Source organism: Rana temporaria, chromosome 9 (assembly GCF_905171775.1).
Source record: "Rana temporaria chromosome 9, aRanTem1.1, whole genome shotgun sequence".
Classification (NCBI taxonomy): Eukaryota; Metazoa; Chordata; class Amphibia; order Anura; family Ranidae; genus Rana; species Rana temporaria.
In genome coordinates, this window is record NC_053497.1 from 93,918,949 (window position 1) to 94,495,664 (window position 576,716).

Here is a 576,716-nt window from a genome sequence, read left to right on the forward strand (position 1 = left end):
TGCTAAAATTGTACCCAGTGTGACCGCAGGCTTCTACTCAATTGCTACTCATATTGCAAGACATTGCTTGTTTATCAAGTTAAAATGTATTAACAAAATGTGCTCGTCTTGAAAAAACCCTTGCACACCAAAATACTCGCAATCCAAGGTTTTACTGTATATACATTCTTCCTGCCATCTTTTAGCTGGTAAAATATGATAGACATGTTTTCCTTTTTTATACTGACCAGACTATGTTGGCTATTTTCTTCACCTATGTAAAGATGCATGTTGGAATTCCTTCAGTTTTGTAAACATAGACCAGGGGTTATCTTCACATTCTGTTTGGACACTGTATTTTCGCCTTGGAAAGTTAGTTGATGTTTACTGGTTTCAAGGCTTATTACATACGTTTTATTTGGAAATAATAAACACAGCTTTTTCTCTTTTCCAAGGATTTTATTGGAATTTTATTACTGGTTTCCAAGTTTACAAAGAAAATGGCAACATGACGAATATATATCAAATTACAAAGTCATACGCAATAAGGTGATTATGTAATACACGCAGATAAACAACAGTATCGTAAAAGATAAACATTGTCATATCATAATAGTCCAGTTGGCAAACTTCAACGTATTCTAAATGGTTCTCTGTGTTCAGCCAATATATTCATACTTTGCGTTATATATTCACATATAGTATTTATTGTGACACTGGGTTTACACTCTGATGGCAAATGATCTCAGAAAAATCTAAGGCCGCGTACACACGATCGGTCAAAACCAATGAAAACGGACTGAAGGACCGTTTCATCGGTTAACCAATGAAGCTGACTGATGGTCTGATGTGCCTACACATCATTGGTTAAAAAAATGATCGTGTCAGAACGCGGTGACGTAAAACACACGACGTGCTGAAAAAAACAAAGTTCAATGCTTCCAAGCATGCATCGACTTGATTCTGAGCATGCGTGGCTTTTTGAGCGATGCTTTTGCATACTAACGATCAGTTTTGACCTATCGGTTAGGCGTCCATCGGTTCAATTTTAAAGCAAGTTCTCTTTTTTTTGACCAAAGGATAACTGACCGATGGGGCCCACACATGATCGGTTTGGACCGATGAAACGGTCCTTCAGTCCGTTTTCATCGGTTTTGACCGATCATGTGTACGCAGCCTAAGAGAAATGTTGTATGTAATCTCATTTTAGAATGGGGGGAGTGGGGGGTGTAGAGGGGTTATGGTTGTAAAATACACATGTGTTGGGGTTACAAAAAAAAAACTGAAATGGAAATGCCCATCATCAGAAGAGTAGAGTAAAGTGTTATAAGTGGGAAGTGTAAAATTATAATACATAGAAATTAGAATGAGAAGGATGCCTCTCTGTTTCCATCTCTAGTTAGTCCATTTAGGGGATCTGTCCAGTGTCAGGCACTGGCCCGGGTGAGAACTGCGGTACAACAGCACGTAAGGAGCCGTGAAATTCAAGCCAGCATGCCCACATGTGGGTGAATTTTGGAGGGATTATCACGTGCTACACTAATCAGCTCCTCCATCCAATCAGTACGTCTAGTAGGGATACTGGAGCCCCAATGTGAGGAAATGCATCTTCTGGCAGCATTTACAGGATGTAAAGCTAGTGATTTGTGGTAAGCGAATTTTGGCAAAGAGGAATGGTGCAATAAGTATTGAGCAGGGGTGAAATCAAGAGTGTACGTGGTTATTTTGGCTATGTCTGCATATATCGCAGACCAAAACAATTGTAAAAAAAAAGGCTTTTTCTAGGCTCAAGGTGTGGGGGAAAAGTACACATGCATTTTTCTTATTGTGAGCCCTGTATACACTTTCTTTTGCAAATACAGAGTATCTTAGGTGTAAAAACTGACATGACTTGCAGCCAGAAGTTGACCCTTTATCTCTGGGGCCAATACAGTCTTAAAACATCTATAATTCTAAAATTGAAATGATGAAAATATACCTATTTCTTCACAAAGGTTCTGACAAATTTCTGGCCCTGACATATGCTGTACGTTATCTTTACTGGCCCTTACAGTTACCAGGGTCTCTCATTGCTGGCCCCAATGAAGCTGCTTTTACTCCCACAATTTATTCAGTGTACCTCCAGGCTCTCTTTAGTTTATACAAATGAGGAAGTTGGCATCTACACTAGAGCTATAGAACATGAAGAAACACTCACTTTCTGCCATGCCCATTTTGTATACACCCACATATTGGTCATGACCTCACATGCTAAGTGGGTGACACGCTCCACATCAGCTATCCAATTCATGTTTTAAGCACCTGCACAGCACCCCCAAAAAATGTTGTCTGGGGACCGCCCCTGAGTACAGATTCTTCCACTCCCCATTCCTCGCCTCTGATTGGACCATGAAGAAGAAGCAGCAGACTAATAAAGTTATATATCTGCTCACTCTACTCCCTCCTTCATGTTCTTTATCAACAATTAAGCATAGTCTGATTTTTCATGCATGTCAGATTTTTGGAGCTTGATATCAAGTCTAATTTAAAAACATGTTTAATGGGTTTCTAATAAATATGTAACTCCAACTGCAATAACAGTTTTTTTTATACATGTCTGCAGTTTAGATTTAAATACTTGAGCTTAAATGCAAAAATAATTGTGGCACATTTTTCCAATATTATGTAACCATCAGGCCACATTAAAAATACATATGGTTTATCATATTTTAAGTTGATTTTCAGTTGATTTTACTGTTTGTGGTAAATAAAAAAATGTAAATGGCTCTGAAATATTATTGCACTGCAGCTATGTAAAAGTGGAAATGTTTATGTACAATTACCTCTTACCTTTAAATGCTTTGGCTTGAAGACATCCATAATCGTGGCAAATGTTTTCAGAGTTAAGTTACTATTGGACAGTGCAGATATTCACATTATTAATACATTTTTAACCTGTTTTTGCATTTTTTGACATTACTTGCAGTTATTATTGCTGTTTATGGTAAATACAAATGAAAATAGATTTAAAACAAGGGTGCACTAAAAATGCCAGCATTTTAAAATGAGAATAAATGGCACAGAAACAACTGAATGTAGTGCCTTAAGAATACATTCTGTACATCATCCTATCCAGGCTTTATTCATTCTTTGAATTGTTTGTAACTTTTGAATAGTGAAATTGTTCGTTCAGGTTTAAATGTTGCCTGTCAACATACAACTTATTTTAACCACTTACCCCCCGGACCATATTGCTGCCCAAAGACCAGAGTACTTTTTGCGATTCGGGACTGCGTCGCTTTAACAGACAATTGCGCGGTCGTGCGACGTGGCTCCCAAACAAAATTGGCGTCCTTTTTTTCCCACAAATAGAGCTTTCTTTTGGTGGTATTTGATCACCTCTGCGGTTTTTATTTTTTGCGCTATAAACAAAAATAGAACGACAATTTTGAAAAAAATGAATATTTTTTACTTTTTGCTGTAATAAATATCCCCCAAAAATATATAAAAAAACATTTTTTTTCCTCAGTTTAGGCCGATACGTATTCTTCTACATATTTTTCGTAAAAAAAAATCGCAATAAGCGTTTATTGATTGGTTTGCGCAAAAGTTATAGCGTTTACAAAATAGGGGGTATTTTTATGGCATTTTTATTAATATTTTTTTTACTAGTAATGGCGGCGATCAGCGATTTTTTTTTTTGGTATTGCGACATTATGGCGGACACTTCGGACATTTTTGACACATTTTTGGGACCATTGGCATTTTTATAGCGATCAGTGCTATAAAAATGCATTAGATTACTATAAAAATGCCACTGGCAGTGAAGGGGTTAACACTAGGGGGCGGGGAAGGGGTTAAGTATGCCTGGGTGTGTTCTTACTGTGGGGGGGGGGTGGCCTCACTAGGGGAAACACTGATCCTCGGTTCATACAGTGTATGAACCGAAGAAAAGCATTTCCCCTGCTGACAGGAACGAGAGCTGTGTGTTTACACACACAGCTCCCGTTCCCCGCTCTGTACCGAGCGATCGCGTGTGCCCGGCGGCGATCGCGCCCGCCGGGCACACGCACGGGAGTCGGGGGCGAGCGGGGGGCGCGTGCGCGCGCCTCCGGCGGCGCGCGTGCGCCCCTAGTGGCGGCTAAAGGGTAGGACGTCATAATACGTGATCTCGCCTAGGAGAGCCACCTTGTGGACGTATTATGACGGTGCGGCGACGGCAAGTAGTTAAACACTCCCTTTTATGCACGTTGCCCTTTGTTGGAATTATTTCCTTCCAGTTTTTTTCTCTTTTCTGCAAATAGGCGCTCTTAAAATTAAACATCTTTGTGTTTCCTGCAAGCTCTTATTTTTTATGGCTTAGATTAGAAAAAATCATATTATGGTCACTATTCCTTAGATTTTCCCTAATAGGAATACCTATATAAGCTTTGCATTGTTTGGGATTAATAGATCCAGAACAGTATAATTTCTAGCTGGGATAACTTAAAGCTGTCCCATAAAATTATTCTGCAATAATGTTAATGCATGTTGGCCTATTTCAGTACCAGCAGCCCAATCTCATCTGTAAATTTCAGGATAGTTAAAATCCAACAATATTATAACTCGCCATCATGTGCAGCACTTTCCATTACTCTAAGTTTAGGTAAACCCTGACAATGATTTTCTCTCATTTGCTCCGTTAAATATATCATTGTATTTTTATTTTTGTTTGATAAATGCAAAAAAAGCCTGTTGATTCTGACATCCTGACATAAACTGTGTGAGATATGGAGATGAAGAGATGGTGTTCCGTAGTTATGTCCTATGGTGACAACATTGCTCCTCCATAAATACAGTACAGTGAGCATATTCAGCCTTAGGACAGGCAGTGTGGTACCAGTAGTAGTAGCTGGGATGTTTGGATCGCACACGAGAACTCCCAAACAGGGAAAAAGCTTGTCCTACATATATGCATGCTCAGATAAAGGTCTGGTATGGATATTGGGGGGGCACACATTGTTTTTTTTTCCCATGCCATTTTTTTCTTTATATATATATATATATATATTGGCCCAGATTCTCAAAGGGTTTACGACCGCGCAACGCCATTTGCGCCGTCGTAAGTCCTAATCTGGGCTGTTACGCATAGATATTTATTAGATCTGACAGGCGTAAGGCTCTTACGCTGTCAGATCTTAAATGCAATTTTTTTTTCCGCCGCTAGGTGTCGCCGACGTCGTTTTCCCCATCGTCTATGCAAATTATCAATTTACGCAAATACCCGAATTATGCGGCCTTACGCCGGGCCATTTACACCACGCCGCCGCAAATTATGGAGCAAGTGCTTGGAGAATACGGCTAATTTTAAAGGCTTATATGCAAGTTACTGCCATAAAAAGTGTTTGGGGACCTGGGTACTGGCCAGGGGGACATGTATCAATGCAAACAAAGTTTTCAAAAAGGCAGTTTTTCAGGAGCAGTGATTTTAAGAATGCCTAAAGAGAAACAATAAAAATTAAATATCACTTTAAATATTGTACCTGGGGGGGGGGTCCCCTCAGTCTGTCTGTAAAATAGTACATTTTCCCCATGTTAATAACATTACCACAGCAAAATGAAATTTCTAAAGGAAATAATGTAATTTTAAACTGCTGTAATGTTTTGCAGATCCCAGCAATGTACATATTTTTTTTCCTGGAATGGCGTGGGGGTCCCCCCCCAAAATCCATACCATGTACCCCATAACCAGTCACATAGGTGGTGTGAGATCTGGGCCCCCCTTTTTAAAGGGGGCTTCCATTATCTGGTAAGCCCCCCGCATCAACATGGGGACAAGGTTACATAGTTAGTCAGGTTGGAAAAAGACACAAGCCCATACAGTTCTACCATAAAAAAAAATAATAATAATAATAATAATAATAATAATAATAATAATAATAATAATATTATACAATCCCATATACCCAATTCTATACCCACAGTTGATTCAGAAGAAGCGAAATACCCCAGCAGATCACGATCCAATTTGCTACAGTAGGGGAAAAATTCCTTCCTGATCCCCGAGAGGCAATCAGATATTCCCCGGATCAACTTTACCTAAATGTTATCCGATGTTACCCAATGTTGAGGGCATGTGGCCTGGTGTGGTTAAGGAGGGGGCGCTCTCTCGCCCGAAGGGCCTGGTATGGACGGGGGAACCCATGCCATTTTCATTCTTAATTCTGTCATAGGGCTCCCCTTAACCACTTCAATACACTATATTATATATTGTACCCTGCACTGTATTATATATACTACACTGACTGCACTATATACACTGAACTGCAGTATATATAATATACAGACTGCACTATATACTCTGAACTGCAGTATATATACCATATGTCCAAGGAAATATATATACAAATGTACATATGTCACCGCGCTGTTCTGTAACGTGAAAATAGCAACCAACACCACAAAATAGATCAATTTTGAAAAAATGGAAAAGAAAAAATAAAGTGTAGCGCTAGAAAAAAAAAAACCCTATTAAGGGATCTTTGTGTAATACAAAATATCAAATGGCCATATAAACGGCAAATAATTTTTAAATAAATTAAGAGTCCATGACGAACTTCAATTCACCGAAGGTAGTGACATTAATTATGACACAGTGATTGATAGATGATCTGCCACCAATTAGTGAAAATTATGAGGCTTACCGGAGGGAACGGACCCAAGTAAGCATATACTTATCAGGTCGTTCAAGCTTAAATGATGCCAAGGATCAAGATGTACTTCAAATGCTGAATAGTCAGTAGACCTCCTAGGACATCCTCATAGATAATGCAGTGATTTCACAAAAAACAATTGAATGGTACTAGTATATGTTCTCAAGTGATGATTTGCACCATCCAAGGGTATCACATTTGTGCAGGTAAGGAAAAAATTAAAATAAAAGTGCACATAGCGTGATTCTGTTGTGCTACAGATGAGATCTCAATAGGCCTTGGGTGGTGGTGGTGGTGCCCTAAACTAAAAATATTGTTGGAAGCTAGCATCATTATGATTGAGGAGGAATAGGATAGGCAGCATAGGCAGTCTTCAAGGATCCCAGATCCATAGCAAATTCAATCAGTTACATCAGCATAAGCTGCTTGATAGCTGCTGATCCAAGAATGATTCATTTTTATAAATGTGATCCTATCAACAGAGTCTGTAGACAGGCACACTTTTTGATTCATTACAAACCCTCCAGTAGCACTGAATGTGTGATCAGAAAGCACACTGGATGCAGGCCAGGCCAGTAGTTCAATTGCATATTGAGCAAGTTCTGGCCAGTGGTCCATCCTCAAGACCCAGTAACCCAGTGTATGCTCTGTTGGAAAGGTCTCCAAGTCTGCTCTTGCCCCTAGATATTCCTGCATCATATAATGAAGATGCTGGCAATTGTTGCTGGAACCTTAATGCTGAGGACTAAACAATTGTTTAAAGGCATCGGTCAGCCAGCCACCTTCTTCACTGCTCTTCCTTTGACCGAACAAAGCCTCAAAAACATGTTTTCCAGCACCAAAGTGTAACCTCCCTGGGTCTGGAAATGCGTTACACAAATTTTTCTTCAAGGCCTCCTGAAGATGTTTAATCCTCTGCTCTCTCTGCGAAGGCAGGATGAGTTTTGCAACCTTACCCTTGTAACATGGATCAAGAAGGGATGCCAGCCAGTAATGATCCCTCTCCTTGATACCACAAACCCTAGGGTCCTTTTGCAGGCTTTACAGAATCAGGAAGGCCATGGAGTGTAACTTTGCAGTGGCATTCGGTTCTGTGTTCTCTGGGTCACATTATCTGTAACTACCTCCTCACAGCCACGTACAACTCCTTGGGTTTCTGGGTACTGAAAACCATACCTTGAGGGCTGCTGCATGTTATCCTCAACACCCATGCTGACACAATCCTCCCCCTTCTCCTCTTCTTCCTGTGTGTTTGGCGAACCCCAGGAATGCTATCTGGATAAATGGGGCCTGGAGAGGAAAGGAAGTCCTTCTCTTCCTCCCACAGTTCTGCCTCAAGTGCCCCGTCCATGATACCCCAAAGCATGTGCTCCAGCAGGCAGACTAGAGGGACAGTGTCACTGATGCATGCATTGTCACTGCTCCCCATCCTTGTGGCCTACTCAAATAGTGACAGGACAGTGCATGCATCCTTGATCAGCAGCCACTGGCAATGGCAAAAAAAAGCCAAGCTCCCCTGACCCTGTCCTGGTTCCATACTTGCACAGGTACTCATTGATGGCCCTCTGCTGTGTGTATAGCTGCTGCAGCATTGCCAATGTTGAGTTCCACCTGGTGGGCATTTCACAAATGAGGCGGTGGATAGACAGGTTGCATTCCCTTTGAATGTCAGCCATGGCATTGTATGACCGGCAGAAATGACCACATACTTTTCTGGCCCGAGTCAGAAGATCTTGTAAGCCTGGGTACCTGGTCAAGAAATCATGCAGCGCCAAATTCAGGATGTGTGCCAAACATGGAACATGGGTCAAGTGTCCCTGTCGGAGGGCAGAGAGAAGGTTGGTGCCATTGTTACGTACAACCATTCCTGGCTGAAGCTGGCATGGTGTCAACCCCCTCTGAGCCTGCCCCTGCAGAGCTGAAGATATCTCTACCCCAATGTGGCTCTTGTCCCCTAGGCAGACCAAAATTGGCCTTTGGCCAATTATGGCCCTCACAGTAGAGTGTGCTGTGATTGACCAAAGCATGCAGGTCAGGTGCATGCTTTGGCCAATCATCAGACATTTGTGCACTGCAATCTCGCAGTGCATTATTGGGCATTCCATGGCACTCGAATTTCCCACGAATGCCCCATAATGTTCGCTGTTCAATTGTTCAAGCTCATCCCTAATTACCACCTGGTTATATATATAGTGTTATAATACTGTACACCAGGGATATGCAATTAGCGGACCTCCAGCTGTTGCAGAACTACGATTCCCATGAGGCATAGCAAGACTCTGACAGCCACAAGCATGACACCCAGAGTCAGAGGCATGATGGGACTTGTAGTTTTGCAACAGCTGGAGGTCCGCTAATTGCATATCCCTGCTGTACACTATAGTACATTAGGGTGAGTGGTTTTGGGGTAGTCTAGTTGGAAAGAGAGGACTGATTGTTAGTACTCTCTGAATTGGCAAGTTCTTATCAGGGACCCGGAACTTTGGATTTTGAAGAGTTTTGGGAAGAAAGAACCCGCAAACCCTGACTACATTCTGGTCCTGAAGGGGCTAAGCCACAGCAAAGGGAGTCTTGAAAGGCAGCAGGAATGGATCAACATCTGTACTTCAGCATCCTGATATGAGGAGGAACCCTAACCCCAATGTGGGACCAAGAGATTGGCTGTGAGTCTGTTGAGTGAAGCCTTTTATACCTGAACTACAAACAGCTCTTGCTTTATTTTTGGCTGAAGAAAGTTTTTTGTGTTTACTTGTTATAAATACTGTTTACTTTTACCAAACTCAGCTCATTCCCGGGCCACCTCAGTTCACCTCAGACATATCTCTTATTCACAGATAAACATGTTTGTGGTAGATAAGTGGTTACTCCAGCATGTCGACTCCTACACTATTTACAACGTAACATGGTCTGACAATTTGACTGTCTCTATATTAGTAGTGGAGAATGAGAACTATCCCCCTGTGTATCTGTGGTGCTGTAATTTCTTATCTTATCTTATAAAGCTTCTGCATCAAATGTCCTATCTTTCCAAACATCTAAGGGGATATTTCAACACTAACCACAAATCCATGCCTGATCTCCTCACCCTGCGAAACATCCACAATGCTTACATGAGAGGAATTCTTTTTTTTTTTTAAATCAGAAAAATGTTTTTTGTGCCAATAAAAATAAATTACAAAATATGGACCATAATAATACAAGTCACAAATATAAGAAAGTAAAAACACTCAAATCCGTACCGTACCATAATGGCACCAACATTACAAACCAGACACATAATGATGCAAGAAAAGTTTAAACAGTAAAGAGCAATCATAAATACCCTCAGCCCCCCCACCCAACCCCACCAGAGGCCAGTGGGCCTCAACTTAAACCCTGTACCCCACAGTCTACTCACTCAGTTAGAACCACTACCCACCGTCAGCCAAAGTCTTTTGCCTACAATATATTCCTTGTAAACTACAGTATAAACAAAACAGAGTCTACCTTCTGGATAGAAAAAAAAATGCCTCAAACTTGCAACAACCGAGTCAGAACCAGTCTTGGAGGAGCCAACCCAGGGGTTTCCAACCACGGCTGCCAGATAGAATTAAATTTCCAAGCTGCATTTCTATGCTAATAAGTATGATACTCCCGTATAAGGATGAAATTAACCCGTTCAATCCATTGCTTCTTGGTCGGAACATGCAGGGATAACCAAAATCTAGCCACCAACTTTCGTGCTAAGTATAAAAGTCTGATCACTGCAATGTTGATCGGGTGAGGGTATATTTCTTCATCTACTGCCCCCAATATACATATTAAGGGGTCCAAAGGGACCCTGACTTGGAATACAGAGGAAATAACCTCCGTAACATTACCCCAAAATCGATGCAGCTTGGGGCAGCACCACATCAAGTGAATAAGTGATCCCTCCTCCCCACAGTGTTTGGGACATAGAGAAGAATCCCTCCTTCCCCAACTAAACAGCTGAATAGGTGTACGATAAGCTCTATGTAGCAAAAACAGGTGGGACAACCTATGAGATTGCGAAACAGAGGTAAGAGGTCCAGCTTGTAAACATAAGTCCCATGTTTCACCACTAATAACTCCCATGTCTTCTGTCCACCCTCTCCTACATGGTAAAGTCGCTGCGTCCTGTATGGTCGATAAAAGAATAGAATAGATATGGGATATTAGGCCTTTTTTGTCCTTACCAAAAAATATATATTTTATCAGGTGGTGACTAGATAATTGGAGAACAGAAATCTGACCCTGGGCCTGCAAGGCGTGCCGAAGCTGCAAGTATCTATAGAATTGTTGCCTAGGGAGGTTAAGTTCATCCTGCAATTCCTGAAATGATTTGAGTATATTTTGGTGATATACCTGGGCAATTTTGTCGATACCAGCCATTCTCCAGGATAGAAAACCGTCCAGCTTAGACACCTCTACTAAATTAGGGTTATCCCACAACGGGGTCTCCGCAATAAATCACGAAATATGCAAATTAGACCATCCCACGGACCATAGCTTCTTAAGTAGAACCACAGTGGGCGCCGCCTGTGGCAGGTGAGGAAACCCTGCCTCCAAACACGCCAAAACCGAAGCATTCCTTGATCCCATACGTAACAGAGTGTCAATAGAATCAAGTTCATTGATACACCCCATTCCACAAAAGTGTTGCAATTGGGAAGCCAAAAAATAAAATTTGGGGCTAGGGACTGCAGCTCCCCCTTGATCCTTACCATATTGTAATGTAGAAAGCCGAATGCGGGCAGTCTTTCTCTTCCAAATTAAAGATCTAAACAACATATCCATCCAAGTGAACCATCTACGAAGTATCCACTGGGGAGAGTTGTGCATGATATATAAAAGTTGAGGGCCCCATACCCATGAGAGGAATTATCATACAATTATGTGCCCTCACCAAACAACAACACAATCAAAAACTCACTGATCTTCTGGCAAAAATGCAGGCTAATGCCGCCTACACACGATCGGACATTCCGGACAACAAAATCGCAGATTTTTTTTCAGACGGAATGTTGGCTCAAACTTGTCTTGCATACACACGGTCACACAAATGTTGTCAGAAATTCTGATCGCCAAGAAAGTGGTCAAGTACAACACTACGACGAGCTGAGAAAATTTAAGTTCAATGATTCCAGACATGCGTCAAATTGATTCCGAGCATGCGTAGGATTTTTGTGCATCGGAATTGAATACAGACGATCGGAATTTCCGACAAGAACTTTTGTTGTCGGAAAAATTGAGAACCAGCTCTCAAACATTTTTTTGTCGGAAATTCCGACAAATGTACACACATTCGGAATTTCCGACAACAAGCTCACATCGAACATTTGTTGTCGGAAATTCCGACCGTGCGTACGCGGCATTAGAGTAATGCGTCAACAGATCACATAACCTCTTCTTCTCATTCTCATAGATTTCTCTATGAGCAACATGATACATATTATAAAGCTCTGAATCACTATGCCAGCGGCAATAGACTCAGAAATCTTTTAGCTCAAAGCATAAAATCTCAGAGAACTAACACCAAGATTTCTTATTTAGCCAGTTGACAAGCATAAAATCCTATACCCACAAGATATCACAGATTAATTTTCAGCTTATTACAGTTCTCTTTATATCTTACAAGATGATGCTCACATCCCTCAACAGTCTGAGGCTGACATTTATGGCTAGATCTTCCAACATTAATGGAGGCTCAGATTCAGCACCTAAATGCACCTTATGAGTATAACAAAACTATCAGGGTGATCATAGCCATTCCCAATGGCAAATCCTTGGGTCCTGATGGGTTTACTAGTGAGTATTATAAACAGTTTAAGGAATACTCACCCCATGCCTAAACAGGCTCTATTCCAAGGTGTCTTCATCCATGTCCTTTCCTTTGTTAATTGTGAAAGCATATATCATAACAATTTCAAAACCAGGCAAAGACCCAACTGTACCCCAACATTATACCCAAATTTCGTTACTAAATATAAATGTGAAAATTTACACAAAGATTATTGCCCCACTGTCTGTCTACTTGATATTCTCCCTACCTTGAGCAACCCAGACCAAACAGGGTTTATCCATGGCAGACAAGCCTCAGACACCACAAGGCAGATTGTAAATGTGCTTCCTTTTGTTGAAAAAGAGCAGATTCACTCTCTGCTTCTCTTACTAGATGCAGGGAAGGCGTTCGACGTTATACAAGTGCTTGCTTGATTTAGTTTATTAATATCTGGTTACATCCTCTCTGCCATTTATGTCCCTCTGCTCAGGTCTACATTTCCAATATGTTATCTAAATCATTTACCATCTCTAATAGCACCGGACAGGGATGCCTGCTCTTACACTCCATTTTCATCTTACTCATCGAGCCCCTGGTGGAAACTGTTGAATTTATCCAGAAAGATCAATCTTTTTACAGACTGCATTATTCATCCCCTTACAATGCCTACTAAGAATTAACTCTCTTTATGTACTACAAGGTCAACTTCTCCAAGTCCCTAATACTTGACCTAGGACTAGATCCAAAATTCAAACACCTTCTACAAAGTTCCCTCCCTTATGTGTGGAAGAATGATGGTATCTGCTACCTAGGTATCACTTTAGCAAATAATCCTCCTATCTGATTTGAATTACATCCTGTCACGTACCTTACCAGAGGCCGAAGTGCTGAGAGGGCTTCCCTTGCGACTAAGTGCAGAACGCCCCCTGGAGGTGACACAGGGGGAGCTATGCCCAGAGATGCAGGAGTTGCCAGCTGCGACTTGCTGAGTAGATGTTGGAGATCAGCTGTAGACCAGGATACGCAGTCAGGCAGGGGTACCACGGAAGTAGCAGATGAGTTGGACTGGCAGGAAACCCAGGGGCGGAGTCAGGAGCCGAGCCGGTAGTCATACACAGGAGGCAGGAAGTGACTGGAACAGGTCAGAAGGCAAGCCAAGGTCATACACTGGATCCAGCAGACAGGAACAGGACAAAGGATAAGCCGTGAGACAAGCCAGGGGTCATGCAGGGAAAAGTCTGGTCAGGCAAGCCGGGTCGTCAACAGGAATACAAGGAGAACAGGAACAAGGATTCAGGATCACATCAAGGGCTGAAGATCATGCAGCAGTTGGTGACTGCTGCAACAAGCTTTAAATAGGGCACTGACGCCAGGAGTCCCGCCCGCATTGCGTGCGTAATGGCGCACGCGTGTGCGCAGTAAAGAACAAAGTATTTATGGTGTTGTTGCCCATATGCGCATTGTGCTCATATGCGCAGGCATTGTGCTCGTATGCGCATGCGCACTGTGCTCGTAGGTCCATGCAAGACAGGTCTGCCAGTTCTTCCACAGTTGGTTCTCTGACACATCCCTCTTACAGAAAAATTTACCAAAAAATAGCACACAGATAGCCAGATTCAATTTATCCTGTCCTTCAAGATGCTCATATTTCCACAGAGTTATACATTCTTAAAACCATACCCTTCCTTTTGCCTCCAAAATACTTATGGTCTTTGAATGGTTTGCCTAAACAATTCCTCTGGCAAAGTAAGAAAGCCAGAAGAGCTCACTCTCAACTTGTTAAGCAGAAAATCTGGGGGTATGGGTTATAAAGACATTTCAAATTACTTTATCTCTACTCATTTTGACCAACTCAAACTTTGGTTTTAAATATCTAATGATGTTCTGTAGCTTGATATTGAGTAAACGGGAAAAAAGCTGCATACTTGTCTGCTGATTGATCTTGATGATATCTTACAGTAGGTGCCTCCGATTTTGTATATCCAGCTTGATGGGATCGCGCTGGATATCGCCGCTGGAGGCTGTTCTTCTCGCACTCGCTCCCCCCACGAGATGCTGCGCATCCATAGGAATCCATTGGGGGCGGCGAGCGGGAGGAGCGACATAGCTCGGCGCTGGCTCCCGCGACGGGGATTGCGGGTGGTCAATCTTGCCGCTAGCAGAGGTGAGATTGACACAAAATCGGCGGGCACCTACAGTACCTTGTTTAAATTAGCCAAATGATTCCTCACAATCTTATTTATAATGGAGGTGATGTGGTTTCTCTGGTACATTAATGCATATTTTATGGCAATGCAAAAACCTTACCAGCTTCTGGAGGAAAAATGTTCATTTAATATCTAAAACTGGCTTCTTAACCTCTGCATCACCAACTTTAGCAATTCTACATCTAGGAATAGATGACTTTGCTTTCCACAACACGCAGTTGTTACCAATATCCTATTAGCTGACAGAATTATAATTACAAGATATTAGAAATAACTGCTGCATCCAATGCTTCAGAAGCTGTTGAGCTGGTTAAAAGCACATTCTAAATATGAAACTTTTTTAGCTCTCAGACGTGACAGACATGTTCACAGCTTGCGAAAAAGCAGAGAAACTGTTGACTTTATGGCTGGAAAAAGTTTAGGCTTACTACTCTGACACTTCTTTATCATTGTGATACTTTCATGTTGCTTTTCATTATTTTACCTCCATTGTTTTGCCTGCATTGTTCTATTTGCCATTTCATTTTACCGTGGTATTGTATTTTGTTTCCCATCATACAGGCAATGTCTGTACTCATTATGCAAAGCTCAATTAAAATTAAATGTTGAAAAAAGGAAAAGGCTAGTTTGAAAATGCCAGAATGGTAAAGCCTCCAAAATTGGCTTCTGACCCAGTTTTAACATATTTTACATGATGAGCACACAAATCTTGAATTCATAGCAAGGCTGACATTTAGAACTTTTTTTAAAGGCCAACAAACAAAAATCCACAATGTAGTGTAAGAATCACAGACATTGCCCCCTCCTCCTCCTCTCAGTGATTGGAAATAATAATTTGGGTAAACTCTGCACCCTTGTTATTAACTTCCCTGTTTTTCTCCTAAAAGCTGTTAATGAAATTTCAGGTTGTGAATCTATAAATAATAGTTAATTCTGCAATTGTAGGAACAGATTCACAGGATGCAATCACTGTGTTTAAAGTGTCTGTGTGTTAAGTGAAGGTTACAGAGCACAATTTAACATTGTGACCAAGATGGAGTCTCTTGTAGACATAAAAGAAGAATCCATAAATGAAGCGCTTGATCATTAAAACATTAGGTGTCCAAGCAATGATAAATAAAAAGTAATATTTATTGCCATGAACACCATAAAATCTTTCAGCAATCCTCCGTGTGGTGGATTATATGGTTACCAGTCAAGATCTATGTTAAGAAGGAATTATCACAGTCAATCGGCTTTGCAGTCTCACTCACAGGCACTGCTCCACTGGCAGATGGAGGCGTGTGGAACCCAGAAGCAGCAGCACTAGTGTGCTGTAACTGTCTTACCCGATCCGAGGGGAACGGATGGCCAAGCGGTATCGATGGGGTGAAGACACCGGAGCAGAAGTAAGCTCGACGGTGTAGCTGTGGTGTGTCCGCGGTGTTGTTTTGCTCCACTCACGTGTACGCCGGACACTTCCTGGTCGGGACGTCTCGCCGAATCAGGTCAGCAAAGCGAGAACGAGGCTTGGAGACAGCGGAGAGGGTTGGCTGTAACCAACCAATAGGAGGATTTGTGCTGGCGGTGTGCAAAGCGGCTGGATGCGATCAGGCTGGATGGATGAACGGAGGTGGCTGAAGCAGAATCTGTCTGGTTACAATCTTGACAACATGTGTTTCAATATTTAATTTTCAAATTTATCAAAAAAATTGAAATGTACATTAAAGATGACTATAGTCCAAAGTTTTATAAATTTGTTGTTTTGCTGGCAAAACTTTATATACGTAGTTTCCAAAAGTATTCAATGTCAATAAACTGTAAATTACTAAATAACAAAATATATAAACTGTTCAAACATTTCCTGTATGTTTAACAAAACTTTGTATTCTCCTTTTTTTCACAAATACAATCAGAGAATACATTTGCATTTGTTTAATTTGCTGCCTAAATCTATATATGTTAATGAGTTGTAAATATCAAAAGATGCTGTTGTTGCATTTTTCCACCAGTGATTTGGAGAATACTGTATTTTACTTGTTTCTTTATAAACAAAATGCAGACAGGCGTTCCCTTTTTTCTTTTTCTTCAAATATGAACCTTAGATAACAGTGTTATGGTGCAAAATAGCTGTGAAACGTCAATGATAGCCTATGTTTCTTTGTGATAAAGACCAACAAGAAACAAATTTGCACATGAGTTGGGAGTCAGTTTGAGCAAAGAGCATTGCGAACAAAAGTATTGCCTGTGGTAGCTGTTTCATGAATATATGAAAATCAAGTCTTAACTGAATGCTTCACAAAGACCTTGAATTGTGTATCCACCTTTATCTCTTTATTTCAGGTGGAAGATGTACTTATCCTCAACAACAGACCTTGGATATATACATTCCACAAAATGCATGCTATTTTGCCTAAAAGTTAAAAGCATTTAGCATCAGAAATATCTTCCAAAGCATGTGATATTAGCCAGACCCAAACTTAAAAAAAAAAATTCATTCAAAGCTGACTTATGTCTTCTAAAGCTATTTTTACTAATCATTCTTAGTTAACAGCAGAATTTCTTGTTTCTAAGTCTTGTTTCTAAATGAAACCAGAAATGAGTCAAATACATCTTGGGATATTATTTGCCCAAATCCTATCCTTGATCTGTTTCATAGCATAACAAGTAACTTCTTTTACACTAGAGAAGCAGAAACAACTACTCGCGACGTGAGTGTGTAGCTCTGCTATAACGAGCAGCACACAGCAGCTCACAGCTCACAGATTCACCCTATTTTTGCATACACAGCAAGGGGAGACCAAGGTGAACACACAGGAAAGGATGAGCAAACGGAAGGAGAGAGAGCGACCAAGGAAGCTGACAGACTTCTTCGCTTCTGTGACGGACCGGCCTATCCAAAATGGAGTCGGCGCTGGGACCTGTGTTCCTTCAGCACCATCCAAGGGTGAGTCGCCTAATACAGAAAATTCACTGTCATCCTCAGCATTAAACAGCCCTGTCAAACAAAAATGGAGGCTGGGGGAGCAGGGAGGTGTGCAGGATGACACAGAACAGGAGGGGGAAGAAATGGAGGAATCTACCTCATGCGGCCAGCAATTAGATGCATTCCCTACCACAGGGCAGCCCATCATTGACACTACAATGAAAGAGATGCTGCAAACTTTAAGGGGGGCTCTCCAGCAAGACATGGCAGCTTTCATGAAATCCACAAAACCAAAAATGAAGGCAGTTAGCAATAGAGTGGACTATGTGGAAAAAAATGGAGGAATTCACTCTAATGCCGCATACACACCATCACTTTATGTGATGAAAAAAACGACATTTTCTGTGAAGTAAAAAACAACGTTTTTGAAACTTCAATTTTCAAAGACGAAGTTGCCTACACACCATCGTTTTTCTCACAATGTTCTAGCAAAGCGAGGTTACGTTCACCACGTTTTTCCATTGAAGCTCGCTTCATAACTAGCTTCTGGGCATGCGCGGGTGTAAAAACGTTGTTTTAAACAACGTTTTTTTGCTACACACGGTCAATTTCTGTGAAGTAAAAAACAACGTTTTTGAAAAACGACACATAAAATTGAAGCATGCTTCAATTTTTTTTTGTCGTTTTTCAGAAGACATAAACGTTTTCCCCCACACACGGTCATTTAAAGTGACGTTTTTAAAAACGTCGTTTTTTTTCATCACATAAAGTGATGGTGTGTACGCGGCATTACACACAATGAGCTGGTGGATGCCCACTTTGATGTAGAATAAGAGATCAAAGCCATACACCTCAAAATGGTGGATATCGAATACAGGTCACGCAGGAACAACCTCAAATTCAGGGGGATCCCTGAATCCATCAAACCGGCTGACTTGCATTTATACCTTCAAAAGCTTATGACAACGGCGCTTCCATCCCTGAGGTCTGCTGACATTATCATAGATAGAGCCCACAGGCTGCCAAAACTGTCGTACCTGCCTGAAAAAACCCCAAGGGATGTAATAGCTAGAATCCATTTCTATCACGTGAAGGATCAATTGATGCAATACTCCAGGCAGCACCCTGCACTCCCAGACCTGTTTGCAGGGATCGCAAACTATCGCAAGCCACCATGACAGCGAGACACAATTTAGTACCAATTACTAAAATACTGTGAAACCACAAAATCGTCTACAAATGGGGCTTCCCGGACAAACTTCTAGTTGAAATGCACAACGAAACCCACGCCATTACCTCGTTGGAAAAAGGTATGTTACTCCTCCAGAATTGGCGTTTACTTCTGACTAAGGGCAACAATGCAGACCCAAAACCACCGCCAAAACAGGAGAAGTAAATAATGCCACAAGCCTTCGTGGCGCAACAATACTTTCCTTCAATCACAGCCTAAAATCAGAGATAAGATTGAAGGAAAAATACAGGAATATTTCACTACTAATGACACTGGTGACAGCTCATAACATCACTACAAAAATCCATAGCTGATTTAGAAGCGCAACACAAAAACCCCAATTCCTCTTCTGCCCAGATACTAAAAAGCCTTAACTCTTGCTGTGAGGAACTGAGACAGGAACTTAGGGCGAACTATGACTTATACTTCAAAAGACTGAGCAGGAAAGCTGCTAGCCTCCCAACTCAAAAAAACACTAGCACGCACCAACCTCTCTCAGATAAAACACCATCAAAATAACACCACGCTACGCAATCCGAAAGATATAGTTAATAGATATGTGCATTCCCGTTCGTATGAATGTTATTTTCGTACGAAAATTTTAATTTTCGTACCCGCAGAATAATGTGTACATATGAAAAAATTAAAGCACCAAAATACGAAAACAACGGGATTACGAATGAGCCGCATAACGAACAACCGCAAATACGAACGAACGATCCGACGAAAATACGACAAAACGAAAACGGCAAAAGAACGAAAATTACATCTATAGCAAAAGACTTGCATTCTGTATTTTGTTTGAATCCTTGTTCTGTTCGTATTTTGATTTTCAGTCGTATGTTCATATGACATCTAACAAAAGATTTTCATTCTGTATTTTGTTTGAATCCTGTTTCTGTTTGTATGTTCATATGACATCTATAACAAAAGATTTCCATTCTGTATTTTATTTGAATCCTTGTTCTGTTTGTATGTTCATATGACATCTTATAACAAAAGATTTGTATTCTGTATTCTGAATTTATTTTTTCTGTTTGTAATTTGGTTTCAAAATACAGAATGCAAATCTTTTGTTATAAGATGTAATTTTCGTTTTTTTGAATGGGCAGTGAGTGTAGTTAGTTAGTGAAGCAGCTTCTCTTTTGTGCTGAGTAGTACAGTAGTACAGTAAAGCCAAATAAACTTTTCTGTGGATTTTCGTCTGAAGGGAGATCAGTTGGCCAGACTTTTGAACCTGGAACCCAAAAATGGTTTTCTGATGGAGTTTAAAAACGAACGTTCGGTAAAACGATCGTTTTTATGTTTGTTGTTAAAAAAGTCTGACCAAGTGTATGGGGCTTAACAATAGTTAATATGGATGAGCCGCGTGTTGAAAGTGCCGCGAATCCCGCAATATATTTGCGAAAGTACAAAATGACGAAAATTCACGAAAATTATTGTCTAACAAGTAACGAACATGAATTAAACAGAATAACGAACCATCCCGCATGTACGAAAATAAAACGATAACCAAAATACGAAACGATCGGAATACGAAAAAATTGCGTCGTACGAAAAACGAACGGGAACGAACAGGAAAACGGGCGTCTTACGAAAAACGAACGGGAACGAACCTACGGAACGATACGAAACGGAACAAAAAAAAACAATTTTTTTTTCTGTGCACATGTCTAATAGTTAATGTGTTTAAAGATTACTACCACTCCCTCTACAATCTTAACACTGATCCTAGCACTCACCAACCCACTGAAGCCAAGATCAATAATTTCCTTCAGGGTATCCATTTACCCTCGATTGATGAATCCACTCTGTAGAAACACAATTCTCCAATTACTGAAATGGAAGTAGAGGTGATTATTAAATCTCTTCCTATGCATAAAGCACCCAGAGCAGATGGTTTTTCCGGATGAATATTATAAGGCTTTTACTAAACTGCTTACCCCAAAACTAGTTGAGGTCTTCAACAGAGCAGCAGAGTCTGGCTCTTTCCCGTGTGAGATGCTCCAAGCTGTCATAGTCACACTACCCAAACCTGGCAAAGACATCACTCACCCAATATTTTAGACCCATTTCATTACTGAATACGGATCTTAAAATATTTGCCCAAACCCTAGTTAACAGATTAATGGAAATCACCGGAAATCACTGGACCAAGTTGGTTTTGTTAAGGGCAGATAGGCATCTGACGGGACCAGGAGAATGCTTAACCTACTGCGTTTTGCAGAGGTAACAAAAGAACCCAGCGTATTCCTAGCCCTGGATGCCGAAAAGGCCTTTGACAGGGTCCATTGGGGATACCTGTCTAAGACTCTACATAAATTTGGTATATCTGGCCTGATCCACTCAGCGATAATGTCATTATATTCCATCCCCTCTGCCCGAGTCTATACCTCCAGCTTACTCTCAGACCCATTTACTCTCTCAAATGGGACCAGTCAAGGATGCCCATTGTCCCTGATCATCTTCTCCCTTATTATAGAGCCACTAGCAGTATACATAAGAGCTAATAAAGCACAGCTGACGTGTAAACGTATACTTCCCAGCATCAATCTGCATGCCTCAGACCGTTGCTACTACGGTAAGGGAGACCACAAAGTAAGGGAACCCTCCCCCCTGGGGAGCCTGTGCTCGGGGAGTTCAACCCCCGGAGCCCCCCCTGCCCCCCCCATTTCCCCTCTGCTACCCTTGACCGCTCCTTCTTTCCTTCTCTTTCTCTCTGTCCTTAGTTCTGACTTTCTACCCTCTGGAATAGTACACACCCCCTTTTATGGAGTCTTTCTTGAAATAAAGAGAAAACGTGGGGACCGGTCGCGTGACCCAGATACTTTGCTATAAATTGGCACAGTTGTTACTTTTCGTTGTATACCTAATCTATTACGTGTGCTGTGTGTATGGTTGTACCATGTCGGCCTGCGCGGCCTTGTCCCTGTTTACAAATAAACAATTTTGAAAAAAAAGAGCTAATAAAGCAATAAATGTTTTCAAAGTAGGCACAGAAAGTCAGAAATACAATCCCTACTGAAAAATATGGAAAGGTCTCCCTTTATAAAGTTAACACAACTAAATTTTATACCCTCACATTAAACATGTCAAAGGAAGTGGTCAATAACCTCAAAAAACCTGCAATTGGAAACCCCTTTCTATCACCTACCTAGGCATACAGCTAACCTCATCCTCCTCTAAAATGTATACCTGTAACTACTCTCCTCTACTCACAAAAGTAGAGAAGGAACTAAATAGTGTTGCTCACGAATATTCGCATTGCGAATATTCGACTCGAATATAGCATATTCGAGAAATCGCGCTATATTTCGAATTTCGCGGTGAATATTCGCAATTCCGAATATTCGCATTTTTTCAATTTGATTTTTAAAACAGATCACATCCTATCGACGTCTAAAAGCATTGCTGGTATGATTAGAGACCCTGGGCCGAGTAGCTAAGCTGAGGCGATCCTTTTATGTTGCCAAATTGAAAAAAAAAAAATTGCGATTTTTCGCTATTGCGAATGCGAAAATGATTGCGAATTTTCGATAACTGTGGTAGGAGAACTCTGATTGTCTCTGATGCAAAAGGGGGGGGCTTTGTGTATGTGTATGTTATGAATATTTGTATGTTTGATATTATTATTTTTTGTAAGAAGGAAAAAATTGCGCATACCTTAAAAAAGGGGAGAATACAGCAGCAACTCAAAAATGTTATACAACATAAATTAATACAAGACAGAAAATGGAGTCGCTCTACAAGAATAAAAAATATGTCTAGTGACAAGACATGTGGGCAAATTATAAAATAAGCAAGCGCAAATAACTTGTGAAATACACAGTGAAACAAATATATAAAGAAATATAGTCCCATTAATAGAAAAATAATCTTTCATAAAAATGTCTTTGATATGTGAAGTGAAAAAAAGTCCAAAGCATGCAGCATGAACGTGTTCAATCTTCAAGGTGTTTGATTGACAAATGGCTGTGACAGATGGATAGAGTAAAGAATCACCACCAATGCAAAACACTTTTTATTTTCTATTGTAAAATATCACGAATATTCTGAGCCAATCAGAGTGCTCCTTCCGCATTTGCCGAATATTCACAATTATTTTGTATTGTAAAATATCACGAATATTCTGAGCCAATCAGAGTGCTCCTTCCGCATTTGCCGAATATTCGCAATTATTTTGTATTGTAAAATATCACGAATATTCTGAGCCAATCAGAGTGCCCCTACAGCATTTGTCGAAATTGCGCAATAAATATCGCATTCGCATGTTGCGATATTTCGATAAAATATCACGAATATTCTGAGCCAATCAGAGCGCTCCTCCAGCATTTCTCGAAATTGCGCAATAAATATCGCATTCGCATGTTGCGATATTTCGATAAAATATCACAAATATTCTGAGCCAATCAGAGCGCTCCTACCGCAGTTATCAAAAAATCGCAATTATTTTCGCATTCGCAATAGCGAAAAATCGCAATAATTTAATTTCGATAAAATATCACGAATATTCGAATTTAGCGAATATATCTCGAATATTCGAATATATATTCGAGATATATCGCGAAATCGAATATGGCATATTCTGCTCAACACTAGAACTAAATCAGATTAGCAAACTCCATCTGACATGGCTTGGAAGGATTGCTGTCTACCAAATGCATGCAAAGACATTCTTCTCGCAGCTAACGGCTTGCCTGCGTAAATACATATGGGCAGGGAAAAGACCTAGAATAGCGTCAACAAATCTGTATAAAGCTAAACAACTTGGAGGTGTAGTTCTCCCCAAAGCACAAGAATACTATAGAGATGCAATACCCCATCAAATAAAATATTGGTTCTCTTGTCAAACAGATAAAAGGTGGACACCCATTGAAAGATAGATTACCCCGGGACATAACCTCCCAGCCTTGGCAATGGCGGCCAGCCTGCACCATAGCCCATTGATCCCTCCTTACATAGTTACATAGGGCCAGATCCACAAAAGGGATACGCCGTCGTATCTACTGATACGCCGTCGTATCCCTGTTTCTATCTATGCGACTGATTCACAGAATCAGTTACGCATAGGTATTCCTAAGATCCGGCAGGTGTAATAGTTTTACACTGTCGGATCTTAGGATGCAGTACCTCGGCCGCCGCTGGGGGCATTTCTCGTCGAAATTCCGCGTTGGGTATGCAAATTACCACTTACGGAGATCCACAAAGCTTTTTCCCTACGTTTTTTTTTCCGTAAGTGTTAGTTTGCCGTCGCAAAATTAGGGCTGCTTTTACAAAGTGTAAACTTAGTACACCATGTAAAAGTAGACCCTTCTTTCCCGCGTCGCTGTCAATTTTTTTTTTTTTTTTTCCCGCCGCAACTCTTTTTTTTTCTTTTACACCCGTCGCGATTCTCAAAACTCGGCGCAACATAAAACCGCGCAAAGCACGTTGGGAAAATCGCGTCGGGAGCATGCGCAGTACGTCCGGCGCGGGAGCGCGCCTAATTTAAATGGGACTCGCCCCATTAGATTGGGCACGCCTTGCGCCGGACAGATTTAAGTTACACAGCTGCAAATTTCTAGGTAAGTGCTTTGTGGATCGGGCACTAACTTGGACAATTTGCGGCAGTGTAACTTAAATGGGAAAAGTTAAGTTACGCCCGCTATTTGTGGATCTGGCCCATAGTTACATAGTGATTGAAAAAAGACACAAGTCCATCAAGTTCAACCATAAGAAATAAAATAATAATAATATCATACAAACACATACACCAAATTCTATACCCACAGTTGATCCAGAGGAAGGCAAAAAAAAAAACAGCACAGCGTGATCCAATTTGCTACAGCAGGGGAAAAAAATCCTTCCTGATCCCCCATGAGGCAATCGGATGTTCCCCAGATCAATTTTACCTATAAATGTAAGTACCCAGTTATATTATGTACATTTAGGAAAGTATCCAGGCCTTTCTTAAATCACTCTACTGAGCTGGCCAGAACCACCTCTGCAGGGAGTCTATTCCACATTTTCACAGCTCTTACTGCGAAGAAACCTTTCCATTACTGGAGGTGAAATCTCTTTTCCTCTAGACGTAAAGAGTGCCCCTTGCCCTCAGTGTTGACCGTAAAGTGAATAACTCAACACCAAGTTCACTATATGGACCCCTTATATATTTGTACATGTTGATTATATCCCCCCTTAATCTCCTCTTCTCAAGAGTGAATAAATTCAGTTCCTTTAATCTTTGCTCATAGCTGAGCTCCTCCATGCCTCTTATCAGTTTGATTGCCCTTCTCTGTACTTTCGCCAGTTCCCCAATATCCTTTTTGAGAACTGGGGCCCAAAACTAAACTGCATATTCCAGATGAGGTCTGGAATGTGCAGTTACCCGACCATACAAGCCACAACAGCAGCGTGGTCCTCACTGATGAGGCAAATATTTACTGGGCGAGAAAGGGGGTGCACTTCAATACAGCTGATATTCCAAAGCCAGATGCATTGGATAGATATAAAATTTACCAAATCCAGCACTATAAACTTTCCAACCAGGCCCACCCTATAGAAATACCTCTATAAGTATGCACTTTCCTACGGAACAGGCAACCAGGCAAACATAAAGGGATATTTTATAAATTTTATTCCCCCCTATATATTTAGGTTAAATTGACAAACATGTTAAAATGGGAAAGAGATCTACAAACAGAATTTACACAACCCCAATGGCATTTAGCTATATGTTATAACAGCAAATCCTCAGCGTGTGTAGATCACTGGGACAACACCCAGAAAATTTTTCATAGATGGTACCTCACGCCTTTCCGCATTAGTAAAATTGATCCAAACACCTCACCATTATGCTGGCGAGACTGCGGTAACACTGGCAATCTCCTTCACACTTTGTAGAGCTCTACAGTGATACGTAATTGTTGGGAAGAAGTTTTCTCCCTTATTCAAGAAACTACAAGGCATAGGTGCGCATTAACCCCCTCTTTAGCATTTCTGAGCTTGGGTGTTGAGAAAAGTGGTTATGCATATTCTATTTGTCATACGTATCACAATAGCAAAGGAGTGCCGCACTAAGACACCCCAAAAATTTAAGCTGTAATCTCCACAATTAATACACAATACATAAGGGAAAAGATATTTGCGTACAAAGAAGGAAGAGCCCCAGGCTTCCATAAACACTGGGACATTTGGAGAATCTCCCCACATGCCTCTTCGCATATATGATGTATGACATACTCCTCCTTGATGGATGAAAATTATATAATTGTATAAGGGTTTTGCCCTCCGGTGGTGGTACTGATGATAACCCCAGCATCAAAGAGGTGACTGCAGAAATATATATCTGCTGAGAACCACTAAATGTGCATAGATCTACCCCTTATGCATGAGTTTATGAGCTTGTTTATCAACCAGTACCACTAAACACAAGTAACATTGATGTGAATGTGCTCCCAAGCCCTACGTCAGGGGGAGGAGCGGGCCTCTTTCTAATGTACATTTCAAAGCCTGCTCACAGTGTGAACCCAAAGGGGGTAACAGGTTTTAGCTCATTGCGACACCATTTTGTATTACATTATGAGGAGCCTGCATATGATTAGCCTTGTTTATACCTTAGAAACATTTCTTGTGTTAACACTTTATATACTTAGTGTTTGTACAAACTGCAACCTGTAATGTATAATGTATAATGCAAAACTCAATGAAAAATCTATGGTTAAAAAAAAAAAATTACAGCATAATATTTAATAATCAACATAAAGGACCTTAAGAAAACTGCAGAGGCCTGGGATTCAGGACACGATATATTAAAAAAAAATGTGTTTTGAGGTTTAGACATGTTTTCATTGTTGCTAAAATGTTACCAATGTAAAAGCTAATTTGTGCTGGCTTTGGGTCTCCAGCAAAATTTATAAAAATGTTGGCAGCTTTAGCCAATTTTTTTCTTAAGACCTAATATCAGTTTGTATTTTATAATTTCTCTCTAACAATTATTAAGGATTGGCATCATTATGGTGAAAAGGTTTGTGACTGTGTGAGTTGAGATGTTTGTATTGTAATTGTTTGTATGCTGTTAACTACTTTTGTCTGAAAAACTCAATAACAGTCAACACAATTCTTTAGAAATTAGTATAAATCATGCTATATTAAAACTTTTTAATATGTTTAATACTGAAAATATTTACTATAAGGATAATCGAAATTGACCACAGTCAGCTTTCTAACATTAAATATACAATTTGTAAGCTGGGTAAAAATAATATGCAGGAAAAAGGCAGAAATTAGAGAAAAAATATTTTGTGCTAGATTTTTTGTGCTTTCAAAGCTTTTAAAACAAGTTGAGCAACATTTTGTTTTTTCTTTAATTGGAGGACATGTCACATAATAATTATTGACTTTAGTAACGTAAGAATTTGAGCAACAATAAACAGATCTTCTGGCATGAAAATGTTTCAAAGGGAAAATTTTCTGTTCTATTTGTTCTCTTGAACCAATCTACTGAAAAAGTGCTTTTGTTTATTAAGACAGTTTTAGACCACTAGGGCATTCCTTATCACACAAAAACACACACCTGATGTCTCTTTGTTTACCTGAAAAGATGGATTGTCCTAATATACTGTCTTCTGTTCCTTATAGGTAATAGAAAGAAACTAATAAAGTGGATAAAGAAATTCTTTAATTAAAAGAGTAGTTCTTGGCAGGATTGTTTTAAAAGTTGCTGCTAAGGAAAATTATACATAAATTAAGAGGATCTCAGATAATAGTTTTCTCTGTTGAAAATGGAATTAATTTCCCCTGTTTGATGCCAAAAGGATGTTCATTGTTATAATGTACTATGAACTCTTAAAACGATTATATTTGCAAATGCATTTGTTGAATTATTCAGCTAAATGTTTATTCTATACAAATAGCAGCACCAGTTTATAATAAAGAAGGAATTTCTATAACTGAATTGAAGATGTATGAATAAGCATGTACATGGCATAGCTGTTATAAATTATAATTTATTAAATTTATGTATATACAGTGGCCCGGATTCAGATAGGAGTTACGACGGCGTATCTCCGGATACGCCGTCGTAACTCTGAGTTGCGGGGTCGTATCTATGCGACTGATTCATAGAATCAGTTACGCATAGATTTTCCTAAGATCCGACCGGAGTAAGTCTCTTACACCATCGTATCTTAGGCTGCATATTTACGCTGGCCGCTAGGTGACGCTTCCGTAGATTTACGCAAGGAATATGCAAATTAGGTAGATATACGTCGATTCAGAAATGTAAGTCCGCCCGGCGAATTTTTTTACGTTGTTTACGTTAGGCTTTTTCCAGCGTAAAGTTACCCCTGCTATGTGAGGGGTATCCTATGTTAAGTATGGACGTCGGGCCAGTGTCGTATTTTCCGTCGATTATGTCATTTGCGTAAGTCGTTCGCAAATAGGGCTGGGCGTAATTTACGTTCACGTCGAAAGCATTGGCTTTTTGCGGGTTAATTTGGAGCATGCGCACTGGGATACGTTCACGGACGGCGCATGCGCCGTTAGCCAAAAAGGTCATTTACGTGGGGTCAGCCATCATTACCATACAACACGCCCACTGCATGAAGAATTTGAATTCTGCGGGCTTACGCCGGACCACATACGTTGCGCCACCTTAACTTAGGGCGCAAGTTCTTTCTGAATACGGAACTTGCGCCCTAATTTACGGCGGCGTAACGTATCTGAGATACGTTATGCCCGCCGATAGATACACTATTGTATCTGAATCCGGGCCCAAATGGATGTATTTATTTGATTTGTACAAATTTTCTTACTTGCAAATAAAGTTATTGCCAAAATATTCAGTATAATATGAAGTAAAACAAATTGTAATAGCCACCAAGTTGCTGCAGTTCAAATGAATAATTATCAATTAAAAAACTATATATGCCATTACCTCACTTACACCCCCTTCCTGACCAAGCCAAGTTTCAGCATTCAGCGCTGTCGCTGTTTAAATGAAAATTGCACAGTCATGCTACACTGTACCCAAACAGAATTTTTATCATTTTGTTCCAACAAACAAAGATTTCTTTTGGTGGTATTTGATCAAAGTCAGAAAATTTGGGGAAAAAAGTGTTTCTTTTGTTTCTGTTGTAAAATGTTGTAAATACATACGTTTTCTTCTTCACTGATGGGCACTGACAAGGCGGCACTGATAATGTGGCACTGATGAGGTGGCACCAATGAGGTGGCACTGATGGGCACTGATAGGCAGCACTGATATGAAGTACTGATGGGCATTGATAAGTGGCCCTGATGGGCACTGATACGTGCCACTGATGGGTACTTATGGGTGGCACTGATGGGCACTAATATGGGCCACTGATGGGCACTGATGGGCACTGATACGTGCCACTGATAGGCACTGATGGGCACTGATATGCGGCACTGATAGATGACACTGATAGGCATAACTGATGGCACTGCCAGGCATTGCTGATTTGCACCTATTGGCAGCTGCCTGGGCACTTATTGGCATAACTGGTGGTCCACTGTGGTGGCCATCCCTGGTGGTCCTGGCAGCATCCTGGTGGTCCTGAGTGGGCATCCGATAAACAATCAACACAGACCCCCCTGTCATGAGAGCAGTCGATCAGCTCTCCTCTACTCGCATCTGTCAGACGCGAGTGAGGAAAAGCAAATCAACGGCTTTTCCTGTTTACATTGTGATCCGTCGTGATTGGACATGGCTGATCACGTGGTAAAGAGCCTCCATCAGAGACTCTTTCCCAAGATCAGTGTAACGGTGTGTCAGACTGACACACTAAACCACTGATCACCGTGATGTGCGCCCCCACGGGCGCCCGGCGGCTGTTATCCTGCTGGACTTCATAAGACGCCCAGTCAGGATAACTGAACAGAATGACGGCCGGATGGGTAGTGGTTAAATTCTTATATGTGAAACTTCCAAAGACATTGGGCTAGATTCAGCAAGAATTTACGCCAGCGTATCTATTGATACGCCGCGTAAATTCAAAGCTGCGCCAGCGTACCTTCTTTCTGTATTCAGAAAGCAAGATACACCGAAATTAGGCTAAGATCCGACTGGCGTAAGTCTCTTACGTCGTCGTATCTTAGTTGCATATTTACGCTGGCCGCTAGGTGGCGCTTCCGTCGATTTCAGCGTAGAATATGCATTTTTTTACGTTGTTTGCGTAAGGCTTTTTCTGGTGTAACGTTGCTCCTGCTATATGAGGCATAGCCAATGTTAAGTATGGACGTCGGCCCAGTGTCGAATTTTGAGTCGTTTACGCCATTTGCGTAAGTCGTTCGCGAATAGGGCTTTGCGTAAATTACGTCCACGTCAAAAGCATTGACTATTTGCGACGTGATTAGGAGCATGCACACTGGTATACGTTCACAGACAGCGCATGCGCCGTTCGTGAGAAACGTCATTTACGTGGGGTCATGTTTTATTTACATAAAACACGCCCACCTCTTCAGAATTTGAATTCGGTGCATTTACGCCGGCATATGTACGCTACGCCGCCGTAACTTAGGGCGCAGGTTCTTTGTGAATCCAGCCCCAGCCTCACTAAGTTACGGCGGCATAGCGTATCTGAGATATGCTACGCCCGCACAAACTTACAGTGGGCTTTCTGAATCTAGCCCATTGTTTTCATTTTTTCCATGAGCAGACATATGTAGCATGCCACATTTATCAATAAATGTTGGTCTTTTTGATTTGGAATCTAATAAGTAAGCTGGAAACCAAGAAGTTATTATCTATCCACTTGTAAACCCCTGATTGCAATTTTATTCTAAACAGTATTGCGTGCACAATAATTTCAAGTGTTTACATGAATGTGTATCTTTCATTTGTCCCCTAAAAAGCAATCTCGGTATCATAAAGAAAACCTAACTGCATCAAATCAATATGTAACATTTAAAATGATCTCATTCAGCCAAGTGATTGCTAGATGTTTAGCTGGATGAGATAAAATAATATGAAACAATTGTACTGTAAACAATGCAGGAGGGCAGTACACATAGTCAATATTAAACATTTAGGCACAGCTATATTTATTGGATAAAGCCAGTAACTTTTAACAGCCAAAAAAAGTGTAATACTATGCTAACAAAGAAATATAAATAACAAAATTAGAAATAAAAAATCAGCTGCAGCTTAAAACATGGAAAGAATGTATACGAGCATAAAAAGTGTAAAACAAGCTGCGCTATAATACAATAACTAAAAGGTTGTAATACATGTCTATCCTCCCGATGTACATTTCGTCTCAATTAGACATCGTCACCCTAGCAGTGACGATGTCTAATTGAGACGAATCGTACGTCGGGAGTATAGACGTGCTGACGTGCTGAAAATTTTCATTTATGGGGGTATGGTTTGCGTGGTATGAGACTAAATGATATATGCGTCAGACTTTGTCTTCACTATGTGCCTCTTGGCCACCTCCTCAAATTGTCATTTTCCATGTTTCAGGTAATTATATAGGTAAACGTCATACTTTAGACATCATTTCACAATTAAAATTTGATTTTCTTCAGTTACATGCCATTATGCCTGATTCTGTACTCATATTTTCAGAAATTCTTCCACGTTTGACTTGGTTGCTTACTCCTGAGCTTCGGCATTGTGAAAAAATGTGTAAAAAAATGTATAGAGCCATTGTAAAATGTATGCCTTCCATCAATGGCTTGTATTACCATCATATTGATCTGGAAGGTGGTTTAGTTGGTTTTTATAGGTCTGACGCTGTTCATTTGTCAGATATCACTTTAGATGTGTTAATTTGGGTATTCAGAACTGTATTGAATTGGCCGCGGGGCGGGTGGGGTGCCGGGCACATATTTGTTATGCCTGATGTATGGGACAGTTATACAGATATTAAAAATGTCATAGTATTGTTATGTTATATAAAATGGACATGTTTATTATAATTTGGTAAATAAATAAATTACCAATAATAAAGGGCCCCGGTCACTCAAATCCATTGTAAAGTATTGTTTTTTATTGATTATTATAATTTTAAATATATTGTTCTGCATATGGACCATTTATCACACTCTGATGTGGTTGACAGTGACTGGTGCAGGATGTCTTCTGCCAACCCACTCTATCCGCATGTGTCTCCTGGGGTAGATGGAGCAGTGCTATGGAGTGCTGGTGATTGGAGCACAGACAGGATAGACTGGCATAGTCTGGCCATGAAGGTATTAGCGTGGTGAAAAAAAAATTCTGAAGGTATTCGTGAGTTGGACACTCTTGCTGCTGTGACCAATGGAGAGACTGCAAAGCCAGTAGTCACAGGTGCATTGGTCGTTCAAAAAGTTAACCCTCTCCAGTCAGAACAATCAGATAAGGGCAGGTACATGGTAGAGGTTTTGTCCACAGCAAAACAGATGTATAATGTTGAGTGTCAGAATGACAGAGTAATGGATAACAACTTGGAATGGCTCAGTGTTGCTGAAAATGAGATGATGCGTATGACACATGTGTTTTGCAGTGCTCATGGGGAGCCACAAGTTATGTCAGTTACCTCTAAGGTGGAGGTCTCTTAAAGTGTCTCGGCCTCTCAAGCCTTAGACAATTAGCCCCTCCACTTTGCTAGTAACAGAAGAGTCCCTAAAGTTCTATGTTTAGATGTGGGATGTTTAGAATAAAAAAATAAACAAGAGTGTAGGGCTGAATAAATTGATGACAAACTTAGTAACACAATTCAAGTGATCAAGACAATCCTTAAACCTTTAAATTCAAAAATAAATATTTATCCATAAAAAAGAAAAAATGTGAAAAAGAAAAAAAGGGGAAAACTAAAGCAGAGTCCAGTTCGGGTTCTGATTATAAAAAAGTCTGTGAGAAGTTGATTCCCAAAGTAAACCAAAGTGATTGCTGGAAAATAGTAAGTGACACAAATCTTCCCGTAGACAACGTGATTTTCAGAAGAAACACCCAGGTGTATAGTATCCTGCTTTCGGGAAAGCTGTGACTGTAATACACAGTCTCACCTAGCCCAGGGAATGAGGTCTCCCCAAAACCTGTAGATATCCGGAGCGATGGCTGGTAATCCGCTAATGCTCAAAGATAAAAAACGGAAGATGTTTCCAGGGCCCCACAGTGAAGTGGCACGTTGTGGCACGTGAGATGTTGTTTTTTTTTATTTGTACAGAATTTTAGTGCTAGCTGCTCTTTTACACTTTTTATCACTTACTTTTTTATCATAATTTAGTGCAGCGTCAGCCCTTGTGCTTTCCTTTTCCGGCTCGATGTTTAGAAATAACTGAGATGTTGTTTGAATTGGTGATAAATCTTTTCGCTGTACACCACAGATGGGCGGCCTGGTACTGTGTAGTGCCAATCAGTGGAGGCAGGTGATACAGGCGATGTTAAGTGAAGAGGCACATTCCTGACGGTGCGGTCCGAAGTTTGGCTACTGATTCCTGTATAGATCTTTGGTGAGACCTCATTTGGAATACTGTGTCCATTTCTGGAGACCTCACTTACAAAAAGATATTGATAAGATAGAAAGAGTCCAGAGATGGGTAACAAAAATGGTGAAAAGTCTAGGGGATAAAAAATATCGACTTCAGGAACTTAATATGTACAGTCTGGAGGAAAGAAGGTAAAGGTAAAGGGGAGACATGATTGAAACCTTTAAATACATTAAGGGAGTGAATAAGGTTTATAATAAAAGTGTGAAAAAGCAATAGTATCTTCTTGCATGCCACCAAACTGAAGACTTCATTCTGTTCAGTTTGGTGGCATGCAAGAAAATACTATTGCTCTTGTGCACTATTGGTGTATTTTGTTTCTTTCTCTTGTATGAAAGACATTTCTAGGAACACTATAGGTTTTTTAATAGATGGACTTTCATTATGTGGGGGTTTCTGGATCTTTGTTTGTTTATTAACTATGCTGCCTGATGTAATTGACTGACTGTGTGGTACAAGTTCCTTCTTTAGTATTTTTAGGTTCATTAATAGTGTAACACAATACACTTTAAAGGGGCAGCTATACAAATTTCATTTTTTCATTTATTTACTGGACACAAAAGCATAAAGGTTATTACTGGTTTATTATAGACATATGTTTAGCAGTTGTAGGTTAGAAGCAGTGTGGCAAAATTCAGATAATGGAATGGATTGAATAAAAACAGTGTATCTGTGAAGGAGCAGAGAAGAGACGATAATAAGGTGAATGTATGAGCTGCATGGGCATAGCATAAGGGGTTGCAGGGGTCACAATAGAAACCCCACCCTTAGCTCCAGGGGGCCCCTGAAGCCTCCCTGTCATATTATCATATTCTCCACAAAGTCCAGCTCCGATCAGGCTTCATAACCATGCTCCAATACTGGGCTTCCACTTTGCCTTCCACAGTCCACACCCCTCTGTTCTCATTGGCTGGGAGAAGCCGTGATACATTTGCTGAATGGAGAGGAGCATGGGGTGAGAACAGCCCAGGATGGGGAAGTGCCTGTGCTGTGTGCTGGCAACATGGAATGGTAACCAAGCTCAGCGAGTTAAGAGGAGAAGAGTGCCGTCCTGTAGCCATGATGGAACAGATGTTACTGGTGAGGTAATACACCGCTCAGTTTCTCCTAGTCTCCTGCTGAGATTCTTTGTACCCCCCACCCAGAGATGTCTGCTAACCCCACTTCCCTGACAACTGGGGAAAATACACACACCTCTGGGAGGTGACCTTCCCCCAACACTTGCCAACACTGACAAAGAAACCTTCAGAAATTGCCAAAACAAATTCCTTAATACCTCCTGAGGGGCCCCTGAAGGGATGCAGGCTCCAGATATCGTGTCACATGGCTTTGCCCCCCAGGAACTAAGTTGTGCCCCCCCAAGCCCCCTGACCACACCCTCCACCCTGGATGCTATGCCCGACTGCTGAGCTCCTTTCCCATTATGGCACTCTATGCTGCTCCTCCTCTGCAGGGCTGTAATCACATTCCTTTACAACACAGCCAGTCAGCCATGATCTTTAAAGGGTGTATCTGCCTACTGCAACTACACTGCCATTTGTTGTAAAGGAATGTGATTACAGCCCTGTGGAGGAGGAGCAGTCTACAGTGCTGGGATGGGAAAGGAGCTCTGCCAAGTGACCTGCCAGGGGTCCCTGTCCTTTGATTCTCCAGCGGTGATCCCCGTCCTCTGATTCTCCAGCAGTTATTCCTGTCCTCTGATGTAAGGAGGAACTCTGGGAACTCAAAACTCTTAAGCCACTTGGAGTATATTGGCGTACAGTAGGTGTATCTGCAAGCACGGTGGAAGTGGTGGGTGGTAGTGGGGGCAGGTCAACTTTTGCACCGGCCCACAAGCTTCAAGCTGCGCCTCTGATGAGCTGTCTGCCATACCACTTACATACAGTATATAGAACTAATACTTTGGTAAAAAATAATATGATCATGTGCCTGAAGTGTGAAAGTATTGCCAGTGTTATTACAAAATAATTTCTGACACCATATATCCTTTCCTTTTTTTTAAAGTGATGCTGTGTTTTCAATTCAGTGTTTAGAATTTTAGGGACAAAACATGGGTTTCTTAATTTTTTTTTATTTTAGTAAAACACTTTTCAAAATTTAGTTAGCAATAAAACCAGTGTGGTTATAATGCACATGCAAAGAGGACACACACTGGTATTGTTAAATGCTGTTCTCAAATCTGTGAAGCAACTGAATAAGAAAGGAAAAATCAAATGAAAATGCTTTTTAGTCTGTCATTTGAATTGTATGATATATGAGTAATACCTGGCCATGTCACCATTTTTCAGAATGTAATTAATGTTTCACATTAGTAAAGAAAATGAACTTTTTGAATATTCCATCAGAATCTCTTCATGTACTGGAGCATAAATTTATGAAATGTATCAGAATGATCTCTAGCAAAACCTTTAATGCATTTTTAATTCTGAATCCAAGATACAAATAAATATACTCCTGCTTATTGATTCTACAATCATGATTGAAGAAATTAATTAACTCTCACATATGTTATTCAGAGCATTAGATGAAAGGTTTTCTTCTTACAGAAATATATTTTATTCCTGCATGGACAATATCTGGATTTAGAAAGATAAACGGTGCTTGAATTAAAGATTTAGCTAAAGAAATATTTAACACTTCAAGACTTTTTTTTAAAGGATAGGTAAACTTTTACAGTAATTCTTTTTTAAATGAACCCCTCCCCCCAGTAAGAAAACACCCCTTTCCGTTATTTTATTTTTTATTTATACTGGTTCTGATTAACTGGGATCTCAGCTGTGAAGCCCTCTGAGCTGAAAGTATACTTATCTTTAATAATGTAATGGTCAATGAGTATTATACAGTAGCCCACAGTAGCCACAGCAACAATGATTCTTCTTACTGCCTATTCATCATTTTAACTATTCATTTTGATGAATGGTGCAATCTGAGTAGTTGTCACTGGTTGCAACCTTGCCCTCTGCAATGTCATTACATAAAACCGTAGGTATTTTCACATTAAAAGACTAGCAGATTGACAACAGGACAGTTTGTGTAGGAGTGATCAGATTCCACAAATATTTTTTGTCCAGCATACACAATCTGTTTCAATACTTGATAGGTAACTGTACTTAACACTTCAGCCCCGGGAAAGAATTTACCCCCTTAATGACCAGGCCATTTTTTGCGATATGGCACTGCGTTGTTTTAACTGACAATTGCGTGGCTGTGTGACGTTGTACCCAAACAAAAAAATTCCCACAAATAGAGTTTTCTTTTGGTGGTATTTGATAACCTCTGTGGTTTTTATCTTTTGCGCTATAAACACACAAAAACTGACCATTTTGAAAAAAATATATATATATATTTTTTATGTTCTGCTATAAAACACATCCAAAAATATATATAAAAAAACAAATGGATTCATCAGTTTTGACCAATATGTATAAAAATGGCCTTAAAAAAAATGGCCTTAAGCGTACATTGATTGGTTTGCGCAAAAGTTATAGGGCCAAATCCACAAAGCAGATGCGCCGACTTAACTCGAGATTTCTAATTTTACGCGCGTATCTTTGCGCCCGATCCTCAAAACGAAAAATCCGGTTTTTCCGTCCTACCTAAAATAATTACTCCGGCGCATCCTCTGACGCAAATTACGCTAGTCACGCCGCTTTATTTGATAGGCAAAGATGCAAATGAGGGAGATAGGGCGATCCTCAAAATTAAGTGTGTGCGCCGTAGATTACGCCCCGTGCGCCGTAGATTACGCCCTGTGCGCACCTGTTAGTTTCCTGGAGCAAAATTAGACTTTATAAAAGCAGCCCTAATTTTACACCAGCCCTGTAAAGGTCTGCTGAAGCAACACCATTGAGGAAGAGCTGACAACACTTCTTTGTTGGACTTCAATCTGACTGCCAAAATGCCCGGGCCATCCATGATTATAACGGCACTCGCAACTTTACAGGCGCAGAGAAGGAGGAGGGCACCGAGGAGGAGGAGGAGGGCACAGGAGAGGGTATACCGCCCACGCCAAGATCTCTTTGGCATGACTGCTTCTGAGGTCTTTGGCAACTTCCGATTTAACCAGGAAGCCATCCTGGGATTAACCAGGATCCTGCAGGATGATCTCAACACCCCAACCCAACGATCCCATGCCCTGCCACCTCACATCAAAGTAATGGCAACCCTGCATTTTCTTGCCACTGGGTCTTTCCAAAGAACATGTGGAGGTCTGGCTGGGATGGTACAGTCCTCGATGAGCAGGTGTGTGCACCAGGTTGTCCCTGCAATACTGAGACGCATGGGCAGTCAATTTGAAAAGCCCACCCAGGAGGACCAGCGAATGAAGATCATGGACGACTTTCATCAGATTGCCCGATTCCCACGGACCATCGGGGCCATTGACTCAACCCATGTGGCACTACAGCCCCCCCATGATACAGAGCACCTGTTCAGGAATCGCAAAAACTGGCATTCCATAAATGTGCAGGTAATCGTAGATGCCCATGGCCTCATCTGGCATGTCTGTGCCAAATTTCCGGGTTCGTGCCATGACAGCTATATCTTCCGGCAAACCAACATATCACGTGAATTGGAGCTGAACGTGTATGGAGACAGCTGGCTGGTTGGTGAGTGACATGGGTGTCAGGTATGACTGTCCCCCCCCATGATGCAGACATCACAAGGGGCACATGCATGACTAATATCCTCCTGTCTTTTCCCTTCCAGGTGACTCTGGATATGCCCTGGGACCTCACATGATGACCCCCTTCAGGAACCCCCAAACCCCAGGAGAGCAACGCTACAACGAGGCTCATATTCGCACCCGGGCAGTGGTGGAGCGCATATTTGGGCTGCTGAAGTCCCGCTTCAGATGCCTGGATAAGTCTGGGGGTACATTGTTGTATTCCCCAGACTTTGTGTGCCAAATAATAGGGGCTTGTTGTATTCTTCACAACTTTGCAATGAGAAGGGGACTGGAGATTAACTTACGTGCTGACCTGACCCCCCACCCAGGCAATCCCCCCCTAGCCCACTCTACCCGGTCTACTGAGGGCACAGTAGCCAGGAGACGCCTCGCAGAAGGCATATTTTCACAGTAAATGGCCATAAATCATGTCACAATGATAATATTTGTTTTCACTGCAAACGCACATGAATTATGTCACAATGTTAATATTTGTTTTCAGTGCAAACGCACATGATTTATGTCACAATGAGAATGTTGCTTTGCACAGTAAACGCACATGAATAATGACACATTGAGAATGTTTTTGTCTCTGGAAACGCACATGATTTATGTCACAATGAGAATGCATGAATGCACACCACTGTGGTCCCTAGCACAGACACATCACATGCACATCGAATTGGATTAGATCCAAGTACCCCCCCCCCCCCTTTGGTACTTGGGAGCAGTAACGCCACGCCACGGCTCCAATTATGTCACTGTGCATTCATACACCATTCAGGAACCTAGGATCACTTCTCCCTGTTCCTGGGGATCCCTTCTCCACCAAAACTGAGGGTGACACCCTTATTTTGTCAGGAATGCCACCCCCCCACATTCACACATCATTCACACACATAAACCAAATCATAAGTACAGTATAATAAACAAAATTATAAAACCAAAAAAAAATTAAAAAAAAGTACCCCTGGTATTTAAGTCCGGCGGCGAGTGCTCCGTCTGGGCTGCCCACGGGCACGGGCACGGGCACGGGCACCTGGAGGATCTTCACGGGGGGGAGCAGGGGAGGGAGTATCTTCATGGGGGGGGCAGGGGAGGGAGTATCTTCATGGGGGGGGAGCAGGGGAGGGAGGAGCCTCCCCTGGTGTCTGACCTCCGGCTGGCCTGCCCTCCAAGGCCACTGCTATCCTGTTCAGGCAGACAGTGATGGCAGCCGTATTGGCCTGGCCAGCCCGGGTGTTGTCCTGCACAGCCCGGGTGTTGTCCTGCACAGCCCGGGTGAGGGCAGTCACCTTCTGGGCCACGCCTGTTGTGGCGGTATGCAGGGACCACAAACAGGTGATGACACCCAATGAATTAGTGGCCACATCACTGAGTGACTCCCTCATTACATCCAGGCTGTGCTCCATCTTGGCCATAGTTTTTTTTGATGTCACCCAGACTGCGGGTCTGCTGGGCATTGTCCCTCAGCAGACTGGCCGGCATATGTTCAGACCCCCCCCTGGTCTCCTGGGTCGCCATCCTGCCTGCCCCTGAGGCTTGTGGCCAGGGAGGAGGGGATAGAGTGACCCTTGTGGGTTGTGGCATGTTGTGGGAGGAGTGGGAGGGGCTACCCCTGATGGTGGCCTGACTGGTGCCAGCCTCTGGGGTAGCCTCTGGGGTAGCCTCTGGGGGAGCCTCAAGGGGAGCCTCAAGGGGAGCCTCAAGGCTAGCCTCAAGGGTATCGTCAAATGTCATGAGATCAGTGGCAATAATGATTTCCCGGCCAATCTGGAGATCTTCTTCCTCCTCCCCCTCATCCTCCTCCCCCTCATCCTCCTCCCCCTCAGCCTCCTCATGAGGGGAGGTTTGGCCACTCCCCTCGCCTGGGGACTCCTCAGCAGCCTCCTGTCTTTGGGGTGGTGCAGCAGCCTGGCCTGATGGCCCAGCAATCTCCTGGTCATCTGTGGAGACACCAAACAATCACAGGTTTGAGGATCCACACACTTGGCACATGTTCCCTTCCCCCACCCACACATGCTAATCACCAAATAGAAAAAAAACAACCTTACCTGGCCTCACATGAACATCAGACTGATAACCAGGCAGACCCACCACCTGCTCTGGCTCGAAACACCGGGCCACTGCCCATTCCTCCTCAGTCAGCCGGATGGGGCATGGTCCCCCTCCTCCAGTGCCCCTCCTATGCGCAGTGAGCTTGGCCACCTTATTGCGGACCACGCTCCTCAGATCATTGATCTTTTTCTTAATGCCAGCGGGGGTCCTCGTCTCCCCTCCCCCCGCCGCATTTATGTGATCTGTAATTTTGGCATAGATCCTCTTCCTTTGGGACGGGGAGGTGTTCCGGCTATCAGGCCCATGTAAATATCTTCCATATTGGATGATATACCTGGCAAGGATTTGCTTTTCAACATGGGAAAAATTCAGCTTCCTGCGTTTGGGAGCCATCACAAACACCACACAGCAACAAGAAAACAAACAGGACAAACACACAAAAATACACACCAAACAAATACACAAAAATACACACACAAGCAGACAGCTACTACAAAGTCAAATACAAACACACAAAAACCAAACACAAAATCCAAGCAGAAAAAAAAAATATTAACTGAGCAGAAACAATCAAACAAAAAATACACTTATCACAAACAAACAACAACTACTATCTACTACTCCTCCAACACTTCTCTATCACACACAACTTACCAACAAACACTGACAAACTAAGAGCAGAAGCAAATTGCTCATGGAAGGGAACACAGGGAAATACTTTTGCAAATGAAGTGTGTTTGACTGGGGCTAGTTAAGCACAGGGCGATCCTCAAACTAAGTACACTTGGCCTTTTACCTATCTCACTGATTGCGCCCAGCAAAGTTCTGCACATTCGCAGTGAGCAGCAGATTCGTGCGCGCATGCGCAGTACGGCCGGACCTTCATTTGCATGGGGTCACGGCTCATTACAATGAAGCACGCCCACTTCCTTCCCACTTGCCATAACCCCGCCTTACGCCTCCGAATTTAGGTTACGGCTGGCGCAATTTTGTGCGCAAATGCGCTGTGGATACGGCACTTACGACACCAACTTAGGGCGCCGTAACTTAAATGACATAAGTTTTAAAAAACGTATTTTGCGCCGCTGGCTGTGGATTTGGCCCATAGTGTCTACAAAATAGGGGATAGATTTATGGACTTTTATTTTTTGTTTTTTTACTGGTAATGGCGGCGATCTTCAACTTTTAGCAGGACTGCGACTTTCTGGTGGACAAATCTGACCCCCAGTGACACTTTTGGGGGACCAGCGACATTATTACAATGATCAGTGCTACAAAAAATGCACTGATCAATGTATAAATGATACTGGCAGAGAAGGGGTTAACACCAGGCTGCGAGTAAGGGGTTAACTGTGTTCCCTGCATGTGTTTCAGCTGTGTGGGGGATGGGCTTAATGGAACAACACAGAGATCACTGTTCCTGATCACTAGGAACAGTAGATCTCAATGTTGTTCCCTGTCAGAACAGGGATCCGCCTTCTTTACAAAGGCAGATCCCCATTCTGCCTCTGTGTACCGTGATCGCGGGTAGCCAGGTGTATCTCAGGTATGTACAGGTACGTCGGTTTGTGCAGCCGAGCCACCTTGATGCAGCCTAACCTAGCATAATTTAAAAAAATATGTAAAAATTACAGCTTATTTTTTATATACTGTATTCTGGACCTTCCGGCAAGGAAACATGCTAGGTAATTCACTTTGTTTAAGAGGAGCTGGGAAGCTGTGTTTATCATAATTAAACATGTCTGTACTGTGCAGGCAGATCTTCATTATCAGATGTAACTGGATTTGTCTTATGCCGCGTACACACAATCGCTCCATCCGATGAGAACGGACCGATGGACCGTTTTCATCGGTTAACCGATGAAGCTGACCGATGGTCCCTCGCGCCTACACACCATCGGTTAAAAAAACGATTGTGTCAGAACGCGGTGACGTAAAACACAACGACGTGCTGAAAAAAAAATGAAGTTCAATGCTTCCAAGCATGCGTCGACTTGATGCTAACGATTGTTTTTTTCCCATCGGTTAGGAATCCATCGGTTAAATTTAAAACAAGTTGGCTTTTTTTTAACTGATGGTTATATAACCGATGGCGCCCACACACGATTGGTTTGGACCAATGAAAACGGTCCATCAGACCATTCTCATCGGTTTAACCGATCGTGTGTACGCGACATTACACTGTCTGTCCTTACAAAGTGTTAACAGTGTAGAGTCTGGGCTTCTTGTTATGTATGTTATTAAGAACAGATCTGGGGGCAGGCTCACTCTAACACTGTTCAAAAAAAAGCTTGCAGTCAGCCATGACACATCCTCCTAAGAAACATTTAAAAGGTGAAATATATAAGATATAACATATATAACATATAGTGAGATTTTCTCATGATTGACTGTAAAAGTGGAAATGCTTTAAGTACAATTTTTAGCAAAAGGCAGTGAAACATTTTAATCAATACAAGACATCTGTAAGGTTTAAAATGTAGGTGCTAATGTTGGAATTTGGGTTTAATGTTATCCATCACCCTAAACCAAGGTCTTCTTCATTTGTTTTTCTGCTGGTGGATATAAATCCAAACATTTGGATATTTTTGTGATTCACTTCTGAATCATGCATATTAGGAAAACATACACATTTCTTATTTTAATTATTACAACAATATATACACGTGGTACCATAGTTCTTGTCATAATTGTGTTGGTTAAATTGAATGGTCTTCTGTATATCAATAAATTGAAGCATGGTTAAACACTTTATAGGTATTTTTTTTTTCAACTTGTATATTGTCCATGAGGTCTGAAATGATTTTGTTTTAAATATAGTAAAATATATTCAGCTTGTAGAGAGGTTCCAAAAAATGTCACCCTGTTAATTATTCCTTGTGTACCCTTCAGTTTGTTAGCAGCTTCATCTACAGAACAACAATGGGAACAGCTGAACAGGGAAATAGTGTTGTTTCTTGCTACCTTAGATAAATAGCTAGTCATAGACTCTTCTTTCTCAGTTAAAAACTGGTCGGTGTCTGTGTGTGCCTGCTAAAGCCTTGCAAACAGAGGAAGATGTGATTATCTTCTCCGTAAACAACGTTTATATGTCTGAATCAGTTTCACTTTAAAGAGACTTTCCCTTTATCCAGGTGCTGTTTGAGTATAAATCCACTCCATTGTCCATCAATGTCTTGAGTGCCCTATATGTCTTTGTAAATCCACACTTCAAAGCCCTTTAGTTTCAAAACTTGTGAACAACTGTGATTGTGAGTTCATATGAGATCAGACTGTGTATTTTCTTGATATTCATGTTGGATATAATTTAATATCAGAAAAACCCTGATATTGATATGCAGAACTGGGGAACTGTCATTTGTGGTGAGAGTATGGTGGGAGGGGATCAGCAGTGTGAGTCACCATGTTTGTGACAATGGCCTGTCAGGTCATTAGTCGTCGTAATTGATGTTGAATCCACATGGGCTTAGGATTTACATTGTGCTGCACTGTATTTACTATTGCATTTTTTGGGGGAATAAGTAGCAAGGGTACTTTGCACTTCATCTTATCCATTCACATGGGGGGGGGGGGTATTTAAAGACCTCCTTATATCTATATTCCAGATTCCATAAGTCCCCCCCACAAACCCCTACATCCACCAATCCATCCACCAAGTGTGGATGACGCCTCGGGGACAAGGTGCCTTTCCAAGGGGCCCCACTGTCAAGGTACCCTGCCAATGCTGAAGTCATGTAGTATGGTTTAGGAAGGGGTTTCATAATCTCCTTTTACTGGCATGTCAATCCACATGCCTGGATAAGTGTCTTGTTTGGATTTTTGGGAAACCCTATGCAATTTTATTCTTACATTGGTTTCCCCTTAAAATCTATGCTGAACCCTTCTAAAATAGGGTGACCAGACGTCCCTGGTTTCCGGGGACAGTCCCCAGACTGAGCATACTGTCCCTGGACCAAGTCTGTCTCCAGTTTTGTCCCTGACACTGATTGGAGCGGCGGTGGGGGAAGTAATAATCAGCAATCTCCCTGTATGGCTTCAATGAAGCATCTGACAGCCACTTTTCCTCCTCTCCCTCCCACAGCTGTCAGCTGCTTTATTAAAAGCCACACAGGGAGATCAGTGATTCTAACTCTCCCCACCGCCGCACCATTCATCCCTGACTCTCTGGGCCCCTGTGCCCTCCTCCGGCTTCCAATGTCCTCCTCCGGCTCCCTTGTGCTCCTCAGGTCCCCCCTTCCCCCATGATCTGTGAGGATGGAGAGCGGAGGAAGGAGCCGGAAAATATGTAAATTTGTGATCACTGGCTGTCCATGCATAACTGAGCATCGTAAACTGTGTTTACAATGCCTCAGTTTATGAATGGAAAGGAACCTCTGTCTCCTCTCCATGTATCTTAAGTGCAGCTGATGGTGCTGAGAAAGGACTGGGAAATCTCTGCCATCAGTCCCTTTCCCTGTCTCAAAGTGAATATGTCAGGGGTGTTTAGACCTCTGATCTCTCACCAAAGCCCCCCAACAAGGCTGATTAAAAAAACTAAAAAAATAATTGTAATAAATAAATAAAAAATTAAATTGTAAAAAAAAAAAATAATAAGCTAAAGAAAAACACTGACACCACCCCTTGCCCCCCCCCCCATAAAAAAAGAATAAAAGAATTTAAAAAATATATATATATATATATATATATATATACATATATATAAAAATTGTAAACCAAAAAATGTAAAAAATAATAAAAATACTGATACCGTATACTTCTCTACTGACACCATCCACTCCCCTACTGGTATGATCCACTGCCAACCTTCTCCCCCCAAAAAAGAATTGTGATTTTTTTTTTTAATAAGAATATGTGTAAAAAAAAAATGTACTGTATATGTTTGTAAAAATTAATAAATAAATCTGACACCGCCCAATCATAACTGTGTTGATGGAGAAAACGGGCCTCATCCCCTCATCTATGGCCTAGTGAGTATGGGAATCCATTGGGGGAATTATCGAAATCTGAAAATGCACTGTAAAATAAAAGGGCCCTTCTCCTACATAGAAAACTTTAAGATACATGGGACCACTTGGTTCTCATTCACAAATAAAAATCTAAATAGTAAATAAAACACATATACCATTAAAAAAGTCATTTTTTTTTTCTTCTAAGTCCTATGATGTAAATCAAACACCAATCAAATTTTACAGTGATGTAAATCCATTGTGAATCAAAATGAATGTTGCCATGATGACTGTTACAATTTGAAACAAATAAGCTGGTGGACAGCCTGAAGCTGTCACTTAGTGGTGGTAGTATTACCATCACAACGTGAATGACTTTTGGCTGCAGCAGATAGAGGTTTGGGTGGGTAAAATGGCCAAATCTTGTCATTTAGTTTGGCCATTCAGTGAATTACCAATAGCTCAGTTCCACCTAAACTTGAAGCTGATCTCTAACGAAAGTGAGCAGTATGTGCAGGAAAGGAGTGAGAATGCTATGACTGTGGGCAGTACAGATGGAATTTGGGTTTACCGTTACCATGGGTTTAGGGCAAATTCTGCAGAGTTAAGGTGCATGGTCCTGGCAAATTTATATGCACCCAGAACAATTGTTTAACCTATTTTGCACTGCATGGCAGTGTTGGCAGTCATGGCCAACAATAAAAGGGATTTTAGTTAAGCCAGCCCCCTTATTATAATATATTTAATTCAATACATTGGAAGTTATCCTATAGAAAGCATAAGGGAAGCTGCAAAACTGCAGAGGAAGAAATTAAGGTCAGTTAGCAAACTGATATACTTTATTTCTGATTTGAATCTGTTTGGGCAAGCAATCCTTTAGTTGCCTTTATTTCTTGTAGGTTTTTATTTTTTATTTTATGTTAATAAGGCTTTTTTTGTTTGGTGTTTTCACATTTTGTCACTCAAATTCACTCTATCCCCTATTCCCATAGATAAAATAAAAGTAAGTCATACACCAGTTAGTCCTATTATCACTGAATTAAACTGTCCCACTATTGGCCAATTTTACACTGTTTCATCGTCTGCAGTATTTTAATCCTTTCAATAGAACCTTAGCTTGTTTTTTATGTCTCAAATACATTTGGAACTTGTTTGGCTATTTAAAATGATCATACTACTGACCAATTTGACATCTCTGTATCATCTGCAGTCTTATAAGTCTTAATGAGCGTTTAATAAAAACTGGCCAACAGCAGAAACATTTTGCATCAGCCAGAAAAGGAATAGCTACAGCCAACTACAGGCCAATGTCTTCTCTTTGATCATAGTAGGTCAATTATCGCTTCATGTAAAAACTCGAGTCACTGCTAGAGCTTCCTGAAAAAAAGCCTTTTGTTTCAAGCTGAAATCTGTTAGATTAACATGCTGCTGTATGAAACCAAGCTAATTGTAAAATAAAGCAAAAAAACTATTTCAGAGCTGAATATTTGTGTCAGTGTACGCTGTATCTGGGACTGCCTGTGAAATTTATTCTGTTCCATAACACTATCTACAGCTTAAAGGCAACCCCCAAGCATGTTCACTTAATTAATTAGGCATTTCCAATTTTTCCCTTAAAGACTTATTTTTGTGTTTTACGTTTTTTTTTACTGGTAATTATCTCCCATGGTAGTGGCCAGATTTCCATACTTTTTTGACAGTAGTTTGCCGATTAACCCTTATAGCTAATTGACACTATGTGCAGTGACTGGCGTTTTACCGCACTGTACACTTAATGAAATAAACATGATCAGATTTGCTCATTGCTAGTGGGCAGTAAAGTGCAGGAAAGGAGTTGAGAGGGTATCAATATGTGCAGGAGAAGACCGTGGAGGGTATGATGCAGGGAGAATATACAGGAGAGGAGTCCAGAGGGTAAAATGGCAGCTAGACTGTGCCGTGAAGGATTGAAGGAAGGTCACACATGATGCAGTATGTGCAGAATAGACATTTAAATAGCAGAGGCAATGTGCAGATTGGGTGTGCAAGGCACTAAAAAAGGTAGAGGAAGAGTAAATAGTATGGTTGATGAGTGAATAAGTTAGGAAACATTTGTAGTACTTGGTCACAAGTTCTCTTTATAGAGACATCAGAGGTCTATTATATGCTGTTCAGTTACATATATAGGACAGATAGTCCATGATGTGCAGCTGAGATGGTTAAAGTACTGAAGAAAGAACCCAAGCATCATACAAATTCTCATCATCTCCCATTTGTGCTCAGGTTGTTTGTGTTACAAAACAGTTTGTCTCTATGTATGAGTAGTGTACTGTATAAAGTGCCCTAAACTGTTCAAAAATATGTTTTATATTCATACAAACCTTGGCTTACCCAAAAGGTACCAACTTCCGGGTAAGATCGCCATGCGGCAATTTACAACAATTCCGGACCCTCCTATTCCCCCCCTGCTGTCTTCTGGGAAACACAGATGTCCCAAGAGATGGGAAGATTATTCAGAAAGTGCAGCGCGACTCACGCATGCGTAGTAGGACGGCTTTGCTTCCTGTTTCCCTCACTACAGATTAGGCATGTGCATTTCGTTTCGTTCCGAATCGAAATTCGGACGAATTTTTCATTATTCGGACATTCGGATGCATACGAATTCCCGAATTGCAATATTAATGAATTTACCGAATCCGAACGTTTTCGATTCCGAATCGAAAACCCGCGGACGAAATTCGATCGGAATTCGATTTTTTTTTTTTTTTTCGAATTCCGATCGAATTTCGTCCGCGGGTTTTCGATTTGGAATTCGAAAAAAATTTTTTTTTTTTTTTTTAATTCCGATCGAATTTCGTCCGCGGGTTTTCGATTTGGAATTCGAAATTTTTTTTTTTTTTTTTTCGAATTCCGATCGAATTTCGTCCACAGGTTTTCGATTTGGAATTCGAAATTTTTTTTTTTTTTTTTTTTTCGAATTCCGATCGAATTTCGAAATTATATTCGAAGAGAGAATTTTCGAATTCGACCGGATTTTTCGAAATTCGGTCGAAAACGAACGAGTTCCGAAAACGAATTTAACACATGTAACGAACCTAACTTAACGAAATTAATTAAATAACGAATTAAAACGAAACGAAACGAAACGAAATTTTCCCTTTTGCACATGCCTACTACAGATGCTGGTGCCTGCACCCTAAGCCGATTGACAAATCGGTTAAGAAATGCATTTTTGTTGGTCCACAGTTCACAAGCAGTCTGACAATCTGTTAGTGGTGTCAGAGAAAATCACCTGGAAAGCATTTAAAGATGTTGTTGTTTTCATAGCAACTATAGTGCAACAATTAAAACACAAATCTCTAGAAGCCCATCAATGTAATTCATAAGCTATATAGCTTATGAATTACATTGATGGACTTCTAGAGCTCTGTGCTTTAATTATTTATTTATTATAGTAGCTGCTAAACCTAATTATAGATTTTCCTTCCAGAGGCACCGGATGAGCTAAATTTGATTTGCTTGAGGATTTTGAAACTATAGAGCAATAAACTACATTTAGCTCGTTCACAAACTTATTATAGCATTCAAGACCATGAAGTGCAACATGTCACAGAAGAATATTTTTTTGCATTCACATTTAGACTTCTTTCCCAAAATTCTAGCCACAATGGAAAAATGGTATCAGCGCAGCTGGAATCTATTAATGTTGGCTTACTATCAGGGCTGCTGTTAGAAATCGCGGGGCCCCATACAGCCTACCTGGCAGGACCCCCCTCAAATATATCAAAACAAGATTTTCACTTAAAATATACTACAATCATTCTTAGCGGACACAAAGATAACAGAGAAGCTGTGTGAATTAGCCCTTTTTTAAATAGTTTTTTACATTTTTGAACAAAAACATTTTATAATTTTTTAAATAAACATTTAAACTTTTGAAATACGTTTAATTTTTTTTTTTTTACAATTTTTTTCAAATAATTGTATTAAATTTTACATGGGATTAAAACAATACAGGGTGGGGCGTGGCCTGGACATGGCTGAGTGAGGAAGCAGAACTTTGGAGCTCCCGGCCTTGTCCTCCCTTTTACCGGCCAACAAGCTGAGAATTTAGGCATGCAATCTGCCAAAAAGCGCAAGAACAGAGCTACAACCAGACTCACCCGTTCTAGCGTGAAAACAGGCGATTTACACCGCTATTTCGGCCTGCGAACACCGATCTCACCGGGGGCAACGGTGGTGGCGCCACGTGGAAACCCTCATGGTGGACCTATAGAGGACCCAGACCAAGACCTCTGGACCTACCGCCCAGACGATACGACAGGGAACCCGACTACGCTGAAGACATCAGAGACACAATCAACCATGTCGGCCTCTGCTGGAACTCCGGGAGGTATATCGGCGGAGCAGAAGATTCGGGCGCTACTTCAGGCCCTCCCCACCAGATCCGACATAGAGACACTGATACTCAAGCTCGAGGAGACTCACCAACGGGATTTCCAAGAAGTGCGGGCGGAGGTGTCCACGCTGACGGACAGAGTATCCACGGACGATGGATCGTTGGCGGCTCTGGAATTGCGGGTGGTTGGCTTAGAATGAGACCGGGACCACCACAGGGATACGGTGATCACACTCCAACTACACCTCGAGGAGGTTGAAGACCGGAGCCGCCGCAACAACTTGTGGCTCCAGGGGATACCGGAGTCGGTGGATGCCGAAGCCCTGTAGGACGTGCTGTTGAAGCTGTTCCGGGACGTGCTGGAAGACCCAGCGGAAATCGTAGAGGTGGACCGTGCACACCGCGCACTGGACCCGAGGTCGGCTGACCCAGATAGGCCCCGAGACGTCGTGTGCAGACTACTCCGATACGCACAGAAAGAATGCATCATCAGAGGAGCATGGGACCAGGACGAGATTCTTCTTGAGGACTCAACGGTCAAGATACTGCCGGACTTGTCCAGAGCGACGCTACGCCGACAGGCAATGCTGAAGCCCGTTCTAGACCTGGCAAGAAAACGAGGCTTTACCTACAGATGGGGCTACCTGCTGGCGGTGACTTTCAGAAAGGATAGAGTTGCATTCACCGTCCAGACACCGGCGGACCTTCCGGCCCTCTTTCTGTTCCTGGAAACAGATCAGATCCCTGTCCCGGACTGGCTGCAGATCCTGCCTCGCACCCCTGGAAGATCGGGCCCCTCGATGTACAGACCGGGGGTGGGTGCACGCCAGCAGGGTCGCGGGCGAAGGAGACGCCGGGCATCCTCAGGAGGAGAACACCGTGAGTAGGCCACAAGCCCCAGACCTCCATACCCCCCCAGTTATGCTGGCGGTACTACCCTCCCCCATGTTCTGGTACCCTATGGTGATTTGACCTGTTGGCTCCATGACACCTGACCCCCTTATACCTGGGACAATACCGTCTCCCCTGTCCACCCCCCTGCCAGCCCGATTCTCCCTCCCGTGTGTATTCCGAGTCCCGTGTCCGCCACCCGCAGGGAGGGGGTGGCCCGGGCCACCAACTAGAGCCCTGACCGAACTGCCCTGCACGGTCTTTCTTTTTTTTCTCTTTTTTTTGTGGGCTCCACGCTGTTAGAGTGCGCCCTAGTTTCTTGGGAACCAGACTGTGGGCCGCGGAGCCCGGACTTCCCCGTCCCCCCAATGATGTTGATGGTGATTGCCACCCCTTGTACTGACATCCCGGAGACCCCCACTCCGGACTGGCCTGGAGTCTCCAAAGCACTCGAGCCCCTGGCATATGTGACTTTACTGTTTGCCCCGGCTCCCCCTTGCCTGTCAGTTTTTTGCCACCCAGGGGAATGAGAGAGGTCCAGGGCCACTGACTAGATCCCTGAGCGGACTACCTCCTACGGTTTTATGGGCTCCTGCGCTGTTAGAGCGCACCCAGATATTCTAGGGGATGTGTGCACCCCCCCATGTCACCTTTCCCCGCTGTATGTGGTCACTTTAAAATGCTGTGTCATCACACTGGGTATGATATGCTGACTTTGACCCTTTCTATACTCTCTGCTGATGTGAAAGTGACGGAAAAAAACTGGCAGGGCTGCACCCCACGCACGGATTGTCCTAAGGATTGTGGAGCAGGTGTATGAGAGTGGGATATGTTGAGATGTGGTGGGGAATGGATACCATGGGGAAACTGCTGGACCACAGGTGAGCTCTTTACACTAAATGGGAGGGAGCGGAGTGGGAGGGCCCCGCTACACTACCTTGACCTCCAAGGGAGGTGTACCTGCTGGCTATTTTAGATTTTTTGTTGTGGGGTCTGGGACTGCCCTACTCTTCAGGACTAACGGTTAATCGCCAAATTAACCGACTGTTGCATTTTTACAGTATAAATACTTAAGTTGTGTTATACACTGCGTGTTCTAGGTTATCTCTGTTACCTTATATGTTTTTCAGAATGCTCGATATTACTACTGCATTACCACAGATTGCATTGCTGATACTGTGTTTCACCAAATGTGACGGCCGGGGGGGGGACGGATGGGACCGGGGGGCTCATATCACCAGCTCTGTCTATCCACCCACCCACATAGGCCTGCGCTCGTATACCAGTCTAGCTCTGGTGAGCGTTGTAGATGTTTTAGCTAATTTAGAATCTCTCCTCTGCCACACACACTCGTGTTGGCTTTCTACCGTGCGCCCCCGCCGTATTGGATGGAGACGCACGTCTGTTTAATCTTTCCTCTTCTCTCCTTCTACAGTCCCCTAGCTCCGGACCTCTTGGGACAACACACTAAGTCTCCTCCCCTATCCTACCTGACCCCACATTACCTCCCTCCCTCCCCCACCCGTGAGCATGGATGAGCTGACGGTAATCTCGTTAACCGTCAAGGGCCTGAACACCCCAGAAAAACGCAGAATGCTGCTTCATGACATGCGCAACCAGAAGGCGGACATTGTTCTCTTTCAGGAGACGCAGTTCAGGGAAAATAGGCTTCCGATTTTAAAAAATAGGTACTATCCCACAGTTTACCACTCCTCTTACTCTGAGGCGAAGTCCAGAGGTGTTTCTGTTCTCATTGCTGCCCGGCTACCCTGGACACTGGATGATATACAGAGGGACGTTGGAGGACGTTTTCTGTTCTTAAAGGGCCGGATTGGTGCGACAGGAATTACTCTGGCGAACCTCTACGCTCCAAACGAACACCAGGACAGTTTCCTGAAGAGACACCTGGACCGACTGACTTGATACGCCACTGGGCACTTGATTGTAGGGGGCGACTTTAATATCCCCCTATCGCCACTGGAGGACACGTCCACTGGACTATCCTCGACCTCTAGAAAACTACGTAGTCAGATACAGGCGACACTTCACACTTCCCAATTGGTAGACGCATGGCACCTATTCCACCCGGGAGAGAAAGACTTTACCTTTTTCTCCAGTCCACACCAGGTGTACTCCCGAATTGACTATTTTTTAATCCAGCATAGACACCTGATTGCAGATAAAGACGTTAAGATAGGATCAATTACCTGGTCAGATCACGCCCCGGTCACACTGGTTTACGCCCTGTCGAAGCTCGAATCCGAGCGAAGACATCCCTTTGAAACTGAATGAGTCACTATTACAAGACCCAGACATTTTAGCAGACCTAATGAAGGAGGTTTTTTTTTTTTTTTTTTTTTTTTGCCTGGACTGCGGGGGGGGGGGGGGGGGGGGGGGAATTGGGGGGGTAAGAGGGATTGATAAAACACGGTGTGGGATGTTGATATCCTTAGGATTGTTAATAATATGATATCTGTATATGATTATTCACTAGGGGGGGGGGGAATTGGGGGGGTAAGAGGGATTGATAAAACACTGTGTGGGATGTTGATATCCTTAGGATTGTTAATAATATGATATCTGCATATGATTATTCACTATTTTTTTTTTTTTTTGCTGGAATTATTAATCAAAGGGGAGGGATAATGGGGGGGGTAGGAAGGGGGAAGAAACAGGGAGGGCAAACCATAGACTATGTGGAATGTATGTGGTGGAAGAAGAGGGGTAGATGGGGGGAGGGGATCTCAAGGGGGGAGAAATGAGGGGGGTAGATAAGTAAGAATGAAGGGTTTAAGATAAATGTGGTTAAAGACACTAATTAATTGGAACAGGATTTTCCTGTAGATTTTCCTGTAGTCCCACTGGGGTGTATAATTCAATGGGGATAAGGAGGGGGAACACACGATAATTATGGAAGCACACTATAGGGGGGGGGGTAGAGAGGAAAGGGAGGAGGGGGAGGGGAACTCAAGGGGGTAGAAATAAAGGGGGTAGATAAGAAAGAATGGAGGGTATAAGATAATTTGGATAAAGACACTAATTAACTGGAACAGGATTTTCCTGTAGTCCCACTGGGGTGCTTAATTTAATGGGGATAAGGAGGGGGAGCACATGATAACCAATGAAGTATATTATAGGGGGGGGGGGGTAGAGAGGAAAGGGAGAAGGGGGAGGGGCAGTCCAGGCAGGATGGGAGTTAGAAGGGGATTGGTTTAATCATGGTTTAATTAGTAACACAGAAGGAAGGAGAGATCATAGTGGAAGAAAATGAAATGATGTAGAAAAGTATGATCTATATGAAGATGAACTATATGACTATGTCTGTGTAAATATGAAATGTTGACGATATATACTCAAACTATAATATTGATGTGTTAATAATGATATACAGGAGGGGTAGGATGAGGACCCTCGGGAAGTAGGGTGGGGGAGAGGGAGAAAAATATGTGAAAGTTACAGGGGGGGAGGGGAGGGAGACAGAATGTAAAAGTGTATGGAGGCATAAAAAGTGAAACTATACTTGATAAGAGAGAAAGAAGGCTAAATATAATGGGAAAGATTAGAAAGGGCTACGGGCAGGGACGCCGGGCACCGGCACTGCCATGTTCTACTGAACCCCCACAATAAACGCCTTTCCTCCGGGTGGAGGAGAAGCCGGAGGCGTTTGGAAATTCTTTTTTTTTTTTTTTTTTTTTTTTTTTATTTATTTATTTATTTATTTATTTTTGTGGCAACTCGGTCTCTGAAGGACACCGAACGACCACAGACGTGAGGAGTAATCCGAACGTAGGGGCATAGGGTTTTTTTTTTTTCCGTTTCTGCTGGTTGAAACCCCCCCATTCCCCCCCCCCCCCCCCTTCCCAGGGAAAGAGAAAGAAGAAAATGTCGAATATTACATTCACATCGTACAATGTAAAAGGGCTGAATATTGCGGAAAAAAGAGTGCGATTGCTATCAGAAATAAACCGATTAAAATCCCAGGTTACATTTATACAGGAAACCCACTTCAAGGGAGAAAAAACCCCAAACCTGAAAAACCGCAAGTTCCCAATAGTATACCACAGTACATCACAGAATTCAAAATCATGTGGGGTATCTATATTGATATCTAAGCAGGTGAAGTGGGAGGAATCGGCGGTGATCAAAGATGAAGTGGGCCGTATGTTAATAGTTAAAGGGACCCTGAACCAACAGAAAACGACGTTGGTAAATATATATTTACCAAATACTGATCAAATAAATTACTTAGAACTATGTTTACAAAAGGTCCACCAATACAGGGAGGGAATTTTGGTGATAGGGGGCGACCTGAATGTAGCCTTGGATCCTATAAAAGATACATCGAAAGGTATCTCTCACCTGTCTTATATTAAATTAAGGAAAGCTAAAAAACTCCTACAAGAATTACAACTGATTGATAGCTGGAGAACAATACACACACAAGAGAAGGATTACACGTTTTTTGCAGCAAGACACAAGTCGTATACCAGAATCGACTACGTTTTTATACCGCAAAATATAGCACCATTATTAATGGGGGCCAATATTGGAACCTTTACGCTCTCGGATCACGCTCCAACAGACTGTATAATAAAATGGGGAGAGGTAGATAAGAAAGAATGGCACTGGAAAATAAACGAGACTTTACTGAAAGATAGCAACTACGACGAAAAATTAAGAGCAGAATTAGAGTTTTTTTTGGAGACAAACGACACAAATGAGACAACCCCCTTCTGTCTATGGGAAACGCATAAATGTGTAATGAGAGGCAACCTTATCGCAATGGGAGCACATAGAAAAAAAATATTAAACGAACAGATAGATACACTATTTAAACGAATCGGTGAACTAGAGACAGTACATAAAAAATCACAAGCCCAGGCGATAGAATTAGAATTAGACACGGCACGAGAAAAATTAAACCTCTTACTGATAGACAAAGCCAAAGCTAAATTAACAATGGGGAAAAGAACATTTTATGAGTTTGGAAATAAACCAGGTAGAATCTTAGCAAATGCTTTGAGAGAAGCACATAAAGGTAACCAGATCGCACAAATAAAGACATCAAATGATGAAATGGTCAGTACACCACAAGAAATTGCAAATAGCTTTAAAAAATACTACGAGAAACTATATCAGCTGGAGGATAAAAGGTCAGCAGAGAAGGAAAGAGAGAAAATAGAAAAAGCCAGGGAATATATAACAGACACTCTGATGCCAAAAATACCAGAACATATAGCAAGGAAACTAGATGAGCCAATCACAACAGGGGAATTTATGAAGGCCCTAAAAATATTAAAATTAGGCAAAGCACCAGGCCCAGATGGGTTTACCCTAACATATTATAGAGTGTTCTCGGAGAAATTGGCACACAGATTCACATCAGCTTTTAACTCACTAAGGGAAGGAAATAAAATACCAAACGAAACACTACTGGCACACATAGTAGTTATTCCAAAAGAGGGTAAAGATCCTTCACAGTGTGCCAGCTATCGCCCTATATCACTACTAAATGTGGACTTGAAAGTCTTTGCTAAGATTCTTGCTACTAGGTTAATAGAACTCATTCCAGACCTGCTACACCCAGATCAAGTGGGATTTATACCAGGAAGAGAGGGAAGAGAGAATACACAGCGAGTGGTAAATGCGATACATTTAGCTAAGAAACAAAAGAAGTCAATGATATTAGTAGCCAGCGACGCAGAAAAAGCGTTCGACCGAGTGGAATGGTCATTTCTAAAAGCAACATTGCAGTACATAGGACTGAGAGAAGGAATGCTGAGTTGGTTTTCGAACCTGTACTCAGAACCACGCGCGAAAGTAAAAATAGAAGGTAAGACATCCGACCCATTCAATATTCGAAATGGGACAAGACAAGGTTGCCCTCTATCACCCATAATCTTCGTGTTGACTATGGAGCCTTTTTTACGGAAAATTCGAGCGAACGAGAATATTAGAGGGCTAGTAGCCAAAGGAGAGATACAGAAAGTAGCGGCATTCGCGGATGATTTAATTTTTTTTATAACATCTCCAAATATCTCCTTGCCGTGTCTAATGGCGGAAATACGAGAGTACGGAAAACTGTCCAACTTTAAAATCAATTACGGGAAAACAGAAGCATTAGGAATAGAAGTAAAAGCGGAAGAACTGGAGCAGATAAAAACGAATTTTAATTTTAGGTGGACAGACTCTCATATAAATTACCTGGGCACAAAGATAACGGGGTGTTTAAACAGACTTTTTGAGCTCAACTATGTAACGTTGGCAAGGCGTATAAAAACAGACCTAGACAAATGGGACAAAGGGACCTTTATGTGGTTCGGGCGGACAAACATATTAAAAATGAACGTGCTCCCAAAAATTTTATATATAATACAGGCCCTACCAATTAAAATCCCTCAAAGCTACTTAAGAGAATTAAGATCAAGATTCTTGAAATTTATATGGGCAGGGAAACCAGCAAGGATAAGCAGGACCATTCTATCTTTACCCAAGGGGAAAGGGGGGATTGGATTTCCAGATCTGATAAAATACCAGGAGGCAGCACATATAGCCAAAGTAGTGGATTGGTGTGGGCGGAATGAAAAGCCGTGGATAAAAATGGAACAAGCTACGGTAGAAGTACCATTAGAAGGACTGGCATGGACCCCAGATAGGGAAATAACACCAGAAGTAAAAAAACACCCCACGGTAGGAGCGACTATACGAATTATCAAAAAGATTTTTGCAAAAACGAAACTGTCTGAGGATCCAAGCCCACTCGCACCGATCCTGGGAACTAAGGCTTTTCAAATGGGACTGACAGACCCAAAGTTTAAGGCCCTGCGACAGAGGGGTATATATAGGGTGACCCACTTCTCAAAAGATAACCGATTAATGACGAGGGGAGAGATGGAAAGAGAAGGGATGCAAGAATTAGATTTTCTGAGGATGATGCAATTAGAAGCATTTCTTCGAACAAAGGCAGGGACTTACACGACAGTCAGGAACCCATCTAAATTCGAACAGACATGCCTAGAAGGGAAGTCAATAAGACACTCTCTGTCCCATTTTTACGCAATGTTAATAAATCTAGATATACCACAAGAATTTAAGTTCATACAAGAATGGGAGAGAGACCTGAAATTAACATTCACACAAGAACAAAAAGATAAGATCTTGAGATTCACGCATAAAGCATCAGTAGCAAGTAAATATGAGGAGGGAGGCTACAAAATATTAACAAGATGGTACAGAACACCAGCGGTGCTACATCGAATATACCCAGAGACGTCAGAAGTCTGCTGGAGATGTAAGGAAGCGAAAGGGACACTAGTGCATATCTGGTGGGAGTGTAGAAAAATACAGGAATTCTGGCAAATGGTAATAGAAATAATTGATAAAATTACAGGATTTAATCTGACGGACAAACCATCGGCGGTTTTACTATTAGATATTCCAATAACAATGGAACAATATCAAAACTCGCTGTTAAGACACCTTATCATAGCTGCAAGAGCATGTATCCCAGTCTTGTGGAAGCAGGAGATGTCTCCATCAAGAGCACAATGGCTCGCAAAAGTGGCAGAAATCCAACAAATGGAAAACCTAATTTTGACACTGAAAGATCAAGATGAGAGATATCAATCGATGTGGGCCCCATATGAGAGGTACAGGGAGGGGTTGGGGAGGGGGAGCGGGGAATAGCCAGCAGAATTATTATTATTTTTTTTTTTTTTTTTTTTTTTTTATCCCGTTTTTTGATTTATCTATTTATTTATTTATTTTTTGGGAAAGGAATGGGGGTGGGAGAGGGTAGGGATGCAAGAGAAAAAAAAAAAGGAGAGAAATGAGAAAGGAAAAAGAAGGAAAGGAGAAGAAGTATTGCCGAAAAGGGATGGAAGCGGGAGGGGGAATGGTAGGGTACTTATCTTTTCCTTACCATCTCTCCAATAATTTGATGATATAGTTTATATAAGTGGTTGAACCACAATGTATAACCCTGTAAAGCAATGCTTGAAATAAATAAAGAATTTAAAAAAAAGGAGGTGGGACAGTACCTCACTACCAACACAACCCCAGACAGTGGATCGGAGGTAGTATGGGAGGCCCATAAGGCGGTTGTGCGCGGCATCCTTATCAAACATGGAGCCAGAAAGAAGAAGCTAAAGACAATACAAATGACATCCCTATTGTCCAAACTACAGATCTTAGAATCACAACACAAGCAGACACCAACGAGGCAGGTCACTGACGTACTCACATATAAAGCCAAGGCGGCTATCCAAATTTGCAGACGCAAAGTCTATGAGTCTGGAAACAAATGTGGGAGAATGTTAGCCAGGTCGCTGCGCACACAACATAGCGCGTCTTACATCCCCCACATTATGTCTAGAGAGGGACAGAAGGTATCGGTCCCACAATCGATTTCCCGGGAGTTTAGAGACTTCTACCATACCCTATACAATCTACCCCCCACACCCCTAGACCCCGACGCAGACCTCTCACGAGACTACCTGACCTCCTCGGATATGCCGGCCCTGCCCTCAGACGCTAGCGATTTGTTAGACGAACCCATTACCCTGCTTGAACTCCAGTCAGCCCTGGGCAGCACCAAAAAGGGCAAAGCCCCTGGCCCGGATGGTCTGACCATTACGTACTACAAGACACTCCTCCCTTCCCTGGGCCCTCACCTAGTCTCCCTAGTCGTAACAACCTCAGTACGGGGGCGAAGCTGCACGGGTCGACATTACAAGCACAGATAGCAGTCATCTCTAAAGAAGGGAAAGACCCAAGCCAGTGCGGTAGCTACCGCCCTATCTCGCTGCTGAACGTCGACCTCAAGCTCTTTACTAAAATTATCGCGACCAGAATTCAACAGCACCTGCCGAGTCTCATCCACCTTGACCAGGTAGGGTTTGTCCCTGCCAGAGAGGCTAGGGACAACACTGCCAAGGTCTTGAACTTTCTACATACAGCGAACGTCACGAAGACGCCCTGCTTCTTTGTGAGCACAGACGCCGAGAAGGCGTCCGATCGCGTCAAATGGCAGTTCATGTTCGATACACTGAGACACATAGGGCTGGGTCACAAAATGATGAACTGGATCTCGGCCACTTACACAGGCCCGACTGCCAGAGTCAGGGCTAATGGGGTGTTGTCTGAGACATTCTCGATTAACAATGGGACGCGGCAGGGATGCCCCTTGTCGCCCCTATTGTTTGCGCTCACCCTGGAACCCTTCCTGCGACACATACGAAGGAACCCAGACATCTCGGGGATCAGGGTGGGAGATGGAGAATATAGGGTCTCTGCCTACGCGGATGACCTGCTCTTCTCCCTGACAAACCCAGCAACATCTCTTCCTGGCCTAATGCGGGAGTTTGAGATATATGGACAACTGTCCAATTTGAAAATTAACATGGGCAAGTCGATGGCGATGGGAGTGGGAATCTCAAGCCCACACTTGGAACGACTCCGCAGTAGTTTTGGATTGCAGTGGACTGACACAGCTCTGAACTACTTAGGCACACGACTACCCCGGTCCCTTTCCCAAATTTTTAAGCTAAATTTCCCACCACTTCTAAAAACTGTCCAGAAATTATTGGACCAGTGGACCACCAGTCTCCATTCCTGGTTCGGAAGGTGCAACATCTTAAAGATGTCCATATTGCCCAAATTCACGTACCTCCTTCAGGCCCTCCCCATACAAATACCGTCAGACTACTTCAGGCAGGTTCAGACCATGTTCAAAACCTTCCTTTGGGCTGGAAAACACCCTAGAATAAACAGATCATTACTGTCCTTGCCCAAAATACACGGCGGACTGGCTATGTCTGACGTTCGTGCATACTACCATGCAGCACACCTGAACCGTCTCATTGATTGGTGCCGGCATGGGAGCACAAAATTGTGGCCACATTTGGAACAAGCTCAGAGCGCGGCCCCGCTGCAGAGGGCACCGTGGTGCTCATCGGCACTACACAGGTCTGTTCAAACTCATCCACTAATAGGAACTACGGTCAAGATCTGCGCCAGACTACGATCTAAGGCAAAGTTCCCGCCGGGAGTCTCACCTTTACATCCAGTGCTGGGCAACCCACAATTTGAGCCAGGCATGCGAGACGTGAGATTCCGAGAGAAGCTGGCATATTTCATGCCTCTCATTTTAGCGATGCAGGTCATTGGAAAACGCCTGCAGAGCTGGTAGACCCAGAAGGCCGCTATCAGTTGGATTTTTTGAGGGCCAGTCAACTCAATCATTTCCTGCATTCCATGTCGCCCCCTCCCGGGGGAAACCACGCTCTTACGCCACTAGAGGAGCTATGCTCAGGGACGGACGCCCTTCCACACGCCTTGTCCATTACATATAATACACTGATCATGCCGGCAGAGGGATATCAAATCCCCTGCATTGCCAAATGGGAACACGAACTGCATCACACATTCTCTGTCAAGAAAAAACAACAAATACTGACATTTGCGCACAAATCCTCTATCTGCACTAAAGTCCAGGAGACAAACTACAAGCTTATGACCCGATGGTACCGAACTCCAGCCCTACTTAGCAAACTGTTCCGGACGACATGAGACTCCTGCTGGCGATGCCAAAACGAGACAGGCACACTACTCCATATTTTCTGGTCCTGCCCGCGGTTGAGATCCTTCTGGACGGAAGTCAGGAGGATCTCACAACAGTTCACAGACCGACAGATCCCTGACGACCCTGCATATCTCCTGTTACACGCCAATGACATCCCCGCTTTTTTACAAAAAGTCGATCATCCGACACCTTCTGGATGCAGCCAAAGCATGCATCCCCATTTGCTGGAAGTCCCCAAACCCACCGATTGTAGCGATGTGGCTACAGAAGGTAGATGATATTAATAGGATGGAGGACCTGATTCTTACAGACCAGGATAGACAGGAATCGTACAAACAAACCTGGCAGTTGTGGAACATATACACCTACTCAGATGAAGGACAAAACCTTAGGAACCCAACTTAGAACCTCGGGACAAATTTTCTCCCCCTGACAGTGAGGATACAGATTTATGGACCCGGGGTGTATGGGGACAGGTCTGATGGACGAGCGGATCCATGCTCGCGGGTCCCCCCCCACCGACCCCCCCACCGACACTCCTTCCCTCCTATCCCTCTATTCACACCCCCCACCGGGAGTCTATCTCTTTGGGTGGCTATTCTTCTTGGCCCTCCCGAGTATCTCTCGGGAGCTTCTTCTCTCTGTTAATTCTCTCTCTTTCTCTCTTACTACTCTTTAGGTAGATGATACTGGGGAGCCTGGGGGTTGGTGTGTGATTGTGGCTTCTGGCAATGACATCACTCGTCTGCGTAGAAGCATCAGGTGAAGACCAATGGAAAGTTGGAGGAGGAGAGACGCACAGGGAGGCAGTCCGTGTTTGTAGTCCCGTCACCGTGACGATATGTTTTGCGTCCAGCGATTTGTCATGACTTGTCTGCATTATAAGTAGTGCCATGGATACCACAACATTTGAGAAGGCTGGCAACCACAATATCTCCCTTGACTAAATCAACCCTGGCAACATGGGACTCCCTACATACTCGATATGGTTGGGAATACAATTCCCCACTAATGCCCTTGCTGAAACATGAATATTTTAGGCCGGGAGTACTTCATAAGGGCTTTAAATCATGGTTCCCAGAGGTAACACCGCTATTACACCAAGCATTAAAAGACTCAAAAAGTAAGCCAATTAAGTCCTTATGTGGATTAGATCAGCTAACATTTATGGACCAATGGAGATACATACAGTTGTCTAAACGTATTCAGAATCTCCCGCAGCCCATTCATTCATTAAAGAACTGAATCCTATTGAAGCATTTATTCAATATAGAAATCAACCACAACATTGTATTTCTCTTTTTCTCAAATCTTTGATGAATCTGCAATACCCTGGGTAACCAGATTATATAGGTTAGTGGGGAAAAGCTTTGCAAATTACACTTACAGATAAACAAAAAGATAAGATTATACCATTTTCTTATATGCCCGCCATCTCTAGTAGAATGACGGAGGTAAACTTTAAACTTTTATCTCAATAGCATTATATACCAGTAAAATTACATGCAATGTCTGACTCGGCCTTGCCCCTGTGTTGGAGGGAGTGTGGAGAGCGAGCTACACATGGGCCAAAATGGTGGTTCTGCCCTAAAATCTGGCCATTTTGGGAAGAAGTGGCGAAGGTGATCTCTCTAACACTGGGCCGATTAATTAAACCCAAACCATTAATGTTTTAACTTCATTGTACAAATAAAACAACAGAGCAATACAAGATGCCTATGACCCCATATTTGTTAAACGCTTGTAAATCTTTGATTCCACTATACTGGGGAAAACGTTTAATACCTACTATCTCACAGTGGCTACGAACGGTTGACAAGCTCCGTCTAATGGAAGAAATAACCTGTAGAAATAAAAGGCTGACCAGAAACCACTTGCTGATCGGCTCACACCGATATACTTTGGCAAAGTGGCACGGGTGTGCAAAATCACATACCCGTACATCGGCCCTTTAAGAGCCGCCAGAGGGTGCACCGCTGCATGGCGGGTTACCCAATACGCCTGGCTAATTAATATTAATTAATCAGTCATACTCTGATTTACATTAAGGGTCTGATATTATTTCATAATATAATTTAGTTTCCTTATCCACTTCAGCCCCGGAAGGATTTACTACCTTCCTGACCAAGCCTGTTTTTGTGATTTGGCACTGTGTCGCTTTAACTTACAATTGCACAGTCGTGCAACGCTGTACCCAAACAAAATTTGTTGGTTTGCACAAATGTTTTAGCGTCTACAAAAGAGGGGATAGATTTATGGCATTTTATTATGATTTTTGTTTATTAGTAATGGCAGTGATCTGTGATTTTTATCATGACTGCAACATTGCGGCAGATAGATCGGACACTTTTGACACATTTTGGGGACCATTGACATTTATAGAACGATCAGTGTTATAAAAATGCACTGATTACTGTATACATGTCACTGGCAGGGAGAGGGTTAACACTAGGGGCGATCAAGGGTGTGGGGATGGGACTAACTAGGAGAGATGACAGATTGCTGTTTCTACTTTGTAGAAACACACAGTCTGTCTCCTCTCCTCTGACAGCATATCCTCTACACCAGGGATATGCAATTAGCGGACCTCCAGCTGTTGCAGAACTACAAATCCCATGAGGCATAGCAAGACTCTGACAGCCACAAGCATGATACCCAGAACAAGAGGCATGATGGGACTTGTAGTTTTGCAACAGCTGGAGGTCCGCTAATTGCATATCCCTGCTCTACACTAATATCAACTTATATGTAGAGGTGTTGTGTTGTTGTTGTGTAGTCGTTATGTTAGGATGTAGGGAAATAGGAGAGTAGGAATGCATTTATGTGTGTGATAAATTACTAGGAGAGTTTTAGCAAATAATTAGTGGGTATGTAAATGGATAAGATCAGATCTATATATATATAAAAACGATGATTGGGTGGGTATGGGTTATGCAAGATATTGTAATATTTGTATTGATTTGTGTAATATGAAAACTTATAAAGATTAAAAACAATAACATTCAAATTTCCAGGACAGGGCCCTGACTCTTCTCAAGGGGACAAGCCACCAAAGCCTGCCCCAAAAATTACAACTCAGACGCAAATAGGACAACTGACAGCACCCAAATGCTCCCGCAATAAGTGTGTTTATCCAGCTACAATCACCCTAAGCCCCTGGTAGAACACAGGGAAAGTGAGGATAGAAGCCTAGGTGGCATCCTTGCCAATCTGTTAAACCGCAGTTTGTAGCCAAAAGCTCAGGATGCACTCATAGATTAGAGTGCATCTTATCAGTACAAGATGGAACCTGAACCCTAGACCATGCAGTTGGTTGATGGTCTGCTGAGTCGACTTGACATGATGGAGCTGAAAATCAAAGCATCAGTACAGCATATATGCTGAAATACAAGAAAGTAAGGGCTGAGAGATAAACTTTCCGACTACATCATGTTTTGACACTATAACATGAATGGAAAATATTGACAGAAAAGTACATCACCAACACCATAACTGTAGGGATGAGCTGAACACCCCCTGGTTCGGTTTGCAGCAGAACATGTGAACAGCCAAATAATTTGTTCGAACACGCAAACACTGTTAATGTCTATAGGACACGTACATGAAAAATCAAAAGTGCTAATTTTAAAGGTTACTATGCAAGTTATTGTCATAAAAAGTGTTTGGGTACCTGGGTCCTGCCACAGAGGACATGTATCAATGCAAAAAAAGTTTTTTTCAGGAGCAGTGATTCTAATAATGCTAAAAGTGAAACAATAAAATGAAATATTCCTTAAAATTTCGTTTCTGGGGGTGTCTATAGTATGCCTGTAAAGTAGCGCAAGTTTCCCGTGTTTATAACATTCTCTGCACAAAATGAAATTTCTAAAGTAAAAAAGTAATTTAAAACTACTCCGGCTATAATGAATTGTCAGGTCCCGGCAATACAGATAAAAGTCACTGAAAGTAATTGAAAAATAAAAATGCGTGGGGGTCCCCCCCAAATTCCATTTCCAGGTCCTTCAGGTCTGGTATGGATATTAAGGGGAACCCTGCGCCAATAAAAAAAAATGGCGTGGAGTTGCCCCCCAAAAATCCATACTAGACCCTTATCCGAGCACGCAACCTGGCAGGCCGCAGAAAAAGAGGGGGAACAAGAGAGCGCCCCCTCCTGAACCATACCAGGCCACATGTCCTCAACATGGGGAGGATGTCTCCATGTTGATGGGAACAAGGGCCTCCTCCCCACAACTCTTGCCCGGTGGTTGTGGGGGTCTGCGGGCGTGGGGCTTATTGGAATCTGGAAGCCCCCTTTAAGAAAGGGGACCCCCAGATCCTGCCCCCCATGTAAATTGGTAAGGGGGTACCCTATCATTTCACCAAAAAAGTGTCAAAATGTTAAAAACGACAGGAGACGCCTTGGGACAAATCCTTTATTAAAAATAAAAAAATGTAAAAACAAAAAAAAGATTCCAGCGATGTAATCCACTCTCGATCTCCAGCGATGTAATCCATTCTCAGTATCCAGCGATGATCTCCAGCGATGATCTTCAGTGAGGATATGACGCACACGATCCTGCCTCCACTGGAGGCACCCAGCGAATGACGGGCTGGCGATCTGTCAGGCTGGCGGCGTGTCTTTCGTCGGGTGCCTGGGGCAGCACCCAGGTCCCCAAACACTTTTTATGACAATAACTTGCATAATAACCTTTACAATTAGCACTTTAGATTTCTCCCATAGACTTTTAATAGGTGTTCCGCGGATTTTTGAATTTGCCGCAAACACCCCAAATTGTCATTGACCTAGTGGATTCAAGCAATGATTTACTGCTATCATTGTAACTCACTATTTCACTTAGTTTACCCAGGGCCAATGCTTATGTTGCCACCATCTTCTTAATAGGTTCTAACTTTTGCTTCAGCTTTCCTTTTCCAGTTTTTCTTTCTGAGGATGTTATGCTACTGCTCCTTCCCATACAAAGAAATAAAGGCAAGAGATGAGAGAACCAACATGATACAGCTAAGTTCCAGCCTTGGCCCTATGTGATGCTGGATTCTCATTTGCAGACTTTCTATTCCCAGAGCATTTTAGCCTTTTTTAAAAGCAGGCATTTCAGTTTTTGCTTCTTCTCTCTAGTAAAAAAGTTTTGGGAAGAACACCCATACTTTTCCTAAGTAGAAAGCTGGCGACTGTGAAGAACAACTATGCTGTGGTGGAGTGGGAGTGTCTCACCATCAAATTAGCTATACACTCTCTATGGTACTTTCTGCTAATTAGGAGGTTCTGCCTGGTTTCACACCATGCCTCATTGACCTGGATGAGACAAAACAAGCAGACCAATGCCAGGGTCGCAATTTTTTTATTTTTTTCTCTCCGGGAGTTCATTTTTGTGGTAGAGCACAGACCCGGAAAGGAAAATATCAAAATGCTGATGCCCTCTCCCGAGTGCATTGTATGATGTCAAATGGTGCCTCCAACACCTCCACGTTGAGGCAGAGGGGGGGTATGTACAGGTTGGGTCCTGGACGGGTGCCATGTACCACCTGTATTTGGATTGTCCTTTTTTTCCCCACAAATAGAGCTTTCTTTTGTTGGTATTTGATCACCGCTACGTATTTTTTATTTTTTTGTGCTATAAACAAAAAAAGCCTGACAATTTTGAAAAAATATATATTTTTTACTTTTTGCTATAATAAATATCCCCAAAATAATGTTAAGAAAAAAACAAATATATTCATCAGTTTAGGCCAATATGTATTCTTCTACATATTTGTGTTAAAAAAAAATGTCAATAATACACAAAAGTTAAACCCTTAACAAAATAGGGAATAGATTTATGGCATTTTTAATATTATGGTAGGCGCGTGTGCCCCCTATATCCCTTAAAGCATCCGCCATACAGCTTCGGCGATTTACGCAGGTGAGCCAACCTGCCGTCGTATAGAGACAGTGGCTGGTCGGCAAGTAGTTAAAGGAAGTGTGTGAGTATTCAGGGGTCAACCGAGATGGGTGAGAAAGTCCCAGAATAGCCATGTTAAGGAGAGCACTGACTCACAGACCTCTCTGTGTTAGTAGAGAGGTATTTAGAACCTGGAATTTCGGAGGCCCTGAAGTGATATTTGGGTGGGAAAAGGGCATCCACTGCTGACTACAGAAACTCCCATCTTCACAGGGTTAAGAGCCACAGGAAGCAGCACTTAAAACAGGAAGCAGTATTAGGTGTGATGGTGTGTGAGTAGGAGCTGGAGATACGCACCTGTTTGAAGTGCTGCACGTTGGCTGGAAGCTGCCAGATAGCCAGACTGGGATGGTGCTAACCCTGGGTTAAAGTCCTATAAATGAACTGTGTATTAAAAAATGCGGGAGAGTAAGGGGCAAAGGACTAGTAGCTGAAGCTAGACCCGGAGCCACCCACTCAATGGTTTTGGGGGGGACTATCGCGGTACTGGTAAATATACATAAAACATAATGATATAAAGAAGTTTATTGAATAAAAATATTTGCAAAACAAATAATTGTACAATTCATTGATTGGTCAACGTCGACTAGTTTCGCGGGGTTGCCGCTTCGTCAGGACAGCCAATCTAAAGAATAATGCAATGAGGATATGTAACAAAAATCAGCAATACAATAATAATTGATAAAAAACATTGATAGTTGCTTACCGAATGAGTTAATTGATAATGCGCGGTACCAGGCGGCCTATGGGGGGTCCCCCCGTGGCGGACAAGGGGATGGTTGATCGTGAAATTCTGGGTGTAAATAAACAATATAAGGATATGTATGTATATAAGAGAGTATTCAACCCCATAAGGTCAATGGGCTGGGTGGGGGAGGGGCAGGAAGGGGTGTGAGGAAGGGGAAAAAGGGGGGAGAAAAGAAAGAGCAGAGAGGGAAAAGGGGGGAGGTGGGGGGGAGGGGGGGAAAAAAGGGGAAGGGAGGGAAAAAGGGGAAGGGAGGGAAGAGGCAAAAAAAGGGGGGGGGGACGGGGAAAAACAGAGCAAAAGAAAAAGAAAAAGGGGGGGGAAAAGGAAACAGGGGGAGGGGGGGAAAGGGGGAGAGGAGGGAGAATGAGGGGGCATAGGAAGAAAGCTAGAGTGGACAAGGGAGGACAGGGACGGAGGGAAGGGGGGGGGGGGGGGGAAGGAAAGACGGGGAAGGAGGGAGAGGAATACCCAGAGATGGTTGATGAAGGAAACAATTTTTAATAGGGGACTTACCACGATAGGGAATTGTAAGGATTGCAACCAGGCCAGATGGAATAAAATCCCAGTGCAATGACACCAGATCTGCCGGACAGCGGACATGGACAAGGCAGCACAGTGGGGAATTACCAGGGGCGCATAAGAACACAGGTCCAAAAATACTGGTGAATCCAGTATTGAGTCATCTAGGAAGGGTATCCATGAGGATGACAGATGCATGGTAATGCGTGGACTAGCAGGTAGCGTGAACTGCGCCCAGGGAGAGCCCCAATTTGCAGCCGACCCCGTCCTGGGCTATCACAGCCGTGCCATCGGACCGCCGATGGACCGACCAACGCTGCTTATCCAATGGCCTGTCGGCCATTAAGTAAGCATCCCAGCCCGGGGACGCCGTGAGCGCCGCTCGACGCGCGCGCCGTGACGTCACCGGGTCAGTCTCCCCATACAATGCAAGTGCGCAGTAAGCGCTACTATGCGTGTACGGTCGACTCAAGCCAAGGGGCAGGGAGCCCCAAGCTGAGAAGGAACAAGAGGGGGTGAGACATAGTGTCACCCCTACCAGGGGAGACACAAGTCCGCCGTGGGTGGGAGGTGTAGGCAGCCAGGACCGCATCAAAGGACTCAGAGGGTAATGGAAATACAAAAGGACATTAAGAATTAAATAATATTGATAAGATCAGAGGGGATTAATAATAACAAGTGGGGGTGTAAGTCCCACAATTAGAATGCTAATGGTGTTGGTCTGAGACATTGTTGCCTAGCTAGTAGCCAAAAAACAACACAAGGCAGGAGAAAATAGATCACTTAAACAGAGCAAAAAAGAAAATACACATATAAGAAGCAAACATATAAAAGATGATGAAAACTCGGGGGTGAGGTGTGGGAGAGTAAAGTGTGTGATTAATAAATATAATCTGGTGTGATAGGGACATCCCCGGCCACCAATAAAGGTGCCACAGAGCCCTAGACCCGAGTGCATATTACCAAAAAGATGGTGAAAAGAAGCTGCACAATATTGCAGCTAAAATAAAATTAAACTGGTGAGGAGTGAAAAATTAATACGTAAAGGGAAAGGAAAATGGGACATAATGAAGTGCTGTGTCAATATATAAAGAAAATAAATATAAATGTAAAGTAAGGTGAATATCGGACCCAAAATTAGGACGAGGGAATGTGAGTGTAAATTAATAATGCCTGTAGAATAGTAAAGAAGAAGAGGAGTATATATATTGAGACAAGTAGCAAGAGAAAAAAGATAATTATATGGAAGGGTTTACCAATATAAGGGTACCCCAGTGAGATTGAAATTTCCAAATCAGTAGGGAATAAAGGAAGAGCCTAAGGTTGCTGGAACTGAGAGTGTAGTGACACATAATAGTTCCTATACGGTAGGAGGGTAACCTATCCGCAATGGTACAAAGACCTTAGGTAAGGGTTAATGGTTATTAGGTAATACCACCCTAATGAGAGAATTCCAAGCCATTCATGGGGTACATACAATTAATATACAAGCATATATTAAATTAATACATTATTTTGGACAAATGACATCTACTCATACAATGCCGAGGATGTCTATTAACCAATCACGCATGCAAACAATGTCAATAATAGGATCACCAAGCAGACTAGGATATATTAGATGGTAATTAAAATAAATAGCAAGTTAGAGGCACTCAGGGGAAAAGAGAAACGGGTGTGTTATCCACCCAATATTATGCACAAAAATGGGGAGTATGGCCTCATGTATAAAATGATAAATTGAATAAAAGTGTACCATCATCCCAATTTATACTAGAAAATGCGGGAGAGTAAGGGGCAAAGGACTAGTAGCTGAAGCTAGACCCGGAGCCACCCACTCAATGGTTTTGGGGGGGACTATCGCGGTACTGGTAAATATACATAAAACATAATGATATAAAGAAGTTTATTGAATAAAAATATTTGCAAAACAAATAATTGTACAATTCATTGATTGGTCAACGTCGACTAGTTTCGCGGGGTTGCCGCTTCGTCAGGACAGCCAATCTAAAGAATAATGCAATGAGGATATGTAACAAAAATCAGCAATACAATAATAATTGATAAAAAACATTGATAGTTGCTTACCGAATGAGTTAATTGATAATGCGCGGTACCAGGCGGCCTATGGGGGGTCCCCCCGTGGCGGACAAGGGGATGGTTGATCGTGAAATTCTGGGTGTAAATAAACAATATAAGGATATGTATGTATATAAGAGAGTATTCAACCCCATAAGGTCAATGGGCTGGGTGGGGGAGGGGCAGGAAGGGGTGTGAGGAGGGGGAAAAAGGGGGGAGAAAAGAAAGAGCAGAGAGGGAAAAGGGGGGAGGTGGGGGGGAGGGGGGGAAAAAAGGGGAAGGGAGGGAAAAAGGGGAAGGGAGGGAAGAGGCAAAAAAGGGGGGGGGGGACGGGGAAAAACAGAGGAAAAGAAAAAGAAAAAGGGGGGGGAAAAGGAAACAGGGGGAGGGGGGGAAAGGGGGAGAGGAGGGAGAATGAGGGGGCATAGGAAGAAAGCTAGAGTGGACAAGGGAGGACAGGGACGGAGGGAAGGGGGGGGGGGGAAAGGAAAGACGGGGAAGGAGGGAGAGGAATACCCAGAGATGGTTGATGAAGGAAACAATTTTTAATAGGGGACTTACCACGATAGGGAATTGTAAGGATTGCAACCAGGCCAGATGGAATAAAATCCCAGTGCAATGACACCAGATCTGCCGGACAGCGGACATGGACAAGGCAGCACAGTGGGGAATTACCAGGGGCGCATAAGAACACAGGTCCAAAAATACTGGTGAATCCAGTATTGAGTCATCTAGGAAGGGTATCCATGAGGATGACAGATGCATGGTAATGCGTGGACTAGCAGGTAGCGTGAACTGCGCCCAGGGAGAGCCCCAATTTGCAGCCGACCCCGTCCTGGGCTATCACAGCCGTGCCATCGGACCGCCGATGGACCGACCAACGCTGCTTATCCAATGGCCTGTCGGCCATTAAGTAAGCATCCCAGCCCGGGGACGCCGTGAGCGCCGCTCGACGCGCGCGCCGTGACGTCACCGGGTCAGTCTCCCCATACAATGCAAGTGCGCAGTAAGCGCTACTATGCGTGTACGGTCGACTCAAGCCAAGGGGCAGGGAGCCCCAAGCTGAGAAGGAACAAGAGGGGGTGAGACATAGTGTCACCCCTACCAGGGGAGACACAAGTCCGCCGTGGGTGGGAGGTGTAGGCAGCCAGGACCGCATCAAAGGACTCAGAGGGTAATGGAAATACAAAAGGACATTAAGAATTAAATAATATTGATAAGATCAGAGGGGATTAATAATAACAAGTGGGGGTGTAAGTCCCACAATTAGAATGCTAATGGTGTTGGTCTGAGACATTGTTGCCTAGCTAGTAGCCAAAAAACAACACAAGGCAGGAGAAAATAGATCACTTAAACAGAGCAAAAAAGAAAATACACATATAAGAAGCAAACATATAAAAGATGATGAAAACTCGGGGGTGAGGTGTGGGAGAGTAAAGTGTGTGATTAATAAATATAATCTGGTGTGATAGGGACATCCCCGGCCACCAATAAAGGTGCCACAGAGCCCTAGACCCGAGTGCATATTACCAAAAAGATGGTGAAAAGAAGCTGCACAATATTGCAGCTAAAATAAAATTAAACTGGTGAGGAGTGAAAAATTAATACGTAAAGGGAAAGGAAAATGGGACATAATGAAGTGCTGTGTCAATATATAAAGAAAATAAATATAAATGTAAAGTAAGGTGAATATCGGACCCAAAATTAGGACGAGGGAATGTGAGTGTAAATTAATAATGCCTGTAGAATAGTAAAGAAGAAGAGGAGTATATATATTGAGACAAGTAGCAAGAGAAAAAAGATAATTATATGGAAGGGTTTACCAATATAAGGGTACCCCAGTGAGATTGAAATTTCCAAATCAGTAGGGAATAAAGGAAGAGCCTAAGGTTGCTGGAACTGAGAGTGTAGTGACACATAATAGTTCCTATACGGTAGGAGGGTAACCTATCCGCAATGGTACAAAGACCTTAGGTAAGGGTTAATGGTTATTAGGTAATACCACCCTAATGAGAGAATTCCAAGCCATTCATGGGGTACATACAATTAATATACAAGCATATATTAAATTAATACATTATTTTGGACAAATGACATCTACTCATACAATGCCGAGGATGTCTATTAACCAATCACGCATGCAAACAATGTCAATAATAGGATCACCAAGCAGACTAGGATATATTAGATGGTAATTAAAATAAATAGCAAGTTAGAGGCACTCAGGGGACCCCCCATAGGCCGCCTGGTACCGCGCATTATCAATTAACTCATTCGGTAAGCAACTATCAATGTTTTTTATCAATTATTATTGTATTGCTGATTTTTGTTACATATCCTCATTGCATTATTCTTTAGATTGGCTGTCCTGACGAAGCGGCAACCCCGCGAAACTAGTCGACGTTGACCAATCAATGAATTGTACAATTATTTGTTTTGCAAATATTTTTATTCAATAAACTTCTTTATATCATTATGTTTTATGTATATTTACCAGTACCGCGATAGTCCCCCCCAAAACCATTGAGTGGGTGGCTCCGGGTCTAGCTTCAGCTACTAGTCCTTTGCCCCTTACTCTCCCGCATTTTCTAGTATAAATTGGGATGATGGTACACTTTTATTTAATTTATCATTTTATACATGAGGCCATACTCCCCATTTTTGTGCATAATATTGGGTGGATAACACACCCGTTTCTCTTTTCCCCTGAGTGCCTCTAACTTGCTATTTATTTTAATTACCATCTAATATATCCTAGTCTGCTTGGTGATCCTATTATTGACATTGTTTGCATGCGTGATTGGTTAATAGACATCCTCGGCATTGTATGAGTAGATGTCATTTGTCCAAAATAATGTATTAATTTAATATATGCTTGTATATTAATTGTATGTACCCCATGAATGGCTTGGAATTCTCTCATTAGGGTGGTATTACCTAATAACCATTAACCCTTACCTAAGGTCTTTGTACCATTGCGGATAGGTTACCCTCCTACCGTATAGGAACTATTATGTGTCACTACACTCTCAGTTCCAGCAACCTTAGGCTCTTCCTTTATTCCCTACTGATTTGGAAATTTCAATCTCACTGGGGTACCCTTATATTGGTAAACCCTTCCATATAATTATCTTTTTTCTCTTGCTACTTGTCTCAATATATATACTCCTCTTCTTCTTTACTATTCTACAGGCATTATTAATTTACACTCACATTCCCTCGTCCTAATTTTGGGTCCGATATTCACCTTACTTTACATTTATATTTATTTTCTTTATATATTGACACAGCACTTCATTATGTCCCATTTTCCTTTCCCTTTACGTATTAATTTTTCACTCCTCACCAGTTTAATTTTATTTTAGCTGCAATATTGTGCAGCTTCTTTTCACCATCTTTTTGGTAATATGCACTCGGGTCTAGGGCTCTGTGGCACCTTTATTGGTGGCCGGGGATGTCCCTATCACACCAGATTATATTTATTAATCACACACTTTACTCTCCCACACCTCACCCCCGAGTTTTCATCATCTTTTATATGTTTGCTTCTTATATGTGTATTTTCTTTTTTGCTCTGTTTAAGTGATCTATTTTCTCCTGCCTTGTGTTGTTTTTTGGCTACTAGCTAGGCAACAATGTCTCAGACCAACACCATTAGCATTCTAATTGTGGGACTTACACCCCCACTTGTTATTATTAATCCCCTCTGATCTTATCAATATTATTTAATTCTTAATGTCCTTTTGTATTTCCATTACCCTCTGAGTCCTTTGATGCGGTCCTGGCTGCCTACACCTCCCACCCACGGCGGACTTGTGTCTCCCCTGGTAGGGGTGACACTATGTCTCACCCCCTCTTGTTCCTTCTCAGCTTGGGGCTCCCTGCCCCTTGGCTTGAGTCGACCGTACACGCATAGTAGCGCTTACTGCGCACTTGCATTGTATGGGGAGACTGACCCGGTGACGTCACGGCGCGCGCGTCGAGCGGCGCTCACGGCGTCCCCGGGCTGGGATGCTTACTTAATGGCCGACAGGCCATTGGATAAGCAGCGTTGGTCGGTCCATCGGCGGTCCGATGGCACGGCTGTGATAGCCCAGGACGGGGTCGGCTGCAAATTGGGGCTCTCCCTGGGCGCAGTTCACGCTACCTGCTAGTCCACGCATTACCATGCATCTGTCATCCTCATGGATACCCTTCCTAGATGACTCAATACTGGATTCACCAGTATTTTTGGACCTGTGTTCTTATGCGCCCCTGGTAATTCCCCACTGTGCTGCCTTGTCCATGTCCGCTGTCCGGCAGATCTGGTGTCATTGCACTGGGATTTTATTCCATCTGGCCTGGTTGCAATCCTTACAATTCCCTATCGTGGTAAGTCCCCTATTAAAAATTGTTTCCTTCATCAACCATCTCTGGGTATTCCTCTCCCTCCTTCCCCGTCTTTCCTTTCCCCCCCCCCCCCTTCCCTCCGTCCCTGTCCTCCCTTGTCCACTCTAGCTTTCTTCCTATGCCCCCTCATTCTCCCTCCTCTCCCCCTTTCCCCCCCTCCCCCTGTTTCCTTTTCCCCCCCCTTTTTCTTTTTCTTTTCCTCTGTTTTTCCCCGTCCCCCCCCCCCCTTTTTTGCCTCTTCCCTCCCTTCCCCTTTTTCCCTCCCTTCCCCTTTTTTCCCCCCCTCCCCCCCACCTCCCCCCTTTTCCCTCTCTGCTCTTTCTTTTCTCCCCCCTTTTTCCCCCTCCTCACACCCCTTCCTGCCCCTCCCCCACCCAGCCCATTGACCTTATGGGGTTGAATACTCTCTTATATACATACATATCCTTATATTGTTTATTTACACCCAGAATTTCACGATCAACCATCCCCTTGTCCGCCACGGGGGGACCCCCCATAGGCCGCCTGGTACCGCGCATTATCAATTAACTCATTCGGTAAGCAACTATCAATGTTTTTTATCAATTATTATTGTATTGCTGATTTTTGTTACATATCCTCATTGCATTATTCTTTAGATTGGCTGTCCTGACGAAGCGGCAACCCCGCGAAACTAGTCGACGTTGACCAATCAATGAATTGTACAATTATTTGTTTTGCAAATATTTTTATTCAATAAACTTCTTTATATCATTATGTTTTATGTATATTTACCAGTACCGCGATAGTCCCCCCCAAAACCATTGAGTGGGTGGCTCCGGGTCTAGCTTCAGCTACTAGTCCTTTGCCCCTTACTCTCCCGCATTTTCTAGTATAAATTGGGATGATGGTACACTTTTATTCAATTTATCATTTTATACATGAGGCCATACTCCCCATTTTTGTGCATAATATTGGGTGGATAACACACCCGTTTCTCTTTTCCCCTGAGTGCCTCTAACTTGCTATTTATTTTAATTACCATCTAATATATCCTAGTCTGCTTGGTGATCCTATTATTGACATTGTTTGCATGCGTGATTGGTTAATAGACATCCTCGGCATTGTATGAGTAGATGTCATTTGTCCAAAATAATGTATTAATTTAATATATGCTTGTATATTAATTGTATGTACCCCATGAATGGCTTGGAATTCTCTCATTAGGGTGGTATTACCTAATAACCATTAACCCTTACCTAAGGTCTTTGTACCATTGCGGATAGGTTACCCTCCTACCGTATAGGAACTATTATGTGTCACTACACTCTCAGTTCCAGCAACCTTAGGCTCTTCCTTTATTCCCTACTGATTTGGAAATTTCAATCTCACTGGGGTACCCTTATATTGGTAAACCCTTCCATATAATTATCTTTTTTCTCTTGCTACTTGTCTCAATATATATACTCCTCTTCTTCTTTACTATTCTACAGGCATTATTAATTTACACTCACATTCCCTCGTCCTAATTTTGGGTCCGATATTCACCTTACTTTACATTTATATTTATTTTCTTTATATATTGACACAGCACTTCATTATGTCCCATTTTCCTTTCCCTTTACGTATTAATTTTTCACTCCTCACCAGTTTAATTTTATTTTAGCTGCAATATTGTGCAGCTTCTTTTCACCATCTTTTTGGTAATATGCACTCGGGTCTAGGGCTCTGTGGCACCTTTATTGGTGGCCGGGGATGTCCCTATCACACCAGATTATATTTATTAATCACACACTTTACTCTCCCACACCTCACCCCCGAGTTTTCATCATCTTTTATATGTTTGCTTCTTATATGTGTATTTTCTTTTTTGCTCTGTTTAAGTGATCTATTTTCTCCTGCCTTGTGTTGTTTTTTGGCTACTAGCTAGGCAACAATGTCTCAGACCAACACCATTAGCATTCTAATTGTGGGACTTACACCCCCACTTGTTATTATTAATCCCCTCTGATCTTATCAATATTATTTAATTCTTAATGTCCTTTTGTATTTCCATTACCCTCTGAGTCCTTTGATGCGGTCCTGGCTGCCTACACCTCCCACCCACGGCGGACTTGTGTCTCCCCTGGTAGGGGTGACACTATGTCTCACCCCCTCTTGTTCCTTCTCAGCTTGGGGCTCCCTGCCCCTTGGCTTGAGTCGACCGTACACGCATAGTAGCGCTTACTGCGCACTTGCATTGTATGGGGAGACTGACCCGGTGACGTCACGGCGCGCGCGTCGAGCGGCGCTCACGGCGTCCCCGGGCTGGGATGCTTACTTAATGGCCGACAGGCCATTGGATAAGCAGCGTTGGTCGGTCCATCGGCGGTCCGATGGCACGGCTGTGATAGCCCAGGACGGGGTCGGCTGCAAATTGGGGCTCTCCCTGGGCGCAGTTCACGCTACCTGCTAGTCCACGCATTACCATGCATCTGTCATCCTCATGGATACCCTTCCTAGATGACTCAATACTGGATTCACCAGTATTTTTGGACCTGTGTTCTTATGCGCCCCTGGTAATTCCCCACTGTGCTGCCTTGTCCATGTCCGCTGTCCGGCAGATCTGGTGTCATTGCACTGGGATTTTATTCCATCTGGCCTGGTTGCAATCCTTACAATTCCCTATCGTGGTAAGTCCCCTATTAAAAATTGTTTCCTTCATCAACCATCTCTGGGTATTCCTCTCCCTCCTTCCCCGTCTTTCCTTTCCCCCCCCCCCTTCCCTCCGTCCCTGTCCTCCCTTGTCCACTCTAGCTTTCTTCCTATGCCCCCTCATTCTCCCTCCTCTCCCCCTTTCCCCCCCTCCCCCTGTTTCCTTTTCCCCCCCCTTTTTCTTTTTCTTTTCCTCTGTTTTTCCCCGTCCCCCCCCCCCCTTTTTTGCCTCTTCCCTCCCTTCCCCTTTTTCCCTCCCTTCCCCTTTTTTCCCCCCCTCCCCCCCCACCTCCCCCCTTTTCCCTCTCTGCTCTTTCTTTTCTCCCCCCTTTTTCCCCCTCCTCACACCCCTTCCTGCCCCTCCCCCACCCAGCCCATTGACCTTATGGGGTTGAATACTCTCTTATATACATACATATCCTTATATTGTTTATTTACACCCAGAATTTCACGATCAACCATCCCCTTGTCCGCCACGGGGGGACCCCCCATAGGCCGCCTGGTACCGCGCATTATCAATTAACTCATTCGGTAAGCAACTATCAATGTTTTTTATCAATTATTATTGTATTGCTGATTTTTGTTACATATCCTCATTGCATTATTCTTTAGATTGGCTGTCCTGACGAAGCGGCAACCCCGCGAAACTAGTCGACGTTGACCAATCAATGAATTGTACAATTATTTGTTTTGCAAATATTTTTATTCAATAAACTTCTTTATATCATTATGTTTTATGTATATTTACCAGTACCGCGATAGTCCCCCCCAAAACCATTGAGTGGGTGGCTCCGGGTCTAGCTTCAGCTACTAGTCCTTTGCCCCTTACTCTCCCGCATTTTCTAGTATAAATTGGGATGATGGTACACTTTTATTCAATTTATCATTTTATACATGAGGCCATACTCCCCATTTTTGAACTGTGTATTAACTTTTTTTTTATGCTGTTTTGAGCTGAAGTTAATAAGACTTTTGCGTTGTAGTTTGTTTTGCTGCTGGAAGCATTTCTTTGTGTTTTTGCCTGAAGAAAAAATAAAGACCTTTTTGTTTACGTTAAATGGCTTTGCACGTTATCCTGTGGAGCTATAACCCTCAAACATTACACCTTGTATTCATTGATGGTTATTTGGTTAAAAAGCATTGCCATGCTTCAAAAAAATCCTAGGACCTGCTGACAATGTTTTCATATATGAAAAATTATTGTGTGTGACTGGCCGGGGAGAAAAGGACAAAACAGTGTATTTTTTTTTTAATCTTTCCACACCATGGGGCTGATTTACTACAGATAATGCATATGTGCCAATGACTCGCTAACTCCTAATGTAAGCTAATGTTACCCAGCATTTATATAGCTGCGGATTAGGTCATTGTTGTAACATCAGAATCACAATGTAATTTTAGAGATACCTGAAGCTTACAAGGGTCTGCCAGCTATGCAGTAACAAGCTAATCGATAGATAATTGGAAAAAAAACATGCTTACTTAAAGCGGAGGTTCACCCTAAAAACATTTTTCTAACATTACATTGTGCATACTTCCAACATTTACAGTATGTTGATTTTTTATTTTTTTTTGCTGTACATACTGTCGTATAGCTATTTTCCACCCGGCTTCCGGGTTCTCACTCCCGCGGGAGTAGGCGTTCCTATGAAGAGGTGTAGTGTCATGTGGGACTTCGCCCAGATGATTGACGTCTTGACAATACCTTCCCCCCCGCGGATAAGGCGCGTCACAAGTTTCTGAAAGAAGCCGAACTGCTAGTCGGCTCTATACGGCGCCTGCGCAGTCAGCTCTACACGGCTCCAAGTCGGTGCGCAGGCACTGTATATCGCCGTATATAGAGACGACTCGCCGTTCGGCTTCTTTCGGAAAGTCGTGACGCGCCTTATCCGCCGGGGGGAAGGTTTTGTCAAGACGTCAATCATCTGGGCGAAGTCCCACATGACACTACGCCTCTTCATCGGAACGCCTACTCCCGCGGGAGTGAGAACCCAGAAGCCGGGTGGAAAATAGCTATAAGATGCTATGTACAGCAAAAAAATATAAATAAATCAGCATACTGTAAATGTTGGAAGTATGCACAATGAAATGTTAGAAAAATGTTTTTAGGGTAAACCTCCGCTTTAAATCACAACACTCTATTTACCATCTCTTGTAGTAGTATATAATGTAAATCACAACATAAATGCAATAAGAAAGTGCTCTTTAAATCCTATAAAAGGATCAGTGATGACAAAAACAAATAACATAATAGTCCCTTGTGATAAACCAATAGTTTGGACATTTAACTTAATTGTGCTACAATACAATCATTCAGGATTTTTGAAGTGACTCCCCAGTGCACCACACAAAGCACACACTCACCAGAGCTTTATGACCCATTTATTTCTAAGAGGGTCTTTTATCGCTTTAAAGAGGTTGTAAATCTCTGAACCCCCCCCCTCCAAAAAAGACCTGCAAGACAAAGGTATATTAAGCTGGTATGCATTGCATACTAGCTCATTATTAAATGTTTACCTTAGAATGATGCCCTGCAATGCCACCCACCCTGTGTGCCTATGGCCGACAACCTTTACCGGAGTTACTTTTGGGTTTGCGGGCTCCGGTGCAGTGATTGGCCAAAGCCACCATTATGTCACTCCAGCTCATGTGCACAGGTGCCGCCAGTCACGGCACGGGTACTGAAGACCTATTTCTTCAGTGCGCATGCACCAATGACATCAGCAGCAGGTCATATAGTGAATACCTTCTAAACCGTGCAAGTTTAGGAGATATTTACAGTACCTACAGTTAAGCTTTATTATAGTCTTACCTGTAGGTACAAGTGGTATAACAGAGTTTACAACCACTTTTAGTCAGGCCATCTCTTTAATATACCAGTGGTGCAGTGGATAGTTCCTCATAAAGAAAGATTCAAAAGCCACAAACAGCTATCATTGCCCATTTTATTTAATTTATTTAATCTCTTAATTTTCCAAAGAATTGTGGGAAAAAAATGACAACTTCAAAAAGCTTGCCATGCTTCTTACTAAATAGCTTGCACGGTCTACTTTTCAAAATGGTGTAATTTGGGAGATATTTGTACTGTCTTGGCATGTTAGGGCTTCAAGAAATGAGATAGGCCGTCAGGTGTGATCAATTGTTGACTCTATAACTTTCACACAGACCAAATACTATACACTGATTTGGGTTCGTTTTGCCAAAGAAATGTAGCAGTATAAGAAAATTTACTTATTTGCATTTTTTTTAAAGAAAAACACATATTTTTTTTAGAGAAAAACACATATTTTTTTTAAAGAAAAACACATATTTTTTTTAAAGAAAAACACATATTTTTTTAAAGAAAAACACTTTTTTTTTAAAGAAAAACACTTTTTTTTTTAAAGAAAAACACTTTTTTTTTTAAGAAAAATATTTTTTTTTAAAGAAAAACATTTTTTTTTTAAAGAAAAACACATTTTTTAAAAAGAAAAACACATTTTTTAAAAAGAAAAACACATTTTTTAAAAAGAAAAACACATTTTTTAAAAAGAAAAACAAATGTTTTTAAAAAGTGTTGGTCTTCTTTAATTTTTAGCTCAAAAAAATGAAAAACCCTGCGTTGATTAAATACCACCAAAAAAAAAGCTCTATTTGTCTGTTTTTTTTAGAAATGTCATATGGGTGCATTGGTCATTCAATACCTCAACAGCACTGAAAGCTGAAATTTGGCCTGGGCAGGAAGAGGTTGAACATGCCCAATGTTGAGGTGGTTAAAGATAATGTAAAAAAAGGACTTATAATGGTTTCCTAGAGCTCTTTATTTTAGAAATACTATGCAATAAATTTGGTTGTGATTCATAAATTAACTTTGCTTAAAACTCTGTACTGTTTAACTCTGTTGGGACTGGTCCCAATTCTGTCCAGTGATCACCAACTGAGGTCATTCTTGATTATACCCCTTATGGGACCATGATGAAGTGAAAGGTGAATTTGAATATATACATCTACAAGAAGGATGTAATTTTTTTCAGGAATAGTTATATCATAGAGGTAAGACCTTACATTTATACAGCTAAACTAATTCAAGTAATTAAAATTCAAGGGCAAGCTAGGTGAAATTCATTCTATAGTATAAATATGTTCTTAGCACAAGCACACTGTAAAAGTTTCATACCCACAAATGATTTAACTATAAATGGAAGTAATCCACATACTTATAGAAAGGATTCCAAGGTGTTCATTAATTACACAGGTGCACAGCTTTTTAATTTCAAGATTAATAAAGCTTACAAAAATATTACATTCAATTAAGGTGAAATATGTTTCATTAATGTATATTTTGATCTTGAAATTGCAAGAGACACTGGGAATGTCTTTGAGAGTAATACAATCTTCCTATACTTAATTTTACGCTCAGCCTCTGAGGGGTGCAAGCAAAACTGACGCCATTAGCCAGAACATAAAATTATTCCACTTTAACCTTAATTATTTTTGTGTAATTTTTGACTGCATAATCATTTCTAAGTGTCCTTTAAATCATGACACTAAATGACTTTTTGTTTCCAATTAATGCTGAAAACTAGCTTTGATCCTTTGACTTTTTTATGGGTTGAATTTATATTTTCTAGACTAACATGCATGACAACATAATTCTGCACACTTATTATTATTCACCATTATTACTTTAATGAGAAGAATTGCAAAGAAAGTAATGTTATTGTCTTATCTACAGGAGTGAAGACTTTGAAAATGAATCAAGTTCTGAGAATTTTCTCTTTGTTCCTTTTGTAAATCAAAAAACGTTCAGTTTTTTAGTAAAGTTTTACAATTAGGCAAGAAGAGAGAACAAAGGGCTAATGCAGTTTATTAAAGTAATATTAAACAGAGAACTCCTAATTGTCATAATTAATTCACATAGCATACTATATCCTGTCCCCTTATTGTTTAGCAATAAAAGGACATGGGGGGATAGGAGGCAGAGGAGTGTCTCACTCTACACAAAGCTAATGCTTAAGTGGCTTTGTGAGTATGCACACTCTGTTATGTAACAGGAGTTTTTCATAGTCTGGGGTTAATGATACTTTATTGATGCAGAAGTACAAAGGCTTCCATTAACCACTTGCTTACTGGACACTTAAACCCCCCTCCTGCCCAAACCAATTTTCAGCTTTCAGCGCTGTCGCACTTTGAATGACAATTGCCCGGTCATGCAACACTGTACCCAAATGAATTTTTTTCCCCACAAATAAAGCTTTTTTTTTGGTGGTATTTGATCGTATCTGCGGTTTTTATTTTTTGTTAAAAAAAAATTAAAAGACAGATTTAAAAAAAATATATATATATATATATATATATATATATATATATATATTTATATTTTGTTATACAATTTTGCAAACGGGTAATTTTTCTCCTTCATTGATGTACGCTGATGAGGCTGTACTGATGGGTACTGATGGGCACTAATGGGCTGCACTGATGGGCACCGATGGGCTGTATTGATGGGCACCAATAAGGCAGCACTGGTGGGCACTGATAGGCACTGATAGGTGGCACTGAGAGCTGGCACTGATGGGTGGCACTGAATGGCATTGATAGGTGGCACTGGTGGGCACTGAGAAGTGGCACTAATAGTTGGCATTGATAAGTGGCACTGATAGCTGGCCGTGATGGGCACTGATAGGTGGCAGTGATGGGCACTGATGAGTGGCAGTGATGGGCAGTGATGGGCACTGATGAGTGGCAGTGATGGGCACTGATGGGCAGCATTAATAGGTGGCACTGATTGGCATCACAGGTGGGCATTGACAGGTGGCACTGTGGGCATTGATATGTGGCATTGCAGGCATTGATAGGTGGCACTGCGGGCACTGTGGCAGGTGGCACTGGCAGGCAGTATTTTTGTGCACAGTGGAGACAGATGTGCCTCCTTCCTCTTCGGGACCGATGTCCCTTGTGAACAAGCCGGTGATCTTTTTTTTTCTCCTCGCGCTGACAGCGTGAGATGAAAAAAAAGCAGATTACCGATCCTTTGTTTACATCATGTGATCAGCTGTCATTGGCTGACAGCTAATCACATGGTAAGGGGCCGGGCCCGGCCCCATACGCGGATCTGTGATCCACCGAGTCTCAGTGACTCTGTGATCACAGTGCGCGCCCAGATTTTCAGGCCCGCGCTGTATAGTCATTTGACAATAGCGCAGGCCTCAAGCGGTTAATCACTTAAAGCGGTGTTTCACCCTGCAGAACAACTTTTTAGCATAAAGTTAGGCATAGTAGCTACAGTATGCCTGTCTTAATTTTTTTATCCCCATACTCACTGTGTAATCGTACATAGAAGATTCCGACTGCCCGCGGGGAATGGGCGTTCCTTTCAAGAGGGAGGGTGATTGACGGCCGGCTCTGGCACGTCACGCCCCCCGAAGACAGCCGGAGTAGGTCTCGGCTCTTCACGGCGCCTGCGCACAGACTATGCGCAGGCGCCGTGAAGAGCCAAGCCTATTTTGGCTATTTCCGGAGAAGCGTGATGCGCCAGAGCCGGCCGTCAATCACTTTCCGTCTGGATTGGAACGCCCATTCCCCGTGGGCAGTCGGAATCTTCTATGTACGACACAGTGAGTACAGGGATAAAAAAATTAAGACAGGCATACTGTAGCTCGCGCTACTATGCCTAATTTTATGCTAGAAGAAATTTTTTTTTTTTTTTTTTATAGGGTGAACCCCCGCTTTAAGGAAAGAACCTTGTTTTGAGACTTGGTGTTTACAAGTTAAAATCATTTTTGTTTTTGCTAGAAAATTACTTAGAACCCCCAAACATTATATATTTTTTTCAGACACCGTATTTGCGCCGCTTTCTCACAATTTTTTGGGGAAAAAATACGAGAAAAGTTAGGCCACTTTTTTTTTATTTTGTGAAAGATAATGTTATGCCAAGTAAATTGATACCCAACATGTCACACTTCAAAATTCCACTCGCTCGTGGAATGGCGACAAACTTTGACTCTTAAAAATTTCCATAGGCGATGTTTAAAAATGTGTACAGGTTACCAGTTTTGAGTTACAGAGAAGCTATAGTGCTAGAATTATTGGTCTTGTTCTACTGATCATGGTGATACCTCACATGTGTGGTTTGAACACAGTTTTCGCATGCAGGCGGAACTTATGTATGCGTTTGCTTTTGCGCGCAGGCTCTGCAGGACAGGGCGCTTTAAAAGGAAAATGTTTTATTTATTTAACTTTTTGTTTTTTACACTGTCTTTTTTTAAAAAAATGGGTCACTTTTATTCCTATTGCAAGGAATGTAAACACCCCTTGTAATAGAAAAGAAAGCATGACAGGACCTCTTAAATGTGAGATCTGGGGGTCAAAAAGAGCTCAGATCTCATATGTACACTAAAATGCAATACAAAAATAAATAAATAAAAATTATTTTTTTTACAACATTTTTATTTTTCCCCTTTGGGACTATTGGGCGTTTGACGTCGCTTCCGCCCTCCAATACTATGGAGCAGAGTGGGGGGCGTGGATAATTATCTTTAAAAAATGCTATATGCCTGGCTGTTATGATCCACAGGCTTTAATAATTCACAAGTTAATGATCCGGGACAACCATGCGTATTCCAGGTCAGTAACTCAAAAGGTATTAAAGGGGTTGTAAAGGTTCGTATTTTTTTTCTAAATAGGTTTCTTTAAGCTAGTGCATTGTTGGTTCACTTACCTTTTCCTTAAATTTCCCTTCTAAATGTTTTTTTTCTTTGTCTGAATTTCTCACTTCCTGTTTCGCCTCAGTAAGCTTGCCCCCATCATCCGAGGCGCTGGAGCTGCTGTGATCATCCTCATCAACGGAACGATCGGGTTCAGATAAGTAAAAAGGCGGTCTGGGGGGCTGCTGCACTACATAGAATGCATTAAAGCTCATTAAAAACTACAAGCCTTCAGCTGCAATGGCTGATGATACTTGTGGGCATTCATTTACAGGAAACTGAATGAATAATGCTGTCATGTGGGCAGACCCTTGCATGGCCTCGCTGTTTTCAAATAGTGACAGTAGGTGCGAGAAATAGATCCCTGCATGCTGTCACAGGGAGGGGGGAGCAGGGGGAGAGGCTGCCAATGCTGGAACATATTATATGTTCCACCCTAAAAACGGTTGGAACATGTAACATGCTCCAACAGTGAACTTATCCTTTAAACTTCCTTAAAAAACATTCCAAAACGTTTTCTTTTTTCGGACCTATACATGTTGACATAATGGGGGAAAGTTACTAAAACTGGTGTGTACAGAATCTGGTGCAGCTGTGTATAGTACACAATCAGCTTCTAGGTTTTATTGTCAAAGCTTATTTGAAAAAGATCAAGTTAGAAGCACACTTCTGCCCTAATGCCACGTACACACGATCGGTTCATCCGATGAAAACGGACCGATGGATTTTTTCATCAGATATCCGATGAAGCTGATGTTAATCAGTCTTGCCTACACACCATCAGTTAAAAATCCGATCGTGTCCAACGCAGTGACGTAAAACACAACGGCGTGCAGAGAAAAATTAAGTTCAATGCTTCCGAGCATGCGTCAACTTGATTCTAAGCATTCGTGGATTTTTGACCGATGGATTTCCCCACAGACGATCGTGGCTCCTGAAGAAGCAGTAACCTGCGAAACATGTAGAGCCTATATACTAAAACGCCTATCAAAGTCTACGTTTGTTCACCAACCTTTGTTGCTGTCCCTAGTGGACTGTTTGTGGTTTCAGTATAACCCCCCCTGGGTTGTTGGCATTTTTAGAGATATTCTATGCCTACTAATGTTTTTAATGTAATTTTTTATATATTTGTGTACTGTAACTGTTGATTCAATTACCCAGATCTCTGGGTTTGCATCAATAATAAAAACAAAAAAAAATGTATATTCTGTGTCAACCATTGGTGCCTAGAAAGTCCATTATTCCTTCAAACAATAAATTCTTCTACTTATGCTAGGACGTGGCACTGCAATACCCTAGGACACCCATAGTCCATCCTATGGTTGGTGTTCCTCAATTTCCACATTTTTTACCATCAGTAACACACTACGCCACCAGGGACTCAGATCCTGCAGTGCCAGACGTGTCTCCCTGCTTAAGTCAGTACATGTCCGGGCCCGTCTGAGGTTTGCTAGAGAGCATTTGGATGATCCAGAAGAGGATTGGGAGAATGTCATATGGTCAGATGAAACCAAAGTAGAACTGTTTGGTAGAAACACAACTCATCGTGTTTGGAGGAGATAGAATGCTGAGTTGCAACCAAAGAACACCATACCTACTGTGAAGCATGTGGGTGGCAACTTCATGCTTTGGGGCTGTTTCTCTGCAAAGGGAACAGGAGGACTGATCCGAGTACAAGAAAGAATGAATGGGGCCATGTATCGTGAGCTTTTTAGTCCAAACCTCCTCACATCAGAAAGGGCATTGAAGATGAAACGTGGCTGGGTCTTTCAGCATGACAATGATCCCAAACACACCGCCTGGGCAACGAAGGAGTGGCTTTGACCTAGCCAGTCTCCAGATCTCAACCCCATAGAAAACCTTTACTGCTCTAGAGGAGATCTGCATGGAGGAATGGGCCAACATACCAGCAACAGTGTGTGACAAAATAAAAAATAACATAGAAAAAGTGCAGCGCAAAACTCAAATATATAAATGATACTGGTATACTCAAACACCAATACCATAAGTGTGAATATGAATATGCAGAAAAAATGAAAAAAAAAAAAAATATATATAAAAAATTAAATACAATTCAAACAAACAGTCCAAAAGTCCATAAGTGTCAGAAGATGAGTGAATTAAACGAAAATAAATCTCCACCACGTGACAATCCACCAAAATTTTGAAGTGATCCCTCCACCGTTGTAGATGGCTACTCTCACCTTCATATATGGACCACTGAGTTAACATATGGTCAGTAAAGCAAATCAAATAGGCAGGTCATGAACAGGAACCAGGCTGATGTATTAGATCCTCATAAGACAACCAAACCGCAAAGGACAGGTGCATGTAAAGAGATAATCACAGACTAAGTGCTCACTGTTGCAATGTGTGGATTTATTCTTTAAAAGAAGCAAAAGTCAGGCTACTCACATTTGGCCAGACAAAAAACGGCATGAAGTAACAATCTTTAGGAATGAACAGCAGATGAGCGACGTGATGTTTCAGGCTCCTAAACCACCGGACGCGTTACGTTATATCAACTTCCTCAGCGGGGAAGTTGATATAACGTAATGCGTCCGGTGGTTTAGGAGCCTGAAACATCACGTCGCTCATCTGCTGTTCATTCCTAAAGATTGTTACTTCATGCCGTTTTTTGTCTGGCCAAATGTGAGTAGCCTGACTTTTGCTTCTTTTAAAGAATAAATCCACACATTGCAACAGTGAGCACTTAGTCTGTGATTATCTCTTTACATGCACCTGTCCTTTGCGGTTTGGTTGTCTTATGAGGATCTAATACATCAGCCTGGTTCCTGTTCATGACCTGCCTATTTGATTTGCTTTACTGACCATCTGTTAACTCAGTGGTCCATATATGAAGGTGAGAGTAGCCATCTACAACGGTGGAGGGATCACTTCAAAATTTTGGTGGATTGTCACGTGGTGGAGATTTATTTTCGTTTAATTCACTCATCTTCTGACACTTATGGACTTTTGGACTGTTTGTTTGAATTGTATTTAATTTTTTATATATTTTTTTTTTTTCATTCATTTTTTCTGCATATTCATATTCACACTTATGGTATTGGTGTTTGAGTATACCAGTATCATTTATATATTTGAGTTTTGCGCTGCACTTTTTCTATTTTATTTTTTACTTGTTTAGGATTTTTGCGAATTTCCCTTAGTGTTCAGCTGGCATTACCAGTGATCTGAACCCTGGGGGTCTGTATCACATAAATACACTTTAATATCATCATTTTTTGATCTATATATTTGCGCTGATTGCACCCTGTTTTTTATATATTTTAACAGTGTGTGACAACCTTGTGAAGATTTACAGAAAACGTTTGACCTCTGTCATTGCCAACTAAGGATATATAACAAAGTATTGAGATTAACTTTTTTTTTTCACTTCAGACTTTAACCATTACCGAGAGAAGGTAGCGAGTCTTCCCTGCCATTCATTTGCCCGCCATATTTCCTTCATGGTTTCGCATCATATGTGGAATTTTTTGTATGTGGGAAGTGAGATGAACTTTTGATATTGACCAAATACTTATTTTCCACCATAATTTGCAAATACATTCTTTCCAAATCAGACAATGTGATTGTCTGTCTGGATATGTTTCCACATTTTGTCTCTCATAGTTGAGGTATACCTATGATGACAATTACAGGCCTCTCATCTTTTTAAGTGGGAGAGTTTGGTGGCTGACTAAATACTTTTTTGCCCCACTGTATAACTAGATAACTGAGTACTCTCAGGTTGCCCTAAGGCAAGCAAAACAATTTAGTTACACTTAAAGCGGGAGTTCACCCATTAATCTATTGTTTTAAACAATCCCCTTAGCTTCATGCTTGTTTTGTCTAGGGGAATCGGCTATTTGTTTTAAAATATGAGCTGTACTTACCGTTTTCGAGATGCATCTTCTCCGTCGGCTTCCGGGTATAGGTCTTCGGGAGCGGGCGTTCCTTCTTGATTGACAGTCTTCCGAGAGGCTTCCGACGGTCGCATCCATCGCGTCACGTAGCCGAAAGAAGCCGAACGTCGGTGCGGCTCTATACTGCGCCTGTGCACCGACGTTCGACTTCTTTCGGGGAAATCGTGACGCGATGGATGCGACCGTCGAAAGCCTCTCGGAAGACTGTCAATCAAAATAGGAACGCCCAGTCCCGCAGCCCATACCCGGAAGCGACGGAGAGGATGCATCTCGTAAACCGTAAGTACAGCTCATATTTTAAAACAACTAGCCGATTCCCCTAGACAAAACGAGCATGAAGCTAAGGGGAAAAAGTATATTGTACGGGTGAACCTCCGCTTTAAAATGTACTCTTTTGAAATGTATCTCGGCCATCATCACATCATTCTGTCTGGCGAAGCTGGGACTTTAAGCATGCCATTCACAAAAACTAATTTTTAATAATTGTTTACTTTTTCTACAAATGTTCAGTCCATAAAATGAAATGGTTTTCATCTCCTTGTTCTAATCATTTATGTTCATTAACTCTGACTTTGCAAATTAATTAATAACAGATCAGCAATGAAAATACGTAAATAAATAAATATAAAAGAAAAAATATGTATACATGTGAATGAACATATATTGAAACATCCATTAAAAAAAAATGTTATGTATTTTATATTTTGGGAATGGCAGCAAAATAATAGAGAACAACTGTTAATTTATCTGATCATGAGTAATGGAATTTCATTCCATTTATAACCTTAATAACAACAAGATCTCAATAGGCATTGTGCAGTAGGAGGAGTGAAGAAATTATTGGTGCTTCTTGGTACTAAGGGAGTTGAGAGGGGTAGGGAGAGAAAACACATTTGCCTAAACATTTGTATGCTAGCTAGAGATGACCATATCAGAGAAGACCTGAGCCTGGGAGTGAAGACACCAGTGGGCTGCACAGCACTGCACCACTGCCGCAGGGAAACAGGAGCATCCACTCACCATCTGCTTTCAACTGCTGGTCACCAGAGGCTTTTGGGGGAGACCATGGTTGCCCCCAATTCTACAGTGAGACGTCACTACAGAATCCCAGAGACTGGTGAGAGAGCTTTTCACTAGGGCTGTTACTGATCAAAATTTTTCTGTTCGATTAATCGTTTTTTTTATTTTTATCGTTTAATCGACTAATTTCGATTAATTATAACGCACATACAGATCCAACTACTTTTAGCTGATCTCCTCCTTGCAGGCTGATTCCCAGTGCAGCTACCAACAACTGGAAAAATGGATAGCAGGATGCAAAAAACACACAAAGGCAGCGCTCGATGGGAATAGCATTAAAACTTTTATGGTCTTCAAGTAGGTAACCAAATAAATATTGCACTGGAGATAAAATCGATGTAGCTACATAAACTGTAAAAATGGTGCGAGTAATACCAAACGGTAACAAAAGCAGTCATAAAAATATGTAGCTAAGTATGATACTGGTATAAAAATGTGTACAACGATACCACTGCTGAATCCAGATGAGGAGAGGTTAACATCAGTCCGTCGGCATGTAGATGTTCCATGAAGGAAATTTATAGGAGAAAACAGCCCCTGGGATGGCACGGATTGTAAAAATAGGATGGAATTGTCAAAAAAAGTATATAAAAATAGAAAAGTTTATAAACTTTTCTATTTTTATATACTTTTTTGGACAATTCCATCCTATTTTTACAATCCGTACCATCCCAGGGGCTGTTTTCTCCTATAAATTTCCAAATTTTGCCAGGATGTGATTGTGATTCCTTGGAATTGCATAACAACTGATTTAGCTTCATTCTTTTTTCTTTAAAAGATGTCCCATGAAGGGAACTATCACAACTCCCAGTGGATGGTTGTAGAATACCAGGTTGATAGAGGGAAGTGATAGAGGGAAGTGTAACAGCCCTTGCGTGTGGCAGATAGTAAGGTCCCGCTGGCATGCAGATATGAAGGCACAGCAAAGGAGCCCTTCAGATAGACACGGCAGGCCCCGCCGGTGTCCGTGACATTACTGGATCTCCGGCAGAACTCATGAAGGCCCAGAAGCCAGCGGAGAGGTGAGTACCAATCAAAAGAATTTTAATTGATCAAAAAGATTTTAATCGATCAAAAAGATTTTAATCGATCAAAAAAATTAAAGATTAATCGATTAATTAAAAGTTATTTGCACAGCCCTACTTGTCACCCATTTATGATACTGCTATAAGAGACTGAGCCATTTAGAGCAGGATACCAAATATAAAATATAATGAACTTTATGTTATCAAACTGTTTTAGCTCACTAAGTACAAACTTATCAGGATGGAATCATTAACAACTTTATAAATAAAATGCAATTTATTCAAAGCCACAGGGGACTCTATAACTTTAAACTGAAAACATGTAATACAACTACAGCATCTAAAAAGAAACAGTGGTATTCCTTTGCAGGAATTTGCTCCTAGTATGTATTATACTGATGTGACAAGACTGGGGCAAGACTTGATTACTGCAGTGTGTTCAAAGTTATATGATAAACCCTGGGAATATACCTCTAACCAATACAGAAAGAAGGTACGGTAATTAGGGTATATAAAATGAATTAAATGATACTCCTGATTTCAAACATAGCAATTGGGCAATCTCTAAACCCTTAAGTGGGAATAGCATGTTTTCCTGTCAGAAGCACTTGTAATATTACAACTTTTATTATTTCTCTTCAAGTGGTCTCAATTCTTTATTCTGCTATGGAGGAGAGGAAAGTTTAAAAAAACTGTGGAAGTGCCATTATTTTATAGCTGACACCACTACTCAGACTATTTACTCAAAGGTTGCGTAAACTAAATAAATCACCAATTGTATACAATTGCCTCTGTACTGTTTGCCAAAACTCTCCTTTATTCCCATCACTCTCAAGATATGTGTCAGTCTATGGCTACCCATCAATCTATATGAAGCTAAGCACTGAGTCTGAGCTAGATCTTCTATATATCTTTTATAGAAAATGCAGTAAAAGGCAGTTGAGGCACTAGCAATGTCTTATTTAATTAAATTAAATTGCACAAGATAAAAAATAAATAAACACAAAACTTACCCATACTGAATAAACCTCAGTAAATAAAACCCATGCCTTTTGTTTTCTGCAATACTGCCTATTGATACACATCTTTATATTTGAAGGAGTTATATCAGTTTAAGTGCAATGTAGAAATATATCTAAACAAATATCTTGAGGGATGAAAAGATCATAAGAAACAGAAATTCAAACCTGATAGCTAGTCATCAGAGTGCCCTAATAGAAAAATTAATTCAACAACTAGGAAGAGCTGTCTAAATAAAAGAAACACAAAAGACTGCGTTGCAAGGAAAGATAAAACACTATACCCCAGGCAGCACACTTAGAACAGCCATACATGTGATAATATTGAGCAAAAGAGAAAATCTTTGCAACCCTTGCACCAACAGTAGAAATTCAAAATCAAAGACCTTATTAAAAATATTAAAATAACTATGTGTCCTGGGCCGGATACAAATAATACTGTTTGGTCTTCAAAGTCCTTTTGTAATATAAGAAATTAAATGGACAAGGAAGCATCTGTCTATGATATTCACAATAGGAACTGAACTAAAAGTGAGAACATCTCACCAGTAGCTAATAGATATTTTACATATGAAGATAACACAATACAAGAAATGGTACTTAAATTTCAATAATTCATGAAATATTATACATTTTTTTTTCTATTTCCTATTATGCTAAAGCCAGTCATGCATATCAGTATGAAAGAAAAAATCTGATTTTTCAAATATATCTTAACACCCAAGATATAGATAACACATGCACATATTTTACAAGTATGAATTGCCTTTCAGCAGCAATACCATGATTTTCTCTCCTTATATATTTTCAAATTGAAAAACTATTAATCTACAGTACAACTAAAGGCAAAACTTTTATTTTAGTTTTGGATAACGTGAAGTGGCCTAGAATAGTGACTGTTATCACAAGAGCAAAGGTGGAAGAAAATCCCAAATTTTGAGTTACCACCGTGACAGGAATAGAGGGACACTAGTCTCACTTTAGAGGGATTTCCTCTCACTTCCTGTTGTGGTTATGGGACAGGAAGTGAAGAGAAGCCTTCCCAACGGGGACACATATGGTAAAAAATTACAGGGATTATAACTCTCCTTTACTCTATCCAAAATGAAAAAAGTTGTGGCTTTAGTTCTCATTTAGTGTTCAATTCACCCATCTGAACTTTTGTTTCATGAGTGACTTAAAGTGTTAGTAAACCCACGACAGTAAAATCAATCTGTATATGCAGTAAAACATGCTTGTTATACTCACAGTGGAACCTAAGGTGTTAACCCCTTCATATTGTGTAAAAAAGGCTGTTTAATTCTGTCTTCTCTGATCCTCCCCTTCTTCCACAGTCCCCAATCCATCTAATTTAAGAATGTCTTTACTGTTTCATGATTCCGCTAATTTGGTATGCTTTCTGGATGAACCTCAATTGAATTGTTTATTAACCACTTCCATACTGGGCACTTACGCCCCTTCCTGCCAAAGCCAATTTTCAGCTTTCAGCACTGTCGCACTTTGAATGACAATTGCGCGGTCGTGCTACACTGTACCCAAAATTTTTTTTATAATTTTGTTCCCACAAATAGAGCTTTCTTTTGGTGGTATTTGATCACCTCTGCGGTTTTTATTTTTTGCGCTATAAACAAAAGAAGAGTGACAATTTAAAAAAAAAACACTATTTTTTACTTTTTTATTTAATAAATATCACAATTTTTTTTAAAAAAACTTTTTTTCCCTCAGTTTAGGCCGATACGTATTCTTCTACATATTTTTGGTAAAAAAAATCGCAATGATCATATATTGATTGGTTTGCGCAAAAGTTATAGCGTTTACAAAATAGCTGATAGATTTATGGCATTTTTATTTTATTAATTTTTTTACTAGTATTGGCGGCGATTTGCGATTTTTTTACTGTCACCGTGACATTGCGGCGAACACATCGGACACTTTTGACACGTTTTTGGCGCCATTCACATTTATACAGCGATTAATGCGATAAAAATGCACTAATTACTGTATAAATGTGATTGGCATTCAAGGGGTTAACACTAGGGGGTGAGGGAGGGGTTAATATGTATACCTGTATTGTGTTCTAACTGTGGGGGAAGGGGGGTGACTGGAGGAGGTGACCGATCTATGTCCCTATGTACAAGGGACACTGATCGGTCTCCTCTCTCCCCTGACAGGACGTGGAGCTCTGTGTTTACACACAGAGCTCCACGTCCCTGCTCTGTCGTTACCGATCGCGGGTACCTGGCGGACATCGCGACCGCCAGGCACGCGCATCGGTATCTCGGGGACGCGCCGGCGCGCTCGCGCGTCCCCCAGTGGCCGCAGGAATACAGGACGTCATATGACGTCCTGTTGAATATTCAGAGTCACCAGGGAGCCGTCATTTGACGATGGCCCGGTACTCTACTGGTTAAAGCCGGAGTGTGATAAGTGCTACATATATTTTGCAACACTCGAAATTTTAATATATAAACATAAACACAATGAGCTAGATTCACGTACCTCGGCGCATCGTTAGGCGGGCGTGGCGTATCGAAAATACGCTACGCCGACGGCGCGCACTGAGCCCAGAGCAGTATTCACAAAGCACTACGTTGCCGCGGAGTAGCGTAATATGGTCGGCGTAAGCCCGCCTAATTCAAAGTAGGCAGGTAGTGGGCGTGCTACATTTAAATTAACTGTGACCCCATGTAAATGAAGGGCCGTTCGTACGGCGCATGCCCGCGCATGCTCAGAATCACGTCGCAAATACTCCCTAAGATACGTCGGCTCAATGCTATCGACGTGACCGTAACCTACGCCCAGCCCCATTCACGTACGACTTACGTAAACAACGTAAAATTTGACGCTTGTTCCGACGTCCATACCTTAACATTAGCTGCGCCTCATATAGCAGGGATAACTTTACGACGGATGTACGCCTTACGTAAACGGCGTAGATTACAGCGACGGGTGCAAGTACGTTCGTGAAGCGGCGTATCTAGGTCATTTGCATATTCGACGCGTAAATCTACGGAAGCGCCCCTAGCGGCCAGCGTAAATATGCACCCGAGATCCGACGGCGTAGGAGACTTAAGTCGGTCGGATGAGGCCAGAATTCAGGCGTATCTAGTATAGGGAATAGGACGCATAGATACGGTGGCGCATCTGTTCACTTATGCTGCGTATCTGTAGATACGCCAGCGTAAGTGCTCTGTGAATCTAGCTCTATATTACCGAAAGTATTGAGATGCCTGCCTTTACACACACATGAACTTTAATGGCATGCAAGTCTTAGTCCATAGGGTTCAATATTGGGATGGCCCACTCTTTGCAGCTATAACAGCTTCAACTCTTCTGGTAATGCTGTCCACAAGGTTTAGGAGTGTTTGACCATTCTTCCAGAAGCGCATTTGTGAGGTCAGGCACTGATGTTGGAGAGAAGGCCTGGCTCACAGTCTCCACTCTAATTCATTACAAAGGTGTTCTATCAGGTTGAGGTGCAGAGTCTATTCAGGCCAATAAAGTTCCTCCACCCCAAACTTGCTAGAATGTGCTTGTAAAGGCAGGTGTCCCAATACTTTTGGTAATATAGTGTGTGTGTATATATATATATATATATATATATATATATATATATATAGATATATATATATATAGATATATATATATATATATATATATATATATATATATATAAATGACAGTACACAATGTATTTATAGTATAGTAATAAATCCGAACAAGAAAACATGTTCATCAAAACCAATGCTACACTATGCACTCTAAGTGCCCAATCTGTACAATAATGCCATACATTGTTGAAACATAACCTTGGGACAAACTGAGAAATAAAAACATGTCAGTGTCCATAAACAGTGATGTGCTTAACAATTTACACAACTTGAGAATTGAAGGCTGGGTAAATGTTTGAAAGTTCCTAATTTCCACCCATTATTGTTACCGGTAAGAAACAAGGTCTCTTCAAGTTTAAAATTTAAGAAGATGTAAATGTAGCCAAGCCCCTGTAGTGGTTTATGTGTCACCCTGCCTAGCTAGACATCCCTCTCTCAGTCACTCAGAGATGCAGAACAGTCCATAGCTTTGTTTTTTATTATTCAGGGGATTAAACTTGGATGGGAAATTGGGAATTATGGGATGTCCAGGAATATTCAGTGCAAACTTCTTTGGGACTTCTATATACACTCCAGTATATACACTCCAGCACAAAATCTTGCTTAAGACCTCTTATCCTTCACTCCTCCAGCACTTCACTTGCTGCATACCATTTCTCTTTCAGCACTTCACTTGCTGCAGACTGTTACTCCACCAGTACTTCCCTTACTGCAGACTGTTAGTCCTGCAAACTAGCTAGCACCGCATGGTTAGGCCTAACACAAACTCAGCTAGACCTTGATGAACTGCCTTTTGAGGGCAGGGACCTCAGACCCCTGTGGTGTAGAAATACTTCAGGTTCTAATGGTCCTCTGTTCAGCCACCAATCCCAGATAGCTCTCTTCAGGCCCTGCCAGCCAGCCTGGCTGCAATAACCTCTATATACTGCACTTCCCACAGTCCTCTCTTCTGGTTCTGCACCCATCTTAAACTGCAATCTCTCAGTTCTCTCAGGCATGTCTCCCCAGTCCTACCGACTGTGCTCACTTACCAGCCCTCCCGGCTGTGACCAGTTGTCCTCCGTGGAGACTCTTAGACGTGTTCTCCCCCGCTGTTCTCTACTTGCTCTCTCACGTGCCTCTCCTTCCAGGATCTATTCACTCCTCCTGGATGCACCCAAGCCCTGACCCAGGGTCTCCCCCCCAGACTTGGGAGCTCCCAGTGGGCCCGCCAGCCTCCACACTCTTTCACTCAGGCTCTTCCACCTGACAACTCCTGCTGGGGATTGGTCAAGGTTCCTCAAAATACCCCAGGCAACCCCACCTCTCCTTCTTTCCTTCTAGCATCTTCTACAAAGAAGAGGGAGGTGACAGTGATGCCACCTTTGAGTCACCCAGCCCTGCCTTATGCCACTCCCATCCCAGAATGAAAACAAACAGGCCTAGCCACCAACTAGGTCTGCCTAATTTCCCTCATCTCCAGAAAAACCCTCACTCTAGCACTTACCTAACTAGAGGGTGCTATCTAAGATGATAATCAAAAAAGTTTTCTTTCATAAATGCCATGTTAGGCTTCAGGTAACAAAGAAAAAAACAAGTAAAACATGTGCAGGAAAGCCAATGCATCAGGCATCAAATCAGCACCATAGGTACACACAAGATGGGCAGTGTCAGCAAGCAATAAATTACAAGGTTTGACAAGAGGGGTAAAAGAGTCTGTAAAGTTTGATGGGGGTACACACTCTCAGGGCTGCCATCAGAGGGGAACAGAAGCCATGTTCCAATTCTATAAAAAAAACAACAAGGGAAGAGGCGCCTTGAGAAAGGAGAGCGGCAGCCGCATCACACGCTGCCTGACCACTCGGAAACGCGTTGCACACCCGGTGACGTCATCATCTTCCGCCTGCTGTCCACCAGTGTTCCAAGCCTCGGTTTGAGGATCTCCTTTCGCAGCCAGCTTTCTTCACCAGCGATGGAAAGATTACCTCACCACACAGCGCTCCAGCCAACGCTGTATCCTGGCCTAGGCCAACAAGGCCCAGGCCTAGGGCAGCACTTTGCAGGGGGCAGCATGAAAAGTGTCTCCACCGGCTTGCTCTACACTGTTAGGCAAATTAGTCTAGTGCACCCATAAAGCGCTTGCACTGCTTCCGGTATGCGGGCGGCCGGCATTCTGCAACTGTGTTGGGGGGGCGCCGCTTCTAATTTTGTCCTTTAAACCTGGACCACAAATCTTCCTCACTGTGCTATATGTTTCTGCTGCACGATTGGCATGATTATATCTTCTTAGTCCTCTCCATAAAATTATCAGAAATGTGTGCTTAAAGAAGAACTGTAGACTACACTTTTTAAGGGAGGGTTATAGCCCCTGTCAGTTAATTTTTTACCATCCCTGTCCCATTGCAGAGATTTCCCTTCACTTCCTGCCCCATAGCCAAACAGGAAGTGAGAGGAAATCTATGCAAATTAAGGGAATCCATTGTCCCCCCAGGCCCTCATAAACTAGTGTCCCCATTTACAAAAATTTCAGGGGGGGGGGCTTAAACGGCAAGGGGTATGGCCTTGACAGGAAGAGGTGGATCATATTTAAATTAGGGGGTGCACGAGTTTAGTCAGGCCTAGGGCAGCACAAAATCTAAATGCACTACTGGCTCCAGCAGGACCAGGAAGTGAGTGACAGTCAGGTGACACCCTTCCCTCCCAGGGAACTTTTTACATGCCTACCTGTCACTTCAAATATGTGAGTGACCATTACCTGTGCTTATATTAAATTGTGTTTTAAACTACTACACCCAGAGATGCCTCTTCCCTTGTTGTGCAGGTAACAAAGACACATGTTTAATAAATGTTAGTAATGAAAAGCAGCTACAAATCAAATTCAAATATTTTGACTACAACTTAAAGGGTCACTAAAGGAAACATTTTTTTTGCTGAAATGACTGTGTACAGGGTATAGAGACTTAAAAGTTAACTGATTCATTTTAAAAATGATTAACAATTGATAAAAATCAATCATATAATGTGCCTCTAGTTTCACTTTCACTTTTAAACTGGTTTCATGTTTCTGTGAAGTAGAGAGAGACACAGAACAAAAACAAACACATCCAGGGCAGTGTTTTGTTTTTAAAATGAATCTGATTGGTTCTGAGGAGTTTTAGACACACAGCTTGGACCACAGTGAAAAGCTGCCATGAGATTTTTCATAAGGAGCCAGACAAGCAGGAAGTGTGGAGATCACAGCAGAATTACAGCTACTTCAAAGCAAAAAGGAACAATGAGGACATGAAACCAGGACTGCAGTAAGGTAAAGGAAGCTATTTAGCTAAAAAAAATATTTTCCTTTAGTGATCTTTTAATTTTATGGAAACATTTAAATCAGGGGTCTCAAACTGGCGGCCATCCAGCTGTTCCAAAACTATAAGTCCCGTGAGGTATTACAAAGCTGACAGTTACAAGCATGACTCCTACAGGCAGAGGCATGATGGGACTTCTCAACAGCTGGGGGCCATCAGTTTAACACCCCTTATCTAAATACAAGGGATGGTTTTCATGGACTAATAACAATTTTTAGTAATGATGATTTGCCACGTCCAGAACCAGGCCGCTAGACTAATCTCCGGCCTAAATAGGCGGGAGCATATTACCCCTACCCTGCGATCACTGCACTGGCTCACTGTGGTAGATCGTGTTGAGTTTAAGGCTCTTTGTCTTGCCTATCGCGCTTATCATGGGACGGGCCCGCAATATCTGAACTCCTTGATAACGCGATATGCTCCTGCACGAGCACTTAGATCACTAACAGCTGGTCTTGTCACTTGCCCATCTGCCCGTTTGCTTACCTTTGGGGGCAGACGCTTTTCTGTGAGGGCAGCGGCTCTATGGAATAGTCTCCCTGTTTGCATTCGGTCTCTCCCCTCTATTATGTCCTTTCGTAAAAGGCTAAAAACTTGTTTTTTTCAGGAAAAGCAGGCAGAGTCATGTTAGTTCTCCCTTTTGTTCCCTGGTGATCTGTTTTTTATTTTTTTGCTCTCCTTTTTTCTTTTCCTTCTATTCCTTTCCCTCCTTGACTTGATTTATTAATTTACAGTTATGTCTTCTGCGCTTAGACACTGCCCTGACGGGTCAGTATTTGGCGCATTATAAATCTATTAAATCAATCAATCAATCACGGGGGGTGGGATATTCTTCAAACAAATAGACTTTACAAAGAAAGAAAGTTGCACTTTGCAGAGAAATCTTCCCCAGTGAACATATCCAATCAAGCAAACAAAAGTGTGTTTTTATTTTATTTTTCTTGCGTGTTATTGGGTATTCTAAAATCAAGTAAAATTAGCATTAGGTTATAATATACTACAGCAGGGTCCAAATAGCCATACTAGATAAATATGATTTATATACAATTTACCTTTACATTTGACTTACATGTTACTTTTAGGTACAATGCCACTTTTGTCTAAAATAATTCTCTCCTGGTCAGTTACCTAATAGTACATTACGTAAGTACTGTAGCAAGTTTCAAAGTAAAATTTACCTGCTGTTGTTCTGTCAAATCTAACACATACCAGTCATTTTCTACTCCTAGTCATAACTGCATGCACAATCTCAGTGCTAAAATGAGAGAAATAGTTCTTAAAAAAGCAGTAAGTCAACCATATTATATGGAAATAATCTTTTCCAGAGAATTCTTTACATAAACAGTTTATACGACAACTCCATGGTTACCGTGGTTACAAGAAGGCAACATTTACATTTTTTGTCACCTTTAGAAGGTCAGATGGTTGCAAATTGAAATATAAATATGGCTTCTAATATCAATAAACTACACAATGGCTTGTGTGGCAATTACATGTACTGTAATCATTTTCTAACAACTGTGATGTTGTTTTAGAGTTGTCTCTTTAATTATTTTATTTCCCTTATATATTGTTATTGTACTGTATTTCCTATGTAAACCATTTACATGCTGGCAAATTAAGTGGTCTTTAGGGTATTTAGTATTTATATTTCCTATAAAGTATTATAATGAGCAAATAGTAAAGAAAGTAAAAGATAAACATGTACATTTTTAACAATTAGTAGTAGTGCTGTATTTGAATAAGAGGAAATCTCTATTTGCATTTCTAGGAAGTATTTTTTTTCTTTTGTTTTTTATTAAGCAAAAATAATTTTACAGTGATGTTTTTGTTAAAAAATGGAATTGAATTGAAGTAATTAAAAAAAAAAAGCAGGTAGTGTTTGTATAACAATATAACCCCTATTGGTCTCTTTTGTCTTAAAGGAGTTGTAAAGGAAAACATATTTTTTGCTGAAATTACTGTTTACAGGGTATAGAGACATAATAGTTAACTGATTCCTTTTAAACATGATTAAAAATAGATAAAAACCAATCATATAATGTACCTACAGTTTAGTTTCATTTTTGCTGTTGTTTCCTGGTTCTCTGATGTACAGAGCCAGAGAGCCAATAGAGGGCAGTGATGGTTTGTAAAACGAAACTGGATTGGTGCTGAGGGGTTTTAGACACACAGTAATCACACCTCCTTGATTAGTCACCACAGTGATCAGGAAACAGACAACCAGGAGGTGTCCAGAACAGAGAGGAATTAAAGCAACATCAAAGCAAAAACGAACAATGAGGACATGAAACCAGGACTGCAGTAAGGTAAAGGAAGAGATTTAGCAAAAAAAAAATTCATTTAGTGACCCTTTAAAGTGGTTGTAAACGCAAATGCCTAAAACTGATTTATTCTCCATGCTTTTGCTTGTTTAATAGTTGTGTGTGTGGTCAATGAAGACTGGAGGAGAGGGCCGGAGAGCAGGGCTCGAGTCCTGCGGGAACGCGTGGGAACGACGTCCCTGCACTATTTTTACAGCAGGAACGCGCGTTCCCTTTGCAGGACTAGCCGAGCCGCCCGAGCCGATCAGAGTCCAGCCTGGCCTGTATGAGGTATGTGACACCCTCCTCCTCTGTGGCGTTGCTAGCGGGGGGGGTTGTTGCATCCGGGTGACACCAAGGCAGAGGGGGGGGGGGGAGCGTGAAGAGATGACAGTGCGTGCAGTGCAGGCTTAACTGTGCCCGATGGCAGATGAACATGGCATGCACATCAGTACACAGTAACAGATCACTGCCGAAGTCAGACCCTGCTAAGAGCTGCAGCGAGGTGCCGAGTGCTGGAACGATCCCTGCACTCCTACATTCAGCAAAGTAGATTTCCATTCCACCGCACCCGACAGATTATTTCTAGTCCCCGCCTCTGACATGATGTCATTCAGAGGCTGGACAGGAAGAGAGAGAGAGGTACCGCGCGGGAACATGCATGTTGCTGGCATTGGGTAAGTGAGCAATGGCAGACTGAGAAAAATATATGTTGCAGTGACTCTTTTCCAGTGCACAGGACTTGTTAATGTTTAATTCAGCACAAGGAGTTAATGAATACTGATATAATGGGGTGATAAGCGCAGTAAAAGTGAGTCTGCTGTGAAACAAGGCAATGATCAGTTAACCAGACCAATCATGACCTGCATAAATCACAGTGACTGAATAAACCAAAAAACAAGAACTAACTAGCAAGTGGCCAGTGAAAAAATGCACACATAAGTAAATGACGTTGCTGTGAAATAAACCAGTAAACAGTGAAAAAATGTCTCAAACATTAATACTGGTGCAAATAATGTGCAACCACAGCTAACAGCTATGGTAAAAGAACATAATTAATGCAAGTGAATAAAGTCCCAAATAAAATATTAAATGGCTGAAAATAAATGATGACGATCCTTCAGGAATCTTCCAATATAGTCTTGAATGAGGTGGGCTCACAGAGAGCTTACATTTCCAAAATAATAATTAAGCCTTGTTAACCTGGACATCCATGAGAGGTGCTGTTAAATCCACATCTAGGGTCTGGCTATGGATAGCGTCCTGTGTGATCCTCTGTGGTCAGCTGAGTACCATCGATGTCCACCACTGCCACCAGGAGGTTTTGAAGCTGACCACAGAGGATCACACAGGACGCTATCCATAGCCAGACCCTAGATGTGGATTTAACAGCACCTCTCATGGATGTCCAGGTTAACAAGGCTTAATTATTATTTTGGAAAGGTAAGCTCTCTGTGAGCCCACCTCATTCAAGACTATATTGGAAGATTCCTGAAGGATCGTCATCATTTATTTTCAGCCATTTAATATTTTATTTGGGACTTTATTCACTTGCATTAATTATGTTCTTTTACCATAGCTGTTACCTGTGGTTGCACATTATTTGCACCAGTATTAATGTTTGAGACATTTTTTCACTGTTTACTGGTTTATTTCACAGCAATGTCATTTACTTATGTGTGCATTTTTTCACTGGCCACCTGCTAGTTAGTTCTTGTTTTTTGGTTTATTCAGTCACTGTGATTTATGCAGGTCATGATTGGTCTGGTTCACTGATCATTGCCTTGTTTCACAGCAGACTCACTTTTACTGCGCTTATCACCCCATTATATCAACACTTTCAGTTATTCATATTCGCATATGTATACACTATTAGATTGAGCAGCAGTACATTATCTTTATATATTCACTCTTTTTATTCTAAGTTTATTGGGTAGGCGCGAGAGTTCCTCCCACACTTTAGTTAATGAATACTGCCATTGATCTCTAATGCAGTAGTGCCCAGTAGAAGTTAATTAACCCCCTTGTGCTGTATTAGTGGTCAGTGTCAGTGTTAATGAACCCATTCATGTTTCAATAAAAAGGGGTAACTAACACTGACCACTAATACAGCACAAGGGAGTTCATTAACACAGCCACTGGCCACTACTGCATTAGTGATCCATTGCAGTGTAAATTAACTCCTTGTGCTGCAGGGCTTTAAAAAAGCATTAATGCCACTGACCATCAATGCCAGGGCTATTATTGTAGTTACTGCACCAATGCTTTGAATCATTGTAGAAATTGACACCAATGTTGACAATTATTTTTGCAGAAACTGACACTGTACTGGCAGCTATTATTGCTGAAACGGGTACTGATCCGGATGGGGGGTTGTTATTTCCTGGGGAGTTCAAAATGTTTTCATATCATATTGTTAGTTAAATGTGCTAATTGCTTTATAGTTGTTAACAGCACTACTATTGGCATTATATGCAGTGTGATATGGGAAAAAATACAATGGGGGGGGGGTGACACCATTTCTTACCGCACCAGGTGACACCAACCCTAGTGACGCCCCACCCTTGGCTGTGTACAACCCCCTACCACCCCTGCCTGTGTCTAACCCCTCTACCACCCCTGCCTGTGTCTAACCCTCTACCACCCCTGCCTGTGTCTAACCCCCTCCCTACCACCCCTGCCTGTGTTTAACGCCCCTCAATACCACTCCTGGCTGTGTTTAACCCCCCACCCTACCACCCGTGGCTGTGTATAAACCCCCACCACCCATGGCTGTGTCTGAACCCCACCATCACTGTTGCATGTAAATCTGACTTACTGATAAATTTAATTTGGGTTTTAATTGCAATGATATAAAATAATTAATGTGGGGGCCTTTTGGTGGGCAATATTTTTTTTTTTGGAGGGGGGGGGGCAGCACTTCATTCCTGGGCCCAGGCAGCACAATGTCTTGGGCCGTTCCTGATATATATATATATATATATATATATATATATATATATATATATATATATATATATATATATATATATATATATACACAGTATATGTATTTTTGAGGTGGGGAATCTTGGGTGAGTTCCCACACTTTTTTTCCCAGGACTTGACCCCTGCCGGAGAGGTGAGGTGAGAGGCAGGGAGGAGAGCTGACAGGGAGAAAGGGGGGGCAGACACACAAAGGAGAGCTGCAATGATGGAGGCACTTAAAGCGGGGGTTCACCCTATGAACGGAATTTTTATTTTTTTTTCTACTACCATAAAATCAGGCATTGTAGCGCGAGCTACAGTATGCCTGTCCCGATTTTTTTACCCCCGTACTCACCTTGTACTCGTACATCGAAGATACCGGGGAATGGGCGTGCCTATGGAGACGGAGGATGATTGACGGCCGGCTCTGGCGCGTCACGCTTCTCCGGAAATAGCCGAAATAGGCTTGGCTCTTCACGGCGCCTGCGCATAGCCTGTGCGCAGGCGCCGTGAAGAGCCGAGACCTACTCCGGCTGTCTTCGGGGAGAGTGACGTGCCAGGGCCGGCCGTCAATCATCCTCCCTCTCCATAGGCACGCCCATTCCCCGCGGGAGCCGAAATCTACAATGTACGATTACAAGGTGAGTCCGGGGTTAAAAAAATCGGGACAGGCATACTGTAGCTCGCGCTACAATGCCTGTCTCGATGGTAAAATCATGTGGGTGAGGGTGAACTACCGCTTTAACCTGACTATGATTTCATGGCTCAGTAGCCTTGATAAATGTGGTCAGCTCACAAGGACCTGACAGGATCAGCCAGGTACTGTAGAAGATACAAAGGGACAAGTGACAAGGCAAAAGCACTATGTCTTGTGCTTTAAAGGGACAGGAGCATGATTTTTTGGGGGTTACAACCACTTTAAGTGGGGGGTTACAACCACTTTGAGTGCTTCTCTCTGCCTATCTGTTTGCACATGCACAGCTCAGCACATTTATGGCATATGTGCTTTTCCCTGTTGTATCCGATATTGGTCATCGGTAATACTTACGCCTGGACATTAATCCATCTCCTCTGTTTCCCATTATCATGGGCATCCCCTGGTTACAAGCCTACAATCCGCAGATAAACTGAAGATAAACTGACTGAGGATCAGGGGAAATGACTTTCCCATCCACCTACTGCCAGCAGTCCTGCCTTCACCCCATTCCTATGGGACCTGCACCCCTTCTGGGCGTACATACTGACTCTCCTGTGTCACAGCTCATACCTGCAGCTTATCATGAATTCTTAAAGGTCTACGATAAACAGAAAGCAGACATCCTGCCACCTCACTGCCCGTACGATTGCCCAATTGAACTTTTGCCAGGCGGTTAAATACCTTTCGGGCACATCTTTCCTCTTTCTGAACTGGAATTTAAAGTATTACGTCAGTACATTGATGAAAAATTGAAGGGCTTCATCTGGCCTTCCACATCCCACGTGGGTGCTATAATCTTCTTTGTAGAAAAAAATGATCATACTCTGCATCCCTGTGTTGATTAACGTAATTAAATAAAATCACCGTCAGGAACAGATATCCTTTGCCCCTGGTTCCAAAACGATTCCAGCACTTCAAAACATCTACTGTATTTACGAAGCTTGACTTACGAGGTGCCAATAAGATTCGGACATTATGAATACCTCGTTATGTCCTTTGGGTTGTACAATGCTTCAGCAAAATTCCAGCATTTCGTCAATAACATTTTCAGAGACTTTCTTGACCTTTTCCTGATTGTATACCTAGTCGATATCCTCTTTTCTACTTCCATCACAGCACACCGTTAACACGTCAAAAAAGTTCTCAGACGATTAAGAGACCATGGATTGTACACAAAGGCCAAGATGTCTGAATTTGAAAAAGAGACAATCCAATTCTAGGGAATTATCAGTTCCACTTCAGGCATTTCCTTGGATCCCCAGAAAGTCAAATCTATCCTTGAATGACCCACACCTACAGACAGAAAGAGCACAGAGAGGTTTATAGGATTTGACAACTTTTACTGCAAGTTTATAAAAAATGTCTCTGCTATCATTTCACCTGTTACCCAGCTGACAAAACACAATACCCATTTTCAGTGGAAACCTGCAGCACAAGCAGCATTCGATCAGTTAAAGACTCTGTTTACCACAGTACCTATTTTGCAACATCCAGATCCTGCATCACCATATGTCCTGGAGGTGGATGTGTATGTTACGGAGAATGTCGTGGGTTCCATCCTGTCACAGCACCAGGGAATGAAGTCTCTGTTACACCCCATTGCCTTCTTTTCTAGGAAACTCAGCCCCACAGAGAGGAATTACGATGTGGGAGACCGGGAGTTATAGGCCTAAAGACAGCCCTGGAAAAATGGCGTTGCTTGCTGGAAGGAACAGTTCAACCCATTTTGATTTTTACCGATCACAAAAATCTTGAGTATCTTAGAACAGCCAAACAACTAAGACCTCATCAAGCCAGGTGGGCACTTTTCTTCACCCGCTTCTCCTGTTGTATCACCTACAGATCGAGTTCCAAAAAATGGCAAGCTATCCCGCATGTACCCAGAGGAAGGAGAAGCTGTAACAGAAGTCTGTGTGCACAAGAAGCAACATGTATTTGCACATGAGTGAGTGCGAGCCGGCACGTGAACACACGTGCGTGCACTGGTGCCAAACAGCCTATTTAAACCAAACAATGACACATACACATTGCTGAGGGTTTTTTCAGCTTGTTCCTGTTAACCTGTGCCTTGATCTGTTCCAGTTTACCTGTGTTTGCCCCAGCTTCACCTGTACCTTACTTTGGACTTCCACCTGCCTACCTGTGACCCTGGCTTATGTTTGACTGTGCTCCTGTCTCATGCTCCTGTACATCACTGCCCAATTGTGTACTGAACCCGGCCTGTATCCTTTCTTAGCTTCAGTCTCAAGTTCCTGTACCTGCTCTGCACTGATGTTGATGACCCCCTGGCTTATGTTCCGGCAATGCTTCTGCTTATCCAGCGACATGGAGTTCCAGTTCCCAATGCCTGTCCGGTGATCTACAGTCATCGGGTTCCTGTCAAGGCCCAGCTGTTGTCACCTGCTATAACAGCTCTTGTGCCACTCTATGTCCCTCACTCCCATTCATCTCTAGCAGGGACATTGAACAGGAGGTGCAAGAGAAGCCCCCTCTAAAGCTCGATCTCCACCAGGGACATGACAGCAGCGCTGGAAGTAATTCTGCCATAATGTGCTAATATGTGGTGCATACTAGCACATTATGGCAGAGAGCTCCTGAGGGCCCATTAAAAAAAAAAAAAAAAAAAAAAAGTTGAATTCTGCTTTAAGTTGAAACTGTCAAAATTATGTCTCATGCACATAGATGATGTGAAAAGTGAACCTGGGACAGGGATTTAGGCTCCATTCACATTAGCGCATCTCCAAATTCCCAGGATTTCCAGTGTGACTTTGTAGCACAGGTTTGATGCAATTTTTATCCAACTTTACAGTATATGGATCAAAATCACAACAAAGTCGCACCAAAGTAGTGTAGGCTCCTTTTAAAAGTCGCTGTGACTTTAAAGTGGTTGTAAACACTTATTCTTCATTTTTACCTACAGGTAAACATATAAGGCATAAATGTAGGTAAAAATTAATATCTCCTAAACCTATACGGTTTAGGAGATATTCACTTTGCATGTAGCCGCTGATGTCAGCGGGACATGTGCTGTGAATACCCGGCTGAAGGTCTGGCAGATGCTGCCAGACCTTGCCGGGAAAAAGACTCCTGCAGGCATTCGCGGGAGTGACGTCATCGCGGCTTTGGCGAACATGGAAGAAACGATAAAGGAAAAATGTCACCTCCCACGGCGTGGACTGGGCTACGATATGGGGACCTCGTTCTAAGGTAAGTATTTCATAATGCGCTAGTATGCGGTGCATACTAGCGCATTATGTCTTTGCCTTACAGTGTTTTTTTTTCTTCTTTGTTTTTTTTGCATGTATACAACCGCTTTAAGTGACACTCATTTGCAAGGGTGCAATTGAAAAGAATGGGTTGAAATTTGTCATGCGACTTTGATATCTAGAGTCGTATGACAAATTGCACAAGTGTGAATGGGGGTGATTTGGAAGCGCAGATATTCCTCCTACAACACTGGCTATTAAACAGTTGAGCTCAGAGAGTCAGTTTGCTGTGGTGTGTAAAGAGAAGAGTGCTGTTTATGGCCTGGATCCCAGTGAAATCTGAGTCCCCGTACACACGACCAGTTTCCTCGGCAGAATTCAGCTTCCGACCGAGTTTCTGGCTGAATTCTGCCGAGGAAACTGGTCGTGTGTACACTTTCGGCCGAGGAAGCCGACGAGGAGCTCGACGAGGAAATAGAGAACATGTTCTCTATTTCCTCGTTGTTCTATGGGAGCTCTCGGCCCGCCGAGCTCCTCGGCGGCTTCAGTGCTGAACTGGCCGAGGAACTCGATGTGTTTGGCACGTCGAGTTCCTCGGCCGTGTGTACGAGGCCTGACACTAGACTCAATGAAAGACTCAGACATCTTTGCTTTCCTGTTTGGTGAGCCTGGCCTATTGTATTTTGAATCCGTGCTGAAGCTAAGCACATATCAGCCTCTGTTTATAGACTATGGGGCTAATTTACTAAAAGCAAATAGACTGTGCATTTTGGAAGTGCAGTTGCTCCAAAACTTAGTAAAAGAGGGGAAGGTCTGCTGACTTACATCATCTAATCATGTGCAAGAAAAAAAAAAAAAATATATATATATATATATATATATATATATATATATATATATATATATATATATATATATATATATATATATATATATATATATATATATATATATATATATATATATATATATATTTTTTTTTACTTTCCTTGCATATTATTGGGTATTATTTGCAAAGTGAAATTTCAGTTCATTTACTATCCTCTGTAGTAACTGCACATGCACAGTCTATTTGCGTTTAGTAAATTAACCACATTGTGTATTGCTCTGGCAAGAAGCTGTTTTGTGTAGCCACCCTAGCGGTATGATTACGTCAGATTTTTGCATCTCAAAGCGGTACGTTGTTTTGCATAGAAATTTGGTGTTTTAGTTTTTAGGCCCGTAATTCTCAGTAATAACACATTTACAGTCAATTTATCCAAACAAGAGTCTAGTAGACATCCCGGCTATGATAACGTTTGAAACACTAAATCATACATTATAATATAATAAATAACTATAAATACATATAAAAAATAACAATATAATAATAAAATACATTTCCTCACAAATCACTATTGCTCAATTTTGCAAGTGTTCTAATTTACTATAGCTGTTTTCTAGGTTTTTGGTTGCCATAGACAATCTCAAGTTTCCATGCAGAAAGAACAGTATATATAATATAAAACTGCATGCAGGCCACTGGACAAAGCACTAGGGAGGTGAAATGATTTCACACAGTAATGTAATCTTTAAGATTACAGTGTACTGTATGTGTTATGAATTTTGCAGACACAGCGGGGGAAACATCACAGGATCCTGGGGACAAGGTAAGTATACTGCACCAGCATCCTGAGATGCAATCCCGAGTGTGGCTTGGGGTTACTGCTAATTGTCCTGAAATCTAACCCCCGAGCCAAACTTGGAATTACCACCAGGAAGGTTAAGCAATAGGTAAAGCCTGGTATACGCTACAGTTTTTTTTTTTATTCAAACCCCATGAGTTGCACAACAAAAAAAACTGACAGCTCCGAATGGAAGCCGATGTACTAACCATGAGAGGTTAGTGCAGTGATCTCCCCCATAGAGCTGTTGTGTTCTGACAGGGAGACCCCCCCCCACCTGCCAGAACATTCTGATCAGTGCTCTCTGCCATTGACTGAGGAGTCAGTCGGCTGCTGCCTGCTGGTTTTCCAGCATGCACGTCCAACAGACCGACATATACACGGACGGAATGTCAGTCCATATTTTTTGTACTGGCAAATATCTCCCATTATTCTGCCCCTGTGTATGGGGCTTAAAGCCTGTTTTTTTTACGTTTTGCTGACCAAGAAAACTTGATAAATGTTTCCTCTCTGATTCTGACAATTGGTGACGAATTCCAGCAATTTAAGGGATTCAGGCCAGTACTATCTGCTCAGGCTTTAAAACTACAGGAAAAGCAATTGAAGAGGTGATTAAACAGCTGGCACTGGCCAAAATGCAAGCTCAGGCCCCCATAAGCAAGCAACGGTGCAGACATTCATAGTACAGCAAAAAACGAACCATTTGCTGACTGAACGAATGGTGGTCAAAATACAGCGACCCAGTAAGCTGAAAGGCTCCAACATGGCTTCACTATGAAAAGTAGGGATGGGCCGAACTTTTAGCCTGACTCATTTATACATGTCCTCCAGGGCAGTACCCGGACCCCATAACCATTGTATGTCCAATTACTTGCATATAAGCCTTCAAAATAGGCACCTTTCGCACCAGAACTTTCGAACATCAGGAAAATTTGGAACCAAATAACAAACCCAATGGAAGTCTATGGGACCCGAATGTGAAAAATCAAAAGTGCCTATTTTGAAGGCTTATATGCAAGTAATTGGACATACAATGGTTATGGGGTCCGGGTACTGCCCTGGAGGACATGTATCAATGAGTCAGGCTAAAAGTTTGCATGCAGTGCTTCAGCTGGTGTGTCTGGGGGCCAGGAACCACACCGGAGCAGAGATTTTTGCAGCTTTGCAGGGACAGGCCCAAAGGTGGTTCACGCCATGCCAGCTGGAGCCAGGAATGGTGGTGTGTGATAATTGCACAAACCTCCTGTCCACTCTTAGACAGGGAGAGTTGACACATGTGCCATGCCTGCGTCTGCATCACATGGATGGTTATTTAGGGGCGAAAACAGAGATAGAGAGCTTTCCAGTCAACGATCCACTGGGTCATGAGATTAGACCAGTGGCCAGAACTTGCCCAGTATGTTATTGAGCTGCTGAGCTTCCCTGCACCCAGCGAGCTTTCCAAACCGGCTGCTGGAGGTTTTGTTACTGATCATAGTGAATGAGTCCTGGATTACCAGCAGTTATGAAGTTATGAAGCCCCTGATGCCGATGTCACTGATTAAGTGTTTATGGGATGTGGCATCTCTGCAGGACTTTTAGGCTGTCTAGTTGTTGTGTTTTTTTTTGTGTAGGTTTCATGGGCACAATTAACACCCAAATAACAATTTTTCCACACCTGTCTGACAGGGACTGTATTTTTTTTGCTGTAAGGACCTGGGACACCTTGTGCTATACCATTATCCCTGTCTGTGGAGGCTGCTGAGAGGTTATGAGGTATAGCAGGGACAGACTGAGGTGAGTAAGGAGGAGGGACAGATTTGTTCCCCTTTTGTGTGGCTTTTAGGTGCTCTTTGCCATTGGGCTGTGGTGGGAGGTTAATTGCCATGTCAAGCATGTGGTACTCAAATAGTTGGTGTTTTTGCCACACTTGATGCACCTGAGACAAAGTTTGCAAATAGCAATAGTGTGATTGGATGTACTAGAAAAGGCCCAGACAGCTGAGCTGTGGGAAGTGGGCTGGGAGATAACAGCTCCACAATGTGATGGGATAGGGTGTCTGCTCTCTACTGTTCCATGATGGCTGCCTCATTGAGATTGTGCCTCACCCTCATTTCCCTCCTCTGCTCTATCCGGCACCCAAGTCGTGTTAGTGACCTCATCATCATCTCCTCCAGGATACAACTTGGCAATACACTGGGGCTGGGGGAACATGACTGCCAATTTGTGTACAGTGTTCTCCCCTCTCTGTAGACTCATGTTCCTGCCTTCCTCTGCCTCAGAGTAAAAACCAACATCTGAATCGAGTAATGGCTGTACATCATCAAGTAGCAAGTGGCTCATGCTTTGATCAAATAACTTCACTGACTCCTCCATTCCCGACGCAGGGGCTCTGTCAGGAATATCTGTGGACAAGGAGGCAGGTTTTGCCTCTCTGGTAGCTGCAGGGGACGGTGCACTATTCTCTGATTGGGTGACGGAGGATGAGAATGATGAGGTCGGTTTAGTAAACCAGTCCACCACCTCCTCTTAACAGAGGAAATGATGCCCTGCCTGAGGACTGACCACTTCCACTTTTGCCTGTGGACACATAGCCCCCTTACAGTGCCATAGGAATGTCTGCCTCTCCTTGATGGGGGTAGTGGGGGTGCTTATTAACAAAATGTAATATAGATATGTACCTGAATGCATTTTAATCAATGGAAAGTGGTGTTTGGTGCACTTTAATTTTAGTTGATTGCCACTAGTGGAGGCTTTGGATAAAAAAAAAGGTCCTTAAAACAATGTCTTTATTATACAAATAAAATTCAAAAAACAACCAAATGCAGTCAAAATTAAGTGAACAAAAGGAAAAAGGTGGCTGACATGTTTCACATCATGTGATGCTTACTCGTACTCATTGAGCTACGAGTAAGCATCACATGATGTGAAACATGTCAGCCACCTTTTTCCTTTTGTTCACTTCATGTTGACTGCATCGCTTTGGTTGTTTTTTTATTTTCTATTTGTATTATAAAGACATCGTTTTAAGGAGTGCGGCAGTCCAGGACCTTTTTTCTATCCAATGCACTTGTGCATAGCCAGCACCCTTTTGGTTTAGTGGGACGGAAGCAAAGCCAAGGGATCAGCAGTTTTTAGAGCGGTATCATTTCTCACTAGTGGAGGCTGTCAGAGACTGGACTCCTTTTCTGATTGCAGATCCTTAGCAGGCATACTTTTATTTTTCTTGGATTCAGCAAGGGACTATGAGCTATTGAAGGTGATATATTATCCAGACTAGATTTTCCTCATACTATAAGGATGATCTATTCTTGTTTGGCACTTTGTTAAAGCTGCCCATGCACCACCATATAGCCTGATGCACCTTTTCCAGGACCGGCTGCAACTTTATGTGCTATCCTTTAATAAGACTGTGGATCAGGTCTCCCTGGACTGTTTTGTGAGCGGTTGTTCCAAAGAACTGTACTGTTGGTGGCAGAACCCTAACAGCCCTGAATGAGATGGCAGCTTTAGCAGATCAATACAACTGTGCAGATGGCTTATTTTGGTGCCCTTTATGAACAAGAGAGCTGCTCCAGAGCAAAGAGACACATCCCAGTGCCAATATGTAAGAGATGCATGCAATGTGTCCACCTTGGATCATACCACTCCCTTCAAAAGCTCTTCAGCACTTAACCTTCCTGAAAATTGGTGGGTTTATAGAGAACCCAGTGAAGTCCTTTGCTGGACTTGCCAATAACTGGGTGGAAATGGATACATCCCAATCCAGTAAACATAACGTTCCAGAAACCTGTTTAAAGGAGAGTATGCCTTGCAAATCATCACAAATCATGTGATCGCAAATCATCAGGTTTTCATTTGACTACTACGGTCAAGGAAAATATATGGCGTGATAATTTTATCAATATACTTTCCTTACTTCCAATGAGTAAAGAATTGGATTAACAAGAAAAGGATATAACTGAAGAGGATAGGAGAAGACCGGTTGCTCGGAATTTTCACAACTGGTTGCAAGCGTTTTGTATCTACGCAAGTATAATTTGTGAAAAATTTCCAGAGCGTAGTGTAGGTTTATTTCATCACATATATACGATTTTAGCGTTTTTTTTTTAAATTTCAGTGGTTTAGGATGGTTCATCTATGATGAATCATTTTGGCAAAAATTGTCGGTGTACAAAAATCTTACATGGGGTAGTAAAGATGTTAGTCTATGGCTTAACCTTTTAATACCACAAAAACCTATGTTGGAATGCCTACAAAGTTTACAAAATAATAACGACAGCATACAAAAAAGGCATATGTTTTGCCTTTAATGATACTCAATGCAAATGGGCTACAAATTGTAGATACAGGCACGAATGTGCCTTTTGTTCAGACTCACATTCAGTAAATAAATGCTTTAAAAAAATGTCATCTTCACAACCACATGCTAAGGATTCCTTTCTTTAAAGCACCATCTCCAGTGAACATAATAAACATACTGCCATGGCTTTGCAGGTACCCAGACCCTCAGACGGCAATCATGCTGTATAGAGGTTTCAAAGAAGGCTTTATGTTGCCGTCATTTATGAGAAAAGGATGTAAGATTGTTAAAAAAAATAATAATCGGTGGATACATTAACAGGCGTTAGCATAGGAAAAGCGATACTAAACAGTGGGTAAAGCGCTGCACACCCCAAATGGTTGTAGAAAAGAAAAGTTACCCGGAGCTTTGTATTTCAGCAAAAAGTAAATAATGTTAGATTGGTACAAAATGGTTTTATTTTTATTTATTTTTTGTTTTACAGGAAACATATCTGTTATATTTAGACCAAAAATGATCAAGTATTAACAATAAAAACATGTACATATCAGTTGACAGCATGTTGATTAGGCCGTAAGGGCAGACATACAAGAACATGACATAATAATATTATATTAATGGTAAGCATGGTAAAACCCTGATGCGTTTCGACCTTGTGAAGGGCGGTCATCTTCAGGGGTAAAATGGAGATGCTCTAAAAGGAAATATATTGTATAGGTGAGGTTGTTAAAAAAAACAAAAACACTCTCAGCAAAGAAACATCTACTGTATTGACAATGTTGTAAATAATGAGTATATTTACCCCTTAGAGGCTAAAGGAAAGGAGAACTTTCCCATGTGCTGTATCTGTAAACCAACCAGGGACCCTATGGTTGCTGCCAATGCACCGCATGACCCACGTGGAGGCGGGAAGGGCTGGATGGAAAAAGGCTCGGCTAAGTAGGCAGACCAAAAGCTCCGGGCCTACGAGAGGCCGCACTAGTGCCCCACTCGTGGGGGCGGCGAGGGGGGTCTGGAAGAAGAAGCACAATGGACCAAGGCAGTAGCCATGAAGGACTCTAACCAAAACGGGCACCCCAAGCTGTAGAAGTAATAAAAAGTAAGAGATTGTATGCAGAGATAATAAAGAAAATATAATTTTTAGAGCATTGGAGGCTGCATCTCCCAAAACTGAAATGATATTCTCTGAAGTTATCCCCAATTAATTTGTTTAAATACTAAAGTATGTTCAGTTTTTGAGAAAATTAGAAAAAGAGTTAACAGGATGGTAGAAACATGTATGCCTTTAGGATATGGGGCATCAATTAGACATAGGGAATTATAAGGAGGAATACAAACCCTGTATCGGAGAGATGGGATTCATCTGTCTGATATTGGCTTGGATATTCAAAATTTGAATTTTCAGACAGCAATTGAACAGGCCGTGGGCTGGGTATGGTAGGCAAGAGGCTGGTTATGGCTCCAGCCTTTGTGAAACAAGTTATTATTAAGTTTATGCTAGTTAATACAAACTCAAGCTATAATGGCTGAGTTGTTTATTGCAATATTTAGTAAAGTTATTGATAAGTTATTATATAATTGATTATTGCTATTTAATAAAAATATGAAAACCAATAAATAAAGCCGCAGCCAATAAAAAAATATACTAACCCAAACTTTGTACAAGTTTTTTTATTGAAATAGCTGTCTGAAAGTTATGTTAACTGCCTGCAGTCCCATTGAAAAGAAAAAGGATAGGGGGTTTCAAGATCCCCCGGCGAGTGACCCCGCCCTCAGCTATTTAAGAGCTGTCTCACATGATTCGGCAGGCGTCTCGTATTGTCGGATCGTGGAAGGATTACATCGCTGGGATTTTTTTCTTTTTTAATAAAAGACTTGTCCCAAACTGTGTGTGTGTTTTTTACAATTTTTGTAATTTTTTTGCTGAAATTGTAGGGGTACAATGTACCCTGTTACCAATTCACATAGGGGGTCGGGATCTGGGGGTCCCCTTTGTTAATCCGATAAGCCCCCACCAGCAGACCCAGGTCAAGGGTTGTGGGAATGAGGCCCTTGTCCCCATCAACATGGGGACATCATCTTCATGTTGAGGGCATGTGGCCTGATACGGTTCAGGAGGGGGAGCGCTCTCTCATCCCCCCTCTTTCCTGCGGCATGCCAGGTTGCATGCTCGGATAAGGGTCTGATATGGATTTTTGGGGGGAACCCAATGCCATTTTCTTTATTTTGCTGCGGGGTTCCCCTTTAAAATCCATACCAGACCTAAAGGGTCTGGTATGGATTTTGAGGGGGACCCCTACGCCATTTTTTAAAAAATAATTGGTCCAGGGTTCTCTTTAATAATCATACCAGACCTGAAGGGCCTGGTATGGAATTTGGGGGGACCCCCAAGCATTTTTTTTTATTTTGGTTTGGGGTTCCCCTTTATATTCATATTGGATTTTTGGGGGGAACCCCATGCCATTTTCTTTATTTTGCTGTGGGGTTCCCCTTTAAAATCCATACCAGACCTAAAGGTCATAATTGTCATAAAAAGTGTTTGGGGCCCTGGGTCCTGCCCCAGGGGACATGTATCAATGCAGTTTAAAAAAGTTATTTAAAAAGTTATTTAAAACTACTCGCAGCTATAATGAATTGTTGGGTCCTGGCAATACAGATAAAAATCATTGAAAAAAAACGACATGGGTTTCCCCCACAGTCCATTACCAGACCGGACCCAACAATTCATTATAGCTGCGAGTAGTTTAAAATAACTTTTTTTTTCCTTTAGAAATGTCATTTTGTGCAGGGACTGTTCTAAACACAGAAAAAATGCGCCACTTTACAGGCATACTATAGACAGGTACAAATTTAAAAGGAATATTTCCCTTTTATTGTTTCACTTTAAGCATTATTAAAATCACTGCTCATGTAAAAATTACAGTTTTTCAACTGCATTGATACATGTCCCCTGGGGCAGGACCCAGGGCCCCAAACACTTTTTATGACAATAACTTGCATATTAACCTTTAAAATTAGCACTTTTGATTTTTCATGTTTGTGTCCCATAGACTTTAACGGAGTTTGCTTGTCCGAACACATTTTTTGCCTGTTCACATGTTCTGCTGCAAACCGAACCGGGGGGGGGGGGGGGGTATGTTTGGCTCATCCCTAGTTGTTAGGCTTTAGATCTTCTTTAAATTATATGATTATCCCTCTTGGTGCCAGAAGTTACAAGACGCCTGTGATATACAGCATAAATTCACAATATATCTTCCCCTCATCCCAAGATGTAATGACTTGTAGAAAAACAGAGACACATAAGACCACTCTATGGGCTAACTACAGTATATTATTATTACAATTCAAAACATTGAATTGTAATATTAATAATATAGCCTATTACATGGCCTAAATCAGGGATATGCAATTAGCGGACCTCCAGCTGTTGCAGAACTACAAGTCCCATAAGGCATAGCAAGACTCTGACAGCCACAGGCATAACACCCAGAGGCAGTGGCATGATGGGATTTGTAGTTTTGCAACAGCTGGAGGTCTGCTAATTGCATATCCCTGGCCTAAATCAATGATGTAAAAAGATTGGTTGTGAAAAATGTCCCTTTAAACTTGACACCTCATCAGATGGAAACCACTAACGTCTTATTAAGCAGAAATAAATCGCCAAGCAAAAGACAACAGATGAGTACTCATGAATTCCTTAATAGCCTGATTAATCAATTAAGAGTTTAACAAGCTTCATCCAAGCAATGCAGAAAATCATAATTGTAAAGGACCTTGAACTTGATATGTATGCAGGATTACCATTACTGCTCATAATTATTCATATAGAATGTGCAGTATAATTAACCATTTTTACACAAGATTTACACCAAAATTATATATTAGTGTGTGGTTTGAAAAAAATCAGACTGTCCAGAGTTGTAAGGCATCACTGAACCATAATTAAAGACAGTTATTATAACCCACTTGCTGGGAGAAGTCTCATCCAATCAACTTTCTGTCACCAGAAAAAAAGCAAAAAATGCACCTTTATGTATCATAGACTTCAAGGGTATTTAAACCCAACAGAAATGTAGCACATTGCAGTTTACCAGTCCATATGTGGTGGCTGCATTACTTTTCTATTTTCACTCAGTCTTTCCTTTATTTTTCCCCAGGTGATTTTGTCCAGTAACATACCTTCTAGGTTGACACTGCACCCCCACTTTACTGTATCTATGGAAGAGCAGCAATGTCACTCTAGGGGAGTGATGGCGAACCTTGGCACCCCAGATGTTTTGGAACTACATTTCCCATGATACTCAACTACAATGCAGTGTGTATGAGCATCATGGGAAATGTAGTTCCAAAACATCTGGGGTGCCAAGGTTTGGCATCACTGTCTTAGGGCAAGAAATATGTAATTGTGATAATATATAAAGTGTGATGGCGCTGCCTAATAGGCTGTTTGTAAAGGTCCGATCCAATCTGGGTAATATACCTTCAATCAATTAATAATTGTGCACAGTGCTGAGGTGTAGTGAATATATGTCGGGTAAGCCCTGGTGGGTAAGCTCATATAAAAAAGAGAACTCCCCTATGTGCCGTCAGGAGGTGCCCTATTGCTGATCACCCCTGACCAGGATGATTCTGTGGTCCCTAAACTGGGAATAGTAGTATGGTGATTAGTGAATGATTGTGATGAAATTGATACTATCTCTCTTGCAGAAAAAGACTGAAATAATGCCTATAAGCTGTCCGAGTGAGGCTGTGCTCAAATATAGGAATGTGTTTGCCAATAAATGATTAGTGTCCCCTTGGGAATAATAGTAAATAAATAAATGAACCAATTAAAAACCAAAAAGATTCTAAATACCCTAAAGAGCGGTAAGTGAAATAGTCGTATCCTGAGCTTCAGTCTTCAATTGTAGTGACTTCCGTGCTCCCCCTTTGAGATCCCCACTCACCAAATTGTAGTCCCCCAAATGGGGGTGTTGCGCTCTGAGATTGGGAGATAATCCAATGGTATGCCTCGGCCTGTCTCCACTCCGCCGTTAATCAGCATCCAGCAGGGGTAAAACTCCCAAAGCAGCACTCGGAATCACATGTGGCCAATCCAAAAAAGAGAGCGGAAGCCCGCATAGTGTATTAAATTATAACAAAAGGTTTATTTAAAAAAATAATTAAAACTTGCTGGCAAGCAAGATAGTATTAAAAACAAAGTAGAGAAATAAATTCTAGATGGTACATTATGTATTGAGGGATAATGTATGCCGTCTGTTTGCGTTCCACAGTCACACTCCCTGTACCCGGATATGACGTAAGACGCCTGACGCTATTTGGTTCATTTATTTATTTACTATTATTCCCAAGGGGACACTAATCATTTATTGGCAAACACATTCCTTACTATGTGAGCACAGCCTCACTCGGACAGCTTATAGGCATTATTTCAGCCTTTTTCTGCAAGAGAGATAGTATCAATTTCACCACAATATCACATTTATATGGTGAAGCACTCATTCACTAACCACCATACTACTATTCCCAGTTTAGGGACCACATAATAATCCTGGTCAGGGGTGATCAGCAATAGGGCACCTCCTGACGGCACGAAGGGGTGCTCTCTTTTTTATATGAGCTTACCCACCAGGGGTTACCCAACATATATTCACTACACCTCAGCACTGTGCACAATTATTAATTGATTGAAGGTATATTACCCAGATTGGATTGGACCTTTACAAACAGCCTATTAGGCAGCACCATCACCCTTTATATATTATCACAATTATTTTTCACCCCTTTTAGGAGGGCTTACTAAGGGGGCAGCAGCCAATACCTCACTTTAGCGCGGAACATTCTTTTTATTTTAAGAAATATGTAATAACCACCCTTCCCTTCTTAATAATATATGGTCTGAGCAGGCTGATAACAATATTTGAGATTTCAGTACTGCAGTGTTGGCTCACCACAAGAAGTTAGGAGATTACGGTATTGCTGGCAGGATCAATTGGTATTTAATAAACAGATATAGCAAAATAATTATAAATATAACCAGGACAAAAACCACTAGTATTTGCAAAGAGTACCATTACAAAAGGTAACAGACTCCTTAATAGTTAAAATCACGCTGATGTAATACTGTAGGTTTTCACATCCCTTACATAAATAGATGAGATAGTGTCATTAACAGGGAGAAAACAAGCAAAAAACTGAAACTAAACAGTATGAAACAATGCTTTCAAAGGAAAAGTGTCTTATTTATTTATTTTGTGTCTGTATTATTTCATTTACTTAGATGCATTTAGATAAATGATCCTGCTAAGCACGTTTATAATGTAACAATTTATCATGTTTGTTTCATAAATAGTTCATAATTGCTTATTTCCCTTAACATATAACGGAATGGTTATGTTGGCACAACTGTTTGTAACATAAAAAATGCAACTGACAACATTTTATTCTGTAATGTGTGGTCACTGATCATCCTCCACTCTACCTGCTGACATCTGCCAGGGGGAGCAGCAAAGCCTGGGATACATGGCAGGATAGCCCAAACTTTCAGGAGCTATAGTTGCCGGGAGTCTCTTTACAGAGCTTAGATGCCAACTATGAAAGCTCTGCAGCAAAATAGTTAACCATTTGAGTACCACCCTTGCTATGCAATAGTGTACCCATATTTTTTTATATATTTCAGATAGATAGAATTATCTTTGGGTGATGTTTGATAACCAGTGTATTATGGACCTGATGGAGAGTATCTGAAGGGGCTTCTCTAACAACCCCTGCCTAACATTCCAGAAATGTGCCAGTAAGTAATTAATGAGTATGCAGTAGTGATGTACAGTATATGGACATGTGTGTATTCTCAGTTCAGGAAATTGGGGATTCTTTTTATCACTTCACATACCTCATACACACACACACACGCATACATACACACACCTACATACATACAATATACATTTACATACACCAACACACACACACACATAAACTCGCACACACACACATCCTTATACATCACTACTGCATATGCATTCACTATTTACTGCCACATTTCTTTGTATAGGTATGTATATTTATATATATATTTTATTTATATATATATATATATATATATATATATATATATATATATATATATATATATTGTGACGGTATGCGAGGTGCGATACATGATAATAGGTACATTTCACCTTGCATTTGTTCCATTATGAGGGACTGAACGGGAATCCGGTCTGGGTTTTACAGCCTCTGGGCCTGGCTAGGGTTCCGCTCCGGATGTTTGGGTCCACTGGAGTCCACAGTCAGCTGGACTTTAAAAGATCAGGAAGAGAGCACAACAGGTGTCTGGCTTTGAGACTCAGGAAGGGACCTGAGTTAGGGGAGCGCTGAGTGCTGGACTAAAAAGGTTTGCTTTACTGCATGTTTTGCGGGTGACGGGGACCAGCCCTGCACTGTATAGAGAGGAGACTATTTTTTTAGTTAGCGCCAGACGGCAATGATTTAATTTATTGTTTTGTTTATTTTTAACCTGCAAACCATTTATAAATAAAACCTGGCATCCGCCAGACTTAAAAAGAAAGTGCCTGCTTGCAGAATATCATTCAGAAAAGGTGATCCCCACAAGCTAATCTCCCACAATATAGATAGATAGATAGATAGATAGATAGATAGATAGATAGATAGATAGATAGATAGATAGACTTTTTAATTAATTTAATCAATTTCATTATTTACACATTCTCTACACTCACACATAGTCAAGCAACTCATCATATTTATTGATTGCTTCTTATTATTTTCCTTTATATTTGTACACAGATTTGGGCAGATGTCAATTATGCACACATTTCACAATATGGCATTGTGTGGTGGCTGTCCGACCCGCTCCTTAGCTACTGTCCTTCTTGTCGTATGTCATTTTTGTTTTTGTACATATTTTTTTTTATATATACATAAACATTTTATTGAAGATTTTGAAAACAGTACAATAAACACATGAGAGAAATGCCCCATACATTGTACAGTCATGTAACTGTAACGCCCCCTTACTTCCAGTATGGGCACTACACTAAAGTTAGTGGGGAATGGGAGAGTTATTCTTGCTCCCATTCACAATTTGTCAAATTTGGGCTGCTGTCATTCCAGAAATGTCCTGTAGGTCAGCCTGCGCTCCAGGGGTGTTGTTTCCAACAACACCCCTGGCGCTAGAGTGTTCTGGCAGAGCAATTTTCCCCAGCAGCCAATTAGAGGAGTTTTCCCTCGCGGGGCATGCTGGGGGAGAGTATATCTGTGGCAGACGCCATCTTTATTGGTTCTTCCAGCGGGTTCCAGGTACGGCATCCACCTTTAGACCCCGGTGATGGCCTCCCAGGCCGGGGTCAAATGATATGCGGAGCTCAATGTTGCTGAGAGGGGCCCCAGTAACTTACTGGGTCCCCAGTTCTATCGAGAGGATCCCAGGCTGGATGCCGTTCGATTGGGGGGTCGGCTTGAGGAGAACCCAAAGGGAAGGTTGTCCAACAGGGCTTGAACGAACCCATCGGGGATCTGGTGACTGGAATGCTGACAGGAACGCTTTGTTGTCATCCGGTGACCTGTGCTAAAACCTACTGGGAGGATTCGCTCAATTCGTTCATTTAGCTCATTCAAGTAATTGGCCTGTGGCAGAGGCCTAGAGCCAGGTCTGTGAGAGAGATCTGTTCCTCCCAGCAATCTAAAGTGACACTTCGGCTGCCAGGCTTGTGATAGGAGTCTGTCCGGGGGAACTTCACCCACTCTGGCTAGAGTGGCGACGAACTGTAATTTGGTACTACTGAGAGCAGGATTGCTTGGTTCTTATTCAGGCCTGATACTGCAAAGTTCTCCCTCTTTCTTCATCAACGTTTTCTTCCTATCTGATGTTGATGTTGGCCGTGTTGGTCTGGAAATAAAGCATTGGAAAACCTCTATTCCTTGTCTGGACATTCGCTCAATACTCTGTTCTCCAACTACACCCCTAGACAGCACTAAGGTAACTTAATACGCTGATCACAACAACAAATCAGCGGCTCCTTCGGGGGTAGCGCTACATAACTATAAAACAAGTTATCTGAAGAGAAGAAGTTATTAACAATGTCTATCAATGAGAAAGCCTGCCCTGAAGCCCCATAGTAAGAGTATAGCAAACATTGGGAAGTTCAAATGAACATGTTGACCCACATTCCTAAATGAGGTACCCGAAATGGCCAGAAGAGGAAAAAAAAAACAAAACACATAGGGAAGAGAGAAGCGGGAAATAGGGTGGAAAGGATGAGGAGGGGGTGGGGACACCACCAACTGCCCTCTCCATCCATCACTTTGTACAAATTTATATGCACTCCCTCTATAAGAACTTAAAAAAGGAATTAATAAGTATTACTGGTATCTAGTATGCTTGGTTATAAATTTGCTGCCAAACTGTGTGAGCCATACAATACTGTGGCTGCAACTTCATGTTTTCTGTAATTGCAGTGGTTGGCTAGCAGAGAACAAGAGTGCCACTGTTATTATATACAGATTAATGCCAGTGTGTGGAAGTCATTGTATCTACCTTAGGCAATGGCAGACCTCATTGGCAGCTAAAAGCATGTGTGTGTGTGTGTGTGTGTGTGTGTGTGTATTGTTGCCTAGATGACTGGTCAGCTAACAGGTGGATGCTGCCTATCTCTTGGGTAGTGTGTCTGGTATGTGGGTGTGGGCAGTGGGAAAAGTGATTGTGCAAGGATTTTAGCTCACAGGATAACTTGGAGAATCTCAGAAGCATGTGGGAATCACTAAGCAGCTACACAACCCTTAGAGTGCACCAAATTACTGTATACACAGGATTTGAATCTGCCTGTGTGTATCCAGTAAGCTAGATTTTGGATGAGTCGATCTCTAGTGGTGACTGGTAAAGATGGGCCAAACACCCCCCTGTTCTGTTCTGACCTGAACAGTGAACCCCATTGAAGTCTATGGGAGCTGACCAGGAAAAATCAAAAGGACCCATTTTGAACACTTCTATAGTAATTGGCCATAAAAAGGGTTATAGGGGTCCGGGTACTACCCTGGGGACATGTATCAATGCAAAATTGTTTTTTAGAAACAATAATTTTTTTAGGGAGCATTGATTTTAATGATGCTTAAAGTACAAAAACAAAAAGAAAAATTCCTTTAAATATAGTGTCTGGGGGGTCCCCTTAGTCTGTCTGTAAAGTGGCACATCTGTAGCTGCAGCAACATATGATATTTCTAAAAGAAAACTGTCAAATCACATTTAAATTGACTTGTGGTTGCAATTGCCAGCACCTGACTATTTAAAAAATAAAGAATGAACAGCTTGGGGGTCCCTCCAAAATCCAGAACCTAGGCATGCAGTATGGTAGGTCAGGTAAAGGGTGGGCGAGCGAGAGCACCCCCCTGAACCATACCAGGCCACATACCAACAACATGGGGGGTGTTTTTGGGCAAAGGGTCTGCACCTCCACCCCAAATCACATTGTGCCCATGTTGACAGAGACAAGGGTCTGAGGGCAGGGGGCATATTGGAATCTGGAAGACCCCTTTAAGCAGGGGGCCCTAAGATTCCACCCCCCATGTGAATCAGTATGGGGTACATATTAATCCCTACCCATTCACCAAAAAAGTGTCAAAAAGTAATTGACAATTCCTTTATTAAAAAATAAAAAAGTGTCCCCCAATGTAAATCAATCATGACGATGCCACACTGCCGGGACTCGGAATAGAAAAAAAGGCTCCTCGCTCATTACCGGCCAACCACCGAATGTCTCCTTTGTCATTTGACAGTTCTTATATAGGTAAGGGCAGGGCCACTTGGAGACATCACCTGATGACATTGCCGACCCAGCATGCACCGGTCGGTGATGTCAAAAAGAGGGCAGTGCAAAGATCTGCCAAACGGCTGAGAAGGCATTCGGCAGGGGGGCTGGAGGGTCTGGTAGGGAAGCCCATTGACAGCAGATGACTCATCGATTGCTAAGGATGCTGCGGCCAGCTTCCCGGCCCCACTCCTTAACAAACAGCTTTACTTATCCCTGATTGGGCAAAGCTTTGCCCAATCAAGTCGCAGAATACACTGTGCAGCGCACAGTGCATTGCAGGGTGTTCGGCAGGACGAACACCCGCTGAACACTGCAAATTTGGGTGTTCCCCAAATGAGGCAACCACCCAATGTTTGGCCTAAACTCATGCTCGGGTCAAACTGTTCACCCAACTAGTGACTGGTAGCATTGCAGCAGTAATAACTTTAGTGTCAGTGGGCCAGATTCGGAAAGATCAGCGGATCTTTCTGCTGGCGTACCGTAACTCATTTACGTTACGCCGCCGCAAGTTTTTCAGGCAAGTGCTGTATTCACAAAGCACTTGCCTGTAAAGTTGCGGCGGCGTAGCGTAAATTACCCGGCAGAATTCAAATTCGGCGGGTAGGGGGCGTGTATCATTTAAATGATGCGCGTCCCCGCACCGAATGAACTGCGCATGCGTCGGCAACGACTGAATCCCAGTGCGCATGCTCCAAATGACGTTGGCAACTCGTCATGCTTTCGTTGTGAACATAAATTACGGCTAGCCGTATTCGCGAATGACTTACGCAAACGACGTAAAAATTTCAAAACTCGGCGCGGGAACGACGGCCATACTTAACATTAGCTACCCCTCATATAGCAGGGGTAACTATACGCCGGAAAAAGCAACGTAAAAAATAGCGCCGGGGGGTCGTTCGTTTCTGAATCGGCGTAACTCCTCATTTGCATATTCCTTGCGTAATAATATGGAAGCGCCACCTAGCGGCCGGCCTGGAATTGCAGCCTAAGATCCGACGGTGTAAGACACTTACACCTGTCGGATCTTAGGGATATCTATGCGTAACCTGATTCTATGAATCAGGCGCATAGATACGAACATCGGAACTCAGAGATACAACGGCGTATCAGGAGATATGCCGTCCTATCTCTTTCTGAATCCGGCCCGAAGTGTGTGTATGCTATTGTTACCTTGCTCATGGACCAAGAACCATTGGGTCCTCCTGATAATTCACCAGCATGCTAGCATTGAAAGATGAATTGTGATACCCTGCATATAATTTGGCCTCCCACATTTCGGTACCCTTTGGACCCTGATTCATGACACTACTGCTTTCCAATAATCTTCTTTTAACAAAACCCAAGGACTGATATTGTAATATAAACAGACAGAGCCCACAACTTAGCACTCTTCAGTTTAAGTAAGTTGGTGGAATGATGTATCTCTGTATTATCTATAGAAAAACTGTAATAAAGCTGCTCAAAATCTTTGAAGTTGAAGATGATTATTTTTCTGCATTATTTTTTCCTACAGAATTTTATTTAAGAAGGGCCTGTCATTTGGGCAAATTTGATTTAGCAACACAATTAAACATTTCATCTTTAGTAACATTTTGGTAAAGTTAGCCTCTAATTTTGGCCTGAAAAAATATACCTTTAACCAGTTCCCGACCCCCGCATGTACATATACGTCCACAATATGGCACGTACAGGCACATGGGCGTACATGTACGTCCCCGCCTTACCTGGGTTCGGGGGTCCGATCGGGACCCCCTCCGGTACATGCGAGGGCCGGGAACAGTGTACGGGAGGTCCGGGAGGAGGGGGCGGCTATTGGTTTCCAGCCGTCCCCTCTCGATCTCCCTCCGCGAATCAGCTTCCACCTGAGCCCTCCCTGCCTGTGTAACTGTAAACACAGGCAGGGAGGAAGTGACGTTTTCTCCCCTCTGGCGGTCTTTTCGTCCGGTTCCAGAGGAGAGAAGACGTCAGTACTGTGAGTTGCACCAACAGCACACTGACACAGCACACATAGGTACATAACCCCCCCCCCCGATCACCCCCCCAGCACCCCCAGATCACCCCCTGTCACAGTGTCACTGATTGCAGTGATCATTTATTTTCTGATCACTGCTTTTAGTGTCAGTGTGACAGAAAAAAGTGTCAGGGCAGTTAGGTTTAGGCCCCTTTAGGTCCAGGGTAGCCCCCTACCCCCCCCCAATAAAGGTTTAACCCCTGATTGCCCCTAAAGTTAACCCTTTCACCCCTATTGCCAGTGTCACTAAGCGATCGGTTTCTGATCGCTGTATTAGTGTCACTGTTGCCGCTAGGCAGTTAGTTTTTTTTTAGGTTCGCCGCCAGGTTTATATAGCGTTAGGTACCCCCATAAATAAAGGTTTTAACCCCTGATTGCCCCTAGAGTTAACCCTTTCACCCCTATTGCCAGTGTCACTAAGCGATCGGTTTCTGATCGCTGTATTAGTGTCACTGTTGCCGCTAGGCAGTTAGTTTTTTTTGAGGTTCGCCGCCAGGTTTATATAGCGTTAGGTACCCCCATAAATAAAGGTTTTAACCCCTGATTGCCCCTAGAGTTAACCCTTTCACCCCTATTGCCAGTGTCACTAAGCGATCGGTTTCTGATCGCTGTATTAGTGTCACTGTTGCCGCTAGGTAGTTAGTTTTTTTTGAGGTTCGCCGCCAGGTTTATATAGCGTTAGGTACCCCCATAAATAAAGGTTTTAACCCCTGATTGCCCCTAGAGTTAACCCTTTCACCACTGATCACTGTATAAGTGTCACTGGTGACGTGGTTAGCCAGTTAGTTATTTAGTTATTTTAGGTTCGCCACCAGGTTTTTAGAAAGCGTCAGGTACCCCCATATATTACCGAATAAAGGTTTTAACCCCCTGATTGCCCCCTAGTTAACCCTTTCACCAGTGATCACCGTATAAGTGTTACGGTTGACGCTGGTTGGTTAGTTTGCTGTTTATAGCATCAGAGCACCCGCCGTATATAACCCAATAGGTTTAACCCCCTGATCACCCGGCGGGTGATATACATTTAATTTTAGCGCCAGTCAGGGTCTGCGTCGCCCCAGGCAGCGTTAGGTTAGAGCCAGTACCGCTTACACCCACTCGCTAAGCATACACCCCCCTTAGTGGTATAGGATCTGAACGGATCGATACCTGATCTGATCAGATCTATACTAGCGTACCCAGCAGTTTAGGGTACCCAAAAACGCATTGTTAGCGGAATCAGCCCAGATACCCGCTAGCACCTGCGTTTTCCCCCTCTGCCCAGCCCAACCCACCCAAGTGCAGTAACGATCGATCACTGTCACTTACAAAACACAAGACACATAACTGCAGCGTTCGTAGAGACAGGCCTGATCCCTGCGATCGCTTACAGTTTTTTTGAAGCGTTTTCTACGTTTGCTTTTCTACAGATCAGGTGCTTTTTTTACCTGTGAATCCTTACCATTGTACCACTAAATTTAGAGTCCAAAATGGCAAACCGAAGGTACAATGATAAGCAGGCCTTGGAGTTCATGTGCATGTCAGATAGTGAAGAGGAGGAGGTCACGCATCTGACAGATTCTGGCTCAGAATACGAACCCGTTTACGACAGCGGCTCCATGTCAGATAGCTCGCACGACGAAGTTGAGGTCCCTGCTAAGGCCAGGCGTACCCGATCCCGTTCTGATGTTGTTGAGCAGCAAGAACCGCAGGACCCTCGTATGGAGCAGAGATCCAGTACTAGCGCCGCTATTCCTTCTGGTGAATTGGCAAGCACCAGCGGCCTAGTACACCCTGGTCGTTTATCCAGCACTGCAGTAACACTTGGTGACGTGGCGAGTCCCATAAGTGCAGTTGAAGCTGGCGATGTGGCAAGCACAAGTAGTGTCCCGCTGCCACCAAGAAGAAGACAGAGACAGGCCCGTCGTGCCCATAGTGTCCTTCCTGTAGAATTTGCCTATCCTGATTGGGTCCCCACCACTTCTACAGCACCTGTACTTCCCCCATTTACTGGCCAACCCGGTATTCAGGTGGATACAGCGAACTTTACGTCACTTGATTTTTATTCGCTGTATTTCACGGAAGATCTCTATAGATCTATTGTGGATCAGACTAATTTATATGCTGGTACCTACATCGCCGCTAACCCCCAGTCTCGCCTTGACAAACAATGGAAACCACTCGAGGTTTCCGAATTTAAGACCTTTCTGGGCCTTACCCTCAACATGGGCATACACAAATTTCCGTCATTGCGGATGTATTGGTCCACACATCCCATTGACCATATGTACATTTTCTCTGCTCACATGGCCAGGAAACGATACGAGGCGATCCTGCGGTTCCTGCATTTCAGTGACAATACACTTTGTCGTCCACGTGGAGACCCTGAATTTGACCGGCTCTACAAAATTCGGCCCCTCGTAAACCATTTCAACGAACGTTTTGCAGCCTTGTTTAATCCCCAGCAGGTTGTATGCGTTGATGAGTCCCTGATTAAATTTGCTGGCCGCTTGTCTTTCAAACAGTACCTTCCCAGCAAGCGTTCCAGATACGGGGGGGAAGCTCTATAAGCTCTGTGACAGGGCCACAGGCTACACATGGAGCTTTAGGGTTTACGAGGGAAAAGATAGTCAGGTAGAGCCGGAAGGATGCCCAGATTACATGGGGAGCGCTGGCAAGATTGTTTGGGACTTGGTGTCACCCTTATTCGGAAAGGGGTACCATTTGTATGTGGACAATTTTTACAGCAGCGTGCCACTTTTTAGCCACTTATTTGATCAACAGATTGGAGCATGTGGCACCGTGCGACCTAATCGCCGGGGCTTCCCCCAGCGGCTTGTAGATGCCCGTGTTAGGCCGGGGGCGAGAGCCTGCTGCAGATGTAAAAATTTGCTCGCTGTGAAGTGGCGGGACAATAGGAATGTTTTCGTTCTTACCACCCTTCACGCAGACACGACAGTCCAAATTCGTACGGCGACTGGTGTTGTGGAGAAACCCCTCTGTGTCCACGAATATAACCAAAACATGGGAGGGGTGGACCTCAACGACCAGTTAATGGCGCCATATCATATTGCCCGTAAGACGAGACGCTGGTACAAAAAAGTGTCTCTACATTTATTTCAATTGGCTCTACTGAATGCTCATGTCGTATACAGAGCTTCAGGACGGAATGAATCCTTCCTTCAATTCCAGAGGGATATCATCACAGAACTCCTGTATCCAGGCGGTACTGTACCTCACCAGCTCCTACCAAATGCAGTAAGCCGACTGCATGAGAGGCATTTTTCTTATGTCCTCGAGAGTACCCCTACCCAACGAGCCCCCCAAAGAAAATGTCGTGTCTGTACCAAGCGCGGATTTAGGCGTGACACCCGTTATTTTTGTCCCAAATGTCCTGGCAATCCTGGTCTTTGTATTGGTGAATGTTTTGAACGCTTCCACACACACGTTAATTATTAGTGTAGGGTGAAACATTTCACAGGCTAGGCACACTCACACAGGGTCTCCCAAGATGCCATCGCATTTTGAGAGACCCAAACCTGGAACCGAAAAGTTGAAGTTACAGTTCACAGTTACAAAAAAAAGTGTTAAAAAAAAAAAAAAAAAAGTAAAAAATAAAAACAGACAAAAAAATATAAAATAAAAAAACCAAAAATAGTTGTCGTTTTATTGTTCTCTCCCTCTCTATTCTCTCTCTATTGTTCTGCTCTTTTTTACTGTATTCTATTCTGCAAAGTTTTATTGTTGTTATGTTTTTTCATGCTTGATTTTCAGGTATGTAATTTACTTTACTGTTTTCAGGTACGCCATTCAGCTGTTGCGCAGACTTATTTATCTTGGCAGCAACAGCGTTTGCTCCCACGATATATAAAGCCGTGACTCCAGTGCTGTAGGAGGTGATTTCACCACCACAGTTAAAAAAAGAGCATATATGCCGAAGCATGGGGGCAGTGGGGGCGGAGGAGCGATTTTGCTCCTAATGCCGCGTACATACGGTCGACATTCCTACGGAGGCTTTTCCCGTGGAAAAGTCTGACCGTGTGTATGCGGCATAACTTTTTATGCCGCGTACATACGGTCGAAATTCCGACGGAGGCTTGCCGGTGGAAAAGTCCGACCGTGTGTACGCGGCATAACTTTTTTGCGGGAGGATGCCCCCATGCTTCGGCATATATATATATATTTTAGGCACAGGTTGCGTTAAATGTTTTATTTTTCACTATGTTTTTTTTTTTTTTGGTATTTGCTTTGCAGGTATGGTATGATCTTACTGTTATACTGTAATGTTACTTTGTTTTAATGTTAACCATCATTTGCTTAGCAGGCACGCCATTCAGTTGCAGCGTGGATTTATCTAGCGTGACAGCAAAAGCGTTTGCTCCCACGATATATAAAGCCGCGACTCCAAACCTGTAGGAGGTGAGTTCACCACCACAGTTTAAAAAAGAGCATATATGCCGAAGCATGGGGGCATTAGGGGCGGAGGAGCGATTTTGCTCCTAATGCCGCGTATATACGGTCGACATTCCTACGGAGGCTTTCCCGTGGAAAAGTCTGACCATGTGTACACGGCATAGAAAAGTCCGACCGTGTGTACGCGGCATAGAAAAGTCCGACCGTACGCGGCATAACTTTTTTGCGGGAGGATGCCCCCATGCTTCGGCATATATAAATGGTGCATGTATGCCCATCATTAGAAGTGGGTGGATGAAGGGAGGTATTCTAATGGTGGGCATACCCACCGATCAATCTTTTTTTTGTTCAGCCAACAGGCTGCATGAAAAAAAAAAAGATTACAATACATGTCCAACAAGAACCATCAACGTACTGGTATGTTGCAGGACTTTGAATGGTTATACCAGAATGATGCCTGCGGGTTTAGGCATCATCTTGGTATCATTCTTTTCAGCCAGCGGTCGGCTTTCATGTAAAAGCAGTCCTAGCGGCTAATTAGCCTCTAGACTGCTTTTACATTCAGTGGGAGGGAATGTCCCCCCCCCAGATATAAACGGCGCCATTGAGAATATGGGAAAGCATTTTATCACACCGATCTTGGTGTGGTCAGATGCTTTGAGGGCAGAGGAAAGATCTAGGGTCTAATAGACCCCATTTAAAAAAAAAAAAGAGTACCTGTCACTAACTATTGCTATCATAAGGGATATTTACATTCCCTGAGATAACAATAAAAATGGTAAAAAAATAAATAAATGGAAGGAACAGTTAACAAATAAAATAAAAAAAGCGAAATAAATATATAAAAAAATAAAAAAATAAAAAAAAGCATCCCTGTCCCCCCCTGCTCTTGCGCAAAGACGAACGCAAGCGTCGGTCTGGAGTCATATGTAAACAGCAATTGCACCATGCATGTGAGGTATCACCGCGAAGGGCAGATCAAGGGCAGTCATTTTAGCAGTAGACCTACTCTGTAAATCTAATGTGGTAACCTGTAAAGGCTTTTAAAGGCTTTTAAAAATGTATGTAGTTTGTCGCCACTGCGCGTTTGTGCGCAATTTTAAAGTATGTCGTGTTTGGTATCCATGTACTCGGCCTAAGATCATAATTTTTATTTCATCAATAATTTGGGCAATATAGTGTGTTTTAGTGCTTTAAAATAAAAAAAAGTGTATTTTTTCCCCAAAAAATGTGTTTGAAAAAACGCTGCGCAAATACTGTGTGGAAATTTTTTTTGCAACACCCACCATTTTAATCTGTAGGGCCTTTGCTTTAAAAAAATATATAATGTTTGGGGGTTCAACTTTACTTTCTTGCAAAAAAATAATATGTTTTTATGTAAACAAACAGTGTCAGAAAGGGCTTTTTCTTCAAGTGGTTAGAAGAGTGGGTGATGTGTGACATAAGCTTCTAATTGTTGTGCATAAAATGCCAGGACAATTGAAAACCCCCCCAAATGACCCCATTTTGGAAAGTAGACACCCCAAGCTATTTGCTGAGAGGCATCTTAAGTCCATGGAATATTTTAGATTTTGACCCAAGTTGCGGGAAATATAAATATATATATATATATTTTTTTTTTTTTGCGCAAAGTTGTCACTAAATGATATATTGCTCAAACATGCCATGGGCATATGTGGAATTACACCCCAAAATGCATTCTGCTGCTTCTCCTGAGTACGGGGATACCACATGTGTGAGACTTTTTGGGAGCCTAGCCGCGTACGGGACCCCAAAAACCAATCACCGCCTTCAGGCTTTCTAAGGGTGTAAATTTTTGATTTCACTCCTCACTACCTATCACAGTTTCGAAGGCCATAAAATGCCAAAATAGCACAAAAAAAACCCAAATGACCCCATTTTGGAAAGAAGACACCCCAAGGAAACTGCTGAGAGGCATGTTGAGTCCATTGATTTTTTTTTTTTTTGTCCAAAGTGATTGAATAATGAGAAAAAAAAAAAAAAAAAGAAAAATGTGTCACTAAATGATATATTGCTCACACATGCCATGGTTATATGTGGAGTTGCACCCTAAAATACATTCTGCTGCTTCTCCTGAGTACGGGGATACCACATGTTTGGGACTTTTTGGGAGCCTAGCCGCGTACGGGACCCCGAAAACCAAGCACCGCCTTCAGCATTTCTAAGGGCGCAAATTTTTGATTTCACTCCTCACTACCTATCACAGTTTCGAAGGCCATAAAATGCCAAAATAGCACAAAAAAACCCCAAAATGACCCCATTTTGGAAAGTAGACACCCCAAGCTATTTGCTGAGAGGCATGTTGAGTCCATGGAATATTTAATTTTTTTGCCCCAAGTGATTGAATCATGACCAAAAAAAATTAAAATAAAAAAATGTACAAAACATTGTCACTAAATGATATATTTCTCACACATGCCATGGTTATATGTGGAATTGCACCCCAAAATACATTCTGCTGCTTCTCCTGAGTACGGGGATACCACATGTGTGGGACTTTTTGGGAGCCTAGCCGCGTATGAGACCCCGAAAACCAAGCACCGCCTTCAAGATTTCTAAGGACATAAATTTTTGATTTCACTCACACAAATCTTGAAGGCAGTGCTTGGTTTTCGGGGCCCCGTACGCGGCTAGGCTCCCAAAAAGTCCCACATATGTGGTATCCCCGTACTCGGGAGAAGCAGCAGAATGTATTTTGGGGTGCAATTCCACATATAACTATGGCATGTGTGAGCAATATATCATTTAGTGACAACTTTGTGCAAAAGAAAATCAGTTTGTCATATTCCCGCAACTTGTGTCAAAATATAAAATATTCCATGGACTCGACATGCCTCTCAGCAAATAGCTTAGGGTGTCTACTTTCCAAAATGGGGTCATTTGGTTTTTTTTTTTGCTATTTTGGCATTTTATGGCCTTCGAAACCTTGATAGGTAGTGAGGAGTGAAATCAAAAATTTGTGCCCTTAGAAATGCTGAAGGCGGTGCTTGGGCTTTGGGGCCCCGTATGCGGCTAGGCTCCCAAAAAGTCCCACACATGTGGTATCCCCGTACTCAGGAGAAGCAGCAGAATGTATTTTGGGGTGCAATTCCACATATAACCATGGCATGTGTGAGAAATATATCATTTAGTGACAACTTTTTGTAAACATTTTTTTTTTTTTTTTCGTCATTATTCAATCACTTGGGACAAAAAAATTAAATATTCAATGGACTCAACATGCCTCTCAGCAGTTTCCTTGGGGTGTCTACTTTCCAAAATGGGGTCATTTGGGGGGGTTTTGTACTGCCCTGCCATTTTAGCACCTCAAGAAATGAGATAGGCAGTCATAAAATAAAAGCTGTGTAAATTCCAGAAAATGTACCCTAGTTTGTAGACGCTATAACTTTTGCGAAAACCAATAAATATACGCTTATTGCGATTTTTTTTACTAAAGACATGTGGCTGAATACATTTTGGCCTAAATGTTTGACTAAAATTTAGTTTATTAGATTTTTTTTACTTTTTGTTATAAGAAAAATCATTTTTTTTCAAAATTTACGGTCTTTTTGCGTTTATATCGCAAAAAATAAAAATCGCAGAGGCGATCAAATACCATCAAAATAAAGCTCTATTTGTGGGAAGAAAAGGACGCAAGTTTCGTTTCGGTACAACATTGCATGACCGCGCAATTACCAGTTAAAGCAGCGCATTGCCAAATTGTAAAAACACCTTGGGTCTTTAGACAGCGTATTGGTCCGGGGCTTAAGTGGTTAAGAAAACCTTCCCATTTGCACGTTTTTTTTTTAACTATGAGTTTTATTGTTTTTTTTTTCTAACTATGAGTTTTATTGGTCTTGAAAAAAATACTATACAAGTTATACAACATAGCATTGATAAACATATGCAACAACTGAGAGTCAAAGAAAATTTGCGCAAGAGATGGGTATAAACGGGAAGAGCAAACAAAAAGTGTCATCTTAATCACAATAAACTGTGGCCAGTTCCCAGGTGCTTCCAATGATGTAGGAGACATATGTTGAGTAGCTAAGAGTGCGATAGATGGATGGATGGAGAAGCCTGTAAAAGCACCTCTTTGGAGATTTACTAAAACTGGTGCACAGAGAATGTTGTGCAGTTGTGCATAGTAACCAATCAGCTTCTAGGTTTGATTATCAATGTTTAACTGAACAAACTGAAGTTATAAGCTGATTGGTTACTATGCACAGCTGCACCAGATTCTGTGTGCACCAGTTTTAGTAAATATACACCTAACTGTCCATGGCAATTAGTGGCATATTAAAAGAGCAACATTTACAGGCTGAAAAAAAAATCACCAGCACATTCAAGAGAGGAGGTTTTGTGAAAGTGATACATAGATTCATTTATTTTTATTTATATATATATATATATATATATATATATATATATATATATATATATATATATATATATATATATATATATATATATATATATATATATATATATATATATATATATATATATATATATATATATACATATATAAATAGATATAAATATATATAGATATCTCTCTCTCTCTCTATATATATATATATATATATATATATATATATATATATATATATATATATATATATATATATATATAATCTATTTATCACTCTCCTGATTCACTTGTTTTTTCTGCATAAGCTGCTTTGTACTACATCATTAGCTTCCCTGCTTGTGGTAACTACTGCTGCTTCTGCACAGGAAAAAAAAAATGTGTGTGTCATCGTGTGCGTGTGTTAATGTTTAGAACTCTATATGTCTAAGGTACTAAAATGCAAATCAAGGTTAAAAAAATCCAGTGACATGAAAAAAACATTTAATACAATATATTTGCTCTAAAGATCTTCAACATAAAAAGTAAATATATTCCTAAACAGATCTAGAGTGGAAATATTTGTGAACCACCTACAAAGTGAACCTAAATAACCAGAATTGTTTAAATTTGCTCAATGTAGAGTACAAATTATATGCAATAAATCCATCTTTTTTCCTCTAGCTAGAATTACAATCTATACTGTACACAACAATTTGGGCACTTAATATTTTATAGAATTTAATCAGGGAAAAAATACAATAATATTGCCTAATGCACAGATAGTTGTGTCATCTAGTGGCTGCATGTCTACAAATAAAGTTTAGAAATGAAAATATGAGGCAGTAAGCCTCATGGAAGCCAGACGCAATGAAAATAAATTCAAACATTTTCAAAATGCCACAATGATACAAATCAATTATTATTTAACACATCAAATACTTGCTTAAGGGTGAGAGAAATCTATAAGCTGATATTGCACTACCCAGAACAAGTATGCAGCATGTATGTTTAGGGTTTAGGGTTAACTCATGTCATGGATCAGCATGACAACAAAGAAACAAGCAATATCAGTAGAGATCAACAATGGAAACCTATGTATTTCTCGATTGATTACACTATATTTGTAATGACAGCAAGCAGCATTGATATGTCCTGTACGCTATTGAGTCACATCTCACTGTAGTAAGAAATGGAACCTTCCACTTGCTCCCCTGAGAAACACTGGGATGCTTGGTGTCATACAGTTTATGTCCTGTGTGTGACCATGCATATTTTACCCACACTCATGTATGTGGTTTGGTGTTCCCTCCAAAGCAATCATAAACACACACACCAACACTAAAAATGAGTAAACATGTAGTTGTGATCACCTAAAGCTCAATTTTTCTTAACAGGAAGTTCTATTCAAGTTGATAGAAATCCAAACATGGACCCAAATAAGTATGCATTACAGAGCAGAAAATTACGAAAAACTCCGGCAACCCTGCTTGTCAAAGTGATGGACTGAAAATAAGCCACTTTCTTTAAAAATTATACCAGAGATACTAAAAATAGAAGAATTGGACCTGGTGGCACTGATGGTGGTCAAGTCTATTTCTGATTATTTGGTCAGAGACATTCACGCCAGTGGCTTGATGGAGGTCATTTTGAAGGACTCCGGCAGTGCTCATCCTGTTCCTCCTTACACAAAGGAGCAGATACCGGTTCTGCTGATGGGTTAAGGACCTTCTATGGCTCTGTCCAGCTCTCTTAGAGTAACTGCCTGTCTCCTGGAATCTCCTCCATGCTCTTGAGACTGTGCAGGGAGACACAGCAAACCTTCTGGCAATGACATGTATTGATGTGCCATCCTGAAGGAGTTGGACTGCCTATGCAACCTTTATAGGGTTCAAGTATCGCCTCGTGCTACCAGTAGTGACACTGACCCTAGCCAAATGCAAAACTAGTGAAACACAGTCAGAAAACATGAGTAGGGAAAAAAATGTTAACTGACCAGATCAATATCCCAGGAGTTCTGATTCAAAAGTGTTCCTTTAATTTTTTGGAATCGTGAATATATTTTTTTTAATTTTCCACCTTTTTACCTTTCCACCTTTTTTCATTTATCAAAAAAAAACATTAATGATCAAATACCATCAAACAAAACTTTATTTGTGTGAAAAAATTATATACATTATGTTTGATATTTGCAGAGTAATGCAATGCCGTATCAAGTGAAAGTAGCGCAGTGCTGACTAGCAAAAAGTGGCCTGGTCATGAAGGGGGTAAGATCTTCTGGAGCTCAAGTGGTTAAATAATAATAAATTACACTTCCCACTGTAACTCCCCAAGTGAATCAATTGTAAATAATAAATATACCTAAATGAATACAGCTGCTAGCACCTTTAAGCAAAAGTTATAATGTGAAAAATTATATACAGCCAGTGCAGCGCTATTATACATGTTCCATCAACAAGTTTCAAATGTGAATAAAACAGTTCCCAATATATTATAATATATACATAAACACATGCAGGGTGATATGATGAACCAAAGATCTAATACATATGTGAGAAAAAGCAATATCCACTGAATAAATGATAATAAGAAAATGCATAGGATGGAGTTAGTGATATCAGCTCACTGGGACAGAAGGCAGTGAGTTTCAGTGATCTTGGACACAACATATTTGTATCTTTTGTAAAAATGCATAAAGAGGTAAAGATGTAGGTATGGCATGTTTTGACCTTTAAAAAATATATATTTTTTATTGTATTATGCTATGTATGCCCTTTTTCTATGGATGTTCACATCCACAGATTATGAAAGGAAAGATGGGAGTTGGGAGGCCCAAAGTAGACTCTTGCTTTATATTAACCTCCCTGGCGGTATGATTCTTTCTGAAAAAAGGTGCTGAAAGCGGTACCATTATTTTGCATGGAAATTTGGCGTTTTAGATTGCAGGCCTGCAATTCTTAGGAATAACTCACCTAAATCTGTCCAAACCAGAGTCTCTAATAGACTATGACAAAGTTTGAAACACAAAATCATAAATTATAATATAATAAATAATAACAAATAATAATTTAATAATAACAATAGTTTTTATTCAATAAATTTTAACAAATAATATATTCAGATACTCAGATTTTTTGGGGGGTCAAACAGGGGTGCAAAATCATAATTCAATAAATGTCTCGGGTGTGAAATTCTTTAAAGCACGGTATGGCGCAAAGTCCAACATCGCAATCGAGACAACAGTAGCGCGTTTCTTTGCAAATTTTCCTTCCGCTGGCGTCGCGCTTGGAGCAGCAAACCACACACATCCGTGTGGGTGCTGTTTTTTTTGGAGTGGGTGGTACATGGTCCAAAAAATGACGACCAGTTAGTCGCTCTGGATTTACAACCCCAGAAGCCCGTCGTCCAGAACGGTTTACCGCCGTTGGCGTTTGGTGTTTGAGGAAAATTTGTTCAGCCACCTTCCACATAAAGTCTGCATGGACCATAGACCTGACATTTTTTTTTTTTGAGCAGGATGAAAGAGTTCCAAAGACATTGCTCCAAAAGATGTCGGAAAATCTTTTTATAATATTTTTTTTGCTGCTTTCTCATTGCAGGGTAAAAAGTCATGGCCTGGTCAGCCCTGTCCACACCTCCCATCGTGTGGTTGTAGTCCAACACCACCTGTGGCTTTCGAACGTCTTTTCCACCTTTGGTATGGACCATGGCGGTGGAGGTATTATGGACCGTGCTCAAAAGGGAAACGTCCTTTTTGTCCCGCCACTTCAGAGCCAACATTTTCCCCTTTTGCCATGCAGCTACTTGTCCTTTCCCGAGCTTTTTATTTGGAAATCCTGACGGCATGTCACGCCGGTTAGGCCTCACAGTCCCATAAGCGTCTGTCCTATTCAGAAGTAGGAACTCGTATAGTTCTGGGGACGTATAGAAATTGTCCGTAGTGATACAGTAGCCCTGGTTGAGCAAGGGCTCTATCAATGAAAGGACTGAAGCGGTTGCCATTCCATAGTCACTGAATCTCTGTGAGAATTTGGTCCCTTTCCCAGTATAAAGTACTGAGTTCCAAATATATCCAGAGCTGGACTCACAAAGCATAAAGGATTTTATCCCAAAGCGAGCGCACTTAGACGCAATGAATTGAATCCAGCTTAGGCGACCTTTGTAGGCCATGAGACTTTCGTCTATTGTAATGTCCCTCTCAGGTATGTAGGTCCGCTCGAAGTTCTGCAGGATCATTTGGTAAATATCCCAAATTTTTTTAAGCTTTGGAGCTGGATGAGAATGTTCGTCAAATTCCTCGTTATTTTCAAAATGCAAATATTTCATCATAAGTGAAAACCGATATTCGGACATTACTGTTCCAAAAAAAGGTGTGGCCAATAATTTATTTGTGGTCCAGTACCACTTTTGGAGTGGTTTTCCCACCACTCCCTGTAAAATTAGGAGGCCAAGGAATTTCCATATATCCTCGCTGGTCACAGGCTCCCATTTTCTGCGCCTTGAAAATAACTGCTGGGTAGCAGATTGCTGTTCTTCATACCGATTTGTCTCCAAAACAATTTTGTCGATCACCTCATCGGTCAAAAAAAGTCGGAGGTATTCTAAGGGATTGTCATCCTCCATGTCCACTTTTATTCCAGGTGATCCTGTGAACGGAAACCTAGGGGGCGCTACGTGCTCCATAGCGCAATCAATTGCGCACCAGGTCTGCACGTCGCTGGGCACAGGTGCAGGATCGTCAACCACATCGCTTTCTGCATCCGACGACGAACTTTCCCACACGTCGCTGTCGCTCAGCTCCTCCGCAATGGATTCGGCATCGCTGTCGCTGTTTGGCAGCAGGTCGCATAATGAGTTTGATGTAGAGGTGTGCTTTGCCATTATTGCTGTGCAGTATACAGACACTGGTACAGTAATGGTACAGTAATTCTGCAGACAGGGCACTGTAAAGCACTGGGGGGGGGGCAATCAAAGGTCACTGTATTTTTTTTTAAATTTTATCCAATAATATCAGTGTGTTTTACTGTGTTTTACATTGTTGCTACTTATAGGATTTGAATTTCGCGCCACCCCCCCTCCTTCCGCCCCCTGCGTCGCGACGCTCGCAGGGAAGGGAATCAGGGGAACACACAGCATCAGGCGGACATCCGCCCACCGTACACTGCGAGGATTCAACGCTGGATCGCGGAGAAAAGGTAAGAAAACCTTCTTTCTGCATCCAGCGTACCGTTCGCAGCCTGAAAATCTCACCCCGAGTCACACTCGGGAACACCGCCAGGCAGGTTAAAGGTGTTGTAAAGGAAACACATTTTTTCCCTAAATATCTTCCTTTACCTTAGTGCAGTCCTCCTTCACTTACCTCATCCTTTGATTTTTGCTTTTAAATGTCCTTATTTCTTCTGAGAAATCCTCACTTCCTGTTCTTCTGTCTGTCACTACACACAGTAATGCAAGGCTTTCTCCCTGGTGTGGAGAAAGCCTCTTGAGGGGGTGAGCAGGCAAGTCAGGACACTCTCTAATTTGCAGATAGAGAAAGGAGCTGTGTGTTAGTGGGCGTCCTGACACTCCTGCTCGCCCCCTCAAGAGGCTTTCTCCACACCAGGGAGAAAGCCTTGCATTACTGTGTGTAGTTACATACAGAAGAACAGGAAATGAGGATTTCTCAGAAGAAATAAGGACATTTAAAAGCAAAATCGAAGGATGGGGTAAGTGAAGGAGGACTGCACTAAGGTAGTGGTCATCAACCCTGTCCTCAGGGCCCACTAACAGGCCAGGTTTTATGTATTACCTTGGGGAAATTTAGACTAGAATACTGCAATCACTGAGCAGCAAATGATATCACCTGTGATGTATTTCAGTTATCTTGCAAACCTGGCCTGTTAGTGGGCCCTGAGGACAGGGTTGATGACCATTGCACTAAGGTAAAGGAAGCTATTAAGGGGAAAAAATTAAATTCCCTTTACAACCCCTTTAAGTGCAATTGACTTTTTCTTACATGAGAGATCTGTGAGCAATGGTGAATGTAGTGCTTTGTGGGTGGAAGGCAAACTCATGAGGGAATGGTGTTTTTGAAAATATATAAGAACACTTGGAAGAAGGGGACAGTGTAATTGTGTGATTTTAAACCACAAAACCACCATTTTGATTGTCCCATCACTGTATATATACTGTATCTGCAGTATATACATGTACATGAACACAAACAGAATCAAACAATTCCCAATTGTATATACCTGTATATAGCACTGTTGGAAATTGTTTTAATGATATTTATGAAACAGTATGTAGCAGTGTGATATGAAGCAGTAGAGACTGTCCACTTAACAAAGTCAACATTCACTTTATAAAGTAAATGTTAACTTTATAATTTAACTTTGCTTAGTAAATAAGGTGAAGATGTGTTCGCTTTACTCATCAAATCATCTGCAAGACAAATGTTTATTTTTTTCTTGTACATGAACCCTTAAACACAGATTGAGCGTATTTACTATTCTCAATGAATGCTTCACTATATAAAGTGAACAGTCCATAACTAATGATTTACTCAAATACAGGTGACTGCATTGACCCTTATTAGCATATCAACTCAAATGACGGTGTCAGCCAAAAAGTATAATACAATATATGAAGTATTTACATGATCCATTGTGGAGAGTATTTTTGCAACCTGAGAGCACACATTGAGGAGCAGAGACATTTGTTTTAACAGGTGAGAAGTATTGTACCATGCCATCTTCTACATTACCATAATAAAGACCTCAAGCTTAGATCCAAAGTTTCTTAACATATAAGTAGCAAGTAAAAAGAATATGAAAATAAACATCCTAGACTAGTGGTTTCTAACATTTTTCACTTGTATAACCCCAATTTTCCCTTTCTATAAATTGCAACCCCCCCACCCACCCTCAAATCAGTCAGTATTATGCTGATATCCCCACAAACATGTCAACGGATAAAAAAAGAAGATCTTACTTGACAACACCATAAACATGTCCACTGGGTATACAATCAATACTGTAGTGACATTATTATATACATGTCCACACATATACAATCAGAACCAAACTGACACCACCATAAACAAGTTCACAGAAATAAAATCAATACCTTACTTTCACCACCATAAACATGTCCACAGATATACAATCAGGTAAATACTGACTCCACTATTATTATTATTTAAGCACTTATATAGCGCTGCCAATTTACGCAGCGTTTTACATATACATTGTACATTCACATCTTTCCCTACCCTCAAGGAGCTTACTATAAACATGTCTACAGATATTCAGTCGGGAATGTGTTGACATCGCCATAAAACATGTCCACCAATATGCAATCAATATATGGCATATACTGACTGTCTGTGGACATCTTTATGTTGTTGGTACGCTACTGGTTGTAATAAAACGTGGTAAATGATATATGATCATTTCAAGCCCTGTCACTAACGCTGGAATATATTTAAAGTGGTTGTCAAGCCACACAAAAAACTTTGCTACAATCCCCTCTGCTATGTTAAATAATGTCCCCAGTGCATTTGTTGTTTTTAAAAAATGCCTCTGTGTACCTAATTTCAGAGAGAAAATCGTCGTTCACGTAACCGGCCGCCTCTCTCCTCTCGAGCTGAAAGCAAAGCGTGTGGGGTGAGAAACCCCTGCTTATGTCAGCCAGGAGGAGGAGAGAGGAGGTGGTCAGGTGATCGCCAATCGGTGCTCTGAAATTAGGTACAGAGCAACATTTTTTTTTTTAAACAGGGGGAGGAGGACACAGGAGGACACACAAGAGCAGAGACGTGAGCTGCGGATGATGGAGGTATTTAAACTGACCACAGTGTCAGGGCTCAGTAGCTATAATTAACCGTGGTCAGTTTACAGGGGGGAGGGCATAGCAAGAGGAGGATCAGACAGGTTTTTTAGGTGATAGAAGGGGCCAAATTACACAGCATGGCACTGTGCTGTATACCATGCTTTAATGGAACAGGATCCATTCTTTTCTTTTTTTTTTCTTTTTAGGGTAACAAACACTTTGGAATGAATAACACTGACATTTGTGCTGGTAAGGTAACTATAAGGGGCAGCTGCCTTGGGTGCTTCAGTAGAAGAGAGGAGAAGTAGTTTACAGCTTTTGGTGGTGTAATTTGTTTTTTTCACATGGGGTGCTAAAGGACCTGGTCCTGGCAGTGCAGCACTAATGCTTGAACCACTTTCCCTCTCCAGTTTGTGTGACTGCAGGTTGTGCTTCTTTCACTCTCTCCTGCATGTGTGGGTCTTCCTTTCTCCCTCTGCTGCAATCGTACGCATTGATTTGTATGTGTCTCCTCTTTTTTCTGTTAAACATCCTTCTGTTCTCCACCTTCATATCTTCATTTTCCATTGGGAACATATGGCTCAATGGTCAGGCTACCAGGAAGACAATGTGACTTTTATTTCCTCCTTTCTTTTCACCTCTTTGTGTTATTATTATCATCGTCATCATCACCATCATCAGTAGCAGTTCTGGTAAAATTCTATCCACCACTCAACTTCATTGGCTGTTGGTTTATATGTGACCAGCACCATATGATCTGATGAAACTGTGCAATCAGGTCACCTGCACCATAGAAACACATGACACTGTGAAGCCCAGCTGCCTAACCTTGAGAAAGCTGGGAAGAATATTCATTGTGACTGTGGGCAAACCCAGATAAAAATTGCCCTTCTGTTATCGTAATGAGAGATTCCTGTTTCAGTTTCAGGAGGAGGACAGACTGAGCTGGAGAAAGCTCTTACCATCTAAGAGACCATAGCCAAAAGTTGAAATCTCAAAGCCATATCCAGCAAGTTCCCAGCATGCTGTAACTGCTGGTGGCAGGACCTTAAGCAGGAGAAGGGTTATATTTAGATCACTCTGTTTCTCTGGCTCCTGCCCTATGAGTGTCACTTAGAGGTTGTTTTACGAAAAGTGCAAAATCTGGCATAGCTCTGCATAGAAACCAATCAACTTCCAGGTCATTTGTCAAAGCCTATAGCATTTGTATACCCAACATTTCATATCCTTGATATTTGCCTGTTGTGCCATGTACTTGTATGAAAAAAAATATCCTGTTCTCTTTGCATTGCTTCCTTTTGTGTGAAATCTCTGGTGTTCCTGGCAGTACCTCTGCTTTCCTATTAAATCTGACCACACTAAACAGGAGAACATGCCATGGTCAGTTCTCTTGCTGTGCTGGGAACTCAGCCTGCTGTCCTCCAATGATCAGATTTGTACTGACACACACCCCCCTTCACAGCCTTTTACTATGTACATTGGTACAATATAGCATTCACATACTTTTTTTTAATTCTACATACACTTACTTTTCTTGTCCTCATTTATGTTTCCAGATGTATCCATTTGTAATGTCTTACTTCCCGGTCAGACTTTAGATTATGACACAGGGAGGAGTTGATCAGCTGACCTCATTAGCACACACCCTGCATCATCCACCCACCCACTCCCAGCTGCACATTTTTTAAATGAAATGCAATCAATCAGTGATCACCCTTCTCATTAAATACATGATATACAATCAGATTAAATCGTGTATGGCCATCTTTATACAAGTACATAGAAGGGAGTGGGCCGAAACACTGTTCACATCTCTGAATAGTGAGAATTTGCATTTCCACATGCATCTTTTTTTTTAGCAAGGTGGGGAGGCGTTTTGGAGCATTTTCACTCATCACACATAGGGCAGCCAGTCCACTGAATGAGCAGCCCTATACGCAGCAATCACCCCAAAAAAGCTTCAGAATTTTACTGTGATTTGCGGTGCAGCGCATTTCTGAAATGCAACGAAACACACAGATGTGAATGGAGCCTCATTGTTCTTGTGTTAACGCACTGATTGATTGAATTTCATTAAAAAATATGCAGCTGGGAGTGGGTGGGTGTCAGGGCTGGGCTCAGCCCTTCCTTCTCTGAGCTGGCCGCTCAGCTGTCGGCTAATTGCCAGCTCATTTCTCTCCACAGTGACTCACCTGTTGATGATCTGCTCGTCAGCCCTGCCTACTTAAAGCCTCCAAGTTCACTTCATCTCTGTCTTCACCTTTGTCAACATCACAGAGACTTTCTCCTGCGTTCCTGTTGTTGACTTGCTCGGCTGGTGTTCCTTCTGGCTTCTGATCCTGCTTGTTGGACTACTACATTTATCTCTGGCTCTCTGACATTGGCTTGGCCGACTACCCGATCCGGTTACTGAACTCTGGCTATGTTTTGACTACGCTTACTCTGTTTTCCTTTTTATTATTACTAATAAACAAGTGTGATTTAACTGTACTTCTGTCTCGGTCTGATTCATGGTTTCTGACAGTGGGTGGAATATGCAGGGTGTAAGCTAATGAGGCCAGCCGGTCAACTCCTTCCTGTGTCATAACCTATAGTCTGACCAGGAAGTAAGACATTACAAATGGTTACATCTGGAAACATTGGATGAGGACAAGTAAAGTAAGTGTATGTAGAACTAATGAAAAGCATTGATATTTTTGCAAAAACAAGTACATGAATGCTCTATTGGTACACAAGGGAACTGGAATTTAAGAAAAAAAAGTGAACAAAGATGAACGTATCTTAGGGACACAGCATATTATTTTAAGTTTAAGCAAGCCTACAATAAGAGTGTAGGCTTTAAAATAAAGTAAAGCAATAAGAATTTTAATTAATTCATGTAACTTTTGTTAATAATTACACATTTAAAAAATAATTTTTATACAAAAAATTTGGTAATTTTCTAACAAATTTGAGAACATTCACACAATAAAGAAGATTCACTTAAAGCGGATTTCTACCCATTTAAAAGTCAGCAGCTACAAAAAGTGTAACTGCTGAGTTTTAATAATCAGACACTCACCTGTCCCACAGTCCAGCAATGCCAGTGCAGGAAGCCTCGCTCCTCTCCGCAGTGCCAGCATTGTAACTGTGGGAACTCGGCTGTGGCTTTAAAGCCGGAGTGTACACTGCGCATGCGGGAGCCATGCTGTGTGCTGTGAATGGCCGGGCAAATATTCTGGGACCTTTGATGTGCCCCAGAAGATTGCTGGGAGGGAGGAGGGAGAGGTGATCTTCCTTCCAGCGCTGTGGCACCAGGGGAGGAAGTGGGAGCTGGGTGCCTGTAAAAACAGGGTACCCACCCCCCCCCCCCAAAAAAAAAAAATATATGCCAAATGTGGCTTGTCAGGGGGTCACCAGCACTTAAAGTGGAAGTTCAATTTTTGGGTGGAACTCTGCTCTAAATTACCCAGTCATGTGAAAATAACATTCTTGTTTATTTTTTTCTTTTGCCCATGAATATATGATGAATTTTAACACAGTTTATTTGGCACTTGTATGATACTTTTGTTTGCAGTGCATACTGGTTTTCCTAAGGAGAAAGCCCAGCATGGTCTTTTCATTATTTATGGCATCTATCTAAATAAAAAAAGGTGGGCATTACCATCTTCTTACTCATTTGGCATTATGTGTAATATGATCTCATGCTATTCAGGTCCCTTTACGACAAATGACATACAGGCTATGCACAGCATAACAGTATATCATTCAGACCAGTAGCTGCAGCCTTTAGTGTCCCGCCTGCTAGTAGCAATTGGTAAATATTGGTATAAAATATTTCTTATTTACCTAACTATAAAATAAATTAAAAACAAATCGTAATCCTGAAAAAAAAAATAAAACAAGATATATACAGACACAATTTCAAGATTTGTTTAAGCATAATATAAACCTTTAGCTTCTTAAGGATTTAGATTATAAGGCAATAATTTTATGTGAGTACATGTAGAGCAAACAGTGAATGATCTTGTAGTAGATATTTCCCTGTAGTATCTGACATGCACACTATTCCCTTTTTTTCCATGCTCTGTTGAAATATATTGAGAGGGGATTAGCATGCACAAGTCTTCTGAGGTTATGATGTTGTTGTCGAACTGGTAAGTACTAAAGGTGTCAGCTGTCAAGTAGCTCTGCTCACACTTCCTGAGGAGATTAATTGAGCGAATTGAAGGGTTTATTTACTAAAGGGCGACATCACTACTTGCATGCAAATACACATCTATATAACTTTTGGGCTTTGCATATTTTAAAATGTGCCTTCAGTTTAAAGTGCCTTTTTCCTATTGATTGAAAAAAAGATTGATATGTTACATAGTATGAACATGTATCAAAAAAAAATAATAATAATAATTATCTCACATACCAAATATTAGTTGATAGGAGTAAGGTTGCATAACTGTTATAATCTATATTAAAACTGAACTCCAGGAAGATATAAAAGATACACATTAAAGTGCATCAAAAGGCAGAAGTTTTATTTTTTTTATCTTAATACAATCTATGCATTAAGATTAAAAAATCCTCTGTGTGCAGGAACCCCCCTCGGCCCCCCTAATACTTATCTTAGCCCTGTCTCGATCCAGCGATGTTACATGAGAGTCTCGGCTGTCCCGGACTCTCCCTCCTCATTGGCTGAGTCAGCAGTGGGGAACCATTGGCTCCCGATTCTGTCAATCAAAATCAGTGAGCCATTGAGAAGAGAGATAGGGCGGGGCTGAGCCACAGCTCCATGTCTGAATGGACACACAAAGCAGTGGCTCAGCTCGGATGCCCCCATAGCAAGCTGCTTGCTGTGGGGGCACTTGGCAGGAAGGAGGGGCCAGGAGTTACGTTGAGAAACCCAATAAGATGAGGATCTGGGCTGCTCTGTGCAAAAGCACTGCACAGAGCATGTAAGTATGACATGTATATATATATATATATATATATATATATATATATATATATATATACAGTACAGACCAAAAGTTTGGACACACCTTCTCATTCAAAGAGTTTTCTTTATTTTCATGACTATGAAAATTGTAGATTCACACTGAAGGCATCAAAACTAAATATAACAATAAATAAAATATATTTCATATTCTAGGTTCTTTGAAGTAGCCACCTTTTGCTTTGATTACTGCTTGGCACACTCTTGGCATTCTCTTGATGAGCTTCAAGAGGTAGTCACCTGGCCCAGCACCCCATCACTCCCCTTCTTGGTCAAATAGCCCTTACACAGCCTGGAGGTGTGTTTGGGGTCATTGTCCTGTTGAAAAATAAATGATGGTCCAACTAAACGCAAACCGGATGGAATAGCATGCCGCTGCAAGATGCTGTGGTAGCCATGCTGGTTCAGTATGCCTTCAATTTTTATTAAATCCCCAACAGTGTCACCAGAAAAGCACCTCCACACCATCACACCTCCTCCTCCATGCTTCACGGTGGGAACCAGGCATGTAGAGTCCATCCGTTCACCTTTTCTGCATCGCACAAAGACACGGGGGTTGGAACCAAAGATCTCAAGTTTGGACTCATCAGACCAAAGCACAGATTTCCACTGGTCTAATGTCCATCCCTTGTGTTCTTTAGCCCAAACAAGTCTCTTCTGCTTGTTGCCTTTCTTTAGCAGTGGTTTCCTATCAGATATTCTACCATGAAGGCCTGATTCACACAGTCTCCTCTTAACAGTTCTAGAGATGTGTCTGCTGCAAAAGGTGACTACTTTGAAGAACCGAGAATATGAAATATATTTTCAGTTGTTTCAAACTTTTTTGTTATGTATAATTCCACATGTGTTAATTCATAGTTTTGATGCCTTCAGTGTGAATCTGCAATTTTTATAGTCATGAAAATAAAGAAAACTCTTTGATTGAGAAGGTGTGTCCAAACTTTTGGTCTGTACTGTATATAGACAAAAAACAACACTTTAATGCAGCTCCATATTTATAATGTATGATATTTTATTTTTATTCAAGCAGTGTAAGTACATGCATTTAAGTTAGTATCAGCCACTTGAAGTTCCTTTCTAGAGGTTCTAAGACTACAGAATGGATAAGCATGAAGAAGCCAATCAGGTTTGCTGTACTGCTAAAAGTAGAGAGCAGAGTGATAGAGAGATGTTATGCCTCTCTTTTCTGTCTCATGTCAGGGAGGTGCCCTGTAAGAGGTACTAAACTGTAGCAGAGAAAGATCAGGTCTTCTCCTCTGCCAAACAGGGCTGTGCCGTGTGGAAAAACTCTGTCAACCTTAGGACATACATAAATACAAATCATCTGGGAGGTAGAACTGCTCCCTTATATGTATTTCATCTGCTTTTTTGGCTTTTTGTTTGGAGCTTACTTTTCAACTCCAAAAATAAATAAATACCTGTTTGCAAACAATGTGAGCATGGTGGCTTAACCACTTGACCACTGGGCACTTAAACCCCCTTTCACCACCAGATACATTTTCAGCTTTCGGTACAGTCATATTTTGAATGACAATTACTCAGTCATGGAACACAGCATCCATATGATATTTCCGTCCTTTTTTCACACAAATAGAGCTTTCTTTTGGTGGTATTTGATCACCTCTGGGTTTTTTTTTTTGTGCTATAAAAGAAAAAATTGATAACATGTAAAAAAAAATGCATTTTTCTTCATTTCTATTATACAATTTTGCAAATAAGTATTTTTTCTTCAAAATTTGGGCCAAAATTTATACTGCTGCATATCTTTGGTAAAAATAACCCAAATTAGTGGATATTATTTAGTCTGTGTGAAAGTTATAGAGTCTACAAGCTATGGTGCCAATCACTGAAAATGTATCACATCACATACTGACAGCTCATTTCTTGAGACCCTAACAAGCCAGGAAAGTACAAAACCCCCCAAATGATCCCTTTTTGGAGACATTCCAAGGCAGTTATTAACCTCCCTGGCGGTATCCCCGAGCGTGACTCAGGGTGGATTTTCGATGCTAGGATCGGTATCCCCGAGTCACGCTCGTGGTAGCTGTGCAGAGTTTGCAGCGGCACGGCTTACCTGCTCGCAGCATCCACAGACAAGTTACTTACCTTGTCCCTGGATCCTGCGATGCATCCCCGCTGTGTGAGCGAGCGGGTCCTCGCTCGATTCACAGTGTCCCCGTGTGCCGCCGATCTCCGTTCCCTGCGACGTTACGACGCACGGGGGCGGAGAACGGCGCCAAATTCAAAAAAGTAAACAAACACATTACATACAGTATACTGTAATCCTATAGATTACAGTACTGTATGTAAAAAATACACACCCCCCTTGTCCCTAGTGGTCTGCCCAGCGCCCTACATGTACTTTTATATAATAAAAACTGTTCTTTCTGCCTGAAAACTGTAGATTGTCCAAAAGTGTCCCTTTATGTCAAAAATGGTTTTAGAGCAGCTAGAAAACAGCGATAATAAATTATAATCACTTGCAGAATTGTGCGATAGCGATTTGTGGGGAAATTCGTCATAAAAAAATAAAAGTAATGACAGCGACAATTCTGCAGTTGAGCAAATTTCAGTGATTTTGAGTTGATTACATTATTGAATAATTTTTATTATAATTATATTATTATTTGTTATAATTATTTATAATTATGTATTATATTATAATTTATAATTTTGTTTTTAAAAAAAAATCATACCCGGGATGCCTACTACACTCTTGTTTGGTCAGATTTAAATGAGTTATTCCTAAGAATTGCAGGCCTACAGTATAAAATGCCAAATTTCCTTGCAAAATAATTGTACCGCTTTTGGTACGTAATTCCAGACAGAATCATACCACCAGGGAGGTTAAGAAGCATAGTTAGTTGTTTGAAGTTGTAATTTGTTTCCGTCAATTCTTTGCAAAATTAAGATTATTATTTTTTTTGTTCACACCAAATTGTCATTATAACAGGTTACTTCTCTCCCATGGCATGTACATTTCACAAATAACACCTCAAAATATATTCTGCTACTCCTGCTGAGTATGGAGATACCACATGTGTGAGACCTTTACACAGCCTGGCCACATACATAGGCCCAACATTGACGTAGAACCACCAGGCGTTCTAGGAGCATACATTACACATCTAATCTCTCAACCACCTATTACACTTTTTAAGGCCCTGGAGCACCAGGACAATGGAAACGACCACAAAGTGACCCCATTTTGGAACGAAAAAACACCCCAAAGTATAATCTATGAGGCATAATGAATCTTTTGAACAGTTATTTTTTTCCAGAAGTTTTTGGAAAATGTGGAAAAAAAATTAAAACACATTTTTTTTTAACAAAGTTGTCAATTTTTAAGATATTTTCAACACATAGCATGTACATAGCAAAAATGACACCCCAAAATATATTCTGCTATTCCTCATGAGTATGGCGATACCACATGTGCAAGCTTTTTACACAGCCTGCCACATAGAGGCCCAACATCCAAGAAAAACCATCAAGTGTTCTAGGGTCATAAATTACGCATCTAATTTACTTACAACCTATCACATTGAAGGCCCTTCATATTTCTAGCACATAGCATGTACATACCAAGAATTACACCCTAAAATACATTCTGCTGAGTAAAGGGTAAATAAAAGATTACCTGTGGTTTTAGTAGTGCACTTGTCCACAGGAGGGGAGCCCTGATCAGGGCAGCACGCAGGGACGTGGTCAGAGACAGTGAATGGAATTGTCAAGGCAGAAGGCAGGAATATTGTTCATAGTCAGTACAGGCAGGGATACTGTCAATATACAGTCCAGGGTCAGTGCAGGTAGAGGCATTGCCAGCAGTGCCAAAATATTGGTCCTGGTAGTAAGCAGGAACATGGTCCAAGTAGCAGGCCAGGTAAGAATGGGGACAGGGGTAGAGGCTTCTCCCACCAAAATCTCTTTGAAGTCTCTGAGTCTCCAGACCCTAATCCGGGAATGAGAAAACTAAAAAATTAGTTTTCTGCATCCAGAAAAACAATTCTGGAGCCCCTCACATATGTGAGACCCCTGTGTTATAAATCACACTACTCCAGTAGCAGAGTAAAAGATCAGTCCAAGAGGCATGCAAAAACCATGGTCAAACAGTCCAGGGTTAGTTCCAGAGCAGGCAGAGGTAGGTACAGTTTAGCGTTTGGCAGAAGTGTGGTCATAACAGGCCAGGGTCAGTTCCAGAGCAGGCAGAGTTGGTACAGTTTAGCATTAGGCAGAAGTGTGGTCGTATAACAGGCCAGGGTCAGTTCCAGAGCGGGCAGAGATGGTACAGTTTAGCCTTAGGCAGAAGTGTGATCGTATAACAGGCCAGGGTCAGTTCCGGAGCAGGCAGAAGTATGTTTAGCGTTAGACAGAAGCGTGGTCATTTAGCAGGTCAGGGTCAGTTCCAGAGAAGGCAGCGGTATGTACAGTGGCATAAGGGGTGAGGCAGTAAATGACAATTATGTTTACCATACTTTCCTAATAATGTAGAAAACTATGGTAACAGCGGAAACATTCACCAATACAAAGGCCTGGTTGGGAAGGACATTGGGGACAATAATACACAGTGTCTCTTCTAGTTCCTCCTCTGGTGCACACTCTGCATTTCTTCTGACGTTTCTGGCCTGTTTCATGGTGGGGGAGTCTCTCAGGAAAGTTGCCTTCATGGAGTCTGCTCACTGAATCCGACCGAATGCTTTCTGGTGGGCGTTCAAGGTACAAAAGGGTGGAGACAATATACAGGGTCCCTGTAGATTTACAGTAAATAACAAAAGTATTGTAAATGGCCAAACTGAAAAGATATATGGAGACCTTTTTATACCAATAGCAGCTTTTTCTTGTGGGAAGGTAGGGTTCGATCATCTAATCATTGAAGTCAACTCCCCACATGAACAAATTATAGTCATGAACACATGCTGGTTTTTGAATAGGGCTGTTTCTTCTGGGGATTTCCATGTAGGTATCGTTATGGATCGTTGTGAGCATGTGGGCGTTTTGTCTGTCCCTCCACCTGATAGCCAATATCTCTTCATTCCGCAAAGACACCGTCTCCCCTTTTCGTAGTCTTTCAGTAACGAGCCTTTGTGGAAACCCGTCCTATTGGCTCGCACTGTACCACATGCTGAAGTGTCCTTCCGGTGAAGGTTGCAGAAGAGGGGTAAGCTAGTATAGTAATTATCCACATAAAGAAGGTAACCCTTTCCAAGGATTGGATATACAAGCTCCCAAACAACCTTTCCGCTGGCTCCGATGTACTCTGGACATTCAGGGGGATGCAGTTGGGTGTCCTTCCCTTCGTACACCAGGAAAGCTTAGATGTACCCCATGGCTTGGTCACATAGCTTGTAGAGCTTAACCCCATATTGGGCCCTTTTGCTGAGGATAAACTGATTGAAGCCAAGCCTGCCTGTTAAGTGGACCAATGATTCATCCATGGAGATATTTTGGTTGGGGATAAATAACTGGGGGAATTTCTCAGAGAAAACATTTAGAAGTGGTCGAATTTTAAATAATTTGTCATGTGATGGGTCATTTCAGGGAGGGCACTGGGTGTTGTCATTGTAATGGAGGAAATGCATTATCATAAGGTATCTTGATCTTGGCATATTGGATGAATAGAGTGGCTGGTACCCCACCAGGTACCAGCGTGCTACCCCCTGTAATTGGGTCACCTACCGCTCTCTCCTGACTCAGGCCACAACGCAATAACTACCAGATGGTAAACCCCCCCTGCCCCCACCTCGAAGTCACCACCTTGGCTCTTTGCAGCATTTTGATCCAGGGCCACGTCCGATCGCCCCGTGGGGGTCAGGAAGGAATTTTTTTCCCCCGCCACGGGACATTGGCTTAGCTCGGACAGGGTTTTTTTCGCCTTCCTCTGGATCAAAAATCAGGGAGCTGGGATTCTGTGAATCATCACTCCCAGCACTACTGCAAAGCCCCCCCCTTATAGGCATTCTCCCCCCAGTTACGTCAGTGACTATGACAAAACTGAGGTACTCGCCAGCAACTATTTGGGGACTAAAGCCATTGGCCTCAAAATTGCCGGCCAACACCAAAAAAGTCTTAAGGACTGAACAACTGTGGAGAATCGATCGACGATCGACAGTCAAACACTACACCTGCCTAGCCAAACCAAAGCCCATATCATGCTCTCTGGTCAATACAAGATCAGCACTAAGACACCGAATAGAAATTCATGATCTCATCCTACAATGCGATTTAGACTGTCTCTTTATTACCAAAAGCTGGCTCACAGCTGACTGTAACACCATTCTCGACGAACTGGTGCCTGAGAACTATCGCATAATAACAGAAAACAGAATAGGACAAAGAGGAGTAGGCCTGGCAGTGATCCATAGGAGTTCCCTCTCGATCACTAAACCAGTCCTTCAGAACACACTTCCATTCATGGAATCTCTCTCTCTACAACTTCAAACAAATCCACAGGAGACCGTCCATATCCTTCTCTGCTATAGACCACCGGGTCCAAAACCGCAGTTTCTCACATCTTTGACAGAATTTCTGTCCACTTATACACTAAACAGCAAACATTTTTTGCTGCTTGGGGATCTCAACCTTTGGCCAACTCCTCACAGGATCCCGTGGCCGTCGCCTGCATTGACCACTTGGAAGGACTAGGTCTGCAGCAACTAGTATGTGGGCCCACACATGCTTCTGGGCACACCCTCGATCTTTTTTTCAGACAAAATCTGGAAGTAAAAATTCTGGAAAATGAGTCGTTACCATGGACAGACCACCATGTAATCAAATTTATGATTACCAAAAATACCCCTTTAACAAAAACGCAGAAACCAGTGACAAGGCACTGGACCAGATCTCAGAAAAAGCTCCATTCTGAGCTCTTCAAAACAATACTAGGAAATAAAATAAAAATTATCCCTTCACATCAATCAGCCACTGAAACCCTGGATTCCATAAACACAGCTCTACTGCAGTCAGCCGACTTGGTAGCGCCTAAACGTAAAACCTGCATCCGTAAATACAACTCCAGTTGGTTTAACGACCAGCTATTGTCCCTTAAGCAAGAACGTAGAAGAGCGGAAGCAGCTTGGAAAAGAAGCACTACAGACGAAAACCGCGCCATCTACAACGAAACAACAAAGAAATACCACAAAAAAAAATTCCTAGCCAAAAAAATCATTTCTCCAAGATCATCACCAATGCCCTAAATCGTCCTCGCAAACTCTTCAAGTTGGTTAGTCAGTCCATGAACCCAGCCTGTCTTGAAGCCCCCAATTCTGATACCCAAGAATTTTGCAATGAATTATCGGACCATTTCGTGAACAATCAAGCTGTAAAGCACTTTAGCAAAAATGGTTATACCTACAGATTCCTGAATATGCAAATTAGTTACTGACAACAATGCTAATTTGTTGTCATCATAAGTCACCACTATCTCTGGGGATAAGAAGCATTGTCTAAAACATTTTATTTAAAACATGATATATGCACAGCCCAATCTTGTTGTAAGGATGGCAAGGGGTGCAGTGTTTCACAGTATATATTTGTGTATACTTAAAAACAGTCATCGATAGTGTGCAGATGAGTTGGAGGAGGTCACATGTCCAATGCACTCTGAGGTTCTGTCTGCTGGCTTCTACGTCACTCCTGTGACAACAATGTTGAATAAAATAATCTAACATATGTAATATTAATCAATTGTATATTTCTGTACATGCAGTGATTTCAGTTTAAAAGTGATGGTAAAGGTTACATTTTATATATTTTTTTCAATAACAACTTATTGTACTTACCTGCTTTCTGCAATGGTTTCACACAGAGCAGCCCTGATCTTCCTCTTCTGGGATCCCCTGCAAGCGCTCTGGGCTCCTTCTCTTCTCCATGTCCCCCCAATGGAAGTTGCTTCCTATGGTGGCGCTAATGCAGTCTCGATCCTGAACCAAACTGTGTGCATCTATTGACACACACAAGTGTGACTCAACTCTGCCCCCCACTATATTGTCACAGGATTTGATTGACAGCAGCAGGAGCCAATGACTCCAGCTGCTCTCACTGAGTCCTGTAAGGAGAAAGAGCAGTGCTGTTGCTCTCAGGAACAGCGCTGGACCGAGATTGGGCTCAGATAAGTATTTAGGAGAGGCTGGGAGCTAAACATGAAAGGTGTTTTTATCTTAATGCCGAGAATGCATTAAAGTGATACTTGTTTAAAAAAAAAAAAAAAAAACATGTCATGCTTACCTCCAATGTGCAGCTCGTTTTGCACAGTGTGCCCCCGAACGGCGTCTTCTGGGGTCCCTCGGCAGCTCTCACGGCTCCTCCCTGCTCCAGATAACCCCCAATGGGAAGCACTCTCCCAAGAGCGTTACCTTGCGGGCGTGCTCCCGAGTCCTGCATTCGGAGTCCATAGTTGCCAGGTGCAGGACTCTGCCCCCCCCCCGGTGCCCGCGTCATTTGGTTTGATTGACAGCAGCGGGAGCCAATGGCTCCACTGCTATCAATCTATCAAATGAAGAGCCAAGAACCCCGGGGGAAACATCAAGCGCGTTCGACGCAAGACTTTCCAGGGCACAGGTAAGTAAAACGGGGGGCTGAGGGGGGCGGTAACAGTCAGATAAACAAAAGAAAAAGCCGCGCCACAAAAGTCTATTAGATCACACTCAATAAAGATGTAATAAGTCTGTGGTTGATCAATTGGCACATATATGGTCACAGGTATTCTGATACAGTCCTTGTAATGGCAGCTCCTACGTTCCACACCACCCAGTGACACAAATGTATAAAGTGACCCTCCACCGGAAAATGGAAAGCCGCTTACCGGAAGGCAAGCGGTTTGGGGCAGATGGCTATAACCCAGCCTAGGCCTTTAATCCTCGGATTTTTTACCAGGTAGCTCTCCGTCCCCTGTGCGTGATGTCTCAGCACCACCGTTGGAATGTAAATAAAAGAAGAGAGGCGCACATAGCGTGACTCTGTGACATACACTTTTATTTAAAAAAAGGGTAAAATTATACTCACAAACGAGCGTTTAAAATCAGCATAAACAGTAAATTGCCGGCCGGCATACAGGGGCCCTACTCCTTGTCGTGGTGACGTCACTGCGTAGTCTTTCCCAGACGCGTTTCGTCGCTATTGGACGTTGTCAATGGGGGTGATTTTTCACCTTAATGCATTAAGGTGAAAAAACATGAGGGTTTACAATCCCTTTAAAGTACAAAATCTTAAGCCTTTATAACCACTTTAAGTGTTTTGTGCCCATATGCACTGGTAGATAAGGCTATTGTGAGCTGTTCAGTTCCTTTTGGTACCAATCAAGGTACGCTGATTCTAGATGAGTTTATTTGTTTTGTTTTGTTTTGTTTTGTTTTGCTTTACACATAGTGGCTTCTTACATATATAGATCATCCATGGAATCCAGAAAAAAAAGAATTATAGATACGTTTAATCCTACCTAAATATGTTAAATGTATAAAGGAACTAAAGTCAAAAATATATTGCCATTACAATTTGTTTCCTATAATTCAACACTCATATATATTTGTACATGTATTACCAACTAGATACATCAAAAGACATATTATGCTACATGAACACAGATAATACCAATAGTGTTATCCCTTGCATTACTATGTATGTTGACATTTGAGACCTATTAGTTGATATTGTGTCATATGAAGGGTAAAAAAGTTAATAATAAATGTCACAGAAAAAAAATGTTAAAAAGATAAACTTGGGCTTTTAGGTGTATATGTGATTCACTGTGGTGTCTTTAGATCCCAGCTTTCCTATTTTTAAATTCCCAAGTTTGCTCCCTCTTGTGGTCTCTGAATGACGTTCTTCTTGCCATCCCAGTAGCTGACTTCTTTTGAATAGTGCAGCTGATCCTGCTGTGATCAACCCATTCATACTCTCTTTGCTATTAGATACATTTCATAAAGACTTTAGCTTTTAGATCCCAGCAGCATTGAAATCTGCCAGCCGTGCTTCTCAGAAGGAACATTCAGCTAATAATATATCACAGAGGAGGAATCAGCCCACCCACACCAGACAGCCAATTCAGAACAGAAAGGAAAAGCACAGGTGGCCAAAGCTTTAGGGGCGTTCAGATGTTCAGTAGCACTCCGACCGTTCGTCCTTGGGGTATTCAATCTACAGAGAGCTTCACAAACGTTATTGTTTCTCAGCTTATACAGTATGTTGGTGCCAAGCCCTCTAAGGTTTTCATTGAAATTTTCTTCTAAGCTTGGAAAACTAAGAGGGCCTGGCACCATCTTATCAGCAGGAAATAAATAATGATTAGGATACAATTTATTAAAGCGGAGTTCCACCCTAAAAATGAACTTTCTATTAACAGCTTGCCTTTAATGTAAAAAAAAAAAAAAATGTACTCACTTTTATCTGACTGTTACTAGGCAGATTTTGTAATATGCCTAGTTCCTGGTCCTAGGTGGTTCAACTTCCTGTCCTAAGACCCCATTGCCTCCTGGGAAATTATGACACTCATTTCCCAGGAGTCTCTGGGCATTACTGTGCCTAAAAATCGCCCAGCAGGCACCTCTCCTTGAAAACCTGGAAGAAAAAAGAACTGGGCTTCTCATGCCCACACATATGATGGATACGGCCACAACATGAGCTGTAGGATATAAGGCAAGTGTTTGCAACAATTTCTGGAATGATTGGGGAGCTATTAATATGTTTTAGGGACTATTTAATGTGATTAATTTTAACTTGTGAAAAAAAATTTAAATTATGCCCGAAACCCCGCTTTAAAGCGGAGTTCCACCCCCAAAAGTGGAACTTCCGCTTAAACCACTCCTTGCCCCCTTACATGCAACATTTGGTATGTAATTTGTTTTGGGGGGGGTGAGTGGGGGCTTCAGTAGGAGTGGGACTTCATGTCCCACTTCCTCCTTCCACCCATGGACGATTAGGCGATACTTCATATCGCCTACTGCGGCCCCTCCCTGTAGGCGATCGCCTGGGACATGTGACATGTCCCAGGCGATCGCCTGACCACTCATAGAGCGCACATGCGCAGTGAGTGCCCGGCTGTGAAGCCGAAAGCTGTCACGGCCGGGTGCCCACAATATGAATGGAGGCACCGGCGGAGAGAGGGGGAGAGGAGCGGAGCTCCGGGGGGCACGTCACTGGAACGTGGAGCAGGTGAATGTCTGTTTATTAAAAGCCAGCAGCTACACTTTTTGTAACTGGTGACTTTTAATAAACATAAAAAAGCCTGGAACTCCACTTTAAGCTGTCCAAATAGTCATTTAATGCAACTGTCATCTTTTGTCCAAAAGTACCATAACAGCAGGTACACTTACCTTGAATGTTAAAAAAAAGTGCCTTTTCATTAACCACTTCGTTACTGGCCCATAGTCCAATGACGTCCTGTTTTTAAAGATGGATATCTCAGTAACGGCAGCAGCTGCTGCCACAACTGAGGTATCCATCTTTAGTGCCGACGGTCCTGTACACGATAACGGCGGTCTCCGCGGCGAATTCGCCGCGAGATCGCCGTTATCGGTGGCGGGAGAGGGCCCCCCCCCCTCCCGCCGCTGTCCCGCGCCCTCCGCCGCTTACCGGAGCCGTCGGTAGCGGCGGAGGGGATCGCGACCATCCGGCAGCTGAGCGGGGACGAGACTGAAGGAAAAATCTCCTTCGCCCGTCCCCCATAGCTCTGCTGGGCGGAAGTGACGTCAAAACGTCAGTCCCGCCCAGCCTCTTAAAGAGACATTTTTTTTTTTTGTCATTTGAAAAAATGACATTTCCAAATTTTTTTTTTTTTTTTTGCATTTAAGCCCAAATATTAGATCTGAGGTCTTTTTGACCCCAGATCTCATATTTAAGAGGACCTGTCATGCTTTTTTCTATTACAAGGGATGTTTACATTCCTTGTAATAGGAATAAAAGTGATAATTTTTTTATTTTTTTTTATTTCAGTGTTAAAAATTGTAAAATAATTAAAAATAAATGCGAAAAGCAAAAAAAAAATTTTTTAAAGCGCCCCGTCCCGACGAGCTCGCGCGTAGAAGCGAACGTATACGCGAGTAGCGCCGACATATGAAAACGGTATTCAAACCACACAAGTGAGGTATCGCCGCGATCGTTAGAGCGAGAGCAATAATTCTAGCCCTAGGCCTACTCTGTAACTCAAAAAATGCAGCCTGTAGAATTTTTTAAACGTCGCCTATCAAGATTTTTAAGGGTAAAAGTTTGACGCCATGCCACGAGCGGGCGCAATTTTTAAGCGTGACATGTTGGGTATCATTTTACTCGGCGTAACATTATCTTTCACAATATATAAAAAAATTGGGCCAAATTTATTGTTGTGTTATTTTTTAATTTAAAAAAGTGAATTTTTTCCAAAAAAAGTGCGCTTGTAAGACCGCTGCGCAAATACGGTGTGACAAAAAGTATTGCAATGACTGCCATTTTATTCTCTAGGGTGTTAGAAAAAAAAAACATATAATGTTTGGGGGTTTTAAGTAATATTCTAGCAAAAAAAACTGTTTTAGTCTCGTAAACACTGAATCTGAAAAACAGGCTCGGTAACGAAGTGGTTAATGTTGCCCCTTACTGCTTCTGGTGCCCAATCCTTGGTCCAGTCCTATCATTTGATCCACAGTATGTGCTAAAATGAATGCTTCCAAAACAGGTTTACACCTCATTGAATAAACACTTGCAGGTATTGAACCATTGTTTTAAATTGATTTAATTGTTCAGCTTTTTTTTTTTTCCCCCATAAGTGTTGCTGTTCTCTTGATCTTTTGTCATATAATTGCAGACAAAATACTGCTGACAAAAATTATAAATCAAATAAATTAGATGTATGTCAGAAGCCTATAAATAATGAATTAAATACTGGCCTACTCATAAATATATTAGTAAAAGTCTGCAGAGTCAAAAGTAATATTTCCCATATGGTTTGCATTTTTAAAGTATATGGATGTGCTTCCATTTATAAGGCTGAATAATATATTTTGGAATATATATAATTAATATAAAGGATTAGTTCTACTAATGTAATGTGATATGGCATGTCATTTTAATGCCATACATATATTTATGAGATAACATTTTATTGGTGCCAGATCAGGACATATATTAATCTATAGTTTGAGGAAAACAGTGTACGGAGTGTTTTTTTTTCCAATGTTTCTCTAAAAGGCACATTTGTCAATCTTGAATTAATGCACATTGGCTGCTTGTTGCAGAATCACTGCATAAATCACGATAGAAAATTCTGTAAATAGTGTTTCCAAAGTTAAGTCAATGAGGGCAGTCAGGTTAATGGGAAACTTTACCCATGAAAATATGTTTGGCTTAATTATCTTTGGAAAATGTATTGTTTCTTCTGCCAGCAATTTCTGTGCTTAGTTGTTGTTTTCCAATATTTGTTACCAAAGTCATCACAGCTGCCAAACTTTTAACATAATTCCCATAGACAGTTGTCTGCTTATCCGGTGTTTCAAAGCTTATCTATTTCAATACTTTCTCTAAGGACTACAGAGGTCTTTAGAAGGGGATTTTTTTAAGTGATTGTAAAAAAGGATCTTTTTTTTTTCTTCTTTAAAAACTATACATATTGGGCCAGATTCTCAGAGCAAGTACGCCGGCGTATCTACTGATACACCGGCGTACTTTCAAATTTGGTGCATCGTATCTTTAGTTTGATCCTCAAACCAAGATACGACGGCTTCTGGCTTCGATCCGACAGGCGTACGGCTTCGTACGCCTTCGGATCGTAGGTGCAATACTTCGGCGCCCGCTGGGTGGAGTTTGCATCGTTTTCCGCGTCAGGTATGCTAATTAGCTTTTTCCGTCGATCCACCAAGGTACGCGTGGCCGTCGCATTCACTTATGTCGTCGCTAGTCGGCTTTTCCCGGCGTATAGTTTAAGCTGCTATTTTGTGGCGTATAGATAGACTTGCCATGTTAAAGTATGGCCGTCGTTCCTGTGTCAAATTTTTATTATTTTTTTTGCGTAAGTCGTCCGTGAATAGGAAAGGACGTAACTCACGTCGAAGTTCAAAAAATGACACAGGTGCGACGTCATTTCGCGCAAAGCACGGCGGGAAATTTCAAAACGGAGCATGCGCATTTCAATTGGCGCGGGGACGCGCTTCATTTAAATGAATCACGCCCCCAACTCGCCCAATTTCAAATACGCCGCCAGAAAAACACTACGCCGCCGTAACTTACGGCGCGATTTCGCTGTGGATTCGAAATTCCGCCAGGTAAGATACGGCGGCGTAGCATATCACTGATACGCTGCACCAGGGCAATTCTATGTGAATCTGGCCCACTATATTTATCTGCTTTGCAGTGGTTTTGCACAGAGCAGCCCTGATCCTCCTGTTCTCGGGTCCCCCGTCTGTGCTATTGGCTTCATTTGAGTTTGAGTATCCTCCTCCTAGCAAGCCGCTTGCTTGGAGGGGCACTCATGCAGGCTCGATCCCAAGCCGCACTGTGTGCATCTATTGACATACAAAGTGCAGCTTGGCCCGCCCCTACTCTCTTGTCACTGGATTTGATTGACAGCAGCAGAAGCCAATATCTTCCACTGTGCACACTGAGTCCAGTGAGGAGGGATAGAGAGAACAGCGTTGCTGCACTTGGGCACAGTGCTGGATCGAGTTCAGGCTTTAAGCAAGTACAGTAAAACCTTGGTTTGCGAACATAATTAGTTCCAGAAACATGCTTGTAATCCAAAGCACTTGTATATCAAAGCATTTTTTTACAGGGTATAAAAGAGAAGAGAGGCACCTCTAAGTGTAGCAGTAAGTTGATAAATGTTGTACCTTCATTAAATGTAACCATATTGCTACACTTAGGGTCTCCTCTCTCTTTTTTTATACTCAGTTGTGACATGACGCTACTCTTATATCAAGACATCGCTTGTATATCAATGCAAAATGTATTAAAACATTATGCTTGTCTTGCAAAATGCTCTCAAACCAAGTCACTCTCAAACCAAGGTTTTACTGTATTTAGGGGTAGCTACACATACAAGTTTTTTTATTTTTATCTTAATGCAGAGAATGCATCAAGGTAAAAAAAAACAGTCAATCTTTACAACCATTTGAAAAAAGGAGGTAAAATACATACAATAGATACAAGGCAGCTGCTAGCACAAAACATACAGAAAATATGTGAAAAGAGTGAAAAGGTTACGGTGTGCTGCGCTAATGAATGGATAATAGCCCGAATGACCGGGGTATAATGATATTCAAAAAATTTATATTAAAGTGATAAAGTGCAAAAAAAAATAATAATTATATTAACGTGAATATATAACATGTATGACTGTATGACCAATCAAAACGTATCTGATGAATCAAGAATAAACCCAAAATGTAAAGGCTAACATGAATCAAGACACAGTTCACAAACAAGGGTCCATGTAAACAATCTCCGATGGTAATAATAACCAATCTTCTCAAATGGATGGAAGATGAAACATGGAGCAATACAAAATCCTGGTGGTGAGGAAGGATGAATTCTCCCGTCTGGTCACGGATGTAGATTACTACCCCAAAGGACGGTCACAGGCTCCCAGCATTTATTCCTATAGGACTTCTAAGTCCTATAGGATGAAATGCATAGGGTTCTATGCCTGCTACCTACACTGCGCCTTTTATTAGTGATCACCTCTTTGTAAATTCCGCTGGATTTTTACATTTTATATTTTTTATACTCTGTTCATTTTTTGTTTTTTGTTTTTTGTGTGTTTTTTGAATAAATCCCCCTTGGTTCATTTTTGATCTATGCCATGTGGAGGCTCTTTTTTCTTGTTTCTTTTTATGTTATGCTATAGCCCTGGAGGGATATCATTGCTTTTGCTGTCCATACATCTGAGCTGCTGAGAGTCAGTGATCGGGACCGAAGCCGCTGGGAGCCTGTGACCGTTCTTGGAGTAGTAATCTACATCCGTGACCAGACGGGAGAATTCTGCTGATTGTACCAGTGTTAATCTTCTGAAGTGTTTGTGTCATCACCACTCTTACCTACGCCTGTTTGACCCACTCCCGAGGGGTTCTGGGTCCACGTCATACGGTAAGAGTACCCATCTTACAGCTATTCAGCTTTATATATACATCCTTCCTCACCACCAGGATTTTGTATTGCTCCATGTTTCATCTTCCATCCATTTGAGTTGGTTATTATTACCATCGGAGATTGTTTACATGGACCCTTGTTTGTGAACTGTGTCTTGATTCATGTTAGCCTTTACATTTTGGGTTTATTCTTGATTCATCAGATACGTTTTGATTGGTCATACAGTCATACATGTCATATATTCACGTTAATATAATTTTTTTTTTTTTGCACTTTATCACTTTAATATTCATTTTTTGAATATTATTATACCCCGGTCATTTGGGCTATTATCCATTCATTAGCGCAGCACACCGTAACCTTTTCAATCTTTACAACCACTTTTAGTGGATCAAAGATTATTGTATCTCCCCCGACAATGCCTTCACCTGCTTTTCTTTCCAGAATGATAGATTCATCTTTGCTTGGACAGTATGTAGAGAGTTTATTTTGTATAGTTATTTATTTATTGTAGGCATTTCTACAGCACTGACAATTTACACAGCAGATTGCACACTGTACATTCAAATCTGTCTTTATCCTCAATGGGACTACAATCTAAGGTCCCTATCTCACATTCATACATACACATACTAGGGCCAATTTAAACAGGAGCCAATTAACCTGCCAGCATGTCTTTAGGCTGCATTCACACCTGAACGCAGTGTATTGTACCACGATTTGCTGCGACAAATTGCGGCGTTTTGTCCCGCGATTTTCCGTGACAAAACGCGTCGTTTTTAGCCTACAATATGCCAGAGGGGTGATTGAAACATTGTCGGCTATGCCGAACGCCGAAAGCTGCCTGAAAAAAGGGTCCGGGACTTGTTTTGAGCTTCAGGCGTACAGCGTTTCGGCGTGGAGATGTGAACCATCTCCATAGCCGACAATGTTAAATCACCCCTCCAGCGTATTGCAGGCTGCAATAGCATCGGGCGTCGGGCGTAAAAACGCTTATGTGTGAATGGAGCCTGAGAGTGTGGAAGGAACCTTTAAGAAACCCATTCAAGCACAGAGAAACTATGCAAAGTTAAAGTGGATGGAAACCCGAAAAGAATATAATTTTTTTTATGTCACCATGTAGGGTATAAGATTTCCTATCATCTGTGCCCAGTCTTGCCACACAGAGTTAATCCAGCTCTGAGCAATCCACTTTTATTGTTCAGTGAAATAAAACGGACTTACAGAGAAAAACCTTAGGCCTCGTACACACGATAGGTTAACCAGAGGACAACGGTCTGATGGACCGTTTTCATCGGTCAAAACCGTTTGTGTGTGGGCCCCATAGGTTATTTAACCATTGGTTAAAAGAAAGACAACTTGCTTTAAATTTAACCTATGGTTTCCTAACCGATGGGAAAAAAACGATCGTTAGTAGGCACAACCATCGGTTAAAAATCCAGGCATGCTCAGAATCAAGTCGACGCATGCTTGGAAGCATTGAACTTCGTTTTTTTTCAGCACGCCGTTGTGTTTTACGTCACCGCGTTTTGACACGATCGTTTTTTTAACCGATGGTGTGTAGGCGTGACGGACCATCAGTCAGCTTCATTGGTTAACAGATGACAACCGTCCATCAGACCATTCTAATCGGATGGACTGATCGTGTGTACGAGGCTTTAGTCCGTTCCGCCCCCTTGCTGTGAGTGACAGGTTATTTACATATCTCATGCACTAGCCTGAGACAGAGGCACATCCTGTGTAAAAAGTTCACAATTCACATCCCTCTCCCTTCCAGCTCTCCCAGGATTGGCTGCATTTACTGTGTTTTGACTGGATGTTTCTCATCATGGGGTGTGATCCACAGTTCAGTGTGACGAGGAAATGCATGTATATTGCAGTGAAAACACAGAACAGAAATCAGAATATACACAGACAAGTGATCTGATTTAGGTTAGATGTATCTAGTGAGAGCTGGGCAGAGGAGAAGCTTGAGTGATCTGATTGTTATATTGCAGTGTGTGTGTTTGAGGTCACCTGATCACAGTTGCAACATCAGGTTATTTACATATCTCATGCACTAGCCTGGAGACAGTCATTATTTATTCCTACCCCCACTCCTTTTCTGAAGTCATGTGGTTACTTTTCTGGATTTTGACTGGATGTTGGTGATCATAGTAGAATTTAGTGTAAGGAATACCTAGAAGAAAATGCATGTTGACAAGGGGAGTGTAGAGGTGGGCAGAGAGTCTACTGACATCACAACTCCACCCACGAGCTCCAGACAACAGACCCACCCACAGAATCTGCAGTTTTTTGGGTCTCATAACAGACAGAGGGGAGACATTTGACAGGTAAGGATACATGCAAGAGGCATGTATATCCTTATAGATCAGCACTATTGCAGTAGTTTACAAAGGATGAGAGTGGTTTTACATCCACTTTAATGCAGAATGTGGCCTGGCTAGTATTTGTGCCAAAGACCGGAGTGTTGCAAGGCATAAGTTTTAACCACGAAGCCGCATATGCTGTATACTTTTTGACTTGGATGCTGGTTTAGAAATAACACAATCATGTAATTTATGGTGCCTGAGCAATTTTAGCTGTGCTTACAACTGTCTGACACAGATCAGCCCCTGCTGCAGTCTTTCACTTTGTAACTTGCTGCATATTCTGGGGCTGTCTCTAAATATCAGAGATGGCTGACAAGTTGACAGTTACTTGAGCAAGATCAGTACAATTATTTTGGATGGTTTAATGGGATTGTGTCTTAGTTCTACTATAAAAGACTGTTTACTGAGAAATTAAAGAAGACTAGCCAAAGCTCGTTTGGCTGTATTTCTCCTATGGATCACAGGAGTGCAGTTTATTTTGCACTCCTGTGACCCGTTTTCAGCAGAGTGGGCTAAAGTCTGCTCTATGCTGACATCACAGAAGTCAATCCAGGCACCACGTCATTGCAACAATAAAGTCTGGACTGATACCTGGCTCAGCCTTTCAGCAAGCTGCTGAAAGCCTGGGACAGCCGCCCCCCGCCCACTCCACAGCCCAGCGCTCCAATGAGCGAGGAGAGCGAGGAGCAGAGAGCTGTGACTGGCAGTCTGCAGCTCTCTGCTCACAGAGCTCTGAAAACTGAGTGATCAGTGGTGTTCAATCGCTTGGTTCTCAGTGTAAAGGCGCTGGGGGACAGATCCAGCATCGGATCGATGCTGCACCCACCTAGGTAAGTATGATGAATCTGAAATAGAAATAAATATTTATGAATCAAAAAGAAAAAAAAAGAAAGAAAAAAAAAATACTTTTCTTTTACGTGAACTTATTAGCCTTTATAACTGGCTACTGTGTTATTACACTTTGTTTGTCACAAGCAAACTGCCCTAATCCCCACCAACTACCACCTACCTATCCTTTGATAGTGCCTTTGTGAGCAATAGATGGCATATTTTTGCTTTAAATGGATCACTGGATAAATGGTTTTAATATTGGATACATTTTTTTTCTGAAGTGGAGCGACAAACACCTACAAGTGTATTAACATCTAAGCACTGGGATGTAGTGTCACCTTCTGTCTTCAGAACAGATTTAAATCCAACTGACTATAATGCCTACAGTTCTGCTGCCTCCAAATGCCCTGGGATAAGACCCCTACCACTGAACTTGCACCGACACCAATAGAAGTGTTTACATCACAAAAGGTAAAGATTTTTTTCCCGCAATCAACTAAAGAGGGTTAGATGGGGGGTATTTTTGCTTTGCCCAGAGTTGGGCCTTAATAAATACTAATTCATCTTCATTGGGCTTTTTGCAACCACCCACAATCAGGATCATGACAAGGGGTGGGCAGAAGGGAAAGCTGCACTGGGCACTGTGGTTTCATGTGAGGTGGGGAGGATGCTGCAAGGAGATTGAGAGGAAAGGGATTTGGGAGAGGCAATTTGGGTGTGACAGGGGGTAATGATTGCTAGGACTGGTGATTTAGGGGGATTTGTGTTGGGTGGGAGGATATGAGCTAGGAGGGGAAATCTGGGGAGGGGGTAGATTTGTGCTAGGAGGGGAGATTTGGAGATTTGGAGTGGGGGAGAAAGGATGTGTATTCAGAGGGGAAATTTGAGGTAGAGGATTTGTGCTAGGAGGGGTATTTGTGTTGGGGGGATTTGAGGGATGGGGCAAAGATTTGAGAAGGGAGGGGGGATTTTAGCAGGGAACAGATTTTTACTGGAGGAACTCATGCTTAGGGGGTAAGCATGCAGATTAGTGCTCGTTATTTTTTTTTATTTTTTTTTGGGGGGGGTGTTTGCTGACACATCTTGAGGGAGGGCACAGTTTGGCTTGTTCATCCTGGGCTCTAGATGACCTTGTCCCAGCACGGCCCACAATCAAGAAACTGAATTTAGGTGAATGTAATGCTTTGTGTCCTACTGCCAGAAGTATGTTTCATTGACATTTGTAGCGGAGAACACCGGGTTAAAACAGGAGTTTTTCTCAAAACACTATTTTATATGAAGAAGCACTGTCATATAGGCAATGTAGTTATGAGACATTGGATAATGTGACTACAGTTATTTCAGCTAAAGCACACTCTAAGGATAGAAATGGATGCAAAGGGACATAGAAGCTAAAAATATTATGAGAGCCCAGTGATTTACTGCATTTATGATCAGAGTTCATAACTAAGATCTACAGTATACACTATCATCGTTTTTTATTTTTTGCACATCAATAAAAATAATCAAAAATAATAATAATAATCATCAATATCATCATTATAAACAAATTAATAATAATAGTCAAAGTAGTAGTTATATAAATTATAATAGCAATAAGTAATGGTAGTAGCAATATAATAATAATAATAATAATAATAATAATAATAATAATAATAATATAATAAAAAACAAACCGTGATACAAATGTTGCAGTAAGCATCTTTTTCTATGCAGGAACAGTTGCCAAATATCAAGAAAATATTTTGACCTGGCAACTTTTGAGCAAATATACATGCAACTTAAAAATATAAATAGAGTGAATAATGTTCAGTGAATTTTTTTTTATTTTTGGGCAAATGTACAAATAACGTTGATTTGTTTAAACATATAATTTGATGGGTCTCGTTCATATAAAAAGGATGGGGAAGCCAGAGACATCCAGTGTAATTCTTTGAGGGGCAAAAGGGGTTGTTACTGTACCTAATGAAGGGCTGGTGCACTCGAGAGTATATCAGAGTGAACTATTGTGGTGAGTATTGGTACTGTAAGTCCTATACACATTGTGCAATTAAAGGGGTTGTAAAGGTTTTTCTTTTTTTTTCTTTTTTTTCTAAATAGATTCATTTAAGCTAGTGCATTGTTGGTTCACTTACCCTTTCTTTAGATTTCTCTTCAAAAATTGTTTTTTTCCTTTGTTTTCTTTGTCTGAATTTCTCACTTCCTGTTCCTCCTCAGTAAGCTGTTCTGGCTGACTAACCCCCAGCCAGAATGGCTCAGGTGATGGGGGCAAGCTTACTGAGGAGGAAAAGGAAGTGAAAAATTCAGACAAAGAAAAAAAAAACATTTAGAAGGGAAATCGAAGGAAAAGGTTAGTGAACCAACAATGCACTAGCTTAAAGGAACCTATTTAGAAAATAAAAAATGAACCTTTACTACCCCTTTAATCTTATAGTACACCTGTTACAAATCTAGGCAATTCAAACTGAACATATGATAAAGAACACATTAATTGCTTCTAACAATGAACTTCACTTATTTGCTACCTTTTGGCTGGGTAAATATACGATTGTAAGCAGCGCTTATATCTGCTAAACAAAAATATCTGTTATGTTGGAAATTCAGAACTGCTTTGTGATCTGTGTACATTTTCTGTGTTGTCTCAAGGAATCTAATTAGCCCCCCTAATTCAAATTTTTGACTACAGACTACAGGCCAGATCCACGTAGAACGGCGTAATTTTAAGCAGGTGTAGCGTATCGTAGTTACGCTATGCCGCCGCTACTTTGACAGACAAGTGCAGTATTCTCAAAGCAAAGTTGCGGCGGCGTAGCATAAATAGGCCGGCGTAAGCCCGCCTAATTCAAATATGGAACATGTGGGCGTGTTTTATGACAATGTATTGTGACCCCACGTAAATTACGCTTTTTACGAACGGCGCATGCGCCATCCGTGAAAGTATCCCAGTGCGCATGCTCCAAATTAACCCGCAAAAAGCCAATGCTTTCGACGTGAGCGTAAATGACGCACAGCCCTATTCGCGAACGACTTACGCAAACGACGTAATCAACGGAAAATTTGACGCTGGCCCGACGTCCATACTTAAAGCGGTGGTCCACCCTAAAATGCAAGTTTCTACCATGAAATCTAGCATAGTAGCGCGAGCTACAGTATGGCTTTATTTTTTATTTTTTGCGCCATACTCACTGTTTAATCCCGGAGATAAGTTTCAGACTCCCCACGGGGAATGGGCGTTCCTATGCTGCAGAGGGGACAATGATTGACGGCCAGCTATGGCGCGTCACGATTCCCGAGTAGGACTCGGCTCTTCACAGCGAATGCGCACAGACTTGGAGCTGACTGCGCAGGCGCCGTGAAGAGCCAAGTCCTATTTCGGCTATTTCCGTGAAGTGTGACGCGCCATAGCCGGCCGTCAATCATGTTCCCCTCTGCATTGGAACGCCTACTAGACTGAAACTTAACTACGGGATTAAACAGTGAGTACGGCGCAAAAAATAAAATAAAGGCATACTGTAGCTCGCGCTAGTATGCTAGATGGCATGTTAGAAAAAAAAAAATTTAGGGTGAACCCCCGCTTTAACATTGGCTGCGCCTCATATAGCAGGGGTAACTTTACACCGGAAAACGCCTAGCGTAAATGGCGTATCTGTACTGCGACGGCCGGGAGTACGTTCGTGAATTGGCGTATCTAGCTGATTTACATATTCTAGGTGTAAATCAGCATACATGCCCCTAGCGGCCAGCGTAAATATGCAGTTAAGATACGACGGCGTAGGCGACTTACGCTGGTCGTATCTTAGCAAAATTCTGGCGTATCTTGTTTTCTGAATACAGAAAAAAGATACGCCGGAGCATCCTAGAAGTTATGTGGCGTATCAATAGATACGCCAGCGTAACTTCTTTGTGGATCTGGCCCTACATGTTGTAGATTTTTTTAATTTATTTTTTTGCCCCAAGGCTATTTTACACCCTTATTATCAAGAATATGCATATGTACAGTTTTTCTCTAAATTTAAATATGTTCTAGGGCAACAATTATAATTGTAGAAATTTATTGAAAAAAATAGTTATATAGTAATTGTTAACAATATATATATATATATATATATATATATATATATATATATATATATATATATATATATATATATATATATATATATATATTAGGGCTGTTACTGTACTGATCAAAATTTTTCTGTTCGATTAATCGTTTTTTTTGTTAATCGATTAATCGACTAATTTTGATTAATTATAACGCACATACAGATCCAACTACTTTTAGCTGATCTCCTTGTAGGCTGATTCCCAGTGCAGTTACCAACCACTGGAAAAATGGATAGCAGGATACAAAAAACACAAAGGCAGCGCTCGATGGGAATTAAAACTTTTATAGTCTTCAAGTAGGTAACAAAATAAATATTGCACTGGAGATAAAATCGATGTAGCTACATAAACTGTAAAAATGGTGCGAGTAATACCAAATGGTACTAAAAGCAGTCATAAAAACATGTAGCTAAGTATGATACTGGTATAAAAATGTGTACAACGATACCACTGCTGAATCCAGATGAGGAGAGGTTAACATCAGTCCATCGGCATGTAGATGTCCAATGAAGGGAACTATCACAACTCCCAGTGGATGGTTGTAGAATCCCAGGTTGATAGAGGGAAGTGATAGAGGGAAGTGTAACAGCCCTTGCGTGTGGCAGATAGTAAGGTCCCGCCGGCATGCAGATATGAAGGCACAGCAAAGGAGCCCTTCAGATGGACACGGCAAGCCCCGCCAGTGTCCGTGACGTTACTGGATCTCCGACGGAACTCCTTGAAGGCCCAGAAGCCGGCAGAGAGGTGAGTACCAATCAAAATAATTTTAATCGATCAAAAAAATTAAAGATTAATCGATTAATTAAAATTAATTTGCACAGCCCTAATTATATATATATATATATATATATATATATACACACAGCAAACTGCTTTACCTCAAGAATTAGGGTATACTGGGCTTTAATATATCAGATGTTCATAATCTATTTGCAATGGGAGAAGAACTACAGTAAAAAAAAAGCACAACCCCTGTTAGGAAGCAGCATGTGCATGTAAAAAGTAAATATGGTTATACCCTTGTGCATATATTATCATTTTAACCAATTCCAAATTGAACATAAAACAAAGCTTTTAAAACATTTACACAAACAGTTGATTTAAATTAGGCTGTTAAAATTTTTATACATACATAAACAAAAATTACAGTTTAAAGTGTATTTTCAGTAAATTCTAAGCATGCTGTTCCATTTCTTGACTACTTTATTGCATGTATAGGTTTCTAAATGCTTTCTCCGGTAGTTGTCTGTATATCAGGGGATTAGATTAGCACCATGAATTAGTTACATTTTAGAAATGTTTAATTAAACATATGTTGCTTTTAGCAAGGTCAAGCTTGACTCATGTATATATCATTGTGTAATACTATTTAACAGGAAGCACGGCCTGCATATGTAATAGTGAAATGTAGCTGCCCTTTAAATATGTCTTTGTTGTAGCCAGGTAACAGCCTTTTTTTTCTTGCTTCAGGATTTTTTCCTTGGCACATACTGTAGTTCTATTTCAGAGAAATGAGACAACCTCATGCACTATATATTTGAGATCTACCCACATTCAAATCTGGAAATAGCAAAGGCCATTCCAAAACCTTCATCTTCAGTTTGTTGAAGTAGTGCATAGTTTTATTTTTAGGTATGTGTTAGATCATTATCTTGTAAAATCAAGGTTTTTTTCAGCATGAATTTCCTCACTTTATGTGCTATTGGCCTTTAAGATTGCAAAATACTTGGTGGAATTTTTTCTTACTTCTACCTTAAAAATACATCCTGTGCCAATGGTTGGGACACAACCTCAAACATAATATATCAACCCTTAAATTTAATAGTTGAAAATTAATTATAAAAGTTCCCTTATATAATGAACTTTGTATTTCACAAATAGGCATAAATAAAGGGAGCTCCTGGAGTAACAAGCAGAAGCTGTTTGCCCTTTCTTTGAATAAAGCTCCACACAGTCCTCTATGAACAAATCAGGCAGGAAGGGGAAGCGAAAGGGGATGGCGCTGTAAATTTGAGTGTGAGCTATTTTGTTATTTAAACAATGGACATTTTTCAAGAGTATCCCAGTCAGTTAAAGCGGTTGTAAAGGTTGATTTTTTTTCTAAACTAATAAACATGTTATAATTTGCTCTGTGCTTTCACATTACACAGAACAGCCCAAACCTTCTCTTCTGGAGTCCCCCACTGACACTGTCTGCTCTTTCTCATCCACTTGCTATGAGGAGCATACGTACTGACTCTCTCCATAGACACATACAACATGGCTCTCCCCTGCCCCCTGCTCCCTCTTTGCAGGATTTGATTGACAGTAGCAGGAGCCAACGGCTTCTGCTGATGCCTTTCTGTCCTGTGAGAAGAGAAACAGAGCAGTGCTAATGCAGATGGACAGAGCATTGGATCAAGATAGGACTCTGACAAGTATTTATGGTGTTGGGGACATTTATACCTTGCATGCAGGAATGCATTCCGACAAAAAATGTCCTGCCTTTAGAACCACTTTGACAACATAATAGAATCAATACATTGTATTTTAAATTCACATACAAACATAAAAAAAGGCAAATCATGATGGAGTTCTATTCAGGCTTCATAAACAGTGTCAACACAGAATGCTAGACATGCAATAGTGTTTTTTTTTGCAGCTGGAAGGTGTAGCAATAGCTGGGCATATGAGAAAGTCTATTTTCTCATCAGCCATTCTGCAATGAAGGGGAAGCTGAATATTCCCTCCAAACTGCAGTCTTCAAAGGGTTGATTTTGCATCCCAACATGTTCCTGTTCTCTGCTCCTTTCAGGAAGATAATATGGTGCATTGTCAAAACACTGCCTAAAAAGTTCTATGTATCACTGTAATCTAGTGTTGTTTGGCCAATGGATATAGTCCAAAGAAACACACATGACCACAACAGAACAGGAACCTAATGATGGTGAAAACATGAAAGAAGTATGACATCTACAGTATATGCTTACCCCTAACACAGGTGGTCAGACACTATAGCTGTCTACTGTGTTCTTCACCTATAGAAATCCCCTTTCCCAGAAGGCAAGAAGGCCTACAGGTACTTGGTTGCCCCCCAGGACTTATACACAATGCTATAGTGCCTGGGCACCATACCAGGGCAGGCGCACATTGAGCAAAGCAAACAGGTACTTGCGGTTGGCAGACAGGCAGAGTGGTTTGATGACAGTCCAGTTAAAAGGCAGGCAGAGTTTAATAAATAGTGGTTATCTGATCTGAGGTCATACACAGAGAAATCCAATCTAGCTGAGCAGGGCAAACAGGCAGCTTGATCAGGTATTACACACTCTTTCACAAGCATGAGAATGCAAGCTTGGCTAGCTTAAATCGGGTTGGGTCTCCACCCAGAGTTTGGCCACAATCAATCACCCTGCAGGTGGACAGGCAGACAAGGAGAGTGCCATAGCCAAAACCAGGATGCTGGAACCAGCAGCTATAATGGAGCAGGAGTGCATATGACAGCAATTATTTAGATTTATCTGTGTGAAAAAAGAGGAAACATTTACAGTCCTGTAAATAATAAAAGGAATTTTAAAGAAAACACTATACATTACCTTTAGCTTTGGAATTGTATTCACTCAATGAATTAGTTATGTTCTGGGACCTTACAAACAGATAATACTTAAAGATCAACATGAAAGCATCGCCAATGTTTGGCCCATACCTCTTAATATGTTCCATGTCATACAATTATGAGAATAAATAACAGTAATACTATTTGAACTCCAGGCAAGCAGATAAATACCCAGATGGAATACATATATGGAAGCTGTTTACCTACCAAAGAATTTGCCATCTGGACCATTTAGTCCTACACAGCTCTGTCACACCATGCAGCCCAATCTGGCAGGGATAGAGGCCTGATTTTTCTCTGCTGCAGTAAAGTAGTACCCACAGAGGTTGTTCTGACCCCAGCTTGTGATTAGACACTCAAAGGAAAACAGCTCTTCTCTATGTCACTCTGCTTTCGTCTCCTGTCAAAAAGGTCCTTCTGAGCACATGATAATTGCAACACAGCTGGCTCCATTGGCTGCTTCTTCCACTCCCAATCTTAGCTCTGATGTATATCGACAGATATCAATTCAAAGCCAGATCCTTTTACAGCTTCCATAAAAAAATTAAAAAAAATACTGCTATATGCTCACAACCGCAGCCCCCCCCCCCCCCCCCAACATGCCAGTTTCACTAGCATTAAATAGGTTTATTGAATTGTATATTATACATCAAACATACCATGTCCCGTTTGACTGCACAAAATGGGAAATGAGATGTATGGCCACCCCCAACTCTAATGAACCGTATACAGATTTCAAGCACCTCATTTGGTAAGGTCAGATTATATCTGACATCTGGTAGCACAGGGTTACTGTGCTCAACACCTTACAACTCCTGCCTCCCTGTACACCAGTTTGTTTATTATGTATTCTACACAAACAGCTACACAACATTCTACTAGTAAATTATTGGTAGAAACCTTGTTTATGGCTTGCAAAGCCATAGCTACTAACTGGAAGAGTCCACCATGACCTACTGTTACCGCCATTACTAGTAAAAAAAATAATAATAATAAAAATGCCATAAACCTATCCCCTATTGTGTGGACGCTATAACTTTTTTACAAAAAATATGTAGAAGAATACATATTGACCTAAACTGATAAAGACATTTTTTTTTTGGGGGGGGGGTATTTATTATAGCAAAACATTAAAAAATACCACCAAAATAAAGCACTATTTGTGAGAAAAAAAGAACGTTGATTTTGTTTGGGTAAAGCATTGCACGACTGCGCATTGTCAGTTAAAGCGACGTAGTGCCATATCGCAAAAAAGGGCCTGGTCATTAAGGGGGGAAATTTTTCAGTCCTTAAGTAGTTAAACTCTTGCTGCTCATTTAACCCATAAGTGTGGCAGAAGAGAGTATAGGCTGTAAAACCCACACACCACACATATGCATCTTTGGGTGGCATTGGTTTCTGTGCTGAGAGCACCCTTGCTGCATGCTTCTAGCACAGAGAATGTGCTTGGTCTGTACAGTGGGACTGGCTCCCAATCACGTGATGTGACCACTGTGACAGACAATCACAGTGGCAACATGATTTGTCAGACCCCCCTTCCCAACATGACAGCCCAATTAAATCAATGCCGTGGGTTGGTGGGATTGGGGTCAAATTACTTGTATGGATATATTAATGAATACACAGCCACATTATTTGTTGTCATTTATATCCACCTGCAGTGCAGATTTATTTAAAAAAAAACATGTAATCTGTTGAAAATGTCCATACATATTTATTTGCAAACTCTCTACATCAACTATTTTTTAAAGTATTAAAGCTGAATTCTAGGTAGATAGTAAAAAACAAATACATGCATTTATATTAAAATTATTTTAATTCCCTTGGGGAGGAAAGGGCAGTAATTGGAGCCAATCAAGTGACCTACATTGATGTGTGCTGACAAGGAACATGCTGATTGCAGAAGGGAGCAGGGAGATGACCCTATCAGTTTGTTACTGTCTCTGCACTATTTAGTCATAGGCTGGAAGTAAAGAAGTAACCTAGCTGTGTTGATTACCTGCAGCAGAGTAAAGTCAGATCACCAGCCTAGCTGTGCTATTTGGCAGGGCTGTGTTAGCCTCAGGATTGAACAGACAGAAATATAAATCCTTTGCCAGGTATGAAAGCTACCCTAAATGTAGTTCATTTGTGTATTTAGCATACTTGCTTAGCATTGCTTAGAGATATTTAACATGCACTGATAAGTATCTACATTAAGCAGCTGACATTCACACATGTAGTTAGTTAAAACTCTAAAAATACTATTGTTTTCTATTAAAGACGGGAGGCATGTATGGAAAGATTGTTGCTACAAGCAACCCCACAAAGATTATATTCCTAATATTGGTAAATAACCTGATAGTTAATTACCTTGCTGGTTTTATTGATTTTCCACTGATTAACAATAGCCAATGCATTGTTGTTGAGGGCATAGACCAGGATCTCTGAGTATTGATTAAGTTATTTAAAGTTTCCAGCTGAATTTGGGAACAATGTATTACAACTGACATACAATACTATACTATACACGGGATTTTGCATGCAAATGCAGCATCAAGAATAATTAAGGTTTACCTACATCAATCACCAAAGTCAAATTAGACACGCTATGTTCTGTATCTACACTGAACAAAAAACACTTTGAAAACACATCAGATCTCAATGGGGACAAATGAGCTGGATATCTTTACTGATATAGACAGGGTAATGTGTTAGGAACGGAAAGATGCCACATAGTTTGATGGAAATGAAAATTATCAACCTACAGAGGGCTGAATTCAAAGACACCCTGAAAATCAAAGTGAAATTTTTTTACAGCAAGCTAATCCATTTTGCTGACATTTCATTGCAGCAACTCAAAGTGGTAGTTTGTATGTCCCCCACATGCTTGTATGCATGCGTGGCAACATTGGGGCAAGCTTCTAATGAGACGACGGATTGTGTGCTGGGTTATTTTCGTCCCAGATCTGGACCCGGGCATTACAGCTCCTGAACAGACTGCAGTACAACCTGGCAGCATTGGATTGACAGAATCATAATGTCCCAGAGGTGTTCTGTTAAATTTAGGTCTGTCATATGTGCTCAGGGTGAACCTGCTCTCATCTGTGAAAAGCACAGGGCACCAGTGGTGGACCTGCCAATTCTGGTGCTCGACGGTGCGGGCACTGATACAGTAATATAAACCACTGCTTGTCAGAGCATTTTGTACTATAAGCATTGTACAAGGAAAACTGAGAGGTGGTTAAGATCCAGTGTTTTCCAACCTTTTGGACCTCATGGACCTCTAAATGTTAAAATTTTTATACACACAATGCTCTGGCTCTCTTCCCCCTCTCCCTGGATTACACTGCTTCCTTATACACACAATGCTCTGGATCTCTTCCCCCTCTCCCTGGATTACACTGCTTCCTTATACACACAATGCTCTGGCTCTCTTCCCCCTCTCTCTGGATTACACTGCTTCCTTATACACACAATGCTCTGGCTCTCTTCCCCCTCTCCCTGGATTACACTGTTTCCTTATACACACAATGCTCTGGCTCTCTTCCCCCTCTCCCTGGATTACACTGCTTCCTTATACACACAATGCTCTGGCTCTCTTCCCCCTCTCCCTGGATTACACTGCTTCCTTATACACACAATGCTCTGGCTCTCTTCCCCCTCTCCCTGGATTACACTGCTTCCTTATACACACAATGCTCTGGCTCTCTTCCCCCTCTCCCTGGATTACACTGCTTCCTTATACACACAATGCTCTGTCTCTCTTCCCCCTCTCCCTGGATTACACTGCTTCCTTATACACACAATGCTCTGACTCTCTTCCCCCTCTCCCTGGATTACACTGCTTCCTTATACACACAATGCTCTGGCTGTCTTCCCCCTCTCCCTGGATTACACTGCTTCCTTATACACACAATGCTCTGGCTCTCTTCCCCCTCTCCCTGGATTACACTGCTTCCTTATACACACAATGCTCTGGCTCTCTTCCCCCTCTCCCTGGATTACACTGCTTCCTTATACACACAATGCTCTGGCTCTCTTTCCCCTTTCCCTGGATTACACTGCTTCCTTATACACACAATGCTCTGGCTCTCTTCCCCCTCTCCCTGGATTACACTGCTTCCTTATACACACAATGCCCTGGCTCTCTTCCCCCTCTCCCTGGATTACACTGCTTCCTTATACACACAATGCTCTGGCTCTCTTCCCTCTCTCCCTGGATTACACTGCTTCCTTATACACACAATGCTCTGACTCTCTTCCCTCTCTCCCTGGATTACACTGTTTCCTTATACACACAATGCTCTGGCTCTCTTCCCCCTCTCCCTGGATTACACTGCTTCCGTATACACACAATGCTCTGGCTCTCTTCCCTCTCTCCCTGGATTACACTGCTTCCTTATACACACAATGCTCTGTCTCTCTTCCCCCTCTCACTGGATTACACTGTTTCCTTATACACACAATGCTCTGGCTCTCTTTCCCCTCTCCCTGGATTACACTTCTTCCTTATACACACAATGCTCTGGCTCTCTTCCCCCTCTCCCTGGATTACACTGCTTCCGTATACACACAATGTTTTGGCTCTCTTCCCTCTCTCCCTGGATTACACTGCTTCCTTATACACACAATGATCTGGCTTTCTGACCACCCACCCCCCCCCCCATTAGGAACAACAGTGAAAACAACTTTTGGCGGTATACATCCACCACAATGTTGATTTGTGGCAGAATCCCATGGGGACCACCAAACTTTTCTTTATGGACCATTAGTGGTCCACAGATCATTGGTTGGTGACTGCTGGTTTAGACTACTGTGTCAATGAGAAAACCGTTATTGCTTTTAGACCTTAAAGTAATACTAATATATATATATTTTTTTAATTAACCTCTTGCCCCTCGCGCTATAGCAAAAATACCACTACAGTGTGGGCCTAAATTGTCGAGAGGGCATCCATGTACGTCCTCCTGTGCATGTGATGCCTGCGTGCCACCTGAGGGGATCTGTGATCAACCAGTCCATGAGACATCACGGGCCCTTACCACATGATCAGCTGTCAGTCAATGACAGCTGATCATATGATGTAAACAGATGTCGGTAATTAAATAAAAAAGCAGATTACCATCTTGTGTAAACTGGGCATTGGTCCCGCACACTCCAGACCCACTGCTGCTAAGCAGTGTTCACCAGTGCCACCTACCAGTGCCCACCAGTGCCATATACCAGTGCATATAAGCACTGCTAAGCAATGCCCACCAGTGTCACCTACCAGTGCCACCTATTAATGCCCACCAGTCCCACCTATCAGTGCCCATAGGTGCTGCCAATCAGTACCCATCAGTGCCCCATCATCAGTGCCAACCTATCAGTGCTGCCTATCAGTGTCACCTACCAGTGACTATCAGTGCCCCTTCGGCGCCACCTACCAGTAGCCCTTTGGTGCCACCTATCAGTGCTGCCTATCAGTGCCCATCAGTGCCACCTAGCAATGTAGCTTCATCCGTGCCTTCTGATCAGTGCCTTCAGTGCCCATCAGTGCTACCCTATCAGTGCCCATCAGTGCAGCCTATCAGTGCCCATTAGTGCAGCCTATCAGTGCCCATCAGTGCCACCTCATCAGCACACATAAATGAAGGATAAAAATTACCTATTTGCAAAATGTTATAACAAACTATGAAATTGTTTGTTTTTTCCCCCACATTTTCTTTCTTTTTTTGTTTGTGTAGCAAATAATAAAAACCCCATTAGTGATTAAATGCCAATGAAAGAAAACTCAAGTTGTGATAAAAATGTCATATGGGTACAGTGTAGCATGACCGCAAAATTTTCATTCAAGGTACGACAACGCTGAAAGCTTAAAATGGGCTTGGGCAGGAAGGGGGTTTAAGTGCTCAGTAGGCAAATGGTTAAAATAATAACCAAGTTATACTTACCTGCTCTGAGCAATAGTATTGCACAGACCAGCCCCAAACTTCCTCTTCTGGGGTCCTCCACCAAAGCTCTCTGCACCTCCTACAGAAGATGCCTGCTATATGGGGGCAAATGCTGTGGGCTTGCTCCAGAGCCAGGCTGTGTGTGTCTATAAGCACACATGACCTGGCTTGGCCCGATCCCTGCTCTCTCCTCACTAGATTTGATTGACTGCAGCGAGAGCCAATGGCTTCAGAAATGACACTCAGTGCTCTGCGTTGAGACAAGTACACCATAAAGGGATATGCTTTGTTCATATTTCATGTAAGAGGTTTACAAACACTTAATTAACATATACATTTTTCATTTGGTATACAATTTTAATAATTTCCCTGCTAAGATGTTTATTAACCAGTTAGCAACCGCCCTATAGACGAAATACGTCTACAAGGCGGTTGCTTAACTCTGGGAGGGCGTCAATGTACGTCCTCCCAGAATCGCGCTCCCGCGCGCCCTGTGGGGCGCGCACACGGGAGTCTCCGTGACCGCCGGGTCCTCCGGACCCGGCTGATCACGGATCACGGTAAATCGCCGCTGATAGCGGCGGTTTACCACGTGATCGCTCCGTCCAATGACGGAGCGATCACTAGTAAACAAACCGGCGTCATGTGATGACGCCGGTTCCTCCCTCTCCTCTCTGTACCGAACGGTACAGTGTGAGAGAGGAGAGGGGAGAGAGCGGAAGCAGCAGCAGCTGCTGCTGCGGGCTGGATCTGTGACACATGCAGTCACAGATCCAGCCATCGATCCCTCCCTGTGCAATACTCTGCAGTACCAGCCATACTCTGCAATGCCCCCACACTCTGCAATGCCCCCACACTCTGCAATACCCCAAAATACTCTGCAATGCCCCCACACTCTGCAATGCCCCCACACTGTGCAATACCCCAAAATACTCTGCAATACCCCAAAATACTCTGCAATGCCCGCAATACTACGCAATGCCCCGCAATACTCCGCAATGCCCCGCAATACTCCGCAATGCCCCACAATACCCCACAATACTCCGCAATACCCCGCAATACCCCGCAATACTCCGCAATACTCCGCAATACCCCGCAATACCCTGCAATACTCCGCAATACCCCACAATACCCCGCAATACTCCGCAATACTCCGCAATACCCCACAATACCCCGCAATACCCCGCAATACCCCGCAATACTCCGCAATACCCTGCAATACCCCACAATACTCCGCAATACCCCACAATACTCCGCAATACCCCACAATACTCCGCAATACCCTGCAACGTCGTCTATGGGGATTTTTAAGTAGCGAAGTTTGGCGCCATTCCACGAGCGTGTGCAATTTTGAAGGGTGACATGTTGGGTATCTATTTACTCGGCGTAACTTCATCTTTCACATTTATGCAAAAGAATGAAGAAAAAATACTAAATTTGCCAAATTTTATAACAGAAACAAAGAAAAATTATTTTTTTTTACAGAATTTTCAGTCTTTTTTCTTTTATAGCGCAAAAAATAAAAAACCCAACGGTGATTAAATACCACCAAAAGAAAGCTCTATTTGTGTGAAAAAAAGGACGAAAATTTCATTTGGGTACAGTGTTGTATGACTGAGTAATTGTCATTCAAATTGTGAGAGCACCGAAAGCTGAAAATTGGTCTGGTTATTAAGGGGGTTTACGTGCCTAGTGGTCAAGTGGTTAAAAAGCTGGACAAAAATGTGAAGAAAGTGCAATTGCCACTTTAGAAGCATTTTTTGGCATTTTTTTTTTTTTTTTACAGGAAAGAACTGGCTTTGCAACTGCACATTTTAGAATGTATCCATGGTATGGGGCATTGAGATGTGGAATGTTTTAATACAGATGACAAGTAGGCAAAAGGATAAAGGGAAACTATAATAGCTTTGAGTTAAATGTACTCTAATGTATATGTGCATCTATCTATCTATCTATCTATCTATCTATCTATCTATCTATCTATCTATCTATCTATCTATCTATCTATATTACAGAAAGAGAGTGATAGAGGCAAAATAGTTGTTTATCTTTGTCTGTCACCAATTACAAGATTTCCAACAGTATATGTATAGGCCTTATTCATCTAAACCTATAGGAAAAAGTAAAAAAACGGGAAAAACACTGCGCTAAACAAAAAATTGAAAATGCTGCTAGTACCAAAAATATAGATACAAATATTTAAGCAAAATAAAGAAAAGAAGAGGTACAGCGCAAATTCTAGTGTATAGAAATTCTGATGTGATACCAAAAAATTCCTGGCGTGACACAAATAAGTGAAGGTGACACAAAATCGTAAGGTCAATTGCTATGCATCACTGAAACTAAACAATTGACTAAAAATAAAAATGCACGTGAAAAACAAAAATAACTTGTAAATGAAAACAATATATGAATGTGTATAAAATCTGTGAATGAATGAGATTGTGCAAGCAAAAAAGACTACAGGTGACTAATACAGTCCATATGCTCCCAGATATCTTAAAGAAAACTTCTTTAAAAGAGTGAACTTCACAGCGAATGTCTTCAGAGAAAAGGATAGTACAGGGCTGACACAACCTTCCACCAAGGCACACCTGAGTGACAAAACAATGCCCTTACCAGATGTGGAGACCACAACGGTGGTCAGACTGGACCCGGGTATATTTAGAGTCACCCAAATGACTGTATGTAGCACACTGGATCTGCTTCAAGCTATTTCCCATCGGTCAGAACGGATGAATGGCTCAGATGCAAAAAGAAAAGAAAAGGGCCCATAGTGCAACTTTGCAAAACAATTTAATGATCAAAGTAAAATATTGCACTTACAGATAGGTGGAGAATCATAAGCCCAATAAGGTGCACAAAGTGCAGTTTCAAAAGCTGGATCTCGGCGTCCTCTATGGCTTCCCCTTCCTGGGTCAGTTCAGGTTAGCGTGAAAAACGTCAGAATGCAGGCCACGCCTATGCATTTCGTCATACGTGACGTCGTCTGGGACTGGCTGCTGCTTCCGTGTGCTCACGCATATCTGGGAGCATATGGACTGTATTATAGTGTTGCTCACGAATATTCGCATTGCGAATATTCGACTCGAATATAGCATATTCGAGAAATCGCGCTATATTTCGAATTTCGCGGTGAATATTCGCAATTCCGAATATTCGCATTTTTTCAATTTGATTTTTAAAACAGATCACATCCTATCGACGTCTAAAAGCATTGCTGGTATGATTAGAGACCCTGGGCCGAGTAGCTAAGCTGAGGCGATCCTTTTATGTTGCCAAATTGAAAAAAAAAAAATTGCGATTTTTCGCTATTGCGAATGCGAAAATGATTGCGAATTTTCGATAACTGTGGTAGGAGAACTCTGATTGTCTCTGATGCAAAAGGGGGGGGGCTTTGTGTATGTGTATGTTATGAATATTTGTATGTTTGATATTATTATTTTTTGTAAGAAGGAAAAAATTGCGCATACCTTAAAAAAAGGGGAGAATACAGCAGCAACTCAAAAATGTTATACAACATAAATTAATACAAGACAGAAAATGGAGTCGCTCTACAAGAATAAAAAATATGTCTAGTGACAAGACATGTGGGCAAATTATAAAATAAGCAAGCGCAAATAACTTGTGAAATACACAGTGAAACAAATATATAAAGAAATATAGTCCCAATAATAGAAAAATTATCTTTCATAAAAATGTCTTTGATATGTGAAGTGAAAAAAAGTCCAAAGCATGCAGCATGAACGTGTTCAATCTTCAAGGTGTTTGATTGACAAATGGCTGTGACAGATGGATAGAGTAAAGAATCACCACCAATGCAAAACACTTTTTATTTTCTATTGTAAAATATCACGAATATTCTGAGCCAATCAGAGTGCTCCTTCTGCATTTGCCGAATATTCGCAATTATTTTGTATTGTAAAATATCAAGAATATTCTGAGCCAATCAGAGTGCTCCTTCTGCATTTGCCGAATATTCGCAATTATTTTGTATTGTAAAATATCAAGAATATTCTGAGCCAATCAGAGTGCTCCTTCTGCATTTGCCGAATATTCGCAATTATTTTGTATTGTAAAATATCAAGAATATTCTGAGCCAATCAGAGTGCTCCTTCCGCATTTGCCGAATATTCGCAATTATTTTGTATTGTAAAATATCACGAATATTCTGAGCCAATCAGAGTGCTCCTACAGCATTTGTCGAAATTGCGCAATAAATATCGCATTCGCATGTTGCGATATTTCGATAAAATATCACGAATATTCTGAGCCAATCAGAGCGCTCCTCCAGCATTTCTCGAAATTGCGCAATAAATATCGCATTCGCATGTTGCGATATTTCGATAAAATATCACGAATATTCTGAGCCAATCAGAGCGCTCCTCCAGCATTTCTCGAAATTGCGCAATAAATATCGCATTCGCATGTTGCGATATTTCGATAAAATATCACAAATATTCTGAGCCAATCAGAGTGCTCCTACCGCAGTTATCAAAAAATCGCAATTATTTTCGCATTCGCAATAGCGAAAAATCGCAATCATTTACTTTCGATAAAATATCACGAATATTCGAATTTAGCGAATATATCTCGAATATTCGAATATATATTCGAGATATATCGCGAAATCGAATATGGCATATTCTGCTCAACACTACTGTATTAGTCACCTGTAGTCTTTTTTGCTTGCACAATCTCATTCATTCACAGACTTTATACACATTCATATATTGTTTTCATTTACAAGTTATTTTTGTTTTTCACGTGCATTTTTATTTTTAGTCAATTGTTTAGTTTCAGTGATGCATAGCAATTGACCTTACGATTTTGTGTCACCTTCACTTATTTGTGTCACGCCAGGAATTTTTTGGTATCACATCAGAATTTCTATACACTAGAATTTGCGCTGTACCTCTTCTTTTCTCTATAGGAAAAAGTACACTAATGGCCTGTACACACGATTGGAATTTCTGGTGGGATAAAATCCGATGGAATTTTTCGAGGGAATTCCGTTCGAGCTGTCTTGCATACACACTGTCAGACCAAATTCCGACCGTCCAAAACGCGGTGACGTAAAACACTACGACGAGCCGAGAAAAAAAAAGTTCTATGCTTCCGAGCATGCGTCGACTTGATTCTGAGCATGCATGTTTTTTTCTCTGTCAGAGTTCCACACAGACGATCGGAATTTCCGATAGGATTTTTTTCCATCGGAAAAAAATAAAACTTGTTCCATTTCTAAACTACGACAAAAAAAGTCCGATGAGGCCCACACGCGGTCTGACTTTTTTCATCGGAAATTCCGATCGTGTGTACAAGCCAGTTTATAAAATGTGAATCAAATTCGTTTTGCACAAATTATCTGTTTTCATCTGTTTTATCTTTTTCTTTAAAAAAAAAATGCTCAGTTGAATTGTAAGCTCTTGTTGATCAGGAATATAATTATTATGAAGAACAATATAGAATGAGAGATGCTTGTTAGTAAAATCATCAGTCACAGTTCTTCTGTGAGAATAATCTCAGGAAGTAATCAAATTTCCAACATTTGCAAGAACTCCTTATAGTTTGCATTAGCACTTCTACACTTCCCATTTCCTATAAGCTGTTCTCTAATCTGCTTCTGCATATGTGTATCTTAGGTATATGTATGTGATGTATGCTTATGTAGGTAATCAGTAAAAAAAAATTAAAAGAATTACAACTTGTATTGTGTTCTTAGCTTGTGGTTTATAGATATTTTTTAGGACTTCTCAGTATGCCCCCCTTCCCATGTCGGAAAAAGCCCAAAGGCATAGAAAATCCATCTTTTTCACAATCAACATAACTGGTTATTTAGCAATTTATACAGAGTGTATATAGAGGTCTTTTCTTTTTTCTTTTTTTTTTTTCACTTTGCAAAAGGGGCGCTATAAGGCCCCAGCTCAACATTGGTGCACAGTTTAATCGCCACTAAAAAGGTAATCCTACCAAATTTTCTGCCTATGATATTGACTTAAATACTGTTAAAGTAAAATGTTACTAAACCCACAACAGTAAAATCAGACGTTATTTGCAGTAAAGCATGCTTGTATACCCACTGTGGAAGCTAAGGGGGTAATTCTCTGTATTGTGTAAAAAGGCTGCTTGACCCTGTATGCATAGATCTTCCTCTTCTTCCACGGACTCAAGAACATGTACAGATAATACAGAGCCTTTGGAGTCAGGCTGCACATGCTCAGTTTGGTATGTATTGCTAGAAAGGTTTTTTTTTTTTTTCTTGGGAGGGTGCATACGATCAGCACAGGGCCAATCAGCACTGTCCAGACAGTGGGTCAGGGGTCTTGGATCCTTATAGGACAGTTCTGTGCAGTATGAAAACTCCTCCTACCAGCTTTACAAGTAACTGATAGAAGCCACAAGACTGCTATATAATGCTGATCAGAAAAGGTGTTTATATTTACAAAATTAATTGCATTTCCATGTTCTTTGTACTGTGGGAGATCAGATATAGTGAATGCAGGGTTTATTAACACTTCAAATATCAAAACTGACAGTGATTTCAGAAACAAAGAACAATTATTGGGGCTGTATATACATAAATGTACAGTATATTATCAATTACCAAAACAGTTACTATATTTGTATATATATATATACATATATATATATATATATATATATATATATATATATATATATATATATATATATGTGTATTAATATATATAGGTATGTATGTATGTGTGTGTGTATATATATATATATATATATATATATATATATATATATATATATAAAAGTTCAATGGTTGAGGTGCACTGAACGGTTTCCACGAATGCTGTGCCAGCAATCTAGTCCTTCACAAGGACCATAATATAGAAAAAACACAGAGGATAGATAGATAGATAGATAGATAGATAGATAGATAGATAGATAGATAGATAGATAGATAGATAGATAGATATATAGATCTGTATCTAGATAGATAGATAGACAGATAGATAGATAGATAGATAGATAGATAGATAGATAGATAGATAGATAGATAGATAGATAGATAGATAGATAGATAGATAGATCTGTATCTAGATAGATAGATAGACAGACAGATAGATAGATAGATAGATAGATAGATAGATAGATAGATAGATAGATAGATAGATAGATAGATAGATAGATAGATATATAGATGTGTGTATATATATATATATATATATATATATATATATATATATATATATATATATTGATAGATAGATATAAATATATCTATATAGGTAGATATAGATCTATCTATCTATCTATTGGTCAATCAATCTTTCTATATATCTATCTATCTATCTATCTATCTATCTATCTATCTATCTATCTATCTATCTATATATCTAGATACAGATCTATCTATCTATCTATCTATCTATCTATCTATCTATCTATCTATCTACCGGTCAATCTATCTATCTATCTATCTATCTATCTATCTATCTATCTATCTATCTATCTACCGGTCAATCTATCTATCTATCTATCTATCTATCTATCTATCTATCTATCTATCTATCTATCTATCTATCTATCGGTCAATCAATATATCTATCTATCTATCTATCTATCTATCTATCTATCTATCTATCTATCTATCATACATTATAACGTGTTGTAATGTAATAAAACAAATGATATGCAGTATGTAAAGATGAAAATGTCACTGATATACTAGTTTAAGGCTATAGAAAAATGCAGGCATACACTAACAAGGACTTTACTGCCTCCCTGCTAAGCAAGTGGCCTCTACAGGTTAAAAATACATATTCATTACCCCCAGATCGCTTTATGTAGTTCCTTCAGGGATATTTCTTTAAGTATAAAATGACAGCTCCGAGTCCCATTCTTTGCTCTGATGATTGTCCATGCAGAGGTTATGTACTAATTGCAGCTATAGGGCCAATCAGAGCCAAATGAAACGATTACAGCAGTGACCTCAGATTAATAAGGTTCATCTATAAAGCTCATTTGAATTCTTTGGCTAAATAAAGATTATAGCCACCTTTTCTTTTTTTTTTTTTCTTGTAATTTTTTAAAGCTTTGATTAAGGATTTATAAATCCCTGCTACTTATGAATGTCAGTATCCAAATCTGCATAGAAACCCAGCATACTGTATAGATTGCAAAGTGCAACAAGGAGCATGGATGATGGCTGGGTAGGAAAGGGTCGGCTGTGATCAGCATTGTAGCAGTGTTGGTCATTTAACCCTGTGATTTCCTTGTGTGTATGCAATGCCCTATAATATGAATGTCTGTAGCAGCCACACTTGGAGGATCCCAGGGCAGGCAGGCAGTGTATAGGAGAGGAGAATGTAGTCAGCAGTCCATAGTCCATCCCTCCTCCTCCTCTGTGTCAGCACTAGCGGTAGCAATGAGAGGAGAGGAGAGAATGGTGTCTGCTCTCAGCACAGCCAGCTCCATGGACATCTGATGCAGGCAGCTTCCAATGCTCTTGCAGCCGAACCGACGTGCGATCCCACCCCTTTCCCCAGCGATCGTGGTACAGTCCTCAGTAGCCGTGGATGGTGAACGCCTGTTTGTAGCACCGGAGCCTTAGGAGATCGTCTAGCTGGGCTGGAGGAAGGAGATGATCGCCGGCTAAACCCTCGACTACAACTGTCATCGTCAGCCCGCTGCCGCCAACTGCCACTCATGTGACAAGCTGAAGGCAATTCAAGGTGGATTTATCATAGCCTGCGGTCAGGCAAGGGCACCAGTGCTAGGCTATGGCAAGACCTGTACAGAGCCAAGACAATCAGCCTGGGGGATCGGGGCTGCTCAAAGTTCCCACTCAATAGGTAGGTTTGCCGGCGGTGTACCTGGGACACTGTGTGTTTAGATTGGAGGTGGACAGGATGGGGAGGACACGTGAGGATAGCATGCTCTGTTACTCCTCAATCACATCGCTGGGGATGGAGCGCTGGGCTGCCGGGGGTGAGAGGATGGGATTCAGCACTCTAACAAGTGGACAGCGCACCATCCTCAACTGGGGGGGGATCCTCCTATGGGAGACCTAAGGAGCAAGGGATGTGCAGCCACACCATTCATTATTACTACTACTATCATCACTATTACCATTATTATTACTTTTACTATTACCATTATTATTACTTTTACTATTACCATTATTATTACTTTTACTATTACCATTATTTTTACTTTTACTATTACCATTATTGTTATTATCACTATTACCATTATTATTACTTTTACTGTTACCATTATTGTTATTATTATTATTATTATTATTATTATTATTATTATTATTATTATTATTACCATTTTTATTATTATCATTACTAGTACCATTTTTATTAGTATTATCATTACCACATGTATTATTATTATTACTATTACCATTTTTTTTTTATTATCTATACTATTACCATTTTTATTATTATTACTACTACTATTATTGTTACCATTACCATTATTATTACTATTACCATTATTATTACTATTACCATTACTATTTACCATTATTATTATTATTACTATTACCATTTTTATTATTATTCAACTACTATTATTGTTACTATTACCATTATTATTACTATTACCATTATTACTATTACCATTACTATTTACCATTATTATTACTATTACCATTTTTATTATTATTCAACTACTATTACTGTTACTATTACCATTATTATTACTATTACCATTATTACTATTTCCAGTATTATTATTACTATCCTCATTGTGTGCTTGTACATGTATACACACGCTTTCTATACAACAGAGTGCACAGAGGTTTGCATAGCTACATATTTCATCTATTTGTCGCTGGTGGCTAAAAAAAAAATGTAAGCGAACCATTTCTGCCTAATAGAAATGCTGCTCTCCTCGTTTTTTTTTTATCTGTAATGTTGTTACCATTTAGTCTTGCCTGTTATTTAGTCATATTATATATTGGTTTTGGTGCCTACTGCTTGTTTTCAGTAAGTCTGTTATCAAACTGTCCGTTTGGTGATCTACTGTTTATTAGCGTTAACTGAGGGAGGGAGGGGGGGGGGGGGGGTAAAGAGCTGAAAATAGGGGAACCCATCAGTCACATTGTCAGGGAGCACAAACTAAAGTTATTGGAAGGAAGAGCTTCCAATGCGAAAAAAGGCGAGTGGTCCTAGAAAGATCACCGTGTGTAAGTAACAGTCAAGTCACATCCAGTTAAAATGTCAGTGTTTATGGCACAATGACAAGATTTTAGAAATTGCCATTACGGTGAAGAGGGACGACTCTAACAAGGGTGCAAGATGTGATGTTGTGCAGTGTTTTGGTTTAGGAGAAAATCGTGTAAACAAAATCGTTTAGTAAGTAAGCCTTGCTGTAGTAGAAGAAGGTGTGCTTAATGCTTTCACTACATTGCAGGCCAAAACTACACTGGATATGACAGTCCACTGGCAGGGATATCCCAGAGGAGGAGGCAGCATCCTTTAACCTAAATGCAATTGACTAAATACTTAACCTTGTATCTTATTTCTTAGTCTGCAGTTATGTTATGACACTTATTGTCAGACGGCCTTTGCCTGTATCACTCTCTTTCTGTAATATATATATATATATATATATATAATATATATATATATATATATATATATATATATATATATATTATACAGTATTTATACTGCGCCATCAGTTTATGCAGCACTTTACAATAAAAGGGGGACAGTACAATTTACAATACAGTTCAATACAAATGGAATGGGAGGGCCTTGCTCATGGAGCTTGCAATTTATATATATAAATTTGTGTGTGTGTATAGCTTAGTTGGTCATAAACATGATTTCAAGTAAACACACTTATTGCAATGTATGTAACTTGGTAAGGCAGCAGCAGCCCCTTTCTTAAACAATAACTTCAAATGCAATGCTGTGTACTTAGCCAGTGAAAGACTAGGACTCTTATACTGAATCCTGTGATTATTTGAGTATAGCTGTCTTTGTGGGTAGTAAGAATACACTAGCGCCTGTATGTGCTTCAGCAGTCTTAGTTCATCCTTTGAACGTCAACACACTGAACATCTACAGTCTCTCCTTATTTACTTTCTATGATCAATAGATGTACAGTGTCATATTTTTTCATAGCAGCCTCTTTGAATGCAATTGTGAAAGTAGGAGCTTTAAGCAAATCTACAGACACAAATAATATTGGCTGTCACACCTTTTTGCAATGCCAACAAGATGTTCTTTCATGCGATCGTATAGTCCTGAGAAAAAAATCTATTATCTATTATCTTAGTTATTAGTCATAACCCCAATAAAAAGCAGTTTACAGAAGAAAATATAGAAGGTCTGATTATTTGAATCACAGTATATTTGCGGTTTGTCCTGAAAGGATTACATTGGAGTCTGTACATTGGAGTCTGCCAGAGTAGAGTGCTGCCTATACATAGAATTCCTTGTTTATATATTTATTTTATTCCTTTGCACCAGCTGTGAGCCTGGAAGAGATTAACTACTTCTTGCCCACCAAATGGATTAAATACCCAAAGAAATCAAATATTACGCAGTTGACTCAGACTTTGTCTGGCTTAATGAATCGCAATTTCTGCTCAGGCATCAGTGGACTAAAAAAAGATAGATAATATACAGGCAGACTTGGTCAATAGTCATTTTTTTCCTTATACTAGCATTCTATAATGCCTAGAAGGGGTAAATGGAATGTGTAACACATGCAATTATAAAGCTTATATAGTTAGTTGGGTTACAGGTCTAGCTGTTACTTCGGCATATTTTAGTTCTAATTTCTTTTAGTTGGTACACAAGATACCCATGCCAACCGTTTATTACATCTTACATTTTGTTAACACTGTCAGCAGATAGGTCACTTTTAGGAGGCCATTTAGCCTATAAAGAGCGATGAGAGTATACAAGGTGCAGAAACTCATAGAAAGACATATCTAAAATGTATCTAACTTCTTTAAACTAATGAGCGAGAGAGAGAACATCTCACCATGGCTGTGTTTGCTGCCTTATTAACTAATCCCCAGTATGTCTTCAGTTGTCATTCTGAATATAAAACTCAGCTCTTTTAAGAATTCCTAAGCCTTCTCCATACCCAGTATCATCATTACCATAATATTTTACAAGCATTGGAGAATTATGGAAATATTTAGACACACACTTTTTTTTACTAATTCTCCATTAAAACTAGATAATAATGCAAGCTGGCCATAGTCTAACTGTTTGTAATAAATCGCAACATCATTTTTGCAATCCTAATAAATTCTCAAATTCATGACCGATCAACCGATTATCTGCACTGCTATATTATATTACTCATTTTGATGTGTATGTAAGAGTGCAGACACGGCTTTTGTGCATAAGGATACATAAAATAAGTATTTATTCTACGAGTAAGTGCTTTATGACTTTTGTGCAAGGTGAGCATGTGTATAGTCAGAAATTAAGGTCAGAAATTTGCCTTCTGACATTCCTAGTTACATTTGGACTTATTTAAACATGTTAAATTCAATGTGAAAATCGCTGTAGCCCATAGCAATTAATTGGCAATGAGCTATCAGTTCCCTGATTGTTGTCATTTGATTAACAGTAGAACATAATTGGCTGTTTTAAGTTAATACACTTTGAAAATTAAAAATATAGCCTGCCCTACATTTTTTAATTCCCCTACATGTATTCCAGGTGACTTCAGTTCTGTTGTACAACATATCTAAAACTTTTCATGCAGACAGGGCAATGCACTTACAGTGATGGACATGTTGACTGATCCATATAAATTCAATAATGACATTCTTTATGGCTTAAGTTATCTGCTACAACAATCACCATGTCTATAAGGCAGCTAATATAGATATTATCACGTATCAGGATTCTTTTCTTTGAATAATCAACATGAATAAGAAAGCACTTATCAAGCTATATGAGGACAGCATACCTGGAAATCAATACAGGTCCTCCAAGCAATTTTTAAATTAGCAGTAATGACAAAATTGTTCATATAAACATTACCACTGCAGCGCCATAGGCTGCAGTGCAGATACAAGCTGCTGCATCTTCTTATGGAGCAACAGAGTGGAAGTGACAGACTGCTGTGAAAAGAATCCATCCTTCCATCACAGGGCTTAGTTGCATGAGATTTACTGCAGCAATACCTTGTAAATGGCTGCAACGCTGTACACAACCAAAAAAACATGACTTTATGTAATTTCCAAGATGTAATAAATTCTAAATACCAATATATACATACTGCAATGTGCTACTTGGAAAGAAGCAACAGGCAATATAGATGTTAGAACTACATAATCGTTGTGTTTCTATGATAGGCATCTTATATATGAAATTACACTCTAAATACCCATCACAAGCCTTTAATACTATTAACAACATTAAATGTAGGGAAATATATATGTATTAAATTACATATATTCTGTTGTTAACGAATCAGTCCACCCAAAAATGAAATTTTATAGTTGGAGTCAAGTCTTGTCTTGGATAGTTTACCAGCAAAATTTCCTTGCCGCAGTTACTGGCTCTATTTCTGTCCACCTGAATGTTTGGAGAGTTCTTTCCTACATTGTAGCACCACCTGTTGCATTCTCCATAATATAAGTAAAAAAAAAAAATTCAACAGAGATTGGGACCTCCACATTGTGCCCATAGAACACAAGCAGTCTTGGAAACTTAGGTGCAGAGCTCTCAGATCTCAGTTTTGGGTGGACTGGCCTTCTGAGATGGAAAAAAACTGTATAAATAAATCTCCTTGTGCTGACTATTTTTGTATTTGTTTCAATAACAGTACCACTAATGTGCAGATTAGACCTCAATGATTCCTTATATGTTTCTTACACTGGGGTAATTGGGCAGGAAAAGTATTTAGTCTGGGTGAAGCTAATGAAAATTTGTCCTAAACGTCTAATCTTAAGCAGAAGAAGTTCCAATTGTGACTCATGCACATGATTGGGCATTGCCAGTGAGCACCATTCACTTCTCTAAAGTTGAAAATGATTTAATAAGCCCATTTCCCATCCTATACGCAATATCACTTTGACTGACAGTGTGACTCACAAGCAAGAGCCCAAAGTCAGGAGCAGGGAGCTCTTTTTATAAGTAATAGGGCATAGCCAGCATCTGTTTAACATGATGGTAGGTTAAGCCCTAAGTGATGTATATTTTTTAATGAGCCCATGCTCCTAAACCTAACATAATATGGTTAACCCTATTATGGTTCACTTTAGGATTCTTGTCTCATTACAAGGATTTACTGGACTAAAAGCTTTAGTAATCTGTATTAAATGGATTAATGTGGATGGTGCCTTGTTTATTAAAACACAAATAACTTTGCTGTTTTATAGCCATTCTTTTGTATTTTGGTTCAGACTGGTGAGTATTTGCACACACGTGTCCTCACGGGTCACATGCATTTATATTCTTAAAGTCACAGGGTGCCCATAGACAGTAAAAAATGTTGTTCTTGACAAAGATAGAATTTTCCTAACGTTATAATGGGGTTATATTATGTAGTGCAGGTAATGATTGGCAGAGTTCTTTTTGAAATGGGCAGGGTTAGCACACATACGTTTGGCATATTTGTGAAAATGAGCACATCACTATGCCAAATAGCTTGATTCTGTTTGCAAAACATTTTTTAAAGTAAAAATGTTTAATATTAAAAATGTATGTTTTATTGTGAAACGCACGCATTTTTAGGTGCCCAGAATAGATCTGAGAAAGACTTGATTGTCTGGTGCACTAACAGACAACAGAATCCAATTTGTACAGTTTTAGAGAGTATTTCACAATGTCAAAATAATCTAGTTGCAAAGCATAAGTTTTCAGCGTGACAATGTAAAAAGCAGCCCACACATGTCAAGCGAGATGTCATCATGCAGTTGTCCTGAAAGAGAAACTGGTTATCTAAATTTGTACTGAATGCAAAATCGCTATTTATTATAAGGCTGGAAGCTAGGCTATGGTTTTGAAACAAGCTGCAGATGGAGCTGCTGCGTGTCTGCAAAAAAATGTATTAAAGGCTGAAAGGAAATGGCTGGGGGTGAATTTCTTATGTTTATTAGACAAAAACACTAACTTTCTTAAAGATAATCTGTAATGAAGCAAAAAACATGCGTGTGTGAAAAGTCTCAGATTAATGCCAATCGTTTTTAGTGTATCTGCTACTATTTTACATGACCCCTTACTCTCACAGGCATTAATTGGACATACATTTGAAAATGGCTTTAAATCAACTTAATCCCGTGTTGCCTAAGTTAACTAGGAGATAAAAAATGCACAAGATACCTACATGTGACTCAGGCAGCCTAATGCTGTAGCTGGGAAAACAACAATGTGAGAAGAAAATGTGTTGATTGGCTGCTCATGTAGAGACAGTCAATTAATGTGTCTGCCTCTCATTTTTTGTCCCATTAACATAGTCATTAGGCAGGAAGTTTAGAGTCAAAGGTAAGTATTTTGTATGCTATTTTTAGCTTTTACAGAATCAAGGAAATGTGAGAGGGCCTCCAATTCCTATTCATTACATATTAGAGAAAAGATACATCAAGGTTAATTTACCAAAGGTGAATAGGTCGCTTGCTTTGCAAGAGAATTTGGCCCAGAGCTTGATGAATAAGATTTAGCTCTGTTGACTGTCATCATCCAATCATGTGCAAGAAAAAAATGCTGTGACCATGCATAGTTTGGGTTGCCGCTCTAGACATGAATCCAAAAGGCCAGTAATTCCTACTCTTGGATGCAGGCAGAAGAAAGAGCTTGTGCCGTCTCTAAGGAAATCCTAGTAAAAAAACATCCAACCACCACTCACCAGCTCAGCCTGAGTGTAAACTCCCTTGCAAAGTGAAAATCCTATTCACCTTTGTTAATTCAACCCAATTGAGTTGAATTATTCAATACATAAAAGAATATAAAAGGAGAACCAAATGGAGCTCATAGAAGAAGACACATACGTTTCATGGTTTAAATCCATGCATTTCTTTAGCCATTACTAAGGCCAGCCATACACGGTTCAAATCCCTTAATGGACAGGCTGAATGTACCAAGTTGATCCATCGATCGCCTGCCAGATTATCTTGTGATTATCCCTAATGGCTGCTATAGCCACTAGCGATAATCACTGTCTTCTCCTGGTGGGGATGGCTTCCCCTGCCTGCCCTTGCTGGGAGAAGACAATTGCTGATTCCCCTGTCAACACTGCCTGTGTTGATAGGGGAACTGTGCAAATTTCTTTCCTGCTACCCGTGGTTGCATGAAAGAATTTTCCACCGTGTATTGCCTGCTTAAGGGTAATAAACCCTAGTTTGAACCTAAACCTTAATACCTTTAAAAGTTGCCTTGGCAAAGGTTTCCTTGCCATGCTCTGGCTCAAACTAAACTACCATGTTGATGTACAAAGAGATGACATATACAGCAGATAGTACTTTGATTATAGTGGTATGATAAGGCTTGGAAACACTAGAGTTAAAGTTTAATGTATGTTTAAATGTAATACTTAACTTTAAGTTAGAATCATATGAGTGGTAAGATCATTAACTGCAACAATGGGTTGATTTTTTTTTCCTTCTTCACTTTACATTTTCTGAAACGTAAAGAAAATATTAAAACGATTAAAATGATATACTTATAAGTTCATATGAGCAGAAAAATGTAATGTAATAGAGAGAAAACTCAAACCTGCCACCTTGAAAGGCAAAATAATTGTGCAGCTGGTCAACATCTGTGTGGGACAGGTCCAATATAGTTACATAGTTAGTTAGGTTGAAAAAAAGACACAGGTCTATCCCATATACACAATTCTTTACCCACAGTTGATCCAGAGGAAGGCAAAAAAAAAAAAAAAAAACAGCAAAGCACAATCCAATTTACTCCAGCAGGGGAAGAAAATCCTTTCTGTTCCCCCGAGAGGCAATTGGATATTCCCTGTATCAACTTTACCTATAAATGTTAGTACCCAGTTATATTATGTACATTTAGAAAACGTATTACGCATGCCTTGTATTTTAAGGGGAATCCTGTGCTTTTTTTGTGTATTGCCCCATTAATGTGACGTTCCCCCTAAAATTCATACCAGATCATTATTCAGAGATGAAATCTGGATGGGTGAGTAGAAGGTGCATGCCCCTGCTTCATGAACCGCACTAAGCCACAGGAAAAACCTAATCCCCTGGAAAGCACCTTGACTTCATGTTAACCCCCTGGCAGCCTAAATCTGGCTCGGGGTATGATTTCTGTACCAAAAGCGGTATCCCCGAGCCAGACTTGGGATCGCCTTGCAGCAGCCACAGACACAGTTACTTACCTTGTCCCTGGATCCTGCGATGCCTCCCCGCTGTGTGAGCGAGCGGCGTCCTAGCTCGATTTACACAGTGTCCCTGTCCGCCGCCGATCTTCGTTCCCTGCGATGTTACGGCGCACAGGGACGGAGAACGGCGCCAAATTAAAAAAAGTAAATAAACACATTACATACAGTATACTGTAATCTTATAGATTACAGTACTGGATGTAACAAATACACACACCCTTTGTCCCTAGTGGTCTGCCCAGTGTTCTACATGTACTTTTATATAATAAAAACTGTTCTTTCTGCCTGCAAACTGTAGATTGTCCATAGCAACCAAAAAGTGTCCCTTTATGTCTAAAGTGGTTTTAGAAAACTGCGATAATAAATTATAATCACTTGCAGAATTGAGCGATAGCGATTTGTGGGTAAATACGTCATAAAAAAATAAAAGTAATGACAGCGACAATTCTGCAACTGAGCAAATTTCAGTGATTTTGAGTTGATTACATTATTGAATCATTTTTATTATAATTATATTATTATTTGTTATAATTACTTATAATTATTTATTATATCATAATTTATGATTTTGTTTTTCAAACTTTTTCATACCCGGGATGCCTACTGAACTCTTGTTTGGACAGATTTAAGTGAGTTATTCCTAAGGATTACAGGCCTACAATGTAAAACACCAAATATCCTTGCAAAATAATGGTACCGCTTTCAGCACCTAAAATCTGAAATAATCATACCGCCAGGGAGGTTAAGGGGGCTAATGGCCTCTTCCCCATATCCAGTTCCTAGAAGGATGTGGGGTTAGTAGGGGGCACTTATAAGAATCAAAAAGCCCGTTTAAGTACAAGGGGTCCCCAAGATACCCACCCTCCTAAGGGTTTGAGTATGAAGTACATTAGTACCCCTTTTTACCCATTCAAAAAACAATGTCATAAGTAAATAAAGACCAATTTTACTGTTCAATCTTACTATTTTATAACTTCATGTGCAGCTTTAGGGCATCCTCTAAGCATGTTGTTTAGAGGATTAATGTATAATTAATGTTGATCTTTAAGCTACATAAAAAAATCCCCTCCCTATGAAAAAGTATTTTTTATATTTTTTTCTCATCTGTACCTTTTTAGCAATAGCTTGCACATTATCCTTGAAAATGGGCAGAAAAGTACAGCATTCTTTCCCCCATAGACTTTAGTAGGGCTTATGGCTATGCTTGGGGTTTGCAGACTTTCTAATGGGTTCTCCGTACCTCTTACTATTCAAACTTTGCTCCGTTCACTCATCCCTAGTATACACCAATCTTATAAGTCATGTCAAGCTATGAAGAAGCACTAAGGCATAGTGCGAAACGTCAGCTTTTTTTTGTTGTGCTGTTTTTTGCTGTGGCATGTATTTTGTGATTTTTAATTAAAGGAGGAGTTTTTTTGGAGTGCGGCTGTCCCAGTTTTTTTCCTTCATCCTAACCTGCATTTTGATTGCACTGCCTGCACCCTTGGCTCGGACCACAGGAATCAGATTACCTGGTTCTCTTTGAGCGGTTACCCACTCTCTCAATCTTATAAGTCACTGACAGTCTTTATATTCTATATTATATATTTTTAGGATAGATGCAAATTGATTAGATTATGGTGAACAGATTATACCCAACTCCAAAGTTTTTTTTTTCTTTTGTTTTGGACAAAGTGGGAATAAGATAGAACCTCTGTCGGGTTATTGTTTGCGGTGCGCCCATTGGTAATTTCTTGTGATAATTGTCCTGTCTTATGGAATAAAACCGAGTATCAAATATAAAAGAATCAAATAATTCAAAAATGATAAAACAGCGCTAAAAAGAGTGGTTTAAAATAGCTTGTGAAGGAGCTTAAAGGAGGATCTGCAACAGTGATGCGTGGAGTGATCACTTGAAAGGTGTTAAGTGCACCCCACACCAATCAGATGAGTGCACCCAAAGAGATCTGAAACTGTGGAATATCTCCCCTAAAGGGGTAGAGCTTACCACGGCCAGGAACAGTATGTGTTAATGGTCCCTTGAATGCATCACTCTCAGTCCTCAAATACTGTCACGGATGGTCATAGGGGGACACATGGAATGAGACAGATAGACAATGTACAAATCATAGTGCAATAATCTAAATATCAGAGCACCCTATGTGTAATCTAAATATCAGAGCACCCTATGTGTAATAAGTAAATCCCCTATGGTAATGCCCGTGTTACAAGTGATTTCTCTGTACGTGCATTACCATAGGGGATTTACTTATTACACATAGGGTGCTCTGATATTTAGATTACTGCACTATTATTTGTACCTTGTCTATCTGTCTCATTCCATGTGTCCCCCTATGACCATCCGTGACAGTATTTGAGGACTGAGAGTGATGCATTCAAGGGACCATTAACACATACTGTTCCTGGCCGTGGTAAGCTCTACCCCTTTAGGGGAGATATTCCACAGTTTCAGTTCTCTTTGGGTGCACTCATCTGATTGGTGTGGGGTGCACTTAACACCTTTCAAGTGATCACTCCACGCATCACTGTTGCAGATCCTCCTTTAAGCTCCTTCACGAGCTATTTTAAACCACTCTTTTTAGCGCTGTTTTATCATTTTTGAATTATTTGATTCTTTTATATTTGATACTTGGTTTTATACTTTTAAATGGTCTTCCATTTTGTTTAAATAGCTGCTTCTAGGATTTTACCATTTCTATTTATTTACTGGTATTTCCTGCACTCCTTTGGAGATTGGCACATCACCTATCACTTGGGCTGTGTTTTCTAAACATAGTACTTTGGCGCCGGGCGTGCATCGTTGGCCTTTTTTCTTGCACCTCACGTTCTGTCTTATGGAATACCTGAAGAATGCTGTAAACTGCAGGAGTGTAAGTAACAGAAATTAGATAAAATATATGTAGTAGTGACATAAAATAAGGGACAGTTATCAACAGAACTGAAGAAAAAGATTATAATAATTTAACTAAAAGGAGACTTATTGTACATCATACCCATCTAAATATTGAAAATGTAACATTTTGGTGTTTTTTTTTTTAGGGGCCTTGAAAATATAATAAATTATAATATAGGCCAGGTACTATACAACTGATTGTTAAACATGGTCTATCCAAATGCAAATTTGCAATAATAGAGTTTTAAAAGAAAAGTAAAATTCCATTTATTTGTCCATAACGTGAAAATGTTTTTTATTAAAAGTATGAGAAAAACAGATAAGCATTTTGATGATTATCAAATGTTTTGTGAATAATGTTGCTAATGGTATTCAGTAAGTCACAGTGATAAAACTTTCAGCATAAATCACAACCTTAATATCTCAGTTTTCTGTCTCTCATATGTCCTGCTTTACAGTTATGCCGCGTACACACGATCATTTTTTGGGTTGTAAAAAACAAAGTTTTTTAAAAATGTCATTTAAAATGATCGTGGGTGGGCTTCAGAGCATTTTTCGGGTTCTGAAAAACGGCCAATTTTTTTTTCGAACATGCTCTATTTTTTCACGACGTTTTAAACAATGTCGTTTTTTGGGTTGTAAAAAATGATCGTGTGTGGGCTTTAACGACGTGAAAAACCCACGCATGCTCAGAAGCAAGTTATGAGATGGAAACGCTTGTTCTGGTAAAACTACCGTTCATAATGGAGTAAGCACATTCATCACGCTGTAACAGACAGAAAAGCGCGAATCGTCTTTTGTCTAACACAAAATCAGCTTAAAGCAGCCCCAAGGGTGGCGTCATCTGAATGGACCTTCCCTTTTATAGTGCCATTGTACGTGTTGTACATCACGGCGCTTTGCTAGAGCACGATCATGTGTAGGCAAGGCCGTTTTAATGATGAACTTGAAAAAAACGTTGTTTTTTCTAGAGCCTGAAAACTTTGTTTTTCACAACTCGAAAAATGATTGTGTGTACGCGGCATAATATTTTATGTGCACATTTAACGTTTTTAAAACCATGTTTGCATATTTTGGGCAAAATCTCAAATAGATTTCTAAATTTTTTTTCACTTATTACAATCCTGGAAATGGTCATGTAATTTAAGCAGACAGACCCTACAACTTCCCTCCATTTAAGAAAATGGAATTTACTTTCTTAGTTCCTCACAATATAAGTATGGCTCTTCAAACACCAGTACTTGCATTTTCTAATCAAGAGATATTTAGCATATTGCTAGAGATAAGTCCCTGGACTGAAATGTGCCCATGATAAGAGCAGTCCTGAAGTAAAGGCATCATGAATATATATGTTAGTCTTTAGATTCTTTTTTGGGTGACCTTTGATTCTAATGCCGCGTACACACGATCATTTTTCGGCTTGTAAAAAACGATGTTTTTCAGCCTCTCGAAAAAACAAAGTTTTTTCCAACTTCATCATTAAAACGACATTGCCCACACACAATCGTGAAAAAAATGCTCTAGCAAAGCGTGGTGACGTACAACGTGTACAACGGCACTATAAAGGGGAAGTTCCATGCGGATGACGCCACCCTTGGGGCTGCTTTTGCTGATTTTGTGTTTGTAAAAGACGAATTACGCTATTCTGTCTGCTACAGCGTGATGAATGTGCTTACTCCATTATGAATGGTAGTTTTACCAGAACGAGCACTTCCGTCTCATAACTTGCTTCTGAGCATGCGCAGGTTTTTTACGTCGTTAAAGCCCACACACGATCATGTTTTACAACCTGAAAAACAACATAGTTTAAAACGTTTTTTTGTCGTTTTTCAGAACCCGAAAAATGCTCTGAAGCCCACACACGATCATTTTAAATGACATTTTTAAAAAATTATGTTTTTTACAACCCGAAAAATGATCGTGTGTACACGGCATAAGCCCTGATTTAACGAAGGGCTTTCACTTTAAATCCTGCCATTTATAATTAATCTCCCAAATGCTAGAGCCCCTACTGCCCACTGATGCTCTGGCATTTGATGGTCGAATAATGAGGCCTGTGGCTTAGTGCTTTGTGGCTTAATGCATGAGAAGTGGGCTTCATTTCTAAATGAAGAGCGGTTGAGGCCCTATGTACGCCTGTGTCTAGGATACAAGGGGCACCACATGATCATAACATGGATGGATTTGAAGACATTGCGACACTGTCTTTTTAGGTCAGATCAGGTTCAGCATTGGAAAAGCATTTGTATTGTTTAGAAATGTGAATATGTGTACCACCAAATATAAGTATATTCAGTCACATGTATATACTTCTGTTACTTAACTGGGCTTGTTTTTAAAAACAGTGCCAGGAGAAAGTCACCAAATTAAAATGCAGTAATCCAAAGCCATGCTAGCAGAGCCTGGCTTCTGATTGTCTTCTACATGCAGTGCTTTGTATTATCCAACTTGCTTCTTACACTGAATGTTCCCTGATTACACAGTGCTTCAGATTAAATGATTTGCCAATCTTTAAAAGTACCTAGCATTACCTATTCAAAGCCTTAAGCCCTGTACACACGGCTGGGATTCCCGGCGGTATACCCAAGAACCTGCTCGGTAAGTTTCCCCGTGTACACACGGCCAGGTTTCCCGTCGGGAAAACTGCGGGAGAGCTGTGGCCAGGAATCCTGGCCATGTATATGCTCCCTCGCAGTGTTACCCCATAGGAAAACTGCCCGGTTTAAAAAAATAGAGAGCACGCTCTTCCTGTCGGGAAAACTGTGAGAAAGCATACACACGGCCGGTTTTCCCGGCCAAAAGCTCTCCCCGCAGATTTCTTGGCAGGAAAACCGCTCGTGTGTTTACTATTAATATTAAAAAAATTTAGAGAAGCATACTAAGCCAGAAATATGAAAAGGCAACTGGGCATTAACTGGACAACTAAACATTTAAAAAAAAAAAAATGCAATTTTATCAGATGGCATAACACCAGCAATAATGCAGCTAATGCATAGCAAGCTAGTCAAAATCAACTAGCATGATTTATCCCATTTTAGGTTACTAAAAAGTAACCTTTAAACCTTTTAAGCCTCGTACACACGATCAGTCCATCCGATGAGAATGGTCTGATGGACCGTTGTCATAGGTTAACCGATGAAGCTGACTGATGGTCCATCGTGCCTACACACCATCGGTTAAAAAAAAACGATTGTGTCGGAACGCGGTGACGTAAAACACAACGACGTGCTGAAAAAAATGAAGCTCAATGCTTCCAAGCATGCGTCGACTTGATTCTGAGCATGTGTGGATTTTTCACAGATGGTTGTGCCTACTAACGATCGTTTTCGTTCGATTAGGAATCCATAGGTTAAATTTAAAGCAAGTTGGCTTTTTTTAACCTATGGTTAAATAACCTATGGGGCCCACACACGATCGGTTTGGACCGATGAAAATGGTCCATCAGACTGTTGTCCTCTGGTTAACCTATCGTGTGTACGAGGCCTTAAAGTCCTTGCAAGTGGGTAATAGAAAAATTAGCTGGAATATTTGCCAATGAGATTTATTTTTGCAATCACCAGTTTAACTCGGTTGTGATTAAGACACTTCTACTTCAGAAAAAGTGAGACACCAATTATTTCTCTAGAGATGAAAACGAAGAAATCATTTCTAGTTTAGAGAATCTGAACTTGTAAGGTTCTGATTAATATGCCAGTGGTCTATGTACATTTCACTTAATTTGATTCAGCAAAAACTACTTCAATTTGCATAACATAACAGATAACTTTAGACACTTTTTAGCATGTAGACCAATAAACAGCAAGTTCAGCAACATGACAGGAAAAGATAATTAACTGTCACATGCTGTACAGAGTTCCATTCTGTGCACACTGGCAACAGATGTGGTCCTTAATTTTAGTTTTCATTGAAATTTTAATCATCTTGAGTCTTGTAGTGTGTTAAGCATCTTAATCTTACAAAGATAACAGCAATAGTTGAAGTATTGAATACCACTTGGGCTGTGTTAATGTTCAAATACTGTATGCATATGCTTATTCAGGAAGACAAAGGATAATGCACAGGATAAAGTGCAGTAACTTATAGAATAAATAATCTTTCAGTGATCTGGATACATAAAACTACAATATTTAAATAAACATATACACCCAGCGGCATTCTTTTGTGAGCCACTGCTTTGCTGCTTCACACCAGGTCCCATGCTTCCATCTTACTTTCCTATGTCATTCGGACCCAGCTGCCTTTTCTGGATTCTTGCAGCCAGCCCCTTGAAAGCGCAGTTCTGGGTCTATTCTCTTGCAGCAGCTGTGTGGAAGTCAACGCCTACCATGGTTATGTGACATGGACATCCCTGGAGGAATCAGTAGCAGGGCTTACATTACTATTTCCTACCAAGAATGGAGGCAGGAGGCAAAGGGACTGTGAAATAATTAAATCAAAGTATATAAACGCATAAAAAGTGGCAGCATCATTAGGATGCTGGAGAGGGAGTCATGAAAATAGGTATTTTTATGCGAAGGTCTCCTTTAGGCTAGTGTAAATTGTATGAAAACCAAATTCTCTGCTATGACCTTGAGAATGAATTAGAAATTGCAGTTACACAGGTCAGTGAGGGTATATTTTAAATCAATTTAACTGTTTGTTAAAAGTGCCATAGTCTGGAAACAGGTATATTTTAAACAACAACAAAAAAAACTATTTGCATTGTACCATTATTCTTGCAGCCTAGAAAAACTAAATGAGAGACTGCACATTAATTGAAGATGTGTGTCTCCTCTCTGTGCTATACAGGTCTCCGCAGCCAATACAGAGAGAACTGGATGAGATAAGAGAGTTGTGGCCCAATCAGCTTAATGAAAAATCTGTCTCCTGCCCTTACTTTAATGTCTGCACTTAAAATGTTGATATGCCATATATGATATGCCATGCCATACCTAGTATAGGCCTTAGTAGGATTTTTACTATAGTACATGGCAGAGATAAAGGGGAAGCTTGTATCCACATAATTAACCATTTCATACATTTCCCTATCATACACTGATATTAGTATAATCTCTAATAAGCTTATTTAGACATTGTCAAAATATTCTAAGCCAGATAACAACTATATATTCTACACTGTAAATGTAGGCATAGGGCTAAAGTTGGAGAAAGAGATAATGACAGAAATCCATGTTGTCTCTCATTTACTCTATTTTCTTGTTTACAGACTAAAGGTTGAAAATATTTCTCAATCTCCTTCAGGGACATTTCTCAATCGCCTCCAACCAGACCCATTTAGCAGAGAAATTACATTTATCAAATATGTATCCATTGTGTATTGCTGATGTGGTAATTATGTATCTTAGACTCTCAGAAAATATTCGGATTTCTCAGAAATGATCTTAGTCATGGTAAGTATCAAGCAAGTGTGGGCTGATATTTCTTAACATACACAAGGGTATATATAAAAGCTTTGTATATTATTATCAGGAGTACTCTATTAGCCAGATTCAGAGAAGTTTATGGCGGCGTATCAGTACATACGCGTCGTAACGCTGAATCTGCGCCGTCGTACATTTAAGTGTATTCTCAAATTGAGATACACTTAAATGTAGCTAAGATACGACAGCCTGCCCTGTCGTATCTTAGCTGTCTAGTTAAGCTAGGCGCGTGAACGCTGATTTACGCCTAGAATGCTTAAATCAGCGAGATACGCCTATTCACGAACGTACGCTTGCCCGTCGCAGTAAAGATACGCCGTTTACGTAAGACGTTTTCAGGCGTAAAGTTATTCCACCAAAAAGCTGGCCTAGCCAATGTTAAGTATGGACGTTGTTCCCGCGTGTCACATTTTGAAAATATTACGTCGTTTGCGTAAGTCGTCCGTGAATGGGGCTGGACGTAATTTACGTTCACGTCTAAACCAATAAGTCCTTGCGGCGTACTTTGAAGCAATGCACACTGGGATATGTCCACGGACGGCGCATGCGCCGTTCGTTAAAAACGTCAATCACGTTGGGTCACGATTCATTAACATAAAACACGCCCCCCTGTTCCTCATTTGAATTAGGCGCGCTTAGGCCAGGACATTTACGATATGCCGCTGTAACTTAGGACGCAAGTGCTTTGTGAATACAGCACTTGCCTCTCTAACTTACGGCAGCGTAGCGTATATGCGATACGCTACGCCTGCCTAACGTTAGGCTCTCCGACGTGAATCTAGCGTGTTTCATTTAAATGAAGCGCGTCCCCGCGCCGAATGAACTGCGCATGCGCCGTCCCTAAATTTCCCGCTGTGCTTTGTGCTAAATGCAAGGACGTCATTTTTTTTAACTTAGACGTGAATTACGTCCATCCCGATTCACGGACGACTTACGCAAAAAAAAAATCAAATTAAACGCGGGAACGACGGCCATACTTAACATGGCAAGTCTAACTATACGCGACTAAATACCAGCTTTAACTATACGCTGGAAAAAGCTGACTAGAGACGACGTAAAGGAATGCGCCGGCCGCTCGTACGTTCGTGGATCGTCGGAAATAGCTAATTTGCATACACGACGCAGAAAACGACGTGAACGCCACCCAGCGGACGCCAAAGTATTGCATCTTAGATCCGAAGGCGTACGAAGACGTACACCTGTCGGATCGAACCCAGAAGCCGTCGTATCTTGTTTTGAGGATTCAAAACAACAATACGACGCAGGAAATTTGAAAGTACGCCGGCGTATTAGTAGATACACGGGCGTCCTCGCTCTGTGGATCTGCCCCAAAGTGTTTTCAGGCTTTAGTGATAAAAATAGAGCCTTGCATGTAAGTAAGAATCATGTCTCCGGCATCTCCCTGTTCTTCTAAGATTAATTTCGAATGCCACATACACTAAAATATGCTATTGTGGCCTGATCCCTTATAATTTTTTATATGGTATTATATGAGTATATCTCTATGTAATAACAATTTCAGCGAAAGTTTCAAGTGTTACTTGCAGGTGGTTTAAGAACCATGTCAGATGGCTGATTGTGACATTTTGCCAATGGCAGAGTTATTGAAATTTAACCTAGAAAAGTAATGTAAAATAAGGGATGTGGTGTCTTTACACTTTATCCATTAATTTAAATTTAACCTACTTAATCACTAGTGGAAATCACTCATTGTTGTTCCAAATGCAGCTGAATATTTTTCAATAGTGCTGTAGCAGTAACATACTTCTGATTTGGGCAACAAGGGCGAGACTACATAGAACAATGTGAGCTGAATGTTAATAAGGTGTTGCCAGCAACTGAATAGCCCATGTGATATTAATGTTTAAAACAAATTAAAACAAATCTAAATGCTCATCATTTATTTGTAAAATTTGGATCTGGATATGGATGTTTAAAGCAAACACAATTTTGCCTTGTCTCATTTAACACTTAATAAACTAGAGCCATATCCCTGTGGGGTATATGAAACCGACTACCAACCAAAGAACAGTCATAAAAAGCTATTATTATACTTGCATTTATATAAACAGTATTAAATTAGAACATTTTGCTATAACCACAAGTTTCCCTTTCCTAGAACTATGTACAGATTTTGTTTGCAAAAAAAAATATTTATGCAAATAATTCAGTTGAAATACTGCAACAGTACAATGATTTATGGTCATGCAGAATTAATTTCACTACTTGCGATAGCTCCCAGCTTTATTTCACCTTCATCAAAGAATTTCACCAGCCCTATCATGCAGTTATGGTGATAAAATATAGATAAAAGGTGCTGCAATTGTAAGCTTTGACTGTCTTGTCAGTGATTCAAGAAAAGGGAAAAAAATAACTTATATAAACACAGTCAGTCCTATTTTTCTATGTATGGAGTACTTCATTGATTACTTACATGTATTCGCAGGTCTACTTGATTACTTGTCAGTCAGCTAAGCCAGAGTTTCAATCCACCAATAGTTACCCTGGGGAGCCTTGCAGAGAGTATGACTGACAGATCCCTGTCAAAAAAAAGTCCTCCAGTGCTTCCTGCTGGCTGAATAGGCTAAACCCCCTATCAAACCCTTCTTTAATAGTGGAAAAGTACAATTTCTCAGTTCTATAATAAACAGCAGTCAGGGATGACAAAACATTATTGAGTACAGTAGACTAAAGTACATTATTTGATTAAAGAAAATTTGAGAAAGAAATGATTGTAATGTTTTCAGAAGGAAATCATTGTAATGTTTATTAAATTTTTCCTGCAACATTTCTACTACTGATTAAAACAAATTATCTAAAATTTAATTAACTATGAAAACCAACCAGAGTAGATTAGCTAGTTGCAAATGAATTTTACGTTGTAATGAATATTGGATACACGTGAAACATATGCAAAAGATTGTAAATCATTTTATGAACTGTCAATATTGTTTTTTATTTTTCTTTCTTTAGCTGTAGGGGGAACAAGAAAGCAGAATTTACATATTTTGTGCTATTAAACGACATATGTATACAAAAGCTACCTTTTAACGTTAAATGTATATAAAGAACCTCATAGTTTAAAATTGTTTCATTAGATACACAAGTGAGACACTAAAGACACATCTTAGGTTTCAGTTTAGATAATAAGACCTGGTTTCCATGGCTTCCGATATATATACTGTATATACAGTATTTAACAAAAGTGAGTACACCCCTCACATTTTTGTAAATACTTTATTATACTTTTTCATGTGACAACACTGAAGAATATACACTTTGCTACAATGAAAATTAATGATCGTACAGCTTGAATAACAGTGTAAATTTGCTGTCCCCTCACAATAACTCAACACACAGCCAATAATGTCAAAACCACTGGCAACAAAGTGAGTGAGTAGACCCCTAAGTCAAAATGTCCAAATTGGGCCCAATTAGCCCTTTTTCCTCCCCGGGGTCATGTGACTCGTTAGTGTTACAAGGTCACATCTCAGGTGTGAATGGGCAGCAGATGTGTTAAATTTGGTGTTATTGCTTTCACTCTCATATACTGGTCACTGGAAGTTCACATATGCTCAACATAAAGATGGCCTAGGTTATAAGAAGATTGCCAAGACCCTAAAACTGAGCTGCAGCAAGGTTGTCAAGACCATACAGCAGTTTAACAGGACAGGTTCCACTCAGAACAGGCCTCACCATGGTCGACCAGAGAAGTTGAGTGCACTTGCTCAGCATCAGATCCAAAGGTTGTCTTTGGGAAATAGACGTATGAGTGCTTCCAGCATTGCTGCAGAGGTTGAAGGGATGGGGGGTCAGCCTGTCAGTGCTCAGACCATATGCCGTATAGTGCGTCAAATTAGTCTACTTGGCTGTCATCCCAGAAGGAAGCCTATTATAAAGATGATGCACAAGAAAGCAACCAGTTTTCTGAAGACAAGCTGACTAAGGACATGGATTACTGGAACCATGTCCAGTGGTCGGATGAGACCAAGATAAACTTACTTGGTTCAGGTGGTGTCAAGCGAGTGTGGTAGCATCCAGGTGAGGAGTACAATGACAAGTGTGTCTTGTCCCCAGTCAAGCATGGTGGTGGAAGTGTCATGGTCTGGGGCTGCATGAGTGCTACCAGAACTGGAGAACTACAGTTCATTGAGGGAACCATGAATGCTAACATGTACTGTGACGTACTGAAGCAGAGCATGATCCCCTCCCTTCGGAGATCCAACATTCCAACATAATAAGGACCCACACACACCTCCAAGATGACCATTGCCTTGCTAAATAAGCTGAGGGTAAATATGATGGACTGGAGAAGCATGTCTCCAGACCTAAATCTTATTGAGCATCTGTGGGGCATCCTCAATTGGAAGGTGAAGGAACACAAGTTCTCTAGCATCCACCAGCTCTGTGGTGTCATTATGGAGGAGTGGAAGAGGACTCCAGTGGCAACCTGTGAAGCTCTGGTGAACTCCATGCCCAAGAGGGTTAAGGCAGTGCTGGAAAATAATGGTGGCCACACAAAATATTGACACTTTGGGCACAGTTTAGACATTAATGACTGTCTGTTGAATTATTTTGAGGGGACCGCAAATTTACACTGTTATACAAGCTGTACACTCACTAATTTACATTGTAGCAAAGTGTAATTTCTTCAGTGTTGTCACATGGAAATATATAATAAAATATTTACAAAAATGTGAGGGTGTACTCACTTTTGCAAGATACTGTACATAATATTTAATAGGCTAACTACACTTGCGGTGCCCCCCTCCTCCCACTGTAAGGATCAATGACTTGTTAACTCATTAGGGGGTGAGAAATAAGGCAGTCACGTATTGACATCATCATTTACAATGCAGGACCAATAGCCCTGCAATTTAAATGAGGATAGTGAGGGACCCCCTACAAACTCTGGAGTGGAGGAGAGTGTCAGAGCCTGCCAGAGTGAGGTGCAAAGTCTGTTATACATCCTATAACTCATCCCCCGGATGAGTAGCTCTGCTACTGTCACTAGTATATATTACTTCAGTTACACTTTTTTACACTGTTACTTCTTTCCTTTATCTTTTACTTTCCCTTTTAAATAGTCTAACTACTACATCTTGTCGGCTTCTATGTCCTAATTTCCCAACCTCATCACCTTCTCCCCAATTTTAGGAACAATGAGATCAAGTTCCTATTCTTTTTTGGCCCGGCTTAGGAATCTGAAAGCCATCATATAAAGAGTGGTTGTCATAAAGCACCATCGTATCTGTATGGGCTCACAATAATGCTTGTTGCAAGTGAAAATGTAAAAGCAGAGCTCCCTTTTCTCAATTCCTGTAGAGTGTGGAATTAACAGAGGGGTCTAAAGTTGCATATAAACTGAAAAGCCTCTTTAAACATTTCCTGATCTTTAAATCATTTGCAGTGCCACCCATCCAGAGGAGAGACTGGGAGGCTAAAAGTGTATGTCAGAATAAAATAATAATTCAGCCCAAAGCCCTTTCATAGCTTTCTACACTTGTTCAGGAAAAAGTCAAGGACTTAACAGCTGCTGACTCTGAACAAAATGCTCAAACAACAAAACAAAGTCTGCTTGGACATCTGCAGTTATTTTATTGAAATACTTCAAGTGAGGCTTGTGATTTTAATGGTTCAGAGCATAAACATTTAAAAGGGTTTTCCATGTAAACAATAGAATTGAAAAGCCTATAGTTTTTAAAGAACCACATTTTCCCCAAAGATGCTTGAACTTGGTGGAGCCTCAACATTGTAAATCATATATCTGTTATTTTATGTTATCCTGAAGACCTCAGCTTGTTACATTTGATGATGTTTGCTTTTCTCATGTCACCAGAAAGATGAAGCCTTTTTATGCAAGTGCCTTTAGCTATTATGAGCAAAGCTAAAAAAAAAAAAGCTTGTCATCTTCAACTGTAGAAAGCTAGCGTAGGTTTTTGACAACTTTGTGATTAGCTGTATTAAAAAAATAAAGAATATCATATGGACTTCATTATAAAAAACACAAATTAGTGTCCATTGACTGAACTACTGTTATAGCAGCCCACACAGCTGCTAGGGATCTCAGAGTTGGGAGGACCAGTTAATGCCTGAGGGATGAGGAGTGGTGAGTTCCTCTGCTCTGCAGATGCAGTGACAGCTCAGACATTCACTGTTGTCACTGCTGTCATGTAAACAAAAAAAACAACAGAGAAAGGACTTTTTCATTTGCCAGACTGTGGAATAGATGATGTCACCAGTCAGAGTTAACAATGGAAAAGAGTACCGATCCAAGCCCTGCGACCTATGCTGTGCTCCCGCCCTGTAGTACTGACAGGTGCAGACTCTGCGCTGATCCGTGGAAAAAAGAAATGTTCCTGGACTGCCGCACTCTGATAGGCGATTTATTGAAACAAAATGAACAAAGGATAAAATCCAAAGCTGTATAACATCCAAAAATTCATGCAACACTGCAATCAATGGTAGAAAGTGGACATAGGGGACAAAAAAGCTAACATGTTTCACATCATGGATAGATGCTTAGTCATAGCTGGCTCCATAGTCATCCATGATGTGAAACATGTTAGCTTTTTTGTCCCCTATGTCCACTTTCTACCATTGATTGCAGTGTTGCATGAATTTTTGAATGTTATACAGCTTTGGATTTTATCCTTTGTTCATTTTGTTTCAATAACTCGCCTATCAGAGTGCGGCAGTCCAGGAACATTTATTTTTTCCACCAGTCAGAGCTAGGCAGAGTGAGTGAGTAGTGAAGCCTTCTGCTGCTCAATGGAAATTTTAATAGATGGGAGCATGGGATTTGGTTAGAAAGATGTGTGTGTGTTTATTCTGATAAAAACATATGCAAACTTACATTCAGTCAGAAGGATAAAAGCATGGATCAATAGGACAGAGACACAATTGACTGTGGCAACAATCTTAAAAAAGCATCAGCAACAACTGAAACAATGTAAGCAATCATGCAGTGAACATCAGTGCAGGCTGGCACCCACCCAAATGGCTGGATTCCCTAGAAACATATTGCCACCCCCTCACCCGATGCACAGGTTAGATTGCATAGCATTATGCAGCAGGGAATGCTGCTCTAAATTCAGCCATTTGTGCAGGTTTCCAGCCAACACTGATGTTCTCTACCTGATCACTTCCATTGCTTCAGCTGGTACTAATGCTTTTATAAGATCATTGCTACAGTCAAGTGTGTCTCTGTCTTATTGATTCATGCAGACATCTAGCTGCCTGAATGTTACGTTTGCTTATGTTTTAATCAGAATAAACACAACACAGCTTTGCAACAAGATCACATGTCTACTTTTGTTTCATGCGTGCTAGAAATGACATGCCCAGGTCTACAGGAGGAGCCTGCAGGAACTGTCCCAGAGCCTAATAAGGATGTTTGCTATGGTGGCCACTAACTTCATTCTTTTCAGGCTTACAATGATTATGCATATGTTTTGTTATAGCCTTCCACTGCTGACTCTTTGTTTCCAAGTTACAATCGCAATCTGTCAGTGTGGCTGTGCATGTGAACATGTCCCTTATAGAATTGACTGTGTGAGATACAACAACCAATTTAGAAATACAGTATGTTGCTAATCTTGGCCTTTTTGGTATCCATCATGTTATTAGAATTGGCATAAAGTAATTTTAAAATAATGGCTAAGAGGCATGTTCATCTGGGGTTCATGCTAACCATGGGTATTTTGAGTGCAGGACTCAAGGATAAAGTTCCATACATCTATTGCCTGCTGTAGCTGCTGCTACCTACCACTCTTTTGATTTCTGCCGCTGTCTTTGCACCTGGTGTCATCTGCAGACTTAAAGTGGTTGTAAACCCACTTTGAAAATAAAAAGCAAAAACTAACACCTGCAAGACCAAGACATAATGAGCAAGTATGCACAGCACGGGCCAGCGACATCACTGCTACTTCCGGGTATCGCGGCTCCAGCGCTGTGATTGGCCAGAGCCGTGATGACGTAACCCCCTCGCATGCGCACAGAAGCCACCGGTAATGGTACAGTCTAACTGAAACAATGGCACAACATTGCTTCAGTGCACATGTGCCGATGACTTTGGCACATGCAGACACAGGGGATATCTCCTAAACTGTGCAGGTTTAGGAGATATCCAGGGTAGATACAGGTAAGCCTTAATATAGGCTTACCTGTAGAACAAAGTGTGTTTACAACCACTTTAAGAAGGACAGCCTTCAGCAAGTCTTAATATTCTGTCACACCACTTTTTTTAGCATGCCTCTTACTTTCCAGAAGGAGCAGCAACCTAGGAAAAGTAAGACACAGAGTGATGGATTGACTAATAGCAATATAGTTATGCTTTGCTATGATCAATCTGTTGCCACCTATAGTCCTCACCATTGCAGAGAAAAGTAAATGACTGCTCATTGCTGCAATTGGTGTCTGTGTCAATTTTGAAGGATTCATTTAGGCTGTCCTGGTCCTGAAGGGAGGTTGGTAATTAAGTGAATAATAGAGATGATGTTGGCTGTGAATACAATGTACAGTATATACAAATTCAACCCTAGATTGTGTGTTACACAGTCCTGACCCCTGCAAGCCAAGACTTTAGTATTAAAACGTCTGGTCACACAGAAGGTTACTACACCACCAGATATATGCTTGGGTGTTTCTAGGTATTCTTGAGTGTTATAGGTATAATTATTTTAGGGTTTACTGTTCTTTTTTTATGAATAGTTAATGTTGTTGGCTATAATGTATTCATAAAGGATTAGTTTGCCTTTAACACGTTCCCTACCGAGTCATTGTAAAATGACGTCAGCGGGAACCCTCCCTCCTTCAGAGTGGACGTCATATGACGTCCTTGCATTCCCGCGCGGCTAGGGGGTGCACCCCCGCCACATTGCTCGGGACATGGGCACCCGCGATTGCCCGCAATCACGGCAGGACCATGGATCTGTGTGTGTAAACACACAGATCCATGTCCTGTCAACAGTGAGGAGACAGATGTGTGTTCCCAGTACAGAGGAACACACATTGGTCTCCTCCCCTTGTGAGTCCCCCTCCCCCTACAGTTAGAACGCACTTTAGGGAACATATTAACCCCCTTTCTCGGCCCCTAGTGTTAACCCCTTCCCTGCCAGTCACATTTACACAGTAATCAGTGCAGTTTTAAAAGCACTAATCGCTGTATAAATGTGAATGGTCCCAAAAATGTGTCAAAAGTGTCCGATATGCCCGCCGCAATGTCACGGTCACAATAAAAATCGCAGATTGCTGCCATTATTAGTAAAAAGAAAAATTCCATAATTCTATTCCCTATTTTGTAGATGCTAGAACTTTTGCGCAAACCGATCAAATACGCTTATTGCGTTTTTTTTTTTTTTTACCAAAAATATGTAGAAGAATATGTATCGGTGTAAACTGAGGAAAAAAATATTTTAAAAAAAAATTATGATATTTATTAAATCAAAAAGTAAATAGGAAGCATTTTTTTAAAAACAGTCTAAAAACCCAGGATATCAGAACACATGGGTAAGTATGTTTTTCTATAAAGTGAATATTCTCTTGAGCATTGACTCGTATATTAGGCATAATAGCTGATGAGATTAGAATTTGAGGCTTTCAGTGACAAGGTGAACTAACTTGTTAAATCTTGACTTTTTTCTCTATAAGTCTACATTTTTAAACTCAAATTTCATGCAGCATACATGAGTGGATGTTAAATGTTGTACATAATATTACTAATCATTACTGTGCTGATATGTCTGATATTCAAAATCATATTTAAATTATTGTACCATAGACCTGTGATCATTTTGTAATCTTCTGTATATATTACCCATAAGCAGAAATATCACCATGGCCTCAGATTTATAGCTGCAAGAGATTTTGAAGTATGTTGTCTTTTTTTCTTTCTGATAGACATTCCAAAAACAACCAGTAGGTGGCCATAATGTATGATATTCTAACAGTACATGTAATAATCGCCTTTTCAGCATGCTCTGAGAATTTTTTTTTTTTTTTCCATTGCAATTCTACAGTGAAAAACAGAACAGCTTGTTTATCTGGAATTCGGTTATTTCAAAACTGTTACTTGAAAATCACAAAATACCTGATGTTAGTAATGATAGAGCACTGCATCCTATTTATTTAATCACAGTCAATAAAAAGTATTGAAAGAAACAAGCTACTTCCTCCTGAAGATCTGATGCTTTTAATGAGTTGAAAATATAAATACAATTGAGCTCAGAATTGTTTATTGCTTTTTTTTAATACACGTGATAATGTGCACTCCATATTTCAAATAACAATAGCTTTTTTTTATTCAGTTTTTATTTTGTTGTAGAAAGCAGCAAAGAAGTCTTTAACAAGTGTTGCTTATATGGGGGGAAAAAGCTATTATGCTGCTTAAGGCATTTCTCACCTTAGCTATTACACCAGCAGTCACTTCCTATTTCACCTTACATACCCTCTTCATACCTCCTTTACATGATGTAGTTACTGCTCCCCCTTGCCTTAGGTTACTTGAGTTGCATGTAAAAAACGAGTAGGGAAGATGATATAGGGAATGTTTTTTTTTAGAAAGAAACATTGACTTACTTGATAGTTTTAAACAATGATAGCTATCTGCAGATTGAAATGGAGATGTTAGTTTGAGAAACATTTAAAATAAAGAAAAAATCTTAAAAAGGGACTGGTTAGCTGGTTATCACAGTTTTTTGGGTTTAATACCACTTTAAAACTGAACTCCAACTTTCTTTTCACTAGGGCGGAATGGAATATTCCCAGCATAGATCATACCTCTATACCATGTTGCTCTGTTGTCTGTAGATCCTCTGATATTGTGGGTTTATCTGAGGTTTTGTACCATGGGACACTCTGTATAGTCTGGATGTAGACTGATGGCTTTCCAGCCACTTCCTGCTCAATCTGTAGCCTAGAACACACCCCTCTGTAGTCTTTCAGAGTTGGCAAATTATGTAACTTTGTTCATAGCTCTGATGGTGGGTGGGATGGAATACATCAGGGGTCTCCAAACTTTTAAAACAAAAGGCCAGTTTATTGTCCTTCAGACTTTAGGAGGGCTGGATTGTGGCCAGCGTGGGAAGAAAATGTCCCAGGCCCCAGCATCAGTGACAATAAATATGGCCCTCGGGTTGGTGGTCAATAGCAGGAGGAGTAGAGACCCTATTAGTAGGAGGAATAGTATCCCATGATTGGTATCGGTGGAAGAAATATTGCCCCATTGTTGGAGTCAGTGGGAGGAATAGTGCCCCAAGGGCCAGATAAAGGCTAGCAAAGGGCCACATCTGGCCCTCGGGCTGCAGTTTGGAGACCACTGGAAAACATCAAGGAGTCCAAACCTCTCAAGTCCCTTCTCACACATCGCAGCATCATTCAAATGGAAACCCCTTCATACACATCCAAGGACTGGGTAGCTGGTTTGGGGGTTTAATACCACTTTAAAGCTGAACTTCAACTTTATTTTCACTAGAACTGAATGGAATGATCAGTCCCAGCATAGGTCATATCAAAGTTTCATGTTGCTCTATTGTCTGCAGATTCTCTAATATTGTGGGTTTAGCTGAGGCTTTGTACCATGTGACAGTCTGTATAGTCTGGATGTAGACTGAGGGGATTCCAGCCACTTTCCTGCCAGGAAAACCGGTCGTGTGTACCAGGCATATGTGTGCATGGACACATAGGATAACATCTCTGGGAGTTTACTGGCTGCAGAAAAAAAAACACCTGAAGTCAAAAACAGCAGCTGTAAAGCCATCTAGTGTGCATGAGGCCTAAATGTTATATCTTCCAGTGTGATTACAAGTTTTGCCAGCAGCTGGTTTGACAAAATAGCCTATATCAATGCGCACACACAAAAATAGATAGCAATACCTATAAGTTAACCTTATGGGGTCAAGTGATATTTTTCTGCTTTCCTCATGTATAGTCTAGAAAGATATATTTTTACTGGTGTCCTGGGCACCTTAAATAGCCTTTTCTTACTCTAACAGAGATAGAGTGAATTGCATGTTTTTTTAACTTCCCTGGCAGTATTCCTGAGTCTGGCTCGGGGTGGAAATCCTGTACCAATAGCGATATCCCCGAGCCAGACTCGAGATCACATCGCAGTATCCAGGCAGGCAGAGTTACTTACCTTGTCCCTGGATCCTGCGATGCCTCCCCGATGTGTGAGCGAGCTGCCTCCTCGCTCGATTCACACAGTGCCCGTGTGCCGCCGAGCTTCGTTCCCTGCGACGTTACGACGCACGCGAGCGGAGATCGGCGCCAAATTAAAAAAAGTAAATACACAGTACATATACAGTATACTGTAATCTTACAGATTACAGTACTGTATGAAATAAATACTCACCCCCTTTGTCCCTAGTGGTCTGCCCAGAGTCCTACATGCACTTTTATATAATAAATACTGTTCTTTTTGCCTGGAAACTGTAGATTGTCCATAGCAACCAAAAAATGTCCCTGTATGTCAAAAGTGGTTTCAGGCCAGCTAGAAAACAGCAATAATAAATTAGAATCACTAGCAGAATTGAGCGATAGCAATTTGTGGGGAAATTCGTCATCAAAAATTAAAAGTAATGACAGCGATAATTCTGCAACTGAGCAAATTTCAGTGTTTTTGATTTGATTACATTATTGATTGATTTTTATTATAGGTACATTATTATTTGTTATAATTATTTATAGTAATTTATTAAATTAAAATTTATGATTTTGTGTTTGAGGCCTCGTACACACGAGAGGATTATCCGATGGAAACGGTCCTCCGGACCGTTCCAGCGGCTAAATCCTCTGGCGGATTTTGATCTGATTGTTGTACTAACCATCAGATCGAAATCCGCGCGGAATCCATCCGCGGTGATGTTTCGTGCGCAACGCTGGAAGATAAAGACTTCCACGCATGCGTCGAATCATTATGACGCATGCGAGGGAGAGGAGCGGACGGATTGATCCGGTGAGTCTGTACAGACCACGGATCAATCCGCTGGACAGGATTCTAGCGGATAGATTTCTTAGCATGCTAAGAAATTTTTATCCGCTGGAAATCCGTCGGCTGGAATTTTTTCCGCCGATAAATGTCCGCTCGGACATACACACCACCGGATCTATCCGATGGAACTGATCCGCGGATAAATCCCAGCGGATAGATCCGGTGGTGTGTACGAGGCCTCAAACTTTATCATACCCAGGATGTCTACTAGACTCCCGTTTGGTCAGATTTAAGTGAGTTATTCCTAAGAATTACAGGCCTACTAAATAAAACGCCAAATTTTCATGCAAAATAATTGTACCGCTTTCAGCACCTAAAACCAGAAAGAATCATACCGCCAGGGAGGTTAATAAGATTACTTACCACAAATTCATCACCATTTTTATAACTAAAAGTAAAAACACCATTAAATGAAAAATGTCACATAACTGAAAGTACCAGTTTTGGCAAACTTTGTCAGACATGTAGCAGTGGGGAAAAAATGGGATTTAACTCCTTCCTGTGCATGCTGCCAGGTTAAATTGTCCTGGCAAAGTACAAGGTGACTTTGATCATGCCTTTAACCTTGTTTTATTTAAATATTCTTTAAATATAATACAACCTTTTTATTATGATTGCACTCCATTTTTTGCAAAGCCACATGGATGTGTTTAAAAATAATTTCAGTGTTCACTGCAGACAAAAGTCCATTGCATTTGTTATATTTCTGTTCAATGATAATCATTGTAGCACAATTGCACAGTAGTTATGCATGAACAAAGAAGAAGCTTATCCATATAGCATTTATGTCCTGAGTGCGCTAGAAATACAATGACCAGTATAATAATCTGCGCAGCATTTTGCTGCCAAGTAGCTGCACAGACAGCTTTGCAATACTGGGATATTAACTAGATTAGTGTAACATGAGGCCTGGAAACACAGGAAGCATCATAAGTGGAACAGAAGCAAGCCTTCTGGGCAAGACAGAAACTGTCAGTGGATCAGCACTAGCCAAGAATCACTACTGAACTGCCTGGCTGCAGTAGCAACAATCAGGAATGTATGTGAAATGGCATGACCCTAACCATTCAGAAATCTGCAGTCAAGCCAATTCTGAGCAGGCAGCTGTCCAAGGTACTGCAGGTGTTAGGTTAAAATGGTTCCTGACAGCTGTCCAATGTGTAGCAGACACACCATGACACTGTTTTTTAGCATCATTATGCGTTTCTTCTCTTTATTATTACACTATCATTTTAAACATTACAGGCTGAGCTGCTGCTATGTGATTTTGCTAGTAAACCTGACCACACATATCATTTTATTTTTAAAGTAGAAATAATTCATATGAGCTAGTGGCTATAAAAACCTTGAAAAACATAGTAATGTAACAGACTGTTTTTCTGCATCATCTGGTCTGTGTATAATTCTGATGATGCTTCAGGTTTTTAATTCATTGATAAAAAAATAAAAAAACATAAGTTTACCATGCAATAATAATAATACAATAAATAAAAGATAGATAGATTGATTTAGTATTTTCCAGTGTTCATCTGGAAACAAACCCATGTGATCACCATGATTAGCTGTTATGGTTATCACATGATCAAAACCCAGACTCACCTGTTCTCAATCATTAGTGTAGGGCAACAATTGCCAGTAGCAGCACAATCTTTGAACTAGGACCACACACAGCTGAGTGCTCCAACTTCTATAATGGAGAGTAGATTAATGTCCTCTCTGCACAGAGCACAGTGTAGAGAGAACTTAATCTACAGATTGCAGTCGGTAATGGGTTACACTTGATTGTCATGGAAACTATCTAGCCATGGCAACATTAGATAGGGGCAGTGCCTCATTTCTTGGCTTTGTTGCAGTATACCAAATCATCCCACTCCCATTGATAGTAATTTGGTGAACAAGCCTGCTTTTAACACAAGAGAGCACAGCTGCAGTCTTTGCTTTTGAACAAAGTGCAAGCAGAATAAACCTACAGTATCTCACAAAAGTGAGTACACCCCTCACATTTTTGTAAGTATTTTATTATATCTTTTCATGTTACAACACTGATGAAATGACACGTTGCTACAGTATAAAGTAGTGAGTGCACAACTTGTATAACAGTTTAAATTTGCTGCCCCCTTAAAATAACTCAACACGCAGCCATTAATGACTAAACCGTTGGCAACAAAAGTGAGTACACCCCTAAGTGAAAATGTTCAAATTGGGCCCAATTAGCCATTTTCTCTCCCTGGTGTCATATGACTCATTACAGTTACAAGGTCTCAGGTGTGAATGGGGAGCAGGTGTGTTAAATTTAGTTTTATCACTCTCACTCTCTCATACTGGTAAATGGAAGTTCAACATGGCACCTCATGGCAAAGAATTCTCTGAGGATCTGAAAAAAAATCATTGCTGCTCTACATAAAGATGGCCTAGGCTATAGGAAGATTACCAAGACTCTGCAACTGAGCTGAAGCATGGTGGCCATGACTATACAGTGGTTTAACAGGACAGGTTCACTCAGAGCAGCAATAAAAAGAAAAAAAGCTGTGCTATAGATGAGTTTAAGTGACACTAGCAACCATATATTTGTACTCACAAAGCATGTGAAAGTGAAAAAATAAATGATAAATGCGTGAACAAATATCTGTTAATCCAAATGGTCTATCCGACCTCAATCCTTGTGACTGTAAAAACAAAATTGCTATAATGACTAACTCCAGAACCAAATAAAGATCAAAAAATATATAATATATTAATGGGATCTCAGTCCATGTGTAAAATTTAAAAATGTTTGACAAACAATTCTCTGTGTTAGCAATAACAGTATATTGATGATATTGAATAACAGAGAAAAATGTCCATATAAATTAAACATCCACGGTGCAGAAATAAAACCACAGCATCCGTGATGACAGGAAAGTGCCTCCACCTGGGTACACACTGCCGCTTACCAAATAGATGTGATCTCTTGGTTACAGGAGATCCGTATACGCATATGGCTAATAACCCAGCCTGTGGTCTCTGTGTTTTGCAGTAAACACCTCAGCTTAGGTTGATATGTGTCTCATACAGCGCATCAAGTTTAGGGCATCACCACATAAGGACAAAATAAACTAACATAGCATAAAACCCTTATCAATTTATTAAATCGTTAACGGACTTGTAATGAACGGACAAACGGTCCGCTAGTGTGAAAGGACCCTTATGCTAGTTAGAAAAGCTCTACAATGTAGCGAAACAATAACCAACTTGGACTTGTCACATTGAATATTTAATACAATCAAAGAGATGCCATCGCTGCTGATTGTTTCTCTTGAGAATTTTCAGTAATGCTAAAATTGCTAGAGCTGGTGCATTTGCCTTATCAGTTGTGTGATTTCTGTGTTTATAGAACAGTTGTTGTTTTTGAAGCATACAGAATTCTTTTTTTCTTTGCTAAGCAAGATATCCACTGCCTGGGCTTTCACTGCAAGCTTTGCAAAACAAATATATATATATATATATATATATATATATATATATATATATACAGTATCTCACAAAAGTGAGTACACCCCACACATTTTTGTAAATATTTTCTTCTCTCTTCATTTGACAACACTGAAGAAATTACACTTTGCTACAATTTAAAGTAGTGAGTGTACAGCTTTTATAACAGTGTACATTTGCTGTCCCCTCAAAATAACTCAACACAGCCATTAATCAATATTTTGTGTGGCCACCATAATTTTCCAGCACTGCCTTAACCCTCTTGGGCATGGAGTTCACCAGAGTTTTGCAGGTTGCCACTGGAGTCCTCTTCCTTTACCCTCAGCTTCTTTAGCAAGGCAATGGTCATATTGGAGGTGTGTTTGGGGTCGTTATCATGTTGGAATACTGCCCTGTTGCCGAGTCTCCGAAGGGAGGGGATCATGCTCTGCTTCAGTATGTGACAGTACATGTTGACAGTCATGGTTCCCTCAGTGAACTGTAGCTCCCAGTGCCAGCAGCACTCATGCAGCCCCAGACCATGACACTCCCACCACCATGCTTGACTGTAGGCACGACACACTTTTCTTTGTACTCCTCACATGGTTTCCTTCACACATGCCTGACACCATCTGAACCAAATAAGTTTATCTTGGTCTCATCAGACCACGGGACATGATTCCAGTAATCCATGTCCTTAGTCTGCTTGTCTTCAGAAAACTGTTTGCAGGCTTTCTTGTGCATCATCTTTAGAAGAGGCTTACTTGAGGGATTACAGCCAAGCAGACCAATTTGATGCAGTGTGCAACGTATGGTCTGAGCACTGACAGGCTGACCCCCCGCCCCTTCAACCTCTGCTGAAATGCTTGCAGCACTCATACACCTATTTCCCAAAGACTCAACTTCTTTGGTTGACCATGGCAAGGCCTGTTCTGAGTGGAACCTGTCCTGTTAAACCGTTGTATGGTCTTGGCCACTGTGCTGCTGCTCAGTTTCAGGGTCTTGACAATCTTCTTATAGCCTAGGCCATCTTTATGTAGAGCAACAATTCTTTTTTTTCAGATCCTTAGAAAGTTCTCTGCCATGAGGTGCCATGTTACATAGTTACATAGTTAGTCAGGTTGAAAAAAGACACAAGTCCATCCAGTTCAACCACAAAAAATAAAAAAACAAAATAAAAAACACAGTAAAATCCTATACACCCAACTCCATACCCACAGTTGATCCAGAGGAAGGCAAAAAACCCCAGCAGAGCATGATCCAATTTGCTACAGCAGGGGAAAAAAATCCTTCCTGATCCCCCGAGAGGCAATTGGATTTACCCTGGATCAACTTTACCTACAAATCTTAGTACTCAGTTATATTCTGTACATTTAGGAAAGAATCCAGGCCTTTATTAAAGCAATCTACTGAGATGTTGAACTTCCAGTGACCAGTATGAGAGAGTGAGAGCTATAACACCAAATTGAACACACCTGCTCCTCATTCACAGCTGAGACCTTGTAACTAGCGAGTCACATGACACCGGGGAGGGAAAATGGCTAATTGAGTCCAATTTGGATATTTTACTGTGCTCACTTTTGTTTTCAGTGGTTTAGACATTAATGGCTTTATGTTCAGTTATTTTGAGAAGACAGCAAATTTACACTGTTATACAAGCTGTACACTTACTACTTTACATCGTAGCAAAGTGTAATTTCTTCAGTGTTGTCACTCACATGAAAAGATAGAATAACATATTTACAAAAATGTGAGGGGTGTACTCACTTTTGTGAGATACTGTGTGTATATATATATAAACACGTTTGACCCCATTGCTGTAACTTGTATGATTTTTTCAATCACAGTTTAAGACAAAGGTTCTAAAGCATTTGTGTCATAGACCAATGCCCATGGGAAATCTTTCCTGAGACAGCTACAAGTTTAAGGATAAGCTCTACGTTATATGGCCATGTGTACTGTAACCGAACTGTGTTGTTTCTGCACTGTAATATTTCCTTTACAATCTACATTAATAAACTTCTTATTTAGTAAGTGGAATGTTTCATTAAAGGGGACATTGTTCTTAAAAAAAAAAACATGCCTTGTATTATAATGTAATTAAAAAACATTTTCCATTTCTGTCTGCAGCGGCTGAAATTTTCTAACAATGTAAAAAAAAAAAAAAAATCAATGCAATAGGGGTGGAAATGGAATATGTATTTCCTGCTTTTGTGGTTGGATCACTGATTTGCTCAGAAGTTTGCACAGATATAAGTAAAATTGTAGGCATTCCCTGCAAAGGGAATTCCTTTTTATGGGGAAATACTCATTAATCCGTTTGTTCCCAGAGCTGTTTTTGCATTTTTTCATACCTTTGAAAAATATATTTAGGTCTGAAGATCACATAACATCCCCACAACACTATATATATTTTCTAAAAACAGACACTGTAGAGAAGAAATCAGTGGTAGTTCCAATTTTATATGTCCCATGATATTAGTGCAATAGTTTAGGAAATGCAAAATTTCAGCAAAAAATGTACTAAAATTATTTTAGAGCACACAAATGCAATAATTGCCCAATGTTTGGTAAAATATAAAATATAAGGTCATAGCAAGTAAATAGAAACCCAACACGTTAACCTTAAAATTGTATTTTAAAATTCATTTAGAATTGACCCTGAATAATGGTCCCTTGATCTAATGAATTCAATTCCGGTGTGTGCATCAGTATGTAATATGTGTAGTGCGAATTATGTTGTCATGTTTGGGCTTCCCTAATGCATGCCTAAATATTTATATGTGTGTATGTGGGGGTCTTAAAAAAAATTTGGGGAGGGTTTTAAGTGCTTGGGTGTAACTTTTAAACTTATTTTTTTACTAAACTGTCCTCTATATTATTCATTTTTGGTGATGGGATCTCTTTAATACGACGTCAGGGGTCTTAAAGACCTCTAATGTCTCACCTGCCCCTCATTGAATCTAATGTAGTGAAAATTCACTCCCATTAAATTCTTCCTCAGCCATACTGGCTAGGGACAGTGACACCAGAACCCAGAAGTGGTGTTTTACACATCGCTTCCGAGTCAGTAACAGGACTCTACCAAGTGCCACCTGCCATTCACATGACAGGGCCATGTGTGTGTGTGGGGGGGGATAACTTACAGTAATTGGGGGTGGCTGCTCAGCCACTGGATTTGTTCCATTTAATTTAAAACGCCAATCGAGCAGTTTTACTGTCAATGTGGACTCAAATAGTTCCTTGTTTAACTCTGTACATGTGCACTATAGCCCAGGGGTGGTCAACCCCCGGTCCGTGGCACACTACCGGCCGTGGCCCTTCTGCAGCCGGGCCGCGGGGGTGAGTGGGCGGCATTAGAGAGGCCGGCGGCCGGCCGTAGGAAATTAAATTACTAGGAAATTAAATCACAGTGTTGTTTGTTATGCACCGTGGCCCATCCCTCCGTCTCACACGGACACTCCCCGTGCAGTGTGAATGGACGTGTCGCCTCCTCACTGAGCTCACCCTGCCCTTCTGTCATAGGGGAAGACCCAGCACACCGTCACCTCCAGGACAGTCCACAGTAACAGGAAAGCCACTGGTTTCCCTTGGTAACGGGGGTGGACAGAGCTGAGAGGAGACAAGTCCACACTTCTTCCCGGGATGCACAGAGCTATTCCCTCCCCTCTGATCCCTCCATATACTTACCTGCTGCTAATCCTCAGCCCTCACAACATGACTGAGCTCCGGGGGAGCCCAGAGTATAACAACACTACCAGTGACAGGGTGAGTGTGAGCGGGGACTGACTGGGACACATGTGTGCATGGGGTGTACAGGGCCTAGTGGGGGCACTACTTTCATCTGTGGAGGGGGGCACTACCTTCATATGTGGAGGGGGCACTACCTTCATCTGTGGAGGGGGGCACTACCTTCTTCTGTGGAGGGGGGCACTACCTTCATCTGTTTGGGCCTTACCACATCTGGTGGCAGGCAGTCGGGCAAGTGACATTCCGCATCTGGTGGCAGGCAGCGTGGCAATTGACATTTCGCAACTGGTGGCAGGTAGCGTGGCAATTGACATTCCGCATCTGGTGGCAGGCAGCGTAGCAAGTGACATTCCGTATCTGGTGGCAGGCAGCGTGGCAAGTGACACGCTCAAAGCTCCCACTGATTCTGCATTATGGTGGGTTTAACTATTTCATTTATTACTACAATGTAATAATAGAAATTATGCGCTGACAAATTGCCCGCGAAAAATCACTTACCCTCCGCGTGCCATCCCCAACCTCCCCCCAACCGGGCCTCGGCAAAATTTTCTTCCACGCAGCCGGTCCCCGGTGCCAAAAAGGTTGGGGACCACTGCTATAGCCCATTCATTCCTATAAGTCATACTGCAGCAACTTAAGAAGTGAAGTGGAGCCGACCGGAACCATATCAGCAGTATGAACAGTGGATCAGGGCTGTAGATAAGTATAAGCTCCAGCTCTAAAGGCTGATTGACTTTATTAAAGGAAAACTTCACAAACACCACGTGCCTTTGCTTTATAAATTTGCATAGTCAAAGCAAATATATAAAGGATGGCATTAACAACTTTTTTAGGTAAAAGTAAGGGCAGGTTATATATATATATATATATATATATATATATATATATATATATATATATATATATATATATATATTATCTGTAGCAGGTCCTAACAAATGTACCTAATCATAGTGCCTAACATTTTAACTTGTTACTGGGCAGCCATCATTCTCAATATAACAGGCACTACATTTTGGAGCTGATCTAAGTAACAGATTCCTGTATCATGCCTTTTGAATATTTGTCAAAGCAAATCTTCTCCCAGTGTCATGTGAGTATATCATGTGTTAACCTCTGACATATTCCCTCCTACAAAGCTTTTCTAATTGGAAGCAGGGCAGAAGCAACCTTATTTCAGAAGATTTATTTTGTAATTTCACATTCTATTTTTAAAACAGTTTTTAAAGATTTGCTGCTAAGTTATCTTCTGAATTACTCACGCGGCATTTCTGGGTTTGGCGATTACAGCATTTCATTGTAAACCAGTTAATGCAAACCAATTTTATGTATAAATTAATAAGGTGGAGTTATGCTATGGGGCCCCTCTTGTTTGTTTTTTTGCATGATGAGAGAGACATCATTATAGAGCCAAAGTTACAAGGTGGAGGTGTGGTGGAGAGCACAGAGCAGCATTGAAGAGCATATCCAGGGAGTCCAGTCGTGTCAGTGGTAACAGCACCACATGCGCTTTTGACTTTAGATGCTATTCCACAGATCGTGGTGAGTGTGAGAACACCAGGGGGAGGGGGGCACTGAATTGGATCTATACATGTGGAAAAGTGGAGTGATCACTTCAGCACAAATGTATATAAGACTGCACAAAATGTATTTGGCACCACTACCATAGAGACTCTAATATTTGGACACTTATATTTGCAGTATGTGAACATTGTTGGATGTTGTGCGTGTTAAATAGGGAAGCGCTGTGAGCTTGGATTACATCTTCTGAATTTATTCTGGTGCTGTGACTTACAAGTTGTGAGCTTGTCTTATTCTTTTGTCACTAATTAGTAAGTCACAGTCTCAGAAAAGTATGCAGGTCATGTCTCTTGAATTCACTGTCTGGATACTTATTTTAGACTTACAATGTAGTGAAGCAAAGATATGGATGACACCAGTTGAGTTTGCACATTTAAAAACCAGTCAACCGTTGCAGATCTCAGTATTCTATGCTGGCAGGTTTCTCTAGACTATGTTCATAATTAATTGTGAGATTCAGAATTCCATATGATCTGGGATTTTAAGTTCTTGGTGGTTAAACTTCATAGATTGACAAGATTTGTGAAGCATATCTCTCTTGATAAAATACTATTCAAGTGCCAGTCTTTTTTTCTTTGATACATTGTTTGTTATTGAAAGTGCTGATGGAGGTCTTTGGCCCCCAAATGCTTTGTATATTCCTTTTAATGTCTCCTTGACCCCCACATCAATAATGTTGTATCTGGACTATTAAACAGTAGCGTGGGGCTTCATATTTTTTCTTGCTGTTTAGCACTACACACTAAGGAAACTGTGGGGATCCACTGGGGTGTAGAAGCTGCCCGCCTAGTGTAAAACAGATCACCTGCAGCAACATCATTCATGGATACCAACATCGATAGGACATCCATGTGGGTCCAGTGCTATCTTTCTACTTTTCCAAAAACAAGGTCCATTGGCAGCCAGGGTATAGATGGCAAAATTAGCCAAAAAAGCATCTCTCAAGTTAAAACAGTGATCTCCACGGCCCCTTTCACAGTTATTTCACAGAATAGTACCCAACTGTCAAACTGAGATAGGAGCCCCACTTACAGAATTACACTGGAAGAAGCACTCTCTTAGCATAACCTCTGTGTTAGGGCTGCCATTGTAACAGTCAATTCCATTAGAATGCAGGAGACAGCTCTATAAACTAGGAAAGGCTTCTACCATGCCTGCACCAACCTTCCTACTACCACGGGATCTGAGGTTTTAGCTTTAGCTTTTTCAACAACAGCCTGGCCCTGGTGAAGTCCTGTGGGAATGTATGTGACGCTGATTTAATATGTTAATGCTTAACCACTTAAGGACCCCTTCACACCGATATACGTCGGCAGAATGGCATGGCTGGGCACAATCACGTACCTGTACGTGTCTCTTTAAACCCAGCCGTGGGGTCGCAAGCTCCGTGACCGCGCACGCGGGACCCGCGGACCCGATCGCCACCAGTGTCCCGCGATTGGTCACCGGAGCTGAAGAACGGGGAGAGGTGTGTGTAAACACACCTTTCCTGTTCTTCACTGTGGCAGTGTCATTAATCGTCTGTTCCCTGATATAGGGAAAGACGATCAATGACGTCACATGTCCAGCCCCGCCCCCCTACAGTTAGAAACACATATGATGTCACACTTAACCCCTACAGTGCCCCCCTAGTGGTTAACTTCTAAACTGCAATTGTCATTTTAACAGTAAACAGTGCATTGTTATAGCACTTTTTGCTGTAAAAATTACAATGGTCCCAAAAATGTGTCAGAATTGTCCAATGTGCCCTCCATAATGTCGCAGTCACGAAAAAAATCGCTGATTGCCGCCATTAGTAGTAAAAAAAAATTATATTAATAAAAATGCAATAAAACTATCCCCTATTTTGTAAACGCTATAAATTTTGCGCAAACCAATCGATAAACGCTTATTGCGATTTTTTTACCAAAAATATGTAGAAGAATACGTATCGGCCTAAACTGAGGGTAAAAAAAGTTTATTTTAAATATTTTTGGGGGATATTTATTATAGCAAAAAGTAAAAAATGTTGAATTTTTTTCAAAATTGTCACTCTATTTTTGTTTATAGTGCAAAAAATAAAAACCGCAGAGGTGATCAAATACCACCAAAAGAAAGCTCTATTTGTGGGGAAAAAAGGATGGCAATTTTGTTTGGGAGCCACGTCACACGACGCAGTGCCGAATCGCAAAAAGGGGCAAGGTCTTTAACCTGCACAATGGTCCGGGTCTTAAGTGGTTAACAGCCATCAGTTGAGAATTTGAAAAAAATATATATTCAGAGATTTGTTTCAGTAATTAAAACCGTTAAATGTTCTCTGGTAGTTAACATTTTAGCTAAGACTGGGCAATAGGACCATATGCTGTTGTTCTTTGTGTAATGTATTGTTTATAATAAAAGTAGGACAAACTTTTAGTTATAGTGAGTATTTTAACAATTGTTCTAAAACAATTCATTAATTTTTCAATATTATGTGTATAAAATGTTCCATATTTGTGAATCCCTTTAGCAGCTAATAAGTACAGTTGTTCCATTATTATGCAGCATCTACTAAACATAGCACTGAAGGGAAGGATGTTTATAGCTATAGATTTTTGTTAATGACCATGTACTTATACAGAACATAGCTGTATACTCGAGACATAGAATGTATTGTTTTCCAGGCAATACCTGGAACAAGAGAGTGCTTCCCAGAAAAGAAAGAGCAATAAAAAACAGCCATTCTAGCAGTCTATATTGTAAAGATTAATTAATTGATACTTGTCAAGGGGATATGCAATTAAAAGGTTGGCTTGTTAGTATTGTTACCTTTAGGAGCATGTCTTCTCAGAAGCAGATAAGCTCTGCATGGTCACTTGCTATTTTCTCATTGTGTTTGGTTCATTTGTTTGGTATTGATGTGTTAAGTCAGCTAGGCAAAAAAAATCATCACTATACCTTACAGAGAGGTGTTTGTCATATACAGAAAACCATGGAAATGTGTTACATGTACATTATTAAAAAAAAATACAGCTTCCAAGGTCACAGAAAACATTTGGTGCAATAAAATATTCAAATAGATAAGCTAGAATGATGATAATCAGACATCCGTGCTAGGAGTATGGTAATTATTTCCTATGCTGTATGCATAAAAATTGAAAAACAAAAAAATGTGCTTTGTTTCTTCCACTAAGATTAAGGCTGAATGATAATGAAAAATACAGAGGAAAAGAAACACAAGCCTGGCATACTAAAATTTAAAGAGTGCTGATCTGATTAGCTGTATGTACTTTCAGCATGTCATGTGTTGGGAGGGGGGGGGTAAAAAAAAGAGCTTTTTGTTAAAAAAAAAAAAAAACTTACAAAAAAAAAGTCGATCAGCTGGACTTGGCTTAGAGTGCTACTCGTTTTAATGATTTTGGTTGCTCTCATGAAAGCTGACCTAAAGTATTAAAATAATAAGGGAAATGTGGCTTTAACGGGGTTCACTTAATTTTAGAGGTTAAAGCTGACATTTAGGTATGATGTTTTTTGCAAAGATAAATGTGTCTAGCTTGGGCCAATGTTACTTTACATATCTTATACCTGAACGATCCCTGCATTAACTGAAAATCACTGTTGTAGTCACTACTATTAAGGTGATAGCAGCAATCTTCTGGGCCCAGTGCTGGGAAGCTGCCCTTCTGCATAATAACAACAGGGGTAATTTCCTCAGCACCACTGCCATTTAGAGAAAACCTTATATTTTTTTCAAAGATTACAAAGGCTTTCTCTTATTAAATGAGGTGGATAGGTGTGGGTGTGATGTCACAATCTCCACATTGTCCAATTAGTGAATGCATTGATTGAAAAATATACAAAGATTTCCTTGAATAGTGGCAGTGCAGAGTGAGAAGTCCCCTGTGGTTGCTGTGCAGAAGGAAGACTGTTTGGCAATAGACCCAAAAGGGGCAGATCCTCAAAGGCATTACGCCGGCGTATCTGTTGATACGCCGCGTAATTTCAAATTTTGCGCGTCGTATCTTTTGGTTGGTATCCACCAAACAAATACGACGGCATCTGTCTTAGATCTGACAGGCGTACGCCTTAGTACGCTGTCGGATCTAAGATGCAATTTTCCGGCGGCCGCTGGGTAGCGTTTCAGTCGTTTTCCGCGTCGAGTATGCAAATTAGCTATTTCCGACGATCCACGAACGTACGAGCGGCCGTCGCATTTTCTTACGTTGTTTTTTTTCTGGCTTTTTCCAGCGTATAGTTAAAGCTGCTATTTGGTGGCGTACTCGATGTTAAGTATGGGCGTCGTTCCCGCGTATAATTTTAAATATTCTACGTCGTTTGCGTAAGTCGTCCGTGAATGGGGCTGGACACCATTTACGTTCACGTCAAACCAATGACGTCCTTGCGACGTCATTTAGCTCAATGCACGGCGGTCAAATTTAGGGACGGTGCATGCGCAGTTCGTTCGGCACGGGGACGCGCTTCATTTAAATGAAACACGCCCCCTACTCGCCGCATTTGAATTACACGCCGTTACGCCGCGAGAGATATACTACGCCGCCGTAACTTACAGCGCAAATTCTTTATGGATTCGAACCAAAGCCAGGTAAGGTACGGCGGCGTAGCGTATCTCAGATACGATGCGCCGGGGCAGATCTTTGTGGATCTGCCCCAAAAGATTGCTGCTATCAATGTAGTAGAGATTCCATAGGGATTGGTTAGGTATGAGCTATGCATACTTTCATTGGTCCAAGTTGGACTATTGTAGCTATGCAAGAAAAATCATATCTAAACTTTAGCTTTATGTTTAGAGGTTTTGTTGAGGTTATGTTAAGAATGAGGAGTTAAAGTGGTTGTAAAGGCAGAAGTTTTTTTTATCTTAATGCATTCTATGCATTAAGATAAAAAAAACTTCTGTGTGCAGCAGCCCCCCTCAGTCCCCCTAATACTTACCTGAGCCCCATATCGATCCAGCAATGTTGCAGGAGAGACTCGACTATCTGGACTCTCCCTCCTCATTGGCTAAGACAGCAATGAAGAACCATGGGCTCCCGTTGCTATCAATCAAAGTCAGTGTGCCAATGACAAGAGAGAGAGCAGGGCAAGGCCACGGCTCCATGTCTGAATGGACAAACCGAGCAGCAGCTTAGCCCAGGTGTCCCCATAGCAAGCTGCTTACTGTGGGGTACACTCAACAAGAGGGAGGGGGCAGGAGTTCTGGCGAAGGACCCGTGAAGAGGAGGATCTGGGCTGCTCTGTGCAAAACAATTCCACACAGAAGGTAAGTATACTTACCATAATATTACTTTAAAGTGGATGTAAACCCTCACATATACCCAGTGAAGTGAACAGCATCAGATGATACATAGAGATTAAAAAACTCTCCCTATATAAGTTTTACATGTATATCTGCTGTCTTCATCTGTATAAATCCTTTAGACCCTTTAACACTAGAGGCGTTTTTCAGGCACTTTAGCACTAAAAATAGTGCTTGTAAAGCACCTGAAAAATGCCTCATCCGTAATCCCAGTATGAAAGCCTGAGTGCTTTCACACTGGGCTGCTGCGCTGGCAGGATGTCAAAAAAAGTCCTGCAAGCAACTTATTTGAGGCGCTTTAGGAGCCGTGCCCATTAAAATCAACGAGCAGTGCTGCCGAAGTGCCTGCAATGCGCCTCGGCAGTGGTTGCTTTGCGGGCGATTTAAACCCTTTAAAACGACCGTAAAGCGCCACTAAAACTAGTGGCGCTTTACCGCCAATGCCCCCACGCTGTCAGTGTGAAAGGGCTCCTAGAAAGTGCTCTTTGTGTTTGAGTGTTTCTCTTCCTGAATAGCACTGGGAGTGGATTATTGGCATTGAGCTGATTGGAGGAAAGGCACACACCCCCTCTCCTCATAGGCAAAGGAAGAAAGGAATGTACACAGCTCTACTCTTAGATGGCAAGCTGACTTCTAATTTATTTATAGCAACCTCCCCCGACACACTTCTATCTCCTGTCTCAGAGAATGTGTGAAAAGTTATCAGGCTGATAACAGAGCTACGGAGCAAGAGACAGCTACGGGACTCAGTGCTTTGGAGAAAGATAAGAAAACACTACAGATTTATGTGCCCAGCTCAAATTTCATGAATCAGGTTTACATCCACTTTAAACTATACAGGAAACCTAATCATTAAATAATATCTGATGATCATGCCATGAAGTGTCTAAATATTTTCTCTTATAGGAGAACAATGTCCCTCTCTCCCAGTTTGTGTTCCATGCAGCCAGTATGCAGCACAAAATGCAACAAAAAAAGGGGGAGGAAAAAACTAGGAACAAGTGCTGTATTTTAAAAATGGCAATTGTTTATGATACCAAGTGCTTTATCAAACTAAATGCAATTTAGTTAGGGCTTACATCTATTTTAAAGGGTGTGTTCATAATTTTTGTTCACCCAACATTCACCTTAATTATATTTTTGAACATATGCTTTTTAAAAATGTGCAAGCCTTTGCAGATTGTTGTTTGAATCTTGGATTAAAACATTGATAAATAGACCCTTAAGTGTTAGGTTTGAGAGTTAAGGAATTTTTTTTCAGAATTAATTTAAGGGCTATGTGTAGGGTGAGGTTAGAGGTTTAGGCCCGGATTCACATAAATCGGTGCATATTTCTGCCGGCGTAGCGTATCTAATATACGCTACGCCGACACAGCGCACAGAGGCAAGCACTGGATTCACAAAGCACTTGCTCCCACTCGCTCTTAAAGATACGCTGGGTTTCCTCGGCATAAGCCAGCGTAGGTGGAAGTGGGCGTGAGCCATGCTAATGAGGCGTGACCCCATGCAAATGGGCCAAGTGCCATAGAAGTACTTAAAATGAACGGCGCATGCGCCATCCCGTGGCCGCATCCCAGTGGGCATGCTCAGAATCACGTCGAAACAACAGCCTAAGATACGTCGAATCACTGCCTACGACGTGAACGTAACCTACGCCCAGCCCTATTCACATACTATGTAAACTACGTAAAACACGACGGCTGTGTTCCCTGGTCCATACCTTAGCATGGGTTGCGCCTCCTATATGGGGAATAACTTTACGCCGGACGTACGACTTACGCAAACCGCGTACGTTATCCCCCGGGCGCAAGTACGTTCGTAAATCGGCGTATCTCCCTCATTTGCATATGTGCATAGAGAATCAATGGGAGCGGCAAATGCGCCCAGCGTAAATATGCGCCCACAATACGACGGCGTAGGCAAGTTACGTCGGTCATAGGAAGCCTATTTTTAGGCGTATCTTAGTATGTGGGTCGGCGCATAGATACGATGGCGCACATTTGTACTTACGTTGGCGTATCTTGAGATACGTCGGCGTAAGTGCTTTGTGTATCCAGGCCTTAGTGTTAGGTTTTGTGCTAAATATCTGGGCTAAGTGCTAGAGGGGAGGTTAAATCAGAGTGCCAGCCTTTTAATGTCTATTAAAAGTCAGCAGCTACAAAAAATATACTGTAGCTGCTGACTTTTAATAAACAGACACTTACCTGTTCCACGGTCCAGCGATGTGGCCGCACAGACCGTCGCTCCTCTCCTCGGCGCCTCCATTCACAGTCTGGGCACCCGGCCATGACAGCTTTCAGCTTCATGGGCCAGGCACGCATTGCGCATACGCGAGTCGCGCCGTGCTCCCGGAATGGAAGGCAATCTCCTGGGACCTGTCACGTGTCCCAGGAGATCGCTTAGAGGGAGGGGCCACCTAGAGTTCCACTCCTAACGAAGCCCCCATTCCCCCCTAAAAAAATTACATGCCAAATGTGGCATGTAAGGGGGCGAGGAGTGCTTAAAGTGGAAGTTCCACTTTTGGGTGGAACTTCGCCTTTAAAGAAAATACGTTAAAGGCAGTGTTTATGTTAGCCCACTTCTTTGTAGTTTTCTAAACAATTCTAAACTTCTTTGTATTTTGTGCAATCAGATCATAACATATGGGGCCAGCATTAATTATGTCACTTAATTGATTAATCTGGTTGAGTGTTGCAGGATACAAGCTGTTGATGTGAACTTTTACTCTTTACAATATTTAAAGGGTTCACCGCAAAACAAGGGCATCTCCACTTATTTAATTTTTTTCAATAATATATCTTGTCTTGTTCAGAAAAAGCTGTTCAGTTTGTTCAAAAAAGGTGGCTGTTCTGAACATTAGTTCCTATGTTCCTCAAGAGAGGCGGGCACCTGTCTAAACTGTTAAATGAAAGAATGAGGCAGCTCAAAAATGAAAATAAATTGCCCTGCCAGATAATTATGTATGCAAACAGTGCTAAAAGTAGTATTATATCTTTGTTTTTGTTTTTGTTTTCTTAAATAAACTTGTTATTTTGACCTGCTCTATGAAGTGGTTTTGCACAAAGCATTTCCGATCCTCTTCTTTTTGGGTCCCCGTCGGTATTCCTGGCTCCTCCCCTAGGAGCAGTGTCCCATAAAAAGCCACTTGCCCTCTGGGCACCACTGCATGCTCACTCCCGAGCCACTCTCTATGTATCCATAAGACACATAGAGCAGCAGGCCAGCTCAGCCCCCCCTGCGCTCTGTCCTCATTGGCTCACTGGCTGTGATTAACAGCAGTTGGAGCCAATGGACTCCTGCTGCTGTCTCAGCCAGTGAGAAGGGCGAGTCCTGGGAGAGCTGAGGCTATTGGGAACATCACGTAAGGATCACGTAAGGATTGGGGTGCTAAGGGGGCCACTGCATACAGAAGTTGCTTTACCTTCGTGCATAGGATGCATGAAGGTAAAAATTCTTCAGCCTTTGGAACCACTTTAATCATGGACAACAAGTTGGTAAAATATTTTGAACTCCAGTTGAAAAAAACGTTTTTCTTAGTTTGCCAAAAGTTAGTAAAACCGGAGCTGCCTCCTCATTGCTGCATGCTCTTCAATTGTTAACTACAGAAATGCATGTTGACTATCCACTAAGTGACTAAATACATTGGACCTCATCTATCAAGTATCTTTTCTAAAAAAGCCACATGTTTACCAAGCAGATTCATTGTAAAAATCCTTTAACATATGGGTCTTTTTATCAGTGCTAATGTATAAAACAGTGATGTACAGTCAACCCAAGTGATCATTTAGATATCACCTTTTATTAAAGTGGTTGTAAACCCTTACAATCCACTTCTTACTACAGGTAAGCCTATCATAAGGCTTACCTGTACCTACCATGGATAACTCCTAAACCTGCAAGGTTTAGGCGATATCCCTGTATCAGCATCAGCCGACATGCCGTTACTGGCAGCACCCGTGTGCATGCGTGGGAGTGACGTCATCGCGGCTCCAACCAATCACAGCGCCGGAGCCCATGATACCTGGAAATAACTCCGGGAGCAATGTTGCCAGCCAGAGCAGTGTGCTGTGACCGCAGCGAGGGCTTTCATCTAAGGTGAGTATTTCATAATGAGCTTGTATGCTGTGCATACTAGCTCATTATGCCTTTGTCTTGCAGTTTTTTTATTTATTTTTTGTAGTGGGTTTACAACCAATTTAACAGTAAGACCAATAACATATGGTTTTGTGTTGATAATGACAGTTAACACATCACAATATTTTTTGTTGAGATCATTATTGTTTTGCACTATTAAATAAGTTGTCAGGAAATTGCAGTGGTCATCTCATCTTAATGATCTGTTCCAGGGAGAATGGAAAGCCATTCAGTGTTATGCTGCATATACTGCTGCTATGCTAAATAGGAAATATTATTCCTGTATCACAAATTATATACACAATTCCAGAGCAAATGCTAATCTAATTGGTGACTGTGCAAACCATATAAGTACTGGCATTTTTCACATCAAATTTCCTGTGAGCGATAACCCAGATACTACAGTAAGTGTATTTGGGAACAGCTCACCTGCATCAAAGTTGTCCTTAGATCACCAAAAGCAGTTAAATATACAGACTAAAAATATATAAGAGAGCTGTTTTATCGGCCAAAGGAGTTGTATGTATGTTCTTAAAATCCTAAGATTTACACAGTTCTCTCACATAGGACAAAAAAGACAAAATGGAAGGCACGCACACCTAGTGCATTATTAATGACAATTTAATGAATGGTACAATCATAAAAAGTGGGTACTCACAAAAGGAAACTCTCATAAAAATCACACAGTGTATGGACATGTGCAAGACCATATTACATCGTATATCTGACGTGTTTCAGCGGTGCGCCCCCTTCCTCAGAGCTAGGCTAATCAGGAAAGGGGGTCCTCCCCCAATACATGTCAGATATACCCTGTGATATGGTTGGTCTTGCACATGTCCATACACTGTGTGATTTGTATGGCTCAATTGAGAGCTGCCTTTTGTGAATACTCACTTTTTATGATTTTATCATTTGTTAAATTCTCATTGGTAATGCACTAGGTGTGCGCACCTTCCATTTTGTCTTTTTTGTAGTTTCCATTGGATCACCCCATCTGAGGAAGGCAGCATCCATCCAGTCTTGGGATACCAATGTCCCTGTTACCCTTCACTTTAAAAGACCCCTTATCGCTGGAAGTGCCATTGGCTGAGAGCGCTGTTCAGGAGTCGGTAGGATGCTGATTTTCTAGCATGCACATCCGACAGAAGCCGTTTTTTTTTTTTAACTGCAGTTGTCTCCTGACATTGGGCTTGTGTGTACGGGGCTTTACAGTCTCTGAGAGTGATGGGTGATCTATTTTCTGACCCCTATATCACTGCTAAGTCCTGTAGTGACAAAAGGGCTGGGGTTGGAGGATGAAACAACAGCACACAGCAGGTACAGAGGTATTCAATGCTGTACAGCTAGATTTATTTAGACTTTTGACAGGGTTGCTGTCAGGTAGGGAGTTTAGGGGTTAAGGCTGTGTGGTGGTGCTTGTGGTGTAGTGCATTCAAGGTGTAAATATACATTTTTATTTGAGTGTACCTTTTAGTGCCCTTCCACATCCACTAGTTGGTGAGCACAGAGAATATTTTTTAGTTTTTGGTAACTTTGTTACAAAGCCAGAAGCACATATCTTTGATGCTACAACATGTGTAAAGAACTTTGACATGTGTACTTGTAAAATGTTTCCTATATAATGCCAATTGTATTTTAGGTTTGGCTTTCCTCTAATCTCAGTTAACTGAGGTCATGTCCTTCAGTGTTCGCAGCCCAGGCACACACAGCATCATACACATGAAACAGCAGGGCTTATGTAAGAATTGCTTTTTACAGGATTAACAATTGAGCCTCTTTTCCCAGCAAGGGAAATTTGAGAGGCACCCCTTGACTTCTGATCCAACCTATGGCTTGGCTTACACTTCATTGAATCACTATGATGACAAATCAAAAAGCTTGGTTAGAAAACCTTTGTGCTGCTCTGGCAAAAATAAAAGAAGCATTAAATAAGTCATTAAATAGCATGTAAAATAATATATACAACACAATACATTTTATTATCTCAGTCAATAAGATGAAACCGAGAACAAAATAGAATCAATGTTTAATGAATTTGCAACATCAAAGCAGACTGATATTTCATTTACTCTTGTATGCTGGTGGACAGGATCTCATACTAGCCTTCTTTAAATGTTAGATCTCCTCAGCAGTTTCTGGTTTATCTATACCCTTTGTTATGGATTCTTACTCCTCCTGCTGCAATAGAAGAAATGTTGCTATCCCTAAACTGAGATACACATTTGCAGTTGGTAATTTTTGTTTTCTTCTAATCTCTAATATAAAACAAAAAATCTGGTTGCTATAAGTAACAGCTATACTTTTAACTAAGTTCACTTATGTGTGGTGCATTTACACTGAATGGGCTGTTCTACCAGCAAGACACATGGGAAAAAATCCCTGCCTCTTTTCTTAAAATCGCATCACACTGAGTTGCATGGTGCAGTAGCACAATTTGATCTGGCACGTGCAAACACGGTTCATTTTTCAATGCGTGGGGTTGCCATTAGGAAATTATGTCACCCTCATGTGTGTGCTAAAGAGTAGCATGTTTTTCGAGCATTCCTGACCAGCACAAGTGTGAATCTAGGCTTAAAGGTATATTTTTTTCCCTAAATAGCTTCCTTTACCTTAGTTACACAGTAATGCGACACTTTCTCCCTGGTGTTGAGAAAGCCTCTTGAGGGGGCGAGCAGGAGGTGTCAGGACGCCCACTAACACACAGCTCATTTCTCTATCTGCAAAGTAGAGAGTGTCCTGACACTCCTGCTCGCCCCCTCAAGAGGCTTTCTCCACACCAGGGAGAAAGCCTCACATTATGGTGTGTAGTTACAGACAGAAGAACAAGAAGTGAAGATTTCTCAGAAGAAATGAGGACATTTAAGGCCTCATACACACGACCGGATCTGTCCGTTGTGATTTATCCGCAGGTCAGTTCCAGCAGACAAATCCGGTCGTGTGTACGGCCTAGCGGACATTTTTCGGTGGAGATTTCTCCAGCCGACGGTTTTCAAGCGGATAAAAATTACAGCCATCAGATCAAAATCGGGAGCAGAAATGTCTGCTGGAAACGGTCCAGCGGACCGTTTCCAACGGATATCCTCTCATGTATACAGGGCCTAAAAGCAAAATCGAAGGATAAGGTAAGTGAAGAAGGACTGCACTAAGGTAAAGGAAGCTATTTAGGGGGGAAAAAATACCTTTACAACCCCTTTAATCCACTTTTCTTTGCTCCATTTTTTTTTATAAATCAGCTTTAGTTTCTGCAGCATGTGTGAACATATAGGAAACAGATACTGAAATCTTATGGTTAGGTTCCCGTATAAGAAGTCAGCAAAAGTTTTAACCTTTTAACTTCTACTCAAAGTTTACATTTTGGATGCATTTTTTTATTTAATCCTTTCTAACTTACTTTATGCTTACCTGTTATGACAGAAATATGCAGACTGCTATTACTGGAAAATGGTGCCTGATTCCTATTCACCTTTGAGGTGCAGCAACACTTGGTTTACATCAAATAGTTTTAATGAAATGTGTGAATAAGGGCTTAGAAATGTTTGAAAGACACATATATGTAGAATAAATGGTGGTATGGTTTTAAACATTGTTTCCTATAATCATATATGCAACAATCCTGTAAAGATGAGTAGCCAGTGTCAGGGCCTCTAGCACCCAAGATGAAAATGCTAAAGTTTACACTCAGAGCACACAACGTTAGTACTTTGAATTAGAGAAGACAAGTGTCTCCCAGACTGAAAGGGGTAGACATCAAAATGTCCATCCTCTATCAAAACTGAAAACCAAAGATGCATGACGATTGACTTTGTAAAGACTCAGCTGCTCACCATTCAATCAGCTGTCTATCTATCTCATATTCAAAATGATCTTTCTGTGCTAAAAAGTTAATTGCCTTTGCCAGTGACCTCATCACCAGCCAGCGTGTGCATTCAATTAGCTGCCGTCCCAGCTCATATTCAGAACTGTCTTTCTCTACTAAAACATACAATTACCTCTAGCAGTGACCTCATCACTGGAGAGTATGTACTTGAATTTTTGTGCTAGTGATACTTATTATTAACCACTTCAGCCCTGGAAGATTTGGCTGCTCAATAACCAAGCCATTTTTTGCGATACAGCACTGCATCGATTTAACTGAAAAATGTGTCCTTTTTTTTCCAACAAATAGAGGATTTTTTTGGTGGTATTTGATCACCTCTGCGGTTTTTATTTTTTGTGCTATAAACAAAAAAAGAGTGACAATTTAGAAAAATATCCTGCTTAAAGGGACCAATGTACAGTTTACGAGATTGTGCTGCCATGCCACTGTATAATGACGGCGGCTGGTTGGCAAGTGGTTAAGCTGCTTCTATTCTCTTGAGTTACCTTTACAAAGCCCACACCTTAACAAAGCTTTGACTATAAATGTTACCATCTGATTGTACAATTTAGTATAGATCTACTGACTACATTGTAATGTAAGAATATAATTTACCAGTGTATATATATTTTATAAGGGGAGCAGTCTCATCTGGTAGTGCTAGGAGTGTGGAGAATAGGGCGCTCTGGATGACAAGGAGACTTTAACAAACAGTACATGACTGGCTCTTGAGATGTGATTAATGCACCACAGCAGCACTTCAGAAGAGGGAAGCACACTTTATAGGAAAAACAAAGCAGAGAAGAAGGCGCTTCTAAGTGCAGTAATAAAACACTTTAAGGACAAGGAAGGTTAAAAAAAACACTTACAAGATGGAAGTGAAAAACAGGAATATCAATAAATCCATAATGTCCAGCGGGATGCCTCTTGGGATTAAGACAGCTGCAGGTGGAACCATGCCCAGTCGTTCCTTCTTCAAAATGGTTTGAAGAAGGAGCGACTGGGCATGCTCCAAAACATGTACCACCCACTCTGACATCACTTCTGGTTGCCAGTATTCCATGCTGGTCTTGACAGACAAGCCCTCCATCTTGGATCAGAGAGACAGTATTTGTCTTACTCCCAGGAGGCATCCCACTGGACATTATGGATTCATTGTCCACAGCATAAGACAAATAAAACACATGCTTGTTCAATTTCATTGTCCAGAGCATAAAACAAATAAAATATATGCTTGTTCTAGTCAACTTTTGTTAGTCCCTAACAGGGATCCTCTAATAATTACCCAACACAGTATTTACTTACTTACTTACTTACACCTAGGAGGCATCCTGCTGGACATTATGGATTCATTGATATGCATGTTTTTAACCCCTCCTTGTCATTAAAGTGTTTTATTACTGCAGTTAGAAGCACATTCATCTCTGCTTTGTTCATCTGGTAGTGCTGTAAACTTGAACAAGACAAGGACACCAAGGAACAGTTTGTCCTGTACTTTTATTCAGCAAGGAAATAAACAAACATAGTTCAATGCATGAGGGCAAGTCCACAGCATAAAACAAATAAAACACATGAACAATACGTTTTTTATTAAAAGGGTGGGGGGTCTCATTAGAATGCACCACCTCCCCATAAAACAAATACAACACATGCTTGTTCAAGTCACCAACTAAACTTATATTAGACCCTAACAGGAATCCTCTAATAACTACCCAAACAGCACATGTACCTTTTTAGTGTTCTGTCTTTTTTTGGCCTTTTACCCAGCAGCAAGCTCTTACAGCAGAGAGAAATCCATTGAGCTTAAGTCAGCTCATGTCTATAAAGGCCTGTGCACAGCTGACTAATTAGGGATGTCTGGCTAACAGGTAAATCATGAACCTTAGGACTTAAGCCCTCGGACTTACGCCCTCATTCAGTTGAACTCGCACGATTTCAAACCCGAATTTCAGTGCGTGTTTCGGGGTGATTTGAAAGCCATCTGTGTGGGTTCATGCACAGATGTCTATGGAAATTGCAGGAACTACTTTTGAAAATCAGCGCAGCACCACAAAGTCAGCATTGCACAGATTGGGGCAGTGCTGTTGCCGGAAATAGGCAACGAACAGGGCTGAAGCACAACTCCAGCAATTACAAAAAAAAAATGACCCTTGCAGTGGGACATCTTATAGAGGAAGTTTTGGGAGACTGATTGCACAGATCAAGGACACCTGCCGAAGTGAGGAATACACTAAGGCCTCGTACACACGATAGGATAGCCAGAGGACAACGGTCTGATGCTTAACCGATTCTTAACCGATGCTTTTGCATACTAACGATCGGTTTTGACCTGTCCATCGGTTAAATTTTAAAGCAAGTTCTAATTTTTTTGACAGAAGGTTAAAAAACCTATGGGGCCTACACACGATCGGTTTGGACTGATGAAAACGGTCCTTCAGACCATTGTCCTCTGGTGATCCTATCGTGTGTACGAGGCCTAAGGCCTCGTACATACGATAGGTTAACCAGAGGACAACGGTCTGAAGGACCATTTTTATCAGTCCAAACCGATCGTGTGTAGGCCCCATAGGTTATTTAACCTTAGGTTAAAAAAAAGACAACTTGCTTTAAAATTTAACCTATGGATTGGTAACCGATAGGTCAAAACCGATCGTTAGTACACACAACCATCGGTTATAAATCCATGCATGCTCAGAATGAAGTCGACGCATGCTTGGAAGCATTGAACTTCGTTTTTTTCAGCACGTCGTTGTGTTTTACGTCACTGTTTTACGTTCTGACACAATCGTTTTTTTAACTGACGGTGTGTACGCACGATGGACCATCAGTCAGCTTCATATGTTAACCTAGGACAACGGTCCTTAAGACCGTTATCCTCTGGTTAACCTATCGTGTGTACGAGGCCTTAGTATTACATATTTTTCCTCATCCCCTAGAGTATTTGAAGTGAATGTGTATTTTTTGTATTAATTCCTGGAGTTGAGCTTTATGTATTTATCCCACCCAATAATCTGCAAAGCTTCCCAAACCAATCTGAAAAAACAGAATTTATTTTCTCTCTCTCTTGGCTGTGAAATAGCACCAGGAAATAAACACAAGAAAGTTTAGTGATAAATAAACTCAATGGGGGTTATTTACGAAAGGCAAATCCACTTTGCACTACAAGTCCAAACTACACTGAAAGTGCACTTGGAAGTGCAGTCACTGTAAATCTGGGGGGTAGATCTGAAATGAGGGAAAGCTCTGCTGATTTTATCATCCAATCATGTGCAAGCTAAAATGCTGTTTTTTATTTTCCTTGCATGTCCCCCCTCGCCCCTTCAGTGCACTTGCAAGTGCACTTCTTTTTTTCTTTTTCCAACTGAACTCTTAAATGTTAGGCCTCGTACACACGACCGAGTTTCTCAGCAAAAACCAGCAAGAAAACTGATTCTTGCCGAGATTTTCAATCGTGTGTACGAGGCATTCAGGTTTCTCATTTGGAAATCTGGCCAGAATCTCGACGAGAAAAAAAGAGAACCTGCTCTTTTTTTTCTCATCGAGAGTGTGTATACTTACCTGTCGCCGTGGAAACCCATGCATGCTCGAAATTACTTTGACGCATGCGCTGTAGCTTCCACGGCATAGGTAGGGTGAAGCAAGATGGCGGCGACGGCATTGAATGTGACGAGTGCATGCTCGTCATACGCGATGACGTCACCGCGTTCTTTCCTTTCAAGAGAACCGCGGTTCTTTTGAAATGAAAGTCAGTACACTCCAGCGGCAAGAGTTTCTTGCCAAGACTCTCGTCAGGGAAAATGACAGGTTTTTCCTGACAAGATTCTCGGACGTGTGTACGAGGCCTTACAGTGTAACAGTAGAACCTGCAGCAATGATGATTTTGTTTTATTTAGTAGTGGCATTATGTGTAAATACTTGAGAGCACCTTCTCTTGGTGTCTAGCTCTTGGGCCACTAGCTTTGCTTCATTCATGTGACTCATCATATATCGGAAAAAATTGCAGCTTATAAGTCCTTAGATGTGGGAGCAGTATAAGTTTTATTTTTTCAGAATTTGTCCCCTTTACTTTCACCTGATAATGCTGTGTGTAATACACTCTCTGTTTCCAAGGAGCTATGCTCACTCACTCTGCTGTATCTATGGAGAGGGGGCATAGCTGCCACCCTAGGAGGGGACTAAAAATATGTATTCATTATGTGATGGGGTGATATTAGTTTACAGTAGATGGTTTGAAAGAAAAATAACATTGTTTATATATCAGTTAATTTCACAGAAAGTGACAAGGACTATGGCAAGATGAACAGATAGTTTCTTTGCTTGCTGAAAATGTTCTTAGCCTGAAAAATTTGTACTAATTCAGCAACTATATCTAACTACTAAAATGTAATATAATAAATGTTTGTCCCTGTGTTTCTGTATCCGTTTATTGTAACAATTTTATTACTGAAATGTGTGTCTGCTTAGGACATTTATTTACGTAATGTAATTCACTAAGATCATTAACAAAGTATAAAAAAGCATGTGTTTTTTGTCTATACGTACAACATATATGCTAAAATTGTCCCAATGCAGTCTTAAAGTGTAACTAAATCAATTGATTTCAATGGATAAAGATGTTATAGTTGCGCTAAATAAACCTTATCCACTTTATTACATGATTATCACATGTTTTTTGTGTTGCAGCTTTTCTCACTTCATATATTGTATCAATATTTTTTTGTACTATTAGCGCATAATTTACCCCTTTCTATTCCAATTGATTTCAATGTTTGCCAAAACAATTACATTTAAAGTGGTTCTAGAGGCTGAAGGACATTTACCTTCATGCATGAAGGTAAAAAACTTTCTGTGTGCAGCAGCCCCTCCCCCCCCCCAATACCTACCTGAGCTCCCTCTAGATCCAGCAATGTGCAGAAGAGCATCGGCTTTTCAGGGACTCTCACTCCTCATTGGCATTGGGAGCCACTCGGAATTTAGCTTCTGAGCAAGACCTGGACCACTGGCACTCCTTCCAATCTGCGGAAAGGTAAATTACAAAGGTACATTTAATGTCTAATTGGTGGAGGAGAGTGTTGAGGTCCTCAATAGATGGTATATGGTTCCAGCACGTCTTGCAAAGATATTACTGACATTCTCACCTTTCTGTTTTTGGGTCTGTCCCCCCTTTGGTACCATGTTTCATATTGGTAGGAATGTGCCAGAATCTGGGGATTATGGAGCAAGGTTTTTGTTCTGATACGAAAGGTTATGGAAACACCAGTCCCACAAATACTCTGCACTGCCTTATTAAAGGAACAGGTTAACAATATACCTCAGTCAAAGCAAAAGTTTCCTGTATCAATTAGCACCTTGCAAGCAAGTTTAATAATTCCACACCAAGGTTCAGGAAGGTATGGGAGCCATGTGCTAGCTACATCAATATATAACTTTAGGGATTCTTCTTTCCCTACTCAGGAATGCCACTTTCTTAATGACTTGGCAAGATCATTCTCTGGGGTTTCCCCCTCCCTATTCTGTCTCTCTTTTCTTCTCTCTTTCTTTCTGGGACCTACTTTCTTAATTTCTAGCTAGGAAATTTCCAGCTTCTCTCTCTCCCCTTTGTCTGTTTTGTTCTTATTCTTCAATTTTTTGTGTTTTTCTAATATTTTGGGCTAGACCCCATTTTACACTCCATATGTCAACCAGACTATGATGGCAACTTTTTGGCAACTCGGAAAGTTTTGGTGTTTACTAGTTTATTTGTTTTTTGCATGGTTATGTGCCTGTTAGTTCACCCATCATGGTTTTGCTGATGTAGTCACCTTTCTTTTGCTGTAATTTTGTCAGGGATCTGGCTTATGTGTTTGTTTTTCAAAAACATGTTATCCTGACTTTCTTTAATAAAAAGATTGAAAGTAAAATATAATATTATCTTTACATGTTAATGTAAATTCTTGTTATAGGATGACAGTGTTGTGTCCCTGTCTCCAGATTACTTTCCTGCATTATCACCCTATAACAACTGAGAATATAAATGGGGATTCCAGCACATGCTGCACAGACTTTGTCCACTGTTCACCACCATAGGAGACCAACCTGAGAATTAACATGCAGCTATCGCTGGAGTGCATGTAGACACCAAGTGACTGCAAAAATGCTGCAAAAGATCAGCAGCACTGAAGGGTTAAAAAAGGTGAATACAAATATTCTGTAAAAGAAAACATATCAATTGTTTACAATACACATTACTTTAGCCAACCAATTGCCATCCAATTCGATTTTAGCCACCGACTCTGAGGCCGCGTACACACAGTCGGTCAAAACCGATGAAAACGGACTGAAGGACCGTCCAAACCGATCGTGTGTGGGCCCCATCGGTCAGTTATCCTTCGGTCAAAAAAAAGAGAACTTGCTTTAAAATTTAACCGATGGACTGATAACCGAGAGGTCAAAACCGATGGTTAGTATGCAAAAGCATTGGTTAAAAACCTGCGCATGCTCAGAATCAAGTCGACGCATGCTTGGAAGTATTGAACTTCGTTTTTTCTGCACGCCGTTGTGTTTTACGTCACCGCGTTCTGACACGATCGGTTTTTTAACTGATGGTGTGTAGGCACGTCGTGGACCGACCGTGTGTACGCGGCCTTACTGAAAGCATAAGATAAGGAATCCTGCCTTTCCTGACTTCTTTGATGGCATTGGATCGGTGACTCAGAATGTATTGAAACCAGTATGTCATTGACATAACATTTTTTTTTCAAAACACAGATAAAACTTAGAATTTCTGATATAATTGCTTTTCCGGCATTATCAGAAGAGGTCAGCAACTGCAAACTTTACGTGTTGAAATTATACTGAAGGCATGTTCAAAGTACAAAAATATTGAAGTAGCTGAATTAGCACTGTATTTTCAGTTTAACCACTTCCATACAGGGCATTTTCACCCCCTTCCTGCCCAGACCAATTTTTAGTTTTCAGCGCTGTCGCAGTTTGAATGACAATTGCGCGGTCGTGCGACGTGGCTCCCAAACAAAATTGTCACCCTTTTTTTCCCACAAATAGAGCTTTCTTTTGGTGGTATTTGATCACCTCTGCGGTTTTTATTTTTTGCGCTATAAACAAAAGAAGAGCGACAATTTTGAAAAAAAAAACACAATATCTTTTACTTTTTGATTTAATAAATATCATATTTTTTTTTAAAAAACGTTTTTTTTTCCTCAGTTTAGACCGATACGTATTCTACATATTTTTGGAAAAAAAAAAACGCAATAAGCATATTTGATCGGTTTGCGCAAAAGTTCTAGCGTCTACAAAATAGGAAATAGAATTATGGCATTTTTTTTTTACTAGTAATGGCGGCGATCTGCGTTTTTTTTGGGGGGGTTTTTTGTGACCGTGACATTGCGACGGACATATCGGACACTTTTGACACATTTTTGGGGCCATTCACATTTACACAGCGATTAGTGCTATAAAATGCACTGGTTACTGTGTAAATGTGACTGGCAGGGAAGGGGTTAACACTAGGGGGGCTGAAAGGGGTTAAATATGTTCCCTAAAGTGTGTTCTAACTGTTAAGGGGAGGGGACTCACAAGGGGAGGAGATCGATGTGTGTTCCTCTGTACTGGGAACACACATCAGTCTCCTCACCGCTGACAGGACATGGATCTGTGTGTTTACACACACATATCCATGGTCCTGCCATGATTGCGGGTAATCGCGGGTGTCCGGCGGACATCGCGGCCGGGGGACATGCACCGGGTCCCGAGGAATGCGGCGGGCGCGCGTGCCCCCTAGCGGCCGTAAAAGCCAGGACGTCATATGACGTCCAGTCTGAAGGACGAGAGGTCCCCACCGACGTCATTTTACTATGGCTCGGTGGAGAAGAGGTTAATAACAAGCAAGTGTAAATCGAGAGCTGTAAAAATACTGTATTTGATTAAATTTTTGTAAAATATCTATGTATGTTTTTTTTGGGGGGAAGACGAATGCTAAATAAACTTTCTTTACAAAGTTTATATTAAAATTGACAAGCCTTTTGTAAGTACCAAAATAAGCAACATTCTATCTGTAGAACATGATGCTGTTTTAAATTAGAATGAACTGAGCAATATCCTATTTAATTTGAATGTTTCAAGTCTCCTTCATAAATGAATGTAACCCAAATTAATAATTAAAATTTATATTTTTAAACATGTTCAAGCAAATTGTGCATAATTTTCCTGCACTGGGAAGCTTATCTTTATGAACACTTGCATTAATTAATATCAGAAGACTTTTCCACAATTATTTTCTTTAAATTACAACGTAGGACCTGTTACATTTTGTATTTTTTGAAGGATAGTTATTGAATATACTGCTAGTGGTTTTCCACTGGTCCAGTAAAGGATAGTGAAAGTAACTTCTACATTATGGTTAGATCTACAGTAGTCAAGTGGAATGCAAAGAATAAAGCATTGTACAAGAATGGTAAGTGGCAATATCTGCCTTTGCCAATAGTTATGGCTTTAGCATTAGCAGTGACCTAATGCTAAATGACAATCTGGAATAAGATGGCTTTTGCAGGCAAATAGAGATAATAACCTGCATATTTTGGTAGTAAGGTAAATAGCCCTTTTTAGTGCACATTTCTTCAATGCTGCACAGTAAAGTGATGAAAAATAAATTATTCTATATATTTTTTAAAGACTAAATCCTCTTATTATACTGGTCTTCATTGTCAGCTTATATCACCATTTTTTGAAAATGTTGCATCTATTCTGACATAAAATCCTGTAAGCCCATCTCCAGTTTATTTGTTTAGAATTTTAAAAAGGGAATGTTTTGCCAGGACATAGTCATCTTCATTTTTTGTGTGTACAATGTAAGTAGTCGTCATCTATGGTAACCCCAGTAAAATACTGGCCATAAATACAATGCAGGGTTGTAGACAAAATTATCCAAGACTGGTTAAATGGGTCATTTTGACAAATATAATAGTCAGCATGTGTGTGTCCATGTCTTGTTTATTAGATGTGTCATATTTATTTACAACTGCATCTTAAGCTTGACGGTGATTAACTAAAATTACTTTAATGTAGTGTTTGCTGTACATTAAAATCTACAAAGAATTCAGTGAATTGAAGCCTAAAAATAGATGCTCAATAATTCTATAAATTGTTATAATGTACCCATACTTTCAGCAGATGGCTTTGGCATACAGATACGTCTAATGTGTTTTGATTTTTTTGTTGTTGTTTCTAGGACTACTTATAATGGCAATTTTGGCACTAAAAAGTCAACAGGTGTGAAAAAGAATAAACAAATATGTTAGGTAAAAGTTTAAATACTGGCAAACATAAATGCCCTTCTACTATACAGACATAATTTGAAAAACTACACTGGTTTCTTAAATAAACTCATTATATACTGGCAGCAGAACTATAAAACAAGGTGTGACTAGCTCTTTTTCAAAGAATCATGCCATGCAAACAGATGGTCTTGAGAATTTAGATCACATTTTTTTTTACTTTTCCCCTATCAGTATAAGGAATAAGCAAGTGTTAACACAACAGTTTATAAATCCACCCACTTGTTATGATAAAAAGCTCAGACAGGAAAGCTGTCATGTAAAATCATAAAAAAAATCCTTCTACAATATTATTTTCCCCTATGAAGTTAGAGAATTATTTGTGGTTGCACCAAACTGGCTAACCTAGAATTCATTATAACAGCTGGGGCTAGGTAGTGGCGTTGGCCATGGAGGAGACACAGAGCACTAACAGAGTCACGTAAAGGCTGGATACCTGGTGGCACCAAAGAAATAGGAATTGCCATGGTAGCCTGTTCAGCATATATCAGTGCCATTACAAGGACAGGGGAGCAGAATCCAGTGTTTTCACCAGTGAACCCTGAAATGGGTGAGGGGGCTTCACTGCTGAAGACTCCTAGGCTGTGGCCTTCTGACTCACCTGAGCAGGCATCTATTGGAAACTGAGTGCAGGTATGTAGGAAACTCTCTCCTGCAGCACTAGGGTGCTGGGCGCACTCAGAGTTATGGTAACACGTCCCTTATAAAACTAAGATACTAAGCTTAGGGAAAACATCTGGAGAGTGCAGGAAACACACATGTAGGGAGACATGATTCCAGCTGGACTGTTTAGAGATGCTAGAATGCAGGTTGCTGACTGGGAGTCACAGAGGTGAAGGATGACCAGTGTCTGTCTGATATCTGGGGTGCACATGGTCACAGAAGCAGGATACAGACTGAAATGCACAGGGTTACAGGAGCTATAAATGGTCTGAAGTATACTGGGGTTTGTAGGAGCAAGATACAGGCTGGACTGCATTGGGATCACAACAGCAGGATGTAGGAATAGCACACAAGGATCACTGGGGATACAAACAGCACTGGAAATGCTGGGGTCACTGAGACAATGCCAGAATTCACTAGGGAACAAGGAGGTGTGGCTGCTAGCGATTAAACTTGTTTCTTTAATGCCAAACAACATGTGTGCTGGCCCTTTAAGACAGAGCCTGGTTATGGGTTGGCTGAGGTGATGGTGGCCACTGATTGGCTGTATAACAACCCTGTATAAGAGGGAAGACTTTAATGCTGGAGTGTGGAATATGCTTCCAATTAGGATGACATTTTTTTTTAAACTGGAAGTTTTGTCAATATGCTTGTATCTTAGTGTGTTGATCTTACTACATTGGCAAGAAAGCATTGACCTTCCTCAACTGAATAAATGTAAACTTGATGATGGTCAGCCATAAAGTTGCACTCAGTATTGTATTAAAAGAGTAACTATGGTTCCGTGACAGAGACTAAATGTGGGGGTAGAGAAGATCCTGTTTAGTCATACTTTTTACAGGGCACTATATTGCACAGTGACACTGCTATGAGTGTTATGATTTCTCCCTTACCAAAATGCCAGTGTAACCATTGACTTTTTCTAAACAGCAGATTTAAACAGCATATTATACAAATATGATGCTAATAAGGAGTATATAAAAATAACTGCATAAACAAGTTCATAAAACAAATAGTTTCATGATTTAACCACTTCAGCCCCGGACCATTTTGCTGGTCAATGACCGGGCCACTTTTTGCGATTCGGCACTGCGTCGCTTTAACTGACAATTGTGCGATCGTGCAATGTGGCTCCCAAACAAAATTGGCGTCCTTTTTTCCCACAAATAGAGCTTTCTTTTGGTGGTATTTGATCACCTCTGCGGTTTTTATTTTTTGCGCTATAAACAAAAATAGAGCAACAATTTTGAAAAAAATAATAATATTTTTACTTTTTGCTGTAATAAATATCCCCCAAAAATATATATAAAAAAAATGTTTTTCCTCAGTTTAGGCCGATATGTATTCTTCTACATATTTTTCGTAAAAAAAATCGCAAAAAGCGTTTATTGATTGGTTTGCGCAAAAATTGTAGTGTCTACAAAATAGGGGATAGTTTTATGGCATTTTTACTAATATTTTTTTTTTTTACTAGTAATGGCGGCAATCAGCGATTTTTATCGGTACTGCGACCTTATGGCGGACACTTCGTACACTTTTGACACATTTTTGGGGCCATTGGCATTTTTATAGCGATCAGTGCTATAAAAATGCATTGATTACTGTAAAAATTCCACGGGCAGGGAAGGGGTTAACACTAGGGGGTGAGCAAGGGGTTAATTATGTTCCCTAGGTGTGTTCTAACTGGAGGGGGGTGTGACTGACTAAGGGAAATGACAGATCGCTGTTCATACATTGTATGAACATGCGATCAGTCATTTCTCCCCCTTACAGTTTACACACACAGCTCCCAGTTCTCACTCTCTGTAATGAGCGATCGCGGGTGACCGGCGGTGATTGCACCTGCCGGGCAAGCGTGTTGGCACCAGGGGCGAGCACGCGCCCCTAATGGCTGGAATGCGAAATTACTTATAGCTATGTGATTTAGTGCAGCCGAGCCGACCTGCCGCCGTATAACTGTGGCGGCTGGTCGGCTAGTGGTTAAATGATATTGCATTGAAATACAGGACAGATAGTTTAATATACTCTTGATACCATCTCATAATCCATATGTATGATATAAGTCATTAATCTGTGCAGTGAGACACAGATAGAGAAATAACAGGGGTTATAAACCTCCCTGCTCTAGCCAAAATTTAAAAAAAAGTTTTGCCTATAGTTCTACTTAAATACATTTTTCTTTGTAAGATCCTGGATCAAAAATACAAATCAGTCGATAAGATGTTTTTACCTTTCCACACAATCCTTCATCTTTAAGCATTTTTTTAAAGGGAACAATCATAAGAAAAATAATCGTGCTGAAGTTCATGAAACCTTTTTGAAAGTTCCAGTAGACTGACCTATATTGATGCTCTGGGTCAGGTGGCTCACTAAGAAGGGAAGCTACAGATCAGCATAGTAGAGTATTTAAGTATCAAATAGGAATAGCAGCATGGGTGTTTCATGTTCTCTTTAATCATCCATGCAGCATTTTCACAAGTAGGTAACTTAATGAACCCATCAGAACTGATTTATCACTGAGAGGAACATCTTAACCTAGGTTTAATAAGTTGTGAATTGTTCTTACAATAGTATTATGATACCTCACTTATTAATATTGAGCCACTGTTTCTGATACCACATATGTTAAAATAATGATGATAACTATTTCTAAAGAATTTAGTAAGTAAAGTAAATGTCCAGCCATTGTCAAAACAAGGTTATTATTAGCATAGGAACCAATAAACAAATGGTAACAGGGTGCAATTCTAGAACATTAAAGATAAAAAGAAGAAGACCCAAAGTACAGTGGCCACTCTGTTTGAGAATTGCCCAGAAGTACTTTGAGACTGGGGTACTTTTCATTTTAAAACAGTAAGCCATAGTGCAATATCTAAAATTATTTAAAGGAAATGCAAGACAAGTAAGGAAGAGAAAGAATGGGGGGGGGGTAAATGAAAAAAGGAAGGAGAAAGAGCTTGCCCATCCAGGAATAGTACAGCACTTAATCAATCCTCTGCCTATAGGTGTCTATAGGTGTAGTTTTTAAAAATACTTGTGTATCCCTTAATACACTTAAAATCTTTTTTTTTTAAGCATGATCCTGGTCAACTTACGCTTCAGTAAAGAGAGAAAACATTTCCCCAGGTGGGGAGAGAGAAAGGAGGGCTACCGAAGTGACAGATTACGGATTAATAAAGGATATAAATCCATTATTACAATTTAAGTCTAAAATCATAATATTGACCACAATCATTGCAGTAAGGGACATACTGTATATGATAATTCAGCTTGACCATTTTGGCACCGGATATAGATCAAAAACATTCAGGTACTACATACAACATGTAACACTTAACATAAAACATCTGGATGCCAAGTTGATTAGCGTATGTTGGTTTTGGCCGTGTAGTTATTTAGCAATACAGTGATCTATGTGGAGCACACATGTGTCAGCCCCCTGGAGGCTCGAGCTGGAGAGGAGGGAGGGGGAGGGAAGGATGGTAGGAGGGGGAAACCAGGCAGGAGTCAGTGAACATGGTTATATTTGGTCATGCTCAGTCCATGTACATCTTAAGGCATCTCCTCATGCAAACAGGTTGGTCTTCCACTTGTCCCTGCAGAACTGGATGTAAGCTAATGGTTAGCAGATGTCATCACCTTTGTCTGGTTCCTTTCCATAAGTAAAGCCATATCCAGTCCGGTAAAGATAAAGCTGTTCTTCCATACTTATTTGATCCAAGGAGACAAATGCCTTGTGTACTCCTCATTAACTCGCCAACACAGCAGGGGTATGGAGATGGCATCAGGGAGGACATGCAGCTCTGTGAATGAGTAGCTTCGTCTGGATGCTACGGGGCTTCAATAAGGTCAACCACTGGCCACTGGCATTCAAATAATGACCCAGCACTCTAAATGAATCCCTCAGTGGTTAGACTGGAAAGGAAGATAACATGGGTGGCCAAACAAACCCCTGGTGTCCCTCAGATGTGACCAATAAGGAAGAAAAAAGGGTCCACATAGTGTAAAACACTTTTATTTTGAGAAAAGGTTACTAAACACTTACAGCAATCCAGTGAATAGTCAGCGGTTAAAATGGTAGTTCCCAGGATAAAAACAACTTATATACAAGCTCAAATTGGCGTGGTTAGTTGAGACATTCAGTCTGTGTCTGAACTAACCATGCCAATATGTAGGAATAATATGTACTTACCCATTCACAGGTTTAGTATAACGACTTCAGCTCTAAATCCTAGAAAAAACAGCAAATAGTGCAATATTATCTAAAACGTAAAACAACAGCTCACTGAGCTACTGGACGAAAGGAACAATCCCCACAAGTGGCACTGTCTGCACACCTTCAAAACAGCAGGCCTAAGTGAATAGCTAGGAGATATTGAGCTGAAAAGCAAAAATGTAAATTTATCCCAAACAAAAGAATACTCAATAGTTAAACATGAAACAATCAGGGGACCCTGAGGCAAAAAAGGGGAAAAGAAACTCGTTTCGAATGATGAGTACAGTAAAGTAACTGCAAAGGTCAAGCTGAACATTGTGATTGTTGTCATGAGCAACTTCTGATGCTCCTTGTAGTGGGTCAAAGGGGAGAAACTGAAGGCTTGGATTCTGCCCTGGCTCTGTTAGAAGATGAGGTGTGGGATCTCAGTGATGCTGGGGGAGACATTTAAATAAATGCCAATCATAACCATTTAAGTAGAGACTCTCTATCGACAAATGTAGAAAAGGATTATGATTTTCCCTGGTATGGAAAGTCAGGCAAAATGGAAGGACCAATGGATTTTTAATTCCTTTATTTTGGAAAGGCATATACAGGGGCTTGAAAGAGCATTGCTTCTGCTACAAAAAATAAATAAAAAGTTGATGACAAAGTTATGCTGCACCTCCAAAGGTTGGCCCTACCCACCCTCTGGGGTTGATTTAATAAAATTGAAAAATCTGGTGCAGCTGTGCATGGTAGCCAATACACTTCTAACTTCAGCTTTGTTCAGTGAAGCTTTGACAAAAAAAAAAACATGGAAGCTAATTGGTTTCTCTGCAGTGCTGCACAAGATTTTGCACTCTCCAGTTTTCATAAATAAATATTGTGTCACTAAAAAATTATAGGGAGGGGGCTTATTTCTTTTTCACAAATGAGGGGGAATCTATACAAGGATGTCACCATTCTGGTGTATCTGGGGCAGCAAAATGTCAAAATATACTTATAAGCAGAAACATTTGACAAGTAAAATATGCAAAGGCAAATTTAATGGAGAATTAGGTTCAAAGCCTTTTGGACCTACTTCTCCTGGGGATCACAGAAGTGCAGTTTGTTCTGCACTCCTGTGATCTATTTTTAGTCGACAGTGGGCTAAAATTCGCTATCGCCTGACATTACTCAGCCGCTCCACACTCTGTTGAGATCCTGACTTTAATGTTGGGATCCAATCAGATTCCTGACCGACAGCTGGCTCAGCCTCTCAACGAGAGCCATAGAGCTGAGAGCCAGAGCCAGCCGCTCCCACCCCCTCCACAGCCTAGGACAGTGAAATGACTGTCACCCTCTGGTTACTGAAGCTCGAGAACTGAGACATCAGTGGTCTTTGAATACTCATTTCTTGGTCTTATAGGAGGTGGGGGACAGATGCAGCATTGGACTGATGTTGCATCCACCTAGGTGTGTATGTATGTTTATTTTTTTAATACCCATACTTCTATTTTAATCATTGATGGATAGTGCAAAATATATAATAATACAAATTATTAAATATCAATTATTGTGAGATAAGATATCCAAATAAGCTATGGAATTAATGAAAATGTAACCACATAAACAAAAGCTGCATATGTTTCTGAAATACATATTATAGCTCTATACTGTATATTTTAAATAGAATAGGAATTAATTACTCTTGCTCTTCTGAAGATTCCTTTTTTTAACTGTTTCGATGACTATGTTGTCCATATGGGCAAACTGTCCTAATTCAATCATTTGTTTTTATTATGAAGACAGGCTTAACTGTAATAACATGCATTGTACTAGACAATAAATGTGATTACTACAGAACCAATAGCTTTGTCACATTTGTGTGGGCGCTATGGAACCTTGCTCCTGACAAGTCAATAATCATTTCTGTGGTGAGCTTGGAGACTGACAGGTTGTTAGCATTGGTAAACCTTATAATGATGCTCAGTAATTGCATTAGGAGAGTTGTTGAAATCCTCTGTTAATCTCCGGTGTGGCCTGAGCATGTGTAAACTGGCCCACTCGCTCCTAAAGGGAATACCTCCGAAATGACAGAGTAATTCCAATTGAGTCACTATGTCACTTAATAATTAGTCTTTTTTGGGATCGTTCCACAAAGGTGCCTTTTGGGAAATTGCCTGTGTAGGATAACAAATGCATACTCAACAGTGACCATTGCAGATATATAAGACAAAAACCCACAGTACCTAATACCTTAACATATGCTATTTCCAAATGAATGCAAGTTTCATATAAGGTATGCATGCTTATTCTATTTCCAAAAGAATGCAAGATTTATATAAGGTATGCATGCTAGTTTTAATATTTTTTACAAACTATTGACTATACAGTACAGGTGAAACTCGAAAAATTTGAATATCGTGCAAAAATTCATTTATTTCACTAATGCAACTTGAAAGGTGAAACTAATATATGAGATAGACTCATTACATGCAAAGCAAGATAGTTCAAGCCATGATTTGTCATAGCTGTGATGATTATGGCTTACAGCTCATGAAAACCCCAAATCCACAATCTCAGAAAATTTGAATATTGTGAAATTGTGCAATATTCTAGGCTCAAAGTGTCCCAATCTAATTAGCTAATTAAGCCATAACACCTTGTTATACCTGAAGGGTTCCACATGTACTGGCACTTTAAGACTGGCTCCACCCAGCAGTGATGACAAGGGTCAAGGGGCATAGTAGCCATCTTAGAGAGAGCACATGTAGGAAGCAGATAAGATGTACTGTCCTGAGATGCATGTTGCAGTGTACAGATGACCTGAAATAAACATCCATTGTTCCAGACCAGAGTCTTGTGTCTCTCACAACACATAGGATATAACACACCTGCAAAGGGTTCCTGAGCCTTTAAATGATCTCTCAGTCTGGTTCAGAAGGAATCACAATCATGGGGAAGACTGCTGACCTGACAGTTGTGCAGAAAACCATCTTTGACACCCTCCATAAGGAGGGAAAGCCTCAAAAGGTAATTGCAAAAGGAGTTGGATTTTCCCAAAGTGCTGTATCAAAGCACATTAATAGAAAGTTATGTGGAAGAGAAAAGTGTGGAAGAAAAAAGTGCACAAGCAGGAGGGAAGACCGCAGCCTGGAGAGGATTGTCAGGAAAAGGCCATTCAAAAGTGTCGGGGGCTTTCACAAGGAGTGTACTGAGGCTGGAGTGCATCAAGAGCCACCACACACATACGGATCCTGGACATGGGCTTCAAATGTCGTATTCCTATTTTCAAGCCACTCCAGGAACAAAAAACAACATCAGAAGCATCTTACTTGGGGTAAATAAAAACAGACCTGGTCTGTTGCTCAGTGGTCCAAAGTCCTCTTTTCTAATGAGAGCAAATGTCATCTGCTGGTGTTGGTCTACTGTGCTTCATTAAGTCCAGGGTCAACACAGCTGTCTACCAGGAGATTTTGAAGCACTTCATGCTTTCTTCAGCAGATGAGCTCTATGGGGATGATAAATACATTTTACAGCAGGACTTGGCACCTGCCCACACTACCAAAAGCACAAAAACCTGGTTCAGTGAGCGTGGGATTACTGTGCTTGATTGGCCAGCAAACTCGCCTGACCTGAACCCCATAGAGAATCTATGGGGCATTGCCAAGAGAAAGATGAGAGACATGAGCCCGAACAATGAAGAAGAGCTGAAGGCCACTATTGAAGCATCCTGATCTTCCATAACACCTCAGCAGTGCCACAGGCTTCCCTACCACGCCACATTGAGACAGTAATTGCTGCAAAAGGGGCCCAAACCAAGTACTGAGTACATATGCATGCTTATACTTTTCAGAGGTCCGATATTGTTCTATGTACAATCCTTGTTTTATTGATTGCATGTAATATTCAATTATTTTTTTGAGAATGTGGATTTGGGGTTTTCATGAGCTGTAAGCCATAATCATTACAATTATGACAAATCACGGCTTAAACTATCTTGCTTTGCATGTAATGAGTCTATCTCATATGTTAGTTTCACCTTTCAAGTTGCATTAGTGAAATAAATGAACTTTTGCACAATATTCAAATTTTTCGAGTTTCACCTGTATTTATGGATTTTTTTTACACTGATAATGGCGTCAATCAGCCGCTTACTGTGTAATTACGGCAGACAATCGGACACTAACTGACACTTTTGACACATTGCAGAAACCAGTGACACTAATACAGTGCTCAGTGCCAAAAATATATATGACCACTGTACTATTGAATCTGGCTGGGAAGGGGTTAAATGTCTAGAGTGATCAAAGGGCTAACCGTGTGCCTAGCCAGTGTTGTTGTGTACTGTGTTCAGTGCTTTTTCTGGGGCAAGAGATGGATTTTCTTCCCTGCTTTGCAGGAACACAAAATCCATCCTTTCCCCCGGTCAGAATGGAGATTTCCCTTGTTTACATAGGCATATCCCCATTCTATGTATTTCACAGACTCATAGGTGAGTTCAGGGCTAACTTAAAGTACAAGAGTGGAGATGGATCAGAACACCTGTCAGTTTTTTTTTGCTTTCTGTGGGCGATTCACCTTCTGCATTTGTCCTGTTTACTGGTATCATTGAAAGTAAGAGAAAATCCCAAATTGTGGGTTGTCCTCGAAAAAGTAATAGAGGGGAAATCTTTCAAGTTCTAGAGACCTGGGGTTTCCAAAGCGATTCCCCTAATTTGCATGGATTTTCTCTCCCATATTGTTTTGGCTATGGGACAGGAAGTGAGGGTAAATCTCCCCAATGGGACATAAATGGCATAAAATAAACTGACAGGGGTTATAACCCTCCCCTACTCTATCCACAATAAAAAATTGCCCATAGTGCTACTTTAAGCCATTTTTCTGTTTCGAATAGAGAGGGAAGGACTTAACATTTCTATCAACTTTCAATTTCTATCTGTGAGCTTGCTGATTTTCCCTCACTTCTTGTCCTTGTGACCCTTATACAGGAAATGGGGCACTACTGGGACAGAAAGGTACAGGCAGCAAAGGAATCACTGTCAGATGGTCTAATATTTCCCTCTACTAAAGGTATTATAATATGCATGGGGGTATCACTGTAGTGTAGTGCTTTTAATTAGGTCCACTCCAGCTGAGAAGTAAAGTTTAGTGTTTGTTGGCCTATTTTTACTTTTATCTATAGGATATTAAAAAGTTGTAGAGAAACAAAGTTTACTCTCACAGGGGTCTTTGCCATATTGTCTAGCCCCTCAGACCAATTCACAGCACCACTGTACTCATGTACAAAAACGATGTACCTCACTCACTCTTTTTCTTTTTTTGCAGCTCCCTGCTGCTCTGGCACATGCCCTGGTTTCTGATAAGGGGACCTCCTGTTCCCCAGTTAGAGCTCTGAACTACTGCCTGGTCATTGACTATAAAGAGTGTGCACGCCTGGACACTCGCAGCCCACTGGTCTCCAGCAAAACCTGGACATATGGGTTAAAGGATTTGCCCCACCAAAGACTCTTTGAAGTCTTTGGACTCCAGAACTGATTTTTCAAAGCCCCTCAGTCTGCAACTTTGAGAAATTTGTGTGCCCTATTATCTAATACAATGGCAGGGCCTAGCATTGTCACATATTTATTGTTTTTGTTCACATTGAAGCAGGATTCAAGCCTATGCGGTGTGCAGTAACACATTTGGCCAAAGACACAGGGGCGCTGGTGACACTCGGAAATACTTGGAGAAAAAAGGAAATACTCAGTTTCCGAGGGTTTCTGAGTTCAGCCAACCTGTCTCCAAGTATTTCCAAGTCTATCCGGCGCCCCCCCCCCCCACCTCTGGCCAAATGCGGTATTGCATGCAATAGAAGTCAATAGAAGCTTTACCTTTGAATCACCAACAAAAAATAACAATTTCATGAACTTGGAAAATGCCTCACACTGATCGACAATTGGATGACTTAAAGCTCCCTCAAACTCAACGGATCCAAAAAAGAACTACTCACCCTTCACGCAAATAGGAAATCCATTTCTAGGACCACATGGACACCACCCACCATCCTCGGACAAACCATCGTGCCAAGCAACAAAGTCAAAAGTCTCGGAGTCATCTTTGACTCAGACATGACGATGGATGCACAAATAGGATCAGTTGTCAGCGGTTCTCATCATCTGCTCTGCATGCTACGTAGACTCATCCCCTTCATCCCGGAAGAGGACAGAGTGGTAGTGGTTGGAACTATCATCAACTCACGACTTGACTACGCAAATTCCCTCTATTTAGGACTACCGAAATACCAGATGTCACGTCTACAAGTCGTCCAGAACACGGCAGCCAGACTGGTAACGGGTAAAAAGGCGTGGGAATCAGTCTCCCTGGTCTTGAGGTCCCTCCACTGGCTGCCCGTACAGGACAGGGTGACATTTAAGACACTCTGCCTCACCCACAAATGTATACAGGGAAACGCTCCCCAATACTTAAGTGAGAAAATAAAACCCTACGTCACCAAGCGCATGCTCCGGTCAACCAACCAAAACCTTCTCCAAATTCCTAAATCCCGCTACAAATCGAAGGGAGAACGCAGATTTTCGGTCCAAGGACCTCGGCTCTGGAATGCTCTACCCACTACCATCCGCTTGGAGGAAAAACATCGGGCCTTTAGGAAAAAACTAAAGACCCACCTCTTCTGAAGGACTGGTACGACTCTGGATGTCAAGCGCCTTGAGGCGATTAAGTTCGCAATTGTTGCGCTATATAAGTCACTCACTCACTCACTCACTGAATTATCTTTGTTTACATTGACTCCTATGGGAAACTCACTCACTATGAGAGTGCTTTGAATTACAAGCATTCTCCTGGAACTGATTATGCACGTAATCCAAGGTTTTACTGTAGACCTTTTTGATCGCATCTGGTCTTATTGGCACAACTCCCCATATGGTCTTTTAGAAACTTCCCCCACCACCCCGGCAATTCATTCACCTGGATCACATTATCTGGATCCTTTATAACCACAACCTCAAGAAGATGTGTAAATATATATGTTAATTTGTTACAGATGACCTGATTTAATTTTTTATACGTTTTTCTTATTTCCATTGAACTCTACCTGCTTTGTATTAAATCATTGATTACCTGAACCATATTTGTTAGCATTCATATGTTGGACAATAGTGATTTTTAGCCACATCCTATTGCTATGTTACATAACCTGTAACACTTTGACTTAAGTGATTGTATTGACCTTGTACCCTAATTTGTATATTACTTTGTGATGCAAGCCCACTTGCTACTTACTTCTTCCTTTTTACTTCTATGAGTGAACCTCATGATGTACCCTTTGTCACACTTTATGTTTTGTGTGGCATAATCTATATTTCAAAACTTCAATAAAAAGACAATTACAAAAAAAGATGAAATCTGCTGTAGGTCTACTGATTTGTCTGCCTTTTTAGAAAATCTTATATTGTTTCCTGGAAAGAAAGAAAAAAATCTGTATATACTTGTACAATGTAGTGTTTTATGTTATGTACATACAAAATGTGTACAATAGAATTATTCTTTAATTTGTATCATTTTATTACAGTACCATTTTAAATGGAAGATGGGTTTTCTTGTCAGAAAGCTTCTATGCAGCTCTATTCTTCTGTGCAAAAAGAGGAAAAATAAGACATTAATGACATTCTTACTGAAGTATAATACATAGATGTTGGTGTCACCCTGGGGTTCGGAGACCTTCCAGACACAACTTTGGTAAGGTCAAAACAGCTCAAGCTTCATGTCCTTCATAAGTTAGACATTTTTATTATTATGTAATCCAATCTATGGTTCCTGCAGTCCAGTGCTCAGAGACATCATGCATTACTTGAAGAGTTATGGATTGACAGCACTGTTAATAAAAACAAATGACAGAGTCAGTGCTATTAATATTAATATTGTGAATAATGCATCTTTGCACAGCGGTTCTCATCTCTTCGAAGTAAAACTATAAATGCTGGAGTAATTACACTATCATATTATTTACATACCTGTTACAAATTAATAATTCTTGGTATGAAAATAATAAAAAAAATGACCTTTTCACTGAAAAAGTAATTTTTTATTACTTATTTTAAAACAAATCAATTGCTATTAAATGTTAAGAGTATCAAAAAGTGAAATTTACTATACTCAGTTTACTGTCAAACATTTTATTTATAAAAAGTATAAAACAGAACTCAATATTAATTCTGTTATATTCTATGAAGCTTAATCTGTGATTATGTTGGAATATCACCATTCACTGAAAGCCACAATTATACAGAAGCATATACAGGGCCTCTGACAGGGCCCACCACTACCAAGAAAATATCAAATCTATATTTCGCTAAAAATACAATAACATCATTATTAGCAGACACAAATACAACATAACCTACAAAATTCCTGCTAAAACAAAAATATTAAGCTGTATTGAGTTAATAAATAAATGTTCTTTGTGGATAAGGTCTAAGGCTTATTCACATGGGTGCTGTAGTCTGTATGGTGTGAATCAGTGGTTCATTTATGTGGCTAGAGCCACCTGGAGGTTTATGAACAAAACTGCATGTCCTAATTTGACAGATGTGGGAATTCAGGTGTACAGCCCCAAAAAAAGACAGTGTCCATTTGGGGCCACTCACCTGCACACCTCTCAAATTGGGGCCTGTGGTTGTGTTTGTACAGCTGCTGCATCCCCATAGAATGCCAGGTGGCTCCAGCCCAAACGCCTTCTTCACACAGCCAGAGTACCTGTGTAAATGAGCCCTAATGCCACGTACAGACGATCGGACATTCCTACAACAAAACCCTGGTTAAATTTCCGACGGATGTTGGCTCAAACTTGTCTCGCATACACACGCTCACACAATTGTTGTCGGAAATTCCGAACGTCAAGAGCGCGGTGATGTACAACACAATGACAAGCTGAGAAAAATAAAGTTTAATGATTCCAAGCATGCGTCCAATTGATTCTGAGCATGCATAGAATTTCTGTGCGTTGAATTTTGTGCACACGGTCGGAACTTCCGACAACAACTCTTGTTGGCAGAAAATTTGAGAAACAGCTCTCAAATTTGTCGGAAATTCCGACAGCAAAAGTCCAATAGAGCATATACACGGTCAGATTTTCCAACAACAAGCTCACATCGAATATTTGTTGTCGGAAATTCCGACCGCGTGTACGCAGCATTAGGGTCCTTTCATGTCTGTTTTCACAGACTCTGCTTGCTCAGCATGGATCGATCTGTTTTCATCCACTCCGATCCACCAGATGGATGGAAAATAGGGTTTCCATCCATCTGTATGTAGTGGAGCATAATGGATGTCAGTGAACATGTCACCGCTGACATTCGTCGCTCCATAGAGGTGTAAGGAGCTCAGGTTCGCCTCAAAAACTGACAGGCGGACCTTAATGGTTCGCATTTGTGAAAGACCCCTAAATTATATTATTTAACAAATTTTTTAACTACCCTGTTGGGAAGGCAGGGCAGGCTTTGGTGAACTATCATTATAACAGACTTACCTCAAGTCTCAGTTCACACTAGTGCAGGCCATGCGGCCCGTGTTTGCTTGGGCATGGCAGCTCATTCATTGGATGCAGGGAAACTGCAGTTCCGTGATCCTGCTGTGGGCTGAGATGCGTTGGGGTGCCATTCAAAATGAATGGCAGCTCTACGCGTCTTGCAAGAGCAGTGCAATTTGGCTGCAGGTGGTTTCGGGAATGTGATTCCTTCACCCGCAACTGGAACACACTGCCCATACGAAACTACTGACAGGGATTTTTCATCTGTTCTCCAATCTGCATTCTTTGGCTCCAGTCATTTGGCCAAGCCGTGATGATCTAGCTCCCACGCATACGTGTGGGATTCATGGTCAAGGCACAGCTCTTTCACTGGATGTCATGCTGTCAATTGAGAGCGCAATTAACATGAGCCAGTGCTATATTAGGCTGCTATGTAATTTACTGTACCTACAGGTAAGCCCTATCATGGGCTTACCTGTAGGTACAAGATAAAAAAAGTTTGTCACTGCCTGATAAGTTAATAAATGGTTAAATACAAAGAGTTGATACATGGATTTGCAGAGGGAACTGACAGTTTAGGGGAGAAGATGCAAAGTTGCATAGGTCAGGAAGCAGGAGTGGGAAGCCCAGCTATATAAAGCACACCAAATTGCACTGGAACAAGATAAAAGGAAGCTATGAAATGATGTAGCAGTAAATTCTTCACTCCATGAGGACACAGCTGATCGGCTGTGACTGTGTCAGGGTGACAGAGCCACCAGGGAGAGCAGAAAAGAATATACAGGCTGGGCAGTTGGAGCACCGGGATCAGAAAGACAGGAATGATGAAACAGGACAAGGAATACAGGAAAAGGGGATTGCAGGGAGACTGAACGATATACAATCAATGAGATTGACAAGGGGAAAGATCGGAGCATGATTGCAGAGGTAGGGAAAGACTTTGGAGCGGTGGAGGGGTGTTCGGGGGTGAGAAACAAGATTACAGAGGTAACAGACTAAGCACAGCTAATTGAACAGGGAAGGAGACTGGTGAGGGAGGACAATTACAGAACATTGCACTGTGTCTGTCTCTCTCTCTCTGTGTCTCTCTCTCCAGCAGCTAAAAGACAGTGGGAGGGAGAAAGGAAAAAAAAAACGTTTTTAAGCTACTGGAGAGAAAGACACAAACACAGTGCATCATTTTGTAATTGTCCTTCCTCACCATTCCCCCTCCCTGTGCAGGCCCCCTGTGTGTCTGGGCACCCTACAGGAGGCCCGGAGGTAATCCATATCGGCAGCCCTGAGCACAGATACTATGAAGTATAAAAATGTAAAAAAAAAATGTAAACCCAAAAACAAACCAAAAACAGAACAACAGAAACAAGATAGAACTATAAAACCTCATCAAACTTCAATTTTATAGTTCTGTATACCTCAGAGAACAAAGTAATTTTGCCTCTTTCCTGTCCAGGCCAATTTTCAGCTTTCAGCGCTGTCTCACTTTGAATGACAATTGCGCAGTCATATAACATTGTACCCAAACTAAATTTGTATCATTTTGTTCACACAACTAGAGAGTTTCTTTTGGTGATTTTTAATCACCACTGTGGTTTTTATTATTTGCTAAATAAATAAACAAAAACGATTTTTTTGAAAAACAAAGAGCGTTTTTCTTTGTTTCTGTTTTAAAATGTTGCCATAAATTTTCTTCATAAATTTAGTCCAAAATGTATTCTGCTACATTTCTTAGGTGAAAATAACCAAATTCAGTGTATATTATTTAGCCTGTAGGAGTCCACAAACTATGGTATATATCTGAAAATTTACCAATCCTGATGTTCTGTTGTTTCGCAGATTATCAAGCAAATTCAAACCTGCAAAATGTTTCATAGTTCAGATTATCTGCTATGGATTCCTAGCTTCATGTTAACTGGATCTTCTTGCCATTCTAGTGTAATATCCTCTAAGGGCCAACAGAAGATTGCCTATTATTGAATAATGGTATAATGCCTAGGCTTATGGATGTGTTGTGTCCTGTATCTTGAATTTTGTAAGCCCAAAAGAGGATTTACTAACTCCCACAAATTAACAGTTGACAATAAATACATGATAGAGATTTTTGAAATGTAAATTCCAACCAAAACAGTGGAGTAGGTTTTGCATACAGTGAAGAAGGGTTAGAACCTTTGTTGCTACCCTTGCTTCCTATGCAATTGATCACCTTCCATAAATGCAGATTGTTGATTACAGGGGCACAGTCAGCAATACAAGTATGGCATAGGTTACCCTTCTACTTTTTATTAAAGATATTTTAATTTTCATCGAAGAATGAAGATATTTCTTCTCACTTCTGTCCCATGATCAGCAGTATCCATGGAAGGGAGAATTTCTCCATTTGCAACCAAGACAGAAATATGAACCTAAAAAAGGTTCTAAAAATGTACCATTTCCTATGTTACATTTTGAAATTAGCTGTGGGTTAGATTATGGAGCTAACTTTTTTTTTGGTTTCACAAAGTTGGAGCTACGGTAACTTCTGACTTGTAAACATTAGTATATATAGATTAGAAGATATTTGATAGAAATCATATGGTTAAAATATATGTGCAGACATTTTAAAAGGTAAAGAGTAAAAAGGGTTACATTCAATGGTATGTTTTATTGCTATCTGGGACTTTGCTGGAGAGATTTTCATTTCGGTCTCAGTGACAACTGTTTTACCATACAGGAAGTGAGGAAAAATCTACACTAGGAGCATAGATTGCAAAAAAGGTTCCAAAATGTATCTCTGTTGCTATTGAAAATTTGCCATCACTTTCTGTCTGGTAAAGCTGTTGCCACCATGACAAGAAAATTTGGAACATCTCTTGCATGGAGCCTCAAGTTGAAGTAAAAATCTGTGTATCCAGGAAATTTACACACATGCGTACCTGTCATTATAATTATACAACATAATTTGTCTGAAATAGAACACTAAAATAAAGATGTTTGTGGCTCCCCAAACAACCAATCAAATTGTTTTTTATTCTCATTTACTACACTGTAAGCACAGAAAGATGATAGGTGTGCTTTTGCCTTATTTATTCTTATGCATAGCCCATATAGCGATTCTCTATATTAGGCATCCAGTCATCTATTATATTAGGTATAAATTGATTGTTTAAATTGGACATACAGTGATCCCCTATATTAGGCATACAGTAATCTGCTGTCCTATATAATAAGTATATTTTTCAACAAAACAGATCTTCTTATCAGTATAACACAGATGTATTTTGTTTAAGTGAGATATCTATCAACTTTACTTATGAACCAGCGTCTGATATGCAGGATTTATTTACCATGAAGTAACATATAAAGCGCTAATTAATCCTGCCATCGAATAGACTCATCCTAAATATCAGCTCAGTTTTTTACTTTTTCCTACTTTTTCTCGTATTTGTCCCTTTAACTAGTAGCCGACCGCGCACCGTCATTATACGGCGGCAGGTCGGCTCTCCTGGGCGAGAGCCCGTAGCTATACGTCCTATCGTATAGCCGCCACTAGGGGGCGCGTGCGCGCCGCCGGAGGCGCGCGCGCGCGCTCCCCGCTCGCCCCCGACTCCCGTGCGTGTGCCCGGCGGGCGCGATCGCCGCCGGGCACACGCGATTGCTCGGTACAGAGCGGGGAACGGGAGCTGTGTGTGTAAACACACAGCTCTCGTTCCTGTCAGCAGGGGAAATGCTGATTTTCTGTTCATACAATGTATGAACAGAAAATCAGTGTTTCCCCTAGTGAGGCCACCCCCCCCCACAGTAAGAACACACCCAGGCATACTTAACCCCTTCCCCGCCCCCTAGTGTTAACCCCTTCACTGCCAGTGGCATTTTTATAGTAATCTAATGCATTTTTATAGCACTGATCGCTATAAAAATGCCAATGGTCCCAAAAATGTGTCAAAAATGTCCAAAGTGTCCGCCATAATGTCGCAATACCGAAAAAAAAATCGCTGATCGCCGCCATTACTAGTAAAAAAAATATTAATAAAAATGCCATAAAAATACCCCCTATTTTGTAAACGCTATAACTTTTGCGCAAACCAATCAATAAACGCTTATTGCGATTTTTTTTACGAAAAATATGTAGAAGAATACGTATCGGCCTAAACTGAGGAAAAAAAATGTTTTTTTATATATTTTTGGGGGATATTTATTACAGCAAAAAGTAAAAAATATTCATTTTTTTCAAAATTGTCGCTCTATTTTTGTTTATAGCGCAAAAAATAAAAAACGCAGAGGTGATCAAATACCACCAAAAGAAAGCTCTATTTGTGGGAAAAAAAGGACGCCAATTTTGTTTGGGAGCCACGTCGCACGACCGCGCAATTGTCTGTTAAAGCGACGCAGTCCCGAATCGCAAAAAGTACTCTGGTCTTTAGGCAGCAATATGTTCCGGGGGGTAAGTGGTTAAAAATCACACAGCTAATCTTTGCAATCAAAATAACAGATGGCAACAATAGTATTTATTTTTAAGATTAAGTTGAGCAGAGATCCTTCTGTAACAAGATATTTGCAGCACTGTGCTGTACACACATAACAGGGGAAATAGTCTTTATTAAAAAATAGCACTTAAAACATAATGATAAAACCCTTTTATCTCTACGGGTGAGCATCACAAAGTAGGAAACATATAATTGTTTTTTTCCCTGTGTATTCAATTTGTACTTTGATGTACTCAACACACATTATTTCCACTGCACAAATTCAGATAATAATGCTTAAGAAGCCCCACTGCCTTTGAAATTTTAATGATGCTGTCTTAACGTCCTTCTGCCTGATCCACCATGATGCTTGAATTGCACAGACCTGATCAAAATAACACTAACTGTACAGGAGCACTGGAGAAAACAGAAACCCGGTGAGATATTCCCTATGTACAAAATGATCAAAGTTTTCCATGATGACAGTCAAAAAGTTCTGAACTGTACATATTCTTCAGTCCAGTTATATACAGAAATCACCTGTAGGAATGTCCAGGGCATTTATACTGTACTTCCTCCACCTCTAGATCAACCATCTTGTGTTGCTTTCCCTACCTTATTTTACTGGCCAGCTATAGTTTCATGCTAACAAGATTAGAAGTCATAGCTATATGCATCAGTATACCTAAAAACAAACTCTCACAGTTTTGCTGTAAGTGTAAAACACCAATGATAAGATCCCATGTACATTCGCTAACAGAGAGAATGCCTTCCTAGGTATATTTCCCTTATGCCACGTATACACGATCAGAATTTCCGGTGGAAAAAGTCAGACGGATTTTTTTCATCGGATATTCCGATCGTGTGTGTGCCCCATCAGAGTTTTTCCTTCGTTAATTCCGACGGACTTAGAAAGAGAATATGTTCTCTTTTTTTCTGACGGAAAGAAATTCTAGCGGAAATTCCGTTCGTCTGTATGGAACTCCGACGGAGAAAAAAACATGCATGCTCAGAATCAAGTTGACTCAAGCTCGGAAGCATTGAACTTAATTTTTCTTGGTTCGTCATAGTGTTGTACGTCACCGCATTCTTGACGGTCGGAATTTGATGTGACAGTGTGTATGCACGACAGCTTGAACAGAATCCCCTCGGAAAAATCCGCCGGAGTTCATCCCGACAGAAAATCCGATCGTGTGTGCGCGGCAATAGAGTTCAGTATTGAGTCCCAAAGTAAACGTCTTTCTCCCCCCTCCCCTGAGGAGTAGAAGAACACTGTTACTTCTTTTCAGACTACAAAAGAACTCAAGCCTACATTTCTTTGATGAGCACACTTTATTCAACAAATACAAAAATGGGAAAAAACAGTGATATTTTTTAACCATGAAATCCCAGAACCCCTTCTATGGCCAATCATTCAGGATTGGATTTCACTATTCCAGATGAGCTCTTGATGGCGATAAAGGCTGTTTGTCAAAAATGTAAAAAAACATATTTTGTCTTATGTCTTATATTCAATTCATAAGTGTCATATAATGTACATCATATACAAATTGCAAGATTTTACTTAAAGTGGTATTAAGAGCTTGTATTTTTCTTAACCACTTGGCATCCGCGCTATAGCCGAATGGCTACAGCGTGGACCTCAATTGTCGGGAGGCCGTCAATAGACACATACTGGGATCTCTTTTCATTTCTTGGTCACCATGTTTGAATATTGAGACCATTCTTCTCCCCCCTCGTGAGAATGTAAGTTTATGAAAACCTAATTTGTCCATCGGTTTGTGGAGGATTCAAGTCTTGCTTATCCGGACTTGTGAAGGCCTTTCCCTTTTTTTTCCTTATGGTGATATTCATCACAAAGCCTGTTTGACTTAGGCGGTATATGCCTCCTTAAGTCCATCATTTCTGGTAAGCTTCTGCACAGTTGATGTTATCTCAAATCTTCACTTCCTTGATGTCGTTTACTCTAGTGATGTTGCAGTGATGTTAAATGTGAATGGAGCCTGAAAGTGAAATTGGTGTATTTTCACAAGAATAATGAGGCTATATTCATATCTATTCACATTTCCAAATGCATGGAAAACCACACAGAAAATGTGCACTTTGACTTGAGTTTCAGAGATACGCTGCAAATGCACCAAAAACACAGTAAATAATGCACCACACTCCGCACCACAAAAAAAGTAGCAGAAAGCTTGGGTGGGAGAGTCCAGCTTGAGGCAGAAAAAAAGAGGGCACAGTAACCTCCTAATTATGGTTTTTGTAATTGTGTTAGGAATTTGTTTCATAGTAGAATTGAAGAATCCTTAGCTCATACAATACTTCAAGAAAAGTTGTTTATTCTTTCATAGCAAAGACAAGACTTTGTGTGTCGGCGTAAGCCCGCCTAATCCAAATGGGGATGATGTGGGCGTGTTTTATGCAAATTCACTGTGAAACCACGTATTTGACATATTTTACGAACGGCGCATGCGCCATTCGTGAAAAAATCCCAGTGCGCATGCTCGAAATTACGCCGCAAGTTGTCATTGCTTTAGACGTGAACGTAACTTACGTACAACCCTATTCGCGAACGACTTACGCAAATGACGTACAATTTTCAAAACTCGACGCGGGAATGACGTCCATACTTAAAGGACCACTAAAGGGATTTTCCTTTACCTTACTGCAGTCCTGGTTTCATGTCCTCATTGTTCTTTTTTGCTTTGAAGTTGCTGTAATTCTGCTGTAATCTCCACACTTCCTGCTTGTCTGGCTCCTTATGAAAAATCTCATGGCAGCTTTTCACTGTGGTCCAAGCTGTGTGTCTAAAACTCCTCAGAACCAATCAGATTCATTTTAAAAACAAAACACTGCCCTGGATTTGTTTGTTTTTGTTCTGTGGGTCTCTTTACTTCACAGAAACATGAAACCAGTTTAAAAACAAAATTGAAACTGCAGGTACATTATATGATTGAATTTAATCTATTTTTAATCATTTTTAAAAGGAATCAGTTAACTTTTATGTCTCTATACCCTGTAAACAGTCATTTCAGCAAAATTATTTTTTTCCTTTAGTGACACTTTAACATTGGCTATGCCTCATATAGCAGGGGTAACTTTACGCCGAAAAAAGCTTAACGTAAACGACGTAAAAAAATGCGCCGGCCGCACATACGTTTCTGAATCGGCGTATCTACCTAATTAGCATATTCATCGCGTAACTGTACGGAAGCGCCACCTAGCGGCCAGCGTAAATATGCAGCCTAAGACACTTACAGCGGTCAGATCTTAGGGTAATCTATGCGTAACTGATTCTCTGAATCAGTCGCATAGTTACGACCACGCACACTCAGAGATTACTACGGCGTATCCGGAGATACGCCGTCGTATCTCCTTTCTGAATCTGGCCCACAATCTCTAACAAAGTGCACAAGCTTTTATTTCTTCCCAAAATTACAATTTCTTAACCTGATTTACAGAATTATCTCTGAGGGCTGCAGTAAGGTCTCCCTTAGTCTGAATGTCATTCACCTGAAAAAACTACTACCAAAGTGTCAGAGGGGTAGATTGTATCCAAGCACTAGGGATACAAGCCTTGGCAGTGTTTAAATTAAATAAATTAGTAATGATTTATTGCATCTCTTCTGTGACATGGGTGTAAGATAAAGAAGGATGGCATTAGGGTTATCAGTCAGAAATAATCCTGTAATTTACTTTATAATTACTGTACCTTGTTGCCAAAAGGGTCATAATACAGGACAGTGCCAAAAGACATGTAAAAGGGAGCCTGTATGTAGTCCACATGGTGAACAATTAGGGATCTGATGGGCACTGAACGGCAGCACTGACTGGCATCACTAATGGGCACTGATTGGTGTCACTAATGGGCACTGATTGGTGTCACTGATGGGCACTGCTGGGACTGTAATGTAATCAGAGCACTGATTTCACAGCATGCAACTGCTGTCTGTGCTATTCTTCTGGACTCTGTTACCACTGGTATGGCATCCTTCCGGAGTTCGGCATATTTAAATGTTTTCATGGTTGTGGACAATTTACTGCCTGGCTTTTGAATTGTGTGCTGCCTGCTAAACTTGGTTCAGAGCATTTAGTACAGGACAGATGTTGCAGATAGTGTTTAATAAAGCTTAAATCTACAAAAATAGAATGGACAGTCCTACTGCGTATTGAGCCATAGCACCAGTGCACCATTTGCTCATAGCCATTACTGCTGTATATTAAGCCAAAATTATCCTCAAAGACTACACAGGGCAACTAAATCCAACAATGTAACTGTTAACTAAAACAGTTGCATTCAAAGCACATCATGAATGATAACTTTCACAGCTAAATGTGTTCTACTGGGAAGCCATCCAAGCTTCAAATGCCTGGTGTCATCGCTGATCACATGTGCAGCATCATAGCAACTGCAGATCAAGCAGAGGCTAAGGCCTCGTACACACGACCGAGGATCTCGACGGGAGAAACACATCGTTTTGCTCGTCGAGTTCCTTGTTAGGCTGTCGAGGAACTCGACGTGCCAATTTTCTCCATTCCCGTCGAGGAAAAAGAGAACATGCTCTCTTTTTGGCTCGTCGAGTTCCTCGACAGTTTCCTCGTCTAAAAATGTACACACGACCGGTTTCCTCTGCAAAAAAAAAACCAGCAAGTTTCTTGCTGGTTTTTGCCGAGAAACTCGGTCGTGTGTACGAGGCTTTAGATAGCAGCATCATTTGCTTTAAAGAACACAAGGGTTTAGTTCAGTTTTAATTCAGACAGGATATATGTCACCATTCTGCATTTACATCCCTTTTGAAATGTTGATGTATGCTATCTATGTAGTTTGTTCACAACAAAATCTTTTAGCACAGAAATTGGCACTTTTACATCATTATTGATGTAGAACAATGGCATCAAAACATTCACTTTTTTTGCTTCTTTATAATACATCTTATCACCCTTCTGCCTTTCACAGTCACAATTTCTTAGCGGAGACTTGCTCTCTGTTAGAGTTTGTGGCACTTTACTTAAAGCTTGATGTCATACCTAGTGTTCCTAATCTTTCTTACAGATATAGCAACCTTCTTGACTCTTCCACTCTATTTCATGAGTTTCCCATGAGTTTCATCCTATTCCCTTTTACTTACTATCTCTAACCCTTGAAACAAAAATTACAGATGTTTTATTATCTTCAATGTATTGCCTTGTTTATGCTGAAGCTAGTTGCCTTATACCCATTTTTTTAGATAGCGTTGATGCATATTTCACTTGAAAAAGAACACTTTACAGCTATACTGGCCAGCTGACATAATGCGATTACATTTAAAAAAAAAAGCAATAACCCTTTGCCTTAAGAAAAAAAAAATATTAGGAATACTTAAAGTGGAGCTTCAGTCATTTTTTCATCTTTACATCTATTAAATCTTCTGCCCTTGTTGTTTTAACTTTGGATAGTAAAACATTTTTTATGCCAGTAAATACCTTATACAACCCACTTCCTGTTTCTTGCCTGGTCATTAGCCTAGGCTTATGACATCATGTACATCTCTCTCTCTCTCTCACTCTCTGAGAGTTTGTTAGCAAAGGAGGGGGGATGAGTCATAATAGGGCCAATAAGAGCTGCAGAGCTGGAGGTATGCCTCTGTGTGTCTGTTTAAATCTAGGAGGTTAACAAGCAGCAGCTTGAACTGCCCACAGTTACAATGGTTGCAGCCAGACTCATTGGAGGGAGAACTCTGAAGCATATTTGGCAAGTACAGAATCACAATATATATAATATGCATATGCAGTGGTTGGAGGGAAGCTTCAGAATGGCAAAGATGTTTTCATTATAAAATATGTGAGCAGACTGCAGTTCCTCTTTAAGGATTGATCTACTAATGATTACTTTTCATAAGAACAGTTATATTAGTGAAAAAAACATATATTTCCTTTTAATAATAGTGGATGAATAAAGGAGTGATTGTACCATTCCTTCCTTTATAATCAGAACATGCATCCAACCCATTTGCTTGATTTTGCACATAAAGATCAGAATTTCAATGCAAATGGGCAATTTCTTTGTTTAAATCTTTTTTTTGTCTAATGAATATTTTGACTATTTTCAATTTTGGACACTTTAGAGAAAATGTTACCCCAACAGATTCTTCTCTTTTTTAAAACCCTGGAATGGTACGCTGACAGGAATGTGTAAGCTCGGTAAATATTTGTTGGCCTAAAGTACCTCTGAGGTTTCCTGTATGACAGTCTAAGTCCGCAAAAAAACATCCTTTGCTTTCCCTGTTTAAGCCAAATCTTCTATTCTTTGTGCTTTACACACACTGTCTCCTAGACATTTCAGCCTACAGTGGGTGCATATCAGTAACAGAGAGTGGGCAGGAATAGACGTGGCCAGGTGCTTACTGATCCAGGTCATGAAATAGGGAACTAACCTGTCCATGAGAGAAGGTAGACTTGTGTAGTTTGAATTTTAAAGCATGTTTCAATATTTTTCCTGACTACTACAACATTCACTTGAGCATTGTCAAACTCAATCCATAAACCAACAACCCTAACCCCAAGAAAAAAAAGTATACCAAAAACAAAAGCTTTTACTGCAACCAATGGGGGTTATTTACGAAAGGCAAATCGACTTTGAACTACAAGTGCACTTGAAATTGCACTGAAAGTGCACTTGGAAGTGCAGTCGCTGTAAATCTAAGGGGTAGATCTGAAATGAGGGGAAGCTCTGCTGATTTTATTATACAATCATGTGCAAGCTAAAAAGTTTTTTTTTAATTTCCTTGCATGTCCCCCTCAGATCTACAGCGACTGCACTTCCAAGTGCACTTTCAGTGCAGTTTCAAGTGCACTTTGCACTTTGTAGTGCAAAGTGCATTTTCCTTTAGTAAATAACCCCCAATATGTCTATTTGCTTCACACTGAGCAGTGCTACATACATACATAATACTGCTTGTACCTAACTTCTGTCAGCTGACACTGCAGCAGGAAAATGGTTCACATCATTGTAAGCCCTGTGTTTTGGACTGAATTACAAGACAATGGGCTGATATTACTTGCATTGGCACAGTATCCGCTTTTCATTTAAGAGCAGTGCTAATGGAAAATGTACTTCTGGGGTTGTCTACATATCAGGGTGCAAAGAAATTGTCTGTAATCACTGTCAATGCACTGTAAACAGAATCAATTATTCAAATTGCACACTGAGGAGGAGTGTGGGAATAAAGAAAGCATGCATTTGCATTTGTGGCAATGTGCCACACATGCACTGCACATCTATTTGCGGCAACATTTTGAGTCAGAACTGAGAGTTTTGCCCCTCTATGGACAAATTTAGAATTATGGTATTTGTAGTTGCAGCAATCCTACGTATTTATGATTAGGAAACTATGCTTAAAGCTATGTTCATACTGATAAAAACATAACTTTTGTTAGGTATGAAATGGCTTGTCACAATAAATCTGACAGTGAATTTAGTTCTTTCAAAATTAATAAGCTTCTGCTTCAATTAAAGTGTAAAATAATCTCTGAAAATGATCAGAGAGCAAATTAGTGTAAGATATTCAAAAATAAACTCTGAGTTGTTAGGGAATAAATTTGGTTGCACAAAAATGTGTTTTTGCTTTCAGAAGACTCTGGGGACTGTGTTGCTATTAAAATTTCCCTGAAGTTATTTGCAATATGAAAAGCAATTAGTTTAAAGGTATGCCTGAGAGATAATCAGAGATAACATTTATCAGTGATTTTAGAATTTATTTTTCAGTGTAACTACAGAGTTTGCTTTATGTAATAGTAGTAGGATGTATGTAGTGCTAATTAGTTTTATATATAGAATATATGCTGTATATTAGAAGGTAAAACGTAAATAATAATAATCAGTATCATTATTCCAATTATAATAATTATTATTATGAATAAATTTTTTTTTAAATGTCATCTGAGAAATAAATTACATATAGTATCATAGTGCTTCTGTATTTTTGAAGTTATCATTATGAATTATTTTCAATTGGAATACAATGTTCTATTAGGCCTGGTTCACACCTATGCAGGTTGCAGTTTGCATATTCCTGGTGATTTTTGCATTTTTCAATACAAGTTTTTGATCCATTAAAGTCTATGGAACCAGACACCAAAAAAAGTGACTGACCCTTTCCATAAAATGCACAGATGTGAACGTGACCCATAGGAAACCATGTTGAATGGACTTTAGTGTGTTTTTGGAAAACTGAAAATACACTAAAAATGCATAGGTGCGAACCAGGCCTTAGCATTGATTTCAACAAACATTATGCTTAGCATTTAGTTTATAAGGCTGACTTATATAATTGAGTATTTATTTGCAATCCAAGTTTAGTGTAGCAAGAGCGTTACTTTTTTTGCATTTTTTTTTTCCACTATGATTAAAGTTCTTATTGACTACTCTGAACTTTATACAGCTAAACACCATACTAAATAAAAATGGGAATATAATTATGGCTGTGCGATATCTAAACACAACCTCTTAGTGCCTCTAGTCTTGTTTACCAAGCAGGTGACCTGATTTATTCTAAATGAAACCACTGAAACATTTACCAAGGATATCAGTTTAAATTGGGGCCAAAATGTGTAAGCTCACATCCTCCACAAGGAGTCTTGTATGTATGTATTTCTATACTGACTTTTTTTTTTCAATTGTCTTTATTTGAAATTCAAAAATAATGACATACAGTATGATATGAGGGTGCATAGAACAGTAAAGTTGTAGTATCCAAAACATTATAGATTTGTACATGAGATAATAGAGAATAAAGGCAAGGAACATTTGCTGGGTACATCTCTTGAAAAAGAAAGAAAAGAGAACTGTTATTCAACAGTAGTATGAGCAACTGAAACAACAAGAGTGAGGTTCAAAGGGTACCTAGGGGGTTCTCATGTCACCATTAGGCCTCATACTTGCTGGGATTTTTTTTTGCTGAGGAAAACGGTCGTGTGTACATTTTTAGACGAGGAAACTGTCGAGGATCCCGTCGAGCCAAAAAGAGAGCATGTCTTCTTTTTCCTCGACGGGAATGGAGAAACTTGCCTTGTCGAGTTCCTCGACAGCCTAACAAGGAACTTGATGAGGAAAATGATGTGTTTTGCCCGTCGAGTTCCTTGGTCGTGTGTACGAGGCTCTACAGATGAGCAGAACATAGAGTGTGGCAGATCCACGCTGACCATTGTGCACAAAACAATTGGCTTTTGCCATTTTTGACAGAAAACATGAGTTCAAATTGGGTCTGTGTGTTGAGGTGTATCAAAAAGAAATTAAACTCCGGAGAGTCTTGTTGTTTCCATCCTAAGACAATGGTTTTATTGGCTGAAATCATGCAGTGGATGAGAAAGAGCAGATGGATTTTGGGCCAGTGTTCGTAGTTTAGTAACAGGAGAGCTGTAGCAGGATCTGGAGAGTGCTTGAAGCCGATAATTGATGAGAGGAAGTGAAACACTTTTTCCCAGAAAGGTAGGATTTTGTGGCATAACCACAAGATATCTAGTAGGGAGCCTGTTTCACAGCAATTGCTCCAGCAAGTTGGTGCGGTAGATTTGGAGAATTTGGATAACCTGAGAGGTGTAAAATACCATTGGTGTAGGATCTTTAGGTGCCATTCCCAGTGTGATGTGCATTGGGAGACTTTCAGCAGATTGTTGGTTGCGTTGAACCACTGTGAGTGGCTGAAGGTACAGGAGAGATTGGATTCTCAGTTTTTCATGGATTGGGTTTTCTCATGAGAGGGGAGCTAGTAATAGCCGGTAGATGTATATAATGCCTTTTACAAAGCATACAAATTTAGTTTTATATCAGACACATAGATTTATCCTCAAACCAAACCCATGTAACCCTATTATTGCTATATTACACACATTAAAAATAAAATCTTAAAATATAAAATGGTACTATAGGCAAAATAACATTTTTACATACATACTACAGTCTGTCACAAGGAATAAAACGGCAGTGTTTGCTTTTCTGAGCCCCCTTGTAATATAGTTTTATTGCCCATAAGAAGATCTGTTATTTTTATACTTTCTGTAACAGACCAAGCTGTGCAAAAGTGACACACCATGCTTACAGAGGTCAGCCTTTATTCATATAGATTGAACCTTTTTTTTTCTTCAAAACACAAACATCCTGTTGCCACAACTGCTTAAAGAAATGTTGACTAGAATTGAGTCTTTATCACAGATGTAGCAATCAGCCAAGCTACAAGCATAGAACATAAAGAAGGCAAAAAACACGTGAGAAGAATTTAGACAGACAAAAGGAAAATATGAAGCTGTATGAAAAGAATAATAGCAAAACAGAATTCAGGTGCTGACCTAATGTCTAGTAAATCTTTACCTATCTCTACCCAAAACTTATAGATGAAATATACTTGTTTATGTTTTTTCACATTGGTTTCTTCTGCTATATGTTTGAATGTTTAACATATATGATTTCATAATATTGCATTATTAGAATAATCTTAAAATATTTGTAATTATTCCCCAGGTTTATCAATTTTATACAATTTTCCATTATACAAAATATAAAATACTGTGTTCAAAATTCTCATTCATAGTTACATACATAGTTACATAGTAGGTGATGTTGAAAAAAGACACAAGTCCATCAAGTCCAACCTATGTGTGTGATTTTATGTCAGTATTACATTGTATATCTCTGTATGCTGTGGTCATTCAGGTGCTTATCTAATCGTTTTTTTTTTTTAAATTATCAATGCTCCCCGCTGAAACCACTACCTGTGGAAGGGAATTCCACATCCTAACCGCTGTAATGCCACGTACACACAATCAGAAATTCCGACAAGAAAACCATGATTTTTTTCCGACGGAATGTTGGCTCAAACTTGTGTTGCATACACATAACCACACGAAATTCCCTCCGTCAAGAACGTGGTGACGTCGAACACTACAACGAGCCAAGAAAAATGAAGTTCAATGATTCAGAGAATGCGTCAAATTGATTCCGAGCATGCATGTTTTTTTGCGCGTCGGAATTGCATACAGACGATCGGAATTTCCGACAAGAACTTTTCTCGTCTGAAAATTTGAGAACCAGCTCTCAAATTTTTGCTGTCGGACATTCCGACAGAAAAAGTCAGATGGGGCCTACACATGGTCGGAATATTTGACCAAAAGCTCACATCAAACCTTTCTTGTTGGAATTTCCCACCGTTCGTACGTGGCATTACAATAAAGAACCCTCTATGTAGTTTAAGGTTAAAACACTTTTCTTCTAATTTTATTGAATGGCCATGTGTCTTATTAAATTCTCTTACGTGTAACAGTTTTATCCCTATTGTGGGGTCACCAGTACAGTATTTGTAGTTCTCTCCAGAGAAAACAAGTTCAGTGCGCGTAACCTTTCCTCATAATAATGTCCTCCAGACCCTTTATTTGTTTTGTAGCACTTCTCTTTCATAAAATCTAGTTTTCTCCTATTCCCCCCTGTCACATTCCTTGACCACTTGCTGACCGCTGCACGAACATATACGTCGGCAGAATGGCACAGACAGGCAAATGGGCGTACAGGTAAGTCCCTTTAAATTTGCTGCCATGTGGGCGCGCACTCTGTGATCGTGCCCACGGGACCCACAGACTCATTGTCCACCGGTGTCCTGCAATCGGGTCACAGAGCTGCAGAAGGGGGGAGCTGCCTGTGTAAACAAGCATGTCCCCATTCTGCCTAGTGACACTGACACCGATCGTCTGCTCCCTCTCATCGGGAGCAGTGATCAGTGTCTTGTCACTGCTAGTCCATCCCCCCAGACAGTTAGAATGACTCCCTAGGACACACCTAACCCCTTCCCCGCCCCCTACTGGTCAAACCCTTCACTGCTAGTCACATTTACACAGTAATCAGTGTATTTTTATAGCACTGATCGTTGTATAAATGTGAATGGTCCCAAAATAGCTCCAAAAGTGTCCGATGTTCGACTTTGCACTACAAGTGCACTTGAAATTGCACTGAAAGTGCACTTGGAAGTGCAGTCGCTGTAAATCTGAGGGGTAGATCTGAAATGAGGGGAAGCTCCGCTGATTTTATTATCCAATCATGTGCAAGCTAAAAAGTTTTTTTTTATTTTCCTTGCATGTCCCCCTCAGATCTACAGCGACTGCACTTCCAAGTGCACTTTCAGTGCAGTTTCAAGTGCACTTTGTAGTGCAAAGTGCATTTTCCTTTAGTAAATAACCCCCAATATGTCTATTTGCTTCACACTAAGCAGTGCTACATACATACATAATACTGCTTGTACCTAACTTCTGTCAGCTGACACTGCAGCAGGAAAATGGTTCACATCATTGTAAGCCCTGTGTTTTGGACTGAATTACAAGACAATGGGCTGATATTACTTGCATTGGCACAGTATCCGCTTTTCATTTAAGAGCAGTGCTAATGGAAAATGTACTTCTGGGGTTGTCTACATATCAGGGTGCAAAAAAATTGTCTGTAATCACTGTCAATGCACTGTAGACAGAATCAATTATTCAAAGGCAAATTGCACACTGAGGAGGAGTGTGGGAATAAAGAAAGCATGCATTTGCATTTGTGGCAATGTGCCACACATGCACTGCACATCTATTTTGAGTCAGAACTGAGAGTTTTGCCCCTCTATGGACAAATTTAGAATTATGGTATTTGTAGTTGCAGCAATCCCACATATTTATGATTAGGAAATGGCACAGACAGGCAAATGGGCGTACAGGTACGTCCCTTTAAATTTGCTGCCATGTGGGCGAGCACTCTGTGATCGTGCCCACGGGACCCACAGACTCAATGTCCACCGGTGTCCTGCAATCGGGTCACAGAGCTGCAGAAGGGGGGAGCTGCCTGTGTAAACAAGCATGTCCCCATTCTGCCTAGTGACACTGACACCGATCGTCTGCTCCCTCTCATCGGGAGCAGTGATCAGTGTCTTGTCACTGCTAGTCCATCCCCCAGACAGTTAGAATGACTCCCTAGGACACACCTAACCCCTTCCCCGCCCCCTACTGGTCAACCCCTTCACTGCTAGTCACATTTACACAGTAATCAGTGTATTTTTATAGCACTGATCGTTGTATAAATGTGAATGGTCCCAAAATAGCTCCAAAAGTATCCGATGTGTCTGCCATAATGTCGCAGTCATGATAAAAATTGATGATCGCCGCCATTACTAGTAAAAAAATATTAATAAAAATGCCATAAAACTAGGCCCTATTTTGTAGATGCTATAACTTTTGCGCAAACCAATCAATAAACACTTATTGCGATTTTTTTTTTACCAAAAATATGTAGAAGAATATATATCGGCCTAAACTGAGGAAAAAAATATGTTTTAATATATTTTTGGGGGATATTTATTATAGAAAAAAGTAAAAAATATAGCATTTTTTCAAAAGTGTCACTCTATTTTTGTTTATAGCGCAAAAAATAAAAACCGCAGAGGTGATCAAATACCACCAAAATAAATCTCTATTTGTGGGAAAAAAAGGACATCAATTTTGTTTGGGAGCCACGTTGCACAACCGTGGAATTGTCAGTTAAAGCGACACAGTGCTGAATCGCAAAAAGTGCTGTGGTCTTTAGGCAGCCAAATGGTCCAGGGCTGAAGTGGTTAAACATATGTTATAATCTTCCTTCATGTATTCCCTCTACCTTCCATGGTTTATACTAACAGGTATGGGAAAACTCTCATTACTTGGATTGGCATTGAACCTGGATGATCATACCGATTAAAGCGGGGGTTCACCCGAAAAACACATTTAGATTGAGGCTAATTCTGGGAAGCACAATCTGGTGTTTCTTTTTAAATCAATGCAGTACTTACCGTTTTAGAGATAGATGTTCTCCCGACGCTTCCGGGTATGGTCTGCGGGGACTGGGCGTTCATATTTGATTGACAGCCTTCGGACCATCGCATACAGCGCGTCACGAGTTGCCAAAAGTAGCCGAACGTCGGTGCGCAGGCGCCGTATAGAGCCGCACCGACGTTCGGCTTCTTTCGGCAACTCGTGACGCGCTGTATGTGACGGTCGTAAGGCTGTCAATCAAATAGGAATGCCCAGTCCCGAAGACCATACCCGGAAGTGGCGGGAGAACATCTATCTCTAAAACGGTAAGTACTGCATTGATATAAAAAAAAACACCCGATTGTGCTTCCCAGAATTAGCCTCAATCTAATGTTAAAAATTTGTTTTCGGGTGAACCCCCGCTTTAATTACCTTTAGGTTGTTTATGCTTCTTTCTGAAAAAGCTAAGAAAATCATTGTTTTGCCTAGCTTCAAAATACATTTAACATCCAACACCCGATAGCTTAGTCATCTTTGCTGACATGTATTTCATCTCTTAACTATGCAGTATGTAAATTTGTCAATCTTTTCAAATCTGCAAGAAAAAGGCAAACAGCAATGACAATGAACAAAGTACAATTACCCAAAGTGATTCAGTAGATTCTCCAGTCTATTAGTGTAGAGATGTGTTAAAAAAAACGTGATTGTTTATTTACTGATATTGCCATTTGTAAATGAATTTTTGTTTTATTAACATTGCCATCTTCTATTTAAGAAGACAAAAATCCTGTTTAAAGGGACACTAAAGGCAAGATTTTTTTTGTTTAAAAATAACAAACATGTTATACTTACCTCCGCTGTGCAGTTTGTTTTGCACAGAGTGGCCCCGATTCGTGTCTTCTGGGGTCTCTCAGCAGCTGTCTCGGCTCCTCCTCAAAAAAGCTTTCCACGTTCATGCGAGCTCCCTTGCATGGTGGAAAGCTTTTGCGAGCGCGCTCCCGTAATACAGCAGCGGCCATAGCCGCCGACTGTATCACTCAGCCCCGCCCCCCCGACGCGCCGCGTCATCTGCTGTGATTGCAGCTGCTATCAATCCGCCCAGCCTAGCCAATCAACAGCCATACTGGGAACCGAATAGGAAGACGAGAACGCGCACGGGACTTTCGAGTGGAGAGGTAAGTAAAACGGGGGCTCGGGGGGCGGTGCTATCAGATGTTTTTTTACCTTAATGCATAGGATGCATTAAGGTAAAAAAAACTTTTACCTTTACAACCCCTTTAAGTTCATAAACCATGTTTTTCTTGTCCACTCTTTCGGATTCTAAACAGCTCTGCAATTAAAAGAATGTGTAATTTGAAGGTGTTGATGCTGCTTTCACGTGTGTGATTTAATAAGAAAAGCTTTAGTGAGAGTCTCACTAGGTATTGTACAATCTCACCTCCCTTAAGACCATGGTTTGCCTCATTAGTGGTAGCTGAAGAAATTATCACTTCACAGGCCAAAAAAATCCTCTCTAGCAGTTGAGGTGATTGATGTAACAAGGCTAAAAAAAAAAAAAGAGAAAACGCTTGTTCCAAAAGATAGATTTCAATGGCAGAAACTTCAAAGGCAATTAAATGTGACATCGAAAGAATGTTGCACTATTGCTTGAATAAAGCATTTTCAAATAAATGACAGGTAGAAAACATATTGTTTTTGTAATGCTGCATCCCTATCTTGTATTTATGTTTTAAATGTCTGTAATAAATATAAAATGTCTGCAGTGTGAAACTTGAGGGTGACATTTGAAGTAATATAGTACTTTTAGGCCGTCATTGAAGAATATGATCATAAATTATTAACTAAAGCCAATATACTGAAAGTAGCATTAGTTCAACAAGCTGAGATGAAACCACACAGAATGTAGATGATTGTTATACTCTATTATATAAAAAATTGTTGTCTCTAAAATGCCATAGCAAGCAGCTCTGACTGCCAGTTATTCTTAACTTGTGTGTTTGAAATGTGGAATATGTTCATAAACAAGTCATATTTAGAGATAATTGTCAAAAAATAAATTATGCATCCCTGGCTGCATATCTAAGCCATCTCTTTTTGTTTTAGATAAAATGTAAGAAAAAAAGTGTGTGTTCCAAAAGATATCCTCTGGACACATTAATCACACTGCCCTATATTAACCACTTAAGCCCCGGACCATTTTGTTGCTAAATGCCCAGGCCAGGTTTTGCGATTCGGCACTGCGTCGCTTTAACAGACAATTGCGCGGTCGTGCGACGTGGCTCCCAAACAAAATTGGCGTCCTTTTTTCTCCACAAATAGAGCTTTCTTTTGGTGGTATTTGATCACCTCTGCGGTTTTTATTTTTTGCGCTATAAACAAAAATAGAGCGACAATTTTGAAAAAAAATCAATATTTTTTACTTTTTGCTATAATAAATATCCCCCAAAAACATATATAAAAAATGTTTTTATTGCATTTTTATTCATTATTATTTTTTACTACTAATGGCGGCGATCAGCATTTTTTTTCGTGACTGCTACATTATGGCGGACTCTTCAGACAATTTTGAAACATTTTTGGGACCATTGTCATTTTCACAGCAAAAAATGCATTTAAATTGCATTGTTTATTGTGAAAATGACAGTTGCAGTTTGGGAGTTAACCACAGGGGGCGCTGTAGGAGTTAGGGTTCACCTAGTGTGTGTTTACAACTGTAGGGGGGTGTGGCTGTAGGACTGACGTCATCGATAGAGTCTCCCTATAAAAGGGATCACTCGATCGATGCAGCCGCCACAGTGAAGCACGGGGAAGCCGTGTTTACATACGGCTCTCCCTGTTCTTCAGCTCCGGGGAGGGATCGCGACGGGGCGGCTATAAACGAATAGCCGCGCCGTCGTCCCGGATCGATCCCCGAGGTAAGCCGCCCGCCGCTCGCAGCGGGAGGGGGGGTCCCGATCGGACCCCCGACCCGCTAGAAGGCAGGGACGTATATATACGCCCATCTGCCTGTACGCGCCATTCTGTGGACGTAAATAGGCGTGCGGCGGGCGTTAAGTGGTTAACACATTCTAATGAAGACCAAGCTTTTCCACATTTCCTTTATACAGAGCATGGTATGGAAAACTGAGAGACCTGGCAGGCAAACCTATGGTCCTCTTATGCCGCGTACACATGATCGGAGATTCCAATGAAAAAAGTCAGATGGACTTGTTTCATCGGAAATTCCGATCATGTGTGGGCCCCATCGGACTTTTTTCCGTCGGTGTTTAGAAATAGATCATGTTTTATTTATTTTTTCCGATAGGAAATTCCTATCGTCTGTGTGCAACTCTGATGGAGAAAAAACTTGCGCATGCTCAGAATCAAGTCGAAGCATGCTCAGAAGCATTGAAATGTATTTTTCTTGGCTCATCGTAGTGTTTTACGTCACCGCGTTTTGGATGGTCGGAATTTAGATTGAGGCCCCGTACACACGACCAGTTTCCTCAGCAGAATTCAGCTTCCGACCGAGTTTCTGGCTGAATTCTGCCGAGAAACCCGGCCGTGTGTACACTTTCGGACGAGGAAGCCGACGAGGAGCTCGGCGAGGAAATAGAGAACATGTTCTCTATTTCCTCGTTGTTCTATGGGAGCTCTCGCCCCGCCGAGCTCCTCGGCGGCTTCAGTGCTGAACTGGCCGAGGAACTCGATGTGTTTGGCACGTCGAGTTCCTCGGCCGTGTGTACGGGGCCTGACAGTGTGTATACAAGACTGATGGAAGTCAGCTTCATTGGAATTCTGACAGAAAGTTCCATCGGAAATTTCCGATTGTGTGTACGCGGCTTTATACTTCAACAGCAGCACCAAAAGAGTTGAATAAAGTCACATATGTTAAAATAAACATCATTTTCATAATGAATGCTAATAATAACACATTTTATCTCATCGGCATCTATAATTGTATGGTTTTACCTAAATGTTACAAATGTGTGCACTAGAATGATGTAAATGCATAGAAAATCATAATAGATGATAAATAGAAGCAATTGTATAGCAATTTACCTTCAATCTTTAAGAATACTCTACTTTCCAAGCTCATGCAGTTATCTCTTTTCTATTCCTGCTGTTACATATCCCTTGCACATGATTCTGTTTTTAAAGTGAACAAAGTTTTTACCTAATTTATAGCAGCTTAGTGGTTAGCACTTCTGCACTGTGGTCATTGGTTTGACACCTGGCCAGGACACTATGGGGTTGATTTACTAAAGGTGGAGCGTGCAAAATCTGGTGCATCTCTGCATAGAACCCAATCGGCTTCCAGACTTTTCTTTGTTAACACTTAAAGCGGAGCTTCACCCAAAAGGGGAAGCTCCTCTTGTTTTCTTCCCCCCTCTGCTGCCACATTTGGCAGCTTTTGGGGGGAGGAAGGGAGCAGGCACCTGTTTTTGACAGGTACTCGTCCCCACTTCCGGGAGACCTCACCAAGGTGAGGTCCCCCAGAAGTTCGTCCCCCTCCTCCTTCCACCACCACCAGGCCATTCAGAAAGTGCAGTGTGCTTTGCGCAGTAGGGAACCAGATGTGAAGTCTCAAGGCTTCACTGCAGGTTTCCCTAATGAGGAATGGCAACAGCAGCACCTGAGAGCCGATTAAAAAATTGTCTGGGGTACTGACATTGCGGGATGCCTGGATAGGTAAGTGTCCTAATATTAAAAGTCACCAGCTAAAGTATTGAATGTTGAATTTAAAATTTTTGATGGGGGGGGCTGGAGCGCTTTAAATGAACAATCTGAAGTTAGCATTAGCTGATTGACTACCATGCATAGCTGCACCAGATTTTGCACGCTCCAGTTTTAGTAAATCAAGTCCATGGAGTTTTTCTGTTCTCCCTGTGCTTGCATGGCTTTCCTCTGGTTATTCCAGTTTTATCCCACACTCCAAAGGCATGCCGGTACATGAATTGGCTCATATCTGCATGTCAGATAGGGATCTTAATTGATAATCTCCCTGAGGACAGGGACTGATGTGAATTTACAATATGCAAAGAGCAAATTGTGGAGTAAATTGCACATAATGAATACCTCCCCACCCCATTATAAATAAAGTATTTTGGCAAAATACAATAGAATCGAACATGTTGCAATGTGCATATTCATCAATTAATCTCTAATAGTTAGACTATACCATAACCTAATTTATCCAGATAGCTACTGTATATATAGATATGTAGATACGGTAATGAATGATCAAATGACCCTACAATAATTTAATTGGGGCATTTGATAAGCTGCATGTCAGGTAGTTTCCATTTTACTTTTGCCCCAACATAAATTATTATAAAATAATGAAAAATAACATTTACTAGCAGTCTTTTAAACTGATCTAGAACTCTAAGGTATCCTGAACAGAATTTATAGTTCTGCACAGATGACACAGCCCTTGTAAAGCCAAGATCCCTTGGTAAATTCTCCATAACATAGAATAAAAAAAATAATTTGAAACAGTTGCTGTAAAGTAAGGTAAGACTGCTCAGCTATCAAAATAATCTGTATTATGAAAAAATGTTGTATGAGTCACTGACAAAATATATATTTCATATTTCATAAAAATCTATATATGTGTGTTTATTTCTGGCTGTTCTTGATCTTAATGGCATGGATGTTGCTAATGATTGCACACCCTAATAGTTTTATGTGCATGTTATAGAATGAGCTGATTGCATTTATTTTGGGCATTCTGGGACCTCTGGATATTTTTTTCGTAATTTGAGAAGAATCTACACCATCTGTTGCCTTGACACACAGAGATTTAGTAATCAGACACAAGACTAAGACTGAAGCCATCTAGGGAGGTTATTAATTAACAAACTTGGATATGGTTCAAAATCTAAACCATATTCAAGTCATGCCTAGCAAGAGCATTGGACCCTCAGAAAGTGTTTTATGTTAAAATTCTTAATGATTACATTTAAATTCAAAAGCCTAATACAATGTAGCAGCAAATCCTAATACTGTTACTTAACCAATACCTCTGAAGAAATGTAAATCTCAACTCAACTCAAAGTGGTCATTCATAGGAACACTATAGGCAGATGTTAACAAAACATATGTTGGTTCCCCATTTATTAAATACCAAAACAGTTTATATTTCGAAATGGAAATGTATGTTCCCTAACAAATTTCAAAAGTTATACACATCTAATAATAGAAAAAAAACTCTGATTTATTTTTTTTATTTCCCACATGATTGAGCTCTTAACTAGTTCCACGCAGATATACTGCGTCAGAATGGCTCTCCTGGGCTAAATCCTGTATATACACGGGTTCGTCCAGAAGAGCCACCAGACGACGTGCAAGCGCCTTCGGAGGCGTACATGCGCGCCCGCTGCATGGCAGGAACCCGAAGCATGTGGCCAACGGCCATGCACGATTGTGTACCCAAGCGCCAGCACAGGGGTTTTTGTGTATAAACACACAGATCCCTGTGCTATATGATGAGACAAGACAGATTGTGTGTTTCTACAGAGTAGAAAACACGATCTGTCATCTCCTATAGTGAGTCCCCTTCCCCCACAGTAGGAACACACAATAGGGAACACAGTTAACCCCTTGATCACCCCCTAGTGTTAACCCCTTCCCTGCCAGTCACATAGTAATCCATGCATATTTATAGCACTGATCGCTCTAAAAATGTGATAGGTCCCAAAATTATGTCAAAAGTGTCCGACCGTTGCAATACCGCAAAAAATGTCAGATCGCAGCCTATACTAGTAAAAAAAATAATAATAAAAATGCCATTTAAATGCCATAAATCTTTCCCATAGTTTGTGGAGACTATAACTTTTGCGCAAACCAATCAATATGCGCTTATTGTGTTTTTTTTTTTTACCAAACATATGTAGAAAAATACATATTGGTCTAATTTTTTATTAGTTATTGTGTTTTTTTCAAAATTGTTGTTCTTTTTTTGTTTATAGCACAAAAAATAAAAAACGCAAAGGTGATGAAATTTCACCAAAAGAAAGCTCTATTTGTGGGGAAAAAAGATGTTAATTTTGTTTGGGTACAGCGTTGCAATTTCCAGTTAATGCGATGCAGTGTCATATCGCAAAAAATGGCCCAGTCATTGGGCAATCAAATCTTCCGGGGGTGAAGTGGTTAAGGTGACACAATTTTTTTTATCTAACAATAAAATTAAGACCCATTAAAGAGCAATTTCAGGCACCAAGGGAAAGAAATCAGGCAATTATAGTAAGCAAAAGCTGCAGCTGATCCTAAATCAAAAAGCAAATACATTTTACTTTATTCTGAGTTCTATGTAATTCACTGTAGCAAGATTTCACAAACACTTACCCGGAGGAGCAAAAGGACTAAGGCCTCGTACACACGACCGTTTTCCTCGACAGAATCCATCAAGAAACTTGGTGGCAGAGCTTTTTTGCCGAGGAAAGCGGTCGTGTGTATGTTTTTCATCGAGGAAACTGTCGAGGAACTCGACGAGAAAAAAAGAGAACATGTTCTTTTTTTCCTCGACGGGAGTCTCAATTTCCTCGTCGTGTTCCTCGTCGGGCTGTTTTTTGATGAGAAACACATTCGTGTGTATGCTAAGAAACCCGCGCATGCTCAGAATAAAGTATGAGGCAGGAGCGCACCTTCGGTAAAAGTAGCGTTTGTAATGGAGATAACACATTTGTCACGCTGTAATAGTCTGAAAAGTGCAAATTGTCTCCTACCAAACTTTTACTTAACCTGCAGTAACATGAGATTAGCAAAAGCAGCCCCAAGGGTTGTGCCAGTGGAATCAAACTTCCCCTGCTGTTGTATGTGTTGTACGTCACCGCGTTTGAGAACGAGGAGAGTTGGTCTTGACAGTGTGTACCCAAAGAAAGCTTGTCTTTTTTTCTCCACAAGCCTGACAAGGAACTCGTCGAGGAAAACAATGTTTCCTTTACGACAAGTTCCTTGGTCGTGTGTACGAGGCCTTAGGCTTGTTCACACTATCAGTGGTGACCTGTGTTTTACCACTCTGGGTAAATGCAGGTCACCACTAAGGCACATAGAAATCAATTGCAACTATGTGCCCTGTTCATATCTCAATGTTCGTCTGATGAGTGATGCAGTGTGGAAAAATGCACCACAGTGTACTGCTGTGCAGTGATATGATGAAAGTTTCACTATGTGACATAAAGTTGAATAAAAAAAAAAGCAATATGCTGAAATTCATTAAACATAGCCTTAGACCTCCTAGATTCTATATTGTGTACTTTGCTCTCCTGCTTTCTGCATTGCCAGCCACATTCACATTTGCAGGGCACATGGAATTGGTGATTGGTGTTTGCTTTGTTACTTTGGTCACACCAAAAACGTTTTAAGTGGTGCTGTTTAAATCCTGACTTCAATCATGATTTATTACTACTTCAGCAGTACTTCAGCCCTACTTCTGTGAGATTTGTAATGATTTGATATGGCTTTAGTGCTACTTCAATGAGAGGGGCTGTCCATGTCACATTAAGGAGCAGTAATGTTATGAACAAAAGTTTAAAGCGGATCTCCGCCAATTTTTTTTTATTAAAAGCCAGCAGCTACAAATACTATAATATCAGCACACTTACCTGTCCTGGAGTCCAGCGCCATCCACAGCAGAGGACGAGCGATCGCTCGTCACTTTGCTGCCCCCACTGCCATCCTCGGTGAGGGAACGAGGAAGTGAAGCGCTCCGGCTTCACTGCCTGGTTCCCTATGGCGCATGCGTGAGTCGCGATGCGCCGTGCTGACTGGTTCCTGCTGTGTTGTGGGAGCTGTGTTTTCGAGAACACAACGGGGGGGACGGGATCTGATGTCCTGCCCGCATTCTACCCGCAGAATGTGTGGCCAGAAGTGGATGCAAATACCTGTCTTTTGGGTTCCGATGAGAGGAAGTTCCACTTTAGGGTGGAGCTCCGCTTTAACTAGCAAAGGGTTAATATTTAACTTCTTTCAGGCTTAAATAGTGCTAAATGGGTGAGGAGAAAATTCTGGACAGCCGCATTCAAAATCAATGCCTTTATTAAAAAGAGGTAATAATAAAAAAATGCATGCCACAGAAAACAACGGAATACAGGAACTGACGCGTTTTACACTTTTCACACTAATATTTATACAAGGACTTGTGTGTCAATATATATTAATTCTTTAGGATTTATTGTTTATGACCATTTTTTGATATTTATGCATGTTTTTACACTGTGTTGCACGATCATGCGATTTGCACTGTATATTTAATTTTCTGGTATTTTTATCATTTTGTATCACTTACTGGACACTCACTATTTTTTTGTAGTGGTGTGTGCACTACTAAGTTTCCCAGCGCTGTGTTTTGTTTATTCATTTAATTTGGCATAAATTTAGGAGAGGTGTTTCACGCTAGCAGCCTTATTTATATTGATTACATTTAAGCCTATAGGAGTGGTGGCTTCCAGGACTATTGCTATTTACATTTAATGGATGCTCTACCAAATAGTTTTGGGGTTTTGCTAGTAGCATTTTCTTAACATTTTTATTATGTTTCTATGTAGATCTATTTTTATTCATTAGAATACTTATTTGTGCTCTCATATTCAACCACACGTTAGCCATACATATCAATTTACTCACTTCACCCACCAATCAACTCTAATTAGAGTAATTTATTCAGAGGTTTGGTCACATGTCCAATATAGATCAGTGTATATATTGCAGTTAATGTTTGTGGCTCTTTAGATATGAATAAGCACTTTTGAAAGTGTGAAATGTGTCAGTCCTGTATTCCGTTGTTTGCTGTAGCTTGCATTTTTTGGATTATTACCTCTTTTTAATAAAGGCATTGATTTTGAGTGCTGCTGTCCAGAATTTTCTCCTCACACAATTGCCTATGCTTAGCCTGCACCTGCTGTTCCTATTCTGAGGAAAGTTACATTTCCAAACACCCTTCCTAGAGCGGCATCCCTCTTCAAATAGTGCTGATATTGACACAGGTACGATTTGCAGCACAATTTACATTATAGTCTATGGCAGTGAAATCATGCTGAAGTTCTGAAAAAGTACTACTTCAAAACTACTTCTCAGATCGTACTACTTGAAATCGTACCTATTAAGACACCACCATAGAAACACATTAGATGCTACTTCAGGTACAATTTGTAAATTCCATGTTGAGCCTGAAGTTGTATTGGTGTGACCGGAGGCTAAGGGGCAGATCCTCGTACAGCGGCGCATTTATGCGCCGGGCGTAGCGTATCTAAGATACACTACGCCGCTGTAACTTACTCTTTTTTTTAATCCACAAAGAATCCGCGCCGTAAGTTACCCGACGTAAACATTGTTTTTTTTAACTGCGCATGCGCCGTCCGTGGGGGTATGCTCGAAATTAACCCGGAACAAGCCAATGCTTCCGACAGTGACGTCATTCTACGCAAATCCCTATTCGCAAACGACTTACGCAAACGACGTAAACATTTCACATTTCTACGCGGGAAGGACGGCCATACTTAACATTGAGTACGCCTCATAACAGTAGCTTTAACTATACGCCGGAAAAAGCAGAACGCAAACGGCGTTAAAAAATGCGCCGACCGGATGTACGTTGGTGGATCGCCGTAACTAGCTAATTTGCATACTCAACGCGGAATTCGACGGAAACGCCACCTAGCGGCCACCGAAAAATTGCAGCTTAGATCCGACGGGTGCAATAAGACGTATGCCTGTCGGATCTAGCCGAGATGCCGTTGTATCTTGTTTTGAGAATAAAAAACAAAGATACGACGCGCAAAATTTGAAATTACGTGGCGTATCAAGAGATACACCGGCGTAATACTTTTGTGGATCTGCCCCTTAGTGTTTACGATTTGTTACTGTATAGAAGAGATCCCACAGGGGTATTCCATTACTACATGTAGATATGTTTAAGGGTCATTATAATTTATGGATGTAAAAGTAAGGTATTGAACATATAAACTGTGACTTCAATATGCATTATAAGGGTTCCTTTTCAGTTCTGCTTGGACTTACTTTTCTGCTTAAGTGATGGCTGCAGATTTGAGCATATTTTCCCATATGCTTTGTCAAGGAAAACAATCAGTTTATTCTCGTACTGCACATTTCAAGTGTATATACTGCATATCAAGCATTCTAAAGCACTTTGATTATTGCAATTCCAGTTTACAAATAATGATTCAGCCTTAAGTCTGCATTTTATGAGCTCTGCTTTGATCTCCAGCTGATACTTTTTAGGCATTGTGGGGATGTAATTGCAATGGTGCATGCCCATGTTGGAATGGTGGATACAAGAATCATCATCATAAGATAATATTAAAGCGGTAGTTCCCCCTCCAAAATTTTTTTACCCTTAGTCTGATGCTCATTTTGTCTAGGGGAATCGGCTAGTTGTTTTAAAATCGACGCTGTACTTACCGTTGTAGAGAGTGATCTTCTCCGCCACTTCCGGGTTTGGTCTTCGGGGATGGGCGTTCCTTCTTGATTGACAGTCTTCCGACAGGCTTCCGACGGTCGCATCCATCGCGTCACAATTTTCCGAAAGTAGCCGAACATCGGTGCGCAGGCGCCGTATAGAGCCGCGCCGACGTTCGGCTTCTTTCGGCTACTCGTGATGCGATGGATGCGACCGTTGAAAGCCTGTCGGAAGACTGTCAATCAAGAAGGAACGCCCATCCCCGAAGACCAAACCCGGAAGTGGCGGAGAAGATCGCTCTCTACAACGGTAAGTACAGCGTCAGTTTTAAAACAACTAGCCGATTCCCCTAGAAAAAATGAGCATCAGACTAAGGGTAAAAAAAATTTTGAAGGGAGAACTACCACTTTAATATTAATATGGTATATATTGAAGTTGGTTACCTAAAGGAGTGAGGGCTGTTAACATCATAGCAAAGTGAATGTTTTCTTTGCAATTACACAATCATCTGCTAGCATTTTTATTTTTATCTCCTCCACATATAACTGGGTATTTAAAATGAAAACAGGTTCACCATATTTACCAACATTCAATTTAAATGTGTGAAAAACTTCTACTGCTTTAGTAAATAAACTCTAATAAAAGTTTTATAGTTGAAGCTACAAGTCACTTTTGAGTCAACATCTTTTTTTTTTATTACAGGCCAACTAAGCTATAAATGTTTAGTACAGGGATGAACAGGAATATATGTGGTTGCTATACATTCCTCTTGAATGCTGTAGAATTAAAGTATAGTGGTTGCAGTGAGTTCCATATATATTTTGACACAGGCACTATTTTAGATTTGTTCAGGTATTTATCAAAACATATTCAAGCTATAGTTATATAATGGATATAGGCTGAAATTGCACAGTCTCAGGTTTAATTTGAGTGTTTTTGCATCCAAATCAGAAGAAGAGTTTAGGAATTACAGCTCTTTCAATGGAACAAAAGTAATTGGACAAAGGAATCAAAAGCTGTTTCATGGCGGGTTATTTCTTCATCAATAAAGCAGATAAAGGGTCTGGAGTTGATTCTAAACATGGTATTTGCATTTTGAATATATTGCTGTAAACCTTCCTCAGCTTTTCATGCAAGTGAAACACGCCATTGTAAGGCTTCAAAAAATAAAAAAAACAAGATAGCAGCAACATTAGGAGTGGTCAAATCAACAATTTGGTACAGTCTAAGGAAAGAAGAATGCACTGCTTAGCAACATAAAAGGGGTTGGACGTCCATGGAAGTTAGCAGTGGTGGATAATTGCAGGATCCTGTCTATGGTAAAGAAAAACCCATTCACAACATCCAGACAAGTGAAGGACACTCTCCAGGAGGTGGGCGCATCATTGTCAAAGTCTACAATCAAGAGAAGACTTCACAAGGGCAAATACAGAGGGTCCACCACAAGTTGAAAACCATTCACAAGCCTAAAGAATAGAAAAGTCAAATTACACTTTGCCAAAAAAATCTAAAAAAGCCAGACCAGTTCTGGAAAAGCATTGGATGGATGAAACTAAGATTAATCTGTACCAGAATGACAGGGAGAAAAAGGTGTGGAGAAGGCTTAGAACAGCTCATAATCCAAAGCACACTATGTCATGTGTAAAACATGGTGGAGGCAGTGTGATGGCATGGGAATATATGGCTTCCAGTGGCACTGGGTTATTGGTGTTTATTGATAAAGTAACAGAAGAAAGAAGCATCCGGGTGAATTCTGCAGTTTTTAGAGATATACTGTCAGCCCAAATTCAACCAAATGCAGCAAAGTTAATTGGACGGCACTTCACAATACAGATGGACACTGATCCAAAACACACTGCAAAAAGCAACCCATGAGCTTTTGAAGGAAAAGAAGTGGACTATACTGCAATGGCCAAGTCAGTCACCTGATCTCAACTCAATTGAGCATTCATTTCACTTGCTGAAGGCAGAAATACCCACAAACAAAGAACAACTGAAGACAGCCTGGCTAAGCATCAGCAAGGAGGAAACACAGTCTTTGGTAATGTCTATGGGTTTCAGACTTCAGACAGTCATTGCCAGTAAAGGATTCTCAACAAAATATTAAAGAAGAACATTTTATTTATGATTATATTTATTTGTCCAATTAAATTTGAGCCCCTGAAAATGGGGGGACTGTGTATAAAATTGGTTGCAGTTCCTAAAACGTGTACTTGATATTTATGTTCAATCCCTTGAATTAAAGCTGAAAACCTGCACTTCAAATTCATTTGGATTGTTACATTTTAATTTTCTTTTGGTGGCATACAGAGCCAAAAGTATAAAAATTGTGCATGTGTCCAATTATATATGGACCTAAATGTATTTCAGTTTTTGCTAATTGTGGCCAGGACTGAAAAACACTTTTCATTCAGTCAGATAAATACAAATATATTTTATGCAAAAATGTGGGTTTCTTATATCCAGTCATTCTGGATATAAGTGTCTAAAACAAAAACAATTTCTGCTATGCACTCATAAGGCTCATGCACACTGCAGCTCAAAGAAGCTCAAAAAAGTGGCTCCTACAGGCTTTTGAGCTTTTTTGAGCTCTTATTTTTTCTAACTGGAAACCCCCCTCCATGTCTCAGATGCCGTCTGATGGTTATGGGGCTGCAGTCAGCACCAGTAAGGGCCTTAATTTGGGTCGAGGATCGTCCAGTGTCTTGATGAGAGACCCTGCTTATGCAGTTAAGCAACCCGACCACGTTCAAAAAGAGAGAGTTTTTTTGCCTTTGCCATCACGTGTGACTACCTGACAGAAAATGACAATGAATTTACATCTTTGCACAGATTTGGCCTTTTAAAGGCATGTGGTCCTAAACTTTTGATCAGCTGAAAAACAGCCTGTTTCAGTTTATTCGTTATTTTCAATTAATTGAATGCTCAAAAAATGTTTTGTCTCACTCTCATTTCTTCTTGTTGCATGTTGAAGCTCTACTTGGAACCTTAAGATCCAACAATGTAAAATATGATTTTTTGCCATTTTTCAAGTGGTCTTAAACTTTTGATCAGTACTGTATTATATAAGGTAGACCTGAATTCTAAGTACTAACAAATAAATGTTGCTTAAGCCAGTCTGTAAGAGAAATCTGCATTCTGGCTAATCCATTTGTGTCAGTATAATATACAGTAGACCTGAGTGCTAAGTTATAACAAATAACAGGTCATTTATGCCAGCTTAGGAGATTAATTTATGGAAAATAGAGGGCATTTGCCATTGTGTTCCTTCATGAAAAAAATTACGTTGTACTGACCTATCTGCATTTATTAAGACAAACCCTGCCAGCTTCATGAGTGACTCTACTATATGTAAGAAAACAAATAACATACTGGCCCCATAAGTCTGTGGTTCTATCATTATCATGTAAAAATGTCCCTTTGCACCTTCTATTTCTTGGTGATAATATAATGCTTATCAACTGAGTTCATTTTATACATAACACAGAAACAGAAAAATAAATCACTGGTGTTTATCAGATTATATTCAGAAAGACTCCGTTCATTGAAAATTAATTCAAAAGAAATTAACAGGTGCTTAGACTATTATCCTGGCTAATGCATCATGTTGTCACTGAGCCCTCACAAAGTAGAGCCTTTTATATGGAACTTTTAGATTTTTGGAAGTACTGATTAATCATGTGTTACTTTATCTGTATATTGAGAGAACATCACCGTAATTGCTTTGTTTTTCATTTTAGCGCATGCGATGGTGATTTATTATCTATTTTCTTGCTGAATGCTATGATAAGTGTTGAAAGATGCACATTTGCCACACAAGACTGCCACTAAAAAACATTATATGTGGCTGTGTGCTGTGAATTTCACAAATATAATTAAATCAGGAATAGGATACATGTTTATTTTTGCTAATACATGCTCTTAAACACTAGCAGTATCCTTGATCTTTACTGTACACTGTTATATTTACGCATAATCAACATTTTTATTCACTAGCACTTTACAGTGATATATAATGTTAAAATGATTCTATGGGTGAACATTAATGTACAAATATAATGGTACAAATATTTAACAATTTTAAGAGCTTAAGTGTCAATATTTTAAAGCTCAATTAGGTTAAAATCCAAAAACCTAAAAAATATTATTTAGTACAACATTCTATCATTTCTTAGAGGCAATATATAAATAAATCAATACTGCATAAATCCCAAGGAATATCCCAGATCGATTCTATGTATGGAATGTTATCAAAATAAGTAGTCATTATATCTGCCTTGATGATGTGGGGAATTATTGGTATATCAAATACTCAAATACCAACCCAAAACTGGGTCCATATATTTTTCTGCAATGCATAAATGTGTCTCATCCAGGGTACCCACTGCCTCTCATGTACATTGTTACCCTAAATCGTTAGACCCTTTACGACACATTATTGTGGTATGCAAAATGTTCTTAAAATGTAACATTGGCTACAGGATAACTCTAGGTTTACTTCACAAATATCTTATTTTTTTGGCCACATGACCGGTTTTCAATCTGATCTCATTGGATTTCTAAAAAGTAGAATTCCTATCCTGAAGTGTGAGCTTTTTGTCTTGAACTTCATGTTAACATGTCTCTATGTGAGAAGTGATCTCAAAGCGAGTGTTAAAGAGGACCTGGTGGATGGAGAGTGTGATGAGTCTCAAGCATTATGGGTGGAACTGTATACAAATGTGTGTAGTTCAAAGTTAATCATTGTTAATAATTGAAAGGGCTGCAAGGGCTGGGACGGTGATAATAATCGGGGATTTAAACTACCCAGAAATTGACTGTAGTAATGGAACTGCTGGGACAGTTAAAGGGCAAAAATGTATAAACCTATAACAGGACAATTTTATGGGCCAGTTTATTGAGGCCCCAACTAGGAATGATGCTCTGTTGGACCTAGTAATCTCAAACCATGCAGAGCTTTTTACTAATGTTCAGATAAAGGAACGCCTGGGTAGCAGTGACCATAACATGATTTCATTTGATGTTAGCTGTAAGCAAAAATCACATACAGGAAAGATAAAAACACTTGATTTCAAGAGAGCAAATTTTCCAAGGATGATGGCTGCTCTCCAGAACTTAGACTGGGAGAGAATATTGGCATTAATGGGCACAGAACAGAAATGGGAATTCTTCAAAAAGGCTGTGAACTGCAAAGTATATTCCCATGGGCAGTACGTTTAAAAGGCTAAAAATTAAAACCTATGTGGCTCACGGCCAAAGTTAAAAAAGTTATAAACTATAAGAAAAGAGCTTTTAAAAAATATAAAATTGAAGGAACACTAGTCTCATTTAAATGTTACAAAAAATATGACAGAATATGTAAAAAGGAAATCAAGGATGCAAAAACTCAAAACAAACGACAGATTGCAAAAGATAGTAGGACAAACCCCCAAAAAATCTTCAAATATATTAATAGTAAAAAGGTCAAGTCTGAGCATGTAGGCCCTTACAAAATAATCTAGAGTGGGTGACTGGGGACAAAGAGAAGGATAATTTATTAAATTCTTTCTTCAGCTCATGCCCATAATGGGGGTGGTAGTGACACAACCACAAATGGTCCACAATGGCTCAAAAGTAATATGGTCCAAAAATATTTTGACAGAATAAAGGTGGATAAAGCACCTGGACAGATGGCATACACCCACGGATTCTAAAAGAATTGAGCTCTGTATATTCAAAGCCATTGTATCTAATTTTTAGGGACTCATTAATGACAGGAATAGTACCACTGGATTGGCGCAGGGCCAATGTGGTGCCTATATTTAAAAAGGGAACAAAGTCTTTACCAAGTAACTATAGACCTGTTAGTTTAACTTCTATAGTTAGTAAGATACTGGAGAGATTAATAAAAGAGCACATAGATGAGTTCTTGCTGGAAAAAGACAGCATGGATTCATGAAAGACAGAAGTTGTCAGACAAACCTGTTTTCTTTTTATGAAGAGGTAGGTAAAACCTTGGACAGAGGGGTGGCGGTGGACGTGGTATGCTTGGATTTTGCAAAAGCGTTCAATACAGTTCCCCACACACGGCTCATGTGTAAGGTTAGGTTTACAGGCTTGGAAATATCAGTTTGTAAATGGAAAGAAAACTGGCTTAGGCCACGTACACACGAGAGGATCGATCCGCTGAAATTGATCCGCGGATCGGTTTCAGCTGATAGATCCGCTGGTGTGTATGATCCAGCGGATATTTATCCGCGGATATATTTCGGGCCGACCGATTTCCAGCGGATAAAAATTTCTTAGCATGCTAAGAAATCTATCCGCTGGAATCGGCTCCAGCGGATCGATTCTGTGGTCTGTACAGACTCACCGGATCGATCCGTCCGAACCCATCCCTCGCATGCGTCGTAATGATTCGACGCATGCGTGGATATCCTTATATGACAGTGTCGCGCACGTCGCCGCGTCATCATCGCGGCGACGGCGCGACACGTCACTGCGGTGTGAATTTGGCGCGGATTTCGATCCGATGGTGAGTACACTCCAGCGGATCGAAATCCTCAGAGGATTTATCCGCGGAAACGGTCCGGAGGACCGTATCCGCGGATAAATCCTCTCGTGTGTACCCGGCATAAAAGACAGAATTCAGAGAGTAGTGGTTAATGATTCTTACTCTGAATGGTCTAAGGTTTTCAGTGGTGTACCCCAAGGTTCAGTGTTGGGACCCTTACTTTTTAATATCTTTATAAATGATATTGGGTCTAGGATCAAAAGTAACATTTCTGTCTTTGCAGATGACACTAAGCTATGTAGTGGAATAATGTCCTTACAGGATGTCTCCAATTTACAAGCTGACCTCAATGCACTAATTGGGTGACTATGTGGCAGATGAGGTTTAATGCTGATAAATGTAAAGTTATACACTTGGGGGCTAAGAATATGCATGCATTATACATACAATTATACAGTACAACTGGGGGGGTCCATAGTGGAGAATGATCTGGGTTTTTTGGTAGATCATAAGCTCAATAATGGCATGCAATGAAAAGCTGCGGTTTCCAAAGTGAGCAACGTCCTTTCTTGTATTAAGAGAGGTATGGACTCCAGAGAGAGATATATATATAATTTTGCCCCTGTTCAAATCATTAGTAAAACCTCATCTGGAATATGCAGTTCAGTTTTGGGCACCATTTTTCAAAAAGGATATTGGGGAACTGGAGAAAGTGCACAGAAGGGCAACCAAACTGATAAGAGGCATGAAGGAGCTTAGCTATGACAAAAGATTAGAGGAACTGAATGTATTCATTCTTGAGAAAAGGAGATTAAAGAGGGATATGATCAACATGGACAAAAATATAAGAGGTCCATAAAGTGAACTTGGTGTTAAGTTATTCACTTTACGGTCAACACAAAGGACAAGGGGGCACTCTTTACGTCTAGAGGAAGGCAGATTTCATCTGCAAATTTGGAAAGGTTTCTTCACAGTAAGAGCTGTGAAAATGTGAAATAGACTCCCTGCAGAGGTGGTTCTGGTCAGCTCAGTGGATTGCTTTAAAAAAGGCCTGGATTCTTTCCTATATGTACATAATATAACTAGGTACTAACATGTATAGGTAAAGTTGATCTGATTGCCTCTCAGATCAGGAAGGAACTTTTTCCCCTGCTGTAGAAAATGTTATCATGCTCTGCTAGGGTTTTTCACCTTCCTCTGGATCAACTGTGAGTAAAAAAAAAAATCATACAATTCTATATTGGGTATATGGGATTGTATGATTATTTTTTAATTTTTTTTATGGTTAAACTGGATGGACTTGTGTCTTTTTTCAACCTGACTTACTATGTAAAACTATGTAGTTGCACAGCTCTGAATCTTTTTGACATGCTAAAATGAATATGCCGTCTAGAATTTACTTAGGTAGATGCTAAAATCCATATTCATCTACCTGGTCTTAAAGTGGTTTACCTTACCTACAGGTAAGCCTAGATTAGGAGATATTTACAATAGAGACATGCGCACTTTAGAAATGGCGATCGTGCCGTTTCTAAAGGAGGTCATGCCAAAACTGGCCACTCCTGCATGCATGCGGCCCCGGAAGGAAGAAGGGTGAAGAATGGATGCTTCCTGCATGGGGAACAGCAGTGACATTGCCGGCTTCGGTTTCAGGTAAGTGACACATAATGGGCTACTATACAATGCATAGTAGCCCATTATGCTTTAACTTTGCAGGGAAATAAAGAGGAAGTAAAACCCATCAGGGTTTACAGCACGTCCTCTTTAACTTACACTTTAGCTTTATCAGTGAAAACAACATGTGATTATGTTGGCAGGTTGGTAAGGGCCTCTGGAGGCAGCGTGAAAGGATCAGTCTTTAGAGCATCATACAGGGGTTGAATTAGCAGAGATGCTTCTGGAATCCATGACTGGCAATAAGATATTAGGCCCAAAAAAGCATGGAGAGACTTGTGGCCAGCTGGCACCGGAATTGCCTTGATCACAGCTATTCGCTCTTGAGTGAGATGTCTTACACCTTGTGAGATATAATGTCCAAGGACCACTGTTTGTTTGCACCACTGAATCTTCTGCCTTGATGCTTTACAATCATGTTCAGCCAGGTAACAGAGAAGGTCCTCAGAGTGGGTTGCAGCATCATCTTGGGTATCTGCACAGAGTAAGAGGTCATCCACATACTGGAGAAGCACAATGTCTGGGTGGAGTTTGATCCATGTGTCCAGAATGAATTTCATTGCCTTGGCAAACTGGGATGGAGAGTTCTGGGCACCATGGGGCATTACAGTCCACGTTTTCTTTTTTTTTAAGAATGAGGTTTATTGATAAAGTATATAACAAGTTTTGATGGAATCAGTGTGTAAAGTGAAAACATGTTGGGAATTTATGCACTTACTTGTGTACATTGATTGTTTTAGAATATGTATGATGTAATGGAATGATGGCTTTTCTTGAAAAATAAATAAAGAATTTATAAAAAAAAAAAGAATTAGCCTGCCATGGTTGAAAGAGGGTTTCAGTAACCCCTCGGTCTATCTTCTTTCCATTCTTTAGCCAAGTCATGTTCATTACTGGAGGAAAGATGTTTGTCACTGAGCAAATCAATATGTTTGGCTCTCCGAGCACTACACTATGTCCTGTTTCTTGATTGTTTGGCATTGTCATATTGTTTGGGCTATGATTCAAAATGTCTTATTTGGACAAAAGTAGCCAGTGCATCACAACCAATATGGTTCTAGGTCAATACCCCAAAGTTGCAAACAGCACACACAGTACCGTGTTATTCAATTTTAAATGCTGAAGCATGCAATTTTGTCAATTCTCTTTCTTTTGCTCTCACCTTTTTTTTCAAATCTGTTTTTAAAGATCATGACACATAAAGCATAAATAATTATGTGTTCTTTATATGCTGAGCTGATTTATAATCCAACATTGAAGGACCTGAAGGTCATTACATCAATCAATAGCGGAACTATACATCTAGCAAGTCAGCATAGGATGAGGTATAATTGAAGTGAATCCAGCACACCCACATTTTTAAAATGTTTACCAGTCTATCTTGAGAGGTAATAATCAGCTCCTCAATCTCTGGGATGCAGACCAGCCTCACAAAGCACATGGACAGTACGGTCTCCAATGCATGGGAATGCTCATTCTTACTGCATTAACCATATGTATGGCAAGTGATTTTAAGTAGTGCCTGTCTCGCAAAGATGTATGATGCAATAGATATCAGGGCAGGGAGAAATTGAGATCTATAGAAATTACCTGTAGGATGATCTAGTGCACCTGTTTCCAATATGATTGGAGCAGGGGGCAAAGTCACCATATGTGGAGTAGTCAAACCAACAGGCGCCAGCACCAATTTGACACCAATAAATAAAACATAAAAAAAAACAATTCCCACTGTCTACAGGTAGAACTTGAGTTTGTGGAGATATTATCAAACAGAAATTAGTAGACTGTAGATATAAGGTGTCTCTGTGGGGTAAAGGAAAGACATGAAGTTTCAAATTATGTACATTTCCTACTAAACTTTGGTTTAGAGGAAGGTTGGTTTAGGAAATGTCTAATTTGGAAGTAAGCCCAGCTAGAGAGTAAGCCCAGAAAGGGAAATAAGCTATATGTCCTGTCAACGCACCATTGTAAAAAAGTGGCCTGCGACCACACTGGAATGAGGCCATTGGTATGCCAAAAAAAGTAATTGTAATTCCCAGAGGAAATCAGGATTGTTTTGAACAGATGTAATAGGGCCTTTTATAGTAGAGATAGAGGATTGTGTAAACGACTCAGTGAACATCTGAACCATCGCTCCAATGAGCGGGTGGGTACTTAATGCTTTTATTGCAATTAGGGAGGTAAGCCAAGGGGCCACTTCCAGTACATAAGAGGATAAAGCAAGTTCCAAAGCAACCTATCCATTAGAAATTAATTGGGTGTGCCAATCTACAATCCGCATTGGATGACATGCATGATGGTAGCATTTCAGATCTGGCACACCATTTTCCTTAGGGAAACAGTAAACTAGTCAGAATAATTCTAGCAGCCTTGTTATTCCATATGAAGGTACTGAAGAGCCTTCTCAAAGAAGAAGAAGGCTAATATAGAAAGCTTGGTAGCACATCCATTTTGAGGTTGGCAGATCTTCCAAACCAAGGAAAACAAAGCTTGTTCCAGTTCTTCAAGACATCTTGAACTGTGCGAAGAAGGTGGAGATATTTATGATAGTATAGCTCTGAGATTTGGGTAGGTAATAGTATACCCAGATAGGGAATCATTATTCTTTTCACTATATTCACTATATACAAGTTCACTATATGGACCACTTATGTATTTATACATGTTGATCATATTCCCCCTTAATCTCCTCTTCTCAAGAGAGAATAAATTCAGTTTCTCCAATCTTAACTCATAGCTGAGTAACTCCATGCCTCTTATCAGTTTGGTTGCCCTTCTCTGCACTTTCTCCATTTCCCCAAAATCCTTTTTGTGAACTGGTGCAAACAACTTTACTGCATATTCCAAATGAGGTTTTACTAATGGTTTGTACAGGGGCAAAATTATATCTTTCTCTCTGGAGTCCATACCTCTCTTAATACGAGAAAGGACTTTGCTCGCTTTGGGAACTGCAGCTTGGTATGGTATTATTAAGTCTATGATCTACCAAAACACCCAGATCCTTCACCATTGATTCCCCTAGTTGTACTCCCCCCTAGTATGTATGTATGATGCATGCATATTCTTAGATCCCAAGTGCATAACTTTACATTTATCAACATTAAACCTCATTTGCCACATAATTGCCCAATCAAACAGTGCATTGAGGTTGGCTTGTAAGTTTGAGATATCCTGTAAGGACGTTATTTCACTGCGTAGCTTGGTGTCATCTGCAAAGACTGAATTTCTACTTTTAATCCCAGACCCTATATCATTTATAAATATATTAAAAAGTAAGGGTCCCAACACTAAACTTTGGGTTACACCACTGATAACTTCTGTCTTTTACGAATACACTGTGTATTTGTGTGGAATCCTTCCCCTTCTTGGGTATCAGGACTTTATTTTTTACTGTTTTTATGTTGTTAAAAATGTGTTCATGTCTTGTTACTGTGTTTTAGTATTATAAATGCATCATTATTTGTAAGGCAATATTTAAAACTTTATTTTTTTAAATAGAAGTCTACAACAATTATTTTATTGGACCATTTTCAAAGTTCCCAAATCATACCTTATGATTTGGATCTTTTTTTATGCAGTTACTCTCAGGATGCTGCCATTCCATCAGCACATATCACATTAATATGCAACACAAAACCATAAGGGTCTTAAGATCAACAGCCGCAAAATTTTGCCAAAGGCATAAGAGGGAGCTTAAAATATTGACATATATTGCCTAAAGCCAAACATACTAAAATTAAGAAACTGCAATGTCACTATTTAACTTAAAAGAAATGCAAGGTTGTTGCTACTCATGTTAAAATAATGTTTCGTTTTTGCTGTTTTTATTTAATTCAAAACTATGTAAAATGCAGTTGGGCTTTAAAAAGCAGGGAGATATAAGTTAGCAGTGGCAATGCAAACATTGAAAAGGTCAGTTAGAACTGTAAATAGGTCACAAGTCTTCTAGAAACAAAAAAAAAAGAACTGCATTGGACGTTAACCCTTACATTTACCCAGTGAAGTTACTGGCCTCAGGTGGTACACAGAACCTCCTACATAAGTCCTCCTACATAAGTTGTACCTGTTTTTATACAGTCTCCTATTCTCTATATTAGTCTGAGAGTGCAGAAAAGGGGGATGGTAAGCTGAAATTTCACTCTACAGAGCTTAGTGAGGAGATCTCTGAGAGCTGATTGGAGGGAAAATGCACTTTTTTCCACACTGCACGCAAGAACAGAGATGAGGCTGTCAATCACAAGCTGTGCCCTCCCCGACTCCATTCTTCTCCTGATGCCAGGAAAACTTGTCAGAAGTCATTTATGCTGATAGCAGAGGAACAAATCAGTAGAAACAACCGCTTTAATTTGACTCAGACTGGACATGTTGAATAACCCCAGTAAAATATAAAAAATGCTTAAGGAATCACTATACTTTTACCATTTGGACACACGTGGAACAAATAAATATAATCTGTATGTTAGGGTGCTTCTTTTGTAACATGTTGTATCTGAGCATGTTTAAACCAGATTACAAAAAAAGGTCAGATCTCATGATGCCAGAGAAGCATCTCAATTTCAAAATCAGGTGATATTTGTTGTCAAATTAGACTCACTCACATTGCAAAGGAAGGACCCAAAGCTCTATGTTTCTTTAACCACTTCCCACCCGCCCTATAGAAGAATAACGGCCAGCCGATGGTTCAGTTATCCTGACAGGGCGTCATATGACGTCCAGCAGGATAACATGCTTGCACAGCATGGCGATCAGTGGTGCTGTGTGCCACTCTGATGGAGGCTCCTTACCATGTGATCAGCTGTGACCAATTACAGCTGATCAGAGCGTGAACCAGGAAGTGGCGGTAAATGGTTTTCCTTGGTTTGCGCTGACAGGGAGAGCCGATCGGTGGCTCTCTCTGTTAGAGGGGGTCTGTGCTGATAATTAGCACATTGATTATTAGTGCAGCCCCCATGAGAGGTGACACAACAATGCCAACCAGTGCCCATTAGCTGCCAGTCAGTGCCCATCAGGAAGCCTATCAGTGCCCATAAAAGTGCCAATCAGTGCCCATAACAGTGGCAATCAGTGCTGCCCATCAGTGCCATCTATTAGTGTCCATCAGTGCCGCCTATCAGTGCCCATCAGTGCCACCTGTCAGTGCAAAAAATACAGTGGTGATCAAATACCACCAAAAGAATTCTCTATTTGTGCTAAGAAAATTATAACAATGTAGTTGGGTACAGTGTTGCATGATCACACAATTGTTATTCAAAGTGTGAGAGCCGGTTCACACAGGGGCAACACGACTTCCAGTACGACTTTGGGAGACAACTTGGACACGACTTTAGTATAAATCATTAGGCAACTTACAAGGCAACTTCAAGTTGCCTCCAGGACAGTACAAAGCAACTTCAAGTCGCCTCCAGGACAGGAGGCTTTCCAGTGGCCAATCAAACAACAATCAGCTCTGTGGGAGGGAGGGGTTTGCCTGAGAAATGTATGTTATCTTCCTGTATTGTTGCTTCAGTTAAGACAGTGATCAGACTTCTGAGGCGACTTCCATTGAAATCAATGGGTACAAGTTGCCTACAAGTTGCCTACAAGTCAGATTGAAGTAGTACAGGAACATTTTCTGAAGTCGGAACGACTTAAGTAGTGTGTATTAAGACGGCTCCCATTCACTTCCATTGATTTTCTCAACCACACGAATTGGGATGACTTGGGGCAACTTCAAAGCGGATCCCTGGTTGCCCATGTGTGAACCGCCTCTGACAATGCAGAAATTTGAAAATTGTCCTGGGCAGGAAGGGGGAAAGTGCCTGGTATTACATTTTTTAAAAATAAACTTTTCATTGTGCAGTTTTTGTTTTAGAAAAGTATCAAGCCCAATTTAGAAGCATTGTGGTGTATAGATGTATAGAACGTCCTAATTGCCAAATAGCAAAGAAGTGACATTTGGATTTTTTAACGATTGAAAAGATAATTCTTTTTACAGCACTGAAGCTAAACTCCAACCAAACAGCTAAATAAACACTGCAGTCAAATACATGCAGTATATGGGAGTTGTTATACCTACAGGTGATCTGTCTAGAGATTCATTTAGTCCTGCCTACATCATTGCTATATTAGTGACCTCATTTTTTCTCTACTGCATTTAGACAACACATCTCGGTCACTCCCCTGGCCCTAGCTTAATAGTGAGGGAGCAGCAACATCTCTCATCTCTCTGCTCCCTCCTTCTGTCAGCATCTTAACTGTCAGCATATTTGTTTGCTGGATAAATAATGGGTCATAAGTAGTACCACACCCTCTCTCAATCTTAGTGATTTAATGATTTTCATGGATATTTTCATTTAAAACAAATCTGCCTAGAATTCAGATGTAAATAAAAAAAATGGCGTGTCTAGAAAGTATACAGCATATGTTATAACAATTTATAGTGAAGACTGGATATTTCTTTAAAGCCCGTTGGCACTTTGAGATAAATCAGCTAAATATATTCCAGGTGTATCAAAAAAATGTTCAATGGCACAATCTACGTAGGTAAGCCCATCCACAATTGCACGACAAATAAATAACTACATTTTAGATACATTATTTTGAAATCTGATTCTCATACATATCCCATTAACAGGTTGCTGAGATCAGGTGTTTTATATGACAGTACACCTTAACCACTTCAATACCGGGCACTTTTCCCCCTTCCTGCTCAAGCCAGTTTTCAACACGGTACCCAAACAAAATGTTTATAATTTGTTCACACATCTAAAGCTTTCTTTTGGTGATATTTATTACCATTGGGTTTTTTATTTCTTGCTAAATAAACGAAAAAAAAAAAAATTTGAAAAAGCATGCGTTTCTTCTTTCTGTTATCCCTTTCATGACTACGCCTATTTCTGACATTTGGTGTTTACAAGTTAAAATCCGTATTTTTTGCTAGAAAATTACTTAGAACTCCCAAACATTATATATATATATAATTTTTTAGCAGAGAATCTAGAGAATAAAATGGCGATTGTTGCAATATTTTATGTCACACAGTATTTGTGCAGTGGTGTTTTAAACGCAACTTTTTGGGAAAAATTAACTTCCATGAATTTAAAAAAAATGAAAAGGTATAGTCAGCCCAATTTTTTTGTAAAATGTGAAAGATGTTGTTACGCCGAGTAAATATGGCGACAAACTACGGTACCTAAAAATCTCCATATGCGACGCTTTAAGCTTTTTTTATGGTTACCAGGTTAGAGTAACAGAGAAGGTCTATTACTAGAATTATTTCTCTCACTCTGACGATCGGGGCGATACCTCACATGTGTGATTTGAACACTGTTTTCATATGCTGGCACGACTTCTGTATGTGTTTTCTTTGTTGCATGAGCGGGGAGGGGGGCGATTTAAAAAAAGAAAATAGTTATTTTTTCTTTTATTTATTTTTATAATATTAAATTGTGTTTTTTTTTATTTTGATCACTTTTATTGCTAAATCTGGCACCATTGGCAGCCGAGTAACCCGGAAGTGACTTCATGACGCTGCTACCGTGTTTACATTGCGAAGACTGAATCAAAGCCGTTTACGGGTTCGTTTTAGTCTGCACCTAGACACTGGAGGCATCAGATAGCGGATCGGGTCGGGTCTCCCAGTGGGATGGTCTGTACCATGTGATCACATTGACCAATCACAGCTAGCAACACAATTGTACACAATAGATGACATGAAAGGAAGCCATCCATTGTTTACAACTGCCATGTGATCTGCTGTGATTGGTCACAGTGGTCACATGGTACCGGTAGCGAGCCGGTACACTGTTCAGTCATCGGCTGTGTCCATAAACACAGCCAGTGACAGATAGCGCCACTGCACAGCCCCTTCTGAGTGGACATCATGTGACATCCACTGGCCCTCAATCTGCTATAGGCCGGGCAGAAAGGTGTTGAACAACAGGGCAGAAAGGATTTGAATATATGTGCTCCTGTACTGCATTGATAAAATTGGAATATCTTATATTTTGATGAACACAAATGCTACAAACAATGGATATGTCAAGTATAAGTATTACATTATAAAACTGAAAAAAAAAAAAAAAAAAAATATATATATATATATATATATATATATATATATATATATATATATATATATATATATATATATATATATATATATGGTGGAATTCAGCATTTTATGCATTTGCTAACCATGCAATTTTAACACCTTGAAGACAACACCAGCAATAATCTGTTGGAAATGGGAATTATTTCCTATTTCCAGATGTCTTCACACTGGGGTTTAAAGGTATTTTCTGATACTCAAGATATTTAAAATGATTATGTTTGTCATATGTTCATCTGAAAAAGTAGATCTGAATAAAGCACTAATTAAAAAAAAGGCAGATTTAAAAGAGGTCATTCATTCTAAAGGGAAATATTTACCTAAAAAACAAATGCAAAGCCATTTGCTTTATTGTGAACACACATTGGGCCGGATTCAGATACAATGGCGTATCTGTCCGGCCGGCGTAACGTATCTCCGATACGTTACGCCGCTCTAACTTTGGGCGCAAGTTCTTTATTCAGAAAGAACTTGCGCCCTTAGTTACGGTGGTGTGTTGCAGCGTAAGGTCGCGTAATTCAAATGGGGATGTAGGGGGCGTGTTTTATTTAAATTTGTGTTGACCCCGCATGCGCCGTCCGTAAAATCTCCCAGTGTGCATTGCTCTAAATGACATCGCAAGGACGTCATTGCTTTCGACGTGAACGTAAATTACATCCAGCCGTATTCGCGAACGACTTACGCAAACAACGTAAAATTTCAAAACTCGGCGCGGGAACGATGCCCATACTTAACATTAGCTACCCCTCATATAGAAGGGGTAACTATACGCCGGAAAAAGCCGAACACAAACGACGTAAAAAAAAAGCGCCGGGCGGTCGTTCGTTTCTGAATCAGGGTACCTCATTTGCATATTCCTCGCCTAAAGATACGGAAGCGCCACCTAGCGGCCAGCCTGGAATTGCAGCCTAAGATCCGACGGTGTAAGACACTTACACCTGTCGGATCTTAGGGATATCTATGCGTAACTGATTCTCTGAATCAGTCGCATAGATACGACCGGCGGAACTCAGAGATACGACGGCGTATCAGGAGATACGCCGTCATATATCTTTCTGAATCCGGCCCATTAACTCTAAGTAAAAACATAAATATTATTTAGCAGCAAATGTTGTGTTACGAATGTTGAAGGTAGAGAAGTTAAAGAAGAACTGCAGTCTGCTCACGTAATTTGTAATAAAAACATCTTGGCCATTATAAAGCTTCCCTCCAACCACTTTGCATATTATGTTATATATACTGTAATTCTGTACTTGCCAAATATGCTGCAGAAATCTCCCTCTGCTGAGTCTCACTGCATCCATTTTAACTGTGGGAAGCTAAAGCTGCTGTCTGTTCACCTCCTGTATTTACACAGAGGCACACCTCCAGCTCTGAAGCTCTCATTGGCCCTCTTATGACTCATCCCCCCTCCCTTCCTGGCAAACTCTCATGAAAGTGAGGTCCATGATGTCATAAGACTAGACTTTTTACTAGAGAAGAAACAGGAAGAACGCTGTATAAGGTATTTACTGGCAGAAAAAAATGTTTTACTATCCAAAGTTAAAACAACAAGGGAAAAGATTTAACAGATGGAAAGATGGAAAAATTACTGAAGTTCCGCTTTAAGCACTGTCCAGCTTGTATAATTATGAAGGTCATGAAGTCATGTGCTAGATTTTGGAAGGATGTTGTTAAACTTTGCTCTTAATGTGCTTAAAGTGTTAGTAAAGAGAAAAAAAATGTAATTTAAAATAACAAACATGTTATACTTACCTCCACTGTGCAGTTCGTTTTGCACAGAGTGGCCCCAATCCACATCTTCTGGGGTCCCTCAGGGGCTGTCTCTGGTCCTCCCTGCAGGTACTGACCACAGTCATGCAAGAGCGCTCGCATGGTGGTGAGTAATTGCGGGCGCGCTACATAGCCACTCACTGTATCACTCGGCCCCGCCCCTCGGTGCGCTGCGTCACTGGATGTGATTGACAGCCGCGCCAGCCAATGGCTGCGCTGCTCTCAATCCATCCGCTCTAGCCAATCAGCGGCCAGGCTGAGCGGCAAAGAGGATCTTGGGACCGCGCGCAGGACTTTCGTGTACACACTAAAGACAAAGATCAGATGTTAATTTCACTTTAATTACTCATATTCCCTCCACTACCACTTTCTAATATCTATATTCACACCTAACCCTAACACTTAAAAACCCTTTAACATACCCCTGAATGCTTCAAATAATATTATTAAAAGTAGTTTTCATGATTTATATAGTGACAACCGTCCGTGCTGCATTTGGTAAAATAAAAGGAAACAGTAAAGTTACAAACAATTAAAAACAAGAGTGTTAGAAGGGCCCTGCCTGTGAAAACCTACAACCTAAAAGGGAGGGGCAAGTAATACAAAAGGTTTTAGCTGTGAAAGAATATGTCAGGGCATAGATGGTGTAAATTACTTTCTTGCAACCACGGGTTGATATCAAGAGCAAGGTATGGATTTTTAAGGCACCACCTGGGTAAATACATAGGGCCAGATCCACAAAGAACTTACGCCGGCGTATCTATTGATACACTGCGTAAGTTCTACGATGCGCTGTCGTATTTTTGTTTTGTATCCACAAAACAAGATACGACTGAATGTGGGCTCGAGCCGACTGACGTACGTCTTAGTAAGCCGTCGGATCTTAGGTGCATATTTCCGCTGGCCGCTAGGTGGCGCTTCCGTTGATTTCCGCGTAGAGTATGCAATTTATCTAGATACGCCGATTCTCAAACGTATGTCCGCCCAGCGCATTTTTTTACGTCGTTTATGTAAGGCTTTTTTCGGCGTAACGTTACCCCTGCCTCTATGAGGTGTACGCAATGTTAGGTATGGACGTCGGGACAGCATCGAATTTACGCCGTTTGTGTAAATCATTCGCGAAAAGGGCTTTGCGTAAGTTACGTTCACGTCATCTAGGCATTGAGCGGGCGTAATTTAATTTGAAAATTTGACGTGATACTGAGCATGCGCGCGCATACGCCGTTCGAAAAAAGCGTCATTTACGTGGGGTTATGCTTAGTTTACATAAAACACGCCCCCCTGTTCCTCATTTGATTTAGGCGCGCTTACACCGGCACATTTACGCTACGCTGCCGTAACTTACAGCACAAATTTTTCTGGATAAGGAAACTACTCTCTAAGTTACAGCGGCGTAGTGTATCTGAGATACGCTACGCCTGCCTAAAGATAGGCAGTTCTTTGTGGACCTGGCCCATACAGTGGATATAAAAAGTCTACGTACCCCTATTAAAATGTCAAGTTTCTGTGATGTAAAAAAATGTGACAAATGAGATAAATTCAGTTTAAAAACAAACTGAAGCATACTTCATATGCTGGCACGACTTCTGTATGTGTTTTCTTTGTTGCATAAGCGGGGAGGGGGGCGATTTAAAAAAAAAAAAAAAGTTATTTTTTCTTTTATTTATTTTTATAATATTAAATTGTGTTTTTTTTTTATTTTGATCACTTTTATTGCTGTCATAAGGAATGTAAACATCCCTTGTGACCGTAATAGGTGGTGACAGGTACTCTTTATGGAGGGATCGGGGGGTCTAAACCCCCCGATCCCTCCTTTGCACTTCAACGGTTTTAAAACAAACTGAAATCTTTAAGGGGGATATGGGGAAGTAAAACTAAAATAGCACAGTTGCATAAGTAACTGGCAATGTACCTGTGTTAAGAATTAAGCAATCACATTCAAACTCAAGGTAAATAGGAGTCAGTACACACCTGTAATCATTTAAAGTGCTTCTGATTGACCCAAAATAAAGTTCAGCTGTTCTAGTAGGTCTTTCTTGACATTTTATTTGTCGCATCCTACAGCATAAGCTATGGTCCGCAGAGAGTTTCCAAAGCAGCAGAGGGATCTCATTGTTAAAAGGTACAAAAAGAAGGGTACAAAAGAATTTCCAGGGCATTAGATATACCATGGAACACATTGAAGACAGTCATCATCAAGTGGAGACTCAAGTCATCATCAAGTGGAGACTCAATGCCCCTACTACAGTTTTTATTTTTTATTAATTCCCTAGTGTTCATTCAATTTCCTGTTGAAATGTTCAGTATAGCAAGAGAACATTTTGAGATATATATTTATAATTATTTATTATATTATTGTCACATCTACATGTATTATCTATACACCCAGGTGCACTTTTTGTTTATCTGAATTTTTATTTCTGAATTGTATTTATTTGTAAGATAAACACATTCCAGGTGCACTCTGTTATTTTCTATTATGTGTATGAAAATCAGCGTTTCACATGCACCTGAATCCCGTCTAGCCTGGCATTGACAAGGTAGAATAGAATGTCAATGTTGGCTATTACTAACAACTCATTCTGCCATGTTTCTAGTTTATCTACTTCTTAACTCATACAGTTACAAAGGAACAAAATAATAGTAAAATACCTTTGATATTTAATTCAAAGTAAATAGGATTTTATTTTCAAAGTGCCTAGCAAACTGCACCAGCTGCTTATACTTTCTGTTTGGTCACCAGGAGTAAAGCAAAATACTAGATATTTTGGGTATTGTAAGCATTTGCCTTGGTGATTGGTTAGAGCATTTGATGCTGTCAAATAGGGATGGGAGAGAGTATTTAGCACTGTATAAGTTCCATGTCACAACTTAGAACTTATACATAACTAACTCTCTTTGCTCTTGGAGGTTAGACAGAATGGCAGGCAAGTAAAGGGAAGCATAAACTGCCAGAGGGGCTTCCTACTGTCATGAGCAAAGGAAGAGTTCTCATTAAGTTATTTCTGTTTTGATCAAACATAAATTGGCTAATTTATTAAAGAAGTACCTAGATAATGTTAATTTTTGTGAATATGTTCAAGCTATTTTCAGCTTTAACCCCTTCAGCCCCAGAAGGATTTACCCTCTTAACCCCCCTGGCGGTATTCCCGAGTCTGACTCGGGGTGAGATTTTCATACCAAAAGCGGTAACCCCGAGTCAGACTCGGGCTTGCCTCGCTGCAGCAGCAGACAAAGTTACTTACCTTGTCTCTGGATCCAGCGATGCCACCGCGCTGTGTGAGCGAGCGGGACCTCTATTGATTCACACAGTCTCCTCCTGTGCTGCCGATCTCCGTTCCCTGCGACGTTACGACGCACGGGAGCGGAGAATGGCGCCAAATTCAAAAACGTAAACAAACACATTACATGCAGTATACTGTAATCTTATATATTACAGTACTGTATGTAAAATATACACACCCCCCTTGGCCCTAGTGGTCTGTCCAGTGTCCTACATGTTCTTTTATATAATAAAAACTGTTCTTTCTCCCTGCAAACTGTATATTGTCCATAGCAACCAAAAGTGTCTTTTTATGCCAAAAATGGTTTTAGATCAGCTAGAAAACAGCGATAATAAATTATAATCACTTGCAGAATTGTGCGATAGCGATTTGTGGGGAAATTCGTCATAAAAAAATAAAAATAATGACAGCAGCAATTCTGCAACTGAGCAAATTTCAGTGATTTTGAGTTGATTACATTATTGAATAATTTTTATTAGAATTATATTATTATTTGTTATAATTATTTATAATTATTTATTATATTATAATTTATAATTTTGTTTTTAAAAAAATGTCATACCCGGGATGCCTACTAGTCTCTTGTTTGGTTAGATTTAAGTGAGTTATTCCTAAAAATTACAGACCTACAGTATAAAACACCAAATTTCCTTGCAAATAATGGTACCGCTTTCAGCACCTTTTTTCTGAAAGAATCATACCGCCAGGGAGGTTAATGACAGACCATTTTTTGCGATATGGCACTGCGTCAAGTTAACTGACAATTGCGTAGTCATACAATGCAGTGCCCAAACCAAATTAATGTCCTTTTTTTCCCACAGATAAGGCTTTCTTTTGGTGGTATTTGATCACCTCTGCAGTTTTTTTTTTTTTTTTCACTATAAACAAAAATAGACCGACCATTTAGAAAAAAATATATATATATAATAAATATCCAAAAAACAAATGAAAAAACAAATTTCTTCATCGGTTTAGGCCAATATATATTCTTCTACATATTTTTGTTAAAAAAATCGCAATAAGCATATATTGATTGGTTTGCGCAAAAGTTATAGCTTCTACAAAATAGGGGATATATTTATGGCATTTTAATTATTATAATTTTTTTATCAGGACTGTGACATTGCGGCAGACAGATCGGACACTTTTGATTTTTTTTTGGGACCAGTGATATTATTACAGTGATCAGATCTAAGGGGTTAACACTAGGGGGCGATCAAGGGGTTAAGTGTTCCCTAGGGAGGTGTTTTTAACTGTGGGGGGAGTGGACTGACTGGGAGTACAGAGAGATCGCTGTTCCTGAATCACTAGGAACAGCAGGTCTCTCTCTCCTCCTCTTTTAGAATGGGGATCTGTTTGTTTACATTGACAGATCCACATTCTGGCTCTCTGTGGAGCGATCAGGGGTGGCTGGCTATAACCTTTAAAGCTACCGCTGTACCGGTATGGCGATTCATGCAGCCAAGCCAGCCTGCTGCAGTAAAACTGCAGTGGCTGGTCGGAAAGTGGTTAATAACCCACAATGTACAATAAAAGCTGAGAAAGGTTTTGTTCTTTTGCTCCTGGAAAGTTCAAAATTATGTCATGATAAAAATTAAATACAGTTCCTTAGAAATTTAACATTTATAACATCAATGGTTTCATGTGGTCCACAGACACCAAAAAGAATTGAACTTACACTCTTCAACTCCTATTTTCATGCCTGACCTTAATTTGGGGTAGCATAGAACGGTTCTTAATTTAATCAACTAATAAATAAGAAAGTGGAAAGTATTGAACATACAAGGAATATGTAGATTCATAAATAAAAAACAATGCATAGTAAGAAAGCTGCTGTTGCCACTAGCTAGTTCAAGATGTTCTGCCAGAGTTAGTAAATAATTGCCACTAAGGATAAATGATTTTATGGTTGATTGGTGTATGCCATAGTTTTGTAAATAGGAAAAAAGAGACACACCAACAGATTTTACTGTACAGGAGACATTTAATGATTTTGTGGTGCTACCAACCATGCATCAGTCAATATTATATCACATATTGGAAGAATCGACCACAGTAGAAAGTCACAGTTATTTTACACTGGAACAGAATCATTTAGCCTTGCAAATGTGGCTTCCATTTTATTAACAATGTTATGCTCATAGTTTATTAGAAATCAGGTAGCAAAATACTTTTACTAATTAGCATATACCGTGTCAAGAGTGGGTTCCTGCTTGTCATTATTTGTAAAACTGATGGTTTGTTAATTGAGCAAGATTTTCCAAAGGTCAAAGAGACTTGCTTTCAATATACTAGTGAACAACATGCACTTAAAATATAGTTTAGAAATACAGCAAAATTACAATAATAATTAAATATAACTACAGTATAATCCTATAGTAATAAAAGGAATTCTAAGACAGAAACAGAGTTGCATGTGATACTGTTCCCCTCTTTCCATTTCCAGCCTACCTACCACTCACATGGGACAGTGGCCAGGTCCAAGATAAGTAGCTCTGGCTCTAAATGCCAAATTATGGCTTGTGCCAAATTCTAATTTAACAGGAAATCTGGCAATGAAAAAACGATGAGCTTCATCTGTCACCACGGCAGAGGAACTTGATGTTCTCAATGGAGCACAAATGTGGTGATGTCATAACACTTGTAGTGCATTTATACTTTCTCCAGATCCGTAACTGAAGGTCCATACCTCAGTATGGACCTGGGCTAGAAGAAGAGTCTACAGCATTGCAAAAGTGATTCACCGGTCACAGTTTCAATTTCTTGTAGGCTCCAATGCAAAAAAAATTAGCTTTTTGCATTATTGGAGCATTTATTATATTTTTAAAAAAGGTGTAATTATCCTTACACTCATACCGAGTGAATGTGTATGTGTATTTTAAATGAGTATATAGAACAAAATCAATAGTGATGTATAAATTACTAATTTGTTTGGTCACATACAGTACTGTAGTTGTAAATTTGCAATAATTTGTAATTTCTGTTAATAAAGTATTTTTTAAATAAAGTATAGATCATTGGTTGACACTTTTGGATCTCAGCACATGTGTGTTATCCTTTTAGTACCAATATTTAAGGCACCCAATAAGTTAAAGTATATTTCCACTTTTTCAGGCAAATTTGGATAACACCTACTTAATATTTGTCACGCCTCCCCGTTCACATAGCATAATTAAAAAAAATGCAGCTTTGATTTTTTTAAATGCTCTATTCCTAATCCTCTAGCAATAAAAAAAATCACACACAGTTCTCTTTGTTTATGATGGGGCTGAGCTAATGTGTTTGCCTTAGTTACCCTGTCTATACTGTACAGACAGATCGTCATTATCAACTGTAACTAGATTTAATTGTCTGTCCTAACAAAGGTTTAAAGATTTAGGGGCCAGGTTTCTTGCATTGTATGTTGATGAGGAGTTAGGACAGAGTCACTCTAACATTGTTCAAAAAAAATTGTGCAGTCAGCCATGACACTTTCTCCTGTAAGAAATATAAAAAAGAATGTGTAAATGGGAACACATAACAAACCTATAGTGTTTTTTTTTTATTTGACTGCAAACATGGAAATGTGCGTTCCCTTTAAGTCAGTGTTAGGTTAATGGTTAGATTATTCAAACCCAGGGGGGAGGTTTCACTGCCACCCACTGCTGTCTAATAAACTTTAGCCAGGGCTATCCCCACAGCTGCATGTACACAAAGTGGGGATGCTTGTGACCTAATAAGGCCATGAACAAGTATCCTCACTCCTTTGTGTACATACAGCAGTGGGGCTGTGAATGTCTTGGCCAATGGGCAGCACTAGGCGGGTGTGAGTGAGTGAGTAACTTTTATTGCGCTACAAATGTGAACTAAATCGCCTCAAGGCAAGGCAAGGTGACAGTTTCCTTCTTGGTTTGGTCTGACACCCAATTTGAACAAAACCTGAGCTAATCCATTTTTGGGGGGCAAAGGAGTTATGGGTTAGGTTTTGGGTTTACGGCAACTTTAACAATAACTAAGTCTATGATTAATTGATCAATTTCAACTTGAAATCCAGATTTTTAATATGGTGGGGAATGATTAGAAGTTCTGTCATACTTATATATTTCTGTCTGAGTCTCCGCTATGGACTTTAGCCTCACTACCTGCTCTATGACTGTTATTAGAACAGAAAGTAAGATAAATTGAGAAATTGTATGGTAATCACTAGCACAGAAGGTAAGGAAAACATTTCTTAGTGAGAAAGCCTATTCTGGTGGAATTTCTTTTCATTTTGAGGGGATTCCTCTAATTTCCTTTTGTGTTTCTGACATACAAAGCAAAGAAAATCTTCCAAATGCGGGCACTGAAGAAAAACCCAGAATAAGGTCCTGCCCCCACTCTACTCAAACCTAGACATTTTTTTTGGGTGGGGCTCCACTTTGTAAGTTTAGGGTTTAAGTTTGGAGGAATGGAAGAGCCAAGTGTTAAGGTCAAGCCAACTTGTGGTTGAATGAATTAAAATGGGTTAATATATAGCCTGCCCTAATCTTAAAAGGTTAATTTGAAGGACAAGGTGCAGATTTTGTTATGAAGGAAGTGTTCATTTTGGGGGATTAGGTCAAGTTCAGAGGTTTGGTTTAGCATTAAGTGTTAGGGATGCAAAACAGATTTAGAGGTCAGGGAGATGTGCAGAAACACCTTTTTTTGGTGACTTCTCCATCTGAACAAGCTAATTACCTGGCTCTCACTGTATTCTGAGTCACAAACCTGTAACAAGTATGCATATAAGAGGGAGTAGATAAACTGTCAGTTTTTTTATTGCTGTCTGTGTCCCCGTTTAGAAAATTCACCCTCCCTATTTGTCATATTCTATGTTTTCATCAGAACGAGAACAAATGTAAAATATTTTATTGGGGACACTAGTTCTAGTGACCCTGGTGACAACCAAGGATTCTCTCACTTTGGAGGGATTTCCTCTTATTTCCTGTTTTGGATATAGGGCATGGAGTTGAAGAGAAATCTCTCTAATAGGACACATAAGGCAATATAAAATCCTGACAGGGTGTTATTACCTTCCCCAACTCCATTCAAAAGGAAAAAAATGTTTTGCCTTTAGTTCTACTTCAAACAGTTACAACAACATTTGTTATGGGGTAAACGTTTTCCCAAAATTTCATAAATGGGTTGGCTCTATCATCTAAAACTGCTGGATAGTTTGGTCTGTTAAAATAAAAAAATAAAAATAAAAGACTTTGTGGTCAAAGCACAAGGTAATTATAAAATAAAAAGCCCCCCCCCCCCCAATATAAAAGGAAACCTAATACAGCCACCACATCCAAGAATTGGTAGTTGTGATATAATATTTTTTTATTGTTTTGGGTTTAATACCACTTTAAGGCATTGGATTAGCATGGAAACCAAGAAGTTATAATTTTTAAGCAGAAAGGTCAGCAAAGGGCAGCCTTTATACCCTCTGAGCAATAGGTTTTCTTTACGATACTGTAAGTAAATTGAAATATATAATGTGAAATATCGTTTTAAATGAAAGAACAGATTTTTTAGTCATTGAAAACTTTCATAAGTGTTTGTCTTTTCTTTTCTTTAAATTACTAAAAACAATTATATTCAGCATTGCATCTCACTAAAATGCTCACTAAAAAGCTTCTACACAGAAGATTCCACCATTGTTTACTGATGATACAAATTGTTCACTCTTCCATTATAAAGATTGCTATTTCAGGATTCTGGAAAATTACTGTTGCAAAACTGACATGACTTTGCTAATAAAGTAATTTGAATGGCTTTAAAGGTAAATAACATACATATGTTTAAAAGGCATTTAAATTGCTATTAAAGGATGCAGTCTACTCCAAGTTTATATTGAAAAGTGCAGACATACTTTGTTTCAGTGTCCTTGAAAGCAACATTGTAGAATGCTTTCATGAATTTTATCTTTTTTTTTTTTTTTTAATGAATCCTATTTATGGAGCAGATGTCTTCTGATTGAAGCTCAAGATAGAAATTCCTGACGTGCTTCAAAATAATGACAAACGTCTTTCTGTAGACTCACTTTTTTCTCCTATAAATAGAGAATGAAATAAGAATATAAAATTATTCTACATTTTGATAACATACAGAAGTCTTTATTATTATACCTTTATGAACCTTCTTCACAATTTGGTAAATTAATGCTTTGAATTCAGTATTCCATTTTAAAGTATATCAATTAAGCAAGCCAAACAATTTTCTTTCTTTCGACCACAAGTTGAACAAAAGAAAAATGTTCCACTCCCCATCACCACAGTCAGTGTTGATGGGGGAATCCCTCCCGCTGCACTGTTGTATTCCGACAGCATGAGGTTTCCCAGCCATCATAATACAATTATCAGGGTTGGTGACTATAGCTTCAGGCAGTGATTGTACAAGAATAAAACAACAGGCTGGTTGTACTGAAGTTGATCGATAGATCGACTTCAGTACAACCAGCCTGCCGATTAATGCATCAAATTTAGCTGGTCCCTGCTGAACCAGACATATTTCTATCCTTCTATGACGAACAGTTTATTTCACACATAAATAAACAATTAAAGTAAAACAGCTACTTTTAGTCCCAAACGTGTGTACAGTAACAAAAGTATTACTAATGCCAATACAAACTGTGGAACTACAACCAAAATAATCTTGTGCAATGCTAAAGCAAGGAAAATATAAGACGGCCAAGTAAAACGTAAATATATACTCTGGCAGGTGTTCTACTTGACCATTTTTTTATGCTCATCTTCTGAATTTTATGTGAGTAAGGGTAAATCATACAGTTTTCACAAACAGTTAGCGTCAACAGGTTAATGTAATACATAAAAACTGTACAAACCAAATTTTGTAACAAGTAGTATCATAATAAGCATATAATCATGTAATCCATTTAGTCTTGAATGAAGAGAAGATTCATTCTGGGATGCGGCAGAGTTGACAGGTCTGGTGGGTAAAGCTAAAGGATTGGCTTGATAGATCATGTACGTCTGAAGAATTCTAGCAAATGGCCTAGGATTAAGACAGTATAGGGTGGTTTGAAGCTAGAAACTTGCCAATCGCTGTCAATGTCAAGCGCTGTTGTGACATAAAATTGGTTCTTAAAAAGTGTCTGAGATCATTGGGTTTAATAGGGAGATTGAATATTTCCAAGCATGTTAGATGTCTAACAAGTAATTGTGGATGAATAGGCAAATGGTGTGCGTGGGTAGGTGGTGAATGCACACTGTTTTGAATATTCAGCGTTGTACATAAATAGGTGTACGTTTATGGAGGGAAAAGAAAAAAAAGGAGATGGAAATAAAGGGAGGGGTGAGAGGGTGTTAAGAGGGAAAGAGGGGGAAGGAGAGAGAAAAAGATGGAACAAATTTGAAGGTATTGGGAAGGTACAAACCTCTTATGCCCTGTACACACGATCGGTTCGTCTGATGAAAACAGACCGATGGACCGTTTTTATCGGACGAACCGATTGTGTGTGGACCCCATCAGTGTTTTTCCCATCGGTGAAAAAAAAATAGAACCTGTTTTAAATTTTTCTTATGGTTAAAAAAACGATAGAAAAAAACGATCGTCTGTGGGGAAATCCATCGGTCAAAAATCTACACATGCTCAGAATCAAGTCGACGCATGCTCGGAAGCATTGAACTTCATTTTTCTCAGCACGTCGTTGTGTTTTACGTCACCGCGTTGGACACAATCATATTTTTAACCGATGGTGTGTAGGCAAGACTGATGAAAGTCAGCTTCATCGGATATCTGTTGAAAAAATCCATTGGTTAGTTTTCATCAGACGAATCGATCGTGTGTACAAAGCATTACTCCCCTCCCGTGTTTAGCCATTTGAGTCAAAGACTCCTCTAGGAGTATATTGATGTGGTGTAGGGGGATGCCCTTTGAGGGGTGTGAGGGTGTGAGTCTAAACTTTGTTGGTTGATTGGGAGAGGTTTGAGGTGTAGAGGCATGTAAGCTACTCGGTTTGTGTTTAGTTGGATGGGTATTCTGCAGTGGTTTGAAAGTATGTCCAGCAGGCCAATTTGATCGAAAATTTAGAGTGTATTTCGCTACGTGAATTTGTTCATCCATCTCTGCTATTTTTTTTATCTTATTAAGCCGTTCCTTGATTGTGGGGGGAACAGAGGGTCCCCAGTGTCTCGGGGTGCATTGTTTTGTTGCATTGATCATGTGCAGGGTTAAGGACTTGTGGTATGTTTTGTGTGAGAGGGATAAATGGTGCAGGAGAAATAGAGCTGGTCAATGTTCTAGGTCAGGGATATGCAATTAGCGGACCTCCAGCTGTTGCAGAACTTCAAGTTCCATGAGGCAAAGCAAGACTCTGACAGCCACAAGCATGACACCCAGAGACAGAGGCATGACGGGACTTGTAGTTTTGCAACAGCTGGAGGTCCGCTAATTGCATATCCCTGATCTAGGTTATGGGTGATTATCAGTGAGATAATGTGGTGGACTTCTGTCCAGAATGATTGAATGTGTGGGCAAGACCACAAGATATGTAGCAGCGTGCCTTGTTCTGACTGACATCTCCAGCATTTATCTGTGGCTTCTGGATGATATTTATGTAGTATGTCGGGAGTTCGGTACCAACATGCTAATATTTTATAGTAATTTTCCTGCGTAGAAACGTTAATTGAGCCATTGTGTATATTTTGATAGATGTGTTCCCAGTTCTCTTGTGTGAGCGATAGTGAGAGTTCTTCTACATTGGGCAGACTCAACTATTGTTAGAGGGAATGTCATCAAAGAGTAAAGCGTGCATATTAGATATGAGATGATGCTGCAGGATTTTTTGTGTGCATATTGTTTCAAAGGGAGTAAGTTTTGTGGAGCATGAAGTCTGACTAATGAGCGCAGGTAGTGTGTAATTAGGAGGTATGTCCAGAGAGAAATTGTTTTGTTTTTTTCATTTGTGTGGCTAGGTGGGTCCTGGATAGGATTTTATTGCGATCAAAGAAGTGGTGGGCTAGCACCCTGTCATGAGACCAGTGTTCTTACAGAAAAAGGCTATTCATGCCTGGGGGTTTAACCAAATTGGAGCAAGTGGTCATTGGATGGATGATTACAGACCTTTCTAAAGCAATGCAGAGTGGGGCCAATTAGAGGGTGTATGCGCAGGTCAGATGTGATGTGTCTCTCAAATAGCCAGGGTAGTGTATCCAGGGATAAGGAATTAAATGAAGCTTCTAGGGATACCCAGCCTTTGATTGGAATATACACAACTAATTTAATTATCCTTGAAAGGTGGCATGCTTGGTAGTAATTTTGTAAATCTGGAAGACCTGTCCCTCCTAAGGTAAGGAAAGTTACCTATATGTATCAAACACATTAAAAGGGTGCCTCGTTGATTGATAGGAGTCATCGGCAGATAAATACTACCTCTGCAACCACTGAAATGCATCAGCATCAGCATCTTAGCATTCAACGAGAAGTATTAAGAACGTCCTATGTATTGTGCACAGCATACATGAAAGTGCAAGGTCCTGCCAGGATACATTTTCTGATTGAAGGTCATGTAATTTAGCAATGCATTAGTTAAGGCATTATTGGCTATGTGCCAGAAAAACGAATTTATTCTACCAAGGGAAGCTTTGTCACAACCCCACAGTAACAGTTTATTTGTGTGTTATGTGTGTTTGTATATATACATATATCAGTTCAGGGGTTGGGAGTAGACATGTGCGATTCAGTTCGTAACGAACGGATTTTCGTACGAATTTGTTAGTATTCGTACATACGGATCAATTCGAACATCCGAATAGCTGAAAGTACTAAAACACGAAAATTACGGAATTACGAATAAGCAAAATAACGAACAAGCGAAAATACGAACGTACGATTGGACAAACTTACTAAAATACGAAACAACGAAACAGCAAAAGAACGGAAATTACATCTATAACAAACAATCTGCATTCCGTATTTTAAATCCTTTGTCTGTCTATTTTCTTTCGTATGTTCGTATTTTCATTTGTGTGTTTTGTAAATCTGTTTCTTTGTCTGTTCATAAATTTGTGTACAAACGTTTTTTCGAATGGGCACTGGGCAGTGTAGTTAGTGAGTGATGTATCTTACGTAATATCTTAGCCAATCAGCTTATCTCTTTTGTGCTGAGTCACATTGGACAGTGTAAAGTTTCGATTTATTGAAAAACGTGCTCATTTTGAAGTTTGTTGGCAAAAAGTCCGACCGCGTGTACGGCAGGGCTTAAGAGAAAGTCAATCTTAATATGGATTAGCCGCGTGTTGAAAATGAAACTAAAATACGAGATTGCGAATGACCGCGCCACAATGTATTTACGAAAGCACAAAATTACGAATCCATTAGCGAAAATTATTATCTAACAAAATTTCGAATTTTGAATCAACGAAAATAAATTAGACAGAATTATGAATCATTCAGTATCAACAAAAATAAAACTGTTACGAAAATATGAACGGGTCTGAATAGGAAAACTTGCGTCTTATGAAAGCTACGAATCTTTACGAATCTACGGAATGAGACGAAACAAAACAAAAAAAAAAAACATTTTTTGTTGTGCACATTGGGAGGCTGGTTCAGACTTTTACACTACTTTTGTACTCATTAACCACTTCCCGACCGCCGCATGTATATGTACGTCCACAGAATGGCACGTACAGGTACGTCCTAGCCTTTCCGCGGGTCAGGGGTCCGATCAGGACCCCCCCCCCGCGGGAGCGATCCGGAACGACGGCGCGGCTATTCATTTATAGCCGCTCCGTCGCGATTGCTCCCCGGAGCTGAAGAACGGGGAGAGCCGTATGTAAACACGGCTTCCCCGTGCTTCACTGTGGCGGCTGCATCGATCGAGTGATCCCTTTTATAGGGAGACTCGATCGATGACGTCAGTCCTACAGCCACACCCCCCTACAGTTGTAAACACACACTAGGTGAACCCTAACTCCTACAGCGCCCCCTCTGGTTAACTCACAAACTGCAACTGTAATTTTCACAATAAACAAGGCAATTTAAATGCATTTTTTGCTGTGAAAATGACAATGGTCCCAAAAATGTGTCAAAATTGTCCAAAGTGTCCGCCATAATGTCGCAGTCACGAAAAAAATCGCTGATCGCCGCCAATAGTAGTAAAAAAAAATAATTAATTAAAATGCAATAAAACTATCCCCTATTTTGTAAACGCTATAAATTTTGCGCAAACCAACCGATAAACGCTTATTGCGATTTTTTTACCAAAAATAGGTAGAAGAATACGTATCGGCCTAAACTGAGGAAAAACATTTTTTATATATGTTTTTGGGGGATATTTATTACAGCAAAAAGTAAAAAATATTGCATTTTTTTCAAAATTGTCGCTCTATTTTTGTTTATAGCGCAAAAAATAAAAAACGCAGAGGTGATCAAATACCACCAAAAGAAAGCTCTATTTGTGGGGAAAAAAGGACGCCAATTTTGTTTGGGAGCCACGTCGCACGAGCGCGCAATTGTCTGTTAAAGTGGCGCAGTGCCGAATTGTAAAAACGCCTTTGGGCATTTAGCAGCATATTGGTCCGGGGCTTAAGTGGTTAATTGTGCATTGATTTACTTGCCCAAGCCAGCTTAGTTTAGCTGACTGCAAAGGAGACACACTGTTTTTTTTGCACACATCACAGGCTTAAAGTGGAGTTCCACCCATTTAAAAGTCAGCAGCTACAAAAAGTGTAGCTGCCGACTTTTAATAAACAGACACTCACCTGTCCCACAGTCCAGCAATGCGGCCCCCTGAAGCCTCGCTTCTCTCCCCCTCCTCTCTGCGGAGTTGGCATTGCAAGTGTGATGCGCCCTGCTGTAGTTACAATAAATGTAGCAGTGGCTTTTCAACACAGTGAGCTATTGCAGCAAAGACAGCTAGGACAGTGCGCTGGTTTAAACTAAAAAGCTTCAGTGATGTCCTGTTTTGTCATTCCCAAGTGAAGAGCTGTGGTTGCACAAGCATTAAGTCCACTATGCTGGCATATACTGTAGGAGGTCACAATGGCTACATTCTGTTCAGTTGCTCAGATCTGTATGGCCCTGCAGCATTTATTTAAAAAAAAACAGTGCAGTGAAGAATAATACATTTACCAATGTTCAGCAGAATGTTTGGCCTAGTCTATTTTATGGTGTCAAACACATTTCCAGTAATGTGTTAAAGAGAATCATCTCCTAGCTGTGTATAATAGTAATTTTATTAAATATAATTTTTTAATCCAAAGAACTGCTTCAAGAGAGCATCTGGAAACAGATGAAAGTCCAAGGACATTGATGAGTCAAAGGGCCCAGGGTTCAGTTTCAGAAGGATACAGCAAACTTCAAAGTAGTTGAAATCAATGGGAGCCAAATCTGTCAAATTGAAAATGCACATTTTCTGGGCTAATAAGCAGGGGGTGGAAAAATAACATCTGGGTGGGCATTGCCCAGCCAAAACTGCACATGCACCGCGCATGCGCAGAATGGAGCCACGGCTGAGTTTATGATCAGCTGTTGCCAAGACTAGTTCATGTAGGAGAGGGGCAGATATTTACATGAAGGGGGTGGGTATTTCAATGATGGGCAGTGCTGGGGGCAGAATTTTTATCGATGCCCAAAAAATTTGCTAAATAAATCTTTATCTAATATAGAAAAAGCCACCCTTCAATTGACTAAACATGCCCTGCAAGCTTTCAAAATAAATAGCAGATAAAGTTTTCTTTAGCAGAATCGTTTGGCCATTGATAAAAATTCTGCCCCAGCACTGCCTTTTATTGAAAAATCCGACCCCTTTATGTAAATATCTGCCCCCACATACATGAATGGGCCTCGGCCACACAAAACAACAGCTGATCGTAAAGTCAGCTGTTCTGCAGCTCCGTGCGGGGCATGCGCAGTTCCCCCTGGGCATTATTCGGAACCCAGACATTTCTCGACTGAACCCCGGTCCCACCACCTCTTTAGGGCTTTAAAATTCTGGGAGGTGGGGCGGGGCTTTTGGCCATGTGACCGCCCTGATTCACCATGAATTCCCATGATCAAAAAAACTCCTCAGTGCATGCAGTGATCGGAAGGTTATTGTTAGCCGCTGGTCACTGTGTCAGGAGCATGCACCATGCGCACTCTTGGCACAGATCTATTGGCACTATTGCATGCAAATATGTGGCCCCTCTGCACCAGGGCCTGGCTGCCAAAAGACCGCATATTTGTGAGCACTCGGCGCCAACAGGTTAAAAGCCAGGAGCAGTGGTTTAAATGCTTGAACTAAAGTATTAAAAATGCATATTTATTTAAATAACATGTCTTGAGGTTCCCTATTCCTGCCTGTAAGGGGTTTATCTCTGTGATGTACAGAAAGTGCTGCAGCACTGATATTTAAAAAGGAAAATGTGTTTAAAATTGCTGTAAAATTATATTTTGTTCCCCAAAAATACATTTTGTGTATTTTGGGGAACTTCCGAAGGGGTCTATGTGCATTTTTCCTAAATGTCACTTTTGCTGTCACTTTTGCTGTAGTACACCCTACATCAGAATGAAAATAAATTAGCATAGAGTCCCCCTAAAATTCACACCGTACCCTTTGAGTCAGATATGAGTTTTAAGGGGAATAGTCAAACAAATTAAATGCATAGCTTCACCCTAAAAACCTATTCCCCACCACCCTCCCCCTCCTGAACCACACCAGAGCACATGCCCTTAACATGATGGTTTCTCCTAGCAAACCCATTTTTCTCCATGATAAAACAGACAAGGGACTCTTCCTCACAATAGCTCTCATCAGCCATCTATAGGAAGGGGCGGGGAAAGCGGTGACATCATTGCCAAAATTTGGTCATTATTTTGTTATTGCCCAAATATAGCCATGAGACCATATTTAGCCAATGACATAATCATTGCGATCTCCACCCCTTTGCTTAAATGGCTGGAGTATCCCTGCAATGTATGTGAATTAGGAGGGTGATGTCAGTAGTTCGTAAGAATGCAGAAGATGCAAGCACCGTTGATTCCTTCGTAACCATTGACAGCCAGAAGCTGTCACATTTGTCCATGCCAAATTCCCTAAACTTTCAGTGTCCAAACTTACGAGGTGTGTCTAAAAAGTTAGGCGAATGGTCCAATATCTCAATGGCAACATGGGCTATCCAGAGACACGTCAAGAAGCGTCACCTAGCTTGGCGTACATGTAAGCATCAGGGTAAACCTGCTGTGGTCAGTCAAACATAGTCAGTGTGAGAGGTAGGGTCACAGTGCAATGTAGCAACGAGTGAACATCAAGTTCTTCTACAAATTGGGGAAAATGGCAATAAAGATGCAGAAAGTGTTGGTTCAAGTGAATGGGATGAAAGTAAAGGAATGTATGGACAGCCGCACTCCAAAAATCTTAAAAAAGACGTGCCCTTTATTGGTAAAGGAAAAAATGCACTACAACAATCAGCACACAGTGGGGAAAACAGCTGACGCCTTTCGCATTGATCTTCAATGCTTAGTCATAGCTATGACTAAGCATTGAAGATCAATGCGAAACGCATCAGCTGTTTTCCCCACTGTGTGCTGATTGTTGTAGTATTCCTTTATCTGCATATCCTGTGCATTGCCGGCACCCGTTTGGTTCTTGAGTGGACAGTGATCACCTTAGGTGTGCTCACCTGGAGCGGCAGTTTCCTTACCTGAATGGGATGAAAGCCGTGAGCAGAAAATGTGTTTATGACTGGTTTAAATGCTTTTGCAGCGGGAAGGAAATAACTGAGGATGAGCCACGTTCTGGTTGGCTATCGACAAGCAGAACCCCAGATATAATCGAGCGAGTGAGACAAATGCTGGCACAAGATCGTGACTGACTGAGGAATTGGCATTAGCAAGAACGCAGTGCGCACACCATCGTCCACGAATATTTGTTCCCCCGGTTGTGCAGCACAAGTTGACAGAAGAACAGAAAGCAAAACTGATGGGAAAACTCTGGAGAATTCATTACCATGTGTGACCAGGATCCATCCTTTCTGCAAACCACCGTCACAAGGGGATCAGACCTGGTGTCACCAGTTCGATCCAGAGTCCAAGCAGCATTTCCATGACCCAATTACCTGCTTGAAGTGTATCATGAAAGGTGCACGTTTTGCATGACGGAAATCCAAGAATGTGTGATAGCGGTTCTGCGATCGATTCCTAAAAAGTCGTTTGCTGACAGTTTCCAGAAGCTTTAAGAACATTTCCAGAGGTGTGTTTTGAAGGATGGTGTTTATTTTGAAGTCCGATAAAGGTCATTTATTTCTATCTTCTGTTCTGTTTGTTTTCTGATACCATCCGCAAAATGTTTTAGACAAGCCTTGTAAGTTACATTTGAACCAAACAATTAACTCATCCCTACCTCTGAAAATGCTATTTGCCTGACTGTATTGCTGATCCACTATCTTCCGAACTTTCTGAGTGACAGGAACAAGCATTGGAAAGTAGGCTGGTTAGAGTTAAACTGAAATGAGAGAAGGCCATATTCTGTCCAAATAGATAGATAGATTGATTAGGAGCCTGGATATAGTCATTTTGTTCAAACTTTAAAGTAGGTCCAAAGTCATGCAAGTGCAATCTAAACTAGCTTGATTAATTAAGAGATGTGCCAAAGGTTTCCTACTTGAAATTTACATAGATGCATGCCCTAAGTGTTCATGCATTATTCATTCTAAAAGAAAAGAGCAGCATATGCTTGGATTTCTGTAAAATGTGTCAATCATTTGTCTGAGTTGATTATACATCATAAGTGAATGGACAATGTTGTTAGTGATTATTTAGCAGAATCTGTATGTTTTATCCAGAATATGTCTGCTGCCAGGGGAAATACAGGAAACACTGTGCTCTAAAGAAGAATGCGGTAAAAGAATTAGCTAGATTATAGAAGCAGAACATAAGTATTAATGGCACGGCCACAAGCAGTTATGAGCCATTAAAACTACATAAAGCCTTTTTTCTGCATCCCTTGTGCTTTTACTTAAAATAACAGACCAAGTATTTTTTGCTTTATTTTATTAAAATGACAGTTGAGTCATTTTTTTATATTCTTGAGCTTACCGGGCCAATGCTCTTATTTTTAAAACTTTTAATACACACAATTCTTGCTGCATGTTTCAAATGACAGAGATTTCAGTTGAAAAGTTGTGCTTTGAATTCTCTTCCGCAAGCACAATGTGAATTATTCACAGTGATAAGAATTTGTTGACATCACAAAAACTGGTGTTTGCATAATTTAAGTTTAGCATTGAGAGCTCCAGCACAACAATTATGAGACTTGTCTAAGTTGAGATTGAAAATATGAAATAAAGCCAACTCAGGAATGTTAATAGAGTTGTTATTTGTTCTTTGTTTTCAATAGCCCATTAGCTATGGCTTAATAAATATTTGGTATTGTGCTTTCAAACAGTAGAACAGCTGTATGTCTGCAGAATAAAACATACTGATGATCTATTGGAAGATTAAAGCATTCACATCCTTATAAATGATAATGCTTTAACTTAGTAGCAAGTTTTTCATACAGAAGAGAAACTTCAGCAAAATGCAAATTGATTCCATATAAAGGGAGTCTAAGTGTTATCCCTGTAAATCTTTTACATTGATTCAACTTTAATATACAGCTCTGGTGTATGTTTAATTAATACTTATGTTGAGTTATTATTCTACTGGTTACCTGAAAGTAATTTTTGTGTTTACTTTTTACTGCCTTATTGCACCATTTTTTTATATGCAGATTTAAAGATTCTCCCTTTAATGCCCAAGCTAGACTAGTACTACCCATCAATATACCTGCTGAACAGAGGCTGACATAATGATAAGTCAACCCTGCATTTGGGTTGATTTACTAAAACTGGAGGTGTGCAAAATCTGGTCCAGCTCTGCATAGAAACCAATCAGCTTCAATTTTTGTTTGTCAAAGCTTAAAGGAACAAAATTAAAGCGGGAGTTCACCCGAATTTTTTTTTTTTAACATTAGATTGATGCTCATTTTGTCAAGGGGAATCGGTAGTTTTTTTTTTTAAATCGAAGCAGTACTTACCATTTTAGAGAGCGATCTTCTCCGCCGCTTCCGGGGATGGTCTTCGGGACTGGGCGTTCCTATTTGATTATCAGGCTTCCGACGGTCGCATATATCGCGTGTCACGAATTGCCGAAAGAAGCCGAACGTCGGTGCGACTCTATACGGCGCCTGCGCACTGACGTTCGGCTACTTTTGGTAAATCGTGACGCGATGTATGCGACCATCGGAAGCCTGTCGAAAGCCTGTCAATCAAATAGGAACGCCCAGTCCCGCAGCCCATACCCGGAAGTGGCGGAGAAGATCGCTCTCTAAAACAGTAAGTACTGCTTCAATTTAAAAAAAAATACCTGATTCCTCTTGACAAAATGAGCATCAATCTAATGTTAAAAATTAACTTTTCGGGTGAACCTCCACTTTAAGTCAGAAGCTGATTGGCTACCATACACAGCTGCACCAGATACTGAGTGCTCTAGTTTTAGTAAATCTCCCCCCATTGCGTGTATTCAGTCTAAGCAAATTGTTTGACATACATTAGCAGGGAAAAAGAGTAATGTATATTCAACATACAGCATGATTAATACAGTATTAGGCCTCGTACACACGATAGGTTAACCAGAGGACAAAAGTCTGATGGACCGTTTTCATCGGTCCAAACCGATCGTGTGTAGGCCCCATAGGTTATTTAACCATAGGTTAAAAAAAGCCAACTTGCTTTAAAATTAACCTATGGATTCCTAACTGATGGGAAAAAAAGATCGTTAGTAGGCACAACCATCGGTTAAAAATCCACGCATGCTCAGAATCAAGTTGACGCATGCTTGGAAGCATTGAACTTCGTTTTTTTCAGCAGGTCGTTGTGTTTTACGTCACCACGTTCTGACACGATCGGCTTTTTAACCGATGGTGTGTAAGCACGACAGACCATCAGTCAGCTTCATCGGTTAACCTATGAAAATGGTCCTTCAGACCATTCTCATTGGATGGACTGATCGTGTGTACGAGGCTTCACAGTATCACTTAAACATGTTTTATTCCTTCATTACTAATCATTACTATTCTTTGTCCTGTAGTGCTGACCGGTTTAATACTGACAAACAGCTGTGTATGGGCAGCACTGTAGTTAAGATATTTGCTTTTATGTGTCTTGTCTCATGCTGATTGCTGGCGCAGAACTTGGTGCTTCAGTGACACTAACTCTATAAATGTCACTGTGAAAGATAATAACTATGGCACAGATTCACGTAGAATCGTGGCGGCATAACGTATCGTAGATACGTTACACCCCCGCAAGTTTTCATCGCAAGTGCCTGATTCACAAAGCACTTGCGAGAAAACTTCCGCCGGCAGCCTCCAGCGTAAGCCCGCGTAATTCAAAGGGGCGTGTGCCATTTAAATTAGGCGCTCTCCCATGCCGGACCTACTGCGCATGCTCCCTTTTGAATTTCCCGCCGTGCTTTGCGCGAAGTGACATCATTTTTTCAAACGGCAACGTGCGTAGCGTACTTCCATATTCCCGGACGTCTTACGCAAGAAGGAAACATTTTTAAATTTTGACGCGGGAACGACGGCCATACTTTATACAGCACATACATGTGCTGTGTAAAGTTAGGGCACCTAAAACGACGACTAACTTTGCAACGGAAAACTAGACTAGCAGCGACGTATCGAATGAGAAAAACTGTCGTGGATCGCCGTAACTACTAATTTGCATACCCGACACTGGTTTACGACGCAAACTCCCCCCAGAGGCGGCCGCGGTATTGCATCCTAAGATCCGACAGTGTAAAACAATTACACCTGTCGGATCTAAGGGATATCTATGTGTAACTGATTCTATGAATCAGTCACATAGATACTCTGAGAGATACGACGGAGTATCTGAGATACTCCGTCGTATCTCGGCTGTGAATCTGGACCTGTGTTGTTAGTAAACAGTGGCCATGCTGTCCTTGCTTGTGTGTGTGTTTCTTTTGGATGACCAAGTTTTCTCCTACAATCAAAAAAACATCATGGTAGTGTAGATTGCCTATAAACAATGTGGTCATATTGGGTGCATGCTTTTATTATGAACACAGTAAAAACATTTAATTTTATTCACTTTTGGCTCCAGAGATTAATATACATGTTTCTTGTATACTTTGCAATGAACTGTATATCATGTCAATACTTTAAATACAGGAACTAAACACATATTCACAAGGCTACAGCAACCTCTTTTGATAGCTGCAGAGGATATTTGGAGTCACAGATTTTTTTCTCATTGCCTTTTTTCCCTGTAGCTGCACATAGTCAATATATTAATCACCCACCTATGGCCAGCTTTAGATATACCAAAACCATGCAATAAGAGGACAAACCTAAACCATCAATTCAATTTGTATCAAATCACACAGGCCATTGGACTACATAATTGATGGAAGATCTAAAGGAGATTGTATAATCAGATGGTTAATGTATGGTGAGCTTAAGTGTGATCATTACTGGGTCAGTTAACTCTGCAGTTAAATCTTTACACACACAAACACAGTAAATGCCGCTATGTGTTTTAATGAAAACATGCACCGCTTCCAGCATCTGCTGTAGAATCTTAAGAGATGTCTGTGACACACGCTGCCACACCCAGACAGAAATGTACCAAGTTAAACATATGGTAGCTTTCTTCAAAGAGGCAAGGGTTCTTTAATTTCTTATTTAAAGGCGTTCCGCCCACGCATATTGTTAAATGACAATCGGGTGGAAACCCTATTGTTCTGGAAGGTCAGCATATGATGTCCTCCTGAGAATGGGTGGTGCTCCTGTGAGATCTGTCACCTGCTGTGTCCACCAATACCATTCCGGTACCATGTGACTGCTGTGACCAATCACCGCAGATCACATGACAGTTGTAAATGAAAAGAAAATAGGAAATAGGCGCCGCTTACGTTAAGACTGTAATTGTTTAATAGCAAAATTGTATTAAAAACTTACATTGACAATTCTTTAAAAGGGCACAGTGGAGTCCAGTGTAACCGTCATATCTCAGCCTTGGCTGTCAGCAAAAGTTAGTCCTTTTTTGGCTGTGTGTAGCCGGCATCCTGTCCACCAGGGATCTCTCGGGCGGGGACCAAACCGAGGTCTGGAACGCAGCTAGCAAGTCACAGGAGAGGGCTGAAACGCAGCACGTGGTGAGATGATGTCACGGACGTAATAGCGACACGTTTCAGAGCGTGAGCTCTGGGGAGATGGTGACATTGCATGCTCCTTTGTCAAGTCAGAGCTGTAGTTCCTTAGTGTCAGCAGCACTCATGCAGCCCCAGACCATGACACTCCCACCACCATGCTTGACTGTAGGCAAGACAAACTTGTCTTTTTACTCCTCACCTGGTTGCCACCACACACCCTTGACACCATCTGAACCAAATAAGTTTACCTTGGTCTCATCAGACCACAGGACATGGTTCCAGTAATCCATGTCCTTAGTCTGCTTGTCTTCAGCAAACTCTATTGGGGTTTTCGTGTGCATCTTTAGAAGAGGCTTCCTTCTATGATGACAGCCATGCAAGCCAATTTGATGCAGTGTGCTGCGTATGGTCTGAGCACTGACAGGCTGTCCCCCCGCCCTTTCAACCTCTGCAGCAATGCTGGCAGCACTCATATGTCTATTTCCCAAAGACAACCTCTGGATATGACGCTGAGCATGTGCACTCAACTTCTTTGGTTGACCATGGCGAGGCCTGTTCTGATTGGAAACTGTCCTGTTAAACCGCTGTATGGTCCTGGCCACAGTGCTGTAGCTCAGTTTCAGGGTCTTAGCAATCTTCTTATTGCCTAGGCCATCTTTATGTAGGGCAACAATTCTTTTTTTCAGATCCTCTGTGAGTGACCAGTATGAGTGAGAATGATAACACCAAATTTAACACACCTGCTCCCCATTCACACCTGAGACCTTGTAACACTAACAAGTCACATGACATCGGGAAGGGGAAATGGCTAATTGGGCCCAATTTGGACATTTTCACTTAGGGGTGTACTCACTTTTGTTGTCAGCGGTTTAGACATTAATGGCTGTGTGTTGAGCTATTTTTAGGGGATAGCAAATGTACACTGTTATACAAGCTCTACACTCCCTACTGTAGCAAAGTGTAATTTCTTTAGTGTTGTCACATGAAAATATATAATAAAATATTTACAAAAATGTGAGGGGTGTACTCACTTTTATGAGGTACTATATATACCATAGTTCCTACAGACTAAATAATATACACTAATTTGGGTTTTTTCACCAAAGAAATGTAGCAGAATACACGTTGGCCTAAACAAAGAAACAAAGAAAAACATTTTTTTTTCTTTAAAATGCTTGGCCGTTTTTAGTTTATTTAGCAAAAAAAAAAACTGTGGTGATTAAATACTACCTAAAGAAAAGCTCTATTTGTGTGAAAACAATGATAACATTTCATATGGGTACAGTGTTGCATGACCCCGCAATTCTCATTCAAATTGTGACAGAGCTGAATGCTGAAAATTGGCCTGGTCAGGAAGGGGGTAAACGTGCCTGGTGCACAAATAGAAAATATTTGCAGAAAAAGAATATTACAAAACAGACAATATCAACAGCAAAATAAATAAAATTAAGGTGAAAGGTACAGTACTTAGAAAGCTTTCTTGATCTTTGGTTCCTGCGTAGGGTCAAATCTACTTCAAAGTGATCTGACAAAGTCACTTGTTCTCTTATAAATGAAGATCTTTCCAGTTTCTAAAAAGTACATTTACAGAAATTGCATACACAATCAAAGGGTTTGAGGGGTGTGCTGAGGGATGTTGAAGGGTATTGATGTGTTATATGATGCTCCAGTGGACACTCCTTCAATGTCACCATTTTAATCTCTATGAACATTTTTAGTTGATTGACAATCTGAAAACAGATTATTGAACATAATTAAATTATGATTTGTAACTCACCAAACATCATATGAATTTTATGTATGTGTTCCTGAGAAAGGTAGTGAGTCCCATCAGATTTCTGCTCCTATTAATATACAGTAAGTGTGTTTGGTATCTACCTGATCAATGTTTTCCATTACAGTATGTTTATGTAAACACTTATCATGAATATAATTTTATCATATCAGGGGTTATAGATTTTATGTAGCATGTGAGAGCTAGAGATGTTTGAAATGGCAATTTCTGGTTAAGTAAAGCCAGACTCACAAATGTATATTGTGTCAAAATGATTTAATGGCACTCAATTAAAGGTCTCTGGCTTATAGGAGATTTATAACGACCGAAACTGATCAGGATGCATTAGTCTTTTTAGGATTCTACTAGGCTTTTTTGGCACTGCAATTTTTTTAGAACGGGGCTTATAATTAGAAATCATATGAGGCTTCTGTACTGTTTATTCAACATGATCTGCTTTTAATGAAAATAAATAGTAAAAAGAGGCAGACATTGGGTAAAAAACAGATTTTGGGTGCACTGCTGTGTAAGAAAAAAAATCTGAAGCCTCGTACACACGACCGAGGAACTCGACGGGTGAAACACATCGTTTTCCTCATCGAGTTCCTTGTTAGGCTGTCGAGGAACTCCACAAGCCAATTTTCTCCATTCCCATCAAGGAAATAGAGAACATGCTCTCTTTTTGGCTCGTCGAGTTTCTCGACAGTTTCCTCGACGAAAATGTACACACGACCGGTTTCCTCAGCAAAAAAATATCTCCCAGCAAGTTTCTTGCTGGTTTTTGCCGAGAAACTCGGTCCTATGTACGAGGCCTGACTAGTGGCTGAGATCTCCAACTGGCTTATTCTATGCCAGCAACATCTCAGGAACTACAGCCCATTAACTGCTCTAGGAGAAGAGGCTCATCAAAAAGAGAAATCATAGATATACATATTGGTGTGGTGTGCACAGCAGTTTAGAGACTAGGGGCCGGATTCAGATACATTGCAGTATCTGCCGGCACGGCGTAACGTATTTCAGATACGGTACGCCGCCGTAACTTTGGGCGCAAGTTCTGTATGCAGAAGTAACCCTTAGTTACGGCGGCGTAATGTATGTGTGGCGGCGTAAGCCTGCCTAATTCAAATGGGGGTGTTGTGGGCGTGTTTTATTTAAACTTCCCTTGACCCCGCGTATTTTACGTTTTTTGTGAATGGCGCATGCGCCGTTCGTGAAAGAATCCCAGTGCGCATGCTCGAAATTACGCCGCAAAGCCTCATTGGTTTCGACGTGAACGTAACTTACGCAAAGCCCTATTCGCGAACGACTTACGCAAACAATGTAAATTTTTCAAAACTCGGCGCGGGAACGACGTCCATACTTAACATTAGCTACGCCTCATATAGCAGGGGTAACTTTACGCCGGAAAAAGCCTAACGTAAACGATGTAAAAAAATGCGCCGGCGGGACGTACGTTTTTGAATCGGCGTAAATACCTAATTAGCATATTCCTTGCATAACTATATGGAAGCGCCATCCAGTGGTCAGTGTAAATATGCAGCCTAAGATACGATGGTGTAAGACACTTTCGCCGATCGGATCTTAGGGAAATCTATGCGTAACTGATTCTCTGAATCAGGCGCATAGATACGACGGCCCGCACTCAGAGATACAACGGCGTATCTCGTATCTGAATCCGGCCCTAGACCTACATTGAATGGCTGTTAAGGGGCTATTGCATTTTTAATGTGTACTTATTATTTATTTTTTTCATTTTAACCACTGAATTTACTTTATACCAAAATCAGTGTTTGTATAACAACAGTATTATGTCGCGTACACACGACCGTTTTTCATGACGAGAAAAATGCTCCAGAGCATTTTTCTCTACGAGAAAAATGGTCGTTAAAAATTTAGAACCTGCCCCTCTTTTGTCTCGTAATTTTTCATGCTGTTCTATTTCACGTCGTGAAAAACGATCGTGTGTAAGCTTTAACGAGGGGGGAAAAATGTGCATGCTCAGAAACAAGTTATGAGACGGGAGCGCTTGTTCTGGTAAAACTAGCGTTCGTAATGGAGATAGCACATTCGTCACGCTGTAATAGACTGAAAAGCACAAAGACTCAAAAGCGCGAATCGTCTCTCACCAAACTTTTACTAACATGCGGTAACACGAAATCAGCAAAAGCAGCCCAAAGGGTGGCGCCATTCGAATGGAACTTCCCCTTTATAGTGCCATTTTACGTGTTGCCGTACTGTTGTACGTCACCGCACTTTGCTTGAGCATTTTTTTTTTTACGATCGTGTGTATGAAAGGCAGGCTTGAGAGGAATCACGTCGAGAAAGACGTCATTTTTTTCCATGACATGAATAACGGTCGCGTGTACGCGGCATTACACAGTGATCTTCCTGTGGCAGGGGATGATATGAATTTGTAATTTTATGAATTAATGGCTATATAGCTGAATATAAATTTACAGAAATATGTAAATAAATTAAAGGTATTGGTGCAAAAGTAAAAAAGGTTAAACATGTATAATTTATAATACATTGAATGGCAATAATTTTAGTACTTTTCCTTGGGTAAATAAATAAAAATTATATATATTTTCAGTAAGTGTAGATTTGTTGGCTTTATTTGGAAGAAATTGCAGTTCATGTCGCTTGGCTATTGCAAAACATTTTCAGACTGTACGTTAATTGTAATGCAACATGAAGGCTAATTTAACTCCGTGGGAACCTGTAAATTTGTGCATTGTTTTTCAGAAGTTAAACCAGCATAACGGCCTAAATGGTTATTTTACCATAAGGAGTACAACATAATACATCTAATTTCATACCAGCAATCAAATTAAATTTGTTTTCAAAGGGAGTTATTTTTTATTGCCTGCTGAGATTCTGTAGAAAAAAAAAAGGTCTAAAACTTTTCCTGAAAGTCATAGAATGTGCGATCCTTTATGGTGAATATTGCACTGCGGCCCTAGAACATATGAGTCAGATTGTATACTAGGTATACAATAATATGTTTTATAGATATAAACAGATATTAAGAGCTTGAACAAGGTTAGGTCTATATTTTCTTCATTATATTTTTGATTGAAAACATATTTTATACCTTTTTTTGTCAATCAAATATGAAAAATGGTATATGAATGTTTACATTTCCAGCCAGCAGGTGGCCCATTTTACATGTTTACTTGCCTGTTCTTAGCTGTTGTGCTAAAAAAAAAGCTCAAATTTACACATATAAATTAATGTTCAGATAAATTACTAATAAGGGAAACCTTATTTGGTTTTAGTCTTTCCTACTTTGGGTTTTATGATTTTATATTTGACACATGGGAAGCAAGATAAAGGAAAAAGCTTGGTAGAGTAGGTATCAGAATTCATAAGGTTGTAGATAAACTGAAAGAAACAATAAAATTGCAAGTCTTATATACAGTGCCTTGAAAAAGTATTAATACCCCTTGAAATTGTCCACATTTTGTCATGTTGCAGCCATGTATTTTATTGTGATTTTATATGATAAATCAACACAAAGTGGCACATAACTTTGAAGTGGAAGGAAAATGATAAATGGTTTTCAACATCTTTTACAAATAAATATCTGAAAAGTGTGACGTGCATTTGGATTCACCCCCCCCCCCCCCCGAGTCAATACTTTGTAGAACCACCTTTTGCTGCAATTACAGCTACAAGTCTTATTGGCAATGTCTCTACCAGCTTTCCCCATCTAGAGAGTGACATTTTTGCCTATTCTTCTTTGCAAAATAGCTCAAGTTCTGCCAGATTGGATGGAGAGCATCTGTGAAAGATAAAGTATATGTAAACTCTAAATGAATTACATTTAGTTTGCTAAGCTTAAACAATTTTTAAAAATACAAGGATGGTCCACTTTTCTTATTTTCATCCTTTGCTGTATATTAATGCTGCCAATCTTCTGCAACTGATCCTCAGTCACTTCTTGTGTACATGGATGTAATCCAGTTATGGCTGTAGAGTATGTTTTCTTATGGTGACAATAGTGTACCATGCATTCTTAATTCAGCCACATTGGAGGACTATACAGTAGTTCTTTAGATGTTGTTCTGGGTTCTTTTATGACCTCCTGGATGAGTCGTCACCATGCTCTTGGAGTCATTTCTGTAGACCGGTCATTCCTGGGAAGGTTCACCACTGTTCCAAATTATCTCTATTTGTGGATAATGGCTCTCAGATACACATTTGTTTCTAAACTTTTCTTGATTTTTTTTAGATTGTGGCATGATGTGTGAATCACAAGATCTGTTAGCGTGCTTCACTTTGTCCGACAGCTTCTAATTATGTGATTTCTGATTCAACAGGTCTGGCAGTAATCAGGCCTGGGTGTATAATTCAGCATGGGAGGGGGTAATTACTTTTACAAATAGGACCAGGCAGGTTTGGACAGCTTTTTTCCCTTAATAAATGAAATAATAATTTAAAAACTGCATCTTGGATTTACTTGGGTTATATTTGTGTAATATTAAAATTTGTTTTATGATCTGAATCATTTAGGTGGGAGAAATATGCAAAAAAAAAAAAAAATCAGGAAGGGGGCAAATAAAAAATTGCAAGAGGTGTATATTGGTTTGCGCAAAAATGATAGCGTTTACAAAATAGGGGATAGATTTATGGGATTTTTATTATTATTTCCTGCGATTTTTAGTGGGACTGTGATATGTCTGCGGCAGACATATCGGACACTTTTGACCCTTTTTTGGGACCATTGACATTTTTACAGCTATCAGTGATATAAATAGCCACTGATTACTGTGTAAATGTCACTTACAGGGAAGGGGTTAACACTAGATCACTGGGAACAGTAGATCCCTGTCATGTCACCTGTCAGAACAGGAAATCGCCTTGTTTACGAAGGCAGTTTCCCGTACTGCGTCTTTAATAGGCGATGTTGTGTTGCCGGTGGACATCGTGTCTGCCAAACCCACGGGCATGCTCCCGCAGCATGCGAGACCGCCTGCACGAGCCACTGTACAGCTACGGCAATTTGCGCATGAGAGCCGACCTCCCGCCGTATAACGATGGCGGCTGGTCGGCAAGAAGTTAAAGAACGCTGCAGATTTAAAATGCTTTAAAATTATTTTTGAAATATTAGTAACATCTTGAAGCCTTGATAGTGGCTGTGTTTACATATACTTTAAACAAAATGGAATATTACGTATAATTTAAAGTATTGCAAATATATTTGTGATAAAACTTTGCAATTTTTCTATATGACCAGCTCACATTTATGCATTTTTAGTGCTTTATGTTCCATAGGAAAGCATGTTAAAGGAGAAGTCCAGCCTGATCTTTTTAGGCTGGGCTTCTCCTATGGGTCACAGGAGTGCAATTATTTTGCACTACTTTGACCTATTTTCAGAAGAGGGTGGTCTGAAGTCCGCTGTCCACTGACGTCACTGGCATCAGTCGGGGCAGCACGTCATCACGACTTCCAAGTCAAGATCTGACTGCCAACTGCCCTGATTGATGGCAGTCTCAGCCTCTCAGCGAGTCTCTGAGAGGCTGAAACGGCCGCTCCCCGCCCTTCTACTGCTCAGCGCTTCAATGAGCGCTGAGAAGTAGAGCAGAAGCCATGCTGACTGAGTGAGAACCGAGCCATCTGCAGTGTTCATGGCTTGGTTCTCAGTGTAGAGACGCCGGGGGACAGCTGCATCCACTGAGGTAAGTATGAATATGAAAAAAATGTATACTTCTCTTTTAAATGGAGTGTAGTGCAAATCTGCAAAATGCAAAAATCACAAAAAATGCATAGGTGTGAATCACCTTAATGATTGCAGACATCCTTACTGCTAGCTACCCTAAAATGAAGCTTTGTAAAAAATCTGGTGTAATATGCACACTAGATTCTTCTGTAGAGCACACCAAGATCTTTGATTAGTGAGGTATTGTAATGTGTAAACAGAAACCAGCAACCAGAAATTCTGTGGCACTCTAGACAAAGATTCTGACATAATTATCAGTTGTTTTTTTTAAGTTCGCTATAAGCAGGTGTCACATGTAAACCAAAGCTGCAATGTTGTAGAGAAGCAGAAATCACTTTTACATTTTCAAGTCATAGTGTCATCGTCAATCAGCAGTAGAAAGTTATTTAAGTTCCTGTCATTTTTGCAAAAAGCTGCAAAAAAGATGGAGCACTTCACAGTGCTCTGTGCCTGGACAGTGCAGATAACGATTCCACATGACTGTGCCCCCAGCAGATTTTGTATTATATTCTATCATTTCTCCCAGACACCAACAGACTCAGCCGAAACATGATACTTTCATTTAATAAACTGTTGCATGTCCGACTACCGTATTTTGAGATAGACTCTTTTGAACTTTTTTCTTTCTTTTTTTTTCTGAAAGAAAATTCTTTGTGGCATTACTTGTAAAAAGATAAACCTGTAATATTGATTTGACTTACCATCTGCTTTTATCATTTTTATATCTTACTTATTGTGTTCGGTGGAAGCTTCCATTAGAATAAGAGACAAACAAAAATCCGATACACAGCTTTGGATTATGCACAGAAAGCAGTAACAGTTATTGGATAGACAATTCTTTTCTAAACTGACAAAATCACTAACTTGATTATTTAATGTTTGTTTACTGCCGATCTGGGTTATGGTTGACTCTTTGCTGAAGGCTGACAACTGCAAAGGGATTGAACAGCTGGTGTGCTCTGCAATCTGTAGGTCAGAGAGCATCAAGCCTATTATAGAACATTTAAATGTTCTTCATAATGTAGAAAGCATTCACAAAAAAAAAAAAGATTTCTACTCTAAAGTTTGCATTATAGGAGAGTACTTTTAATGTCAGCTTCTTTCAGTAAAAAGGCACATAAAGAGCTAAAAAATCTTTTCCTGTTGGCTGATAATGCAGCCCTAATTGGGAAGTGAAAATAGAGGTTATTAAATGTGCAGAGGCTGGCATACTCTTTGTAATAACCATGCAAATTACAGACATTTCTTAAATACACCACATAGAAAAGGTTGCTTTCATGCTGGCTGGCAGACTGTGTTCAGAGACGAGCAGGAGATGCAGTCAGGTAGAATTTGGGTCAGCACGAACATTAAATTGTATTTTAGCACCTCAATAAAGTGGTCTCTTGGTCAAAATATTTTTCATTAAAGCCCAGCTCCAGGCATAGCCCAAACTCCCTAATAAAACTGTATCCGCCTCCTTCTTCTGGGCCCCCCTGAATTTATACTATTTTACTTTATCTCAAAAAAGTGAGTACACCCCTCACATTTATGTAAATATTTTATTATATCTTTTCATATGACAACACTGAAGAAATTCCACTTTGCTACAATGTAACATAGTGTACAGCTTGTATAAAAGTGTAAATTTGCTGTCCCCTCAAAATAACTCAACACACAACCATTAATGTCTAAAACGCTGGCAAAAAAAGTGAGAACACCCCTAAGAGAAAATTTCCAAATTGGGCCCAAAGTGTCACTATTTTGTGTGGTTGCCATTATTTTACAGCACTGCCTTAACCCTCTTGGGCATGGAGTTCACCAGAGCTTCACAGGTTACCACTGGAGTCCTCTTCTACTCCTCAATGACTACATCACAGAGCTGGTGGATGTTAGAGACCATGCGCTCCTCCACCTTCTGTTTGAGGATGCCCCACATATGCTTAATAGAGTTCAGGTCTGGAGACATGCTTGGCCAGTCCATCACCTTTACCCTCAGCTTCTTTAGCAAGGCAGTGGTCGTCTTGGAAGTGTGTTTTGGGTCGTTATCATGTCTAAGCACTGACAGGCTGACCCCCCACCCATTCCTCTGCAGAAATGCTGGCAGCACTCGTACGTCTGTTTCCCAAAGACAACCTCTTAATATGACGCTGAGCACGTGCACTCAACTTCTTTGGTCGACCATGGCGAGGCCTGTTCTGAGTGGAACCTGTCCTGTTAAATGGCTGTTTGGTCTTGGCCACCGTACTGCAGCTCAGTTTCAGGGTCTTGGCAATCTTCTTATAGCTTAAGCCATCTTTATGTAGAGAAACATTTTTTTTTTCAGATTCTCAGAGAGTTCTTTGCCATTAGGTGCCATGTTGAACTGTCAGTGACCAGTATGAGAGAGTGAGAGCATTAACACCAAATTTAACACACCTGCTCCTCATTTACACCTGTGACCTTGTAACACTAACGAGTCACAAGACACCTGGGAGAGAAAATGGCTAATTGGGCCCAATTTGTACATTTTCACTTAGGGGTGTACTCACTTTTGTTGCCAGCTATTTGAGGGGACACGGTTATACAAGCTGTACACTCACTACTTTACATTGTAGCAAAGTGTAATTTCTTCAGTGTTGTCACATGAAAAGATATAATAAAATATTTACAAAAATGTGAGGGGTGTACTCACTTTTGTAAGATACTGTATATATTACCATTTTGTAATATTTTCAAGTTATCCACATGATGCATTTGTTTTTGTTTTTTCGCTTCTCTGGTCCTGGGTGGTTCGCTAAAGATGCAGCGAGCCGCACAGATGTGATGATTTCTGTGCAGGTCTCTGCATAAATACACTACATATCACAGCACCATGGGGGCACCCCCACAGATTTGGGGCCATTATACCCTGCATTCATAGTGCTAAGCAGAAGACTGATGACACCTTGTGTTGAAAAAGATGTAATACAGGTGACAGCTCTGGTTTGAAAGTGAGTCTTGCATCCATTTTTTTATTTGTAAACTGACTGGTTTAAAAACATTCTCAAAATGTAATTTTGAGTAAATTCTGTGGTGAAATAAATATTTGGACTGCCTACTATTTTTTTCTTAGTACTTTCATTGTCACTGACATAGAATGACTACGCAGATTAAAAAGCCATATTGAAGTCAAAACTCATGATCTGCATGCTTGTTCCACGTTAATGGTTCATAAACAATGGAAGTCACTAAATTAGCATAACAACCAGGTAACTAGCAACTATGGAGACAACAAAGAGGGCATGAGCTCCTTATAGTATTAACTGAGTAGCATGACCAGGTCTTTTAAATGTGATTTTTGACATGGCATGTCAGGAAATAAAACAAATGCATGATAAAATACACAGCATGTCAGATGGCAGTCGAGCAGCATATCATGTCACCTCAGGGCACTGCCCTCAGATGTATTTTAGATCCACTCTAAATGTTATAATGTGAAATCCTGAGCTTGTGTCTACACTGACACTAAAGAACAACAGAGAATAAGATAATAATAGGATATTTTACTGTTTACAATATATAAACAGTTATGTATAAATATGTTTGGCAGTCAGGTTATTTATTTAGAAACAACTGCTGACTAATATTTTAGATAATAATTATTTTCATTGATTAGGGAACTGCCTTGTTTAATTCTAGGCTTGATTGTTAATATAATCACATATAAAGCCATATTTACTAAAGTTTTTACTGTCACTCTCTAGCAAAATGATGCCTGCTTAGTGTGTATGTGGGTGAACTGAGCTAAAAAAAAGTATAATAGGTTGATTGGGTCAACAACATTTTATCTCTTTATACAATTAAGTTCATATAGTCTAATTTAGTAAGTGCTAAGATCACATGTGAAATGTAAAATGCATAAACCTAACGCCATTCTGTTTACTGAGGTCATTCATCTTATTATGTAACATATTGATAGATGAACAGGGTGCTTTTTAAAAAAACATCATCCAAACTGTAACTTTTTCCAAAGCCTATAGAGTGAGTTCTCAGCTGCTAGAGAGTAGATTCTGTACTTACAGCCATTCACATTGCCTTATTAGTTAAACAGTGGCAAAACTCTTTTGGACAAATATTCTAATTTGAGACATCTGTTTGGTACTAAGCACCGAAGGGCCTAATTAATTAGTGCTTTTCATACCGTGTTTCCCCGAAAATAAGCCTGGGTCTTATATTAATTTTGTTACCCAAAAACACACTAGGGCTTATTATCGGGGTAGGTCTTATTCTATCTTGTCTCCCCCCTGCCTCTCAGAAATCCCCTGTGGAAATTCCTAAAACTTACAGCACTGCATATTGCATTATGTGTATGTCTGGAATTCAAATTGTACAACATACCTTCTTAGTGCTGGGAACATCTGTAACCCTTGGAAGCTCTCTTCAAGCACTGCAGAGGGAGGGGGGCCCGATATCCCTCGCTGACAGCTTGCAGAAGAGATGATATCAGCTGATCGCTGCTCAGCTATTCTGTTGCCCGTCTGAGCCCTTATCTCAGCTTTAAGGAATGCAGAGGGAGGGGGGCCCGAAATTCCACCCGACAGCATTCAGAGGAGCAGATCGGCGTAACATCAGCTGATCGCTGCTCGGCATTTTCGTTGCCAGTCGGAGCCCTTATCTCAGCTCTAAGGAATGCAGAGGGAGGGGGGCCCGACATTCCACCCGACAGCATTCAGAGGAGCAGATCGGCGTAACATCAGCTGATCGCTGCTCGGCATTTTCGTTGCCAGTCGGAGCCCTTATCTCAGCTCTAAGGAATGCAGAGGGAGGGGGGCCCGACATTCCTCCTGACAGCTTTTAGAAAAGCAGATCAGCGTAACATCAGCTGAGCGCTGCTTGGTGATTCCGTGGCCCGCCAAAAGTCTCTTCACATCTCTAAGGAATGCAGAGGGAGGAGAGACCGCGATCCCCGCTGGGAGGAGACTGGAAGATAACAGCGCGAGTACAGCTGAGAGCAGAGGGAGGTCAGCGCTATACCAAAAGGTACAACTACACTATACAATACAGTAATAGAGTGGACTCTAGTATTTCCCTGACACTTTAAACTAGGGCTTATTTTCAGGGTAGGGCTTATATTGCAGCCCTTCCTGAAAATCGGGGTAGGTCTTATTTTCGGGGTAGGTCTTACTTTCGGGGAAACACGGTATGTGAGTTGCTCTTTCCCTAAGAGCTCTTTCACACTGGGGCGTTTTTCGGGCGTTTTTTAGGCGCTTTGGCGTTTAAAAAAAGCCTGTAAAGCGCCTGAAAGAAGCCTCATCTGCAATCCCAATGTGAAAGCCCAAGTGCTTTCAGAGGCCTTTCACACTGCCAGCGCCCGAAAAACGCTGGTAAAGCGCTGCTAAGACCCCTTTCACACTGAGGCGCTTTTCAGGCGCTTTGGCGTTAAAAAAAGCTTCCTCAATGGGAAGGGGGCTTTAGGAGCGGTGTATTAACCGCTCCTAAAGCGCTGCAAAGAAGCTGCATGCAGGACTTTTTTTGACGCCCTGCCAGCTCATCGCCTCAGTGTGAAAGCACTCAGGCTTTCACATTGGGATTGCAGATGCAGCTTCTTTCAGGCGCTTTTTTTTAACGCTAAGACCACTTTCACACTGGGGTGTTTTTCAGGCGCTTTAGTATGAAAGCACTCGAGCTTTCACATTGGGATTGCAGATGCAGCTTCTTTCAAGCGTTTTACAGGCGCTTTTTTTAACGCTAAAGCGCTTGAAAAATGCCCCAGTGTGAAAGGGCCCTAAGAGACAGATGCATCATGCCATGTACTGTATTCCACAAATGAAAAAAAAAAATCATTAGACTTGCAAACAAGGTTTAATAGTGAAAAGCAGAAAGTGTGAAGTGTTGTTGGCCTGGGTAGCACTAAAGTATATCTAAAAGCCAAAACCTTTTATGGTTATTATTGGTAGAGTAGTAGAAGGGGAAAAACACACACTTATTTTATTAAGTATGTCTTATTAGGGAGTCTTCCTGCCCTGTAGACACAACAAGTGAGGTGATTTCTTTCCAATGTGAGTGATAGCCCTTCTTAGACAGTTGTCATGGCAACAAGTGACAAATTGGAAGATATCCCCTCCATTTCACTTTTGGTAGCAGCTCACAATTTTGTATTTATCCTTACTTACATTCCCTAGTGATCAGGACTGTAAAAGAGAGCAAATCTCCCTAATGGCGAAAACAACAATACAAAAAAACCTGACAGGATTTCTAACTCCTTACCACTCTATCCAAATTTAAAATAAAATTTTGCTTTTGGGTTTACTTTGTTCTTTCATTTTAGTAATAGACATATATTGTCTCACTCAAAACATGCCACTTTAAGAATGAACAGTTAGCATATACTTTCACTTGTTAGCAAGGTGAGAGATGCATTAATTCAGAAGGAAATGATTCAATTATATATAATGCAGAAAAGACTTAAAATATATGAAAGATCTTTGCATGAAATAGTTGAATCAATTGCTTTCAGAAAGATATTTCAGTAAATTGGTAAAAAAATATTAATAATACTGTTTACAAAATAGTAAACAAATGAATATGGACTTAAATTAACCTCTTTCATACCACGCTATAGCTGATATATTCTGGATGACCTCCTAAGAACGCTCTTCCCATGTGCCCCCTGCGGCACACAACGACAAGTGTCTGTGATCGCTGTGTGCCTTGGACACAGTGGATTACATATCAGGGCAAAGGACCAATCACAGCAACCCTTTACCATGTGATCAGCTGTGCTCACAGCTGGTCACATGCAAACAGACTTGCCATTTATCAGCTCTCCTTTGCTCACACAGACACAGCGTGTAAGGAAAGGAGAACCAATCTGACACGGTACAGTGAGTACAGCATTTACACTTATGATTAGGGCACTGATCATCAGTGAATCCCCATCAGTGCAGTTTATCAATGCCCATCAGTGAGGCCTTATCAGTCCCCATCAGTAGAGTCTCATCAGTGTCCATCAGTACAGCCTCATCAGTACACATCAGTGAAGAAGAAAAAATACTTATTTACCAATTTGTATAAGTGAAAGTAAAAAAAAATAAAAGTAGTTGGATCTGTATGTGCATTATAATTAATCGAAATTAGTCGATTAATCAATTAAAATTTTTTATTTTAATTGAACACAACAATTTTGATCATTAACAGCCCTAATATATATATATATATATATATATATATATATATATATATATATATATATATATATATATGTATTTATATATTTATTTAATTGATTTAAATTGTTTTACATTTATTAAATTGTATTCATTCTAGATTTTTTTTACGCTGTTTCCCCATGTCTAGTTGTGAATCATAGCATTGAGGAAATTGACAATTTAAAATTATCTTGTTTTTTTTTCAAGCATGTGGTTTTGTAGCTTAAACTAATTTATATTTTCATCACTGTTGCCCACATTTCCCTTATATGAATGTTTGTTAGAAGCTCTGCACTGTTTGAGATTAAAAGATCCAACACAGTATAATTTCTTGTCAAGACCTCTAAAAACTCCTTTAAATCGGTGCTGTACTAAATGTACAAGATTTCAATTCTTTGTTGTACAGCAAATCATGGTGGTTAAATGCCCCAATTACCCCAGTTATTACCCTGGTCATATGCAGCCCTTCCCAATGGTTTTAAAAGATACGGTAGGTCTGTACTTTCTAATTAATTATACGATGTCTGTAATATACTTTAGTAAATAATATATCAGTAGATTCACCCATATGTAACTTATTTCACAATATTTCATCATCTATACAAACACCATAAACAAGAACCATCCTTCATACTGACCATCAAATCATTCCTAACATACAGACTACAATGCATTTTCTATTTAACCTGTTTCTCTAAAAGAGAAATGGCTGATAATAATAACAGCCCAATTATGTGAAGAATAAAGCTGTGTTGCAAGTTACACAAACGACATCCTAGCCAAAAGTAGAAATATGGCTCTAAAGATCAACTTTCTATCCAATTTTGAATGTTGATTTCATAGTTTATTTTGTAAAAAAAAAAATACTTCCTTATACTATATAATGTCTGTTGCTTGTCTGATCTATTTTCCCCATCATTTTTGTTTTACCCTCCCTTGTACACTTATTTTAAATATCCGTTCACAAGTCCTAACAACCTTTCCCCTAATCAATGTTCCATTAGGGTTCAAATTGTCTTTAGCATATACAGTAGGTTACACCTTATTGAGATACAATCCCACAGACAGCTTTGTGCTAAAAAATACCCACACTGTGCTGTCACTGGCAAAAGCTGATAATCTGGCAGAGAAAGCAGCTACATAAAGGCAGTCATGCAAGACACTGTGAGTCAGCTGTGCAAATTGTGGACAAAGGTGAGCAAGGCAGCGGAACAGAAATATAACTACCAGGAAAAACTTGTGAAGCATTACAGAATAAAAAATAGCTTTGTGTGTTCAAAACATGCAGTGATTTCCACTACAGGCAGCTATTAAAAGTATCACAAAAATTATACACCCCTTGATTAAAGGTGTTGTAAACCCTTGTGTTTTTTCACCATAATGCATGGGCTAGTACAGAGGTATTGAATAAGGAGACCAAACAACAATTTGATACAACATTTTTATTTAACTTTGGTAAAATTGGCCACGGTGTCATCCATAAAATGTGGGGGCGGGGTTACAAAAATTTTCTCAATAAATAAATTAAATTACAAAAGGCCAAATTGGCTAAACTTAAAACTTTAAAATCAAATTAATTTCTGTCCATCCAGCAAAAGCTGGACGACTACTCCCCCCATACAGACGACCCCATGACTTATTATGACAAACTGACAGGTAAGGGTGGGCGGGCGGGCGATGCTGCTTGTCAGGAGATGTGACTGAGCAAATCGCCTCAGCCTCTCCCTTATATAGGCTCGTCCAGTGCGGGTTTTACCTCACGCGAACGGACCTATCAGAGAAGGGGGCTGCCGCAGCTGACCAATCAGAGGCTGTTACTACCCCAGAGCGCGGCAGCCCACTTCTCCCTCTGCTCTATCCCATGCAGGCTCAGCATACTGCCGTAGCCTCACATGGGCTAGTACAGAGGTATTGAATAAGGAGACCAAACAACAATTTGATACAACATTTTTATTTAACTTTGGTAAAATTGGCCACGGTGTCATCCATAAAATGTGGGGGCGGGGTTACAAAAATTTTCTCAATAAATAAATTAAATTACAAAAGGCCAAATTGGCTAAACTTAAAACTTTAAAATCAAATTAATTTCTGTCCATCCAGCAAAAGCTGGACGACTACTCCCCACCGGCCGGGGCCAACCGCGAAGCTGTTGGCCGAGGCCCCCCCACCACCGTGGCTGATTCGATCATGGACTGGATACCCATATTAAAAATGTCCAGGCCAATGCCTGACAGATGAATTTGGTCAACCCGAAACAACCCAGGCAAAAAACCCTCTAACTCGGAATGACGAAAGGAAGAGCCACCAATTGAAGGCATAAAACTATGAATCGTCCTATTTAGCCGTCTGCGGATTCTATCCACGTAGAAAAGGGTGCCGTGCGGCGACCATAACAGCCTGGGAACCATCTCAGAATATACTAACACTGAACCTGGGAACATTTGAGTTATGGAATAGAGATCCCTTTTCATTTCACATAACAAGTCCCATGTGTTGAATTTACCCAAGTCATTAGCCCCCACGTGGATAACTATCACTTGGGGTTGAGGCCAGACAGAAGACAAATAAGCTAGGTGGTCTTTTAAATTGCGCCACCGCATACCTCTAACACCTGACCATAAAATTAAAAATAAATCAGGATCAAGCCCCAGGTTAGCAGAGTATGATCTGGATCCGGAGTGCTTGTAAGCCCAGAACACGTAGGAGTGACCTATGACCCAAGCGATATTCCTGGATAAATCTGAAAGAGAATCATAAAGTTAGAAGACTGGGACGAACATATAACTTATATCTATTGCTGCCCCACCTGCCCACTTTTTTAACCTTACTCTCTGAAAAACCTATAGAATCAGCTGTGGTGGCAGCGCCAATTCGGAAAGAATGGGAAGAAAATTGGTACCCAGATAAATTCAAGCGCTTCAAACAGGAGGCCAAAACAGCTGAGAACTGGTACCTAGTTAGAGAGGACAAGTCTTCATGAATAAAAAAGGAATCGTTACTCAATGGTCTGACCAAAAGATAATTACGAACATGAAACACGGGACAGATAGCCTCATTAGGAGAACTGGATAAAGAAAACCACTGGCCAACCTGAGAGGACTTTGATCTGGACAAAAACAGACGGACAGAACCGACGTCAAACTGAACATGAGAAAAACGGAGAAATGAAAAAGCGTTTCTATTTGCTGCAGTAAACTCACCTAACCGAAGGGCTCCAAAGAATGCTATAGAGAAAGCAGCCTTAAAAAGCAAAGATTCGAAATTGGATGAGCAGACATCTTGAAGGATCTGAAGAAGATCGATCAAAATGGGGATAGATATGGGACGCCTATTATCTAAAGAGGGCCTAGACTTTTTGAGGCCCTTCAAAACCTGGGTGACCTGAAAGAAAGAGGTAAGAGCAGGAAGGCCTGCAAACTTAAGGAAAAAAGAAACTCCAGCCAATATTTTACCTATGGAAGCCGGGGACAGATTAGACTGAATGAGAAAGGACAAAAAAGACAAAGCCACGTAAGAAGACACATCTAGTGGATCCAAACCCAATGGTTGACAGAAAGAGCACCATTTGTGCCATGAAAGCCTATAATCCCTCCAGGTGTTTTCCGCTACTGAAGCCTTGAGATTCCGGAATATTATTCCCAAATTAAGCCCCAGAGGAAGTCTGGGCAAGGGGTGCCATGTTGATCCGCTGATGGCGCCAACTCTCGGAATCTCTTGAACTGTGAACGAGATAAAGAATCTGCTATGTTATTTTCTTTACCTGCAATATGCTCAGCTCTCAACCATATATTACAGTTCATACAATGAAGTACAAGGAAACGCAATAACCTCAGAACGGGATCAGACTTAGAGGACAGAGTATTGATGGCAAAAAAGACACCTTTATTATCCGTATGAACTAAGATTCTACGATTCCTAAAGATGTCTTCCCACACAACCACCGACACAATCACTGGAAAGAGCTCCAACAGAACTAGATTTTGAAGTATCTCCTTCTGGAGCCAATCAGGGTGCCAGGACTGGGCGCACCAGCGCCCATCCAAGAAAGCCCCGAACCCAGCAGAGCCAGCTGCATCGGTGAAGAATTCCAACTGAGAACTATTAATAAAGTCCATTTGCCAGGCCGAGGAACCATTAAACTCATTTAAAAAAGCATCCCAAATTCTTAGATCATCCTTGATGCTTTTTGAAATTCGGAAATGAGCGTAAGGGTTCACCATACCTTTTATGGCTAACGAGAACCTGCGCGAAAATACCCTCGCCATAGGGATGACTCTGGCTGCAAAAGCAAAAAGACCCAGCAAAGATTGTGCCTCCTTTAAGCACACCTTCTTACTGACAAGAAAGGTTGCAATCATAGACTTCATTTTATGTATCTTCTGTTGTGGCAATCTGAATTCCATTCGTTCGGAGTCAACCGTGATCCCCAAAAATTCAATAACTGTCGTGGGAAAAACTGTTTTCTCCTGGGCCAGAGGCACGCCAAAGTCATGACAAACGTCAAAGAAAACCTGTAAAGCTTCCATACACACTGATGACCCCCGGGGACCTAAAAACAAGAAGTCATCTAGATAATGTAGGATAAGGCCTTGAGGGATAACGACTGACACGACCCAATGTAAGAAGGAGGAAAAAGCCTCGAAATAAAAGCATGACATAGAAAACCCCATTGGCATGCATTTATCAAAATAATATTTATTCAAAAATTGAAAACCCAAAGAATTGAAGCCTTGTGGATGCACGGGAAGAAGGCGGAAAGCCGACTTAATATCAGCCTTTGCTAGCACAGCCCCTTGCCCTGCTTGCCTCAAAAGACACAAAGCCTCATCAAATGAGGCGTAGCAGACTGGAGCCTCCACAGAGGCAACTTCGTCATTGAGTGACGAATGCGGTGGGTAAGATAGGTGGTGGATCAGTCTGAACGCACCCAGCTCTTTCTTGGGTACGATGCCCAAAGGGGACAACCGGAAATTAGAGAATGGCGGGTCATTAAAGGGGCCAGCCACCCTACCCTCAGACAATTCTTTGCAAATTTTCTCAAGCACTAAGTTAGAGTGCATGGATACCGATAGTAAATTTTTAACTGGTGTACACCCTGAACCAGTAAAGGATGGCACTAAGAAACCATTGGCAAAACCTTCAGTTAGCAGAGCCGCCATCCTGTGGTCTGGATAGCGCTCGAGCCATGGGCGCATTCTTGCCAGGCTCACCGGAGTCGGGGCCTTTCCCATGTGTGTCCTTGGGTCCTGAATGAGAGGAACTAGCGGCAGCTTTACGAAAACATCTGCTCGCCGCGTGAGTACCGCCACAATAAGAACACTCATGTTTGTATCTACAATTCAATAAGAATTTACATTGACCCTCATTGAATGCAAAGCATACACCCTTCCTGACTGGACTCTGACCATTTGAAGCGGGGCGAGGGGTGAACTGGGGCCTAGGTGGCAGCATAAGGTTTAACCATAAACCAACGTCCTTAGCCCCCCAATGCAGCGATGGGTGCACAGCTAGTTTTTGACGGAAATTCTCGTCATATGAGAACCATGCGGAGCCGCCAAAGTGGCGAAAGGCCTCCGCAATAATATCCAGGTGTTGGAATAAACCTGAGCACTTCCCCGGGAAGCGTTCTCCCATAACTGCTGAATAGATACAGAACGCTTGCAGCCAGTTTTGAAATGTCTTAGGAACCGCTCTCCTCCTATCTTCCTCTGTTCTTTCGCTGGACTGCCTGTCAGATTTAGCCAAAAACTCCTTAGAAGCAGGGAGAAGTGATAATATATCGAGATATTCACCCCTCCAAATTTTTTCTTTGACTGACTTAGACAGATGAAAACCCAGCGGGGATAAACTGCAAGGGAGGGGTTCCTTAAAGGAAGACTCGCTGACCATAGCAGCCGAGGATCTGAGGGGTAAAGTATTATTAACAGCAGGACACCTCACACTCGATCTGACAGTAACATCCTTATTTAGCAGAGAGGGATGACCAGCCTCATGCCACACCACACCAACCTCCTCCATATCAATAGCATTATCGCTATTTCCAGCACCAGTCTCCTGTGCACTCTGACTTACTGTGCATGCCTGAGTACTCAGACTCTCACCTGGTTGCACATACATATTTACATTTTGTGAGGTAAAATCCGCATCATGTATACCTTTGAACTGCTGCACAATGACAGACAAAGATTCAATTAGACTAGAAAATGCAGATAACTGGTTAACATTACTGAAAACAACTTCAGGTAAAACATGCTCACCCAAGTCCCCAGGAGGGGGGGAAGAGGCAGCGCTGCTCCCTTGCTGGCAAGAAGCACCTCTTGTTGCAGCTCCCTCAGCTTGAGGAGCTAAATTATTGGTCTTACATTTCTTTTTTCTTCCAGGCTGTTTCCTGGGGGCGCCCACGCTCATCTCTGGTACTGCAGCTGGGCTGACAGATAAAACAGAGCCACTCTCCTCAGACAGGCAACGCTTCAGCCACTCTTCACCTCCCCTGCTCTCCGCCTTCTCTAGGAGTCTACATAAGAGCTCCTCACGGCTGTCCTGCACAGCGCGCTTCATCCTGAGAGAGAGGGAGAGGCGGGCGATGCTGCTTGTCAGGAGATGTGACTGAGCAAATCGCCTCAGCCTCTCCCTTATATAGGCTCGTCCAGTGCGGGTTTTACCTCACGCGAACGGACCTATCAGAGAAGGGGGCTGCCGCAGCTGACCAATCAGAGGCTGTTACTACCCCAGAGCGCGGCAGCCCACTTCTCCCTCTGCTCTATCCCATGCAGGCTCAGCATACTGCCGTAGCCTCACATTCTATACATTAAGGTGAAAAACCTCTTGTGATATAGCTGCCCCCAAGAGCCCCCCTTTTACTTACCTGAACCCAGTCTTTCTAGAAACGGGGATGAACACACCAGCTCCAGCCAGTGTCTCGGGTCCTGATTGGATAGATTGATAGCAGCACAGCCATTGGCTCTGGCTGCTGTCAATAAAATATAATGATGCACTAGCCGGGGGCGGGGCTTAGTGCTGCTGTCTGCATTAATAGACGCAGAAGCAGGACATGGGAGCACACCCACATGAGTGCCCTTAAGCACTTGAGAAGCACTTAGGCACTTGAGAAGAGGAGGAGCCAAGAGCACCATTAAGGGACCCCAGAAGAGGAGGATCGAGGCCACTCTGTGCAAAACCAACTGCACAGAGTAGGTAAGTATGACATGTTTGTTTTTAAAAAAAAATAACCTTTAGTTATCCTTTAAGCTAAGATGTTGACTCATTATTTATATTAATAATGTTTTAAATAAAAATGTTATCTTTAAACTTGGCCATTTTTAGAAAGCTTTGTAGTCTAAATAGATTGTTTGGGCCAATCTGGACAAATTAACTACATCCCTCACTAACTTATGCAGCCGCTGGATGTGCTGCATAAACTGTATGTAGCTGAGGCTACATACAGTATACAGAATGACTGAAAGAAGTAAACACTTGACACTGTAGTGCTTAGAACTCCAAGAGAACCTGAACACAGTACTTTTGATAATGGCAACCACTATGCAACCCTAACTAGGGGTTGCAACCCTCTTAAAATTGTGGAATCTCATAACTCTGCCAATGCCTAGTGCATTATCAACTGCATTTTATTGAAAGGTAAAATATAATACTCTCACAAATCCATTGGAAATAACAAAGTTGTACAACCCAAGAACCAAAAGCAAGCCCATCTATGAAACTCCCCAGGTAGATGAAAACATCAACTGATATGTTTCAGGGGACAAGTTCAGAGCAATGTTATTCACAATGGATTTGTGAATATATGTGATCTCTTTTACCTTTCATTTTTAATAATGCACTAGTCATTTGCACTCTTGTTTTTTATTGTCCATACAGTATACAACACTGTGTTCCAAGTGCGAGAGGAGACCTTCCTGTCTCACACCTAGAACAAAATAGTTTGGTCTGAGCAGCGCTCAGCCATTCATAGAAAACCTTTGTATTCTGTCAATGAATACAAAGTTTCCTATGACCTCCTTTTTTTTCATCCGGGTAAGTGTTGGCGGCGGTCATTGTGATTGATGGGATCTGGGGCCCCCTTGTTAAAGTAGGCCTCCAGATTCCGATAAGCCCCCCCACCCGCAGACACTTACAACCAATGGGCAGGGTTGTGGGGAAGAGGCCCTTGTTCCCATCAACTTGGGACAAGGTGCTTTGGGGAGGCAGAGCTCCCCTGCCCCAAAACACCCCCCATGTTAAGGTCATGTGGCCTGGTATGGTTTAGAAGGGGGGTGCTTGCTCTCTCGCCCCCTCCCCTTTCCTGACCCACTGAACTGCTGGGATAAGGATCAGGTATGGATTTTGGGGGAACTCATGCCATTTTTGTAATATTTGCAAATTTGATGTGGGGGTTCCCCTCAAAATTCACACCAGACTTGAAGGACCTGGTATGAATTGGGGGGACCCCATGTTGTGTTTTTCCATGATTTTTTAATGTCAGCAAAGCTTTTTCTTTACATTAGGCTGTCAGCGGGTAATCTTGCTGACAGCTAATGACTTATTGGTTGTTAACCACTTAAAGACCCCTTCACGCTGATATACGTCGTCAGAATGGCACGGCTGGGCAGAATCACGTACCTGTACGTGTCTCTTTAAGCCCAGCCATGGGGTCCTAAGCTCCGTGACCATGCTTGCCGGACCCGCGGACCCAATCGCCTCCGGTGTCCCTCAATTGGTCACCGGAGCTGAAGAACGGGGAGAGGTGTGTGTAAACACACCTTCCCTGTTCTTCACTGTGGCAGTGTCATTGATCGTCTGTTCCCTGATATAGGGAAAGACGATCAATGATGTCACATGTCCAGCCCCGCCCCCCTACAGTTAGAAACACACATGAGGTCACACTTAACCCCTACAGTACCCTCTAGTGGTTAACTCCTAAACTGCAATTGTCATTTTTACAGTAAACAGTGCATTTTTATAGCACTTTTTGCTGTGAAAATGACAATGTTCCCAAAAATGTGTCAAAATTGTCCGATGTGTCCGCCATAATGTCGCAGTCATGTTAAAATTGCTGATCGCCGCCATTAGTAGTAAAAAAAAAAATTAATAAAAATGCAATAAAACTATTCCCTATTTTGTAAACGCTATAAATTTTGCGTAAACCAATCGATAAACGCTTATTGAGTTTTTTACCAAAAATATGTAGAAGAATACGTAGCCTAGACTGAGGGGAAAAAAGTTTTTTTATATATTTTTGGGGGATGTTTATTATAGCAAAAAGTAAAAAATATGTTTTCAAAATTGTCGCTCTATTTTTGTTTATAGCGCAAAAAATAAAAACCGCAGAGGTGATCAAATACCACCAAAAGAAAGCTCTATTTGTGGGAAAAAAAGGACGCCAATTTTGTTGGGAGCCACGTTGCACGACCGCGCGCAATTGTCAGTTAAATCAACGCAGTGCTGAATTTCAAAAAAGGGCAAGGTCCTTAAAGGAGCAGTAAAGGATTTTTTTTTTTCTGAAATGACTGTTTACAGGGTATAGAGACATAATAATTAACTGATTCCTTTTAAAAATAGATAAAAATCAATCATATAATGTGCCTGCAGTTTAGTTTAGTTTTTAAACTAGTTTCATGTTTCTGTGAAGTACAGAGACACATAGAACAAAAACAAACAAACACAGGGCAGTGTTTGTTTTTAAAATGAATCTGATTTCTGAGGAGTTTTAGACACACAGTAATCACACCTTCTTGATCATGGACCACAGTGAGAAGCGTGCATGAGTTTTTTCATAAGGAGACAGACAAGCAGGAAGTGTGGAGATCAGAGAAGGATTACAGCTACTTCAAAGCAAAAATGAACAATGAGGACATGAAACCAGGACTGCAGTAAGGTAAAGGAAGCTATTTAGCTAAAAAAATGTTTTCCTTTAGTGACCCTTTAACCTGCATAATGGTCCGGGTCTTAAGTGGTTAAAGAGGCGATGTGCCCCCCCCCCCCCCCCCCATTCCTTAACAACCAAATTAGTTACTGGTTGTTAAATTACCGCAAACTTTCATTACTAAAATACTGCATCACTTCATAAAATAGTGCATGCAGTATTTTGATTGTTTTGCTTTTGTGAAGGCAAAAAAAACCACTGAGCGGTATTTTACCACATTTCTTTAAGTGAAGGAGCCCAATATGTCCAGGGGAGACTTGGTCAGTCACTTTTTTATGTCATAATATATACAGTATAGATATAGAAAATACGGTATAGAAAAAAAAATATCACACGATGCGGCACAAAACAATTTGCTAATTTTTAACAATAATATCACCACGTCATTCAAATTCTTTATTTTCTTATTAATTATTGAGTGTTGAAAGGAGAAGAATAGACAACTGAGACAGCTGTAAAATATATTTGAATCAAACACATTTAATTAATTGCAAACCATAAGTTGTAACACAATATGGTATAGTGGGGATATTTTTTTCAAGTTACATTTTACATGAACTTACATTATTTAATAGGATCTGCAGTAAAGTGAATGATGGTTGCCCGGTGGCAGCTAGAGATAAGTTATCCCACTAACTTTCCTTCATGACTACACAGTGTAAACAATTACATTGCTTGAAACATCTGTCAATCCATGTGTTCCCCTCTTATATTGTATGCCTTGGAGAAAGCATGATTATTTCAAAACAATTTCTGTGTCCCAATTTCCTCTACACCTGTCTGAGTATAAACACCTTTAGGCATCACTGGCAGAACATGTCCATTTGTTGGTGCTGGCTTGTGGAAAGAGAAGTGTACAGTACATTGTAGAATGATTAGATAAAATATGTTTAGCCCAGTGACAGATTGTCTTACACCTGTGAGACTGCATTTAAGTACACAGCACCACAGATGCTTTGTTATATCATACATTTATTCTAGAAATAAGTATAAAGGTGGTACAATTACCAGTAAAACACCAGACATTGAGCTTATTTGGTAAGATAAAATGTGTTATTTAGAATGCAATAACCCACAGCAACCAATCAGATCTGACCACAAAAAAGTGAATTCTGACATGGTTAATTCTGGTTATTAGCCATCATTTTTAGATGGATAATTTTAGTTGTGCATTTAAATTCATTGTTAATTAAAAAAGTTTCCTTTGTTTTTGATATAGTAGCTGTGATTAGAGCCTCCTTTTGTTTTTTTATTGATATTAGTATCCCTAATAGTGAGAATTACCCTCACTTCAAATCCAGTTGACATTGGTCATTTAAATGAACAGTGAGGGAAATGTCACCAAATGGGAACGTATACAACAATAAAAGATAATTTTCATAAGAGTTGGGAAGCTTTAGAATGTGTATTAGGTTTTTACTGCTGTCTGGATCACCATTGAAAAAGGTTCTCTCAGGCCCAGGACACACATCCCAGAATCCCGTCAGGAAAAAACCCTCATTTTCCCTGACGAGATTCTTGGCAAGAAACTCTTGCCGCCGGAGTGTACTGACTGTCATTTCAAAAGAACTGTGGTTCTCTTGAAAGGAAAGAACGCAGTGACGTCATGCGCTCGTCACATTCAATGCCATCGCCGCCGTCTTGCTTCACCCTACCTATGCCATTAAAAGTTTCCGCGCATGCGTCGAAGAAATTTTGAGGCCTCGTACACATGACCGGGTTTCTCAGCAAAAACCAGCAAGAAAACTGATTCTTGCCGAGATTCCCGTTCGTGTGTACGAGGCATTCAGGTTTTTTGTCAGGAAATCTGGCCAGAATCTCGATGAGAAAAAAAGAGAACCTGCTCTTTTTTTTCTCATCGAGATTCTTGTCGGCCTGTTTCCCGACGAGAAACCCGAGCGTGTGTATACTTACCTGTCGCTGTGGAAACCCGCGCATGCTCGAAATGACTTTGACGCATGCGCAGAAGCTTCCACGGCATATGTATGTAGCAGAAGCTACATACAGTATTACCGCACATCCAGCAGGCATCCGAGCAGCTGACCCGGCGTATAAGACGACCCCTGCTTTTTTGCCAGTTTTTTTAAGTGTAAAAGGTAGTCTTATACGCCAGAAAATACAGTATATTCTCCAAGTACTGTAGACATGTGCATTCATTTTTGTCCATTTTAACAAACAATAACGAATGTGCAGAATCCGAAATCCAAGAGATCTGACATAAAAAATGCTTTATTTTCATTTTGTTGCAACAACAGTTTGATATAGATGGACGATTCAACATGACGGTGACAATAGCAATCTGTGTCTATCGAACCTGTGATTGAGTGTGCCTAACCTAACTCTATTAGTCCAAGATTATTCGACACAGAGAGAAAAGATTCCACATGAAGATTCGACAAAGCAGTCGCCACGAGCGAACATTTATGGTCAAATGCTCTGCCCATAGGCTATAGAAGAATTCTAATGTTGGTTGAATACTAATAATAATTAATAAATATAATTATTATTAGCCATACAACATTAGAATTCTACTATAGCTTGTGGGCAGACATTCAACCGAAATGTACGGTTGCGGTGTTGTACAGTTTAGCTGCTTCGTCAAATCTTCTTAGAAAATTTGACAGACACCATAAGCCTTCAATTGACAGATTCGACCTTAATTCGGATTTTTGGACTAATGCATTTTTTAACTAAATAAATAAAAATGAATTTCTGGAGTAACTAAATAAATGCATTTTTCGGATGAAAACGAAATTCCAAAACAAAATATTTCAGTGTACACACGTCTACCAAGTAGTAGCATTATATTTTTAGATGTGTGCAGAATGGAAGAAAAATGTTTTTCCTTTGGATAAATTTGTTATGTTACTAATTTTGTATTGTGGATTCATTTAGGAATTTACTTTGTTTCCTGTCTTTTAGATTCATGTTTTTATTAATTTTCTAAATAATTCCAAATTTTCAGAACAATTCGAATTCAAATAGGTTTAAAATGTTTGGACCGACTTAAATTCTGTGTGAAGAATAGCTGGATGTTAAGGAGCAGGCCAGGCAGCCAGCTACCTTGTCCTTTAAAACCGATGAATCATCAGCAGTCAGCAGATTAACCCCCTGACAGCTGAATATAAACAAAAGAATGCTGGCAATGAAAAATAAATAAAATAAAAAACTAGCATGCCCCCCCCCCCCATCCATACATGGTATCCGTCTAGTATGGATTTGTTTTTTGTTAATGACGTGGGGTCCCGCCCAAAATTCATACTAGATCATTATTTGAATATGATACATCCGAATAACCAAAAATTCCTCCGAATTTAGATTATATCCCTTGGCTATTACCATTATAGTTTTCCTGGGCATCCATCAGTAGCTGTACTGCTGGTTTCTGTCATTTAAGGATATGATGGTACTACTGCTTCTACTAATTATACTTATTCTTCATACTCTGTTGTTTTGCTCCAGGTGGGTCAGTAAGGTGGTATGGTCAGATGCATTCTATGTAAATGTGCAGGCCATAATTTTTTTGTATTCTTCATTTGTGCGAGGGGGGAGCTGTTATGATCGGAAGAATTCTGTTGTAGGTGGCACATACATCAACACAATTATACACATATGTAGTGCTTGTCACATAAAATGGGGGGATTCAGACATTTAAGGACATCATTAAATACTCATTGGTGGATGCTGGCATGAGACAATGGGCACACGTTTTGGGGACCTAGCAGTACCACTGGATCAATAGGTTTACTGTTGTTTTTTGCAAATGTCATTTGCAAATGGCAGAAAAAAATATCTATAGAGCTGGCAATTTTATGTACAATCTTTTTGCATGTCAAGTTATTTATTTATTTCAGGTACTTACCTTAAAGTGAAACTGTGCCTAGACTATGCACACTAAAGTATTACAAAGTGTTATATAATATTAACAAACTGTAAAAGAACATTATTATAATCCCTCACATCACTCAGAGGGTGTTTCTAAGTTGATAAAACAACTGCAACCCAACTTCAGAGTCTTTGTTGTGATCTTGGAGGACCTTTGATTATAAGTTACTTCACAACATAACTAGCTAGTGAGATGAGTAAGGGCTTGTTTTTAAGCTGTTTTAAAACTCGTTCACACTTTCAGCCAGGGCATGGTAAAAATATGTGGCTGAGCCACATTAGCTGGAGGGGGTTGAGCACATGCCATGGTAAAAATGATACCCTTGTCATGTTTGGCGGGCAATACTACTACTTAACGTGACCCGTTTAAGTGAATATAGCCACACCACAATTGCTCTGCAGTTGCGTACAAGGCATCCAGTTATGGTGTGCTGGTGCAGGCTTTTCATGGTTAAAACAGGTGGTGAGAAGGCAAGACACATTGTTGCCCAGTAACCTGTCAAATGCATTCTGAAAAGCGATTCACAACAAAGCAATTGCTGGCTAGTGTTAACAAGTCCTTACTGCTAGTTAGGAATATGAAGATATATTAATGCCCAAAGCCTGGTCACACTTTAATATAACAGAACAGTAAAATACAATACACATGCACATTTCCTATATTATGAAGCACTGGTTTATTTCTGGCAGAATTATATGTTATTTTTCCTAATGTTACATATTTTTAGCAAAGAAAATAATCACTGTTTATGGAACAATGTTTTGTAGGAAAGAACATTCACATGTAAACCTTTTGCCTATGGGTAGCCTAAGATTTATAAAAGACCAATATGTGAATAACTGAGTAGAATAAAATGGGCAGATTGACTGAATATAATACTCAAAATGTATTGTTTTAGCATTTGTCCTTTGAATGCCCTTTAGGGTGTACTTATGCACATACGGATAAAATGAACTAAAATCCCCTTTCATCGCTCCATCACATAATTAAACATTTTTTAATTCACTTTTCAAAAACACTGGCAATTGTTATCTATTCAGAAGAATAATTTAACAGAATGATTCAGCTAGATAATAAAAATAGGTTTACCCACGACCTTTATATTCCCAGACACCAGTCTATGTAGATAATATGCTGATCAAAAAAGACCTTTCAACCAACACAATTGCACTTTTTTCCAGAAATGCAGAATTGCTAGGAAAAGTCTACAAAACTAGGGTGTTTCATACAGTTGCTTGGAACAAATGAGAAAGCTTTGCTTGACAGTAAACTGATAGAAAGGTCAGAAAAAGAGGCATCTCTAGTGGAATAAAAACATTAAGTCATTCGAACAAAGGTCACTTAGCTCTACTTGTATGAGCCTTTATCATCTATCTGACAAGGCCAACTAGATATTGATCATCTGAAGCGTCTTGGCAATCACAAGTGGAGCTTGAACAAAGTGAGGAGAAGAAAAAAAGAACGGCTAGACTTCTAAGAATCACAGTGTTCTTCTGAAATGTTATATGGGTTCTGCTAAGTCTGTGATTTCTTATAATCTCAACCATTATCCCTTTGCCATCCCCAGTTTCTCTTCAATTAGCATGATGCTTCTGTAAGAAAGCTTATGTAACTACTTGCCTTGTTATTTTACAGGTGTCAAATCCTTCTTTAATGAAATATCTAGTTTGTAGCTACTTAAATCCAGAATGTATAAAACCCACACACTGGGTTTGACTTACCAAAGTCAAATAGACTGTGTACTTTGCATGTGCAGTCACTCCAGGTGAAGCTATGCATGACGTCCATCATCAAATCACGTGCAAGCAAAAATTTTTTTTTTTTCCTTGCATTTGATTGTGTATTCTTTGTAAAATGAAACTTTACCTAATTTACTAAGCTCTATAACAGTGATGGCGAACCTTGGCACCCCAGATGTTTTGGATATATATTTCCCATGATGCTCAACTACACTGCAGAGTGCATGAGCATCATTGAAAATGTAGTTCCAAAACATCTGGAACTACAAGGTTGCACCATCACAGAAAAACTGCACAGTCTATTTGCCTTAAATCAACCCCAGAGTGTCTTGTGTAATTGTGTTGGACCTATTTATAGCATAGTCCAATAATATTAGTGGAGGGCATCCCAGCTTTCTGAGTGGTTACTATGGGTTCCAAACAGTAGTTTTATACTAACTAACTAACTATTTTATATTAACTAGTTAATTAACCCCCCTGACGGTAAACCCGAGCGCGACTCTGGGTTGGTTTTACATGTTAGGATCGGCAAACCCGAGTCACGCTCGGGCTGGACGGGCTTACCTTTCGCTGGATCCACAGGCTTGGTTTACTCACCTTGTCCCTGGATCCAGCGATGCCACCCGCTGTGTGAGCGAGCGGGACCTCCTCGCTCGATTCACCGTCCCCGTGTGACGCCGATCTCCGTTCCCTGCGACGTTACGACGCACGGGGACGGAGAACGGCGCCAAATTCAAAAAAGTAAACAAACACATTACATACAGTATACTGTAATCTTATAGATTACAGTACTGTATGTAAAAAATACACACCCCCCCTGTCCCTAGTGGTCTGCCCTGTGCCCTACATGTCATTTTATATAATAAAAAATGTCATTTCTGCCTAAAAACTGTAGATTGTCCAAAAGTGTCCCTTTATGTCAAAAATGGTTTTAGATCAGCTAGAAAACAGCGATAATAAATTATAATCACTTGCAGAAATGTGCGATAGCGATTTGCGGGGAAATTCGTCATAAAAAAATAAAAGTAATGACAGCGACAATTCTGCAACTGCAAATTTCAGTGATTTTGAGTTGATTACATTATTGAATAATTTTTATTATAATTATATTATTATTTGTTATAATTATTTATAATTATTTATTATATTATAATTTATAATTTTGTTTTAAAAAAAAAAATCATACCCGGGATGCCTACAAGACTCTTGCTTGGTCAGATTTAAGTGAGTTATTTCTAAAAATTACAGGCCTACAGTATAAAACGCCAATTTCCTTGCAAAATAAATGTACCGCTTTTGGTACGTAATTCCAGACAGAATCATACCGCCAGGGAGGTTAATCTATGATGTCAGTAATCTTTTAAACCTTAACAACACTGATGCCTTGTACACACGACGGAGTTTTCAGATAGGAAAACTGTGATGAGAGCTTTTGACCGGGAATCCTGGCCGTGTGTATGCCTCCTCACAGTTTTTCCAACGGGAAAACTGCCAAACCCACCGGCAAAAAAAATAAAACCAGTTTCCTTTTTTCCCGTCGGAATTCCTGACTGACTTTTTCCCATCGGAAATCCCGAGCGTGTGTACTCGGCATCAGAATTTTGTCTTTAGAGTTTTATTGTATGTAAATAATATCTGATTTGTTAGAATTCGGTTACTGTAATTGCAAAGTTAGTTTTGATATTACCAGCTCCCTGAAACATAGTACTTTCCTGTTTTATCTTCTTGCTATTAGTATTGTGTTTAGACATCATGCTGATCCAGGCATACTTGAACCATGACACAATCTTTTAGGTTGTTACGTCTTGCACTATGCAATTCTTGTAATAAACACTAAAGCTAGAATAAGCTATTAGGGGTGGTGACACACCACCAAACAAAAGAAAGGAAATATAGATATGTGTTCATCCATGGAAAATATCCAAGGAAAATAAAATAAGAAAAATATAATGACAATTTGTACATTTAAAGGCTTGATGCTGCCTTCTGTAACCCAGCTACACTGGGCACTGGCCCACAAGAGTAGTTATGATAAATGCAACTCTGCTTGCATATTGAGCATACCAAGTAGTAGAAATCATGATTTACCTCATTTAATGGTTTTATGAATCAAGGTAATATTAGTTGACATTGGTGATCGGGACAAGTAACTCTCATTAATGGGTAAACAGACAGCAACAAAAACCTGCCATTGATGATCAGGACAATTAACCACTTCAGCCTGGACCATTTGGCTGCCAAATGACCGGGCCACTTTTTACGATTCTGCACTGCATCGCTTTAACTGACAATTGCGTGGCCGTGCGACATGGCTCCCAAACAAAATGTATGTCCTTTTTTTCCCACAAATAGAGCTTTCTTTTGGTGGTATTTGATCACCCCTGTGTTTTTTTCTTTTTTGCGCTATAAACAGAAATAAAGTGACAATTTAAAAAAAGCAATATTTTGTACTTTTTGCTATAATAAATATCCCCAATTTAAAAAAAAAAAAAAATCTTAGTTTAGGCAGATACTTGGGGCCAGATTCACAGCAGAGATACGACGGAGTATCTCAGATACTCCGTCGTATCTCTCAGAGTATCTATGCGACTGATTCATAGAATCAGTTACGCATAGATAGCCCTTAGGCCCCGTACACACGACCAGTTTTCTCGGCAGAATTCAGCTTCCGACCGAGTTTCTGGCTGAATTCTGCCGAGGAAACTGGTCGTGTGTACACTTTCGGCCGAGGAAGCCGACGAGGAGCTCGACGAGGAAATAGAGAACATGTTCTCTATTTCCTCGTTGTTCTATGGGAGCTCTCGGCCCGCCGAGCTCCTCGGCGGCTTCAGGGCTGAACTGGCCGAGGAACTCGATGTGTTTGGCACGTCGAGTTCCTCGGCCGTGTGTACGGGGCCTTAGATCCGACAGGTGTAATTGTTTTACACTGTCGGATCTTAGGATGCAATACCGCCACCGCCGCTGGGGGGAGTTTGCGTCGTAAACCAGCGTCGGGTATGCAAATTAGTAGTTACTGCGATCCACAACGGTTTTTCGCGTTCGCTACATCGCTGCTAGTCTAGTTTCCCATCGCAAAGTTAGCACACGTATGTGCTGTATAAAGTATGGCCGTCGTTCCCTCGTCGAAATTTAAAAATGTTTCCTTCTTGCGTAAGACGTCCAGGAATACGGAAGTACGCTATGCACGTCGCCGTTCGAAAAAATGACGTCACTTTGCGCAAAGCACAGTGGGAAATTCAAAAGGGAGCATGCGCAGTAGGTCCGGCGCGGGAGCGCGCCTAATTTAAATTGCACACGCCCCTTTGAATTACGCGGGCTTACGCCGGAGGCCGCCAGCGTAAGTTTTCATGCAAGTGCTTTGAGAATCAGGCACTTGCGATGAAAACTTGCGGCGGTGTAACGATACGTTACGCCGCCGCGATTCTACGTGAATCTGGGCTATATTCTTCTACATATTATTGCTAAAAGAAATTGCAATACGTGTATATTGATTGGTTTGCACAAAAGTTATAGCGTCTACAAAATAGGGGGTCGTTTTATGTCATTATTTTTTTTGTACTAGTCATGGCGGCGACTGCGACTTTATGGCGGACACATCAGACACTTTTGGCACATTTTTGGGACCATTGTCATTTATACAGCGATCAATGCTATAAAAATGCACTGACTACTGTAAAAATGACACTGGCAGTGGAGGGGTTACCCACTAGGTGATACTGAAGGGGTTAAGTGTGTCCTAGGGAGTGATTGTAACTGTTATGGGGAGGAGCTACCAGTGACACATCAGTGATCACTGTTCCCGATCATAGGGAACATAAGATCCCTGACATGTCACTAGGCAGAACAGGGGAATGCCTTGTTTACAAAGGCATCCTCCTGTTCTGCCATTGCTGACCGCAATTGGTGTGCGTGCGCCCACTGCGCAGCAAATTTATAGGGACATACAGGTACGCCCATTTGCCTGCATGTGCCATTCTGCCGGCATATATCGGTGTGCTGCGGTCGGCAAGTGGATAAAGAGAGTTAATTTTCCTAGTGGGGAAACAGAAAGCAATAAAACCTGACAGAGATTCCAATCCCTAACCACTCTATCCAAATCTAAAAAAGTTTTGTCTTTATTTTTACTTTCGTTGAAGATTCTGACCCGCTGCTGTTTTGTTAAAACTGGCATGTGCATATCCATAGCTGCCCAGATTTTATTAATACCAAAGCATGCCTTCTTTGGTGAAAGTGGATTTTTTCCATAAGTACATTTAAAAGTGTTAAAATCCTTGTTTAAATAGCATACCTGTTAAGATGATTTCATTGTTTCAGCTTTATTTACAGTGAATTACATTTAACAATTATGCCACTTCTTATGAAAATGTTTAAATGGGTTTTGTATTGTTGATTTAAAAAAAGGTGGCTTGTGTTACATCATTTAACACTCTACTTATTTTATTGCAGGAACAAAAAGGAGCTCTACTCTTGAACCCTGCATGCTGTGCTTCATGACTGTAAAATACTATTTTTAATAAGATATGGAGCAGATGGATAGCAAGCCTTACCAACCATTATCAAAAATTAAGCATGAAATGGATCTTGTCTACACCAGCTCTTCAGAAGATAGTGAAGATGAGAGAAAGCCTAGACAATCGTACAACTCAAGGGAAACCCTTCAAGAATGTACCCAGGAAATACGATTAAATTACAACAGCCAGAGCAGCCGAAAAAGAAAAGCTGTTGAAGACTCAACTCAAGGTAGTACAAAAATCCAATATGTAGTGTTGCATAAATTATACATTGATGCATCCCTGTCAGGTTAAAAAAAAAAAAAAAAACATAACTAATGAGTTTGTGTACATACAACTTTTAAACAACTAACACTGCAGTTACATTAGCAGATTTTAAAGATATTCTGAATAAAACACTTCTATGCATAATCTACGTCTAAATGTTATGTAGCACAGCTTGCGGTTACAGAAGTTTCATAGACTGGATGAATTATGTAATCATTTGTCTTGTGTTGTATCAGAATTAATATGGTTGCCCGAGCTTGTGGCCCAATGGAATTTTAGGGTGATGATCGGGGCATATAAGGCTCCCATCAATATCAAGTGCATCCAGGAAGTGCTTGGTATAGCACACAACCTTTTGGAATGTTTCTGTGTGAAATGGGCAGCCGAGGGAAAACAGAAGGAATTGTTTAAAGGGGCTGTAAAGGTTTGTTTTTTATTTTCTAAATAGGTTTCTTTAAGCTAGTGCATTGTTGGTTCACTGACCTTTCCTTCGATTTCCCTTCTAAATGTTTTATTTTCTGTGTCTGAATTTCTCACTTCCTGTTACTCCTCAGTAAGCTGTTCTGGCTGACTAACCCCCAGCCAGAACAGCTCGGATGATGTGGGCAAGCTTACTGAGGAGAAACAGGAAGTGAGAAATTCAGACAAAGAAAATAAAACATTTAGAAGGGAAATTAAAGGAAAAGATAAGTGAACCAACAATGCACTAGCTTAAAGGAACCTATTTAGAAAATAAAAAACAAACCTTTACAATCCCTTTAACTGCTGTTTCAATGATAGGCAGATGTCTCACCTCATTAGTGACTGTAGTGTCCTAGTGCCTATGTTTCCCCAGAGCTTTGTTGTAATCACAGGGTGACATTTTATTGTGCCACATAATTCTTTTCACAGACAAATGATGTGTCTTGTTCCCTTTAACTAGCTAGACAGTGCTTTGGAAACTAATCAAAACCTACATATCAAAACACAGGTCAAATTTGTTTGACTGCTAAGGAGGCATTAGGGGGTCAGTCAACCTAAAGTGACTTTAGATGACTTGTGGTTAAAAAATTATAAGGCTGGATTAACATTATGTTTTGTGAAAATGGATTTCTCCACATACATTGTGCATGATTGTGTCTACAAAAAAAATGAACAACACCAACAACATTGGGGCTGATCATATGATTAGAGTAGGCAAAGCTTCCCAGTTAACTCTCAGGAGAAGGAAGTAACTGGAGTCCATCTGTAAAACGCAACAAAAATGCAGCAGGCAAATTACAACAATAAAGTTGGCCAACATCAATTGTGTATAACTTATGTTTTTCAGTTCTCAACTAAAGTAGAGGTATACTTTAACTACTAGCCGACCAGCCACCGTCATTATACGGCGGCAGGTCGGCTCTCCTGGGCGAGAGACCGTAGCTATACGGCGGCTCTTTGAGCGGCCACTAGGGGCGCATGCTTGCCGCCGGAGGCGCGCGCGCGCCCCCCGCTCGCCCCCGACTCCCGTGCGTGTGCCCGGAGGGCTCGATCGCCGCCGGGCACCCGCGATTGCTCGTTACAGAGCGGGGACCGGGAGCTGTGTGTGTAAACACACAGCTCTCGGTCCCGTCAGCGGGGGAAATGCTGATCTTCTGTTCATACAATGTATGAACAGAGGATCAGTGTTTCCCCTAGTGAGGCCACCCCCCCACAGTAAGAACACACCCAGGGACATACTTAACCCCTTTCCCGCCCCCTAGTGTTAACCCCTTCACTGCCAGTGGCATTTTTATAGTAATCCAATACATTTTTTATAGCACTGATCGCTATACAAATGCCAATTGTCCCAAAAATGTGTCAAAAGTGTCCAAAGTGTCCGCCATAATGTCGCAGTACCGAAAAAAATAATCGCTGATCGCCGCCATTACTAGTAAAAAAATATATTAATAAAAATGCCATAAAAATACCCCCTATTTTGTAAACGCTATAACTTTTGCGCAAACCAATCAATAAACACTTATTGCGATTTTTTTTTTAGAAAAATATGTAGAGAAATACCTATCAGCCTAAACTGAGGAAAAAAATGTTTTTTTATATATTTTTGGGGGATATTTATTATGGCAAAAAGTTAAAAATATTCATTTTTTTCAAAATTGCCGCTCTATTTTTGTTTATAGCGCAAAAAATAAAAACCGCAGAGGTGATCAAATACCACCAAAAGAAAGCTCTATTTGTGGGAAAAAAAGGACGCCAATTTTGTTTGGGAGCCACGTCGCACGAACGCGCAATTGTCAGTTAAAGCGGCGCAGTCCCGAATCGCAAAAAGTGCTCTGGTCTTTGGGCAGCAATATGGTCCGGGGGTTAAATGAATTAAAACACCTCATATTAGACACACCCAATTAGTGAATGAATGCAAACAACAATAATAATACAAACAGAAACTGAACACATGAAATGCATTCTTATTATTAAGGAGATGAAAAAAACACTTTGTTTCCAATGGGTTAATATCAACAGCTAGATTTAAACTATCCCATACAGACAATCACAACAGCTCCATATTTTTGCTGAATAATTCAAGAAAACAAAATTGCCTCTTCCACAAAACACATTCATTGCTTTCCCTCGTTCTGGTAAAGAACTAAACATGCAAAGCAATCTCTACATAAATATATTGACGCTCTGCATATAAAAGTAACCTGTAATTTATCTTCTCTATAATTTTCCTTGCATTGGGACTGTTATTTTATATTCTAAAAAGTTTTTGTGCATACAACTGAAACACAAATCCCAACAGAGACTTTTTAATGTTATTTCTGGATTTTTCAGATCAGTTTGCAGCAGCTACACTACAAAAGAAAGAATAAACTGCAGGGCAGGATTTTTGTCTTTGTTACTGATTGTAGTTTTGTTCCCGGAACAGTATTGACCAGGTCCTATAAATAAAGGCTGCAGTCCCACATGCAGTGGTGTACTTGGCATATCTGGCACCTAGGGCTGATATTTATACAACCCCCCCCCCCAACAAAAAAAAAATGGTGCACTGAATTGTAGGTAGGTCCAAATTTTATTAACAGTGAGAGGGACTAAAGGGGCATGGATAAATAAAACCTGAATCTACTGACTGTATACACAGCACACATAGGTCACTGTACTTGTTCCTCAGGAGTAGTTATAAATGTCTTAGCCCTACATTTTGAGCATTAACACAGAACGTGTAAGTCTCAGGAGTGCATAACACACAGGCCATTGCACAAGAATAAAACCAAAAAGTACCCCCTCCTTCCATAAATCCTAACAGCTCCAATCTCCTCCCAGTACAGCTCTTCCACCACAGCTCTGAATCCCCCCTCCCAGCCCACCAACTCAACATAGATCTCCTTTCTAGACAAATTCCTTAGTAGAGACCCCCTTCCCCAGTACAGACCCCTCAGTACAGACCTTCCTCCTCAGTACAGGCCTCTCTCCCCAGTACAAACTCTCCCTAGTACAGACCCCTCTCCCCACTCAACCCATCAGCACAAATCTGCAGTACAGACACCCTTGGTACAGATTCCCCTCTCAGCCTAACTTCTCGGTACAGAGTCCTCATTCTAACCCCTCAGTATTGTTGCTCCCATTCTAACACCCCAGTACAGTCCGCCTCCCATTCTAACTCCACAGTACCTCCCTTAAAAGACCCCTCAATACAGACCCCCCTACCAGGCTAACTGCATGGTGCAGACCCACCTAGTGCAGACATTCTCACAGTACAGACCCTACCCTGTACATAGCCTAATCCCTCAGTACACACTTGGTGCTGACTGCACCCCTTGCTCCCTCTAAGTACTTCAATGTCCATATGTTTCTAAAAAAGAATATAGGGGGTTATCCTCAAAAGAGATACTCCGACTTAACTGCTGTTCAGTCTGTGTGTAACTTTGGAAACGATCCTCAAAAGGCTTTTTCCAAAGTTACACAGAAGATCCGGCATGTGTAATTGAATTACACTGCCTAATTTTAGGATGCAGTACCGCATCCGCCGCTGGGGGCATTTCGAGTCGAAATGCCGTTGCTAGTATGCAAATTAGCACTTAAGGCGATCCACAAAGCTTTCTAGCTTCCTTTTTGCGCCGTAAGTGTTATTTTGCAAGTGTAAAATTAGGGCTCGTTTTACAAAGTGTAAAGTTAGTCACACCTTGTAAAGGCCCATTGCAGCGACGGCATTTGGTATGCTTTCCCGAGGGAGAACTCCACGTCAATTTGTAAAAAACAAAACCGGCATGGGTTCCCCCCCAGGAGCATACCAGGCCCTTAGGTCTGGTATGGGTTGTAAGGGGACCCCCCCTACGCCGAAAAATCGACGTAGGGGGTCCCCTACAATCCATACCAGACCCGTATCCAAAGCACGCTACCCCGGCCAGCCAGGAAGGGAGTGGGGACGAGCGAGCGCCCCCCCCCCTCCTGAGCCGTGCCAGGCCGCGTGCCCTCAACATGGGGGGGTTGGGTGCTCTGGGGCAGGGGGGCGCACTGCGGGCCCCCCCACCCCAGAGCACCCTGTCCCCATGTTGATGAGGACAGGACCTCTTCCCGACAACCCTTGCCATTGGTTGTCGGGGTATGCGGGCGGGGGCTTATCGGAATCTGGGAGTCCCCTTTAATAAGGGGGCCCCCAGATACCGGCCCCCCACCCTAAGTGAATGGATATGGGGTACATCGTACCCCTATCCATTCACCTGGAGGCAAAAAGTAAAAGTTAATAAACACACAACACAAGGCTTTTTAAAATATTTTATTATTCTGCTCCGGACGCCCCCCCTGTCTTCGTTATTAGCTCAATTACCAGGGGGGGCTTCTTCTTCCGCTCTCCGGGGGTCTTCTCCGCTCTCCGGGGGGGGGTTTCTTCTTCCGCTCTCCGGGGGGGGGCTTCTCCGGACTCCGGGGGTCTTCTTCCATCTTCTCCCCTCTTCCGCTCTTGACTCGGCGAACCCCGGTTCTTCTGCAGCTCTCCGGTGCCTTCTTCTTCAGCGCTGGCTGCCTGCTATGTTTGTGTGTTAGCTCGATTTCAAACAGGCAGCCGGCGCGGTCTTCTGTGGCGTCAGGGTCTTCTGGTCTTCTCTTCCTTTCTTCCGATGTTGCCTCGTCGCCTGTTGTCGCTGTAATGATGGAAGCGCGCCTTGCATCACATTTATATAGGCATCACCGTCCCATCATGCTCCGGCAGGTACCCACGTGGTGGGTGCACGTGGGTAGGCACCCACCACGTGGGTACCTACCGGAGCATGATGGGACGGTGATGCCTATATAAATGGGATGCAAGGCGCGCTTCCATCATTACAGCGACAACAGGCGACGAGGCAACATCGGAAGAACAGAAGACCAGAAGACCCTGGCGTCACAGAAGACCGCGCCGGCTGCCTGTTTGAAATCGAGCTAACACACAAACATAGCAGGCAGCCAGCGCTGAAGAAGAAGGCACCGGAGAGCTGCAGAAGAACCGGGGTTCGCCGAGTCAAGAGCGGAAGAGGGGAGAAGATGGAAGAAGACCCCCGGAGTCCGGAGAAGCCCCCCCGGAGAGCGGAAGAAGAAACCCCCCCCGGAGAGCGGAGAAGACCCCCGGAGAGCGGAAGAAGAAGCCCCCCCTGGTAATTGAGCTAATAACGAAGACAGGGGGGGCGTCCGGAGCAGAATAATAAAATATTTTAAAAAGCCTTGTGTTGTGTGTTTATTAACTTTTACTTTTTGCCTCCAGGTGAATGGATAGGGGTACGATGTACCCCATATCCATTCACTTAGGGTGGGGGGCCGGTATCTGGGGGCCCCCTTATTAAAGGGGACTCCCAGATTCCGATAAGCCTCCGCCCGCAGACCCCGACAACCAATGGCAAGGGTTGTCGGGAAGAGGTCCTGTCCTCATCAACATGGGGACAGGGTGCTCTGGGGTGGGGGGGCCCGCAGTGCGCCCCCCTGCCCCAGAGCACCCAACCCCCCCATGTTGAGGGCACGCGGCCTGGCACGGCTCAGGAGGGGGGGGGGCGCTCGCTCGTCCCCACTCCCTTCCTGGCCGGCCGGGTAGCGTGCTTTGGATACGGGTCTGGTATGGATTGTAGGGGGACCCCCTACGTCAATTTTTCGGCGTGGGGGGGGTCTCCTTACAACCCATGCCAGACCTAAGGGCCTGGTATGCTCCTGGGGGGGGAACCCATGCTCAGGAATGCATGCCGCTGTCATTTTTTTTATCCCCGACGCAACTTTAAGCCGTCGCGATCCTCAAAACTCGGCGTAACGTAACTTCGCGCATGCGCAGTACGGCCGGCGCGCATGCGCAGTACGGCCGGCGCGGGAGCGCGCCTCATTTAAATGGGACTCGCCCCATTTGAATAGGAACGCCTTGCGCCGGCGGAATTTTAGTTACACAGCCTGAAATTTCTAGATAAGTGCTTTGTGGATCAGGCACTTAGGTAGAAACTTTAAGGCAGTGTAACTTAAATTGGATTTTTTAAGTTACGTCAGGTTTTTGTGGATCTGGCCCATAGTAAGTAAAAACTTTTTTAATAGTTGTCGAAACAGGTAATTGTGGCAATTTAATTGTTATTACTATGCACCTAGTATTTTCTGTTTTAATTATAATACTAAAGCATCTCAAGAACAAAATCAAAATTAAATATATATATATACAGTATATATATATTTTTTTTACTGTTTACCCTGGCGATGTAAGATTCATGTATCTATTCATGTTTATTGTGTAAGGACTGGTAATTTACTGAAATCTTTTGTTTAGAATCATTGACATTAAGTGTTGATGTATGAATGATGTCTAGTAGATTTTTTATTGAATAATCTAATATTTTCCCATGTAGTATGGGCTAATATCTGTTTTCCATAAAAGGCCTTTCAGGAAGTTACAAAATGCTGTTCAAGCTTAAAGGGTCACTAAAGGAATTTTTTTTTTAGCTAAATATCTTCCTTTACCTTACTGCAATCCTGGTTTCATGTCCTCATTGTTCGTTTTTGCTTTGATGTTGCTGTAATTCCTCTCTGTTCTGGACACTTCCTGGTTGTCTGTTTCCTGATCACCACAGTACTGGGAGCTTTCTCACTGTGGTCACTAATCAAGGAGGTGTGATTACTGTGTGTCTAAAACCCCTCAGCACCAATCCAGTTTCGTTTTACAAACCATCACTGCCCTCTATTGGCTCTCTGGCTCTGTACATCAGAGAACCAGGAAACAAGAGCCAAAATGAAACTAGAACTGTAGGTACATTATATGATTGATTTGTATCTATTTTTAATCATTTTTAAAAGGAATCAGTTAACTATTATGTCTCTATACCCTGTAAACTGTCATTTCAGCAAAACATTTTTTTTCCTTTACAACTTCTTTAAATACTCACCTGCTCTCTGGTACTGTCCCCTGCAGTAATCCCTTTATGCCAGTAAATGTAATTAGACATCCAAGTTAAATACCAAATATAAATTAACCCTAGGAAATTGTGGTTTTACTGTGCATACAGGGTGTCATGGACCTGCCTCTTTAGTGGGCCTTACCATAGTGCCCTGCATTCACAGTGTAAGGATGCAGAGAGCATCATTTAGGACCATTGTAGGTGAAAATCTGAAGAGGGGTCTGTCACATGACCAGCCTGAAAAATATAATGTTATATATGGTATGCATGCAGGGGAAAGAGGGAGATTGGGGGCAGATCCCAGATGTGGGTTTTAATTTAGCCCAGTTTTTTTCTATTAAGGCTAGTAAATATAGTCACAACTGTCACAAAATCTATTTCTATTTAGGTTGACTGCAGATAGGTGTCAGTCACAGAATAGTGTAAGAAGCAGAAATGTCATTGGCTTTGGCCTTTTACCCTTGTCAGATCAAATTTTCTTATTTATGGACCTGATCTATATTATCATACTGTACATTCTATTTGGACATGTTATCAATGCTTCTGAACTGCTTGATGTATTATGTGACATTGTCTGACATTGTCATAATGGAGTTTTGCAGTTGTTGTATTCAGTCTGTTAAATCAATAGTGTTCTTTCCCTTTAATTTAATTAGGACAGTAAAAAAAAAAGCACTGCATATATTTTGTAATTTAAAGTGTTGTATTATCTTTTCATCCAAGAAAAGTTATTTAATATTAAATATAGAACTTAAAAATAAAGATTTACTGTTTATTCCTGTAAACAATTTGTACTATTTTCCTCAGTACCATTAACACAAGAATTCTATACATTCATACAGGTTCTCAGCTGACAAGCAGCATTATTTAAATGTTTAACAAGTGCAAACCTATATTAACCAGGGGGTGTTGCTAGACTAAAAAAAAAGAGAGAGAAAAAAAATTTCCCTTGAGCACCATGGGGAGAGTAATAATGTTGCACACGTGGTACCATGGTGGTAAAAAAGGGTTTAATCTCATTGTGCCAACATTGGGAGCTACTCACTGTATACATATGCCCCAGTCCTTATAATTACAAAATATGGCTGTGTCAGAAGCAACTGTCTCATAGACAAACATTAACTTTAGCAAATGTTTTCTTTAATTGAAATTTTTTCACATTCTTTTATACACACTGAATATAGCGCTAACACTTTAACTGAGTCTACTGTAAATGAAAGTATTTTTTTTTAAATAAAAACTTAATTTTCACAGTTATAGACTACTTAGCAATCAGGAACTGTTGAGAAAATGTATGTGTTTATTGATTGGGAGTATGTAATACACAATATATACAATATATTTTGTATGTACTATATAGATTGGAGGGTTCATTAGTATATAATGTGCATCATAGTAGATGAAGTGCAAGGTTCAGGTGTTTGTAATGTAAATATACATAGTATATGTAAGTAGTGTTATCCAATTTTCCTTTAAATTTACCAAACAACATATAATATGAGGTCAAACCTAAACAACACTTTCAATTTGTATCCAATCAGGCAGGCCCTTGCACTATGTAGTTGAAGATAAATCTAAAGGAAATTGTACAGAAATTGTAAAATAAAATTCTATAATGTATGTTTAGCTTAAGTACAGAGGGCCAGATTCAGGTACATTTACGTTGCGCAGCGGCGGCGTAACGTATCCCATTTACGTTACACCGCTGCAAGTTTACAGCGTAAGTGCCTGATTCACAAAGCTCTTACCTGTAAACTTGCGGCGGTGTAACGTAAATCCGGTCGGCGCAAGCCCGCCTAATACAAATGGGGCGGGCACCATTTAAATTAGGCGCGTTCCCGTGCCGAACGTTCTGCGCATGCCCCGTGTGAAAATTTCCCGACGTGCTTTGCGCGAAATTACGGCGCCCCAACGTTTTTTTTGAACGGCAAAGTGTGTTACGTCGTTTCGTATTCCCGGACGTCTTACGCAAAAAAAAATTGAAATTCGACGCGGGAACGACGGCCATACTTTAACATGGCTGTTCTAAAGATAAGCCATGAAAAAGCAGGCCTAAGTTTGCGACAGGAAAAACCGACTAGCGACGACATAAGAGATTGCGACGAACGCGCGTATCTTCGTAGATCGTCGCAGCTAGTCATTTGTATATTCTATGCCGACCGCAATGGAATCGCCACCTAGCGGCCGGCCTAGAATTGCATCCTAAGATCCGACGGTGTAAGTCAATTACACCTGTCGGATCTTAGGGCTATCTATTCATAACTGATTCTTTGAATCAGCCGCATAGTTACGACGGGCGGATCACAGAGATACAACGGCGTATCAGGAGATACGCCATCGTATCTCTTTTGTGAATCTGGCCCAGAGTGTATAGTCTATAGGAATATTTAACATACAGCGCAGAGATTGCAGGAATTAGGAATACGTAACATACAGAGCTTATGGGTCAGAAGTATGTATTGTATAGACCAGCATACAGAATACAGGAGCATATAACTTATAGGGAGCAGCAATCATTAGTATGTAATTTACTTTGCAGCATACAGAACACAAAAGTCAGGGGTATGTATCATACATCACAGCATAGAGAGTATGGTGGTCAGGACTATGTAATTCACACTGATTACTACCCCAGGAAAAATCCCAGAGTAACCCCCACAGCAAAAAATCTCTTTCTTGTCAAGCAAACACACATTGGCTTTAAAAAGTATACACACCCCTGGTAAAATGACAGGTTTCTGTGATGAAAAAAAAATAAGACAGAGATAAATATTTGTTTTCCACCTTTAATGTGACCTATAAACTGTACAACTCAATTGAAAAAAACAAACTGAAATCTTTTAGGTGGAGGGAAGTAAAAAATAATAATAATAATATGGTTGCGTAAGTGTGCACACCCTTAAACTAATACTTTGTTGAAGCACCTTTTAATTTTATTACAACACTCAGTACTTTTTGGGTATGAGTCTATCAGCATGACACATCTTAAATTGACATTATTTACCCACTCTTCTTTGCAAAAACACTCCAAATCTGTGAGATTGTTAGGACATCTCCTGTGCACAGCCTTCTTCAGATCACCCCATGGATTTTCAATCGGATTTAGGTCTGGGCTCTGGCTGGGCCATTCCAAAACTTTAATCTTCTTTTGGTGAAGCCATTCCTTTGTTGATTTGGATGTATGCTTTGGGTCGTTATCATGCTAAAAGGATTATCATGGGCAAAAGGATTACTGGAAAGGATTGTGTCTAAACTTTCTTTATTCAATAGAGCCTTTAAATATTTAACTGTCGATTTTGTTGGTGGAGTAAATGATGTCCAAGTTTTTAGCATTGGTTTACGAGCACCTCAAAACCAAAACATAGCCTACTTGGGGATGTAAGAGTTGCAAGGTGTTTCAGATATGTCACATTTTTTGATGTAGCCAAATAGGCAAGTTGTCTTGTTTTTGGAAATATGTACTGATGTAATTCCAAAAATGTATCTCAGTATTTGGTCCCAAAATATTCAGATTTTTGAACGTTCCCAAAACTGGTGTAGTTAAGTTAGACAGAATAACCCACACCAGGAACAGGTGGAAATAGATGGACCTGTTTTATTTATTAGGAATGGGATAAATGTCCTGTGCATACATTTAAACTGTGTTTCTCTCCAGTTTTCGCTAATGATTAGATGTCTAGTTTAGGGATACCCTACAAAGATTTTTTTTGATAACTCTTATGCCCTGTACACACGATCGGTTCATCCGATGAAAGCGGTCTGATGGATTTTTTCATCAGCTATCCGATGAAGCTGACTTTCATCAGTCTTGCCTACACACTATCAGTTAAAAAAACGATCGTGTCAGAACGCGGTGACGTAAAACACGACGTGCTGAGAAAAATGAAGTTCAATGCTTCCAAGCATGCGTCGACTTGATTCTGAGCATGCATGGATTTTTAACCGATGGACATGCCCACAGACGATCGTTTTTTTCTATCGGTTTTTTAACCATCAGATAATTTTAAAACAAGATAAAAAAACTGATGGGGCCCACACACGATCGGTTCGTCTGATGAAAACGGTCCGAAACGGTCCAGCGAATCCGAATTTACGAAAGTACAAAATGATGAAAATTCACGAAAATTATTGTCTAACAAGTAACGAACATGAATTAAACAGAATAACGAACCATCCCACATGTACGAAAATAAAACGGTAACCAAAATACGAAACGATCGGAATACGAAAAAAATCACGTTGTACGAAAAACGAACGGGAACGAACAGGAAAACGGGCGTCTTATGAAAAACGAATGGGAACGAACCTACAGAACGATACGAAACAGAACAAAAAAAAACGAAAACATTTTCTGTGCACATGTCTACTATTTGTGATAGATCTTTTAAATTTATCAAAAACAGGACACATGCCTTGTCTCAGAGCTGTACCTTACAAAACTTTATGCATAATTAGTGATCTCTGAAAAAAACACATATTTTTCCTGACTGCCAACCTTCATATTTTTCAGCATGGAACACAATGATATGAGACACAGATAAAATAGAACAAACTGCATACTGACTGATCTCTGTACAGACACAACTTTCACTCTGTCAACATACAACATACAACATATGCAAATGCTTTTGGACAGCATACACAGCCTGCAATACACTTTGAAGAACAGCTATCTTATTGCATTTGACATATTTTCTTTTTAACATTTATTTAATAATGTAATGAAAGATCATAGTTGTGCAATAACACACAGCAATCAGGATAATGATGTATGACAGCGAATTGGTTGCTATAGTTTACTGAAACTTGCCTATTGAAGTTCATGTTATTATATAGGAAGAACCATGTCATAGCAATTCCAGCAAAGCTGAATGGTTCACAGATTAAGCTTTCTAGAAAATTGCAAGCTTCAGCATTTGTGCTTGGATATAAAATACTGTAGCAAAGCATCCCTCACAAGCAAACCTATCACTATCAATTACAGAATTTTCTAACACCGCACATGTGCTTCTCAAAGTGTAAAGATGCAGCTTTCCAAATAAAGTAGTGAGAAAAGTATAAATCGTGCTACCTATAAACCGTGTGAAACAAATGTTTGAATCACAAAACACACAAAACTATGTGATATATATTGATATAAATCATAAACTATGTGGTATATGATAGTATTATATAAATAACTAATATACCAAAAAACACGAGAGGTTGATAGCCAGTAGAGGGCACTATATAGCACTCTCAAGTCCCTCAATAACAGTACAACAGTGATAATATTGATAATGAACATCAACAAAAATTTGGATCATATCATTAGATTAATAAATATTAACCAAATAAAAATATATATAGACATATAAATAAAACAAATATTGTAGCAATAAAGTCCATAAATGTTTAACACATGAAATGCCAGACACCTGTGCTCTGTGCCAAGTTCCAAAATCAGTTGAAAACGTGTCCAAAGCAAAGTGATGAATCCTCCACCAAACTATAGATTGGCTCCTTACTAAATTGCCATGATCCCTTATGACAGGGGATCATGAACAGCATATAATAGGTAGTCACTCCCAGTCTTGCAGTTCAGACAGATACGATCCTTAACATTGGGTCTCATCCACAAGTGATTAAACTTCACCAACATCAATGCCCACCATGTAAAAAACAATAACAGCTCCACATAGTGCATTAAATGAGTAAAAAAGATTTATTAAAAGTTGTATTGCACTTACAAAAATGCAGTAAAAAATGCCTCGAATCTGATGTGCCGGCCGGTACACAAATTCCCAGAAACCCATCCACTGGGGGAATGTTTGGAGCTCTTGGGTGACGACAGCGCGCCACTACGCTCTACAACCGTTTCGTAAAATATTACTACTTCTGCGTTAACTTCTTTCTTTCAGGTTAGTTATGTCCTCAAAGGCCTTAGAAGGGTAAAACCCTACTTGTGATAATAGGCACCCCATGTCGGTTAGGTTGTTAATCGACCTTCTCTGGGTTTTGGAGGTGGTTTATTTTTTGGAGTTTGAGCTTTTCCTCTTCAGAGCTGCCTTTTCAGTTGCCTTTTTTGGAGACCCGAGGGTTGGAGAATTTACATCCATGAATAGGAGGTCTATCTCTTTTCTTCTTTGTCTTTAAGCAAAGGTTTCCTAAACATTTTTCTTTGCAAGTCCAAATCCCTGCCGGTGGGTAAAGCCCATTGGATTTCTCTATCCAGCTCCTCTAATCCTGTAATATGCCCAGTTTCACATGTAGCTAGATATGTTTCAGTCAGACCTAAGACCTAATGATTCCTTTTTTATCCACCAGGACATGTCCTCTTTGACGAGGTACCAGTTTTCAGCTGTACTTGCTTCCTTGTTTGAAACATCTGAATCTTTCAGGTTTTTCTGGGTTTCTCTACAGATGCTTTGAAAAGGGTAGGTTATTTGAGCAGTGATAGGTACAAGTTATATATCAGCCCAGATCTACTAAGATTGTGATTTCTCTTTTCAGATTCTTCCAAAGCCAATATTTGGATAGTGGGTCATTCTTATGTTTTCTGGGCTGCTAAACATTCCAGAACTAGGACCTACTCCTTTAATTTAAGTCTGGACCCTTATAAGTTCTCAGTTTTTGGGTCAGGCATTAGGGGTTTAAGGTGGCAGAATCTGAGAGACCATCTGATTCATTTGTCTAGCATCTGGCCCTCTCCTCAGGTTTTAGTCAGGGGCTAATGATCTGGGGAAGGTCAAAATGTGGAAACTGCTCTGTGAAATAAAAAGGGACCTTTATTCTCTCAGAATTCTGTTTCCCTCTGTCATATTAGCTTTCTCTGAGATGATTCCTAGGCCTATCTGGTCTCCTTCTGTTAGTTTATTCTATATGGATAGAATCAGGAAACGTCTCAATAGGACCATTCATAATTTTCTGCTTTCATCTGGCGGAATATCATTTTGCCCGCTGAATTGAAATGCTTTGTACTGGGTTTGTTTCTTAATGATTTGGTTAATTTATCTGCAATTGGCCTGGACATATTTAGAATGGGCCTACAAAATCTGATTGAAGCAGCCACGATGTTGGGGGGGCCTCAGCCAGTAGCTTCTCTTCTGACTTCGGCCGGTGGGGAGTAGTCATCCAGCATTGTCTGGATGGACACTGTGTAATTTTGTTTAACAAATCTTTTAGCCAGGTTGGCTCATATTTAATTTAAAATTAAGTTATTATCAGGTTACCTCTTGGATAACACCGTGGCCATTTATTTTAAGGCAAGATAAATAAATATTTTGAAATGATAGTCTATTTCTATGTCTCGTTATTTATAAAATCCCTTTGTGCTAACCCATGCTGATTTGAACTTCATTAAACAGTGTTTGTATTAAAAATATATATATATGAATTACATAAAAGTAAAGCTGGAGATTAACAAGCAAATAATTAAATAATAAAGATACATATGGAAGCTGTTGTACCTGCCACATGATCTTTGTTTTTGCGCAACAAGTTCTGAGATTTTTCATTGCTGCCGTTCAGTAACATTTACAGGTCATGTCCCTTCCCCAGCTTGTGATCGGACAGTGAGAGGAGAAGTAGCACATTGATGAGCTGACCTTTGTGTTCTCTCCTTTTATGAGCAAGTCAAATTCAGGTACCTGAACCACTTGCATGTAAAAACAAACACATTTTTTGCTGTAATGATAAATAAAGAACTGGATTAATTTGTATCTTTTATATTTGCCAAGAGATTGAGTTTGAAGAACATCACCTTGCTTCCCTCTGCTAGGGCTTTTAAAAACTATGTGCAAATTCAACTTTCTTTGCATGAAGCTAGTCACTCAGAACTGGCAATTAGCCACTTGAGCAAAAGACTCATAATGAGAGACATTTGTCCAATACATAGAAGTTTGCATTTTTGATGGTTATCCAAGATTGTATGTGGGTGGCTGAATAAAGGTATAAAGACAAGCTATGGCACTAGGGGGGGGGGGGTTCAGGCTTTGTGGCTGCAATTTTCGTTTTGTTTTCACATAAGTGTGACTGTTTTAAATGTACAGTTTAATCAATTTGTATTAATAGCATACAGTATGATCCACACCACAGGCACACACGTTTCTAGTAAAAAATACAGTAATATGAACACTGTGTTAATTGTTAGGTTTATTGTTACATCACTAAGGAAAATAAATTGATTAGGTGTGTTTTAGGCATGAGTCTTGGATTTCCACTTACACATAGGCCTTCATTCTTATGGATATTCCTGTACCTTCTGGTCGACATAACATTATAATACAATATACGCAATCATGACACATTATATACAGAACAAAACTTTGTGTTCCAGGTTTTGACTTTTGCATTTGGTCATTGGGAATGTGCATCTTAACCACTTAAGCCCTGGACCTTTAGGCAGCTATTTCCCCACAAATAGAGCTTTCTTTTGGTGGTATTTGATCACCTCTGCGGTTTTTATTTTTTGCGCTATAAACAAAAATAGAGCGACAATTTTGAAAAAAATTCAATATTTTTTACTTTTTGTTATAATAAATATCGCCCAAAAACATATCTAAAAAAAATGTTTTCCCTCAGTTTAGGCCGATACGTATTCTTCGACCTATTTTTAGTAAAAAAAATCACAATAAGCGTTTATCGATTGGTTTGCGCAAAATTTATAGCGTTTACAAAATAGGGGATAGTTTTATTGCATTTTTATTAATTCTTTTTTTTTTACTACTAATGGCGGCGATCAGCGATTTTTTTCGTGACTGCGACATTATGGCGGACACTTCGGACAATTTTGACACATTTTTGGGACCATTGTCATTTTCACAGCAAAAAATGCATTTAAATTGCATTGTTTATTGTGGAAATGACAGTTGCAGTTTGGGAGTTAACCACAGGGGGCGCTGTAGGAGTTAGGGTACACCTAGTGTGTGTTTACAACTGTAGGGGGGTGTGGCTGTAGGACTGACGTCATCGATCGAGTCTCCCTTATATAAGGGATCACTCGATCGATACGCCGCCACAGTGAAGCACGGGAAAGCCGTGTTTACACACGGCTCTCCCCGTTCTTCAGCTCCGGTGAGCGATCGCGATGGAGCGGCTATAAACAAGTAAACAAGCTCCCCGAGGGAACCCGACCGCCGCATGTAGCGGGGGGGGTCCCGATCGGACCCCCCACCCGCTAGAAGGCAAGGACGTACATGTACGCCCATTTGCCTGTACGTGCCATTCTGTGGACGTACATATACATGTGGTGGTCGGGAATTGGTTAACAACTATACAGTTGACTACAATAACACTTTAAAAGAAGGATTTGAATTCTGTATTGGAATGACTGGTACAAATCGGAATAAGCCATTTTTTTAAATGTCTTTCAAGCCTTTGTGATTTACTTAAAGTGGCTGTGAATATGATTTATTTCAGGGGTTGTCACTTTGAAGAAATACTTTAAAGACTAATGAAATAGCTTGGGCTTTTTATTCAAAGGAAATTCTAAGGTCTTATTTTTATGTTTCTGTTAGTCCATTTACATTTGCTCTTTCTCACTACATCTCTAAGGCATAGCAAAAAGCTTGAAAATGAGAATCACTCTATACAGCCATTTCTAAATGTATTAATCCTCATTAAACACCATTTAAAGAAAAAAATCTCCTAGATTGAGCTAAGCTCTGTTAACTTGAAAAGTGCATGGATCTAATTCCTGTGACAAGTGATAGGTTTATTTTAAACCATGTTATTCTTATTCCTAGAAAACTAAAAAAAAAAGATGTCTCATACCCCCAGCAGCACAATTTCCATGCACTTTCTCATTACTATGGAATATGCATATAATAATTCTTCTAAATGGATTGTTAACTGCAATTTAAAGGAAATATGTAAAGTATAAATTGAAGATATCCCATTACTTGCATTCTTTAGGAACACATTTCAAAACTGATATACATTAGCTCCTGGCCCAAACAGTATTCTTTGATGAGTCTAAAAATAGTTATTATGCACTATTGTATGTGTAAAATGGACAGTGCACTTGTCTGGGAAAAGATTGTATTGAATTTTTGCTAAGGAAGCGCAAACTATATAAAAATAGAATGGGTAGAATAGAGCTGTGGTGTCAATAGAAATTAGTGGTTTACACCCCACATCATGTCTCTCATAATATCAGTCTTTATTCACCTGATTTGTCCTGCAATTGGGTTCATAGTGTCAAAGTTTTGTCTGTTTTTTCAATATGAGCTCTTATATTGCTATTTTTCTATGTAAAATCAAAGAGATTCCTGTTAAATATTTAAACATGTTACCTAGTTTTTGGTGTGAAAACAGCTACAGAGAGAAAATATTACAGAAAATTTGCTTTACTAAGAGCTTTGCTAAAATTGTTTTGTTAGTTAAAATTTTCTGTACTAGAGAGATTGGACATATGGTAGCAGCAGCTTTTGGGATAGCATCAGCAGGGATATCGAATAGTAATGTTGTTGGATTTATGAAATATATGTAGGGAGAAGTGCCTGAAATTAGTAATTTATTTAGGAATGACTCTGATAAACATTAAAGTGCTTTTAACCTCAAAACAAAAAATATATTAACATCTTCACAATACATTTCTATAATAATGTGTGCCTTTCTGTTTGTTTTCAAAATTTTACTTTTAATGAAAATACCTGTTGATCTCGTGTTTTCCTCTTCCTTTCCTGTAATAGCAATGATCTACAGACACTGCAATTTTGCAATGCATTGTGTATGCTCCAACTGAAAAAAGGCAAGTCTATGGCTTACTGTGTGCTGCAGAGGTGGCAAGGATCAAGCTATAGTACATCACACAGATGTCTCCAGTAAACACTCCTTCAGTCTGCACTTCAGTCAATGGCAATAACAGCAAGGCTGTTTGGAAGAGCCTCTGGCAATCAATACTATTGTCCACCGTGTTGCTGTTTGTGACATAAGCAGCTGGGAGCCTTAAGGGTGCATATAATACCTCCTGTAACTCTTAATAGCTCCTCTGCAGAGCCTTGCTGTCATTTACATTAATGGCAGGGTAGACTGGTGTGTTTACTGGTGATGTTTTATGGCTTGGTCCTGGCCACCCCCCAGGCTACACAAAGCCCAAAAGAGTAAGTTTGTCACATGACTTTTAAAAAACAAAACCAGAATTCAGAAGCATCTTTTAAAAAAGAAATAAGGGTATGTGGGTTTACAACCACTTTAAAGGTTCTACACTTGCAGTTTGAATTGTGTGGGGGTAATCATGCCACCTACCTTACAAACTACTTTTTAGCTAGACATTTATTTAAGGGTTAAAAGTGAGTACCTGGTTGGCAAACTGGATCAACTCAAGTCAATGGTAGAGTGAGAAAGCAATAGGAAACAAACAAGGGTGCTTTATCGAAACAGGAATGGTAGCCGTCTATGCTGCAGTTTTACCTAGGCTAAAAAAACACAAACCCCACACGTTTCTGCTAAGATGTAGTGTGTACAAGTTTTGTATACACTTCTGACAACCAGGGTGAGACACACTTTTTCCTATTGCCTTCTATTTGTGTTTTTGATCATTGTGAGTTTTTGATGTTTTAATTACATTTTTGATTTAAATTTTCTTTTTGGATTCACACAGATCTGGACATGTAATATTATGGTCCACAATTTCCTGACTGCTCTTACAATACTGCTAGCATATATCCACTTGCCTCTTGCTTGTGTGCACCTTTTCAGCTATGTGCCTATTAGTTATTCATTTTAATCTATTTATTCATTTGCTTTTGTTGTATACTGGAGTCCAGTTTGGTTACTCATTTAGGGTTAACCCTTGTTAAGGTGGAGTTACTCCTCTGACCCCTCCTGTAATTTATAGGCGAGCACAGATGGGCTGTTGCTGACTCTCCATTTAAACGTTGCAGTATTTGGTTAACTCTGAGGAAGAGGGCATGACTCTTGAAACATGATAACTGTGTCTAACTCGATGGACATTCGCTCTGTGGCACTGTGGCACACCCCTCCTTAAAGTCACAGGGGCTCACTGGACACCCAGCATAGAGCACAACGGCAGCAAAGGTGCCCAGTGCATCGCCTTACCAGTATTCCAACAGAACACACAAATGGCCACTGCCCCCACCTATAAATGGATGTGTGCTATACGTTGGGTGTCCAGAGTGCCCCTGAGTCTTTAAGGAGGGGTGGCCTGCCCTCTGCCTATTTATTATAATGCATGTGCTTCCACTGTGGAGGCACACATAATTTAAAGTTAGGACTACAGATAATACTGGGGTGCCGTGAAGTGGCTCTGCAGCTTACGGACGTATTTGCAAATATGTGCAAACTAAACCCCTGTTTTTAATGCATACTGCTAATCCAGAACAGCACCTGAAGGAATGCAGTATTTAATCACAAGTAGAACCTAATAAAAAGTAATATATTCACATAAGGATTACATTTCCATTACAAATGCTAGTCCAGCTGCTTTACTTTTCAGTTAATCCCCTACAGTTCAACTTTAAGAGGGTACAATATGAAAACATTATCAAACAACAAAATGTTACATTTGCTGCATTTTTCTTGGTTATTGTGACTAGTACTTTGCAGATGACATCTGGCATAGTGTAATCACATGCAGGCATATAGGTCACTGCTAAAGAAACTTAACTGCTTTAACAACAGTAAAATAAAATATTGGTGTAAGGGCTTACAGTTCTGATTCAGTACATCTTTGACAGTTTTGATTCATGTGAGATTTTTTTTAGCATGCATTTACTCATCATAAACATTTTTTTTTCAAATACTTTATTTCTACCGCCAAGGGCGAGTCCAGATTCTCATAAGCATCAGCAGCAGATATGACAAAATAATGAATCACAAAATAATAATCATATCCTTCATAGCACCCTCCCTGCACCCCTATGGAGGATACCATGCCAGAATTGCAGCGAGCAGGGGGACCTGCATTTTCCATTTTCTCTGTATAAACAAAAACCAAAGAAAAACTTTTTAAAAGGAGGGGAAATAAACATTTATATAGTGAGTATATTTATTCAGGTCCTTTTCATGGTTCCATTTTCCTTTTGTAAATTATAAATAGAAAAATGCTGCGCTACTTACAATATGCTGATTTATGTTGCGTGCATACAGCAAAAAAATTCTTTATCAAAAAAGGTGCAAATTAACTCAAAAGTGAATCAAAAATGCTGTGAATAACTCATAAACATAGTGAACATGAATAAAGCACATGATAAACCTGATGCATATAAATAATATCCATATTACCGTATTTGCCGGTGTATAAGGTGACCGGGTGTATAAGACGACCCCCTAATTTTACATTTTTTTTAAGATTTTTTGTCTGTACTCACTGTATAAGACGACCCCCCTTCCGAGGCTTCATATTTCTTCCTTCTGGAGCCATATTCTTCTTCATTCTTGCTGGAGCCAATCATGCGAGCGATGTATTCTATTAATAAATACAAAGCCTGCTTGGATTGGCAGAGGCTGTTACATCATCAGACCACGCCACTCTGACTCTCAAAGCCAATCTGAGCAGGCTACTGTATGTAGCCTAATCGGATTAGCAGAGGTCGTTACTCCAATCCGAGCAGGCTCTGTATTCATTTGAATACTTGGCTCACTGGGATTGGCTAAGCGGTATATACTGTATGTAGCTGAAGCTACATACGGTAATACTGCACATCCAGCAGGCATCCGAGCAGCTGACCCGGCGTATAAGACGACCCCTGCTTTTTGGACAGTTTTTTTTAAGTGTAAAGGGTAGTCTTATACGCCAGCAAATACAGTAAATGTCCATTTAGTGAAATAACATTTTAAAAAAATAGTCCCAGGTGATAAAAGGCATGTGCATTGGACCAAAATAAATGAGATGTGAAGATCAAATGCTAAATCAACATCAATTCTTCATAGTTCTGATCATTATTACTTCCACCATCCAGAAATCCACCAGGAGTGTGCCCTAGCAGCTCACCTTTATCAGCGGGTCTAACAGCAATTAGGTATAAGAATCCATTACGACAGGTGAAATTCCAATCTCTTGAATTAGAGACCACAGCCAGTCTAACAGCACTTTTTTTTTTAATTAATCCTTTATGGAAGATCACATTCACTCTCCTCTCCTTATGCTGCATACACACACTCAGAATTTCCGTCAACAAATGTTCGATGTGAGCTTTTGGTCAGATATTCCGACTATGTGTAGGCCCCATCGGACATTTGCTGTTGGAATTTCCAACAACAAATGTTTGAGAGCTGGTTCTCAATTTTTCTGACAACAAAAGTTCTTGTCGGAAATTCTGATCGTCTGTATGCAATTCCGATGCACAGAAATCCTACGCATGCTCGGAATCAATTTGACGCATGCGCAGAATCATTGAACTTCATGTTTCTCGGCTTGACGTAGTATTGTATGTGACCGCGTTCTTGATGTTCGGAATGTCTGACAACATTTGTGTGACCGTGTGTATGCAAGACAAGTTTGAGCGAACAATCCGTCAGTAAAAAAATCCACTTTTTTGTTGTGGGAATGTCCGTGCGTGTTTACGTGGCATTGTAGTATAGAATCAGGGATATGGTATATGGCACAGCAATCAAGGATAATCTCCCACTATGCTGTGTTAATTCTCCTCCTCTCCTCCATTCACGGGCCATACAAAACAAATGATATCCATGGTGCAGTATTTCATAAAAACAGTGGTTTTATTAAATGTAGTAACTTACATCCAAAACAGAGACAAGCAGTAGCGTAGAATTCAAGAGTTCCCAGTCATTCCCTGACCGGAAGTGACGTCACCCGGCCAGGGCTGTCTTTAATATTGATTGGACCCTGGGCAAACATTTTTCTTGCCCCCCCATGCAATTTCACTCTCCACCTGCTTTGAGACATACAATAAATAGCAGCTAGACTCAAAATCAGTTTAATGAATCAGATCAGACAGCGATTGTGATTGGTTGCAAAAGTTCACAGTGTATCATTACCGCTCACTGACTGGCTGCTATAGGTTACAGCACACATTATGGCTCACTGATTATTTGCTAGAGGTTGACTTCTGCTTGTTTATTGGTTGCTAGAGATTACTGTACATCAATACTGCTTACTATTGGTTTCTAGAGGTTACTGGACATTCTTACCACTCACCAATTGGTTGCTAGAGGTTACTGCATATCCTTACCACTCAACGATTGGTTGCATGAGGTTAGTGCACACCATTACTGCTCACTGATTCGTTGCCAAAGGTTATAGCACATTATCTCCTCACTGCCTGCACACCATTGACTGGGGAGGTGAGGTGACCCATCAATAAACAGAAAACTCCTAGGAATCCTAGGACTCCTGGGATCCAGTGGCAATGCTTGGGGAGGGGATGTGATCAGTGGCAATGCTGGGGGGTTTAAAGGATCAGTGACAGTGGGGAATGGGATTAGTTAGTAAGCAGTACACTGTGGCAAATTCTGAATCATGTAGAGCAAAGCTGGTAATCTTTGGCAAGTACAGTGTATACTGTAGTGGGGGATTCTACACTGACCCCCAATGTAATGGAGAACTTTTAATGACCACTAGACATGTGCAGTTAGTTTTGCTCTGAATTAATATTCAGACACGTTTTTCATTATTCAGAGAGTTGGATATATCCCAATACCTGAATTACAATATAAACAAATTTTACCAAATGCTCTAAATAACGTAATGAAATTTGTGCGAATTTTAGAAATTCGGACTGATATTCCAATAAAATTTTACATTGAACTCCAGTCGAATTTATCGATTTGAACATTTCGAATCGGTTAATTCAAAGAAAAATAGAAAATTGCGAATAGGAGTTCCGAATAAAAGAATTGAACGAATCAACCCAATTGAACTAAACTAAATACCTAGTTTAACAAATCAAAACAAAACCAATTTTTTCGTTATAGACATGTCTAATGACCACTAATGTGAGGGGGGAGGGGATTTACACTGACCACCAATGTAAGGGGGAATTTGCTCTGACCACCATGTAACAGGGGATTTTACATCACCCACCAATATAAAGAGGGATGTCTACACTGATACCAATGCAATAGGGCAATAGGAGCATTTACACCAACCACCAGTGTAAGAAGGAATATACAATGACCTCCATGACCTCCAATGACCACCAATGTTTGGGGGATTTATACTGACCAGTGACCACCAATATAAAGGAAGATTTACACTGACCACCAGTGTAAGGGCAATTATGCACTTACCACCAATGTGAAGTAAAATGTACACTGATCATAAATTGTAATGAAGAATTTACACTGACAATCAATGTACTGGGGGATTTTACATCAACAACCAATAAAGGGGGATTTATACACTGGCCACCAATGTAAGGGGGGATTTACACTCACCACCAATTTAAAGGAAGCTTCTACATGGGCCACCAATGTAAGGGAGGATTCGAAACTGACCACAAATGCAAGTTTGGATTTTTTTTTACTGATTACCAATATAAAGAGGAGTGTCTACACTGACCACTAATGTAATGAGGATTTACACTCACCACTAATGTAATAGGGATTTACACTGACCGCTATTGTAAAAGGAGCATTCACAGTAACCACCAATGTAAAGAGGGATTTACACTGACCACCAATGTAAGGGGGACCTTTAGGCCCCGTACACACGACCGAGTTTCTCGGCAGAATTCAGCCAGAAACTCGGTTCAGAGCTGAATACTGCCGAGAAACCCGGCCGTGTGTACACTTTCGGCCGAGGAAGCCGACGAGGACCTCGGCGAGTAAATAGAGAACATGTTCTCTATTTCCTCGTTGTTCAATGGCAAAAGTCGACCCGCCGAGTTCCTCGGCGGCTTCCACACTGAACTCGACGAGGAACTCGATGTGTTTGGCACGTCGAGTTCCTCGGTCGTGTGTACGGGGCCTAACACTGGCCACTAGTGTGAATGAAAGGATTGTACTCCAAGTCCCAATGTAATGAGAAGATTTACACTGACCACCAATGTAACTGAAACATTTAGCCTGTGTTCACATTTGTGTGTGTCAGGCATGCATGCAAATTTGCTTTCCTGACACAACAGAAATGTGATGCCCTTTAGAAGATACACAGCAGTGCCATTAATTGTTAAAGTCACCCTCAAGCATCTCCTGAGATGTGCGTATTGACATTCACCAAATGCACCAAAAGTGGCACCATGTTATTTTGAAAAAAAGTGTTCCACCTCCATTTTGCTTACCTTTGCAGATCAAGCTGATGTTAGACTTAACCCCTTAAAGACCGGAAGATTTGCCCCCTTAATGACCAGGCCATTTTTTGCGATATGGCACTGCATCACTTTAACTGACAATCGTGCCGTCTTGCAATGCTGTACCCCAAAAATATTGCGTCCTTTTTTTCCCCACCAAAAGTGCTTTCTTTTAGTAGTATTTGATCACCTCTGCGTTTTTTTTGCGCTATAAATAAAAAAGAGCAACAATATTGAAAAAAATAAAGTTTTCACTTTTTGCTACAATTAATATCCCCTAAATGTTTAAAAAACCTCAGTTTGGGCCGATATATATTCTTCTATATATTTTTGGTAACAAAAATCACAATAAGCGTATATAGATTGGTTTGCGCAAAAGTAATAGCGTCTACAAAATAGGGGATAGATTTGTGGCATTTTTATTATTATTTTTTTTATTTAAAAAAGCATAACAAAAGAAACATTATAAACGTTAATAGGAATCCATGGCAATGCATTTTTGACATACCAGAAGACTGCAAAACACTTGTGTGATTGTCACTATAACCCTTTAAAAATGTGCTACAATAGTTTTAGCCTGTGGCATTCCACTTACATTACACAATTCCTTTTTTTAATGGTAGTGCAATGACTATACATTCATCTTGGTCCATCCTTCATCCAGGTTACATGGATAAACCACATTTTAAGTTCTAATTAACAAGGCACAGAGTAAAGTAAAAATAACAGCAACCCAGCTGCAAAAATAAAACAGGCAATAGTTTAATTGGCTGTTTTGGGTTACTGTATATTACACCTTTACCATTGCTATTTGCATTGATTTCTTGAATATACAGTACCTATGTCTCGGAGTCGTCACTAAGGGATAAAAATACTTTTTGCAAGTGCCACAATTATGTTTTTACATCCTTTTTACTATGTATATAAAATATTTATGTTATGCATAAATATTTAATAGAGGCTTCACCCATGACTCTGATGTCAAATAGTAGGTTCTCTAAAGAGAGAGAGAATGAGCACAGCTGAGCAAATATTATAAAAAACACACACAGAAATATGTGAGCTTTACTGGAAATTGTGTTATTGCATCCTATTTGAGGAGGCTGCGCATATTACCACTGTTCAACATCTCTTTTGTTTCAGTTAGATGGACACATGCTGAAAAGATTTGGGAATTGACATTCATAAGTGCAAGTCAATAGTAGTGTAAGAGTCTAGGTTAAAGGTGTGGGTTGGACTCCAGTGTACATTTCAGTTCATGTTTAACACTGGGAGTTATATTAAAGTGGTTGTAAACCCTGTCATATACCCAGTAAAGTGACTTGCCTCAGGTGATACACTGCAATGAAACAAATCCTCATACATAGGTTTTACTTGTTTATCTGCAGTCTTCTCTTCCCTACACCCCATTCAAAAGGGCAAAATCATGTTAAAAATCATTCTCCATCTGTATCACAGAGAAGGGGGAGAGCTACAGTTAAACTGTGTGAGAGTTGATTGGAGGAAAGGCACCCCCCTCCACACAGCAAACAGGAGTGAAGGAAGGATACAGAGCTGTGTTCTGAATAGACAAGCTGTGTGCTGCCTCTAAACTCCCTATGCTGATAAATGAGGAATGAAGCACCAGATGGAAAGGACACTTATCGCTTTGGAGAGTGAATGAGAAAAGTTCTGATGATACAAAATCACCAGTGTACCACATCCTGGAGAATACAGAAAAAAAGGGGAACCCCTTTGGGTGGGACTTTAAAGCCACTAGAGAGAATACAAATGTATATAATAAAATACAATTTATTGAAAGATAAAAATCAAACACTAGTACTGAACATGGTCTCGATGAATGGAAGACAAGATATACAACATGTGTAGATACAATATCCTCTACCAGATGTGTTTCAGAGCTGATTGTCGTCTCTTTCATCAGGGGTTGGCATGATGTATGAAGTCTATAAAATTCAAATACCGATAGTCAGACAATAAATCAATACATCTACCTGATAGTACACTGATATATAGAATATATATACACTTTTCAACTTTCAACATATTCCAGTCATATATGCATGAAAGTTTCATGTTCACATTAAAACTGTCACACAAAGTCTCCAGTAGGGATGAGCCAGTATGCCTGTAAAGTAGCACATTGTTCCTGTGTTTAGAACAGTCCCTGCACAAAATGACATTTCTAAAGGAAAAAAAGTCATTTAAAACTACTCACGGCTATAATGAATTGTTGGGTCCCGGCAATACAGATAAAAGTCATAGAAAAACAAGGCATGGGTTTCCCACCAGTCCATTACCAGGCCCTTTGGGTCTGGTATGAATATTAAGAAGGGGAACCCTGAACCAAATAAAAAAAAAATGGGGTGGGGCTCCCCCTCAAAATCCATACCAGGCCCTTCAGGTCTGGTATGGATTTTAAGAGGAACCCCGTGCCAAAATTGAAAAAAAAATGGTTTGGGGTTCCCCCAAAAATCCATACCAGACCCTTATCCCAGCACGCAACCTGTCAGGCCACAGGAAAAGAGGGGGGATGAAAGAGTGCCCCACTTCCTGAACCATACCAGGCCACATGCCCTCAACATGGGGAAGATGTCCCCATGTTGATGGGGACAAGGGCCCCATCCTCACAACTAGGGTTGTCCCGATACCACTTTTTTAGGACCGAGTACAAGTACCGATACTTTTTTTCAAGTAGTCGCCGATACCGAATACCGATACTTTTTTTAAATGTGTCCCCAAATGCAGCCATGTCCCCCACATATGCAGCCATGTCCCTCTAGCCATGTCCCTCACATATGCAGCCATGTCCCTCTAGCCATGTCCCTCACATATGCAGCCATGTCCCTCACATATGCAGCCATGTCCCTCTAGCCATGTCCCTCACATATGCAGCCATGTCCCTCTAGCCATGTCCCTCACATATGCAGCCATGTCCCTCACATATGCAGCCATGTCCCTCCAGCCATATCCCTCCAGCCATGTCCCTCCAGCCATCCAGCCATGTCCCTCCAGCCATCCAGCCATGTCCCTCCAGCCATGTCCCTCCAGCCATCCAGCCATGTCCCTCCAGCCATGTCCCTCCAGCCATGTCCCTCCAGCCATGTCCCTCCAGCCATCCAGCCATGTCCCTCCAGCCATGTCCCCCATACCTTTGCCGCCGCCGCCGCATGGAGAAGATCACAGCATTCATTTGAATAGCTGTTTTGCCCGCGCGTATAGACACTCCCCCTTGCTCGGGATTGGACAGATCACGATCACTCATCCAATCCCGGGCAAGGGGGAGTGTCTATACGCGCGGGAACACTACAGCTATTCAAATGAAAGCTGTGATGTTCCTGCACGGCGGTTAACCCATGCGGCGGTGCGATGCGGCGGCGGGGGGGGGGAAGTATTCTATTTAGTATCGGGGGTATTTGTGCGAGTACGAGTACTCCTGCAAATACTCGGTATCGGTCCCGATACCGATACTGGTATCGGTATCTGGACAACCCTACTCACAACCCCACCCCCCTCTGACACAACAGGAAACCCGCGTTGCGTCAGAGGAGGGCAGGGTCACCCGTACATGTCACTGGGTAATCCCAGTGTTTCCCTGTTACACCAGAGGGGGCCGGGTCAGCTATATAAGAGCTGTCACGGCGGGAGAGCGTCATATGGCGGATGCCTCCCATGGAGGCAGGATCAAGTTGGCGTTTTTTTTCTCTGTATCCTTGCTCGAGAATGGATTACATTGCTGGAATTTTTTTCTTTTTTCTTTTTAATAAATGACTTGCCCCAAGCTATCTACTGTGGTTTTTAAAATGTTTGACACTTTTTTTGTGAAATGGTGGGGGTACAATGTACCCCGTTACCAATTCACATAAGGGGCGGGATCTGGATCTGGGGTTCCCCTTTGTTAAAGGGGGCTTCCAGTTTCTATTAAGCCCCCCGCCTGCAGACCCCCACAACCGCCGGGCAAGGGTTGTGGGGATGACGTCCTTGTCCCCATCAACATGGGGACATCCTCCCCATGTTGAGGACATGTGGCCTGGTATGGTTCAGGAGGGGGCACTCTCTCTTCTCCCCCTCTTTTCATGTGGCCTGCCGGGTTGTGTGCTCGGATAAGGGTCTGGTATGGATTTTTGGGGGGAACCCCATGCCATTTTTTTCATTTTGGCACGGGGTTCCCCTTAAAGTTGTTGCAGGGTTCCCCTTAATATCCATACCAGACCTGAAGGGCCTGGTATGGAATTTGGGGGGACCCCTATGGATTTTTTTTATTTTGGTTCAGGGTTTCCCTTAATATTCATTCCAGACACAAAGGGCCTGGTAATGGACTGGGGGGGACCCATGCCATTTTTTCAATGACTTTTATCTGTATTTCCAGGACCCAACAATTCATTATAGCTGCGAGTAGTTTTCAATTACTTGTTTTCCTTTAGAAATGTCATTTTCTGGGAAAAATTTACAGGCATACTATAGACACCCTCCAAGTACGAAATTTAAAGGAGTACAGTTTGGACTGTCTCCCAGGGACACATCTGAACGGCGCATGTGGAATAGCTCGGTTTTGAACACTATGTCCTTTGTGGGCTCTTTTGTATAATTAATTTTGGCAGATAAGAACTCCCTTATGGCTGGTTAACCCTCTGACTTTTGCAGTACTTTATATATGCTGTCACTTGTGACGCTTATATGCCCCTGTCTTTTGAAGTATCTCACTTCTATACTAAGAGAATCCTTCTGTGGTCTGCTATGCCTTAACCCGCTTGAACATTTTCATGTTAGTGTTTTTTTTAAATATTTAAGAGCCCTCTGTCCACTGGACCCTCATACACTAGAAAAAGTTCACTTTGAGATAGTGAGATTTGGTTTTCTTCTTTGAACCTTGCCCATATCCTTGAAGAAGCCTAACAGTGAAACGTGTCGATATGCAAGGGCTCACTATGTATATTTTATCATCCTATATGATTTTTAACCATGTTGTACATTTATGTGGCCATACTATATATTTTTTCTAATAAATTGTAATATATTTTTTAAAAAATGTACACATTGTTGTCTATGCCTTTAAAGTCCAACCCTTTTTGGTGTCTCTTGTAACACAGATTTTTTCTGTTTCCTGTATATACGGATGTGGCAATGTGAGTGCTCCCCCTCATAAGTTTTTCAACAAATAATATGTACATATATATCTGCAGCCAAAGCAGATCGCGGCCAGAGGAATAAGGACTCCATATGACAGTGTGTAAATCAAGATACACAGCATGAGATCAAAGCTAACACACGCAAAAGATTAATAAATACAAATGAATAAACACACCTCACAAAAAAAGATCTTTAACAAGAGACACAAAAGAAAGAGAGACACAAAAAGAGACATAGAAGGGAATATGTGGTCCATAATGTAAATATAGATAGGAGGTTGCTTTTCCATTCCACCAGAGGCAAAAATGCTTGAAACAAACTGTTTCATTGAGTCCTGGGGGGTGTGTAGCCTTCAGAGTGTATATCCAGCGTAGCTCCAGCTGGAGGAGAGATTTGTTCCAGTTCCCTCATCTGGAGCCAGGATGGATGGAATCCAAGATAAGAAAACTGATTTTGGGGAATTTTCCCTTGTGTACAATGATCATATGTCGACCCTATGGTAGGTCAGGATTACAAGTCTGCATGCTTTTTTTTGTGTTGGTAAGCCCGCTTCCAGAACTCAAGCTTCATCTTTCCGATGTAACAACCGCAGTCACACCTCCACATATAAACCACCCCAGACGTCCTGTAGTTAGCAAAATGTTTGGGTCAGAACACCCAACCATTAGGAAAGATTGATTTCTCGTTTGTGTACATGTAGATACAATAGCCACACATACCACACATAAAGGTGCCTCTATATTTGCAATGGTCCATACCTGAGTCACCTAAATTCACTTCTCACTAATTTGATGGCAATAGATGTAGCTCTCCTAAACGTGAAGAGAGGGACATCTGGGATAAGATGACCCAAAGATGGGTCCATTTTTAATACATGCCAGAATTTGGAGACACTTTTCCTAATTTCTGCATGTTGGTTGCAGTATTTAGTGATAATTCTTAGAGCATTATACTGATTAGTGGGCTTGTAAGAATACAGAAGACCTTTTCGGGTGTGTGACATAGCATGCTTGAAGGCCTTCTTGAGGGAGGTATGGGAGTAACCCCTCTGCAGCTGTCTGCCCCGCAATTTTCCCGCCTCAGCTATAAATATGTCATTGTCAGTGCAAACTAACTCTGAAATATTGACTATATGGGATTGACCCCACTAAAGTCTTGGGGCAGATCCAGAAAGAATTGCATGGGCGCAGCATATGTGAGATACGCTAGTGTATCTCTCGCAGCGTAATGGCGCCTAATTCAAATCGGCGAGTAGGGGGGCGTGTTTCATTTAAATGAAGCGCGTCCCCGCACCGAACGAACTGCGCATGCGCCGTCCCTAAATTTCCCACTGTGCATTGCGTGAAATGACGTCGCAAGGACATCATTGTTTAGACTTGGACGTAAATTACGTCCATCCCGCGATTCACGGGCGACTTACGCAAATAAAAAAAAATATTCAAATTAAACGCGGGAACGATGGCCATACTTAACATAGCAGGTCTAACTAAACGAAACAGCAGCTTTAACTATACGCTGGAAAAACCCGACTAGAGACGACGTAAAATAATGCGATGTTCGTGGATCGTCGGAAATAGCTAATTTGCATACTCGACGCAGAAAACGACAGGATGCCATCCAGCGGACGCCGAAGAATTGCATCTTAGATCCGAAGGCGTATGAAGACGTACGCCTGTCGGATCTAACCCAGATGCCGTTGTATCTTGTTTTGAGGATTCAAAACAACGATACGACGTGGGAAATTTGAAAGTACGCCGGCGTATCAGTATATACGCCGGCGTACTCTCTCTGTGGATCTGCCCCTTGGGCTTTAAACCCTGTTAGAGTCTGCAAAAGACGCAAGACTGAGGTGAAGGTTCTACAAAGTATTGACTCAGGGGGGGGTTGAATACAAATGCACACTGCACTTTTCAGATATTTATTTGTAAAAATGTTGAATTATGTGCCGCTTTGTGTTGGCCTATCATAGAAAACAAGTCTTGAGAAAAATGGTCTGAGCTTCACTGAAACGTCAAATAAAATACTGTATAGATTTATCCCTGCTGCAAAACCGTGAGTGTATCTATGCCTGTTTTGGATATATATATATATATATATATATATATATACAGTACAGACCAAAAGTTTGGACACACCTTCTCATTCAAAGAGTTTTCTTTATTTTCATGACTATGAAAATTGTAGATTCACACTGAAGGCATCAAAACTATGAATTAACACATGTGGAATTATACATAACAAAAAAGTGTGAAACAACTGAAAATATATTTCATATTCTAGGTTCTTCAAAGTAGCCACCTTTTGCAGCAGACACATCTCTAGAACTGTTAAGAGGAGACTGTGTGAATCAGGCCTTCATGGTAGAATATCTACTAGGAAACCACTGCTAAAGAAAGGCAACAAGCAGAAGAGACTTGTTTGGGCTAAAGAACACAAGGAATGGACAGTGGAAATCTGTGCTTTGGTCTGATGAGTCCAAACTTGAGATCTTTGGTTCCAACCCCCGTGTCTTTGTGCCGCGCAGAAAAGGTGAAGGGATGGACTCTACAAGTCTGGTTCCCACCGTGAAGCATGGAGGAGGAGGTGTGATGGTGTGGGGGTGCTTTGCTGGTGACACTGTTAGGGATTTATTTAAAATTGAAGGCATACTGAACCAGCATGGCTACCACAGCATCTTGCAGCGGCATGCTATTCCATCCGGTTTGCATTTAGTTGGACCATCATTTATTTTTCAACAGGACAATGACCCCAAACACACCTCCAGGCTGTGTAAGGGCTGTTTGACCAAAAAGGAGAGTGATGGGGTCCTGCGCCAGGTGACTACCTCTTGAAGCTCATCAAGAGAATGCCAAGAGTGTGCCAAGCAGTAATCAAAGCAAAAGGTGGCTACTTTGAAGAACCTAGAATATGAAATATATTTTCAGTTGTTTCACACTTTTTTGTTATGTATTATTCCACATGTGTTAATTCATAGTTTTGATGCCTTCAGTGTGAATCTACAATTTTCATAGTCATGAAAATAAAGAAAACTCTTTGAATGAGAAGGTGTGTCCAAACTTTTGGTCTGTACTGTATATATATATATATATATATATTATAAAGGAAAAGAGATCGCGCTAAAAATGATGATGACAGTGAATGGTGAACAAAGTTCAAATCAAATCAATGTGAATAGTCCCGCCACACGGGCAATTTAGTAAATTAATCTCCCAGGTGCACCAACGAAATCCACAAGAAGAGTGCTTTAAAGGAAAGATCCTCCACCAAGATTAAGAAGGGCCTCTTACCGGATGGAATTGATCTCCAGATTATAAGAGATCTCACACAGCATGATAAGAGGTACTGGAATAATCACATAGGCAGCCACAGCATAGGAATCCTTATCACAGCAAGTCCTCATTAAGCCAGAAAATTTAGTAGTTAAAAACGAGCACATAAAAAGCCGGCCAGCTTTGGAATCACAGCCCGTATCGGGTGCAAGGTACGCGGTGACGTCAGCACGCCGCCTCCCTTATATATATATATATATAAATGTAGAGCCGTATGTAAAAAAAAAGTCACCTACTGCTTTGTTATAACCATTTATTTAATAACAAAAAGTGTTTGTATTGCAGCATCCTTGTGATATTGTGCTACAAATGTATATATGACTATTCTTTTGTTCTTCTCTGCAAATTCTATAATTGAGGTTGGCTGGGTTGAATAAAAGATGAGACCATACATTTTTTTTGTACAGGAGCCCCTCTCTTAAAATCAAGCTTTGGTTGCCCTGGAACATTGTAGAGAATTGTAAATGCATGTTTAATTTATTCCCGGGATATCTAGTGAGAAACATTAGAAAAAGTACACCTAGAGGTATATTTTTTTAACATGTCAGTTGAAAGTGTACTGTGGAATTTCATTAAGGGTTTGATAAGTTGGAGTGGTTGACGGCAGTTAGCTTTCATTTTATCAAGCCTACAGCCCAGTTAAATGTATTCGAAATGCATGCCCTCAGGACTGAAACTGAAGATGAATGAAGTATGCTTACATCTGAGCACAATCAATGTTCCAGATTAACCATGTCTTAGCTGGAAATAGTTATGACATGTCTTTACAATTCAGTAGTGTGCCAGGGGAGATCAAGAGCTGAGCTTTCACATTGTATATACTTAATGTTCTTACATTTTCTTACTCCTACAACATAAAATGGACTTACAGAATACAGTAAATAAACACACAACAGACAGAGATGTAGTTTAATATATGCAGCAGTGATTTGTTCCCTATATTTCTTAGTAATAATACACAGGAGTTGTACAAACGTTTAAAAAAAATAACTTTAAAGGGGTTGTAAAGGTAATTTTTTTCCCCTAAATAGCTTCCTTTACCTTAGTAGTACTCAATAGCTTCACTTACCTCATCCATCGATTTTGCTTTTAAATGTCCTTATTTCTTCTGAGAAATCCTCACTTCCTGTTCTTCTGTCTGTAACTACACACAGTAATGCAACACTTTCTCCCTGGTGTGGAGAAAGCCTCTTGAGGGGGGAGGGGGCGAGCAAGCAAGTCAGGACACTCTCTACTTTGCAAACAGAGAAAGGAGCTGTGTGTTAGTGGGCGTCCTGACACTCCTGCTCGCCCCCTTCCCCCTCAAAAGGATGTCTCCAAACCAGGGAGAAAGCCTTGCATTACTGTGTGGAGTTACAGACAGAAGAACAGGAAGTGAGGATTTCTCAGAAGAAATAAGGACATTTAAAAGCAAAATCGAAGGATGAGGTAAGTGAAGGAGGACTGCACTAAGGTTAAAATTTAGGGAATTATTTTTTTACCTTTACAACCACTTTAAATGAACCTATGACAGAGCAATGCTTTTATTGCTAGACATATACTGATTGTAAATAGGGGTAATACAAAAGGTTGCAAAGAATGTCACATTAGCCACATAAATGTGGCACAATGCTCATTGCCATTTTATGTTTTGGGGAATTCACTACAATGTGAACCAGTAGCCTAATTGTTATTTATAAAAAAAATATCAGAATCTTAAAGTGGAGGTTCACCCTATAAAAAATTTCTAACACTACATCCAGCACCGTGCTGCATATAAAATGACACTGACCTTTATTTTTTTTGGCCATAGATATTGTTTACCCGTGGAATTTAGCGCAGCTTCCGGGTAGGGAATCCCACGGGAGTGGGCGTTCCTATTGTCATGCCAATTGATTGACATGCTAAACGACGGCGCACACAGCGCGTCACGACTTCCCGAAGGAAGCTCCGGTCGGCTCGGCTCTATTCGGCGCCGGTGCGCATTTCCCGAATAGAGCCGAGTAACTGCCATTACTAGTAAAAAAAAATCATAAAGCTATCCCTTATTTTGTAGGCGCTAAAACTTTTGCACAAACCAATCACTATACGCTTATTGTGATTTTTTTTACCAAAAATATGTACAATACCTGTCACCGAGAATGTGTTTCCAGCACGACGGCATCGCGCTGATTCTCTGCGACGTGGTGCCGACATCTCGCACTCGCTGGAATAGAAAAAGCACATTCCAGCGAGCGCATCATAGAAGCGACGAGGATCCGACTTGGATTTCCGCCAATTCTAGCTGCAGCATTTGGTATGAATCATGAGGGGGAACTCCACGCCAAATTTTTAATAAAAAAACGGCATGGGTTCCCCCCCAGGGGCATACCAGGCCCTTAGGTCTGGTATGGATTGTAAGGGGAACCCAAAACGCTGAAAAAACAGCGTGGGGATCCCCCCACAATCCATACCAGACCCGTATACAAGCAGGCCGGTCAGGAAAGGAGTGGGGACGAGCGAGAGCCCCCCCCTAAGCCGTACCAGGTCACATGCCCTCAACATGGGGGGGTTGGGTGCTCTGGGGCAGGGGGGGCGCCAAGTCGGATCCCCGTCGCTTCTATGATGGCTTTTTTCCCATCACGGCGAGCCGGCTCGATGCTGGCTCCCGCGACGGGGCTCGTAGGTGGTCAATCTCGCCGAGAAAGGGAGAAATATTGACACAATATCGTGGTCACCTACAGTAGAAGAAAACATATCGGCCTAAACTGAGAAAAAAATATTTAAAAAATATATATATTATACCAACAAGTTAAAAAGATTGCAGTTTTTATTTTTTGCGCTGTTTTGAAAAAAACACAGAGATGATCAAATACCACCAAAAGAAAGCTCTATTTGTGGGAAAAAAAGGACGCCAATTTTGTTTGGGAGCCACGTTGCATGACCGCGCAATTGTCATTGAAAGCGTGACGTGCTGAAAGCTGAAAATTGGCCTGAGCAGGAAGGCGTGAAAATGCCCGGTATTGAAGTGGTTAATTATCTAGCTCTGCTATGCCAACCATAAAGTCTAATTTTCCACATTACAGATGGAGAAGGCTTAAAGCGATATTGAAGTCTTGTTATAAAAAATAAAAATAACAAACATGTTATACTTACCTGCTCTGTGCAGTGGTTTTTCACAGAGCAGCTTGGATCCTTCTCTACTCGGGTCCTCCGTCTTGCCGGGTGCCCCCAAATCAAGCTGTGGGGGCAAGGTGAGCTCCCAAGCCACAGCTATGTGTATCCATTCTCAGCCTCACCCCTCCATCTCCTGATTGGCTCACTAGCTGTGATTGACAGCAGTGGGAGCCAATGGCTCCCGCTGCTGGCAAAAACCAACCAGGAGTGTGAGTCGCCAGAGAGGCAAGGCTCTCATGGACATTGCTGGATGGAGTGGGGGTTCAGTTTGTATTAGGGGGTGCATAATAGTAAAAACCGTGTGACTTTGTAACCACTTTAATACTTCTCTTGCAATCCTGAATGCCATCTTAAGTGAAGTGCTGGCTTTCTCTTTGTAGTAAATTCACATTAGCCAGATCTCAACAGGGATCACAGTGGATGGATGATACATTTAAAAACTAGAACATTTCCTACCACCCATCACTTTTGATTACACATTTGTCCATTAAATATCCTTGTTTACCCTACTAAAAATATATACTAGCATACATTAAATTGTAGCAGTTTTCAGTAAATATCTATGATGTCATTCATTGAGTATGGATCTGCAAAGTGCAAAGATGATGCAAAAGTATATTAACATAATAGCTATTTGACAACAGAAACCTGAAATATGATCGGTTGGTAGTGCACTTTCCTGTTGTTTTATAGTTTACAATCGATAGAAATCATCATAAACCATAGGGCAGGGGTTTTAACCTTTTTATGATTAGAGGCCCTCTAGTAGATTGCTCAAGCTTTGCCCATAACCCTTGTGCCAGACTGTCAGATTGACCATCATCATTTATTAGGTATCCCTATGACTTAAAAAAAAAGTCAATAACTTTTTACTTTACATATGGATTGGTAACAACAGAACAGCTGAAACAAAAGCATACTTTATATATATATATTTATATATATATATATATATATATATATATATATATATATATATATATATATATATATATATATATATATATATATATATATATATATATATATATATATGCTATGTTGTCAAAAGTATTGGGACTGCCTTTAAAAGCAGAGAACACTATGGTACTTGTGCTTTTGTTTCATGTCCTTAACCCCTGTAAATATAAGTGGAGTTGATTATTAAAAAGCAAATGGAGGAAGGTGGTATTTGGAGACAATTCAAACGCGTTGATCACCCACACAGAGGTGCAGTCTGGGGACTGTAGGAATTACTACCATTGGTAAAGTGTATTGATTGTGGTGAACATGAGGAGTGATCTGTATATGAGTTTTACACTCATCCCTGAGGTGAAAAGGCATTTTAGCAGGTAGTGGTGTGCACTGAATATTGGATCCATTTAAAGTGGAGGTTCACCCTAAAAACGTTTTTTTGTTTACATTACAGCCAGCATAGTAAGGACATTTCATTTCGGCATTTTTTTTTTCTCTGTACTTACCTTTATATCCTGATTTTGTCCAGGGCTTCCACGTTCTGATGAATCCGGGACTGGGCGTTTCTATCCCAGCCTCAGGGTTCCGATGACTGCGGGACTGGGCCTTCCTATCCTTCCGTTGGATGATTGACGGCTTGTGAAACAGGTGACCTGTCGCACAACATGCGTCACCAGATTTACGGAAATAGCCAAGCTGCAAGTCGGCACTATACGGCGCCTGCGCCCACCGTGTAGAGCTCACTGCGCAGGCGCCGTAAAGTGCCGACTCGCAGCTCGGGTATTTCCCGACATCTGGTGACGCGTGTTGTGCGACAGGTCACCTGATTCACAAGCCGTCAATCATCCAACGGAAGCATAGGAACGCCCAGTCCTTCAGTCATTGGAACCCGGAAGCCCTGGAGAAAAACAGAATATAAAGGTATGTACAGAGGAAAAAAAAACACTGAATGTAAATGCCCTTAGTATGCTGGCTCTAATGTGTGTAAAATGAAAAAAAAAAATTGGGTGAACCCCCACTTTAAATAGGATTTTACACAGCGGTAACAGCTTTGGAAACCTACATATGAACTGTTTTTTTATTAAAAAAAAATCATAAATTGTTTTATGGAATGTATAATTATTTGTTTATATAAGATGTATAGATAACCAGCACTGCACTATTTTCACAAAATTAATATTGCAAAAGGTGTGGTGTATCATATCACTATAAGTGTTCAGCAGCTGTGTAGACACTTCACGTCATTATAGGAGTAATTTATTAGCATTGTGGCGCTGATTGTTTTTCTCACAATATATTGTGTATGTATGTATATATATATATATATATATATATATATATATATATATATATATATATATATATATATATATATATAGTATATACACACACTAATCACAAACAACAATCAATAGGAATTTTACTGTTATTTTTGTAAAATCAAAATATGGAATTGAGGTGCAGTTACTGGTGTTACTTTTCATCTGACACTTGTGGGTTAATTTACAAAAACTGGAAAGTGCAAAATCTTGGACAGATCTGCATAGAAAACATTCTGCTTCCAGGTTTGTTTGTTTTTTAAATCTTAATTAAACAAATTGAAGTTAGACACAGTTTGGCTACCACGCACAGCTGTAAAAGTGTGTAAATCAACCCCATGAAGTAAATTTTTCCACTTTGAATTCAATCGGGAAAAACAAGCACATATTCAAAGATTTACCTCTATATCCCATAATTTTGTTCCGATACCCCCCAGGATTAAAGCGGGGGTTCACCCTAAAACAAAAAAAATTCTACCATGTCATCCAGCATACTAGCGCGAGCTACAGTATGCCTTTATTTTATTTTTTGCGCCGTACTCACAGTTTAATCCCGTAGTTAAGTTTCAGACTCCCCGCGAGGAGTAGGCGTTCCTATGCAGAGGGGAACGTGATTGACGGCCGGCTATGGCGCATCACGCTTTCCAAAAATAGCCGAAATAGGACTTGGCTCTTCACGGCGCCTGCGCAGTCAGCTCCTAGTCTGTGCGCAGGCGCCGTATAGCGCCGTGAAGAGCCGAGTCCTATTCCGGCTATTTTCGGGAAGCGTGAAGCGCCATAGCCGGCCGTCAATCATGTTCCCCTCTGCATAGGAACACCCATTCCCCGCGTGGAGTTTGAAACTTAACTACGGGATTAAACTGTGAGTACGGCGCAAAAAAATAAAATAAAGGCATACTGTAGCTCACGCTAGTATGCTGGATTTCATGGTAGAAACTTGTTTTTTAGGGTGAACCTCCACTTTAAGGATACCCACTGGTTAGAGGATCCTTAGAGGAAATAGAGTTGGTACACAAGCTCAGAAAATCATTACACTGCTATACCCTTAGAGCCGGTTCACACAGGGGCAACACGACTTCCAGCACGACTTTGGGAGGCAACTTGGACACGACTTGAGTATGAATCATCAGGCAACTTACAAGGCAACTTCAAGTTGCCTCCAGGACAGTACAAGGCAACTTCAAGTCGCCTCCAGGACAGGAGGCTTTCCAGTGGCCAATCAAACAACAATCAGCTCTGTGGGAGGGAGGGGTTTGCCTGAGAAATGTATGTTACCTTCCTGTGTTGTTGCTTCAGTTAAGACAGTGATCAGAATTCTGAGGCAACTTCCATTGAAATCTATGTGTACAAGTTGCCTAGAAGTCGGATTGAAGTAGTACAGGAACCTTTTCTGAAGTCGGAGCGACTTCAGTAATGTGTATTAAGACGGCTCCATTCACTTACATTGATTTTCTCAACCACACGACTTGGGATGACTTGGGGCGACTTTAAGTCGGATCCCAGGTCGCCCCTGTGTGAACCGACTCTTATATTAAAGAATGTCAGGTTTCATGTTGTTATTATTATTTTTTCTTGTATATTCTAAATTGGAAAATATAATGTTTATAGATTCCCTACATTTTTATGTGTTCTAGTCTTGTGAAGTGTATGATTTCCATGACCTTTCATTGTAATTTGCAATAGCCAAGGGAATCAAAATTCCCCATTGCTTCTTGCAAATTGTATTTATTTTCACTTCACATGACTGGTTTATTCATTTAACGATCAATCCATTGTTCTTGTAGGTGGTTGCTATCCTTATTTTAATGTGAAGTATTTGTTAATAACATACATACTATTATTATATGCACAAACATGCCTTAAAAATAAAACTTGAAAATGTAGCATATACAGTACAGTAATGGTGATCTCAAGAGGGACACACAGGATGACTCCCTTTTTGATTCTCTTGATAGTGAGAGACTATTAGCGGCTATCTTCTATAATAGAAAAGCATAGTGTGATTTGTAATTCATGTCACAGAATTCAAGTCTAATCATTGATCTTCAAAGCAGCTGTTGTACTTTTCAGATGTTTCTTTCATGTATATACACTTCTCACCTTTTAGAAACAGGGTTTCTTCAGTCACTACTTTTATAAAATTGTTTTTAAATAGAGATGGTCACTGCAGGCAGTAATTTCAAATGTATTGCAATTACAAAGCAGCTTTGAAAAAAAAATTGCATTCAAACAAAGATCAGTTTAATACATATACAGTATATGCTTATTTTTATTTGAAAGCATATCTAAACACAACATATAGTACTTGCAGAAAATACACATAGAATGTACACAACAACAGAAAAATGCAGCCATCAAATCTAATGCCGCGTACACACGACTGTTTTTCGCGATGTGAAAAATGCCTTTTTTTATGTCATTAAAAACAATCGTGTGGGTGTTCCAGAGCATTTTTCGCGACGTTAAAATGGGCATTAAAAATTTGGAACATGCGCGTCATTTTTAATGTTGTCGTTTTTAACGTTGTAAAAAATAGTTGTGTGTGGGCTTTAACGATGTAAAAATAACGCGCATGCTCAGAAGCAAGTTATGAGATGGGAGCGCTCGTTCTGGTAAAACTATCGTTCGTAATGGAGATAGCACATTCATCACGCTCGCTGTAACAGACTGAAAAGCGTGAATCATCTCTCACCAAAGTTTTACTAACACAAAATCAGCAAAAGCAGCCCCAAGGGTGGCGCCATCCGAATGGTACTTCCCCTTTATAGTGCCGTCGTACGCGTTGTACGTCACCGCGCTTTGATTGAGCATTTTTTTTCACAATCATGTGTAGGCAAGGCCGGCTTAACAATAATCGGGTTGAAAAAAATATAGTTTTTTTTCTAGACCATTAAAAATGGTCGTGTGTACGCGGCATAAGTATTAAATATAAATTCAGGATGATGGTACCACTGTTAACATAATTACATTTTTTACCAAAGAGGCCAACCATTAATACATCTAAGTATTGGTAAACTTCAATATAATAAATATTATTTTTTTGGTTTAGGTATCCTTTAATGATCATGTAATTGTAATTGAAAGCATTGCAATTATGAAGCAGTAGCTTAAAAACCAAAAGAACATTAAAACAAAAATCACCCTGAAAAAATTCTAGTAGATAGCAGTATGTTTCAGCATGGTAATTTAACAAGTCAAAGTTAAGTTGTTTTTTCTTAGTTCAGACCTTTCCTGTGCTTTTTCTGTGCTTGCAACTGCTTATCCTCTTTAAATGTCATTGCAGAGGAAGAATTAAATCCAATGCAACAGATGACATAGTCCATTCACATTGCTGCTGACTGTGTAGCTATGTTCATTTTTTGTTGATCTATGTGTAGCTGTCGTGTTTATTTATTTATTTATTTGATTTGTCATTTTGCTGTTGCTATAGTATTTTTTTATAATCTCTTAGCTTGAAATATTTGTTTTAAGCACAAAGATTGATGCATATGTGCTTGCATGACAAAATCTGTATTCCTGTTATTATTAAATGGGAAATGTACTGAAATTTGCAGATCTGGACCTCTTCTGGTTTGAAACACCTATGTCTTATGAACTCACAGGGGGAGATTTACTAGCTGGTGCATCTGCGCATAGTAACCAAACAGCTTCTAGGTTTGAGCCCTTGTTTGCACTGAACATGGCTTTGAAATTGTGTGATATCATCTGAACTCGCATAATTTCAGTCTGACTTGGGGGCCGACTTTAAAGACATCTGTGCAGGTTCATGCACAGATGTATACTGAAATGCCCCCCAAAGTCGCCAAAAATATTTAACAGTTACCAGGTTATAGTTGCAGAGGAGGTTTTTTGCTAGAATTAATGCTCTCCCTCTGACAATCGCGGCAATACCTTACCTATGTGTGATTTGAACACTGTTTACATTTGCAGGCGCGACATATGTATGTGTTTTCTTTTTTTACATTGTCCCTTTAAAAATAAAAATTCTGATTACTTTTATTGCTGTTACAAGGAATGTAAACCCCTTGTGACAGTAATAGGTGGTGACAGGTACTCTTTATGGAGGGATTGTGGGTCAAATCTTTCCTTTTCACTTTACAGTATTCAGATTGCCAAAATCTGCGATTCTGAATACTGTCTTTTTTTTTAAATCTTCGCCATTGGCAGCCAAGTAAACTGGAAGTGACGTTACTTACGGGTTTTTTCATCAGACACAGTCTAAGCCGAATCCGGCTTCGTACGGGTCTCAGCCTAGGCGGCGGATGCGCCGGCTGGTAGCTCCGGTCTCCTGGTGGGACGGGAGGCCTGGGAAGAGTGGCAGAAGGGGTTGACATCCCGCTTAGGATAACAGCCAGGCAGCTTTTAGGCGCATCGGTTATTATCACTAAAAAGCCAACCTAAAAACAGTACCCTGGTTTCCCCTGTTCAAGCCCCAAATGCAAATTTGCGTTGGCGCAAAGGGGTTAAACAAGCTGAAGTTAAGAAGCTGGTTGGTTACTATGCACAGCTGCACCAGATTCTGTGTGCACCAGTCTTAGTAAATCTACCCTACAGTGTCACTTACCATTCTGTGAAGCAAAGAGGTACTCCCTCCTCTGATGACAAGCAAGAAAAGGAATGACCCCAAACATCACATGTCTTTTTTTTTTTTTTTTTTTTTTTCACGTCAGACTCTGCTCACATATAGCGGAGAGGCTAGCTCACGGTTCGCCCGCCCTTAGCGTCTCTCTTGCGGCTTCGCATCATTCGTGGGTTTTTTTTTTCCTTTTCTTATGATTAAGTTCCTTTCCTTTTTTTTTTTTTTTTTTTTTTTTTTTTTTTTTTTTTGCCATTACAGGTTTGACATTTTTAAACTGTTAATTAATCTTTCCCCGCTTAACAAGTCTGACTGCATTCCTGCATGCCAAACATCACATGTCTAATGTATATTTTTGTTGGGCTTTAGGGGGTGGCATACACTTTTGAGCTTTACAGGATCAACTTAGAGATGATTGTGCATCCAATTATGGTTGGATTTTTTATATTAATTGCTGCAAAGCACAGTACATCCTTTTAAAAGATATGTAGTTGCATGGTTAACTTCTGTCTCTTTTCTGCCACAATTTTGTCATTTTGAGAAAGTTAAAAGAGCTATTTAAATAATATCCTATTCTTTCTGTGCCAATTGTGAATCCAGAACTACTGGTGTTCAGAACAGATACAGTCTAGAGTTACTGAATAATTTTTACAAACCGCATACAGTTATTTCAGACTTGCTGGTCATATAAAACACACTGGGGGTTATTTACTAAAGGCAAATCCACTTTGCACTACAAGTGCAAACTACAAGTGCAAAGTGCACTTGAAATTGCACTGAAAGTACACTTGGAAATGCAGTCACTTTAGATCCGAGGGGGACATGCAAGGAAAATAAATAACAACATTTTAGCTTGCACATGATTGGATGATAAAATCAACAGAGCCTCCCCTCATTTCAGATCTACCCCTCAGATTTACAGCGACTGCACTTCCAAGTGCACTTTCATTGCAATTTCAAGTGCACTTTGCACTTGTAGTTTGCACTTGTAGTGCAAAGTGGATTTGCTTTTTGTAAATAACCCTCATTGTATACAAACCATAATGCCTATGGAGTAGGGTGTGAGGTACAAAGACACACCATAGCCAGACAGGTTATTCAGCCTTAAAAAAAACTGAGTTGTAAAATAAATGCTGCAGGTATAAAGCTCAGGCACGTAGAATTGCTTTTACATACCTGCAGCAGACTTTAAAATCTTGTTGTTACCATAAAATATTGGACCATTGTGATAGGGAAAGCTGAAGCACTTCCACAGCTACCTCCAACTCCCACACATTCTGACCAATCAATTTAATAAGGATAAACTGGAGGAAGGAAAGGGCATGTAAGCTTTGTCTGTTGAAACCTGCAGGCGCTCACTGTATAGGCTGCTGGAAGTTAATGCACCACTAGGTCCAGTTTTTCCCTAACAGGTTTTATTAAGGTTCTATCTAATACAAAAAAAAAAGAAAAAAGAAAATAGAGAGAATTGTACTGTAATGTATGGAATACTAGATTTGCCTACTTTTCACTTTGCAAATATTTTAAAAATGTTCTGCGTGTATCAAAATATAAAACTCTACATATAATGCAATATAAATGTATACAAAAGAAATATCAAAGTTTTCTTCTTGCTCCTTTTCAGTTTTTATTTCACAATGATTTGGTTGATTTGAACAAGTTTTAAGATATAGTGATATTAAACTACATTTCCCAGGTTTGGCCGTACACCAAAATGTACATAATGTAGCATTAATAGTAAACTGCAATCAAGTCTAGACTGGAATCTGGAGACAAAAATATGTGTTTAAATAGTGATATTGGGCCAGATTCACAAAAGGGATATGACGGCGTATCTCCTGATACGCCGTCGTATCCCTGTTTCTATCTATGCGACTGATTCATAGAATCAGTTACGCATAGATATCCCTAAGATCCGACAGGTGTAATAGTTTTACACTGTCGGATCTTAGGATGCAGTACCGCGGCCGCCGCTGGGGGGAGTTTGCGTCGTAAACCAGCGTCGGGTATGCAAATTAGGAGTTACGGCGGACCCCCCGACGGATTTTCGCGTTCGCTACGTCGCCGCTAGTCTAGTTTCCCGTCGCAAAGTTAGTCGTCGTTTTAGGTGCCCTAACTTTAGTCAGCAAACGTATTGCTGTCTAAAGTATGGCCGTTGTTCCCGCGTCGAAATTTAAAATGTAACGTCGTTTGCGTAACACGTCCGGGAATACGGAAGTATGCTACGCGCGTCGCCGTTCGAAAAAATGACGTCATGGCACGCAAAGCACGGCGGGAGTTAGGAAACGGAGCATGCGCAGTAGGTCCGGCGCGGGAGCGCGCCTAATTTAAATGGCACACGCCCATTTGAATTGGCCCGCCTTGCGCCGGAGGCCGCGGGCGTAGTATTCATCGCAAGTGCTTTGTGAATCAGGCACTTGCGATGAAAACTTGCGGCGGTGTAACGTATCTACGATACGTTACGCCGCCGCGATTCTATGTGAATCTGGCCCATTGTACTTATTAGTTAAGAGGACATTTTAACCCTAGCTTTTAAAAGACGAAGGGGTTATTTGAAATTGCACTGAAAGTGCACTTGGAAGTGCAGTCACTGTAGATCTAAGGGGGACATTCAAGGAAATTTAAAAAACTGTATTTTAGTTTGCACATGATTGGATAATATAATCAGCAGATCTTCCCCTCATTTCAGATTTACCCCTCAGATTTACAATGACTGCACTTCTAGGTGCACTTTCAGGGCAATTTCAAGTGCACTTTGCACTTGTAGTTTGCACTTGTAGGGCAAAGTGGATTTGTCTTTCGTAAATAACCCCCAAGTTTAGAAAGTAGAAAATAAGGCTACAGTTTTTCTGATATGATAATTCTTAATAGAAATCTATTTTTCTTTGTTGCTTGCAATAGCTCTGTTAACATGGAAGCATGACTTACATTTTCCAAGCACTTTCAAATATAGTAGAGGCTATGAGAAGTATGGGTAATGGAGTGGGCAACACAGAGTTGTAATGGCTAACACTTGCTAGCCTGGGCTTAAATTTCATCCAAAACACTATCTGGAATTTGCATATTCTCCCTTTGCTTATGTGAGTTGCCTCCCACACTTTATAGACATGCTGGCAGCCAAATTGTCTCCTGTGTAAATTGGACCTTGTATGTGTGTTATGTATGCATGCATGTGAGATAGAGACCTTGAATTGTAAGCTCATTGAGAGCAGAGACGTATGTAAATGTAAAGTATGTAAAGCAGCAGCACAATATAAACTGCCTGTATTCATTAATAATGGATAGTGCCTGATTACAAAGAAGCTATAGGTGGAAGGGACATTTAAAGCTATTTATTTGCAAAGGAGGTCTGATCATGTAGGGATATTTGTATGTTCCTTAAACTTACATTTGCATGAATTGATGATGTATTGTTTATGAGTATGGGAGAAGCCGCATTTACGTTCTACATTCAAGATCAATTCATTTCCATCACATTTCCATCACATACCTATAACCGACCTCTCTTTCAAAGTGATTGATTTTATGATAAGGTAGAGTACACAGTTGGTAATAGCTAATGTTTAAAAAAGTGTTTAGTCCTTAAAGAATAATTTGCCTGTAAAAAGGTGAAGAGCCACTTAGGCCTAAGGGAATATTTGTCAATTTTTATTTCTCTGTAATTTTATAGCTTCCCCTTAATGGATCACATGGGAGATCTTTATTTCTATTGGTTAGCCTGGAAGATGCAGCCAAATTGAACAACAAAGTAATGACACTAGATTAAATACAGGTCATTCAGTTACTGTTAGTTGTAAAGACAGTTTGAATATTTACATGGTATAATTGCTTTCCTAGGTTCATAATCAAAATTTAATTAAAGCCTGAAGGCTTTGCTTGGAAACAAATTACAAGACATTTTCTAGAATGTTCTAGTAAAGAGTGCACATGGCTAAAGAAAAAGCATTAAAATAACCTCCAAAGTTTCTTCAACTAGTTTCTATTGGTTCAGAGTGCCCTTTATAATATCATATTTCATCAGAGTAGGACTTGTAAATTCAAGAAAAGGTTATGAAGAATATGAAACTTGCTAGCAAATATGAACCTTAGAGAAAAAAAAAAGATTTATTTCAGTTAAAAATGTTATTAAAGTCAGAAAGTGGTGTTTCCGCATATATCTGTGTGTGCACTTATGGTTGCACAGAAGCAGGACAGCCCACACAATATAAAAACATAAAGAACTCACATAAAGTACACAAATGGGTTCACCATAAAATGTTTTCTCTAAACCAACACTAAAATATTTATTAAACTATACCATCTTAACTTAAAATACACCAGAAAACATGTTAAGTTGTGGTTTAAGACATTTAAAACACAGAGGGTCCACTATTGCTGAAACTATTAAACTGAAATATTGTGCTGAAGATTTTGCTGTTCTTGGGTGGCCAATACAGAAGGTAATAATACCTTTTTTTTTAAATATTTTAAATTGTGCAATATTTAAAAAGTGAGTTTACTGTTGGGCAACCAAAGCCACACAAAACATTGTGTACATCATTTTACATGTGCAGGCCAATACTACAAAACAATTGTTCCAGTGTCCCTTTTATGTGGGTACACTTCTTCCAAAACATGCCTTTTGCCGTTATATAACTGATAGAATGCAACATATATTGCACACAAAAAAAGGAATATTTTATAAACACTATAAATCAGGGATATGCAATTAGTGGACCACCAGCTGTTTCAGAACTACAAGTCCTATGAGGCATAGCAAGAACCTGACAGCCACAAGCATGACACCCAGAGGCAGAGGCATGATGGGACTTGTAGTTTTGCAACAGCTGGAGGTTCACTAATTGCATATCACTGCTATAGATCATATTTAAAAATTTGGGGTAGGCAGCAATTTCAAAGTGACACATTAAAGTAAAAATAGCATCGGGCATGATCTGAGTGTAGTAAGTTACATTTATTAATAAAAACAGCAAATTGGCAACTCACAAATAGCCAGTAAAGGTTCACATATAATAATATAAGTTAGCCTTGGGAGCTGTAGATCGCAGCATAGTAGTGAGCCAGATTCCAGTCCAAGATAAAGTGTTCAGGGCTGTCAGCTGGGTATACCTATAAAGCGAAAGAGAACACCAGAGGGTACGAGACTAAGTGCAGTATTTAAAGAAATGGTAAAAACACATATAGTAGGCAAACCACAGATATTTTGAAGAATCCATAAATGAGATGTAACTTCCTTGCCCATGATTGCTGGACCACATTCACAGTCAGTGACAGGGTCCACATGACCACAGGCATGTAGACCACAGGCATGTAGCCTAGTAACACAAAGAAAAGGGATAGACTGTTGAGTGAAAAACATGTCAGTTTAGTACCTGCCACTGTGGTAAAGCACAGGCCAAAAATTCACCTTTGTAAAGCTTTAAAGCAAGATTTACCAAGTTGGCATTCAGACTTGGAGCATTTGGGGTGATTTTGTCTACTCCAGAAGCTGGGAAAATACACCTGCCTGGTCAAGGATTCTATTGGAGATTCCATTGGAGGTGGCTCCTGTGGCATTGGCATTCTGTTATCTTGCACTGCTATCAAGATATTGACAATCAGCGTTTAGAAGTGCCTAAAACCTGATCTTCCCTCCTTGCTTGCCATTGGCCCCATTGCTGCTGGCACCTGTATTAAACCTCACACCCCCTGGACATGGCACTTGTTTTCTATGTGCCTCACTATCTGCCATTGCTTGTATCTGCTTTGCCTGCTCCTTTACTGACCTATTCCTTACTACATTCTTCCTTCAGTCTAGACCAACATCTGACTATCTTTGACCCCTTCTTCCTGCTGCTTGAACTGGCCACAAACTGTTTGCTGACTACATATTTGCCTGCCGCCTGGATTGATCACTTGCCTGTTTTTTTGTAAATGTCTCAACTTTCCACTTGGACTGACCATTAGCTTGTTTATTAACCACATGTCTGTTCTCTTGCTCAAGCAGCAGCCTCCACGACCTCTGCAGACATCTAAATTTCCCATGTACCAGAGATACCTCTTTGTCTTACTATTTGCTTGTCCTCTTTTACTAAAATAATTGATGACACACACATAAAGGTAACCCTAAAAATGATTGGTGGGTCTATTCACTGTGAACACAGAGGTGGCTACATAATAATATATTACTCTAAACCCTAATTCTGGTATGACAAATGCTGATCAGTGTACACTAGACATGTGCATTAGTTTTTGTCCGAATGCATTTTCGTCCAAATTTCAGGTATTTTCGTTATCGTTTTAACAAACGAAAACGAACGTGCAGAATCCGAAATCCGAAAGATCCGACATAAAAAATGCTTTATTTTCGTTGCTACAACAGTTCAGTATAGATAGGAGGTTTGACATTACGCTGACAATAACAATCTGTGTCTTTTGAACCTGTGATCGAATGTGCCTAACCTTAACTCGATTAGTCCAAGATTATTCTACATAGAGAGGAAAGATTCGACATAGAGAGAAAAGATTCAACACTATAGAGACAGTGTTGGGGTGACGAAGATTCAACGAAGATTCAACGAAGCAGTGAAAAACATACAAACGCTGAATCTGTCATTGAGGGGTTATGGTGTCTGTTGAAAGTTCTAAGAAGATTCGACAAGCAGCTAAACTGTACGATGCCGCAATCGTACATTTCTGGTCAAATGCTCGGCCCATAGGCTATAGAAGAATTTGAATGTTTGTTGTAATAATAATTTATAAATATAATTATTACTAGTGTCATACAACATTAGAATTCTTCTATAGCTTGTAGGTGGAACATTCGACCGGAAATGTACGATTGCAACGTCGTACAGTTTAGTTGCTCCGTTGAATCTTCTTAGAACATTCGACAGACACCATGAGCCTTCAATGACATATTCGACCTTAATTAATTCGGATTTTCGGACTAATGCATTTTTTAACGAAACAAGATAAATAAAAACGAATTTCGGGAGTAACGAAATACATTTATTTTTCAGACGAAAATGAAATTCCAAAACAAAATATTTTAGTGCGCACATGTCTAGTGAACACAGGTTGGATACAGACTTTGTAGACTGCTGCACTCAATTCACTGAAATACTTTAGCACAATACAGCACTTTAACTACTTGCCAACCAGCCGCCGTATAACTGCATATAACTATATACGGCGGCAGGTCGGCTCTGTTGCGCGAAATCACGTAGCTATACGTCATCTCGCTATGCAGCCAATAGGGGCACATGCATGTCCCCGCTCGCCCCTGGTCCCGACGTGCGTGCCTGGTGGTCGCGATCACTGCTGGGCACCCGCGATCGCTCGTTACAGAGCGAGAACCGTGAGCTGCATGTGTAAACACACAACTCCCGGTCATGTCAGGGGGAGAAATGACTGTTTGCTGTTCATACAATGTATAAAAGGCGATCTGTAATTTCCGCAAGTCAGTCCCACCCCCCTTTCAGTTAGAACACACCTAGGGAACATACTTAACCCCTTCCTCGCCTCCTAGTGTTAACCCCTTCCCTGCCAGTGGTATTTTTATAGTAATCAATGCATTTTTATAGCACGGATCGCTATAAAAATGCCAATGCTCCCAAAAATGTGTCAAAAGTGTCCGAAGTGTCCGCCATAAGGTCGCAGTACCAATAAAAATCACTGATTGCCGCCATTATTAGTAAAATAAAATATTAATAAAATGCCATAAAAATATGCCCTATTTTGTAGACGCTATAACTTTTGCGAAAACCAATCAATAAACGCTTATTGTGATTTTTTTTTTAACGAAAAATATGTAGAAGAATACGTATCAGCCTAAACTGAGGAAAAAAATAATTTTTATATATATTTTTGGGGATATTTATTACAGCAAAAAGTAAAAAATATTCATTTTTTTTTCAAAATTGTCGCTCTATTTTTGTTTATAGCGCAAAAAATAAAAACTGCAGAGGTGATCAAATACCACCAAAAGAAATCTCTATTTGTGGGGAAAAAAGTACACCAATTTTGTTTGGGTGCCACGTCGCAGGACCGCGCAATTGTCAGTTAAACCGACGCAGTGCCGAATTGCAAAAAGTGTCCCTGTCATTGACCAGCAATATGGTCCGGAGCTGAAGTGGTTAAAGTCTCCATCTATTCCAAATACCCATACCAAAATGACCAAGGTAATTGGTTATAGCTATGTTTAACAATTGGCTGTTGCAGTAAACAATCACATTTTCCAAATTGGGACCCAAATCAGAAGCTCATACCTAGAGGCAAATAATAACAATAAAGTCAAGTATATCCATAATGTATTGCATCATGTAGTAAATATTGTATACGTCTCGTTGTCAATCAAACTAGCTCAAACGCTAGAAAGACCATTGCTGTGCCCTATTTTTATCCTAATATTATAACTAAAGCAGAACGTTTATTTTTAAATATCTGAATAGTGTATGAAATTGTAAAAAACCCTGTTAGTTTTTATGCTGATTCTGTGCTTTTGGGGAGGTTTTTCTCAAGACACAACAGAAAGAAAGAGAACGTCTCTCCAAAGATAGGAAATCCTTCTTAGAGAGTTGTCAATAAACAGGTGTCCCTGCTGGAAGATTTCCACTCTATTCATACTAAGGAAGATTTCCCTTTGTTAAAAATGGTCAACAAGACAAATAAAGGGGGTGAATTGCTGCACTATGGACAGCAATAAAAACCTGGCAAGAGATCTATTCCCTCCGTACTTTCCTCCATACTCCGAACAAACATGGCTTTAGATACATTTTAAAGAGTGGCAGCCTTTCTCCACTTTTTAGGAATTGCTTTGTTTCTTTACTTCCTTTCAATATATTCGACTTTTTTTTTTTTTACTGCTTTATTGCTAAGTATTAAAATTGAGAAAAATATAAACCATGGACCATTTTTTTAAAATAATATATAGTTGTATTTCTTTTACATCAATAATATATATTTTAATAAGCAAGTTGTTGGAGTTATACAACATTGTCATTCCTGGAGGAGCATATTTTAGGGAAAACAGATGTCATTTAAGATAAGATACAGAACATCCACCAATAAAGAGAGGGTTTATAAATAAATACCAGATGTTTCAAGATTTGTGGCCAATTCAAATTCAGTGGAATAGCCAATTAAGAAGTCCCCCCCCCACCTCCACAGTATCTGAATTATCCTTATTTGTTCAACAGCCAGCATAGCACATTCAGCAGAAGATTATGTGAACAGACCTGCTAAATGTTAGCGAAGAAAACATTTTGTATTATTTTTTTCACATTTCAGAATGTGTATATTACATTGTAACTGTTTACATGGTGCAAGGAAGCATATACCATATTTTTTCTGTCATAGTACTGCAAAATAACCATAGTTTACTATAATTAAAAATGGAAATAAAAGAAGATGTCTTTAAAGTGATTGTAATGCCCTGTACACACGATCAAACCTTTGTCCGACCAAACTCACATTGGAATTCCGATGGAATTCCATGGGAGGAAAAGAGAATATGTTCTCCATGTAAACTCCGATGGAATTCCTCTGATTATCCAATGAAAAAACTCAGATGGGCATACACAACGGTCGGAATTTCCGATAGAAAAAGTCTGTCTGACTTTTTTCCATCAAAAATTCCGATCGTGTGTACGAGTAATAGGACTTTTTATCTATTTATTTAAATAACAAACATGTCATACTTACCTCCTCAGTGCAGTTTGTTTTGCACAGAGTGGCCCCGATCCTCGACTTCCGGGGTCCCCCAGCGGCGCTAATAGCTCCTCCCCACATCGTATAACCTCCTAGGAGAAGCTCTCTCCTGGTGGTGTTACCTTGTATAGGATGCATTAATGTGAAAAAACAGGAAGATTTGCAACCCCTTTAAGGGTTCTGTGATTTTAGCTTTTCTGGGCTATCGCAGTTGCCAGAACTAAAAGACAGGCAGTACAATTACAATACAGTTCAATACAAAATGAATTAGCAGGCCCTGCTCATGGAGTTTGCAATCTATAAGGTAGGGGGAGGTGATACAAAGGTACTAGCTGCTGGGAATGAACTGATGGAGGTGTTTGACATACACTTTTTAGGTGACAGTAGAGTAGATCTGTGAATAAATGAGTGTTTAGGGATTGCATAGATGGTGGACAGGGTAGGGGATAACAGGACAGATTGGGGGAAGAATTTCCAGAGGAGGTTCAAAAGAAGTCCCTGAGGCAAGCATTGTAGGAGCTGATGAAGGAGTTAAAGAAGAATAGGTATTGGGAGGAGAAGAGGGGACGATTTGGATAATATGTCAAGATGAGTTTGGAGATGTAGCTGGGGCAGTGTTGGATGGCTTTGCATGTTGTACATAGTTACTATTTAGAATTGTATACACTGGGCTGATGGAAGCCAATGGAGGGACTGACAGGGGAAGCAGCCACCACAGATTGGTTAATAAGGTGGATAAATCTAACAAAGGCAGTCATGATAGACTGGAGGGAGGGCAGCCTGTGTAAAGATAGGCTAGTGAGAAGAAAGTTGCAGTAGTCAAGGTAGGAGATCAACAGTGGGTAAGTTGTTTTGTGGTGTCATTGGTTAAATGAGGGGCACATTTTGGAAATTTAGTGGAGGTAAAGGTGGCAAGATTTTGACAAATGTTTGGATGGGGGCCTGAAGGAGAGGTCAGAGTCTAGAATTACACCTAGCACCCTGGCATGCTTGGCAGGATCAATGGTTGTGCTATTGTTCTTGATGGTAATCTCAGGAGGATTAGGGAGGAGAAATTATTAAACTAAGTTTTAGACAGATTGAATTAGAGGAAGCGGTGTGACATTTATGATGATATGTTACCCAATAAATTAAGCTATGTGAGGAGATTGAGGTGGTGAACTAAGGAATAGAGAGATATATCTGGGTATCATTGATATTCAAGAGGTATTGGAAGCCATATTAGGTTATCAACTGGCCCAAGGAAGAGATGTGAACAGAGAATAGAAGGGTCCCAATAGAATGGGGCACTGCCCTTGGACCAGGAAAGAGCAGAGGCATGAAGGCCAAGGGAGTGGAGTTTATTGAGGAGGAGTGGGTGATCGACTGTATCAAAGGCAGCTGAAAGGTCCAAGAGTATAAGTATAGAGTAGGGGTCATTGGTTTTAGCAGCCAGTAAGTCAAGTGGAGAGTTACTAAACATGCTGGTCCTTTTTAATGTCTGAGGCCCCATACACACGACCGAGTTTCTTGGCAGAATTCAGCCAGAAACTCGATCGGAGCTGAATTCTGCCAAGAAACTCAGCCGTGTGTACACTTTCGGCCGAGGAAGCCGACGAGTTCCTCGTCGAGCCAAATAGAGAACATTCTCTATTTCCTCGTTGTTCAATGAGGAAAGTTGGCTCGCCGACATCCTCGGCGGCTTCACACAGAACTCGACGAGCCAAACGATGAGTTTTGCCCGTCGAGTTCCTCGGACGTGTGTACGGGGCCTCAGTGTTTGATCTGACATTTTTGCTGCTTATATGGTTGTATGTCTGCCTCCCTCAACCTGTGTGACTTTGTATCTTTCTTATCAATGTCTGACTATAACACTGCCCCTTTATTAACTTTTTTTTTCTAAATGTGGCTGTAGTCAGCTGTCACCAGTGGAACATAGGCAAAGACCTTGACCTGATATCGCACTGCAACAATATTAATACTTCCTGGCAAAGGTTCCTGAGGATGATAAGTAGCTCCTTACACTCACTTGTCATGGGACCTAACGCCTGCAACTGGTGTCAAATAGGATGTATTCTAAACTATAACTCACCCATTAAACAAATACCTTACCAGATATCCATTAGGTATAGATCCTTTTAACTAAGCACAGGGTATTTTTGCATGAACTACTATAGAAACTCAGTGAAGATGAATTTAAAACATAAGACTCACAGAAGCTTGAGTTATACTGTCTGATTCTCTACACGTCTTAGCTATGCCATAATTTCCCAATTTAATATTCTCAGTTGTAAAATGCAAGCAATTTATATTAGTTAGAGGCATTCAAAGTATGAGACTGTCATAGTTAAAACTGAAATTATGTTCCTTAATTATGCCTGAGAATAGTGTTTTTAAGATGAAAAAATCAATTTTGCATAAAACATGTGTCCTGCGTTATACTGTATATTTTTACTTAATATCTTGCAAGACTTGATATCACTGTGTCTCAGGAACAACTTTTTTCATATTTTTAGAAAATGTAATGTCTGTTCCTCTTCTGTGAATAGTAAGATAGAGATGCCAGTGCACCCTTCATATCTCTTTACACATACGGCACATTTTACAATACTTTTATTTGCATAAGTAGTTTCAGGACAAGCTTTCTAGAGATCTAATGGTATAGGCATTTCAATATTCACATAGTCTTAAAGAGAACATGTGCACGCTAATGTATTTGCTTACTATACTATATGCTTACTGTACTATAGCTGACTATAATCTTTAGAAGCACTTTAACATAAGCTGTTATTCACCTCTATAGCCATAGACATTGAGGATAAATTTATCTTCAAAGCTCACAACAGAGGCACTGAAAAATTCCCAGCAAAAGCACTAAAGTCCTTATACCTAGGCAACTCAGCTTACCTTGCTTTTTTCACAAAGGATTATCAGGCAGGGAGGCTGCTGAGCTACTGCTGGTACTCTCTACATGTTTCTATTTACAATTCATGCATTTTTTCACATGGCATACACCTGTGAAATCACTAACATTGATCAGATAGTTGCAAAAACATTACAAAAAAAATCACATTTTTATTTTAGTCATAACACCAATTATGCTTAGCTGGCATACGTTTGGACACTGAAGCATGCGCTTCATAGCAAACCCACACATACAGTATTAGTAATTTAGTTGTATGTATGCAGAACCCTGTGCATGCTATCCACACACATCACTGGCACATAGTAAATCATGTGAGGGTAGGAATTTGCTTGTTTACATGCAATCAATGTGACAGTACATGCATAAGCTTTAGTAAAGTAAGGCCAATGTATTCACCTTACTGAAACATGTTGAGTTTTTCCAGGATATATTTTTTACCCAAAGAATTTTGTTCTGTATAAGTTCTGCCTTACTATATGACAAAAAATAAGGTATACATGTTTAGTGGAACATAATGTTCAGTTTTTAGTGGAAGCTGAACGTAAAGCTTTTTCTTATGTATGACGTTTTTCTTTCTTACTACTTTATAACATATTAGGCCCTGTACACACGATCGGACAAAACCGAGGAAAACGGACTGAAGTTGCAATTTCATCGGTCCAAACTGACCGTTTTTTTTTGGCCCCTATCGGTCCGTTTATCCCTTCGGACCATTCTCATCGGATGGGACCGACCGTGTGTACGCGGCGTCTAAAAGACAAGAATAACATGAATCTATTGTGAGGACAACTGATTATTGAACCTATGTAATTTTTTCCTTTCAGATGTTTAGTTTAAATCATCTTGACATTTTAATTTACAGGATGAATTAACCACATAGCAATAACATTTAAACTAATGTTGCCAGTATTGCAGTAACAAGAATAGGCAATTGGCATCAAACAAGCATTAAAATTGTATTGGGTATATAAAATCTCATTCAGTTTAACAAAATAAATTTACACCAATAAATAGTATTAAAGCTTTAAAATCATGTTTCATTGGAATTTGTGCAACTTTTCGTGATACTAAATTAAAACATGACATCAATAGTTTCATAGATAAATACATTTTGACAGACCTGCATGTTTTTTTGGATATAAACATAGGGCACAATAGAAGAGATTTATATATAGATAAAGATTATGTGTAGTTGCTTGGAAAGTGTAAAGTTAATATAGACATTAAAAGAATATATATGAAAACAACTGATTGCTACATAAACATATATATTTTTCCAATGCCATAGGCAATGAAACTAAAAAGAATTATTGGTTATGGCATCTAGGATCGTAAGGAATGATCATAAATCCAGTCCCAGTATTTAGAGAAAACTCCAGTCTTGTTTGTTATTTCTAAAGTAAAAAATAAAATAAAATGGTGCAGTTGCATAATTTGTTCCACTAACCATAGTAGGGGCAGTCAGAGAGTAAACTTACATAGCCCCAAAATATTAACACTTTCTATTTATAGTGTTTTTTTTTTTTTTACTGCTCTAAAGCTAATGTGTAGCCAAATATAAATTACCCTCCTTTTAAACCAGTTCATTATTCATCAAAGCATCCTTAAATTAATTTTTTAAATAGTTTCTTAGCCTCATGTAGCATCATCACAGCATGACTAAAGGCCTTGTACACACTACACCACCTGCTGGGTTGAACGAAAAAAAAAAAAAGACAGCACAGGTCGGAGCAGCTGTTCTGACAATCCGATGTTAGTACAGTGATCTCCCCTGCTGTGCTAATGTGTGTATAGCCCACCCCACCAGGAACACTCGGTCAGCACTCACCATCTGCTGAGAGTCATGATTGGGAGTCGATCGGCAGACCTTTTTCGGACATAAGCCTTCGACAGAAGCCGTATTCTGTCAGAACCAACTACCGTATACACCTAACAAATATTGGATGGTTCTGAACCAGCTGACGCCAGCCAACATTCCGGCCCGTGTGTACCAGGCTTTAACCTCCCTGGCGGTATGATTCTTTCAGAAAAAACATGCTGAAAGCGGTACCATTATTTGCAAGGAAATTTGGCGTTTTATATTGTAGGTCTGTAATTTTTAGAAATAACTCACTTAAATCTGACCAAACAAGATTCTAATAGGCATCCCGGGTATGAACATTTTTTTAAAACAAATTATAAATTATTAATTTAATAAATAATTATAAATAATTTTAACAAATAATAATATAAATTATAATATAAAAATTATTCAATAATGTAATCAAATTAAAATCACTGAAAATTTGCTCAGTTGCAGAATTGTTGCTGTCATTATTTTATTTTTTTTATGACGAATTTCCCCACAAATCGCTATCGCACAATTCTGCAAGTGATTATAATTTATTATCGCTGTTTTTTAGCTGATCTAAAACTATTTTTGACATAAAGGACACTTTTGGTTGCTATGGACAATTCTACAGTTTGCAGGAGAAGAAACGTTTTTATTATATAAAATGACATGCATGACACAGGACAGACCACTAGGGACAGGGGGGGGTGTGTTTTTTTTACATACAGTACTGTAATCTATAAGATTACAGTATACTGTATGTAAGGTGTTTGTTTTACGTTTTTGAATTTGGCGCCGTTCTCCGTCCCTGTGCGTCGTAACGTCGCAGGGAACGAGATCCGGCGTCACACGGAGGCACTATGTGAATCGAGCGAGGTCCGCTCGCTCACCACAGCGCGGTGCATCGCTGGATCCAGGGACAAGGTAAGTAAAAAAGTGCCTGTGGATCTAGCGAGGCAAGCCCGAGAACTGACTCGGGGGTTAACGATCGTAGCAGGAAAATCTAACCCCGAGTCAGTCTCGGGAACACCGACCAGAAGGTTAAGATGGGAGAGGAAAAAGCTACATTGTAAGCCAGTTGGGCTTTGCTATATCACATATTTTGCAGTGATATGGATATTGGAAATATAAAACACAGGGGTGATCCTTTTAGCATGCTGCTGCTCCCTCCAAAACAATATAGGCTGTTATAAATTACAGGATCAATCATCACATAGAACTAATTGCCACCTATGAAACAATATGTGCTATGACACTGATGTATATTATAAGTGTATCTCACTGTTATCCCTTAGTACCCCTACAAAGTCCAACAGATCGCTGTTGATTCTGCCATTGAAGTCCACCTATTGAGCTCCCTGTGAGGATGCAGCAATGATGTTGCACTGTTCCTGAATTCAGAGCAGAGCTGCCGCTCTCATGTAGGCTGTGTCTGTTTGCACAACAGTGGTATGAAAAAATGTTTTGCAGCGAGCATCGCTATCAGCCTTTTCAGTGCTGATTCACAAACCTATAACTTCTCAATCAGACCTTGCCCCCTGCTTTCTGTATTGGCAGCAATGCCTCTGTTGCAGAAACTGTTCCACTGTGAGCTGTAGTGTCTGGGAGGGGGAGCTTGTAGGATACACATAGGGGACAATTCAACTCACTCAGGGAAGGTATATAGTGACTGGTTTGAGTTTGCTTAGATTGTCATACAGGAGCCTTTAGTTGAACTTTATTTTTCCTTCAACTAGGCATTTTTTGTGCCAGAATGCACTGGTACTGAGTACCAGCAACTCTCAGTACTGGTCCTGTACTGTGTGCTACCCATAATAATCACTAATGTCAGGAACCTGGAGCACATGCACTGCATCTGATGGTGAGTGTCCTGGCCCAATGCCTGTCCCAATGCACTGCTGGCCCAATGCCTGTCAGACCTGTAGTGCTTACTCATTATCCTGGCACGCTGTGTGTTACTTACTTTTGACCTCTGCCCTGTATGTGTTACTTACTTCTGACCCCTGCACTCTGCATGCTACACTTTCACTCTGTGGATTATGCACTCCTGACCATTACACCATGTGCCATATACCCTATGCACCCAGAGCATAGTAGGGGCAGGGAACAAGGTTGGACTGGGGAAGGGGGTGAATACCTGCACCTATCAGGCTGCACATATGACCAGTGCAGCCATCTATAGCTGACTTAATTTGCTCCTTAACTATTGTAATGCCTGGTACACACAATGAGATTATCAGACAAATGATCGTCCATTTTTTTTGGGCATGCAAAATGAAGAGTTTACTAAAGTTTTGAAATTTCTCGTATGACAGAATAAAAAATCAGAAGTGATTTAATGTAATGTAGTGTATTGTATTGATTATCAAAATGACAATTATACTGATTAATATAAAAAAATTACGGTCTGATATCTCTTCTAAAAAAAAATTGTGCTTGTCCCATTGGAATAATTTTTCATGAATTGTCGTGATTCGGCTCTCGAAAGCTGTGTGTTAACGATCAGATTACCTTGCGATTGCTTTCAAATGCGGTATTTTTAGTACAATTTTCTGATCGTGTGTACGGGCCATGATGCCCTCACCTAAACCCTCATAAACCCTCAGTCATGGCAAAAATCAGAAGTCTATAATTGCAATTTCAAGTTTGTTGTATTACTGCAACCTTAATTGAAGATACATTGTTGGTGGCTAAAATGTGTGGCAGATCTCCACACAATAGGACCTTTAAGCAACATTTATTCATAAACAAGACTACACATTTTTTTTCAAGCTGTTACCATTTTAAAATGTTGGGACATCACAGTTTAGGTAAACTGACCCACTCATGCCTAATCAAGAAAATACAATGATTACAAGGCCTTATGTAAGGTGATTGGTAGGGATCAATACTGCAATGTAATATCACATTTAAGACCCTTTCTCAACAGGCCTCCTCTGTTGTGTCTCAGCAGGGATCAGTTTAGGGAGTTGGTTTTAGAACAGAGATAACGTATGTGACCTCCATGTCTGTTCCGATTTTTCCCCCAGTTTTGATCCTCTGATATAAAAAAACAAATCTATATGACTATTATGGGTATCTGAATGTAAGCAGTCATGTATCTACCTATATCCAACCCTATCTGGGTCAGATCAGCAAATGTGGACCTGGATGCAAACTTTTTCCATTTGGCTCGACAAACTCAAACAATACAGATTTGGGGGGTGGAATTGCTGTTTGACTTATATGCGGCCCCCACATAGTAATACATTGCAGTCTTTTTTGTTCCATGTAATTAGGAGTTAAAAACAGACTGATAGAAGGGCCCATGTTAAGTGGAGCAAAGACAATTAAAAGAATAAAAACTCTCATGTAAAATAGTTGTTGATAATTGTTGGTTCATTGGCTGCAATGTACATTTCTGTATTTAGGGAATGGCATTATGTGTTGCATTAGTATACATAAATAAATAAAAGCAATACAACTTAAGTAAGCAAACAGCAAAAAACTCAGACACCTCTTGATTAGTGGCTGATTAAATAGAAAAGGGCCCAGGGCCAGTTATCAGCATTGTCTGACTCTAGGGCACTTCCCAAAATTGTAACAAGTGGAAATCAAGTGGGTCCCTCAGATTTTTCACTGTACTGAATCCATCTGGGGTGCTTTATCTAATAACATTGATACATGTTGTGCAATTAGCTAAATCAATTATTAGTATACTTTGCCTTATTAGTTTTACTACTGTACCTACAGAAAGAAATTATGTCAGGACAAATAGTGTACAGTATATTACAAATCTAATAATTTTCTAGGCTTACCTTATATCCAGCACTCTTTTTTGTTTTTATCATTACTAAGTTTGATTTTAATCTTCCACACTTCAAAGTTGACTTTGCAGTATTAAACCTAATGGTTCTGCTTAGCCACCTCATTTCTTGTTTCATTTTGTTCAATTTCTTTTTCAGAAATGGAATACTGTGAGTCTCCGCACATTTTATGCTCTGCTACCAGACCAGCCTACACAATACTGTTCAGCATAGCTATCCGCTAGAGATGGGTTCTGATGCAGATACAGAAACAGAAGGAGCAACTTCACCCGATCGTGGCCCTTAGGATGTGGGATGAGGGGGAGATGAAATCAGAGCACAGCTCGTGCTTGTCAAGTAGAGCCAACTCTGCATTGTCTCTAACTGATACGACCATGAGCGGAAATCTGATGGGGGAGAATGGTAATACAGCATAACTATAATATGTTTCTTGTGGATATAGTGCATAGTATCAAGCGGTATTGTCTTATTTATAATAACCTTAATATACAATGTAACGTTTTGATTGACAGTCTTTCAGAATATCCCGAAAGATACAGATTTACCATATACATTTGGGTAATTATACATATAAAACTATAATTATTACAACAGAGAGATAGTTTAGCTCTTGAGTGTTCCTCCATGCACCTAGATTTCTGCGTCAAAAGGAATATTATCTGTTTTCAACAAACAAAAATGTTAATGCTTCGCAGACGCATATAAAACAAAATTTTCTTAGCCTGTGTAGCCTGTTTTTTCAGCAGTATTTTGGGATTGGTGTTGCAGATATTAAGTGTTCTAAAATAATTCAGCTAAATATGTTGAGAACGGTATTATGCATGCCAGGGGCAGATTAGATTTTACAGTCTGCTTGCCTTACATGGTTGTACATCAGGGTATAACAGTTGAGGGTGAAAGAAAGAGTTTTGTGCCCCAAAACGGACCCATAGAGTAATATTAGGACGAGGCTTATTAAGGCTAAAGATAGAAACACCACATCACCTGAATGTTGTCTATGTGACAAGCTCTGACAAGTTTTGAAGGTAGAAGTGAAAAATTTGTTTTATGAATGCTATCTGTTGAGAATGGAAGCTGATTTGCCAAAATCTCCATGGGAAAGATGGCAGAAAGAAAAATGCAAAAAGCCCGTGCAGGGTCTAGAAGATACTATAGCAAAGATTATGCTAGATTAGAATATGAAGAAACGCACAGACAGTGTGATTTTTTAAGTGTATTAGTAGGCTGTGACTGCAGTAATAACTGTACAGAGCCAACCGTGCCTGCAATATGTGTTTATTTAAAAGAGATTATTCAAAGGGTGTAGAAAAATTAATGAATTACAAGAAAAATAATGTGTTAATGGTAATTTTTGAGATACTTAGTGGATGAGATATGAGGTAGCACTATCCCTCTAGTTCAGAGAAGTCCTGACACAGCAGTCTCACTAGAGAGGCAGAGGGTGGTTAACCAAGAGAGTTGTATTGTATTATTAATTATTATTATTATTATTATTTATTAACATAAAATCCTAATTATTTGTATTGTGTTAGTGGGGTGAGGTGGGATGAGGTTAGGTCCAGAAGAGAGCTTACTGGATGCTAGTAAAGGAGATTAAACTGAATGAAGTGTGCTGGGATGGGTGGTAATTGGAGTGGGCTTTAGTGGGGATTAAATGTGGGCAAGTTCTTGGGGATTTTAAATAGCTCAATAACAAGTAAAGTGTAAAAATGTTTGTAATGGCAAAGAGAAGAGCTCAGAGGAAAGGGTTGATAAGACATCAAACTTGCTTCTGTTTCTTGGTTCAATGGTTCATAAGGAAAAGGGGATGGGTGTGGGGTTCTGGGAAGTAAATTGATTACAGTCAGTCAAAAAAATCAACATATTGGTGACTGTAGGAAAAATTGGCTGACAAGTTTCTCACATGTGACATGTCTAGCCAAACAATTGTGTTGAAACTAAGTAAATGAGTAATATTTATTCTCTGTCCTCCTGAAAGCAGGCCCTCCTTTTCTCAGTCCACAATAGCCTGGCTTTAACCACCTCAATACAGGGAACTTAAACCCCCTTCCTCCCCAAGCCATTTTTCAGCTTTCAGCACTGGTCACACTTTAAATGACTATTGCTTGGTCATACTACATTGTAAACCATGCAAAATTTGTATCATTTTCTTCACACAAATAGAGATTTTCTTTTGGTGGTATTTAATCACCCGTAGGTTCCCCCCACCAAAAAAAGACCAGGAATTTTGAAAAAAATATTTTTTGTTTAGTTTCTGTCAGTAGATTTTGCAAATAAGGTAATTGTTCCCTTCACCGATGGTCACTGATAAGGCAGCACCTGATGGGCACTTATAGGCTGCACTGTGGGCACTGATGCGGTGGCACTTATGGGCACTTATGAGGCAGCAACGTATGGGCACTGGTTAGGTGGCACTGATGAGGAAAGCATGAATATGCCACACTTATGGGCACTGATAGGTGGCACTGATATGTGGAGCTGATGATCACTAATGGGCAGCACTAATGGGTGGCACTGGTGGGCACTGGGCACAGATAGGCGGCACTTGTGGCACAGATAGGCAGCATGGATAGGAGCATTGATGGGCACTGATGGGCATTGATGGGGCATTGATAGGCAGCAGTGATAAACATTGATGGGCAGCAGTGATGGGCAGCACTAATAGCCAGCACTGACTGGCATCACTTGTGGGCACTGATTACTGGTACTTTTGGGCACTGGTTCCTGGCACTTTTGGGCACAGATTGTTGGCAATTGTGACACTGGTTGGCACTGATTGCTGCAGTGATGGGCAATTATTGTGGCACTGGTCGGCACTTAATTGTAATCAGGGCACTGATGATCAGTGCCCTGATTTACATACCTAGCTGTCCCCTGTGAGGAGATGCCACTGATCGTCTCTCCTCTCCTCACACTCTGTCAGTGTGAGGCGAGGAGAGCCGATTACCAGCATCTCTGTGTTTATATGTGACCGACTGTGATTGGTTACAGCTGATCACATGGTTAAAGAGCCGGGGTCGTGCCGTGTCCTAGCAACATGATCGTGGCTCTGCATGCCCCGGGGCTCGCAAAAAGTGGTCTTTCTGGGTGGCTCTCATTTGATGGCCACCCGAGTACGAGAGCCGTCATTTGACGGTGGGCGGACGGAAAGTTGTTTAAAGTAGGTTTAATGACACTGTCTGCAATGTAACCTAGATAAGCGGTTTTAATCTAGGGAAAAAAAGGATTACTGCAAAGGACAGCTCCGGATTGAGGGTGGGTCTAACTGAAGGGTGTCAGTACAGCAAGTAGGGGGAAACCCCCCAAAATAAGGTGACCAGACATCCCCATTTCAGGGGACAGTCCCCTGATTGAGGACACTGTCCCTGGACCAAGTCTGTCCCTGGTTTTGTCCCCAGATTGGATTTAATGGGGGGCAGGGGCAATTTCAAACATAATCAGTGCAGAATTAAAATAAAAAAAATAGAATTACACACCCCAGCTCCGCCGTGCCTACTAGCCATAGGGGGGGGGTTGTATTTTCCCATTATCTGTGCCCCTTTCTGATGATCATGTGCTGGTTATATTTACATGGTTAAATGGTGGAGAGGAAAAGCACTCAATGCTCACTCTGTGTTATGATTCGAGATGTAAAATTTTTGGACATTTTGAAGCTACAGGGAAAAAAACGTTATTTTCCCTGGTTTTTTTTTGTGAAAATATGAAAAAAATTTAAATTTTAAAAAAAATGTAGTATGTTGAAAGTAATTTTGTTACACTGGGAAGGTGAAATACAGTGTATATAAAAGTATTATACTTTAAATAATACTTGCTTTTTAAAATTGTTATTTGTTAGAATAACACAGTAGAATAGCAAGGACTGTACTGTACATGTTAATAGATTCCTATTAGCCAATGACGACACCTCTTAAATTTGGGACACATGGGGACCCCACAAGGAGCAGGAGGCAGTAAGCCACAGTGAACCATTCAAAGTCTGGACTTTATCTGCATATTGGACCAACCCTGGTTTTTGCATTTTGGAGTATTCTTGAAGTATTTTGGTAAAGCTTTTCACCAAGAATTCGCTGCTCTAAAAAACAGCAGCACACTTAATAGGTCATCTGCGTTCTCTCTGCTCATGTAAACACGTTACCAGCGTTAGATAGACAGCACTGTGCCATGCAATAGAGCCTGACTTTCTTGACATTGCTGGCTTTCTTTCTGCTAATGTGCAGGTAATTAAAGTAACCTGATGTGAAGAAACATCAATCACTTTTACCATGTGAATTCAAAAATACATTATCTAAAAAAATAATGGTGTTTTAATATTTGTCTAGATTTTAGCTTTAAATATTTTTGCTCTGCTCATTCACTTCAAGCATCTAAATATGTGCAGTGGAAGTTTAAAAGTGAGAATTATGTAGGTTGCAATTGATAACTGCTTCTGAAATTTCTACTGTAGTTGCCTTACTCTCTATGACAACTGTACCGAATCACTGATCTTTATGGGCTGCAACAAGTAAAGTTGGGGTTAAATCAGATATTGTGGTGTACGTGCCTGTTCTGGTCAGTGACTTTTACTAATAAAGCCATGAAGATGGAGAGCTAGAGATCAGCAAATGGCAGCTTCTGTATTTCTCTCAGCACAGTTTCTATTCAATTCCTAAGGACATAATTTGAAGTACAGATATATCTATTTTATTATCGCTTGGCATTGTTCAAAATATGAATGCACCCTATTGCTATGCTAAAGATTTTAAATGAAGCCACAACAGTAGAAGATGTTTGCTGACTTCAACACTACTACTGTCTCCTGCATTGATGTGGAGGTCAGTAGGAAGAACCAGTGGGGTTAATTACTAAAACTGCTGAGTGGCAATATCTGGTGCAGCTCTGCATAAAAATTAGCTTCCAGTTTTTTTTGTCAAAGCTTAATGTGGAATGACATGCTGCTAGCATTAGTAAAAAGGTAGGAAAAGTATATCATAATTACTTGTTTTTACTTATTTTTTACATTTCCTTCAGTTACTTCTTGGATTCTTTGCCTAGGCAAATTATGTCATACATCCCAGGAGTCTTCAGAAGGGTTTTTCTCAGCACACACACTCCTGCATGCATGCTTGAGCTAAGGGCAAATGTTTTTTCAGGAAGTAAATGCTACATGAATCATTGTTTATTACTCAAGATGGCCACAGCCAAAAATGCTAGGGGGTTACTGTATATTTCAAAGTGCATTCTCAACAAAACAAAGCCTAGAGACATGGTGAATAGGGAGTTTGCTTTGAATATTAAAAATCATCTAAGTAGTGGTTTTGGTTTGTGGTGCTCAGATGCAGTGAAGCTCCACTTTAATTGAACACGCTGAAGTTAGAAGCTGATTTGCTACCATGCACAGCTGTACCAGATTTTGCACTCTCCACTTTTAGTAAATCAACCCCAGTGAGTGCTTTGGGAAACCAGGGAGATCACATTACTAATTACTGGAGCACGCAAAATCTGGTGCCAGTTTTATAGTCAAACCTTAGACCCCTTTCACACTGATGCATTTTTAGGCACTTTTGGGCTAAAAATAGTGCCTGTAAAGTGCCTAAAAACACCTATCTTGCTGTCCCAGTGTGAAAACCAGAGTGGGGTGTTGGAGGAGCGGTGTATACGTTGCTCCTCCACCGTTGTTGCCCTTTGCAGGCGCTTCGGTAGCGGCGCTGCACGGGCACATTTGACCCTTTATTCGGCCACTAGCGGGGGTTAATAGCACCCCGCTAGCAGTCGAATAGCACCTCTAAAATGGCGCTAAAGCACCGCTAAAACTAGCAGCATTTTACCATGAACGCCCGCCCCAGTGTGTAAGCACACAGCCATTAATGTCTAAACCGCTGGCAACAAAAAGTGAGTACACTCCTAAGTGAAAATGTCAAGCTGTAAACTCATTACTTTACACTGTAGCAAAGTGTAATTTCTTCAGTGTAGTCACATGAAAAAATATAATAAAATATTTACAAAAAGGGTGTACTCACTTTTGTGAGATACTGTATATACTATATGTAATTTTCTAAAATTCTTATAAATACAGTTTTTTCTTATCCCCGATCAGTGATCATGTGACCATCCTGCGCTGTCTTTCTCCGCGTATGTATTATAGAGGAAGGGGCAGAGCTCTCCTCTGACGTCTGCTGGGTGGTATAAAATGCTTTAAAGAAACAGAAATCAATATTTTGTTTTTGAGGTTAACAAACGCTTTAATTGAACAAGCTGAAGTTAGAACTGGTTGGTTACCATGCACAGCTGTACCAATGTGCTCCAGTTTTAGAAAATCTGAACAACAATGCCACTTAACTTTACACTTCAATTTCAAAATAGTTACACACAATCATTTGTATCCAAGATTCACGACATTTTTCAAATTGACTCAATTAGAAAAATATGTTAATCCTGGGTGAACTTACATAGTTACATAGTTGAGTCAGGTTGAAAAAGACATAAGTCCATCTAGTTCAACCAAAAAAAACAACAACCATACAATCCGTCATACACAATCCCGTGCTATGCTGCCGTGTGTATATTTCAGTGAATGTATATTATTAGAATCTGTAAATAAAATACACTCACTAGATCAAAAAAATTATGTATACACATTAAATAACCATAGCTAGAGGTAAATTGAAAAAGACAATGCTATATATATATATATATATATATATATATATATATATATATATATATACTGTATATATATATACAGTATAGTAAAGTTCTGCCTAAATTATAAATCAAGAAGCATATGACCAAAATTAGATATATGTAATGTGTTTCCATGGAAACCAGAGGATGGAAAATGAATAATTTTTATAATATGCATGGGATTAAAAACCTTAATGTGGCTTCTGGAACAATATACCTGCCAATCATTTTTTGTTACATGATATAGTTACATATTAGCATACTTAGGCAGTTATGGAAATAAGGTAACGGGAAAGTTGAAAATGTGCTAGCATATTCTATTATGTTTTATATTGATTTATTAATTCTTACAGGCAATAATATGTGTTAGAAATATTTCCCCTCGCAATGGTAATAATCTATGTGTTTAGAGATAGTTTTCTCCTCCAGGTGACAGAACTGTTGGATGACTTCCTCCTCAGGACATAGATCGCATTAAAAAAAGCTTAAACTATCAAAATAAAGAGAGGCAGAAAGGAGTGCCAGACTAAAACCAAATGAAAGAGTCCAAGATAATTTGAATTGTTAGTAAATAGGAAATATGAAAGTTTTGCTATGTGGGAGCCTCTTTGCAGTGCTATTGAACTTGTGTAAGTTCTTCTTCATCTGACTGCCTATTGTAATAATACAGCGAGCTAAGAGAGCTTAGTAAGTCCAGGTGACGTCCATATGATGTCCTCCCACTCTTGCTATTCATGTTCAACCCCTGGGGGGGTGTAGCAGCATAACCAAGGTAAATGTGATTTCTGTGTCCAATCACACAATGTAAACAATGGCTACTTGCTATTACTGGTTTTCCTTCCTCACACACAGACCGCAAGTGAGAGGAAGGAGAGAGATTTGTACTTGGATTTGTGAGTTTAGCAATTCATCTTGATCTTTATTGTGACAACGCACTGTTACACTCATAGAACCACCTGTCCAGTGCCTTGATTACAGAGCAGCCATCATCAGTGCCCTGCTTGAAGCAAGTTTACCTATCACAACAGTGCAACTGTGATCAGTGCTCTGATCAGCCACACCAGTGCATAAATCATCATCACCCTTAACAACTATACCAGTGCATCCCTCATCAGTGCTTTCATCAGTCAGTGTACATGTCACACCAGTGCAGCTATAATCAGTGCCCTGATCAGCCAGTCTACCTGTTACACCAGTGCACACATCAGCAGTGCCCTGATCAGCCAGTACACTTGTCACACCAGTGCAGTTGTCAACAGTTCCCTGATCAGCCAGTCTACCTGCCAAGCCAAAATGTGATTGGTAGTCAGGAAATTAGATGTGTAATATATGCCACAAAAATTCCGGAAGGTTCTCCTATGATGTTGGGTCTTTCTATGTGGCTAGGCTATGAAAAAATTGCCATACTCAAGAGGAGTAGCAGAATGTATTTTTGGGGGTTTAAATATTTGTATGTCAATTGTGTGTGTTAGAACTATTTTATAAATAGACAACTTTGTATAAACAAAGTTTTCATTTTCTTGCCACATATTCCAAAAACTTGTGCCAAAAAATGACATGACCAAAAGACTCATTGTGGCTTATAGATAATATGTTGGAGTGTTTGTTTTCCAAAATGTGGTCATTTTGTTGGTGTTTCCATTGTCGTGGTGCTCCAGGGCTTTTAAAAAATGTGAAAGGTAGTCAGGAAATTATATCCATAATTTATGTGTAATTTATGGTATTTGAAAGCCAAAAAGGTGTTTTCGGATGTTGGGCACCTCTATGTGATTAGGCTGTGAAAAAAAACTCACACATGAGGTATCCTCTTACTTAGGAGGAGTAGCAGAATGTATTTTGGGTGTAATTGCAAGTATGTGTATGCTGTGTGTGAGAAATAGAAAATATGAAAAGTGCTGCACCACCAATAATGGAGAGTTTAAATTAGAATTTTGGAGGCTTCATCATTATGATCTATCATGAGTTGAAATTGATAATGCATTATCACATATTTACTTTAAATTGTTAATGGAGGGTTGGTGACTATTTATTCACAGTATATACAGTATTTACCACTGATAATATATGTGATTAAGATAAACCAATAGAGGTTTCCACCATTATTCATCAATCGCTAGTTGGAGTGTATAGGATTTGGTTTGAATATTTGTTGGTTGCCATACACACACTGACTTTATTTACCATACACACTGTTACTGTTGTATTTGGCTGGGCATATTGGTGGAGGTTCATAACATTATTCACCAATCATTAGTTTGAACACAGAGGATTTAGTGAATATGTTTTGCGTTTTACAAACTGATTGCATATAGTCCTTGGTGTATGTGGTTGGGTAGAGCAATAGAGATTTCCACCATCATTCATCAATTAGTGTTTGGTTAAGTGCAGCACTGTTTATTTATTTATTTTGATTTTGGTGTGGTAACACATATTAATGCTTAGCTGCTAATACACAATTTCAATTCAATTTGCCTGCAAGAGAATAATATATGTTTATTCATTTTCCAAGGAATTGTGGGAATAAAAGCTCAAATGAGGCTCAACATTTACAAATTGTGATGATTATTTTATTATATATGATTCCCCTTATCTGGCCAATTCTGGGCATTAGTATCGAAATCCAAAAAATAAAACTGTAAGGATAGGTTATTGAGAAGAGTCAGGCTTTTTATAGCACACAAACCATTAAACCATTGCTCATTTCTCTTGTTTGGGGGCCTGTATTATTAAGTAGCTAAATGTTGTTTCCAATAACACATTTTAGCATTAGCTTGTGTTAAAATGAATGCACAACATAAGGGGTAGAACTTGTACAAAAGGACACCATCATACAGGTGAGCTTAGGGAAGCATGGGGGTTTATTTACTAAAGTTGGAGAGTGAAAAATCACTCCTGCATAGAAACCAATCAGCTTCCAGGTTTTATTGACAAGGCTTAATTGAACAAGTTGAGATTAGAAGTGGAATGGGTTCTATGCAGAAGTGAGCCTGATTTTATACTCTCCAGCCTCAGTAAACAATTATGGCTCTGTGGGGTTATTTATCTTGTGAAAGTGAAGTAACCACTTCAGCTAGATCATTCAAGGACTGGTAACCACTTCAGCTTGATCACTCAAGTTGAAAAAACTTTTAATATTGTTGTTGTTGTCCAGACGTTTAGTTGTATCAACGCTTCATGGCCTCATGGACCATAGCGAGCCAAGCTTTTCTGTACTCCACTGCTTCCCTGAGCTTGTTTTTTTCATGTTCATTGTTTCGATGATGCTAATATTAATAGTATTATCAATATTAATATAATATTAATATTAATTACTATTAATATTTGATATTGTGCAGCTTATCTAAAGAATTTTGATATAATTTAAAGGCTAAGTTCACCTTTAAAATAAATAAATAAATGCACATACTTTTGAAGCTGGGCCCTGCACAGCTGTGCTGATTTCAAATTTGACAGCTCCTGGGGGGAGAAAACCCCCTGCATACTGTCACTGGGGAAAGTGAGGGTGCTTTGGGAAAAGGGGGTTGCATGAAAAAGATAACATTTTAATAAGCAGGGAGCACCTATCGGCTTCAGTAAATGAGGTATTTGTGGGTCATATATTTCACCAATTTGAAAGTATTATCTGTGCATCAGTAATTTGCATGAGGAACTTTAATTAAGTGAAAGCTTTCAGACAGCCCAGCTTTCCTGCATCCTGATACCATGATCAAAAATACATGTATAATCCAAAAATTAATCAATAAATATAAAAAATTGGCACAGAGAAAACACTGCATCAAAGAGCTAATCACAGCAAAACATATGTCGGAGCGGAGGATCCGTCATTTCCGAGTCCATATTTGATACCCCTCATCAAGCTTTACCCTTCAGAGCGAGACGTGGAATGCACGCCACCCCCTGGGTTCAGCTGACTCACACACGCTGTTTACACCTAGTGATAGTCCAGCCACTATTACATGTGAGTGTACTTGTAACATCTCTGCCGTGTCTCGCTCGATTCACAGTGCCAAGCTCCGTTCCCTGCGAGCGTTGCGACGCACGGAGACGGAGCTCAGTGCCAAATTCAAAAAGTGAAAAACACAATATACATATAATATACTGTAATCTGTATCAAATAATTACACATCCCCTTTGTCCCTAGTGGTTAGTCCAGTGCCCTGCATGTAGTTTTATATTATAAAGACTGTTCATTCTGCCTGGAAACTGGAGATTGTCCATAGCAATCAAAAAGTGTCCCTTTACATCAAACGTGGTTTTAGACCAGCTAGAAAACAGCGATAATAAATTAGAATCACTTGCAGAATTGAGCGATAATGATTTGTGGGGAAATTTATCATCAAACACTAAAAGTAATGACAGCGACAATTCTGCAACTGAGCAAATTTCAGTGTTTTTGATTTGATTACATTATTGAATAATTTTTATTATTATTGTATTATTATTTTTATAATTATTTATTGTAATTTATTATATTATAATTTATGATTTTGTGTTTCAAACTTTATCATACCGGGATGTCTACTAGACTCTTGTTTGGACAGATTTAAGTGAGTTATTTCTAAAGCCCTGTACACACGATCAGTCCATCCAATGAGAACGGACTGAAGGACCGTTTCATCGGTTAACCGATGAAGCTGACTGATGGTCTGATGTGCCTACACACCATCAGTTAAAAAACCGATCAAGTCCAACGCGGTGATGTAAAACACAACGATGTGCTGAGAAAAATGAAGTTCAATGCTTCCAAGCATGCATTGACTTGATTCTGAGCATGTGCGGGCTTTTAACCAATGCTTTTGCATACTAACCGTTGGTTTTGACCTATCGGTTAGGCGTCCATCGGTTCAATTTTAAAGCAAGTTCTTTTTTTTTGGACCGAAGGATAACTGACCGATGGGGCCCACACACGGTCGGTTTGGACTGATGAAACGGTCCTTCAGTCCGTTTTCATCGGTTTAGACTGATCGTGTGTACAAGGCCTAAGAATTACAGGCCTACAATATAAAAAATGTCCATGCAAAATAATGGTACCGCTTTCAGCATCAAAAAATCTGACATAATCATACTGCCAGGGAGGTTAAAAAATTACTACACTATGAGACTTTTATCCGTGTCTCCTGTGGAGTAATTTTTTACATTCTAGCCCCTTCCTGAGTGGCCATTGGAGTGGATTTAAATGAAGGTAAATTGGGTATCTGGCACTCCAGGAGGCAATGCCCTTAGTTTGTAATAATGTACATTTGATTAGTCAGTCTTTAAGTAAAAGTTGAACCACGGTAAGGGGATGATTTAAAAAGAGGCAGTCATCCTCAGAGTGTGTCAAGCAACTCTGAAAAACATATAAAAGAAACAGGGGGGAGGGGGGTGCCTCTCTAAGTGTAGTTCTAAAACAGTAACTTTATTGCACAAGATTAAAAACACTTACAAGCATGGAGCTGACTACTTCCTGTTTTTCCTGAATGTACAGCGAACACCACACCAGAACCTTTCTCAGCTACCCAAATTGTTGAGGAGCCTGTGGGACACAGTAGAACTGCAAGGACTCATCCTTATGATGATCATGGCTCTCACTTATATCTTGTAAGTGTTTTCTGATCTTGTGCAATAAATGGTACTGTTAAATACTACACTTGGAGAGGCACCCCCCCCCGCCCCGTTTCTTTTATGGAGTGGATTTTTTGCCATTAGTGGAACCAATCTGGTGTTTCCAAAGTGTTTTCTGACCGCCTGTAGAAAAGGATAGAAAACGCTCTGGTGAGTGGCAATCTTTATACTGGAGCAAGTGTGGAATATCTAGAGGTTTTAAGCATTCCATTCTGGTGTTGGATTTATTCACTTATGGACTTTATGCTTGCTTATTTTTTCATGAATGTGCACATTTAAGTTTGATGCAGTGTTTTCCTTGTCCCAGTTTTTTACATGAATATGTATAGCGCCTTATTCGTTACTTTATAATTCTACACAGTTTAGTGATTTGTTCACTTTAAAAGGGGCAGCTGTTGTTTAAATGTTCTTATCCTCAACATTTTTTGGTATAGCATTTTCGTAAGCAATAAATATGCTTTAAGCAACTTTGGGCTGTTGAGTTTTTTCCTTCACAAGCATTACATTTGTCTTTTTTTTCGCTATACAAACAGCCTTTAAAGTAGGTTCTTGGTCTCTCAGAATTATTTAGTATAATTCCATGTGTCAAGCAATATTGCAGTCTATGCTAAACATGGAGCACACACTGCCCCCACACACTGTCTCTGTAAGCTTAGAAATGCATTTCTGAAACATCTGGACAAGACAGTTGAAGTGAAGTGGATAAACTTTTTGTTCAGCATCACAGGAATTTGTTCTGTTTCAGGTACCTTTAGCCTACTTACACGGCTTTGCATACTATGTACAAATCCACAAGAACTATTTTGTTTTGGAAAAAGTGCCAAGATATTAGTGGTGTGCAGGGCAAATTTACAGTGCTCTAATAATTGCTAAATATGCATGCACATGGGGTCACAGCGCAATAGAAAGGCCCCACACTGATGCAGACATAGACATTTTTTGCACAGCACTGTAAAATAAAGGGAGGCGGTATAATTACAATTCAAGTCAAGGCAAGAGGGTTAGGAAATACAACAACTTTTCCAGGAACAAAATTTGAAAGTGGCCTTTCGAACAAATAACCTAAGATAACCAAAAAGAATCAATAAAACAACAATGAGTTACATTAATGTCGCATAAAATACAATGGGGATACTCGTATTAGAAGAGCCATCATCTGTTGAAATTATAAGGAAAAACAAACGAACATAGATTAAAAAAGTACATGTTATACAAAAGGTTTTGCTTATTCGGGAAAAGTGATAGAGTCTCTTTAACCACTTGCTTACTGACACTTAAACCCCCTTCCTGCCCAGGCCAATTTTCAGCTTTTAGAGCTGTCGCACTTTTAATGACACGGTCATGCTACACTGTACCCATATGACATTGTTTTTACACAAATAAGAGCTTTCTTTTTGGTGGTATTTAATCACCACTGGGTTTTTTTATTTTTTGATAAACAAACAGAAAAAGACCAAAAAAAAAATGTTTTCATAGTTTGTTATAAAATGTTATAAACAGGTAATTGTTCTTCTGCATTGATGGGGCATTGATGGGCTGCACTGAAGGGAATTGATAGGCTTCACTGATAAGCACTAATAGGCAGCACTGATAGACCATGATAATGTAGCACTGATGGGAACCGATAGGTGGCACTGATGGGCACTGATGAGGTGGCACTGTGGGCACTGATGAGGCTGCAGTGATGGGCAATGATAGGTGGCCACTGAAGGGCACTGGATAGGTGGCCCTGATGGACACTTATAGGTACTGTTGGGTGATACTGATAGGCAGCACTGATGATGAGCACTGATGAGCACTGATTGGCAGAACTGATGGGCACTGATAGGTGCCACTGGTTGGCATTTATAGGTGCTACTGGTGGACACTGGTTGGTGGCATTGGTGGGAACTGCTTAGCAGTGCTGATATGCACTGGTATGTGGCACTGGTGGGCACTGCTTATCAGCAGTGGATAAAACAAAAAAGTTAAAGATTTGAATTGAAGCAATGGGTCCTACAAACCTCACACCAATAGGGTACTGCCACTAAAGCCTAAGAGCATACAGAGAAAATATCTTACCCTAGAATGGGGAAACAAGTAGACTAAATGAGTGTGAACAGCTTATGTTCAAAAAGTGTGTAAAATGTATTATGTATCAACCAGATAGGGAATGGTCATGGATTGTATGGCCCCTACCACCCTATGAGTAGATGCTGTGTGTGTGATCTTGCATGGGTGGGGGACATTTAAGGAGAGGCTGGGACTATGTGGAAAAAATGTCAGTCATAACATGGCATAAAAGTGTTCAAAAATGACAGACTCAGCCGATGGCATCAGTACTTTACCACTGCCCAATCAAGTCTCCATCTGAGTATGTCTCTGCCAAGGGTGCTCTGCCTCGTGCTCATCCCAGATTGTCCTACTGCCCAGGTCACTGCACAGGAAAGCCTGGCCCTGTTGGTGTCTGAGGTAGCAGATACTGGAAACACTCTATAGTGACGGGGGCTGGATCCATTGAGTGTCAAAGTAACCTCCCCAGATGATCTCACCAACACTATGCGTCTCGGGCATTGGTGACGTCAATGTGTTTCGCTATATGATTGCGTAGCTTCGTCTGGACACCTGGTGGTTGCCTAAGGGCTCCTTTTCCACGTCAGGTAGAGCCGCCCCTACACATTTTCTTAAAGGCGCATGTCTTGTTTTGTGAGAAAAACAATCAGCGCCACAATACTAATAAATTACTCCTATAATGACGTGAAAAAAAAAAAAAAATATATGCCTCTGAGTGTCTACACTGCTGAATACTTATAGTGATATACCACACCTATTGCAATATTAATTTGTGAAAATAGTGCAGCTCTGCGTATCTATAAATCTTATATAAACACATAATTATACATTCCATAAAACAATTTATGAAGAATAAAAAATAAAAAACAGTTCATATGTAGGTTTCCAAAGCTGTCACCGCTGTGTAAAATCATATTTAAATGGATCCAATATTCAGTGCACACCACCACCTGCTAAAATGCCTACTCACCTCAAGGATGAGTATAAAACTCATAGACAGATCACTCCTCGTGTCCATCATGATCAATCCACTTTACCAATGGTAGTAATTTCTGCAGTCCCCAGACTGCACCTCTGTGTGGGTAATCAGCATTTGAATTGTCTCCAAAAAACACCTTCCTCCACTCGCTTTTCAATAATCAATTCCACTTATATTTCCAGGGGTTAAGGACATAAAACACAAGTACCATGGTGTTCTCTGCTTTAAAACTTATTAAAAAAGCCCCCCTAAAAAGTTACACTTACAAGAAATAACAATAAAAACAGCATGTATCAAATCACCAGCTTATTCACCGCAGATCTAGACTCATGGTGCTTCACCTTTAAACGCGTGTCGGCCGCTTATTGGCCTTCAGCAGTAGAACTACTACTGCTGAAGGCCAATGAGAGGCTGCCACGCATTGAACCCACTATATGTGTCAGGCCTGGAGTGTTTGTCAAGATCCCCCAGTGTTTCTGCAAGATATCTCTTACTATACTCTACTGAGACCCAAAATGAGTTATCACTAGACCCGGATCAGCCTGGTTACCTTCCTTGGGTTTTTTTTTTCAGTAGGTTTACCCAGTCATTTCATGCTACTTTACGTTTAGCCTCTTTCACTGAAATGTTTATAGAGATCATCACTTTCTTATCTAAAGTCTGCTAGTTTCCTACAGTTCCTCTTTAAACAAAAAAATTGGCCAACAGAGATTCCATCCCTCAACCATTTGGGAGGGTGGCTTTCCACTCTCAGAAGTGTGTTGGCTGCTGTCTCTTTCAAAATGTATGTGTGGCCAACAAAGTACCCTCACTTCTAATCCAGAGATCCTAAAAGGAAATCTGTTTCCTATCAAAGACATAGGTGAGTCTAATATTGTGATCATTGGTATTCAAGGTATCAATGAATTTTTGGGGTGACTCTACGTCCCCCTTCCAGACCACTAACACGTCATCGATGTACCTCAGCCACGTACAGTTTTGTTCAAAATTATTCAACCCCCCAATGCTGTAAAGGGTTTTAGGGAATTTAGTGTACATTTGTAATTGTATTCAGAATGAAATCCTACAAGGACTTCTTAACCACTTGACAACTGGGCACTTAAACATCCTTAATAACCAGACCAATTTTCAGCTTTTGGTGCTCTCACATTTTGAATGACAATAACTCAGTCATACAACACTGTAACCAAATGAAATTTTTGTCCTTTTTTTCCCACAAATAGAGCTTTCTTTTGGTGGTATTTGATCACCTCTGCGGTTTTTATTTTTTCCGCTATAAACAAAAAAAGAAAGAAAATTTTGTAAAAAAATGAATTTTTCTTCATTTCTATTATAACATTTTGCAAAAAAGTATTTTTTTTTCATAAATTTGGCCTAAAATGTATACTGCTACATATCTTTGGTAAAAAAAAAATTGGGTTATTATTTAGTCTGGGTGAAGTTATAGGGTCTACAAGCTATGGTACCAATTACTGAAAATTGATCAATTTGATCACATCTGATGTACTGACAGCCTCTCTCATTTCTTGAGACCCTAACAAGCCAGAAAAGTACAAATACCCCCCAAATGACCCCTTTTTTGGAAAGAAGACATTCCAAGGTATTTAGAAAGAGGCATGGTGAGTTTTTAGAAGTTTGTAATTTTTTCCCACAATTCTTTGCAAAATCAAGATTTTTTTTTTTTTTAACAAAAATGTTCATATTCGCCGGTTATTTCTCACACACAGCATATGCATAACACTAATTACACCCCAAAACACATTCTGCTTTTCCTCCCGAGTATGCCGATACCAAATGTGTGAGACTTTTACACAGCGTGGCCACATACAGAGGCCCGACATGCAGGGAGCACCATCAGGCGTTCTGGAACACCCAGACCAATTCTGACATTCCTCTCCTACATGGAAAAATCATCATTTATTTGCTAGAAAATTACATAGAACCCCAAAACATTATATATGCTTTTTTAGCAAAAACCCTAGAGAATACAATGGCGGTCGTTGCAACTTTTTATCGCGCACGTTATTTTCGCAGCAATTGTTCGAATGTGTTTTTTTTGGAAATAAAACGGTTTTGTGCTTTTAAAAAAAAAAAAACATTAAAGTTAGCCCAATGTTTTTGCATAATATGAAAGATGAAGTTACGCCGAGTCAATAGATACCCAACATGTCACCCTTCAAAATTGCACACGCTTGTGGAATGGCGGCAAACTTCGCTACTTAAAAATCCCCATAGGCGACGCTTTAAATATTTTTACTGGTTACATCTTTTTAGTTGGAGAAGAGCTCTAGGGCCAAAAGTATTGCTCTTGCTCCAACGTTCGCAGCGATACCTCACATGTGTGGTTTGAACACCGTTTTCATATGTGGGCGGGACTCGCTTCTGTATACGAGCACGCAGGAACAGGGGCGCTTTAAAAAAAAAAAATTATTTTTATTGTTCATTTCACTTTATTTATTTAGTTTGATACGTTTTTCCCCAAAAATAAATGTTTTTGATCACTTTTATTCCTATTACAAGGAATGTAAACATCCCTTGTAATAGGAATATAGCATGACAGGTCCTCTTTACAGTGAGATGTGGGGTCAATAAGACCCCACATCTCACCTCTAGGCTGGGAAGCCTGAAAAAAAATTAAAAAAAATAAAACGATCTGGTTTCGATCGTAGCGGTGAGTCAGAAGAGGCACCGGAGGGAGAAGGGAGGGGAGACGTCCCCTTTCGCCTCCCGTAAGAACAATCAAGAGGCGGAACAGCGGCCATGATCGTTCTTATGGTGTAGAGAATCGCCGGCTGAAAAAAATGATATCTGAATGATGCCTGTAGCTGCAGGCATCATTCAGATATCCCCGCACAAAGTCAAGGACGTCATGACGGCCGGCGGGCGGGAAGTGGTTAAAACGCATTTTTTTCCCCAGAGTATTTTCTGGGTACTGCAGAGTATTAGCCAGGGTATTGCAGAGTATTAGCCGGGGTATTGCAGAGTATTGGTGTTGGGGAATTGCAGAGTATTGGTGTGGGGGTATTGCAGAGTATTGGTGCGGGGGTATTGCAGAGTATTGGTGCGGGGGTATTGCAGAGTATTGGTGCGGGGGTATTGCAGAGTATTGGTGCGGGGGTATTGCAGAGTATTGGTGCGGGGGTATTGCAGAGTATTGGTGCGGGGGTATTGCAGAGTATTGGTGCGGGGGGTATTGCAGAGTAATTGTGCAGGGGTAATGCAGAGTATTGCCGGGGAGTAATGCAGAGTATTGCCGGGGAGTAATGCAGAGTATTGCCGGGGAGTAATGCAGAGTATTGCGCAGGGGGGTATGCAGAGTATTGAGCAGGGGGGGTATGCAGAGTATTGCGCAGGGGGTGGTATGCAGAGTATTGCGCAGGGGGGTATGCAGAGTATTGCGCAGGGGGGTATGCAGGGTATTTTGCAGGGGGGTATGCAGAGTATTGCGCAGGGGGGTATGCAGAGTATTGCGCAGGGGGTATGCAGAGTATTGCGCAGGGGGGGTATGCAGAGTATTTAGCAGGGGGGGTATGCAGAGTATTTTGCAGGGGGGGGGTATGCAGAGTATTTCGCAGGGGGGGGTATGCAGAGTATTTCGCAGGGGGGGGGTATGCAGAGTATTTCGCACGGGGGAGTATGCAGAGTATTTCGCAGGGGGGGGTATGCAGAGTATTTCGGAGGGGGTATGCAGAGTATTGCGCAGGGGGATATGCAGAGTATTGCGCAGGGGGGTATGCAGAGTATTGCGCAGGGGGGGTATGCAGAGTATTGCGCAGGGGGGTATGCAGAGTATTGCGCAGGGGGTTATGCAGAGTATTGCGCAGGGGGGTATGCAGAGTATTGCGCAGGGGGGTATGCAGAGTATTGCGCAGGGGGGTATGCAGAGTATTGCGCAGGGGGATATGCAGAGTATTGCACAGGGGGATATGCAGAGTATTGCGCAGGGGGGTATGCAGAGTATTTTGCAGGGGGATATGCAGAGTATTGCGCAGGGGGATATGCAGAGTATTGCGCAGGGGGATATGCAGAGTATTGCGCAGGGGGGTATGCAGAGTATTGCGCAGGGGGTATGCAGAGTATTGCCGGGGGTATGCAGAGTATTGCGCAGGGGGGGTATTGCAGAGTATTGTAGGGGGTATGCAGAGTATTGCAGAGTATTGTAGGGGGGGTATTGCACAGTATTGCAGGGGGTTTCAGGGATGGCTGAGCAGGGATGGATGGATCTGTGACTGCAATAGTCACAGATCCATCCACAGCGCTGCTGACACCCGCGCTCCCCCCTCTCACACTGTACCGCTCGGTACAGAGAGAGGAGGGAGGAACCGGCGTCATCAAAAGACGCCGGTTTGTTTACATGTGATCGCTCCGTCATTGGACGGAGCGATCACATGGTAAACTGGCGCTATCAGCGGCCGTTTACCGCGATTCGTGATCGGCCGGGTCCTCTGGACCCGGCGGTCACGAATGTTCCCGTGTGCGCGCCCCAGGGGACGCGCGGGAGACGGACTCTGGGAGGATGTACATTGACGCCCTCCTAGAGTTAACCACCCGCCCTGTAGACGTATATTGTCTATGGGGCGGTTACCAAGTGGTTAAAGAACCATATGCAACTAAAATGACATCAATTGGTTTTGTAATACAGTATTAAATGTTTAGTTTGTGAATTATTCATTTACAAAATGATTCAACCCCTTAAAGACTACCACTCTGAAGAACAGAGGTTCCTTGAAGTGTTTTCAATCAGGTATTGAAAACACCTGTTGATGTCAGAGAGCAGCAATAAAGCCTAATAAGCACCAATTAAGCAGCTTTAAAATTACTGTGATACTTAGCTCCTTCTAGACATTTACTGGTGTGGTTACAAACATGGTGAAGTCAAGAGAATGGTCCAGGAAGACAAGAGAAGAGGTGATTACTCTTCACAGGAAGGGCAATGGCTATAAGAAGATTGCAAAGATGTTAAACATACCAAGAGACACCATAGGAAGCATCATTCACAAATTTAAGGCAAAGGGCACTGTTAAAACGCTACCTGGTCGTGGCAGAAAGAAGATGCTGACTTCGACTGCTGTGCGCTACCTGAAGCGTAGAGTGGAGAAAAGTCCCCGTGTGACTGCTGAGGAACTGAGAAAAGATTTGTCAGATGTGGGTACTGAAGTTTCTACTCAGACAATACGGCGCACACTGCGTAATGAAGGCCTCCATGCCAGAACTCCCAGGCGCACCCCCTTGCTGTCTCCAAAGAATAAGAAGAGTCAACTGCAGTATGCCAAAAGTCATGTGGACAAACCACAGAAGTTTTGGGATTGTGTTCTGTGGACTGATGAAACAAAATTAGAACTGTTTGGGCCCATGGATCAACGCTATGTTTGGAGGAGGAAGAACAAGGTCTATGATGAAAAGAACACCTTGCCTACTGTGAAGCATGGCGGGGGGGTCAATCATGATTTGGGGCTGTTTTGCTTCTGCAGGTACAGGGAAGCTTCAGCGTGTGCAAGGTACCATGAATTCTCTTCAGTACCAGGAGATATTGGATGACAATGTGATGCAGTCCGTCACAAACCTGAGGCTTGGGAGACGTTGGACCTTTCAACAGGACAATGATCCCAAGCATACCTCCAAGTCCACTAGAGCATGGTTGCAGATTGAAGGCTGGAACATTTTGGAGTGGCCATCGCAGTCACCAGACTTAAATCCGATTGAGAACCTCTGGTGGGACTTAAAGAAAGCAGTTGCAGTGCGCAAGCCTAAGAATGTGACTGAACTGGAGGCTTTTGCCCATGACGAATGGGCGAAGATATCCGTAGATCGCTGCAAGACACTTGTGTCAAGCTATGCTTCACATTTAAAAGCTGTTATAACTGTAAAAGGATGTTGTACTAAGTACTAAGATTGAATGTCACTTGGGGGTTGAATAAAACTGATAATGATGTGAGCACAGAAAAGACATTTGTGGTTATTTCATTATAAATGTTATGTTATATTTGTCTGACCTACACGTGCCTCTTTGATTTAATTGTAAGCAGGATGACTGAATGATCAAAATCAATGTCAAACTGGCCAAAACAATCAATTTCAGTGGGGGTTGAATAATTTTGAATACAACTGTATGTACGTGGTGGAGGTATATTGGCGAGGTGTATACGACTTCCTCCTCCCAAAGCCCTAAATGGAGACATGCATATGCCGGGGTCCACGGGGCTCCCATACATGTATCCTCTATTTGTTTGTAATATTTGGATAGGAATTGGAAGTAATTATTTTCCAGGGTGAAGGTTAGGGTGAAGGTTAGTATGTCAATGAGAAATTCAGGGTAATATTTGTCCAGGAACACCTCTACAGTGCTTATTTCCCAAACATGTGGGATCGAAGTGTAGAGGGATTCTACATCTACTCCGACCAACCAAATCTCATCATCTATTTTCAGGGCAGTCGTTTCTGGGCTTGGACGTCCCTTGTGTCCTGGACATACGATTTTATGTTAGTTACCATTTCCTTTAGGAGGGAGTTAAAATTTCTGTCTGTCTTCTCCAGGGGCCATTTTACCACTGACACTATCGGCTTTCCTGGGGAAATTTTCTAAAGATTTATGTACCTTAGGTATAATATACAATAGAGGCACATTACTGTAAAATCTTTCATGCTCAGATATTCAATGCATACCGAGTAGGCCCTCTTCCCTAGCCATTTTTTATTTCTCATTCAATTCCACTGTTTATTTCGGGATGGGGTCAAAATCCAACTTTTCATATGTTTTCTAATCACCCAATAGGTGTTTAGACTCCTTTTCATACACTTTTTCATATCGTAGGATGACATTTCCTCCTTTATCACTTTGTTTAACAACTACTGTATATGTTTTGCCTCATTAAGTTCTGTTATTTCACATCATTCTTCTTGTGTCAGATTGTCTGACCCTCTTACCATTCACTGTTTAAATCTGCCTGCATTATCTTAAGGAATAAACTGAGCCATTTGTTCTTCCCCAGGGATGTAATTTTATTATATTTAATCCTCATGATAGCGGTCCTTCTGTGGAATCCATCATCACTCTCTGCCTCTCTATTTTCCTCCTTTAGGGAATTCAATATTTCGAATGCTTCTTTGTCCTTCTCCTCATCTTCGGCCTCTTCACATCCAGGGATTTCCCTCCGGATGTGGAGATATCGCAAATACACTTTACGGAGGAATAATGTAACATCTTTGTAGACGTTGAATTCGTCCCTCACATTTACCGGAGAGAAGGACATCCATCACTGTAACAGTTGTAGATGTCTTGGGGCCAGTGATAAATTGGACAAGTTTATACATTTCATATCAGATCCTTGAATGGTAGCAGTCATTAATCTCTCTGACTCCTCTGACTCCTTGCACATGCTCCTCCCTTCCCTATGTTTCGATATCGGTCTTTCTGTTTCTGTTGTTTGATATGGGGTTTTTTAATGATGGAATTTTTTGGGGGTAGGTTTCGTTGTTCCCTTCCGCCTCCCCCCTGTGGTCTAAAAAAGTGACTGTGTCGGTCTGTGATCTCTCACCTCTAGAGCGTGATGTAGACGTAAAATTTTGCCTCTTCGACCTGCTTTTATTATGTCGGATGGTGAGATCAAGTATTTCAAGTTGTTCCCAATCATTTAGATCTTGACTAAACTTGGATTGTTTTGTCACCTTGAGGTTATGTTGTGTCTTTTCTACCACCATTCTGAGTAGAGCATTATGCTTCTGGAATTCATCTGTGTCTTTAAAAGGATCTAGTCCTAACAATCTCTCTTTAATTAATTTAGACAGCTCATTCAGTTGTGTCTTCGCTTCTGCTACAATCAGGTGCATCACAGCCACTCTCAATACAGAGTGCCTTCCACTTGCTGATAAATCTCTCATTTTGGAGGTGTTCTGCTGGTACCACTTTGTCTCTTAGTGCTCTCAGGATTATCTTATGTTCCATATAAGTCTCCAGAAAAGACACGTCCCATTTTCTATTCAGATGTTTTGTTAAAAGCTTTTTATGGTCTTTAAAAAAAAATTCTACCTCTTCCTCCTGACTAAGTACAAGTGTCAAATCCTTTGGAAAGCTAAACGTATCTCTTAATTTATTTTGTCACCCAGTATGAATGCCATCACACTAAAGACTTAGGCAGCACGGTTACACCGTAGAATTTCCCTGATCTGAGTAGTAAAATGTTTTCCTTAGGAACGAATCACCTGTGATTCTGACAACTAATCAACATAAAACAAAAAACTAATTGCACGCATTTGAAGCAACGGGTCCCACCAACCTCAGACCATTAGAGTACTGCCACTAAAGCCTAAGAGCATGCTGAGAAAAAATCTTACACTAGGTTTTGGAAGCAAGTAGGCTAAACAAATGAAAAAGAGTGTGGACAGCTTATGTTCAAAAGTATGTACAATTTATTATGAATCGACCATATGATCACCTAAAATGGGTCAAGGATATAAACTCCCAGATAGGGAAACACACAGAACCGCTAGTGCATAGCATGACAGGCATGCAAACATGTAACAAGACCACAAACATAAAACACAAAATATAAACAAAATCGTTGGGACGCCAAGTGTACTGACACTCGAGGTACTGCCACGGCCAATGGCCATATAACTGTATCAAAAACGGGCTTCCTAGGTGGTACTCCCATGTTTAACCCCCTGGAGGCTCGAAACTTAAGAAAAATGCACAAAGCACACAATCAGCTAAATATAATGCTGATGGTCCTATGGGTGCTAGGTACTGGGTGGTCTTTGAGGACAATAGCAAAAATGTCCATCATGATTACCATATTCCTGTGTAATCAAAAAGTGATCATTATATTGGGTATATTAGGATGGTGGCAACTAGACAGGGCCCTGGGATGATGCTGTGCAGGTTCTAGGGTCAACAATCAGGTGTCTCATGTATCAGTACCAGTCAGAGGACGGGAGAATAGTGGTTACATATAGGAACAATGGTCAATGGTGTATATCTATCAGGTGATGAGTAATCTTCAGACTCTCACAGTCGTGCTATGCCTATGTGTGAGAATGGTTGTAGATTGTATGGCCCCTACCACCCTATGATTAGATGCTGTGAGTGCAATCTCGCATGAGTGGGAAACCGTTAAGGAGAGGCTGGGACTGTGTGGAAGAAATGGCAGTCATAACATGGCATCAAAGAGTTAAAAAATGACAGTCTCAGCCGATGGGGTGTGCGGGACCGATGTCCTGTAAACTCCAGAGGGTAATCAGATTTTTTTTCTTCTCACGCTGTCAGTGTGAGGGAAAAAAGAGCGGATTAATGGCTCTGTTTACATCACGTGATCAGCGGTCATTGGCTGACAGCTGATCACGTGGTAGGGGGCCATGATTGGCCCCTTACTCTGATCTGTGATCAGCCACATCTCATTGACTCCCCCGCAGGGGGCGCAGGCAGTTCATGCACAGAAGGATGTACATGGACGCCCTCCCGGCAATTTTGGGCCGTATTGAAGCTGTGTTTCGGCTATAGCATGGGTGGGAAGAGGTTAAAGCTCAAGCCCCCCCTCCCACAATCACTTTTAAACTCACCTTTTCAGTGCTTTCTCAACACTTGTTCCTCCATCATAGCCATCACAAAGTACACTTTGTAAGCTTCATGTCAGCTAGTGTCAGGACGTACACAGGGCTGAAGATGTTACCCCTTCCATCTTTTTACATTATTAACATGCTGTCCAATATTTGGATATTTTGTGGTGGCTGTGACAGAGGATAACGTGGTGGGTCGCAAAGTGTTCCATTGGTTACAAAATATATAACTTTATACATTGAGGACAATTTACTAAGACTGGAGCAGCCAGAATCTTAAGCAGCTGTGCATGGCAGCCAGTCAGCTTCTAGCTTTCATTTCCAAAGCTTAAGTGAATAGGTTTCATAGCTGTTTAGAAGGTAATTGGTTACCTTGCACAGCTGCTCCAGATTTGTTAAAATCTTCTTATCTTCTTATAGCATTTTATAGCAAAGGCTCTGTTCAAGAGAAACCAGTAAAATAAATGCTATTAAATAATAAGGATAATAATATGAATCAGATTGTTAGATCAAGGTTTGATTGGTGTTAGTGCTAGCATTAGGGTCAGTGATAGTGATAGTCAATCTCAGTGTCAGCGTTAATGTCGGTGTGTTTTAGGTAGGCTACTAATAGGTTTTGTATTGAGTGTTAGTGTCGGTGTGTTTTAGGTAAAAAAAAATCAAGCAATATAAGTATTTTTCTCTTTTTGTACTAATTTTCTTTTGATATAAAAAAAATAGAAGATATCCATTAGCATTCAACACCAAAAGAAGACCCACTTTGTCCTGTCAAAAAACAAGGTATAGTTAATCTAGATACACTAAGTAGTTGCAAAGACAAGTGCAGTTTTACCAACAATTGTCAAAGTTGCAAAATTGGGTTCAGGTTTTAAGGGCCATTGATCAATTTATTGAAATCATGAGTACACACTGCCTGGTCTCTTTATGTGTTCTCTATGCCTGTGAATTAGAGAATTCATATGAATCAGACTTGGGGAAGAGTTGGGATCTTGCTGTAGAGATGATGCAAGATGATTTCTACCCCTGGTTGTAATGTCCTTAGCACACTTTATATATGGACACCCACAGAATCCATTTTCACATATTAAGCAAAAAATGTTTTTGTTGGCATGCAAAAAAAGCCAAGAATCTGGTTATTTATTTGGTACTATGAGCAAGTGGATTCTAGGGAAATTGACCAGTGTAAGCTTGTTTTTTGCAGCGTTCTAAGTCTTAGCAGATTCTTGTGCTAAAGCATTATTTTCAAGTGTTATGAGGTGTGCTGTTTCATATCCTCCTATTGATGTTACTGTCATTAATCTTCCTTTGCCTGTGCGGAAGCTTTGGGGTGATAGGCTGTTATTGAATGTTGCTTTGGGCTTTTTTATGTATGCACTAATCGTGTCATTTGTTTTAGTGCTTGCCTTAATAGTTTCCTTGTAGGTTCTCTAAAAGTGTGTGGCATTCCTTTCTTTCGTTATCTAGCTGAGGGAATATGAAAACTGGAAATATGGTTTTGTTCTATAGTTTCAGTGTTTGTGCTGGATAATTTAATGGTCTGCATGCCTCATGTAAAATTACATAATGTAAAGGTCAGCTAAACATAAAAAATAGACACTATTATAATTCCTGTCTTGTTAAGCATCCTTTATGCAAGTTTACTGTTAACTTTCGCTATTGTGCTAAAACTATTGCATTGAGAGTCTGAGTAATTTAAATATGGGCAATTTAAATATGGTTTATTAAAGCAAACATGTGCTATGCCCTACCAGTTTCCAGCCCTACCATTAGCTTGTACTTACCTTCCTGATTCTTTGTAAGTCCTTTGTAAGCTCCAAACTGCTACTAACGCTATCAATTTCCAGCAGCCTAATATAGCAGAGGGGTAGCAAAATAAAGGTAAATACAAGATGCTGGTGGGGCTGCCATTAAGGTAATCCTGTAACCATACAAAGCACAGGTGTAATTTAAAGTGTATTTCCTTTTTTGCAGCCAAATTGGGATTACACCTTCTTTATATTTGTTACATGTTCCCATTCCCATAGCATAACTTAAAACATGGTTAAGATTTCTGCTTAGCTTTTTACTTGCTTAAAAGGCCTACTTAGTTTTCTCCTTCTATGTAATGTTAAGGAGGAGGCCTTGGTTTTGTATTTACCCTGATTAACCCTGTCCATACTGTGCTGACAGATCTTATTATCATTGGTAAACTAGATTTACACACTGTCTCTCCTAACAAAGGGTTACATATCTCAAGGCTTTAATGGATGTATTGTATGGAAATGCACTTAAAAAAATCTGTCCCTCAATCTATCCCCTAACTGCACATCAGATGAGGTTTTACTGTAAGCAAAAGAAGCAGTCTGTTGGGTCCTATTTAAAACCCTATTCAGAAACACAAGCAGAAATGCAAGACTTTATGTTTTATGTTTAATTGTTTGCAGGTATTTTGTATAAATGGGAATGCATAATAAACAGGGTTTTCTCAATTGGAACTGCAAAAGTGGAAATACACATTAAAGCCCACCTTCAGCTTTTCAGCTTCAGATTTTTTTTTTAACTCAAAAATACTTGTTTCCCCTTCTGTGGCAAAACAAAGGTTTTTTATGCACTATTCACCTTTTTCCACATTCTAGCACTGTCCTCTGTATTATTTTGCCTTTCTGACTGCCCCCTATTTGTTGAATAGCATCTAATGTTATTAAACCACTTGTATGTATGTTTATGAGCCATCAAAAATAATATCATGGGGGAAGGAAGCAGATATTGGCTATAAACAAAATTGTTAGATACCTGTAAAGACTAAAGAACTGCAACATGCTGGAGTTTCAACACACAAGCCTCCAGACAGGTTAAAATAAATATAGAGTTGTACACATGTCACTACAGTAGGCTTCCACTATGTAACATGCATGAGTAAGTGTAAGTGTAAGCTCTGTTTGCCAAGCTGTAATCATCAATGGAACCGGCGGAGGGTGAGATGGAAGCTTAGCTCTGCATGTAAGTCCGGCCCGGGATTGCTGTGATATCCAATCCCCCCTCCTCCTGGTGGCTCAGGGATCTGTTGAGAGGAGCAGTGGACAGGCAGACAGGAGAGGACAGGCAGCAGCGCCGTTCTCCTTGAGGAAAGCCTTCACCGCCGCTGGCTCAGATCGTCATTTTGAGAAAGGAGCGCGCTTAGTCATTGGAAAGCGCCCGCTTAGAAACGTCGTCGCACTATAGTGACGCCACCGCGGCTCACGCTGCGCTCCGGGCCTCATTTCCAACTAGTCCTTCGTACCAGCTGTTTCTCCTTGCTATGGACGGTCCGACATAGGAGTTTCACCTGGGAGCACGATCAGCTTAACAACTAGCCCGGCAAGACGTCTCATCCCCCTCAGCACCTACTGATCGAATCTTCACACTGGATTTTATCATTTTGTATGTAAGTCTACACTGTCATCTGTGTATTATTAAAGCTTTATAACGTCTAACCAGGAGGCGCCCTCTGTTTTCTTCTTTTGTATAAAGCAGGGGTAAGTCATGTTAAGGTATGGATGTCGGAAACGTCGGAACAGCGTCGTATTTTACGTCGTTTGCGTAAGTCGTACGTGAATGGGGATGGCCGTAGGTTACATTCACGTCGACTAAGCATTAAGCCGGGGTAATTTACAGAGAAAATTTGACGTGATACTGAGCATGCGCACGCATGCGCCGCTCGTTAGGCGCGTCATTTACGTGGGGTCACGATTCATTTCCATATAACACGCCCCTACCAGCCTACTTTGAATTACGCAGGCTTACGCCGGCCCATTTACGCTACGCCGCCACAACTTACGGAGCAAGTGCTTTGTGAATACTGCACTTGCCTGTCTAAGTTGCGGCGGCGTAGCGTAAATAGGATACGCTACGCCAACTAAAGATACGCCATTGTATCTGAATCTGGCCCAGAATGTCTATAAATTGTGGACCTGGTCTGAAAGGGCAGTCGAGGTTGAGAACTTCTGATGAGTACCCGACCCTGCCCCTCAATTCTATTAACCCCTATCACCATAATATTCTCGAGCAGGAGGAGTTAATAGGAGGTCAGAGGTTTGCAAGGAACCCAGTACCCAGCAGCACAGAGGACACATCAGATTAATAATAAGTAATGTATCGTGTGTTCATTTTGTCTTTTTTTTATTTTGTCTAAACTTAGGTGTGTGTTGCACCACAGTAAAATTATGTAGCTTGCAGTATCTAAAGTTGGTGATCCAGACGGAATGTCTAGCAAGCTGCCAAGCTTTGTCCAGAAAGTGCTCAAGTTAGACCTGATGCAAGGCTGTTTAGCGCAAGTCTCAGATGTCCAGCAGGGTTGTCAACTTATCACTATAAATACTGACATTGGAGTTGGCATTTTCCATGTTTTCCAAATCTGCCCTTGGAGGGACTCCAGCTAAGCTTCAGATCAGGCTCTCTGAGACTTGTGATAAATTGTCACGCATCAGGTCTTACTTTATCACTTTCTAGGTGAAGGTGGGTAGCCTGTCAGAAACCAGCCCAGATGCTGCATGATACTGCAGGCTACATCAACTCAGCTTCAATCAGCTCTATAGCTGATCTAGAAATGATTGATCCAGCTCCAAAGATACTTAGAAACTGCAAATTTTCCAAAGTTTCAACCCAGTACTTGCTTATAAAGAATAAAAGTAAATGCACAACTTGAAACATATATTTTATTATAACTATATATACAGCATATTAACTATAACTAATGGATAGCAATACTTCCACCTTTACAGTTGCACAAAATATGTTCCTAGGACTTCTTGACACACTTAGTACTGCAAAATGTAATATTTTATTTCCAGTCATATTAATAACTGCAGTAAATACACAGTACAAACTCTATGACTTGTGCATCAATAAGTACAATCATGAACATAAACATAACTGTGATTATGATGATTCAAGTATAATTTCACAGATTGTGCAAATTTGCCTAGTTCATTATCTTGAAAATGGTGACACAAAACTAGTTATTAAAAATTGCAAATTATGCTTTTCGTTCCTAGGTGTAATTATTGATTTCCTAGCTAAAATACTGAGACAATTTGTTAATTAATTTCATATATAATAAGAAGATTGGATCATGAATTCCACCTTTTCATTTAAAAAAAATCAATCTTCCAAGTTTTATGTAGATGCCAGGGGCTAGTAACAGGTACTGTCTATACACTCTGGTCATTATTAGAGGGCCTTACTCTCCTTGTTAGTCTTCTCTGATTTCACATTATGAAAAACAAACCAAAATATTTAAATGCCTAAAAAGGAGCAGACCAAAATAAACAGTAAAATAAGAAAACATATAAAACATGATCCAGCATTAACACATAAGTGATGTATCAGTTTTAGGTAATCTACCATTTTTAGGGTAATTCAATTCAACAAGTAAATGTTAATAGAAATCAGGAGTTATGCTCAGCATATGCTATACATCTCAACTCAGGCCCCTAATTGAAAGATTCTGGTGTCAAGAAATTCAATCATGCTGAATTTCTGGTATTGCAAAAAATAATAAGAAGAAGAAGAATCAAAAAAAGAACCCCCTGCGCTGCTAGACCTCTACCCCATATGTGTATATGCAGTAAAACATGCTTGTTATACTCACTGTGGAACCCAAGGGATTAATCCGCTGCATTGTGTATAAAGGTTGTGTGATCCTGTCTTCTCTGATCCTCCTCTTCTTTAACTTACTCTAAGCCATCTCTTGATAGAACAGAGTGTTAAGCCCCATACACACTATCAGTTTTCCTGCATGTTTTCTCTTCGGGTTTACCAAAACCATGTAGTGCAAGGGCCTGCCTGATTGCATACACATTGAAACTCTTGAGGTTTGACCTCATATTAGATGGTTTTGGTAAACCTGAAGAGAAAACCTGCAGGAAAACTGATAGTGTGTATGGGGCTTAAGGAGTCAGGCTGCATATGCTCAGTTTGGTGTGTATCGATAGAGAGTTTTTTTTATCATGGGAGAGTGCATGTGATCAGCACAAGGCCAATCAGCACTGTCCAGACAGAGGGTCAGAGGAGAATGAAAACTCCTCCTACTAGCTTAAGCAGACACTGATACAAGTCAAAAGACTACTATATACTGCTGATGAGAAAAGGTATTTACCAGTTATTTTTTACTAAAACTATTGTATATCCATGTTCTGTGTACTCTGGAAGACCAGATATAGTGAATGTGGCGTTCCTGGGTATATTAACACTTTAAAGAGTAAGTGAGAGGAACTGTAAGGATAATTACTAGGTTAAAGAAGTGTAATGCCCCATACACACGATCATAATTTCCATTGGGACAAACTCAGACGGATTTTTCTGACGGAATTCCGTTCAAGCTGTCTTGCATACACACTGTCACACCCAATTCCGACCATCCAAAACGCAGTGACGTACAACACGCATGTTTTTTTCTCCATTGGAGTTCCAAACAGACTAACAGAATTTCCGAAGAAGAGAACATGTTTCTAAGTCCGTCGGAATTTCCGATGGAAGAACTCTGATGGGGCACACACACGGTCGAAATATCCGATGAAAAAATTCCGTCTGACTTTTTCCATCGGAAATTCAGATTGTGTGTACAAGGCATAAGTGTAGTGTGGTTATAAAAAAGAGTGAGCAGTAGTAGTGAATAGAATGTGTGATTAGTACAATAACTAAGTGAGAAAGCTTAGAAGTAGGAATTAGGAAGTTGCTCCTCTCCCCCTCCTCTCTGCTGCTCCGTCATAGCAACTGTGGGCACCCGGGCCTGTGAAAGCATATGGCCAGGAAATGTTCTGTGACCTGTTATGTGTCCCAGAAGATTGCTGCCAGGGAGGGGCGAGAGGAGGAGTCGCCTAGGTGCCCAAGAAGAGGAAGAAGAAAATGAGACAGGAAGTCCCATTAAAGTAAAAGTTACCCCCCCCCCCCAAAAAAAAATGACATGCCAGATCTGGCATGTAAGGGGGCAAGGAGTACCTAAAGAGGAAGTTCCAATTTTGGGCGGAACTCTGCTTTAAAATGACCAAGGTTGTCTATATACTCAGCTACCTGTGGACAATATGGGCAATCATTGTGTTCCAATAATGACTTTCCAAAACAAAGTATTCAAATCGATTGCTCTGCTCACAAAAATGTGCGCCAGCACTGACAGCAGCAGATACGTCTGGCTTGCATGTTGAATCACAACTAGCTTAACCCAATGTCTAGCTGCCAAAACTGTTTATCTAAACCTGCCCAATATATTATCAGTCAAAGCTGCAGATGGGAACTACCAGAAGTGGTACATACACTACACCAGTGTTTCTCAACTCCAGTCCTCAATGCGCCCCAACAGGTCATGTTTTCAGGATTTCCCTCAGATAAAACAGCTGCAGTAATTACTAAGGCAGTGAAACTGATCAAATCACCTGTGCAAAATAATGGAAAGCCTGAAAACATGACCTGTTGTGTCACCTTGAGGACTGGAGTTAAGAAACACTGCACTACACTTAAGGACTCACTGCATTTGAATACATAGCCTGTTAGAAAGTAGATTTTTTTTTACAAAATACCCATTAAAAAAATGGATCATTATGTTGTTAAAGGTTTCATGTATATTTCAGATATTTTCAAAATGTAATTTCCCTGCAGGAGAATATTTATTTTGCATATTATGCATCCATTAAATTGTAAGGTCACAGAATAAATCCAGTATGGACTTGAAAAGAAAATACCTGCCTTTCAAAGTTGAGATATTTAGGATCTGTTCATCTGCAAGTTTTCTTTCCACTCACATGTCTCTCTTTCTTAAAATCAATATGAAATAATGCGTACAGGTGCATGTATGTTATTCGTACTGTTGTTTTTCTTTAGACTTCAGTGCGTTTCTCATTACATTGCCCAGCAGCGATTCTAGTCTTTCCATTTCATTTTAGTATACAGTATATTCAGGTTTGATTAGTTCTTCTTAGAGTCTTGCTCCTGTGGCTTATACTTTCATTCAGATGCTCTGCTGCACAATATACATGGTTCTGGCTATTTCAGTGCTTCCAAGACTAGAAGATAATCCTGATATTGATTTATATTTCTCTTATTGTTTTCATTATTTACTTCCCTTTGATATATTCATACTTTGTACAGTCATGCCTTTAAAGGTTGGGCAATTTTCCATCATTATTTCTCGTAAGATGATTGATTATATTCAAGACCCTGCACGTTTCAGTTGTCTTTGAAATGTAATTAAGTAGAATCATAGACAGAGTCCACATAATATTATCAATAGTAACACCTATGCACAGGTATATAAACAAATGTATACTTCAGACTGAGATTCATTTGTTATACTACAAGCTAGGTAATGTATTTGTTTTTTGCTTCACTTAAAATTAAATTCACCAAATCTGCTGTCATATTCAAATTCAAGGACTCAGATTGGGAAGTCACGTTTTTCTTTTCTTTTTTTATCATTAAAAAACATGATTACATCTAAACATGTATGAGCTGACAGATAAGAAACAAAATGGCTACTAGTGTGCAGGTTCTCTATTAATCTGAAACATGGGCACAATCCCATGAGTATGGCATTGTTGTTTTAAGAGACATTGGTTAAACGAAAACAGTATCCTGACATGTATATCATTTGACCATTCTAAAGGGACTTTGTGCTTTTCTGGACCATTTTGAGTAGCGGAGGAGCAGAAAAAGAAAGGATAATGGCACTATGTGAAGGTCCAAAATCTCACGTTCTAAAGAGAATTATGGATACATTCAACAGAGCTTGTTATTAGCACTTTGAGTGCTTTTTTTCTCATTTCTAATTATTTTTTTTTTATTTTTTTTTGATAATGATGTCTGTTGCTTTTCGGGGGGTCCCTCTTTTTAAACACAAGCCTGAGATATGCAGCCAGTATTATTATAGCACAGGGTTCCCACGCCACTTATTGGGCTCCTGATAGTAAAAATGCCAGGTCCACTCAATAAATAACCCCCCCCCCTTTCCCCACAATAGTTTTAACTTTGAAGTATGAGGAAGCAGTATGGAAGAAGGTGATTAAATAAACTTTCAATACCCCTGGAATCTGCTCATGGTGCCTAGGAGGGAATGATACCATCATTCTTCTGATGAGATCCTGGGCAATGCTGTATCCCCCATACAGAACAATGCCATGATTGTGACATCAACCTATATAGTACTGAAGCCAGGGGTAAGTTTCTACTAAGTTTTTCCTTACAGTTTGTTTTTAACTTTTTAGCTGCTATGTATGACAAGGGATAGTCCTTGATATGTAAACAGACCTTCTATTTTACTGCTTAAGCATAGTTATGTTTCCTAGAAAACATTTGAAGGGTATTCATTCTATTATTGACTGGAAAGGAAGGCACCAGGAGCATTATTTGTAAAAGCTGGCTAACTGAGCAGAACAATGTCTAAGATGCATTTATTTCCTGCTATAATCCCAAAATATTTTTGAATAGTGTATTTCTTCTGAAAAAAAAAACATTTTTAAAATCAAACAAATGAGATTGTATGTTACATTAACACATTCATGAGAATAAATTACCTATTGTATTGGGTTTGGATTTAGGAAAAGAGTAAATCTAAAATGAGGGCGTTATGGAGTATCAGCTTGAATATTGTTTGAACATCCTTTAGTAGATCTCTCACAGATGCTTATTCATGTTATGTAAGTGGTAAGATGGGGATTTTCACAAAATCAGATGTATCTTGATAATTTATCTAATAAATTATGATACTATGTCAGATGAAGGATGTGAGTTTATAGAAAAAATATATATTTTTCCAGATGTAACATGAAAATGTATTAGGTGAAGAATGATATCATGTGATGTGTAGAATGACAATGTATCAAGTGAAGAATGACGTTAAGCCAGATGTAGGATGTGAAAGTTTTAGATGAAGGATGATATTATGTCAGATGTCAGCTGAAAATGTACCAGAGAATGGATAATATTTTGTCAGGTATCACTTGAAGTATTATAATATTCCAGGTGTAGGATGAAAATGTATCAGATGAAGGATGATATTATGTCACATTGAAATGAGAATTCATGAGATTGATGATGTTATTTTTTTCTGTGTATAATGAGAATTTACCAGATGAAGGATGGCATTATATCCAATGCAGAATGAGACATTACTGAATAAAGGCTGATGTTGACGCCGGATGATGGATGAAATTTAGTCAGATGTGATGAGGTTGTGCTGGACAAAAGATAGAGTGGCATTGGCCATAGGATGAGGAATCATGTACAGGACTATATGTTTTACTATACCTGCCATTAGGTTGCACATGTCATAAGTTGGGCACATTATAAGATTACATTGGGTACATGATAGAGAATGTTATTCTAAAATAGTAGACATGTGCACACTGAAATATTTTGTTTCGGAATTTTGTTTTTGTCCGAAAAATACATTTATTTTGTTACTCCCGAAACTCGTTTTTATTTATTTTGTTTAGTTAAAAAATGCATTCCAAAAATCCAAATTAATTAGGGTCGAATCTGTCATTGAAGGCTTATGGTGTCTGTCGAATGTTCTAAGAAGATTAGACGGAGCAGCAAAACTGTACGACACTGCAATCGTACATTTCCGGTCGAATGTTTTGCCTACAAGCTATAGAAGAATTCTAATGTTGTATGACACTAGTAATAATTATATTTATGAATTATTATTACTAATTAACCAACATTCAAATTCTTCTATAGCCTATGGGCCGAGCATTTGACTAGAAATGTACGATTGCGGTGTCGTACAGTTTAGCTGCTTGTTGAATGTTCTTAGAACTTTCGACAGACAACATAAGCCTTCAATGACAGATTCAACGTTTGTATGTTATTCGCTGCTTCGTCAAATCTTCGTCGTTCATGTCAAATGGTCTAACCCAACACTGTCTCTATAATGTTGAATCTTTTCTCTCTATGTCAAATCTTTCCTCTTTATATAGAATAATCTTTGACTAATAGAGTTAAAGCGGGAGTTCACCCATTTCTAAAAAAAAAATTTTTCTTCCCCTAGATTCCTGCTCGTTCGGTCTAGGGGAATCGGCTATTTGTATTAAAATAGGTGCAGTACTTACCCGTTTTCGAGCTGCATCTTCTTCCGTCGCTTCCGGGTATGGTCTTCGGGAGCGGGCGTTCCTTCTTGATTGACAGTCTTCCGAGAGGCTTCCGACGGTCGCATCCATCGCGTCACTCGTAGCCGAAAGAAGCCGAACGTCGGTGCGGCTCTATACTGCGCCTGCGCACCGACGTTCGGCTTCTTTCGGAAAATCGTGACGCGATGGATGCGACCGTCGGAAGCCTCTCGGAAACCTGTCAATCAAGAAGGAACGCCCATTCCCGAAGCCCATACCCGGAAGCGACGGAGAGGATGCGTCTCGTAAACGGGTAAGTACTGCACCTATTTTTAAATAAATAGCCGATTCCCCTAGTAATAACGAGCAGGAATCTAAGGGGGAAAAGTGCCCTCTAAGGGTGAACCCCCGCTTTAAGGTTAGGCACATTCGATTGCAGGTTCGCTATTGTCAGCGTCACGTCGAATCTCCTATCTATATTGAACTGTTGTAGCAACAAAAATAAAAATAACGCATTTTTTTATGTCGGATCTTTCGGATTTCGGATACTGCGTGTTTGTTTTCGTTTGTTAAAACTATAATAAAAATACCCGAAATTCGGACAAAAATGAATGCACATGTCTAGTTATTATTCAGGGGACAATTTATGAATGTGCCAAGTTTGTTGCTCTAGAAGTTTGATCCTTTCTCTTTAAGTCCCATTCAATTTACTTTCATGCTGCCAAAGTGCAAAAAGTTACATGCCATGACATACATAAGCAGCTAATACATGTACTGAATTATGCAATGATTCAGTAAATGTGTCAGCAAATCTACCACTTAGTACATATATGAAGAAAATTCATGTGTTAGAATGTGAGTCATAAATGCTTGCTTTAAAGTAAAATGCTTGCTTTAACATTTTAAATTACTTTTGCTTGTATGGTATTTATAAGCTGGAAACTGTTTACAATCAACATACAAGTAAAAAGAATATAATATCTCAAAGAAATTTGATTCTTCTTGACACTTATACAAAAATGTAAAAGCAAAGTTTCAACTAGAAGGTATACCATATAATAAAGTATATGTCCATCTAAAATCTTGTTTCATTGTTTTAGATAGAGGGGGATAGAGTGTTTCCCTGTTGCAGATCTTCCCTCCATTTAAGTCTGGTAAAACCAGCAGGAAAAAAAAGAAGAGAGGGTAAATCTATGTAATGGAGTCCTGCATAGCTGTTGAAAGCCAGCAGGTGTTCTAATCATTCCCCACTGAATCTAAAACTAGAATAAAGGCTCTAATGGGCTAGCAATGGTTCATCATCAGTTGTTTTTCTTCTGGTATATCTGAAACATGGCAATAATTTTTAACTACCTTATGATGCCCGTCTGCATTGTACTGTGGATTGATGGCTCCTACAGGCACAGAGAGGTTCCTGTACATTGCTGCCTTCTTCCGGGTTTAGGGCGCATTAGAGCCCCTCCCTCCACCGATGCCCACTGTCATGTCCTGACAGACAAGGAACAAATATACTTTTAGTAAAAAAACAGCACATAATACTCACATAATACCACATGTTAGGCACACACTTAACCCCTTGATTACCAAGATATATTAACCCCTTCCCAATCTGGTGTCAGTGTCATTTAATTAGTTCCCACCGAGTTAGTGTCAGATTTCCCCACGCATTATTACAGTCTCACTATGACTCGTTAGTGACTGCTGTTACTAGTTTAACCACTTCATGCGTGCCATATAGCAATATGACATAGAAAAAGTGGATCTGTTATCCTGACCGAACGTCATATGATGTGCTCAGGAAAACAAGCCACCGCACACCCACGGGGGGCGCAGCTCGGCGATAGCTGTTGTGGTGTGTCAGTCCGACACACTGCAACTCCGGTCTAGCTAAAGAATCTCTGATGGAGACACTTTACCACATGATCAGCTGCGGACACATCGGACACTTTTGACACTATTTTGGGACCATTGTAATTTTTACAGCGAAAAGTGCTATAAAAATGCACTGGTTACTGTAAAAATGACAATGGCAGTGAAGGGGTTAACCAGGAGGGGGTGATGTAAGGTTACGTGTGCCCTAAGGGAGTGATTCTCACTGTAGGGGGCGTGGCTGTGCGTGTGACGTCACTGATCATCGTTCCCTATGACAGGGAACAGACGATCAGTGACAGCCACACTAGGAAGCACGGAGAGAGGTTTGTTTAAACTTACCTCTCCCCGTTCTTCCTCTCCTTGACCCGATCATGGCACACCGGCGGCGATCAGGTCCGCCTATCCCGTGGGGACGGTCACAGAGCTGAGGACCGGGTCACAAAAACGCTGGCGGCGGCATGCTGCGTGACCCACGGCTGGGTTCTTAAAGGGGACATACATATACGCCCTTGTGCCCAGCCGTGCAATTTTGCAGACGTATATCTTTGTGTGGCGCTCCTCAAGCGTTTAAGGAACTTGTTGTGTGAATTTAATTGATATGGTCCTGAACAGCATGGCAGCATGTCTGAAGTAATTCTATTAGAACAATAAATTGAAGGGGAAAAAAGCACTCTGCAAAAGAGTTATTATACTTACCGGTCCATTGACTCTAGTCCTCACTGTCATGCAGAGCTATACTGGATGAAAAACCTTCAGCATCCAACACATCCACATGTATTGGATACCTGTACCCCCTGCTGATATTGTGGATCCACCTGCCAGTCAATACATCACTAGTGTTTCTCTTCCCAACTATAATATCCTCCTTGATAGTCATTGCAGTTACTGTTTTTTATGTTTAGTTAAGGTGAAGTGTTTAATTTTCAAGGTCAAGCATTACAGAATTTAGAGCCAGGGGGAGGATGCTCAGTAGTCCCAGTTCATCAGCCATGCTGACATCCTGCAGGCTTACAATTAGATATTGCCTTAAATAAATCTGGTGTTTTGAAGGCATGTAGAAGGAGAATGGAGGGAAGCAGTCTATACAGTTTTTCTAGAATTGGGCTTATATCTAAATGTCACTTCTTTTTGCATGGTCCTGTGATGTTAAACTTCTCCCTTTCTCTCTCTATTACCCCACAGTGGGTAAAATTGAGCACAGCATGCCTGCACATTCAAAATATTTTGTTTGCCCAGAAAAGCAGAATACTTGCAGTAGAGTGATTAAAGTATAAGTTCACCTTCAGGGAGATTTTCCAATAATCCCCCTATTCAATTTTATATCCAATGAATAGTACATACCAGATCCCCTTCTCCTGTAAATGGTGAATGTCCTCCCATTACAGATGCAGGCGTTGGGGGTGATCTGCAGAAAAAAAACTCTGGCCCCATATTCCCCTCATTTGCAGGATGGGCTGAAATTTTCAAAAATGTGCCCCCCAGCAGCCGCTCTGGGCCATTAAAACTGTACCCTAGCTTGAGAAGGAGGCCACACACTGCACACACAAGCAGTCTCTGATGGACTTGTTGAAGCCCTCTAATATCCTCAATGCAAGATAACTGGGCCTTCCCACATCCAAGGAGTGTCGGAGAGTGGAAGAGAGTGCCAGCTGCCAGAAGGGCATAGAATATGGTAAATATCATACAGTATTTATACCAATCCCTTTAGACAGAACAAGTATGTAACCCTTGCATTCCAGAGGTGGACCCCGCTATCAGGCTATCTATGTGTCCAGCCTACAGTCAAAGTTTATTTACATTATATATGTTTCAGCAAAACATTTCAGTAATGCAGCAAAACATTGAAATAACTTATATACAAAAGACTTAGGCCCCGTACACACGGCCGAGGAACTCGACGTGCCAAACACATCGAGTTCCTCGGCCAGTTCAGCCCTGAAGCCGCCGAGGAGCTCGGCGGGCCGAGAGCTCCCATAGAACAATGAGGAAATAGAGAACATGTTCTCTATTTCCTCGCCAAGGTCCTCGTCGGCTTCCTCGGCCGAAAGTGTACACACGGCCGGGTTTCTCGGCAGAATACAGCCAGAAACTCGGTCGGAAGCTGAATTCTGCCGAGGAAACTGGTCGTGTGTATGGGGCCTTAGGGCCCTTTCCCATGTACAGATCCCCTGAGGATCCGTACGGTTCTTATCCACTTGTACAGCAGGCATCGCTCCGTTGATCCTCGCTGAGCCAGCAGATGACAGGGCGGTCCCTGCACACTGTGCAGAGACCGCCCTGTCAGATCTCCGCTCTCCCCTATGTGGGGATTGGATGAACACGTACTGTCTGTCCGTGTTCATCCAATCCACTCTGCAGATGGATGGAAAAATAGGATTTTCCTCCGTCTGCATAATCGGAGCATTGCGGATGGTCCATATTTGCTTTGATTTTCTTTTGCTCTAGACTTTGCAAGTTATCTCATATTATCAGTGTAATTATATACAAATGTAAGGCATATACAGTACCATAAATCATTTAAAGATTTAGCAGTTTTAATGCATGACCCTGACAAGATACACTGTAGTACAATGAGTAGCAATGCATGTTATTGATCAAATGCAACACTGATTTTCTTATATGTATATTTTTTTGTATTCTTCAGTCTCAACATTGGTGATAAAAATATGTTTGCAGATCTATGACCCACAATAACCAGATGCTTTAAACAAATTGTCTCAATGTTAGGATTGCTTCTCACCTTTGTTCTAGCAAAAGTAGTTGGAAATGTTTTTAATAGGCTGCCATGAATCTCTAAGCATCGGGATTTGACAAGAGCAAGTGTGGATTTCTTGCTTGAGATGATTCAGTATCTATTCTTTTTTTCTTCAAGGTCAGGGGATATCACATTTTATTTTATGCATTTTTAAAAGAATGTAATTGCATTTGTTCACTCCAAAATCCTTGGGTCGAAGATGAATGTATGCGTAAGAAATCCTAAGGCCTTTGGATGGATAGGAGGTTTTTTTTAGCTGACGAAAGATGGAGAGTCAATCAAAGCTATGTTGCAAAGCCTTTGAAAAAGAAAACTGACTTAAAGATAACAAAAAAAAAATCTCAGTTCTGTAAGATTATTTACTTAATTTTTAATACTTCATAGGAGCAATGTATGCAGCAGATGATGGTATTTGATAAATCCACATCTTTGAATTCCTTCCTTGACTTTAATCTCAGAGGTTAATTTATGATTTGTCTGTTCATCTAACAGAACCTGAGGGATTACACAGACCATCAGGTCACCTTCGCTGATGTATCTATATGATTTTTCGACAGCTAGAATGAAGTCAATGTAAAACAAAAATAGAATTACTTACACTACAATTGAGTTAGCACTACACCACAAACTTATTTCTGCAAAGTAGATGTAGATTAAGGCTTGCTTCAGAACACAACAAATTATTTCTCTTTGAGTTTAAATCTGTAAAAAAAAGGAATTCTTCTGGCATGCTAAACTGAAGTCATTGACACTTTTTCAAATACTAAGATGCGCTAAGACAAAAACTACAGCAATAAGCATAATAATATTTAAAACATGTAAACCCTATAAATCATATATTTTTTTAACCTCCCTGGCGGTATGATTCTTTCAGAAAAAAGGTGCTGAAAGCGGTACCATTATTTGCAAGGAAATTTGGCGTTTTATACTGTAGGCCCGTAAGTTTTAGGAATAACTCACTTAAATCTGACCAAACAAGAGTCTTGTAGGCATCCCGGGTATGACATTTTTTTTAAAAACAAAATTATAAATTATAATATAATAAGTAATTATAAATAATTATAACAAATAATAATATAATTATAATAAAAATTATTCAATAATGTAATCAACTCAAAATCACTGAAATTTGCTCAATTGCAGAATTGTCGCTGTCATTACTTTAATTTTTTTATGACGGATTTCCATACAAATCGCTATCGCACAATTCTGCAAGTGATTATAATTTATTATCGCTGTTTTCTAGCTGCTCTAAAACCATTTTTGACATAAAAAGACACTTTTGGTTGCTATGGACAATCTACAGTTTGCAGGGAGAAAGAACAGTTTGTATTATATAAAAGAACATGTATGGCACTGGGCAGACCACTAGGGACAAAGGGGGTGTGTATAACGTCGCAGGGAATGGAGATCGGCGGCACAGGAGGACGCTGTGTGAATCGAGCGAGCACCCACTCGCTCACACAGCGCGGTGGCATCGCTGGATCCAGGGACAAGGTAAGTAAACACAGTCTGTGGATGCTGCGAGGCAAGCCCGAGTCTGACTCGGGGTTACCGATCGCAGCACAGAAATCTAACCCCGAGTCAGGAGGGTTAAGACAGGATGCTATTGCTTCCACTTATATTTTATCTGCTGCCTTGCAATTACTACAGTCACCCCCTCCTTCTATTATATGCTCTCTCACTCACATTTTGAATCTCTTCCTCTCTACTGACACCTTCCCCTCACCTCTAAAGCATGCACAGACCACCCCATATGTAAAAAGCCCCCCTTGGACCCCACCAACCTGAACAACCTAAGACCTATCTCCTTGCGCCTATTTATCTCCAAGCTTTTAGAATGCTTTGCCTACAACTATCTGAATGCCTACATCACTGAAAACAACATTCTTGACCCCTTACAGTCTTGCTTTCGCTCAAAGCACTATGTATAAATGGAGCTATGATATGAGTAAGCTGGAAGTGCTGGAGTGCTATGCAGGGATGGAACAAGAATAAAGGTATACCCCACTTTTAAGTATACAATGAGGTTTATTTACTAAAGCTGGAAAGCACAAAATTAGGCTCACTTCTGCATAGAAACCAATGCGTTTCTAACCCCCAGCTTGTTCAATTAACCTGGAAGCTCATTGGTTTTTATGCAGAAGTGAGCCTGATTTGGCGCTTTCCAGCTTTAGTAAATAAACCCCATTGTGTTTTTCAAGGTGGGGTATGCCTGTAAATTGGTAGAGAGGCTGGAAATAAGAACATTTAAAAATGGGACAGTGTGATAGAAGATAAAGAACTGTAAACAATATTTAAGGTTATGTGAAGGTGACGACAATAGGGAATATACAGTGTTTTAATTCCCAAAAGAATATACAGTGTTAAACAGATGTGGGATGGAAAGATAAATAGATAAAGTGTGCAAAAAAATGTATATTCACATTGGAAAGTGAATGTTTACTTTGCTTAGTAAATTAGGTTAAATCGTGTGCATTCCAATCATCCAATTATATGCAAGAAAAATATCTATTTTTTTTCTTCTTTTGCACATGACTGAGTATTCAAAGTAAATACAGCATCAACATAGTTACTAAGCGAAGTGAACATACACTTTGCAAACAGTCTCATCAACCACAATATCTTAATTTGTGTACCTATTTAAGCACATAATAGTTCTCTTACTACATTTTCACCTTTTAACGAGCACTTTATTTATATAAACCTGCTAATTAAAAAAAAAATAGGTACATAAATACAGTATAGAGAATGTGAATTGTTAAATCAAAAGGTAAAAAAAAAAGTAAAATAAAAACCCATAAAATATTGTGTAGAACAAACATCAACCTAAGGGGTATTTTTCACTCCCAATATATTTTATAGGTTTTCCAATGGTTTTTAATCATATTTTTGTGAGAATATATTTTTTTTATTTTTTATTCACACATCTATACATTTGGACCTTTGGATGTAGTTATTCACATTCTATACACTGTATGTATATACCTATGTGTACTGAAAACTTGTATCCAGCGCCTCTTTTTCATATTTTTTTCACCAAATAAATAGGGGAGCATTAACCTACTCAATTTATCTAAAGATAACCCTTCAGAATATGGAGATGGTAGCTATGACTTGGTTTTGAAGGGGCAACATCTTTGTTGCTATCATCCTTACTCTTGCTTCACTGCATAGAACGTCATCAACCTGGAACAAGCATGTGTATATCAGTTTTCAGAATGACTGAATTTCAGTTTTTTTTTTTTTTTTTTTTTTTTTTTTTTTTAAGTGTATTTTGTGCGTGTACTCGAGAGAGGAGCCGGACTGCAGGAGTTGGGAGTAGGCAGGCCTCCCCCAGGGGCAATCTGCCACCTTTCTCCATGCCCCGGTTGGCAATGGCGGGTGCGTGAGGGGGTCCTCCCACACAGCCCGCCCTACCTGCTCCGCTTTGAAGCCCAACGGGGCAGAGGGACTCCCTATAAGGGAGTGAGAGGATCTAGCCCGCTCAACCAGCCCCGTTAGTCCTTCGCCTCTCTTTTAGAGACCGCGTGGTCAAAGTGCGTGTGTATTAACCCAATTTCGAGTGCGTGTGTAGGTGTGGTGGTTTTTGTGGGAGGGGGGTGGGCGTACTTAGCGCAGGCTTACCTCGCATAGCACACCCACCGGGAGCCGGGCTGAGACCACCAAACTCAATTCACATGTAGCCGAGACTGGGAACCGAACCCCTAGCTGCAGAGGTGAATGGCTTGTCAGCGCAGTGCCAATCGCGTTGAGCCACCGCAGCTCCGACTGAATTTCAGTTAGTTTTTTTTTTCAAGTAAGTGATTCTCCAAGTAAATAAGGGTGTAAAGGGACAGCATCCTAGGAATGTATACCTTCAATAATAAATAAGCAATGGCAACTATCATATTTATATCCATAAACGTTCCTTTTTAAGGAACCTGTACGCTCGCCATTTCCTTTGCTCAACATTCCAAGTTGAATTTAGAGTTAATAGCTGTTGTTACTATTATTTTATAGCTGTTATTATTATTATTATTATTATTATTATTATTATTATTAATGATATTTTTTTTAAATTGGTATACTACATGTCTGGTAGCTGCTGTACCTCCTGGCTTCATAAAAAAAATGTACAGTACACATTACCTAGCTGAGTGTGCATGTTTACAGAGCTGCTGACTTTTAGGCTGCTTTCACATTGCAGCGTCGAGCCGCGGTGACGGTATAGCCGCGCTATTTGTAGCGCGGCTATACCATCGTGTTTACCGCGATATTCGGGTGCTAGCGGTGAGGTTTTAACCCCCGCTAGTGGCCGAAAAAGGGTTAATACCGCCCGCGTTGCGGGCGGTATTACCGCGCTTTCCCATTGATTTCAATGGGAAGGCGCGGTATAGGAGCGGTGAACACACCGATCCTATACCGCGGTAAAGATGCGGCTAGCAGGACTTTTGGAGCGTTCCTGCTAGCGCACCGCTTCAGTGTGAAAGCCTTCGGGCTTTCACATTGAAGACTACAGAGCATGATTTTTCATGCGGTATAGCAGCGCTATTTTTAGCGCTGTACCGCATGAAAAACGCCCCAATGTGAAAGGGGCCTTAGAGAAATGGGTGGAGTAAAGTGACGCTTGCAGAGAGACAGATGGATAGGAAACAAAACTATGGGTAAAGGTGGTTATGATAATGGAATCCAGTGGTTAGTTTAGGTGGCTGGAGAAGTTCAGTTCAGTCTTGAATGGGTTAAGACGCTCTAGAGGTGCAGCCAGCTGTGGAAGAGGAAGCAGCTCTGTAGATATATGATGTGGAGAACAGCGGCGCCCATGAATTAAGCAATTAATGATGAATTTATTAAGATACAAAATTAAAATAAGAATTACCTCACATGGTAAGGCTAAAAAAGGTAGTCACAAGGGGGGAGGCTTGTTGTGTAGTCCTGATCCACATAGCTGGCTGTGTGGGGTGCTGCTGTGGGGTGCTGTTGTGGGGTGCTACAGCTGTCTTGCTAGCTGCAAGGGTTTTAATATACTGCTCTCAGATGAGCACTGCTGTTCTCCACATTATATGACTGTTAGAGAAGACTGCCAGTAGCAGTTTTCTGTTTCCAACTAATTTTTCTTAGAATAAAATTGCAACAGTTTGTTTGTTTTGGGTGATATAGAACAGAACTTCTAAGATTCTGGTTCTACCTTACATGTTGCACTGTAGAAGGTTGTGCTCAGATTTTAGAACACTTTTTATTTTTGAAACATCATGATGCTGGTATATAAAATATATAATGATCTTGCTGAGAGTCAGTTTTTGGCAGAGTCAAACGTATTTGTAGAGGGCAGGTACTTCTCCTACAGCCCTGTTTTTTAAACAGATAAACAGAGAGAGGAGGGTTTGTTGGTGTCTACATAGAAGAGACCCGTGTGCAGCCTGGAACTCACTGAAAGACTTGCTTGAATGTACCAGGTTGGTGAGCCTACATTTCTTTTGGATTTTGAATATGTGCTGAAGCTAAGCACACTTGTGCTTCTGTGTTAAAATGGTGTATTACTTTGTTAAGAAGCTATACCTATTATGTTTGAGTTGAAGCTGAAGAGAAAGACTGTTGTTTTTATTTGCTGACAAACAAAGCAGATTTAAGTTTATAGAACTGTCTAATGATGAGCAGGGATGCATCTGCCATAACATATAGACACAAACTTCTACTAAAGTATAAAAACAATTTAAAACTGAACTCCAGTCCTACCTTTTATTCCGAAATCTGTAGAAAGTCCTCTCCTGTGTTGAAATGGATTATTATCAATTCCCAGCAAACTTACATCTTCACAATATAACCCAGAGAAGTGATAGCATCTATGTTGAGCCTACTTTAATTTCCGTTTCCATTCCCCAATCACCTTTTCTCCAGATTTATACTGTTGTTGGTCCTCCTCTTACAGCTATTAGCTTTTTCTGCCAGTAATCATTATTTTGCTGCACATTATATGAATAAACACATTCCTAGCATCCAGTGATTAGATCACTGGATCTAAAAAAGTTTTTCTTGAAAGCAACATTTTTTGAATCAGAAAATTTAGTTGGGTGTTTCTGTTACGACTACAATTTTTATTGTTTCTGGGTGGATGTCAATAGGTTTTTTAAAAGGTGGTCTATTTCTTTGAAGACCATTTTAACCACTTACCCCCCGGACCATATTGCTGCCCAAAGACCAGAGTACTTTTTGCGATTCGGGACTGCGTCGCTTTAACAGACAATTGCGCGGTCGTGCGACGTGGCTCCCAAACAAAATTGGCGTCCTTTTTTTCCCACAAATAGAGCTTTCTTTTGGTGGTATTTGATCACCTCTGCGGTTTTTATTTTTTGCGCTATAAACAAAAATAGAGCGACAATTTTGAAAAAAATGAATATTTTTTACTTTTTGCTGTAATAAATATCCCCCAAAAATATATAAAAAAACATTTTTTTTCCTCAGTTTAGGCCGATACGTATTCTTCTACATATTTTTCGTAAAAAAAAATCGCAATAAGCGTTTATTGATTGGTTTGCGCAAAAGTTATAGCGTTTACAAAATAGGGGGTATTTTTATGGCATTTTTATTAATATTTTTTTTACTAGTAATGGCGGCGATCAGCGATTTTTTTTTTGGTATTGCGACATTATGGCGGACACTTCGGACATTTTTGACACATTTTTGGGACCATTGGCATTTTTATAGCGATCAGTGCTATAAAAATGCATTAGATTACTATAAAAATGCCACTGGCAGTGAAGGGGTTAACACTAGGGGGCGGGGAAGGGGTTAAGTATGCCTGGGTGTGTTCTTACTGTGGGGGGGGGGGGTGGCCTCACTAGGGGAAACACTGATCCTCGGTTCATACAGTGTATGAACCGAAGAAAAGCATTTCCCCTGCTGACAGGAACGAGAGCTGTGTGTTTACACACACAGCTCCCGTTCCCCGCTCTGTACCGAGCGATCGCGTGTGCCCGGCGGCGATCGCGCCCGCCGGGCACACGCACGGGAGTCGGGGGCGAGCGGGGGGCGCGTGCGCGCGCCTCCGGCGGCGCGCGTGCGCCCCTAGTGGCGGCTAAAGGGTAGGACGTCATAATACGTGATCTCGCCTAGGAGAGCCACCTTGTGGACGTATTATGACGGTGCGGCGACGGCAAGTAGTTAAGGGATTTGAAATAAACAATTCAATAAAAAAAACATCACATACATTGCGAACTTCTTATGTAACAGTTAATGAACATTACCCTTGGACTTGCTCTTATTAATATTACAAATATTAGTATTTGACTTGCAAAAAAACGTTGTAAAATTGTCTCCTAATGTCACAGGCATGAGTATTTAAGCTGCTAAAACAATGTAAATGTCATGATTTCATTACTACGAGAATATACTTCCAACCAAACATCTTAGTTTTGCTCAAATACACCAATTTTCTTTCTTGATTTCATGACAATAATCATTTTGGTTGACCGGTGTTTCTCTGTGTGATTGATCTTTGGTATTTTTCTGCCTCACATGGGATGATGCAATCAGCCTGCTATTGTTATAGTGGAACCTGAAAGTTTGGCTTGTGGTGAGCCTGACCTTTTCCTGCTAGCACAGAATTATAACAGCATAATTATATGATCTCAGAGCCAGCGATCCTTGCCCTGTAGCCTTTAATGTTTTACATTAAGCTTCTACTAGTTAAAGTAAGAAATGTACAGCATTTTCTATCATACTATTTTATAGCATAGCTAGCAAAAGTGTACCCATTTATGCACCTGGGAGATTAAAGGGTGTAACAAAATCTGTGATGCATGTGACTTGAAGTATCATTATAAAATCCACTGTGAAGGAGGCACTACCGTTTGAAACAGGGAGCAGTGGGTGTAACATTAATAAGAGAGTTTATAACTGTATACTTTTTCCTTAGCTTACCTGGATTGCTAAGATACTTCATTCTCAGGGCAGGAACAATCAATGCAAAAAAGTGAATGCTATTATTTATGACATTCTTTACTTATCTCTAGCTCTATGCCATGTTTATGGCAGTGACCATTTTGCCAGTGTTTTGTTTGTGTTTGTTATAGCAGTACATACTCTATGGAAAACATGGTAACTGCATGTCTAGGACCTTATGATTGCTTAGCAACAGGAACTCCATTCTAGATGCTTTGGTAAAGGGAGACCCTGAATTTCCAATTAAATATATGCCTTGGCAATTCCCAAGGCAGCTACAACTACATATTCCTCTACATCCTGTCTGCTTTATGTACTAAAAGAGTTATGCATACAAGGGTGGTTTACTATGGTTCCATGTTTCCCCTGGGTTGAATGGGGCTTACTTGGCTGAACTTGATTTTTAATTTGAACCCAGAATATATATATATATATAGGGTGTAGAATGTTTTTGGCTTCAGCACAAGATACAAGTAAGTATGACAGATCCTGTCTGGCACTCAAACTGTGCATTCTTGACTTCTGCATTGGTTTGCAATGCAACGTTTACAAAGTACATATTAATGAGACAACCTGTAAAGCTCAACCATGTGACCAAACACATGAATGCTTTATTACATGATTATGCTCTTACATGATTAAACTGTCACCACCCTCCTTTCCTCCAAAAGGTGCAAGTAATTATGTGCCATACATTTGGCATTTCAGGTGTTAGTCCTATTTTCTAAACCTTGCAATGTGGTGCACCGTGTAATGAAAAGCCATGAAAAGTTAGTTACCCTATATTTTCAATGCCTATTGGTTCTAGAGAAGTCTCTGCATTATGGTACATACCTAAAATAAATACAAACTGGGCTCATGTGCTTGAAAAGAGATTATTTTTTCCACTCAAATGTTTTTTCAGAGCTCTGCTTCTATACTTTCTGGGTAAACAATGCAGGAGTTTATAAATGTATCACATTTACACTCCTACATCAATCCTAATGACTGCAGAAGCAGAAACAGCCACATTCATGAAAGGGTAGGTAAAGAGTATGTAACCATTATTTAGCACTGAGGTCAGGCAGTATTTTTTGAATGAGTTACTGTACAAATAAGGGTCTACAATGATACTGCCTGGTGTGATGTGCTAGTAAATTTGCATATTGTCTCCAGTTTGTAGTTGTTACTACAAAACATGCAGATCCAGCATGCTGCATATACAGTAAACATTAAGGCAATATCACATAGGGGGCAATTTACTAAAACATGTATGATAATTGTTAAAGTGGACCTTGCACAAAAACAGCAAAGTCAACTTATTTAGTGTGGATCCCTTTGTTAAAATACTGCATTATACTGTAAAAAGTGTACTTCTGCCCATGGTGCTCTAGGTGAATTTGACATCAACACCCTTTAGGCAAATTCTCAGAGAAAGTTGAATATCCCAAAGTTAAAAAGGTGAACCTACCCTGTGCTGCAGCCTCTTCTCGAGACATCTGGGCTATTCAGCACTCCAGGCGATCTCATTATTAGGAAACATTTATTTTAAAAGCACAGTCAGGGTGGGGAAAAAAAATGTTAAATCATTTATCGAAAAGTTGTAATACACCTTGTAGTACATTACCCCCTAATGTGCAGATTTGTCTGTGTGCTGTCTGTGTTTTTTGTCAGCCATCTGACGTTTTAGTTTTCATGTACAGACATGTGCTTGTGTTTGTTTTTTATTTTGCTTCTTTTTTATTTTTTATTTTAACCCAACTGGACAGCAGAGGAATAAATGGCATCTATTAATTATCTTACAGACTGGACTAGACTATTAGACTGTGGAACCTGTACACCAAAAAGTAAGCTCCGCTTTCCAATAAATTTTCTATCTTCATTTCTAACATGCTTCGAACAGTTTAGTACATGCATAATTTCCTCACCACTAAACTGGCATAGTGTACGTCTTGATCATCTCATTTATAACCTACCATTCCATTGCTTGACTTAATCTTGTGAACAGTAAGGAGGATGATTTACTGAAAGCTTAAGTTTTACTCACCTCATTGTACATTAAACAGCCAACAGAATTAAAACAAAGTATTAAAAGTAAAGAGACAAAAATCTGGTAATCTCAATTGGTGGCTAAGCAGATCATTTTTTGAGCTGATGTAAAACTTGTTGGAGCAAATCACTCATTATGTGTTTAAAGGGAGAGCAATTGTTAATAAAATGTGTTGCTTAGATTATATGTTGCTAGATACTATTAATAGACAACAAACGTATTAACACATTTTAATTAAAAAAATGTTATTGACCTAAAAACATCCTTAATAACTACTGGGGAGTCTGGGACAGTTTGATGGCTACAAAAAACAACTAGGGATGGACAATCTGCTCAGGCTCATTTTGCAGAGTTTGTCAAATCTATTTAAAATTTTCAAAACTTTAATGTAGCAGTGTATCTTGTATATGCCTATGATGAAGAATCAAGATTCAAAATTCTGGCCATTTTCAAGACTAATAGTCAATTATCATAAATAGTGTAAAAAATAACCCCATTCTGCCTTTAAGCAACTAGCAGCTAACACAGCAAACAGATCATAGCTATACACAGAAAAAAAATATAGTGTAGCGCTAAATGTCCAAGTCAAAAAATTACAAATGACAACCAGACTGTGTGAATAAATATTGGGATGTGAATCAATATAAATGTGAAAACAATATCATGTTGTATTGAAGAAGCAAAACTGAACAACTGAGTATTTTTGCAAAAAACAATAAAAGTCCACTGTGTGTCTGAAACAAAAGGACTGTGAGAAGATGAATGAAAACTTCAAAGCATCATGCTGACATCCAGACAGTGAACATAAACAATAGTTGAAAGTGAGGTGAACCACCACCGATGAAATTAAGGCTTACCAGATAGTTTTGATCTCAGGGGAACATACATTCTGTGAGTCAAACAAGCTTGTGTTGTCAGGTGACAAAAATGGATGAAGACTTAGGCCTTGTACACATGACCGAGAATCTCGTAGTAAAAGAAACATCGTTTTCCTCGACAAGTTCCTTTTCAGGCTTGTCGAGAATCTTGTCAAGCTTTCTTTGCGTACACACTGTCAAGACAAAATCTCGTTGTTCTCAAACGCGGTGACGTACAACACATACAACGGCACTATAAAGGGGAAGTTCGATTCCATTGGCACAACCCTTGGGGCTGCTTTTGCTAATCTCATGTTACTGCGTGTTAAGTAAAAGTTTGGTAAGAGACGATTTGCGCTTTTCAGTCTGTTATAGCGTGACGAATGTGCTATCTCCATTACGAACGCTACTTTTACCGAAGGTCCGCTCCCGTCTCATACTTTATTCTGAGCATGCACGGGTTTCTAAGCATACACACAAACGTGTTTCTCGCTGTAAACCAGCCTGACGAGAAACACGATGAGGAAATTGAGACTCCCGATGAGAAATAAGAGAACTTTTCCCATCGAGAACCACAACAGTTTTCTCGACGAAAAAAATACACACGACCGTTTTCCTCGGCAAAAAAGCTCTGCCAACAAGTTCTCTTTTTTTTTTTCTTGTCGGGAGGCTTAATTTTCTCGTCGTGTTTCTCATCGGGCTGGTTTACAATGAGAAACACGTTTGTGTGTATGCTTAGAAACCCACGCATGCTCAGAATAAAGTATGAGACGGGAGCACACCTTCGGCAAAAGTAGCGTTCGTAATGGAGATAGCACATTCGTTACGCTGTAACAGACTGAGAAGCGTGAATCGTCTTTTACCAAACTTTTACTTAACACGCAGTAACATGAGATTAGCAAAAGCAGCCCCAAGGGTTGTGCCAGTGGAATCGAACTTCCCCTTTATAGTGCCGTTGTACGTGTTGTACGTCACCGCGTTTGAGAACAACAAAATTTTGTCTTGACAGTGTTACGCAAAGAAAGCTTGACAAGATTCTCGACAAGCCTGACAAGGAACTCGTCGATGAAAACGATGTTTCTTTTATGACGAGTTTCTCGGTCGTGTGTACGAAGCCTTGGAAATCCTCAGTGACGTGACCATGAAACATCCAGATATTCATAGAATCTAGACATGTGCATTAGTTTTCATCTGAATGCATTTTTGGCTGAATTTTGGGGATTTTCGCGTTCGTTTTAACAAACTATAACGAATGTGCAGAGTCCGAAATCTGAAAGATCCGACATAAAAATGCTTTATTTTTGTTTCGTAGTGACAACAGTTCAATATAGATAGAAGATTCGACATGACGGTGACAATAGCAATCTGTGTCTATCGAACCTGTGGTTGAATGTGCCTAACCTAACTCTATTAGTCTGAGATTATTCGACATAGAGAGAAAAGATTTGACATTATAGAGACATGAAGATTCGACGAAGCAGCTTAAAACATACGATCAACACGAGCGGACATTTATGGTCAAATGCTCCGCCCATAGGCTATAGAAGAATTCTAATGTTGGTTGACTAGTAATAATAATTAATAAGTATAATTATTACTAGTCATACAACATTAGAATTCTACTATAGCTTGTGGGCCGAGCATTTGACCAGAAATGTATGATTGCGGCGTTGTACAGTTTAGCTGCTTCGTCAAAACTTCTTAGAACATTTGACAGACACCATAAGCCTTCAATGACAGATTCAACCTTAATTCATTCGGATTTTCAGACGAATGCATTTTTAAATGAAACAAAATGAATAAAAACAAATTTCGGAAGTAACTAAATCATTTTATTTTTCGGACGAAAACGAAATTCCAAAACAAAATATTTCAGTGTGCACATGTCTAATAGAATCACAATTCCCATAAAGGATATATCGATGGAGGGTGATATCAAATTCTCACCAATACGGCATAGATGTTCAGAAAGAGGAAAGCAGAAGAAGAAGGTCACATAGCGTAAATCCATAAAAAAATGAACAATACTTTAATGAAGCTATAAAACTTACATTTAGAAGGTTAAAAAGCGATTTGGTTTACAAATATGGCGGCAGTGGAGTCCGTCCCAGGGAGACTGACATTTTGCCAGTTCCTGCTGAATTTCAATCCATCTATGGGCAGACTTATTGTACTGAAGTTGTTCTATAGATTGATTTACAAATAGCCTGTCAGTTTTTTTGGTTTGATCCCTGCCAGTGGCACACCCCCCTTGTCCCCAGTGGTCTGCCCAGTGCCATACATGTTCTTTTATATAATAAAAACTGTTCTTTCTACCTGCAAACTGTAGATTGTCCATAGCAACCAAAAGTTTCCCTTTATGTCAAAAATGGTTTTAGAGCAGCTAGAAAACAGCGATAATAAATTATAATCACTTGCAGAATTGTGCGATAGCGATTTGTGGGGAAATTCGTCATTAAAAGAAAAGTAATTACAGCGACAATTCTGCAACTGAGCAAATTTCAGTGATTTTGAGTTGATTACATTATTGAATAATTTTGGTATAATTATATTATTATTTGTTATAATTATTTATAATTATTTCCTATATTATAATTTATGATTTTGTTTTTAAAGAAAATTAATACCCGGTATGCCTACAAGACTCTTGTTTGGTCATATTTAAGTGAGTTATTCCTAAAAATTACAAGCCTACAGAATAAAATGCCAAATTTCCTTGCAAATAATGGTACCGCTCCTAAAATCTGAAATAATCATACCGCTAGGGAGGTTAAGAGTTATAGCTCTGATATTTAAAAAAAATGATTATATGGAAATACGGTAGGGTGTTTTGGTGCACTTGGGTTGAGCGTGTGGTATTTTAGATGCACAGTGTTTAATTTTTTATTTATTTTTAACACTGTAGCAAGGTACTGTGAAAAGGAGGCAGCTCTTGAACAGATTGTCATCAACATCTGCCCAGTGTGCTTACCCCAAGCTAAAGCATTGTATTAAAGAAAAATGAAAAAAACATTGAATTAAAGATCTGGCTAGTAATCACTTTTTGCGGACAGCTATACGGCGGCAGGTCGGCTCTGCTGGGCGAGATCACGTAGATCTACGTCATCTCGCCGAGCTGCCAATAGGGCACCCTGCTCGCCCCTGATGCCAACGCACATGCCCGGCGGGCGCGATCACCGCCAGGCACCCGCGATCGCTCGTTACAGAGCGAGAACCGGGAGCTGTGTGTGTCCTGTCAGGGGGAGAAATGCCTGATTGTCTGTTCATACAATGTATGAACAGCGATCAGTCATTTCCCCTAGTCAGTCCACCCCCCCTCTTCAGTTAGAACACACCCAGGGAACATACTTAACACCTTCTTCGCTCCCTAGTGATTACCGCCATTATTAGTAAAAAAAAAATTAATAAAAATGCCATAGAACTATCCCCTATTTGGTAAGCGCTATAGCTTTTGCGCAAACCAATCAATAAACGTTTATTGTGATTTTTTTAACGAAAAATATGTAGAAGAATACGTATCGGCCTAAACTGAGGAAAAAAATTGTTTTTTTGTATGTTTTTGGGGGATATTTATTACAGCAAAAAGTAAAAAAATATTCATTTTTTAAAAATTCTCGCTCTATTTTTGTTTATAGCACAAAAACGAAAAACCGCAGAGGTGATCAAATACCACCAAAAGAAAGCTCTATTTGTGGGGAAAAAAGGACGCCAATTTTGTTTGGGAGCCAAGTCGCATGACTGCGTAATTGTCAGTTAAATCAACGCAGTGCCGAATCGCAAAAGTGGCCTGGTCTTTGACCAGCAATATGGTCCGGGGCTTAAGTGGTTAAAAGGATAGATGGGTGATCTGTGCATACTGTAAAAGACAATACCTCAGCTGTTCAATTTAAAGAACGCAATCATAAATTGTTAAAGTAGATGTAAGCCCAACCACTAACATTTTATAAACATGATAATATGACTTAGAAAGTCTATTTAAATTTACTGTATTTATCAACGTATAACACATCTTCATTTTAAGAGGAAAGTTTCAGGAAAAAAACTTAAATTTTAAATAAAAAAACTTTTGAAGCAAAATAAGGGTCAGTGCCCATCAATGCAGCCTGATCAATGCCCATCTGCAGCTCCACAATTTCCCACCAATGCAGCTTAATAAATGCCAATCTGTAGCCTCACAATTGCCCATCAATGAAGCTTGATTAATGTCCATCTGCAGCCTCCCCATTGCCCTGAATGCAGCCTGATCAATGCCCATCTCAGGGAGGGGGGCGGGATGAGCGCCGTCAGATTACATACAGCGAGAATCTCCTGTTTACTCTGCGTCCTCTTTAATTCAAAGTACCACCTCCTGGGCCGGCTTCTATGATAGACAGAACACTGGTCCAATGCCGGCCCAGGAGACGGGACTTCCTATTACAGAGGCCGCTGAGTAAACAGGAGATTCTTGCTGTAGGTATTCCTACAGCACTTGTCCCACCCCCCTCCCCGTTCTCTCCGAGGCAGCCCAAATTGCGATATCGGCGTATAACACTATTTGCAACCGATTTGCAGGGTGAAAAAGTGAGTGTTATATGCCAATAAATACAGTAATTGCTAACTTTAATGAAAAAAAAATAGCTGCTGATACTGATATAAAGGTCCTTGTTTTGTACTCTTGTGCTCTTTGTCCCTGTCTCTCAAAGAAAACTACAAGACAAGGTATAGACCACTGTTGTCGCCATTTTAAGCTGAACACCAGCCTTACTTTCAGTCTTGAATAGCCATACAGGCGACTTTCCTCTACTGAAATTGATTACTCTGATTTCACAGCGAATTGTGAGTTTTTCAGAGTGTGCATTAAAAGCTGTAGTATGTCAGCTAGAGCTTTTCTCATTTCCAGGCTGGAGGACATCAACATTATCTAGCCTTTTCTCACAGCCTTGCTGTCCCTGGCCCACCACTTCCACTCATTGCATTTCAGCTCTTTCAATTATTGGGTCTCAGAATCACACATGGGAATTAACTAGGCTGTTTAGCATGCTAATACAGCCTGCCTAGGAATGCACACTCTTCCGGACTAACAACCACCCTTTAAGACATTTTGATATTTTCATAATGCCTCTGAGGAGTAAACCCACTGCTTGCATAAGGGCTTAAGGTTCCTGCAGGAGTACTGAGGCAGGGTGTTATGATGTTTTCGGAAGCTATGTACTGCACTCTATAAGCTTCTCACACCAGTCATGATCTACTTGCTTTGCAAGGAGAAACACAGACCCCAATGATGATGTTACTGGATCTAGAATAAAGTATGTAATGACAATAGAAATGATTTATTTAAATATTTTATTAACATGTTGATGAGTGAGTCTGAAGTAAAAGGAAATTCAAATATACTCATATTAAACTTCAGCTTAAAGAGACCTCTGATATAAACAAATACAGCCAGGAGCAATTAGGAAATATGCCATGTGAGAAAAACACATGCAACCTTTTATCATTGTAGTGCATAGGAACGGGACAGGCTGCAAAGTGGCTGCAGGACATCAACAACATTAAGATATAACAAAGGATGAAAAAGGTAAAAACTCTTCAAGCCCCTACCTCTAATGTTATAAGATACACAGCATTTTGCTACCTACATGTAATTCAGTCAGGATTTTCTACATAACATTCAGTGCTTGCATGCCCTACACTGCCTATGCTGTTGGTCAGCAGCACTCCCAATGCTTTCCTTATTGCATAAAAATAAATAAATATTGCACTTATCTAAAAAGCAAAGAGTGAGTAAAGCTGCTACACAACAATGTGACAAAAATTGCAAGAGTGATAAATATAAAAATGTAGTGCTGGTGGTTAAGGAGAAACTTCTGTCTCTCACTCCATCAATATGACGTGTAGGTAAACCGTGGAGGAACCCCAGGAAGGGTTACTAAAGCACGATGAAACAACTCCAAAAAAAACTCTCCATGTGCTCAGATTAATCTTTGGAGTTGTTCCATCATGCTTCAGTAACCCTTTCTGGGGTTCCTCTCATTCCCAATCGTCTCAACATTCGTTGGAAACAGGGTGGATACCCTGTGAGCTCCGGTCTGTTCCTCCTATCCAGGACATCATCCATCCAGGGTCTTTAGCCGAGGACTGTCGGGTTCTGACGGCCAAGTCTGAGTCATGAGACAGACAAGCTGAGCCAATTGGATTTCCAATGCATACATGATCTGCTGTCGCTGATAGGTAGATCCATTGGTGCTGGTAAGCGTATTCCATCTATTTCATTCAGTTGGAAGAAATTTTCTCCATGGTGATCTATGTGGCTACACGTCTATTTCCTCCATGGTTTACCTACACGTCATATTGATGGACATATATTGTGTTTCCTTCTTTTCTTTTTACATGTGGACTTATTAGCACATTTATTTTTATCCACTTTTTGTTTTTTTGTTTATATTTTTCACTGTCTCACACCCAGTGACTATATTCACTTAGTGAGATACGGAAGTTTCTCCTTAACCATCAGCACTACATTTTTATACTTTTCCTTATCGCAGATAATATGAATAACACAAGATCTACATATGATATTTCAGATGTGGGGATCAGAGAGGAACTTCCAAAAATCAAAATGTTATAAAGAGTTGTAAGTTTGTCCTTATAGTAGTATTAATTGTATTATTTTTTTTTTTAAATCTTTCCATTTAAATGCATCGATTTTCATCAAGAACTCTGTTATTGTTATATTATTCCTTATGTAAACATTTAAGGGCAGATCCAAAAAAGAATTACGCCGGCGTATCTATTGATATGCCGGCGTAATTTTACATTTCCCGCGTCGTATCTTTGTTTTGTATCTTCAAAACAAGATACGACGGCATCTCGGGTCGATCCGACAGGTGTATGTCTTAGTACGCCGTCGGATCTAAGATGCAATTTTTCGGCGGCCGCTAGGTGGCATTTCCGTCGAATTCCACGTTGAGTATGCAAATTAGCTAGTTACGGCGATCCACGAACGTCCGTCCGTCCGGCGCATTTTTTTACGTCGTTTGCGTTCGGCTTTTTCCGTAGTTAAAGCTACTGTTATGAGGCGTACTCAATGTTAAGTATGGCCGTCATTCCCGCGCCAAAATTTGAATTTTTTACGTAGTTTGCATAAGTCGTTCGCGAATAGGGATTTGCATAGAATGACGTCACTGTCGGAAGCATTGGCTTGTTCTGGGTTAATTTCGAGCATGCACACTGGGATACCCCCACGGACAGCGCATGCGCAGTTAAAAAAAAACTTTGTTTACGTTGAGTCACGACGTATTTACATAAAACACGCCCCCATTACAGAGATTTGAATGGATTCTTTGTGGATTTGAAAAAAAAAAGTAAGTTACGGCGGCGTAGTGTATCTTAGATACGCTATGCCCGGCGGATAAATGCGCCGCTGTACGTGGATCTGCCCCCTTGTTTTTACCTATCTGAATTTTTCACCCCTCTGTCTTTTAATGTGCTTCCGCCTCACTTCTTGTCAGGGTGCGTTCACATAATCTCCTTCCATGCTGGGGGCAGGACTAAATATCCCATGAGCATATAAACACGAATTCCAGAATATCTGCTGGTCAAATCAGTGACGGCATTTATTGTCAGTAAAATTCACATGGGTGGAGAGTTGGGTGGATCATAGGTACTCTTCTCCAGCAGGCCTACTGAGCTGCCTGTGCATGTCTGTGTACAAAGCAGCTTTTCATGTATCTGTTGTCCCAGGGGGAGTGCACATGTTGTAATGGCCACCGTGGTTAAAGTGGTTATTAAGAAAAACATTTTGAGCCATCAGTATCACCCCTCACCCACCCTCCCCCCATTTACCTTACCTGAGCTATCATTCAATCCAGTGCCATGCCCATCTGCAGCTCTCCTCTCACCTCACTTCCCGGTATTACAGGCTTTGATGAGGAAGCAGAAGCCATTGGCTCCCACTACTGTCATGCTGTCTGTGTCAATAGACGCAGACAGCAAGAATCGGGAGTGAGCCCACATAAGTGCCCCATAGAAAGCGGCTCATTATGGGGCACTTGCCGGGGGAATAGAAACCAGAAGCGTTGGCTGGGGACCTGAGAAGAGGACAGTCTGGGCCGCTCAGTGCAATGGAATTGCACAGAGCAGGTAAGTATAAACCTGTTTGTTATTTTTTTTTATTTATTGCATTTGCAATCACTTTAATGTACCCAAAAAAGGCAGTCAACTTATCGAATTAATCATATTGATCCTGAGATAAACATGCATGATAATAGATTTGTTAACATAGAATTTTCAACAGCCAATAAGCATTGCTGTTTTTTTAAATGGTTTCCTGCACCATGCTGGGACTTTAGTATAGTTTAGAATCAGTCTCTGATAAGTCGACAGGCACACATAACAGCATTTAGGACAGCAGAGTTTTAGTTCACCTTATCTAAGTGAGATCTAAGCAATCAGACAGGACACCATTTTAGATTTTGTACAGTTAAATTATTAACTTCACTTCATTGTAACCTACACAGTAGGCATGCTTCTAGAAAGACCTTTCACTTTTAGGGAATCATATATATCACCATCATCTAACGTTTTGCATTCTGTTTTATTAAAGTTTATTTTCCCCCGTAGGCCTCATAGTATGTTTTGAAATAAGGATGTTAGAGATCAGGGAGAAGTCCCATGCATTAGACTAGTTTCTTTAATATTGGTTTAAGTTGCGGCCCTTTTTTAGAAGACTTTAAAGGCTAGACCTAGTGGATGGAATCATGATGCTAAATATTTTCACAGGGCAACTAAGACTGGCCCTGAAAATAATTGTTAGGCATAGTTATAGATTAAGCCCAAGCAGGATGCATCTCCAGGATTATATCCTATGCCATTTGTTTTGCTTCCTTGTAGTCTGATTATTTAATCACATGTTAATAGAAACATTTTAGGGGGTTCACTTTGATGACACTACTTCTCATTCTGCTGCACCCTGTTCCAGACACGATGTTGCCAAAAATGCAGTGTCCTTGCTACTTTCTGTGTGAACTGAATACCTAAACAATCTTATTTTCCATCCAAGCTATCTTTAGTAAACTACAGTTTCTACACCTTTCTTTGTAACAAAGATGAAGAGGGGGAAGACGTTGTAGTAGACCAAAAGAGCACCGCAGCCTGGGTGATAACCATGAATATTTTTAAATAGATACAGTGGATTCAATTATCGTGACCATCCAAGGGTAGGAAGTGCATTATTTGCAAGATTGCCAGGAACAAATTAGGAAGAAAATATGGAATAAAACTAAGGAGACACTTCATCTAAGGGCTGGTATGAAATACAAAATGTTTTTTTTAGTTTAGAAATTAGAAATTTAGAAGTTTAGGAATTATCAATATAGATTTTATGGATGTGGCAGAAACACAGCATAGCAGCAGCAGCATCCCAGATAGGCTACTATGTAATAGACATATACAGCCAGATTCAGAGCGGTTTATGCCGGCATATCAGTAGATACGCCATCGTAACTCTGAATCTGCGCCGTCGTACATTTAAGTGTATTCTCAAATTGAGATACACTTAAATGTAGCTAAGATACGACTGCCTGTGCCGTCGTATCTTAGCTGTCTAGTTCCACCGGCTGCTAAGGGTGTGAATGCTGATTTACACCTAGAATGCGCAAATCAGCGAGATACGCCTATTCACGAACGTACGCTTGCCCATCGCATTAAAGATACGCCGTTTACGTAAGGCGTTTTCAGGCATAAAGTTATTCCACCAAAAAGCTGGCCTAGCCAATGTTAAGTATGGAAGTCGTTCCCGCGTCAAATTTTGAAAATTTGACGTCGTTTGAGTAAGTCGTCCATGAATGGGGCTGGACGTAATTTACGTTCACGTCGAAACCAATAAGTCCTTGCGGCGTACTTTGGAGCAATGCACACTGGTATATGTCCACGGACGGCGAATGCGTCAATCACGTTGGGTCACGATTCATTAACATAAAACACGCCCCCCTGTTCCTTATTTGAATTAGGCGCGCTTAGGCCGGCACATTTACGGTACGCCACCGTAACTTAGGACGCAAGTGCTTTGTGAATACAGCACTTGCCTCTCTAACTTACGGCGGCATAGCGTATATGCGATACGCTACGTCTGCCTAACGTTAGCCTCTCCGATGTGAATCTAGCTAATAGTATGTATGGTAAATAACGTTTGTGTATTTGGGCACTGCCTGCAGCAGGCACCAGTAGACATTAGGTATTTGCTCATATTTATGCATGTCTTTATGAATCAGAAATAACGTATCAAGTAATTTTTATAATATTTTCTGTAAAGTACAGCTTTCATCAAATGTATTACTTTGCAGTTTAGAGGGTGATGCTCCAACAGTCCTTATTTCAACCTTGTGAAACAGTAAAATAGAGCTTTTTTAACCATTGTGGGAGTGTCTATGGAAAATTACTGCAAAGTTTAATTGAAATACCCAGTAGTATTCTTACGCCATTGCACAAATACCAAAAGCAATTTAACTAAACATCTTACGTTTTCAACCTTGCAAAGATATATTTTTTTGTAGCTTGTGTATCTTTTACTTTTTTTTTCTATATCGCATTTATATATCTAAATATCCATTTCATTCATGTGTCATTGTTCAGTAACAGGAATGTGTATGTTACATGTCAAAGGGGTTGATTTGCTAAAACAGGAGAGTGCACAATCTGGTGCAGCTCTGTATAGAAACCAATCAGCTTCCAGGTTTTTGTTGTCAAAACTTACTTGAACAAGCTGACGTTAGAGGCTGATTGGCTGCTATGCACAGCTGCACCAGATTTTGCACTCTCCAGTTTCAGTAAATCAACCCCAAAGTGTGTTACCCTTACTATTCTTGCCTTAACAACCTTTTCAGTGGTTTCTTTCAATGCTGTATATTATTCAATACAAATGCATGTGTCATTAAAACATACTTGGTATTATAGCTATATATAGTCTGTCATTGTTGACCTACTTCTAAAAATACAAGTTACTAGACTGCTTTCACAACCTTCTGGCTTTAGTACTGAGTCAGAAAAGTCAAAGAGAAGCCTGGCTTTTGGGTCTATATAAAGCACTGTCAACATCATTAGCATGCATATCATAACCATACAGTACAGGACACAGGCTGGATATTCATAGACTTTATGTTATAAGCTGCTACCTAGTTGACATTGATAAAAGCGTTGCTGGGCATACCCATAGAGTACTACTGTATCCCTATGCCACTCAGCTTTTTCCTAGTGTCCTTACATGATGGACCTCTATTTTCTTATGGAGAATTTTTCCATGCTTAAATTGTTTTCTTAATTCCACAATTCATTTTATTTTTTAAATTCTTCAAACAACTCTTCACTGCCTTGTACAAGAACAATTGAAGCAGTGCATCTGGATTGGTCTAACCTCAGTAATACCCTGGGGACTGTTCCTGGACCCCAGGGTAGGGACAGCCTGTAATGTTTCTTGGGGCACTGGGTTCTGCTTGGGCGCTCTCCTTGGCACTGAGTGCAACAACTGTACTTAGTCACAGGGTCATGGCCTATTCATATGGTTCCTAGATCCTGAAGACCCCTTCAGGGGTATATCCACCATGCAAATTTCCTGAGATGTAGAAATATATAACCATTGCTTATAGTAGTCATATGCCCTGTACACACGATCGGTTCATCTGATGAAAACGGACCGATGGACCATTTTAATCCGACGAACCGATCGTGTGTGGGTCCCATCAGTTTTTTTCTGAACCTGTTTGAAATTTTTCGTATTGGTTAAAAAACCGATAGAAAAAACAATCGTCTGTGGGGAAATCCATTGGTCAAAAAACCACACATGCTCAGAATCAAGTCGACGCATGCTCAGAAGCATTGAACTTCATTTTTCTCTGCACACCGTTGTGTTTTACGTCACCGCGTTGGACACGATTGGATTTTTAACCGATGGTGTGTAGGCAAGACTGATGAAAGTCAGTTTCATCGGATATCTGATGAAATAATCCCTCAGTTCGTTTTCATCAGATGAACTGATCGTGTGTACAGGGCAGTAGAGGGGGATATTTACTAAAACTGGTGCACACAGAATCTGTTGCTTTTCTGCATAGTATTCAATCACCTTATAACTTCAGCTTCTTCAATTAATCTTTGACAATAAAACCTAGAAACTGATTGGTTACTAAGTGCGTTATTAACCATTTGCTTACTGGGCACTTAAACCCCCTTCCTGTCCAGGTCAATTTTCAGCTTTCAGCACCGTCACTCTTTGAATGACAAATGTACCCAAATGACATTTTTATCATTTTTTTTCACGCAAATAGAGATTTCTTATGGTGTTTTTTATTTTTTGCTAAACAAACAAAAAAGACAGAAAATTTGGAAGAAAAACGTTTTCATAGTTGATTTTGCTAAATTTTCAAACAGGAACTGATGGTGCTGATGTTCATGGGCACTGATAGGCTGCACTGATGGGCACTAATCAGGAGGCACTTATGAGGCTGCACTGATGGGCACTTATAGGCGACACTGAAGGGTGCTGATAGGTGGCACTGATGGGCACTAATAGACACTGGTAGGTGACACTAACAGATAGCACTGATAGGTAGCACTGATGATGAGACACTAATGGGCACTGATTGGCAGCACTGATGGGCACTGATAGGTGGCACTGGTGGGCATTGATATGTGGCACTGATAGGTGGCACTGATGGGCATTGATAGCTGGCATTGGTGTGCACTGGTAGGTGGCCTGGGGGGCACTGGTAGGTGGCAATGGTGGGCACTGCTTAGCAGCAAGGTGGGTGTGGAGCGTTTTTTTTCTCTCCTTATGGTATCAGCGTGAGGGGAAAAAGGCTGATTACCAGCTTCTGTTTACATCATGTGATCATCTGTCATTGGCTGGGAGCATGCAGGCAGCACATGCACGGGAGGACGTACATGGATGCGGTCCCGGCAATTTTGGCCCACACTGTAGCCATCTTTTGGCTATAGCACGGGCGGTAAGAGGTTAAGATTATTATGATAAAAGCATGGCTTTTCTTATATAAGAACAGATAGAGCTCAATAAATGAAAGACATGTCATGCCTTGCATATAGACAACTAAGAAATAGTTTGATAAACCCAGGGCTTTTTTCAGCGGAAATATGGGGGAACACAGTTCTGGCACCTCCAGCACTGAATGTATCTAATGGCAAGGGGTGCTAAAGAGTCTATGATGCTGGGTTCTAGAGAGTCTATGATGCTGGCTGCTGGGGGATCTATTTTTGCATGGGAGTCTATTGTTACTAGGGGGTGTCTGAGTGGTCAATTGAGGCTGGGAGGGATATACTGTTAAGGGAGAGGTCTATTGTTGCTTTATGTTGGAAGATCTGTTGTTGCTGCTTGGGGTCTATTGTTGCTGAGGTGTTTTTTTGTAAAAGGGGGCCCATTGTTGCTAGGGGGTATAATGTTGTGTGAGGGATCTATGGTGGTGGGGGGATCTATTATTGCTGGGGGTCTATGTTACTACATTTTTGTTATCAATAACAAATTGCATACACATGACTTAACACCACAAAAAAAACATGGTTCTGTATTCTCTAAAATGGGTGGTACTGGGAGGTGGGTAGAAGGGTGGAACCAAGGGATGGTACTCGGAGGTGGATAGGGGGCAGAGACAAGGGGTGACTCAAATAGGGGAAGTTCCTGCACCTATTTTCTGAGAAAAAAACTGGATAAATCCATAGAGCAGGCCTGGACAAAGTTCACACAGAACTAGAAGCCCACTTTAAAAACCTGGGATTCAACACTACGTAACCTGCATATGACTATACAGGTAGTTGGAAAATACATAGGGCCAGATTCATAGAGAACTGCAATGGCGTAACGTATCGTCTTTAAGTTACACCGCCGCAAGTTTTCCTCGTAAGTGTTGATTCACAAAGCACTTGAGTACAAACTTGCGGCGGAGTAATGTAAAGACGTCCGCGCAAGCCTGCCTAATTCAAATGGGGCGTGTACCATTTAAATTAGGCGCGTTCCCACGCCGAACGTTCTGCGCATGCTCCGTTAGGAAATTTCCCAACGTGCATTGCGTGAAATTATGGCGCCCCGACGTGTTTTTTGAATGGCGACGTGCGTAACGTACTTTCGTATTCCCGGACGTCTTACGCAAAAAAAAATTTTTAAATTCGACCCGGGAACGACGACCATACTTTAACATGGCTCGTCTAAAGTTAAGCCATGAAAAAGCAGGCCTAACTTTGCGACGGGAAAAACCGACTAGCGACGACGTAACGAACTTGCGTACCTTCGTGGATTGCCGTAAAAGCTAATTTGCATACCCGACGCTGGAAAACAACGCAAACTCCACCCAGCGGCGGCCGAAGTATTGCATCCTAAGATCCGACGGTGTAAGTCAATTACACCTGTCGGATCTTAGGGCTATCTATGCGTAACTGATTCTATGAATCAGTCGCATAGATACTCTCAGAGATACGACGGCGTATCAGGAGATACGCCGTCGTATCTCTTTTGTGAATCTGGCCCATAGTGAATCAACAGTTTCCATTTATTTCCATTTTACTATTAAAGGACAATTCGGGAATTCCCAGGAGTGCGGCTGTCCAAATATTTTTCTTTTGTTCTCTGCTACATGCATTGCCAGCACCCGTGGTCTCCAGGAAGCGATTGCCCAGCCAAGCAGCTCTATCTGGAGCTGTATTTTTTTTCTTTACCAGTAGAACATTGTTAAACAGAAAGTGTAGAAAATGTTCCCTTGGTTTGCTTGCATTGTGCTTCATTGTCTCTCTCAATACATATAAATTATGGTCCTGGAATTGAAAAGTGTAGGTTTGAGAATGAAGATGAAACATTTGCGCATGAGGCTCTCCACAGCCTTCTGATATACAGTAGCTCTTGCTGGTGGGGAGAGGGGTCTGAAAGGCTGGGGCTATGCGGGCATTGTGTTAAAAATAGCAAATAATGCGACTTCACTGGCAGCTGGAATGAGGCAGAAAGAACTAAGTCTGCATTTCTTGCATGCCAGCAGGACTTGGCTAATTCTGTTTTGTGTTATGCCAGCTTTCAATACAGTACCATTAGCTTCTGCATCCTCACCCAAAACATAACATTTAAATATGGCTTCTTACCGTTCCTTGGATTTTGTGACTGCATTCGTTTTATTTTTTAGACTAAAAACTTTTTCAGCGAGAACAGAAAACACCTACTGACCTTGCCATAAATATGTCCTTGTTACATAAATCACAGTCATATCTTTTGTTGTGGAAATTACTTATCCCATCACCCTCCTAATGGAGATGTACAAAGTCAGACATGTTTGAAGTCCAGCTTGGGTGGCAGCAATGGATTACATAGATACAATGGAGGTGTGAGTGTAACCACCACCAGGAACTATGGTGTTCCCAGGATTACCATGTAAATTCAAAAGGGAAAAGGCCTGGAAAAATGATTATGCCCCACACCTAAAGTTTATGCTGCCTTCTTTCTTTTTTTTGTATTGGTCAGTAGAGAGGAACGTAGCCCATGACAATCGGTGTCATTTGGTGGGGCTACTGGGGGTTTAGTAATTCTGGTCCAAGAAGGACAGAAAGCCAACTTTGACTATACTTTCCCCTTTATTTAAGCTGTGTGTTTATGATCAATTTAGCCCAGAACTTTATCCCAAAAGAACATTTCTATAAGCAGAACATTCATAAAAAGAAAATCTTTATCTCTTATACAACAGTTCCTCGTACTTCCTAATCCTGATAATGGTGTTGCATAGGGATACATGACATATGTTCTTCATCCTTTAGCACTGAAATTCATAAGTGGTACCATAGCAAAAAAATTGCTTCTGCTTTAGATCTACTCTACAATTAAAGAACTTATGCCGCGTACACACGATCATTTTTTGGATTCTAAAAAATGAAGTTTTTCAGGCTCTAGAAAATTTTTTTTTTTTTTCAACTTGATCATTAAAACGGCCTTGCCTACACACGATCGTGAAAAAAAATGCTCTAGCAAAGCCCGGTGACGTACAACACGTACGACGGCACTATAAACGGAAAGTTCCATGCGGATGGCGCCACCCTTGGGGCTGCTTTAGCTGATTTTGTGTTAGTAAAAGACAATTCGCTCTTTTCTGTCTGTTACAGCGTGATGAATGTCCTTACTCCATTACGAACAGTAGTTTTACCAGAACGAGCGCTCCCGTCTCATAACTTGCTTTTTAGCATGCGCAGATTTTTCAGGTCGTTAAAGCCCACACATGACCATTTTTTACAACCCTAAAAACGACAAAGTAAAAAACGTTAAAAAATAGAGCATGTTCGAAAAAAAAATTGCCCATTTTTTAGAACCTGAAAAATGCTCTGAAGCCCACACCCAATAGTTTTTAATGACATTAAAAAAAATTAAAACTATTTTAGAACCCGAAAAATGATCGTGTGTACGCGGCATTAGACCTGGAAGTGGTTATAGATGGCAGCATAAAGCGGGGAGAATAGGGAGAAATTTAAAAAAAATGTGCAATCATGTACAATGTTTTTCTATTTCAGTACTATTATATACTGTATATATATTTAATCATAGTAGTCAATAGTAGTATATTTAACAACTCCGAAAATGTTGTGTTATTTCCTTGACCTCACAATAACATGTCTGGTATGCAAACAATATTTGTTCTTGGATTGTATTATTAATAGACCAGCAGAGAAATAACAGAATATGGACATTTAACTTTTTTTATCTCCTTTATTTATATACTTGTATAATGATTTCTGCTTAACAGTCACTGAGGTAGCGCTGTGAAAATGAAACAATACAAGTATACAAAATGTAAAAATGAATAATTTAGAGGACACATTTTCCTTAATGCAAACAAAATTATTCTGAGTGAAGTTCTACTAGGAAATTTTTACATATTTATCATCTAGTCTTCTGGTATAACTGATGTATATATTTATAAAAACTATTCTTGTTTTCTGCTTTGGCTTGTAAAACATAAAATGAAAGAAGGGAATATGTGAGGTATACATTACTCATTCACAAAAAAAAAAGAAAACAGACAACAACCTATGGTCGGAACTAAATGTTCAAGAGAGACAAGACACAGTAGTCCATTTTTTTCTTTAACATCCAGCATTTCATATTTTGTTAGACAAGACATTCCAAACAGGTGCATATGGTTATCATTTTAGCCTGTTTTCGATAGTGTTATAGGAGCTTGTACATGCTCTGCACACGATGCATATACAGTATGTTCAGACACAAATTAGTGCATTAAAAGATGGTAGATAAAATCATTTTCACCAAACTTCTTCAGTTTGTTGCCCTTGCAAAGGTTACATGGCAATTATGGCACTAACTATGCTGGAACAATTTGCACAAGCTTGTTAACCCCCTCCTGTATCAGATTTCAAATTCATTTTACCAAAGGGTTCATGTATTATGTATACAGTTTATAAAGTTTCCCTTTCATATACAGATCATTTTAGTAAAAAGGTGTTTATAAAAGCATGCAGCATTTTCTGAAACGATCACCAAGAACTGTGAAATTGCTAAATATGACTATTTCTATTTACAACTTTATTACCATCACTTAACAATGTACATCTGGTACAGAGTGTATACATGCTGAGGATTTCATGATGAATGCTGTGTCAGAAGCATAAATTAGCATTGCTTTAGAAACAAAAAAAAGATTTATGTTGATAAATGACCCTTTAAAAAAGTGAGTTACATATGTTGCAGGGAATATTTAAATATTCGTTATTCATAATTCAACTGTATCTGCAATACCAATATAAAAACATGAGCCTATGGAAGCGAATCACTTCTCAAAGGAATGTTTATTAAAGAAGCCTGTTAGCGATACAATATGACAGTTAAAGGAAAGCGTGCTGATGGTTATATTCTATAGAAGGTCCTAGAATGGTAAAATAACATTCTAAATTGTTTTATTCTCTTATAATTAATATAATCCACTTTGTTAATAATGAGCACTCAGTATTTGTTTTCTTTGTTGGTATACTGTACTGTTAATGTACAGTAGATGAAAGAACATGTTATTTTGGGAAAGAAATAGAGCTTGTAAAATGTGGGCATTTTCACGCTGGTCATTTTTTGTTTTTGTATTTTTATGTAGCCCTTTACATATATATCTTAAATGTGCAAATAGTGCAATAACACTGCGAACCCTATTGCTTTTGTCTCATTGATGTGACATATTTCTGTCTCTACGCTTGCATGTGTTAGGACTTATAGACAAGGATTTAGAGGGTGGGTGACATGTCAACCATCTTCTATTGGAGTATCTATAGCAGTGGTTCCCCAAAGTGGAAGACCTGGTTAGGGAGGGGGGGGGGGTGGAGAGAAGGGATCATTTTTTCTGCAAATATCTAAGAAACAACACTTAGGTAAAATGTATATTATATAAAGAATTCAATTACATTTAGTACAGGTACTGTAGCTTTAGTACACTCTTACACCTATTCTTTTTAAAGGTTGTTATCCTTATTATTTTTCAGAGCTCACATGCAGGACACTGTGACTCGTGCTGCACCGCATTCTGTTGTAGCAATTTTGCAATATGCAAGTGCGCCATTTACATCTAATGGCACTGTAGCACACCAATGCATGTAACATATGTTCCTATGTGTTGCAGTAACATGTCTCATTGCAAGGCCATTGGTGTGAATAGGCTCTAAAAGCTGAGAGCACAATTATGTAGGTGAGTTATAAAAGTACTCTGTTATCTAGCTAAATTCATTGGTTTACTAGGTTGAATTATTGGTCATTGTTTGAAATTTGCAGTTGATCTTTTTCCAGGAAATAAAGTGTGTATGCATGGGTGTGATAAGGATGAGAGCTGGGAGACAAGGGGCTGGCAGCCCAAAACATTTTTGGGAATCGCTGCCCTTAAGATGAGAAGCATCCTTAAAGGAGTTGTAAATTCAAAAAAAATATTCACCTTAATGCAATTTATGCATTAAGGTGAAAAAACATCTGTTGTTGCGGCTCCCCCCGAGCCCCCATTTTACTTACCTGACCTGTCGAAAGTCCTGCGCGCTCCCGATATCCTCTTTGCCGCTCAGCCTGGCCGCTGATTGGCTAGAGCGGATGGATTGAGAGCAGCGCAGCCATTGGCTGGTGCTGCTGTCAATCACATCCAGTGACGCGGCGCGCCGTGGGGCGGGGCGAGTGATACAGTGAGCCGATATGGCCTCTCGCTGTATCACGGGAGCGCACCCGCAATTAGTGACCACCATGCGAGATCTCGCATAACTGTGGTTACTAATTGCGGGCAGGACCGAGACAGCCGCCGATGGACCCCAGAAGATGTGGATCGGGGCCACTCTGTGCAAAACGAACTGCACAGAGGAGGTAAGTATGACATGTTTGTTATTTTAAACAAATTTTTTTTTTTCCAGTACAAACGCTTTAAAGGAAATGTAGACACTTGGCTTAAGACCAATTAGGAGCTGAAACATTTGAACTATGTATAGAGAGAGATTTCTCTTCCAGCATCCAACAAATTAGTTAGACCTGAGATTATAAACCCCTTGCCTATCCAAAAGTAATACATTTGCGAGCTAGAACAGAAGTTAAAAAATAACCATCTGCTAACCCCTGCAAACCTTAACAAAATGATTGGTGACCTGTATACATGCAACTGGATATTTAATAAAAAAAAAGCAGTGCAAAGTGGATTTGCCTTTCGTAAATAACCCCCTATGTCTTATGGCTCATTCCAACTTGTGTGGTTCTGGAAACAGACAAACAAAGAAGAGGACAGGTATGAAAGATAGAACTGGGAAGCCTGCTAAAGTCACCCAAAAATTAATTATACTGTCTCTTTATTAACAAAAGTCCAAGCATGAGATCTGTGTGGAAATCCTGTTTTGTAGAAATCGGTCCATTAATTTTAATCATATTAAGCCACACCAATGACAGGAAAATTTTCTGCAAATGCTTCCTCCTCATAATTATCTAGCTGTACTGCCTGTGCTCCCTTTTTAGCATACCAACCATTGACACTTAAACTACATTAGTTCATGTTAAATGTGAATGTTAGTTATTACCTGCCTACTTAACCATTATTGCCCTATTAGCAGCTTTAATCAGGACAATTTACACTAAACTGCTCTCAAAAACAAAAGTGAGGTAACAAACCAAGCAAGATGTAAAAAGGCAAAAATATAGGCTGTGTTAATCCCATTAACTCATGCTGGGAAATGCTTAACAACTAAACACTGAAGAATTGCTACCAGCTGTTTAAGTGAAATTAACATTGGGTTTATTTAGTAGCAGACTTAAAATGAAATCCAATCAGTTGATGACCTCACTTTGTTTGATTTCAAACATTTTGCTATACGGAATTCTCCTTGCTTAACACAGGTGTTCTTGTATCATTATGATTTCTAAAACTCAGTGCCAGTCTTAATTTATTTTCATCATATTATAAAATAAAAATAGCATACTACAGTATTGATATAAGTAAGCAGCTTTGTAGATATGCATTATTATAGACTGATAAACAATGTTGCCATGTTTTGCATTCACTTTTCTGGGGAACATTTAGAACTTTTACAAAAGACAGTGAGATTATTATTGAGTTGACTGCCCTGGCTTTGTTCACCAATAGTTCAAAGGTCCCTTCATTTATTCACATAACCAGGTGGTAAAGTTTAGACATGTGCATTCATTTTAGTCCAAATGCATTTTCATCCGAATTTCAGGTATTTTTGTTATTGTTTTAACAAACAATAACGAAAGCGCAGAACTGAAAGATCCGACATAAACAAATGCTTTATTTTCCTTGCGACAACAGTTCAATATAGATAGGAGATTCGACATGATGCTGACAATAACCTGTGGTCGAATGTGCCTAACCATAACTCTATGAGTCTGAGATTATTCTACATAGAGAGTAAAGATTCGACATTATAGAGAGAAAAGATTTGACATTATAGAGAGAAAAGATTTGACATAGAGAGAAAAGATTTGACATAGAGAGAAAAGATCGCTGCTGGAATTGGGTTGGGGGAAGTAAAATAAAAATAATGATGATGATGAATGTCATTGGCTGATTGTAACCAAAGAGGAGGAGCAGTAAATTAGCTAAAAGTTTGCACTTTGAGAAACAAATGTGAAAGTTGGCTGACTGTTGGGGTAGGCAATTCAACATGAACGACAAAGATTCGACAATGCAGCGAAAAACATACAAACGCCAAATCTGTCATTGAAAGCTTATGGTGTCTGTCGAAAGTTCTAAGAAGATTTGATGGAGCAGCTAAACTGTACGACGCTGCAATCGTACATTTCCAGTCAAATGCATCCGCCCATAGGCTATAGAAAAATTCTAATGTTGGTTGACTAGTAATAATAATTAATAGATATTATTACTAGTCATACAACATTAGGATTCTACTATAGCTAGCTTGTAAGCAGAACATTCGGCAGGAAATGTACGATTGCGGCATCGAACAGTTTAGCTGCTCCGTCGAATCTTCTTTGAACATTCGACAGACACCGTAAACCTTTGGATTTTCGGACGAATGCAATTTTTTTTTACGAAAAACAAAATAAATAAAAATGAATTTCAGGAGTAACTAAATAAATGAATTCCGAAACAAAATATTTCAATATGCACTCTATTAAAGTTACAGTTTTCTTCCCTTTAGTAAAATGCTCTTTTTCCTGATGGTCCTGTAGCTATCCAGGTGCTGGAGTAAACTCATGAATGGAACTGCACTTTCTCTACCAGGCCATATTACTCAGCCAAACTAGCTAAACAAGTGTAGTTGGGAAAACTGAGCGTTTATAAAATTCTGATTAAAGTTATCTCATCACTGGAACATAAATTGTAAAACAGAATCATCATGCAGTGTCACCAGAAACAAAGTATGTTTGCACATAGCCAGCATTTCACTTGATGGTTCTACAGGGAAAACCAGAAATCGTCAATCACCGAGCACATGTTTCTATGAAAATGTGAAGATGTCTGCATTGCATTATGGGATGTTGGGGAAAGTGATTAAACACAAGGTTGTAGGAAATTTATGATACTGCTTTGCAATAGGATTCTGCAGGACAGCCTTATCTTTAATTAAAAATTATAAAATACACCATTATGTACATGCAAAACACCTGTAAATTAATAAATGTGATCTGAATGAGGAAAAGCTTCTAGAAAGCTGTAATTGGCAATACATTCATGTTGGTGTATAAAAGAAAAAACAGGGAAAATAGGAATCGTATATAGTGACCACAGCAGATGTGCAGAACACGGAACTAAAATGCAAATATCTCACTACCGTATTTACCGGTGTATAACACGCACAGGTGTATAACACGCACCCTAACTTTAAGAGGGAAGTTTCAGGAAAAAAACGTTCCATAGCCCCCTTCATATAACACGCAGACAAAGTTTACCCTCTATTTTCAGGGTAAAAAAGTGAGTGTTATATGCCAATAAATACAGTAATTGGGTCCTCAAAGGATATGAGAAACTGCCAGGTTTTGGCATATGGCATATTACTTATGGAAACATTTCAGCAGCAAAATGTGAGTAATCATTTTTACAGTTGACTTTTCATACTTTGTATTTTCTACAGCATAAAACTTTAAGAATAAAAAAAACTGAAATAACCTTTCAAAACATAAAAAATATATATATATATCTGCACTGAACAGTATTTTAAGCAGTTATTTTTATCCAGCTCTTGCTTGGACATAATGACTTATTAACCACTTGACAACTGGGCACTTAAACACCCTTAATAACCAGACCAATTTTCAGCTTTTGGTGCTCTCACGTTTTGAATGACAATAACTCAGTCATACAACACTGTAACCAAATGAAATTTTTGTCCTTTTTTTCCCACAAATAGAGCTTTCTTTTGGTGGTATTTGATCACCTCTGCGTTTTTTTTTTTCCCCGCTATTAATGAAAAAAGAACGAAAATTTTGTAAAAAAATGAATTTTTCTTCATTTCTATCATATCATTTTGTAAAAAAGTAATTTTCCTCATACATTTGGCCTAAAATGCATACTGCTACATATTTTTGGTAAAAAAAAAAAAAAAATTTGGATATTATTTAGTCTGGGTGAAAGTTATAGGGTCTACAAGCTTTGGTACCAATTTCTGAAAATTGAACAATTTGATCACACCTGAAGTACTGACAGCTTCTCTCATTTCTTGAGACCCTAACAAGCCAATAAAGTACAAATACCCCCCAAATGACCCCTTTTTGGAAAGTAGACATTCCAAGGTAGTTAGTAAGAGTCATAGTTAGTTTTTTGAAGTTGCCATTTTTTCCCACAATTCTTTGCAAAATTAAGATTTTTTTTTTTTTTTTTTTTTTTCATACCAATATTGTCATTATAACAGGTTATTTCTCTCACATGGCATGTATATTCCACAAATGACACCCCAAAATATATTCTGCTGCTCCTCCTGAGTATGGCGATACCACATGTGTGAGACTTTTACACAGCGTGGCCACATACAGAGGCCCAACACCGAAGTAGCAACTTCAAGCATTCTAGGAGCATAAATTACACATCTAATCTCTCAACCACCTATTACACTTTTGAAGGCCCTGGAGCACCAGGACAATGGAAACGCCCACAAAGTGACCCCATTTTGGAAAGCTAACACCCCAACGTATAATCTATGAGGCATAATGAGTCTTTTGAACAGTTCATTTTTTTGCAGATGTTTTTGGAAAATGTGGAAAAAAAATGAAAACGCATTTTTTTTACACAAAGTTGTCCATTTATAGGATATTTCCAACACATAGCATGTACATAGCAAAAATTACACCCCAAAATATATTCTGCTGCTCCTCCTGAGTATGGCGATACCACATGTGTGAGACTTTTACACAGCGTGGCCACATACAGAGGCCCAACACCGAAGTAGCAACTTCAAGCATTCTAGGAGCATAAATTACACATCTAATCTCTCAACCACCTATTACACTTTTGAAGGCCCTGGAGCACCAGGACAATGGAAACGCCCACAAAGTGACCCCATTTTGGAAAGCTAACACCCCAACGTATAATCTATGAGGCATAATGAGTCTTTTGAACAGTTCATTTTTTTGCAGATGTTTTTGGAAAATGTGGAAAAAAAATGAAAACGCATTTTTTTTACACAAAGTTGTCCATTTATAGGATATTTCCAACACATAGCATGTACATAGCAAAAATTACACCCCAAAATATATTCTGCTGCTCCTCCTGAGTATGGCGATACCACATGTGTGAGACTTTTACACAGCGTGGCCACATACAGAGGCCCAACACCGAAGTAGCAACTTCAAGCATTCTAGGAGCATAAATTACACATCTAATCTCTCAACCACCTATTACACTTTTGAAGGCCCTGGAGCACCAGGACAATGGAAACGCCCACAAAGTGACCCCATTTTGGAAAGCTAACACCCCAACGTATAATCTATGAGGCATAATGAGTCTTTAGAACAGTTCATTTTTTTGCAGATGTTTTTGGAAAATGTGGAAAAAAAATGAAAACGCATTTTTTTTACACAAAGTTGTCCATTTATAGGATATTTCCAACACATAGCATGTACATAGCAAAAATTACACCCCAAAATATATTCTGCTGCTCCTCCTGAGTATGGCGATACCACATGTGTGAGACTTTTACACAGCGTGGCCACATACAGAGGCCCAACACCGAAGTAGCAACTTCAAGCATTCTAGGAGCATAAATTACACATCTAATCTCTCAACCACCTATTACACTTTTGAAGGCCCTGGAGCACCAGGACAATGGAAACGCCCACAAAGTGACCCCATTTTGGAAAGCTAACACCCCAACGTATAATCTATGAGGCATAATGAGTCTTTTGAACAGTTTATTTTTTTGCAGATGTTTTTGGAAAATGTGGAAAAAAAATTAAAACGCATTTTTTTTACACAAAGTTGTCCATTTATAGGATATTTCCAACACATAGCATGTACATAGCAAAAATTACACCCCAAAATGTATTCTGCTGCTCCTCCTGAGTATGGCGATACCACATGTGTGAGACTTTTACACAGCGTGGCCACATACAGAGGCCCAACACCGAAGTAGCAACTTCAAGCATTCTAGGAGCATAAATTACACATCTAATCTCTCAACCACCTATTACACTTTTGAAGGCCCTGGAGCACCAGGACAATGGAAACGCCCACAAAGTGACCCCATTTTGGAAAGCTAACACCCCAACGTATAATCTATGAGGCATAATGAGTCTTTTGAACAGTTCATTTTTTTGCAGATGTTTTTGGAAAATGTGGAAAAAAAATGAAAACGCATTTTTTTTACACAAAGTTGTCCATTTATAGGATATTTCCAACACATAGCATGTACATAGCAAAAATTACACCCCAAAATATATTCTGCTGCTCCTCCTGAGTATGGCGATACCACATGTGTGAGACTTTTACACAGCCTGGCCACATAGAGACCCAACATCCAAGAAGCACCATCAGGTGTTGTAGGGACACAAATTACACATCCAATTTCCTTACAATCTATCACATTTTTGAAGGCCCTTCATATTTCTAACACAGCATGTACATACCAAGAATTACACCCTAAAATACATTCTGCTGAGTAATGGGTACAAAAAAAAAGGATTACCTGTGTTTTTAGTAGTGCAATTGTCCACAGGAGGAGAGCCCTGATCCAGGCAGCAGGCAGGAACGTGGTCAGCGACAATGAATGGAATTGTCCAGGCAGCAATATTGTTCATAGTCGGTACATAGCCAGCAGTGCCAAAATATTGGTCCTGGTAGTAAGGCCAGGAAAGAATGGGGACAGGGGTAGAGGCTTCTCCCACCCAAATCTCTTTGAAGCCTCCGGGCAACCAGACCCTAATCTGGGAATGAGAAAACTAAAAAATTAGTTTTTTCATCCAGAAAAACAATTCTGGAGCCCCTCACATGTGTGAGACTCCTGTGTTCCCACTAGCATAGCAGGGTAAAAGATCAATCCAAGGGGCAGGCAAAAAACGTGGTCAAACAGTCCAGGGTCAATTCCAGAGCAGGCAGATGTAGGTACAGTTTAGGGTTAGGCAAAAGAGTGGTCGTATAACAAGCCAGGGTCAGTTCCAGAGAAAGCAGAGGTATTTTTAGCATTAGGCAAAATCGTGGTCGTATAAAACAGTCCAGGGTCGGTAACGGAGAAGGCAGAGGTAGGTACAGTGCAGTGGCATAAGGGGTGTGGAGGAAAATGACAGGGAATTTGAATTTTGTTTATCTAATAATTTTCAATAGTGTGGTAACGGCGGAAACATGCACCTAAACAGAGGCCTGGTTGGGAGGGACAATCGGGACAATAAACTGTTGTGTCTCTTCTGACTCCTCCTCTGGCGCACACCCGACATTTCTTCTGACGGGCTGCACCTGTTCGACGGGGGGGGATTTTGTCAGGAAAGTGCCGTTCGTGAAGTCTGCTCACGCAATCAGTGCGAAGAATGTCTGGTGGCATTTCAGGGAACAAAAGGGCGGTGATAACGTCTTCTTGGTAGAGTAGATATGGAACGGGATTCTGTGTTGCTTTTTTGTAGATAACATAAGAGTTATAGAAGGCCAAACTGAAAAAGTAAATGGACACTTTTTTATACCAGTGACGGGATTTTCGGGAGGGAAGATAGGGTTCAATCATCTGGTCATTGAAGTCTACGCCACCCATAAATAAATTGTAGTCGTAGACACAAGATGGTTTCTGCACTGGGCCGCTTCTTTTGGGGACTTCCACGTAGGTGTCATTGTGGATGGTGGTGAGCATGTGGACATCTCGTCTGTCCCTCCACTTGACAGCCAATAGCTCCTGGTTCCGTAAAGACGTCGTCTCTCCTCGTCTCAGCTTCTGATTCACCAATTTTTGGGGGAAGCCCTTTCTGTTTATTCTCACTGTGCCACATGCTGGGGTGTCTCTCCGGTAAAGATTTCTAAACAGGGGCAAGCTAGTATAAAAATTGTCCACGTAAAGGTGGTATCCTTTTCCAAGTAGTGGATAGATGAGCTCCCAGACGACTTTTCCACTTGTTCCGATGTATTCGGGGCATTCGGGGGGATGTAGTTGGGAGTCCTTCCCTTCGTAAACAATGAAGGAGTAGATGTACCCCGTGTCTCGGTCACACAGTTTGTACATCTTCACCCCATATCGGGCCCTTTTGCTTGGGATGAATTGTTTAAAGCCCAGCCTGCCGTGGAATTTTACAAGGGACTCATCTATTGAAATATTTTGTTGAGGGGTATATAACTGGGGGAATTTTTCAGAAAAAAAATTTAGAAGTGGCCGAATTTTAAATAATTTGTCAAAGGCAGGGTCATTTCGGGGAGGGCACTGGGTGTTGTCATTATAGTGGAGGAACCGTAGAATCATGAAGTATCGGGATCTGGGCATACGGGATGAGAAGACGGGCATGTGGTGGATGGCTTTGGTAGACCAATAGGCGTACCCTTTGTTTTTTTTTGAGAGACCCATATTGAAGGTCAGGCCTAAGAATATTTTAAACTCCTCTACGGTCAGGTCTCTCCAATGAAAGGGGCGGGCATAGCTGGAATCGGGGTTGCTTAGAATAAATTGCTGAGCGTAGAGATTGCACTGGGCCACAATAGATGACAATAATTCGTCTGTAAAAACTAAATGAAAAAAATCAATCGTGTCAAAATTATCGGTGTTCACCTGTACACCTGGTTGGGCGGTGAAAGGGGGGATACTTGATGCTCCAGAATTCGAAGGCAGCCACAGGGGGTTTTGAAGGCCATAGGGAAGGCTGGCATGGCCCCTATCCCTTTGGGGCAGAGAGGACACCCTACTGGTGCCTGACCTTTGTTGCACTGCTTGCGGGGTGGACGGCACTGCTTGCGGGGTGGACGGCACTGCTTGCGGGGTGGACGGCACTGCTTGCGGGGTGGACGGCACTGCTTGCGGGGTGGACGGCACTGCTTGCGGGGTGGACGGCACTGCTTGCGGGGTGGACGGCACTGCTTGCGAGGTGGACGGCACTGCTCGCGAGGTGGACGGCACTGCTTGCGAGGTGGACGGCACTGCACTAGTAGTAGGCTGCTCCACGCCAGAACGCCTTCTTTTAACGGGCACAGGTTCCTCCTCTGAATCAGTATCAGACCCGCTTCCTGTTACGGGCTCATAGGCCGAATCGGAATCGGACAGAGACTCCTCACAGCTGTCATCAGACGCCCATAGTTTCTGGAAGGCCTGCTCGGTGGTAAAAAAATTTTTTGCCATACTGGTGGCTAGTGAGGCTGGACTGCAGAACACTGGTGGGCACTAGTGGCACTGCAGTGGCGCAGGTGTAACTGATGGGCAAATGTGGCACTGGTGTGGCTCTGGTTGCACTGCTGTGGCTCTGGGGTCACTGATTAGCAGGCGGCACTGGTGGGCACAGGCGTCACTGCAGTGGTGCAGGTGGAACTGGTGTGGCACTGGTGGGGCACAGATGGCACTGGTGGGGCACAGATGGCACTGGTGGGGAGCAGATGGCACTGGTGGGGCGCAGATGAGCACTGGTGGGGCGCAGATGAGCACTGGTGGGGTGCAGATGAGCACTGGTGGGGTGCAGATGAGCACTGGTGGGGTGCAGATGAGCACTGGTGGGCACAGGTGGCACTGATGGGCACAGGTGGCACTGATGGGCACAGGCGGCACTGATGTGGCTCAGATGACACTGGTGTGGCACTGGTGTGGCTCAGATGACACTGGTGCGGCACTGGTTTGGTACAGGCGGCACTGGTTTGGTACAGGCGGCACTGGTTTGGTACAGGCGGCACTGGTGTGGCACAGGTGGCACTGATGGGCACAGGCGGCACTGATGGGCACATGTGGCACTGATGGGAACAGGCGGCACTGATGTGGCAAAGATGACACTGGTGTGGCACTGGTGTGGCTCAGATGACACTGGTGCGGCACTGGTTTGGTACAGGCGGCACTGGTTTGGTACAGGCGGCACTGGTGTGGCACAGGTGGCACTGATGGGCACAGGCGGCACTGATGGGCACAGGTGGCACTGATGGGCACAGGCGGCACTGATGTGGTTCAGATGACACTGGTGTGGCTCAGATGACACTGGTGCGGCACTGGTTTGGTACAGGCGGCACTGGTGTGGCACAGGCGGCACTGGTGTGGCACAGGCGGCACTGGTGTGGCACAGGCGGCACTGGTGTGGCACAGGCGGCACTCGTGGGCACAGGCGGCACTCGTGGGCACAGGCGGCACTCGTGGGCACAGGCGGCACTCGTGGGCACAGGCGGCACTTGTGGGCACTTATGGGCACAGGTGGCACTTATGGGCACAGGTGGCACTTATGGGCACAGGTGGCAGTGTTGTGGCACTGATGTGGCAGTGTTTTTACTTTTACTTTTTACTTTTGTGGCACTGGTGTTCACTGGTGTAGGACAGGTGGCACTGTTGGGGCACTTGTGGGGCACAGGTGGCACAGATGGCACTAGTGGGGCACAGATGGCACTAGTGGGGCACAGATGGCACTGCCTGGGGCACAGATGGCACTTCCTGGGGGACAGATGGCACTTCCTAGGGGACAGATGGCACTGCTGGGGCACTGCTGGGGCACTGCTGGGGCACTGCTGGGCACTGCTGGGCACTGCTGGGGACTGCTGGGGATTGCTGGGCACTTACTATTGATTTGAAAAATCTCTCTCCTCTCCTCTCACGCTGCAACGGTGTGAGGAGAGGAGAGAGATGACCTGCATCTGACCCAGCCGCAGGGTTTGTTTACAAATGTGATCGCGCCGTCATTGGACGGCGCGATCACGTGGTAAGGAGCCGCGTCCATTGGCTCCTTACCGCGAGTGCTGTTGCTGCGGGTCCCGTAGACCCGGCGAGCACCGCCGATCGCGTGTGCGCGCCCGCTCGGGCGCGCACAACGCAGTCTCTGGGAGGACGTACATTGACGCCCTCCTAGAGTACAGTAACCGCTCTGTAGCCGTATTTTGGCTATAGGGCGGTTACCAACTGGTTAAAAAAAAGAACTGGCAAAAATTGACAGTTACCCTTTTGAAGGAACCCTAAAGTCTCATGGATTAAACTTTCCAGTTGAAGACTGTATTTTTCACAGTCTGGCTTCAGCCTTCTTGTAGGACCTGTAAAGTCTGCCATTTCATTTTTAATATTACAGGTGACAGTTATTCTATACTTTCATAATAATTTCTAACTATTTCAGAAAATGTTAGTTATCTTCCAACAATTTTCTATTGCCACCTGTCTATGAGTGATCTGTAAACGTTTCTTCCAAAGATTTTGTCTTTGTATGGCAGAAGTCTTTGTAAAAAAAAAATAGATTCACAAAAAGATCACACTAAAAGGAAGCTACAAAAGCAGCCACTTCTTGTTCCATTTTTCGATGATTTTAGTTTTCAGGGAATTCTATGTTATTTTCCACTACAGATGAAGGACGTTAATTAGCCTAGTTAACAACAGTTTATTGTTAACTGCAGAAATAATTAGCATATTTTTATTTAAAGGAATAATAAATAAAAAAGAAATAATAAAGGAATAATAAAGACAACCCAGTGATAATAGTAGCATGATAATGCACTGGCTTTGATGTCCTAAAAGCAAATAGGATGTTCACTTTGCAAGGAAAATTGCACTTTGGAAGGTCATTTTTCCAGGAGCTTGGTGGATTTGGTGAAATTTCATGTTGCAAAGAATACTCAATGACATGCAAAGGAAAAAAAATAGGATAATTGGATGATGAAAGTCAGCAAATTTTAACTTCATTCACAGTGCAATTTCCCTTGGAACATGTAAAAGAACATTTTCCTTTAGTAAATCAACCCCATTATTTCAAAGGTCATCTGGAAGTTCTAAGGTCATACAGGTTAAAACATAGGGCTTATTTATAGTCAGGATTTTGAATCCAGGTACATGTCCGAATTCAACCTGATATGTTGACAAGTGTCCTCTTTTTCAGCACTGTTGTAATGTTTCTCTGTTGTGAGAGTTGAGGGTGAATGTCAATCTATGCAAATGAACTTAAAGTGCATTTAATATATGTCGTTTTGAATAAATAGGATTAAATGCATTTGGAATAAATGGCAAATCAGTTATGAAAATTAAAGCAAAAACATTAACAAAAACATTGCACTACAGATGCTAGAAGAGCAGCAGTGAATGTGATGTGCTCCTGCAGACATGATTAATTGAAGATAGTGAATGTAACTTATAAATACCACAAATATTTCCACGGGCATTCAACATGGTATAAATGGCAGATTTGCTGCTTTTAAGATGTGACCTTGATGTTTTTAATTATTATTTATAGTATTCAATTCCATAATACATATGATGCCCAAAGCATCAAAATAGCTCCTATCTTCCCTGTAAAATGTGATTATAAATGCAATAGGCAAGGGTGGGTGTCGTCACTGGTGCCTGTAAGCACAAAACCTAAAATTATAGACGAGCCATTCAAGTAAAATATAAAATTTCATTAAACACTGTAAATAAGCCAGCTGCAACAACAATAGAGTACAAAGTCATTGCTCTACAGGATAGGAATACAGCTGACTACTGACATAGAAATGTGAGTTCAAATATCTTTGAAGCTGATAAAGCAGAGATACAGCTGCAGACAAAATTGTTGATACTTTTCCATGAAAAAAGGAGAACCCACATACAGCATTGGCTTCCATCAGTGTTCATTCCATATATAATAAAAATGTTACTTTACATTTGATTTTTAAATCAACAGAATATTTAAAATTGTATTAAATAATAATGTATTGCACAACCTTAAGAAACAAACAAGCCATTGTTTTAGCACTTCTACACGTGCCAACAGGTAGTGTGACCAACTATTCTTGAGCAAACTGCTGCAGCTTTCCCAGGTTTGAAGGGTGCCTTCTTCAAACTGCATGTTTCAGCTGTTTCCATAGATGTCTGATACGATTTAGATTAGGGCTCTGTGAAGGCTATCTATAGAATAGTCCAATACTTATTCTTAGATTTCCGTGGGTGCTTTTGGTGGTGTGTTTTGGGTCATTATCCTGTTGGAGAAGTGAACCCATGACCTGTGGCTGAGACAGAGCTTTCTGACACTGGGCAGTACACTTTGCTCCAAATTTCCTCAATAGTCTTGAGATTTAATTGTTCCCTGGACAAATTTAAAGCACACTGTGCCAGATGCAGAAAAGCAGCCCCAAAATTTAACAGCGGCCCCTCCATGTTTCAGAGTAGGTACACTGTTGTCTTCTTTGAAAGCTTCCTTTTTTGACTTGCTTAAAACCAAGCAAGCAAGTATTAGTCTGTCTTTTTCCTTTTTCTTTTAACAGCTCCTCTGTCCTCTTCCTATAAAATTTGTACAATTAAAAAATATAAACCAACTCTTGCTCAAAAAGTGTTTGCTGGTGCGATCAGACCCTGATGTACTCTTGGGAAATTTTCTTTGCTTATGGTCTAGAATTCACTATCCATCTGTTCAATTTGGGGTTTGTTTTCCATCTGTGCCACATCCAGGGTGGTTGGCCACACTCCCATAGACCTTAAACCTCTAAATAATATTTGCAACTCTAGTCACAGGAGAATTAAGCTGCTTGGAGATGATCTTTTAACTTTTAACTCTGACATACCGGTCTAAATTTTCTTTTTTATCTTGTCAGACAACTCTCTGCTTTGCCTTCTTTGTTTCATCCTCAGTGTAGTGCACACAATGGGACAATTTACTAAAACTGGTGCTCACAGAATCTGGTGCAGCTTTGCATAGTAACCAATCAGTTTCTAGGTTTTAAAGTCAAAGCTTATTTGAACAAGCTGAACTTATAAGCTGATTGATTACTATGCACAACTGCACCAGATACCAGTTTAAGCAAATCTCCCCCATGATACCAAACAGCAAAGTGACTATTTTTCTCTATTAAAATCTATTTAACCACTTGACCTCTGGAAGGCATCCCCCCTTCATGATCAGGCCATGTTTTGATATTCAACACTGTGTTACTTTAACTGGCAATTGCGCACTCATGTAACACCGTGCACAAATTAAATTGATATGTTATTTTCACACAAATAGAGCTTTATTTTGGTGGTATTTGAGCACCATTGGGTTTTTTACTTTTCGTTATATAAACAAAATCATTTTTTTAAAAAATACCGTATAATCTCGAGTATAAGCCGACCTGAATATAAGCCAAGGCACCTAATTTTACCACAAAAAAATGGGAAAACGTATTGACACGAGTTTAAGCCTTGGGTGTCCATCTGCATGCCTCACTTTGCCTCACTGTGTCCATGTGCATGCCTCACTGTGTCCATGCCTCACTGTGCCCATGCCTCACTGTGCCCGTGCCTAACTGTGTCCATGCCTCACTGTGCCCATGCCTCACTGTGCCCATGCCTCACTGTGCCCATGACTAGACTGACATTCAACATGGGAGTTTATGGAAGGGGTGCCCGGCTTTGAAAAATTGGTGCTTCCCAGCCGTAAGTCCCCCAGACAACAAACTTTGCACACTTGTAGAGAAAAAATGGGGCTACATGTGTGCCAAGTTTTGGGTCAAGGGAACCTACAACCGGCCGGAACCAGGTCCCCAAATTCACCAGAGAAATGACCGTTTAACGTGGAAGTCTATGGAAGGGGTGCCCGGCTTTGAAAAATCGGTGCTACCCGGCCATAGGTCCCACGAACAACAAACTTTGTACACTTGTAGAGGAAGAGTGTGCCAGGTATGGGGTCAGTACCTGGTCCCCAAAGTCCGGGAGATCAGGTGCAAAAAGGTGGCTCGAGTATAAGCCGAGAGGGGCATTTTCAGCACAAAAAAATGCAAAAAATGTGCTGAAAAACTTGGCTTGTACTCGAGTATATACGGTATATTTTCTACTTTCTATTATAAAACATATCCAATGAAATCAAATTACATCATAAATTTAGGCTGAAATTAATTCTGTTGCACGTGTTTGGTAAAAAAATCCCAATAAGTGTATATTAACTGGTTTGTATGAACATTATATTATCTACAAACTATGGTATATATATTTGAAAAGTCCTGATGTACTGACAGTCTATCTCATTTCTGGAGGCCCTTAAAATGCTACAACAGTATAAATAATCCCTAAATGACCCCTTTTTGGAAAGTAGATTGTCTGAGGTATTTAGTAAGAGGTATGGTGAGTTTTTTGAAGTTGTAATTTTTCACCACCATTTTTTGGAAAATTAAGAAAATTAAGAAATGTAAAAAAAAAAAATTTACTTTTTCACAACTTTCACCTGTGAAACTTTTTTACTTTCAACTTTTTCATCACTTTCAGCATCATCATATGACCGGTGTGAGGTAAATAAATAAATACATTTTTAGTCCATTCTTTTAAACATTGTTTCAACAGATCCCTGCTGTGAGCCGCTCTGTACTACGGTGTGAACCCAGCCACAAATCAGAGTAGTTCAGTGTCCCCACCATACTACCCTGGGGGTGTGATATGGATTTTTTTTTCAAACTGTTACTACTTATACAGTGATGATCACTGTATAAGCAATAGTTTTAGCTGTCATTAATGGGTTAACATTCGTTACCAGCTTGTTTATGGTTGTGCATGGCTTCACACCCAGGGGGCACGCTAGTGTACACGTGTGGCTCCCAATGTACAGTAATGTCATTTTGCCTGTACAAGCTGCCCACCTGCAGTAAAGTTATTTTGGGCAGGTCGGCAAGTGGTTAAAAATACTAAGGCCCCTATCACACTTGTGCGACTTGTCCTGTGACTTGGGACTGAAAGTTGCATGACAAGTCGTACCCCAAGTTTTCCGACGAGTACCATTCATATCTGTGTAACTTCAAGTTGCAGTGACTTCAAAGTAGTCCCTGCACTACTTTGGTCCAACTTTGATGCAACTTGAGGTCCATAGACCTTAAGATTACACAGGCGGGGCGCATGCGCGGAGGCACCCGTGATGGCTGCTTAAGCCGGGAGCTCCGCACTGACCCGGTCATTTCGCCGCCCTAGCCCGGAACGAACGGCAGCCGACAGCCCAAATTTCCGCCGTACACCTGGGGGAACCTCAGAGCTTCCTGCACATGCACAGCAGCTCGGTCCGAAGGGACCTGAGGACCCGTTGTTCGCCGGAGGAGACACCGCTCAATTCCAATATGGCGACCGCACCTCAGGTAACAGACGCCAGCGCTGGGGGAAGTATGAGGGCAGACAAGCTACATCCCAGAACCCCATCTCATACGCAGACATGACTGCCCGTGGCGCTCCTCTCCTCGTGTCCCTCTCATCTGTGACCACAGAACCTCATATGGAGAATCCATTACAGCAGCACCCTGCCTCTCCTATCTCTCCCATGGGAACTGCTCTGTCCCCATCTGGCGCCATTTTCTCCTCAGGCAGCCCTGAACCCATTATGCCCCAAAATGCAGGGGAACTTTTCCTAAAACTTTCTGAATTGTTGGAGAAAGGCCTGGCCAACACAGCTAACAAGATAACTAATGATATCAGAACCGATTTCCAAAACCTTGGCTCCAGAATGGAGGTGATAGAGCAAAAGTTGGATATCACTGTTTCCAGGGCTAATCAGAACACTGACCACATACAGGCTCTGCAAGAACAACTTGACACTGCTTTGAACAGAATTGACGACCTTGAAAATCGTTCAAGGAGAGAGAATTTTAGGGTCAGGGGGCTCCCAGAATCCATTCTGGATGTTTCTACAGCAATACAGGACCTCATAAAGCACCTGTTACCGATAATAAATGCTCATAAATTAGAATTGGACAGGGCACACAGGTCCCTTGGCCCTCTCAGGAAGGACGGCTCACCCAGAGACATTGTGGTAAAGCCACATTATTACGCAGTAAAAGAGGAAGTAATGAAAGCCTCACGTCAACATCATTTTGTTCCAAGGTTTCAATATACAAATATTTGCAGACATATCCCCCCTAACTATACAAAGGCGTAGAGCCCTGAAACCTTTGCTATCTATTCTGACGCAAAAAGAAATTCGTACTGGTGGGCTTTCCCATTTGCCCTGAAATTTTCACTCAAAGGAAAAACTTACTCCTTCACATCTCTACCAGAGGGGGAAAAAATTCTATTGTCCCTGAAGCTCATCACACAGGATCTAGCAATGGACACTTCCAGCCCACAGGCAGGATCATCCAAACGGCCTACTCCTACTAGCCCTATCTCACCACCATGGAAATTCAATAAAAGAAGACGCATAAAGGACTCAGTCACAACCTGATTTTTTCATGACATTAGACCTGCTTTCCTTTTAAGGTTACCTGGGATGCCCTACATGGGGTACTCCTTACTCGGGATTTCCCGGCAACGTTGGGAAATCCCTGGACCACACGGTCCCAAACCCATTCCACCATTTTAAGTTTTCTTCTTCTCCTTCTCAGGATCGATTTTTGCACAACTTCTCATTTCTTTTAAGTACTACAGTGCCACTTATTTAGATCCAGGCCCTTTTAGGTTTGGTGGGAGAGGCCAAGATCAATACTCCTGTGGTATTTTTTTTTTGATGATCACCACTCTTGTTTTTGGACCACTCAGGTTTCTATATAAATAGCCATTGACTCTCGGTCACCAAAACATGGATATAAATTTAGCAATACTTTAGTTTTCTGGCATTGCATAGTACTGTGTTTGAATTAGATCCATTTTTGATCCATGGGCTCCGGCTGCCCTTGTTCTACAAGTTATATAATGTTACAGTTTTTTTTAGGTATTATATTTCAATAATATTTTTATATGCCCTATTCCTCTTAGGGATGGCTATGGCCGGGGCAGATGCCTTGTGCCCACGTCCAACCCTCGGCTGTGGATAATCCGCTGTCAGGAGTTGGTCTGGTGGCCCTTAACTTGGGCTACGTGAATGTTTTGTTTGGCGGGAAGGGGTTGGGGATTTTCCCCCCCCACTCTCGCCGGTTTAATTTAACTTGCTTCGTTGTATGTATTTTTTTTCTTCTCTCCTGCTTTTCTAGTCTGTCTTCTATGGTTGCCAAGCTGCGGACACAGCTCCTTACTTGCCCTTCTCTGGGTCCCGGTCCTACATGTGCCGTCTGCTCTCGAATCCCACGCCTCCTATCGTCTGGGGTAAGTTCACATAGCTACTATATGCTTTTATTTTTTAATGGTCATGCCACGTAACTCCATTCCTTCGCCACTTCTTAGAGTGGTATCCCACAACGTCCAAGGCCTAAATTCCCCAGTCAAAAGGAAGAAAGTGTTCCAATCCTATCGCTCCCAAAAACTGGAAGTTCTTCTTCTACAAGAAACCCATTTTCCTACAAGTTACTCTCCTTCGTTCATCCACACTCACTACCCGCAATTCTTCCTGGCAAATGCTGAGGATAAGACTAGAGGGGTCGCAGTTCTCTTCGCCAAATCTTGCAAATTTAAATCACTATTGGTACACAGGGACCCAGACGGCACATTTATTCTAGTGAAAGGGTGGTTAGATGAACAACTTTTTTCTTTTGTATCTTTATACACACCTAATAGAGGCCAACTTCAATTTTTCCAATCCATGTTCAATACTTTAGAAACACTCTTGGAGGGGATAGTCATCTTTGGGGGTGACTCCAATGTGGCGTTCGATCAAGGTCTTGATAAGTCCAGACCTTTATCATCACAATTGACCCGTCCTACTAGGATTAGTTCGCAAATAGCAAAGCTGTTTTTTCAACGAAGTCTAGTGGATGTCTGGAGGGAATTTAATCCCTCTAAAAGGGATTATACCCATTTCTCAAACCCTCACCGTTCCTACTCAAGGATAGACCACATCCTTGTTTCCTCGAGACATGTCCCTCTGATCACTAAAGCACACATAAAAGATACAGCTCTTTCCGATCACTCAATGGTGATCTGTTCCCTACGAGGTCGGACGAGCGACTATTGTCAATTCCATTGGAAGCCTAATGAATCCCTCCTTAAAAATCCAACTGTTGTTTTGGAAATTGAGAAAGCATTACAGGAATATTTTAGCTTAAATGATGTTGAAGGGATCTCAGCTGAGACTTTGTGGGCTGCGCACAAGGCCACGATCCGAGGTAAACTGATACAAATTGCCGCTAAACTAAAAAAGGACAAAACTTTGGAAATTGAAAAATTAGAAAGGGAATTTACAGAATTATGCAAATAGCACAAGAAAAACCAAACAACAATCCAGACTTCCCAGCTGGAAGCCGCTAGACTGGCCCTGAATTTAGCGCTTACTGTAAGGGCTGAGAGGTCCCTGGGTTGGAGCGGAGCGAAATTCTACCAACACAAGGATCGGATGAGCACTATGCTAGCCACCAAACTCTCACCGACTTACCGCACATTCTCTCTCCCAAAAATTAAAACTCGGGAGGGGACTACAACCCTTAACCCTGAAAGCATACTCAAAACTTTCCAAGGTTTCTATTCTACACTTTACCAGTCCGGTGACTCAGCTGGGATTTCTGAGATTCAATCCTATATTGACAAACTACCCATTCCTAGACTTCACATGGAACATGTGGAGCTTATGGAAGCTCCCATCTCCATGAGGGAAACATTGGAGGTGATCAACAATTTGAAGGGAGGTTCAGCTCCAGGGCCATATGGCTTCTCGACCCCATATTATAAAAACTTTGCAGATACCCTAGCACCTTACCTTACGAAATTTTTCAACTCCAAAAGAACGGGGGAGGACCTGCATCCTCATCTGAACCAGGCGTTCATATCCGTTATCCCCAAACCTGACAAGGACCCGGAACAAGTAGAAAATTATAGACCCATCACATTGATCAACAATGACATGAAAATTCTCACAAAAATTTTAGCTAACAGAATAAATTCATTTTTTACCCATTATATTCATAAAGATCAAGTAGGATTCATACCGGGGAGACAGGGTCCGGACCAGGTCAGGCGGGCAATTAATGTTGTTTCGTTACTTCGGTCGGGCTGGGATGGGGGTCCTCCCCAAGAAGGTATGCTCCTATCACTGGACCTTCAGAGAGCCTTCGATTCCATATCGTGGCCATATCTATTTGAGGTTCTGAAACTCCTTATATTCAGGACCACAGGCGAAGGCCAAACTTCAGGGTTATTTCTTAGATCCTATTCTGATCAAAAGAGGGACCAGACAGGGTTGCCCCCTGTCTCCTGTGATTTTTGCCATGGCAATGGAAACCTTGGCCATTGCCATCAGATCCAATCAAGATATTACTGGTGTTAGTTGCGGACAGCAAACTCATAAATGCGCTTTGTTTGCGGACGATTGTCTCCTTTTTGTTACCTCCCCGGGAACCTCATTGACTGCCATATGCAAAGTGCTTGACTCCTTCGGACATTTCTCGGGATTAAGGGTGAATATGAACAAATCACAAGCATTGAACATAAATTTACAATCCACAGTGGTAGAGCAACTGAAGACCTCGTTCAGATTCCAGTGGGCTGACTCTTCCATTCGATACCTTGGGATAAATCTAACTAATAAATTTGAGAATCTGTATCAGGCTAACTTTCCACCCATGTTTCGCAAACTTGAAATTGATTTACAAACATGGGCCACTCACAAAATATCTTGGCTAGGGAAAATCAATTCCGTTAAAATGACACTCCTACCTAGACTGCTATATTTGTTCAGGTCCCTCCCCATTCCAATAAAGAAAGATCAACTTAAAAAATTCCAGGGCAAAGTGCTTAAGTTTGTATGGGGTGGTAGAGGATACAGGCTACCCCAAAATGTTTTATATGGACCCATAACTAAAGGGGGTCTAGGTCTACCACACCTTTATCGCTACTACCAGGCAGCCCGGTTGGCCCAATTGTCATCTATCTACTCCGGTCGAGAGAAACCGGATTGGATTGAGATGGAGGGTCAGGCAGTTCCTAATAGTCCTTTGGATGACCTGCTCTGGTGTCCACAAAAACTAAGACTGGCCATAATGGCCCCAACACTCTCTCAGGCCTTTAGGCTTTGGGATGACTTGCGGAACTCCCCTGCTATAATTTCTGATATGCAACCTTTAGCTAATTTGTTTCAAATGCCCTATTTTAATCCGAATATGGACCCTACAATCTTTCATTGGTGGTTGGACAAGGGACTCTATAGGATTGGACACTTTCTTTCTACAGCGGGCCCGATCTCGTTAGCACACTGTGTGGGGACCTTGGGAATGCCGGATTCAGAAACAGATAGATACTCCCGAATATCCCAATTTATCAACTCACTCTGGAAAAATAAGCCAAATCCCCCTGAGTTCACCCATTATGAGCAATGGTGCATCCGCACTACAGACCAAAGAGGTGGCATTTCCATTGTTTACAATTCACTATCGGAACCTACATCCAAATTTTCTTACATGGAGGCGTGGGAGAGAGACCTACGGATGTCCTGGACCCTGGAGAAGTGGCATGAGGTAGGGTCGAGAGCTTCTAAAGGTCTCATCAACATCTCTCTGATGGAAGCTAACCTTAAAGTATTAATGCGGTGGTACCTGGTTCCTTGCAGACTGGCAGCAATGTTTCCAACCACATCTCCATTGTGTTTCCGAAATTGTCAAGCCCAGGGTTCCGTGTTGCATATCTGGTGGGAATGCCCTAAAATTAGGGGATTTTGGAACAAAGTGTTCTCTTTTATTAGGAAGGTAATCTCCCCAAATAGCGTTACTAGGGGTCAGTGTACCCCAGGCCTCTAAATATACCCAAAAATTAATAGCTTTCATGCTCACTGGTGCCAAAATTACGCTGGCTGGTGCCTGGAAACAACATTCTGTTTCTGTCCAGATGGCCAAGAGGAAAATCTCTTGGATCATGCACCAGGAGAAAATGGTCAGTTCAATACTCAATTCTTCTAAAACCTTCGAGGCTGTATGGGAACCCTGGGCTAGGCATATAGGCTATAAGGACGAGGGAGGGTGGAAGAATTCCATATTATCTTTGGTCTTCTGTTGTTACTATTACCAGGAATTGTGGACCGATTTATATAGACCGTAGATGGCAACACCAACCTATATTCTCTCCCTATCTTTTTCTTTTTGTGTCTCTCTGTTTCTTTTCCTTCCTTTTTTACTTTTTTCTTGTTATATCTTCATACAGATTTGAAGTTTAAGTAGTCAATTTCAACTTGAATGATTACATTAGAGAATTTTTTTTTGACTTTTTTCTTTCTTTATTGCGGTGATACGACCACTGGAGATATCTGCTTATTTAATATGTTTTCTTCTGGAGTCTCCAGCCTTCACTGAAATATGGAAATACGTTAGGATATTCCCTTCTTTGGGACTGGCCCACGACCTCGGAAACATCAGTTATTCCGGGACTGGGGGTTCGTTCTCACCTTTATTAGGCACACCCTGCGAGCTTAACGTATTCACTGGTTCTTAGGCACAGTGTGAACCCATTGAGGGTGCCGGGAATGCAGTCAGTACTGGGTGCTATTTTCTTTTTCTATTTATTTTTATTTTTTTTATTTTCATTTTTTCTTCTCTTTGAAAATTTTAGGTTCAAAGTGGGGAAAAATATCCTGTTATTTGCATAGTGATGTTTTTTTGCTCTAAGCTGACTTTGTCAATTTTGTATCTGAATTGTTTGTAGTCCATTCGGCCTCAGGTTGTCCTGGAGGCTCTTGAAATGTACTGTACTGCTTTTCAATAAACTTCTTTAAAACTTAAAAAAAAAAAAAAAAAAAACGATTACCCAGGCATTGCTTCAAGTCGTGTCAAAGTTGTGTCAAAGTCGTGGCGAAATCGTGGACCTTCAGGTTGCACAAGTGTGAAAGGGGCCCAACTGGCGTTGTACAAGATAAAAAGACTATTTACAAAATAAAAAAACACTTAAATTGAAATTTTACTATGATCTATTTATTGATTTTTTAGGGGTTGCAACAAATCTGCCCAGGCAATTTTACAGTAACTTTGTAGAGTAAGCAATAATTGTATTTATTTTCACACTTACTTTGCTTTACTCTTTGACATACCAAAGACATGCTGTTACACATAACATATTTGCTTTTATCACTCATCACTTTTTTGGGAGAAATTTATAATTTAAGGAGCTGTAATTGTAGCAGCAAATTTGTCATGTCTGATATGTCGGGTTGTGCCCACTGACCACAAATGGAACCAAGGAGGATGCACAAGAAACTTACTAAAACAAAAATAACATTAATTATAATTAACCATCTTATTTAAAAAATCAGCTTTGCTAGTATGATATTGCATGCACAATTTTGTATAAAAGTGATAACAGGAAAATAATACACGTTTTCATAGTATTACACTATTGGTTTTACACTCTTCGCAGCTCTAAGTTGTTAACAAGAGGATGCTAAGTGCAGATTCAATCTGTAGCAAACGTGTAATAGAAGAAGCTATTTGTGTGTATAAATGTTGCAATAATTGGGTGCAATAGCAAAAGATAACAGTTGGGACTGCCATCCAACTGGTTAGGCAAGTTATAAATATTTTACTGGGACATATCAAATCCCTTATACTTTACATTAGAGATACTGTACGTAGTTAAGACTTTAGTTTGAATTCTGTATTAAAGAGATTTTTGATGACATATTGTGCTCTCTGCACAGAACTAGATCGCATGTGGTATGTAGGTGTCCAGACACGTTTTCCCTAAATACCACATGTGATCCTGAAACTGTCAATTCACTTTACCATTCTGCAGTATTTACTGCCAAACACTGAACACACTCAGTAAATACTGCATGAGCAGGCATTAAACTAATTTCACATAAATAAATAAATAAGATAAGGCATGCAGTAATTAAGGAATGGTGGGGGCATGCAGTATTTAAGGAATGTGTACTGGTTGTTAAGGGGCAGATGGCTGCTGGTATCCTTAACAACCAGTAACTATGATGGGTGTTAAGAAGCGAGCGTCCACCGCATCCTTAACAACCGATGAGTCATCAGCTCTCAGCTGGGTTCCCCGCTGACAGCTGAATGTAACAAAAATAATTACCAGCATAAAAATCAGGGAAAATACGTTGTAGAGATCCCCCCTTCATACCAGGTCCTTTGGGACTGGAATGGATTTTGAGGGGAAACCCCAGGCCAAAATTTAAAAGAAAATGGCGTGGGCTCACCCAAAATCCATACCAGAGACTTATCCGAGCATGCAGGCAGGTCAGGAAAGGGTAGGAGCACCCCCTCCTCAACCATAACAGGCCACATGCCCTCAACATGGGGGGGTTCTTTGAGGCTGGGGGGCTCTATGGCTATCCATTTAGAAAGGTGTGACACTACTATTTCTTTTGCAACGGTTGAAGCTGTTTGGTGGAACTGGAAATTTTAATGGTGGTGTCTCTGGATGCTTCCAATAGATATAGGAAGAAGTAATCTTTGTGATGACTTTTTTTCTGCAAATAAACACAGTGGACATATGACATTTAGGAAGAAATGGCCTTTAATTTTAGAGACAGGGCTATTCAACCACTTCATTCCCAGAAGATTTGGCTGCTCAATGATGGGCCATTTTTTGCGATACGGCACTTTAACTGACAATTGCGAGGTCGTGCGATGTTGTACTCAAACAAAATTTACGTCCTTTTTTTTCCACAGATAGAGCTTTCTTTTGGTGGTATTTGATCACCTCTGCGGTTTTTGTTTTCTGCGTTATAAACGAAAAACATTTTGCTATAGTAAATATTCCAATTTAAAAAAATCCTCAGTTTAGGCCGATATGTATTCTTCATATTCTTGGTAAAAAAAAATTGCAATAGGCGTATATTGATTGGTTCGCGCAAAAGTTCTAGCGTCTACAAACTATGGGAAAGATGTATGGCATTTATATGGCTTTTTTTTACTAGTAATGGTGGTGCTCTGCGATTTTTTGCAGTATTGCCATGTTGCGGCAGATTGGTCAGACACTTTTGACACATTTTTTGGGACCATTGACATTAACAGGGTGATCAGTGCTATAAATATGCACTGATTACTATGTAAATGTCACTGGTAGGGTAGGGGTTAACACTAGGAGGCTAGAAAGGGGTTAACTGTGTACCCTATTGTGTGTTCTAACTGTGGGTGGAAGGGGACTCACTATAGGAGATGACAGATCATGTTTTCTACTTTGTAGAAAGACACAATCTGTCCTTCTCTCCTCAGACAGCACAGGGATTTGTGTGTTTACACACACAAACCCCTGTGCTCCCGCTCGTGCATGCGATTGCACGTGGCCACAGCGATCGCGCCCACCAGCTACTCGCATCAGGTTCCCCGCCTTGCAGGGTGAGTGTGCCCTCTGGTGGCTCTCCTGGGCAAAGGCGTATATGTACGGGATCTAGCCCAGGAGAGCCATTCCACCACAGTATATCTGTGTGAGCCGGTCGGGAACCTGTTAAATACACTGTGCAATCTGCTGTCTAGCGAAATCTGTATTTTAACATTTATTTAACATCAGTGCTGTCTGCAAGACCACAAAAAAAAAAAAAACATTTTAAACAATGTGGTTGTAAAAAAGTGTCTTATGCTAATACATTCAGATTCTGTTTTACTTTTCTACTTTTCTACTACTTTTCTAACATGTGAAAAACCTCAGTGTTTATATGTCCTCATTGTACTTGCTGTAATTATTATTATATTTTTTTTTAAATAGAGGTACAGGGATTCTTATAAGTGTATGTGTTATATGTGTTAAGTAAGGTAGCAAGTAAGGTTTTATTCACATCTTTTTGTTAAAAACCTGAGGTCAAAAACACTCACAGTTTTTAAAGTATAGTTTTGTTGTGGTGATCAAACACCTATTACTGCTGCCAAATAAATGTTTGCACAACAACTACATGCAGTAACTTTGGATATCACCGGCACACTAGCTCCAAAGTGTCATTCATACTCATGTATGAATGAGAGCCTGGCTAAAACACTTGGAATTATTATGAAGGAGGTGGTTTGCGATGGTTTGTGAAGGGATAATTATCATTATTTGGAATTCCCCTTTAAAATAAAGGGTGATCCAGATACTGCCCACAAATAAAAGTGCCACAGTATAACTCTATACATTAATAACATCATCCAACATTGTAGATGCACATCCATCAAGATGAAGAGTGCCCACTGACCACCCCCAAAACAAAAAACATACTGACCCACTAACACATCTCTCCTGATGACTGTTTACCACAAATGGCAGCTACAGCCCTCCCAATCAAATGTAAACAAAGGGGTGGCATATCTCGAGGAGACGTCATTGAGCAAATATGCACATCATTATTTGACATAATTTACTAAATATGGTAATGTCCACATTTGATCAATAATGTCAACAGGGACACCCCACAATGTTTTTTCATAATATGATGCTAGCTGGGGAAATTTAATTTGCAGTAAATCTATTTTTATAACGTACGCATTGTGTTTTCAGTTTTGGATGGTGTCCTTCATCATGATTGTTGTGTATCCACATCACTGGACAATGTTATTGACAATTAATTTACATTATGTGACTTTAAAAAAAAAGGATTTTGACAGGGTGTGTATTTATTAACTTTAGATTTTCTTTGTAAGTGGGTAGCCAGGGATAATATGTATTCCTTACTCGTTCAAATGGGGGTGGTATCTCAGGACTTCCTTATTTTAAAAGAGGCTTCCAGATTTTAATAAGACCTCACAGACTCTCATAATTACCTGGCTGGGGTTTTGAGGAAAAGGGAAAATAGTAACGTGCTTAGCCAAGGGGGAGGCTCTCCTAGAAATGTATATTTTCCATGTTGAGGACATGTGGCATGGTATGGTTCAAGAGAAGGGGGGCATGTTTACTGCCTCCCCTTTCTGGACCAGCCAGGCTGCATGCTTGGATAAGGGTGTAGTTAAGGGATTCCAAGGTTTTTTCTTGTTTAAAAAAACAATCATTGGTACATGTAGCATTGAAACTTCCAGAACTGATTTTAATGTTTAGGTGCTCATTGACTTCAATAATAAGGTTTGAATTAACATTCAAACTTGGGAAAGTTTGCCAACTTCTGCAAACAGAGCCCAAAAATATTTGACACATCAGACGTAAAGGTAATACATTTGCAGGTAACAAAAAAAACACCTCTTTATCCTCTTTAAGCAGTCTTACAGTTAATTTAAAGTTGGTGACAAGTCTTCTCAGCATTAACATGATTTAGATTTGGACATGATAATGGTAAATATCTTTTAATTGGTTCAATACACATTAGGTATTTCTGAAACAGTTTAATACAATTTATTCCCACATGCTGTAAGCTTTAATTAACACTTTTGCTAATGAAAAATGTCATTTTAATTTGAAAGACTTATTCATTAGTGTAACAACATATTTCCCATATAGATTTTTAGTAAAACTTTAAATGTGACACTTCATTAAGCTTTTCTTGACAACACCATCTGTTCAATAAATAGTAAACTTTGCAAGTTTTGCAAATTCATTTCTATAAGTTTTGCATATTAAAAAAAAAGCTAATTATAATATAGTCTGGTTTATATAGATACACACATTTCTAATTTGTACTTGTTCCTAAAAAATGTATTGCATACATATGTTTAGATATACTGTATAACCTTGAAGAAAGTGAGATCATGGAACTATGACCATATTTACCAGCTTTGTAAACTACTCTACTAATTAATGGAAAGAAAAAAGCTGGTGTGTCAATAACTACTTTTCCATTTTCGTTTTCAGTACAGATTGTATACTAGTGGGTTATCATTCAAATAGCTTTTTGAGCTGTTTGCAGCCCCTGCATCATTCTTTATATTTTAATATAGATCAAGATTCCAAAATTCAGCATTCAATGTTTGTGTGTATGGCAGTGCTGGATCAGTGTACAATCTGTCATCAAACGTAGGTGATCTTGTCTTCATTGCCCTTCAGGGAGTCTCATAACCAATGAAGGTGTGGTATTGGTGAGACTTGTTGAGGTCTGGGGCTGCTGCCACCTGAAAGCAATGGCAAGAAGATCCAAAGGGTAACCTAGAACAAGTGTAGAGATGCACCCAGTATAATCTATCACACTTGTAGTTGTATTTAGGACTTTTTTTAAGTTTACAGGTGACAGAAGATAGGTACAGCCAACACATTTCAGGAGAAATGCTTCCATCTATCATCACGGCTACTGTACAGGAAAACAATGATAACAACTCATGATTACAATGTACAGTAATAAAAAAAAATGAAATGAATTACTCATAAAATAGTCAATAAATAGTATTTTCCAACCACATCCATTTTCACAGTCAATTCTGCCTTATTTCACACTAATCCTGAGTCCAATATAGGATTTAATTATTTTAACATTTGATTATTTTTAATGACTTTTTAAATTGTATTATTTTATTACATTTGTATGCCTCTGTACACACACATACAGTATACGTATATATATATATATATATATATATATATATATATATATATATATATATATATATATCTTAAATGTATTTATATTTTGATATGGGCCATATGTTGTATTCTATTTTACTGATTATTTTGATTATTCTATTACATATTTATGTCTAAAAAGACCCCCTTGACACATGTCATTGGGTGGGTGTGGCCTAATTGCACCAGTGGGAGAGTCTTAAAGGTGCATTATTAACCACTTCCATACCACACCTATTCTGGCACTTCTCTCCTTAATGTAAATATCATAATTTTTTTGCTAGAAAATTACTCAGAACCCCCAAAAATTATATATATTTTTTTAGCAGACACTATAGGGAATAAAGTGGCAGTCATTACAACTTTTTATCTTGTACGGTATTTGCGCAATAATTTTTCAAACACCTTTTTGGAAAAAAAACGGTTTCACGAATTAAAAAATAACAAAACAGTAAAGTTAGCCCAATTTTTTTGTATAATGTGAAATATGATGTTACGTCAAGTAAATAGATACCTAACTTGTCACGCTTTAAAATTGCGCACACTCATTGAATGGCGCCAAACTTTGGTATTTAAAAATCTCCTTGGGTCACGCTTAGAGTTACAGAGGACGTCTAGTGCTAGAATTATTGCTCTTGCTCTAACACACAAGGTGATACCTCACATGTGTGGTTTAAACGGCGTTTACATATGTGGGCGGGACTTACGTGTGCGTTCACTTCTGAGCGCGAGCTACTGGGGACAGGGACGTTTTACATTTATTTTATTTTTTATTTTTTACTTATTTTTATTATTTTTACACTTTTTTTGATCACTTGTATTCCTATTACAAGGAATGTAAAGAAATAAAGTAAAGAAAGAAGCGCCTCTGAGTATACTGTATTTAATTGTAAAAAGATAAAATTAGCCAGCACTTACATCATAAGTACAATGCTGCAGTCAGGGCGGCTGATGGAGGTCTTGGCTGACGATCAGTGAAGCATATGAGCCAGGTTAAAAGCAGCCACTTGGAGCCGGAGGGAGTCGGGGGGAGCCGGCTGTGTCCGTGATGACGTATCGCTGCTGTGATGGGATCTCATCTGCTGGAGCGTGACGTCAGCTGGACGGGGGCCGAGGAGGACCACGACGCGTTTCAGAGCGTGTCACTTGAAAAAAGAGCGCGCAGGTCTGTTCCTTGACTCGCGCACGTTCTGAAACGTGTCATGGTCCTCCTCGGCCAGCTGATGTCACGCTCCAGCAGATGAGATCCCAGCACAGCAGTGGTACATCATCATGGACACATCCGGCTCCCCCCAGCTCACTCCAGCTCCAAGTGGCTGCTTTTAACCTGGCTCATATGCTTCACTGATCATCAGCCAAGACCTCCATCAGCCGCCCTGACTGCAGCATTGTACTTATGATGTAAGTGCTGGATAATTTTATCTTTTTACAATTAAATACAGTATACTCAGAGGCGCTTCTTTCTTTACTTTATGTATTGCATATTTTGAGCTGGCTTCGCTCCTTGATAGCTGCCCTGATCTAATGCAATCACCTATACTGGCTGTCCATAGCCACCAACTATAGCCTATAGGCACCCTGCTGGGACTGATCCTAAAATGGACTCATGAACGTTCAGACCATACACGCTGTCGTTGTGGTTTGTTATGTTATACACTCTATATATATTTTATATGCTTTAGTCCTATAATTGATTGTTTGCGCAGATATCCTGAGCGCTGTACCCCACCACTACAAGGAATGTAAACATCCCTTGTAATAGGAATAGTGTGTGACAGGTCCTCTTTATGGAGATAAGACCCCACATCTCTCCTCCAGCTTGGCATACATCAGAGCCCACTGAGCACAACCACAGCCACAAACACACCAGCCCGACTGCCAAATAGCCTGGGGATGCCATGGCAAAGAAAGTACCTGCCGCAACCACACAAAATGCCCAGTTTGAAGTCTGTGCTTCAACAAAATAGCGGTGGCACACACGCGCAATGGCAGGGGGACAAGGCCACGATCCACAGCAACAGGCATGGAGGGTGCCACAAACTGCCCGCCTGATACTCCCTGCACAGCGGATCGTCCTCTAGGATCAATCAATGTCACAAGAAGCTGCAGGCTATTGGGGTCAGGGTGGACAGAGTAGAACAACAGATGGATGATTATACATCTACATACAACACCATGGTGGACCCACATGCGGCCAAGGGAGAGGATATAGTATGGCTGAAAGACAAGGTCGCCGACCAGAAGGAACAACATCAGGTTGTGGGGTGTCCCAGAATCTGCCCCAGCTAGTCATCTCCTACAATATGCCCACACACTGTTCTCCAATCTGGTTCCCGCGCTGATTGCACAGGACCTCATAATAGACAAAATCCATAGAATTCCCAAGTTGTCCTTCCTTCCAGAAGGTACTCCGAGAGACATACTATTGAGAGTCCACTTCTACCATGTGAAGGAACAGATCCTACAAGCGGCACGCAGGCCGCTTGTATTCAGTAAGCTAAGTGATCATTCCCTTGCATCCTCTTTCTTTTCAATCCTCCTACATAATTTCCTTATGTTTTCCCACTGTGGAGCATTTTTTACTTCTTGTACTTTCAACTCCAAAAATACTTTACTATCTACCTGGATAGAGTAATACATTCAGGTCAATGTCTTCCTAGCTGCCAAAACCCTTACCAGTTAGCCACAGACCATCTTCATATGACAAGGCTACTAGTTCAAATATTTACAAACTTTTGTTTTGCTATGAATGAACTGTCAAACCCTGAGAAGATTGATGAAGTCATTTCTGGGGGGGTTTTGAGGATTTTTTTCCTTTTTTGGTTCATGATTTCTATGCACCTACAGTATATGTATTTAAATAATGTTCAACTTATGGTTATGTTTTTTATATTATATTTTAATCACCTGTAGGAAATATAATGCAATTTCTTTTAGAGTGCTGCACTGTTGTTTTTTTAATAAAAATATGTTGAAAGTGAAAATTTCCTTGCATAGTTATAATTTCTTTTAAAAATTAACAGCCTATTTTCCTTTAGTAAATCAACTCCTAGTTTAAATGGTATGAAGAAGAAGAGAGGGAAAGATCACAAAGAGAAAGCTAAAATCTAAAATGAACTTTGTTTTACCAAAATAATATTTTATATTGTTATATTGGGATGTCTACCACAGTTGCTAAAGATCCTTGCTATCTGGAATGTCACAGTGTAAACTTTAGAGAAAGGACAATCTCTGGACTTTTTTTATTACTATTGCAAACAAAATTGGCCTATATATCCAGTATAAAACCAAAAAGCACACAGTAATATTCAAGGTAAATCCAGGTTTAGACAGCTTTTCAATTTTACTATTCACACCTGTCTAAAGGATTTCAGTATGCCATACAAGTGAATGAAGTATAAAATTCAGTACTGAATTTTTCTGTGACACTTTTACATATTCTTTAATTGTCATTTCTTGCAGAAACTTTTTTTTCTATTCAGTAATGCCGACCTTACTGAGATGCAGTTGATGAGATTTGGTACTACATATGGAAAATATTAGTTTGAGCTTTACAATACCCTTAAAATTCAATGAATGCCTAGCTGTATCGTTTTTTTTGTGAGATTACACTAATGTGTGATGGATATGCTTTAAGAAGCTATCTTATGCACTGAACATCCGAAAACAGTTTGGGCTAGATTCAGGTAGGGGCGCGCAATGTTACGGCGGCATAGCGTATCATATTTACGCTGCGCCGTCATAAGTTAGAGAGGCAAGTGCTGTATTCACAAAGCACTTGCCTTCAAAGTTACGGCGGCGTAGAGTAAATGGGGCCGGCGTAAGCGCACGTAATTCAAATGTGGATGAGGGGGCGTGTTTTATGTTAATTCTTGGTGACCCGACGTGATTGACGTTTTTTACGAACGGCGCATGCGCCGTCCGTGTACATATCCCAGTGTGCATTGCTCCAAAGTACGCTGCAAGGACGTATTGGTTTCGACGTGAACGTAAATTACGTCCAGCCCTATTCGCAAACGACTTATGCAAACGACGTAAACAATTCAAAATTTGACGCGGGAACGATGTTCATACTTAACATTGCGTACACCTCATAGAAGCAGAAGCAACGTTACGCCGCAAAAGCCTTATGCAAACGATGTAAAAAAATTCCGCCGGGGCGCATGTACGTTTGTGAATCGGCGTATCTAGGTCATTTGCATATTCTACGCAGAAGTCTACGGAAGCCCCCCTAGCGGCCAGCGTAAAATTGCACACAATTATACGCCAGCGTATTCAAGTTACGCCGGCGGAGGAAGCCTATTTTTTAAACGTATCTGCCTTTGAGAATCGGCGTAAAGATACAACGGCGCAGATTTGAAATTATGGCAGCGTATCTGGAGATACACCACCGTATGTGGTTGCTGAATCTAGCCCCTTGACTCTGCAAGCATAATTCCCATGGCTTTACCGTGTGAGATTAATTTATTACATTTCCCCATAGGGTGCACCATCTTTCATGTCTGCATTAAAGAACATTTTTCCAAAGAAAAAAGACAATATTGGTCTTCCCATGCCAAAAGTAGTCAAAGTTGTCACTAGCAGCAATTTTACTTGGAAGTGTCAGATTTTGCCTCATTGTATAATGTATGTATCGTATGCTGTCTGACCTTTTTATTAGGTTAGATTGGCACATAACATGATTGTGGACATGGGTGTACTGAGCAGTTGGTATATAGCAGTCTAATTTTAAATAAAGTTTAACTTTTTGAATATTTTTTAAGTTTCAGGTTCTTTAAAAAATGTAGTGATATAGCGGTGCACAATCACAATCATTTAAACAAACAGAGTCAATCCAGTACTGTCATCTGCAGTAAACTACAATAAAATAGTTAGCTGCTAACTGTAAAATAAAAAAAAAATAAACAAATGCTTTATTTAAAGTAAATCCCATAGAAATGTTTTAAAAAGAAATTAATATGTGTTTTTTTTTTACCTTGTTATCATAGATAAACACTTTTTAAACTAACACCAAACTTTTCATTTTAATTAATTATATGCTGGTGTTTAAACTTTATCTGTAGCAGAAAAGTTTCTTTTTAATAGTGCAGGGGAGGCTAGAGCCCCTTTTTAGTTTTTATCGCTGTCTGTGTTTTTTTATGTATGTTTTTAGGATTTACCCATTAGTCCTTGTTTTTTTTCCTTGCATGGGGCATGTTTTCTTGTTTTTTATATCTTTTTTCTTAATCATATGGTTCAGGACAGAGGCTTCAATAGTCATAGGCACTGAATTATAAGCAGCCACCTTCAGGTGATTAAATGATGGAAAACAGAACTTTATGTGAGCATATGGTTGTATACCTGTGCTATGGCTCACTAATGAATTCTTAAAAAATTATAGGGCTGCTGTTGTGGTCAGAAGAAAAAGAACATAATAATAAAACCAGCAGACAAAGGGGGAGGGGTTATTGTTCTTGAAAAACAATGATACTAATGAACTAAATAGATTGATAGCAGATGAAGAAATATATTAGAAACTCAAAGTGAACCCACTCAATTTATTAAGAGCCAAGTTAACAAAAATTGTTAAGAATGCACAAAAGGAAGGTATTATTAATAAAAAAAAGGCCAAATATTTACTACCAGAAGCCCCTAAAACATCCATCATTTTCCAGGTCCCAAAAATTCATAAGGATGCTAAGTAAACCCCAGAAAGGCATACTTTACATTTTACAATTTTATTTTATTTTTACATATTCTTCAATTGTCATTTCTTGCAGAAACTTTTTTTTATATTCAGTAATGCCGACCTTACTGAGATACAGTTGAGGAAATTTGGTACTCCAAAAAAATCAGGAGATATCCTTTACCATTCACCATCAAAAGACATACCGATTTTCCATAAAAAAATATATAATCCACCGGATAGACTTACTAACACATTTCATTGCAAGATTATGTTCAGGCATTAATATTTGTTTTACCCATTAATTAAGTGTTTTAACCACTTCCTTACTGGGCACATATACCCCTTCCTGACCAGGTGAAATTTCAGCTTGTGGCACTGCGTCACTTTAACTGACAATTGCGTGCAACATGGTTCCCAAACAAAATTGACGTCCTTTTTTCCCCACATATAGAGATTTCTTTTGGTGGTATTTGATCGCCTCTGCGGTTTTTATTTTTTGCGCTATAAACAAAAATAGAGCGACACTTTTGAAAAAAAAACAATATTTTTTACTTGTTGCTGTAATAAATAGCCCAATTTGTGTAGGCGATACGTATTCTTCTACATATTTATGGGAAAAAAAAAAAAAAAAAAAATCGCAAGAAGCGTCTGGTTTGCGCAAAAGTTATTGCGCTTACAAAATAGGGGACAGAATTATTATTATTTAATTTTTTAATTTTTTACTACTAATGGCAGCGATCAGCATTTTTTTCGTGACTGCGACATTATGGTGGACACATCGGACACTTTTGACACATTGTTGGTGCCATTCACATTTATACAGCGATCAGTGCTATAAATATGCACTAATTACTGTATAAATGTGACTGGCATTGAAGGGGTTAACACTAGGGGGTAAGGAAGGGTTTAAATGTGTACCCTAAATTGTGTTCTAACTGTAGGTGGAGGGGGGTGACTGGGGTGACTGGGGGAGGTGACCGATCTGTGTCCCTATGTACAAGGGACACAGATCGGTCTCCTCTCTCCCCTGACATGGATCTCTGTGTTTACACACAGAGCTCCACGTCTTGTCCCTGTAGCCACCGATCCCGAGTGCCTGGTGGACATCACGGCCGCCAGGCACTCGCACCGGCATCTCAGCGATGCGGCGAGCACGCGCGCGCCGCCGTCATACGGCCGTCGGGTAGTGGTTAATAAGTAAACAAAAAAAAATAAGTGTTTGTTTACATTATTGTACAGTATTGATAAGTGCTATTAATTTTTAATTATAAGAGTGTGAGTGTATGAGTTTTGATGGCATGATTGATTGTAAAGGGCGCTGGTTGCCGTCGCATACGTGACCGCAGAATGACGTCATCGCCCGGCGCCGCGTGCGTTCCAGTGCCGAGCGCAATCAGTGCTGTATTCGGCACACATGCCTCTCAGGTATAAATAGAACGGCGTGTCAGCCGTAGCCAGCCATGCTACAACTATTGGTACCATCGATCCCCATATTACATAATTGCCTTACTGGACTCTATGGACGGTCTAGCTGATGCCTTCACTGCATTCATGCTGCCATTAATGGGAACACCTTAAAGATTTCTTCCTTCCTGACACCATACACTACGGGATCCTATGGCTGCTAACATACAGCAAGACTCAAGCCCTGCAAATAATAAGTAGCAATTGTTTCACTTGTAGTGCCTACTATTACTTACTACATATATAACTTCTAATCAATTGCTGTAATTAACTCTGGCTTACTAAGAACTAACATACTACTTGGGACTCTGTTGTGTCCTCAGCTGCTTCCTGTGAAGTATCTTAAAGGAACATATACTTTCTATTTAGCTGAGCTATATTTTCCTCTCTTACGCAACTATTCCTATTTACTACGTGCTTGACATAAGTTATTACTTGTTTATGGGGCCCATGCCCTAAGTTACTGAACATGTTCACCTAAAATGTTATATGCTAAGGATTGAGGTATTTCATACCTGCACCCTTAGTGGCCTAATGCATCCCTTTATGTTAAAGTGATATGATGTAGAGAACCCCCAAACTCCTGTTCTCTGATTGGAGTAACGCCTGGGGCCCAGTACTTATAATCACTTACATACAGAAGTGCATTGAAATTTTATATGCATTATAATCTTTTAACGCTAAGGATTGGACGCATTTTTTAATATGTCCTCCCTTAGTAGCTCAACGCATTCCTTTGTGTGAGAGAGATGATGTAGAGAACCCCCAAACTCCTGTGTTCTGATTGGAGTGACGCCTGGGGTCCAATACTGAATTCTCACATAACATAGAGAGGTGCATTGAAATCTTTTGCTAACCACAGTTGTGGTTCACTCCCGTTCACCATAGTTTGTGACATTGATACAAATTGAATAGCTTGCCCAGGTGGGTTTTCCTATTACAAAGTTATGGTAAGTCTGAAGGAAGGTAAATCACTGATGGGAAGAGCAAGCATCTACCCATGAAGAAGCCAAGTCCCCACTGCGAATTTTACCATTCCCACATTTCAGAAGAGCTCCTTTTGTATCTCTCAGTCTTCGTCTTTAAAAACAGAATCCTTCACTCTGGTGCAAATCCTGGAAATTCAGATTGTCCAAATATGTTTCCATGTCCGCTTTGCAGTGATGGGGCATCCCCCTTCTTTAAATGGGGGATATCTGTTCGATCTTTGGTTTTAAGACGTGGCATCGTGATAGCACAAGCTAAAATTTTGGTCCATACACCTCAATGCTTCATCCCTTCAAATCAGCATTTCCAGTTTGTGGTCCTTCCATTTGGCTTGTCTATGGCCCCTTGGGTTTTTACCAAGGTGCTGGTTCTTGTTTTTGTACTACTGCACTCTTAAGCCTTGTACACACGATCAACAATGCAGACACCTTAGAAATTTGGGTGAATCATCAACTTCCAGAAGTCTGCCTTGGATCCAACCCATCACTGAGATTACCTGGAATTAGTCATGGACACAGCCTAGAAGCAGGTATTTCTTCCCTGGGAATGAGTATTGACCCTCCAATCTCATGTTCAGGCACTTCTCTCCAAAAAGCTTCAATTAGGGTTTGCATGAGAGTTTGACAATATTATCTAACAGGCAGTGAGGTTTGCCTAGTTTGTCTCCTGGCCCCCGCAGCTCAGTATTCTAAATACATGTCAGAAACTACCCTTTCTTTGGATCATGCTATGTTCCTCTCCTCTGAAGCCAAGCTCTCCAACCTGTTGCCTGACCAGTCTAATGTTGAAATTGGTGAATTGTTCGGGAAAGTACAGTACATGTCTTCCCATTAAACATCCCAAATTGATTTATCTCCACTATTTGAATATGGTGTAAATAGTGGAGGTACCAAGAGAACATTCAGGCCTCTTGAGATTTCCGATTTGGTCTCATAATACCTACGGCTGCTTTCTGATTTGGGGCTGGGTTATCTTTGTTTATTCCTTTGTGAGCATTGTTTGCTGTGTGGCCCACCACTCACATGGATATCTTGGGGATGTCCTAGTGTCTATGACTACTGGAGCTTGTGTCCTGTACTGTATGATTAATAAAGGATTTTTGCTTACCTGTAAAATTATTTTTTGGAAGTATAGTACAGGACATAGGCAACCCTTCCCTTTTGCCTGGCATTTTCCTCGTATTACTAGCTAAAAAACTGGGGATTGATGGTGTGCTAGGGGTTATATAGTCTGTCCAAGGCTCTGTTAAGCAATGTTTCATCATTAGAAGGTGGTTCCATATAACTCAGTGTCTATTGTATCCTGTGTCTTGTAGAAAAAGGATTTTACAAATGCGTAAGTTAAAAATTCCTTGTTTTTATTTAAGTTCTTTTGATATATATAGATATATATATCTATATACATATATATATATATATATATATATATATATATATATATATATATATAGATAGATAGATAGATAGATAGATAGATAGATAGATATATTCAATGCTAGGATTTATTCATGGACCCTAGAAAATTGCAAAGATACATTTTATTTAGGTTCTTAATATGAAGTGTTGTTGAAGTCAGTTTGATGCTACATCCATCAATTTTTTTATGTACTTTCCAAAGTTTGAAGAATTTTTACATTAAAAAAAGTTTTTTTTCTGACAACTGTGAAGTATTCTTTCTGTATAAACTTTTATCAACAACAGTAATACCTCAGATTGTGAGTAATGCGGTAACGAGTGTTTCACAATACAAGCTATTATTATTTTTTAAATACAGACTCCGTTTGCGAGCGGTGTCACACAAAATGAGCAGGATTCAAGCCTCTAGGGTGTGCAGTACCGCATTTGGGCCGAGTGTCTCTGAGTGAATCCAGTGGCTCAGAGCGCTCTCGGAGTGTTTCCGAGTGTCTCTAGCGCCCCCCACCTCTGGCCACATGCGGTACTGCATACAATAGAAGTCACTGTGGAACTAATTATCTGAGTTTTCATTGACTCCTATGGGGGAAACTCGCTTTGATATATACAAGTGCTTTGGATTACAAGCATTTTTCTGAAACGATTTATGCTCGTAATCCAAGGTACCACTGTATATCCATTGATCTTTATATCAGCTTTCACCTTTCCTCATATTAAAGTGGCTAACATAATGTAACAACAAGCAATAATGAGAATGAAACTTTCCGTCATCTGTTTTTTTATCTAAAGAAAATGGCCACATGAACAGATGAAAATCACATTGTTCTTGTCCTGCATCGCCTGCCATTTGGTTTTCCCTCCTTTCGATGAATGTGCAGCGATGTGTGAGCTCTTTTGTTGTCAGCAACAAACTTTTGTACTTGGCAGCTGCTACAGAGTAAAGAACTGCTTATCCATAAAATATGTCTGTAAACCCAGATTAAACTGTGTCTTTGTTAAAATGGCTTTCCTGATTTGAAACAAATATCTTCTATTTTAAACAGGGCAATCCTAGATCAAGCTGTTATGCTTCCTTTACAAATATACATAACATCCCTGATTCCCATCTTTCCTTGTAAATCCAATTTCTTATTGCATTTTGTCTGAAGCCTCAATACAAAATGACAACTTTTCTACTTAAAAAAATAAAAAAATAATAGCAATGACTTGCAAGTTACACTTTGGAATGTGTTTATAACAAAAATTAGTTCTGTTCAAATGGGGAAAAAACAAATATTATTTGGCTAGGTTCTGCTTGTTTGTTTTTTCCCCGTTCACACAGAATAAATATACTTTTTATAAACATTGTTATACATTTTTTATTTTAATTTTTTTTATGACTGTTTGCAAAATTAATTGTGCTTAGTACTAACCCAAGTTTAAACAGAACCTCTCTATCCCCCAAGCACCAAGCATGTGGGGGAATAAATAGATTCCCATAATGGAATCCTTATGATCTGCTTCATCAAATGCTTCAAATGCATACCTTCTTGTCATAAACAAACAGCCTAAAGAAATAAACAAGAATTCTACTATATCTAAATTTTGACTTTCGTAAAATCCTGAAAAAACAGTTTTCTCCATTCAGAACAGACATACCAGTGTCCATAGACCTGCATAAGTGAGAACCCTGGGTGACATTTAACTCTTCTGACAAGGCACAGCACTGTCACAATAGTCATTTGTGTCTGATCAAATATTGATTTGTAACTACTTTTATACATTTTGATGAACAAATTACATAAGTTACATTCAAATTAAAATAAACGTTTGTATAATTTTAGTCTATATGGGATATATTGGTGTATGGGGAATATGTCCATCTTAATAATTAAAACTAATTTGTACCACCTGAGCAATTCAGACTAGGATTATTAAAACATAGTCTGGGGAATTAAAAATGGCTCCAATGACACTTTTATGGTGGTAAAAAGTCGTAGATCTTTGAGTTCAGATCATGATAAGTAGGGGCAAACACAAAAGTGCTGCGCTTATAATTTTGCTCAGTGTGTATATATATATATATATATATATATATATATATATATATATATATATATATATATATATATATATATATATATATATATACACACTATATATAATGTATGTGTCCAACCTAATACATGCTGCACAATGGGTAAGGAGAGGAGTGGATATCAGGATTGCAAGCTCTTTACTTCTATTTTATGCAGTATGTGTCGTAACTTACGGCATTCAACCTGATTTCAGGTCACAAAGTAAATGCAGTAAAATATATCAGCTGATTGTTTGATATGAGTTATTACACTATTGTTTTTTAGTTTTGAATCGGTCATGAATCATGGAATGATTGTCCTTTTTTGCTTCTGAGACAAATGTAGGACAATGAAACCCCACAATGTTTTACATGTTTGAGTTCCAAGCAGGGCAATTTAATTTACCATTTAAACTCACTTTAAAGCAGAAGTAGACTGTCTAAAAAAGTTGTGTGAAGTATGCTTAGCAAGGGTAGCACTAGGGGGATGCTTGGCCATGTTAAAGCACCCCTAAGTTTTATCAGCATTCTCAAAGAACACCATCAAGGAATAGTTAGGATCCATCAATTCTGATATATATCAAAACTCAACCTGTCCTCAAGTCTTTGCAATGAATGCAAAAAGCAATATAAGCCATACCCCCTGAATAAACAATCAACATATTGACTTTATTAGCCTCTGGTTATGCTTTCAGAACCAGTAGTACAGCCCCCTCCCCCCCCCAGTCTTGAGCTACCATTGATGCCGAGAATGTTTGTAAATGAATGACACATTTATGCTCTATGTCAGACACTGTCCCACTTGTCACTTGCACTTTCATTCACTATTCTTTTGGGTTTGTAGTTATCAGACAGACCAGGTTGATGTAACCCCCACAAATTATGTACTTTTTGTGCATGAAAATGGGAGTTACTTCATCCAGGAACACACGGTTGACAAGAGCATATTCAATTTTGTAATCCAAATACGGTATGTATAAGTGGCTCTGTCTATGGTTAGGGGAATGTACTAATGTGGTCAGATACAGTTTAATTACCAAGGTGTTTAACATGATGTCTGATTCTTTCATCTTTATACCCCATACACATTGTGTGGATAAACTTTGGAGCAGTATTTTTTTGGTTCAGAATTTTTTGCCACATTACAGTCTCCTCTAAGCGCCTTGCTAATGAATAGTTAATTAGTTTTGGCATGTCCATGTCTCTAAATGCACACTCAGTCCTGTTCCTGAAAGGTGTGGAGAAGACATTATTAATCAGTTTATCTCCAGCTGAGTCCAGGTGTTGCTCATTAACATTTGATAGTGCTGTAACATTATAGTACCGAAACCGCTGATGGTTAACACAAAAATGGAAAATTTTATTATCATGATTCAGAATTATACTTTTTCTCTAAAGAGTTATATTAATGTTTTTATTTTATGCGAATATTCAAAGGTAAAAAGCACACATTTATATTGAACATAGTCTCTTAAAAATATATGGTATTTCTCAAAAATAGCTTAAATTTGAAAATAGCAGTATAAAATGTTGTATATGGCACATTATTGAGTCTTATTTATTTTACTCATTGATTTAGTAGTAACATATTTTTGTGGCAAATTTGTAAAGTAGGTTCTAGAATGAACTCAGAACTTCAGTGACTGCTCCTTAACTATGAGCATGTGGCAATACTAGTGATTCTGGTAATATTTCTTTGTGTATTAATCTTCTACTAGGAGGAGTATGTTCATTAATTTAATGGTAGGAATACAGAGTGGAAAAGATGTTTTTTTTTTAAATATATTATTTCACAAATATACCATAAGTACCAGTGGAGATTTGTTTTTTAAATTACCCAGCTTATCTGACAATTTTTAAAGTATCTTCTTTTGTTCAGAAAAAAAAACAATCCCCTCTGGGTGATCAATGAACTTAGCAGATTCCCACATGTTTATGCTCTAAAGAAATAGCGCTTTGATATAGAAGGCCTTGTATGTGTTGACTTTTAATATAGGGCACTAACCTGTTCAGGGAGCCCACGATGTCTCACCTGAAGCTGAACCATCCCTAGGCTCTGGGTGCAGGCGACTAAATTCTTACTAACAGGAAATTAATCCTTGTGGCTTCACAGCCTGTTTCCTACTGCGCATGCACTTGTCGCACTGCATGATCTGAATGGTCACTGCTGTCTTCTGGGACCTGTGTGTCTCCTAGAAGACAGTGGGGGGAGAGGAGGAGGGGCTGGACATTGCGTATGCCCAGAAGTGGGAGTAGATACCTGGATTTGACAGGTATCTGCTCTCCCCTGAAAGGTGCCAAATGCAGCATCGGAGGGAGGATTCAGATCAGCGGAAGTTTCATTTCTAGGTGGAAAGCCACATACACACTATCAGTTTTCCTGCAGGTTTTTCTCTTCAGGTTTACCAAAACCATCTAATATGAGGTCAAACCTTAAGGCCGCGTACACACGGTCGGTCATCGGTCCAAACCGACCGTGTGTATGGCCCATCAGTCTGTTGTCCTTCGGTCCAAAAAAAGAGAACTTGCTTTAAAATTGAACCGATGGACGGCTGACCGATAGGCCAAAACCGACGGTTAGTACGCAAAAGCATCGGTTCAAAACCCGCGCATGCTCAGAATCAAGTCGACGCATGCTTGGAAGCATTGAACTTCGTTTTTCTCAGCACGTCGTGTGTTTTACGTTACCGCGTTCTGACCCGATCGGTTTTGAAAACGATGGTGTGTATGCACATCAGACCATCAGTCTGCTTCAGTGGTGAACCAATGAAAACGGTCCGTCGGACCATTCTCATCGGATGGATCGACCGTGTGTATGCGGCCTAAGAGTTTCAATTTGTATGCAATCAGGCAGGCCCTTGCACTACATGGTTTTGGGAAACCTCAAGAGAAAAACTTGCAGGAAAACTGGTAGTGTGTATAGGGCTGAACTCTGCTTTAAGGGAGTCAGCCTGGTAGGAAAGAGAGCAGAAACAATGGCTAATACCAACAAAAACTGAACTCTAAACAAATTAATAAAGTAGAAGTAAACTAAAATATACTTATGAACATGTGAGTATCCAAAACTTCTGAGTATTTTTAATAACCAGTTAATAAAGGATTTCACACATCTTTTTTGTATCTAAAAATATAAGGAAATAAAAGATCCCCTAACTCTTGTAAACAGAGAATTAGACACTGGGATATGCTGGCTCAGAGGTTAGATTGAAATTTATACTCCCTTCAGAATTAAGAGTGATTGTTAAAGTTCAGTGTTCAGTTCACCATCTAGTTTAGCTGGAAATTAGATAAAGTAGCTGGATATAGTTCTATCTCTGGAAGTTGTCTATGTAATGGGATTCATGACACTAGGTCCTTCATTTTCAATAATACCTAGATCTAAAAAAAATACTTTCCCTTTTCTTGAAGTATCCTTGAATGCAAGGTTATCATGTTTCTAAAAGTCATCATCAAATTTAAGTATCTCAAAGGGACATGGCTGGAATAAAATGAGAAAAAGTATACTACACCAAGCCAAAAGGGAGCAAGTTTTATACAGTAACTTGAAGTGTATACACTGGGTTGTTGCTGATGCATGCCTATCATTGGCATGATAATAGATTCAATTAATATATTTAGTCACTGACATTTGACAAGATTTAATAACAGTGAATTTGATCTATTGAATGTAAAATTGCTTTCCGTTGCAGTTGTCTTTGTGTGTCTCGTTTGATAAAATACATTATCGGCCAAGTCATTTTTCTTATAGTGATGAATATGGAAAAACAAAAGTCAGACATTCCCCTGAAAAGATCACTATTGCAAAATAATTTGTCAAAATCAGTGTATTATAGAAAAAAGTTACCTAAGTTAAATTAAATCTGTTTCAAGTACTATTTGACCAAGATCCATGTTAGAAATGGCTTATCTCGAAATTATGAGGAATCCATTTTTTAAGGCATGAGATAGGGGACAGCCTCCCTATGTCGACATAAGTGGCATTTGGGTCTTTAGGAGTGCAGTGGCAGTACACCAAGGGCCTGATAAAGCTATGTGTGACCTCCTCAAATGGCACTACTTTAACACGGCTTTGTTGTTCATTTAAGGCAGGGGGGCCCAAAGTTTTGAAGGTCGAGGGCCACTTAAGCGGCTTGGTAACTGGTCGCGGGCCACAATGATCGGAGCGGGTGGATGGCAGTCCACTCTACTCTACTTTTTTTTTTGCGGATTGAAATTAATTTTTATCGGCTTGTCATAGTGTTTTACGTCACCGCATTTTGGACAGTCGGAATTTAGTCTGACAGTGTGTATGCAAGACTGATGGAAGTCAGCTTCATCGGAATTCCGACAGAAAATTCCATCGGAAATTCTGATCATGTGTACGCGGCTTTACTATGGTTTACATGCCCATCACTTATGACTTCTGAAAAGCTGTGTGTAAACCAATGTGGATACAACTTGAATTTACGGGTAGAGGATTCACCATATGCTGTGACATGTTCTGATGAGAAAGTATTATTCTGCCTTATTAATATTTACCCTAATTTGGACACTTAGTACTGTCTTATTAGAGCAGTCATGTTGTAAATGGCAAAGTCACCCAAAGCACAGCTTTACTAGTTTAATACATACCAGGAAAATAGCCTTTATCAACCCAGTGCCATAAATAAAAACCAGTGCTTCACCATTGTTTTTCTGCATTTGGTTTGTGACTAGTCTACTCTCAAAAAAGATTTTGCTCTGTTGGTTATTGCGTATGAAAATTGCCCTTGACTTATGGGACATTTCATTTTTAATATATCCTTTGAATAGATCATTTGCTTTTTTCATTGAAGGTCTGTCACAGAATATTTTCCAGCAGGCAGCAACAAAATCACTGACAGATTCACCAAATGTTGTTCATTCCGTCTACAATACAGAACCAAATGATCACTGAGGCCTCGTACACATGATAGGATAGCCAGAGGACAACGGTCTGAAGGACCATTTTCATCAGTCCAAACCGATCGTGTGTAGGCCCCATAGGTTATTTAACCTTAGTTCAAAAAAATGAGAACGTGCTTTAAAATGTAACCTATGGACTGGTAACCGATAGGTCAAAACCGATTGTTAGTATGCAAAAGCATCGGTTAAAAACCCGCGCATGCTCAGAATTAAGTCAACTCATGCTTGGAAGCATTGAACTTTGTTTTATTCAGCACGTCGTTGTGTTTTATGTCACCGTGTTCTGACACAATCGTTTTTTTAACTGATGGTGTGTACGCACGACAGACCATCAGTCAGCCTCATAGGTTAACCTAAGAAACTGACCTTTCGACCGTTGTCCTCTGGCTATCCTATCGTGTGTACGAGGCCTAATAATGCTCTAATCGGTCACATTCTAGCAAAAAATGGGGATTTTTATGTCAGCCTTACAGTTGAGGTTTTCAGTTCCGTTAATTGAAAAAAGTACTGGGCAGCCAATACTGTCATTACTGTCATATCATGTTTGTACAGTCTAATAGTTTATGTTACAACAATACTTTATATCTTCTTATTTACCCAGTGCAGAATGACAGTTGAGCCCACTATGGGGGGAAAAAAAGTAAGCTTTTTGAAAACACATTCATGTTCCCTTGCTTTGGATTATGAAGCATATAAAAGATGATTGGCAGTAACGTTAAATATATTTGTTCAGGTAACAACTTTGTCATTTTGCGGGAAGACATGTTAAAATCTAAAAAAATCTTTAGTTTACAAGAGTATTTCTAAAGAACTAGCTGACTGGAAGCCGAACACTTTACCAAATTGGGGTGGGGGCAGGTAAGTTGCACAAAAACCCCTGCAGTGGCTGGCCTCTACTCTAGAGACATAATTTACAATAAGTTGCTTTTATCAGTAAGGTGGCCCAGTTCTTGAGTGCTGGTTCACACAGGGGCAACACGACTTACAGTGCGACTTTGTGAAGTGACTTCAGCGTGACTTATAGCAACTTCAAGCGGGTCAAGCGGACTCAATGTCCGCGGGCATACCCTTGATCGTGTCACGGAGAGGAAGAAAATGCAGCTTCTCCTACATTTAGAACACATCCCTAGCCACACTTAACCCCTTCAGCGCCACCTAGTGGTTAACCCCTTCACTGCCAGTGTAATTTTCACAGTAATCAGTGCATTTTTATAGCACTGATCGCTGTAAAAATGACAATGGTCCCAAAAATGTGTCAAGTCTGATGTGTCCGCCATAATGTCGCAGTCACAATAAAAATTGCTAATCGCCGCCACTACTAGTAAAAAAAAAAATATTATTAAAAATGCCATAAAACTATCCCCTATTTTGTACACACTATAACTTTCACGCAAACCGATCAATTAACCCTTATTGCGAATGTTTTTACCAAAAATATATAGAAAAATACGTATCAAACTGAGGAAAAAAATATATATTTTTTGGGGATATTTATGATAGCAAAAAGTAAAAAATATTGAATTTTTTTCAAAATTGTCGCTCAATTTTTGTTTTTTAGCGCAAAAAATAAAAACCGCAGAGGTGATCAAATACCACCCCAAGAAAGCTCTATTTGTGGGAAAAAAAAGGATATCAATTTTATTTGGGAGCCACATCGCACGACCACGCAATTGTCAGTTAAAACGACGCAGTGCCGAATCGCAAAAAGTGGCCTGGTCTTTGACCAGCAAAATGGTCCGGGGCTTAAGTGGTTAAATCATTAAATCATTCAACTTTGCAACTCTGGATGCATTCTAGCTTATAAGATTATAAGAAGAACATTTTGACAAACCTGATGTTGGAGTGGTAGATGTAAAAAGTGTAAGATTTATTGTGCCTTTGAATAGTTCCTAGTGGGAAGATTAAACGTCTTGTTTAAACCATCGGTCAGGATACCTTTTTGCTATATTTGACGTTTCCCAATCTGGTTAGGTTGTTTATTCAGTACCTGGTTGTCTTTAAACTAGTTCTAATCTTTTTATTGGTCTTACAAATTCTTCATTGTCTGTATCTTACTCAAGAGTAAGGTAAGCAAGGGCAAAGGAATTTTCCTGCATTGTTGGGGAAGGGTCTATAAAGCTTTTGTTAAAAATAAAGGAAGGCACAGGAAGGTTTGAGGTTAATACCAGGCACTTCCTCCCTCTTCCTGCCCAGACCAAGTTTCAGCATTAGGCACTGTTGCACTTTGAATGACAATTGCATGGTCATATGAATATGAATTTTTTTATCTTTTTTTTCACTCAAATATAGCTTTTTTGAGGAATTTATTGGATTTTAAATTTTTTGCTAAAAAAACATAAAAAAATATAAATATTTTGAAAAAAAATGTATTTTTCTTAGTTTTTTGTTATATATTTTTATTATATTATTTATTTATAATATTTATTTATAAAATGTTATATTTTTTCATAAAAGTACGCCAAAATGTATACTGCTACATTTCTTTGGTGAAAATAACCCAAATCACTGTATATTATTTAGTCTGTACATACATTATAGTGTCCATAAACTATAGTATATACATCTGAAAATCGATAATTTCTTATATGCCAGGACAGTACAAATTTTGTACTTTTTGAAAAGTAGACAGTTCAAGGTATTTAGTACTGTAATGTCACATACACACGACCGTTTTTCATGACGTGAAATTTTTTTCTTTTAATATGGTCATTAAAACATACTCTAATTTTTCATGTTGTCGTTTTTCACATCGTGAAAAATGGTTGTGTGTAGGCTTTAACGACGGGAAAATACGTGCATGCTCAGAAGCAAGTTATTAGACGGGAGCACTCGTTCTGGAAAAACTACTGTTTGTAATGGAGATAGCACATTCATCACGCTGTAACAGACTGAAAAGCACGAAGACTGAAAAGCGTGAATCGTCTCTCACCAAACTTATACTAACACAAAATCAGCAAAAGCAGCCCAAAGGGTGGCGCCATCTGAATGGAACTTCCCCTTTATAGTGCCGTCGTACATGTTGTACGTCATCGCGCTTTGCTCAAGCATTTTTTTTTCACGACCGTGTGTGCACAAGGCAGGCTTGACAAGAATCACGTCGAAAAAAACTTTGTTTTTTCTAGGACATTAAAAATAAATGGTCGTGTGTACGCGGCTTAACCACTAGCCGACCAGCCACCGTATAACGGCAGGTTGGCTTGGCTGCGCAAAATCATGTAACTATACGCCACTTCGCATTGCAGCCGGGCATCCCGCGATCGCTCGTTACAGAGCGAAAATCGGGAGCTGTGTGTTTACACACACAGCTCCCGGTCCTGTCAGGGGGAGAAATTACTGTTTGTCTGTTCATACAATGTATGAACAGCGATCTGTCATTTCCCCTAGTCAGTCCCATCCCCCCTCCAGTTAGAACACACCTAGGGAACATAATTAACCCCTTTCTCGCCCCTAGTGTTAACCCCTTCCCTGCCAGTGGCATGTTTACAGTAATCAATGCATTTTTATAGCACTGATCGCTAAAAAAATGCCAATGGTCCCAAAAATGTGTCAAAAGTGTCTATAGGGTCCGCCATAAGGTCGCAGTACCGATAAAAATCGCAGATCGCCGCCATTACTAGTAAAAATCAGGAAAATCAGTAAACCAAGCATGGAAGTCCCAAGGAGCTTGGTTCAATAATAAATTAAAAGCCCATCCTGGCCTTGTGTGAACTTGCTGTAATGGAACTTTAAATAAAATCCTTGCACTGGATTAGGACAGCATAAGGAAGTGTGTTGTATTTTTTATAATGGTTATAGTGAGGAAAAAGGAAAATGGATTTTCAGCCAGAGCAGAGTTCATAATACATTCTCTATGATTTAGAAGAGAATGTGTAATAATGAAATATCAGAGTTTTTAGACAGATTTGATAACTTAAAAAAAAATTGGCTTTTAACCCCTTAACGCCCGCCGCACGACTATTTACGTCCACAGAATGGCACGTACAGGCAGAAGGACGTATATATACGTCCTTGCCTTCTAGCGGGTGGGGGGTCCGATCAGGGCCCCCTCCGCTGTGTGCGGCGGGCGGATTCCCTCGGGGAGCGATCCGGGACGACGGCGCAGCTATTCGTTTATAGCCGCTCCGTCGCGATTGCTCCCCGGAGCTGAAGAACGGGGAGAGCCGTATGTAAACACGGCTTCCCCGTGCTTCACTGTGGCGGCGTATCGATCAAGTGATCCTTTTTATAAGGGAGACTTGATCGATGACATCACTCCTACAGCCACACCCCCTACAGTTGTAAACACACACTAGGTGAACCCTAACTCCTACAGCACCCCCTGTGGTTAACTCCCAAACTGCAACTGTCATTTTCACAATAAACAATGCAATTTAAATGCATTTTTTGCTGTGAAAATGACAATGGTCCCAAAAATGTGTCAAAATTGTCCGAAGTGTCCGCCATAATGTCGCAGTCACGAAAAAAATCGCTGATCGCCGCCAATAGTAGTAAAAAATGTTTTTTTTATAAAAATGCAATAAAAATATCCCCTATTTTGTAAACGCTATAAATTTTGCGCAAACCAATCGATAAACGCTTATTGCGATTTTTTTTTACCAAAAAAAAGTAGAAGAATACGTATCGGCCTAAACTGAGGGAAAAAAAATTTATATATGTTTTTGGGGGATATTTATTATAGCAAAAAGTAAAAAATATTGCATTTTTTTCAAAATTGTCGCTCTATTTTTGTTTATAGCGCAAAAAATAAAAACCGCAGAGGTGATCAAATACCACCAAAAGACAGCTCTATTTGTGGGGAAAAAAGGACGCCAATTTTGTTTGGAAGCCACGTCGCACGACTGCACAATTGTCTGTTAAAGCGACGCAGTGCCGAATCGCAAAACCTGGCCTGGGCATTTAGCTGCCTAAAGGTCCGGGGCTTAAGTGGTTAAACAAAGTAACTGAGAACCCATCAATGTTTTTGGGAAGGTGAAGGGAAAAAAAGCATCTGCACATCAGGTTTAGATGAATGTGAGAATTGCATCTCAATTTTGACTGTGTTGGTGAATAATAGGTTAATTTGTTTTCTACTTTTGTTTTGGGATAATTTTCTCTGCTTAATCATGGGTAGTCATATTTACATGGAATAAGTCCAGTCTTCTCTTGTCACTGCAAAATACATCAAATAAAAAATAAATAAAATGAAATACATCAATACATTTAGGAATGTTTGTACACATACGGTCAAAAACACAAGATGTACAGTATGTACGAAGGGGTCCTGATAAGTATTGAGCCTTACCCAGAAAAAAATGAGTAAGGAAGCTGTAACTGACACATCATTCTACATATTACCCCAGGAAGTCAATGCACTTGCGACATCTGTCCTGCAGCTTCTTAAGTCCCTGCAAATAAAATTCTTCCAACTGCTGGTATAACCACTAATTCTTAGCCTTATTTGCCTCTGGAACACCCCCAAATCGTTGTCCCTTTAGGTGTTTTTTGATATTGGGGAACAGATGATAGTCAGAAGGAAACAGGTTGGGTAAAAAGGGTGGATAGGGCATTACTTGAAAGTCTAATGCCCCGTACACATGATCGGAATTTCCAAAGGAAAAAGTCTGACTGACTTTTTCCATCGGAAATTTCGTCCGTGTGTATGCCCTATCGGATTATTTCCATCGGAAATTACGTCGGAGTTTAGATAGAGAACAAGCTCTCTTTTACTCAGATGGAATTCAGTTGGAATTCTGATGTGATTTTGGTCGGACAAAGGTCCGACCATGTGTACGGGGCTTAAGGAGGTCAGTTTTACCATTGTTTTACCTGCAGTGTGTGACGAGGCGGTGTCATGCAACAGGATGACACCTTTTGAAATCTTTCCTCTAAGTTTTTCCTTGTCATTTTGCCTCAACTTCATCAATAAAGCACAGTAATATGATGTATTGATGGTTGAGCCCTTTTGGAGGTAGTCCACCAGGAGAACTCCCTTCTTATCTCAAAAAACTGTTGCCATTTGCTTCTGCACTGACCTTTGCACATGGAACTTCTTTGGCCTGGTGGAACTCCATCATTTAAACTGTTCCTTTGTCTCAGGATCATAACAGTAGATCCATATCTCATCACCAGTTACCAGTTGTCAAGCAATTCTGACGAATTTTTTGCAAAATGTTCCAAAACAAACTCCACGTTTCCTCTTTTGTTCGGTTGTCAAAAGTTTTGGGATCCACTTTGCTGCAAGCTTTCTTATTTCCAAGTCGTTATGGATAATGGCATCAACTCTCTCACGTGTTATTCCCAGATATGTAGCAATACTTTTGGCTGATATTCATCGGTCCTTCATGATCACATTTGCAGGCACAAAGACAGAAACAGACCTTCCACTGGGTTTCTCAATTTCAACACCAAAATGTCCAGTTTTAAAATTGACAACCCAATGTTTAACTGTTGCATATGAAGGGTCACACAGTTTGTTACATTTCATCACAGATCTGCTTAGCACCTTTCCCCATTGAATTGTATTGGATGAGCTGTCATGTTCATGGACCTAAAAAAAGAAAGATCAGTTAAAATCATAGGTAGTTGATTTTTGCACCATTGAATATAGACAGTACACCCTGCAATTTACAGTTTCCTAACTCAATGTTTTCTAGGTAAGGCTCAATACTTATCAGCACCCCCTCATATATCTTATGTGGTCAGGAAATGATTATCATCTTTTAAATATAAACACTTATAAATACTGTATTTATTGGCATATAACACTCACTTTTTCACCCTGCAAATCGGTTGAAAATGGTGTGTGCGTGTTATACGCCAATACTGTAATTAGGGCTGCCTCGGACAGAATGGGGAGGGGGGGCAGGATGAGCGCTGTCAGACTACATGCAGCGAGAATCTCGTGTTTACACAGCAGCCTCTGTAATAGAAAGTCCCATCTCCCAGGTTGGCATTGGACCAGTGTTCTGTCTATCATAGAAGCCGGTCCAGGAGGCTTATGTAATCTGACAGCGCTCATCCCGCCTCCTCCCTGAGGTGGGCATTGATCAGGCTGCATTCATTGCAATGGGGAGGCTGCAGATGGGCATTAATCAACCTGCATTGATGGGCAATTGTGAGGCTACAGATGGGCATTGGTCAGGCTGCATTGATAGGCACTGACCCGTGATTTTCTTTCCTGTCTTTTTACAGTGCTTTAAAACCTCATATGCCTAAAAATGCATGTGGATATGCTTACTGAATTAGTTCAACTCTTTTTATTTGTTTTCTTATACATGTACATCTTAGTTGTCGGACCCAGTTGGGATCTGCAATATTTTTTGGGGACCTTAAATAAATGCTATAATTTTTTTTTTTTTTTGGAATAATATACTGCTGGCGTAGCAGACAACAGCACTTGAAATGCACTGAATAAAAGTGTTGAACACTTGTAGATTGTGATAATAATAAAACTTAAGTGCAGTAAAAATAAAATGCCATCAATACCTCCCCACCACCACTGATATAATCTGCTTGGTGTGACAGGGGTTAATAGAATGGAGGGAACAGTGACAGGCACACTTCAAGAATGGTAGACAATGGAAAGGTTTCCCCGTTTTTTGTGGGGCTTTTCAAGAATGGTAGACTATGCATACACTTTCCACCCAGCTCTGCCGTACATAAAAGCCATACAACAAAGTCTATCAATAAAAAAACATCTATTAACAGAGGGTTGGCAGATGATTAAAAGGTCTGCCTCCTCCATTCATAAGTCACGTTTCATTTGTGGAAGTGGTAGTATAGCTTCTATGAATGGTGGAGCTGTGTGGAAAGGCAGGGCATAGCTGGGCACTTTTGATAAATGTCTGTCACTGCTCCCTCTGTCCTATTAACCCAGGCAGGATCCAAAGAGATGGCAGGGGTGGGTGTCAATGTAGGAGGATTTCACCTAACAGAAGAGATATCAGCACAAGGGACCTGTACTATAGACTGTAAGAAATGTTCCTTCTGCTGATTTTTTTTTTTTTTGTACTGTACATAGGCTTGAAATACTTTAGAAATACAATTGATTCAAATAATGTCACACTATTGTATGCTAATATGCCTAGCAATCAAAAAAGTGTAAAGGAAAAAAATCTGCGCTAAACCCTGTAAACTAAATAAATTAATGAACAAGTGAACAAATGTGTTGCGAATTAATAATAATCAGGATGGTAAAAAAAAAAAAAAAAGTGAAGTGGTGCAGCAACTAAAAACCTTAAATATTTAGTCCATAAAAGTGTAAAACAAAAAATAGTGCGCTACCACATAAATATCCAAAAAGGGGTGAAAATGTGTTAATAATTGTAAAACCTTAAATTACATAATTGAGAGAATATCTGGAAAATAGATACAATGTCCCAAACAAGCAATTAGGGATCCAAAAATAATCGGAGTAGCTTCACAATTCCTGGTATCCACAGTTACAACAGAATGACAATTTGTCTGCAAGTAAGATTTTCTGTTCATCAAAGAAAATAAGGCAATCACAACCGCTTTCCAGATCTGTTGGATCTCAGGTTATAGAGCTCAAAAAGGTATGTCAGAACATCATCAGCCAGATAGAGATCAGCATCTGAGGATTCCAATGAAGGTGCAGATGTCCCATCCGTGCTATGCAAAACTCTGCTTTCAATGGATTTTACACATCAAATGGATATCCAAACTTGCTCACCATATTGGTATTGTTAATAGGGGCAGAAAGAAAAAGGCTTCATGGTGCAGTTTGTTTAAAAGATTTATTGCTCAAATTCTTAGTTTCTGTTATATAATTTTGCCAAAAATAATATTTTATGTTTCGTAAATTTCTAGTGAGTTTACAAATCGTGTTTTATATATATATATATATATATATATATATATATATATATATATATATATATATATATATATATAATATATATATATATATATATATATATATTTATATTTATTTTTTATTGACCAATCCTGATTTACTGACTGCTTATCTCATCCAATAGCCCCATATAACCCTTGTTTTTAAGGATGACAATCAAAGGTATTTAGTAAGAGGCATGGTGATTTTCTTTTTGAATTTGACATTTTTAGTCACCTTTTTTTAGGAAATGAAAAAAAAAATATTTCTTAAAGCTGTAGATGTAACAAATCATTTCTCATACACAGCATAATTCCCATGCAAACTTCCCATTACATCCCAAAACACATTCTGCTATTCCCTTATGTAACTAATCCATATTCGTGAGACTTTTTGACAGCCTAGCCATATACAATGAATCAAAATTCAAGGACCACCTTCAGGCGTTCCAGGCATCTAATTTACAGATTACCTATCACATTTGGCCCTGGAACAAATGTAGACACTGTAACTGGTGTGGTGGCAGTGATTAGGGACAATATGACTGGTGTTGTGATGTTTAGGGACACTGTAAATGGTACGGCAGTGATCAGAGACACTGTAACTGGAATGTTGGTTATTAGGGACACTGTGATTATTAATATTATACAGGATTTATATAGTGGCAACAGTTTGCGCAGCGCTTTACATCAGGGAAGACAGTACAGTCACAATATAAATCAATACAGGAGGGATCAGAGGGCCCTGCTCGTTAGAGCTTACAATCTAGAAGGGAGGGTCAAGTGGAACAAAGGGTAGTTAGCTGTGGGGGATGATCAGATTTACTCAAATGAAAGTACAGTTGTTAGGTATGGGTCAGGTAGGCTTCTCTGAAGAGGAGGGTTTTCAGGGATCCTATAAAAGCTAATAGAGAAGGAGATAGACGGATAGATTAAGGTAAGGAGTTCCATAGGCTTGGAGAGGCTCTGGAAAAGTCCTGGAGACGAGCATGGGAGCAGGTGATGAGAGAGCTAGAGAGTAGGAGGTCTTGAGAAGAACAAAGAGAACGATTAGGTTGGTATTTAGAGACTGGGTCATTGATGTAGCTGGGGGCAGAGTTGTGGATGGCTTTTTTAGGAAAATGTTAGTAGTTTGAATTTAATTATTTGGGTAAGAGGAAGCCAGTCGAGGGATTGACATTTTAGCCACTGACTGGTGAAAATATGTAAGAAAATAAAAATTATATATTTTTTTTACTATATATATATATATATATATATATATATATATATATATATATATATGTATGTATACACACACATGTTTTTTATATAATGTCACCAATACAGCACAGTGTTACCATAATGGCATTGTACTACTCTGAGGGAGAGGTTGATCAGGATGATTGCTTATTTCATCCATGAAATCTTGCTTTTTTTGAAAGTCCGGCAGTGTGTACGAGACATTATACATTCTTTTAAATGTCCAATACAGAGGCATAGGTATGGAGATGTTGAGGTTTATGTTACTGCATGTGACCAATTTCTGTGCAAGCAATACTTATGCCCTGTACACACGATCAGAGTTTCCGTTCAAGCTGTCTTGCATACACACGGACACACACGGACACACCTTTAAAAACGCGGTGACGTACAACACTAAGACAAGCCTAGAAAAATTAAGTTCAATGCTTCTGAGCATGAGTCAAATTGTTTCTGAGCACACATGTTTTTTTCTCCGTCGGAGTTCCATATAGACAAATGGAATTTCCGATAGAAATTTCTCTTTCTAACTCAGACAGAAAAAGTCAGATGGGGCATACACATGGTCGGAATATCCGATGAAAAATTTCCATCGGAAATTCTGATCGTGTGTATGAGGCATTACTGTAGCTTTTATATATACTTTTATATTTTAATGCTGTTTATAGCATTGGTATGCAATGTGACTTACCACATATAATTATTGTCTAATTGGTAATAATTATGTTAATAAGCAAAAGGTTCTTTATTAAATATTTGTCCTGATTAGTTATTATAAGCTGGTAATGCTTCAGGTATTTAATTACAGGTCTCAATATAAAACTAATCATGCAGACAACCTTACAAACCTGGCCTACCAACAGGGTAAAAATCATTAAACAATCATTACTATCAGCTGACACTGGCCTGTAATTTTTGCAGTTGATGGGGGAGTTGATGCTTGATGAACAATCCAATTAAAACTGGCAACAAAAGACCCAAAATGTCAGCCAAATTGCTTTTTAATAGTCAACGCAGCCGTCACAAAACATAAACACAGAACTCCCAACAGAAGCATAAAGCTTCTGAAACAATCATAGGAAATGAATAATTTCAGGCAGCCTGAGAATTCCTGTAACACAGGGGCACTCATTAAAATATTGTGAATGGCAAATCCACAATGTTTCTTAGTAATGTAGTTCAGACGGCGCAAATGAACAGAGACAAAAATATGATTACTCTGTACCTGGTTGCTTATGTACTCTGGACTGAATTATATTTGCTATTTATTAAGCAAATTATATTTGAATAATCGAATAAACAGTAAAGAGAAAGGATTTATTGGTTAATTAACATAAACTACATTAATGCCGAAGCACAACAAATCATATGCCATTGCTACAGATGTTGCATACAGAGAAAGTGAATATATCCCAAGCATACCTATTAGTAATTTTACCTGTTCTGAACAAAACAGGTTTTTAATTCTAAAAGCTAATTATTATTTTTTTTGTTACAATATAGTGTAAATAGAGTAAGTCAGTTTTTTTATTGTTTACCCTGAGCAATAGTAAAATATATATTCAAATATAGGTGCCATACACTGCAAAAACGGTGCAATGCTAGTCACAAATAATCAGAGTATTCTCTGTTATAAAAATATTGGAACACATTCCTAATGCCTTTGCATGTTTGTGTAATACCATTAATATGTATTTCCAATAGACATGTTACAAACTAGTTATGTCATAGAAATGTGTTTTTTATCTATTTTTATCTCTAAAGTTAAATAGGAGAGTGATGATGTACTAGATGCAAATTGTCAAACTGAGCACGCCGCCCGGCCGGTCAGGAAAGGAGTGGGGACGGGCGCCCCCCCTCCTGAGCCATACCAGGCCGCATGCCCTCAACATGGGGGGGTGGGTGCTTTGGGGCAGGGGGGCACCCTGTAGCCCCCCCCACCCCAAAGCACCTTGTACCCATGTTGATAAGGACAGGGCCTCTTCCCGACAACCCTGGCCGTTGGTTGTCGGGGTCTGCGGGCGGGGGGGCTTATCAGAATCCGGGAGCCCTCTTTAATAAGGGGGCCCCCAGATACCGGCCCCCCACCCTAGGTGAATGAGTATGGGGTACATCGTACCCCTACCCATTCACCTGGATGAAAAGTGTAAAAAAAATAAACACACAACACAGGTTTTAAAAAACATTTATTAGTCAGCTCCCGGGGTCTTCTCTGCTCTCCAGAGGTCTTATTCTGACTTCGGGGGTCGTCTTTCGTCTTCTCCGCTCTCTTCTTCTGCTTTCCGGTGTCGTCTCGGCACTCCCCGATTCTTCTCCCGCTCGCTCTCCGGTGCCTTCTTCGGGTGGCCCCGGAGCATGCTGGGACTGTGACCTCATAAGAGGCCTATATAAATCGTTGCACACTGCACACCCGGCATTACAGTGGAAGGGAGCATCGAGTCAACATCGGAAGAAAAGTAGAGGGAAGAAGGCGACAAAGAAAACTGGGCTGCCTGCCACCAGTAAAAGAGCTTCAAAGAAAATAGCAACCGCCAGCCCCGAAGAAGGCACCAGAGAGCAAGTGGGAGAAGAATTGGGGAGCGACGAGACGACACCGAAGAGCAGAAGAAGAGAGCGGAGAAGACGAAGACGCCCCCTGCCCCAAAACACCCACTCCCCATGTTGAGGGCATGCGGCCTGGTACGGCTCAGGAGGGGGGGGCGCTCGCTCGTCCCCACTCCTTTCCTGACCGGTCGGGCGGCGTGCTCGGATACGGGTTTGGTATGGATTGTGGGGGAACCCCCACACCGTTTTTTCGCCATAGGGAGGTTCTCATTACAATCCATACCAGACCTAATGGCCTGGTATGCTCCTGGAGTTGAACCCATGCCGTTTTTTTATTTAAAATTTGGCGTGGAGTTCCCCCTCATGATTCATACCAAACACTGTGTCTAGAATTGGTGGGAATCCAAGTCAGATTCCCATCGCTTCTATGTCAGCTTTTTCCCGTTGTGGCGAGCCGGCTCGGCGCTGGCTCCCGCGACGGGGCTCATAGGTGGTCAATCTCGCAGAGAAAAGGAGCAAGATTGACACAATATCGCAGTCACCCACTGTAAGAGAGGACAAAAGGGATAAGATAAGAGAGGAAGAGGTAAGTGAGAGGAGGTTAGGGACAGGAAGAGAGCATCACTGTAATGACAGTTGTGATGGAGCTTCAAACCACATGTGCCTTAAAGGGGTTGTAATGGTACAATTTTTTTTCCTAAATAGCTTCCTTTACCTTAGTGCAGTCCTCCTTCACTTACCTCATCCTTAGATTTTGCTTTTAAATGTCCTTATTTCTTCTGAGAAAAGCTCACTTCCTGTTCTTCTGTCTGTAACTCCACACAGTAATGTGAGGCTTTCTCCCTGGTGTGGAGTGTCGTGCTCGCCCCCTCCCTTGGACTACAGGAGAGTGAGGACACTCTTTACATTGCAGATAGAGAAAGGAGCTGTGTGTTAGTGGATGTCCTGACTCTCCTGTTGTCCAAGGGAGGTGGGGGGGGGGTGATCTTCCACACCAGGGAGAAAGCCTTGCATTACTGTGTGGAGTTACAGACAGAAGAACAGGAAGTGAGGATTTCTCAGAAGAAATAATGACATTTAAAAGCAAAATCGAAGGATGAGGTAAGTGAAGATAAAGGAAGCTATTTAGGAAAAAAAATTGTACCTTTACAACCCCTTTAATGCTATCAGAAGGTTGTTATTGAAGTTGTATTGCATATCATCACTTCCAAGGTAGCCAAAGATTTAGAATTTTGGATGGGGGTTTGCCACACGATAAAATAGATTCATATGCGTAATGTGAGTGGACCAGGGTAATTACTTCTTGTAGGGTTGGAGTGTTTGTCATCTTTCAACATCTGGTGATGAGTAATCTTGTTGCTAGGAGTATGTGAGTGAGTACTAGTCTATAAGGTGGTGGTGTGGAGTCTGAGATCATGTTTAGAACAGCCATTTGCGGAGTAAGGCTGATGTAACAGTGACAGATGTCCTGGATTAGAGTTTCTTCCTCTTTCCATAAGTTTGTTAAGGCTGGGCAGGCCCACAAAATATGAAACAGGGTGCCGGTGTGGTTGCAATTTCTCCAACAAAGGGGTGAGGTATTTGTCTGGAATTTGGCCAGTCTATGTGGTATCAGATACCATCTTAGGGTCATCTTGTTCGTCAGTTCCCATAAGGAAGTGTAACATGTAGCTTTATAAATTGATTTTAAGGCCGTTTGTCATTGCTGATCTGAAAAGTGTGACTGCAGGTCTTCTTCCCAATCGTTATACGGTTTAGATTTATGGAATACCAGTTTTTCCTGTATTGTGGAGTATTTTATAGTGTTGAGCGGAATACGGCATATTCGATTTCGCGATATATCACGAATATATAGCCGAATTTTATCAAAAAAATTTTTTTGCGAAATTTCGCTAATGCGAATGCGAAACTGATTGCGAAATTTCGCTAATGCGAATGCGAAATTGATTGCGAAATTTTGAAACATTCAATTTCACCTGCCCTTTGGAAAAAGTGTGGTTTTACGTAATGGACCCTGCAACTAACAAGGTATTAATAAAATAAATACATTATTATATAGATTTGAGGGTTTACTTTGACCAATTTGTATATTGATTAGTTTAATAAATATTGAATAACCATAGATTTGGAAAATACAAGTAAACCGTTTACGTTGACATCTCTTAAATGTCTTTATGTTAAACAGTTATTATTCTCATTAAAGAGGTGAAATGCAAATGATGATGACACGGGACAAAAGATGGAAAACTCTTTGAAGATGTGATACACTGGAAAAACGCACAGAAACACTCCACTCTCTCCTATGACAACTGTGGTAGGAGAACTCTGATTGGCTCTGATGCAAAAGAAGGGCGGAGAAAGTATTCGCGAATATTCGGAAATCGAATATTCGCGATCGCGAATATTCGGCAACATAAAAGGATCGCCTCAGCTTAGCTACTCGGCCCAGGGTCTCTAATCATACCAGCAATGCTTTTAGACGTCGATGGAGATCACTAGGATGTGATCTGTTTTAAAAATAAAATTGAAAAAATACGAATATTCGGAATAGCGAATATTGGCCGCGAAATTCGAGTTATTCGCGAATATTCGAATATGCCATATTCGTAACGAATATTCGCAATGCGAATATTCGTGAGCAACACTAGTATTTTAGTGAAATACCTTTTGTGTCTATGTTGTTAGCGAAAAAGAAATGTCATAGTCTGGTAGGCAATGCCCCTTCTAGGTGGGTATGTGTTGTGAGACACTTTTGGATCCTGTGGAAGTTGAAATAGTCTGTGATGGGTGTGTTGAATGTCGTTAGGATCTGAGTAAAAGATTTGTGCATCATTTTGTCTCTAAAGTCAGATGTAGTCGTTGCCTGTTCTAAGATCCATTTGGGTAAGATTAGGTCAGGCGACACTAGTTGGAGTGTGCGAAGAGGTATTTGTAAATGTTTGGTGGTGAGCATTGGCCAGTTTGTATTGTGTATAATTTTCCATGCCTTGACTGAGGCTTGGATAGTCGGAGAGTATAGGTGTAAGTGCGGTATGGTGGTGGTGGTGCTAAACAGCCAATTTTTAGGATTGCTGCTCGGTGTCATATAGTTTTCGATATTTCCCCATAACGTGTTTGGTTGCGTATTGGTCCAGTCCTTCATTTGGGACAGTATGGTAGCTAGGTAGTAATCTTTTAAGTCAGTGTTTTCATGGTCTGGTAGGCTGGCAGCCATTCCTCCTACTAGTCTGTCTTTAATTATTTTTGAGTGGCTGCTTCTTGGTTTCTTGCCCTGCCATACATATTTGTGTATAATAGATTGAATAGATTTGAGATATGAACTTGTTAGTGCTATGGGTAATGTGGGGAACATATATAGTAGTTTAGGGAGTATGAGCATTTAAAAGGCTGCCAGCCTACCAGACCATATAGTGCATTTGTGATGAGAATTTGGTAAACATGGAGGAAATGTCATTATGAAGAAAACTCTGCAGGGAGATGGACATCTCTTTCATGGTGGTGTCTAATACAGGCTGGTTTGTAGTAGGGAAGGCCGCTATAGGGGATGTGTGTTCTGTAGTAAGATCAGATGCATGACTTACCTCATGGGATGACAGATCAGGATCCAATCGCATACGCTATTTTTCTGGGTCATTGCTGGCTGATGATGATATGGAGGCAGGAGAGGCATCTAGGGATTGTTTTGTGTGAGTATTTCTTGACCTTCATCGTTAGACAGGTCTGTATAGGCTGATGCAGAGCCGTGTGCAGGGCCGTGGGCACCATCTTGGATTCCTGTGTTTGGCGGCTGGGTGAAGAAATCCGTCAGTTTCTTCACCTGGCGGTATTCTTTCTGCTTACAGGTCTGGCTTGACATGCTGGAGGTGTGTGCAGATCCTCCGGTGTATCGATCTATCGTGGGGAGCTGTCTGAGCAAGGGCGATGCTGCGTTATTTTTTCCGGTCGGTGCAGGCGCTGAGAGCTCAGACATCCATCTCACTCTGCGGTTAGCCACACCCCCCACTTTAAACCTTTTTTATTACTCGTTTTATATAAACAGTCTGTTGCAAGACATCTGTAAGGAATTAACATGTTATCAAATTCACCACCATACCGAAAACATATTTTAGTATATGTTGGAAGTTCTATAGATATTGTGATTTCACTTGAAAAAATAGCAGCATTAGCATTAAAGTAAAACTAAGCTTATTTTCTAAAATCTCTTATTGCTGATCTTTTTTTTTAAATGCAGCTTTTAAAAGTTGTTATCTAAATAATACCTGGTGGTCAAATTCTTGTTTAGGGAATTTCCCCGAGTTGTTCTCCTGTGTTCTCACCCTGTCATATGTGTCTCTGGTGAAAGCTATAAGCATGCTTTGAGCACACTTTTGAAATCAATCAGCAGAAAATCTTAATTCTGCACAAATCCAAACGTATTTAATGTTTAAAACTGGATTTATTTAATTTGTGTTGTTTCTGTCTTCTGCCATGTGCCCTGATCCCTCTCTGTTTGAAAATACTGTACTTAAGTTTAGTTACCTGTTTAATTTTTACTAATAGTTGATAATAGAACTGCATCCTCAAGTGAAATGTTAACTTCCTTGCAGAGAACCCTGAGAAAAATAAGGCACTCGCTACACTCCAAGCTTTGTTCAGGACAATAACTAAGGCCCCGTACACACGACCGAGTTTCTCGGCAGAATTCAGCCAGAAACTCGATCGGAGCCGTATTCTGCTGAGAAACCCGGTCGTGTGTACACTTTTGGCCGAGGAAACCGATGAGGATCTTGTCGGGCCAAATAGAGAACATGTTCTCTATTTCCTCGTTAGTCAATGAGGAAACTTGGCTCGCCGAGATCCTCGGCGGCTTTACAAGGAACTCGACGAGCAAAACGATGTGTTTTGCCCGTCGAGTTTCTCGGACGTGTGTAAGGGGCCTTACACTGGTGACAAAGTTAATGCTAATTTAGCCATTTTTTATAGTCTGTGACACCAATTCATGACACATATATTTTTGTAACTTTGGAAAAGAGCACAGTAATTGTCCACAGACCCTTCCTTGTCCTGGGCTTCTTATGTTAGCTTTATTCTTGATCTGGGCATGAGTTAGCTAGACTTTCCAGCTGTACTGATCTTACATCTTATGACGCTGGCAAGAGCCCAAAATAAATTTTGCATGTCTATGCCATTGTAGGCTCATTATTTTATCAAAATTCTGGAAAAGAAGAGACATTAAAATGTGGTGATGACTCTCAATACATTATTTATTTGACAACTTCCAGTAAGACCATTGTAATCCTAATGAAAATACAAAAATAAAGTCCATTATTTTGATTAACCATGACAACTACAGAGAACTGTCATCTTCATGCCTATTTCAAGATAGCCTGTGATAAAGTATAGAGGAGAAGCAGAACTACTTCTTGACAGATGGTGAAGACCACACAACCCTTTGTGCCAATTGTTAGAAAATGTATTACAAGTTAAGGTCTTGGCTTTAGATAAAATTGGATGAAAAATACCTGATCAGTAAATGACCTTGAGCAAGCTGCTTCATTTCTCTGCTATAAAAAAAATCACTGTATTATCTTGAATATATAAATCTTTGCTCCAGAATAACATGTTTCTTTGTGTTAGAAAATTATTTAAAACACAGGTACTGTAAAGATTCAACGAGAAAGATAGAATAGAATGCATAAATAAGTTATCCACACCATTTATTTTAGTGGCACCAGTAAAGAAAAGCAATTGGGGTTGATTTACTAAAACTGGATAGTGCAAAATCTGGTGCAGCTGCGCATGGTAGCCAATTATCAGCCAAGCATCAGTTTATGTAGCTCCTGTTCCTTCTGCAGCTGCTTGCTTCCTCCAATGTCAGTTCCATCCACTCTGATGAGATTGTGGGCCAGCAACCTGTGATCTGGGCTTGCTGATCTGCCATCCCACAGCAGAAGGTCATGGGCCACATCAGAGGGCTCCGCGGGCCACTGGTTTACCACCTCTGGCAAAAAGTGTCTCTGCATGCCTCTTTGAATTAGTTTCACTTCAATATCTGGAACTGGAATTTTCTGACTTCAGGGCCACCCACCTGCTTTCCATTATCCAATGAGAGTACCATTAATGGCCATGTAAGTGCTCTAATAGAATAGGAGGGATTTTACAGTTGGCAAAAGTTTACCTAGGAGTAGGGATGAGCCGAACACCCCCCTGTTAGGTTCGCACCAGAACTTGCGAACACACCAAATGTTCGCGTGAACTTTAGAACCCTGTTAAAGTCTATGGGACTCGAACATTTGAAATCTAAAGTGCTAATTTTAAAGGCTAATATGCAAGTTATTGTCCTAAAAAGTGTTTGGGGACCTGTATCAATGAAAAAAAAAGTTTTAAAAACGGCCGTTTTTTCTGGAGCAGTGAATTTAATAATGCTAAAAGTGAAACAATAAAAGTGAAATATTACTTTAAATTTCGTACCTAGGGGGGGGGGGGTAAAGTTAGCATGTGAAATATCGCATGTTTCCCGTACTTAGAACTGTCCCTGCACAAAGTGTCATTTCTGAAAGGAAAAAAAAGTCTTTTAAAACCGGACTTGCGGCAATAATGAATTGTCGGCTCTGGCAATTCAGAGAGAATTCATTCATAAAAAAAAAATAGTGTGGGGGTCCCCCCAAATTCCATTACCAGGCCCTTCAGGTGTCTATTCTAGACACCTGTAGTAGTATACTTAAATGACATATTGATACACTCTACTATACGCTACTACAGAGAAAGAACATATCGAACATGTTAAGACAGTGGTGTCCCTATTAAGGACCCATCATTTCATTGCTTTCAATGTGAAAACTGTAGATTTCCTAGGGTACATTATTTCACCTGGTTGCATAGAGATGGACACCTCTAAGATTCAAACCATATTATCTTGGCCAGTACCTACAAACAAAAAAAGGGGTACAATGCTTTATTAGCTTCTATAACTTCTATAGAAGATTCATACGTAATTTCTCCCCCCTGCCCCAAAGGGTAGGGTAGGTAGCGCTCGCTTGTCCCCTCCCTTTTCCTGACCTGCCAGGCTGTGTGCTCGGATAAGGGTCTGGTATGGATTTTGGGTGAAAAAACAGCATGGGGGGTTCCCCTTCAAATCTGTACCAGACCAAATGGCCCGGTATGCTCTTGGAGGGGGAACCAATGCTGTTTTTTTTAAATTTTGTGTGGAGTTCCCCCTAAAGATTCATACCAGACATAGTGCCTGGTATTGCCAGGGATCAAAGTCGAATCCTTGTTCATTGAAGTTGGATGGATGTCAGACTTCAAGTCGCAGGGCAAAGTCAGATCCAAAGTGATACAACTGTTGTGTTGTACCAGAGTGAACCCGGTCTGATAATTGCATTTTTCAATAATGTTATCATATTTTCTCCATATATACTAGTACTGTGGTTGGTTCTCCCTGTGCATCTTTTTGCTTTTGGGGTAACCATTGTGGTTCCCCCTATTGGTTGTTTTCTGTTTGTTTAATTGCAGAATGTTGTAATTATCCCTTTATAAACACGCCTTTAGGAGGAGAGTGAAAAGAGATAACTTCATCAATTGGCCGATGTTCCTTAACTGTCTATTTAGTGAGTTGGAGATGGACAGTGATAAGTCTGTATTGCTTAACTGTAGTATAGAAAAAGTTAGTCTTCCTACCTTGTATTTAAATAACAAAACTGATTTAACAAATTTCTAAATATGGTGCCAATTAATATAGTTAATTTACTGTATATACAGGTTCGATAGATACTACCAAGAGAAAAACAATATTGGGTGTGAAATGGGGCTAGAGACATTTAACCCAGAGCTTAAGAACAGACGTTAAAAACACTTTTAATTGGTTCTTCATCAAGATACTCTATGTGATGGAGATACGATTGTCGCGCTAGCTACTACACATTACATACTGTATTGTCCTTATACTGTGTACTGGTTTACTTAGTAAACTAATAAATGGTAATATAGAGCTATATTTTTTTCCTTCAAAGACCCAGGGTCTTTTAGCATGCAGTTAAACAAGACTGCAGTAGAGAAATGTGCCTTTTGTTATTTTTTTTATTGTGATTCCTGCATATCTCAAACAAATGAAGCAGTAAAAAGACACCGAACTGTTTTACAAGCACTTTTTGTACTTATACCCATAAATGTTACATTTTTAGGCTGTCTCTTTTTTCATCTTCAATAAAATAGCATGCATTATTCCTATTACTTATCCAAAAGTTGATACAGTTTCCCAGGAACTGAATGACATCTTTTCCTTCTTTCTCCATAAAACCCTTGGGTCGATTGAACCTTTTAGCGTCTTAATAATATAGTGTTGTAAAATAGATGCTTTAATTCTGTTGTTCTCGTTTGCTCTAGAGAGCAGAGTAAAGTTTTTATGATTATTGTAAGCTGGCTCGGGGGGCAGTTGCTGCAGGGAAATAAAGAAAGAATATCAAAAGTAAAGTAAGAGAAGAGTTTGCTGTGATTTTTATTGTAGGCTAATTTTCCACATGGACTGCTAGTACTTTTTTGTACTTTTTTTGCAAGACCTGGAATAAATAGCTCATTGAAAAAGATCTTAAAAAATGCAAGCCATTTGGGGATTATTGCGTGCAGTTTAACATTTATTACTGTAGAGTTCTTTCAGGTAAAAGCCTAAACTAGAGTTTAAGATTTAGATTTTTACATATCATATGGTACGAGGGTCTTGGAAAAAAGAAGGAATATTTAAATATATTTAAATCTATATATGTGTAGGAATACTTTAGAAGCTGTTGGATAGAATGTGTTAAAAATGTCTATAAACTGTAAAGTTATTCCCAAGACATTTACAGAAATGTTGGCCTTCACATTTTCTATTTTTCCAGTAATTGCACTTACATAATCAGCTATAAGCTACAACATAGTATCCTATAATTGTACAGAATATGACTTTCATAAATATGCAAATATTTATTTTTAAGACTGCACAGCTTATAGACTTATTTAAAAAACACTGTCAGAGATTTGGGATTTTATTGAAGAACATTCAAACCTATGATAAAATGCTCTACATTCTTTATATCATTCCACTGGCTTGTTTACTTATGTATTTACTTCATTATGGCAGCAAAGAAATATCTCAGCATACAGTTTTGACCCTTGCCAAGTACCCTTCTAAATTACAGGACCAGAAATTAATGCCTCATTTAGCACAGATAGGGCAAAGCAGTGCGGCATAACTGTTCATACCTTCTATTGTTTCAAGGCAAATCCTGGGTGTTAGAAATTTTGAACCTGGTGAATTTTTGTGCAGATTCACCCATAAGGTTTTTTTCAAATGCACTGCATGATCTTCAAGCTATGGTCAGCAGACTTAGGAGGGCTTTTGTGTAGACCAATCCCTCACTGTAAAAGGGGGGCACAGAGCAGCCATGGTGTCAGTAAACTGGAAACTGTGGCAGGGAAAGCATAGGAAAAACTGACTAAAAGGTGAGGGGAGAGATTAGGGTCAGTTAGGAAACTGTACTATAGCTCTGAATGCTAAATCATTGGGCAATCAACCTTTTTGTTGTATTTTTTGTTCTTCCTATTAGGAGCTTTTTTGACTTTCATTTGATTTTGTGGTTGATTTGTTGCCAACAGTCACTTTTAGCTGATGTCTTCTTCAAAGCAAACATTATTTGCTGCCAGACATTTCTTTAAAAAATGGGGACTTGTATCAGGGGATGCTTTTTGGGGGTTTGCATTTAATTTGTGGATATATTATTTTTTATTCTGTGTTAGCAGGGCCTTTATTTTAGGTTAAACTTTTTTATTTTGTGTTGCAAGTCTTCGCTCAAGAAATGTGACTTTTGTTTTAGAGGTGGCATTTATGTTTTTTTTTACATTTCCATTTTATGTTTAGAGATCTTTATTTTTTATTTTTATAGTAGAACACTTATTTAATACTGTTCCTCTGATCTGTAAGGTACCTTTTGTTTAGAGTATGCCGCTGCATCATTTGAAAGTAAAAAAATAAATACAAAATGTGCTAAAAAAAAATGAAGGAACACTTTTTAATGACGATTCACACCAGTGCGATGCGGGAACCGGCTTGATTCCAGCGCCGTTTCCCGCATTGCATAGAATTTGCAGGCAGTTCACACTGCCTATGTGAACAGCTGCGGGTGTGATAAAAAGTTAGTGACATCCCCAGATCGGTTTGCATATCGCAGTGCGAACTGTGAATTCGGACAGGAATCAGATCACATGGGTATGAAAACCCATGCAAGATGATTCTGGTGTGGAAAAAAAAAGGGTTCTGCACAATTTTCATCTGAATGCAATGCAAATTCAGCCATACAATCTGTATGGCTGAATTCGTATCGCACAGAAATTGCATGTGATCTGTACAGCAGTGTGGTGTGAATCACATGCAATGTCTGACATTGCTACAGTGTGAACCAGCTCTCCATCAGAGTATAGCATCAAGTCAATTAAACTCCTGGGATATGGATCTAGTCAGTTAAGTAGCAGAGGGGTGTTTGATGTGATATATGTAAAGAGACAGCGCAAGCCATTACTGTACAGAAGCCATGTTTAACGAATGACCCAGCAGGAACTGGAAACACTACACAGGAAGAAGTACAACAGAGATGCACCATAGAGTTTAATTTAAAGAAACATATCTTCCATAACATCTCCCCTTTTAGTGTTAATAAATTAGCATTGTGAAATTCAAAAGAGACACAGCAATAAAACATTCTATAGGTTAAGTCTCATGGGTGGTTTTGAACATCTACCACTATGGGTGAAGACTGGCCCTTGTGCAAGGATTCAGCTTTTAAGCCTTGTGAAGACAGGATATGTTCATGTAAATTGACTTCTTCCACCTTGAACTGCAAATTCTTTGCACTAAGCCTCAGCGTCACCTTCCTACAACGATCCAGTATCGCTATTAACTTTTCATCATGGTCATGCTCAGCCTCCTCATCTGAATTACTGAAGCCAACTATAAGAATGTCATCAGCTATTGGCTCAATTCCATGAAGACCACCTAATAGTTCATGCTGCCTTCGCTGGTATACCTCAGGTGCTACAGAGACTCAAAATGGTAGTTTGAATCATCTCTTTCTGCCCCAAGAAGTCCAGAATGTTGTAGCTACTCTTTTCATCCAGTTTGCACTGTAAAAGGGCATCTCTAGCAGCCGCAGGTCTTTACAGAGATCAGGGTCGCACCGTGTCCTAGCAATTCGGCACGGCGCCCGAGATCGGCCATTCTGGGATGCCATCCTATGACGGCATCCCAGACGGCATCCCAGAACGAGAGGCGCACTGCCCCGCTGTCATTTGACATGGTTAAAGCAGGGGTAGGTTATAAAAAAACATTCCAAGCTTTGAACATCTCATGGATAACTGTTCAATTCATAATCCGGAAATGGAAAACTACCAGGACATTGCTGTCCACCTAAACTGACAGGCTGGGCAAGGAGAGCATTAATCAGAGAAGCAGCCAAGAGGCCCATGGTGACTCTGGAGGAGCTGCAAAGATCCACAGCTCAGGTGGAAGAATCTGTCCACAGGACAACTATAATTATGCACCCCACAAATCTGGCCTTTATGTAACAGTGGCAAGAAGAAAGCCATTGTTGAAAGAAAGCCGTAAGAAGTGCCATTTGCAGTTTGCGAGAAGCCATGTGGGAGACAAAGAAAACATGGTTAAGAAGGTGCTCTGGAAAGATTAGACCAAAATTGAACTTTTTGGTCTTAAAAGCTGTGTGGGGTGGAAAAACAACACTGCACATCACCCTGAACACACCATCTCCACCGAAAATTATGGTGGTGTCAGCATCATGTTATGGGGAAGATTTTCTTCAGCAGGGACAGGGAAGCTGGTCAGAGTTGGTGGGAAGATGGATGGAGCCAAATACAGGGCAATCTTAGAAGAAAACCTGTTAGAGTCTGACAAAAACTCTAATGCCGTGTACACACGATCGGTCAAACCGATGAGAACGGTCTGATGGACCGTTTTTATCGGACCAAACCGATCGTGTGGGGGCCCCATCGGTTATTTATCCATAGGTTAAAAAAAAAGCAATCTTGTTTTAAAAATCCACGCATGCTCAGAATAAAGTCGACGCATGCTTGGAGGCATTGAACTTCATTTTTTTCAGCACGTCGTTGTGTTTTATGTCACCGTGTTCTGACACGATCGTTTTTTTAACGCATGGTGTGTAGGCACGACTGACCATCAGTCAGCTTAATCGGTTAACCAATGAAAACGGTCCATCAGACCGTTTTCATTGGATGGACCGATCGTGTTTACAGGGCTTTACAGGACAACAACCAGGACAACACCCCTTAACATGCAGCCAGAGCTACAATGGAATGGTCTAGATCAGGGGTGTCCAACCTTTTGAAGCGCTAGGGCCACTTAAGCGATTTGGTAACTGGTCGCGGGCCACAATCAGTGGAGTGGGCGGATAGCAGAGCGGACACAGACACAGAGATCCAAGTCCTGTCAGGGAGAGGAGACCGATGCTGTGTCCCTTGTACATAGGGACACAGATCGGTCACCTCCCCCAGTCACCCCCCCTCCTCCTACAGTTAGAACACTCACTAGGCTACACATTTAACCCCTTCCCCGCCCCCTAGGGGTTAACCCCTTCCCTGCCAGGCACATTTATACAGTTATCAGTGCATGTTTATAGCACTGTTCACTGTATAAATGTGAATGGTGCCGAAAATGTGTCAAAAGTGTCCGATGTGTCCGCTATAATGTCGCAGTCCCAATAAAAATCGCAGATCGCCACCATTCCTAGTAAAAAAAATAATAATAAAAAAAAAAAAAATTATGTCCCCTATTTTGTAGGCGCTATAACTTTTGCGCAAACCAGTCACTATACGGTTATTGCGATTTTTTTTTTTACGAAAAATATGTTGAAGAATACGTATCGGCCTAAACTGAGAATTTTTTTTATGGGATATTTATTATAGCAAAAAGTTAAAAATATTGTGTTTTTTTTTCAAAATGTATGCTCTTTTTTTGTTTATAGCCCAAAAAATAAAAACAGCACAGGCGATCAAATACCACCAAAAGAAAGCTCTATTTGTGGGGAAAAAAAGGACGCCAATTTTGTTTGGGAGCCACGTCGCATGACCGCGCAATTGTCAGTTAAAGCAACGCAGTGCCGGAAGCTGAAATTTCGCCTGGACAGGAAGGGGGTATATGTGCCCAGTAAGCAAGTGGTTAAGAAAGTGCTCCTAACGACAACTCATATGTGTATAAAATACACCTGTCCACAAAATCTCTTTCTTCCATTCAAACCTCTTGACTAAAGTTTTTTTTTGCTGAAGCACTGTGTATCATATGTAACTGTCTTTTATTTATTTTTACCTTTCTTGCATCTCAGCAATACTGATCACCCACAAACTCTTAGTAGCCACTTCCTGTCTACATGCATGCACTCTAGGAACTGCTGCACATAATTTTTCAGGGCAAGTTTCCCTATGGTGACAACAGTGGAATATTCAGTACATCATGTGTAATTTACAAAGTAGGATAACTATTGAAGGACAGGACAGTGCATTGTCACCCTATAACAGTACATGCTTGTACAAGGACCTTCATGTCATATTTATTGTGAGTCAATATGTTGTGTCAGAACTGCTCAACTCATATGTTGCGTGCTATATGATATTAATGTCAGCAAATTTAAATGCCAGTGAAGCCAACTCTAAAAGCATTATTTTCTTGTTTTTCATTCCTAATAGATTGCACATTGATATGAACATAGTTAGGTTTAGGTTTAATGCAGCACCTGATGGCCAGACTTTGGCTGAATGCAGCTCCTTTCTGCTTGATTGTTAACTATGCTACACCACTGTTCTTTCTGCAGCCTTAAGTTTGCTTCCATCCTGGATATGCCTGCACAGAATTAGAATTTTCTTCCCATCTAGTTGTTTCCTCTGGGCAGTCCTCCCCCTGTCTTTCTCCCCAACTGTCCTAAAACATAGTTCATAGTTAATTGGCTTATAATTTAATTGGTCCCTATGTGAGCATGTGTGCCAGTGATGCTAACAAAATGTAAGCTCTATAGCAGAGCTGAAAACAGCTCTGTGTTTCTGATGATAAGCATGTTAGCAATATTCTAGAATTAGATCACTGGCATTAAATTAAAAGATAATCAAGTTCTATCAGCACTAGTAATGATCTGATCAGTCCCACTCAAATGATGGTCAGAATTATTTTCAGCCAGCACATAATGATTATTGGCTAGTTTGTTCTACAACAACCAAATGGGGCATCCAAAAGACGTTTGTGTGTAGGCAGCGTATGAACCAGAGATAATCAGTTGCTTGCTTACTTGGAATTCAACAGATCTAGCATGCTGCTTCCATATCAAAATAGAATAAAATATGCTAGGGGCTTGGGATTTTGTTAACAATTGATTCATTAGAGAGTTTGTTTACATGTGCTGTGCTTAGTTTTGGCATAGTGGTTGCAAGTGTTTTTGCTTTGTACGGAAAGTATGTTGTAGAGAAACCTACTGTAATAGCAGCAAGTATGAAGTATTCAAATGTACATTTGGGAATTTAATTAGCATTCTCTGCTTAACAACTGTTGAGCTTAGCTCAGTTAGCGTCTAAGTCAGAACCTGACTTGCACAACTGAACTTAAAGATAGCAACAATACTATAACTGTGTGATACCAATAGGGAACCATCATTAACACATACCTAACATTTTTGTAACCCTTTCCTAAAATCAAATGTAGATATAATGTAGGTGCATTAAAGGGGTTGTAAAGGAATTATTTTTTTCCCTAAATATCTTCCTTTACCTTAGTGCAGTCCTCCTTTACTTACCTCATCCTTAAATTTTGCTTTTAAATGTCCTTATTTCTAGACATGTGCATTCGTTTTCGCCAGCAATGCATTTTTGTCCGAATTTCAGGTATTTTTGTTATCGTTTTAACAAGCGATAACGAAAGCACAGAAAATGAAAACTGAAAGATCCGACATAAACAAATGCTTTAGTTTCGTTGCAGTCGAATGTGCCTAACCTTAATTCTATTAGTCCAATATTATTCTACATAAAGAGAAAAGATTCGACATTATAGAGACATGAAGAAGAGTCGACATAGCGAAAAAAGATTTGACATAGAGAGACATGAAAATTCGACAAAGAGAGACATGAAGAGTCAAAATGTTTTTTTTTTTTTTAAAGATTATGTCGAACCTTCTTTCTTTTCTTTTTTTCTCTTCTTAGAACATTCGACAGACACCATAAGCCTTCAATGACAGATTCTACCTTAATTGTGCCTAAACTTAACTCTATTAGTCCAATATTATTCTACATAAAGAGAAAAGATTCGACATAGAGAGAAAAGATTCGACATTATAGAGACATGAAGAGTCGATTTTTTTTTTTTTTCTAAAGATTCTGTCCAATTTTTTTTCTTCTTAGAACATTCGACAGACACCATAAGCCCTCAATGAAAGATTCGACCTTAATTTGGATTTTCGGACGAATGCATTTTTTTTATGAAAAACTAAATAAATAAGAACGAATTTCGGGAGTAACTAAATAAATGTATTTTTTGGACGAAAACGAAATTACGAAACAAAATATTTCAGTGTGCACATCTCTACTTATTTCTTCTGAGAAATCCTCACTTCCTGTTCCTCTGTCTGTAACTACACACCGTAATGCGAGGCTTTCTCCCTGGTGTGGAGAAAGCCTCTTAAAGGGGGAGGGGCAGGCAAGTCAGGACACTCTCTACTTTGCAGATAGAGAAAGGAGCTGTGTGTTAGTGGGCATCCTGACACTCCTGCTCGCCCCCTCCTTCCTCAAGAGGCCTTTTCCACACCAGGAAGAAAGCCTTGCATTACGGTGTGTAGTTACAGACAGAAGAACAGGAAGTAAGGATTTCTCAGAAGAAATAAGGACATTTGAAAGCAAAATCGAAGGATGAGGTAAGTGAAGGAGGACTGCACTAAGGTAAAGGAAGCTATTTTGCTCTCGAGTACCTGAACTACTTCATTCTGTGTTCAGTTAGGCAGTCCAAGAATTACCATGAATGAGCCTACTGCACACCTTACTAGAGACAATGGGGTAGATTCACATACAAAAAGATCGGCGCAGCGTATGTGAGATACGCTACGCTGCTGTAACTTACATTAGGCCGGTTCGAATCCCCAAAGAATTTGCGCCGTAAGTTACGGCGGCGTAGTGTATCTCAAGCGGCGTAACGGCGCGG

General features: G+C 40.4%; 1 protein-coding gene and 1 pseudogene across 2 annotated transcripts in view; both read left to right on the forward strand.

Moving 5' to 3' along the window:
- Positions 1-189,312: 189,312 nt before the first annotated feature.
- Positions 189,313-434,192, forward strand: LOC120913742 (annotated as a pseudogene).
- A 48,696-nt stretch (positions 434,193-482,888) lies between these two features.
- TENM1 (teneurin transmembrane protein 1) overlaps positions 482,889-576,716 on the forward strand; it is a 493,379-nt gene continuing 399,551 nt past the window's right edge. For both annotated transcript variants that reach the window (XM_040323926.1, XM_040323927.1), the window contains exon 1: positions 482,889-483,020. In XM_040323926.1, the coding sequence (XP_040179860.1) occupies positions 482,954-483,020 (67 nt within the window). In that variant the 5' untranslated portion in view covers positions 482,889-482,953. The remainder of the gene's footprint in view (positions 483,021-576,716) is intronic.